This window comes from Fundulus heteroclitus, unplaced genomic scaffold, assembly GCF_011125445.2.
Source record: "Fundulus heteroclitus isolate FHET01 unplaced genomic scaffold, MU-UCD_Fhet_4.1 scaffold_60, whole genome shotgun sequence".
In the NCBI taxonomy this organism is placed as follows: Eukaryota; Metazoa; Chordata; class Actinopteri; order Cyprinodontiformes; family Fundulidae; genus Fundulus; species Fundulus heteroclitus.
The window spans coordinates 1,384,735-1,826,223 of NW_023397033.1; the positions used below are offsets into that span (position 1 = coordinate 1,384,735).

A 441,489-nucleotide genomic window follows, 5' to 3' on the forward strand; every position below is an offset into this window, starting at 1 on the left:
TCAATTCTGCATATACAAATGTTTTTTAAAAATACACACCTGTACACTGTGACTTCTCCTGATTTGTTTGCATTTCAATTGTTTACTTCAAATCACTGCTGCACCTTATACTGTAATTTATTTTACTGCAATTTACAAGCTGTATGCAACAAAATTTCATTCTGTACGCACTCTGTGCATACAAAATGACAAATAAAGTTTTCTAATTCTCTCTAAGTCTATCTATCTATCTATCTATCTATCTATCTATCTATCTATCTATCTATCTATCTATCTATCCATATTATATTATAGCGTTACTTTTCGAATAAGTCTGATCCATATCTGAACTATGGATCTTTGCAAATGTTCTTGCCATTACTTCTACTTTTTATTCATTTGTTAATGCTGTTCCTTCTTCATGTTTTAGAACTGGATATGTTCTCTCTGATCTATTTCCCTTCATTTTCTTAATCATTCCCCATACCTCAGCTATAGAAGTTGTTCTGCCTATTGAATCACAAAAATCTCTCCATTTTGTCTTCTTTGCCTTCTAAATACCTTTCCTTGCTTCTGCTTGATCTTTTTTATATTCAATTAAATTTTTTAAATTACGTGTTCTTCTCAAAACTCTAAAAGCTATCCTCCCATTTCAAGTCTCTGCTCCGCTAAGAAAAAACACGGGATGTGACGTCACTTCCGGTGATGTGCCCAAATATGGGCATAATGGCCGCCCTGTTCACAGTTCTGGATGGCAGAGCTCTTGATGATGAGAGCTGTGAACTGATCACAAATTTCATAAATTTGTTACAAATCAACGGTTTGCTCTAAAATTCTGAAAATATTCATGAATGTCCAAGAGTGTTTTATGTAACCACACGATTTTTTTGATGGTCATTAAAAAAATGGATTCAGAGAAAAAAAATATTAAACTTTATAATCTTGTATCATTAATTTTTAAAATCTTGTAAATTGGTCAAAATCGCCTGGATTTTTACCAAACTGAAAGACATGTTTATTCTGGCTATGCTTTACAGATAGAGGCCATTTTTATTGGGATTGACCAATATTTGTGGAAAATACATTGATTTCTCCATTTTACAAACTTTGAAAAAAACAGAGTGTGGCACTTTCACAAACTGGAATACATGCAGTGAGAGAATTGTTGCACCTTATTCAAGGAATACATCCTGAAAATCCGAGCTTGTTACACCACACAAGTGATTTTAGGTGAATTTTTGAAGTTTTCCAGTTTTTTTCCACACTTTTGGAAATAGGCCCCGCCCACTTGTTTCAATAAATACCATATTTAATACTTTAGTTAAGGGCAATGTCTGGAAGGGAATGAAGAAGGTTTTGTAAAAATCCGATCAGCCATTCTTGCGTAGTAGATTTCTTGACATCACAGCGCCCCCTAGTGATGGACGATCCTCAAATGCGGGTCACATGTGCAAAATCTTATTTGGACTATGGGTTATGAAGGACATGTCAAAATCTGTTATGGTTTTACATCCATCCATCCATTTTCCAAACCGCTTAATCCCTCATGGGGTCGCGGGGGTTGCTGGTGCCTATCTCCAGCGTTCACTGGGCGAGAGGCGGGGTACACCCTGGACAGGTCGCCAGTCTGTCGCAGTGCAACACAGAGAGACAAACAGGACAAACAACCATTCACACCTAAGGACAATTTGGAGACAATTAACCTAACAGTCATGTTTTTGGACTGTGGGAGGAAGCCGGAGTACCCGGAGAGAACCCACGCATGCACAGGGAGAACATGCAAACTCCATGCAGAAAGACCCAGGGGTGTACTCGAACCCAGGACCTTCTTGCTGCAAGGCAACAGCGCTACCCACTGTGCAGATTATTGTATGGTTTTACAATAATCAGCAATTACATTTAGAGCTAGCTAGCTAACAATCACTTATTTTAGCGTTACTTTTCGAAAAAGTCAAAATTCAAAAATCCGCCGCAATAACTTTTCTTATTTGTCCATGACAGGCTTATATATAAAATTTTGCGCGGATTGCACAAAAAATGTAGGAGGAGTTTAACAAGAAAGGTTTAACCTTTGTAGCCATGTAGCGCGAAAACTAGCTGGGAAACGAAGGGTGTGCCAATTCCCTTTATTTTGCAGAATCATCCAATAAACAAAGTGCCATCAAGTTTTTGAGTGTAGGACCAGTAGTTTGGTGGTTACAGGCGTAAACGCATTGTCCTTTATTATAGCGCCCCCTAGTTGTTGAGGGGTCTGAATTTCTGGGTTTGAGTACGGGCGCACATTCTGTACTTAGATACCTGATTCAATAGGTTCGTTATAAATCCGCTTGGGCTGCACAACGCGTTTTAATTCCGTAATAATAATAATGAATAAATAATGGAAAAACGCACGAAAAACAATAGGGTTCTCTGCTCACAGAGCAGACGAACGGCATAGCTGTTCGCCTGCGCTGCGGGCTTGGAACCCTAATTAAACAATACAGATACAATAGGCCTTCGCAGCGCTTCGCTGCTCGGGCCTAATAATAATAATAATAATAAAATCTGCAGTTACAATAGGCCTTCGCAGCGCTTAGCTGCTCGGGCCTAATAATAATAATAATAATAAAATCTGCAGTTACAATAGGCCTTCGCAGCGCTTAGCTGCTCGGGCCTAATAATAATAATAATAATAATAATAATAATAAAATATGCAGTTACAATAGGCCTTCGCAGCGCTTAGCTGCTCGGGCCTAATAATAATAATAATAATAATAAAATCTGCAGTTACAATTTTAAAATTGTAAAGTTACAAGTAAAATTACAAGTTTTAGTTAGTAAAGATGAGCCACTAACTCCCTTAAAACTGAATTCAAAACAGAGCAGTTGACCTCTAAACACTTAATATGATTGTTAATTATCCAATAGGAATAAAGATACACTCAACAAAAATCTAAACGCAATAATTTTGGTTTTGCTCCCATTTTTTATGAGATGAACTCAAAGATCTTAAACTTTCTCCACATACACAATATCACCATTTCCCTCAAATATTATTAACAAACCAGTCTAAATCTGTGATAGTAAGCACTTCTCCTTTGCTGAGATAATCCATCCCATCTCACAGGTGTGCCATATCAAGATGCTGATTAGACACCATGATTGGTGCACAGGTGTGCCTTAGCTTACCCACAATAAAAGGCCATTCTGAAATGTGCAGTTTTATCACACAGCACAATGCCACAAATGTTGCAAGATTTGAGTGAGCGTGCAGTTGGCATGCTGACCGCAGGAATGTCAACCAGAACTGTTGCTTGTGTATTGAATGTTCATTTCTCTACCATAAGCCGTCTTCAAAGGCGTTTCAGAGAATTTGGCAGTATATCTAACCAGACTCACAACCGCAGACCACGCGTGACCACACCAGCCCAGGACCTCGACATCCAGCTTGTTCACCTCCAAGATCGTCTGAGACCAGCCACTCGGACAGCTGCTGAAACAATCGGTTTACATAACCAAAGAATTTCTGCACAAACTGTCAGAAACTGTCTCAGGGAAGCTCATCTGCATGCTCGTCGTCCCCATTGGGGTCTCCACCTGACTCCAGTTCGTTGTCGTAACCGACTTGAGTGGGCAAATGCTCACATTCGCTAGCGTCTGGCATGTTGGAGAGGTGTTCTCTTCACGGATGAATCCCGGTTTACACTGTTCAGGACAGATGGCAGACAGCGTGTGTGGCGTTGTGTGGTTAGGCGGTTTTCTGATGTCAATGTTGTGGATTGAGTGGCCCATGGTGGCAGTGGGGTTATGGTATGGGCAGGCGTCTGTTATGGACGAAGAACACAGGTGCATTTTATTGATGAAATTTTGAGTACATAGAGATACCGTGATGAGATCCTGAGGCCCATCGTTGTACCATACATCCAAGAACATTACCTCATTTTGCAGTAGGATAATGCATGGCCCCATGTTGCAAGGATCTGTACACAATTCTTGAAAGCTCAAAATGTCCCAGTTCTTGGATGGCCGGCATACTCACCAGGCATGTCACCCATTGAGCATGTTTGGGATGGTCTGGATCGGCGTATACAACAACGTGTACCAGTTCCTGCCAATATCCAGCGACTTCACACAGCCATTGAAGAGAAGTGGACCAACATTCCACAGGCCACAATTGACAACCTGATCAACTCTATGCAAAGGAGATGTGTTTCACTGCGTGAGGCAAATGGTGGTCACACCAAATACTGACTGATTTTCTGAGTCCCCCCCTCCCCAATAAAACAAAATTACACCTTTCACAGTGGCCTTTTATTGTGGGCAGTCTAAGGCACACCTGTACACTAATCATGGTGTCTAATCAGCATTTTGATATGGCACACCTGTGAGGTGGGATGGATTATCTCAGCAAAGAAGAAGTGCTCACTATCACAGATTTAGACTGGTTTGTGAACAATATATGAGGGAAATGGTTATATTGTGTATGTGGGAAAAGTTTTAGATCTTTGAATTCATCTCATAACAAATGGGAGCAAAACCAAAAGTGTTGCGTTTATATTTTTGTTGAGTGTATGTAACTGGTAAAGCATTAGGAGATTACACAGTGTGTTCCCCCCACCGTGATGATTAGATACTATCTAAATCTACAGTTACCCAGAGAATACCAGAACTCTTGATGTATCCGACGTGCCCTCGGTAGTAGACATTTTTTCCATCACTCCTGACTTCCTCCATTTTGGGCCAAACTGCAGCTCTTGGCTCCCGATCTTGGTTTGCAGAGATCTTCTTTGAAGTAGATGAACAGCTCCTTGCATGTTTTGGAATCCTTGGTCCTTTTCCAGAAAGCATTTTGGTGGTGTCTCATGCTGAACTGGATTATTATTTAACAATGTCTCCCCTCTTCATTTTGCCCCAGACGGTGCACTGCATCCAATGTGTTCCCTATTGATGAGGCCCAATGTGGCGCGATCATGGCTAAAATATCAAGGACTTCTTTGTGGATATCTTCCAGTGTCAGCTCTAAAGAGTTATTTCTGCAGGTGCTGGGGGGGGGGGGGGGGCTAAGCCTTTCCTTGAGGGGGCTGTGAAGGATCATTTGTTCTTACATTTCTCAACACACACAGATGAAAGCACAAGTGCTCCCAGAACTTTGACATCTGCAACACTCACCAATTAAGTCAATAATGAATATGTCGTAATCCGCTATTTAATTCAGGCATATGCAAAGATGGCATGTGACTGAATAGTGTAATATGTAAACTGTTGCAATTAATTCACTGTATTCTGTTTCCCTAAATTTATCTGCAAATCTGGAAATTATTGATCAAGTCAGCCTTTGTTCAAACTTCGCTGTTGCTCCAAACAGGCTAAAAGGATTTTTGCAAAAGTGATCATCTCTAGCCATCCACTGCTAATAGAGTAAGTAATCTCAGCAGCAGGATGGCGCATACTTGAGAGTGAGTGAGTGTTTTTTTAATTGTCACCACTTGTTACCATGGCAAAATTTCTCTTTGGCTACTCTGGTTCACATTACACACATTACACATAATGCAGCCAAACTGACAAACAGACAATGAACAATGGTTATATTTCTTTTTGTTTGCTTTTTGTAGCGTTCAAGAGAGTCACAAGATAACATATAATGATGTAGTAAGGTGCTTATTGTGCAATGATGATTTGAGGCTTTGTTTACAGCAATGTGCATTGAGATATTCTGAGATGCTAGTGTGCAAGTAGGCAATGACATTATGGTGATTGTTACGTATGACAGGCGAGTAACAGTGGGGTGATTTTAAAGTGTTGGACTGCAGTGTTGGACTTTAGTCATCAGCCATCCATCAAAGGGCGATTGCCCTCACAGCTCTTGGGAAGAAGCTGTTTATTTGTTTTGGCTTTGAGGCTTCTGAAGCATTTACCTGATAGGAGAGGGGCAAAAAGAGCATTGCTTGGTTGGGTGGAATCAGTGGAGATGCGTCTGACCTTTCTTTGGAATCGTTCTGCATAAATTGAGTTTAGATCCTGCAGACGGCATCCCCTGCACTGTTCTTACCACCTTTTCTCCCATACTATGCAGTTATGCTGAGACATTACACACTCTCTATGGTAGCTCTATAGAAATTCTTTAGCAGTTTTGTCCAGGCAGAAAATCTAGACCTTTTCAGTTTCCCGAGGAAGAAGAGTTGTTTTGGGCCTTCTTCAGCAGGTGGGAGGTGTTCGCAGTCCAGGAGAGGTCGGAGCAGATGTGAATGCCCAGGAACCTAATGCTGTCCTAGTGCTCTCCCACCTCCCCCTGTATGTAGAGAAGAGCGTGTTCAGACCTCCTGTACCTCCTGTAGTCTATTATTACCTCCTGGAGCACCACTGTGTAAGATTGCTGACCTCATCCCTGTAGTGGGACTCATCATTGTTGGAGATGAGACCCAGCACAGTGGTGTCATCCGCAAACTTCACCACTGTGTTTGTGGGATAGACAGCAGGGGCTCGTTCTTTGTACGTCGCTAACTCAGTTAGCTGGATTTGATTGTTGACGATTTGGCAAGATCTTGGATTGTTCGATTCTTCGACAGTCATCCTGGACTTGCTGTCATAGCAACATGTGCGCAAACTTAAGCCTGTTCGCGAGCAGGATTAGGTCGCGGCTTTATAAGCGGAGGAGATAGGGAAGTCTGTCGTAGCCATGTCTTGTCCATTTTTAGGACAACAACTTGTTGCGGAAGGTGCAAGAATAATTCACAGAGGTTTTCGAATTAATCGCATATTGCGAGATAGACAGAGTCCTTTAACGCAGCGCGACAGTGTAATAGTAGAGAGAGATTGTTTTTCTCGTGAGGCTGTTATTTACATAATTCATTTGTTGGAACCACACATTAAGTGTTCCACACGGAGGAGTGACTTTTTTAAGTTCATCCAAAGAGCTTTTTTTGAGTGCATTTTTAAAATACAGTAAAATAATTAAAGGCTACCATTTTGTAGAATATTCTTGTACTTCACTTTTACTTGTCCCCATGTTCTAGTGGGTCCCGTTGAGGCTCGGACATAAAAGACCAAAGTAAATATGAAATTATTAAAATGCAAAAATACATACTGTAGAAAGTGATAGAAACATCTACCATGGATAGTAATTACACATTTAATCTGTCTGCTACGTTTTTTGCCAGCCCCTTCTCCTGGCTTTAGCAGACTTTGAGGTGTTCCCTGTCGTTTTTTTTTAATACTTTATTTTTGTCATTTTAGTAGTTTTAGAAATACACATACATACATTGAACAATTGGACCCCCTCCAACAAAAATTACAGAGGAACTAGTTTGACAGGAGCAATTGAAGTAAAAAAAGGAAAAAAGTAATTACATTACTTATACAGATGGTGTCAAGTTCCGATGATTGTTCCATTTTTTCCAGTATTTATTGTATTTATAAGTGGCAAGAAAAATTCATGCAATGTGTGAATTTCCTCAATTTTGTCGTTCCAGTCTGAAAATGATGGTGGTTCTGCATCAAGCCACCGGCGAGTTATAGCTTTCTTTGCACCTGCTATTAATATTAGTAGGAGATATCCATCGGACTTCCGCGGCTCTTGGGGTAAACTACCCAGGAAAACCGTAGTAAAATCACAGCGAAAATTTAAGTCCATTCCCAGTAGACATTAAAATTGTCCTACAGACGCATTCCCACAGTTCCTCCAACATTTTGCCTTCTCAGTGTTGCTACGTTTACTTTTCATGTTAGGTGTAACAAAAAAAACGCTCCATGCATGTCCAGGAAAATTCCTTCCATAGGTCAGAACTTGATGTGTGGATCACAGAATTACAAATATTCAACCAAACATCATCAGTTATTGTTATTTTAGCTTCTTCTTCCCATTTAACCTTAAGATATGTTGTATTACTTTTTCTCTGTGTTTGTAGACATGAGTATAGTTTGGATATTGTTTTTTTTTTGGGAGGTCTTCCGTTGCTGTAATCTAATAAGATTTTAAGTATACCTGTCTCATCCTCCTCCAAAAATTAAATATTTTTATTGTAATGGTATCTTAGCTGAAGGTATCTAAAGAAATCAAATTTTTCCAGGTTCTAGTTATCTTGAAGTTGTTTAAAATTCTTTAATTCACTATTGCTTGTAATATTCCAGTAACTTTTTTGTGACTACTGTGTAAATTCCCTGTCGCTTTAATTAATGACTCAAATTCAGCATAACTTGGGTTCTGCAGCAGGACAATGATCCTAAACACACCAGCAAATCCACCACTGAATGGCTGAAGAAAAACAAGATGAAGACTTTGGAGTGGCCTAGCCAAAGTCCTGACCTGAATCCTATTGAGATGTTGTGGTATGACCTTAAAAAGGCCGTTCATGCTCGAAAACCCTTTAATGTAACTGAATTAGGACAATTCTGCAAAGATGAGTGGGACAAAATTCCTCCAGGACGCTGTAAAAGCCTCATTGCACGTTATCGCAAATGCTTGGTTGCAGTTGTTGCTGCTAAGGGTGGCCCAACCAGTTATTAGGTTTAGGGGGCAATCACTTTTTTTAAACAGGGCCATGAGGGTTTGGATTTTTTTTCACCTTTAATAGTAAACACCTTCATTTACAAATTGCATTTTGTGTTTACTTGTGTTGTCCTTGACTATTGTTTAAATTGGTTTGATGTTCCGAAACACTTAAGTGTGACAAACATGCAAAGGAACAGGAAATGAGGAAGGGGGCAAACACTTTTTCACACCACTGTAGATGTACTTGAATATAGCCACTTGATTGAAACTGAAGGTTTTGTGTTATTCTTAGAGTTTTACAAAGCCTTTGACATGATAGAACACCATTTTATGTTCCAAGCTTGAGATTTTTTTGGATTTGGAAGTAATTTTATTAGTGTAATGAAATTACTTTATAAAGATACAAACAGCTCAGTGTGTCTACCACACAAATAATTAGAATCAACAAAGTTATAAAACAAGGATGTCCAATCTCACAGCTGCTGTTTATTGCAGCCACAGAAATGCTTTCAATACTAATTAAAAACGCTGATTTCGGCAAATTAAATGTTCCAGGCAAAGAGTGTTCTGCCAGCCAGCTAGCTGATGACATTACCATCTTTTTAAATAGCCTGAAAGAAATTCCAAAAATCTCCAATTAATCGAGGAGTTCTCAGAGGAGTTCTTAAGCTAAATTTAAACAAATGTGAGTTTTTACCTTGAAAAGACTGTTCTATACCTAATGCTTTTAATATGGACACAGAGTTTTTCCGAACCCACTCCTTTGTTATTTTAGCTGTGTGCTCATTGTCTTGTTAGATGGCGAATCTTCAGCCCTGTCTGAGGTCCTGAGCCTTGTCTCAGGACCTCAAGATATCTTTCAGGATATCTCTGCACTTGTCCGCATTAATTGTTCCTTCAATCTCAACCAGTTGTCCTTTTCCTGCAGCTAAAAAACACCCCCATAGCCTGATGCTGCCACCACTATGTTTCACTGTTGGGAATCTATTAGGTAGGTGATGAGCAGTGCCTGGTTTTCTCCACACGTACCGCTTAGAATTAACACCAAAAAGTTCATCAGACCAGATAATCTTATTTCTCATTGTCTGGGAGTCATTTCCATGCTTTTTGGCAAACTCTATGCAGGCTTTCATATGTGTTGCACTGAGGAGAGTGAGGAGAGGCCTCAGTCGGGCCACTCTGCCATAAAGCCCCGACTGGTGGAGGGCTGCAGTGATAGTTGACTTTGTGAAACTTTGTCCAATCCGTCTACTGCATCCCTGTAGCTTAACCACACTGATCTTTGGATATGGGGCGACAATGGCACAGGAGTTAGGGAGTTCATCCTGCAATTTGTGGGTTGCTGGTTCAATCCCCCGCACCGACCATCTCAGTTGTAGTGTCCTTGGGCAAGACAATTCACCCGCATTGCCTGCTGGCAGTGTTCAGAGGGCCCAGTGATGCCGATGTATGGCAGCCTTGCTTCTTTCAGACTGCAGTTGCTACTTACATAGCTCACCATTATGAATGTGTGATTTAGATTTAGTAAAGAGCTTTGCGGTCATCTGTCTAGTTGAAGTGCAATACAAGTACAAGACGTTTACCATTTTTCTTTACCTCTCTCATTCATCAAGGTGCTTCTTCCCAAATTATATTATATCATACTATATATATTATACCAGGTCTAGTAAGAGTTCTGGTTGTCCCAAACTTTGTCCATTTAAGTATTATGGAAGCCACTGTGCTCTTAGTAACCTTGAGTGCTGCAGAAATCCTTCTGTAAAATTGCTACAATTCTGTCTCTGAGATCCTTTGACAGTTCATTCGACCTCATGATTGTCATTTGCTCTGACATGCGCTGTAAGGTCTTATATAGACAGGTGTGTGCCATTTCCTGATCAAGTCCATTCAGTCTAGTTAAGCACAGCTGGAGTGCTAAGTGGAAAATCTTAAGATTTGGGAAAAACAGCAAAAAATGTAAAACTCATTTGAACAAATGGACAGAGAGAGCTTTATCTCGTCTGGAAAGAATATTTATCACAAAAATGCAAAGTATTTCCATTCTTATCCATCCTGTATATACACAAGGTATGCCCAAATCAGCTATCAAATCTACTAATCAGATGGACTTTGACTTTATATGGAAACAAAAAACATGATGTATTAGACAAGGTAACTTAAAAAAAATTGAAGATGGAGGATCGCAAGCTATTGAATTTGACAGCCTGGATGGCACTCAAAAAAAGTATTGGCTTCGGTCGTATTTAATAAATAAAAATACCCTATGGTTTCATATTTCAGACAATATACTGTATTTTTGGAATTAACTTCTTCCTTAAATGTGATTTTGACATCCAAAAACTCCTTATAAAAATTTCCTTTTTCCACCGGCAAGTTTTATTATACTAGAGATTAATTTATAAATATAATTATAGCCCATGCAATACTCTCTTGTGGAACTGCCATTACATTAAAATTAGAAACAAATCAATCTTTGCACAAAAATGGCATAAACGAGGTATTTAGTCTGTGATGCACTTATTAAATGCACATATTGATTCATTTGAAGAGTTCACTACTAAATACAGCCTGCAAATAGACAGAAGGGATTTTCAAAAATGATCAGAGCTATTCCTCCAAATACTCTATGAACAGCAAATACCCTATTTCAGAGTCCTGATTACAAAACCCCTGTTCTTCCTGGTCTTTTGATTAATGGGTGCAACATTACAAATAACAAGCTCAAAAATCCTAAGATCAGGGATTTTTTAAATTAGTGCTTTGTTTCCTTTTGTATCAAATCCAAATTATATTTCACAAATATTTGCGCATGATTAAAGGGAAAAAAAACTAGAACAAGTTATTTAAAACTTCCCACTCCTTGATAAGCCAAGGAAGTACACACTTTAAAATCTTCTGAGGTATTTACTCAAAAGAATCTTTCAGACTTTGTTTTGCTATTGAGACAACAAAACATCTTTTTTATGAATGTGTGTATCGTCAACCGTATGGGATGATTTGCGCTACTGGCTTTTCCACAAAATCCTAAACTTATTGTTAATAAAAACAGCAAAAAACACTAGAAATGTGCCTGCGCACCCAGCAAGCGGAAACAATGATTGGCCTATGGGACAACCAACAGATAAGATGATCCCCTGGAACTCGAAGAAGAAAGAAGGTTGTCCATTATACCTTATAAAACATTTTTTTTTAAATACAAACGTTTTAAAAAGTAATTATTATTTTGAGACTAATTTACTTATTTGGTCGAATGAGTTGATATGATAATTAAGTAAAAAGACTTGCCCACTACCTGTGACCAGTGGTCCCACCACGCAAAATGTAGGCCTAAACATGGACACAGGCGTGACAAGGATTACTGTCTGGATGGATGGTCTAACAAAAGGCAATTTGAACGACACTGTCATGACTTTTCAGCCATCTAAGTTTAGCTTGAAGCTGACCTGTAACGTGTTGGAAATGGGATATTAAGTTTAACAGCACTTTGTCTCACCACAATAACCTAATTTGAGCACAATGAAGAACGTTCCACCAGGCTGCGCTGTACGCGCCTCTGCGGACCACCGGCCCTCCAATGAGAAGCAGCAGCCGTGGAGCAGGGACGCCTAGACGGGCTCCTGCAGACGTTTCACAGCAGCACCGTCCATAGTGCGGACGGCCCCGAGTCCTGCGGACGACTTCATCGTGCTTTTCGGATGCATGCTGGGGTGGATTCGATAAAGGGAGCCGAAGACCCAGCTCCAAGCCGACAGCAGAATAAGAGGTGTGCATCCGCATCCAGCGCGAAAACGAGAAGAAGCCTATTGTCGGCGATCAAGTAGTAGACGTGAGCCTTGGAGCATCCTCTGCTGGCTAATACAACAGGCTTGTTCTATTCTGCAGCTGTGTGGGACACATACTGATAAATGGTGTGGAGGAAGGCCACAGTTAAAGGGTAGCGGGATACAAGGCTCCCGATTCAGCGGCTTCGGAACAAACCAGAGTCCGACTGGAACCACTCGGACCGGGCTTTTTCTTAAACACTCACATCAGGCTACTGGAGACAAACAGGTAGGTTATCTAATGCACGAAAACGTGATGCTTCTAATATTGTATATTCTTGGATGAGAGTGGGATATATTTTCGATACTGATAATGCAAAAGACAGATATATAGACCCTTTATTATCTGGTTTAAAATAAGCACGAAGAAGGCTACAAGACATCCAAAGCAGGCACGTCCCCTCTTGCGCCTTATATTAATCATCTCTATCAAATTGGCCTAGTGTAGGACGTCTCACTGTCAGAGCTAGAACAGTTGCCCAGTTAAAAAAAATCGAATGTAGTAAAAGCCAGTCCATTTCCGAGCTAGTACATTCAATGTTTTATTTATTTGTTTATTTTTAAGTCTCAATGGCTCATTGTGGGAGCAGTACCTGTTACCACAATGAGCCAGTCACGTTGTGCATTTCAGATCAGATGTCTGTTGAAATAATGGTGGACCTAACATGTGAAACATAAGTATGCATGGAGATGTGTTATAAGAAATAAGGTATCTCAGAAGTTAGCAGTGATTTGATCACAGGACTACAGCATTTATTTTTCTATTGTGAGATATCTGTAAAAGCCATTGGGGGTGCGGGGGCAGTGAAGGAAACCATTCTAAGGCCTTACTGTGTATCTACTCCCAGGCAAAGAAGACAAAAATAGCCTGAAAATATATGTTGCTACTTGTGTGTGTTTGATAGAGTGAAAGAGAGCAAACTGCTGTCATCTTTCAGCAGGCTGGTTGGCTGGAAGCTAGGCAAACAGCATACAGCTGTCCTTTGGAAACTGTGCTTCCTCACATCTTTACCCAACACCTCAGCTTCTCATTCATCCTGCTTGCCTTCTAATGCCTTCTTTTCTCCTCTGCACTGGCTCTTTGGTACTTTCATCAGTCTTGGCAGGTGTTGAACGATAACTGTGGAATCTATGGTCATTAGCTTTGTATAAATGTTATGTTGTGAACAAACAAAAACTTAAGACCTAACACAATAAATTTGAGGTCCGTAGATGCATATCAGAGTAAACTCTCTTACGCTCAGTAGAAGTGTATTTTTCTGCTGATTTTGGCAAATAGAAGTTTGGAAAAATATTTATTTTATGTTGTAGATTTTTCTTTAAATAAATATTTTTCATCTAGTCATTTGTATTGCAGACCAGTTTAGAGATTCTAGCCTTCAGCTAAAATTAGGATGTTTTTCAATACAGGTCGAGGGACATTGGACAAAGTGTATATATATGTTTGAACACTTTTATCGTTGATTGGTTGATGTTACAGTAAATATCTTACTTATTGCATCTTAAAAGATTCTCCTCGGGGTGCCTGTGGCTAATCAGCACTTCATTCTTCATTCAAACAGATTAATTCATGATACCTGTCAATCAAAGTCAGACCCTGGCCGCTTTGATGCACAGGCTCGTGTCACTGAAACATACGGATACAAACAGAAGAGTCAGAAAACAACAACAGCAAGAGAGGAGAGAATGGCAGAGTGAAGGAAAATTTGGTCATTAATTTACAAAATAATTTTGCGAAGTTTTGCCGGAGAAAAAAAAAGCAAATAAAGAACTGGACTTAAATATCTACCAACTGGCAAGTGACATGGATAGTAGTGTTTGTTTCTGTGTGGTAACTTCCAAACTAGTGCACTCCCACAACTTTTTTTAATCACCACCCACCACTGGTTATAATACTCTATATCAATATTTTCTATATTAATTTGTAATTTTAATACATGGACACAAGACGACAGGAAAGATTCCAGCCTGATCATTTATGAACTCCTGGCAGATCTTTATTTCAGTTTGAGAACCTTTAAATTTAATTTAAATATAAAGATAAGAATTCTAATACAGTCTCAACCTAACAGTCTTTTCAGCTAAAAGAACAGTGAGCCAGCAGGTTGATCAAAGAGGTTTTTGACAGATGTTCTCATTGGTAAAAAAAAAATAAACTGAACATTTAGCCAAGATGCTGATGTTAGCTTGATTTATCAGATGTTATTTCTTTCAGTGGTGGGCCTACAGTAAGCTTTTTGATTAATCAACAAACATGTGGTTTCTTACAACTTCTTTCTAATTCTTGTCTTAAACAACTGATGGATGTCAGTCCCCGAGTATCCCAACCACACCGTTCCATCTTATATGGAAGCAGAAAAACGTATATGTTCTGAAGAGGGTGAAACTCTTCACACTAAAATTAGAATGTTTTTCAATAAAGGTCAAAGGACATTGGCCAAATGAGTATGCTTTGGTTTTTTTTTTTGGGTTTTTTTTTTGGAGATTTTTCGCGGCTCTAGTGGCTCGCTTTTTATTGACAGTAGGCTGACAGGAAGGGGATGGAAGAGGGGGAGAGACATGCGGCAATGGACCGCGGGTCGGAGGCGAACCCGGGTCGACCGCGTTGAAGACCAAGGCCTCCATACATGGGTCGCGCTACCCGCTACGCCACCAGCGCGCCCAAATGAGTATGTTTAAACACTTTTGTCATTGATTGTTTGATTTTACAGTTAATATCTTACTTATTTCTTCTTTAAAGATTCTCCTGGGGGTGCCCGTGGCTAATCAACACTTGTGTCATTCTTAATTCCATGCAACAACAAGTGGTCATGCGTAGCACTGCTCTGCTTTACATACAGGAAGACAAAACAAGTTACTTTGCCATTTTCTCTGGCATATTATTAAAGTCAACATATATTTAGGAGTAATATAATTGTCTTGGTGGTTGATGGACCAAATTGCAGACAAGAGCTTGGGAGCATCCTGGTGAAATGGAAAGTGATTTTGTGTAAATGAAATAGTCAAAACGTACAGACAGGGCAGGTAAAGACATGGACCAGGAATAACACAAGGAGCTGACCACAACAGAGGTAGCATAACAGAGAATCCGGCAATGAGGTAGAGGAAACTAGCAGTTTAAATAGGGAAGGGAACAGAAGAAGGCAGCTGAGAGTAATTTGCAACTGGTGACAGACATGACAGTGATTATGCTAAGGAAGAGGGAGTGCAATGACATGACAGGGTCTGGAGGAGAACTGAACCTAACAAGAATACAAAACCATAATTAATACACATACTCTATATCAAAATAAATGCATTGTAGAGAGAAGACAGGCACGTAGTAAATTAAGGATATAACAGAAACCATCAGAAATCCATATTGAACAGAATACTAAATTGTGAAAAGAAACAAATTTGTTACACACTAACAAATAATACTAAAAGATAAAAAAACAGACAGATTGCCTGATCTTCTAACTAACTTCTTTACTGAGAAAATTCTAAAAATTAGAGGACCACTTTGTACTTCCATATCAACACCAGAACCAAAGCTGTATTCAGCTGGAACTTTTCTGACAAAATGTCCCAATTCAGCCAAATAAACCACAAAAGCTTAGAGCAGATAATTCAGCAGCTAAGTTCCTCCTCCTGCTGCCTTGATGTTCTCCCCACAGCTTTCTTTAAGAAAGTCTTGCCTGTCATAGCGTCTGAGTTGACTCAGATAATAGACACGTCCCTTCTGTCAGGTGTTTTCTCCCAGTCCCTAAAAAACAGCAATTAAACCACTGCTGAAAAAAAGAACAATTTAGACAAACTTCTACTCCAGAACTACAGGCCCATCTCAAACCTCCCCTTTATCAGTAAGATTATTGAAAAAGCTGTGTTTCAACAATTAAACACCTTGTTAACAACGACCAGCCGCTTTGACATTTTCCAGTCTGGCTTCCGTGCTCACCACAGTACAGAGACCGCCCTTATCAAGGTGTTTAATGACATCCATATAAATATAGACTGTGGAAGAATCACTGTGCTGGTTCTATTGGACCTCAGTGCAGCATTCGATACTGTCGATCACTTCATTCTGTTAGAATGCCTGGAGAACTGGGTCGGCCTCTCTGGTACAGCTCTCAACTGGTTTAAATCCTACTTAAAGAACAGGGAATCTTTTGTATCAGTAGGTAACTTTACATCAAAGATGACAAAAATCACATGTGGGGTCCCCCAAGGGTCCATCCTGGGTCCCCTCCTCTTCAATATCTACATGCTCCCCTTAGCTCAGATCATAAAAAACAACATCAGCTACCATAACTATGCAGACGACACACAGTTTTACATCACTATGTCACCAGGTGACTATAAACCAGTTCAGGCACTGAGTAAATGCCTAGAAGAAATCAATGCCTGGATGTGCCAAAACATTCAATTGAATAAAAACAAAACTGAAGTAATAATCATTTGCACCAATAGAGGAGAATTCAAAAGTTAGCACACAGCTTCAGTCGCTTCAGCTAGAAACCACTGATCAGGCCTGAAACCCGAGTGTAGTGATGGACTAAGACTTTAACCTCCAAAAGCATCTAAAGACAATTACAAGGTCGGCCTTCTATCACCTGAGGAACATTTCCAGGATTAAAGGACTAATGTCTCAGAACGATCTGGAAAAACTAATCCATGCGTTTATATTTAGTAGAATTGATTACTGCAACGGTGTTTTCACAGGCCTGCCTAAAAAGTGGATCAGACAGCTGCAGCTGATCCAGAACACTGCTGCCCGCGTCCTCGCTAAGACTAAGAAAGTAGAGCACATACCCCAGTTCTAAAGTCATTACACTGGCTCTCTGTATCTCGGAGAATAGACTTATAATATTTCTGTTAGTCTATAAATCCCTGAATGGCTTAGCACCTAAATACATCACAGACTTGTTATCACTGTATTATCAACCCTCCAGACCACTAAGGTCTTCTGGCTTCAGCCTACTCTGCATACCTAGAACACAAACCAAACACAGAGAAACAGCATTTAGTTCCTATGCTCCACTTATCTGGAACAAACTCCCAGAAAACTGTAAAAGGGCGGAAAGCCTGAGTTCTTTTAAATCAAGACTAAAAACACATTTGTTTGGGATTGCCTTTGACTGTTCTAGTTAAACTGTTTTGATGTTCTTTTTGTTTCTACATTTTATTTCTACTTGCTTTTATTCTGTTTTATTTTCCTTTATTTTAATCATGTAAAGCACTTTGCATTGTCTCTGTACTGAATTGTGCTATATAAATAAATTTGCCTTGCCTTGATCCCCTGGAACCTAAAATAGGCAAACACCTGGGGATCGTGGCAATGACAAATTTGAGCAGTTTTGAAATGTTAACTTCTTCAAATCATGCAACACTTTTTATAGCAAAAACTACTACAGAAGTACAGTAATAAACTTCAGTTAAAAACCTTTGGATAAGTAGAAATTTCCTGTTTACAGTATGTTTGACATATTGACAACACTACACTCTATGGAGGTCAGTATTTGTACTCAGGCGGAAATTCCACAGTGGCTGGTAGAAAAAAAAAGAAACAAAAAAAAAAAGAATTGTACAAGCCACTCAAACATTTTAGCACCACTATTATTTATATTTTTGTGTAACATTTGCCTTGGTTAAAAGCACCCTCAGTACAATCTAATATTAATTGTACAATGTATTCTTAATTTCGAAAGAAGAAATTAAATCTAAAGGAAATAAATAATTTAGCATAAATGTGTGCTTCTAATACTATATACACCTGTAATGAACGGGAACTGGACCCTAGATTCAAACACAACAGGTCAGTGACATTTCAAATTTTTATTAAACAAAGGCAAGCGCGGGCTCTCGGGGTGCCTTGCTCGCGCTTGGGCTGAAACCCCTGGAGGCAGAGGGATAGGCTAGTGACCAGCAATGGGAGGCGTGAAACAGTGACAAGAGCTGGATCACTAACCTGATTGAAGGGGAGCCAGGGTGCTGAGAGCCGGCATGTAATGAAAGGGGCTAAAGCCGTTGAGCGGTTAACTGAGCAGCAGACGATCCGTGCGGGGAAATCCGGGGTCTTTGTCCAGTGACGGTCCAGGTCCAGTAACGGGGAGGCACAAATCCAGCAGCAGAACAAAGGGGTTGTCCGAGAGTCAGGTCCTGGTCCGGGTTCAGTAACGGGGAGGCACAAATCCAGCAGCAGAACAAAGGGGTGTCCGAGAGTCAGGTCCAGGTGCTGTCAGGGTTCAGTAAGTGGGAGGCTCAGAGAGTTACAGGAGTTAGGAGGGATTCAGTACTCACTGACAGGCTGATACAGGGTGTTCAGACGGGCAATCCAGGTCGTGCAGGTTCCAGGGTCCAAAATCCAATGGTGCAGGTCTCAGGCAGGAAGACGGTAAGCAATAGGCTTGGTCGGGGGAAGGGCAGGTTTAGAAACAGAAGACAGAAGTAGGTTGGGTAAACAGGCAGACAGATAGGTAATCAGAGTGGCTGGAAAGTTCTCACCAATAGGATAGAGACGATCTGGCACTGGAGACTGACAAGGACGGGACTTTTATGCAGCTGGAGACAGGTGGAGCCAGTGAAGGTTGATTGCAGAGAGGAGGAGAGTGAGCAGGTGTGATCACAGACATGAATACGTAGACGCCACGTCCTCGGTTGAGAGGCGTGCCGACAGAGCGGCCATCTTAGGTCAGACCAAGCTGAAGTCAGACAGAATAAATGCTGTTATGGGCACCTCTGCTCTCACTTTCAATTCAATTCAATTCAATTTTATTTATATAGCGCCAAATCATGAAACATGTCATCTCAAGGCACTTTACAAAGTCAAGTTCAATCATATTATACAGATTGGGTCAGATTATACAGATTGGTCAAAAATGTCCTATATAAGGAAACCAGTTGATTGCATCAAAGTCCCGACAAGCAGCATTCACTCCTGGGGAAGCGTAGAGCCACAGGAAGAGTCATCTGCATTGTACATGGCTTTGCTGCAATCCCTCATACTGAGCAAGCTTGTCTGTATATAGTTTTGCTCCTATGTAGATCAGTGCTTGTCTGTGTATATATATATATATATATATATATATAATTTGTGTGTATATTAGATTAATATGTAACTGCAAAATATGTAAGTGCGTGTACATTTTTCATCCAGTTTGACTTCAGTTTAAATAGTTTTGGTTCTGAATAAATATGTGTTATCTGTCTGAAAGGTCACAAGCATTGTGAACATGATTAAAATGAGATCTGAGCTGCCTCCTATTCATTTTCACAGCAGCTCTCTGATCTGAGCAGCTGTTCCGCCAATAACCACACAACGGTAAAATAGGGTTTCAGCTCAATTCTTTCTCCCCTATAAGCAAACGGCTGGGTCTTAGCTAAAAGCTTACAGTGAAAAAATAAAGCTCTTTCCTGTTACTATTCTGCTTCTATTTTATATATTTGATCAAACCAGAGTAGTTCAGAATTGTGAGGTTGAAGGGAAATTATACAGTTTTGGCCTTTTTACAAATGAAAATCTGACATGAATATGCCTGCCACATCCACGAGGGAATAATTTATAGAATCCCCTTCTGGTGTGATTAGAGTTGGAGGTCTTATGGATCTAATAAACTTTACAGATCTAGCTCAAACTAAGAAAAGACCGATTTCTTTTACAATTTTTATCCATTCAATAAATCGTCGAAGACGAACTGCATTTTATGTGATAGACTAGCAGCGCATAAGCGAAAGAAAGATTCTAGTATATCGTAGTAAATAAATACTTTTAAAATAGCTTTAAAAATTACAGTCTTAAAAGTGGTATGTGAATTTGAGTTCAGTTTGCCTTTACTCTAATACCCCCTAAATAAAACCCAGGGAAGCCATATCAGCAGTAAATAAAGTCACTTCACAAAGCCTCAGAGGTTTGATAAAGAACATTAATAAAAACAGGCAACGTTATGAAGACGAAGGAACACAGCGGATAGGTCAGGGATAAAGTTATGGACACATTTAGACGGAAAAGCCATTGTTAAAAGACAAATAGAGGGAGTCTCATTTAAACTTTATCGCTAGCCATGTAGGGCAGACAGAAAACATGAAAGAAGATGTTTTGGCCTTCATGACCAGTCTAACAGGTAAAACCACTCCACCATTGTTCTACCAGTATGCTTAGGGTCTAGCCTCAAGTCTTTTGTCAGATTTTCTTCAAGGATTGCGCTGCATTTAGCTCAATCAAAGCCCCCCCCCCCCTTTTTTTGTTTTTGACTGTGACCAGTTTCCCTGTATCTAGTGAATATAGCATCCCTAAAGAATAAAAGCAACCAACACCACCACTTTACAACCTTTGGCCTGCAGTATGGAATTCCATAATAATAAACAAGTGTTTTATTAGCAAGGTGCAACATTTTTGGAATACAAAATCTCTAAAACCATCATCAGATTATAAATCAACCAGCTGCTTGGGAGTCAGGGTAGAAAAAAAAAAGCCTAATCTGTGCTACCATCACAAACTGAAAACGTAACTGTTCTGGGACTTATAACAGGAATTGTGTGCTGTGGTCAGAAGAGACCAAGCTTTAGCTCTTTTTTTGTTTTGTTTTGTTTTGTTTTTTGTTTTTTTTGAGGCAGAGGATTCTGGCATTTCTGTTTTAGAGAATGGTTTCTAAATCAGTCTTACTGAATAAAAACATATAAAGTCTGCTTTTACCATCCTTAAAGCAAACAGTCAGCTCTATCGTGATAACATGTTAAAATTTCAGCTTTCATTAATAATAAACAAAAGTAAATTGTAACAATATGGTTCTAATTCATCCATGACTGATTTAACTTTTTACCCACTACGTTTCTAAATATTGCCCTCTTTTGCTCAGGATTCCAAAATGTGTATAATCAGTAAATCAGTTTTTCTCACTAATTCAATTCAATTCAATTCAATTTTATTTATATAGCGCCAAATCATGAAACATGTCATCTCAAGGCACTTTACAAAGTCAAGTTCAATCATATTATACAGATTGGGTCAGATTATACAGATTGGTCAAAAATGTCCTATATAAGGAAACCAGTTGATTGCATCAAAGTCCCGACAAGCAGCATTCACTCCTGGGGAACCGTAGAGCCACAGGGAGAGTCATCTGCATTGTACATGGCTTTGCTGCAATCCCTCATACTGAGCAAGCATGAAGCGACAGTGGGAAGAAAAACCACCCATTAACGGGAAAAAAAACCTCCGGCAGAACCGGGCTCAGTATGAACGGTCATCTGCCTCGACCGACTGGGGTTACAGAAGACAGAACAGAGACACAACAAGAGAAACAAAAAAGCACAGAAGCACACATTGATCTAGTAATCTGTTCTACACTAGATGGTAGTAGCGGGTGAGTCGTCTTCTCTGGATGATGTCAAAGTTAACAGAACGCCAGACCAGGTGTACCTACTATGAAGAGAAAAGAGAGAGAACAGAAAGTTAAAGCAGAAATGACAACACATAATGCATAATTGAAGAACAGTAGAACTCAATATAGTGAGAAAATTAGATCCTGATATACTCCAGTAACCTAAGCCTATAGCAGTAAAACTATAAAGGTAGCTGAGAGTAACATGAGTCACTAGTTATAATTTTTGTCAAAAAGAAAAGTTTTAAGCCTAGTCTTAAAAGTAGACAGGGTGTCTGCCTCACGGACCAAAACTGGGAGTTGGTTCCACAGGAGAGGAGCCTGATAGCTAAAGGATCTGCCTCCCATTCTACTTTTAGAGACTCTAGGAACCACCAGCAGACCTGCAGTCTGAGAGCGAAGTGCTCTGTTAGGAACATACGGGGTAATCAGAGCTCTGATATATGATGGAGCTTGATTATTAAGGGCTTTATACGTTAGAAGAAGAATTTTAAATTCTATTCTTGATTTAACAGGAAGCCAATGAAGGGAAGCTAAAATTGGAGAAATATGATCCCTCTTGTTGATTTTCATCAGAACTCTTGCTGCAGCATTTTGGATCAGCTGAAGGCTTTGAACTGCATTTTGTGGACTTCCTGATAGTAAAGAATTACAATAGTCCAGCCTTGAAGTAACAAATGCATGGACCAGTTTTTCAGCATCACTCCTGGACAGAATGTTTCTAATTTTGGCGATATTCCGGAGGTGAAAAAAGGAAACTCTGGAAACCTGTTTAATATGGGATTTAAATGACATGTCTTGGTCAAAAATAACACCAAGATTTTTTACTTTATTACCAGAGGCCAATTCAATGCCATCCAGATTAAGTGATTGGTTAAGAAGTTTATTTTTTGAGGACTCTGGCCCAAAGATTAAAACTTCGGTCTTGTCAGAATTTAGATGCAGGAAATTTAAAGTCATCCAGCTTTTGATGTCATCAAGACATGACTGCAGTCGAAGTAATTGATTGGATTCATCAGGATTTATGGATAAATATAGCTGAGTATCATCAGCATAACAGTGGAAATTAATCCCATGCTGTCTGATAATTTTGCCAATTGGAAGCATATATATAGTAAAGAGAATTGGTCCAAGGACTGAACCCTGTGGTACTCCACAGGTGACCCTAGAGTTTGAGGAAGATTTATTATTAACATGAACAAATTGGAATCTGTCTGACAGATAAGATTTAAACCAGCCTAATGCTTTCCCCTTAATCCCTACAGTATGTTCAAGTCTTTGTAGGAGAATATTGTGATCAACTGTATCAAATGCAGCACTGAGATCTAACAGGACAAGTATAGACACAAGTCCATTATCTGAGGCCATGAGAATATCATTAGTGACCTTCACCAGAGCTGTTTCAGTGCTATGATGAGCTCTGAAGCCTGACTGAAACTCCTCAAGTAGGTCATTACTTTGTAAATGTTCACAAAGTTGATTAGCAACTACTTTCTCAAGAATTTTAGATAAGAAAAGAAGATTAGATATAGGTCTGTAATTTACTAACTCATCTTGATCAAGAGAAGGTTTCTTAAGTAAAGGTTTAATAACAGCTACTTTCAAAACCTGTGGTACATATCCATTTACTAAGGATAGATTAATCATGTCTAAAATAGTGCCACTGATCAAAGGGAATATCTCCTTAAACAACTTGGTTGGGATTGGGTCTAACATACAGGTAGAAGGTTTAGATGAAGCTAAAATTTTAGATAGCTCAGAAAGCTCTACTGCTTTTAAACAGTTCAGACACTGCGCAGGTTCTAAGGATTCCTCCAATGCTGCCTCACTTACTGAGGACGAGGTAATCATGTTTGGGAGGATGCCAATTATTTTATTTTTAATGGCATCAATTTTATTTATGAAGAATCCCATAAAATCATTACTACTAAGAGCTAAGGGAATGGATGGATCAACAGAGCTGTGGCTCTGGGTAAGTTTGGCAACTGTACTCTCTTACTCTCTATCTTAAATGCAGTAACAATGTAAGAAACAAAAACAACTACCAACCTGGTTCACGGACACAATCACTGCCAGGTTGGTTGTTGGTTTTAACGTTGAATGGTGCTGCCAACAAATAAACGTGTTGTTACCTCAACGTGCTTCTGCTTCATCATCATCCCAGCTGAAACTCCAGCCTCAAAAGGCCACAAACTGATGCATAATAATGTGCTAGAATAGCCGAGTCAAAGTTTATATCTAAATTCAGTCGTGAATATGTGCCAAAACATGAAAACAGGTCTTCGCTGTCATTCGCCAAACAGTCTAGCTAGCTCGAAATGTTTTAGTAGGAGGATTGCATTTTTTGTAGTTTGACAAAATGTGAAATAGCTGGAAATGTGTGAATACTTTGGAAGACGCTGTACATTCAAAGTAATGACTACAGTTTCTAAGACCTATCAAGATGTCAAAAATCCTCTTCAGTGAGTCCTGAGCTTTTATTTTGAAGGCTAATGACAGAGCTTCCTCCTTAATTTAGCCACTCTTGGGATGACCCGATGCAGTTACCCTTCTATATTAACCCTATGAGCCACCAGAGCCGTTTGTCAATAACCATTTTGTTTAGGGGGAAACACTTTTAAAAAAAAAAAAAAAAAAAACATTTTGTAGGCTTCTGGCTGAACAGCGGTTCTGTGACTACTTTTACACTGCTGAGAAAGAAATTCTCAAAATCTAAAAAATAAAACAAACAAAAAGCAATTGCGTAGTCAATGTTGCCAAATTAGGCAGGTTTCCATCCAATCAGGCTTCCTTTGAACACATTGAGCTGTAAAAAAAAAATTGCTTAAAATAGTTGTCAATGTCTGGAAGAAAACTAAAACCAATTTAATAAAATCCCATCTCCTTGCACTCATTTTTACCGGTCAATTTATTTTTGAAATGAGTCGAATCTGCCGAATTTGACCTAATCAACGAATAATAGTTATAATGAATAATATTGATTGTTACAATAAAAAAAAAAAATAATAATAATTGGTCGTTGCAAACGTCCCAAGAGGAGTTGAGTTCTACTGATCAACTTAAAAATATTTCATGGCTATGTGAAAGAGAAATGTTTGATTGAGCTCTGTAAGAGAAATTACATTTATATTAGGTTAAGATTTACTACTCCTGTTGGGAAGCTATTGATAAAAAGTTTTTTTTCCTGTTGATATATCATGATTTCTTTTTTTATTTTTTTATCATGAAGTTTTTTCATCGCTTCAGCGCAGTTGTGTGCCATTGGCATGTTCTAATGTTTAATAGTTCTGTGCTTTTAACACAAGATAATTTGAGATTTGGGCTTTTTTTTATTGGGCAGGTTTTATGCTGGGTTTGGGCTAGCTGTGAGATACAGCAACCTGTCACAACTTGCACACTGTACTTTTTCCTTTTTTTTTTCCCATATTGGGTTGCTGGCTCCTAAATGAGTCTCAAGTATCTCATGCTTCAAAGTCATGTAACATATAGAAGGATTAACTTCACTTACCGTGGTTAATCTATACACAATAAAGCTACGAGAAGATAAAAGAAAGCAGAAGACATTTTATCAGAAGAAGCTCATTAAAGACCAACTGATCAAGATTAAGGTATGACATTAAAACCCGTTTAGAAGGCATCTAACACCTGACTGAACTAATGGCCCAGCAATAATTTACAGTCATGGTAACAATACTATCAACCCCTTAAATGCTAGACTTTTAGTCAAACACAAAATTGTTGGATTTTGCTTGGAAATCAACGGCAACTGCGGAACAACAGACTAACAGCCAAACCAGTGCTGCAAATCCTTTAAAACCCTGAACTCGAGGAGGAGTTTTGTGGTGGATGGATGTTTCATTTAGTTTCCAAACACAACTAGACCCTGCAACTCATGGTGAATGCTACTGTTTTAAAGAGTTTGCATTCAACCGCTTTGATAAAATCCGCAAATCTTTGATGATAAAAGAACGGTCCAAAATTAGCATTAAGAACCCGACATACATTACGACTGTGGATAGTAACTATATTTAACACCCTAAGGCAGGTGTCAATGGCTTATATGCTGTAAAAACAAACAAACCACCAATTCTTTCTTCATTGGGGTAATCTTGCAGAAAAGAGTTATTTTTAAAGGACGAAATGCTGGTGAAGATTCTCGGTCACCCAGGTTTTAGTACGAAGTTTTATGGTTCATACTAGGATGGTTAGTATGAAGTTGTCTAATAGTTATTGTCTAAGTAGTTTAAGGTGTCTAATTTGAGTGGTTAAAAACACGCTGCTTTGTTTACGAGCAACGTTTACAACTGTCACCCAAATTATATTGCATTTGAAGGACCTAAACGCAAGAGACTACTGTCCCATTTGTTTTTTACCTTTTTTTTTTTTTTTTGGAAGAGACTGTGTGCTGAAATTATTATTCATTTGAAACTGAGATCAGAATGGAATCAAATAGGAATTCCTGAAAGAATATCATATAGCTTTTACTTTTACAAAATTTTACAATAACTGTTATCATTATAAAAGCTACAATCAAATTACTCACAGAACTTTTTGAACTAGACTTAATGACAGTCCGTATATGTTCATCATTTCATGTACCTAATAACTTTAGCCAACATGCGTACAGCAATCACAAATATTACGAGTACACTGAAATAAAGACTGACCGGACTGACTTTAACAGCCGCAGCCCTGTTTTCACAGAGCAGACAAACTCTTGACATTTCTTTCTGTTGCAAAGCAAAAGACTATCACAGAATGTAGAGAAATGGGAGAATACCTTAAATTTCATTTAACAATACCTGCCTCATTTTCACAAAAGCTGGCTAACACTACATAGTCATCTCAATGTAAAGGCAAAAGTCTTACAAGATTTCAAGAATGACACGAGTGCATGGCATAGAGCAGGAAAATGGAGGGTGTATCCCACGTTACTTGAGTCTGAGTGACGGTCTCAGATAGAATTAAACATAAAAAGTTCAAAAAAGCTAAAATAACCCATAAAACCATGCAATAACTCTTTCATGTGGGTGTTTTCTAATGTATTATCAAATAAACCATGTTTTATCGATGGTTTTTGATCAGTTTTTAAAAGGTTTGAAGAGCCTCATGAGGAGCAATGCATGATGGGAAATTTCGGTTCCCCCGCCATCTCTTACGTCTTTTTGTGGTTTAGAATTGAGGAAAAGATCGTTCCGATGTCATCCAAGCACAAAATAAATCTACCTAATATAAATCAGACAAGATGTACTTTATTGATCCGACACGTGGGGAAATATTGAGCCGCAGCGGCAGCAGCAGCAGCATAACATATAGAAATCAAGCTAAACATGTCTATACATTCTTACATCCTATAGTTAAATCCATTTTGTTCCATAAGAGGCTATGGGTTTACTGAAATATATAAATAAAGGTGAGCTATTAAAAATAACAGTGTGAAACCAATCAGAAGAATAATGGTCTGACATTTTAGCTGCTCCTTTGTAGAAATATTTCAGGCTTTTGTTTTAGTTGTTTTTATTTCTTACATTGTTACTGCATTTAAGACACAGAGTAAGAGATTAGTGAGAAAAACTGATTTATTGATTATACACATTTTGGAATCCTGAGCAAAAGAGGGCAATATTTAGAAACGTAATGGGTAAAAAGTTAAATCAGTCATGGATGAATTAGAACCATATTGTTACAATTTACTTTTGTTTATTTTTAATGAAATGCAAGGAATTTTAACATGTTATCACGATAGAGCTGACGGTTTGCTTTAAGGATGGTAAAAGCAGACTTTATATGTTTTTATTCAGTAAGACTGATTTAGAAACCATTCTCTAAAACAGAAATGCCGGAATCCTCTGCCTCAAAAAAACAAAAAACAAAACAAAACAAAACAAAAAAAGAGCTAAAGCTTGGTCTCTTCTGACCATAGCACACAATTCCTGTTATAAGCCCTAGAACAGTTACGTTTTCAGTTTGTGATGGTAGCACAGATTAGGCTTTTTTTTTTCTACCCTGACTGTAATGTTCTGTTCTGGTTTATGTTATTATTTTGGTTAAAGTTAGTTTTCCTGTCTTGGATTAGTTTTTATGTTACTTTGGTTCAGTATTTCGTCTAGTTCAGTTCTGTCCTGTTTCCTGCCACTTGTCCTGTCACTCTTTCAGCCACTTCTTCTCCTTCTGATTAGTTCCACCTGTTGTGTTTAAAGGCATACTATGCAACATTTTTCAGTTAATGTGTTCCATACCATTTTGGATGATTAAATGAGTCATTTCAGGTCGAACTAAGGTTTTCACGGCCGCCCTGGTGGTCTGTGGGGGAAATACCGCACTTGCAATTGCAGGAGCCCTCGGCCCGCACTCACAGGCTCAGTAGTCTCGTGTCGATAGTCAGTCTTGCTTTACGGTGAGAACTGCTACACGCCCCCAGTGAAAGGCATGCTCGTTGCTGTCATGGTTGAGTTTTGGTTTGGCTTTGTTTTTCTGTTATTTTCATTTTTTCATCTCTTTTGGGTTAGGTTTGACTTTATTTATTGTTAGTTTTCAGTCATCAGTTATTTTCTGTCATTTTTCACTTCACCTCCTCAGCAGTCAGTCACACCTGTTATCATTTACCAGTCAATTAGCCAGACCCTGTTTCCACCTGTGAAGTGTTCTATTTAAACCTGCCTCTGCCTTCAGTTCAGCACTGGGCCGTCATCATTCCACACCTCTCCATGCCAGTCCCCGTTTTGCCTTGGAAGCTTTGTTTTGCTCCTGTTGATAAGGTTAGTCCTGCCAGTCACTCTAAAGACTGTTCGTTCACTGTTTGTTCCTGGAGAGGTTCTGCTCTGTGTCCTGGTGTCTCCAGAGAACTGCTAACTGGACTAGCCATCCTGGAAAGGCTCTGCTCTGTGCCCTGGTGTCTCTCAAGTTCTGCTAACCTGACTAGCCGCCCTGGAGAAGCTCAGCTCTGTGCCCTGGTGTCTCTCAAGTTCTGCTAACCTGACTAGCCGCCCTGGTGAAGCTCAGCTCTGTGCCCTGGTGTCTCCAATGAACTGCTAATCTGAGTGCTATGAGGCTTGCTTGCCGAGCAGCACCTAGCAAGTGTGGACTCTCTGTCTCCGGGCCGTCAGCTCCTGTCATCACATTCATCCCTGACCTTCTGCAGTCCTGAACCTCCGGTCTTCATCACTCACCACCCAGCATACTTCCTTCAATAAAAACTCAAACTTTTAGTCCCGTGTGTGCGTCCTGAGTTCATCGGTAAACAAAACCCTGACAGTTGCTAGATTTGTGCAGTTATTATGGCGGAACCAGCGAGAAAACAGCGAAAGCCCATGTCGGAGTAGGCAAGAAAGAGGAAAATGGCTCTGGACAGAGAGAAGAGTCCTACACGGGTGAACATCAGGGAAGCTTTTTCAGAATTGCGAGAACTAAAAGAAAAAGAAGGCTGCAAGGCTGACGCGGACCTCGCGTTTCTGCTGATGCGATTGTAAGTAACATTGTAGGGTTTCCCTCACGCTACCGCCTGGCCAACATTCCAAAAAAAAAAAAAAACTAACTCCATATGCGCGCAAAGCTTGTCTCCCCCGCTCTGCCGGTCGCGCAAAGCTTGTCTAACCCTCCCCCCCCGGCTCTGACGGTCTCTGCCGGTCGCGCAAAGCTTGTCTCCCCCCGCTCCATCGCGCTAAGCTTGTCTCCCCCCCGCTCCCCTCATCCGGTAAGCAAATTCCTAGGAGAAACACTGCATTGGAATGGTTTCTCTCTCTCTCTGTGCATGTTCATACTTTCACTGTGTTAGTAGACATGGTGATTCGTTGCGTTCGCCTGTCTGCTAAGCTCAAAACAACCGCGCCTGGCTTGACGGAGAAACCAGTAGAACAGCTGAGCATATTTACGACAGTGCACTTTTACTTTCGCCCTCTGAGTGGAGCCTCGCAGGAAAATCAACCCCGGTTGCATAGTATACCTTTAATTAGCTCTCCCTCTCTCCTTTGTTCTCCTGCCTATTTATACCTGCCTCAGTTCTCTGCTCCCTGCCAGAACATCACATGTGTGTTGCTTTCCTCATTCACCTGTCCGGTAACAGTTTCCCAGCATTCTTGTTATCTGCCTGTCTGATTTCTTGTCCTTATCACATTCCCTATTTTTTGAGTCTGCCCAGTTCGTCTATTTTTGTTTTTGCCTTCCTTGGATGTCTTCTCTGTACCTGGCTGTGGATTGTTTTCTGTATACCTGCCTGATCCTCCCTCGTCATCACTCCAATAAATCCTGTGAAGCATAAAACTCAAGTGTCTGGCTGAATACCGGGTTCATCTTCTCATCACAAATCATTACACTGACCCTCAAGCAACTGGTTGATTTATAATCTGATGATGGTTTTAGAGATTTTGTATTCCAAAAATGTTGCACTTTGCTAATAAAACACTTGTTTATTATTATGGAATTTAGTTTTATCCACACTGCAGGCCAAAGGTTGTAAAGTGGTGGTGTTGGTTGCTTTTATTCTTTAGGGATGCTATATTCACTAGCAGTGTTGTAGTACTCGAGTCCGAGACTCGAACTCGAGTCCGAGTCATTAGCTAAATTTAGAGACTCGTGACTTGACTTGGACTTGAGCACTGATGACTCGAACTTGGACTCGGACTCCTACATTCAGATCATTCTGACTCGGAAATTGAGAAAAAGACTCGACTTTTTTTATATCATTAGGCTATAATTTTAATGTCATTAGAATATTATTTGGTGTATGATTTTAATATCTAAATGTCGTACCGCGCACGTGACGTCACCATCTCATGAGCAACGCCCCTTGCCGCTAAGGTTGGGCAAACAGTGTGAGAGCGCTCGTAGCAACCAGCCATTACACATGCAACAGATACAAGGATATGACCGACTTTTCAGCTGTTAAACTTTCACAAGAGGATGTCCAGGCGCCCATTTTACTGGTAGAACTGTGGAACAACATACCAGCGTTCAGCTCAAACGATGGGTTGAGTGTCGAGGGCTTATAAAGACTGGAAAACTGGCCAAGTTGATAGGAAGGTAAGTCGTTGTTTTTCTCCTGCTCGGCGTTCATAGCGTCATTTGCAGTTTTTTTCTGTTTGTAGTCACCGTCCAGGAATCGGTATACATTTTCCGGCCCGCCGAACAATTTAGTCCGGTCCGGTGGCGAAATGCATTATCATTATCCAACGGCTGTATCTCCTCACTGCATCGACCGATCCACACCAGATTTGTTGTGAGTCATGGGGGAGCGCTGCCGAACACGTTTGTGGTGGCGGGCGGCCGGTGGTGCGCGAACCCCGCCGCGGCTACGGGCGGCCGGCGGGCGGCCGGCGGGCGGGCGGCTCCGGGCGGCGGCCCCCGCCCGCCGGCCGGCACAGCAGCGGTGTGCGAACCCCGCCCGCCGGCCGGCACCGCAGCGGTGCGCGATCCCCGCCCGCCGGCCGGCACCGCAGCGGTGCGCGAACCCCGCCGGCCGGCCGGAGCCGCGGCGGTGGCCAATAGGCCGGAGTGCGCTTGGCTGCGAGGGCCGATCGACGCCGCTTGCGGCTTTAACATCCTTCATATGCGGCCTGTCAGCGTACCTCGAGTCGCTGTTGCGCGTTCCATAACAACAATGTTTAAAAACCATGATTAGGAGACGTCTTAGACTTGGAAAAAGCGGTAGTTTTACCGAGTAAAACCAAGGGTAACTACAGCGAAAGAGTTATTAGTGCAATGGAATGTTACTGCTTCATGTCATACATCACACGTCAATAGTGACTCGACTCGGATGAGTAGTGGACTCGACTCGGACTCGACTCGGATTTTTTTTTTAATGACTTGTACTTGACTCGGACTTGAACACTGGTGACTCGAACCTGGACTCGGACTCGAGGCATAGTGACTTGACTACAACACTGTTCACTAGATACAGGGAAACTGGTCACAGTCGAAACAAAAAAAGGGAGGGGGGGCTTTGATTGAGCTAAATGCAGCGCAATCCTTGAAGAAAATCTGACAAAAGACTTGAGGCTAGACCCTAAGCATACTGGTAGAACAATGGTGGAGTGGTTTTACCTGTTAGACTGGTCATGAAGGCCAAAACATCTTCTTTCATGTTTTCTGTCTGCCCTACATGGCTAGCGATAAAGTTTAAATGGGACTCCCTCTATTTGTCTTTTAACAATGGCTTTTCCGTCTAAATGTGTCCATAACTGTATCCCTGACCTATCCGTTGTGTTCCTTCGTCTTCATAACGTTGCCTGTTTTTATTAATGTTCTCTATCAAACCTCTGAGGCTTTGTGAAGTGACTTTATTTACTGCTGATAGGGTTTCCCTGGGTTTTATTTAGGGGGTATTAGAGTAAAGGCAAACTGAACCCATATTCACATACCACTTTTAAGAATTTAATTTTTAAAGCTATTTTAAGACTATTTATTTACTACGATATACTAGAATCTTTCTTTCGCTTGACAATTATGCGCTGCTAGTCTATCACATAAAATCCAATTTGTCTTCGTCGATTTATTGAATGGCTAAAAATTGTAAAAGAAATCGGTCTTTTCTTAGTTTGAGCTAGATTTGTAAAGTTTTATAGATCCATAAGACCTCCAGCTCTAACCACACCAGAAGGGGATTCTATAAATTATTCCCTCGTGGACGTGGCAGGCATATTCATGTCAGATTTTCATTTGTAAAAAGGCCAAAACTGTATAATTTCCCTTCAACCTCACAATTCTGAACTACTCTGGTTTGATCAAATATATAAAATCAACATATAATACATTACACCCACAGGCTTCAGTGTAACAAAAACTGGAAAACTTTTGTTGGAAAGCAGGGTAGTGTATGTCCTTATAAGTCACTATGTAGCAGAATAGTAACAGGAAAAAGCCTTATTTTTTTCACTGTAAGCAGCCGGGGTAAAAAACTCATTTTGCTAGCACGTTGTAAAACCCTAAAACTCGCCTGAAAAGCTTTGATCTTATTATTTACCCCCGCCATTGTGTTTGATTACAGAAGGGGCATTCTGCAGTGTCATGCTGTCGCCCGTCTCATCGGGGGACAACTAGCCCAGCAGGGGATGGGAGCCTCCCTTTGCAGCCTCTAAACTTGTCTGATTGAATAAGCTTTGATCTTACATTTATTTTTCCCCCACCCTTATGCCGGTTGAGACACGTCGTCTCAAACAAACGCATCGGAGTTTTGTTTTTGTTGTAAGACACTATGAACGGTCACGTCCACTGACCTGCTTTTAGCTAAGACCCAGCCGTTTGCTTATAGGGGAGAAAGAATTGAGGAGAAACCGTATCTTACCGTTGTGTGGTTATTGGCGGAACTAGAGTGGAGCCTGCATGGAGATGGGGGGGGAGGAAGTGGAAGGGGGCGGGGGTGACAGGTGTCATAAAATGGGGAGGGGGCAGGAAGGGAGGGGGGCAGGAAGTGGGACATCCGGGGGAGGGGGGTGGGGCGGCAGGTGTCATAAATCAAGGGTCATAAATTAACTTTTGACATAAGGTGTATACTATGGTTTTATGGTGTATTCTGTTTAATCTAAATTTAAAGTGAATAGTGAATAATGAATTTAAAGAGAATAACACTAAGTATAATGTATTTGAACATCTAACTTTGTGTCTTTTTATAACAGTGGATAACATACCTCTTCCTGTAAGTCCACCTGTTTAAATGCAATAATGTTTTTCATATAACTGCACTGCTGAGTTATCTCACCCCCACCAAATTCTGCACTTTCCATTGACATCAGATGTAAATGCACTCTATCTGTGTTCTATATGGACTCATACAGAATTTAACAGGTCTGGATGTGAAACAAAGCTTGCTTAGTTGGTAGAAAAAAGGGGACTGTGAGAACAAACCGTGGAAGAGATAACATTCTCAAGACAATTTAAAACTTTCGACTAAATCAATGTTTATGAGAAAACAACAGTTATTGAATAAATAATTTAACTGGCAGATTTAAGACAAATAAAGACGATTAAAAAAGTTGATGTTGGTAATATAAAGAAAAGTAGCTCTAAATTTTTGTCATCAGTATGCAGTTGTACAGAGGGATGTGCATTCCTGCAACAGGACAACCGTGAAAATATTGGCAGGTATGTGCTTTACAGCATGACAAAGGCTTTTCTCATGAAACATGAGCTAGTCGTGAAACTCAATATTGCTGCTTCTTTTCAAGTTGTTGTATAAATAATGCCTTTTAACTTTGGGTTCTTCCCTTTACTCCTGAGATATATTTTGTTGCCTTAACACAAGGAACGTAACTCCACATTGCAAACGTTACTGCTTAGTTTTTCTTCTAATACTGAATGTATTTGTACTTTGAGTGGTCAGCATGATTGAAAAAGCTCTATATAAGTTCAATCTGAAAAACTCACAGAGAAAGAAATGGCAATAACAAGGATTTTATTGATACAATATTTTAAGTCTTTGGCGCTCAGACCTCGGCAGGAACATTAATGCTGAATTATACTTTAATATGCATAAGTAGATGTATGAGAACAGGGATGTTCCCCCCAGGTCTGAAACTGGTGGTGGAGTGGAGATAGAAGAAGTTTGTTCAGTCCATATGGTGATCTGTTTAAGATAGATGTCCAACTTGATAAACACAGGTTTGCATGAACTGTCCATGATGAGCAAGCTTGAAGCGACTGTGGAGAGGAAAAACTCCCCTTTGGGAAGAAACCTCTGGCAGAACCGGGCCCAACATGGTGGTCTTCTGCTGGACCAATAACAGGCGATAGGGAGTGATGAAGACTGAAGGGAGAAAACACTCTGATGGGTTGAGGATGGAGGAACGTCTTGGAAGCTAGATGAACTCAGCTATGATGGTGGAGAAGGGGTTGGGGGTGGGTTGAATCGGACATCTGATTCGAAATCCAACATGCAATCCGTTTGCGCTTGCTGGTTAGCAGGCTGAGACGTGGATTTGAAGTTGCTTTAAAGATGAGCGTGGGATGCTGATTGGCTTCATGGAGGTGCGGTTCGTAGCTGATTGGCTCACATCAGAGGCGTATCGGACTCTGATTGAATGGAGGCAGGCGATGAGTTTCTTCAATTGAACTTGCGCCTTCAGCTTCATTTCAATCTGAAAAACTCACAGAGAAAGAAATGGCAATTAGAAGGATTTTATTGATACAATATTTTAAGTCTTTGGCGCTCAGACCTCGGCAGGAACATTAATGCTGAATTATACTTTAATATGCATAAGTAGATGTATGAGAACAGGGATGTTCCCCCCAAAAATGCCGAGGTCAGAGCGCCTGGCTCATAAGGCAGTGTGGCGGGATAGTGATTTGAATGGGAGATGATTAGGTGAATGAAATGAACGAAATGAACAAGGAGAAGTGAGCAGAGATGCTTTCTTGCGGAAGATGTCTTGCGTATGCTTCTTGCGGAAGATGTGAGCAGAGATTCTTTCTTGCGGAAGATGGCTTGCTTATGCTTTCATGAGGAAGATGTGAGCAGAGATGCTTTCTTGCGGAAGATGTCTTGCTTATGTTTTCTTGCGGAAGATGTCTTGCTTATGTTTTCTTGCGGAAGATGTGAGCATGAATGCTTTTCTTGCGGAAGATGTCTTGCGTATGCTTTCTTGCGGAAGATGTGAGCATAGATGCTTTTCTTGCGGAAGATGTCTTGCGTACGCTTTCTTGCGGAAGATGTCTTGCGTACGCTTTCTTGCGGAAGATGTCTTGCGTACGCTTTCTTGCGGAAGATGTCTTGCGTACGCTTTCTTGCGGAAGATGTCTTGCGGAAGATGTCTTGCGTACGCTTTCTTGCGGAAGATGTCTTGCGTACGCTTTCTTGCGGAAGATGTCTTGCGTACGCTTTCTTGCGGAAGATGTCTTGCGTACGCTTTCTTGCGGAAGATGTCTTGATTATGCTTTCTTGCGGAAGATGTCTTGATTATGCTTTCTTGCGGAAGATGTCTTGCAGATGATGCACATAGAGAAATGGGTGATCATGACAAGATGCGACACAGGTGACGTGATGCATAACAGGATGCATAACAGAATGCTTGACGCAGGCATGAAAGAACACATGACAAGACGCAGGACCAGATACTACGAGACGCACGAGAGAGTGCATTGCAGGATACATAAAGAATGCATGAAAGGATACATAACAGAATGAGTGACGGGACAACTGTCAATATGAGTTGCGATATGAATGAAAGTATACATATGATTAATGATGATATGAAAGAAGCATGAAAGATCAACTATATGATAGGAGAGTTACGAACTGTGATGATTATGAATGATAAACTCACTTTGAAAGAGTGAAACATGAAGGGTCTGACGAAACATGTGAAAAGTTTCAATCCACCACCAGTATTTGCAGTTAGATTACCTTAAAGCAGAGAGGCATTGGGCAGCTAAAATGAATGGAAGCTTAGAACGATGTGTGAGGCATGATGATGATGACCGAGCCCATTGTTTGAGTGATCAGGAACCTGTGAAACAATTATAAAGAACCCCCCCCCCCAAAACCTACGGATGGCAGCATCCGTAAATTTTTTAAACACATCCACGACAGAAAGGCATTATAGAATATATTTCGATCAGGCGAGAAGCAGACCAGACGGTCAAAACGGCAGCTCTCAACCAGAGTATCCTGTTCAAGAAGGAAAGAACAAATTTAGCGAACTCTAGCTGCCTGGAAATAAAGCATGACTCTGGCAATGATACATTTGTGAGATTGAGGTGACCAAGCGAGGAGGGCAGCTGACGGTTGAAAATAACTGATATGGATGAGACCGATATCTTGTGAATTCGAGAGCTGAACTGCAGGCAGGAACCATGCTGGAACCAAGTTGAGATCAATACCTAGAACTCGATTTGCAGGCCGACAGGTTTAATTTAAAAAGGACAAACTGAGAATAGTGAAAGGAAGATCTAGGAGAGGAAGTGACCACAAGATGAATGAATGAAGAGGATGAAGATGGTAACATGACTTAAGACATAATTATTAAATAATGTTTGCTTAACTCATGAATGCATAAACTGCCGAGCGCGTAATAAATGCTGTCATTAACGGATTAAGCTATTAAGCTCATTCCATGATGTTTGAAATGAAAATACTTAGATTCTTACTACATTCTGATAAAACTGATGAACTTCATTACTTATTGGCTTAATTAGCCTCACCAGTCTGCAGACAGGATCCGAAATTTAAACTAATGTTATACAATAACGGCATGATAAATAATTGATCTCGGGTTGAATTCTGAACTGTGGTATGGGGAAGGTAACAGGAATTCTGTCCTGCTGCAACATGAGACCCTCAATGCTTGGACGCCTTTCTTCCCACCGGGTCCTGCTGAAAACCCTCTTTACAAATAAAACCTACCTCCCACAGACAAAGAGCTTTCTTTCTTCAGCTCACTCCTGCAGACTTTTTTAGCAGCTCTCACAGAGCAGACAAAGAAGGCCACCCATGAAGCCTGGTCGGCCCTGACCAACACACAAGCCAGCAGCTGGGAAAGGTGTCTGGCCAGCCACGCTTGATCCAAGGTCTGCTAGACTCGACTGCCTGCTTCAGCATCTGGAGAGGCTCTCATCGCCTGGGGAACATGTCCTAGCCATTATTTCAACAAATAATGTTCTGTTTAACTTGGCCCGCATTGTGAATAGATTGAAATACATGCAAATGACTCGACTCCATCCCATGTTCTTGCAATCAGACTCTCAGTGAACAAGGATTCACAGAGTTATCCTGATCAACCACCCTTGTTTGACCTTTCTTGTTTTGTTTGCAAATAGTTCCTTAGCCTCTTTCTATCTTCATTTTGCCCAGTAGCCCAATCAAGTCTCACCAACCTAGCAAAGAGGATTCACCAATTGAACATTGTGCTAATTCAGGCACCACAGAGAAAGCGTGCTCCAGACGGGCAGAGAAGAATGAAAAGGAGAAGCAGCGTAGCTTAATGAGAGGGCCGTTTGCTGCGAAGGCCTACCAAACAGGGCCGTTGCCGCGAAGGCCTACCAAAACAGGGCCGTTGCCGCGAAGGCCTACCAAAACAGGGCCGTTGCCGCGAAGGCCTACCAAAACAGGGCCGTTTGCCGCGAAGGCCTACAAAACAGGGCCGTTTGCCGCGAAGGCCTACAAAACAGGGCCGTTTGCCGCGAAGGCCTACAAAACAGGGCCGTTTGCCGCGGAGGCCTACAAAACAGGGCCGTTTGCCGCAAAGGCCTACAAAACAGTGATGTGGAATGGGAGATGAAGGTGAGGTGAATGGTGAGGTGAGGTGAGGGGAACGGTGAGATGGATGGTGAGATGAGGTGAGATGAATGGTGAGGTGCTCGGCCGGTGCTCGGGGTTGCTGCATGGCTGATGCATGGGGCTGATGCATGGGGCTGATGCATGAGGCTGATGCATGGGGACATGAAAGAATGAATGCTCATGACATGAAAGACACAAAACAGGCACATACAGAGTACATGAGGAGTAGGAGACGGGCACATGGCAGGGCACATGGCGGGCACATGGCCGGGCACGTGGCCGGGCACATGGCAGGGCACATGGCAGGGCACATGGCAGGGGTACGAGACAGGGCACGAGACAAGGCACACAACGTAGCACGTGGCAGTGCACGATGAAAGTAGGTGAAGAGAATTTGACAGAATACTTTATGAATGCCTGGCCAGAGCAGCAGAGCTCGTGAAGGGCACAACAATTGGTATAAATCGCTGGATTTAAAATGCACTTCTGAAATAAATGGTTAAGTAACAACTCAACCCTACTGTCCGGTTAAACTGAACGTGAATGACATTGAAGGTACTTAATGCGGACGGATTGCCAATAGTAAGTCTTTGAATGACGAAATCAGAGATTTAAAATGCTGAGACATTTGCTAATACAGCCTGCAGGTTGATGATAAAGGGGAGACGAGAAGAACGTTGCCATATCAAAGATAGTAAGAGAACACAGGAATGGGAAAACCAAAGAGGAAAATGGTAAGGTTAACATTTCAACTTACAAACTTAATTAACACTTAAAATCAAGCATACTATGGACAAGAAATTACTGTAGAAAATATGAACAATGAGTTGAATTAGAATGACATAATTATGAAATAAGAGAAAATTAATGGAGTCCATCACGAACCATGCTGCAACCAGTAGGTGGCAGTAATGCTACTACAAGCCTGTAGCCAACCGCCAAAACCAGAAGAAGAAGAAAACGAAAACAAACAGAATGGATGGGATACTTCTGCCTAACAGACGGACAGTTCAGGAGCATGATGAGCGAAATGCATGTAATAATAATGAAAACATGAGTGGATACATGTTACCTTGAGCTGCTAGGAGCGGGCATGAGAGGAGATCAGACTGAAAGTTGCGCAGGACGATAGCCGCTCCCGGCTACGAAGCAGAGCGGGACCGGAGCTGAGTTAGAGTTGGGACAGCGTCTACGTCGCTTGTGAAAAGCGGGGATTTGCAAGTTCATAGCGCCAGGAATCGGAGCTGATGAAAACAGAGGTTGGGAGACGGAATGAGACGCCACGGCGGAAGAAGGCCAGCTAAGAGAGCGAATCCAGGTCAGTGCTGGTTAAGATATGCTGGAGCGAATACAGAGATTGCAGAGGATGGATGCGCGGCTAGATGGCGTTCCTAAGAGCTGCAGGATTTGAGGATGAGTTGGTATCGTCTTGAATCGGACATCTGATTCGAAATCCAACATGCAATCCGTTTGCGCTTGCTGGTTAGCAGGCTGAGACGTGGATTTGAAGTTGCTTTTAAGATGAGCGTGGGATGCTGATTGGCTTCATGGAGGTGCGGTTCGTAGCTGATTGGCTCACATCAGAGGCGTATCGGACTCTGATTGAATGGAGGCAGGCGATGAGTTTCTTCAATTGAACTTGCGCATTCAGCTTCATTTCAGTCAATTTACTATTTAGAACAGACTAGCAGCTACAAGGCGCACTGCTTCCCCCAACAGGTCAGTTATACAAATTTAAATACTGTGTTTTCTGTTTAATTTGTAAACGTGCTACTTTGGCTGGTGCATTCTGCAATCTCAACTGCCATAAATATATCAGGATTTGGCCAGTGGCTAGTGTGAATTTCTACCCAGTTTGTACCAAATCAGATAATGTGGGTGTTTAGGACAGTTTAATTGCATTTTGAAGCAAAGGGAAAACATATGTTTCAAGATTAAATATTGTTGGACTGGTGAACATCTTGACTCTGCAGAAAAATAACTTACTCTCCTAAATTAATATACCAGAACTTTAATTTGCAATAGTAATTCCTTTAGTGCCCGACCATATGGAAGTTCAGGCGTGACAGTAGCAAAGACAGTTGCAAACAATTTATATTTTGTATATATTATAATGAAAAAACAAGGTAATCTAATCTAAATTTAGTTATATAAGCAACAGAGAATAAGCATATCAGAATCAGAAGAGTAAGTATTGCACAGTTATTTTTTTTTTTTTTTTTTTTATTAAATTTTTTATTATTTTTCACAACAAAAGTATATAACCCCTCCCAACCCTCTCACAAAACAAAACAAAAACACCAAAGAACAACCAAAGCAAAGCAACCAGGCCAGCGCATATCAAATCAATAAGTTTCACAGAAAATTGACATTTACAAATATCCTCGATGTTAGCAGAAACATCCATAGTAAACAGTAGCTTACATTAAATAATACTTTCAAAACAAATGTTCATCAAAGACGTTTACTTGTCCCAGTATTGCAGGAAAGAAAGTAGTTCCAAGATTTCTTGAAGTTTTCTATGTCATCATTTATCTTAGCTAGCATTTGTTCATATGACACTATTTCCACCATTAATCCCAACCAGCTTTTAACATTCGGAACAGTTGAAGATTTCCATAGTCTGAGGATTATTCTGGCAGCCGTGACCGTCCCCACCTGCACCACGGTGTTTTGGTGTTTAGACAAATTAGGCATCACTGTTGGATCCCCCAGTAAACATAGTCTTGGTGACATGGGTATCCCCACCCCTATCCAACTTCCAATGTGTTGTAATACTGCTTTCCAGAAAGGGGAGATGCATATACATTCCCATATCGCATGTATAAAAGTTCCTGATTCCATTTTGCATTTCCAGCATAGATTATCGGCCAGCAGGCCCATTCTATGGAGCCTGGATGGGGTGAAATAAAATCTATGTATCATCTTATAATGCGTAAATTTCCCTCTCGATTCTTTGATATATTTACCATTATTTGAGAGTATTTTCAACCATTCTTCATCGCTAAAAATGCAACCAAGGTCCCTCTGCCAGACAATCCCAAGACTTTTACACACATCCCTAGGCATGCTATTGAATAATCTATAAAATATAGATGCTTTATATTTGATTTTGCTTGGGCCCATAAACTCTTGTATCGGATTATCCTTACATATGAAATTGTCTTTAATAATACAGTCTCTGATTTGTAAATATTTCCAGAAATTATCTTTTTTTATGTTATATTTCAGCATGATATCTGAAAAAGACATAAACGCCCCATCTGTATATAGATCATCCACAATACGTATTCCTTTCACCAGCCATTCTTTCCAATAAACTGTTTTTCTTCCAATACAAATGGATGGATTAAACCACAATGAAGAATACAACTGTTTTAAATGTGACATCTTACATATTTTATGCATCTCCTTCCATACTATTTTGGAATGTGCTAATATTGGATTTGCAGACAGAGGTTGTCTATTATCCGATTTACCATGGGAAAGGACATCTATTGGTCTGAATGGGTTCACCAACTCTTCTTCAATATTCATCCAACTCAATTTTGTTTCTCCCTTTTCAAAATATTTAGACAACCTGGACATTTCAAATGCAAGATTATACAACCTTACGTTAGGGAGGGCCATGCCTCCTATGTCCCTTGCACACCACATTTTCTTAATACTAATTCTGGGTTTCTTCTTGTCCCAAAGGAAGTCCTTAACATAAGTGTCATACTGTTTGTAAACCTGGGATGGGATGTCAACAGGTACCATCATGGACACATAATTAAATAATGGGGCTATCACCATTTTTATTACATTCACCTTTCCCCATAAAGAGAGCTTCAATTTTGCCCATTTATTAAGATGAGTTTTTATTTTCTGAAGAAGCGGTTCCATATTCAGTGGCATTATTTCTTCTACATTCGGATGAAGTTTTATACCCAGATACTTCATACCTGAGGGCACCCACTTAAAATTAAATTGTGTAATATAATTTGAATGACATGTTTGGGATATGGGCATACACTCAGATTTATTCCAATTAATCTTGTATCCTGAAAATTTTGAATATGATTCAACACACTGTAGTAGAGCTGGGACAGAGACGATTGGATCTGCTATAACAGCTAAGATGTCATCCGCATACATAAGTAGCTTGTGCTCTTTTCCTCCTGCATAAATTCCTTTAATTCTTGGGTTGACTCTTATCGCCACGGCTAGTGGTTCCACCACCAGCGTGAAAAGCAATGGGGACAAGGCACAACCTTGCCTTGTCCCTCTAGAAAGATGAAAAAATTCAGATAACTGACCATTCGTCATAATTGCTGCTTTTGGTTTAGAGTATAATAAGTCAACCCATTTGCAGAACATGGATCCAAATCCAAATTTTAGAAGTGTTGTTTTAAGAAAGCCCCATTCCACGCGGTCAAAGGCTTTCTCAGCATCTAAAGAAAATGTCGCAACAGGGGTTGGATTAGAATTATTCAAATGTATTAGATGAGTAAGCCTTCTCATATTGTCGACTGAAGATCTGTTCTTAATAAAGCCTACCTGATCTTCATTTATGATATCCGGAAGTACTTTTTCTAATCGCGATGCTAGTGTTTTTGTTAGTATTTTACAATCTACTCCTATAAGACTGATGGGTCTAAAGTTAGATGGATCTGAAATGTCTCTGTCTTTTTTAGGAATAAGTGATATCAGAGCCTCATTTAAAGTGCCAGGTAGAGAGCCTGAATCAAAGGCTTCTCTATACACATCATATAATATTGGGGCAATGCTGTCGATATATTTCTTATAATATTCGACTGGGAAGCCATCCAGGCCCGGCGATTTTCCAGGTTTCATTGACAAGATCGTAGCTTTGATTTCTTCTAGAGTGATAGGAGAATCCAATTTTTCTCTTTGCTCATTGGAGATGGTAGGTAACTTCAGTAATGAGAAAAAGGCATTAATTTCTTCTGAGTCAGGTTCATTAGCAGATGTGTAAAGGTTTTTATAAAACTCTACAAATATCCTATTTATGTCTTTGACTGCAGTAAATGTCTTGCCATCTTTTCTAATTATTGGAATGTTATTCGAATTATCTTGTTGTTTAAGTTGTCTTGCTAATAATTTGCCATTTTTTTCCCCACCTTCATAAAATTTTGTTTTAAGTCTGAATAATGCATATTCAGCTTTCTTATTATATAGCTCATGTAACTGATATTTAAGATTACATAGTGTTTGATATAGAAGATTTGAGTATTTCTGTGCTATTTTTTTCTCTAACACAAAAATTTCTTTTTCCAACTTTTTTTCTTTCTCATTATTTTCTTTTTTAATTTTTGATGCATACGCAATGAATTTACCCCGAATGTACGCTTTCGAGGCTTCCCACACTGAGGCTATATTATCTGTGGAACCCTTATTTACTTGAAAAAAAAAATTAAGGTCCTCCAGAATAGAATTACTAAATGCCTCATCTTGAAGTAGCATAGTATTAAGTCTCCAACGTCCTCTTCTTTCTTTTTCCACCTTGAAGTCTATATGTAACTCCACTGTGCCATGGTCACTTATAATAATTGCTCCTATTTCACAGCCCATTACGGATTCCACTAGCTTATTAGATATTAAGAAAAAGTCAATTCTAGAATATGTCTTATGACTGTGAGAGTAGAAGGTATATTCTCTCTCTCTTGGGTTTATCAGTCTCCATATATCAACCAAATTCCAGTCCTGTGCTACCATTTGGATGGCAGCCCTATCCTTAGGTGCTGAGTTCCTCCCCGGCGTACTTTTGTCAATAAATCCGTCCATCACCTGGTTGAAATCGCCTCCCAGAATAATATGTCCCTCAGTGTTTCCTATTATATTATTAATTTCATGAAAGAAGTCTGGTTCTTCCTGGTTAGGAGCATAAATGTTGCAAAGGACAGTCCTAATTCCATTCAGCAAGGCTTCAATACATATGAAACGCCCTTCCTTATCATTATGTTGTTTAAGCATAACAAAACTTATATTTTTATTAACAAGAATCATTACACCATTTCGTTTGCTTGAAAATGAGCTGTGGTACACTTTACCCACCCAGCCTCTTTTAAACTTGGCAGCTTCTTCCTCCCCAGTTATATGTGATTCCTGAATGAGTGCAATATCAGCACCCTTGGATTTTAGATAAGTCAAAACTTTTTGTCTCTTAATTGGGTGCCCGCATCCATTAATATTCCACGATATTATGTTTATATATCCCTTAGACATCTTTTGCTACTTGGTACTTTGCGTGATTTAATCTGCCACTTAACGAGGTACATACACAACAACACAATAACTAATACTAACAACATTCGCAAACTTAAGAACACTGGCCTGGTGCAGAAAAAAAGAAAAGAAATATAACACAGAACTAAGCAAGGCGACACAGAACATGCTGCCGCTTAGTCCTTTTCTTAACCCCTCTAAACTTGGTCCGTGAAACGCCTTGAAAATCGTCCTTGGGCAGCACAGCCATCCGAACTCCGACGCACAAAACCGACATCAATTTTACATAATGTTTTGATAAGTATACACCTCAAATAGTAACGCTCGTTTTTCACTTAGCTTCTTGCAGGAACCGTTCGGCCTCTGAATTATCCCGGAAAGTCTTCCTCTCGCCCTTCCAGGTGAAGAGGAGTGTCGCTGGAAACAGCAGCCGGTGTTTCACCTCCATTTCCCGGAGGCGTTTCTTTACAGTGTTGAAAGCTCTCCTTTTCTCCACCAGCTCCTTCGACAGGTCCTCAAAGAAAGATAGTTTGCAGCCTTCCCACTCCAGCCCACGCTTTTCTTTGGCCATCTGCAGCACCTTGTCCCGAGCCGATGAGCGCAGGAACCGAATCAGGATGGTTCGCGGTGGTTTATTGACATCAGGCTTAGGCGCCAGTGAGCGGTGGGCCCGCTCCACTTCGAACTCGCCGCCCGTGAGGCCGAGCCCTTGAGCCATGATCCTTTCCACATACTGACGCACGTTTCCTTTTTCTTCTTTGTCTTCTTTCAACCCCACCATTCTCACATTGTTCCTCCGACTCCGGTTCTCCAAGTCCTCCACTCGTTCCCAAAGAGTCGCCAGCTTCTTGTCACATACCTCCACACATTTCTCCATCTGGGCACTAGCATCTTCAATGTCGGACACTCGCTGTTCGACCTCACCCAGCCTAATTAGAATATTCTCCACGGAGTCTTTAAGCTCTTTAGTTGTTTCTTTAATCAAGACAACATCTGCCGCCACAACTTGTAGTGTTGCACTCATTTTCCGTATTTCTTCCATGAAGTTGGAGTCGGTATGTTTCTCTGTAACGCAGCTTAATTCTGCAGCAGTGCTTTCATGTGTGGGGCTGGTCCTCGCTGCTAGCTTACCCCTCGTTGTCGCACCTTTGAAAAAGTTAGCTTTGTTGTTGCTTGACATTTCGTCGGTGAATTATTAATATCTGGTTTTGTAAAATGACTTTAGGATTTAGCGTATCGAATGTATTTATGTCCGGATAGATTGAGAGGTATATATACCATTTAAATGTGAAAAAAAATTGTCGGTTTCCGGAGCTCTCCTAGCGCGCTGCCATCTTCCTCGGCGGTCCCACGTGACTCCAGTATTGCACAGTTATTGATAATTTGGCATACTCGGGTAAGAAAGATGAAATATTTAAGTCAAACAGTGGAAAAACACCAGCCTTTTTACAGAAGAATGTGAGAAAATATGTAATATACACCACAGTACAGTAACATCTTAGAGTAGCTAAGGTGTGTGCAAGTGTACCTTAGCATCTGAGAGACTAGTAATAATCAGATAGGAAAGGCAATGTTCTGAGGACTTCCGGCAAAGGCTGCCATCTAGATAGACACGCTAAACCAAGCTCCAATATTTTTTGTATGATAATTCTGTTGTGGACCGTGGACTTTTAGGGGACATGCCCTTTAACCTTTGTTGGGGGAAATACCAGGCCCTGCAAAAAAAACAAAAAAACACTATAATAATGGATAATGGAAAATTGGCCACACAGACAAAATTGTCCAGTTCTAGGAGATCTCTGAACGAAATGCCTGCCAAAGACACTGGCCTCGCTGATGAGCCTGGCATTGGCTATGGCATTAGGCAAGGCAGGGCAAATTAATTTGTATATTTCAGTACAAAGACAACGCAATGTGCTTAACATGATTAAAACATAGGAAAATAAAAATATTGAAACAAAATAAAACATGGAAAAATGGAAACTAAAAGCAAATATTAAAACTGTTGGACTACAAAGTTAAACTTATGATGTTTCAGTTAACAGTTTAACTAGAACAGTGAAAGGCAATGCTAAACAAATGTGGTTTAATCTCGATTTAAAAGAACTCAGGCTTTCAGCACTTTTACAGTTTTCTGGAAGTTTTTTCCAGATAAGTGGAGCATAGGAACTAAATGCTGCTTCTCTGTGTTTGGTTCTGGTTCTGGTTCTAGGTATGCAGAGTAGGCTGGAGCCAAATGACCTGAGTGGTCTGGATGGTTGATACATTGATAAGTCTGTGATGTATTTAGGTGCTAAGCCGTGCTAAGCAGAAATATTTAAAGGCATACTATGCAACATTTTTCAGTTAATTAATGTGTTCCATACCGTTTTGGATGATTAAATGAGTCATTTCAGGTTGAACTAAGGTTTTCTCGGCCGCCCTGGTGGTCTGTGGGGGAAATACAGCACTTGCAATTGCAGGAGCACTCGGCCCGCACTCACAGGCTCAGAAGTCTCGTGTGCATGGCGAGAGTCGGTCTTGCTTTATGGCGAGAACTGCTACACGCCCGCAGTGAAAGGTGTGCTCGTTGCTAGATTTGTGCAGTTATCATGGCGGAACCAGCGACAAAACAGCGAAAGCCCATGTCTGAGCAGGCAAGAACGAGCAAAAATGGCTCTGGACAGAGAGAGTCGTCGTACACGGGTGAACATCGGGCAAGCTTTTTCTGAATGGCGAGAACTAAAAGAAAAAGAAGGCTGCAAGGCTGACGCGGACCACGCGTTTCTGCTGATGCGATTGTAAGTAACATTGTAGGGTTTCCCTCACGCTACCGCCTCACCGACATTCCAAAAAAATAATAATAAAAAATAAAACTAACTCGATATGCGCGCAAAGCTTGTCTCCCCCCGCTCCGCTAATCGGCGCAAAGCTTGTCTCCCCCCCGCTCCGCTCAGCCGGTCAGCGGCGGAAAGTTTGTCTCCCCCCCCCCCCCCCCCCGCTCCGCCGGTTGTCCCAAATTCCTAGGGGAAACACTACATTGGAATGGTTACTCTCTCTCTGTGTGCATGTTCATACTTTCACTGTGTTAGTCATTGTTTGTACTGCCGTTTTTTCGACTTTTGTATTCGTTGCGTTCGCCTGTCTGCTAAGCTCAAAACAACCGCGCCTGGATTGACGGAGAAACCAGGAAAACAGCTGAGCATCTTTACGACAGTGCACTTTTACTTTCGCCCTCTGGGGGGAGCCTCGCTGGAAAATCAACGCCGGTTGCATAGTATACCTTTAAAAGTCTATTCTCTGAGATGCTGGGAGCCATTGTAAGGACCTTAGAACTGGGGTGATGTGCTCTACTTCCTTAGTCTTAGTGAGGACACGGGCAGCAGCTTTCTGGATCAGCTGCAGTTGTCTGATCAACTTCTTAGGCAGACCTGTGAAAACACTGTTGCAGTAATCAATTTGACTAATGATAAACACATGGATTCATTTTATCAGATCCTGCTGAGAGCCAGTCCTTTAATCCTGGAAATGTTATTCAGATGCTCTTCAGATGGCAAGTGAATTTCTCCAATGTGAGATCAATAAAGCCTATCTTATGTTATGATAGAAGGTCGACCTTGTAATTGATGCTTTTGGAGGTTCAGGTCTGAGTCCATCACTACTCCCAGATTTCAGGCCTGATCATTGGTTCTTAGCTGAAGCAACTGAAGCTGTGTGCTACGTTCTGATCGCTCCTCTATTGGCCCAAAAATCATTACTTCAGTTTTGTTTTTTTCAATTGAAAAAATTGTGGCTCATCTATGCATTGATTTTTTCTAAGCATTTACTCAGAGCTTGAACTGGTACATAATCACCCGGTGACATGATGATGTAGAGCTGTGTATCGTCTGCATAGTTATGGTAGCTAATGTTGTTTTCTATGATCTGAGCTAGAGGGAGCATGTAGATATTGAATAGAAGGGGACCCAGGATGAACCCTTGTGGAGCCCCACATGTGATCTTTGTCGTCTCTGATGTGAATTTACCTACTGACACAAAAATGTTCCAGTCCTTTAAATAGGATTTAAACCAGTCAAGTGCTGTACCACAAAGGCCGACCCAGTTTTCTAGGTGCTTTAACAGAATGGAGTGGCCGACAGTATCAAATGCTGCACTAAGGTCCAATATTACCAGCACTGTGGTTCTTCCACAGTCTGGATTTATATGGATGTCATTAAATACCTTGACAAGGACAATCTCATTACTGTGGTGAGCATGGAAACCTGACTGAAAAACGTTAAAGATTTTCTATTCAGCGGCTTACGCTCGAGGACGGCTGTGCTCTCGGAAGCATCTCTGCCCGCGGACGGATTTTCTCCTCGCGCGAAGGAAAATGTGTTTTGATAGGTTGGGCGGAGACAAACCCTCTTTTGTAAGCCTCCTCCTGATTGGGCCTTGCAGACACGATCACGCAGGAAGTAGTGGCAGCTCGTCATCCATCAGCGTTAATACTTTGTTTTTACTTTATATTACATATACAGAAAGATAAAACAGTTAACTAATTAATGGTACATTTGTGATTGCTTGTGGTTTTTCTTATTAACAGTGCATATTTAAAAATCTCAGAGCTGCATGTTAAATATAAAAAACAGACTTTTACACTCATTAGTACTATATATTATTGGCATGAGTGTTTTTTTTCAACACTTTCTGTCTACATGTAGAATTGAACCGGCCGCAGGAATTTGAAACAATGTTTTGATCTGAAGGACCTTTTAATTAGTTCACCTAAATTTAATTTAATAAAGCTAAATTGATCAAACTTTATAACCCTATCTTATTTCTATATTGTGGAGTTAAGGACAAGATTATTTTCTCATCATGATGCAAACCAGGTGGAAGCTCCCAGAGAGGGTTTCGGACAAAACGCTAGTCCGCTCTGCTCTTCTCTCTCCTTTTTGTCTCTTCTCTGGGTACTGTTTTTTAAATATTGTGCTGTCTTCTGGGTCCTGCTGATTTGCGCAGTAAGAATGATTTATCCAATGTAGGGGACACTCAAGGGTGGATCCCAAGACACATATTACAATAACCAATTTTTAAGGGATTTTAACAAAAGTAATTTACGCAAAAACATAACGTGCTAAAAATAATATCTAGATTAAACACATTTTTATAAAAGGAGTTTTATACGGTCCCCAGAAACTTGGGACCCTAGGCAACCACCTGAGCGGTAAGTCCATCTCTGAAATGAGCACCCAGATCCGTTATGTTAACAGTTAAATATTTAATAAGACTATAAGGATTCACTACAAGTCTCCACTCCTTTGGCAATAAGCACAATTCAAATAGGAGTCACCTAGTTATCCCCCCCCCCCCCTCTGAATCAAAACTATTTAAATACAGAATACAGAACTTTGTCTTGGATTCAACTGACAAGTGCATCCAAATTTTGACTGATTGCAGTATGAATAAGCTAGTGTATGACTTGGGCTTTATAAATAAATTTGCTTGCCAGTCTACTGTGTATTTGTTTTTATGAGTTACAAAAAACTGTGACAATACTGTTGTTCCCACTCTATCCAAGTTAAAAATAAAATTAACTAATGTGAAGACACATTAACAGTATGTAAGGGTTAGTTTTCAAGAATTACATTACCTTGCAAGTTTAAAAATAAAAACTTTATCAACCTGTTACATGTTCCATTTATTTTAGCACAATGGGGAGCAACGTTGTGAACTGTTAGCCATACACAAAACTGCTTTTGCTTATTTTCCACGGTAATTCAAATAATATTCCATCTATCTCTAAAAATCAGAATTTATAATTAAATCTGATGCACAAGGTAGGATACATAAAAGTATAAGCCCCTGTGGAAATGTTTAGGAACCTTCTTTAAAGTATTAGCTTCTGATTTTCCTGGAACCCAAGCTCTCCTGCAAGTTTAACATTTTCTATGGTCTTGCATGACTGGGATGATAACAAATTAATATGTCCAAATAAATCCAGGGATATTATCTGAATCAGACATTAGCTGCCAGATAATAGTGCATTACTTATGCACCCCTCCCCCCCCCCCCACACACACACCAAAAAAGAAAGTTACTGTATTCATTTGTTTAGGTTGCTCTGAGTCTATCAACAGGCTACAGGCAAGAAGCTCACACTCTGGATGGATCATCAATTCATCACAGTTTAAAGTACTTACCTTTGAGCATAATTATTTCAGTATAAATTTGGGTCTGGAAATACATTTAAAAAACAAACCATTCAGCTTTTATTGCCCTCTGATAAAAACTGCCCTCTGATTTTGTATTGAATAAAATAAAGCAAAGTCGTGGCCATAATGGGCAATGTTTATTTATGTTGGGTCCAAATATGTCATTGTTCATTTATAGGCTACTCAGCACCTGACAAAGCTGTATCATGTAACCTAACAATGTAAACTCCCAGCTGAAACATTGAATCTATGAAACTATGAATCTCCCTGCTGAGAGACAACAGTGTTTTCCCCATCACTTTGTAGCTTGAGATAATACACTTATAAGTACAAATAAATGAGGCCTTAGTGTTTCCCACAGGTATCACAGTAGCCATTTGTGTACTGTGATACAGTCACTTGTTATGAATAGAACAGAAGGACCCAGTATTTGAGGCGACAAGCAGTTTATTCAAAGAAAGACCGACGTCAGCACTAGCAGCTGGATCCTCTGGTCCTTATGTCCAGTGTGGATCCGGGGACGGGACGAGATTCCAGCTGGTGAGCAGCCCGCCAGACGCGGCACGATGTGAAGCCTCGAGGGTCCGTGTAGCAGAGTCGAAGGTCGGTGGACAGGCAGAGGGTCGGAACCGGGAAGTCAGAGAGCCGATGAAGTACAAAAGGATAATCCAAATCGTAGTCAGGTCGCAGTTCAGGGTTCGGTACACGGTCGGGCAAGGAACAGGCAGAAACTCAGGTCGGTCGGGTGTCTAAAGACAGGTCAGGTACACGGATCAGGTGGGACTAGGCTAGCTCAGAAGTCGGAGGACAGAACAGGTCACGATCAGGAAATCAGGAAACAGAATGCTGGGATAAGTCGATCAAAAGCTGACGAAATAAACTGGCACTGTTGTCTGGTCTTAGAGCCGGTTATATACTAGTTGAAGCAGGTGGAACAGATCTGTGGTAATGGGAAATAGGCGGAGCTAAGCAGGTGTATAATAGAGAATTAAGTCCAGACAACAGTGCCGAAATCATGACAGTCACTATCATTACTATGATGTTATATCTTAATATTACAGTTGCCATTTATGAATTTATATTATAGCTGTATAGGCCAATCTTTTTAATTTTTGGTCTGCAATGTAAATAACATTTTCTGTACTTCACACTTATTTGATGATCATAAAACCTGTTTTATGATCATACATCAAAAATAAGTTTTGATGTACACTTAATTGATGATCATAAAAGCTCAAACATGGTATTTTACTAAATGAGACAAAAACCTCAAGATTCTCTGGCTGATCCAACGGGTAAACCATCATTGCCGTTTGCCAGAGCTGCTCCTGAGTTAGATTACCCCCCGTCCTAATTGGATGGTTGTTCCAGCCTTCCACAAAAGCCTCCAGGTCTGCCTTCAATTTAGCAAGGATGCTCACGTGAACTGCAAAAAGGTCCTCTGCATTATAGCATATGCAAAACAAACCAGAAAAGATAAAGGGCAAATCCTTCCCTTCTTCCCAATCATGAAACTAAGCCCTGGAGGAAATATCAAGAAGGTGATCAGTCTCTAGGTTGTGCAGTGGGCTGTACTTTTTTGAGGTCACACAAGTTCTGACATCACGCCATAGCCGTTCAATCCTACACACTCAGAAAATAGCATAATTATGTTTAACTTCAAAGACTTGTCAGATAATAAAATATCAGTATGGTTACAGTCAACATTTTTCTGTAATTATATCTAAAAGACATGCAGAAGTTTGAAACCTTTGATTGTGGACACTTTTTCCAGGGATGAAACTTCCTCAATCTGTTTTTCACACACTGTGAACTTGTATTGGGCTATTTCAACATTCTCTACTTTTTGGTCAGCTCTGACCCTGCAGCGCATTCTCTGAAGATCCAATAGCATGACTAGGAAATTATACAGCATAAAACTCAGGTACAGTTTTTACATCATATATGTCTGTGTAACTTAAGGTGAAGATTCTAAATATGATTTTGACCAGAACACATTTAACTTCTCCTATTTTTAGCATCAAAACCTGAGAAATGTTCATAGAATTGTCATTGTAATAAGATAAGAATTACATTGTAAAATACTGTGCACAATCTAGCAGCTTGAGGGAGTAGTACACAGGGTGTTTCTGCGCCCTCTTCATTTTGTATTTTTTCCTTTTGCTTTTCAAACACTAACTACACAGCTTTTATTGCATTGTTAGAGTAATACTGTCTGTATTTTTGATCTTTTAAACAAACTAACGTGTATAAAAATTGGGGATACAAGTTAGTAATTAATTAGTTCAACTAAAGCTGATTCATCTTATCGATAGCCATTTTTATTAAAACCTGAGCTTTCTTGTGTATCAAGAGGGATTTTCCATAAGGTACAAGTCTTTTTTTTCAATATGCTAAATCAAAAAAGGCGCTACTGTTATATTTTAACATTGTTTTATGCCAGCTGTAACAAAAACTGACTGAATTAACCGAAAACACGGTTTTGTCACACATTATTAAACATAAACATATTTATAAAATATAACATAACAGGAACCAGTTACTGAACAGAAAAAATAAGATGAACAGAGACGGTTTGTTCATCAGGGCGATTGGGCGACGCACTACTAAAGAGAGAAAGAGAGAGGAGGGAATTTATAAGTTAAACCAATCAATCTGCATTAAATGTTACGTTGAGTACGTCGCCTCCTTTGTCCCACCTCTTTTTGGGCGATTTCAACATGGTTGAATATCGCCCTGATCTCTCTCATTGACGTTCACGTTACAAACGTTTTTTTCAATACACAGGCTCTGCAATGCATTCTCTATGGCTTCCGGGAGTGCTTGCACTAACGTATTTACGTCATACAGTACGTAGATCTGCTGGATTACTGTCAGGTGTGAGAAAAAAGTTTGATATAAAAAAAAAGTGTGAGAAGAAAACAGTGGAGCACGTTATATTATTTTGCAGTAAATATGATATTGAGAGGAATGAATTGATAAATAGATTACAAATCAATAAATTAAAGTTAAACATAAAATATATTTTAGACATGGACACCAAATCAGAGGGTTATTCTATATTATTGAGATTTCTTAAAAAGACCAATTTGATTAAAAGGATTTAGTTTTATTATTATTATTATTATTATTTTTATTTATCAAATTTTTATTTTATTTATTTTTTTATTATTTTTATTTATAGTAGTAGGATATTAGATTAGGTCATCCCGATCCACACTCCATTTCAGTTGCTGGCAGCACCAAAAGTTGTTTGCCAACCGCCAATAAACAAAACAAGAAGAAGAAGAAGTGTGAGAAGAAGAGAGAACATTTTCAAAATGTCTATCGGCACTGGTAACGTTCCTCAACTAAACTCAATCGTCTCGTTAAGAGAGAATCCGTTTAGTCGTCGCACTGTTCAGCAAGAAAATGCAATCAAAGAAATAGGCTCACCCAGACCAAATTTAAATATCAAACAAATATCTAAAAAGAGAGGGAAATTATACAACCGGGGATTTTCGCGGAGCTGGTACGAGCGGAAAACATGACTAGCTGGATGCAAAGTAGCTAACGCACTGTTTTGCTACCCTTGAATTTTTTTCCATCCTGATGGAAGCACTGGAGCAGACAAGGCTTGGACAACGACAGGTGTCACCGATATGCATCATCTTACAGAGAAGGTGAGAAAGCATGAAGCATTCAAGGTTCATATGGACAGTTGTCTTAAATATGCACCTTTTGGGCGGACAAACATTGCAACACAGTTGGATGAGAGCTATAGGATAGCCATGCGTAGATACAATGACGAGGTCGGCAAGAATCGCCATATTCTGGGCCGTCTTATCGATTGTGTGAAGTTTTGTGGAGTGTTCGAGTTAGCTTTGAGAGGCCGAGATGAGAGTGATGGCTCCAGCAACCCTGGGATTTTTCGCGGGCTTGTCGATTTTGTCGCTTCACTTGACGAGGTGTTTGAGGAGCACTTGAAAACTGCCACGGTCTGTAAGGGCACGTCAAAAACTGTGCAAAATGAACTACTGGATTGCATGCTGTCAGTCATCAGGGAACGTATCATGGACGAGTTGAAGTCATCAAAATTTGTAGCAATACAAGCAGATGAAACCACGGATGTTGCAACACAAATTCAGCTGGTGCTTGTGTTTCGATACATCGACGGGAACCATGACGTGCATAAACGCTTCTTTGAATTCATGCCTATTTCTGATGCAACAGCCGACACGATTGCCACTGCAATTCTGAAGAGACTGGATATTATCTTTACTGATAACAAAGGCACGCTCATCGCGCAAGCATATGACGGGGCCAGTGTTATGAGGGGAGAGAGGGCTGGTGTGCAGCAAAAAGTGCGTGAACATTACGAAAATGCCCATTATGTGCATTGTTACGCGCATCAGTTGAATCTGATTATGCAACAAGCCACTTCAAGCATCCCAGCAGTGAGAGTTTTCTTTGCAGATTTGAGTGGCATTGCCAGTTTTTTTTACAAGATTGCCAAAACGCACAAGCATTTTCGACCATATTGTAACAAGAAGGCTGCCAAGAGCATCCCCTACCAGATGGAACTTCAACAGCAGAATCGTGGACACTGTTTATGAGAGCCTTGATGATCTAATGGAGTGTTTTGAATCCATCAGCAAGACCAACTCATTTGATATCACCACAGTGAGGGAGGCAAATGGCTACCTGAGGATGTTGCAGGATGATGAATTTAGATTTTTCCTTAACCTATTTCATCAAATCATGCCTCATGTTGACATGATGTACCAGCAGCTGCAGAAGAAGGACATTGACCCAGTCTTCATCTAACTTGCCCTCCAGAGATTCACAGGCAGTGTGCAGGCCATAAGGTATGAGTAATATATCATATTTTCTTATTAGGATTATGTTCATACCCTCTTGATTTGTGTAATTATCATTTGTCTAACAAAGTTAAAAATAAAATATCTAGCCATCCCCAGAAAATCAGAGAAAAAAAGCCACAGAAAGAATTAGGAGACCACTGTAGGATTTTATTTCTACTTTATTTTTTTACTTCTACTTTTAAATAAATTTTGTATTTATGAAATATGTTTTACATTTACAGTATATGTATACTATTATATTTTTAATATGAAGTGGCCTTTTAATTTTTTTTATCTCTGGCTGTATATAATAACTGTTTATCGTTTCTGTCTTTCTAGGATGGAAATTGTATGCATGATCAATTACATACTGTTTGTATAACAACCACTGTTGGTATGTCCTTCCTTCAGGGACCAAAGCTCTCAATTGCAACAGTCAGAAGCAACAGGAGCCACAAGATCAAGGAGAGCCTTAGGAGAAGAAGAGAAGCAGAGGCTGTCTAAAGAGGTATCTTCATTTACTGACCAATAGGCCGACTCTGCTTGGTTAGCCTACATTATGTAATGAGTGGTGTGGAGCAGAACCCGGAATTCAGCCAAAACAATGTTTTTCCTTTTGCTGGATTTTATTAAAGGGCAAATGTGTAATGATCTTGGCACTGGAGCCAGATTGTCTCGAGCTTCACAGTAAGAACCTTCCAGCATTTTTTGACTAAGCCCGTTTGATTCCCGACTCCGACCTGTTGCCTGTTTTTTGAGCCTGCCTGTTCCCAGCCTGTGTCTGTCTGCCTGGTCTCTTTGATCCCCTACCCTTGGACTGCCTTTTTGTGTACCGGATTTGGATTTGGACCTGGACCACCGCTCGGATTCTCCTTCCCCAGTGCTTCGTTTGGATTGCTGGATTCCCCGTTACCGGACCTGGATAGCCCTTGGACAAACCCCAATGTACAAGTGTGTGTGTGAAATGAATAAATATACAGTGTATGTAAATCCATTTATTTTTTTCACAGATCTGTGACACAATCCTGGCCCATGCCAAAGTGAGGTTCTCTTTTAGTGACCACCTTGTGAGTGCGACGTTACTACAAGGAGAGCTGTTTGAACAGCATTGCCATACATTCCCAGTAGAGGCTCTGAACACCACTGTCAGGGCATACCCCATGCTTAACCGGGGCAAAGCTTAAGACTGAACTGTCTCTTATTTACGAGAGTCCTGATTTCAAGAGCTGCTGTGGTGCACTGGCACTGTACCAGGCTCTACAGAGGTACAACCTGCAGGATACTTTCTCTGAAACTGTGGTTTTGCTGAACATCCTTATAACCACTCAAATGACAATAGCTGAAGCTGAGAGGTGTTTCTCAACACCGAAGAGAATAAAGACCTTCCTGAGAAATGCAATGGGGCAGGAACGTCTGAATGCACTAGCCATGCTTTCCATGGAGAGGGAGCTAGTCAGGAGCATGCCTACGTTCAATGAAAGGGTGATTGACAGATTTGCTGCATTGAAAGAAAGGAGAGCAAAATTTCAATATAAATGAGTACCAGTTGTATACTGTTTCAAACAGTACAAAGTGAATAAAATGTTCAAATGTACATTTGTTTATCTGTAATTGAACATAAATGACTAATTATCTCTAATGTTTACTGATTAGCTGCACTTGAAATAAAATGACAACTGAATAATATGATTTTGAGTATTTTTATTTTATTAATGCTAAAAGAGATGACTTTACATTAAAATGTGTAAAATGTTAATTGTAAGTTCAAACTCACAAAGCACTGACGGTAAACAGGGTTTATGTAACTGTCAGTTTACCCATTAGATGGGTCACTTTAGCTATCACTGCAACTATTGCCCCCCCTGACACATTTGGCAGGAGCCGCCACTGAAGATGAATGGAATAAAATTAATGAATCAAATACTTATAATAAACAGAGAGATGTAAAACCATCATTGAAAGCCAGGGTAATATGTGATAACATTTAAGTTAAAGGTTAGCTCAAAAAGAAATAACTTAGAACTATAGTTTGGTAATCCTGTTCAGGAACACTTTTTGTTATACCGGGTGAACTGGTCTTTCCATCCGTCAATACATTATATATTCAGAAAAAGGAGGTTCAAAAATTAGATCTCTGTGAGAGCTGCAGACCTGTAAAAACTCGACCTGTTCTCGGCCTCCCCTGGTTCTTTTATCTGATAATGTGGTGTTTGGATTGTAGACTTCTGTTGTAATAAAAAGACTGTTCAAACCATAACTATATTTTACCATATTTAATCTAAAAGGCAGAGGAATGTTTACAGACAAAACTATGTTCTCATAACGCAATGGGGCCCTGAGAACCTTGTTTGTTACATTAAATACCAAGCATGTGCTCACCCATTCAGAGCGTTTCCAGTATGATATCAGCATTCCTATTATCCCATTGGTGGAGAAGATCTGTAATGCAGACGTCCTTGCTGACACATATCACCCATAACAGTCATTCTGTCCATGGCAACCAACTTTACAGTCCTTTACAGTCCAAGAACAATGTAAGAAAACTGATGGGCGACTGTGCTTGATGGGTTGAGTAGTCGCCTGGCAATCAGAAGGTTGTGGGTTAGATTCCAGCTTCCCCTTGCCCCATGTTGATATACCACTGGGCAAGGCACTTAACCCCAAGTTGCCTATCGAGCTGCTTTACATGATATACAGTATAACAGTATACAGTATAACACTAGTTGGCGCCTCAACAACTGCTATTTTTTTTGTTTAGACTTTTGCTTACTTATAACAGTATAATGAGGGTGTCACATAATAATAGTGCTATTTATTTGAATAATTCTACTTCTAGAATTAGGGTAAAGAGAAATACAAACAGATGAACACTATTTACATTGGTTTTATTGTATATAGATTAGTAAATTAGTACAAACCAGGGACGGGACGGAGATAGACATTCCTATCATCAGGGGCTTAGCCCACAAAATATTTCATCATTACGAGGATAATTTGGTACATCAAAAAAGTAATACATTATTTAATATGTTGATGAGATTACAAAATTAATTGAATGTAGGCATTTACATATCTTAAAGTTTAATCTGCTCTTCTTTAGTAGTCATAATATTATTTGTTGAAATATTGAAGTTAATATTTTGAAATATGCCAATATCCAGACCCAATACCAGCGACTGCAACACCTGCTCAGGTATGTGTATTTTGCTTTTTCTCAGCGGAAAACAAACAAACAAAAAAAAAAGACAATCCACATTTAGACTATGTCTAACTGAGTAGGCCACTGCCGTTTAGATGTGTGTACATATTTTTAATCAAAGTAACAGGAGTATATGTCTTTATTTGCTGTTGTTTCTTAAGAGTTATCCCCACCAGAATCTGTGTATCGGCAGCACGCTTGCAGCAGGGAGAGTGATTCCAGTACAGCACCGTCTCATTTCCAGCCATTTACACATGAAAATAGAGATGTTTTATGTTTGTTAGCGGAGAAAAAGAAGAGGGTCATTATTATCGTTCAGTTAGTGGGTTCAGTTAGTGGGTTCAAACAATGGGGTTGTTTGAACAGATTCGGATGGAGGCTAAGAAATGAGAGCATACCACTCCACTTTTAACTTGGGTTACTTGCAAGAAGGAACCACTGCTTTGTTCTGATCCTTGTGCTCTAGCTGCTATAGTAACCTCTCGTAGTATGAATGTTTACTTCAGTTAGTGTTTAGCCTGACATCCACTCTTATGTTAATCAAAGCATCTGTTTATACTAACATCCAGGAGACGTTGAGATAAGCCAGTCTTTAGACTTTTGAGTTAATTGAATGGATACAGCACTACACAGTGTTGCTAGATCTGATTATTTCCAGCCCAAACAAAATCTAAAACCCGCCCAACTACAAAAAATCCAGCCAAAATCTCAAAACTTCAGCCCAAAGCTCCCCACAAAATGTGCAATCAGACAAATACACTGTATATACAATGTATATTGCATTCTACCCTATAATGTATATATATTAGTGCTGTCAAACGATTAAATTTTTTTGATTGTAATTAATCGCATAATTTCAATAGTTAACTTGAGATGAATGGCAAATTAATCGCATATTTTCTCTTTTTATTTCTGAAAGTGTAAAAGCCTATTTGGGCATTTTAATATGCAATTTTGCAATAAATGAGCTTAATACCCTTGAAAGAGAACAGTTTAGCACAGTTTCATTTGCTGACTCTGTAACTCCAGAGTACTTCGTTTGGCAATGTGATTCAGCCTTAGTTTGTCAAATACAGAGACAACTATTTAATAAGCATTAATGTAAGGTTTATGGGTTGGGTTTCTGCAATATTATCAGCGTGATAAAACTCATCTTCAGAACCAATCTTTGCTTAAAATGGGGATCTGCACCGCGTAAACTACTTTCTGCTGTTACCATCAGTTATTGGAACCGTAAACTGCAGAAAATACGGGCTGAGTTGCTCCCTCTGCCTTTACTCTCTTGGCTCCTATATCAGGATGCGCTGGAGCGCGTAAATGAGGCGGAGGGATATTTCAGCTGGTTGTACTCACTGTGTCTGTAGTGCGGCAGCACCACTTATTTTAATTCAATTCAATTCAATTTTATTTATATAGCGCCAATTCATGAAACATGTCATCTCGAGGCACTTTACAAAGTCAAAATCAATCATATTATACAGACTGGTCAAAAATTTCCTATAAGAGGGAACCAGTTGATTGCTTCAAAGTCCCGACAAGCAGCATTCACTCCTGGAGAAGCGTAGAGCTAACAGAACACATTTAATTATTTCAAGGTGTGCTGTATTTCAGAGCCCAAATAAGTGACTTCACTTTCAGAAACAAGCCCAAAAAAACTGCAACTCATGAAATTTACAAGCAACTTTAGAAAAAGGAAGCCCCAAGTTGCATGAAATAAGCAGACTTGGCAACAGTGAGCGTGGGTCTGTTTTGCTACAGTCTCTAGCATTCTTGGAAGTACTGAAAGCGCTGAGGGTAAAAGAACATTAACGCATTAACAAAGTTTACGCGTTAATAACGCGTTAAAACTCACAGCCCTAATATATATTATATACATTATAGGCAAGAATGCAAAAGGAAGGAAAATTGTTATTATATTTAACTTTTTATTGACCCGATATAAGTCTAGCGATCGATATATATTGTTATTGAATTATCGTCCAGTCCTAGTCCAACGTGTTCAAAAGACCAACTAGCAACACCTTTCTTTTTAAATTTTGGGACTATATTGAGCTAATATTTGTTTCGGTGCACTGCAGGAGTGATCGCAGAGCCACTGTTCAGCCTGAAGCAAATAAAATGTGTGCTGAAAAATTGAGCACCCTGAATAAAAATAGACCCCCCCCCCAAATTTGTTTCTGCACTGCAGCAGGGTCTACTTGGTTGTACTGAGTGCATACCATGAGTAGTCCACGGATGTTTTATCCTTCATTGTCGGGTGAACAAATATACAAACAAAAACACATTTCCTACAATTTCTGCCAGTGACACGAGATGGGGGGATAGTAGCATGTTTGTTAAGCTAGGTGGAACCTAGAGCCGTTTTTTCTCCTGCAGGGACCCATTGCACTAACCTGACCCTAGCCAGCTAAATTTCGCTCCGCCTAGCTTCACTCACATCCATCTGGGACCTCTCCCATAGAGAGGGATTTCTCCAACCAATTTTATTGTCCAGCCAATCAGAACGCAGGACTGGAGTTTCATAGATGTGACGTAGCGGAGAAGCGACCATGAGATTCAAACAACAATGGCGGCTCGGATCGAGGAAGCAAGCGTTAGCATTGATGCTGCTATTTCTTCTGTGTTGTCCAATCTACCTAATATTGTTTTATTAAAAGAACATCCGAGAACGGCTCTGAAGGCTTTTGTTGGTGGAAACGATGTTTCCCGACCAGATTTGGCAAGTTTTGTTGTCCGGGGCGAGCCCGTGGCGGACGCGGCGCCCGTGGCGGAGCTGTTTGCGCGAACCATGTTAGGAGGGCTTTAGTCCTCGACGCGGTCGGCCCGGGATCGACTCCGACCCGCGGTGCTTTGCCACCTGTCTTCCCCCCTTTTCCACCCTCTTCCTGTCAGCTCACAGAGCCGCAAACACAAAAAAAAAAAAAGTTTTGTTTTTTCCTGCGTCGCTCTCACAGCGTCACGGGTTGGCTTCGATGTGGGTGGTTGAAATAGCCATGGGAAAGAGTTTACTTAGCTGTGAAACACCAGTTTTACACTGTGGTTGTAGGTGAATGAAGTAGACTGCTAATGCTGGTCGCTGCATGTTTTTTTTTTTTAAAGGGTGGGGAGTTTTACTTGGGTGTGCCGCCCAAGTAGAGTCTATGTATGGGAAACACTGGGCTAGTAAAGTTTTTACTGATATACCTTTAATTTTTATTAAACATTTTTGAAGTTTAACACCTCATCCATCAATTTTCTATAACCGCTCACTCTCTTCTTTCTCCAGTCCTTGTTCGCATGTTGCGTAAAACTGGAAGCGGAAACGTGCCTTCCCCATCTTTAGTTTTTTAGTTGAAGTTGACAGCCATCTTAAAGGAGCAATATCGCCACCTACTGATCTGGATTATAGGTCAGACTGTGGGGACACACCCCTCGGCAGTGCAAGATAAAAGAGGAAATGCCCCCAATCAAAAAAAAAAAACTAACAAAAAACTGCGTTTTGTTCTTCAACAATAAATTAAATAGTTTCATGTGTTTTTTACTAAAGCAATGTTTACTAGACCTTCAGGAGATGTCACCTAATGAGTAAATGCAATGCAGAATTATATGCAGGAAAGGATATTACAAATACGGACACTGAATATGACCTCTTGGACATGAGTGCATAAGATTTGTATAGGGAGAATAAAGTTAGGCAGATGAGCCACTTGGAGAGCCTAAGTGCGGCATAAGAAATGTCCACTGGACGTTCATAAAACGTCCGGTGAATGTCAAAAGTGCACACTTTTTTTGACATAACAAAAAATTAGATTTGGTGAAAAATAATTATTAACAGCCATAAAGGCTTAATAGACATTAAAACTGATTAAATAAAATCCCATCAAAAAAGAATAAAATAAAAATTCTATGGCAAGCGAAAGTTTTGTTAAAATTGTGTAAATACTCATACTACTCATACTCATAATACATACTCTGATTGGTGAACTTCATGTTCAGTGAACATTGGCTGTACATTTGCTTACTTATTGGGTAGATCAATAACTGCTATTTACACTGAATGTGGACCGAGAGGAAATGTTAGTAGCTGTATTCTTAGTGTTCAAGCCATTTCCCGACTCTCCCAGTACTTTTGGGTAACCAGAGAAAAGCCCAGCGTCCACCCCCGCCCCACCTCCATTCTGTCTCATTGAGCTGCAGGGCAAGTGATTTAGCAGGCCTGCTCTTTCCCAGAGAGTTCATTGCCACTTATCCAGCACCCATTTCTGTGTTCTGTTTCTTTCTGAATGCTTCAGTGGGTTAACTGGTAAATTATCATGTTCTAAAGTACATAGATCATAGAAGAGAAGCTTCACTAAACCCTTTCCCTATTCTTGAGCCAAAGCACTGACATACTCTGATTGAAGAACCTGTAATTCATGTTACTAGTATATGTTGCTATTCTGAATTTTGGTAAGATATTCTTCATTTAAGATAAACTTCACCTCTGAGTCTAAGGGGGTAAAGGGAACATTTTAATCCTTTATTTTATTGGATAAATAACCATCCTAATAGTGTGACAGATTTGATATTTTGTACTGTTTAAATACTAGATACATTTTTACTGTGATATGGACTTCTGCAGAGCTAAAAAAGGGACTTGTGGAGATAAAATCGTTGATAAAACCAGCCCCTCAGTCATTTTGGTTCACTTGGAATACTGAAGTGTAAGGTTGCTGTGTGGAGGAATGTGGCTGCTGGGGTGAACTTGAATAGAGTTTGTCAGTTGCAGTTCCAGGGCCACACTGTTCCACTCCTCCCCCTTTTCAATTGCCCACTGATCCTGTGAACCGTCAACATGAGCTCATCTATTGTAATCATGAACACACACCCCAAACTCATTTCTATGCCCCTCAGTAATTCCACTGAAACCTTAATCTGGTGATCCGTTACCCATAACAATAAGGATGACCCTGTTTATCTAGAGGTCTATTACTATGTTATAGACTGTGGTTTACCAACATACACGAACAGAGGCATAATCATCATCTTAGAATTCAATTCAATTCAATTTTATTTATATAGCGCCAAATCATGAAACATGTCATCTCAAGGCACTTTACAAAGTCAAGTTCAATCATATTATACAGATTGGGTCAGATTATACAGATTGGTCAAAAATGTCCTATATAAGGAAACCAGTTGATTGCATCAAAGTCCCGACAAGCAGCATTCACTCCTGGGGAAGCGTAGAGCCACAGGAAGAGTCATCTGCATTGTACATGGCTTTGCTGCAATCCCTCATACTGAGCAAGCATGAAGCGACAGTGGGAAGAAAAACCACCCATTAACGGGAAGGAAAAACCTCCGGCAGAACCGGGCTCAGTATGAACGGTCATCTGCCTCGACCGACTGGGGTTACAGAAGACAGAACAGAGACACAACAAGAGAAACAAAAAAGCACAGAAGCACACATTGATCTAGTAATCTGTTCTACATTAGATGGTAATAGCGGGTGAGCCGTCTTCTCTGGATGATGTCACAGTTAACAGAACGCCAGACCAGGTGTACCTACTATGAAGAAAAAGAGAGAGAGCAAAAAGTTAAAAGCTGAAATGGCGACAGTCATTTCAATGTAATACAATGCAAAACTGGAGAACAGTAGACTGAAGAACAGTAGAGATCAGTAGAGTGAGAAAATTAGACCCTGATGTCCTCCAGCAGCCTAGGCCTATCACAGCACAACTATAGAGATAGCTCAGGGTATGAGCCACTCTAACTATAAGCTTTGTCAAAAAGGAAAGTTTTAACATTAGTCTTAAAAATAGATAGGGTGTCTGCCTCACGGACCAAAACTGGGAGTTGGTTCCACAGGAGAGGAGCCTGATAGCTAAAGGATCTGCCTCCCATTCTACTTTTAGAGACTCTAGGAACCACCAGCAGACCTGCAGTCTGAGAGCGAAGTGCTCTGTTAGGAACATACGGGGTAATCAGAGCTCTGATATATGATGGAGCTTGATTATTAAGGGCTTTATACGTTAGAAGGAGAATTTTAAATTCTATTCTTGATTTAACAGGAAGCCAATGAAGGGAAGCTAAAATTGGAGACATATGATCCCTCTTGTTAATTTTCATCAGAACTCTTGCCGCAGCATTTTGAATCAGCTGAAGACTTCGAACTGCATTTTGTGGACTTCCTGATAGTAAAGAATTACAATAGTCCAGCCTTGAAGTAACAAATGCATGGATTAGTTTTTCAGCATCACTCCTGGACAGAATGTTTCTAATTTTGGCGATATTCCGGAGGTGAAAAAAGGAAACTCTGGAAACCTGTTTAATATGGGATTTAAATGACATGTCTTGGTCGAAAACAACACCAAGATTTTTAACTTTATTACCAGAGGCCAAGTTAATGCCATCCAGATTAAGTGATTAAGAACTTTATTTTTTGAAGACTCAGGCCCAAAGATTACAACTTCTGTCTTGTCAGAATTTAAATGCAGGAAATTTAAAGTCATCCAGCTTTTGATGTCATCAAGACATGACTGCAGTCGAAGTAACTGATTGGATTCATCAGGATTTATGGATAAATATAGCTGAGTGTCATCAGCATAACAGTGGAAATTAATCCCATGCTGTCTGATAATTTTGCCAATCGGAAGCATATATATAGTAAATAGAATTGGTCCAAGGACTGAACCCTGTGGTACTCCACAAGTGACCCTAGAGTTTGAGGAAGATTTATTATTAACATGAACAAACTGGAATCTGTCCGACAGATAAGATTTAAACCAGCCTAATGCTTTTCCCTTAATCCCTACAGTATGCTCAAGTCTTTGTAGGAGAATATTGTGATCAACTGTATCAAATGCAGCACTGAGATCTAACAGGACAAGTATAGACACAAGTCCATTATCTGAGGCCATGAGAATATCATTGGTGACCTTCACCAGAGCTGTTTCAGTGCTATGATGAGCTCTAAAGCCTGACTGAAACTCCTTAAGTAGATCATTACTTTGTAAATGTTCACATAGTTGATTAGCAACTACTTTCTCAAGAATTTTAGATAAGAAAAGAAGATTAGATATAGGTCTGTAATTTACTAACTCATCTTGATCAAGAGATGGTTTCTTAAGTAAAGGTTTAATAACAGCTACTTTAAAAGCCTGTGGTACATATCCATTTACCAAGGATAGATTAATCATGTCTAAAATAGGACCACTGATCAGAGGGAATACCTCCTTAAACAACTTGGTTGGGATTGGGTCTAACATACAGGTAGAAGGTTTAGATGAAGCTAAAATTTTAGATAGCTCAGAAAGCTCTACTGCTTTTAAACAGTTCAGACACTGCGCAGGTTCTAAGGATTCCTCCAATGCTGCCTCACTTACTGAGGATGAGGTAATCATGTTTGGGAGGATGCCAATTATTTTATTTTTAATGGAATCAATTTTATTTATGAAGAATCCCATAAAATCATTACTGCTAAGAGCTAAGGGAATGGATGGATCAACAGAGCTGTGGCTCTGGGTAAGTTTGGCAACTGTACTGAAGAGAAATCTAGGATTATTCTTATTCTCCTCAATTAATGATGAAAAATATGCTGCTCTAACTCTGCGAAGGGTCTTGTTATACAACAATAGACTGTTCTTCCAGATTAAGTAGGATTCCTCTTGGTGTGTAGAGCGCCATTTTCTCTCCAATTTCCTAACATTGTGCTTCAAGGAACGCAGCTCTGAATTAAACCAAGGAGCCAGCTTCCTGTGAATAATCACCTTCTTTTTCAAGGGAGCTACATTGTCTAATGCAGAACGCAATGACGAAGTCATACCGTTTACAAAGACATCTATTTGTGAATTGGAAGAAACAACATTGCTGCCATCTACAGGGCATTTCTGCAATACGGAGGATATTAAAAAGGGGACAGACTCTTTAAGTTTTGATACAGCATTATCTGATAAAGATCTACTATAATGGAACCCTCTTTTGGGGGTGGAGAACTCAGTTAGATTAAACTCAAATGTTATTAAAAAATGATCAGATAGGACAGGGTTGTGAGGAAATACTGTTAATTCTTCACAATCAATGCCATATGTCAGCACAAGGTCTAAAGTATGGAGCCAAGAGTGCGTCGGTTTATGCACATTTTGAGCAAAACCAATTGAATCTAGGATAGTTTTAAAGGCTACACTAAGGTTATCACATTCTGTGTCAACATGGATGTTAAAATCACCCACTATAATAGCCTTATCAGTATTCAACACCAAATCAGATAAGAAATCTGACAACTCATCCAAAAACTGAGTGTAAGGGCCTGGTGGACGATACAAAAGAACAAACAGAAGAGGTTTTATTGCTTTGCAGTTTGGATGAGGGAAACTGAGGGTTAAATGTTCAAAAGAACTGTAGTTATTAATTGGCCTGGGACTAATTAATAAATCAGACTGAAAGATGGTTGCCACTCCTCCTCCTCTTCCCACAGATCTGGGAATGTGGAAATTTGAATAATTGGAGGGAGTTGACTGATTTATACTAACGTAGTCCTCTTGTAGCCAGGTTTCTGTGAGACAAAACAAATCAATCTGTTTATCAGAAATCAATTTGTTAACTAACAAAGTCTTTGGAGGGAGAGACCTTATATTTAATAGACCACATTTAATTGTTTTATTTTTAGGTTCAAGGTGAACCGTATTGATTTTTATTAGGTTTTTATGATTTGTTCCTTTTAGATAAGTTTTTGATCTGTTAAGTTTTGGCCGTGGGAAAGACAGAATTGAGGAGTAAAGATTTTTCAGAGGTCTATTGAGTGATTTATCATCCTCTCGCACATTCCTTAGTGGCTAAAATACCACAGTATCGCTAATACAGCACCAGAGAATATATTGTAGGCGGACGCTTTTCTGCACCTCTTTTCCCTGGACCTCTCCTGCTTGTTCTCACTGTCTGCATGCCGCTGTGTAACTCTTTCAGAGCCCTTTTCTGCAAATCATCCGAATAAAAAACTATGGATCTGATCAGCTGGTCGCTCAACACAATTGATCAAATTTTCTCAACAAGAAAGCCAGGCACAAGGGGAGCTGAGCTGTCTTGGGGGACACACGCAGCCGGATAAGCCATGGATTCCTGGGGAGTTTGGAAGATGATTTCTGTGTATTTTGTCCATCAAGGTGGTGGCATATGCGTACATAACTGGATTTATGATAACAAGATTTCTGCTTATTGGAGCTGGCCTGGTATATTGGCAAATTCGGAAGATCTCAGCGGTAATTTTGGTCTTACTGCTACTGGGAGTGTCTGAGGGATTAAACAGAGCTGTGATCACCCAGAATACTTTGTGAACAAAACCACAAGCTGGATGTGATACTTGCACAGCATTGCATGCCGGCTGTGGTTTGAACTGAATGGTGGAATGGAAAGATCCGGGGGAAGTTGTAGCTCGATTTACAGCAGAATGGCCAACAAATTTGGCTGTTTGGGACTTGCCGTGAACATAGGCCTGCAGAGACTTGAAGGCTGACACGTCAGTCTTACCCAAAAACGATCTCATTGGTTTGTACTAATGTACTAATGGACAGTGTGGAAATCTATGTACATATTTTGGAGTTTTGTGTTTGTTTTACTGTTTGTTGTAATACCCAAAATGGACAGTGGGTGGCTTCATCTGTTTTAAATTGAGTCACAGGTAGTCGCACGGCAGGTGTGCTGATTGTGGTAGAAACAAACAGTTTTTTGACCGTCGTCGTTGTCGTCGGTTATTGGAGGTTTTGTTATTGATTACTGCGTTGCGGTAAATGATAGATCCTTTGGTTGTAAGCCAGCACCATTGGAAGTTGCATTATTGTGAGAGCGTTAGCTCAACAAAAGCTCTTCAATCATACCTGAAGTTTTATTCATTGGATGCAAGAGGACGACGCGTCAACTGAGTGCCAGTCAGCAGCCTCATTGTGGCTTAGGTTCGTTTTTGTTTTGTTAAGAACAAGTCACTATAATGCTATTATAACTAAGCAAAAGTCTAAACAAAAAATAGCAGTTGTTTAGGTGCCATCTAGTGTTGTTATACTGTATATCATATAAAAGAAATAACACCTGCTATTTATACCCGAATGTCATCAAAGGGTCGACAAAAAATTAAAGCAATATAGCAACAAGTAGCAGCTGAATGGAGGATCTTAGTGTTCTGGCAGGGGCATGGATTTGGAGAAGCTCAGTCAGATACTGGGGGCTAGGCCATTAAGAGCTTTAAAAACAAACAATAACATTTTAAAATCTATTCTAAAAGCAACCAGCAGCCAATGCAGCGAAGCTAGGACGGGTGATATGTGGTCACGTTTACGTGTGCCAGTAAGGAGACGGGCAGCTGCATTTTGTACCAGCTGCAGGCGGTGCAAAAGTGAGTGGTCCAGGCCAACATATAATGAATTACAGTAATCCAATCTCGTATTAATAAAAGCATGGATTACAATCTCCAGATCTCTGCGTGGCAGGTACCCTTTCACTTTTGATAAAATTCTTAACTGGTAAAAGCTGTTTTTTACGACCGAGCTAACCTGGCGATCGAATTTCAACCTGTGATCAAGTATTGCACGAATATTTTTTTACTAATGACCAAATGTTAGGTGTAAGGGGGCCCAGAAAGCCAGCAGGAAAGTCTGCTGGACTACAACCAAACATTATAATTTCGGTCTTGCTTTCATTCATGTTCAGAAAATTTTAGGTCATCCAAGATTTAACATCGTTTAGCCAGTGAAACAATGACTGTGCGGGGTTGTTGGAGTTTGATGTTAAAGGAAAATAGATCTGGACATAATCAGCATAATCTCTCTCTCTGTCTCTCTCCGAAGTCGGTCGTGTCTTTTCTCTCTCTGCAGCTTTTACCCCCCCCTCTCCTGCTTTGCTTTGCTATGTCTTGTCTTCTGAGCACTTTCTTCATATCAACCGAACTCTGAAAAACATGGATCTGGTAAGCTGGTCTCTCAAAAAAAATTTTTTTCGACGGGTAGGCAACGGAAGGGGGACCCGTCCGGTCCTGATTTGACTTATTTTGTGAGATACACCCTAAATTCCTGGAGGAAAACGGTGTGTCTTTCGACCTTGTCATTCCTGGACGTTTGAAATTTTCACATTGGATTAAGGATACTGGGATCTCTACTTATTGGTTTTTGTGGATTTTTGAAGTATCGGCAAATACAGCGTATGTCGGAGCCATTTGGCCTTGATCAGGCTGCCGTCTGCATGACGCGCTCACTCTGGCTGTGAACGGACAAACCTGGCAGGTGAATGGAGCAAAGCCGAAAAGCTGCCTGTGTTGGAACGCAGACTGACTTTGGTGGTTGAACTCAAGGGGAGATGGGATAAAATCTGGGAGTGAAGCACGGAAAAGCCCAATAATTTGGAAAATTGGATTTATGTGGAGCCAGCAAAAGACTTAAAAGCTGACAGGAAAGGCAGTGCAGCTTGTCTCATAACAAATAACATATTTGGATTGCCTCCCTATCTACTCCTGGATTGTTATGACGGAGAGTGCCCAGAAAAGCCCCCGGCTACCCCCCTCCCCCGCTGACACCTGAGGATGCTTCTCTGAACTGTGGGCCGGCTGATAACAACAAGGACAATGGCCTCTGGAGAGTGTTCACGGAGAAAAACACTTTCGCCCATACACACACGCATAACTGATACTCATAAAACTGATGAATTACACACACGCGACAGATCTCATATGTTTACCTTCTGCATACATGTTGTCTTGTGTTTATTTGTGCTTTTGTGCTATGAGGGTTTTTTTGTGTCAGTTGTTTGTCTCTTTATAGGTGAGAGCATAAATAGGCAAACATCTGTCTCTTTTTTTTCTCCCTCCCCTCTTTCCCCCATGTTGTTGCTCTTTCTTCGAGAGTTTCAAGGCAGCGCCTGTAAACTCCGTTTAGGCGGGGTCTGGGCAGTTTGGAGGAATGCGGCCTTGACAGCTGCGCTTTTTAGCAGCGGCTGGCTGGCTGCGTTCCTTGGCAACGCAAGGCCTCAGTCAATCGTTCCCCCCAAATGTTTGTTTGTTAAGTGTATGTGATGGACGGTTGTACTGGAACTGACTTTTCGATTGCAATGCAAATTGTAATTGACAAATAAAATTTGATTGATTGATTGATTGATAACAATGGAAAGAAAGATTATGGTTCTTGAAACCCTTGTTGACCCTAATGGTAACATATACAGAAGAAGAAGAATATGTCCGAGAATGGAGTCTTGGGGGACCCCAGAAGTGAGAGGGGCTGAAGATGAGGTGAATTCACCGAGCTGCACAGAAAAGCTCCAATCAGTCAAGTAGGACTGGAACCATGAGAGAGCAGATCCTGTTATGCCCACCCACTGCTCAAGTCATGCTAAGAGGATCCCATGGTCCACAGTGTCAAAGGCAGTTGTTAGTTCAAGGAGCACTAGTATAGCAGGATTTCCTAAGTCAACAGTCACCATTAGATCATCAAAAACTCTCAGCAGTGCTGTGTCAGTGCTATGGGAAGGTTTGAAGCCAGATTGAAACTTCTCATATATATCATTAGCCACTATGAATGATTGGATCTGGAGAAAAACTACTTTCTCTAAAATTTTTGATAAAAATGGCAGTATAGCGATAGGCCTGAAGTTGGACAGCACAGAGGGATCCAGGTTTTTCTTTTTGATTAGAGGTTGTACAACAGCATGTTTGAAAGCAGCTGGAACACATCCGGTGCTGAGTCAGGAATTAACAAATAAAAGTATGACAGAGCCCACCGTAGCTGATACCTCTTTAAAAAGACGAGAGGGGATGCTGTTTGAGGGACCTACACCCATGCTCAGAAAGCTCTACTGGGTCTAAACAGTCCAAACACCAATCAGATTCTACAGATGCCTCTAATGCGGCCTCGTTTACTGAGGACCAGGTAATCATATTTGGGAGGAGGCCAATGATTATATTTTTAATATGATCTATTTTATTTAGGAAGAATCCCATAAAGTCATTACTGCTGAGCGCTATAGGAATAGATGGATCAACAGAGTTATGACTCTATGTAAGTTTGAAAACTGTACTAAAAAGAAACCTAGGATTATTTCCATTCTCTATTGATGATGAAAAAACATGCTGGTCTAACTCTATTTACATAACACTAGACTGTTTTTCCAGATTAGGTAGGATTCCTCCTGATAAAATAACATAAGAATTTCTTTTTTGTCCAGCAGTGGGGAAATTCGGGCATGACGGTGGCAAACACAGAGACAGTTACTCACAATCAGGCCAGCTGACAGCTTTGCTAGGGCCCGGGACAACGCAGTCTTTTTGGGCCCCCCCTCTACACCTGCCGCCAACACACACACACACGCGCGCGCACACACACACACACACACACACACACACACACACACACACACACACTAAAAAAAAATCAACTTAACTGTGTACTTCATGCCCTGGAAATCTCTGTATTTTATATTGGATATTTTCAACCCATCTATTGATTTTAGTGCACTAGTTAATCTTTTCTTCATCAGAGAACAGCAAACACTGCAGCCAAAATATGGCTTTTTTTGACCTGCTGTATATTAGCCAGTCCCTAAGCTTGATGTATCATGAAACTGTTGACCTTCGGGGTTTTGTGATTTTTATTTTACTATTACAATTAAATAATAATAATAATAATATTATGTTCATAGTGGTTTTTTTTCCCAAATTAACCTCTTATATCTTTCAATCCTTATGTAATTTTGTCTGTGTTGTGTGCACCTGCCTGTTGCTTTAATCCTATAAATTTCCCCGTCGTGGGATAAATAAAGGATTAGTAAATGTTAATTTATCTTAAATAACACTTTTTAATAGGATATATGTACTGGGTTCTTTCAAGGTCTTAATTACATTTTCTGTGTGGGCTCCAGTAACATATGATAGATAATATCTAGATTGAAAGTTAACATGAAGTGCTGCTGAAGACCAATCTGATCTACCTGGATGTCCTGTGAAGGGCTGAAACGCCAGGCAATGAGAGAAGATTTGTCTCCTCTCTCCGTTTGTTGCCCAACGTTTTCTTGCCCATGGTTTTTGCCGTGCTTATATAAATTTGTTACGTTAACACTGAATTCAACCAGCTTTTTACAAACCATACAGCCTGATTTCATTTACGGTATTAAATTTTAGCCAAATGGCGCTTCTTTCCCTGTTCATGTTTTTTTCCGCTCGTGCAGTCCCTCTCTCTCTCCGAGTCTGATTTGAACAGCACCGCGGATGTTTGTGTTGGGAGCAGAGTGGGCGGGCCGGGCTGAGCCTGCGTGCTGCGCGCGCTGGTCAGAGTCAGTGTTAGGCCCCCCCTCTCTCCTGGGCCCGGGACAACAGACCCGTTTGTCCCCCCCTGTCGGCGGGCATGCTCACAATAATTAGCAATGAAAAAGAATAACAGAACAAATTAGTCTAATCTAAAATTAACTCTAAAGGAACACCAACAGTAAAAGATAAAAAAATTAATGGCAGAGTAAATAAATATTGCACAGTGGAAAAAGAATTACAGTGGAAAACACTCCAGCCTAATTACATAACACACAATTCTATGATAGATGTGTACAGCGCCATTTTATCTCCAATTTCCTAATGTGCTTCAAATAATGTAGCTCTGGATTAAACCAGGGAGCCAGCTTCCTGTGAATAATTACCTTATTTTTCCAGTGGGCTACATTGTCTAATGTAAAATGCAATGAAGTAACGCCATCAACAAAAGCATACATTTTTGAAGGGGAAGAAATGACATTGCTGCCTTCTGCTAGGCATTTCTGTGATACTGAGGAAATTAAAAGGGGAACAGGCTCTTTAAAGTTTGCTACAGCATTTTCTGATACAGATCTACTATGAAGCCTTCTTTTGGGGTTGGATAACTCAGTTAAATTGAACTCAAAGGTTATAAAAAATGGTCAGATAGTACAGGGTTGTGAGGAAATACTGTTAATTATTCACAATCAATGCCATATGTTAGCAAAAGGTCAACAGGCAGGAATGCATAGATTAATCCATATTTTGAGCAAAATATTATTAAAGGCTACTTTAAGGTGTCATGTTCTTTAGGTGTCTGACCCACATGCAGAATTCACTCGTGAGAAGCAGAGCAGCTTTAAGAACTTTATTTGATTAATTGTCTAGATTGATCTCGAACATCCTTTAACATGTTTGGCCACCAGAAACGGCGGGAAACATGGGAGAGGGTCCTGTGGATTCCTGGATGTGCTGAATGTTTAGAGGCATGGCTCCAACAGATAACTTTGGGGCGTGCAGCACGGGGAACGTAAGTCCGGCCGGGGGGCCCATTACCCGGATCCGGCTCGTTCAGCTGTGCCCTGGCGATGAGGTCTTCTATCTCCCAATGAAGGGTGCCGAATGTGCAGGTGGGTGGCAGAATGGGGGCTGGTTTGGGCTCTGAGTTATCAGGAGTGTGGAGACGGGAGAGGGCGTCGGGCTTCAGATTTTTGGAACAGGGACGGTAGGTGATTGATAAATTAAAACGTGAAAAGAACAAGGACCACCGGGCCTGGCGGGGGTTAAGACGTCTGGCTGTTTGCAGGTAAGCTAGATTCTTATGGTCTGTCCAAATAATGATGGGCTGCTCCGACCCCTCTAACCAATGACGCCATTCTTCCAAAGCTAGCTTTATAGCGAGCAGTTCGCGGTCGCCCACATCATAATTACGCTCGGGGGGTGTCAGGCGTCGGGAAAAGAATGCGCAGGGGTGAAGTTTCTGATCGTCGGATTGTTGGGACAGGATGGCTCCCACTCCTGTGTCAGAGGCATCGATTTCGAGTATGAATTGTTTCTGTGGGTCGGGATGGATGAGGATGGGTGCCTGAGAGAACCGCTTCCTTAGTTCCTCAAATGCTGAGTTGGCGTCTGAGTTCCAGGTGAAAGAAGTCCTGGGTGAGGTGAGCGCGTGTAGGGGAGCGGCAATGTGACTGTAGCCTCTAATAAATCTACGATAGAAATTGGCGAAGCCAAGGAAGCGTTGAAGTTGTTTCCTGGTCTCAGGCACAGGCCAGGTGAGGATGGCTTTGATTTTCTCCGGGTCTGACCGTACCCGCCCACCCTCTAATATAAGGCCGAGGAACGTCACTGATGGCTTGTGGAACTCACATTTCTCTGGTTTAACGAAGAGCCGGTTCTCGAGTAGTCGTTGTAATACTAGGCGCACATGATGATGATGTTCTGCTAGGTCTTGAGAGTAAATCAAGATGTCGTCCAGGTAGACGAAGACGAACACATTCAGGAAGTCACGAAGGATGTCATTTACAAGGGCCTGGAAGACGGAGGGGGCATTGCAAAGGCCAAAAGGCATCACAAGGTACTCGAAGTGGCCCAGGGGAGTTTTAAAAGCCGTCTTCCACTCATCCCCCCGGCGGATCCGCACTAGGTGGTAAGCGTTTCGCAGATCTAATTTGGTGAAGATGGTGGCGTTTTGGACGGGCTCGAGTGCGGAGGAAAGAAGCGGCAACGGGTATTTATTCTTAACAGTGATCCGATTGAGGCCGCGATAGTCGATGCACGGGCGCAAGAACCCGTCCTTCTTCCCCACAAAAAAGAACCCAGCTCCTAATGGGGAGGAGGAGGGACGGATTAAACCAGAAGCGAGGGTCTCGCTAATATAGCGCTCCAGAGCTTGGCGCTCAGCCCGAGAAATATTATATAGCCGGCTAGTGGGTAGAGGCGCGCCAGGCAGGAGGTCGATTGCGCAATCATAAGGCCGATGCGGAGGTAACGACTCGGCCCTGCTTTTGCTAAATACCAGACGGAGATCGTGATACTGATCAGGTATTAAATTTAGATCCACTGTGGGTTCCCTCATCGCTGGCTCCTCTATCGGTGGATGGGAGGGGATCGCGGAAACCAAGCAGCGTGAGTGACAGGCTGACGACCAAGATTCGATTCGCTGCTCGGCCCAATTAATATGAGGATTGTGTTCCCTTAACCACGAGTATCCTAGCACAAGGGGAGCGTGTTTCACAGGAAAGATGAAAAACGGAATCCGTTCGCGGTGATTGCCCGAAACAACAATCTCTATGGGTCTGGTTTGATGGGTTATACGCGGGAGACTGCCCCCATCCAGGGCGGAAACATGGAGGGGCGTGGTTAACGGCATGGTTTCGATCCCAATCTTCTGAACCAGAGACTGGTCGATTAAGTTAAAATCGCACCCTGAATCTACTAACGCAGAGAGGTTCACATTATCTTGAGCCGTAGGAATAATCGCTCGAAGACAGAGACGTGGGGACACGGGAGGACAAGAAAATACATGGGACGGGGATTTGATCGGGTCCGCCGACCCTCCCACTACAGCCGACGGACCTGCTCTTTTGATCGCGCCGGACAGGCTCGGATAAAGTGATCAGGAGAGGCACAATAAATGCACTGTCTTGCGTCCATGCGTTGCTGCCTCTCCTCTGGAGTAAGACGAACCCGGCCGATCTGCATAGGCTCCGGAGACGGAGGCGAAGCAGCAGCAGCAGCCGGTCTGGGTGGTAATCGCTCAGAGAAGAGGGGAGCCGCCGGGCGCGCAGGTCTCTCCGCCCTCCCACGGCTCCTACTCCTAAGGCGGTCATCTAAACGAACGGATAAATTGATAAGATCGTTCAAAGAGTCAGGTTCCTCAAGGCGAGCTAGCTCGTCTTTGAGTGACTCATCGAGAGCCTGAAAGAACACCGCCTTAAGAGCTCGCTGTTCCCAACCCGCTGCAGCCGCAACGGTCCGAAACTCGAGCGCAAAATCTGAGACGCGGCGGCCCCGTTGCTTGATCGCCAATAACTGTCGGGATTGTTGGGTCGGATCAGATTCAATAGAAAAAACCGCCATAAACTCCAGCACAAACTCATCGAAGGAGCAGCCAAATTGCTGGCAATCGGGGAAGCGAGCCTCAGCCCACCTGAGAGCCCTTCCCATCAACAAGCGCAAAATGAATAAGATCTTAGTCTGATCTAAAGAAAACGCTCGGGGAGATTGATTAAAAACTAGGGAGCATTGAAATAAGAACCCTCCACAATCTCCACTGTCTCCCGAGAACTTCTCCGGGCAGGGAGCGGAGGTTGCGCTGACCGGCGAGGGTGGTTCGGGGGGCGTGGGGCCCGGAGGAACGCTGGGCGACGCGGGAGGGGGATTCGGCGCATGTGACCGCAGCATGTCAGCCAGATGGCTGATCTGAGCCGTGAGTCCCTGCAGCTGAGCCTGGGTCCCCTGTACCGCCAAACCGAGGTTCTGCAGCTGCTTCTGGTGGTCGGAGAGCGTTCTCTCGAGTGAATCAGCTGGGTCTGTCTGGCCAGATTATAATTCTGTCATGTTCTTTAGGTGTCTGACCCACATGCAGAATTCACTCGTGAGAAGCAGAGCAGCTTTAAGAACTTTATTTGATTAATTGTCCGACAAAAGCACAGATAATACACAGCAGGCAGTGCCGAGGACAAGACGCGGTGGTGGGGGGGAGGTGAAGTCGGCTCGAGCGATCTGCGGGTGAAAACAGACTGTTAGGTTTGCTGGGGGGGCGTGGTACTGCGTAGTGAATGAACGGGGCTTACCGCCGAGCACTGCAACCTCGCCGGGGGGGTAGTGGAGTGGAGTAATGGTCCTCCGAGACGGTGTTGGATGACAGAGCGGCCGATGGGCAGGTTGGTGGTCTCCGTATGGGGTGAGCAGCGGCGGTGCGATGGGCGGTTCACTAACAGCTGGGGGAAGCCAGGACGGTCTGAAGGAATCCTCTGCCAAGCTACTTATGCCGTCAGAGTCCAAGCCAAGCACAGGGTCCAGAGAGAGACGAAAACTGGGACACAGGAGACAAAAACCTTTTAGAACAGATGCCGGCAAGTTACACTAGCCAGGGGCCGTTGTTGCATACCAAACAGGGTTTACAATCTGGCATCCTCCAGCTGTCAAAGCGCAGTTCTTATACTGCCGCTGCACACAACTCGACGAGCTGCAGGTGTGTACCACGCCCATCAGCCAACTCCGATCACCTGTGGAGAGAGCAGTGAAAATAGGACCGGCAGAAAACTGCACGGTGCTGTCCGCTGTGTCCTGACATAAGGTTATCACAATAAATGTCTACATTAATGTTAAAACCCTCACTATAATAACTTTGACAGTGTTTAAGACTAAATCAGATAAGAAGTCTGAGAAATTATCTAAAAATTGAGAGTAAGGGCCCTGTGGGCGATACAAAACAACAAACAAGAGGTTTTGTTGCTTTGCAGTTTTGATCAGGGAAACCAAGGGTAAAATGTGCAAAAGAATTGTAGTTATTAATTGGCCTTGGACTAATTAATAAATCAGATTGAAAGATAGTTGATATTCCTTCATCCCGTAGTTCTGGGAATGTGGAAATTTAAATAATTAGAAGGAGTTCACTCATTTATACTAACGTAGTCCTCTTGCAGTTACTGTGAGAGAAAATAAATCAATCTGATTATCAGAAATTAAACAGTCTGTAAAGTGAGAGACCTTATATTTAATAATTGTTTTATTAAATGTATTTTTTATGGACCAGTTCACGTGTGACGTCAGCGCTACATCCGGGTCCCGCTGGTTGGCAGAAATAGGACTGTTCTGGTCTACTACATGACAAAACGAGTGATTTAGAGCGTACTTTTAGTTAGTTTATTTTTGAAATCTAAACAATGCGTACAACTTGTGCTCCCGGTTGCACACAGAGGCATTCCAAATTGTCGGATGTACGTTTCTGTCGTTTACAGAAGGACGAAGAAAGAAGAAAGAAATGGATAATTTCAATGAAAAGAGCGCAGGCAGACACTCCCAATGGACTGGGGGAGCCACCATATCACGACAGAATTTGCAGTCTACACTTCATCTCCGGTAAAAAACAACTTAATTCTGCTCTAGTCATTGTTCTCCTTAAACAGCGGCGGAGGGGAGGTGGCGATCGCTAGATGGGGCGGGGAGAAGCGGAGTCGATGCGCTGTAGCAGTGGCTCCATTACGCCCCCGTTCACGCGCGCTAGTACATCTGTGTTTACGCTGCAACGTCGCCGACACCTCCACCCATTTTAACAAGACAAAAACACCAAAATAATCCGTAGTGAACAATGTTTTTTTTAACCTACCGGGCGGGTCTTCCTCTATGCTGAGGCGCGGTCTGTGTCCGACTTCGCGTTACACAAACATGTCTGAACATCCATCCATCCATTTTCTGACCTGCTTAATCCCTCATGGCGCCGCGAGGGTTGCTGGTGTCTATGTCCCGAAAATAATTGTAGCCGTCCAGTGGTTTCAGGGGCTTTCGTGCTCTCTCGTGTGTACTGGCCTGCGTGTTCATAAGGCAGGTGTATATGTCTCCGTATGGAACACTTGGCCAGCATTTCAGACTCGCTCCGTCCCTTCAGGCTTTTGCTGTGTGGATCTGGCAATCTGATACCATCAACTATCAACTTACTCTTAAACGATCTTGTGATACGTTATCTAAAGAAGAAAAATACGTGGAGAACTCTTCAGTTTCTCTGTTTGCGTCTGCCATTGTGTTCCTCTTTTGCCTACCAGTCCGGCGCGCATGCGCGAAAAACCCGCATCAAAACAATAACAATGAACTGGTCTATAGATCAAAGAAACTAAAGAACTATGCACAGACAAAAATAACAAAAAAAAATAATAAAATTATTGAAAACCATCATAAAAATTATTCAAAGAATATTCAAGTTCTCTAAGGATCTTTAATTCAGAGAACCAAAGTTCATCTTAAGGAATTTGAAATTACTTAAAATTAGTATGTTAATTACTTAAAAACTAATGTAGGAAAACAACTCAGTCACAATGCAACCCAGAGTTAGATAAAACATTATTTGAGAAAATATATTTTAAATATTTTCGATATTTTAAAGAATGATTTGCTAAATTAAAAATCATTAACCTTTGGGACATTTGATTTTAAATTGATGTAACTATTTCTCCAGAAATGGTGGAGGGATGCCTTAAGTTGATGGACGACTGGAGGTTTGTCAGAAACATCTCCAGGTCACGTGGCCATCTCATGCCCTGACAGGACATTTGCACCAGTGGAGAATTTTGTGTGTGTCTATTTTGTTGGTCTAGAATTTGAAGATATGGCAGTTACCTGGCATCCACTTTGGAGTTGCCCCCGGTGAAAGGCACCGAGCTGGGGTGGGCATACTTGTTGCCCCCCATCTCGGTGCCTGTACGTTGGGTTTCTCCCCGGTGAACGAGACGGTGGCCTCCCTCCGCATTCGTGTGGGGGGACGGGTTCTGACTGTTATTTGCGCTTATGCGCCAAACAGCAGTTCAGATTACTCACCCTTTTTGGAGTCCTTGGAGGGGGTACTGGAGAGTGCCCCTCCTGGGGACGCCCTCGTTTTGCTGGGGGACTTCAACGCTCACGTGGGCAATGACAGTGGGACCTGAAGGGGCGTGGTTGGGAGGAATGGCCCACCTGATCTGAACTCGAGTGGTGTTCTGTTGTTGTGCTCGTCAGGGATTGTCCAACACGAACACCATGTTCAAGCATAAGGGTGTCCACATGTGCTCTTGGCTGCTCCTAGGCCGCAGTTCAATGATCGACTTTGTTGTTGTTTCATCTGATCTGCGGCCGCATGTCTTGGACACTCGGGTGAAGAGAGGAGCGGAGCTCTCCATCAACCACTACCTGGTGGTGAATTGGCTCTGATGGTGGGGGAGGAAGCCGGTCAGACCTGGCAGGCCCAAAGGTATTGTGAGGGTTTGCTGGGAACGTCTGGCAAGTCCCCCGTGAGACGAAGCTTTAACTCCCACCTCCAGGAGAGCTTTGAACACGTCCCGAGAGAGGCGGGGGACACTGAGTCGGAATTGACCATGTTCCACGCCTCTATTGTTGAGGCGGCTAGTCAGAGCTGTGGCTGCAAGGTTGTCGGTGCATGTCACGGCGGCAACCCTCGAACATGCTGGTGGACACCAGCGGTGAGGGAAGTCATCAAGCTGAAGAAGGAGTCCTACCGGGCTTTTTTGGCCTATGGGACTCCGGAAGCAGCTGATTTGTACCGGCAGTCGAAGCGGCAGGCGGCTCGGCTGGTCGCCGAGGCAAAAACTCGGGCGTGGAAAGAGTTCGGAGAGGCCATGGAGAAAGACTTCTGTATGGCTTCAAAGCGATTCTGATCCACTATCCCGCATCTCAGGAGGGGGAAGCAGTGCAGCACCAACACTGTTTATAGTGGGGGTGGTGTGCTGCTGACCTCGACTTGGGATGTCGTGCTTCGGTGTGTGGAATACCTCAAAGACCTCCTTAATCCCACCAGCACGTCTTCCATTGCAGAAGCAGAGCCTGAGGACTCTGGGTCGGGTTCTCCCATCTCTGGTGCTGAGGTTGCTGAGGTTGTTAAAAAGCTCCTCTGTGGCAAGGCCCCGGGGGTGGATGAGATTCGCCCTGAGTACCTTAAGGCTCTGGATGTTGTGGGGCTGTGTTGGTTAACGCGGCTCTGCAGCATTGTGTGGACATCGGCGGCAGTTCCCCTGGATTGGCAGACTGGGGTGGTGGTCCCCCTATTTAAAAAGGGGGACCGGAGGGTGTGTTCCAACTAAAGAGGAATCACACTCTTAAGCCTCCCTGGTAAGGTCTATTCAGGGGTTCTGGAAAGGAGGGTCCGTCGGATAGTCGAATCTCAGATTCAGGAAGAGCAGTGTGGTTTTTCGTCCTGGCTGTGGAACACTGGATCAGCTCTACAGCCTCAGCAGGATCCTGGAGGGGGCATGGGAGTTTGCCCAACCAGTCTACATGTGTTTTGTGGATCTGGAGAAGGCATTCGACTGTGTCCCCCGAGGGATCCTGTGGGGGGTACTCCGGGAGTATGGAGTACCAGGCCCTTTAATAAGGGCTGTCAGGTCTCTGTATGACCGGTGTCAGAGTCTGGTCCGCGTTGCCGGCAGTAAGTCGGACTCGTTTCCAGTGAGATTTGGACTCCGCCAAGGTTGCCCTTTGTCACCGATTCTGTTCATAACTTTTATGGACAGAATTTCTAGGCGCAGCCAAGGTGTTGAGGGGACCAATTTTGGTGACCTTAGGATTACGTCTCTGCTATTTGCGGATCACGTGGTCCTATTGGCTTCATCAGGCCCTGATCTACAGCTCTCACTGGAGCGGTTCACAGCCGAGTGCGAAGCGGCCGGGATGAAAATCAGTGCCTCCGAATCCGACACCATGGTCTTGAAGGGTAGAGTGCCTTCTCCGGGTTGGGGAGGATGTACTGCCCCTAGTGGAGGAGTTCAAGTATCTTGTCGTCTTGTTCACGAATGAGGGGAAGATTGAGCGGGAGATCGACAAGCGGATTGGTGCACCGTCTGCCACGCTGTACCGATCCGTTGTGGTGAAGAGAGAGCTGAGCCAAAAGGCAAAGCTCTCTATTTACCGGTCGATCTATGTTCCTACCCTCATCTGTGGTCACAAGCTTTGGGTCTTGACCGAAAGAATGAGATCCCGGATACAAGTGGCCGAAATATGTTTTCTCCGTAGTGTGTCTGGGCTCTCCCTTAGAGATAGGGTGAGGAGCTTAGTCATCCGGGGAGGACTCAGAGTAGAGCCGCTGCTCCTCCATGTCGAGAGGAGCCAGTTGAGGTGGCTCGGCCATCTGGTTAGGATACTTCCCGGACGCCTTCCTGGATGCCTCCCTGACGTCCCACCGGGAAGAGGCCCAGGGGAAGACCCAGGACACGCTGGAGGGACTATGTCTCCCGGCCTGGGCGTTCCCAGGCTATGTCTGGCCTGGGAATGCCTTAGGATTCCCCCGGAGGAGCTGGCCCAAGTGGCTGGGGAGAGGGACCTCTGGGCCTCCCAACTGAAGCTACTACCCCCGCGACCTGACCCCGGATAAGCGGAAAAAAACAGACGGACGGACGGACAAATGCCAGTTACCTGGCATATTGACAAATTAGGAAAATCTTAATGCGCTGCTTACTGGGATGGACAGTACTAAGATGAACCCCTATGGGTTGCCGTTTGTAAAGTTACACAGTCATAAATTGACAGCAATATTTTGGGTTATTTAGCATGTTGTAAGATAAAATATATTTTATTAAACATATTTTAAAACATATTTTAGTTTGGTAACTAAATATTTAACTCGGATCTAAATATTTAGCTATTATGCAAATATCCTTGCTGTTAAGCAGAAGTGGACTACCAAAATGAAAGCTGGGTGATGCAATCTATGTAAACTCTTGCTGCTGCCTGTCAAGGCTGAATTGCTTCAGTCATCATTCATAACTTAATTTATTATCTCTCCTTTTCCTTTCCATTTGTCCAGCATTGTAGCCAAAAACAGGACGTGTTGTTTTAATGGCAATAAAGAAGATTAGTCATGGATCTAGTAAGGATTCTTCATAATGCCAGTTTAGAAACTGTGTTTGACTCATTTTAGGGAATTTATTTAAAATTGCTGATTGGTTAGGGTTATTGTTTAATGGTGCATCCTGAAGATCATATGTGTCAAACTCAAAGCACGAGGGCTGAATTCGGCAATTTATCTGGCCCTCAAGAGCCAAAACAGGCATATCATGTCATAAAGTAGAGTAGAGGCATATATCATTTTAAAGTGTATTAAGTGGTAAAAAAAAATTGCCTCCTGTAGCAAATTTTGTTTTAACTGTATAGTAACAGCATCCTGCCACAGTTTCCACAACCCTTTAAAACAACACAGAATTGTCCAAAAAGAGAAAAAAATGATGCAGCATGATGATAATTTATAGTGTTACTCACCACAATATCAACTTTGTTTGCAGATAGTGTCTTTAAATTAAGCCTAAGGGTGCCAATTTTAAGTTACTGTGAAATATTTTAAATTTTTATGTGAACTGGAATGAAATTATGAAATCAAAAGTGTCATCCATTATACAGGTGCAACCGGCCCTTTTAATAACTTCACGATGCCAAAGTGGGCCATTATAGAAATTACTTTGACACCGCTGCTGAAAATGATACCCTCTTATTTGGTATTTTTCTACTTTCCAATATAGAGTTCTTAATTTAAAAATAATTTAATTCTTTGTTCTCTTCCTGTTATTCCTCTTTATCCTTCTTTGTTTTAATCCTAATCTTCTTATTACTGTCATCATTATCAAAAGATATGTTCCTGATGGTGCCAGGAGCATCATCAGGAACCAGTTGGCAAGAAATAAAAAAAAGCTCACACGCCAGAAGTATGCAGCAGCTAAAACATTTCTTTAGAACAGCTGAAAATTTCATTTGAAGTGTTTGACATCAACAATACCTGCACAATGTGTTCAGCTTCTGCTGGCTGGCCAGTGTCTATCTCCTGTAAAAATTTGTGTTAGAGATTGAGTACACCTTAAGTAATTACAAAAAACAAACAAACAATAAAAAAGATTCAATAAAATGCTATCTTATTGGTGGTTTTGATTGACTTTACATCTGTGGAGAATATTTCCAGATTCGATGTCACTCCTGCAATCAGTAGTACCATTTACAGTCTGCAGATGGATCAGGCTGAAATCCCAGATCCGAAGAGAAAACCGTGGGACTGCCCGCTGTGTCACTTTTAGATTTTATACATTGGCTTTTGTTTTTTAATTTTTATGAGAGGAAGTTACAGTTTTGTTTATGGTGTCTAGAAAAAAATATGTTATTACACTTACAAAATGCGTGAATACAAAAACTATTTGTGTGCAAGGATGACATTATTGTTAATAATATTTTTTCCAAAAATCTCCAGTAAAATTCTGAAATATTTTTTCTGGTTGTAGTTTAAGTGACCTTTAAAGGTAATCTGATGAGAGTTTGTTATCATATCTTAGAAATTTGGAGAAATATATTAAATCAAATTAGTCAAAAGCATATCCTGTATAGGCATTATGAGAAACTTTTTTTATTAACATTGAAATTGTGTAATATTTATTCTAGTTATTGTATGTTTGCATGAAAGTAATAACTTTGTCATAAATATAAATTTTCTGATGGTAAGTTTCTGCAATTCTCTTTATTTCTTTTGTTTTCGCCTGCATAGCCCCTACTGCTCTGTTACCATATTGCACTGTATGTCCAAAGCTAATCTTTGAGGGAGAGCTAACGTCAGCTGGCTTGAAAGAGTATTTTAAAGTGCGAGCTCATTTGATCACAAAATTTCCCGTCACTCCCTAGTTTTAAAGCCTGTTCCCGGCAAAAACTGTCCCTAGAAATGTCCCAGACTTTAGCGTTGTATGAATGAGAACCAAATATTGCGCGCAACAATCACGCCCGCCGACAGGGGGGGACAAACGGGTCAGTTGTCCCGGGCCCAGGACAGAGGGGGGGCCCAAAACTGACACTCTGATCATTAAAATGGTCAGTGTCAGTCAGCACGCGCGCTAACTGCAGCAGCAGTCTGTGTGTCATGGCTCTCTGCTGCTTCCCCTCCCCTCTCGTACATGGCTCAGTGGCACCAGCCAATCAGCACGCAGGCTCACTCTGGCCGCTCACTCAGCTTCTCTTCACTCAACACACAAACAACCGCGCGGCTCCTGTTCAGACTGGGAGAGAGACACCGCAGCAGCGGAAAGACATGAAGAGGGGAATAAGCGGCGTTTGGCTTTATTTTAATACCGTAAATGAAATCAAGTTGTATGTTTTGTAAAAAGCCGGTTTAATTCAGTGGAAACACAACAAATTTATATAAGCACGTGACAAACCATGAGCAAGAAAACGTTGAGAAACAGAAAAGGAGACGAAACTTCTCTCATATATACTGCAAAGCCCTAATTCTAGGTAATCCTCAGAGCAACTGGTTCATTGCCTTAGGAGGTAGAAGAGTAAAAGTTATGTTTTTGACCCATTTTGTTGGAATGGGAGAGCTTTAAAACGTTCTATTATTTAAAGGAAGAATGTGGATGTTGTTTATATGTATATGTATGTTTTGTAGCTTTTATTCTCCCATAGTGACTTCCTGGTTAAATAAAGGTTAAATAAAATAATAATATTGTCCTGTGTGAATCTGTGTTGACCTGTGATGGACTGTTGACTTGTCCAGGGTGCACCCACCTTTCGAACAAGGACTACTAGAGATAGGCACTAATAATCCTGCAAGAAAAAGAGGCTATGATCGATGGATGGAGTTACACCAGCATCTCATTCACGCAGCGGTAACCCCCCGCCCCCCAAAAAAATAAAAATAAATAAATAAATAAACGAAAGTGAATGGTTTGTGAAGTTGACACTGAAGCTCGTGGTGTTGTTTATAGCATGTGACTGAAGTAATTGGCAGGGTTTAAAGTAGCAACACCCTGAGCTGGCTAGCTGTGTCCCACATCAATTTCATCTGTTGTTTTAAAGCTGAATACTTAGCTTTAGTAATGGCTTTATAAAACAGACTTGACAGAAAATCAAGCTCTGATATAGACAGCTAAGTGTTTGCGACCACTTTAGTTCATGTACATTTTCATAACCCTTTCACTAGGGAAAGTCTGGCATAAACTGAAATACTTTTGAATGGAAAATCCTGGTCATAAGACCAGGGTTTTCCATTCAAAAGTATTTCAGTTTGCCAAACGTTACCATGGTAGCTTCGTATTATAGAATGAACAAATGTGATGACTCCTACAATGACCTGTATTATTGTGATTAAATCTGCCAGTAGATAATTAGTCAAGGTCTGAACCAAACCATAGGACCTGAATGAATTAATGTCTGGACTGCATCCATAAACAAAGCAGTATTTCTGAAATAATAAATCTAACAGAAAACATAGAAACCTATTGATTTCTTTTCTTTTGCACCTGTACTGCCATTGCTTAGAGTTGTAAAAGCTACGAACAGAATAGTAAAGGCTGACATATTAGCACATCTAGTCTTAATTTATATAATCAGCTGTCTAGTGTTATTTTGCTAGGTCATAGGTCACACCAAAGAGATACTTGAAATCAAAGTACACATCATTTAAGCATACTTGACTCCACGAAGAAAAATGTTTGTACCAGTACTAAACATACTTTTTGGTTCGAAGTTCCTCTGTGTCTAACTCTTCTCATTCCATGTTTCTGTTTTTTCTCTTTCAGGATGGCAGTATAATGGGATAAAATTAAAAATGGGTCAATGGGTAGGTGTGCAAGTTCCTCTCCTCGGCCTGACTCTCCAGCTTTTATTACTGATATTCCAGCTATCAGCCGGCCACGACGAGAACATCAATGAAACTCCCCAGGATGTACTCAACTTCAACTTCACACGTACTGTCTACCACGCAACAGTTTATGAAAACTCAGCAGCACGAACCTATACCAACAGTAAAGTTAAAATGGGCATACACCTTTCCAAAATGTCCTGGGAAATTCGCTACAGAATTACTTCTGGGGATGATGAAGGGCTTTTCAAAGCAGAAGATTATGTACTGGGGGACTTCTGTTTCTTGCGCATAAGGACCAAAGGGGGCAATGCAGCCATCTTAAACCGAGAGATTCAAGATAATTATGTATTGACAGTGAAAGCCTATGTTAAGGGAGAGACTGTTCTTGAGACCTGGACTAAAGTCAGCATCCAAGTGTTAGATATGAATGACCTCCGGCCCCTGTTTTCACCTACCACATACTCTGTGACCATAGCAGAGAGCACTCCTCTCAGAACTAGCATAGCGCAGGTTACTGCAACTGATGCAGATATTGGCTCCAATGGAGAGTTTTACTTCTTTTTCAAGGACAAAATTGAACTGTTTGCAGTACACCCAACCAGTGGAGTGGTTTATCTTAGTGGAAAGGTTAATGTTGATGAACAGGATCGGTATGACTTAGAAATTATGGCGGTTGATCGTGGCATGAAGCTGTATGGAAACAATGGAGTTAGCAGCACAGCTAAGCTTTTTGTCCATATTGAGCGTGTGAATGAGCATGCTCCAGTTATGAATATAGTCAACCTAAGCGGCTCCAGGTTAGATAAGAATAGTGTATATGCCATAATCATTGTTGAAGACCTTGATGAAGGCTTAAACGGCAAAATTGATTCAGTCCTTATTATGGATGGTGACCCTTCAAGACAGTTTTATATAGAAAAACATGAAGAAGAGGAATTCGTCATTAAATCCACTAAAATAATATATGGTGAAACTTTCCCATATGGTTGTAACTTAACCCTGCAGGCAAAAGACAAAGGAATTCCTCCCCAGTTCTCTGCTCCACAGGTTCTACAGATAACATTTTCCAAACAGCAGACAACAGAAGCTAAATTTGAGCAGGAGTTCTATGTTGTTAGTCTTAATGAAATTTCACCACCTGGTACAATTGTGGGTTTTTTTAAGATCAGGCCAGAACCTGATGATGCAGAGTATATTCTGACACCTTCTGCAGATTCAAGTTTTTTCAAAATCAATACCTTAACTGGTGCAATTTCCACCTCTTGCTGGTTTACTCATGTATCCAAGGATATCTTTATTCTTGAGGTATTGGAAGTAGACAGTAATCTCAGAGCTAAAGTGCAGATAACCATTGAAGATGCTAATGATAATACACCTGAATTTTCCCAGTCCTCCTATGAGGTTTTTGTAAATGAAAGTGTACCAGTTGGGACCAACATATTAACAGTTTCGGCAGTTGATGAAGATAAGGGTGAAAATGGATACATTACATACAGTATTCACTGCTTTCAACAAATACCCTTTGAAATTAACCAATTCTCTGGTGTTATAAGTAGTAATACAAATTTTGATTTTGAAGCTTCACCAGAGGTATTTGTGTTTGTTGTCAGAGCTTCTGACTGGGGTTCACCTTACAGACGAGAGAGTGAAGTCACTGTAACTATCCACTTACAAAATGTAAACGATAATAAGCCATTGTTTGAGAAGGTAGCATGCAAAGGGGAGATTTCTGTGGATTTCCCAGTAGATGAAATAATAACCACAATGTCTGCCATTGATATAGATGAGTTAGACTTGGTAAAATACAAGATTATTTCAGGAAATGAACTGGGGCTGTTTGACCTCAATCCTGATTCAGGTGTTCTTGCATTGCACAATTCCCTTTCCACATTGAGTCCTAAGTATACCATCTTAAGTTTGAAAATAACTGCTACAGATGGTGAAAACCTTTCGGATCCTATCTTTGTCAACATTTCAGTTGTACATGAAAAATCTCTTTACAAGAATTTTACATGTATAGAAACCAATGTGGCACAAAGGTTAGCTGAAAAGTTACTAAAAAAGTCTAAAGCTAGCACAAAGCTTAAAATCGAGGAAGGTTTTATTGACCTGTTCTCTGTCAATCGGCAAACACCCCAGTTTGATAAAGCTTTCCCCTCTGATATTGCTGTGCAGGAAGACTTACAAGTTGGCTCAAGTGTTTTAAAGGTCAATGCATATGATAGTGATACAGGTTTCAATGGTCAGATTCTGTACTCTATTTCTGATGGAAACACTGACAATTGTTTTAATATTGACTTGCAAACTGGTCTAATCAGTATTTTTCTGCTTTTGGACAGAGAGAAAAGAGACCACTATATCCTCAACCTAACCATTTATGATCTTGGCTTCCCACAAAAAGCAGCTTGGCGTTTGCTTACTGTCCACATAGTGGATGCAAATGATAATGCACCTCAGTTTTTGCAAGAAGGATATAGAATAGTGATACATGAAAACACTGCAATAGGCACAAGTATCATCCAGATTGAGGCCACTGACAAAGATCTTGGAGTCAATGGTGAAATGGTTTACTCGCTCCTGACAAGCACCTCACAATTTAGCATTAACTCCACTAATGGGATTGTTTATGTCACTGGCCAACTAGATCGAGAGTTGGTTCCTACCTATTACTTAAAGATTAAAGTTCGAGACAGTGCAGACAAAGGGAGACACAAGTTTTCAGTCACTATTTTGAAAGTTATTTTAGAGGATGTGAATGACTGTCCCCCACTATTTATCCCCAGTGTGTACAAAGCCAGGGCTCTGGAGGATCTTCCGTTAGGAACTGTTGTGGCCTGGATCGAAACCCAAGACCCAGATCTAGGGTTGGGAGGCCAGGTTCGATACTCGCTAGTTAATGACCACAATGGATTGTTTGATTTGGATCGGAACACAGGAGCCATTCGACTGATGAAGGAACTGGACTATGAGATCCAGCAATTCTACAACCTCACAGTAAAAGCCAAAGACAAGGGGAAACCAGTGTCACTTCTTTCAGTCACCTTTGTGGAGTTGGAAGTAATCGATGTAAACGAAAACCTCTGTGCTCCATATTTTTCACACTTTGCCTTAACTGGAACAATTGAAGAGAATGCCCCTACTGGAACTACTTTACTCCAAGTTAGTGCACAAGATGATGATGCTGGTAGAGATGGAGAGATCCACTATTCCATTCGTGATGGGAGCGGGCTTGGACGATTTGCCATAGATGAGGAGACGGGTGAGTTTTCTTTGACAAAATAATGGACAGTCATTTTAATAAACTAATGCTTAAAAGGTCTGCAGGAACTACCCCTAGAAACTAATACCTTGAAAGGTATGGTTTACTCGTTCCTGACGAGCACCACACAATTTAGAATTAACTCCACTAATGGGATTGTTTATGTAACATTCAGCCTTTGGCTGAATGTATTTCAAGAGGCAAATGCTTTGGTTTTATTTACTTTGTAAAGCTGTTCTGCTTTCCACTGTCGTAACTTCTCTTCCTCAACAATAATTGTCACAGTAGAGACAGTATTACAGTATTACTAGAAATTGACCGCTCCACCATTCAGAAGTGTACCCCAGGCTAATCTAACCCCTTATACCAAAGACGTTGTAATGACGGTGACAGTTAGCTGGTCGATGAAAACTTCAGCAACACTTGAAGATTCAGGAGCAGACTTTATTAACAGACCAACGCGTTTCAGCTTGAGGCCTTCTTCAGGGTCATTACAAATCATCACATCGATGGCCTTCAAATAAGAAGTACAGTGCAGAAAAAATTCTAATAAACCAATCACTTATTCACACATACATAAACTGACCAATCAGCATACAGGGGGATGGAACTTGCTGATTAAACTAGTGCCCAATTATGTTCTTGCTGAAAACCCTTCAGTTTTAAATAGGGCATATAATCCCATACTTGCAACAGTACTTCACTCCAACAAAAATACAAACCAAGATCCATACATCACAACCACAAAACCACCATAAGTAACAGTATTGTGACAAAAAACTCTAACTCCAAAAAAACAATAGACAACACCAAGGAAAAAACATTCACAAAAATAAACAACAAAATACAAAATAAAGTAAAATAAACACCATTACAAAATATAAATATCCAATTAAGTTAATTCAATTTTTTTTTCATTAAACAATAAATATAACAATAGGGTCAATCACAGAATTTCATTAATGGACGGATCCTCATTCATACCGGTAGGAGCTAAACTCTTAAGGTAAAGAATCCAGAACGCCTTTCTCTTTTTCCTAATTAAATATAATAATTAAAGACAGCTGATGTGGTGATTTGTAATGACCCTGAAAAAGGCCACAAGCCGAAATGTGTTGGTCTGTCAATAAAGTCTGTTACTGAACCTTCAAGTGTTGCTGAAGTTTTGATGGACCAGTTCCCTTATGCTCTTCATCCAACTTGAAAGTTAGTGAAGTTGTGCCAGAAACTCTTGGATCTCTGGTGATAGTGAAGCTCACAGCATTAACAGTGGCATATTTTTCTTATCTACCAACAATAAGGTAAAAAGAAATGGAAAAAATGTGTTTTTTTTTTGTTTTTTTTTTTCCCAGTGTCCTGTCTAGCAATGTGGCAATAAAAATTGATATCTTAATGCCAAATAGAGCTCGACAGATTTTACTTTCACAAGTGGAGCAAACAGCTTTCGCCATAATGCTCCGCTTGATTTGTGCGTGTAAATAGCTTTATTGTGATTCCTGCAGGGAGAATTTCAAATTATATGGACACTACAATGGGAAAGTAGGAGAGTAAAAGAAAAACAAGAAGAGAGAAAAAAGAGAAAGAAGAGGTGAAAGAAAGAAGAGATAAAAGGAAGAGAATGATAAAACTTCCTCTGTCTGCTCCATCACCTGGAAAGAGACACAAAAAGAACAGCACAACCAACAGACATAAAGCAACAGATACAATCGTGTAACACCTTGATACCATTGCTAAATCATATGTATTATTATTTAAGCTGACATGTGTAATGTGATACCTAAAAAAAAGTAAAAGAAAGTAAATAAATTATAGCCTTTCTGTATATAAGTGAACATTTAATACCTGGGACCCAGCACCTGTGGGAGATTGTGAGAGTGCACTAGTTTAGGTGAAAATTATCCAGAAGGAAATGGCTTGATAGTGATTGTGGAGAATCGAAGACCCACCTTCCCCGAGCACAGAGGTAGGGGTCAGGGGACCCATAACCCCGGACTCCCAAAGGGGCCCCCAAAGCAGTGCGCCCGAGAGGGGCCTTCACAGGAAATCTACAACCCCCCCCTGAGGAAAGAGGAGAGACGACCCCGAGGAAATCCCCCAGCCACCGCAATGCCGACGCCCTCAAGAGCCGCGGGGACGAGCCCGTGGGCTCCGCCGGCAGCGCTGAAGTGGTCCTGGCCATGGGCCCCGGGGGCCAGAGGCCCCAGGGGCGCCGCGCCCCCGCGGCAGGGGCCCCGGCCGCCCCCCGGGGGGCCAGGCCCCGCGAAGCCACCGCCGGGAATGGGCCGGCGCCCACCCGGGAACCCGCCCCAAACCCGAGGACCATCAACGCGCCAGAGGGTCAAGGCGCCCGCCAATGCAGCGGAGGAGGGCAGGACGTGGGGGTATGGGCTCCGCACCTAGCGGAGACTTGAGATGATCTTGGGAGAGGGAGCGGACCGAGCCCAAACCTGGAAAAAAAACAACACTCATTCACACCATCCCTCCCTTGTGCCCCACTCGCCACACACAGACACCAAATAAATAAATAAATAAATAAATAAAATAAAAAATAAATTAAAAAAAGGACGCTTTACACACATTCCCACATAGCATTCACATCCAAAAATCCCAAGTGGGGGGGGGGGGTCACCACAATTCAACAATACGACTGCCTGTGCCCGACCCCCGGCCCCGCCCCCGGACCAGGCGCCCCCCGGACCAGGCCCCCCAAAGAGGGGGGGCCGACACGACCCGTACGGGCCATCCGACCAGAGCCCCCCATCACCCACTATATACCTAATAAGCCCCCTCCCACCCCGACCTTACCCTAGCCACCCCTGCCCCCCATCCCTTCCTGGGGAGAGCAGAGGCGTCAGCCCCAGATCCGGTAAGCCGCTGGCCAGCTGCAACAGCCCCCCGCCAAGACCCCGTACCCAGTGGCCCGCACCTCCTCCAGGCCCCAGACTTCGTGCCGCGATCGGAGATCGGGGGTGTGCAAAAGACCCCCGATCCTCCCTACGCCCGCTCAGATGTCGTGTTGTTGCATGTTGTTCTCAGGTGTGTTTAAAACTGGGAGCACCGAAGGGGGTGCACGGCACAGCCCACCCCCCCCTCCGGAAGGGAGCTGGTGCCAGCGCCCCCCTCCAAGCAACTACCCAGAAGAACCCTCAATGTCTAAATGCCAGAGGGGGTGAAGGGAGCCGCCCGGGGCGAGGCTCACACAACATAAGCCCCCCCCCCAGACGTCTTCCCCCCACCCCCCCCATATCGTGGCCTACATGGATGTGCGTTGTGAAAATGTTTGGAGTGAAAGTGTCTAAAATGCATGATAAAATTGGGGAGAGGGACGTCACCAAAAGGTGGCAACCTCCAGTAACGCCCTCTCCCCAAGGACCTACATGTGTGGCGGCGTGATGGAGTAGGCAGAGGGAGGAGTCCGGGGATGGGGAGCAAAGGACTGGGGAGCCAACCCAGGGAGCCAGCTCCCCTACTGACTCCAATAGGCACCCCCGCTCCCCGAAAGCCCCACCCGGAGAAAGGGGCCCCTCCAGCAGCACCACCATAGCCCGGGGGCTGGGGAGAGGCCGCAGGGCCCGCCAGCCAACCACCCACCAGGACCAACACCTCTACCTCCCCCAGCCCACCCCCCATGCCTACTGTATTTAACCCCCCCCAAAAAAAAAAAAAAAAAAAAAATTATTAATAATAATAATAATATATAATTAAATAAATTAATTAATAAGATGGGGGACCCTGGCCAGCCAGCCTGCACGAGCCATCCCAAACCCCACCCCCCAGGTGAGACCCGCACCGGGAGACTACACGGACCAGGACCGGGACAGGGGGCCGGACACAAGCCCACCAGAACGTCCACCAAACCCCCCCCCCCACACCACCCGTAGATTTAAAGCCTCCCCAACACTAACATTCAAACATCTCACCATACATTCGACACTAGACATCCAGGCTGGGTAAGTCACTACTCCCCCTCCCTCCCCTCCCCCCACTAGCAGAATGCCAACCCAAAGAAGGGGAAGAGCATCTGCCCTGAGATGTTAATGACCATGCCCCCCTACCAGCTCAACAGGCCCTGAGGACCCCCAGCGCACCAGAGGCCCCGTGCAGGGGCGGACACCCGGGCGCACGCCGGCCCAGACCCCAAGCGGCACACCCCCCGGAACCGGAACCCCCGAGGCCCCGCGCGCCCCAGGGACCCCAGGGCCCCAGACCCACCCAGGACCCACCCAGCGACAGCACAGCTACCAGGTCAGTAACCCACGTCCGTCCCCGCGTAGCTCCCCAAGAGCGCCGCAAGCGGCGCTGTGGGCCACCCGTAGGCCTCCCAAGCTCCTCCCATATGGGGGCAACAGACCCTGGAGTCAGACCCACCAAGCGCCCCACTCCAAGTGCCCCCAGAGTCCCAGGAACCCCTCCACCCAGCCACTGCGCCCTGCAGGAAGCAACCCACCGCCCCCCATTCCACTAAGTGATAGTGCTAATCAAAGGAGCCCAAAGAGATCGAACAGATGTGGATGCAGATGCTGTCTCAAGATTAATATGATCCAACAAAAGATCTCTATATTGATTGATACTGAGATTCTCCTTACTTTTCCAATTCATGAGGATAGTTTTCTTTGCGATACATAGTGCAGTGAAAACCATGTAAACTATTTTATTCCCCAGAGGGCTTTCCTCAAAATTACCAAGCAAGCAAACTGATGGGGAAGGTGTAATTTTACAGCTCAAGCACTTTGATAAGTCCTTACATATCTGTGTCCAGAACCTCTGGACTGGTGTGCATAACCATAACGCATGAATATAATTATCAGGATGATTGCCTATGCAGTGTGGACAGATATTAGATTGTGCCAGACCCATCTTGAATAATCTTTGTCCTGTGTAGTGTACTCTGTGAAGGATTTTGTATTGTATTAGTTGTAAGTTGGTGTTACTAGTCAATTTGAAAGTTCTTAGACATATCTGAGCCCAGAAGTCTTGTTCAAAGTTGACTGATAGATCCTCTTCCCATTTCGTAATAGGAAGAGATATTGAATCATCTATTTTAGTCAGTGTCCTGTATGATTTAGACAGTAGTTTGGGGGGGTTTAAATCTAGGAACTCTAATATATTACTTGGAATTTGTAAACCACCTTTATTTTGCTTACATTTTTTTCTAATTATAGATTTAAGTTGTTCATATTCCAAAAATTTATTTTTTCTAATGCCATATTGCATATTTAGTTTGGAAAAATTGATGAACTCGGTTCCATCAAGTAAATGTTCCAGATATTCAATACCTTTATTCTTCCAGTATGTAAAGTTTATCATATTATTATTTTGTAGGATGTCAGGGTTGTTCCAGATGGGTGTACGACTGCATGGGATAAGTGACGACTTTGTCATTTTAAGAAACTCCCACCATGCTGTCAGAGTAGAGCTGATATTGATATTTTTAAAGCATGTATGCCGTTTTATATTTGAGCTAATAAACGGCAAATCTGAAATCATGATATTATTGCATATTTTCTGTTCTATATCTATCCAGGGCTCGTCTAACGGATTTTGCTTTATCCATTTAGTGATATATTGTAGTCTATTTGCCAAGTAGTACTTATGGAAGTTAGGCAAATCTAGTCCCCCTCTGTCTTTAGTTTTCTGTAGCGTCTTTAAGCTGATACGGGGCGGTTTATCTTTCCAAAGAAATTTAGAGATTGAAGAGTCTAGAGATTTAAACCAGTCAGATGATGGTTTATTGGGGATCATTGAAAATAAGTAATTAATTCTAGGTAAGACCATCATTTTAATCAAAGCTACTCTACCCATGAGTGAAATTGGAAGTGATTTCCATCTATCCAGGTCATCTTCTATCTTTTTTAAAAGTGGGATGTGATTAGATTTTACTAAATCTGCAAGTTTAGACGACACAGTGATACCCAAATATGTGATGTTTCCTGAGCGCAAATGTAAATCTAGGGGGTTTTGGAAAGAGCAATTAATTGGCAGTACCGTAGATTTAGACCAGTTTATAGAGTAATCAGAAACCTTTGAGAAGGATTCTAGTAATCTAATAACTTGAGAAAGGGAAGAGTTTGAGTGCTGAAGATAGAGTAATACATCATCAGCATAAAGACTAATCTTATGCTCTATATTCATGCATTTTATACCTTTAATAACCTTTGTTTGTCTAATTGTTGCTGCTAGAGGTTCAATAAAAATGGCAAAAAGTGAGGGGGAAAGTGGGCATCCTTGCCTAGTGCCCCTCTGGAGACAAAAGCTGGAAGATGTTTGATTATTTGTCCTGACACAGGCTGTAGGAGAGCTGTATAAATTTTTTAACCAGTTTATAAAAAAATTGCCAAAACCAAATTTATGCAGAGTAGCGAATAAAAAATTCCAGTTTACTCTATCAAATGCTTTTTCTGCATCTAAAGACATTATAATAGTTTTATTATTTGTGCTGTAGGAATAATCTATTAAATTAAGTAATCTGCGTGTATTTGTGGATGACTGCCTTCCTCTGATAAAACCAGTTTGGTCTGGGTGGATTATGAAAGGAGTGACTTTATCTAATCGTTTTGCAAAAGCTTTACATATTATTTTAATATCCACGTTGATTAAGGATATGGGACGATAACTGGTGGGCAACATAGGATCTTTGCCTGGCTTAAGCAGAAGACTGATGGTGGCAGAGTTCATATTAGCTGGAAATCTGCCATTTTCCTGAATTTCTTGCAACATTCTGTGAAACGATGGTGCCAGAATACTCCAGAACTCCTTATAAAACTCAGTAGGGAATCCGTCTGGACCTGGAGCCTTTTTATTGGGCATGCTTGTTAAAGCTTCCTGAACTTCAACTGTTGTCAGCGGTGAGTCCAGTGTCGTTCTTTGGTTATCTGATAGTTTAGGAAGTGTAATTTTATCCAGAAACTGCTTGATGACATTGTCTGATGGATTTATCTGTGATGTGTATAAAGTTTTGTAGAAATCACGGAAGGTGTTATTTATACATTCTGGATCATGTAATGTATTCCCATTGGAATCTGTAACTGCAAATATAGTCGTTTTCTCTTTATTTATTTTTAACTGATTAGCTAAGAAGCTTCCTGACTTATTGCCATGTTCAAAATTTTGTAATCGAAGTTTTTCTATTAGAAATTTGTTTTGCTTTTCAATATACTGGTTTAATTCTAGTTTTATTTTACGGATTTTTCCCAACTTTCCCTCTTCCAGGGAAGTTTCTAGTAACTTAAGTTTTTCTTCTAATTCCTGAATCTTCTTGTTTTCCAACTTCTTTTTGTGAGATGAGAATGAAATTATTTTACCTCTCATCACTGCTTTCCCTGCTTCCCAAAGTATAGATGCTGAAGTGCCTGGCAGATCATTGTGTTCTAAGTATGAAGCCCACTCTTCTTTGAAAAATGTATTAAAATCTTCATCTTTAAGCAACGATGTATTAAATCTCCAGCTCTTGTTTTGTGGGGTTATTTTTTTATTTGTTAGGGTTAAAGTAACAGGAGCATGATCACTAATAGCGATAGGATGAATTACAGCATCTGAAACGTCCGACAGCAGCGAACTGCTGATTAAGAAATAGTCCAACCGAGAATAAGAGTGGTGAACATTTGAAAAAAAAGTATATTGCTTACTATTAGGATGAAGAGAACGCCATGCATCGCAAAGACCAAAATCACTCATGTATTGTTTGACTATATTTAATGACTGCCAACTACGCTGAGACCCTGTTGTATTCAGCCTGTCTATTTCCTCATTTAGACCAAAGTTGAGGTCACCCCCAATAATTAGAGAACAATCCCCGTGTTTTGAAAGTGCATGGAAGAGTTTGTGGAAGAATGAGGGTTCATCAACATTTGGACCATATACACTAACAATACATAACTTCTGGTTATGAATAGATATTTTAATTAATATGAATCTACCTTCGGGATCAATAATTTTATCTAATATTTTAAAACTAACGTTTTTGTGGATTAAAATTGCTACTCCTCTCTGTCTAGAGTTATAGCAGGCAGCAAACACATCAGGGAACTCAGGTGAGTTAAGATCACTTACAGTTGTATCTGATTTATGGGTTTCTTGCAATAAGACAACATCTGCCTTTAATCTTGTAAGCTGGTTAGAGATCTTTAGCTGTTTTTCCCTGGTGCCTGCTCCATGCACATTCCATGACACAAACTTTACATTCATCATAGGTGAAAGTGAGAAGTTGAAAAGTGCATGTCTTCAGAAGAATAGTTATACAAAGACCCAGGTAGCATCATCTGACGTGCTTGTGATTTCCTGGTCAGCAGGAGAGGAGCAGATGAATAATATAAAGAAAGACAGAGAATTAAGAAAGTGCAAAGAGTGAGAAAAGATGAAAGAGAAATAACCATCACCCATGCCTCGTGTACCCAACCGTGACTAGCAACCATACCGTGCAAGCGTCCTCTTGAGCTGTGCGTTTATTTATTTTTTTATCACGTGTTCCAAACACTTTTTTTTTTCTTTTCAAGCGTGACAAGCTATAAATCCACCATTTGTGCATCTAATAAAGCCAAGGAGTGATCTTCTGATCCCTGAACAACTGACCATTGATATAAAGTTTGTCAACTGCAACGTTAGCTCTGACGCCATCATTAATGTATTTTTTCCTGATTGGAAATAACACTCGCCTACGGTCTAGGATTTCCTTAGGAAACTGGTCATTAACACTGAAATCCGTTCCTCTCAATTCGCAGCCATAGCTTTTAACAAACACTTTTTGTTTATAATGCTCAAATTTGGCTACAATCGGACGAGGGCGGATTTTATCGGGTTTCTTACCTCCGAGCCGGTGAACGCGATGGAAGGTGATGTTTTTTACCTGTTCCGCCGGGATTTTCAGCTTCTGCTGGAGAAACTCACGTATAGCAAACTCAGGGTCCTCTTCTTGGCGCTCCGGGATGCCTGCAAAGACGAGGTTGTCTCTCATACTTCGCGACTGTATGTCCAGAATGGATTCTTTCATCTTCTTATTTTCGCCGGTCAGCCGCGTCAACCCCTCGGTGAGCTCCGTGACTTTCCCTCTCAGCGCGTCGTTCTCCGCGGCAACAGAAGCTAGCTGGGCTTGGCTAAATTCGACCGCTTCCCTCAAAGCCTGGAACTCTTTGTGGAGCACCTCTACCAAGGCGAGGCGAGCGTCCAGGCTGGTAAGCTTTTTGTCGATGGACTCCAGGACGTCGCTGTAGCTCCTGTCGGGAGATAGAGTGGAAGTTGAGGCACCGGTAGAGCTAGACCGGGTTCGTTTGAGTGAAGGTGTGTTTGTGGCTGCGGGATTTTTTTTCTTCCCCATCACGATGTTGTCAAAACACTCGTCCAGGTAGCTCTCCAGGCTCGTCAAGGTCTCTTCTTCCAGTTTGTTCCCTCGTGAAAATGAGACGATTGTTAATGTTTAAACTTTACTTTTAATTTTCAGTTATTGGTTATTACTTACCTGAGTGGATTTAATTTTGAACTACATGTATGCCGCCATTTTACTTACGCACAGCTCACAGCTCTCGGATCTCTGGTGACAGTGAAGCTCACAGCATTAACAGTGGCATATTTTTCTTATCTACCAACAATAAGGTAAAAAGAAATGGAAAAAATGTTCTAAGTGAATCTTGTAAAATGTGTCAGGTTATTCCAAGGCAACAACAGACAAAGCTACATTAAAATTAATTACTGTGAAATCCTTTATTAGGAGAGCAAATTTTACTTTACACTATCCATTAAACGCTTTGTGCAAAAGCAGAGTCCTGTTAGCTGATAATCACTGACAGCTTTTGAATCCAGTTGCATCCAGAACACATAAATGACGGCATAACTAGTGTTAGAAATATGTGAATTTAATCATTTTCTTTTTATTAAGTTACAGGCATTTAGTCTGTTTAAAGAGCTGGTTTGCAGGAATGTTCTGTTGTTTTAACCCCAGACAGGGACAACAAATGGTTCTCCCAGATTGGGAATGCCTTGCCTTATCCAGCTGTGCATGAAACAGGTGACTGATCCCTGACCACAATAAAACTTGACTCCCTTCTTTGTTTTTCAACCCCCATGTTGTAAACTCCTGAATCCTCCTATCCCTTCTTTGATGTTTGACAGTAAAGACAGAAAGACAGAGGTAGCCCGGGGCAGATGAACCAGACTTTCAGGGAGCTCAGTTCTTCGTTTGGCTGATCTGTCCTCTTCTATAGAACAGTCTAAACTTGTGTTGTGTGGTTTTCGTTCTAGGATAAAAGGGGTTATTTATCATAACCCTATCAACTAGCGTCAAGCATTACTCTTTAATTTATCCAATAAGCATAAAATGTAATTATGAACAAAAATTGAGCAACCTTTGTACAGATGAACATCTGGTAGTTCCCCATCAATCACTGTTGTCTTTAATATCTTTTACATTTGTCTAGCATCCTTTTAGGTTTTGTAAAAGGAATAAACAGTATTCCACCCTCTAAATCTTTGGGATAACGTGTGTCTGAATTATACTTTCCCCACTGACGTTTGACAATTTTTTAACATGTTGAGTTAAACCAAAATTTCTAAGTGTGTCACACAGTTCCTTTGCACCCTGTCAGGGTTGTCAACGACAAAGTTGAAATCTCCGACAATACTTAAACAGTCATAATAAATAGGGGGTCAGTAAGATCATTAAAAAAGTTTGATTTTGACTCAAGAGGCCTGTAAACATCCAAGAACATAGTTTGTACCGGGCTCTTTACCTGGTGAGCCAAATATTCAAAAGTGTCAAATTTTCCCAGAAACACCTCTTTACACTTGAGTGAATCACAAAACAATGTTGCCATTCCCCCACCTTTGTAATGCTTTCTGCTCTCACAAAAAAAATTGTAGTTTGGAGGAGTCAACTGCATCGGAATTTGTTCTTCATTAAATTCATGTAACCATGTTTCTGTCAAAAACATCAAGATTATCGGTAATGAAGTCATTGATTAAAAGTGATTTTCCTGACAGATCTAATGTTTAATAAAGCTAGTTTACATGACATAGTGGTGTTGTGCCAGAAACCTGCTTGATTATTATTATTATTATTATTATTATTATTATTATTATTATTTTAATAATAGGTCATTCAAACTCAAATGGTAGCTATAACAAATATAATTCAAATGGTTGTGATCCCAGGGCTATAAGCTTGTAATGATTAATACCAATAATGCATTTATTAATTAGCTGTTATGAACTTATTTATACTGGAAAAGTGTGATCTGACTGATGAGATTTATCCAGGAAGCGTTGATAAGTCAAATTATAACTGCAATTGGAAGTTAATCCTTACTCCTTTACCATAAACCAATGAAAATGTCTGTTGATTTCAGTTGGTAACTCAAAAAGAGGTAATTCTGTACTCTTAGAGACCATATAACTTCTGGATCAAAATAAACAGAAACAATTACTATTCCACACGTTATTATTTATGAAACCAAAACAACTCCCTGTTACAGTAATTGTTATAATTCAATAAACTATGAAACACTACTCACTACTAAAAATGAACATATAAATGAAAATAAACAAGTCAAAAATGGATTCAAATGAGAGGTAGCAATTCTTACTTCAACTCAATTGTTTAAACATCACATTCAAGACGTCGGCACTTGACGTAGCAGCATTGAAAGACAAAATAGCTTTGAGAAACTAGATGGACGCTTCTGTATTTCACAACAAGCTAGCTAACCGCTTAGCTACTCTGTACCTTCCCAAGATGGCAACTATGACGACGTATAACCTACGGCCTTGCGTGATGCGTGAGGAGGAGGTCTTAATAACGTATTTAGCGCACACGCTAGTGTGGGGCGGGCTTTGACCAGAGAGGTGGTCTTACTCCTGAATAAGGGATTCAAAGAAAGTGCGCGAACTGTGAAATTGTACACAAAGAGATTAAAGCTGGAGATAAGGAGAGAGAAGAATGGAAATGGAAGATTGATCCTCGGCAGGATCAGATTATAAAAAGCAAAAACCAACACAGCCAAAATCAGTTACAAAAAAAAAGGCATGCACATACATCAGAAATATCCAGCAGATGAAATAAACTCGGTCTCAGAGTAATCAAGCATTAAACTAAATCCTTATAGGTTCTGCCCAGGCACGAACTATATCACATTATGGGTGAAAAGAGAAATAAAAAGGAAATCCTTTCTTTACTCTGACGTTGCCTTAGCGGTTGTCCTGGTTTCAGGTCCATGGATCTGTGGTTTCAGCAGCTTTGGGTGGTGCTGGTCCCTCAGGCAGCAAGGAACAGGAGGAAATCCCTCCGGTCTCTGGGCTCTTGGACACTTTGTTTGGCCAGAACAAAAGCGAGGTCTTTGGCGATCACTGGGAGATAAGTGGCTCTCAGTCTTTGATCGAAGTGAATTCAAAATACTTTTTAAAGTCAACCTCCTGCATAGGAAAGCAGGGAGAGGTTTGGTTCGGAGGTTCTCGGTCCAACAAGAAATCGAACACGTGCCACGTGGGGAAAAATCCCAACAGGATGGAACAGCTGTATGTCTTCCCAGTTGGCGAGATGCCAGTGAAGAAGGGAGAATGAAGCGCGCCAGGCGCTTTTATATCCTTTTGTAGCAACGTCATAGCGTTTTTATGGCTGGTGGTCGTGTTGCATTATGGGAGTAGGTGGCCATTTTGACCATATTGCATCATGGGAGCTGTAGTTTGTCTTCTTCTGTGCCGTGTAGTGTGGCTGTAAGCTCTGGAGTTTGTCACGTTATAAAATGGCATTACAGTGGTTAATATTGTCTCTGTGGCAGATTGCATCTGACAATTTATGACTTAATTATGATTGTTTATTCCTGTTTCTTATCCTTTAAGCTTTCTTAATTCTGTCATCATCACAGATATTTCACTTGGCATAGCCATCTCAAACATATTTTCATAAACTTGTTATTCATCTGATTATCAGAAGCAGCTAATCAAAATACATAATTCACTGTGTTTTACAATGGGAAAAAATTATATCAGGACAAATTGAGTTCAGTTATTGTTCGATCAGCCCTAGCCTAGGTTTCTCATGTGGCCCGACCCTGGTATCGACCCTATGTCCATGTTAAGTTTAAGGTAAGTAGGTCAGGACAAGAACCCATGGGGACTACAAAGTGAGAGGAACCCAGAAGGTCATTTCAAAAAGGGCTCACCTTGTGACACTCCATTCCAGACATTGGGACCCAGTTTTACACCCACTTGCATAAGCATAGCTTTACTTGGGAGTACTTTTTTGTTTTCTGTCCTGTTTTGATAGCGACGTTTGGCGACATGAGCTCCTTTTTGTGGTTCATTGCTGGCGTCAGCTCTCGGTTCCTCAGCTTTGGTAATAGTAGCGCCTACTGAATAGAAGCCCTTATAAGGGACAAAGATGAACTGCACAAAAAGCTGCATTCGGTCACTCATTTATTCTATATGTGTGCAGAGTTTTCTGTGAAAAGAACGTCAGTCCTCGAATCATTCCTTTCAACTATTGTCACCGGGCAATACCCCACAGATGGTTATTTATTAAACATCAAATAACTTTAAACAGTGTGTAATAGCACAAAAGTGCGCTACACCACCCCTGTTATTCCCATTGGACTGGCAACATCCATGCAAACTGAGCCCCAGGGGAAGGTACTCTTGATGGGTAAGCCGTCGATGCGCTTCCCTCTGCTACCTGCATTGTATTGACCACATACGTCACAGTCCCTCAACTCATCAATACCTTATGGGTAAATAGCAGGCCTGCATGCAGGCCCCGTACTCATCCATGCACTCATCTGGGACTATCCGACATCTCGGACTCCCATTCCACCTCTCGATCCCGGCAAAGACGACTCTTCTCTGTTTGACATAATGGTCCAATTTATCGTTTTCATGCCACCTAGGCCCCCATTTTCACCACTCACTTTTATCATGGCATCGTCATGTTCACAGATGATTTCTGCTACCAGCCTTGATGTCAGACTTCTAGGTTCAAGTCTCACGGCCTCCTGAATCACTTTTTTCAGTTTGTCTAGTTCATGTTGATATCACACAGTCCATGTCCTTTGTTTTTCAGTCCTTTTTCCATCTCTCCTGCCGGTTTCCTCAGGCAGGTGTTTAGTGTTTGGGTATACTTCTGATAATTGGGAAACGTCATCTCAGACAGTCCTGAAAATTTTTACAAGTCATTTTCAGATCTTGGAGGTCCGATTTGTTGCAACTTCTCATGGTAACCCTCCGAAAACCCCAAATTGGTTGATACTTGGAACCCTAGATACTTTACCTGGAATTGCCCAAACTGAGACGTCGTAAGGTTCAGCTTCACGCCTGGTGCTGTGATTTTATTTCAATTACCTTCTGCAGTTTTTCCAGGTGTTCTTGTTTTTGATGCACACTATCACTCCCAGGTCATGCAAAACCTCCATGACTGCTGATTGGAATGCGTTGGTTGAATTTTTATATCCCTGTGGTAGCCTTTTCCACCCGTAGCTCTTGTCTTTATGAGTAAATGCAGTTTTACCTTGTGATTGTTTGGCGAGTCACAGAGAGAAAAAAAAACATTTGGTCAATGTAGGATTTGGTCAATGTAGGATTTCAACTTTTTGACCCTCAGTGTGGATTAATCAGGCTGGACTGGTTAGCTACCGCTCTTTGGTTAAGGGCATTAAAATTAATTACCGGCTACCAACCGCCTCCCACAGATTCAGGTTTCTTTACTGCTTGGATGGGACTATTTGTGCTGGGGTTGAGATCTTCTCTGATGATTCCTAAAGCTATCAATTCTTTCACAATCTTGTCCAATGACACCTGGGTTTAAGGGGTACTGCCAAACTGGGGGGTGAACTCTCCCTTCTATAAGATGAACAAACCGTGATCCCAAGACCCCGCAGACATTTTTGAACCGAGGCACATTAGCTAAGCTTTGATCTGCTGTAACTTTTCTTTCCCAGCTGAGGAGAAGTTGCTTTCTTTCAGCTTATGTTCTGTCACTTCGGGTATATGCAATGTTTTATGCCATTCAACGGCAACTGGTTCTTTTGGTGTCAAGCAAACTTTCACTAACATTGACATCCTGCGATCCACCGAGCATTGATTTTTCTTAGATTGTATGGGCCTTTTACCCAAATGATTCCTTTCCAGATGCCATACTGCATCTCTTCAATGGTCTCGTTAGACAGAATTCCTGTTTCTCGACCTTTGTGGCGTTTGAGGCACTGGTTGATTCTGAGGGTTAGCTGGAGTTTCAGCCTTGCTTTGGTTGGGACCCTTGCTCCCTGTATGGACTCTTTTCATTGTATCTCATCATACAATTTCTGTTCTAGGTCATGTGACATCACCTCATACTCGAGCTGAGTGAATGTGGCATTGTGCAACGGCATTCTCTTGAAGTTGATGTGGCCAGAGAGAGACATGGAATACACCTTATGACAAATTTTAATTGATGGATGATTTATGACCCCCAATCATTTCCGGTCCCCCTTGATTTCCAGCTCCTCCCCCATTTCCGGCCCCATCCCCCATTTCTGGCCCCATCCCCCACTTCCGGAATTCACACCCCTACCCCACCCATTTCCCCCGGTCGCTGCTCTCATAATATAAGGCCTTTTTCTCAAGCCTCGATAGTGATTGAATCCTTTTCAACATGGCGTTCGAAGCAACCAAGTATGAATCTATCATTTCTCACACACCCGTCACGACCTACAACTATCAGGACGGTGTTTGGCAAGCTCAGCAGACCCCTTGCAAGGTTATGCTCTCTCTATGCAGAACTCAGATGCCTCCGACCCTACCTCTGCAAGAAGAATGGTCTTTGGAACCCTATGAAGCTCGCGGTAAATGGGGATATCTCTTCAAGTACGAAACCGGCAAAATGTGTCTGTATCAGCTGGATGAAGGAGCCGACAAGCTGCAAACTATCCACTCCTTGTGCATGCTAACATCAAATGATTGGGCTGTTCTGAGACTCGTCATGCTCCGCAGACTAAACACCGAAGACACGTACGCGGCAGAACCCGCTGTGAATCAAGAAACCGATGACAGAATCATGGAGTCACCCATCGCTGCGCGTTGCAAACAGGGTCATCAAGAAACCATGGACGGAATCAAGGATTCACCCGTCGCTAAACGCTGCAAGCGGACTCATCAGGAAACTGAGGACGGAATCATGGTTTCACTCGCCACTAAACGCGGCAAGCGAGCGCTGACCCGCCTGAACGAAACTGACACAGATTCAACAAATAGGATCTTCTCAGCAACGCGGCAATCAAAGACGGGGGTTACCGGCCGATGGTTTTTCCGTGCAAGTCTGAGACAGGCTCAAGATAAAACAACCCCGGTTATTTTTGTGCTTGACTATTATAATGCAGACTGCGGCGTGTTAAGAACCTTGTTAACCATTCCCTTTGATGCATGGCGTGACAAGATGACTGCAATAGCAGACTGGATGTCAACGCTGTTTTGCGACTGTCGCAACTGGAGAGACATTTTGGGGGTCAAGAAAGCGCTGGCTTTTTAGGCCCGCCCTATCACAACAGTTGAAATCGCCTCTTCAACATTAACCACACCCCCTCTCAGCATAAAAAACATCGGGGACTCCATGCAACATCACTGACCAGACTTTTAACATCTGAAACCATGAGTAACTACGCGGGCAGTAGTGCTCCTACTCCACTACCGTCTCCTTCAACCAGTTCAACCGGTTCAACCGCTTCAGCATCACCGCAGCATGGTTCCCCGGACAGCGACAAATTCTTCCCGGGGGCGTGCCACCCACCTTCACCCGCATCCTTGCCAACCCCTGAATCGTCTTCTTCCCAAAGCGACAGCGAGAGTCTCCTCACATCGCTGCAGAGGCATTCCGTCTGCTGGTCCAGGCCCCTCGGAGGTGTGAACCTACGGCCCGAGTACTCTGTTTTATGGGATAAGAACTCCACGCTTCCTGCCAGGCTTCCTGCCAATATGTCTCTGTCAGAGACCCAGGAGGAAGATTCACAGCTTCAGGACTCACAGCTTCCCTCAAGCCAAGGAGATCCAGCCTCCCCGGGGGTATCCCAGGACTCACAGCTTCTCTCCGGCCAAGGAGATCCAGCCTCCCTGGAGGTATCCCAGGACTCACAACTACCCTCCGGCCAAGGAGAGGCTGACACCGGGGCGGATGAAACCGACGGATTGATCCGCTTCATCTTCATCAGAGCGGTAAAAACTGTGGTGCACCATCTTTTGTACCACGCCATCGAAAAGTACATGCATGATAAGTGGAACGGATGTAGCATGGGCCGTCCTAGTTTGAGAGACCCTGAAGGTTGGGAGCATCTTGAGGATGGGTTCTTTGAAAGCAATTACTATCGCGTAATGCGAGTACTTTATAATGCACGTTTCATCTATGCCATTCAACAGTTTTAAGCCGCTTGCAACATTCATAAAGACAGCAGCACAGTCAGCGCAGTAGCACAGGCGTATCTGTACGAATTGACGCTGGTCAAGCGGGTGCATGACCCTATCAATCAGGTGTATGAACAGGTGGTTCAAGAAAGCCCTGAATTCAGAGATCAGCTTCTAGTGCCTCGCAGTACTGGCGGGGGTGCTGAAAACCAGTGCATGCATGTTTTCTCTTGTCTTTCTTTAATATATAATAAAGTAGTATTTTCTGCAGTTAGTTTGCGACATCGTATTAAATATCTCTAAATATGAAATGACTTTTTCTACAACTAGCTTGTGATATATTAAAGTAGTATTTTTTACAATTAGCTTGTAATATATTAAATCAGTCTTTTCTACAATTAGCTTGTAATATATTAAAGTAGTGTTTTCTACAATTAGCTTGTGATATATTAAAGTAGTATTTTCTGCAATTAGCTTGTGATATATTAAATGAGTGTTTTCTACAAATAGCTTGTGATATATTAAATGAGTGTTTTCTACAATTAGCTTGTGATATATCAAATTCGTGTTTTCTAGCAATTAGTTTATGACATCGTATTAAAATAATGTCTTTTATATATGAAATGACTATTTACAATTAGCTTGTGATATCTTAAAGTAGTATTTTCTGCAATTAGTTTATGACATCGTATTAAAAAATTTTCTTTTTTTATATGAAATTAGTGTTTTAACAATTAGTTTGGGATATAATAAATTAATGTAATTTCTTTCCTGACTTATGTTAATAAATAATTTATAAAACCCAACCGCATTCCTCCTGTCCCTCATCATCACTACGTGTATGTGGGAAGGTATAGCTGAAAAAAGAAACACTTTTCTTTCAACTAGAAAAACAAACATCTGTTTGCAAAAAAATTTACAGCCACGGCGTGGGAACTAAAATGGCACCACTCGTCATTCTTGTTAATGTAACAGTATTTTGAAAGTCCAAATGGCCAGCTAAGAGCACTGCGTATGTTAAGCAGCAAACTTGCAGGCTGTACCCTGGAGGGTGGTGTGAACAACTAGGATAACATCTGCAGGTATTATAATCACAACACATGTCCTCAGCTGCTCTTCTCCCCTTGGACCTGTTCTCCGTCTCACTCAGTGGAGTTACAAAAGAGAAGCCGGCATACACCTATGTAAAACCCGGTAAAATAAATAAATTAATAACAGCTTTTATTTGCAGCTCATTTTCTATAGAGAGCTTGTCCATAAATTTGGCTTGTTTCTAAAAATTCCAGACTCCATCATTCCACTTCCAGTGTTACTCTACAACGAGCAGAATGACATAAGGGAATATTGTTTTGCACAACATGATATCTAGTAAAAACTTCAATTAAGTTTGAATGGGTGTTTATTTAATAGCTTTTTAAAATCAAAGTTTTAAAAGAAAAAATAACTTCATATAAGCAGGTCTGGAAATCAGTTAAGAGACCGGTGCAAAATCTTAAAATCAGCATCTGTCATATTTGAGAGAAACTACTCTGAATCAGGGCAACCACGGAGTCAGTCAGTTTTGATAAGAAATGATTCTTTATTGAGCAAAGTGGGCAATGCGTCTGGCCGGATCGTTCTTGGTTCTGCTGGGAAAGATGAGGGCAGTGGTAAATAACAGGGATGACATTGATGGGAAGGTGGAGAGGGCTGAACTGACGGAGGCTGGTGCTCGGCGGGGGTCCGGGGGAAATGGTGTCTTTGGTCCAGGTGTTATCCAGTGACTCTCTCTCCAGTGTTGTTAGAGTTGGGGGGTGGACAGGCAGGCGAGCACAAGGAGGAGGACCCAAGCGGACTGACGATCAGAGGGCTCCAGGCCTTGAAGAGAGTCCAGGCTTGAAAGCTTCTACGATTCTTTGTCAATTTTCTGGAAGAGATCAAAGGCACAGAATTAGGGTTTGCTTGGAAGAACTCGGGACGGAGTTTAAAGTCGGTCATATACCACGCTGGTAGCGAGAAAGAACTGACGCACTCCTCCTAGTCTCAGCTCCTTAGTAGGTGCCTTAATTAGCCAAGACGCGAAACACCTGCCCGTCACACCCTGCAGCAGAGAGAGGGAGAGAGAGACCAGACCCACACCTTGACCAGCAGCATGACAGCATCTCTACATGTGTACCAGTTATTCCGTCCCACAAGGTAATCACCTGAACCTATCAGATATTAAGCCTTTATTTAGTCTAATTGAAGCACAACTTCTCTTTTACCAGAGAGATGTGAAAGTGGAGTGGAGAACATGACAGGACACGTGACAGCTGTGTTTTTAATGTTGATTTCAGAAGTCTTCCTGTTGCAAAACATTAGCGCTGTTAGATAAAATTGAATATAGGCTAAATATATTTTCCTTTCATTACTTGAAGTCTGAAAACACTACATATTTTTTTTCTAATACTGACTACTTGTCATTTTTATGCAAATTATGATTTTGTTAGTAGTTCAAAAGATAAAACCAATAAAGCAAATACTTCTGAGTAGTGTACAAACATGTTAAACTTTTGCAATGGTATATTTATTTTCTAAAATGAAAATAAAACTTAGAGATTGTCAGGATGCAGCTTGTAGGCTGCATGCTGAGCCTCTCTCCCTCTTTCTCTTTCCTGCGCAGCCTGATTGGTTCCACCTGTCAGGCTGCAATCAACCTCCAACTGCTCCCACCTGGTTCCACCCTTATTTATACTCACCTCAGTCTGTTCTTGCTCGCCGGTCGGTAGTGTTCACTCCCGCTCCGTCTCTGCCGGAATCCTTGTCAGCTCAGTTTTTTGTTACAGTCAGCCTGAAGACGCTGCTTCAACTTGGTTTTTGTTCAAGTCATTTTCCTAAGACTCTGCTCAGCTCTGCTCCATTGGAAGTTCTCAATTCCTGTCCTCGTCTCCGCTGCTGTTCCACGTTCTCAAGTTCCTGAGTTGTTCCACGTTCTCAAGTTCCCACAGCTGCTCCACGTTCTCTAGTTCTGCAGCTGTTTCCACTGTCTCAAGTTCTGCAGCTGCTCGACTGTCAAGTCCTCAACTGCTCCACGTTCTCAAGTTCCCGAGCTGTTCTACGTTCTCAAGTTCCCGCTGCTGTTCCACGGTCTCAAGTTCTGCAGCTGCTCGACGGTCAAGTCCGCAACTGCTCCACGTTCTCAAGTTCTGCAGCTGTTTCCACGTTCTCAAGTTCCTGAGCTGTTCCACGTTCTCAAGTTCCCGCCGCTGTTCCACGTTCTCAAGTTCTGCAGCTGTTTCCACGGTTTCAAGTCCTCCGCTCCAGAGTTTCTTCCCGGTCAGTCACCCATTACTCCTCCTGTCAGTCAGCTTCTGCAACCTTCATTTCCGTCCATAAAAGACTCTGGTTCCTCTCGTCATAACCCTCCATTCTGTTCAATAAACTCACTTCAAGAACTAGCTCTGTGTGTGCGTGCTGTGTCCGGGTTCATCCAAAGACAAATCCTGACAGAGATAAAGACATAAATCCATAATAAAAAACTGTAATAATGCTTTGTATTACTTTTACCTCGGTAGAAACTGTCATGGTTTAGTTTTTGGTTTGGCTTTTTTTCCTGTTCTTTTCAGTTCCTCCTCTCACTCAGGTCACCCTCCACTCCCTCAGCAATCTGTCACACCTGTTGGGCACTAATTAGTCATAACTCACTCCACCTGCCAGCCTCCCTACATAAGCCTAACCCTGACGCTAACCCTTCCCTGCCGGTTCGTCTTCAGTCTCCACTAACTTCACAACTGTCAGCCTGGTTGTTCCCTGTTTCAGCTGCTGGATTTTCCTGCCACCTCTGAGCTTCAATAGGCCTCTGTTAGCTGCTAGGTTTCCTGCCTTCATCTGTGCCTCAAGTCAAGCCTCTGTTAGCTGCTGGGTTTCCTGCCTCTTCTGTGCCTCAAGTCAAGCCTCTGCTAGCTGCCGGGTTTCCTGCCGTCATCAGTGCCTCAAGTTTTGCTCGCTGCTTCATTGCCTGGATCTCCTGCTGCCCCTGTACTATAGCAACCCTGCATCTCAAGAACTCTCTCCAATTCTCCAGCTCCGGGTCTCATCTACATTTCTCATCTCTTTCTGATTTCCTCATCCACTAATCATCTCTCTTTCAATAAACTATCAGAAAATACCTCCGTTTTGTGTGTGCATTCTGAGTTTATCCAAAGACAAATTTATAACAGAAACAAGTTTGCTTTTAGCTTAAAATGAAAAACTGCATTAGATCTGCCATATTTGTTTTAAGTATGTGGGTTTAATACGGTGAAAATATTGTATTTTAATTAAATGTTGTCAATGCCTAACAGATAAAATAATGAGCAAGGTGGGACAAGAGAAGGTAAAAAACATCCCTGCCATTTTTAACACCAGAAGTAATTCAATCATATATTAGTCATCCATTTTTTCTTTTCTTTTTCTTTTTTTTTTGAAAGCTGAACTCCACCGCTTTTAGGAAAGCATTTCTAAGCTTTACCAGAGCAAAATTTGTTGTTTTAATCTTACTGCTGGCTGGATATTTTCTATACTGTTTTATGCAGTGTAAGAGGGCAGTCAAACTTTTTTTACAGTAGCAGGCTTCACACTATCAGGTAGGAGGGTGCACACACACACACACACACACATATATATATATATATATATATATATATATATATATATATATATATATATATATATATATATAAAATAGCTTGTGGGCAGATTGTAAAAAAATTAGGAAGCTTTTCATAACATTTGTTGGGCTTTTGGAAAGAATTACTAACAAAATATATCAAAATAGTCATTTACTTTTTTAAATAAGTTGAATCTGTCGATCTGACATCATCAATGAATAATAGTTATAATGAATAGTATTGATTATAACTATATTGATTATAATAAAACAAGAAAAGAATAATGGTTAATCAAGTGATTGGTCAATGTAAATGCCCAAGAGGGGTTGAGTTCTACTTATCAACTTAAAAATATTTCATGACTGCGTGTAAGAGAAATGTTTAATTGAGCTATACTGAGAGAAATTAAGTTTATATTAAAGTAGATATATAACTCATGTTGGGAAGCTTTTTATACTTTTTTTTCTGGGTGATATATCCTGATTGTTAAAAAGATCTTGTGTGTTATTTGGTTGTCTGATTGTACATTTTGTTTGGAGCCCATATGCGCAGTTTTTTTCTTTGCTTCAGCGCAGATGTGTGCTAATGGCATGTTCTTATGTGTTTAATAGTTCTGTGCTTTTAACATGAGTTAAAAACTCACAGAGAATTTGAGATTTGGGCTTGTTTAGCAGGTTTTAGGCTGGTTTGGGTTACTGGAAACTAACAGTGACATAGGGTAACCTGTAGCGCTGTGTCTTGACTAAAAAGTCAAGCATAAGGTACACGCTAATAAACATGAGCGCTGGTGTCAGGCTAAACACTGACTGAAGTAACAATTCTGACTAGAATTGGTTCTGTAATTACAGCAGCTATGAGAACAAGGAGCAGAACAAAGCAAGAGTTCCCTTCTACCTGCAAGTAACTCAACTCTCTTCAGTTTGGCAGTTTTAGTGCTTGGTTCTGCTCCTAGATGTCCTAGCTAACCCTGCTAGCTGTCCTAGCTAACCCTCCTATCGTGAATGTTTACTCCAGTTTGACTTCAGTGCTGACATTTCAAACAGAAATTAAAAGCGCTCCCTCCAGCTCGCTCTCTGCTTCGTTGTCACTTCTTGTAATTGTTTGGTAATCAGACCAAAGCTGGGTTGCACAGAGACTAAGCTTGATTCTGAGGGGTTGCGAGCTGAGGAACTGCATCTCCTTCCTCCTCTGAGATGGCTTCACCCTGTACACCATATCACTGGAATATTTGTAGATCGCTTTTTTCATTGTTCTCAGCATCACATCATGGACTGTTCCCACATATGCTGGTTGAAACTTGTGGGTTAAGTTTTGATAAGCAGTTTAGGTGAGATAGGATCGCATCATCAAAATATTTGCCCACTCACCGATGGTAGCCTTTACCTTGAGCTCAAGTTCATCCGCCTGACATTCACGGCATACTGTGGGAATTGAATATTGTTTCTGGTTGATGTCCTGGATGAACGCCCATTGCTCATCTTTGATCTGAATGGGACCCCATGTTGGATCCCTCGCTATCATTTTCGGTGCTTGGTAGATGTCGAATACGTCCACCTCCTTCTGTTCCTTGTGCTAGCCAATGTTTCGTGTTTTGTGACCAGATGCTAGAGGTGGAGGAACGGAGGTGATGCCGTCCCTCTCTGGTTTGCTCTCCTCGGGTTCGCTTGACAGCTGGGGTTTATTATCCTCACTAATGGCGCGGTCGTTCATCTGGGTGGATTGCTCCGGTTCTGCGACGTTCAGTGCAGTCATTTTAACTGGTTGAGATGTTTGCTCTTTATGTGGTAGCGGTGACTCCGCCGGCTGGAGGTATAATTTAGTCACTTTGCCTTTACTATCAGTTGAAGAGCTCCCATCAGTTTTTGCCACTGCCACTCGCAGGTCTTCCTCAGGGACTAGAGCAGGATCATTATCATCAGACTATTCACTTTGGTATTCCTGTGGCTTGTGATGGGGATGATCTGTTTGTATTATAGTCACTACCCTTGTGTCGGGGGCCTTCACTTGAGTATCTTTAATCATTTTGGACAGCTTTTTCAGTCCCTCTTCCTTACATTTGTGTAAAGCTGGGGGAATGGCGACGACCACCTCTCTTAAGGGTGCATCTGGGCAAATAGCTTTTTCTAAGGCTGTCATCCACACCATGGTTTCGTTTTCAGCAGCTTACCATGGCATGTGTTTGGTGCAAACACCACTCACACTCTATTACATTTTATGCTGGGACTATTTAATGTACAGTGGACACAACACAACAACCCGACCAGTTTTTGGTCTCAGTTTTTGGATCAGTTGTCAGACTTCTTATCTGATTTGGTGATAAACACTGACAAGGTTATTATATTGGGGGATTTCAACATTCATGTTGACACAGAATGTGATAACCTTAGTGCAGCCTTTAAAACTATCCTAGATTCAATTGGTTTCTCTCAAAATGTGCATAAACCGACGCACTCTTGGCTCCATACTTTAGACCTTGTGCTGACATATGGCATTGATTGTGAAGAATTAACAGTTTTTTCTCACAACCCTGTTTTATCTGATCATTTTTTAATAACATAGATTAAACATTTGAGTTTAATCTAACTGAGTTCTCCACCCGCAAAAGAGGGTTTCATTATAGTAGATGTTTATTGGACAATGCAGCATCAAACTTTAAAGAGTCTGTCCCCCTTTTAATATCGTCTGTATTGCAGAAATACCCTGCAGATAGCAATGTTGTTTCTTCCCATTCACAAATAGATGTCTTTGTTAACTGTGTGACTTGGTCATTGCGTTCTGCATTAGACAATATAGCTCCCTTGAAAAAGAGGGTGAAATATTTACAGGAAGCTGGCTCCCTGGATTAATTCAGAGCTGCGTTCCTTGAAGCACAATGTTAGGAAATTGGAGAGAAAATGGTGCTCTACACACCAAGAGGAATCCTACCTAATCTGGTAGAGATTGAGAGAGAAATTGGTAGAGATTTCCATCTGTTAAGACATTCTTCTGTCTTTTTAAAAGATGGACGTGGTTAAGTTTGGTTTAATCCGCCAATTTAGACAACACAGTAATACCCAAATATTTGAAACTCCCTGGCTGTAATTGTAAATTTAGGGGGTTCTCTAAAGAACAGTTAATTGGCATTTCTGTAGATTTTGATCAATGTAAAGAGTAATCTGAGACTTTTGAGAAATCTTCTAGTAATCTAATAACTTCAGAAAGAGGTGTTTTAGTGCTGGAGATAAAGTGTTACATCATCAGCATAAAGACTAATTGTATGTGCCATTTCTATGCATTCTATACCTTTAATATCATTAGTTTGTCTAATTGTTGCTGTTACTGGGGGGGAAAAATGGCCATCCTTGCCTGGTGCCCCTCTGGAGACAAAAGCAGGAAGATGTTTTGTTATTTGACACATGCTGTTGGAAAACCAATTTATAATTTTTTTCCAAAACCAAATGTATGTAGAGTAGCAAATAAACGTTTCCAATTAACTCAAACGTTTTTCTGCACCTAAAGATATTATATTGGATTCAAGACAAGGCAAGGCAAATTTATTTGTATACATTTCAGTACAAAGACAAGGACAAGTGCTTTACATGATTAAAACATGGTAAAATAAAAAAGAATAAATGCAAGTTGGAATATTAAAAACAGTTGGACTAAAGTTGAAAACTTCAGTTACTGTTCTGTATTTGTGAATCCTATTTTGTTTGCTTTAAGGGTTGAATATAATTGATAATTTCTATAGGATTTTATTTATTAAAACAGTTTAACTAAAACAGTTGAATGCAATCCTAAACAATCCTCTGGGAGCTGGTTTCACCTAACTGACAAAGAAGCTTGTCGTATATACCAAAGCCCAGCTTAGTCTCGACATGGCCTTAATAAATTCAAGATGCTGTCTACGTCTCCCCCTCTTGCCTGCTCTGTATCTGATGTTTAATTATTCCTCTGCCTCCTTTAGTGACAATGGTATGTGTAATAAATGTAGTCTTTTTTATCTTTGGAGGCGAGGGTGTCAGAATTGCAGGCCTGTCTCCAAGCTCGTTTGGTAACACCAAGGGAGCCTCGGAGCAGGATCCAAGCAGAGAGAGAAATGTGACTTAACTTAAGCATGAGGGAGTGTCTGGAATGGGGTCCAGGGCGGTGAGAGCAATGGAGCTTGACTTGGGTAGTCTAGAGCAGTGGTTCTCAAACTTTTTTCAGTGATGTACCCCCTTAAAAATATATTTTTAGTCAAGTACCCCCTGACACAGGCAAAACATTTTTGGAAGAAAAAAGAGGTACAGTGCTGTAAAATCACTGTCTTATTTATTAAAGCCAAACAACTGATCCATACTCCAACCATTGCATGTAGAAAAAAAGAAAAACAGAAGACGGTGACCACCAGGAAGGCATAAAACCAGTCAAAACTGAAATATGCTGCTAACGCTGCTAATTTATATTGGTCTCTGTAATTGTACAAAATTGAATATTTACATAAATAACTAAAATGTGTTCACAGAAATAAATCTATAACTTAATTATGTTATGCCATAAGCTGGTTGAATATGCTTATTATTATTATTATTTATAATTTGGTATTGTAATTTAAATAATAAATCATTCAACTCAAAATTCCGCTATAACAAATATAGTTCAAATGGTGGTGATGTTAGCTATCAGCTTGTAAGTATTTATACCACTAATGCATTAGTTAATTTGCTGTTATGAACTCATTTATGCTGGAATAAATGATCAGGTCGGACTGTTAACCGACGAGGTCTATCCAGCAGGCTGTGAGAACCCCAATGTAACTGCAATTAGAGTTTAAATCCTTATTCCTTATCACCATCCAATGATATTGTCTCTGTATTAATATCAGATGTTAACTCCAAAGGAGGTTAGCTCTGAATTCTGAATACCCAGGCAACTGTGAATTAGATTGAACACAAAACAATGTCTATTCCGCAGTCGTTGGTTTTATTGAACCAAAAGCAATTCCCTGTTACAGTAATTCTCTGATTCAACAACTTTGGAATTCTTACTCACTACTAAACTAAAACATGCAAAATATATATGTGGAAATAAAGAACAAAACAAAAATAAACAATGGATTAAAATGAGCGGTTAGCAGATCTTAACTTAACTCACAGTTGTTTACCACCGCCCTCAAAACACCGGCATTTGACGTATCAGCATTGACAGACAGAACAGCTTCGGGAATCTCACTGGACGCTTTGATGTCTTACCAAAAGCTAGTTCAGCTAAGCTCCCTACAGTTCAGATACACGTCACCCTCCCAAGATGGCTGCTACGATGACGTATGAGGGGAGGTCCTAATGACGTAACCACGCTTACGCTGATGGGATAATGCCTCGCTTCAAGAGGGCGCAGCTAACTGGGAGTTTAAACAAACCCGCGAATCGAGCTCGGACAAAGAGATTAACTGATAAGAAGAAGCGAAAAGAGAGAGGGGGAAAAGCAGGGAAGAAGATGGAAAAGAAACTGAAACAGTGACCCACGGCGGGGTTATTGATGAATCACAAATCAACACAGCAAAAATCAATTGTAAAATGCATGCACATACAAAGAAAATGTTCAGCAAAATAATTCCAACTTCGTCGTGGAATAAAAGCATTAACCAACACCTACAAAGTTCTAACGCCTGCCCAGGCACTTCTAAACACCCTGTTGGTGAGACAGAAATAAAAGGGGAGACCCCGTTACTTTGAGGTGCCTCGGGGCTGGTCCGGAGCGCTCCGAGTAGTGTGGCTTTCTGGACGCGTCTTGACGAGCGCAGTTGTCCGCAGGCTGCAGCGGGACGGGGAAGAAGCTGCTTCGTTTCTTCCTCCGGGTTCACAGTCGCTTTGTTGGCCAGACAAAGCGGGGTCCTCTTCGATCACTGGGAGATACGGCGTCTCTCAGTCTTTTGATCAGAGGGAATTTAAAAGTACTTATTTTAGTCGACCTCCTGTTATGCAAAGCAGGGAATAACCGTTGCGTCGAAAAATCTCGGTCCAGCGAGAAACTCGAACACGTGGCGTGGGATTGCCCCAACGGAAACAGCTGTGTGTGTGTCTTCTCGGGTTGGCTAAAGCCAGGGAAGAAGGAAGATTGTCGTGTGTGATCGGGTTTTATAGCCATCACCATAGCAACCTTATCTTGATCGGCGGCCATTTTGCCGTGTTGCGTGATGGGAGTTGGTGGCCATTTTGACCACATGAGTTGGTGGCCATTTTGACCACATTGCATCATGGGTAACGCAGTCCGTTACGTCCCGAATTGATGCCGTTTTTGTCACGTCTGAACTGGCACAACAATTATAAATAAATTATATTTTGTTTACAAAATAAATGAACTTAAATAAAGATTTGCTTACAAAAAAATAAAGGTTACATCTTTTAGGATAAAAAAAAGAAGATTGCACTTTAATCACTTTGCACTGAACATTTGATTTGATTTGAACAGTATGTAACAGGCAGTGATTTATGAACAGGAAAAAAATTACTCAATACATTTTAATGAGAAATATGGGCTTGCACCTCACTGAGGATCTTTGTCATTCTTATTGGCAGGGAGGCAACTGCAGTGATCAATCTCTTCTCCAGGCACAGTCTGTTTCTTTGCTTTGTTTTGATCAGCATCATTGCATAGAAGGAGGCCTCACATAAATATGTGGATGCAAAGCTTTCTGTCCCAGCTCAGGGTGCTCCTGCCTCACACACACCCAAAACTGTGTGAGCGTGGATGCACCAAACTTCATCTGCAGGCCACGGTCAGATGCTACTTCCATTAGTTTTTCCTTATGACTGACAGGAAGCTTGCTTCTGTTTGCTTCAGACAAGAGAAATGGATTTCTTACCCAATCCAGCTGTGCAGATTTCTCATCCATGTCAGCAAAGTAGGAGTGAAAACCAGTTAGCCAAATGTCCCACTATGACTAACTTCACCGGAGCTGTCGCCACATCCTCACAGCAGAGAAAAGCATCCAGTTGAGGAAAGCAGGTGAAATCCTCCTGATCACATGCCCTTTTCCACATCTCTGCTTTCTTCAGGAAACCACCCACCTTGTCATACAGGTCCAGGATGCTGGTGCCCTTGCCCTACAAGGACATATTCAGTTCATTCAGTTTCCTGAATATATCTGCCAGATAGCAAAGCTTTGCAAGCCAGTCCGTGTTCTCAAACAAGGTGGCATGGGGAGATCCGTGCTTTGTCAGGAAGGTGTGCACTTCAGCTCGCAACTCAAATAGCCTGTTCAGTACTTTTCCACGAGACAGCCAGCGCACTTCAGTATGCAGGAGCAGTTCAGTGTGTTCAGCTCCCGTATCTTCACAGAGGCTGCGGAACAATTGGCCTTGACTTGATGAAGTTTATAACTTTTAATGTCATTCAAAACATCGTGAAACACAGGGCTAATTTTCTTGGACGCTAGCGCTTCCCTGTGTATCACACAGTGCGTCCACTTGATGAGGGGATTTTCTTTTTTAATCCGCGCTATGAGCCCTTTCGCGCTGACCGTCATTGATGCAGCCGCAGCTGTGCAGGCGCTGCTGCAGGATTTCCAGCTGATAGCGTTTTCAGTGAAAAACATGTTAACGACATTAAAAATGTCCTCTCCGTTTGTTCGCCCCTCCATTTCTTTGCAGAATAGGATGTGTTCACAGATGTCGTCTGTGTCAATGTATCTTACAAATGCAACAAGTTGCGCATCTCCACTCACATTTGTGGATTCATCCAGCTGCAGTGAAAATGAGTCGCCAAGTTTCCCCACAACTTGTTCGACAATGTCTGTGCCCATGTGATCTATTCTGCGGCAAACTGTGTCATTAGACAGAGGCACAGTTTTTAATGTATCCGCTGATTTTTTGTCCAGCATAGTTTCGGCCAATACAACAGCAGTGGGGAGCAGTAGGTCCTCCGCTATGGTGAACGTTTTTTTGGCTTTAGCAACAAGCAAAGACACCGCGTAAGAAGCCTCCAGGGCTTTGGCTGATGTCGTGGAGGCTTTTCGCATTGTGGCTTGGGATGACTTGAACTCAGAAAGTTTCCTCCTGAAGAACTCCGGTGGCTTACCAACGTGACATCCATGTTTTGTTGTGAGATGCCGCTGGAGGTGCGCTGGCTTCATGCTAGCGTTGGCTAATTTCTCCCCGCAAAAAAAACACAGTGCCTGGGGGGGTCAGAGATCGTGGACGTAAATCCCATTAAAGCATACTTCTCCATGTATGTTCTGTACTTCGTTGGCTCTGGTTTTGCCTTCTTTTTAACTTCATCTGCACTTTCAGCAGCGTTGCTGCTATGCTTTAGCCACGTCTCCATAGTTACAGTGTAACCATGGTAACAACAGGTCGTTGACAAGTGCGCTGGGTCCGTGGGTCAAACTAACTTGGTGGGGGGTCCGTTTTATTTTAAAGGATATTGAAACTAAATACTGAATATAAAATGCAGTGCATGAACACACATTTATATTCTATCGAACTTTTTACAGAATAATTTCTCCCAAGACTTATTATGAGGAGCCTACTGATTTTTAAAATATATTTTGAAAAGCTTCACATACCCCCTGCAGTACCTCCACGTACCCCCAGGGGTACGCGTACCCCCATTTGAGAATCACTGGTCTAGAGCAAAAGGGAGTGCTTAGAGTGGGATCCAAGCATGAGGCAACCTGAGACACAGGAGACAAAGAGTTAATGATGGTAATACGAGAGCTATCAGGAGACAGTGGCCAACTGAGGTGTACCACACAAGGTTAACACTCTTGCGTCCTCTAGCTGTCAGACTGTTGCATAAATACTCCAAGACTTTGGTGCCGAACGAGCCGCAGGTGTGCGCCACATCCACCTGCCAACTACAATCACCTACGGAGAAGGGAGAGAGGAAAAAAGACAGGGCCGGCAGAAATCTGCTCGCCGCTGCCTGCTGAGTCCTGGCAGGATCCAGGCTGTTTTGTTAGTTTTCCTTAGTTGTACATATAAATGTTTTTTAAAAATTGTTTAGAACAACTTTACTGCATCTTTGGATCACTGACACTGTTGCAACAAAGGGGGTAAGAATTATTAGGTTTTAGGGGTATTGGAATGTATCCTAGGGTTAAATCTGTTATAATTAATTCCAGTCTTGCTTAATTTAGAAACATATATTATTTTTTATACTTTTTAGTTATTTAGCAACTTTGGACATCAGTTCCTTTTTCATAAGACAGGAGAACAGCTCAGATGAGAGAACAACTAGAGACAATGTCACACTATTATATGTCATAACATTCATTCATCCATTTTCTTACTCGCTTTATCCCTCATAGGGTCACGAGGGGTGCTGGTGCCTATCTCCAGCATTTCAATGTGCAAGAGGCGGGGTACACCCTGGACAGGTCATATAACTCAATATAATTCAATAATAATAATTTGCTCTGGTTGACGTATGAATGTTACTGAAAAACAGGCCAGAATGAGGAGGACACTGAGATGGAATAAGAACCTGGTGAAGACAGGTCTTGCTGCCTGTGGTCTGTTTCTGGAAGCTTGATTAAAAAAAATTGTTTGGTTTCTGACAGTATACACTAAACTCCAAAAATTGCTTTAACTTCCTGAACCCTGTATTTTGATCAGTAACGACATTTTGATCAGTAACAGTGAATCAGTTGGGTGCAACTGTCTCAAAGGTTGATGGACTGGTGACTTGTCCAGGGTTTACCTGCATTTCACCTGATAAATTCTGGGATAGGTTCCAGCCCACACACGGCCTAATAAAAGGACTGAGTGGTTCAGAAAACAAATGAATGAATGTATCAAAGGACAGTTTATGAATTAGACTTACTTTGAAGCTCAAATATCTAAATATTGCAGTTAGTCGCATCTGTTTTGGCTATCCAACAAGCACCAACCTAGGAGTAGTCAGTGCATTGGGGTTATCAGTCGGTGGGACAGGATTGAAACTGATGTCATATTGTAGAACACACTTCATAGTTTGTGTGCTTCCTTTTGAAGTTAAACTTATGACATTTGCATCCTTTTAACTGCCAATTTATTACTGGTCCATCCATCCATTTTCCAAACCACTTAATCCCTCATGGGGTCGCCGGGGGTTGCTGGTGCCTATCTCCAGCGTTCACTGGGCGAGAGGCGGGGTACACCCTGGACAGGTCGCCAGAGACAAACAGGACAAACAACCATTCACGCACACACTCACACCTAAGGACAATTTGGAGAAGCCAATTAACCTAACAGTCATGTTTTTTGGACTGTGGGAGGAAGCCGGAGTACCCGGAGAGAACCCACGCATGCACAGGGAGAACATGCAAACTCCATGCAGAAAGACCCAGGGGTGTACTCGAACCCAGGACCTTCTTGCTGCAAGCGCCACTGTGCAGCCCCCAATTTATTACTGGTTTTATTCAAATTCTGCCCAGACTGGGTTCTCATTTAGTAACGGGTTCAAACTAGTTTTAATGTAGTTCTGTAGTTCTTTATAAACAATGTCTTGTTTTTCGTATCTTTGGGTCCTGCAACTAAAATAAACTTTTATAATAAACTTTTCCTTCATAACAGATCCATATTCAGGCATACTCCTTACCTACATCCACTCAGACAACTAATTATTTTCCTAACAATATTGAGTAGTTAATAATGATCAAATTTGTAATAAATCAATACATAGGTGGCATACAGTACCCAATTCTGTACGTTGAATAAAATGGATGACACCAAAACTGAATTGTAAAATTAGTGGTTGTCAATTTCATAATTCAAATGAGAACATATTCATATACTATTGGTGTATACTAGTACAATTATTAAAGAACAGCAGATTAAACTTTAAGATATGTAAAGGTAAATATTAAAAAAAATTGTAAAAATATCAACAGAATAATGAATAATTTCTTATTTTGTTTGTGTACCAAACACCCTTGTAATGATGAAATATTTTGTGGGCTAAGCACCTGATGATGAGAATGTATAGCTCTGCTCCTGGCACATGCAACTAATCCATTGTAGCATCAATGAATCAATGATTGACCTCATGGTTTCCTTAAAAAAGCTGGGGGCGTGTATTTACCTGAATTACTTGAACCTGGTTTCAGAAAGTCGCACGTCCTGAGCCTGGTTTGGCCTTTGTGAAACGGACGAAGCCAGGATGCACTGATTACACTAGTTCTAGTCTAGCTTTATCTCTGATTTACTTATTTAAAAATTCTGCTTTTGTGAAACAGCCCTCTGGTAGCCTCAGTTTTATGATGCTTGGATCAGGACTATCATACAGACAAGAGTTGGGAAGCCACATCCTGAAGTGAATAGTGATATATTAAATAAAGAATACAAGTTCTACAGGTCGTCAGGGAAAAACAGAAACCAAGAACACGACAAGGTAGAGACTAGAATCAGAGTAGCGTAGCAGAAGACCTGACAATGTGTGTGACTGAACTGGCTGACTAATTAGGGGAGTAGATGGAAGGAACAACAGGTGGCAATTAACACAGGTGAGGAGAGTGAAGGTAATTAGACTGAAGGTGAGGGTAATGACCAAAAGAACCCAGAGAATGACCAGATAAAGAATAATCTAACTGACTAAACTGAAAACGGGCACGCAGAAAAATAGGAATAAAACAGATACACAAATAAACTATTAACATAATAATGAACAGAAAACTAACTAATGTCAGAAACAACAATCTATACAAAACAAACAGCGCTTAATTAAGACAACCTAAACATACTGCAAGATCCCCAGGTACCTTAAAACTAATTAATCAAACCCCTGGGAATCCTGACAGGTAGGTTCACCACTGTTTTCTCCATTTGTGGATAGTGGCTCTCACTGTGGTTCACTGCAGTCTCAGAGCTTTAGAAATGGCTAGCTAACCCTTTTCTAGACCGATGTATCTCAATTATGTTCTTTCTCATTTGTTCCTTAAGTTCTTTGGTTTTCTGCATGATGCCTAGCTTTTCAGGGATGTTTTGATTTGCCATACTTTGTCAGGCAGGTCCTGTTTAAGTGATTTCTTGATTTAAACAGAACAGGTGTGGCATTGTGGCATGACATTTTAAGCAGATTGCATATTTTTCTGATGTAACATAACTAAACATATACTCAAACACCCACAGTCGGAGTTCCACAATAACTATCCACATACATATGCTGGTGTATGTACATATACTTTGAGACAATTTTATCTAAGTTTTAACACAAAGATAAGCAGTATCTAGTTTGTTAAGGTATTCTATCCCACTGCTTATTTATTAGTGGGGTTTTAATACTTTAATTTGGATTTTCATTGATTCAATTGTTTGCTGTGTCTTTTCTCTTTCAGGGGTGATCTACACCATTGATACATTGGATCGTGAGACCAAGGACTCTTATTGGCTGACAATTTATGCCAGTGACTGTGGTGTTGTTCCCCTGTTCAGCACTATTGAGGTGTTCATTAAAGTGGAAGATGTTAATGACAATGCCCCACTGACCTCCGAGACATTGTTTCGATGCTCAGTACCTGAGAATTCTCCCCGAGATGTTTCTGTAATTCAAATCCATGCTCAGGATCCTGATGTTTCACCCCCTTACACTGCTGATTGGCTAAGCTATCGCATTGTTAGTGGAAACCCACAAAACTTCTTTACTATCAACTCTCGCACTGGTGAGTAATTGTCTGTGTCTGCAATTTAACATAAATACCATATCTGGAATGTCAAACTGAACATGTCAAACTGAACATGAAGTAGCACACTCCATTTTGGTGACCAAATCTCTAGCATGACCGTGACAAATTAAATCAAAGAATCACTTTATGACAGAATCATTTTTCAGATGTAATCAAATGGTAGGCAGCAATGTGGTGCAATTGATAGTACTTGTTTCCTTGCAACAGTCCCAGCCTTAGTTCTTTTTACTGTATGGAATTTGCATGTTGTTGCATGTGTGGGCTCTTCCTTCTGATACTTCCACAGACAAAAAATGTGCATTTTAGGTTATGTGGTAAATTGCTGTTAGTCCTGAGTATGTGTGTGGCAAATGTCTGCTGTATGGTAAACAAAAAGGATAAGATGCTCCTATTCATCACAAGAAGCTTGGACTTCAAGGGCTCTGCTGCCTTCTGCTTCACCAAAAGCTGGCTTGGTGAAAACAATGAGGGAAGCAAAGTACCGATGCCGGTCTTTCGGCTGTTTCAAGTGGACCGCAGCACAAGCTCTTAGGGCAAAAGGAGAGGACATGGCATATGCTTTTATATAAACAAAAGTTGTACTAATATCATAATATCACAGAAGACATATCGCCCTTACCTAGAGTCCATCCATCCATCTTCTAACATGTCTATCCCTTGTGGGGCCACGAGGGGTGCTGGTGCATATCTCCAACTGTCAACGGCCAAGAGGCTGGGTACACCCTGGACAGGTCGGCAGTCTATCGCAGGGCAACACAGAGACAAACAGGACAAACCACCATTCTTGCACACACTCACACCTAAGGAGAATTTTAGAGAGGCCAACAGTCATGTTTTTGGACTGTGGGAGAAGGCTGCAGTAATTGTCCCGGAGAGAACCAACGCATGCACAGGGAGAACATACAAACTCCATGCAGAAAGACCCAGGGCAAGGACTTGAACCCAGGACCTTCTTGCTGCATGGCAGCAGTACTACCCTCTGCGCTACTGTGCAGCCCTTACTTAGAGTAATTTATTTCACCAAAGGAGTTTTCCTTGTTTGTTCTGGCCTGTGTTCACATCCCACCGCAAGCCTACACATAAGAGGCTTGCTGATCTGGGGCTCGTTCTTCGTACGTTGCTAACTCAGTTATCTGGATTCGATTGTTGACGCTTTGGCATGATCTTGGATTGTTTGGTTCTTCGACACTCGTCCTGGACTTGCTGTCTTAGCAACATGTGCGCAAACTTAAGCCTGCTCGCGAGCAGATTGTGGCTTTATAAGCGGAGGAGATATGGAAGTGTGCCATAGCCATGTTTTGTCAATTTTTACAACAGCAACCTCTTGCGGAAGGTGCAAGAATAATTTGCAGAGCTTTTCGAATTTTTTTATCAGACAGGATCCTTTAGCACAGTGCGACAGTGCAATTGTAGAGAGATTTTTTCTTGGTGGCTGTTATAAACAGACAAACACATCATTTAACAGTGGCTTTTAAAAAGAGGAAAAAGTGGCTTTTAAAAATACAGGTTACCATTTTGTAGAATATTCTTGTACTTCACTTTTGCTTGTCTCCATGTTCTAGTGGGTCCCTTGGACGCTCTGACATAAAAGAACAAAGTAAATATGAAATTATAAAATGCAAAAATACATGCTGTAGAAAGTGATAGAAACATCTACCATGGACAGCACTTATGTCTGATACTTTTTGCCAGCCCTCTCTCCTGTCTTTAGCAGACTTTGAGGTGTTCCCTGTCGTTTTTTTTATACTTCATTTTTGTCATTTTAGTAGTTTTAGAAATATACATACATACATAAATACATACATACATACATGCAGGGTCCGAAATTAACAGTCGCCAAATGCGAGTACATTTCCCGTTTGGCCAATGAATTTCAGAGGGCTAGCTGCCACATGGCGAGTAATTGTTTGTACCAAATAAAATAAAAATAACATAAAAATAACAAAACCCATCTGGGCTGCGGATGATCTGTTCACAGCTCCCTCCATCCAGAGCTCAGTCTAGACCCGCCTTCTATGGAGCTGCTTCAGCTTCTTTCACATTCAGAACCAGTCACGCCCGCTGGATCAGAAAAGAGACCTGCTAACCAGAGGCAGTCTAAAAATCCAATTAGTCTGTTTATAAGTTTCGTTCTTATTTATTCTGTGATGAATGCTGTGAAACAGAACCCGATCTTTAGCCAAAAACACTGTGATCTCTTTGACTGGGTTTATTGAAGGGCCGATGAACAAAAACAGGATCCAAAAACAAGGGCAAGGCAAACATCCAGACACAGGCAAACTGACTGGGCAAAAACAAACAGAACAGGTTATCCAGAAACAAGGTGCTGGGAGCTCTTACCAAAAACAGAGACTGCAAACATGGGGGAACAGGTGCATAAGCATGAGAGTATGACGTACCGACAGATAACTGCGGAGGGAGTGAGACTTAAATAAGCAGAGAAACAGGTGCGTGGAGGGGACTAATTAACCACAGGCAGGTGGAAACAATAACGAGACTGACCGAAGGATAAAACTAAGACCGAGAATAAACTCTAAGCACAGAGTAAGAACTAACACAAAGACCGGACTACTTAAAACAATACACAGACTAAACAAAATCCTAAAACAAGACAGAATCTACAAAGGAAATAAACCCAAAAGCATGAGAGAAGCAACACAATCAAACACTAAACCAAAACCAAAAAACAGAACATTACATATTCTGCATTTTTTCTATGTGCGCTGTGTTTCTTTGCTTCGCCGCTCTTACTGCCCCCCCCCCCCCCCTCGGAGCCAGGTGCTTTTATCAGCGGCCAGCCTTCAAAGTGTGAATCACTACGTTTAATGTCCTTCCACTCATACCAAAATGTCCCAATTAAAGTCAATAGGAGAGTCAGTAGCTGTGTTTCATGCTCTTTTGTTTTTAACAACGCAGAACCAGCGGTACTTCGGTGGGCGTGGCGCACCAGGGTAAAATCCAGCAGCTGGATCATGCGTAAAGACGCAGCGTGAACCCCTGCTTGATTTAAGTGTTGCAGCTAATGGAAAATGTTGGGATGTATAGGCTTGATTAAACTCCACCTCATTCACAAATAAGACCATTTGGATAGAATAATGATAATCTTTAGTGTTTTTTATTGCCTGGACGTGAATCTGATAATTCACATTGTGTCTTTTATAATCAACTACAATATTTTCTTATCAAAGTCAGGAAACAAAGATTTCTCTTCCAGGGTCCAGTCAGCCACACCCCTAACCACGCCCCCGAAAATTAACATAATCTCACTCTTAATTTTTATCAAAATTGAGGTCTGGTCAGGATTAATATTTTGGCCGGTAAAAAATATGCCTGGCCGGTTGATTTTTACATCTACCGGCCAACTTGGCCGGTGAATCAGGAAGTTAATTTCGGACACTGCATACATACATGGAACAATTGGACACCCTCCAACAAAAATTACAAAGCAACTAGTTTGACAGGAGCAGTTGAATAATAATCAAAAAATGGAAAAAAGTAATTACACTACTTATACAGTTGGTGTCAAGTTCTGATGAATGTTCCATTTTTTCCAGTATTGATTGTATTTATAAGTGGCAAGTCTTAATGAAAAAGTCATGCATTGTGTGAATTTCCTCAATTATGTCCTTCCAGTCCGAACATGATGGTGGTTCTGCATCAAGCCACCTGCGAGTTATAGCTTTCTTTGCATCTGTTATTAATATTAGTAGCAGATATCTATCGGACTTCCTCAGCCCTGGGGGTAAACTACCCAGGAAAACCGTAGTAAAATCACAGCGTAAATTTAAGTCCATTTTAGTATGGATTTCTTTCATCACTCCTGACCAGTAGGATGCGATCTTAGTACATTCCCAGAAAACATGAAAATGTCCTGCAGACACATTCCCACAGTTCCTCCAGCATTTTGCCTTCTCAGTGTTGTTACAATGTTTGCTGTTAGGTGTAACAAAAAATGTATCATGCTTCTTTTCCCATTTACCTTAAGATATGTTGTATTACATTTTCTGTCTGTTTGTAGACATGAGTACAGTTTTGATATTGTTTTTTTTGGGAGGTTTTCCGTTGCTGGAATCTAATAAGATTTTAAGTATAACAGTCTCATCCTCCTCCAAAAATCTTATATTTTTATTGTAATGGTATCTTAGCTGAAGGTATCTAAAAAAAACAAATTTTTCCAGGTTATAGTTATCTTGAAGTTGTTTAAAACTCTTTAATTCACTATTGCTTGTAATATTCCAGTAACTTTTTTGTGACTACTGTGTAAATCTCCTGTCGTTTTAATTAATGACTCAAATTCGGCATAACCTTCCATTAAAAGCTCTTGTTCTGCTTGGGAGAAAAACTGTGCGTGTTCTTTGGCCATGCTGAACAGCCAATAGGCTATATTTATCCATAAGCTTTTGGAGGATGAAAAATTATATTTATCTGCACGGATAATGGGATTTGGCCGTTTTTGTAATAATTTATGAGAGACAACAACAGAAAGGACCACGTGAGCTTCTGTTCTCGTGAGCGCATTTTCCGTAGCAGGAGCCACAGTTGGCCGCTCTTTCGCTAGGAGTGTGAGTGGCGGTTTGCATCAAAACAGAACTGAATCAGGACTGTAACCTGCACCGTTGTCTGTATGAATCCCAGGTTATTCTCTGTATGATCGTAGTGCAGTGACCAAAGTCAAATTCCTTGATTGTGGATGCTGCCAAATAAAGCTGATTCTGATTGTAATTCTAAAGCATGTTGAAATGAACACATTTATGAGTGGCATTAACTTTGAACTTTAAATACTATAATGCACTCTTCAGAAGCTTAACATTGTCAACCATTCAACATGCAGTGATACAAAGAGAAAGAGTGAGTGAAAAAAATATGACATTAATTTAATAACCTCAGTTATTTTCTGTCTCAGGACTGATCACTACAACCTCACGGAAGCTGGATCGTGAACAGAAACAGGAGCATTCTCTGGAGGTGAGGAAATTTATGTCCACCCTTTATCATTCACCTTGTCGACTGTTCTTTAGTCCTTGAGATCATAACTACCATGCGTGATTCATCATTTTTGACATTCTATTCTGATGTTTGTGAATTCTGTGAAATAATACCAGACCTGATTTGTTTTGTTGCTGATATAATTTGCATCACAATACTCTGCCAATGATTTGATATACTAAATGTACAGGAGCAGCAGTCATTGATTTGATAAATTTTGATTAACTTCAATTCAATTTATTATTTATGTGACAATTCACAACACGTCATCTCAATGCAGTTTAAAAAGTCAGTTCAGTCATACTCCAATTAAATCCAATTAAATGTGGTGATTCGACAGAATGATTTGATGTGATGTAGTATGATATATCAGTATGAAGGAAGGGAATGATGCTTTACCTATGCATCAGAGTAACTTAAATTGTTTGAAAAAGAGAATCTTCATAACTGCTTAAAAATTGGAAAACAAAACTGCATTATTGACAGGATTTTATTTTATCAACATCATCAGCCTGATTTAACCTCTGCAGTAGAGATGAACTCATTGTTTATTTCAGCACACTCGCTACAGTTTTTTCTACACAATAGGAATTTATACTGAAGAAAATAATACTGGAGTGTGCATTAGTGCTATTTATTCACCTTCTGTATATCACAATTTATTCAACAATCCAAATAGCTGACATTAATTACTGTATTTTCCATCAAAGATAAAGACACGTCACCTAAGGCCTAAGAAAAAAAACCACCAGAAACAATTAATAAAATCGTAGTATAAATTGATTACGAGCCAAATCTATTTATATCTGTATTTCTAGATGAGTTATGTAAGCCACAAACTAGGCTAGAAAACTAACAAAAAACTAAAACAAAAGCAAGCCCCAAATAACAACAAAGGTGCTTTACTACTAAGACTTTAATTAGCTTTGCCTAGAATGATGAGTGCATCCTCAGCTGTGTTACCTCGCCTGGCTTTTCCTCAAAACCGTGTGGAAATTTACCCTAGTCTTATGTGGTTGTCTATCAAAAGGATGGGAAACAAAAGGTAGGAAAAGGGTATACTTACATCCCAGAAGGCTTTTTGTCCTTGATACTACTACTCATTTATTTATAAAGCACTTTAAAACAACAGCAGCTGCAACTAAGTGCTGTACAGACAATAATCAAACATCTAAAATGAAAAAAGATATGATTACAATAGAAATATAAAAAGGAATAAGAGCAAAAGTCTCAACATGTATTAAAAGCGAAAGAATAAAAATTAATAGACATGTGGCCAATGATTAATTTATTTTAGTCATGTGGCCTGATTTTCCTTTCTAGTTCCATATATACAGGTCTGTGATTTTGTTTGCTACGGTTGTCTATATAATTCCCAATTATTCAATCCATTTTGAAAATAGTTTGACTCAGATTAAATACAGAATTTAGCTTATATATAACGCATCCAGGAACTTTTAGGTGCATTTTGAACTGTCCCGGGAGGGAGTGGGCAGCTCATTTGGTTTTGACATGTTGGTCGTTGAGAATGGAAAGCTTGTCGGATTGTGATACAAAAAGCTTAACCTTCCAGATGTGTTTATGTGCATAGTAAATACCCCACATTTTCTGCAGTACACCTCCTCTTTCCCTGTGAAACTAAGGGGACGAGATTGTGAGGGACCGTCCTGTATTTTTCACTGTTGTCCCACAAACTGAAACAATGTCCCGTATTTCACAGGATCAGATTTGGAAAAACTTAAAAAAAAAAAAAACAATCCACTCGCACTTTTCTGAAATAAAGAACACAGAGCTATACTAATCGTCAGTGAGAGCTGCATCGACTGTCAGTCCATACGCAGCAGTGCTCCGTGTCATGAGACGCTGCGCACCAGGACACTGGTAAAATAAAATGACAAGGATTTTGATGTATACAGATTATTAAGGAAATTAGGCTATGTTCAGAAAAACTGCAGTGAACGGTTTCTAACTGGGTGAAGCCAGAGAAAGCCGATTTTAAGAGAGCTTTAATTAAGTTATTTTTTATTTGTACCCAGAGTGAAGCGCGATGTGAAGCAACACTGTAGAATCGAGTTGCACAAGAAACACAGCTGAAAAAGCCTCCTGTGGACTCATTTTACTCCAACCCAAAAACACCTGCCAGACAGACAAGATAGCAGCCAAGATTAATTTCAACAATACTTAACTTTACGCAAAAGTTTAATAACATTTTTCTAATTAAAAAGTGTTCATCTTTAAAATATAGTTAAGTTTTTTCTGATAAACTTAGAGCAATTTTATGACACTTTTTTAAAGTTTAACATCCCTGCAGGCATTACTTCAAGCTGTATCTGATGGGAAAACGCGGCTCGACAAAAACAGGGTTGTGGCGTGCTGGTGACAATATCCAGCAGTCAATGGGTGAGAGCGGGGACACAAAGTATATCCTGGACAGGTCTCCAGTCACAGGGATAAAATGTAACAGTTTTATTAAATTCCAAAAAGTTAAATAATGCATTTTATTAATTAGTGAGTTGTGATAATTAATTGCTGTGCAATAACAGGTAAAGCAGAGACTGATTATTGTAATATGCGATCTGTGTTAAATTAAAATGTATGACATCACCATAAGGTTGATTATGTGTCCCTCATTGTCCCTCACAAGCATGGGATGGTCCCTCAATTGACCATCCCACATTTGGCCAATTGAGATCTGGTCGCCCTATGTGAAACAGCTACAGAACCAAGTTACCTGTATCCATGGCCAACTGTGTGGCTGGCTGACAAAGTCACAGTAGCTGACAAAGTCACAGTGTTGGTTAGTTTTAAATAACCTCCCTGTTGTCGTCAGTATATCAGTAGTGTGGTTCCCCTTTTATTGTAACATAACATTTTATTTAAATCCACCTTAAGATCACCCTATGGATAAACATGGTACTAAATAAAATAAAAAGACAAATAGCAGAGCAAATAAAAAACTATAGTCCCCACCTTATGACAAATTTTAATTGATGGCTGATTTATGACTCCAATCATTTCTGGTCTCCCTTGATTTCCACCCAACCCCTCCCTTACCCATATTAAATTATTATCAATATTAATATGATATTAATTATTGTTATTAATATAATTCATTATATTATCATCATTGTTAAATTATGTCCAATTGTTTAATTCATTTAATACACACACAGTTATTTAATTCAGTTTATTCACATTCAGTTATTTATTTCATTCTATACACATTCAATTATTTAATTTGTTTATAAACATTCAATCTTGACGATCAGCCGCTAAACAGCAAGACTCTACGTAAGCTTTGCTGAATACGGATCCTACGGGAAAAAACCCCGTCCCGCACCGTTGCGTTCAAATAATCCGGTGAAATTCTTAGTCCTTAATCTTTAGTCATAATATAAAGATTCAGTCCTCCCTCCAAACTAAAGGTTTGGAGGGACAACAAAAAACGTCCTCATACTACGGTGGACAGTGTCTTATTGACCACAACCTCACTTTCACGAGATCTGTTAGGGGGAGGAGTTTTTTTAAGAGTGGGCTTGGACGCAGCAGGAAAGGAGGATACGAATCAGAATGAACAGATTCGTGCCGGGCGTTATCTTATCATTTCATACATCTAACAGCAAAACCGTCCCTTTCAACGAGCATGACACATCCTTTCATTGTTAGTGAACAAAACACCGAGCCTCTCTGTTATCTTAATCAACAGACGCACTGGTCAGCGCAGGTCAGTGGATCACGCCGCATTTCCTGGTTAGGTAGGGAACCAAACAGGAAATGTCCCCGTTATCTCAATAAACCACTGACCGCCGCAGCTCAGTAAAAATCAAAACGGTCAGTAAAAATTATTACGCTGGTGAAAGTCACGCCTTTCTTATCCTACAACTCTCTTGGTAAAAAAAAAAAAAAAACAACAACTATATTTTAACTAACTGTGAAGGCAGCCATTTCTCTACAGATGGTACTAATATTTGTCCTGTCACCTGTAAATGTCCTAACTAAGGCTCTCATAAACTAATATTTAAAAAAAAACGATTATTCTAATGATTATTCAGACAATTAATCATGCAATCTATAAAAATGTATAAATTCTGATGATTCTTAACATAATTACTTAAGCTAACTGTATGAGTAATAGAAATGAAAAAATGATAATTGTTGAATAATTCACTTTGAATAACAAGGATAAATCTCCAACTAAAAAAGTTCTAGGATTAAAATGTTAAACGTTGGCTTAACAGTGCAGATGCCTCTGTAGTGAAAATACCTGTAGTCACAAAAGAAGTATCAAGTTCCACTTGTACATTACATTCTGGATTTTTCTTTTTTAGATTAGATTTTATTCTATTCATTATAAAATAGATCCTTCTAGTGTACTGCAGGGGCAAAGTTAAACTAGTCGACAAATGATAATACAATGATAATTGTAATGAGCAGAGGGAAAGGACCCAAAATTCAGCCAGACCAGCAGAGGTTTCTTTTAATCACAAAATCAAAAGAACAGGGTACAAATCCAAAAAGCAACCCAACATACAGAATTTGCAGGAGGAGACTCACCCATACTCAACAGGACAACCTGGCACTGATGTCTGGTCTCAGCAGTTTATATGGAGGTCGAATCAGGTGGAACCGGTGAGAGGTGATTGCAGCAGGGGTGGAGTTAGGCAGGTGTGCAGTGTAAGTAATTAGACCAGACATCAGTGCTGAGGCTCAAAACAAGAACAGATTAAAAAAAACAAAAAACTAAGAAACTTCTGAAGACATAACAGAATAAACTACAACAGTAAACACTAATCTAAACAAGAAACCAGACAAGACAGAACTCAAAACCGCCAGATAATAAAAGACAGGAGAGAGAAGGAAAAACTAAAACTAACATAAATCATAACAGAACTCAGAATATTACAATAATGACACATTTATCAAATAAGGTAAACATCTAGCTTAGTTAAGTCATGATAAATACTACCTTTTTAATATCATTTTGACCTAGTTTTAACAGAATAGAAATAGCTGTACTGTCCCACAGTGGGAAAATTCAGGTATGAAAGTGGCAAAAACAGGAGGGCCTAGACAGCTGACTTACAGACAAAACTGATTAAAATGGAACACAGCTCAATTTAAAGTTAAGCCGTACAGCAGAAGAAAAAGAAAACAAACTGTAAATATTAATACATAAGGCCTAGTCAGATAAAAATTTAAGAAAAAAACGAGTTAATTTGCAGAATAATGTAATATTTTAAACATATTTTCTTACACAAATTAACAAAAACTGCAAAGATTTTCTCCATATAACAGAACCAGAACCAAACTTTGCTCTAAATATATTGCTCTGATAAGACTCTGCAGGTTTTTCACTGGAACCTGCTCATTCTGCTCCACTTTGTTGTCTCTATCTTTAAACTAAAAACTAGATGCTTTGATTTCGCCTGTCCCCCATAGCATGTTGATCTTCAGGCGGCTGCAAGCAGCAACTGTAAACCATGCAGGGTACAGCCCGGCCTGCAGCACACTAACATTGCAGAGGTTGCTATCATATACTCATTCATGTCAGTAATACCTGTTGGCTTGAAATCCGTAGAGCCAACATTGACACTGCCGTCTGTCATCATACAAACCACGCAGTCTGTTTGTACTAACAGACCGATCTTGACTTGGGTTAAATCAATCAGTTTGGAAGTGGCTATTTTCTTGCTGAATAATGGCAGTAATTGTCTAAACTTCCTCTTTTACTTGACAAAACACAAAATTGTTGGATCACCCTCCTCGTATGCTTGGGAGGAGGATGCTCTTTTCTTAAAAAAAGAGGCTGTTCTACTCTGCCAATGGTCAAACCAAATGACCTACCCCCTGCCATTAAACCCATGTATGTTATCTTACCCTCAAAGAGAAGAGACAGTCAACAACCTTACATTCCTGAGTTCTTCCATACGACTAAAACTAAAATATTTATTTTCCTCAACAATTCCCTCTGTTTTGAGCCAACAGATCAAACCAGAGTACTAATTTAATGTCTTGGAACCCTCAAACAAAGTGTAAATGATAAAATGGAATTTTCTAATCCACTGTCCCCTCTGTAGGCAACTATTGAAACCCAATTAAGTTAAAATCTACCCCTTAAAAGTAAGATAACCCAACTTATAAACTAAAAAGCTACTGAACCTATCTAAATCCTAAAACAAACTACAACCAATAAAAGTAAGCACCTTTATCCGGGAGACGATTTACTGAGGCCTTGCTGCCAAGGTCACCACACGGTGCCCACATGGCGCTGCCATTACTCTGTGAAAAGATAGAGGTCACAAAATAAGGAAGGTCACAAAAAAAGGAAGGTGGAAAGGAAAAAACACAACTCATACTTTATCCTATAACAGGATACAGTTTGAGATATCAAAAAAACCTCTTGCACCAAAAGCACAAATAGACGAGACACATTTAGCAGAAGGTAAACATTTGAGACCCATCGCGTGTACGTAAGTTCATCAGTTTTATGAGCATCAGTTATGTGTGTCTGTTTGGGTGAAAGTGTTTATATTTCCGTGAACACTCTCCAGGGCCATTGTCCTTGATGTTATCAGCCGGCCAACAGTTCAGAAAAGTATCCACAGGTGTCCGCGGGGAAGGGGGGAGTAGCCGGGGAGCTTTTCTGAGCATTCTCCGCCATAACAATCCAGGAGTAGAGATAGGGAGGGCATAATCCAAATATGTTATTTGTTATGAGGGCAAGCTGCACTGCCTTTCCTGTGAGCTTTAAGTCTTTTTCTGGCTCCAAATGGTAAATCCAATTTTCGAAATTGTTGGGCTTTTCCACGCTTCACTTCCAGATTTTATCCCATCACCCCTTTGAGTTCCACCACCGAAGCCAGTCTGCGTACCAGCAATCCAGCTTTTCGGCGTCGCTTCTCGACCTTCCAGGACTGTCCGTTCACCGCCTTAGTGAGCGCATCATATGAAGCCGGCAGCCTGATCAAGACCAAATGGCTACCGACATCCGCTGTATTTGCTGATACATCAAAAATCCACAAAAACTAATAAGTATAAATCCAAGTATCCTGAATCCAAATGTAAACGTTTCAAATGTCGAGGAATGACAAAGTCGAAAGACACACCGTTTTCCATCTAAGAATTTAGGGTGTATCCCACTAAATGAGTCAAATCAGGACCGGACAGGTCCCCCTTTCGTTGCCTACCCGTCGAAAAAATTTTATCAATAGTATTTGGAGACCAGCTTACCAGATCCATGTTTTTCAGAGTTCGGTTAATATGAAGAAAGTGCTCAGAAAGACAAGACATAGCAGCAGAAACAGGAGAGGGGGATGAGGGGGTGAAAGCAGCTGACGAGAGAAAAACACGACTGACCTCGAAGAGAGACAGAACAGAAAAAAGCCTTGTGCCACAGAAAAAGTCCCTGTTTTAATCCTAGAGGAAACACAATCATCCATCAGGTCATTTTATAGCACCGTCCTTCTCCAACGCACCTCTGAAGCCACTCTGCTCCACCTTCAGTCACTCTCTCAGTTCCTCTTCAATAGATGCCATCCTCATGTCAAAAATCCTGCACTCACCCTTTACCAACATTTGACATGTACTGTCTTTCCAACACATACTTAACCCTTATGCACAGTCACTTGTCTTTCTATCAACTTGTTACAAATCCTGATCCAGTTAACTCAAACGTGATATATGCGACTTACAATCTGTACTAGCGTGCATGACACAACAACCATCTTTTAAACTATTAATTTAACAGGGCCTTTAATAGAACTAGCTTAGAATCAAACTTATCTGCATTAAGTTACCCTCTGTTGCCCTCTGTTTTTCTATTTTATCCGATATTTACTTATGCACTCTCTTTTCCTCCTTGGAACAAAAATAATTTTGTTACAAAAACAGTATAAAGTCATCAAAGGGAGTCAATTAAACTGCAAATGCATATCTTTGTTAAAGTAGGAAAAACACTTCCTTGTATACTGAATCCAAATCAAAATATTGTTAAATTTTATCATACAATGTATCTATAAGGAGTCCTTCAAAGGTTGCGTAAGATCAGTGTACCTAAATGAAATGATGACTGCAGACTGATGATCTCATTTGCACACAACAATTCGGTTTTGTGAGAATGCTGGATTTTCCAAATATTAAGAATACCTAGTCAGGGTGGTGTGTCTGGACAAAGGACATTTTAAACATCTTATATAACCTGATTAAAAATACCTGGTAATATAACAAATCCCGGTATATATCGTGGCTGGCAACTGTCTGTCCGTCCGTCTTCTTCCGCTTATCCGGGATCGGGTCGCGGGGGTAGCAGCTTCAGTAGGGAAGCCCAGACGTCCCTCTCCCCGGCCACTTGGGCCAGCTCCTCCGTAGGAATCCCAAGGCGTTCCCAGGCCAGCCGGGAGACATAGTCCCTCCAGCGTGTCCTGGGTCTTCCCCTGGGCCTCCTCCCGGTGGGACGTGCCCGGAACACCTCACCAGGGAGGCGTCCAGGAGGCATCTTGACCAGATGCCCGAGCCACCTCAACTGGCTCCTCTCGACGTGGAGCAGCAGCGGCTCTACTCTGAGTCCTCCCCGGATGACTGAGCTCCCCACCCTATCTCTAAGGGAGAGCCCAGACACACTACAGAGAAAACTAATTTCAGCCGCTTGTATCCGAGATCTAGGGCTGCACAGTGGCGCAGTGGGTAGCGCTGTTGCCTTGCAGCAAGAAGGTCCTGGGTTCAAGTACACCCCTGGGTCTTTCTGCATGGAGTTCGCATGTTCTCCCTGTGCATGCGTGGGTTCTCTCCGGGTACTCCGGCTTCCTCCCACAGTCCAAAAACATGACTGTTAGGTTAATTGGCTTCTCCAAATTGTCCTTAGATGTGAGTGTGTGTGTGAATGGTTGTTTGTCCTGTTTGTCTCTGTGTTGCCCTGCGACAGACTGGCAACCTGTCCAGGGTGTACTCCGCCTCTCGCCCAGTGAACGCTGGAGATAGGCACCAGCAACCCCCGCGACCCCATGAGGGATTAAGCGGTTTGGAAAATGGATGGATGGATGGTATCCGGGATCTCGTTCTTTCGGTCACGACCCAAAGCTTGTGACCATAGATGAGGGTAGGAACGTAGATCGACCGGTAAATCGAGAGCTTCACCTTCGTCGATCTTCCACTCCATCTTCCCCTCATTCGTGAACAAGACCCCAAGATACTTGAACTCCTCCACTAGGGGCAGCACATCCTCCCCAACCCGGAGAAGGCACTCTACCCTTTTCCGGTTCAAGATCATGGTCTCGGATTTGGAGGCACTGATTTCCATCCTGGCCGCTTCGCACTCGGCTGCGAACCGCTCCAGTGAGAGCTATAGATCACGCCCTGATGAAGCCAATAGGACCACGTCATCCGCGAATAGCAGAGACGCAATCCTAAGGCCACCAAAACGGATCCCCTCAACACCTTGGCTGTGCCTAGAAATTCTGTCCATATTCTGTCTGAATAATCATTAGAACAATCATTTATTAAAATAATAGTTTATAAGAGCCTTAGTTAGGTCATGTACAGGTGACAGGACAAATATTAATACCATCTGTAGAGAAATGGCTGCCTTCACAGTTAGTTAACATATTTTTTTTTTTTTACCAAGAGAGTTGTAGGATAAGAAAGGCGTGACTTCCACCAGCGTAATGACTTTTACTGACCGTTTTGATTTTTACTGAGCTGCGGCGGTCAGTGGTTTATTGAGATAACAGGGACGTTTCCTGTTTCCCTACCTAACCCGGAAATGCGTTATGATCCACTGACCTGCGCTGACCAGTGAGTCTGTTGATTAAGATAACAGAGAGGCTCAGTGTTTTGTTCACTAACTAACAATGAAAGGATGTGTCATGCTCGTTGATAGGGACGGTTTTGCTGTTAGATGTATGAAATGATAAGATAACGCCCGGCACGAATCTGTTCATTCTGATTCGTATCCTCCTTTCCTGCTGCGTCCAAGCCCACTCTTAAAAAAACTCCTCCCCCTAACAGATCTCGTGAAAGTGAGGTTGTGGTCAATAAGACACTGTCCACCGTAGTATGAGGACGTTTTTTGTTGTCTTTTTGACTGAATTGATCTTTATATTATGGAGGATTTCACCGGATTATTTCAACGCAACGGTGCAGGACAGGGTTTTTCCCGTAGGATCCATATTGAGCAAAGCTTACGTAGAGTCTTGCAGTTTAGCGGCTGACCGTCAAGATTGAATGTATATAAACAAATTAAATAATTTAATGTGTATAGAATGAAATAAATAACTGAATGTGATTAAATAATTAGACATAATAAAATAATGACAATAATATAATTAATTATTTTAATAACTAGAAGTGTAACTCACAATAACAGCCTTTAAAATGTTAACTTCAATATTTCAACAAATGTACAACTGGGCTGTAACTCTGTGTAGCCCATTTCATGTAATTTATCTTCCATCCATCCATTATCTAACATGCCTATCCCTTGTGGGGTTGCGAGGGGTGATGGTGCCTATCTCCAGCTGTCAGTGGGTGAGAGGCGGGGTACACTCTGGACAGGTCGCCAGTCTATCACAGGTATCTTAACAGTCCAAAAACACATTTTACATCATACATCTGAAGTGTAAATAACACCACCCCAAACAAAAACATTAACTTGAACCTAACTTGATTTCACCAAATTCAAACTGGGTTGTAAATACTGTATTCATTGAATTTTATTGTATCTAAACATTCCGAAGGTATGCCAACGTCTGTCATTAACAGAGTCAAACTGCTGGCAAAGATCTTTTAGATCAAGCTGGTTCAGAACGGTTTGATGAACATGACAGACTGCTATGTTATTAAGGAGGTGCTGAGTAATGGTTGACCTTAACCATGTTTCTAACCTTTATAGTGCACTAAAGCTTTGTTCAGCCTCTGCTGATGTCACAGGGACAACCAACAGCCTGATCACCTTTTTCCACCTACAGTTTTTGGGGGAGTGCTGGCCTAGTGGTTAGAGCAGCGCGCCTGCACTCAGAGAAGGATGCAAGTACCTGGTTCGATCCCCAGCGCCTGCACTCTGGGTCCCTGAGCAAGACCCTTAACCCCAGATTGCTCCCCGGGCGCCGCACATGGCAGCCCACTGCTCCCCTAGGGTGATGGGTTAAAAGCAAAGAACAAATTTCGTTGTAATGTATGTTTCAATGTATGTTTCAATGACAATAAAGATGATATTACTATTACTATATTACCTCATCAAACAAGCCTTTGACTACGCTGGACATCCCCTTCAGAATATTTGCAGCTTCTCCAACATATGTAAATGTATGCTTAGAGTGAAACATTGCCAACTGAATCTTCACATTCCCTGTGTCTATTTCCGGTTACTGCCGTATTTCATCATCCATTTACCTAGTAAGGAGAACATTTTCAACCTGTTTCAGTTTTCAAATCTGACTGGTTAAACCCTTCCTTAAATTGACTTTCCAAAGTGTCCAACACCTTAAAATATTCAGCCCTAAAGTGTTCCTTCTGGTGGTTTCATCCTATTAGGAGAAACCCCACCATTGAACTGCTTGGGTGGTTTCCTCTTGTGGAGTAGAGTATATGTCATTTCTGTAGCCTTTGCAAATAACACTGCAAACTTCTCCAAAGTCCTTTTTTCTTTAATTGTGGATCAAACACAGCCAACAGTAGTCTGCATCCCCTCTGTTGTTTATGATTGATTCTGCAAAGATTGATTTAAATACTCCAGATCTCCCAACATCTGAGGCTACCAGCAGTCTAAGAATGGTTTTAACCTTCAGAAATCTTTCTACAAGTCCATTAGCCCGAGTGCCAGTTTCAGAGCTTACTGAGGCCATTTCCTCCAAAATAGACAACATAGCCTCATCTCCACAAAGTACTGTGTCAACAGCTTGGCCATGTACTGTCCACCTGGTGGAACACAGGCTTGATCAACCTTATATGACCCCCACCCCCCAGTCATATACCCCATTTACACTACCCCTTAACCGTGCCGAGACCAGTCCGAGCTCGGTAACCGAGATAACTATCGAGTGTAAATGGAACGGAAACTGAGCTGAACCGAGCCAGACACATCCGGACAGCGCAAAATGCAGACCAGTTCCATGTGTGGACTCAGCTCGGTTTTTTAGTTGCCCGGTTCTCTAATAACAAAGAGCGCATCAGCAGATCGCATCATCTCTGTGTGGCCAGCTGACATATCAGACATTCATAAAAATACTAGCTTCCCTACCGTGACACACGAGTTCCAGTGATGACTCTGCTTAGCAGTGTGATGAACCTCAGCTTCTGTCGTTTCTTGCATCTGTAAATCCTTATTAGACGTTCGTTTGTCTTAACCACTTCCCAAAAACTGACTCTGTCAAGTAAATTCACCAAAAGTTGCCGTCTTCGTCTGACTCTCCGCAAACAACGACGTTTCACCAAGCATAACTGCTTGAATGTTACGGGTGCCGCCATTTTGATTTGCTTGGTCCCGCCTTCAATCCCAGAGAGCAGTAGTACCGCAGATCGTCACTAGGAGGCGAGGAGGAGCCAAGGAACCGAGATAGAGTGATGTGCAAACGGTCATCAGAACCAGGCTCGGCTTGGTTAACTGAACCAAGCTCGGACCGAGCTCAGCATGGATCGGTTTAACAAGGATAGTGTAAATGGAGCTATAGCCAGTCCAGCCAACAGTCCCTTAAACTTCCCAGACTGGTTGCTTAGAGTTCCCAGTTCATGCACCCACTGCAACGAATCATGCAGTAAGGGAGAGGCACAACTAGCAAACTTGTATGGGCACCACAGTGCACATACAATGGTAATGGCTGGTCTATATTCAGCACAGCCTGTGCCCCAGAAAACTTCTAAGCCATATTAGCTGCTCCATCATAGGATTGACGTCACAATGCAGTGATTGGAATGTACAGCCTCAGTAGTATGTTAACAGCCAGCTCGGCCGTTTGCTCACCTGCTGTCCCAGGCACCTCATATAGTTCCATCCATCCATCCATCCATTTTCTGATCCGCTTTATCCCTCATGGGGTCGCGGGGTGCTGGTGCCTATCTCCAGTGTACACTGGGCTAGAGGCGGGGTACACCCTGGACAGGTCGCCAGTCTGTCGCAGTCATATAGTTCCACAAATGCTTAATGTGGTTTTAAGTCCTTGTATGTCCTGAGTGCCATCCATTATATTGGAAAACTGGACTGCTGGCAAGCACCTGATTGCTGAGACAATCTCCCACACAGTTGTGTTCCCAAACAAAGTTAGGTATTCATTTTGGCATTGTGGACTCATCCTCATGGTTACGAGTCAGCCAAGAGAACAAAAGGAGTAATTGTTTGCCATAAACTTTACAAGGTGATGCAAATTACCTTGTCCCTGTCAAGATACAAGATACCTTATGCATCCCATTATTTCCAATAGACAATGTCATGCCTCTTCCTCAGCTTTGACCATTGCATTAGCAAGCTTATTAACTGGGGTTTGCTCTATAGCATTAACAGTAACCGCATGATGGTGTGCTCTGCTGGTTTGATGTTGATTAAAGCTATATATGGCATTTTTCCAATTATTGTAATCACTTAAGCAAAAGGCAGGGTCATTCTTTCTCTCCAGTGTGGCCTTTTTGATGGTGCATTCTTTGACACATTCAAACTTATTTTAGTGTAGGGTTATAATGGAGCCATGTAAACTGACTGTACCACTTTGCCTGGAATCGTAATGTCTTATTTTTAAGTTGTTGCACTTAAGTTGTGGCCATTCACATTTCCAAAAACATTTGATTTGTATGTGATCTCCTGTGTGAACTGCATTCATACAACTTAAGTGTGCCGAATGCGCAGTAGAGGACGCGATGACGTCACACGTAGCAAGTGTGCTCAGTGTTTGCGGAAGTAAACATGGATCGCAATGCTGCAGCGTATCTTGCGTTCTTTAAGTTCTTCTCCAACTGGAGCTAGCACATTACCAACACAATCATTTTAAGAAGATCGAAAAGAAAGAGAGCCACATTTTTTGGCGGGCTATAGCAGTGAGTAAACGTGTTGCTGTGGGGCTGTTTCTGCTTACAACAGGTGCTTGTTACCGCATCAATGATAAATATCAATGATGTGTAGGTCGGATGAATGCGACCTGGCCATACAGACACAGGTCGCATTTGAAAAGATCAGATACGTATCGGATTCAGGACCACATGTCCAAATGGCCTGGGTCGCATTTGAAAAAATCCGATCTGTGTTGTTCAGAGTGTCATGAAAAGATAAGATACAGGTCGCATATGGGCAAAAAAATTGGGATTGGGTCACTTCAGGCTGCAGTTTGAACGTAGCCTAAGACTCAGGTAAAAGTAGAAGCGCCTGACAAATCACCGGAATCTTACAGGCTGGAACTTATTCTCCGACCATAGCTTGACATCAGACATTACCTGAAGCTTGGTATCCAGAAATCCCTGTAGGAGCTCACGCAGCAGCACTGGAGACAAGAACCCATGACCAAATGGACCATTTAGGCATTGGGAGAACGCTCAATCTTGTCAGAACAAGGATTTCTGGCCTTGGATGTCAGCAGATGTTTGCAATGAAATAGACGTGAGAGATATGTGAGGAGGAAAGCACAACCAGAAAAGGCTGCTTCATTAGTAAACATGAGAACCACAAGACTGCTCAAGCAGGTGTGTATGGATTTCTTGTCTCTGGAACCGGACCGCAGCAATACAAAAGATGTGCTGGTGATAACCGACCACTTCACAAAGTACGCCGTTGCTGTTCCAACACCCAACCACACAGCCAAGATAGTTGCCAAAAGTTTGTGGAACAATTTCCTGGTTCATTACGGGATTCCTGAAAAACTTCATAGTGACCAAGGGCCCGATTTCGAATCGCACACTATTGAAGAGCTCTGTCAAATGGCTGGGATCAGCAAAATCAGAAATGCTCCCTACCATCCTCGTGGCAATTCTGTTGAACAATTTAATCGTACACTGTTGAATATGCTCGGAACATTAAAAGAAAAAAACAAGATGCATTGGAGAGACTTTGTCATTAGTACATGCTTACAACTGTACTAGAAATGATGTCACTGGTTATACCCACTATGAACTGATGTTTGGTTGTCAGCCTTGCCTACCCAGTGACTTAGCTTTTGGCCTACCTGTCAGTGGGAAAGAGTCAGCATCCCACTCACAGCTCTGCAAAAACAGATCTAAAAATAAATAAAATGATCTTAAAGTTAGTGTATTTATCCTTGATTTGAGCAGGTAAATAAGATTATCTGCCAATGGAATGAGTATTTTGACCCCTAAAATAAGATAATTAGACATCCTGCTCTTGAAATAAGATGGAGATGAATTGTTCCTATTTTAAGTGCAAAAATCTTATTCCATTCGCAAATCATCTTATTTACCTGCTCAAATCAAGGACAAATACACTAATTTTAAAGGTATACTATGCAACCGGGGTTGATTTTCCAGCGAGGCTCCCCCAGAGGGCGAAAGTAAAAGTGCACTGTCATAAAGATGCTCAGCTGTTCTGGTTTCTCCGTCAAGCCAGGCGCGGTTGTTTTGAGCTTAGCAGACAGGCGAACATCTCTCGATTTACCGGTCGATCTACGTTCCTACCCTCATCTATGGTCACGAGCTTTGGGTCATGACCGAAAGAACGAGATCCTGGATACAAGCGGCCGAAATGAGTTTTCTCCGTAGTGTGTCTGGGCTCTCCCTTAGAGATAGGATGAGGAGCTCAGTCATCCGGGGAGGACTATGAGTAGAGCCGCTGCTCCTCCACGTCGAGAGGAGCCAGTTGAGGTGGCTCGGGCATCTGGTTAGGATGCCTCCTGGACGCCTCCCTGGTGAGGTGTTCCGGGCACGTCCCATCAGGAGCAGGCCCAGGGGAAGACCCAGGACACGCTGGAGGGACTATGTCTCCCGGCTGGCCTGAGAACGCCTTGGAATTCCCCTGGAGGAGCTGGCCCAAGTGGCTGGAGAGAGGGACGTCTGGGCCTCCCTACTGAAGCTGCTACCCCCGCGACCCGACCCCAGATAAGTGGAAGAAGATGGATGGATGGATGGATGGATGGATGGATGGATGGATGGATGGATGGATTGAATTTAAGAAAGGAATACAAGTCTACAATAACCCTCTAAATTTGGTTTATTTTGTTATGTTTTCCCCTTATGTTGATTGTTAATCTTTAATATATTTTCAATCGAAACGTTATATTTGTGTCATTTACACGTCAGGCTCCTTAAATAACCATTCTCTGATGCTGCTAAATGGTAATCTTTTGTAACATAAGGAAGCCGTAGTCAGTCTATAGTCAAAGCATGTTACATTTAGAAAATCTGTAAGTTCTTTATCATCATTGCAAGTATTGGTATTTGTATATAGTAATTTGTAAAATTTTGCAAATGACTGATCTTGTCAGGTTTTGTCACAATAGTCTCTTGGGATTTTATTTTATGAAACATGTTAGAGGACTGCTATTTCCTCAATATAAATGCTAATAATCTAGTAGCCTTCTGGCCAAATAAATAATATTTTTTGCCCTACACTTTATCTGACAGCAGGCTATTTAGCTGTTTGTGGTTGCGTTTAAATTTTTCAACATGCTCTGTGGTTCTATTTCATCCCTCCTGATCGCCAGAGGGTGATGCTAAAAGCACTGAATATTCCCTTTTGGGCATGCACAGTTCGAGTAATTATACCAGCAGAGTCACACCTGTGACGCCAGATGACCACCTGGTGTCATTCTTGGATTTGTTCCTTTTTTCTTCTTGCAAGCGGTTCGCAATCGTCCCCGTTGTTTGACGCCCCATCTCTCACTGGAGTTGCGGTTTTCCTCCGCCCTCCCAGGGCTGCAACGGGTTGATCTATTGGCAGTTTTTCGGAAGGTAAGTTTGCTGTTTGCTGGTGAAGGTAGTGTGCGCACCCCCTCTCCCAGCTCACGGCTTCTTGTTACCGTGTTACCTACAGCTCGGGCTGTTTTGGTTGGGAACTGGTGACGGTGGCACTTTTGCCCCTACTCCTGGTGTGACCAACTTAATTTACTGTAATTTGAATATGGCTAACGTTGTTAGCTCCTTTGGTTTACCAGTTTATATCTGGTGACGGCAGCGTTTTTGCCCTCTCTCCCAGTGTGACCAAGTTCATTTACCGAACTTTGAATACGGCTAATGCTGTTAGTTTCTTTGGTTTATTAGTTTTATGCCTGGTGACGGCAGCATTCCACCCCCTCTCCCAGTGTGACCAACTTCATTTACTGAAGTTTGAGTGCGACTAACGTTGTTAGTTTCTTTGATTTATTAGTTTTATACCTGGTGACGGCAGCGTTTCTGAACCTCTCCCAGTGTGATCAACTTAATTTACTGAAGCTTGAATACGGCTACCGTTGTTAGCTCCTTTGGCACAGATGAAGTTTTTGTTGCAGACACGTCAGTCTGATGCCTCTCTTCCAGTGGCTGGGCTCTCTTCCCCACCCATGCCTGAACTAGTAGCGGAGGAGGCTGCCTCTGCTTCTCATTTTAGAGATGAGGTGGAGGCAGGGTCTTCTCAAGCCTCTGACACTGGGTCATTTTTATCCCAGAGTGCAGTTGGAGAGGCCGTTGACAGTTTAATGTGGGATGTCATGTCTATGGCCCAAAAGCAGCTGCAGCTGGATCTCCCACAAGGAGAGGTATCTGACTCCGGGAGTGCCTTTTTCAGGCGCGGATGGGCTCCTGCCCCCTTTTCTGTACTTCCATCAGAGGAGTACCTTAAGTAGTTGCACGCTTGTTGGCGGGACCCGAGAGCGTTGTCACGGCTCTCCTCAGACGGTCGGGTGTTAGCTGCCATGCACGAGTTGGTAAAGGCTGGCCTGGACCGGATGCCAGCAGTTGAACCCGCTGTCACTTCATTGATTGTGTCGCCAGATGAAGCTCTGCGGACTCAATGTCGGGTTACGGATGACCTTCTGTGTGAGGCATACAATGCAGGAGCGCGTGCTGGCCGCTTTGGCAACTCCCTGGTGCACCTCAAGTTTGCCCTCTCTGCATCGGTTCAGGACACTGGTGGTCCAGCTGCAGTGGTTGGTTTTAGCGATGCAGTGTTGCAGGCCTTGACGCTGATGACCAGAGAGCTCGGCTGTGTCATGTCATTCCTTGTCCAAGCTCGCAGACAAGTCTGGCTTGCACCAAAGCATGCCGTAGGACCCACAGGGGTGTCCCGGTTGTGCCAGGGGAGTTGTTTGGATCAGCTGCCCTGGAGGTGCTGGAGTGGTCTATCCAGGTGCGTCAGACCAGCCAGCAGCTTTATGGCCTTCGCCGGAGCGTACCCCCCTTTCCTTAGTGTTCGGGCCCAGTGTTCGGACATGGCCCCTGACTGATTGTAGACCTGGTAGTTCCTATACCCATGATGTGCGACAAAGACCCAGCAGGGACTTTCGTGAGCCAGTCAGCCATCCAATTAGACAGACCCGGGCCTAGATGCCCTCCCCCCGGGGCTCCCAGGGGCCGAGGGGATAGAAGATGATGCCACCGGGCCAGCCGTCGGACATTTTTCCCATCAGCAGCTGCATTTCTGGGCTGCTCACACTGTGAATCCATGGGTGGTTGCCACCTTAACCTATGGCTACAGGCTTCAGTTCCGACGGCGGCACCCTCTCTCACGCCTGGTGAAAATGACTATTATCACCAACCCGGTGAAATCCCTAGCACTAGACCAGGAGCTTTCCACCCTCCTGGCCAAGGGAACAATCGACGCTGTGGATCCTCTGCGGCAACCCAGAGGCTACTATTCAACATACTTCCTCGCTGCAAAAAATACGGGCGGTTTTCGCCCCATTTTAGATCTAAGGGGACTCAATCAGTACTTCCTTCCACATGCTCACCACAGCAGAGGTCGGTCAGACTGTTGTGGCAGGGGATTGGTTTACGTCAATAGATCTGACAGATGCCTACTTTCATGTGCCTATTGCGGCAGAACATCGCCGCTTTCTCAGGTTTGCTTATCGGGGTCGCCATTGGCAATTCCGGGTGTTCCCATTCGGGCTCTCCCTCCTCTGCAGACCTCCGGAGACAGGATTCTGCCATACCTGGACGACTGGCTTCTTTGTTCTCCCACTCAGGTAGCTGCCTCTCGGGATACGTCCCGGCTTCTTCTTCAGGTGTCATGGTTGGGCCTCAAAGTCAACCTTGCAGAGAGTTGTCTGGTTCCATCTCAGACAACCACCTTTCTTGGGATGCATCTGGACTCCACTACCATGATGGCCTGTCCATCTGTTCAGAGGGTGGACCACAGCTTGTCGGTAGATTCAGGCTGGGCAGGCAGTTTACCTATATAATCTTCCTGCAAATGCTGGGGAAACTGACATTAGTCACTCGTGTCGTGCCCTTGGGTTTGCTCCTTCTGCTTCTTTGCAGCAGTGGCTCAACAGCTTTCACCTAGACGTCAGGCTGCACAGGCGTCGCAAGCTCATTGTGACGAGGATGTGCCTTCGTGCCCTAGCTCCTTGGCGCAACAGGACCCTTTTGTCCAGTGGTGTTCCAATGGGGTTAGTGGTGTGTCGAAGGGAAGTGGTCACCACGGATGCCAGCCCCATGGGCTGGGGCACCGTGTGGCAACACAGAGCGGTTGCTGGTAGCTCCGTTCTGGCAAGTGCGCCCGTGGTTTCTGCTGCTTTGGAGTCTGTGTTTCAGTACTCCATGGTGTCTTCCAACAAGATGGGATCTGCTGTCTCAGTTGGGGGGGACAGATATGGCACCCCAACCCTCAACGTCTCCAGCTGTGGGCATGGACCCTGGGACGCTGACTGGGTGTTCAGATCCTGTCAGACACACCGTATTGAGTGCTAGGGCACCCACCACTAGGCTGCAATATGATAACAGATGGCGTCTCTTTTCCTAGTGGTGCTCTGCCGCAATGAGAATCCTGTTACCTGCTCGGTGCCCACTTTTCTGGAGTTCCTCCAGTCTCTTCTTGATAAGGGCTGCTCTCCTTCGACCCTTAAGGTGTATATTGCATCAATCTCATGTTGTCACCCACCTGTCAACGACCGTACAGTGGGGCGCCATGATCTGGTCTCTCTTTTTCTGCGCGGTACTCGTAGGTTATGCCCGCTGCCGGCTCCATGAGTGTCCAATTGGGATCTACCATTGGTTCTTGCGGCTCTGTGCCACCCTCCATTTGAGCCTTTGGAACAAGCGGACCTCAAGTGGCTTTCCTGCAAGACTGCTTTTCTGTTGGCTATCGTCTCAGCTAAGAGGGTCAGTGAGCTACATGCTCTCTGTCAGCCCTACCTGTATCAGGTGGGCTCCAGATGGCTCCAGTGTTACCCTGTGGCCTAATACTGCATTTGTGCCTAAGGTGATGTCTCCTTTTCACCGTAACCAGCCATTGCGGTTGGCTCGGTTTCAGCCTCAGTTAGGTGCAACTGAGGATGGCTCAGTTATTGTGCCCAGTAAGGGCGTTGGAGGCATACATTGCGGCCACCGTAAATCTAAGACGCTCGGACCAGCTTTTCCTATGTTATGGGGGACTGAGGTTAGGCTGTCCTCTTTCCAAGCAGCATCTGTCCTATTGGATTCAGTGTCATCTGCCACACCTACGCTGCAGGTCACTGCTCCCTGCCAGTCAGTGTGAGGGTACATTCCACCACAAGCGTCTCTGCTTCCTGGGCGGCTTTGAGAGGGATCCCGCTGGAAGCAATATGTGCTGCTGCATCATGGACTACCCCGACCACCTTCACGAGGTTCTACAATGTCAATGTAGCTGCCCCTCATCCACTGGGTCAGGTCCTTTTTCTGCTGGGCCCTCTCAGTGAGGTATGTGCTCAGGATTCCTAGTGAAATAGTTGGCATTAGTCATTCATTGCTTTCAGCACCGTACGTATGTAACTAGGGTTCGATGAATCCCGGATGACCAGCAGAGTTTCTCTGTCACTCAGAATCCTTACTTCTGCGAGAAGATTCTGTAGGAACAGAGCCAATGATGACACCAGGCTATATAGCCTCTGAGTGGTCATCCAGTGTCACAGGTGTGACTCTGTTGGTATAATAACTCGCACTGCGCATCCCCGAAGGTAACATTCAATGCTTTCAGCACCGCCCTCTGGCGGTCATCCGGGATTCATAGAACCGTAGTTACATACCTAACTTTTGTTCTGCCTCCCCTGGCAGCATGCTCTGCAGTTAAGAACTAGAAAAATTTGCATTTCCTGCGAAAATGCACTGTGAATGCAGATAGCTGAATGATTAAGCAAAAGATGCAGAAGATCTTTGAAGAAGAGAAAAAATAGCTGAAAAGCATTGAAGAAGTTGAAAAAGTTGAAGAAGTTGAAAAAGTTGAAGAATTTGAAAGAGTTGAAGAATTTGAACATGAAAGAACAATAGCTGAATTATTAGAGGAAGAAAAAACTGAGGGAAAGGCACCAAACATTTCCTAACTCATTCTAAACACTGAATTGTTTAACAAAGCATAAGTAGAATTTCAAACTTGAATATACTGTTGCCATATGTGGGCCTGCATTTCTAGGGAGTATAAGGGGTTTCGCCCCCATTGAAAAGCATTGGATGTTTGACACCTCCTAACTTGGAGATGCTTTACGTGACGAGGCCCAAACTTATTGTGGAACATTCTGTATAAAGGAGGTACAGACTCTGTAAAGCAGAAGTTTGTCCGAGCTTCCTAGAGCTACTTCCAATTAGCAACATGCTAACCATTAGCCGCTAACATGGTTGTGCTCAGGATCACCGGGTGATTGTACTCTGTCAGTTTGGTCCAAATCCTGTACTGGGAAGTGCCTCAAATAGGGGTGCCAATACTTAATGTCGCCAAACGTCACCAAAGATCATGGGTCAGATTGGCCTCCTTTAGCAACTCAGCCTCACCACATCTGGGCCCAGAACTCAACATTTGACCAAAATGGTGTGTATCACCATTTCCCACAGGTGGGTGGTGCTGTATTGGCCAATTGGGTCGTGTCTGGGCATCATGCCAGGTCCTGTTGGAAGCAAAGGCCCAATAGGAAAGCATGTGAAATCCAAAAGGGGACAGAAAAATGACACATAGCTGAAAGTCACTTGAAAATTTTAAAATGTCAAGAGGAAGTGACTGTGCGAATTTCAGATTCCTACATTAATCACAGCAACTGCGGTGAGCGTCGAAAGTTGCCATTGTATCTCAATTGATCCTCTCCCTCTGGCCCTCAGAGTTCCGTCGTCATGGAAACTCACTGACACTCCTGCAGCGGCCAGTCTACCGAAGTGCAGAGACTTTGCTCACAATAAGTCCCATTGGATTATAATGGAGAACTTTGCCCCGAACAACGCTTCATATCTCCTGAACCCTAAATGGTAGAGACGTAATTTTTTCTGCGTTTAGTTCGTAACGGATAGGGGAAGAAGAAAAGCTATCGTTTTTGCTGGAAAAAGTTTAATAAAGGCGTAAAAAATTATGATCTAAAGGGGTTTTTTAAGGAATTTGCAAAATCCTCTAAAAACAGTCCCGAACAAATCGCTCTAGGTGAAAAAGTATAAGAGATATCAAAACAATTATTTCACTGTGAGTATCAGCAGGCTTTTAAGGACTATGTTGCTCATTTTTATGTTTGTACAAAAATCGGTGTAGGCACAGCGACGATGTAAAAAAGTGGATCATTTGGGGTGATGGAGGTCCAAAGCGTCTTCAGGATTTTGCAAATTTGCTACTCCCGAACAAATTGTTCCTGCGGAAAAACCGTAACAGTTATCCACAAAATTCCTTTTTTGTGAGTGCCAGAAGGGTTGGGACATTCATATGTGAAAGTGTCATGCCTGTACATCAAACGGTTTAGGAGTAGCGACGATGCGAAAACGTGTGATGTTTTGGATTTTCAGACCTCATTTTTCAAAACCGCTCCATAGGAAATGAATGGGGGAGGTTTGGGGTTTGTGTCGCTCTGAGGTGATTTGCGAAAAATCTATAAATGCTACACCAATGACGGTTACATTTCCTGAATCCAGACTAAAATTCCTACGTTTTGATGTATAATTCATGTGGATAGGTTGAAAATTGAGCGAGTGAGAGGAAGTTGTTCGGAGAAGAAGAATTTGTTGAATTTCTAGAGTACGCACTCTATAACTGCCTCCTTGACGACCATAGCAACGAATGTTATTTGCTGAATTTTTTGAAAAGCCAAAATTATTTTAAGGAGGTACTATATGAAAATGGTAAAAGATATGAAAAAGCTGAAATAGACCATAATAGCTGAAAGATATCACTGCATTTTAAAAGTTGAATGGCGTTTCTAGCTGAAAGTAGGCTGAAGCAGTAAGCTGTCAAAAAGCAGCTGAAATAAGCGGAATTTTAGTGAATTACATTCATTTCCTATGGGAGAAAAAAAAAAAGCTGAAAATGTGCAGAAAAAGCTGAATATTTTAAAAAGTTGAAAAGATATAAGTACAAAAAGATATAGCCATCGATTCCAGAAGAAGCTGAATAGTTTAAAAGTTGAATGGTTGAAATCGGAGAAAAACTGTAGGAGGAGAAGCGAATCAAACTTTAAACAGTAAAAAGGCGGAAGAGGATCTCAATAACTGTGAATGCCTACTGCATTCACAGTAATAATAATAATAATAAAGAACTAGAAAAATTTGCATTTCCTGCGAAAATGCGCTGTGAATGCAGATAGCTGAATGATTGAGCAAAAGATGCAGAAGATCTTTGAAGAAGAGAAAAATTAGCTGAAAAGCATTGAAGAAGTTGAAAAAGTTGAAGAAGTTAAAAAAGTTGAACAATTTGAAAGAGTTGAAGAATTTGAACATGAAAGAACAATAGCTGAATGATTAGAAGAAGAAAAAACTGAGGGAAAGGCACCAAACATTTCCTAACTCATTCTAAACACTGAATCGTTTAACAAAGCAGAAGTAGAATTTCAAACTTGAATATACTGTAGCCATATGTGGGCCTGCATTTCTAGGGAGTATAAGGGGTTTCGCCCCCATTGAAAAGCATTGGATGTTTGACACCTCCTAACTTGGAGATGCTTTATGTGACGAGGCCCAAACTTATTGTGGAGCATTCTGTATAAAGGAGGTACAGACTCTGTAAAGCAGAAGTTTGTCCGAGCTTCCTAGAGCTACTTCCGATTAGCAACATGCTAACCGTTAGCCGCTAACATGGTTGTGTTCAGTATCCCCGGGTGATTGTACTCTGTCAGTTTGGTCCAAACCCTGTACTGGGAAGTGCCTCAAAAAGGGGTGCCAATACTTAATGTCACCAAAGGTCACCAAAGTTCATGGGTCAGATTGGCCTCCTTTAGCAACTAAGCCTCACCACATCTGGGCCCAGAACTCAACATTTGACCAAAATGGCGTGTAGCGCCATTTCCCACAGGTGGGTGGTGCTGTATTGGCCAATTGGGTCGTGTCTGGGCATCATGCCAGGTCCTGTTGGAAGCAAAGGCCCAATAGGAAAGCATGTGAAATCCAAAATTCGACAGAAAAGTGACACATAGCTGAAAGTCACTTGAAAATTTGAAAATGTCAAGAGGAAGTGACTGTGCGAATTTCAGATTCCTACATTAATCACAGCAACTGTGGTGAGCATCGAAAGTTGCCATTCTATCTCAATGCGGTACCGCGCACGTGACGTCACCGTCTCAAGAGCAACGCCCCTTTTGCCGCTTAGGTAGGGCATACAGGAGAAAACGCATACAGGAGAGAACGCACGGATAACAGATATGACCGACTTTACAGCCGTTAAACTTTCCCAAGACGATGTCCCAGGCACACGGATTACTGGTTGCACTGTCGAAGAACACACCAACCTTCAGCTCAAACGATAGCTTGAGGTTCGAGGGCTTAAAAAGACTGGAAAACTGGCCGAGTTGATGAACGGTAAGCTTTGTTTTTTTTTTCCTGCGCGGCGATCATGGCAGCGTCGGCCGTTTTTTTTTTTTTTGTTGTTGTTGTTTGCAATCACCGTCCAGGAATGGGTATATGTTTAATGTTTGTCTCATTTGAAATGTTTTTGAGTAAGCCTGGTAGCAGGCTATCATGTTAGCGCCTGCTACCATGATAGCCTATATGCGATCATGGTAGCAGGCGCTACTTTATTAACATGTCGGCCACCAAAATACTCTTACCTTGACTTGATGTCGCTGGAATTGGGTCAAGATGTTCTTCGGTTGGGCCCTTTCCTCCAACAAAATGCTTGCTACATATGTACTTGAATTTGGTAACTTTTTCCGGGTTGAACTGTTGTGTAGGCCGACCGCCCCGGTGTTCCAAGCACACACATTTCTCCTTGGCAGTCTTGAAGAAAACATCCTTCATATGCGGCCGATCAGCGTAACTCGAGTCGCTGTTGCACGTTCCATAGCAACAATGTTTAAAAACCATAGTCTTAGATTTGGAAAAAGCAGTCGTTTACCGAGTAAAACCTAGGCTAACGCACGTCTCTTACAGCGAAACAACAGTGAGTTTGCCCCACTGCGTACCACGTGATGTGACGTCATCGTGACGTTGTGTTTCTAAAAATAGCTTGCGCGCGGTACCGCATTGATCCTGTCCCTCTGGCCCTCAGAGTTCCGTCGTCATGGAAACTCACTCACACACCTGCAGTGCAGAGACTTTGCTCACAATAAGTCCCATTGGATTATAATGGAGAACTTTGCCCCGAACAACGCTTCATATCTCCTGAACCCTAAATGGTAGAGACGTAATTTTTTTCTGCGTTTAGTTCGTAACGGATAGGGGAAGAAGAAAAGCTATCGTTTTTTGCTGGAAAAAGTTTAATAAAGGCGTAAAAAATTATGATCTAAAGGGTTTTTTTAAGGAATTTCCAAAATCCTCTAAAAACAGTCCCGAACAAATCGCTCTAGCTGAAAAAGTATAAGAGATATCAAAACAATTATTTCACTGTGAGTATCAGCAGGCTTTTGAGGACTATGTTGCTCATTTTAATGTTTGTACAAAAATCGGTGTAGACACAGCGACGATGTAAAAAAGTGGATCATTTGGGGTGATGGAGGTCCAAAGAGTCTTCAGGATTTTGCAAATTCGCTACTCACGAACAAATTGTTCCTGCGGAAAAACCGTAACAGTTATCCACAAAATTCCTTTTTTGTGAGTGCCAGAAGGGTTGGGACATTCATATGTGAAAGTGTCATGCCTGTACATCAAACGGTTTAGGAGTAGCGACGATGCGAAAACGTGTGATGTTTTGGATTTTCAGACGTCATTTTTCAAAACCGCTCCATAGGAAATGAATGGGGGAGGTTTCGGGTTTGTGTCGCTCTGAGGTGATTTGCGAAAAATCTATAAATGCTATACCAATGAGGGTTACATTTCCTGATTCCAGACAAAAATTCCTACGTTTTGATGTATAATTTATGTAGATAGGTTGAAAATTGAGCGAGTGAGAAGAAGTTGTTCGGAGAAGAAGAATTTGTTGAATTTCTAGAGTGCGCACTCTATAACTGCCTCCTTGACGACCATAGCAACGCATGTTATTTGCTGAATTTCTTGAAAAGCCAAAATTATTTTAAGGAGGTACTATATGAAAATGGTAAAAGATATGAAAAAGCTGAAATAGACCATAATAGCTGAAAGATAACACTACATTTTAAAAGTTGAATGGCGTTTCTAGCTGAAAGTAGGCTGAAGCAGTAAGCTGTCAAAAAGCAACTGAAATGAGCGGAATTTTAGTGAATTACATTCATTTCCTATGGGAGAAAAAAAAAGCTGAAAATGTGCAGAAAAAGCTGAATATTTTAAAAAGTTGAAGAGTTAAAAGTACAAAAAGACATAGCCATCCATTCCAGAAGAAGCTGAATAGTTTAAAAGTTGAATGGTTGAAATCGGAGAAAAACTGTAGGAGGAGAAGCGAAGCAAAGTTTAAACAGTAAAAAGGCGGAAGAGGATCTCAATAACTGTGAATGCCTACTGCATTCACAGTAATAAAGAGAAACAGGATCTCAAGAACTGTGAATGCCTACTGCATTCACAGTAACTAGCCTGTCCCATCGCTCTCTCAGCCCTGGCAGCCATATTAATGGCCGTTACCTCAGTGATGGCCCTTTCAGGTGACAGTATGTTTGTTTGAGCTGTTGCAGGAATGGATCCATTGGCTGGAGGGCAGAAGTTAAGCAAATTTAAAACTTTGGTGTCCATCACTGTAAAAAGGCTTAGGTGCTATGCAGCACCAGAGAGGGTGAATAGGCTTATCTCTCCCCAAACCACAACTGGTTTAGAGTTGTGTGATATTTTTTTATTGGGTTAGTATTTCACTTCACTGCTCTGTTTTGATTGCTGTAATATGAATTTTTGGAGAACTTTGCAGCAGTTTCTTGAGTGCCGTGTTTATGTTGAACCTGATGACCTACTTTCTTTAGTTGATTGTAATTAGTTAAAGTGTGTCATCTGTTTCAGTTCATGCGTAATTCTTGCACCTCTGTTCTGGTGTGCTTTTGTGTGGCTTTCTGTCGCACAGGTTTGAAACGCTCTGTTTACGTCAGTCGTTGAGGAGGGGAAATAATGAGACATGCGGCAAACCAATCTGATTTGATGAGTTTTCTTTCTTTCAGATTGGCATCAATTTTGGGGTTTTGGCCTGGAAAAATCCTAAATTTATTATCCGCTTTCAGTTGCTCTCTCTTTTGATGCACATTGTATTAACAAAGTGGTGTGGATTTTTCCCCTGTGAGTTTACCAGCGGTCCTCTTTAGGATTGTTGCAAAGAGTGGGGTAGTTCTACAGCCAATTGTGGTTAATAACAATTGGCGATCTTTGTAATAACAGAGCCGCGCCTATTTTATCTTCCTTTAAAAGTAGGTCAAAAATGGTCAAGTTTTTTTTCTTTCCTAAATGGAAGTCTTTAATGTCACTTTTTGTTTTTCTTTTTGCTTTTACATTATTTTAAACACACAAAATGCCATTTGACTGTCTATCAGACATTGCTGACTCTCAGAAAAAAGCACAGACATGCTTCATTACAGCCCCCCCCCCCCCCCCCCCCCCAAAGGTCGGTATCATTAAAAACTAAAAAGAGTCCTACATTTTAAAAAAAGATACAGCACGTCTCTGTACCAGCTATGGTAGTTTTGTAATTCCAGTGCACAACGGGGCTTCTCTCACTCTCACTCTGCTGCTGTGCACACAGTGATGCAAAGGCAATTTCCCACGAGCTGCAGCTTTGACCTTTGACCTTTGAACATTGTAACTTTCTGCAGAGCTGTTTTTTTTTAACTCTCTCAACCTCTATCATCGTAGCAATGCAAAGGAGTGAATGGGTCATGAATTGTGTTTTTTCTTTTCATTTGATTGATTTACGCTGTGCACAATGGTATATGTTGATGAAACACAGGTTCAATCTTATGATCAAGGGCTTTTTCATGTGCAGAGGGAATCCTACAATGGAAATCAGGACTTATTTTACCTGTTGCCCTTTTATAAGGTCGAAAACATATTTGGAACAGTTTTGGCACTTTTGGATAAATTGTACTAAAATCACATGCCTGCCTGGCACACTAAAACCTTTGTGAAACAAATATCCTTCAGCTGATTTAGTCCAGATTTGCTACAGATATAGTCAAGATGTGGATATACAAAGTCTTGGGCTTCTCCTTTATTTTTATAAAGGTTTTCATTTATCCATTGCTTGAGGTGTTTATTTTAAATAATATTTAGGCAAGGCTCATAAAATTTTTCCCCCCTTGGTTTATTACCTAAATCAGACATAGTGATATTTTTAATAGTGATTCCACTTGAAAAAAATATTCTTTCATGCCTTAGTGTCACAAAAACAATTAACTTTACATTTACAATTCATACATTTTGAGCTGTACTTGATTAATATCAGATATGTATATGAAAATGCTCCTAAAACCCTCTAGGCATAGAGACTTATGCATGACCAAGAAGGCTTTTCTTCTGTTGTGAATCCAGTTCCAGAAAAATCGTTGCCCTCAGTTCCTGTGATGCCAGCTCAGTCTTCTGGGCTCACTGTTGAGCAACAAAAAGAGCTTCTTTTGATCCTATTGGAATTTGAAAAAAAGTGAAAAACAGAAAAGACATTGTTGGACACTTTCCGTTTGTCCTTTTAAGAACATTCAAAAAATGATCCAATTGGAAGATTGTGCTCTGTGCATCATTTGGAGATTAGTTATTTACATTTAGTTCACCCAGTTAATGAAAAGAACCACGATTATTTTATATCTTTTCCTTATTTGAGCACGACACTATGGCTAGGACTGGTCGGATACAGAGTGTGCACTGTTGCTTTAGTGCATCCTTACACATAAGGCGCAGGAGGCATACTCTTCTTTAAACTTTAGTGATGGTTCTGATCCAAAGACCACCCACGCACAACTGCACATTGGCGCAGCGGATAGCTTATGGTTATATATGCCATAATGTTTTTTTATTTCGATAGTGTGTCCATGTAGTTAATGATTTTTCAGCTGGTTGTGCCAGCCAAATTTTATCAAATGGTTCTCATGACGAAAGGAAAACATACTTGAAGTTTTTGAAATCTTTCTTTTGGCCTTGTGTTAAGAGAGATGTTGCAGCTTACATTCAAAGTTGTCATGTGCGTCAGTTGGCTTGGTAGCCCAATCGGTCCATTAAGTCAACACCATAATAACCTATCCCTGAGATAACTAAACACCTTATTCTTGACTGTATTGACCATTTGCCACTCTCAAAATATGGAAGCAAGTATTTACTTACCATGATTAAAGTACCAAGTATCCAACTGCATATCCTCTGAGGTCCATAACGATCAAGGCAGTGGTGAGAACACTAACCCAGTGTTACGCCCACTTTAGGCAGGAAGACGGGGTAACATAATAAGAGTCTTAAAGATGGAAATTAAATTAAAGGTTTATTTATAAAGTTTCTTTCAACAAAAAGAGACAACATCCAACATGTTGCTTACCCAAATTAAGACAAACAAACGGGATTTAAATAAAACAGTTTCTGCACAAAACAAACCCAATGGCGTACCGCGAGCGAGCTATTTTTAGAACGTGACGTCACGAGACGTCATATCACGTGGTACGGGGTAGGGCAAGATTGCTCTGTCCTCTGCTGTTTCGCTGTAAAAGAGCTGTGCGTTACCCTTGGTTTTACTCGTAAAACGACTGCTTTTTCCAAGTCTAAGAACATGGTTTTTAAACATTGCTGCTATGGAACGTGCAACAGCGACGCGAGGTACGCTGATTGGCCGCATATGAAGGATGTTTTCTTCATTCATTTCCCGAAATTCAAGACTGCCAAGGAGAAATGTGTGCGCTGGGTACACCGGTGCGGATCGGCCTACACAACAGTTCAACCCGGAAAAAGTTAACAAATTTACATACATATGTAGCAAGCATTTTATTGGAGGAAAGGGCCCAACGAAAGAACATCCTGACCCAATTCCAGCGACATCAAGTAGTGAACAGATAAGAGTTTTCTGAATACCATTTACCTTTGTCAACCGGGCAATCGAATGAAGCGCCTGCTACCATGATAGCATATAGGCTATCTTGGCAGCTGAGATGTAAACAGTTGTTTTGTAGCTACCTATTGGCAACATATACCGATTCCTGGACGGTGATTACAAACAGAAAACAAACGGCCGACGACGCCATGAACGTCGAGCAGGGAAAAAAACGACTTACCGTTCGATCAATTCAGCCCGTATTCCGGTCTTTTTAAGCCCTCGACACTCAAGCCATGGTTTGAGCTAAAGGTTGGTGTGTTCTTCGACAGTTCGACCAGTAAACCGTGCGCCTGGGACATCGTCTTGCGAAAGTTTAACGGCTATAAAGTCGGTCATATCGCTGTTTCTGATGTGCGTGTAATGGCTGGTGGCTACGGGCGCTCTCTACCTGTTTGTCCTACCAAAGCGGCAAGGGGCGTTGCTCTTAAGATGGTAACGTCACGTGCGCGGTACGCCATTGGAAAACACAAACAGGGAGTGGCACTCAGCCCAACTCCTTCAGGCATAAAACCTACAACACAGAAAATATCTAAGTCAGAACTTAGCTAAATCAACAGCTGGCAAACTCACAAACGTTCAATATTCAAAAGGTAAGCAACCACTAGAGTCACAAGGAAGTTCCAAGCTGCACGGGAGGCGCAAACAGTGTTAACTGTTCCTAATGCGGCTCCCCCTTGGATGTGTCTGTGAGAGTGTCTTTTAAAGATGGTGGAAGGTCTGGATCGGTCCATTGCTTGAGGAGATGTTCCAATCAGCAGTCCAGCATGCTGGAGGCGAGGCCAACGTCCATTTGGCCAACCCCAGACACGTGCTGCCACAGCCAGTTTAGCATTAGTGTGGAGTCCAGTCTGCACCACTGTGAGCAGACACTTACAGCCGTAACACCCAGTTTATTTCACTTTCTGGTATTTCTAAGACCCAGAGTGTCCAGGGTTAGATTTTTCATTGCACATGTTCAGAGGTGTTAAAAACCCTGCGCATAAACCATAAACTCAGGTACTCAGCACACCATGTCCAAAGCAAGAATGCTTTGGAAAGGTTCCATCAGTTCTTCTGCAGATGTATTGCATACAGCTTGGTGAAGACTGGGAAAGGGGGTTTGCCTTGGCTGATTTTGGTATTTTGTGTGAAACCTGCTTCCAGGATCTTCTCCAGCATGTCATGTAGGTGAGTGTCTTGCACCTCCGTGCGATGTGACCCCATACCAGCACATCATTATTATGGCACACCCCTCCCTCAAGCCCTACTGTGATTTTTTCCACCATCCTGTTTTCGAAGTGTTCAGGAGCGGATGCTATAGCAAACTGTAACCTATTAAAGAAGAAACACCCGAAACACAGACTAAGGACCTGAGAATTCAGCCAGACAACAGGAGTGGGTTTAAACAATTTATTAAAAATAAATGTCACAATCACTGACTGGAAACTGCCAGGAGCACACACAGGAACCACTGTGGAGGAAAGAGGTAGATTAGTGGTTGAGGTAAACTCAGTGGAAGTGAAAGTGCACTGAATAGAAGCCACTAACCTTCTCAGGGTCCAGGAGGTTGTGCTGGAACTGATCTGTGGATCCAATAGCTCCGACTGAGTGCTTGGTTGGGTGAAGTAGGCAGCACATCAGAAGAGCTCTACACTGAACAGATACAGGACTACGTTAAGGGGAATCCAGAATCTGGGGGTCGATGAGATCCAAAGGCAGAGGCTGGTGGAGGTTACCTACAGGCAAAGCAAAGGGGTTGGTCAGTAGGCAAATCAGGAGGTCGATGAACAGAATTCAAGAATATTTTATTTGTCACTGTGGGAAAATTTCCCTTTGGTTCACATTACACCTAAATGAAGGCAGAAAAACTGACAAACAACCTGGCAATGAACGAGGGTTACAGTTTTCTTTATTTTCGCATTCAGGAAAGTCACAGATAACAGATATTGAGGTAGTAGGATGCATATTGAACAAGGATGAATTGAGGCTTCGTTTACAGCAATGTGCATTTAGATATACTGAGATGATAGTGTGCAGGAAGGCAGTAACATTAAGGTGATTGTAACGTATCACCAGACCTGGCTGCAGAAACAAATTAAAGGGGGGCATTCCATTTTTTCAGGAGGGCATACTTTTTCTGACCACGGGCTAACCACTTCTTCAATCTCGTATGGACCAGCAAACCGGGGAGCTAGCTTCTTGGCTGAGGGATTGGTGAGTGCGTCTTTAGAAGGTAACCAGTCCTTCTGACCGGGGTGGTATTGGGGGGGGGGGGGGGGGTAACTCGGTGCTGGTCAGTGAACCTCCTGTTCTGCTCTGTGGTGTGATGAAGAGCAGTTACTGTGGATTTCCAGGTTTGTTGATAACGGAGAATGTATTGCTGCACGGACAGGGATACGGAGCTCATCAGAGCAGAGGGAGCTCATCAGATGAGAGGTGAGGTGGTTGATAACCTAAAGCTACTTCGAACGGTGAGTGACCTGTGACTGTGGAGATGTGAGAATTAAGAGCGTACTCGGTCCAGGGTAGAAACTTATTCCAATCGGAGGGGGATGATGAAGTGAGGGAACGGAGGGTAGTCTCTAGTTGTTGATTCATTCTCTCAGTTTGACCGTTGGTTTGTGGGTGATAACCGGAAGTGATGGCAAGAGAGAGCAGAACAGAAGTACTTCCATACCTGCGAGACGACCTGGGGACCCCGGTCAGAGAGGATGTTGGGATACCATGGAGCTTGAAAACATGCTTAATGAGGAGTTGGGCAGTCTGTAGGGTGGTGGGCAGTTTACGGATGAGGATGAGGTGACAGGACTTGGAGAACCGGTCGACTATGATGAGGATGGTTGTCATACCCTGAGAGGAAGGGAGTCCAGTAACAAAGTCCAAAGCTATGTGTGACCAGGGGCATTTGGGAATGGGAAGTGGGTTTAAAACTCCAGCAGGTGTTCTATTGGAGGGTTTGTTCCTTGCACAGACGGGACAGGCACGGACATACTCGCGGATATCTTTGGTCCAGGAAGGCCACCAAAGTCTACGAGACACCTGGGACTGGGTTCTGTAGCCGAAAACCTAGAATCGTGGCACCAGCACAAGACATCAGGACGGACAGATCTGGGGACGTAGGTAAGTCCAGCTGGCCCGGTTCCAGGATCTGAATCCAGCTGCAAGGCCTGGTTAATCTGGTCCTCTAACTCCCAATGAAGGGCTTCAAAGGTACAGGTAAGAGGCAGGATAGGTGCTGGTTCCTTTTCCTGTTCTTGGGGAGCATAAAGCCTGGACAGAGCATCAGGCTTTACGTTTCTGGAACCAGGGCAGTAGGTAATGGACAGGTTGAAGCGGGAGAAGAAAAGAGACCAGCGGGCTTGTCGGGGATTCAGGCGTCAGGCGGACTGCAGGTATGCAAGGTTCTTGTAGTCCATCCAGATTACTATGGGCTGCTCGAACCCCTCCAACCAATGTCGCCATTCTTCCAACGCTATCTTTATGGCTAATAGCTCCCGATCTCCAACATCATAATTTCGTTCAGCTGGAGACAGCCGACAGGGGGAAAACACACAAGGATGGAGCTTCTGATCAGAATCTGACTGCTGGGATAGGACTGCTCCGACCCCCGTGTCAGAAGTGTCAATCTCTAGGACAAATTGCTTGCTAGGATCGGGATGTACACGAATGGGGGCCTGAGAAAACCTAGTCTTGAGTTTGTTAAAGGAGGCTTCCGCTTCTGGACTCCAAGTAAAAGGAGTTTTAGGTGACGTAAGAGCGTGAAGGGGGGACGCCATCTGGCTGTAACCCCTAAAAAACATCCTGTAGAAGTTGGCAAAACCTGAAAAGCACTGCAGCTGCTTTCTAGACTGAGGAATCGGCCATTCTATTATGGCCTTGATCTTGTCGGGGTCTTACCTGTATTGTCCGCCTTCCAGAATAAGACCGAGAAATGAAACTGACGATTTATGAAACTCGTATTTCTCCGGCTTTCGAGCAAGCGTTGCAACACCAGGCAGACATGTTGTTGATGTGGGACGGAATCACGAGAGTAAATCAAAATATCATCAAGATGGACAAAAACGAAAACATTAAGAAAATCCCGTAGGACATCGTTCACAAGGGGAGCATACACAGATGGGGCATTACACAGCCCAAAAGGCATAACGAGATACTCAAAATGACCAAGGGGGGTCTTGAAGACCGTCTTCCACTCATCCCCCCGACGGATTTGAACCAAGTGATAAGCGTTGCGTAGGTCACGTTTAGTGAAAATGACCGCATCCTGGACTGGTTCTAATGCAGATGATAGCAGCGTGAGTGGATATTTGTTCTTAACGGTGATCTGGTTTAGCCCTCGGTAGTCGATACATGGAAGGAGGGATCCATCTTTCTTGCCCACAAAAAAGAACCCGGCGCCCAATGGAGAGGAGGAAGGACGAATCAACCCTGCTGCAAGGGACTCTCCAATGTATTTCTCTAGCGCCTGACTTTCGACCTCAACATGTTATAAAGTTGGCTGGTGGGTAATGGAGCACCAAGTAAAAGATCAATGGTGCAGTCATAGGGGCGATGCGGTGGTAAAGAACTGGCTTTACTTTTACTGAAAACCAGGCACAAGTCATGAGAGATCTCAGGTACCAAGCTGAGATCGATAGAACCCTCTCCCTTAGGAGAGGGGTTGGAAGGATGACAAATGGGTAGGGCGGACTGGAGACAACGCGAATGACAAGCAGGTGACCAGGATTCTAAATGGGACTCCGCCCCGTTAAGATGAGGATTACTGTATGTCTCTGCAGCCATGCCAAGCCCAACACAACTGGGGAATGTTTTACCGGAAAGATGAAAATTGAAAGTAGCTGTCTGTGGTTACCAGAGATGATTACCTCCAAGGGTTTAGTTTGATGAGTGATGAGCGTTAAGCGTTCCCCATCCAAGGCGGAGACTTGAAGAGGCGTGGACAAGGGCACTGTCTCAATCTGAGACTGCGAAACAAGCCTCTGGTCATTTAAATTAAAATCAGGGCCAGAATCAACTAGTGCGAAGACACTTAAAATATCTCGGGCCATAACAATAGTTGTCGGAAGACAAAAATGGGCTTGCTGGAAGACATGGGGATGAAAACTTATTCCGGTCCGCCGTCTTCCCCACTACAGGCGATGAACCTGATCTTTTGGCCACACCGGACACGAGTTAACGAAGTGTCCAGAAGTTCCATAATAGAGATACTGATTAGCTGCAATACATTGTTGTTGTTGTTCCTGGGTTATATGAACCCGACCAATCTGCATCGGTTCAGGGGGTGATGGCGGAGCTATCATGGATCGTGGTGGATTTAACCCGTGTCTAAGTGGGACTGATGGCCGTATGGGTCTGTCTGACCGCCCCCGACCTCTCCTGCGTAACCGAGCGTCCCTACGGACAGCAAGGGCAACTAATTCCTCAAATGTGTCTGGCTCCTAAACACGGGCCAGTTTGTCTTTTAATGTCTCATCAAGAGCCTGAAAGAACAGAGCCTTTAACGGCCTAGCTTCCCAGCCGGTGGCGGCAGCATAAGTACAAAACTCCACCACAAAATCCAAAACGTGGCGTCCGTGTTGTCTAAGCGGCAGGAAATGACGAGACTGCTGTACAGGATCTGTCTTGGCTGTGAACACCGTCTTGAATTCGTTAATGAATTCCTCGAAAGCGCAATCAAAAGATCGTCAGTCTGGGAAGATTGCTTCAGCCCATTAGAGAGCTCTACCGGTTAATATCCGTAAAACAAAGGACATTTTGGCAAGATCTAAGGCAAAAGTGCGAGGAGATCGATTAAACACAAGAGAACATTGAAAAAGGAAACCTCCGCAGTCACCACTGTCTAAAGAGAATTTCTCTGGACTCGGAGACGAGCCTTCAGCGACAGGGGGAGACTGATCAGGTGAATCAGATGACGAGTTACTAGGAGGCAGGGTGCTGGGTGAAATGCGGAAGCGAGCGGACCAGATGCGGGGGTTAGCGTGGCAGTAAGTTGGCTCAGTTTAACTGTCAAAACCTACATCTGTCCTTGAGTTGCGTTTACCGCTAAGCCGAGAGCCTGTAACTGCTCTTGCTGGGCAGCAAGCTGCCTGCCAAAATTGTCTGCTGGGTCAATTTGGCCAGGGTGTTCTTCTGTCATGGTTTTAAGGTGTTTGGTTCACATGCAAACACAGTCGGAGAACAATAAGCAGTTAAAGATGTTTATTTTAGTCAATACAGCTCACTCTGTAATTGCTCACTGCGTGAGCCGCAGGCGAGGTTCGGAACGTCAGAGTTTGGAGTACTGCGGGAGGAAAGAGGAAATAGATTAACGCGAGCCAAGTCAGGGAAATCTGTGCTGATGCTGCTTCGCTTACCGCTAGGTATGGATAACTTATCCGGGGAGGGTGAGTGGACGAAGGAATTCTGCAACTCTCTACTTTCCGATGGGAGGAGGTGGCTGAGCGACAGGTGAGCTGGCGGATGGAACATAGGCGTGGAGCCCGAGCAGCACCACAGCGGAGACAGGCACGAGGAGCAGCTGAAGGAACCAGTGAATCCAGGGTAAGGGGTCTCTTGTGGCTTGATGGGTTGAGTAGTTGTCTGGCAACCAGAAGGTTGTGGGTTCGATTCCAGCTTCCCCTTGCCACATGTCGATGTGCCCTTGGGCAAGGCACTTAACCCCAAGTTGCCTACCGAGCTGCGTCTTGGTGTATAAATGTGTGAGCGTTAGTGAGAGCGACTGGGTGAATGTGGCTATAGTGTACAGCGCTTTGGGTGGTCAGCATGACCGGAAAAGCGCTATATAAGTTCAGTCCATTTACCATTACCATTGTCCGGCGTGGTATCACCAATGGGGCTCGAGGGGAATGCCAGAGCAGAATCTGAGAAGCAGGGATTCGGGAACTGGTCTTCAGCACACGGAGACACGACGGGTGAGTAATCCAAAGCACGACAAACTGAGAGAGACAGGAGACAAGGTAAGGACTAGGAATCTGGAACATCAAACTCACAGGAACGAAGAACTGTCGACAGGACAGTGGCCACTAGGCGTACCACAACGGCTAACACTCTGGCGTCTTTCAGCTGATTGAAAGCTCCAGCCAGGGCAGCCACAACGAGCAGAAGGTGCAGGCCACGCCCCCCTGTCAACAACAGCCACCTGTGGAAGAGAATTAGCAGACCACGGCCTACAGAATCCTGACACCAACAAAATAGTTGTCAGGCTGAACACTGACTGAAGTAAAAATTCATACTAGAAGAGGTAATAATAGCGGCTAGGGAGCACAAGGATCAGAATAAAGCAGAGTTCCCTTCTACCTGCAAGTAACTCAAGTTTCTTCAATTTGGCAGAGTTGTACTGAATGGCTACTTGTGCTCCTAGCGTGAATGTTTACTTCAATGTTAACTTCAATGCTGACATTTCAAACAGATGTCAATTAATAGCGCTGCTTCCAGCTCGCTCTCCTTTGCTTCGTTGTCACTTCTTGTAATTGTTTGGTAATAAGACCGAATATCCATCCGGCACTACCGACGGTGACCACAGCCAAGCCGTGGCGTCTCTGAAGGCTATGAATGTATGACCCAGCAACCCACCCCTCTCCAGCTGTAATTGGGAAGCATGTTCCCTTCAGTCGTTGATTTGATTGTTTGAATTGTTTGATTGACAAATCAAAGATAGTACTAATAGAACGATGGCCACTCTGAGGTAAAAAAAATAAATAAAAATACAGCTTCCAGTCCCATGCCGCCGGGTCTGCGTTTGATGGGCTAGTAACAGTGGGGGCTGAGGCCAACTGGAGAGTGGCGAGTCAAGGCAGAAGAATCCAAACAAACAAAGCATGGTCACAACTGGCAAGGCAATCTTTGAACGCTGGATGGTCTACACACACAATGGCTTTCAACAAACTGGCTTTTGTGAGGCAGGATTACATAGGCTTAGTGGCAGGTGGAACCCAGTGCAGGTAATTAAGGTCAGCACAGGCAAGGCAAGATTATTTATAAAGTTCTTTTCAGTAACAACGATTCAAAGTGCTGCACATGAACAAAAAAGTATTACAGAAAAAAAAACATTACAGAGGGTGAAAAGCACATTGCAATGAAATAGTAACAGAAGACCAAGAGATAAGATATACTGTAGACTAACAGGAGTATTTGTAAAAGTTACTTTTATGTCACAGCATAACATATTCAACTTTTAACATATTCAACTTCTCCTCCACCATAGCTGTTTCAGGTTTAAAAGTTCTCTTCACCCCGCAATGAAACCATGTGTGTGTACATATTGACCAAGCATGCAACAGTGCATGTGACGAAATAACATTAGGGTAAGCCCTCCCAGAGCGTATAGAAATGAATTGCTGTGTCCAAAATTTGAAAAGAAAAAACCAACACTCTTATCATGATTGTGTATTGGAGCGACTGGGGCAATTTTCCACTTAACTGCAGCCACTTCCTACTTCTGGTAGGAAGTGGCTGCTGAATGTCGCAACAATATTCAGGCTGTTGATTGGACAATATTATTTTGACTTAGAATGGCAAAATAAACTCCTTTCCCTGCCTGTACTTCAGTTTTGTTTTTATTGAGTTGAAGAAAATTTTGGCACATCCATGCATTGACTACTTCTAAGCAGGTGGAGCTGCTCCCACTAATTGGTGAAGCAGAGAGCAGCACACAGCCAGCTGAACCAAAACACAACAGAGCAGGAAAGCACATGCAAAGTAGAATCTTTACAGAAGGATGTGATGAAAGTTGTGTTAGCTGACTTTTCAGTCAGGGGAATTTGCCAAAACCCCATATTTGCATCCAGTTTATAAAATATTCCAGCTAGCATTACTGCTATTGCCTCTACTGATGGCAGGTTGAACTTCTCTTTACACACTGACTCATTCAGTTTGGTGAAATTGACTCATATGTCTGGTTTTAGTTACTTTATCCAAGTTGCTTATAACATCTTTGATGTGTTTTATGTATTTGTGTTTTGCTCCTTTGATGCTGTACATATCTTTTTACCACTTTGGTCAATGTTTCACCCCTTACAAAATAATCAATTGTGAATAACATTTTCTGTCCCTTTAGGTGCTGGTATCGGATGGCAGTCCAAGTTCCAAGAGCAGTACATTGTGGGTAATCGTTTCAGTCCTAGATGAAAATGACAACCGACCAACTTTTCATGAGAAGGTCTACCAAGTCAGACTTCCAGAGAGAGAGCGAAGAAAGAAGGCTGAACCTATCTATCGCGTGTTTGCCTACGATCAGGACCATGGGCTCAACAGTGATCTCTCGTACAGCATTGTGGATGGCAATGATGATGGAAAATTCTACATAGACTCCAAGACAGCTGTGGTGTCATCACGCAAGGCCTTTGCTGCAGGAAGCTATGACATCCTGACTGTATGAGTCCATTTTTAACCACGTTTCAAATTCAGTTATTCTAAGTCAGTTGCTCAAATGGGTACTATATATTACTATTCTCACAATAGAATGAAAAAGGGCATTCTAACTTCAAACATGCCGTGGATTTCTGTTATATAGTGGATTGATATAAATATTGTTTGTTGTTATAACCTGACAGACCTTTTAAAACTTATTTATAAATCACCTAAGCAATACAAGACTTGTATTGCTTAATATTCTGCATGGGCTACTTTATATTCTAACTTCAAAATGTTTTGTAAACCTTTACACGCAAGGCTTGATAACGGTTAAGAAAAGCCAAGAAGTTTGGGAATCCAGAGGTTTAATGTTCCATAAATCAGCAGCTCTGGAAACTGTAACATATTTTTGAGTACATCATAAAATTAAGCATACAATACAATCAATATTATATGATTAATATGATTAATATTTATCAATGTTGATGCATGGGTATAATTAAAATATATAATCACAAAGGTGGATAAGGGATTCCTCTTAAACTTTTAATCATTGGAAAATGTTGTTTCAGGAACCATTAGGGTAAACAAAATCATACATTTTAGTCCTTTTGTGCTTCTGCAGATAAAAGCATCAGACAATGGGCGTCCACAGAGATCATCAACAGCTCGCCTGCATATTGAGTGGATCCGACGACCACCACCTTCATCTCAGCCGTTGCTCTTTGAAGAGTCATTCTATAATTTTACCATCACAGAGAATGAAAAGGTGGCAGAGATTGTGGGTGTGGTGTCTCTACAACGGAACCCGTTCCCTGTTTGGTTTGATATCACAGGTAAATCTCTCCTGTATGTGAACAGGTCTAATCATATGTGCGGGACTGGCTCAAAAATGTGGCAGACATTGTGCCAGGGTAAAATGCAGTTGCCAATCTCTAGAAAGTTGAACTGAACATCAAACCTAAATTACAGTATGTGTTTTCTGTGTATCCTTCATTTTGAACAGCATGCCTGTAAATGCTTTTGTTTTTGTTGATTGATAATACTCATGAATGTAAACGATGACCATTACAACAGAGTTTAAATGCTGAAATATTTGTTTCCACCTTACATCACGGCAGTTACTATTTAACATTTGCACTCCAATAGTTTGAAACTACATAGTGTATATACACTATATTGCCAAACGTATACACTCAACTTGCAAAGTCTAGATGGCCAATTTTGTGGGATTAAATGATTCCTGGCCTTTGAAGCCTTTTTTGTTGTTTTTGAAGCCCTTCCCTCACAGATACCATCTGATGGTTGTCACCAGTAATGGCCTTGAAAGTGAGGATTATTCCATGACTTGACAGACAGCCAAGCACATCCATGGCTTGACACCAGGGAAATGTTTTTGGGTCTACCACTAGACCTTTTTGTGTCATAACCCTCAGGATCTTTTAAGAAATTAAAATTCTTACTGTGTCCAACCTCAGTAGCAATGGCACATTGTGAGAAGCAACATTTCTGGTTATGCAAATCTGACATGAAAATAGCATCCTGCTCTTACACAGATCAGCTGGAAGAAATAGTATTTGCCTGAAAAGACTATGCTATGATCATTAGTTAATCTCTGTCCTTCTTTTCCCCTTTTTCTGTTTTTTTTCTTTAAAAATATCTGTTCTTTCTGTCTTATACTTTCTCTCTTTTCTGTGTTTGATGCTTTATGCCTGGAAGGGGTCAGGTCTTTCCGTGAGATGTTCTATCTCTTGCAGAGTGCTTGTTTCAAGAACTGTTCTTCAGAAGGTACTTTTAATTTTTTACTTCTGCCTACTGCTACCTGAAGAAATCTGTTTAATTCATGGCCTTTTTAAAATTAAAATAATATTTTTATTTGCTCATACCCATAGTCCACCCTGTTGTTGTTTTTCCTGTAACTCATTATTTTGAGGTTGTGGGTAAGTACAGAAAACAAGCCCCAGCTGAGGGATTTAGTTTGTTTTGTCTGTATTATCAGCAGAAGTATCACACTACTCTTTTTGTCTTCTTCCATGGCTACAAGCCTGTTTTGCTTCATTGCAACTCCAGTTGATGACCCTCTATTAGCAACAGCATTACATTGTTCATAGAATGCAAGTTTCCATATTGTAATATTCAAGCCTAACTTGAGCAACTGTGGCTTGAAGGGTTGAACAATTGTCTTGCAATTGGAAGGTTGTACAGGACTGTCTCAGAAATTTAGAATATTGTGATAAATTTCTTTATTTTCTGTAATACAATTAAAAAACATAAAATGTCATACATTCTGGATTCATTACAAATCAACTGAAATATTGCAAGCCTTTTATTGTTTTAATATCGCTGATTATGGCGTACAGCTGAAGAAAACTCAAAAATCCTATCTCAAAATATTAGAATATTTCCTCAGACCAAGTAAAAAAAAAATTATAACAGCAAAACAAAATCTGTCACGAATCGGAGACAGGAGGACCCAGAAGGACCCAGAAGGAAAAGAATCTTCCGCACACCTGACTCCAATTGAGAAAAAGATCTCTCAACATCTGCCCGCCACTGCTTGTCGGCCAATGGGTCCATGTTTGGCCAGATCATTGTTCTTTCAAGCCACTTGGTGAGTCTTATCCAGCGTTGTATTTCTGATAGCCCTGTTGATACCAACCCGATTGCCTTTTTGATTCTGAGCCAGCCTGATCCTTGAACCTGTTTTTCCTGCCCTGTACGATTGCTTACCTGTTTCTGACCTGGACCTGCCTTGGAATATTCTGAGTTTGCCTTATCCTTGTCTGTACTTCTGCCTATTTTGGACTGCCTTTAGTGTACCGGATTTTGAACTGCCCTTTTGATCATTGAGTCTGCCTGTCCCTGTTTTATTATTAAATCCCGTTTTTTGCTTAAAACATCTCTTGTCTGGCTGAATACTGGGTCCTCAATCTGTCATTCATGACAAAATCAAACATTTGAAAATTTCCATTAATGCACTCAGTACTTGGTTGGGAATCCTTTTGCACAGATTACTGCATCAATGCGGCGTGGCATGGAGGCAATCAGCCTGCGGCATTGCTGAGGTGTTATGGATGCCCAGGATGCTTCAATAGCGGCCTTTAGCTCATTTGCATTGTTGGGTCTGGTGTCTTTCAGCTTCTTCTTCACAATACCCCACAAATTCTCTATGGGGTTCAGGTCAGGGGAATTGGCAGGCCAATCAAGGACAGTAATGCCATAGTCAGTACACCAGTTACTGTGAGAATCTTATGTCGTCTCTTAACCACTACCATACTTGTGATTTAGTTTACTGAACCAAGCTGAGTGTTTTTCAAGGCTCAGGAAACCCTGCAGTGTTTCGAGTTAATTAGACGATTCAAGTTATTAGTTGAATAGCCTACTAGTATACTTTTTCACGATATTCTAATATTTTGAGATAGGATATTTGGGTTTCTTAAGCTGTAAGCCATAATCAGCGATATTAAAACAATAAAAGGCTTGCGATATTTCAGTTGATTTGTAATGAATCCAGAATGTATGACATTTCATGTTTTTTAATTGCATTACAGAAAATAAAGAACTTTACCACAATATTCTAATTTTCTGAGACAGTCCTGTAGGTATGATTCCTGCCCTGCGATAGACTGGCAACTTGTCCAGCCTCTCGCCCACTGATAGCTGGAGATAGGCACCAGCACCCCTCGCAGCCCCATGAAGGATAAGCGTGTAAGAAAATGGATGGATGGGTTTGATTCCAGCTTCACCTTGTCACATGTTGATGTGACCCTGGGCAAGGCACTTAACTCCAAGTTGCCTACCTGGCTGTGTATCGATGTATGAATGTGTGCGGGATTGGGTAAATGTGGCTGTAGAGAACAGCACTAAGTGGAAAAGTGTTATAGAAGTTCAGTTCATTTAACATTCATAAGCACCCTCAACCATTTAAAATAATAACCAAACGAATGGCTGCGTTAGACTGATGGGGAGGAGCACACTATAGAAAAATCTCATGGACAACCATTGCTACTATAGGTCATTAATGTGGTGAGCTCCTTAACTGAATCGATTAAAGCATACACAACCCTCAACATACAGTGTTGATTTTAAGAAAATGCATAACAAACTTAATTCTAACTTCAAGTTTATGGAGTGAAAGGTAAGATAGTTGGGTAAATATCTCACTGCTAAAGCTTACATGTGTTCTTAAAAAACGTATCAGTCTCAAATCTTCTCATATCTCTCTATCTTAAGAGTAAATTCTAAGTTTTGCCTCTAAACTTCGAGAGGTCTTCATTGAGAAAATATATTTCTGTCAGATTCACAATATTAACACATCAGTAGATTAGGTGATCAAAGTGTATCTAGCAGGGAAGGAGGTCACGAGACCAGTCTTGACTTTAAATACGTTTTTCCCGGTCTTGGGCTCGGCCTTGTACTGTTGAGTCTTGAAAAATTTGGTCGAGGCCGGTTCGAGACCCTGTAAAATTTTTCAATTACTAACTCCCTTTGATCTGTGACACAAATGCGCATCAAAAGAAAAAAGCTAACAAACTGAATGGACGTGTCCCTATACAGATTCATAGCGATCCAGATCTGTTCCCCCACATTGTGCCTACATAAGCCGAGAATCAACATTGCCCGCAAAATCAATGATTAATTGATTTTGATATGATACAATGCATTGATTGCAGCGTCTCTCTTTCTAAGCTCCTGACGCACAGGGTACAAATACTGTCCAAGGCTAACTTTGGCACGACACCCCAATGCAGTCAGAACTACCTCTTGGCTCTCCCACTCAGAAAGTTGGATTTACTATAGGAGACACAGGGTTTGAGGCATTATATTTTTGAAAATTGTGAATGACCCCCAAGTAGGCTATCCTGTGCCTGTTGCCTGTTAACTTTCCCAGATATTGAAGATAATCCTTTTTGAAATCCATTTTATTTTATTTACAGCACTTTCGAAAACAATTTCTAAGGTGATGCAATACATTATCCATTACCACAATAATTCAAAGTTAAAAACGTAAAAAAATATAAAAACATTACAAGACTAAATAAAACCATAAGTTTACTTGTATGCTGCATTAAAAACAAAGAGTACAAAAGGATTCAAGCTGCCAAGGTTACATCCGAATCAGTTCTGAGGTATTACATAGAAGAGGTTTATTGTATCCTAGACATAGTAGATGCACAAATTACTGGGAGGTTTATGCAACCAGGAATTCTAACATTAAACGAGCTAGAAGGAGAGGCTAGAGGGCATTCGACATGTGAGTCTGCAAGGTCCTGGAGCTCTGCATGCAACTTTCAATTGAATTCTTTATATGACTGCCTAATTCCGATAAATAAGCTACAACTTTGTCTCAAAGTTATACATTGTCAGTCGATTTAGTTGGGTGGAAATATTTCGTCTACACAGACCAGTTCTTGCTTATAGTATGCCGGGCAGTAGAAGTGCGAATGCTGCTAATTCAGCTGCTAGCAAGAAAACAGCTAGCTCTCCCACTGAAGCTGTTTTCTCCAGATTCTGTTGATAAGATTTTAACAGCGATTGAATTGCTGGACGCGAAAATTGACTCTCAGACAACTGCCCTCTATCAGGAAATAGTCTCCATTCGTCAAGAGTTGCACACCACAGTCGGCTCTCTGTAGGCTGCTAATGCCCAGGGTGTTAAGAGTGTCGATGACCTCGACAGTAATGAGTCTTGAAACTACAGTGGGACCTCTGATATCAAAGGTGTGCAACTTTACAGAGGAGTGCTTGGACTTGGAGAGTTGCAGTGGTCGCCAGAATATCCGTCCAATTGGAATAGAGAAGGGCTAGGAAGGGAGAGACTCACAACAGTTCTGCGCCGATGTGATGAAAGAGATTTTGGACCTCGAGGACACTCCACGTCTGGACTGTATCCGCACACATAACAGGGATGTGAATGCATCCTCCGCATTTTGGGTCAGAAGAAGAAGCTGTTCTACAAGGAAAAGTTAGTACAAATCTTTCCCGACTTCGCTCCAGAAGTGGTGAAGAAGCACACAACTTTCACAGAGGTGAAACAGCTCGTTAAAAATACCAACAATGTCAAATTTTGACTTTTCAGCTACATTCCCTAACACTTTCAGAGAGAAGGATAAATAATTCACTGATCCTGATCTGGCCATATCCTACATAAAGAAGAACATTCTTCTGCAGTCATCAACAGGTATTCACTGATTTATTTCAGTGGTGAGATTTTGGGTTCATCTTTTTGGCCAGACTTAATGTTATGCACATTATCTTGCTTGCTATTAACATTTTAGGTCATTGCCAAATTATGTGATTTCTTACTGACACTTTCCTCTGACTTGGCTATAAACTGGCCCAGAGGCAGTAGTGATTTGGAACTGTAGTCAACTTGCACAATCTGTAGCTTACAGCAAGCTATGATGTTCTTTAATCTAAAGTGGATACTATTGATGCCTGCTTGATTATGTGTTACACAGTTGTAGTGTTTGACACTGTTAATTCTTTTTCATCGGTTTAGTTGCTTATGGTTGCTTTTGGGTCTATTTAGGTTAGTTAGAAACCCAACAATGTAGGAGTGGGCAGTCAGTTAAGTTTACCAACTGAAATGTGAAAGGTCCCCACACCATCCCCACAATTGTATAAACAGCGTGTTTTGTTTCAGGCAGAATTTGGCATGCTTTCAACTGGCCGGGCTGAACGAGCCATACTGAAATCTAAACATAGGTGTCATGACCTCCGATCTGGGACTTAATTAGTTGATAGGACTCACCTGTGGTTGTCAATTTCCAGCCTGTATTTAAGTGCCCTCTGTTTGTTTCCCCGTTGTTGGGTCGCTCTGTTAATTCTGTGGATTCTGTGTTGAAGCCTGTTACCGAGCCGATCGTGTTTTTCCTGTTTGACGCCCTTCCGAGCCTGAGTTGTATCCTGTTTTCCGTAAGTTACCTCTATTAAATGACTCTGAGTCAGGACTGCTATCAGACCCAGATGATGTTAATTCAATTTATATACTTCTGAACCTCCTAGTGATCCGAGGCTGATGGATCGTTTTTTTTTTTTGAAGGGCTGGATATTCCCACTGTGGAAGATACGTTTAGGGAATCCTTAGATAACCCAACTCTTTGCAGGAAATTATTCACACCATTTCATGTATGCGAAGTGGGAAATGTCCAGGTCCAGACGGCTTCCCTGCTGAATTTTTTAAGAAGTTCTCTGGGAAATTAGGCCCCTTACTCAAAGATGTATTCAATGACAGTTTAAACTCCCAGCGTCTCCCACAAACACTGCGCCAAGCATCAATATCACACACAGATAGAATACACCTTATGTCAATAGTTAATTTATGGCCCCTATGTGACCCCCAAAATATGATTTATGATTTCCGGGACCACCCTTCCTGACACACACACACACACACACACACACACACACACACACACACACACACACACACACACACACACACACACACACACTCTTCCGGCTGAAGTCCTGCCCCGGAAGTCCCCTTCAACCCACCCATGACCCCTTCTCTCATGATATAAGACCCTTTTCTCCAGCTTCCGTAGTGAATGAATACTTTTCAACACGGCGTCTGGAAGAACCACCTTTATACCCGTCATTGCTGAGACACCCGTCACGATTTGGCTTGATCAGAGCGATTTTTGCCGAGCTCAGCATACCCCTCACAAGGCTACGCTGTTTTTATGCAGAACTCAGGTGCGTCCGAGCCTGCCTCTGCAAGAACAATGGTCTTTGGAACCCTATGGAGCCTGCTGTAAATAGGGGTACGTCTTCAAATATGAATCCGGGGAGATGTACCTTTATCAACTGGATGATAAAGGTGACGAGCTGCAAACTATCCACTCCTTGGGCATGCTGACATCATATTGGGCTGTTCTGAAACTCATCATGCTTCTCAGACTAAGCCCTGAAGAAGCGAATGCAGCAGCAGGCCCCTCTGTGAGACAAGAACGATCTCCACCCGTCTTCAAACTGAAAGATTTAGACGGAGAGCCCGTCCGAGTTTCTTTTTATGCTGAGGAGCTTCAAAAGGTGAAAATGCAAAAAAACTAAATGTATCCAGTGCGTGAAATATTGCGCAAACGCACCGTGCGGGGAATAAGGCAGATCTTAGTACGCTGGAAAAATTGGCCGGAGAAATTCAACAGCTGGGTGAGAGCCGATGACCTGCGAGATGTATAAAAGTAAGCGCTTCTCACCAGAGGGCTGAGATTGCAACATGGATCGCATAACCGAGGACCAGGGATTTTTTCTGGTGCTGCCGTCCAACACTAGCCTCAACGTTTTTAAGGATAATAACATATCTAGTTTCCGCGTGGATTTAGCCAGGCCTATTAATTTACAAGGTCAGTGGCAAGTGGCTTTGACGGTGGTTTCATACCCTCACACATGGCATAACATCCCCTCAGAAATGGCTTCTTTTGAATGGCGGAAAGCGGGCGAGGAAAAAGTCCAGCGCGTACAGATTGGAAGCGGATACTATACTAATTTGAATCATCTTATCACAGAGATTGAAGCCAATCTGAGAAAGATAGATTCAGATATTTATTTCAAAGTTAACCGCACTACAAACATACTCACCTACCAGGCCGCCGCTCAGAATCTTCTATGTTTTTCCGATCCAATAGCATACTTGCTAGGTATGGAACCCGGAAAATGGTTCAAATTCGACCACTGGCACGCCCCTCATCCTATAGATTTTAAGGCGGATTTCTACCACCTCTATTTCTACAGCGACATTGTTGCCTCACAGATAGTGGGTGACGTTCATGCACCGCTATTACGAACAGTTCAGGTCCAGGGTATGTTTGGAGATATTATCACGGAAACCTTTGGTAATCCCTACTATCTTCCTGTTACCAAGAAACACATTGAAAATATACAAGTTGAAATAAAAACGGATCAGAACACCCCAGTGAAATTTACATATGAAAAGTGTATCGTGAAGCTGCATTTCAGACCTGCGGCCTCACACCGAACGTTTAGATGAAAACAGATTATGCATATAAAAAACACATGACTGTGGCTGGAATCATTCATAGCTGTGCAACCAGTCACACCAGCAATGCTGAAGCGTGGTAAAATGTGTAAAGGAAAAAAAAAAAGAATCAAGAAAACATGGTTTTCCTGAGAGAGGACCCACACCGTTTCGTCTCCTATTACCAAAGCCAGGTGGGCGGGGCTTTATCCGGTTTCTATGGCGCACCTGTTATGTACAGTCGAGGAATAGGATCAATATTTTCAAAATTATTTAATTTCGTATCACCCCTAGTTAAATCCGGTTTCGCTATAGCAAAACCGCATCTGAAAAAGGCAGCCACAAACATCGCCTCGGACATCATAGGTAAAACTATGACCAAAAAAACGGTTCGCACGGGGTGTGAATAACCAGGAGGGGTCAGGGGTTATGGTTTTGTCAAGAAGAGCTAGAAAGAGACCTCCTGGGCAACGTGTCTGGCGTTCACAAATACTCGTGCCGCGTAAAAAGAACAAGCCAGTTCGCAAGAGCAAACCTAGGAGTTGGAAGCCTGCTGAATTTGTATTTTACAGTAAAAATCAATCATGGCTCTTTTACATCAGAAATCATCAGAATGCACCCTGGCTGAACTTGACCTGTTCACCGTCCCTATCACTTAACTCAACTATCTATCAAAGATAAGGTCTACACCGAAATATTACCTGTGTCAGCTATTACAGACACTGGCCCTATTGAGTTCTTTATCCCTGGAGATGGAGAAAAATACCTGGATTTGAACGACACCTTGCTGCACGTCCGTCTAAAGCAGGGGTGTCAAACATACGGCCTGCGGTGTCTCCCTGGCAATGTGACAATAAGAATTGTTGTCTTAATGCCAAAAAGAGCTCATCAGATTTGACTTTCACAAGTGGAGCAGAACTGCTTTTGCCATAGTGCTCTGCTTGATTTATGATTATGATTAGTTTTATTATGATTCATACGAGGAATATCTCAAATGATATGGACACTACGATGGGAAAGTAAGAGAGGAAAGGAAGAACAAGAAGAAAAAAGAAAAGGTGAAAGAAAGAGGAGATAAAAGGAAGAGGATGATAAAACAATTATTGAAAAAAACATGTACTTTGTTTAATTAAAAATCTGCAGTTCCTAGATTGTCCACGATGGGTGCTGTGTTTTAATCAGCAGATGGTAGCACTGAGCTTCAGATGTGAAAAATTTATTTGAAATCTTAATTTTCTTAATTTTTATCTGTTTGGTGTATTTTGTAATGCAGGACAGTGTTTTTAAGTTCCAAAAAATGTGAATAAATGTTTTTCAATATTGTACAATTACTGTGATCAGTTCTTATGGGGAAGGAGCCTGAGCTCGTGCGCGAGGTTGAGAGGTTCCGACTAGAGATAGTCGGACTCACCTCGACGCACCGCTCTGGCTCTGGAAATGGTCTCCTCGAGAGGGGCTGGACATTCTTCCACTCTGGAGTTGCCCATGGTGAGAGGCGCCAAGCTGGGGTGGGCATACTTGTTGCCCCTCATCTCGGTGCCTGCACGTTGGTTTCTCCCCGGTGAAGGAGAGGGTGGCCTCCCTCCGCATTCGTGTGGGGGGACGGGTTCTGACTGTTGTTTGCGCTCATGCGCCAAACAGCAGTTTAGATTACCCACCCTTTTTGGAGTCCTTTGAAGGGGTACTGGAGAGTGCCCCTCCTGGGGACTCCCTTGTTTTGCTGGGGGACTTCAACGCTCACGTGGGCAATGACAGTGGGACCTGGAGGGGCGTAGTTGGGAGAAATGGCCCACCTGATCTGAACTCGAGTGGTGTTCTGTCGTTGGACTTCTGTGCTCGTCATGGATTGTCCATCACAAACACCATGTTCAAGCATAAGGGTGTCCACATGTGCTTTTGGCACCAGGAACACCCTAGATCGCAGTTCAAGATCGCAGATCGACTTTGTTGTCGTTTCATGTGATCTGCGGCTGCATGTCTTGGACACTCGGGTGAAGAGAGGGGCAGAGCTCTCCACCGACCACTAATAATAATAATAATAATAATACATGTTATTTCAAGCACCTTTCAAAAGACTCAAGGTCACTGTACATGTAAAAACAATAAATGGTAAAAGCAGTCATCATAATTAAAAGAAACAACACAAATTACACAGAGGAAAGTAATATAAAATCATAATGAAAAGGCAATCTTGAACATGTGGGTTTTGCGTTTTGATTTGAACACGGGTAAAGACTCGGTATTGCAGATGTCAGGGGGGAGAGAATTCCAGAGTGTGGGCGTGGAACGTGAAAAAGCTCTGCTCCCCATGGTTTTAAGACGGGCTGAAGGAACAACTAAGTGAGTGGTAGAAGAAGATCTAAGTATGTGGGAGGGAGTAGAAATTTTAAGTAAATCAGAAAGGTATGGAGGGGAGAGATTGTGAATAACTTTAAAAGTAAGTAGGAGGATTTTGAACTGAATTCTATACTTCACAGGTAGCCAGTGGAGCTGCTGCAGGACTGGGGTGATGTGATGAAAAGAAGGGGTTCTAGAAATGATGCGAGCTGCTGAGTTTTGTACTGACTGAAGCTTGTGAATGGATTTTTGAGGAAGACTACCTGGTGGCGAGTTGGCTCCGATGGTGGGGGAGGAAGCCAGTCAGATCTGGCAGGCCTAAACATATTGTGAGGGTTTGCTGGGAACATCTGGCAGAGACTCTGTGAGACAGAGCTTTAACTCCCACCTCTGGGAGACCTTTTAACACGTCCCGAGGGATGCGGGGGACATCGAGTCTGAATGGACCGTGTTCTGTGCCTCTATTGTTGAGGCGGCTAGTCGGAGCTGTGGCCGCAAGGTTGTCGGTGCATGTCGTGGCGGCAACCCTCGTACACGCTGGTGGACACCAGCGGTGAGGGAAGCCATCAAGCTGAAGAAGGAGTCCTATCAGGCTTTATTGGCCTGTGGGACTCCGGAAGCAGCTGATGTGTACCGACAGTCGAAGCAGCAGGCGGCTCGGCTGGTCGTCGAGGCAAAAACTCGGGCGTGGGAAGAGTTCAGAGAGGCCATGGAGAAAGACTTCCGTACGGCTTCAAAGCGATTGTGGTCCACTATCCGGCGTCTCAGGAGGGGGAAGCAGTGCAGTACCAACACTGTTTACAGTGGGGGTGGTGTGCTGCTGACCTCGACTCGAGATGTCGTGCGTCGGTGGGCGGAATACTTCAAAGACCTCCATAATCCCACCAACACGTCTTCCATTGTGGAAGCAGATCCTGAGGACTCTGGGTCGGGTTCTCCCATCTCTGGTACTGAGGTTGCCGAGGTTGTTAAAAAGCTCCTCGGTGGCAAGGCTCCGGGGTAGGATGAGATTCGCCCTGAGTAACTTAAGGCTCTGGATGTTGTGGGGCTGCGTTGGTGAACGCGGCCCTGCAGCATTGCATGGACATCGGGGGCAGTTCCCCTGGATTGGCAGACTGGGGTGTTGGTCCCCCTATTTAAAAAGGGGGACTGGGGGTGTGTTCCAACTATAGAGGAATCACACTCTTAAGCCTCCCTAGTAAGGTCTATTCGGGGGTTCTGGAAAGGAGGGTCCGTCGGATAGTCGAATCTCGGATTTTGGAAGAGCAGTTTGGTTTTCGTCCTGGCCGTGGAACACTGGACCAGCTCTATACCCTCAGCAGGATTCTGGAGGGGGCATGGGAGTTTGCCCAAACAGTCTAAATGTGCTTTGTGGATCTGGAGAAGGCATTTGACCGTGTCCCCCGAGGGATCCTGTGGGGGGTACTCCGGGAGTATGGAGTATCGGACCATTTAATAAGGGCTGTCAGGTCTCTGTACGACCAGTGTCAGAGTCTGGTCCGCATTGCTGGCAGTAAGTCAGACTCTTTTCCGGTGAGAGTTGGACTCCGCCAAGGTTGCCCTTTGTCACCGATTCTGTTCATAACTTTTATGGACAGAATTTCTAGGCGCAGCCAAGGTGTTGAGGGGATCTGTTTTGGTGGCCTTAAGATTGCGTCTCTGCTATTCACGGATGACGTGGTCCTATTGGCTTCATCAGGGCGTGATCTACAGCTCTCACTAGAGTGGTTCGCAGCCGAGTGTGAAGCGGCCGGGATGAGGATCAGTGCCTCCAAATCCGAGACCATGGTCTTGAACCGGAAAAGGGTTGAGTGCCTTCTCCGGGTTGGGGAGGATGTGCTGCCCCTGGTGGAGGAGTTCAAGTATCTTGGGGTCTTGCTCACGAATGAGGGGAAGATGGAGCAGGAGATCGACAGGTGGATCGGTGCGGAGTCTGCTGTGAAGCGGGCGCTGTACCGGTCCGTTGTGGTGAAGAGAGAGCTGAGCCAAAAGGCAAAGCTCTCGATTTACCGGTTGATCTACGTTCCTACCCTCATCTATGGTCAAGAACGAGATCCCGGATACAAGCCGCTGAAACGAGTTTTCTCCGTAGTGTGTCTGGGCTCTACCTTAGAGATAGGGTGAGGAGCTCAGTCATTCGGGGAGGACTCAGAGTAGAGCCGCTGCTCGTCCACGTTCGAGAAGACCCAGTTGAGGTGGCTCGGGCATCTGGTCAGGATGCCTCCTGGACGCCTCCCTGGTGAGGTGTTCCGGGCACGTCCCACCGGGAGGAGGCCCAGGGGAAGACCCAGGACACGCTGGAGGGACTATGTCTCCTGGCTGGCCTGGAAACGCCTTGGGATTCCCCCGGAGGAGCTGGCCCAAGTGGCCGGGGAGAGGGACGTCTGGGCCTCCCTACTGAAGCTGCTACCCCCGCGACCCAGCCCCGGATAAGCGGAAGAAAACGGACGGACGGACAGTTCTTATGCATAATGTACAAGTAAATGTTTAACTAAGTAAAAGTATTGTTGAAATTGCACATACTTTTTTTTAAAACCCTGAGGTCATTCATAATATATTGTGTAAAAGTGAAATTCATTTAATATAAAAATCAACAACAAGTCCACTTTTATTACTTCTATTTAATCTTGCAATGAGTTTACTCTGGCTTGATGGGTGACTGTGGCTGGATGGGTTGAGTAGTCGTCTGGCAACCAGAAGGTTGTGGGTTCAATTCCAGCTTCCCCTTGCCACATGTCGATGTGCCCTTGGGCACATCAACCCCAAGTTGCCTACCGAGCTGTGTCTCGGTGTATAAATGTGTGCGCGTTAGTGAGAGCGACTGGGTGAATGTTGCTATAGTGTACAGCGCTTTAGGTGGTCAGCATGACTGGAAAAGCGCTATATAAGTTCAGTCCATTTACCATTTACTTGTGTGGCCCTCTTGAGATCAGATTAAGCTGTATGCGGCCCCTTAACCAAAATGAGTTTGACACCCCTGGTTTAAAGATTACCAACGCAGACAGGAGCGACCTGGCTAACGACGCCGCAGTCGGAAAAATTACCCACTGAATACAATGTTCAGTCAATGCGACGTTATTCTGGGAGATAGGTTAATTTCACAGAGTAGCGCGACTCACCCGTACAGAGCAATGATTGAAACTTTGCTCAACTATTCGGAAGACACTTTAAAGACTCAATTTAGTGCAGGTCTCTTTTACAAAAACATTGCGGGAGCTATCGACTCAGTCGTTATGACAGATGGTCCTAACTGGGGTATGAACCACAGAGCCTCTTTCACAGCTAATTCAAGGGAATTACACCTGATGGGGCCCCTCCATGCTGATATATGCTGATATATTCAAAAGGAGTCTTTCGCAGAAGCGAAAGACTCCTTTTGAATTCTGTCGACATGAGGATTAAATTAACTAGAGCTTGCGACGCATTCTCTCTCATGGGACCTTTTAAAATTATAAGGGCTTGCGTTTTTGTGAAAAAAGTTTCAGTCTTCCCGGCTATCCGGCTTGGGCATGCTTCAGCATTAATAAGAGGAAATGCCCTCAATCGTTGCGCGTGAATGTGAAAACATATTCTATTCCTGAAGATTCCAGGATATGTACACAGGAGAATCTCTTTTTAGGAACCATGACTAAATATGTCGTTTTAGGTATGGTCACCCACGAGGCATTCACTGGAAGGTGAAACATGTTCCCTTTCAACTTTAAGCATATGGATGTGGAATATTTAGCTCACTGCAAAGACGGCAGACAGGTCCCTGCCAAAGCGTTTCAACTTCAATTCAACAACGGTATTTCCATCGGGGAATATTACAACATGTTCACTGCTACAGGCCATCATTTAAAAGACCTTCCTTTAAGCATTGCTCGTGAGGAATTTAACAATGGTTATTCCCTGTTTGTCTTTAATCTCAATCCGAGCGAGGACGCTGATGCTTTGTCACCAGTGTGTAATGGGAATTTGAGGCTGGAAATGAGATTCAGAGTTCCTCTTATTATTATTATTATTATTATTATTATTTATTTAATCAGGACAGTGCACATTAATGAACAATCATACTCTTGTACACATTGTAAATGAGCCAGATTATAGCATAGATGCTAATTTACATCTGTGTGTTACATGCAGAGTAAAATTGAGTCGTAACACGTGTTACGACTCAATTTTGGAAATCAACTCAAAAAGGCAGGTCCAACATGAATAACCACCAGATAGAGAGTGTGATGCATCATCTGCTGGGGAACTTATTTCACGGCGTCTGGGCATCCGATCAGCTCCCGCTACTGAAACGCACGTACAAAGGACCTGCTTTTTTATCGTTAACACTCACCCTTCACACATGCCTGGAGAACACTTTGGAAGAGAATGATAGAGCCACCTTTTTCGACTCTTACGGATTCAGTCCTGATTTTGAATTTTATCTGTCGAGCATAGTGACATTTTTGAAAGAAGATCCTCGAAAATAATGTATCATAACCGTCAACTTCAAGACACTACCAACCGTGTGCGGTCACCACTGTGTTTATTATCTGTGTCATAAAGCCTGTGGGCTTTCGGTGCATGACATATTGGCTACTTACCACAATGATGTTTATAAAAATGATGTCATGGTTTATGATTTTGTGAAAAAATATCAGCATTGTATCAAAAATAGCGCCTCATGCTCGTTTAATCATAGAACTTGTTCTTTACAAATGTTCAAAGATTCTTACAAACTGTCTCTTGTCTAAAAAAAACACTATACGCATCAATAATTTGAAACATTAAAGTATCTTTATTACAAATTATTTTCTCCAGTTTTTATTTCAGACTTTTAGGGTGAAAATTTCAACCATGCGGGGTTTTTGACTCTTTTGCTTCGAGCACGTCCGTTCTCGGGGGTGGGATCCTCAAAGTCTATTCCGGGGAATTTAGGGGACAGCACAATTTTTCCTTTTCGTTTCATGACAGGTTTATCACCACTCTCCTCCGATACACCTGTTTCTGTCATGCCTCTTGGTCGTGGGCTTGTGGGTTACTGACTGACGACACGGGGATGTTTAGCTCCTTCAGGGCAACCATGAACGGGGTCCAACCTACAGGTTTTCCTGGGTCTGTGTTTTCCTCTTAAAAAGAAGCAGAAGGTTTTTCAGCAAATCGACCAGATGTGAGCCCCCCATCACACGATCGCGATAAACACCTTTGGAGGTCCAACTCGTGCCAACTTCCGATAACCTTTTCAGTATGTATTCAGCGTTTTTGCTATCTCTGTTAGGTAGAGCTTTTAAAACCTTGTTAGCAGTTTGGTCGAAATTCTGCAGGAGAGGCTGTAAAACCGGATGAGTCAGCCTCATTATTTTCAGGCATAGGGTCATGCTGCATAGTTAAAGTCACCTGGGGTTTGTCCAGCTGACCCTGCTTCATTAGAGTGAGATATCTCTGCAACAGAGCATTGTACCTTTTAATTTTTTCATAAGAACACAGTCCTGGTTCAATCAGAATCTCTCTCATTTTAGAATCCAAATCCTCTTCGGCCGTCTGTCTGATAGAAGGCTCTGACGGGGTGAAACGGTTGAACTGATGCGGTGAAACCAGATACATCTTTTGCGCCATCCTAAGAGACATTTTCTCACATCTCCTGATGAGACCTCCCACCAGCTCTCCGATTAAAGGGGCCACGGCAGTCAGCAGATGAAGAATAAAACCGCCCGTTTGGTTTTTCAGAACCAACCGCTTGCGTTTTAAACCAGTTCTTTTATCAGCCAGCAATCTGATGATCTTTTTCTGCTTTTCCAGTTTTTTATGTTGAGAACAAGATACTTTAACATTACCTTTTAAGATATTGGGAGCTATCTCACACAAGGCTTTGAGAAAGTCGGGTGAGCAGTGGGCAAGAATGTCTTTACGTTTCTGCGGTGTAGCGTGAAACATAGCTCCGAATAAGGGAGCATTCCTTCCTATGTGCGCCGACATGATGAATTAATTTAATTTAGGTACATAGATAGCTGGCCAATGACCTGGGAACATTCCAGTTCTCAGTCTGAAACGATCTGGGCAAGTCGGAGTAAGATCGACGATTAAATACCCATGAGGTTCTTTGGTGGCGTCTTGAAAAATCTCCATAAAGAAAGTTTTCTCAGACGGAAATATTTGACGGGCTAATATATTCAGTTGCAGTTTATCACTGGGGTTCTTAAACAACACCATATAATTAGAGTTTAAACTGATGGTACGGCTGTACTTGCCTTGATGTAACTGCGGTGTTGAAGCTGGGCGAGGAAGATCCTCTGATGGTTCACCAACAATGTCTCCACGGGCAGCTGCTGGTGGGGGGGTCAGAACTGGTGATGGTTCAACAACAATGTCTCCGCGGGCTGCTGCCGCAAACATGAGCATACAGAATAAATAAATAAATAAATCCAGAATAAAAACGGCAATGACCAATTCTTGACTTACAGGGTAACAGCGGTGTTGAAGCTGGGGGAGGAAGATCCTCTGATGGTTCACCAACAATGTCTCCACGAGCTGCTGCTGGCGGCGGGGGGGGGGGGGGGGGGGGGGCAGAACTGGTGATGGCTGCACAGCAGAAATAATTGTATTTATATATTTATAAAATAAATAAAATACTGGATAAAAATAGTAACAAACAGATGTTAATTTACCATCCGGCCGAGGGGTTGAGGCCTGGGGAGGGGGATCTGCTGCTGGCAGTGATTCAACCCGTATATTCTCGGTTACAGAGTGAGCCGTTACTGAAGAAATAATAAAAGTACAGAGACGGTACTACATGGAGAAGAAAAAAAATACAGAATAAAAATAGTAATGAACAGATGTTCACTTACAGTCCGGCTGGCTAAATGCAGCAGGGGGTGGCAGTATTTCGGCCGTAAACGCTGCTTGGGCTACAATGTCTCGGTGGGTTGTTACTGCAGCTAAATAAAACAGATGAACCAAGATAATTCAGAGATGTACAAAATAGAATGTTAGATTCAGAGTTATAATAGTTAATTTACGTGCCGTGTGTTCTGCGAGAAGCGGTTATGCGCTGGTTAGCCTCTCAAAGCAGACCGTGTGAGTCTTGAACGCTCCGAACCGGTGAATTCTTGACATTTCCGACGGGAGAGTCAGGTGGACTGATTACAATGAATGCAGCGTCATGTTCTCTGGTCCTCTGTCGCGTAGGCACTGAGGCGTTTTGAAACGCTATATTCCGCCTCCTTTTGCACCGAAGTCTGCCTTCGCGGGGCGTTCGCTGTCTGCCCGGTTGAGGAAGAACGCTCACTAATTCTCCTACATAAACATTAGGATTGGCTGGATTCGAAGACTCGCAATATTCGTCAAAATACCCGTGGCCGTTAAAATCTGGAATACAGAAAATAAAAATAAAAAATGGTTACAAACATAGTATTAGGATTTACATAGATGTATTGAAATAAAATCAATATAAGCTTGAAAGACTTCTCACCAAAATCGGATTGCGTAAAATGGATTCCTGTAATGAATAGGGATGACTGAACCCGATATTCAACCAGACACAGGGGAGTGCGTTTAGGAGGTTTAATAAGGAACAAATGAGGGTCAGGTAGAAACAAACAGAGACAGTCTTCAGGTGAGTCCAAAGGGGAGACCGGCAGAATAAACTGCAAGGAGCAGCAGCAGACCGGGGGAAATAATCCAGGGGAGAGACCAAGTTTAGGAAACCGTCCAGACTGGGGACTCCAAGACACAGGTCCACACCAGGTCCAAGATACTGGCAACTCAAAAAAAGCAAAAAGGGATTAAACAGGCTCGGTAACTCACAGATAGAAAAAGGTCGGGTTAACAGGCAGACAGTCCAGGTGCAAACAGAATCCGAGGTCCAGTAGGCAGCTAAGGTCCAGAATCCAGTTGGGCAAAAAACAGAAGCACACAAGGGTCAGGCATGAGGATTGAGACATTCTGGCAAAGAAATGACAGGGGAAACAAGCTTAAATAGACAGGTGAAACCAAGTGACTAATTAACTAGGACAGGTGGAAGTAATAATGGGAAGTGAAATGACTGACGGAGAGAACAGGCTGACAGGATAAGTGGAGGAGAAACCAAAACTAAGTCAATCCATAACCTAATACCACAAAGACCAAACCTAAGATAGAAACACAAGCTAAGACAGATCTAAAACTATTACAATTCCTTCTAGTTCTCGAGGCATTGTCCCTGAAAAATATTATTTTTTTAAATATATTGTAATAATACCTACTGATGATGTGAACTGCAACAAAGCCGGGGAAACTAAAGCATTCCTGAACGCCTCAGCAGTAAAAACCCCTGCGTCATTAAACATTAAAGGAGCATTCAGAGCAGTCCCCCGCCCACACCTGGGCTCTTCAGACCACCTTTCTGTGATGCTATTCCCAGCATACAGGCCCCTGCTGATCAGAGCAAAACCAACAGCGAGGCAGGTGAGGGTGTGGACTGAGGGAGCAATGGAGGCGCTCCAGGACTGTTTTGAGTGCTCTGACTGGAACATGTTCAAAGCTGCAGCAACTTATGAGGACAAGATCAACATTGATGAGTACGCCATGACTGTGTCAGCCTACATCAACAAATGCATTGAGGACGTCAGCACCACCAAGACCATCATCACCCGAGCCAACCAACGACCCTGGATTACTGCGGAGGTCCGTCAAGCGCTAAAAGCACGGAACTCAGCCTTCAAGTCTGGTGACAAGGAGGCACTGAGGACAGCGAGAGCCAACCTGAACCGTGCCATCAGGCTAGCAAAGCGGAACCACAGTCAGAAAATCCAGGAGCTTTTCCATGACGCCAGCAACACCAGGAGCATGTGGAAAGGCATCCGGGCGATCACTGAATACAACACGCCCTCCCCCCCGGTGGGTGAAGTTGATGCTGACTTCCTCAATGGACTAAATAACTTCTTTGGGAGGTTCGAGGCACTAAACAGCACTCCAGCAGTGAAAGCTGTTCCCCATCAGGAAGAAGAGGTCCTCTGCCTTGACACCGCCGACGTGTGGAAGACTCTGAGGAGAGTCAACCCGCGTAAGGCCCCAGGTCCCGACAACATACCTGGGCGGGTGCTCAAGGAGTGTGCAGGTCAGCTGGCTGGTGTCCTCACAGACATTTTTAACACCTCGCTGGACCAAGACATAGTGCCAGCATGCTTCAAGTCTGCCTCAATCATTCCGGTGCCAAAGAAACCTCAAGTCACCTGTTTCAACGACTACCGGCCTGTTGCACTGACTCCCATCATGATGAAGTGCTTTGAAAGGCTGGTAAAGGAACATATCGTCTCCAGTCTCCCATCAACACTCGACCCGTTCCAGTTTGCCTACCGACGGAACCGCTCCACTGAGGACGCCATCTCCTCCGCTCTTCACCTGAGCCTGGCACACCTGGAGGAGAAGAACACGCACGTGCGGATGCTGTTCCTGGACTTCAGTTCAGCGTTCAACACCATCATCCCACAACATCTGGTGGGAAAACTGGAGCATCTGGGCTTCAACACACCCCTACGAAACTGGCTGCTAGACTTCCTCACCAACAGACCTCAGTCAGTCCGTGTCGGACAGAACACCTCTGATGTCGTCACCCTCAGCACGGGCTCCCCTCAGGGCTGCGTCCTGAGCCCCCTGCTGTTCACCCTGATGACACACGACTGCGTCCCCAGGTTCACCACCAATCACATCGTGAAGTTTGCAGACGACACAACGGTGGTGGGCCTGATCAGAGACGACAACGACCAGGACTACAGAGAGGAGGTGGAGCAGCTGGTGGGTTGGTGCAGAGACAACAGCCTGATCCTGAACATGGAGAAGACGAAGGAGCTCATCGTCGACTTCAGGAAAAACCGGCCTCACCATGCTCCACTGCTCATCAACAACTCAGCGGTGGAGGTGGTCAGCAGCACCAAGTTCCTGGGGGTGCACATCACGAACAACCTCACCTGGACTGTGAACACCACGTCACTGGTGAAGAGGGCACAGAAGCGACTGTACTTTCTGCGGAGGATGAGGAGAGCCCGCCTGCCCCCGCCCATCCTCACAACCTTCTACAGAAGCACCATAGAGAGTATTCTGACCAGCTGTCTCTCTGTGTGGTGTGGAGGCTGCAGTGCCTCCGACTGGAAGAACGTGAGGAGAGTGGTGAGGACAGCAGAAGGGATCATCGGGGCTCCTCTTCCCTCCATTAAGGACATTTCATCGCAGCGCTGTGTGTCTCGAGCCCGTAACATCATCAGGGACCCCTCACACCCCCACCATGGACTATTCTCCCTGCTGCCCTCTGGAAAGAGGTTCCGCGGCATCCGCTGCAGGTCCACTAGGTTCAGCAAAAGCTTTTTCCCTGCTGCCATCAGACTGTTGAACTGCTGACTGTTGAACTGCTGAAGTACAAAAGTGTACCACACTAGATTCGCTGATTTGCACATTTGCACATTTGCACATTGTATCGTATCCTGAAAAATTGAGGCTGCACCTTAACCGGAAACGCACTGCAAAACTGTGTACAATGCAACTGTCTACTTTTAAATCACTGCTGCACCCTACTGCATATTTGTCTACATTTGGTTTACATTGTTTACATTTCAACTGCCTACTGTTCACTGCTGCACTTTATCCGGAAGCAAATTGAAATTTATCCTGTAAGTGACTGCGATTGATCACTGCACTTTATCCTGTACTGAAATTCACTGCAAGGTATCCTGTAGAGTTACTGCAATATTTCTGAGCTGTGTGAAAACGAAATTTCGTTCTGTATGCACTCTGTGTATACAAAATGACAATAAAGAAAGTCTAAGTCTAAGTCTAAGTCATTTGACTAGGCTATCACATGATACATGATCTTTCCCCCCGCTAGCGTCAAGGGAAAAGCCCGAAAACAGTCTACATACAACTTAACAAGCAAGCTTGCAATCTGGGAGCTAAAAAAGTAGCTATTGGTTGTAGATTAAAAATAAAGAATTAAATCGTTTACTCACCAATGGTGATTTGGTTATAAATCTGGTTAGAAACTGGTTATAAACAGCTACGTGTCGCGTTCAGACCAAATTCTACCTGATAGTTTTTAGAGGTTTTTTTTTTAAGGTAAAACCGTGAGCTCTAGCCCCCCACCTCCTAAAGGGTGTCACGGGAGGACAGAACCTTGATTGTTGATCAACGGCGCCTGTGTGTTTGTTGAAGACATCTAGCCCAGCAGGGGATGGATGGAAACCTTTTGATTCCGGGCCGTGGTGGATGTATCGCCCAATGTCTAAAAGGTTTGATATAATTTTATTTTATTTTCTGGGCGCATAGTATGCTGATATGCAGATTGATACGCAACGCGGCGGGGCACTGTCTTATTCTCCCACCTGTACTATTGTCCGAACCAGCACTGTATGCCTAAAAGGTGTCTGCAGAGCTGCGTGCCGGCACCACGCTATTGTGCGATTCAATTCTATTGCTAGAACCGGTGTTTTTCACAGACACCTACCCAGAACTGGGTGAAAGCGTCACTTTTGATTCTTAGAAACGGAAGGATGCGTCCTGCTGGGTTTATAGTTGTCTGATTGAATAAGGTTCAGACACATCGATGCCTCGAACAAACGCATCGGGGTTATTGTTTTAACACAGCCCGGCTCAGGCTCACATTTCGGTCCACTGACCCGCTTTTAGCTAAGACCCTGCTGTTTGGTTAGAGAGGAGCCTGCATGGAGATGGTATTTGATTTTTAATTTCTATTTGCTTCCCTTTTTCTTTTCCGTTGTTCTGTATGAGCTACAGATTTATGTGGATAATCTGTTTATTGTCATCAACCACAGCCCTTTAGTGTCAAGAGAGAAGTTTTCATTCTAAACAATAAAGTTTCCTATCCTGCAACCAGAGTATTAATCAGGGTTAATACAACGAAAGTTACACGTTTCATTATAAGTAACCCCGCAATAAGCACATTTCTTGACCTTCACCATATGCATTAAAGAATAATTAAATAAATAGACAAATAAATAGTTAAAAGTAATATGTATGTATGTGTGTGTGTGTGGAGGGGGGGGGGTGAATGTGTGTGTGTGTGTGTGTGTGTGTGTGTGTCAGGAAGGGGGGTTGCCGGAAATCATAAATCATATTTTGGGGGTCACATAGGGGTGACATGTGTCATAAATCAAGGGTCATATAAGGGTCATAGGGTCCATAAATTACCTTTTGACATAAGGTGTATGCTATCTCTGTGTAATATCCCTTCTCCTAAAAAAAGAGGCAAAGATCCTCATAGATGCTCCTCTTACCACCCAATTAGTCTTCTTAATGTTGATGTGGGGCGGCACAGTGGGTTATTAATATTAAGATGTCGTACAAGGATGGCATTTTCATGGCTTTTGATCAGGTCAGAGAATTCTCTTTAACTGCACATAACCTTTTCAGATATTTACAAGTCAGACGATTCATAAAGAATCATTTTGTTCAGTTTCCCTAAATACAACCAAAGTCACCACTTGATTTTATTCTTGGATCTCCACATGTGGCAAAAGGAACAGTATCACGGTGGTAAGAATCCAAAGGCCAACAATCAACCTTTCTTTTTTTCAAGCATTAATAAAATCTCTTAAGATAGTGATTAGTTGGATAGAAACTATTGAGTTTTTTCAGGTCATGAATTCACACTTCTATTCTTAAATGAGTAATGGTACTTAATTTTACATGATAACTTTTATAACTTTATAAAGATTCCATCTATGTATCCACCATTTTCTAGACAAATGCCCCTCTTGTCCTTCTCCTGTATATGTTGTCCAGCTTTTCTTGGAACTCTTAGGTGTTTAAAGGGCTATTAGTTAAAAAAGTATTTTTTGCTAGAACTTATAAATAATAGTAGATAACACGCAGCTTTAGAGTTATACAGCTGATTAATTCATTCCATTATTCTTTAAGTTGCACTGAATCCATAAGCAGTAAAAGTTTGAATATTTTTTAACTAATCTTCAGGGCTTGGAATGTCTGGGCCCAGAATTGTTTGCAGCGGTTGATGTGAGTCTTGACAGATGGGACCGCGATCTGTCTGTGGTCCTCGGGAAGGAGAGGAGGCTGGTACCCTAAGGAGGTCTCGAAGGGGAAAAGGCCTGTAGCAGAGGAGACATGGCTGTTGTGTGCATATTCGGCCCAGGGCAAATATTGGTTCCAATCGGTGGGGTTTGAGGAGGTCAGACAACGCAGAGCGGTTTCCAGCTCCTGGTTTAGCCGCTCTGTCTGACCGTTGGTCTGCGGGTGGTAACCGGAGGTTAAGGAGTACCTGGCAACAATGGCCGAGGCAAACTCCTTCCAGACCCGCAATATAAATTGAGGACCATGGTCAGACAGAACGTCCTGCGAGATGCCATGCAGGCGAAAAACATGCTTCACCAGGAGCTGGGCCGTCTGGAGAGCTGAAGGGAGCTTTCTGAGGGGAATGAGGTGGCAAGCCTTAGAAAACTGGTCAACAATGGTAAGGATTGTGGTCATGCCCTGAGAGGCGGGTAGGCCCGTGACAAAATCTAAGGCTATGTGGGACCATGGACATTCTGGGATCGGCAGGGGCTGGAGCAGGCCCGTGGGAGGTCTATTGGAGGGTTTGTTTCATGCACACACAGGGCAGGAGAGGACAAATTGTCTAACATCTTTGGACAAGGAGGGCCACCAAAAACGCCAGGAGATGAACGTGAGGGTTCTATGGACACCGGGATGTGCCGAGAATTTCTCAGAGTGTGCCCACTGGATAACCTGAAGCCGCATGAAGGAGGGGACGTAGGTCCGGTTGGGCGGGCCGTTTCCCGGATCAGGGTCGGAGTGCAGGGCTCGGGAGATGAGGTCCTGAATCTCCCACTGCAGTGCACCAAAGGTGCAGGTCGGAGGTAGGATGGGGGCGGGTTTCCTCAACGAAGTCCAGGGACGCATACAGGCGGGAAAGGGCGTCGGGTTTTAGGTTCTTGGAACCCGGGCGGTAGGAAATTGTTAAGTTAAATCGGGGAAAAAAAAAGAGAGCAACGGGCCTGCCTGGGGTTGAGGCGTTTGGCTGTCTGCAGGTAGGCCAGGTTCTTATGGTCTGTCCATATCAACACGGGCTGCTCGGAACCTTCAAGCCTGTGGCGCCATTCCTCTAGGGCTAATTTTATGGCCAAAAGTTCCCTGTCCCCGACGTCATATTTGCGTTCTGCAGGGGACAGGCGACAAGAGAAGAAGGCACAGGGATGCATCTTCTGATCTTGGTCTGAGCACTGAGAGAGCACAGCCCCCACTCCTGTGTCGGAGGTGTCGATCTCCACAACAAACTGTTTGGTTTGATCGGGGTGGATGAGGCTGGGAGCTCGGGAGAACCTCTCTTTTAAATTGCAGAACGCAGAGTTAGCCTCTGTACTCCACTCGAAAGGGATCTTAATGGATGTGAGGGCATGGAGGGGGGCGGCAATTTGGCTGTAACTGCGGATGAAGCAGCGGTAGAAATTGGCAAACCCGAGGAAACGTTGCAGGTCCTTGCAGTTCTCGGGCACCGGCCACTCGAGGACAGCCTTGATCTTATCTGGGTCTGATCGGACCCGCCCCCCCTTCCAAGATCAGACCAAGGAAGGTAATGGAGGGCTTGTGGAATTCGCACTTTTCGGCTTTGATGAAAAGTCGGTTCTCGAGGAGTCGTTGGAGTACGAGGCGCACATGATGTTGATGCTCTGAGAGGGTTTGGGAGTAAATGAGGATGTCATCCAAATAAACGAAAACGAAGAGTTTCAGGAAATCACAAAGTACGTCGTTTACCAGAGGAGCGTTGCAGAGACCAAAGGGCATCACCATATATTCGAAGTGACCCAGAGGTGTCTTGAAAGCCGTTTTCCACTCATCCCCCCGGAGGATCCTGACCAAGTGGTAGGCATTACACAAATCTAACTTGGTGAAGATGGTAGCGGACTGAACTGGTTCCAGTGCAGAGGAGAGGAGCGGGAGCGGGTATTTATTTTTGACCGTAATAGCGTTCAGCCCGCAGTAATCAATACATGGGCGAAGGGTGCCATCCTTTTTAGCGACAAAAAAGAACCCAGCCCCGAGGGGAGAGGACGATGGTCTAATCAGCCCAGCAGCTAGTGACTCTTTAATATATTTCTCTAACGCATGCCGCTCGGCTCGAGAAATATTGTACAGGCGGCTGGTTGGCAGCGGCGCACACGGCAGGAGGTCGATCGCACGGGCGATGGGGCGGCAACAGGCGATGGGGCGGCAACGGGCTTGCCTGAGACTTACTGAAAACCAGCTTAAGGTCTCAGTATGGCTCAGGTATTAGTCCTAAAATCTCCGGATCCACCTCAGCTGAGGGCTGAGCGGAGATTGGGCTGACCGGGACCGCCGACTGTAAACAACTAGAGAGGCACTCAGGTGACCAGGCTTCTATTCGCCGGTCGGTCCAGTTTATGTGTGGGTTGTGCTGTTTCAACCACGGAAAGCCCAGGACAAGCAAAGCCTGTTTTACAGGAAAAATTAAAAAGGTAGTTCGTTCTCTGTGGTTCTCCGAAACTACGAACTCCAGGGGCTTAGTTCGGTGGGTAATACATGGGAGAATCCCACCATTTAGGGCTGAGACGCGGAGGTGTGCGAAGGGGCATAGTTTTGAGCTGGGAACGAAGAACAAAAGACTGGTCAATTAAATTAAAATCACACCCTGAATCTATCAGCGCGGACAACTTAAAGGTTTCTCGAAAAGTAACAATAGTTGCGCTAAGGCAAAGTCGCGATGGGGCAGGGGCGAACAACATAGGTTGGTCCGCCGGCTTCCCTGCTACAGCTGGCGGGCCCATTCTTTTGGCCGTTCGGGGCAGTCATTTATGTAGTGACGGGGAGAAGCGCAATAAAGGCACAACCTGGCAGTCATGCGCTGCTGCCTCTCCTCGGGAGTTAACCGCAACCGGCCCAGCTGCATGGGCTCGGGTGGAGAAGGAGGAGCTGCAGGGGGCGGGGCAGCCGCTGCGGGTTTGACATATGCTGAGTCCGGGAGTCGGGCCGTGGGAACTCTCTCGGTTCTGCCCGTAAACCTCCCCCTTAAACGGTTATCTAGCAGGATAGCGAGCGCGATCTGCTCATTTAAGGATGTGGGTTCCTCTAGGCGAGCCAATTCATCCTTTAAAGGTTCATCTAGGGATTGGAAGAACACTGATTTGAGCGCGCGCTGTTCCCAGCCGGCTGCTGCCGCCAGAGTGCGAAACTCTATGGCATAATCTGCGACGCACCGCCCCCGCTGCCTGAGGGCAAGGAGGCGTCGGGAGTCTTGGAGATTCCGCCGCAAAAACCATCTTGAACTCAGTTAAGAACTCACTAAAAGTGCAGCCGAATTGATTACAAATCGGGGAAACTCGGCCCATCTGAGAGCTCTTCCCGAGAGTAAGCGCAAAATACAAGCAATCTTTGCGTCGTCATGAGGAAACGAGCGAGGGCAACGATTAAAAGTGAGGGAACATTGAAACAAAAAACCTCCACAGTCCCCGCTGTCCCCCGAGAACTTCTCGGGGCTGGGTGAGAAAGTCTCGGGGCTGGGTGAGAAAGTCTCGGGGGGTAGGCGGAGACGCTTCGGCTGTCGGGAGCTCAGGGGAGGGGTCCGGTGATGCGGAAGCGACTGGCTGGTTGCACTGAGGATGCCTGTCAGCTGTTGGATCTGGGCGGCCAAGCCCTGGAGCTGACCTTGCATGGCCATAACAGTGGATTCAAGGCCCCGTATTTGGTCCTGCTGAGCGGTTAACGCTCTGCCGAAAGTGTCCGTGGGTTCGGTCTGGCCAGAGTATTCTTCGGTTTTAAGTGTTTGGCCCACATGCAGGACACGAACGGCAGCAGGGATCAGTTTTAAAGGATTTATTTTAACAGACGATCAGTGTATCAGTGACAGCAGGAACGAGGGCCGACCAGGACGCGTTCAGACGCACTGGGCGCAGGAAACCGGACCGGGGAGGATGGAGCAGACTCAGCCTTGCCTGGTGGAGCTGGTGGCAGGTGTCTGAGTGACCGGCGGGCGCAGGCTGAACGGAATCCGAGCAGCGCCGGAGAATCCAGAGGTCCGGGAGCAGCAGGAGGAACCAGGTGAGTCCCGAGGGGCTTCAGCTTGGAGACTTGGCACGGGGAAGGGATCCGAGGAACCGTACTGAGCGGGTACAGGTGACTTCGAGAGGGAGATCCGCCAGGATGGGCGATCAGGGGAGCTTGAGGTGAGACCTGAGAGCACAGAGAGAAAATCAGTTTGTAGAAAACTGGAGATCTGTCGAAGACAGCGGCCTTTCGTATACTACTCAGGTTAATACTCTGGCATCCTCCTGCTGTCCATGCACAGTTCTTATAGCGCGACCCGACGCTGCTGAACCAACCGTAGGTGTGTGTGCCCCGCCCACCAGTCAACCGCAAACACCTGCGGAGGGAAGCAGAGAGGACAGGGCCGGCAGAACTGCACGGCTCTGCTGGCTGAGTCCTGACACATGCTTGTACAAAAAATATTTAAATTTTTTATTTTCAAGCTTTTCAGGATTGGAATGAAAAAATCCTGGTGCCATAAAATGTTAAACTCTGGCCAATAATGGCTAAATCGCTAATCATACTACCCTGATGTTCACACGATGTGTGAACAAATGTGTAAATAAATAAATATTTCATGCTGATTTTTTTTGCCTCTTATACAAAGATAGACATGGGATTAAGCCTTTACATATAAAGTAATACTAATTTTACTTTTTAATAGTCACAAGTTTTATTAATTTTTTCAATCTCTCACACACACATCCAATCCTGAGCTTTTACACCAACAACAATAATTTATTCGTATATTATTGCATGCTGTTTACGTCCACATTGATACAGTTTAAAGCCTCGAAAAGGGTTTTAAATTTTCAGGTCATTCCCTTCCCCCACATTGCCCTGGTGGCAGAAAGTGTGAGAATTGTAGGAATTTGGTGCAAGAAATTTAAGCAACAGGTACGCTCGACTATGAAGGTAAAAGGTCCGCGGAGAGTCTGCAAGGCTCGCAGTATGCACACAGCACGCCCAAGTATGTGGGAGCTGTAATATTGTGTTTTAGTCAGTAAATCACACGAGAGCCGACTTTTGCTTCACAACTGTGTTAGTCTGTTTATTAGTTCTTCTTCTGCTCTGAGACCACAGCAGGACAAAAACAAAACAAAGCGGCAAGCTCCACCAAGTGATCAGAAGCACTGCCTCAACATACATCACAGGAGCCTTCACACTCCAGTCCGGGAGGTGAATGTTTAACGTTATATTTTTAATAATGCATCAGGTTAGTGTCCAAATTTTGTGTCCCTTTTGTTTGATAAAGTATCGTTTTTTTAAGACTATAAGTCGCTCCGGAATGTAAGTTGCATCAGTTAAGAAATGTGTCATAAAGAGGAAAAAGGCAACTGTCTATTAAATTAGACAGCTGCATCCACAATCAGCTGAATAACGTGAAACATACCTGGGAGGATGAATGGGGTAAATTAGCAACTCCAATCAGCAAGGCTTTATCCAGCGCACTTTTGCATAATGGCCCGTTACGCTGAAAGTGATCAAAATTATGCCTAAATCCAACCGTGTTACGTGCTGAGCTAACAGTATAACATGGATGTTTGGAAGCTAACGTGTATCAATGAAGTTGTAACCCGCCCAGACAACAGACATGTAAGCTAGCGCTAGCTGTTATTAGCTTCATGGACAGTCTAATAAGAGATATGCGATACCGGGAATTTTTAATCGATCCGATACCACGTAAATACAGGGTGACTATCGGCGATATCTATACGATACAGATACTTTTCACATTTAAGCATGATGTATCATGAAACCATTGATCATTTGTTTTTTGTGATTTTTATTTTATTATTACAATTAAATAGTAATAATAATAGTAATAATAATGTTATCTTCATAGTGTTTCTTTCCTAATCCACCTCTTATATTATATCTTTCAATCCTTATCTAATTTTGTCTGTGTTGTGTGCACCTGCCAGTTGCTTTAATCCTATAAATTTCCCCGTCGTGGGATAAATAAAGGATTAGCTAATGTAATCTTATCTTAAAAAACACTTTTAATAGGATATATATGTACTGGGTTCTTTCAAGGTCTTAAATACATTTTCTGTGTGGGCTCCAGTAACATATGATAAATAATATCTACTTTGAAAGTTAACGTGAACTGCTGCTGAAGATGACCACTCTTATCTACCTGGATGTTCTCTGGAGGACTGAAACGCCTCAGTCAGTGACGTCAGTCTGTGGGTCGAGGGTCTGTCGGGGTAATGAGAGATGTTTCGTCTCCTCTCTCCGTTTCTGTCGCTTGATGTCTCCTTGCTCATGGTTTTTCACGTGCTTATATAAATTTGTTGTGTTTCCACTGAATTTAACCGGCTTTTTACAAAACATACAGCTTGATTTCATTTACGGTATTAAAATATAGCAAAACAGCGCCACTGTCGCTCTTCATGTTTTTCCGCTGCTGCGGTCTCTCTCTCTTCGAGTCTGAGCAGCAGCAGCGCCTGCGTGCTGATTGGCTGGCGCTGTTGAGCCATGTACGAGAAGGGAGGAGGAGCAGTAAAGTGCTGTGACACAGACAGGGAGACTGGTGAATCTGCTGCAGTAAGTGCGCGCGGGAGAGAATAAAAAGTATCAATCTTGTTAAACGAATATTGTTCAATATCAATTCCAGCGTTGGTATCGTTAGTATCATTCCTAGGATCGATCCGGCCACCTCTAAGCTGCACCACGCAATGCTCTAGTCCGAAAAGTACAGTGGTTTTTAATTAAATTGAATAGAAATAGCAGCTGTAGATATATCTGGTGTCCTCTGTTTTCTAATCTGGATCTGTGTGGGTATTCTGTCCCATAGCATGTTTGTGAAAGCAATTGTTACAACATTCAGGGAGAGGGTTTGATTTTTACAGCTGCCATTTACTATCATTATTTTATTAAATTGCTCTTTAATGTGAATATGATACTAGTATCAATATGTTGCATAACAACACCGTCATGAAACTGAGTTAATAGCTAAAAAAGGTTTTTAATACCAGCTATCCGATTTGAGATTGGACTGGATCAAATGAAATGAAACCGAAAAGAATCGATTCTAAATCTTGAGAATCAGAATCAAAATGATTCTTGAAATTTGAATCGATACCCAGCCCTAGTGCCAGGTATCAGAAACCTCTGTATTTATTTATTATAGATGTGTCATTGAACACTGTTTTAAGTTATTCAATGTTTAATAAATAACTGTTGGTCTGTTAGGTATTGTCTGGTGAATATCATCCCAAACAGCTGATATTAGGACTACTGTTGAAAGGGGCGATTTTAAGCACTGGCGTTCTTTTACCTGCACACATATAGAATAAAGGAGTGACAATTTTTCTTCAAGTTCAATAATTTATTCCAGAGGACACCCCTATAGAATGCTGTTTATCCAAATAAAACAATATTTCAATCAACAAAACTACTAAGCAAAATTAAAATAGAAAGAAGCTAAGGAACTACGTACACACAATAGAAACAGAAACGAATAAAATGGTTGAAAACCATCAGAACCATCTAGTTCATTGCAGATCTAAGTTAGAGAACTAAAGCTCATCTTAAAGAATGTGGAATGAGATAAAATTAGCTTAACTAATTTAGAACAACATTTGGTATGTGTTTCAACCCATTCACAATGCAAATCCTGAATTAAACAAAATATTATTTGAGAAAATAACATTTTAAAGAACGATTTGCTCAGTTAAAGTCTTTAACCTTTAGGACACTTAATTTTATGTATGCAATTATTTTTCCGGGAAGCTAGGGCAGCTGTAAAGTTATACAAAATACCATTAAATCAACATTATTTTTATTATACTTGATACTCAAACCAGACAATAATGAAATCAGAAATCCGTTGAAGGCAGGAAAACGTCTGCAGGAGCAAGCTGGAGATTCTGGCGGTGGAGAGAACTGACTTACTTTTTAAAGAGGTTAATGACAGGATGCCTGAGGCTTGGTAAAAGTCAGAGAAATAGGCTTGTAGAGTCACTAATAACTTCCACCAGTGGACATGTTTCTGACAGTTTCTGGGCCTGGTGTATGTGAACGTCAGGTACTGAAAAGGACCGAAAACTGCTAGTACTTTGCAGTATTCATTGCAGGAATTAGAATTTTACAGAAAGGAATATGCCACTTCTCATGCATTGTGGGTCATGCACAGATAGTCAGGATAGGGCAGACAAGTCCAGGAAATAAACAAGTCCAGGAAATAAACAAGGCTTGTGGTCGAGAAGAAAATCTTAGGTGATGTACCGGAAATCAAAAGGTTGCATAGATGTCCAACATTGATGTTTGAACAAGCAGGGATATCTTTGAAACATGATCTTGATCAAGATAAGGTAATCAGGCATGAAGAATGCTGGATGCTTGCTCAAGGCTTTCAATAATCTGGCACTGTCTGCATTTCAGCAGTGAGCAGCCAAAAGAGCTATGATATGAAAGTATAACCACATTGCTTGGATTTAAAAAACCAAATGCATCTGCCCAGACTGCATAAGGATCACAAGTTATATATAAACCAGATATGGGCCTGAAAAACATTTAATGCATGTTGCTGACGTGAATTTAGTTTAAACCTGTGTTCAGATTACATGTAAAAGCATATCAGTTTATTGAAACAGTGCTTTTATCCTAAAACTGTTAATCGACTGGTGTGTATAAGCACATACTAGTGTTTTTCATAGTGAATCCTTTTTTTATTACAAAGACAAAGTCTTCGAAATGACCTGAATTGAAAGCACATCAATGCAGCAGTGGCACACCTCGATTTTACAAGGGAATTTGTGAATGTTTTGTGTGCGGAGCTAAACCCATTCATTCTTTATCTTCCCCACACCACCACACATTTGTCTGTGTCCAGGAGAAGTTCTCAGTCATGTGCTCAGCTAAATCAAGGAATGCAGGGAAAATAGATTGGTTAATACTAAGTACATGGCAGACTGAAAAAAACAACCTGCATATAGTTTTACATACCAGTAGGTCAGCAACAGAATAAAGGTACATTTTGTACATTTGGATCGAACATTTAATTATTTGTGATTGTAAATTTTCAGAGAAACTTTGTATGATTCACCCTGTATTCCTGCTTCTTCTGATTCTTCTTTTGGAGCAGGTGGAAACAGTGACAATGTGTTTGAAGTAGAGAAGACAGCGGCTACTATCATCATCGCCAAGCCTATGGATGCTGAGCAACACTCCTTCTACAACCTGACAGTGCTGGCCACAGATGGCACCAATATTGCCTATACACAGGTGACCTCTTACTTTGACCTTTTCTTTTCATGTTATTATTTTGTTGAGTCTTATTTCCTAGTTTATCCATTACTCTGCTGTCAGTACAAATCATCAGCCATCTTTGAAGAATTTACAAGCAAATTTTATAATCATTAAGCTTTGAAACAAATTGAACACTGCAATTGGACATGCACCAGATGGTATGTCAGTTCAAAATATAGTATAATACAATACAACCACAGAATAGCATTAAGGAAACAGGAAGGGAAATGCTTGTTTGATGATTTTTATATAAAAATGTTTAAATCCACTATGTTTTTAGCCTGTCTATTTGGTCTAGTGTCATCTGAAGTGGCCCAAGTTATTGAACCACACCATGACAGAGTTTTTTAATGTTGAGATGTTTAGATTAAATAGTGTAAGGTAAACAGAAGTTGTCTTGGGTTAGGGTTAGAATTAGGATTTGTCGATTGTTTGAGGCTCTCAAAGCTGTTGTTTTTCTCATAGAGGGGGGTGTCCCAGAGGGTCCTCAACATTTTTCATTTCTCCAGTTTGAATAATAGCGATCTTGCTCACTGCAACCGTGTTATCAAAGACGGCTGAGTCTAGTTCTTCACCCATAACTATCGCAGATGATCCAGTGACCGCTTCTCCAATTTGTGGTGAATCTTTGTTTTCTTGAAAGAAAGAATGTTTTATTTAATGCAATTTTTTTTTACCATATTTAAGCTGGAAACTCCACCCACAAGGTTAGGAGGTGGCATAGTTAGAAGGATCTCTCCTTAGTTTCCATCCAAGATGGAAGTTTTATCTCTCTTCCAACCATCAAAAAGTCTGTTGGAGTCCAGCTCAGTCTACAAGTGACTGCAAATGTATCCCTCTCTTGTTTTTTCTGAACTGAAGCACCTCTGTAGAGGTTGTTATCCTTGTCATCTTTTTTAACATACATGCATAGTTTGAATTTTGTTCTTTACTAGGACGTTGCATGGACTTGCTCTAATTTGAGTAAGCTTGTGCAGACATTATACATCTTATCCTCTCTCACATGTGGAGTGCTGCTTCTGAAACTGAGCACATGAAAAACTAAAGCGGCACACTTTAGTTGATGAAGCCTTTTTTCATTATTCTTTTTTTCTATTTCTTTTACCAATATCTTTATTTTCCAGGTTTACATTACTGTTCTGGACAGCAACGATAATGACCCCATCTTCTCACAACAAGTCTATGAGGCCATCATCTTGGAGGAAACACCGCCCAACACTGAAGTGGTCCAGATATCGGCATCAGACCGGGATGTGCATCACCAGCTCACTTATTCTCTCTACAGCTCCATAGATTCTAGAAGCATGCATCTGTTCCACATCCACCCCACACTAGGCACAATCTACACTACTCAAAGACTAGACCACGAGGCCTGTGCCCAACACATTTTGACTGTTATTGTAAGTAATGCTTTGTTTAAGAATAAGACCATTTTCTGTGTGCAATATGTGATCCTTAAGCCTAGTTAGCTCCTTTAATTAAGGTCTTGCAATTTAAGGACTATGTGCTAGGGCTGAAATAATTTCTCGATTGACTTGACTGGAAGAAAAACCTTGAAGCAACATCTTTGAAGATGTGTGCCATTGAAATATTACATGTTTTTGTTCCTAATTTGACCAGCACAATACCACAGAATCAAAACAAATCCTAAACAAAAATAAAATGTTGTACTTAAACACCTGGATTCATAATAGTTCGCACCGTAGTTAGAAACTAAACAGCTATGTATAAAGGGATGTGTATACACCTTGAATGCTTGATGGTAACAGTGCTGTGTGTCACTGGTGTATTAGGGATGGCGCCAATGTGTCAGGTAAGCTGTCTGTCACAGCCTGGTCTGTTCAGCTTGGTGTTTGTGTACTTGTTCTTGTGTACTTCCATTTTTGTTGTCAAGATGTCAGTGTTCTACTTCTGTATGATTGCCAAACAATGCATAACTATCCCTTTTTGTCGGGTATTCCAGATGAAATCTCCTATATCCCATGCAGTTTTTCTGGCAAATTGCATTGACTTTTTAAACCGGTTGGGCCCAATCTCGGACCCAGAGGAGCAGACAGGCCATTCTAGAAGTTTCTTTAAAAGAAATTAGTCATGGTGCATGGGTTTGCCCTTCATTTTATTGATTTATGCTTTTCACAATGGTACAAGTGATGAAACACAAGGTAAATCTTTTATTACCAAAGGCTTTGTCATGTGCAGGAGTCCAGTTTTATTTGACCAGCTGCCCTTTTATAAGGTGTAAAACACATTTGGCACAGTTTTGGTATACTTAGAATATAGGTAGGTCAACCTGGCACACTGCCCTCTAAAACCTTTGTGAAACAAATATGTTTCAGCTGATTCATTGCAGATTTTCTGCATTTATAGTCAAGATGTGAATATACAAAGTCTGAGGCTTCTACTTTATTTTCAAATAGGTTTTCATGAAATTTTGCAGTTTATTTTGAAAAATATATAGGTGATGTCCCGAACCAGAGACGGATGGACCCAGTATTCAGCCAGACACGAAAAGTGCAAACAAAAAGGCTTTAATAAAGCTCAAAACGTTCAGTCAGGGAATATGCAGGCTTGGTGGTCAAATAACAGTTCCAAGTCAGTACACAGGCGGGCAGGAAAAAACAGGCAAGGACAACAGGATCAGGATCAGGCTCAGGCTGGCACAGAGGTCAAAAACGTAAATTGGGTCAGGTCAACAGGCAAACAAACAGAACAGGGAATGCTGGACTAGACTCACCAAAAGACAGTTAGACAATGATCTGGCAGAGTGCAGGAGACAGAGGCAGATATAAGTAGGGGAGTGAGCAGGTGAACAGAGTGAAACTAATTACCAGAATGGGTGGAGCTGATCAGGGGGCACAAAATGGCTGGAAGTAAACTGAAGCCGATTAGATGGTGACTGGTGAAGGGGAGTGACAGAAGGACAAAATAATGCTGGCAGGTGAACTGAATAATGGCTGGTGACAGAACTGATCAGAGCAGGCCAGAAGAAACTGATAATATAAAACAAAGTACAAAATCAAACCACATTAAAACTCAAACTATTCCATTAACCAAAACTAATACAGAACCTAAACCTAAGACAGAATTGATTACATAAAGAGAATTACTAAACCAAAACAGAAATTAAACTAGACTAATTCAGAACTAAAATCAACATACTTCATCATTACACTGTACATCTTTGGAGACAAACCAACTCAGAACTCTTCATAATGCCAGTCCAGAAAATGTGTTTGACTCGTTTTAAGGAATTTATTCCAAATTGCTGATTGGGTTAAGGTAGCTGTTTAGTGGTGCATCCTGAAAATCATATGCGTCAAACTCAAGGCCTGGGGGCCAAATCCTGCCCATCAAGGCAAGTTATCTGGCCCTCAAGACCAAAAAAACGCATATGTCATAAAGTAGAGGCATATATCATTTTAAAGTGTATAAAGCGGCTAGGACTGTGCCTCCTGTAGCAAATGTTGATTTTTATTTTACTGTATAGTAACAGCATCCTGCCACTAGATGTCAGCTTTTCCACAATTCATTAAAATAACCCAAAAATTTCCAAAAAGAGAAATAGGGGTGGACTGGGACAAAAAATCGGCCCTGGCATTTTGGATTAGACAGGCCCACCACATTTTTTTGTGTACTGAATGTCTATACCAACTGTGCAATACCTTGAGGCCAGGTTAATGGAAATTAGTGAGAGTGGACACTTAAAATACTTACAAAATCTTAATTTATTAACACTGTAAAATGTAAACTCCACCACAGCACATCAACAATTCTTAGATCAGAGAGAGAGAGAGAAAGAGAGGTGTCACGGTCAATCACACATATTATCACGTTACATCATCATAAGAAGTTATTGTAAGTTGCTTATCAGATCTATTCAGTCTTCCAGATACTGTAGGGTAACATTGGACTACTGTGCACTCACTGTGTAAAAAAGGATGCCAATGACAAAATGAACCAGAGAATAGCCTCACTTGTCATCATGGAAAGAAGGAAAATATATAATAACATAATATAAATTTTGATTTACTCAGTCATTTGTAATAAGTATTTTATTTATCTAATTTCCTAATTTTTGATCATATTTTCTTTAAAATCGCAGACTTTTCGCTATTTTTCATGTAAATCCTTGGTGGCGCTTCATAGCGAAGCCGGTGAGGCCGCAGCGAGCTTGGCCTCCCCTGGGATTGCGCAATCCCATGTTAACTGCGCTGACTTCCATTCTGTGAATGCATCTTCCTGCCTCTAGATCATAAATTCAATTGTTCAAACAGTTATGAACTGATTTTCCACAATTTAATATATGTGGATAACGAATTGTGTTTTGGTCATCAAACTGTGTGCAGATAACATGTTTTTGTGCTGCTGGCCGATCATAAACAGCAAAGAACTGGTTGTAGGTGAGGCCGGCAGTTCCTTGGCTGCTCGGCAAGGGGCGCTCAAGGGGCACCGCTCGTGATCCCCAAATAGTAGAGTCAAAACAAGTTATTGATGTTTTATTAGCGAGTATTGCTAAACAAGTAAAGCACTAAAAAGACATACAGCTGGAACAGGACTGATCAGGGAAGGCTTTCCTCCCTGGCAGTGAGCTCCATTGAGACTGAGAGACTTTTAAAACTGAAGAAGATAAAGAGAACTTTTACCGGAAAATGAAGATATTTTTGTTCAGAAAGAGCGCCGCAGGGACTTAAATTATAAGTAGAGGTAAGACAGCGATACTTATTTATGTTTTATTTTTGTGATAAAATGTGCGTAATGTGGGTTATTGTTTTAGAATGTGTTACAAATGCAGAAATCCATCATAACTCATAAACTGTTACCAATCAAATGACACATTTTTTTTCATCAAAGAATCAATATTTTTCCATGTACCTTGGTGAATTTATTTGGCTTAATCAGTCTCCTTCAGCACTTTGCAACGAGTCTACTCTGTAGAGTGTATATATTTGTAAATCTGACTCTGATGACGTCAGTGCCTCACCAGCTATGAACCCTACCGCACGTCACTCACTACAACCACTACCACCACCATATTTTACATCAGACACCGGAGCAGATGAAGGGCCTGCTGTTGGGAACATGTCAGTCAGTTTGACACATTTCGCAGCGTCCGTTTGAAGAACTCGTTTCTTTTTTTCGTGCAGTTTCTCTGCGCCTCCCTTGCGTTTCTTATCCATTACTACTGTGAACACCGCTGCACAAAGTTCCACATGGAGCGTGAAGGTGTTTTTCTACTTTATGATTGGCCTAGCCCTTTAGACTGTCAGGGATGATAACCAATGGGCTGCAGTAGCCTATGGTAAGGGCCGGATGATCGGAACAGACTCTTGCGCTGCTGATTTTATTTTTCTTCATGCATTATGCAAATATAACGAGGCAGATATATAAAATAATAATAATAGTAATAATAATAATAATAATAATAATAATAATAATAATAATACATATTATTAATATACATGTCGGGTCTGCCGGGCCAAACAGCACGTCGGCCCACCGGGAAAATGCCCGGTATGCCCGATTACCAGTCCATGTTTCATTCTTTCTCCTCCTCCTGTTATTCCTCCTAATAATCACCTCCTTCTTTGATTTAGACTTATTGTTCATCATAATCTTCTCATTAATGTAATCATTATCAATAGATGCATTCCTGATGGTGCCAGGAGCTAAAAACAAATGATGAAAAAATGAATAAAATCATCACACACCAGAAGTATGCAGCAGCTAAAACATTTATTTAGAACAACTGAAAATAATGTCCATTCCCTTATGTTTGACATCAACGATAACTGCACAATGTGCTCAGCTTCCAAACCACCAATTCCAGGGGCTTCTGTCATTTTTTTATTATTATTAAAAGTTATACGAAAACAAAGGTTTAATTTTCTTTGGTATGTAGATAAATTAGATTAATTCCTTTAGTATTAATAAAGTTATACTATAGCCAGTGTTAGTCCATGTGTTATGTCATCAGCTGGATCGTCAGTGGAGTGGACAGTAGCAGGAGATGCTATCAGTTAGCTGTTGAATGTCAGAAACTTTGGCACAGACAAACAATTTGTAGCAGCATGATGGCTCAGTTTGGTGGTAGATTCCCTCCAGTATGTACGGTGGCCCTGAGGTGCAAAGCACTACAACATTAACAAAAGCGCTACAACATTAAGGAAAGCGCTACAACATTAAGGAAAGCACTCCAACATTAACGGAAACGCTACAACATTAAGGAAAGCGCTACAACATTAACAAACCGGAAGAGGTACGTCCCAGTGGGAGACCTAAGAAATCGCTGATTGGACTACAGCTCATTTTTACTTTTGAACCAAAAGTTATTCTGGCTTTACTGTGTTTTTTAAAAACATGAATGTTCTCGGTGATCCAAACCATAAGATGCAGTCTAAAACGCCACTTAGTCTGTTTATAAGTTTCGTTTTTACTAATTATGCTTTTTTTTAACTATGTGCGCTGTGTTTCTGTACCTCAACGCTCTCGTCTGCTCCTCTCCCCTCCCTTCCCTCGGACCCAAGGGCTTTTATCAGCGACCAGCCTTATCACTACGTTTAATGTCTTTCCACTCCTACCAACCAGTGGCGCTTCGGTGGGCTGCTGCCTTGGCTTGAATTCAGGTGCGCAAAATTACGTTACATATAATTTAAGTGCGCACTTTTAAGGGTCATTTCAAGAAACTTGTAACATCAGGACCTTCAACTCATTATTCATTCTCTTCCCTCTAAAGGAGCCCTTTACAGTGTTTATTTATGCATTTTCCCCACTGTTTATCCCTCGCGCGCAACGCACGAGGATAAAATCGAGCAGCTGAATCATGCGTAAAGATGCAGCGTCAACCCCTGTATGCTTTAAGGGTTGCATCTGAGGGGAAAATGTTGGACCTTTTAGGCTTGATCAAACTCTGCCTCATTCACAATGAGGCCAACATGGATAGATTAATGATAAGCTGTAGTTTCATTATCAACTACAATAACATAAAAAAGAAAAAAAAATCGGTTGCAGTTACAACAACTCAACCATCATAACAAAGGTTGTGGAAATAAAATTATTGCGTCTACCTTCAATATCCCTCCCCCCCTCCCCTTAGCAGCTGAACCTCTACCAGCACTGACGCGTATGATGCCACACTCTGCCGCAGCCTCCGCTGCTGCTATATGTAACGTAATTTTGCGCACCTGAATTCAAGCCAAGGCAGCAGCCCACCTGCCACCTTACCGTGGTGGAGGGGTTTGAGTGTCCCAATGATCCTAGGAGCTATGCTGTCAGGGGCTTTAAGCCCCTAGTAGGGTCACCCAAGGCAGACAGGTCCTAGGTGAGGGACCAGACAAAGCGCTGCCCAAAATGCCCCTTATGATGAGAACAATTATTGGATCTCGTGTTCCCTTGCCCGGACGGGGGTCACCGGGGCCCCACTCTGGAGCCAGGCCTGGAGGTGGGGCACGTTGGCGAGCGTCTGGTGGCCGGGCTTTTGCCCATGGAGCCCGGCCGGGCTCAGCCCGAAGAGGCGACATGGGTCCCCCTTTCGATGGGCTCACCATCTGTCGGAGGGGCAAAAGGGGTCGGGTGCATTGTGCAATGGGTAGCAGTAGAGGGCGGGGACCTTGGCGTTCCGATTCTCGGCTGCAGAAGCTGGCTCTTGGGACGTGGAATGTCACCTCTCTGGTGGGGAAGGAGCCTGAGCTTGTGCACGAGGTTGAGAGGTTCCGACTAGAGATAGTCGGACTCACCTCGACGCACCGCTCTGGCTCTGGAACCAGTCTCCATGAGAGGGTCTGGACATTCTTCCACTCTGGAGTTGCCCATGGTGAGAGGCGCCAAGCTGGGGTGGGCATACTTGTTGCCCCCCATCTTTGTGCCTGCACGTTGGGGTTTTCCCCGGTGAACGAGAGGGTGGCCTCCCTCCGCATTCGTGTGGGGGGATGGGTTCTGACTGTTGTTTGCGCTTATGCGCCAAACAGCAGTTCAGATTACCCACCCTTTTTGGAGTCCTTGGAAGGGGTACTGGAGAGTGCCCCTCCTGGGGACTCCCTCGTTTTGCTGGGGGACTTCAACGCTCACGTGGGCAATGACAGTGGGACCTGGAGGGGCGTGGTTGGGAGGAATGGCCCACCTGATCTGAACTTGAGTGGTGTTTTGTTGTTGGACTTCTGTGCTCGTCATGGATTGTCCATCACAAACACCATGTTCAAGCATAAGGGTGTCCATATGTGCTCTTGGCACCAGGACACCCTAGGTCGCAGTTCAATGATCGACTTTGTTGTCGTTTCATCTGATCTGCGGCCGTATGTCTTGGACACTCGGGTGAAGAGAGGGGCGGAGCTCTCCACCGACCACTACCTGGTGGTGAGTTGGCTCCGATGGCGGGGGAGGAAGCCGGTCGACCGGGCAGGCCCAAGCGTACTGTGAGGGTTTGCTGGTTCCACTGTGAGACGGAGCTTTAACTCCCACCTCCGGGAGAACTTTAAACACGTCCCGAGGGAGGTGGGGGACATTGAGTCTGAATGGACCATGTTCCGCGCTTCTATTGTTGAGGCGGCTAGTCGGAGCTGTGGCCGCAAGGTTGTTGGTGCATGTCGCGGCGGCAACCCTTGAACCCGCTGGTGGACACCAGCGGTGAGGGAAGCCGTCAAGCTGAAGAAGGAGTCCTACCGGGGCTGTGTCTCATTCCGCCTACTTCCGTCAGTGCACTGCTGATGTGCACTGACCACTTACTGCCGTAGTGCCCACTTTCGACCGTTAGTAGTGTTCCAAAAGGAACACTTATGTTAAAACACTTACCGGAAATGACGGCATGACGTGACGAACGCAACACATGTGACCGCAAATTTTTCAGACCGCCAAAAAGACCGCCAAAAACATATGCTGGCGTTTTTTTTTATAAAAACAACAATGGTTTACGTTCACAGCATGTTGAAATTACATCGCCTCTGACGTCAACGCAGGATCCTCCAAACATTGGCTGAACATGAGGTATATTTGTGTATTTTACAAACACCTATCATGCACAAATTGCAGTGCAGCAGTAGGCTACACCAGTTGTATTAATCAATTACCTTTTCATAACAGTCAGGAGCAGTTCCTTGCATTAAGTTGATGAATTACTAAATGTACACAGCAGGTTCACAGACGTTTTACCATTTCATGTCACAATACTTAAATACAATTACTAAATGTTTTTTTCACTGCCTATATAAATGTTATGCAGGACAGTGACAGTAAGCTGCAAGTTATTATTTTACCATCAGTAGGCTACTTCAATGTGCTCCAAGTGGATAAACAAAAAAAAGCTCTATCAATATAAGACTTCACAAATATGTATGAATTTGTGCTCAAAATGTTAAGTTATCTTTACACTAACATACACCAAGCAATAGGCAACAGAATAGACTGGCCTATTGATATGTTCTATCATGTACTAATTCTGAATAATTAAGAAAAGACAAGGAAAACACAGTAACAGAACCAGATCTTAACTTTATTTTAAACAAAAAAAATTTAAACAAAAAAACATGATTAATTCACTTTCCTCTCCCCACTCACAGCGTCCTCTCAGCCCCAGAAAGTACTGCCAAATAAATGCCACAGTGCCAGTGTTGGCACTATACTTTGATGGCCACAGCGACATGAGGGTTGACTATCGCCTTTCAAGGGTGTCATTCAACGCACTCATGGATCTGTTGGGCAGGGAATGTGACCATGGCTGGGGCCCAGAAATCGACACCCTGATCTTTCTTTTCTGGCTTGCTACTCCCTCCTCCTACCGTGTTGTTGCCAGGGCCTTTGCCATGCCCCGGGCAACTATTCATCGGGTAGTCCACAGGGTGAGTGGGAAGATCTGCCTGTTATTTTAACAGGAAGCTCTTTTACTCTATCCAGCTGCAGGCCATCTGTGATAACGTGGGGAAGTTCCTCGATGTGTTCGTGGGGTACTGTGGGTCAGTTCATGACGCCAGAGTACTGAGGAACAGCCCCATATACTATCAGCAGTCCTACCCTCCACCAGGATACAGCATACTTGGAGATGGGGGCTACCCCTGCCTATCCCAGCCCATCAGCCTCATCACACCCTTCAGACAGCACGTTCGCAACCACCTCCAGGTTCGCTTTAACAACAGCTTGTCAAAGGCCAGGAGCATTGTTGAGCGATCCTTTGGGATGCTGAAGACTAGGTGGAGGTCCATCTTCTTCAAGGCTCTGGAAGTGGATGTGACTTACATGCTGGAGGTCATCGTCTGTTGCACGGTTCTACATAACATATGTATGAGCAACGAAGACCTGCTGGAGCCAGATGCTGATGTCAGGATTATTGTATTAAGCATTGTATGTTTCAATTCATACAACAGAGGTAATATATATTGTGTACTTTTTATCAGTTTGATAAAGTAGGTAGGTAGTAATTTTAAGGAATTTATCAATCATGAATTTGACATTACAGCTTTTGAAAGTCTGGAGTAACATAATCAGGAAAAAAGATGTTAAGGTGTGGTATAACGAGTGACACAGTGTAAATTATGTGTTACATATTTAATATTTAATTCACTAAATTTTTTTCGATATTAGATCTAAAATTGCCAGGAGGCGCTTCTCCCTGGCAGACGGCTCTCTCTCCCTGGCAGCCATCTCCCTATCCCTCCTGTCCTCCCTCTCCCTCATCTCCCTGAAAAACCTCTCCTCCCTCTCTACATTCTGACGGTGACGCCTCTATTCCCTCTCCACAGCCTCTTGGTGCCTCCTCTCCTCGCGATCTGCAGCCTCTCTCGCCTCTCTCTCTCTCTTTTCTCCTCTTGCTTTCGCTGCTCTTTCTGCATCTCCTGCATCAACTCATCAGCCTGCTTCTCATTTTCCTGTAAGGCTTTTACAATAGCCACGGTGTCTACCCGGCGCCTCTTTGGGGTAGACACCTCAAGAGTCACCGGTGTCACCACAGAAGGGGTTGAGGCCCTCACCACTTCCGGGTTGGATGAAGCAAAGAGAGCAGGCAGCTCCATAGATGGCCTGCTCCCTATTGCTTCATCCATTAGTGAGTACCACTTCCAAGAAGCAGCGGTGGCCTCACCCCCCTCTGTACTAACACCGGTACGAGGGTTCTTAAGGGCCTGTGGATGAACGACAAAAAAAGCTGCACTATTTCACTATCAAATGCTAAACACTAACAATGTATTTACATTTCTTACTTACAAATATACACTACCGTTCAAATGTTTAAAGTCTCTCAATCACCCTAGGTAAAATTCCCAAACAATCCTAAAGGAGTTTTCCAAAAAGATATGTATGGAACAACCTTGTACTAACCTTGTATTTCTGGACCAAATTCTCCCATCGCTTCCTGATGGCTTTGGCATCCAGCCTCCCCTCCAACCCCTTTTTCTTAATGAATTCCCTGGTAAAAACACAACAGCAGATCATATCAATAACCAGCATATGTGATCACGTTAGTTTGAAGTGAAGAACGTAGCGTAATACAACTGTTAATGCAATGTACTTACTCGAATCCAGTAAGGATTCCAGGGGATTAGCTCCCTAGTATCTTCATCGGTCCCTAAAACAGATCAAAATACCTCGATGAGACAAATGGAACTCACCTTGCCCGTCAATAGTATACGTGATATCCAGCATTACAACGGCACAACACTAAGTCACGAAGCCAGTTTCATAACTTACTAGCGTTCACACAGATAACGTGCTCGACCCAATGGATGGCTTATTACTGCTGTTACTTAAAATTAACACGATAGAGTTCACATGTCTAACGTGCTCGTCTCAATGGCTGGCTTAACGTGCTAGGTAGCTATAGGTAGCTACGTAGCATTAACATGTAACTTATGCTAATTAACTCGCCAAATGATTATATCAGCTTCTGTCAGTGAGGGACATGTAAGTGATGCATTAGACGAGAGTTCAATGCCTCGTATTACCACCATTACTTACATTTATATGATTGCGGTGTCGCAACTCCGGCTGTCTCGGCTGAAATGTCCGTCATTATTTTCAAAATGGGAACATCTTCCCGACGTCCTTAGCCCCTCCCTTTCCGGTTTGTAGTCAAGATGGCGTCTGGTTAGTGCGAGTAGGGTCCATTTTTACGCACTGCATTTTGTGCCCGTTTTTAGGGGGTCATCCGGGTACTTTCAGTGCACTGACTTTTTGTGTTACCTACACTACATACTTAAAACTAAGTGTTCGAAGTGTAGAAGTAGGCGGAATGAGACACACCCCGGGCTTTTTTGGCCTGTGGGACTCCAGAAGCAGCTGATGTGTACCAGCAGTCGAAGCGGCAGGCGGCTCGGCTGGTCGCCGAGGCAAAAACTCGGGCATGGGAAGAGTTCGGAGAGGCCATGGAGAAAGACTTCCGTACGGCTTCGAAGCGATTCTGGTCCACTATCCCACGTCTCAGGAGGGGGAAGCAGTGCAGTACCAACACTGTTTACAGTGGGGGTGGTGTGCTGCTGACCTCGACTCGGGACGTTGTGTTTCAGTGGGCGGAATACTTTGAAGACCTCCTTAATCCCACCAACACGTCTTCCATTGCGGAAGCAGAGCCTGAGGACTCTGGGTCGGGTTGTCCCATCTCTGGTACTGAGGTTGCCGAGGTTGTTAAAAAGCTCCTTGGTGGCAAGGCCCCGGGGGTGGATGAGATTCACCCTGAGTACCTTAAGGCTCTGGATGTTGTGGGGCTGTGTTGGTTAACGCGGCTCTGCAGCATTGCATGGACATCAGGGGCAGTTCCCCTGGATTGGCAGACTGGGGTGGTGGTTCCCCTATTTAAAAAGGGGGACCGGAGGGTGTGTTCCAACTACAGAGGAATCACACTCTTAAGCCTCCCTGGTTAGGGGTTGTGGAAAGGAGGGTCCGTCGGATAGTCAAATCTCGGATTCAGGAAGAGCAGTGTGGTTTTCGTCCTGGCCGTGGAATACTGGACCAGCTCTATACCCTCAGCAGGATTCTGGAGGGGGCATGGGAGTTTGCCCAACCAGTCTACATGTGCTTTGTGGATCTGGAGAAGGCATTCGACCATGTCCCCCGAGGGATCCTGTGGGGGGTACTCCGGGAGTATGGAGTACCGGACCCTTTAATAAGGGCTGTCAGGTCTCTGTACGACCGGTGTCAGAGTCTGGTCCGCATTGCCGGCAGTAAGTCGGACTCTTTTCCGGTGAGAGTTGGACTCCGCCAAGGTTGCCCTTTGTCACCGATTCTGTTCATAACTTTTATGGACAGAATTTCTAGGTGCAGCCAAGGTGTTGAGGGGATCCATTTTGGTGGCCTTAGGATTGCGTCTCTGCTATTCAAGGATGACGTGGTCCTATTGGCTTCATCGGGGCGTGATCTACAGCTCTCACTGGAGCGGTTCGCAGCCGAGTGCGAATCGGCTGGGATGAAAATCAGTGCCTCCAAATCCGAGACCATGGTCTTGAACCGGAAAAGGGTAGAGTGTCTTCTCCGGGTTGGGGAGGATGTGCTGCCCCTAGTGGAGGAGTTCAAGTATCTTGGGGTGTTGTCAGGCATGGACTGGTAATCGGGCATACCGGGCATTTTCCCGGTGGGCCGACGTGCTGTTTGGGCCGGCAGACCCGACATGTATATTAATAATATGTATTATTATTATTATTATTATTATTATTATTATTATTATTATTATTATTTTATATATCTGCCTCGTTATATTTGCATAATGCATGAAGAAAAATAAAATCAGCAGCGCAAGAGTCTGTTCCGATCATCCGGCCCTTACCATAGGCTACTGCAGCCCATTGGTTATCATCCCTGACAGTCTAAAGGGCTAGGCCAATCATAAAGTAGAAAAACACCTTCACGCTCCATGTAGAACTTTGTGCAGCGGTGTTCACAGTAGTAATGGATAAGAAACGCAAGGGAGGCGCAGAGAAACTGCACGAAAAAAAGAAATGAGTTCTTCAAACGGACGCTGCGAAATGTGTCAAACTGACTGACATGTTCCCATCAGCAGGCCCTTCATCTGCTCCGGTGTCTGATGTAAAATATGGTGGTGGTGGTGGTGGTGGTTGTAGTGAGTGACGTGCGGTAGGGTTCATAGCTGGTGAGGCACTGACGTCATCAGAGTCAGATTTACAAATATATACACTCTACAGAGTAGACTCGTTGCAAAGTGCTGAAGGAGACTGATTGAGCCAAATAAATTCACCAAGATACATGGAAAAATATTGATTCTTTGATGAAAAAAAAATTGTCATTTGATTGGTAAGTTTATGAGTTATGATGGATTTCAGCATTTGTAACACATTCTAAAACTATAACCCACATTACGCACATTTTATCACAAAAACAAAACATAAATAAGTATCGCTGTCTTACCTCTACTTATAATTTAAGTCCCTGTGGCGCTCTTTCTGAACAAAAATATCTTCATTTTCCGGTAAAAGTTCTCTTTATCTTCTTCAGTTTTAAAAGTCTCTCAGTCTCAATGGAGCTCACTGCCAGGAAGGAAAGCCTTCCCTGATCAGTCCTGTTCCAGCTGTATGTTTAGAGTCTTTTTAGTGCTTTACTTGTTTAGCAAAACTCGCTAATAAAACATCAATAACTTGTTTTGACTCAACTATTTGGGGATCACGAGCGGTGCCCCTTGAGCGCCCCTTGCCGAGCGGCCAAGGAACTGCCGGCCTCACCTACAACCAGTTCTTTGCTGTTTATGATCGGCCAGCAGCACAAAAACATGTTATCTGCACACAGTTTGATAACCAAAACAGAATTTGTAATCTACATATATTAAATTGTGGAAAATCAGTTCATAACTGTTTGAACAATTGAATTTATGATCTAGAGACAGGAAGATGCATTCACAGAATGGAAGTCAGCGCAGTTAACATGGGATTGCGCAATCCCAGGGGAGGCCAAGCTCGCTGCGTCCTCATCGGCTTCGCTATGAAGCGCCACCAAGGATTTACATGAAAAATAGCGAAAAGTCTGCGATTTTAAAGAAAATATGATCAAAAATTAGGAAATTAGATAAATAAAATACTTATTACAAATGACTGAGTAAATCAAAATTTATATTATGTTATTATATATTTTCTTTCTTTCCATGATGACAAATGAGGCTATTCTCTGGTTCATTTTGTCATTGGCATCCTTTTTTACACAGTGAGTGCACAGTAGTCCAATGTTACCCTACAGTATCTGGAAGACTGAATAGATCTGATAAGCAACTTACAATAACTTCTTATGATGATGTAACGTGATAATATGTGTGATTGACTGTGACACCTCTCTTTCTCTCTCTCTCTCTGATCTAAGAATTGTTGCTGTGCTGTGGTGGAGTTTACATTTTACAGTGTTAATAAATTAAGATTTTGTAAGTATTTTAAGTGTCCACTCTCACTAATTTCCATTAACCTGGCCTCAAGGTATTGCACAGTTGGTATATGCATTCAGTACACAAAAAAAATGTGGTGGGCTAGTCTAATTCAAAATGCCAGGGCCGATTTTTTGTCCCAGTCCACCCCTGGGTGTTGTTCACGAATGAGGGGAAGATGGAGCGGGAGATCGACAGGCGGATTGGTGCGGCGTCTGCTGTGAAGCGGGCGCTGTACCGATCCGTTGTGGTGAAGAGAGAGCTGAGCCAAAAGGCGAAGCTCTCGATTTACCGGTCGATCTACGTTCCTACCCTCATCAATGGTCACGAGCTTTGGGTCGTGACCGAAAGAACGAGATCCCGGCTACAAGCGGTTGAAATGAGTTTTCTCCGTAGTGTGTCTGGGCTGTCCCTTAGAGATAGGGTGAGGAGCTCAGTCATCCGAGGAGGACTCAGAGTAGAGCCGCTGCTCCTCCACGTCGAGAGGAGCCAGTGGAGGTGGCTCGGGCATCTGGTCAGGATGCCTCCTGGACGCCTCCCTGGTGAGGTGTTCCGGGCAAGTCCCACCGGGAGGAGGCCCAGGGGAAGACCCAGGACACGCTGGAGGGACTATGTCTCCCGGCTGGCCTGTGAACGCCTTGGGATTCCTCCTGAGGAGCTGGCCCGAGTGGCCGGGGAGAGGGACGTCTGGGCCTCCCTACTGAAGCTGCTACCCCTGCGACCCGACCCCGGATAAGCAGAAGAGGACGGACGGACGGACGGACAGCAGCCCATCGAAGCGCCACTGGTTCTGTGTCGTTAAAAAGAAAAGAGCATGAAACACAGCTACTGACTCTACCATTGATTTTAATTGGGACATTTTGGTAGCAGTGGAAAGACATTAAACTTAGTGATAGGGCTGGCCGCTGATAAAAGCCCCTGGGTCCGAGGGAAGGGAGAGGAGCAGACGAGAGCGTTGAGGTACAGAAACACAGCATACGTAGTTAAAAAAAGCATAAATAATAAAAACGAAACTTATAAACAGACTAAGTGGCGTTTTAGACTGCATCTTACGGTTTGGATCACCAAGAACGTTCAGGTTTTTATAAAACACAGTAAATCCAGAATAACATCCGGTTCAAAAGTAAAAACAAGCTGTAGTCCAATCAGCGATTTCTTAGGTCTCCCACTGGGACGTACCTCTTCCGGTTTGTTAATGTTGTAGCGCTTTCCTTAATGTTGTAGCGCTTCCGTTAATGTTGAAGTGCTTTCCTTAATGTTGTAGCGCTTTCCTTAATGTTGTAGCACTTTTGTTAATGTAGTGCTTTGCACCTCAGGGCCACCGTAAGTATGTGATGTATGTAGTGGGTAGTGTAAGTTCTCTTTTCAAAACAGAGCGATGCTGAGCTCCGATGTGGGCAGTACCGAGCTCCGGTCTTCAGAAATAAAAAACAACATGTAATCAAACAAGCAATGCAAAGCAAATGCAATCTATCTAGAAGCACAGATGAATATTCAATGTAAACAGAAATGTAAATGGAATCAAGATAGTGAAAGAATTATTGAGAATGGCCTAGCCTATAAACTTGGGGTGCAATAAAAGAAAAATACTGCTGTTTGTGTCAATTTCACCAAATATTGAAAATTCCAACTGCCTTTGACCCACCCCCCCCCCCCCCACACACACACACACACACACACATCTTAAGGGATAGATATCGTGATAAGAATGATTATTATGTTGAAAACATACAAAATTAAACATTTTATTCAAGTAACATATCATTTTACTTTGAACAGGGAACTAAAGAATGCCCAATATTTTATCACTTAACCAGACAATAAAAAAGGAAAATTTAGTCTCATGGACGCATAAACGTTGCTGAAATGAAATCACAAGAGTCTTTAATGAAGAGGAAGAAAGGTGTTGTCCTCTGATGGATAGAATCTGTTGATTACCGATGCGCTATAACTGTACTGAAGAGAAAGCAAACTATGATTAGTTGAGCAATATAGAGTTGCATCAAAGAGAGTATTATGGGATGCTGATGAGTTCAACGTTTCCAGAAACAACGAAATTCAAAAAACTTGTGAACATTACCCACTTTGAATTGTCTTCCCTTTCTTATCCACAGTTACTTCACCCTCTTTCCATGTTTAGATGATGGCATTAACAAAGCTTTGTTTTAGAACCTAACCCTTTAAACGTCACTGACCTTCCTACTGTAATCCTTGGTCTTAACGGCCTGTATGCGTGTGTGTGTGCGCGCGTGTGTGTGTGAGGTCACATGTAAGTCCAAATTGTTACTGTGGTTTCTATAATACACAGTTTACTGGTAATGGTCATTCTTCTTCTTTTATGCATCTATTAACTCTGTTTTACTATTTTCCCCTCTCCAGGTCAAGGACCAAGAGTTTCCATACAGAAAGAATTTTGCTCGTGTACTGATAGAGGTGGAAGACATAAATGATCATGCACCCTTCTTTACCAGTGCACTCTATGAAGGCTTAGTTTATGAATCAGCTGCAGTGGGATCAGCTGTAGTTCAGCTTACCGCTCTGGACAAAGATAAAGGCAAGAATGCTGAACTGCACTATTTCATTGAAGCAGGTAAGCAACTGTAACAAATGAAAACTCAATCCTATAAATGAATATTTTTAACACATTTTAATTATAGTTGTTTTCCCCAACAGGGAATACTGGGAATGCATTTAATCTTGAACCGGTTCTGGGAATACTTCGTGTTGCACGTCACTTGGACATATCAAGTATAGGACACTATGTTGTTAGTGTCAGAGTCACTGACAATGGCACCCCTGCACTATCTGCTACCACAATAGTGCGCATAGCCATCACTCTCTCTGACAATTCTTGTCCAAGGTTCCATCAACCTGAATACCAGACTGAGATCAGAGAGAATGCTATTATTGGGACCTCTGTAACCACAATCAGTGCTGTCAGTCAGTCTACCCTCACTTTCGACATCAAACAAGGAAACACGGAACACGTTTTTCAAATTAATCAATATAGTGGAGTCATTACAACTCAAAAGCCTCTTGACTATGAGAATATAGCTTCTTATACCCTTATAGTGCAAGCCACCAACATGGCTGGTATGGCCTCCAATGTTAGCCTGGTAATTCAGATAGTGGATGAGAATGACAATCCACCTGTGTTTCAGCAGCATCACTATCATGGCACTATTTGTGAATTAGCACCAATCAACAGTGTGGTCTTGAATTCAGAAAACCTACCTCTAGTAATCAAAGCACATGATGCTGACTCCAACCAAAATGCTTTGTTGGTCTACCAAATTGTTGAGGAGACTGCAAAGTCATTCTTCACTGTGGACTCTGTAACTGGATCCATTAGAACAATTGCCAATCTTGATCATGAGACATTTTCATCCTTCCATTTCCATGTTCATGTGAGGGACAATGGTAGGCCACAACTAACAGCAGACAGTCTAACTGATGTGACCATTCAAGTGATCGACACAAATGATTCACCTCCTCTCTTTAAACAGAATACTTATAAAACTGTTCTGCTACTCCCCACCTATGTTGGAGTAGAAGTTCTACAGGTATCAGCTATAGACCCTGATACTGATGTTCCAACAGACCTTACATATTCTTTGGCTGATGGAGTGTTGGAGAATTTTTCCATCAAATCCTACAGTGGGATTGTCTTAGTCAAAAACAGTAACTTCTCCAAAGATCTTTTTCACTTCAATGTCAGAGTTTCAGATGGCAAATTTTCAAGCACTGTTCCTGTGACTATAATTGTCAAAGAGGCTCTGGACTCTGGTCTAAGTTTTTCCCAGAGGGTTTACATCTCATCCATTAAGGAGAATGAGTCAAATATCACCACAGTGGCTGTGGTCAGTGCTGTAGGAAACCGTCTCAATGAGCCATTGATGCACACCATCTTGAATGCTGGTACAATGTTTGAAATTCGTCCAACATCTGGTGTCATCCAAACCACAGGAATACCCTTTGATCGAGAAGAACAGGACCTCTATGAACTGATTGTAGAAGCAAGACGGGAACATGATCATCAGCATGTGGCCAGAGTTCTGGTTAAAGTTCAAGTTGAAGACTTAAATGATAATTCCCCTGTGTTTGTTGGACTTCCATATTATGCAGCTGTTCAAGTAGAAGCTGAGTCCGGATTACCAATTTTCAGAGTCTCTGCAGTGGATGCTGACAAAGGTATTAATGGAAAGGTGACATACTTTCTCAAAGATGATCATGGCCACTTTAAGATTGACCAACAGACAGGTACCATTAGCCTCAAGAGGACTTTTGAGTCAGATTTGTCCAATGTGGAGTACCAAATAGTGATACATGCCAAAGATTGTGGTGATCCTCCCCTGTCATCTAGCATTACCTTTCCCATCACTGTAGTCAACAAAGCCATGCCTGTCTTTGACAAATCATTTTACTTTGTTTCTGTGAATGAGGATGTGGATGTACACACACCAATTCTGGGCATCAATGCCACCAGTCCTGATGGAAAAAACATAATCTACACTATTGTTGATGGCGATGCATTTCTCCAGTTTAGTATTGGGTTTGATACCGGAGTTATAAGTGTAATTAATTCATTAGACTATGAAGAAACGGCATGTTATCGCCTGACCATCAGAGCTACAAACTACCTAACCGGCTCCCATGCAGAAGTTGATGTAGATATTTTGGTCCAAGACATAAATGATAACGCACCTGTCTTTAAAGAGATATCCTACAGGATTGTTTTGTCTGAAACTGTTATGATTGGGACTCCAGCCCTTCAAGTTGTTGCCACAGACAAGGACTCAGAGAAGAACAATGTTGTTGCCTATCAGATATTCTCCAAAGAGCATAACAGCACAGATTATTTTCACATTGATAGTAGCAGTGGATTGATCCTTACAGCACGAAACCTAGACCATGAGCTTGTATCAGAGTATGACTTTATCGTCCGGGCCACAGATAATGGTTTTCCATCATTATACTCTGAAGTACCAGTGTTGGTTCTGCTAAAAGATATGAATGACAATCCTCCAGTTTTTAGCCAGCTTCTCTATGAGGCATATGTGAGTGAGTTAGCACCAAAAGGACACTTTATAACCTGTGTTCAAGCCTCAGATGCTGATCGTTCAGATTTTGACAAGTTGGTGTACAGCATTTTGTCAGGAAATGAAAAAATGGATTTTGTCATGGAAAGAAAAACGGGAATCATCATGTTGTCCAGCCATCGCAGGCAAAGAATGGAGGCTGCTTACAGCCTCAACGTTTCCGTTTCTGATGGAGTTTTTACCAGCACAGCTCAAGTTCATATTAAAGTTTTTGGGGCCAATCTGCACAATCCAGTGTTTGAACAGAATACGATTGAGGCAGAGTTGAAAGAGAATGCTCCTGTGGGAACAAATGTAATTCAGGTAGGTGTTTCTGAGATTAACTAAACTTCAAATATATTTGCATTTATTACTGTCTAATTTTTTATGAGAAAGAAAACTTTGAATGTCTTTTTACAAAAGAAATTCTTTACATTCCAGGTGAGGGCAATGGACACAGACCCTGGAGTATTTGGCCACGTAACTTATTCATTTGTTAATGATGTTGGTAATGACCTGTTTAGCATTGATGCTCGAGGTCAAATAAGCACAACAGAAAAACTTGACCGTGAGGACCCTTCCAACTTGGACATAGTTCTTACAGTGGCCGCTCAGGATCCAGGAGGGCGTGTTTCCTATTGCACAATACAGCTTACTATCTTAGATGTAAATGATAATGCACCCCAGTTTAGTGCCACAGAGTACCGAGCAACACTCAAATTTGATGTGCCCAAGGGGTTCTTGATAACACAGATTCAGGCTATTGATCCTGATTATGGCACTAATGCCAAGATAACATTTTCACTTTACAGTGAGGCACGGGTCCCTGTAGCAGACATTTTGGACATAGACCCAGAGAGTGGTTGGATGGTAACCAAAGGCAGCTTCAGCCACTTAAGAAACTCAATTTTATCCTTTTTCGTAAAGGCTGAAGATGGAGGAAATCCAGTTAGACACTCTTTGGTTCCTGTTTACATTCATGTTCTGTCTCCTGAAGCTTTTTTTCCTGACTTCAGTCAGCACCATTACTCATTTAGCATACCTGAGAATACACCCATAGGTTCAGTCATTGGGAGGGTTCACGTCAAGATTCCTCCTGGATACAACCCATCTTTACTTAGCTTTACCATAGTTAATGGAGAAAATAGTGAAAACAACCTAGATGGGGTATTTTTAGTAGAAAAACATACAGGGGTGATTAAACTTGATAAGCCCTTGGATCATGAGGTAATGAAAGGATTTAACTTCAAAATCACTGCTACTGCGCACCAGAATAAGTTGGATGCTGTGACTTGTGTTGATGTGGAGGTCAAAGTTTTAGATCTTAATGACAATAAACCATCCTTCGACACCAACTCTTATGTGGCAACTGTTATGGAAGGAATGACAGTTGGAACCAGCATTATTCAGGTCAAAGTTTACGACCCGGACTCAGGAGCCAATGGTCAAGTAACATACAGGCTTGGGACATCAATACAAGAAGAGGAAAAGTCTAAAACATTAGAACAAACTTTTAGCATAGACAGTAATACCGGCTGGATTGTTTCATGCAAAGAACTCGACCATGAGTCCAATCCCTCCTACATATTCACAGTGGTAGCATCAGACCTTGGAGAGACCCTGACTTTTTCCAGTACCAGCACTGTGACAGTGGCAGTGACAGACATCAATGACAACCCCCCCATATTCATGGAGAACCATTACTTCAGTTCAGTTCAGGAGGGTGTCCCCCCAGGCGAGGTGGTGGCTGTGCTGAATACAAAGGATAATGACAGCTCTGCTGTTAATCGCCATGTCACCTATGTCATAACTGGTGAGTATTCAAGCAACCATTAAGAAAAGTACACTCCATGATCACACACAGTCATCGTAAAATTACAGCCATGTAAGTGTACTCCATTTGCATTCAGAAATTCCATGTATTTTGTACATATGTACCCTTTTGGGATATACCTATGCTTTTGGCTGCAATATGATTCTAGCTTTAGTCTTATACAGTACAAAATTACAGATTGGACTCTGTTGTGTGTAGTTTTGTGTATTTCAGGGCTGAATAATATATTTTAGAATCTGGTATTCCACGATCACTAAACACAATTAAACCCTCACAGAGACTGTTCTTTATTACAATGACTGTATGGTTTGGTGGGCATTTATTTTAGCACATGTCTCTTAAGCTCCTACTACAGCAGTTCAACCAGGCAGAGGTTTGGACTTTCACTGGCTCCACTTGGATTGTACGACTCAGTAAAATTGTTAGATAAACAAGAATTTAGAAAATTAATTTGTCTAAGACAGTGGCAGTGACAACTGCATCGTAAGTAACTTCTGTGCAGAAGGTAACATTATGGCAGAAAAAAAAACAAGTGGTCAAACTGCTGTTATATGACAAATGAACAAATTGACAAACCTGTTTTCAGAGCCTTGCACTGAACACCATTCATACACAGTTGAATTTAAAGTACTATGCCATCAAAGATAAGACTGAAAAAGAACAAAACCTTTTACCTAGTAAGACACTTTGATTGAAAGGAAATAGTCCAATTTACACTTTTTTCTTAAAAAAGAGATACAGGCCTATAATTTCTTAAATGGTTTATTTAACCATATTTAAGGAAGTATTTTAGTTGTTTTCATATTTTTAGAACATTTAAAATGCCAAACCTTTAAAGATGACATGTTGTGAATTATGCACTTTATAAATAAGATGTAATTGAATTTAATTAAACAATGGTCTATTACCAAAATAGAAAAATAGGTTATTTGATAGTATTAATGGCATTATTTAAAGATGTCACTTTATCATAGCAATGGCTCTGCACAGTTACAAGGTAACTGTGCAGCAATTATTCATTCAGGTGGCGCAGGAGTTAGGGAGTCTGTCCTGCAATTGGTGATTTGCCGGGTCGGTCCCCCACTTTGACCAATTGGCCATACATTGGTGCCACTGATGTAGGGCAGCCTTACATCTGTTAGTCTGCACACCATTGTGGCTTCTAACATAGCTCACCCCAGTCAGAGGTGTGAATGACTGATTGTAGTGTAAAGCGCTTTGGGGCCGTTGGACTTGATAAAGTGCGATACAAGTACAAGACATTTACATCCATTTGTCATTTGAAATCAAAATAGCTATTTGGAATAGCAATCAGGCTTAAATCGGAGGCAACTGTCTGGGTCATGACCCAAAAAACAGAGAATTTGCACAGGCATCTATTAAGAATATTCAACAGCATTTTTGAAGATACAGAACAGGAAACAATATGTAAGACCACATTCTCTACATTGTTAGAGATTTAACTATACTGATTTAATGGTTTTGAATGAAACTGGCAAAGGACTGGATATAAATTACCCTTAGATAAAACAAATACCTTTCTTCAATTCATTGGGAATGGTTAACAATTTCGGGCTTTGTGTTTTCCAGGTGGGAATTACAGAGGTGTATTTGCACTCGGCTTGGTTCAAGGTGAATGGAAGATGTATGTAAAAGGGCCAATGGACAGAGAGGAGCGCAACCTTTACATCATCAATGTCACTGCAAGTGATGGACTTTTTGTTTCCCACACAATTGTGGAGGTGACGGTGATAGACACCAATGACAACAACCCCATTTGTGACCAGGTAAATGTTAAAAGAGCCATGACAACAAATGAAAATTTTATGAGGTTTTGGGGGGTATAATATGATCTTCTTGCTGATGAGGCCATATAAATGTTAACAGTGAATACCAAAGTACCTGCGGGGCGGTCAGCTTAGCTACTTTGCTCAAAAATGGTCAAAACAGTGTATTTTTCTACGTAGGTTTTATTTCTATGTAATTCATATTCTCCAATCAGAGCACACCATCAAGCAAACAGCCTTCCCCCTTCCCTCCTCCCCCCAGCTGATGCACCGGCTGTGAGTTGCGCTAGCATATTTGACTGATCAATGGAGGAGCAGCCCCACATAAGCCTTATTGTATCAGCTGGTACAGGTAGCAATCACTGTGTTTGTAACTGGAAAAATCCAGCTGACTGACGGCAAACTGCTGTCACCGTGGTGAAGAGCTGGCAGCCAGCTGCATAATGTTTCGCTGTCAGCAAGTTCTCCATGCAGTACTACGGTGGAGCTGGCTCCCAGCTACATATTCCGGTATCACGGCAGTGCAGCCACAGTGAGCTGCGGTACTGCAGTGCAGGTGCAGGTGCTGGTGCAGCTGCCTGGTTTTCCAAATATTGTTGTGGCCAATCAGAGCACTGTCAACTTGGTAGAGCTGCATATCATGAAGGACATTTGGCCTGACAAAACAACAAGCTGACGTTATTTTTTAATGAAATTCTCTGGAGAATGTATATATGCGGTATGATCCTCTACATCAAATGGTAGTTGATAATGATGTCATGGCAACGTTAAAGTTGTACATTGCTTCTTTGTTTTCTGCCACAAATAAACAGTCACAAGTATTGGGTCGATAACAAAAATTGATACTTAAAAAAAACGTTTGGTAATTTTATAATTTTTTTATGTGTGTATATGTTATTGCAGGTGGTATATACAGCCAGCATTCCAGAGGACCTCCCAATAAACAGTGTGTTGCTGAGGGTTGGCGCTACAGATGCAGACACAGGCAGCAACGCTCAGCTCAAGTACTCTCTATATGGTACTGGATCCCAGGACTTCAGCATGGATCCATACACAGGTATGTCTACTGGGTCAGTTTGGAAACGCAGTTGTGAGCCAAAGCAAGTCAAGTTTCTTCATGTAGCATTATCCATGCACAAAACCATCCAAAGTGATTTTGTGCAATTTAACCTATTTAAGTGGGAATATTATTAATAGTTATAACTGGATATTATAATTGATCATAAGTTATTCTAATCAAAGAAAAGCAAAATCAAAAATGTTTCCAAATGGTTACGATTAAGGGCTCTATAGAAGTTCTTTAGCAGTTTAGTGGGAAGTCCAGACCTTTTCAGTTTCCTGAGGAAGAAGAGTTGTTGTTGGGCCTTCTTTACCAGGTGGGAGGTGTTTGCAGTCCAGGAGAGGTTAGAGGAGATGTCAATGCCCAGGAGCCTAATACTGTCCACGTGCTCCACCACCTTCCCCTGTATGTAGAGAGGAGCGTCTTCAGTCCTCCTGGACCTCCTGTAGTCTAGTATTACCTCCTTGGTCTTACTGGTGTTCAGGATCAGACTGTTCCTGGAGCCCCACTGTGCAAGATTGCTGACCTTATCCCTGTAGTGGGACTCATCACTGTTGGAGATAAGACCCACTGCAGTGGTGTTGTCCTCAAACTTCACCACTGTGTTTGTGGGGTGGACAGCAGAACAGCCCTGAGTGAAAAGGGTGAAGAGGGCTGGGCTAAGGACACAGCCCTTCAGCATTCCTGTGTTGAGGATCAGTGGAGCAGATGTGTGTTTCTCTATCCTCACCACCTGGGGTCTGTTGGTGAGGAAGTCACTGATCCAGGAGCAGAGAGGTGTGGATTGTCCGATGTTGTTGAGCTTTCGAGCCAGCATGTCTAGTAGCACGGTGTTAAATACTGATCTGAAATCCATGAAGAGCATCCTTACATAGGTGTTGGGCTGCTGCAAATGAGTCAGAGCTTAGTTGAGTGCTAACGAGACAGCATTCTCTGTGGAGCGATTCTCCCTGTAGGCAAACTTCAGCCTGTCTTGGCCAGCAGGGATGGCATCCTTGATGTACTTTAGGAGGATCCCCTCGAAGCACTTCATGATGATGGAGGTCAGAGCGATGGGATGATAGTCATTGAGGCAGGTGATGATTCATTTCTTGGAGACAGGCACGATAACGGAGGATTTCAGACAGGCAGGAACCGTGGAGAGCTGTAGGGAGAGGCTGAAGATGTCTAGAAAGACCCCTTCTAGCTGGCAGCCTAGACAATTTAACCATCTCGGCTGACACCATGTCTGGACCTGCGGTCTTGTTGGCGTTTACCTTTTTCAAGAAAGAAGTCACTTCGCAGAGCTACAGGACGATGGTGACTGATGGTGCTCCTCCATCAGCCTCCTTCATTAACTGGATCTCATCAAGTTTGTTGGCAATTCAATTCAATTTTATTTATATAGCATCAATTCATGAAACATGTCATCTCAAGGCACTTTCCAACATCAAATTCCATCAGATTATACAGATTGGGTCAGATTATACACATTGGTCAAAAATGTCCTAATGTAACCCAGTTGATTACATCAAAGTCTCGACAAGCAGCATTCACTCCTCCTGAAGAAGCGTAGAGCCATGGAGACAGCCGTCTGCATAGTCCATAGCTTTGCAGCAATCCCTCATACTGAGCAAGTATGAAGCAACAGTGGAAAGAAAAACTCCCCATTAACGGGAAGGAAAAACCTCCAGCAGAACCGAGCTCAGTATGAACGGTCATCTGCCTCGACCGACTGGGGGTTAGAGAAGACAGAGCAGAGACACAACAAGAGAGACAAAAAGCACAGAACCACACATTGATCCAGTAATCTGTTCTACATTAGATGGTAATAGCGGGTGTTATGTCTTCCCTGGATAATGTCACAGCTAACAGAACACCAGACCAGGTGTACCTACTATGAAGAAGAAAAAGAGAGAGAACAAAAAAAGTTAAAAGCTAAAATGATGACAACCAATGCAAAATTGAAAAACAGTAGAAATCAGTAGGGTGAGAAAAATAGACCCTGATGTCCTCCAGTAGCCTAAGCCTATAGCGGCATAATTATAGAGGTAGCTCAGGGTAACATAAGCCACTCTAACTATAAGCTTTGTCAAAAAGGAAAGTTTTAAGATTAGTCTTAAAAGTAGACAAGAGTGTCTGCCTCACGGACCAAAACTGGGAGTTGGTTCCACGGAAGAGGAGCCTGATAGCTAAAGGATCTGCCTCCCATTCTACTTTTAGAGACTCTAGGAACCACCAGCAGACCTGCAGTCTGAGAGCGAAGTGCTCTGTTAGGAACATAAGGGGTAGCCAGAGCTCTGATATACAATGAAAACAGTTCCAAGAAATGGGCTGTACAAACATGGAAATGGAAACATTTAGCACCAATCGGCATGAATAATTCATAATGCAGTATATATCACTCAAGACCACAGTCTCAGCATTTATCTACAATTTAGGGTTCAACTAATTGAGCTATGCCTGTTTTAGGTTCCTATGCGCACAATATTTAAATTTTACATTAGACTAGGTAAGCTAAACCTGTTTAGTAACCAAGGTCGAATCCGACTACTCTACCCCCACCCCGAAAAACCTCCTACTCAGTCCTCCACTCCCCATTCCATGGACAAACATCCATCACTCTCATACCTTACAAATCCAGGAGTCCCAGTAGGGGGCATCACAGGGCGGGCTGGGCCTTTTTTAGGGGGGAAAACGGCATCCCCTCTAAAAGGTGGTAAAAACTGATGAGACCCCAGAGAAATTCCACTCCCGGCCAATCTGAGCAAGAAAACCACGTATTGAATCTAAAAATTAATATTACCCTGTATTTTAAGGATCTTTGGTGCCAATTAGATCCTGGTTTTGTCATGGTGCAGCTTTGCCTGCTGCACCATGGACATTCTTGGCAGTCTCCACCTTCCATACAAGCTCCGTTTCCAGACCTCAGTAATCATCTACACCTGTCAGTCTCTAATTAAGCCAGTACTCTGCACACCTGTCATCCTCCCTATTTAACCTCCCTTCAGTTAGCTCTTCCCTGTCGGTTCGTTCTGTTGGTTTCTGCTCAATACTGCTGATGACTCCTCACCTCACCTGTTCTTGTCCAGCCGGAGTTCCCTTCATCTCCGCCTGCCTACTGTGGTTCTGGTCCTGCTCTCACTCCGGTCCTGCAAGTATTCACCCAGTCGTGCTGCTTTTCCTGCTGTGGTTCTGGCTCCAAGTCTCCACTTTGCGGTGCTGCTGGTCTTGCTACCTCAGTGCTCCGGCTCCATCCTGCTTGCCAGCTCCAGCCATTAACAGCCTCCTGCTCCAGCCCTGGACAGACTGTTGGTTTATTCATCCTCCACTATCCACCACCTTCAATAAACTCTCTAAACATCAGCTGGTCTCTCAACGCTATTGATAAACTTTTTTCAACTGGAAAGCAAAGGATCAGGGAGCGTGCCTGTCCCGACGGAACTGTTTTTGCGGGATACATCTTGGACCCGTGGGAGAAATGGTCCATGGTGTGCCTCTCAGTTCTTTCTGTTGAGGACGTCGAAGATGTCTACTTATTCAGATTTACGATACTTGGATTCCTTCTTTTTGGTCTCGGAGGATATCTAATATATCAGCACCTTCAGAAGCTGCTGGCGGTCAACATGGCCTTAATGAGACTGCCGGCGGCAGTCGACGTGATCACTAAGGCGATGAATGAACAGAACTGTAAGCTTGATAAGCTGACTGCAGTGGTGGTACACAGAGGTGGTGAGATGGGATAAAACCTGTAAGTGTGAACGTTAACTAGCCCATCGATTGGAATATTGAAATTGGATCCAGGAGACAGCAACGAAAAGCTGAAGGAAAAGTTGGTTCAGCTTGTTTCTCATACCAAATTCTGTTTTTTTTTTTCAAATCAGACTTCCCACTATCAAATTCTCCCCTGAGTTGTTATGGCGACATCACACAAATCCCCCCCCCCCCCCCCCCACCCCCCGAACTTCCCTGCTGACATCTGTGGATGTTTTTCTGAACTGTTGGCTGCCGGATAAGACCAAGGACAAATGGCCTCTGGAGAGCTCCACGGAAATATAAACATTTTCAATCATACAGACACACATAACTGATGCTCACAAATACAGATGAACTTCACCTGACCAGTCTCAAATGTTGACCTTCTGCATATATGTGTCTCGTGTTATTTGTGCTTCTCGTGCAATGAGGTTTTTTGTCGGATGCTTCACTCTTTATTCGTGAGAGCATAAATTGTCAAGCATCTGTCTTTTTTTCTCCCTCCACTTCCCCCATGTTGTTGTAATCTTCCAAGGGCAGCGCCTTGTGGACACAGTGGTGTCCTTGGCAGCACGGCCTCAGTGAACCGTCTCCCCCCTGAAATGTTTGTGATGTTTATGTTATGGTGATGGTACTGAAACAGCAATTTCCCTCTGGGATTATTAAAGTATATCTGATTTTGATTAAACTAGCTCTGCTTGTGTGTGGTTGTGTTCGGGTTCATATAACATGACAGGTTCTTAAAGTAAAATATTTCATAAACTATGGGTCTTGGTGTGTAACCTGACTCATGCCAGACGTATGTTGCTCTGCCTAGCTCCACTCACATATATCTGGGACATCGCTCATAGAAAGTGATTTCTCCAACCAATTTTATGGTCTGGCCAACCAGGACGCAGGGCTGGAATTTCATAGATGTGACGTAGTGGAGACGCAACCATGACGTGAGACTGTTTTGATAGCAATGGCGGCTCGTCGAGGAAGCAAACATTGATGCTGCTATTTCTTCCGTGTTGTCTAATCTACCTAATATTGTTTCATTAAAAGAACATCAGAGAACGGCTCTGAAGGCTTTTGTTGGTGGAAACCATGTTTTCTCCCTTCTCCCGACCGGATTTGGCAAGTTTTCTTCCTGCGTCGCTCTCATCAGCGTCACGGGTTGGCTTCGGTGTGAGTGGTTGAAATAGCACGTCAATAAAGATGACAGACAAGTGGCTTATCCAGTCATATGCAAGAATTTTTGATAAGGCCCAGCCTTCAATAAAGGCAATTCCTATGGTGGTGTCCCAGATGTATGTGAGTGGAGCTAGACAGAGCGACACGCGTCTGGCTTGAGTCAGGTTACTTGGTGTGTGGGTCTGAAGCAGAAAGTTTCCATTCTTTATCATAACACCATACTGATCAACTTAATGCAACACAGCAGTGTAGATGTCATAACACATAAAATCAAACATGATCATGGAAGTTAGCGGAATAGAAAGGCTGAAAAAAAACAGTAACACAATATAAAATGAGTCTGTACGTAAATAACGCAAGTAAAGAAAGCCTTCAGGCCATTCAGAGCACCTGGCACATGTGAATCTAATCACACCTAAGTGGTCTGCTCAGGGTTCTCAGGCAACTGTTCTCCGTTTCTGAACAAGAAATCATAGTTCTCTGGTCTGTTCCTCCCAAGTCCTTTTCTTGCTCCTCCGCTTGAACAAGACGATTGAGCTGGATGGCAAAGATTGTTCAGTCCTGGCTCGGGCAAAGAGTATTTTATTCCCAGTAAAACGCTCCGTGAAGATGTTTGGTAGACACAAGGCTTTGTCTTCTGTTCCTAGAGTCTCTAAAAGTAGAATGGGAGGCAGATCCTTTAGCTATCAGGCTCCTCTCCTGTGGAACCAACTCCCAGTTTTGGTCCGTGAGGCAGACACCCTATCTATTTTTAAGACTAATGTTAAAACTTTCCTTTTTGACAAAGCTTATAGTTAGAGTGGCTCATACCCTGAGCTATCTCTATAGTTGTGCTGTGATAGGCCTAGGCTGCTGGAGGACATCAGGGTCTAATTTTCTCACTCTACTGATTTCTACTGTTCTTCAGTCTACTGTTCTCCAGTTTTGCATTGTATTACATTGAAATGACTGTCGTCATTTCAGCTTTTAACTTTTTGCTCTCTCTCTTTTTCTTCATAGTAGGTACACCTGGTCTGGCGTTCTGTTAACTGTGACATCATCCAGAGAAGACGGCTCACCCGCTACTTCCATCTAATGTAGAACAGATTACTAGATCAATGTGTGGTTCTGTGCTTTTTTGTTTCTCTTGTTGTGTCTCTGTTCTGTCTTCTGTAACCCCAGTCGGTCGAGGCAGATGACCGTTCATACTGAGCCCGGTTCTGCCGGAGGTTTTTCCTTCCCGTTAATGGGTGGTTTTTCTTCCCACTGTCGCTTCATGCTTGCTCAGTATGAGGGATTGCAGCAAAGCCATGTACAATGCAGATGACTCTTCCTGTGGCTCTACGCTTCCCCAGGAGTGAATACTGCTTGTCGGAACTTTGATGCAATCAACTGGTTTCCTTATATAGGACATTTTTGACCAATCTGTATAATCTGACCCAATCTGTATAATATGATTGAACTTGACTTTGTAAAGTGCCTTGAGATGACATGTTTCATGATTTGGCGCTATATAAATAAAACTGAATTGAATTGAATTCTGTTCGGAAACAGAGACAAAAGTGCTATTAGTATTCTTATCAAACTCCCATTGATGTGTCATTTATTAAAAACGTCCTTCAAATACTTTCACATCCAAGATATTCTTGTGCACAATTATTTAGCTCTTAGCTTAAAATTCTGCACTGTAATTATTACTTCCTGCATGACTTATATTAAAGGAGAAATCTTAAAGTTCAAATCTGCAGCAGTTTCTATCCGTAATTCTTAACCAAATTCCTCTAATGTGTGTCTCACCTTTCAATGTCTGACAGTTGAAAGTTCTCTGCAACATCATTTTATCATCTTATTCATTTCATGGCTACTGTGTCAAGGTTCATCTCACCTCATTTAATGCACAGTCTCAACAAAGAATTGTTGATAGGGTTATGATAAATAACCCCTTATTATCCTACAAAGAAAACCACACAAACACAAGTTTAGACTGTTCTGCAGAAGAGGGCCGATCAGCCAAATGGAGAACCACGCTCCCTGACAGTCTGGCTCATCTGCCCCGAGCCACCTCTTTCTCTCTGCCTTTATTATCAACTTCGAAGAAGGGACAGGGGGGTTCGGGAATTTATAACATGGCAGTCGGCACACAAAGAGGTGTAGGATTGACATACACAGCTGGATAAGGCAAGACATTTTTTATCTGGGAGAAGCATTTGTTCTTCCTGTGTGAAGTTAAAACAATAGAACTTTCCTGCAAGCCAGCTCTTGGAACAGACTAAATGCATGTAACTTAATGAAAATAAAATTATTGCATTCGCACTAACAATTGTATTAAAACCTTTCGGAAACTTCTTGCTGCACCAGCTCTAAAATACTTCACGTTTCTGAAAACCCCGAACAGTAAGCCCTTAAGTTTGTAAAAGAATACTCCACTCTGTATTTACAGAATTCCATTGTGATTTTAATCAGAAGCATTCCTACATATCTTCTGTCTTATTTTGAAAAGCTCAGCTGAGAAAAAGGAAGTGTGTACCTGCCCCAGAGCACACCAAGTCGTAATTGGTTGATATTCAGGAAGTAGGTGTAGCCTAGGGAGGAGACAGGAAGTAGTTATGTGAATCAGTTTCAGCTTAATGTGCATCAAACCAGACTTCTACTGAACACTCCTTTTGCCTAGAGCGAAGAGCAATTCTAACACCGTTAATTGCCTATTTTAATCATTTCTGTTGGTTTTAACAGAGCGTTTATCTACTTGACCCTGGTTGTATTCTATATCCCCGTTTGGCTGTTTGAAACAAACCTCTAAACTGTAAGATCATCTTGTGAACAGTAAACCATTGTTTCTCTTTAAAAACATCTCCCCCTGTTCATTTAACTGCCCCATACAGCTCTAGATAAAACAAATTTGAGACTTTAAACTTGTTTCATTCATCTAACATTTGTTTCATTGATAATACACACAATTCCAATTTTAAACCGGTTATGAAGCGTCCGTCAGTTTAGCTTAACCTTACGTATATATTCGGCAAAATATGAACAAATAAATATACCACCAAATTTTTTTTAATTTTCACATTTAAGAGAAAATCGGAAAAGATTCTGATCACTTTTCAAGTGTCCTCCAACCCAGAAGTCGTGACGTCAGAACATGAACGTTCATCTCAACATGGCGGATTACAGCACTACATGCGATAGCCAAAACGAGAAATCTGAAAGCGAAATTTCGACTTCAACCGAGCGATTCCTACCAGGTGACCATTCTGATGTATCGGAGGAAGAATAATTGTGTCTGGAGCCTCACATGTTCGACCCTAAAGTTTAAGATGAAGAGAAGGCAGTGGACGGACAGCCTACCAAATCGGTCAAGGAGTGGAGATTGCACGTCGGGAGATTAGATGAATGGTAGGACACGTTTTGTCTTTTAACTATGCAGTTCAAATATTTTTTCACATGTTGACATCATTTTCTTTTAGGCACCATAGATATTTAATGACTAAAATGCCAGTGTTGTGCGAAATTTAGTTACCCTGTGAAAATTTTTTTTTCAGATTTTCTCCACTGTGAGATCAGTAAAGTCTATCTTATCTTATCTTAAATAAAGGGATGAGGACAAAATTTATTTAAAATGAATGAGCATTTATTCACAACTAAAAATGAATTTATGCCATGGCCTAGTTAGGCCCAATGATGAGGTGTTACTTATCATAAAGAATCACTTGACAACAATTTATAAACAGTATCGGTACATATAATATTTAGCCTACCTACATACTAGTATAACAAAAGTCAAAAATAATAATATATCAAAAATATACACTGAGTAATATTGAGGGCTAAAGATTTCCTAATGTAAATCTGTTTCCAACTTACCATAAATGCATTAATAGTGAATTTAGCAAATCAGTTATTGTGTGTAATTCATATACAAACATACAATTAATCAATCTTATTTTTTAGGTGTTCCTGTTCTCACTGCCAATAATGGATTATGCGGGAGAGTGCATCTGTTGCCAGGAAATGGGCTTGGTTGTTGCTAAGATTGAAGAAGCCAGAGAGGAGATGGATGGAGAAATCCCTGGCTGTATCACAGACCATCCTGGCATGGAAGCGGTGTGTCTAAATGCTTGGACATTGCAGGTTGCTTGGTCCCAATACAAGCAACTGCATAAGCATATAGCCTATAGACAATTTGTGAGATGGTGTTGGGACTATTTAGGCAAAGATACCAGGGTTGTGATACCCTCGTGAGCTGTATAAGGGCCCACTTCCCACCCCCAGGACAAGAAGATGACTTTACCTTTAGAGGTCACCTGTTAGTAGTTAATAAAAAATTCCCAAGCTGAAAGAATAAAATTTAAAACATGCATGTAAACAAAATTGTTGTGGTTATTATGTAATATAAGCAAATACTAATAAAATGATTTCATGGTCTTTTCTAAAATCGACTGAATGAGAGATTGATGGCATCTTCCTTTGTTGGTCTCACAAATGAACTTGTCAGTGATGGGGGCTCTTATGCTGCATCAAGTTGCTTAGTTTTTATTTTCTCCAGCTCTGCTAGCAGCATCTTGAAACAGTGGTCTACATAGTCTGAAACAAAAAGCAGCAGTGAGTAAAATTTCTCATAATTTTTTTTTATTGCTGAGGTGCATTTACACACAAGTGAATAAACATATACAGGAAAGTCAAAGACAACACATGTAGACATAGATACATGAAAATAAAAAGACAAAGAGTGAAGCAACTAGTAAAACAGTTTGGATTCCTGACAAAGATTATTTCAAAAAGAACATCTAATTATCTCAGTATATATGCAGTAGAATTATGTGCTATATTATTAGCTTGAGAATGGGTGGAGGATACTAATATAAATAAAATAATTTGTAGTGATTATCTGTATGAGAATTCAAAAGGGATGTACAAATAATCATCAAAATATATTATGAGGTTATGGCTGTTCATAGAATATGTGAACAAAATAAAAATGTAATATTATTTTGGACTCCTTCTCATGTAGGTATTTTGGGTAATGAAAGAGCACATAGGTTGGCTAGGGAGGCTATTAAAAAAGAATATATTGATATGCCAGTAAAGTTATTCAAATCTGAAGGCAAAAGTATAGTTTATAGAGAAAGCAAGAAGATATGGAAAAGTAGGTGGGATAATGAAATAAATGGAAGGCACTTATATAGGATACAAAATACAGTTGCTGTAGTAAGGATTAGAGGAATAAACAGGAGGGAGGAAATAATTATAAATAGAATAAGAACCAGTCACAGTTTTTTTTAAATGGAACTCTTTCTAAAATATATGGAGGACCAATCCTGCCATAATTAAAAATACACACAGAAATAAATGAAGGACTTAATAATATAAAATGGCTTAAGAAAAGTGTCTAATAATATTAATTTGTGTGCCATTTAATGTGACAAAATAATAAAAATAAGATATTTCTTCAACAATTCATCAATTATTCATCAAAAAATATATATTTTAACTTACACTTTTATTTTTACTTTTCTTCTTGCTTTTATGCTGACTTATTTTTAACCCTTGTATTTCTGAAACAATCATTTATTTCTGCCTCTAACATTTCTAGCTGTTTTTTTACCCAAAGGATTTACACCTGCCCTTTTATTTCCTTTTCCCCTTTTTCCACTTCGTGTATTTCTAGTTCTTGTATTTAAAGCAACATTTTTAAAGCATGTTTTTACTCCACCATAAATATTTCTTTCTATTTTATTTTAAACTTATATTTCTGAAACATATATTTATTTCTGCCTCTAATTTTTCTAGCTGTTTTTTTACCCAAAGGATTTACGCCTGCCCTTTTATTTCCTTTTCCCCTTTTTCCACTTTGTGTATTTCTACTTCATGTTTTTAAAGCAACATTTCTAAAGCATGTTTTTCCTCCACCATAAATATTTCTTTCTAATTTATTTTAAACTTATATTTCTGAAACAATCATTTATTTCTGCCTCTAACTTTTCTAACTGTTTTTTTACCAACCCAATTTTTGCCTGCCCTTTTTATTTCCTTCTCCCTTTTTTCCACTTCTTGTATTTCTACTTGGTGTTTTTTTACTTCCTCTTTTTCCACTTTGTTTATTTCTACTTTGCGTTTTACTTCCTCTTTTTCCACTTTGTGTATTTCTACTTCGTGTTTTTTTACTTCTTCTTTTTCCACTTTGTGTATTTCCACTTCATGTATTTCTACTTGGTGTTTTTTTACCTCCTCTTTTTCCACTTCGTGTATTTGTGCTTCGTGTTTTATTACTTCCTCTTTTTCCACTTGGTCTGACTGCAGCTGTTAATGTTAATACGATGGCAGGGAGGGAGGGGGGAGAGGGGGGCGGTGTCACCGGCAAAGCTTCACAACTATTGGCTAAGGCCTGCCTCCCCGGAAACGAGCCTGCATCAGCTGGCCGCTTTCCCAGAATGCACCGCAGCCGCAGCTTGCTTATGGACAGCGCTAACAGAGATCACAGTGGTAAGTTAAAAAATACCTTTTCTGCTGCTGTTGTTCTTTAAAAGTACGTTTGAGGCAACAACATTATACTTTTAAGCTTCCCTATATGGCCTGTTTACAGAGTTAGTGTGTAATTTAAAAAGAACAAGTCCGACATGAGTGGACCACAGTGATCCGCAGATTCATTCGGGAGCGTCAGAAAGCTATGGTGCGTTCAGGAGCATGGGACATTTCATATTTACAAGGAAAGAGGCATAAAACGGAACAGAACTTCACTCATACAATATTTTGTCTATCCAGAAACAGTGTGGGCTTTCTTACAATACTGAATGCTCTATAATTGTATTTCGGTTATTTTTTTATTATGCACACCTGCTAGCTTTTTATTCTGAAACTTCTAATGTCCCATGCTCCTGAATGCACCATAGCTTTCTGAATGCGCTGTGCTGTGTAGATAGATTCACGTCTGATCTTCCGCTTAAGACAAAGCTTTGCAGTTTCAAAACTCATGTCGGCTCTCACGGATTACTGTTGTGTGAATGACAAGAGACCACAACAAATAAATCAGCCATTCCTCTAGGGAACGCAAAAGTATTCTGAGGTAACGCAAAAAAATATATATTTTCCCCATGTCCCCTAAAGGGCTCTGTATACACTTCCCTCGGCCTTGTCGTGTGTCAAGTGCTGCTGGTTCTGATGCCGTTTTTTGTTGTTTTAATTCGGCAAAACGTTCATTTGTTTTGTGTTTATCTCACTGACTTGAGTTGCTTTATTAACTCAATACTTGCTGGAATAAATTATGTCTCCCAAGGACGACAGCAGCATTAAGGACAAAACGCATAAGCAGAAGCAGTTAGTTATCAAATATTATATAGGTTACAAAATATGTTCGGTCTGCGAGTGTCATGTTAGTTACACATAGCAGAAGCAGTCGTAATATTGCCTAGCTTTTAGGTTTAACGTGGGTTCTGTTGTCTGTTCATCTTTTATTATGAAGTATTACATAATTGACATTTATATTTTAAACAGGGACCACAGAAGGAACCCAGGCCCTCATCAACTGGCGTATTCCCAATGAGGGCCTATTTACAGGCAGGAGGAACTCCTCCAAAACCGAATGGCAGTAAGTAATTTTTATTTATGTCTGCCTAAATGTTTATGTTCAGCTCTTGTGACACTAAACTTGTTTTCTATTCAACTAGTGATTTTGTGTGATTTTGGCTACCAAAAGGGCCAATAAATATTTGTCCCTTTTAGAAAAACTTGACAAGTTTTAAATAAAATCTATAAATGTTTTTCTTATCTAAGTGAGTTTCTTTTGAGCAAGGACACAGAGAATTGAGAGGGGAAAGAAAACAATTGTAACAGTGTAAAAAGACATTTATTTTATACAAATGATTTTACTTTGGAACAGAGTCAAGATGTAACATGTTCAGAACAATTAACATAAGATTTAAAACAAATAATTAACTTTTATAAACACCATGGACAAAGAGAACACCCACAAACATATAATTGATAAATAACAGGAATGGAAATTAATTTACTGATTTAATTTGTTTTACAGGTAGTGGAAAAAAAATTAAATGAAGCAGCATGTGTACATAACTACAACTGATCTAGGTTAGGTCACATGTAGGCTTGTTCACTTAAACATGCAGCCAGCTCTGCCGGGCTGCCAGTCTGGTTTGGAGGCAGCTTCCAGACAGCTTGCTGTCTTCAGCCGCCGGATGCCGTCCTCTTCTGGGTCAACCTCCTCCTCCTCCACATCCAGCTGGTCCCCTGCCTCTATACTAATATTGTGGAGGATGCAGCAGGCAGCAAATTACTTTTGGGGCAAATGTCGGGCGGACCTCCAGCGCCCTAAAGAAAATGGAACGCCACCACGTCTTTATAGCACCAAAGGCACGCTCAGTGATGTTTCTTGCCTTGGCGTGGTGCCTGTAGTGGCGTGCCTCCACTTGGACTGTACCAAATATAAAATAACTTGTAATTTAGGTAATATGCTGATATGTCTTAATGTTCTATCCAATTAATATAATCTATGTATCAATTTTGTGTCATTGTTGGCTCTATTTAAGGACAAGAAGGTAAGAGATCTTAATGGCAACTGGCGGGCGATAGGGCGTCAGGGAGGTGATTGGGTCCAGGAGGCATGGGAACGCACCATTGCAGTGTAGAAAAAAAAATCCCTTAGGTGGGTATAAAGCATTTTTATACAACGGAGAGCGCCACAGTACCAGTGAGTGATGGACAAAGCCTACATTGTCGATGTAAACATTCAAAATCTTTCCCCGTGCGTCACACACACCCTGCAGGATGATTGAAGGGAAGAGTTTTCTGTTTAAATAACATTTCTTTTGTGGCTCTGCAGGTGGAACAATTCGCACGTCACCCACCAATGGCACCGACTGCTCCTTTGAGGGCCTCGATCCCGGAAAGGCGGGCAAAACCAGCACCCACTCCCTCCAAATCTTGTCTTTTTGGGAAGAAATTTTTTTTTTAATGATCCCCATCAAGGAGTTCATGACTCTGTGCACCACCTGGCACACAAGGGCATCACAAAGATGTCGGCTGTTTCCCTATAGGATGCACCGCCGCCAGCCAGAAGAGGGTCACCAGCACTCTCCTTATCCTCACATGTTTTGTTGGTGTTTCTTCCTGTAAATAAAAAATGCCAAATGTTACCATAATTGGTTTTTAATTTCTCACCTTTTCATATCATAAAACTATACCTGGTTAACATGTAAATTAATATAGTTCTCAAGAAAGAAAAAGTAAAATGTATAGTCCTGTAAAACTAGTCAAGTATAGCAAATGTAACAAATGGCTTCTCTTCTCTGGTGTTTTTATAATGTACAGATTCTCATTGTAAGATGTATTGATTAATTTTGCCATTTCACTAAGAGAATGAACTGAACTAACTGCACATAATTTATAGATTGATCACTGTAAAAGTGGGCAGACAGAAATGACTTTTCCTATCTTAATGATCAATGCTGTGGTCAGTAGGTACAACAAAGTACCCTAACCCTGCAATGTTATGTTAAAATTGTGTTTTCGTTTTCCCATGAGTTATAGAGAAATGGTCACAATTTCAACCTTATCACTTGTTCAATACCATCCTCAATGGGTTTTTTTTAAGATAAAAGTAGGAAATAGGCATGTTAATCTTAAAATGACTACCAGTTGGCACAGTTGGGCTAGCAAAGCAACTCAAGTCAGTGAGATAAACACAAAACAAATGAACGCTTTGCCGAATTAAAACAACAAAAAACGGCATCAGAACCAGCAGCACTTGACACACGACAAGGCCGAGGGAAGTGTATACAGAGCCCTTTAGGGGACATGGGGAAAATATATATTTTTTTGCGTTACCTCAGAATACTTTTGCGTTCCCTAGAGGAATGGCTGATTTATTTGTTGTGGTCTCTTGTCATTCACACAACAGTAATCCGTGAGAGCCGACATGAGTTTTGAAACTGCAAAGCTTTGTCTTAAGCGGAAGATCAGACGTGAATCTATCTACACAGCACAGCGCATTCAGAAAGCTATGGTGCATTCAGGAGCATGGGACATTAGAAGTTTCAGAATAAAAAGCTAGCAGGTGTGCATAATAAAAAAATAACCGAAATACAATTATAGAGCATTCAGTATTGTAAGAAAGCCCACACTGTTTCTGGATAGACAAAATATTGTATGAGTGAAGTTCTGTTCCGTTTTATGCCTCTTTCCTTGTAAATATGAAATGTCCCATGCTCCTGAACGCACCATAGCTTTCTGACGCTCCCGAATGAATCTGCGGATCACTGTGGTCCACTCATGTCGGACTTGTTCTTTTTAAATTACACACTAACTCTGTAAACAGGCCATATAGGGAAGCTTAAAAATATAATGTTGTTGCCTCAAACGTACTTTTAAAGAACAACAGCAGCAGAAAAGGTATTTTTTAACTTACCACTGTGATCTCTGTTAGCGCTGTCCATAAGCAAGCTGCGGCCGCGGTGCATTCTGGGAAAGCGGCCAGCTGATGCAGGCTCGTTTCCGGGGAGGCAGGCCTTAGCCAATAGTTGTGAAGCTTTGCCGGTGACACCGCCCCCCTCTCCCCCCTCCCTCCCTGCCATCGTATTAACATTAACAGCTGCAGTCAGACCAAGTGGAAAAAGAGGAAGTAATAAAACACGAAGCACAAATACACGAAGTGGAAAAAGAGGAGGTAAAAAAACACCAAGTAGAAATACATGAAGTGGAAATACACAAAGTGGAAAAAGAAGAAGTAAAAAAACACGAAGTAGAAATACACAAAGTGGAAAAAGAGGAAGTAAAACGCAAAGTAGAAATAAACAAAGTGGAAAAAGAGGAAGTAAAAAAACACCAAGTAGAAATACAAGAAGTGGAAAAAAGGGAGAAGGAAATAAAAAGGGCAGGCAAAAATTGGGTTGGTAAAAAAACAGTTAGAAAAGTTAGAGGCAGAAATAAATGATTGTTTCAGAAATATAAGTTTAAAATAAATTAGAAAGAAATATTTATGGTGGAGGAAAACATGCTTTAGAAATGTTGCTTTAAAAACATGAAGTAGAAATACACAAAGTGGAAAAAGGGGAAAAGGAAATAAAAGGGCAGGCGTAAATCCTTTGGGTAAAAAAACAGCTAGAAAAGTTAGAGGCAGAAATAAATATATGTTTCAGAAATATAAGTTTAAAATAAAATAGAAAGAAATATTTATGGTGGAGTAAAAACATGCTTTAAAAATGTTGCTTTAAATACAAGAACTAGAAATACACGAAGTGGAAAAAGGGGAAAAGGAAATAAAAGGGCAGGTGTAAATCCTTTGGGTAAAAAAACAGCTAGAAATGTTAGAGGCATAAATAAATGATTGTTTCAGAAATACAAGGGTTAAAAATAAGTCAGCATAAAAGCAAGAAGAAAAGTAAAAATAAAAGTGTAAGTTAAAATATATATTTTTTGATGAATAATTGATGAATTGTTGAAGAAATATCTTATTTTTATTATTTTGTCACATTAAATGGCACACAAATTAATATTATTAGACACTTTTCTCAAGCCATTTTATATTATTAAGTCCTTCATTTATTTATGTGTGTATTTTTAATTATGGCAGGATTGGTCCTCCATAAAAATAGGGAAACATCTTACTGGTTTTTGTAGTTGGTGTCATGATGTAGAAAAAATAGAACATGTTTTTATTAATTGTAGAAGATATGTAAATCAAAGATTGTTAAAAAAGGAAATAGGTTTTAATGGGAATTTAAATTTGAGAATGTGGTTTATAAGCTAAATAGTATTTAGGGGAAAAAGAAGATTCTTCGATTTAAAAAAATAGAAGGGATCAGAGAATTTGAGGAATAGATATTAAGATCCAATAGATGGCAGTAGTGCAAAAATAATGGATGCAAGCTGCCGTTGAAATCTAAAGAAGAAGAGCAGCGGTTGTGAAGAGCCAAAGACCCTCTCCCCCGGAGCACCGTGGCAGTCGTCTTTAAAATGATGATCCACAAATGGGCTCTAAATGTGTCTTTTGGCCACTCATGCAATCTTCCATCTTCATGGGATCAGTACATAGACACAACGACGAGGCATCTTGTAAAAAGGCCGTGAAAGCAAAACAACGTTATCGATGTAGTACTCAGACAGTGTAGCGGGTGCCGGCTTCCAGGTTTGCGACTCATGGTATGACGTCACTGGGAAAGTCCGCCTAGCGAGATCGTTTTGATTCCATGGATTTTGCGAATGCAAAAAACGAAAGATGCGGGTAGGAGACCGATAAAAAATTATCAGAAGTAATGAATAGCTATGTGGACATCATCTGTGAGAAAAATCTCACTGATCTGCCACTTCAACAATTAATGCTTCATAACTGGTTTAACCTTGCAATTCAGCCCTTTATTAAGTATTCTGTAATAGTTTGTGTTTCTGCCACTGTTTAGTTTACTGTTTTGGGTTCTTTCCTCTTTAATTTTCTGTTATTGTTTATGTTCTGTCTCTGTCTTGCTTTTTGAGTTCTGCTAGGACCTCGGCACTGATGCCTGGTCTGATTACTCACTCCACACACCTGCCCAGCCCCACCCTTTCTGCAATCATCTTTCACCAGTTCCACCTGTTCCCACCACTATATTAACAGCCTTCGGACCAGACATCAGTGCCAGATCATCTTTGCGAGCTTATCGGTGAGTTGTATCCAGTATATTCTGATTAGCTGTTGATCCTGACCTGATTTGCCTCGTGACATCTAAGCCAGCCTGATCCCTGTAATCCTTTATGCCTGTCTGATTCTGCCTGCTAACCTGTGCACCAGTCCTAGTCTGTTCTTGGATTACCGAGACTGGCAGTCCTCATCCAGCCTGTTGGGTACCGAACCTGATTCCGTTTCCTACCTCTGCGCTCGGACTCTGTTTCTGGACTTTCCTGCATTTCTGAGTACCCGGCTTGGACTAAGGGCTGTTTATCATCCACGAGCTCTGTCTAGCCTTGCTTATTTTTCATATCTCTGCCTGCTTGTCATCCTGGTCACAATTCACTACCAGTCAATAAACCTTCTTTTACCTACTTTCTTGTCTGGCCTGAATACTGGGTCTACCCGTTCCATTCGTTACATATTCTTTGACCATGCAAATTCAGTTATTAATGCTTTTAAATATATACAACATTCCAAATCTCAGTTGGTCTAGGGTGAAACTTTTAAAGTTACTTGACTTACAATTATTTATCAGCACTAACCATGATTTTCTCTTTAAGTTTATGAACTTCTAGTGGTTTTTGCAATGATTATAGTTTTACACCGCAATTTCAGCACATCGATAACCAGCTACACAGACAAAGAAAAAAAAAACACAGAATTTTAACCCTAAAGATCTAAAGCTCCCATAATTTCCCCAGGACCAGAAACTCCGTCCAAGAACATTCTTTAACCATAATGCTTAAGAGATTACAAATCTATAAAAAAAACACAAGATGCTGCAAGGAGTAAGCCTTTTTATGTATTTACAATCTAGGTGTCCAGGCTACATTTAACTTATCTTATCGCAGACACTTGGTGTCCTTCAATAATTATTAGGAATTCCCTTTCACCATTCCTGTGGACATCATCCGAAAATCTCCAGCCCATCAAGGCCAGAACACACCAAGCCAGCCGAGCAATCTCTCCCTGGGTTTAACTTCTGGTCAGATTTGTTTTATCATATCTTTTTGTCTCTGTTCAGGCCAACTGTCCTTCCGAGGTTCGCCTCAGCCCAGGCAACAAGACAACATAAACTGATTGTGCAATAGATGACGTGCTTAATGTGGCCCTTCTATATCTTGAGGCTCGTCAAAATTACTCTCTTTGAAACAGTAAAATTCTTAGTAAAAAATCTCCCTTAAAAAAAGAAACACATAATATCCAGTTAAATTTTATACAGTTTTGATCAGAGCCAAAGTACACCTTCTACCTGCATTACATTATACATGTATTAAACAAAAGCTATGCACATAATATCTCATTCTCCTCATATGCTGTTTGCCATTCTATTAATATTCTAAAATCACAATATAAAGAGCCTCTACTCTGGTGTTTCTCCAGCTGTCATGAATCCATTGTCAAATACAAGCTCAGTGCAATTTAATAGTGTAACCCTGAATACAGCCCCAACCCCTCTGATTTACTGTACTCCATAATTAAGTTTCAGACGAAAAATCCAAAAACCTTTATATACAGCTTATCCTCAGTTCCAATCATTTCATTCAATCCATGTTGATCAATTTAATATGGACCGGACATGTACTGTGGAACGCCAAACTCTGTTATCAAAGTCTCTCTTTTTCCTCTTTGAAAGTTTTAGTTACACAGTTACACATATCTGAGGTATGCAAAATGCATTTGTGTTAAGGGCTGCAGTCACCTCAACACAAATAAACATTTCTGAGACCATGGTATTTCTAATGGTATTTCTAGTTTAAACTGAATTACATCACACAAGTGAATAGACGAAAAGTTTCGAAAGACATATTTTTCAATAGGTTAGGTGTGTAGCTTACTTGAAACGGAAGCGCGGGCAGTCTCCACCGACCCCGACTGCATCATCCACACACGGTTCTACGCTTCAGCTCCGCAAGGGTACATCTCTTTGTCTCGCAGACACCTGGACCCTTGTCACCATTTAAAGTTATGCGTCGGTTTTAGTGGTTCATAACACAGTTTATCCACAATGGAATCGCACTGGTCGGTCCCCAAGGAAACGCTTCCCCCGTGCAATGCCCATTGGTTCTGTTTCCGGTTTCTCAATTTATGTGTATTTTCCCCCTTTTTTATTTTATATATATATATATATATATAAATATATATATATATATATATATATATATATATATAAAATTATTATTATATATGATTATTATTATATATTTTTTCTTTTCTTTTGGCCAGTTTTCTTAATTTATCCATATGGTCTCTGATCAGAAAGGCAGCTCTTAAGCGATCTTTATTAGATTTCTAGGGAGCCATCTAAACCCAATTTCCGATGTGGCTGGTAGCTTTTATGACCCTTAAGGAGTCAATGGACTCTAAACCAAAGCCGTTGTGCGGCCGAAACTATGGAACCATCGAAACCAAAAACCCGACCGCGGCTGGGAGCTTTTAGGGTTATTTAAGACGACCCTTGGACTTCAAACGTAAGCCAGCTTCATATGCACACGTTTTTCAAAAAGACAGCTTTTTTACCCCGTGAAAACAAAGACTTTTATGCCCGTCTTTGCGCAATAAGGGGCTCTGAACCCGCATTTCTAGGCTACATAGTCTTTTAGAGTTTGGTGCCGGCCCTCCAGGACATAACAAACCCTATATAGCCACGCATAAATCACACAGTACCTATCGACAAACAATTATCCTGAAACATTCCTCTGCCCTTAAAAGTTACAAAAAACTCTGCTCACATAGGATCTGACATTACAGGTCCTAGAGATTAAAAAAAAAAGAAAAAGGAAATCACACCTTATGGAACAGGATATCGACAGGCAGATTGGTGCGGCATCTGCTGTGAAGCGGGCGCTGTACCGGTCCATTGTGGTGGGGAGAGAGCTGGGCCAAAAGGCAAAGCTCTCGATTTACCGGTCGATCTACGTTCCTACCCTCATCTATAGTCATGAACTTTGGGTCATGACCAAATGAACGAGATCCCGGATACAAGCAGCCGAAATGAGTTTTCTCCCTAGTGTGTCTGGGCTCTCCCTTAGAGATAGGGTGCGGAGCTCAGTCATCCGGGGAGGACTCAGAGTAGAGCCACTGCTCTTCCACGTTGAGGAGCAGCCAGTTGAGGTGGCATCTGGTTAGGATGCCTCCTGGACGCCTCCCACCAGGACTGGACCCAGAATGGAAGAGAATGGATGGATGAAATCTCACCTTATTTTCTTCGCAGCTGCTGCTGTGTTGTCATCTCCTCTGCAGCTCAAAATTCAAAACACCACTTCAGTCAGGGCGGAATCACCATTTGTTACTCATTGTTGACCATGCTGCAGTCACCCCAGGTTCTTTTACTGAATAATGTGGTGTTTCTACTGTAGACTTCTGTAGGAGTAAAAAGACTTATAAAACCATAATTATATTTTACTATATTTAATCAAAAAGGCAGAGAAAGGCTTCAGATCAGTACTGTTCTTTTACACAGCAACGTGGACATCATTTCTGGATTTCCGAGAGAGAGAAAGACAGAGAGAGAGACAGAGAGAAAGAGTGAGACTCAGAGTGAGCCTCCTGATCGTCCTTCACTCAGACCTTTTATGGGATCAGATGTATTTCGCCCATTCAGGGGCGTGTACAGCATAGCGGTCTTTCGTCCATCACATTGGTGGATAGGACTATAATGCATACGTGTTCTAGCTGACACGTTTATCCAATCAGTCATTTCGTCCGATCTAACTATGTCAAACTCTGTGCCTCCATAGTCTGTTTATCATACCGCGCACGTGACGTCACCGTCTCAAGAGCAACGCCCCTTTTGCCGCTTAGGTAGGGCATACAGGTAGAGAACGCCCGTAGCAACCAGCTATTACACGCACAACAGAAACAGCGATATGACCGACTTTACAGCCGTTAAACTTTCGCAAGACGATGTCCCAGGCACACAGATTACTGGTCGCACTGTCGAAGAATACACCAACCTTCAGCTCAAACGATGGCTTGAGTGTCGAGGGCTTAAAAAGACCGGAAAACGAGTCGAGTTGATCGAACGGTAAGCTTTGGGTTTTTTTTCCTGCGCGGCGGTCATGGCGTCATCGGCCGTTTTTTTGTTTGTAATCACCGTCCAGGGATCGGTATATGTTTAATGTTTGTCTTATTTGAAATGTTTTTGAGTAAGCTATCCTGGTAGCAGGGTATCAAGTTAGCGCCTGCTATCATGATAGCCTATATGCTGTCATGGTAGCAGGCGCTTCATTATTAACATGTCGGCCACCAAAATACTCTTACCTGTTCACTACTTGATGTCGCTGGAATTGGGTCAGGATGTTCTTCGGTTGGGCCCTTTCCTCCAACAAAATGCTTGCTACATATGTAGGCCGACCGCATCGGTGTACCCAGCGCACACATTTCTCCTTGGCACTCTTGAAGAAAACATCCTTCATATGCGGCCGATCAGCATACCTCGAGTCGCTGTTGAACGTTCCATAGCAACAATGTTTAAAAACCATGGTTTTAGATTTGGAAAAAGCAGCCGTTTACCGAGTAAAACCATGGGTAACGCACGTCTCTTTTACAGCGAAACAGCGGCGGGTTTCCGGAGTTTGCCCTACTGCGTACCACGTGATGTGACGTCATCGTGACGTTACGTTTCTAAAAATAGCTCGCTCGCGGTACGCCATTGCAAGTACGGTATTTCCCCCACAGACCACCAGGGCGGCCGAGAAAACCTTTGTTCTACCTGAAATGACTCATTTAATCATCCAAAACGGTATGGAACACATTAATTAACTGAAAAATGTTGCATAGTATGCCTTTAATGTCATGTCAATCACAAATTAAACAATTCAATCAGAAAACAGACTATTTTGTTACTCTTTATTTATATTTTTGCAATATTTTGAGAAGAATATACAACAGAACACATTCTTTGGGGTTATACCAAAAAATAAAAAATAGAAAAGTTTTATATGCAATCCATTTTGACGATTGTTTCTCAAATTTACCAGCTTTCAACCTCAGGCGGTAAGTAATTGTTTCCATCAAATAAATTTCCTAAATTATTTCAATCCACTGTTGGGATTCCAATGCGTCACTGTTTAACCAGTGTGATAGGGTTCACATGTTCTGGTTGTGTACTGTTTTTTTCCCAAAGCATTGTTTAGGGTTGACATGTACAGTACGTACAGGCAGCGCTTGAGCAACAGCAAAGAGGAATTTCCATGAAACCCAATCAAAAGCCTTTTTGCCGTCTTAGCTTACTAAGGCTGTTTGAATATTATTTTTATTTATTTCATTGATGACGTGCAGTGTGCATCAGATGTTGTCTTGCGTTTGGCGTCTCTTTATAAACCCCGTCTGGTTGTCATCAATCAGATATGGAAGAAAGACATTCAGTCGTTTAGAAATTAGTGATGTTAGAAGTGTATAATCCACTTTTAAATTGGAGATTGTCATGGTTTAGTTTTGATTCGGCTTTGGTTTACTATTATTCTCAGTTTTTCCACCTTGTTTGGGTTTTAATTTGTTAAATTTTAGTTTCCTCCTTCCCTTCCACTCAGCCTTCACTCCACTGTCCTTGCAGTCAGTCACACCTGTTAGTAATTATTCAGTCAGATGCATTTCACCTGTTAGTCTTTCTATTTAAACCTCCCTCTGCCTCACTTTAGTGCTGGTCCATCATCATTCCACACCTCTCCATGCCAGTCCCCGTTTTGCCTTGGAAGCTTTGTTTTGCTCCTGTTGTTAAGGTTAGTCCTGCCAGTCACTCTAAAGACTGTTCGTTCACTGTTTGTTCCTGGAGAGGTTCTGCTCTGTGCCCTGGTGTCTCTCAAGTTCTGCTAACCTGACTAGCCGCCCTGGAGAAGCTCAGCTCTGTGCCCTGGTGTCTCTCAAGTTCTGCTAACCTGACTAGCCGCCCTGGTGAAGCTCAGCTCTGTGCCCTGGTGTCTCCAATGAACTGCTAACCTGAGTGCTATGAGGCCTGCTAGCCGAGCAGCACCTAGCAAGTGTGGACTCTCTGTCTCCGGGCCGTCAGCTCCTGCCATCATCTACATCCCTGACTTTCTGCAGTCCTGAACCTCCGGTCTTCATCACTCATCACCCAGCATACTTCTTTCAATAAACCTCTCAAACTTTGTCCTGTGTGTGTGTTCTGAGTTCATCGTTAAACAAACCTGACAGTATGGACCAGCCAAAGATGAACTCAGACACCACATGGGACTTACCTGCAGGGGCTGACACCCCGGAGATCCGCGCTTACCTGGACATGTGCGAACGCCTGAGGAGAGAGAGGTATGCCAGGATGGCTTCTGTCCGGGACCCTGCGCCGCCGATCAAGGCTGACTCCACTCCCCAGGTGTTTTACGTGGGTGTTGTCACCGCTACCCCAGAGCTCGAGAAGAGAAGCCGGAGATCCATTCATCGCCTAGGTCACCACCTCTATGACTCGCAGCTGGCCCCCCGAGTAAAGCTCGATGTTCCATCCAACAGAGCCCCACACGTCGAGGAGGACCAGCTGTGGAGTTTTTATTACGGAGACCGGGACGACCTTCTTCCCCGTGGGCCTGCAGCCACCCCTCTGACAGACTCTGTCTCCCCGTCTGGCTCCTCCCGGCTAAGACGCCGGGCACTCCGACGCGTTAAGGCCTCCGAGGACCCGCTGCCGCTCAAGTCCCGTGAGGGGGTTCGGGAGGACCCGCCCTCTGAAGCCTGTAGCCCGGCAGCGCCCGAGGTAGCCGAGGAGATGGTTCCGCCTCCACTCGAAAGCCCCGCTCTGCCGGCCGCCGAAAGCTCCGCTCTGCCTGCCGCCGAAAGCTCCGCTCTGCCGGCCGCCGAAAGCTCCGCTCTGCCGGCCGCCGAAAGCTCCGTTCTGCCGGCCGCCAAGAGAATAGATCCGCCGGCCAACAAGGATCAGCCCGAGGCCTCCGAGGGAGCCGCCCTGCCTCAGGCCGAGGCCTCCGAGGGAGCCGCCCTGCCTCAGGCCGAGGTCTCCGAGGGAGTAGTTTCACCTCTGGCCGAGGCCTCCGAGGGAGTAGTTTTGCCTCTGGCCGAGGCCTCCGAGGGAGCCGCTTTGCCTCAGCCCGAGGCCTCTGAGGGAGCCGCTTTGCCTCAGCCCGAGGCCTCCGAGGGAGCCGCTTTGCCTCAGCCCGAGGCCTCCGAGGGAGCCGCTTTGCCTCAGCCCGAGGCCTCCGAGGTAGCCGCTTTGCCTCAGCCCGAGGCCTCTGAGGGAGCCACTTTGCCTCCGCCCAAGTCCCGTGAGGAGGTCCAGGAGGACCTGCCTCTGCCCAAGTCCCGTGAGGAGGTCCAGGAGGACCTGCCTCCGCCCAAGCCTCGTGAGGAGGTCCAGGAGGACCTGCCTCCGCCCAAGCCTCGTGAGGAGGTCCAGGAGGACCTGCCTCCGCCCAAGCCTCGTGAGGAGGTCCAGGAGGACCTGCCTCCACCCAAGCCTCGTGAGGAGGTCCAGGAGGACCTGTCTCCACCCAAGCCTCGTGAGGAGGTCCAGGAGGACCCGCCTCTGGCCTCGGTTTCCACCGAGACCTGTAGCTTGGCACCGCCTCCAACTGATCTGTTCGGCCAGAGCCGCAGATTGCGGACTCCGAGCCGCTCGACTCTGCCTCGTCGGGGCCGTCCACCACGGCGCCCGCCTCTGACTTCTCTGTTTGGCCGGAGCCGCAGACTGCGGACTTCGAGCCGCTCGACTCTGCCTCGTCGGGGCCGTCCACCAGGGCGCCCGTCTCTGACTTTCCTGTTCGGCCGGAGCCGCCGACCGCGGTCTCCGGGCCGCTTGACTTTGCCTGGTCGGGGCCGCCCTCCTCGAGGGTTTAGTCGGGCGATGCTGCTCCGCCGCCTGCCTCGTCTAGGACGACCTCCACGAAGACTTTTTCTTTTTGCTTAGCAGCCGTTTTTGCCTGAGCCCTTAAGGCCAGTTCCTTCTGTTATTTTTTGGGCTCGATTTCAGTTTTTGATTTACTTAGGATTTTGGGGGTTTTAGAGTTATTTAGGGGTTCTTGTTTTCTTAGAGTTCTTAGTCTCTGTTTTGCTTTTGTTTTTCCTGCTCCGTTTTAGGATTCTAGATTTTGCCTTAGTTTCCAAGCTTTGCTTTGCTTCCTCATTTATAGCCTTAGTTCTCTGGTTTTCTCGTTAGTTTACTTATTCATGTTCTAGTTTTCTTGTTTTGCCTTAATTTCTAGTTTAGCTTTAGTCTCATAATTTTGCTTAAGTATTGTTTTTTACCTTAGTCTTTCAGCTTCAGTTTTGTTCTAGCTTTAGTTATCTAGTGTTACAATAGTTTACCCGTTCCTGTCCTAGTTTCTTTGTTTTGGTTTTTGCATTAGTTTTATAGTTTTTTTTTCTCTTGTACGTCTTGCTCTTTTTCCTAGTTTTTTTAGTTTTATTTTGATTTTCTAGTTTTCTGCTTTGGTTTTTCTTTTATTGTCCCTACCCTAGTTCTTCTGGTTTTGTTCTATAGGTTAGTTCATGCCTGGATTTCTAGTTTTTGGTTTAGATCTTTAGTTTCCCAGCGCTCTTTAGGTTCCAGCGCTTCTTAGTATTGTTTTGGCCCCCTAGCTCTTAGTCCCCTGGCGTGTTTGACGCCCTCCATTCTCCGGAATTTAGACGCCCTTAGTTCCTGGTAGTTTTGTTTCCTGGCGTGTTAGGATGCCCTTTGTTCTCGGTTCCCCGGCGTGTTTGGACGCCCTTTGTTCTCGGTTCCCCGGCGTGTTAGGACGCCCTTTGTTCTCGGTTCCCCGGCGTGTTAGGATGCTCTCTGACTCTTGGTTCCCCGGCGTGTTAGGACGCCCTTTGTTCTCGGTTCCCCGGCGTGTTAGGACGCCCTTTGTTCTCGGTTCCCCGGCGTGTTAGGATGCTCTCTGACTCTTGGTTCCCCGGCGTGTTAGGACGCCCTTTGTTCTCGGTTCCCCGGCGTGTTAGGACGCTCTCTGACTCTTGGTTCCCCGGCGTGTTAGGACGCCCTCTGTTCTCGGTTCCCCGGCGTGTAAGTACGCCCTCTGTTCTTGTTCCTAGGCGTTTAGATGTTCCTGCTTTCCTCACATCCCGACGTTCTCTTCCCCAAGCCCCGGCGTTTTCCTCACGCCCGGGCGGGTTTCCCTTTGGCGTTAAGTACGCCTGTTCCTTCCCTTTGGCGTTGTCGTACGCCTGTTCTTCCCTCTGACGTTGTCGTACGCCTGTTCTTCCCTCTGGCGTTGTCGTATGCCTGTTCTTCCCTCTGGCGTTGTCGTGCGCCTGTTCTTCCCTCTGGCGTTGTCGTACGCCTGTTCTTCCCTCTGTCGTTGTCGTACGCCTGTTCTTCCCTCTGGCGTTGTCGTACGCCTGTTCTTCCCTCTGGCGTTGTCGTATGCCCATTCTTTTCCTTTGGCGCTGTGGTGCGCCCGTTCTTTTCCTTTGGCGCTGTTGTGCGTCCGTTCCTTCCCCTTGGCGTTAAGTACGCCCGTTCCTTCCCCTTGGCGTCAAGTACGCCCGTTCCTTCCCCTTGCCGTCAAGTACGCCCGTTCCTTCCCTTTGGCGCTGTCGTGTGCCCGTTCCTTCCCTTTGGCGCTGTTGTGCGCCCGTTCCTTCCCTTTGGCGCTGTGTACGCCCGTTCCTTCCCTTTGGCGCTGGGTACGCCCGTTCCTTCCCCTTGGCGTTAAGTACGCCCGTTCCTTCCCTTTGGCGCTGTCGTGCGCCCGTTCCTTCCCTTTGGCGCTGTCGTGCGCCCGTTCCTTCCCTCTAGCATTTGTGCGTCTAGTCTTGCCCGTTAGCCTGGTGGCGATGCTCGCTTGTCAGCATCTGTTAAGACGCGTTGTTTTTGCCTACCAGGGGTTGTTAGAAACCCCTTTAGTCCGCTTTCGTTTCTACTTTGTCTTGGATCGCCCTGAGTGGGTAGTTTTTTGTTTGATTTTTAGCCCGCCATCCGTACCACCCTCCACCCACCCTGGTCCGATCAGTTTGATTTGACTCTAGCCCGCCATCCGTACCTCCCTCCACCCACCCTGGGTTGGTGGTTGTTTAATCTGTTAGGCCGTCCGGAGACCGGCCTTGAGGGGGGGGGGGGGTAATGTCATGGTTTAGTTTTGATTCGGCTTTGGTTTACTATTATTCTCAGTTTTTCCACCTTGTTTGGGTTTTAATTTGTTAAATTTTAGTTTCCTCCTTCCCTTCCACTCAGCCTTCACTCCACTGTCCTTGCAGTCAGTCACACCTGTTAGTAATTATTCAGTCAGATGCATTTCACCTGTTAGTCTTTCTATTTAAACCTCCCTCTGCCTCACTTTAGTGCTGGTCCATCATCATTCCACACCTCTCCATGCCAGTCCCCGTTTTGCCTTGGAAGCTTTGTTTTGCTCCTGTTGTTAAGGTTAGTCCTGCCAGTCACTCTAAAGACTGTTTGTTCACTGTTTGTTCCTGGAGAGGTTCTGCTCTGTGCCCTGGTGTCTCTCAAGTTCTGCTAACCTGACTAGCTGCCCTGGAGAAGCTCAGCTCTGTGTCCTGGTGTCTCTCAAGTTCTGCTAACCTGACTAGCCGCCCTGGTGAAGCTCAGCTCTGTGCCCTGGTGTCTCCAATGAACTGCTAACCTGAGTGCTATGAGGCCTGCTAGCCGAGCAGCACCTAGCAAGTGTGGACTCTCTGTCTCCGGGCCGTCAGCTCCTGCCATCATCTACATCCCTGACTTTCTGCAGTCCTGAACCTCCGGTCTTCATCACTCATCACCCAGCATACTTCTTTCAATAAACCTCTCAAACTTTGTCCTGTGTGTGTGTTCTGAGTTCATCGTTAAACAAACCTGACAGAGATTGGATGATAAGACTCTCAATGTTCCTTATTTTCGTCTTGAATCCTGCCAGGAAGGTAGGGTTTTTGCATGTTGCAAAGGGTCCAGTTAAAAGAGTCCAATGATAAAGGGACAAGGTCCTCTTTAAAAACCTTGTACTCACTTGTTCGGTAGCAGTTGCTCCCTGGACTTTTGTTATTTTTTTAATCGCCTAATAGCTTGATCAAGTTCTTCTTTAGTAATCGTTTTGGTTAAAAGATTCATTTTAAATGATTCCTATGAAGGGAAGATCTAAATGTGATAAATAATCTTCAATTTCATTTTCTGGAATAGTTTCTGACTGGCCATACAGAGTTTTATAATAGGTTGGAAAAATATATTTAATTGAACCTTATGAGCTGCTGAGTAATATGTATACTCTTTTTACATAAGATGCAGTTCTTGCCAGACATCACAAGGTCTGTCTCCTTCATGAGGGAATTAAGAGACTTTGATTTTACAGTTACTTTTTTAACACTTGCCCAAATTCCCTCAGTTAAGCTAGAGATTTGATCAAAAAGTAGTTGAAACATTTTTTTTTATTTTCCTCTGGAGATGCATTCACTATAATCAAGGAGACCATAGAATTGTCAATCCTCCCTTTAACCATCACAAATCTGCCCTCTTTATCACAGGACTCCTCCAGCATATCCAAATACAATGTGTTTTATATTAGGGTTATCACTCCTCTTCTCCTACAATGTTTAAATGAACAGCACAAGGAATTTGCATAACCCAATTTTTTACATCATTGTGTCCCACTTTTGCTATATGATTTTCTTGAATAAATATAACCTGTGCTCTTAGTCTGTTTAATTTTGTCAGCTGTTTTTAAATTGAGTTACCCAGACCATTAACATTCTTTGACACAAAATTCAGTTTAGCTATAGCCCTCATATCCCGAGTAGTAGACCCCACAGAAGAACAAAAAAATAAGAACAGCTCTAATGAACCAGCAAACATACTAGAAATACCTGTGATTCCCATCCAATGGGAGTAAAGTCTTTCCCATCTTGACCCCACTGGTAGGTCTAGGGCAATTGTCTTCCCGTAGGAGTGGCCCTGTATAAGGTTTGCAGGCTGGTGAAATCAGTTCCATCCTAATAGTCCAACATCTTGACGTCCATTGTCTTCAAGTACCGCTCCTCCTGTCGATTGAATTAAAAAAGCCTTATAAAGTGTATCTTCTGTCATGTGTGAGGACAAGGGGGAAAAGGGAAACTCCTGATGCCAGCGTCATTAATCCTCACTTCTTTGAAACTCCTTCAGCCTTTCTTTAGCTCTTTGCTCAGCAGTTGGCGCCGGCTCAACCCGAGATTGCTCATTCCTCTGCCACTCCAGGCACTGGAGGAGTCATGATGCAGTATCCTCTGTGCTCGCGGCTGGAACCTTCACCTTGTATCTCCTCTTCCACAGCTCGAGTCCTGCTGTAGAATCCCAAGCTGTCTTGCCAGTGGATGCGCATGCTAGTGTAAAGTGTATGAAAGCATAGGCCTTTTTCTTTCAGTGCTTTTTCATTCGCTTGGTATTCTTTGCGTCTTTGGATGAGCTCTGTAGTGTAGTTATGGTCATAATAAATGACTCTTCCGTTGAGCTGGATCTGTCCCTTTTTCCAAACTTCTCTGAGAATCCATTCTTTTGTAGTGAATTTGTGAAAATTAACCACAATCAGCCTCAGGGGAGCCCCGGGGCGAAGCCTGTGTGTGGAGACGCGATGTGTACGCTGGATCTTTAAGTCCAGCCGCAGAAAATCAGCAACAAACTGTGTCACAGATTTTTTTTCTTGTGCCTCCCTAACCCCAAAGAGACAAATGTTGTTTCTTCTGAATTTTGATTCAATGTCCGTAATTTTTTTTTGATTGGTTCTCTGTTGTTTAATGCACTCAGCCAGCACTTTGGTCAACTCCAGTGTCACGTCCTCAACATGCCCCGCATGGTCCTCTGCACTCTCCACTCTCTCTGTCAACTCTCTCTGATTTTGCTGCATTGCAACTATGTCCTTCTTTAAAGTTTCTTTGTCCTTTTTTCATTTCGGATTTAAATGAGTAGATCAATCGCCGTGATGATAGGTTCAGCTAGCTCTGCTACATTGCTAGCTTTTAAAGATGTTGTGTCTTTCTCCCGTCATTTAAGCATACCACCAACTTCAAATTTGTTGCTCAAATGTATTTATTTCTGATGAGATTTGGTGGATTATTTTGTTCAGTATTGAGGAGCAGTTACCAGGCATGTCTTGCTCACTGTGCCATGACACTGGAAGTCCCCCAGTGAGGGTTCTACTGAGCTGCAAGTCCTGGAAGAGTAATGGATGTTAAAGAGAGAGGACGACACTCTGGTTGAAAACTTGATTTTCACAAATGTAAAATCATTCTATATCATTGAAATCAATGATATAGAATGTATCATTGATTTCATTTTCTTCAATTTCTTTCAATTATTTTTATTTGTCCTCTTGTTCTTTACAGTGTACATAGTTTATTAGATTCTTTATTCTTGATTTTGCTTAGTAGTTTTAATTAAGTTTCACTAGCCTAGTAAAGGAGAGTTGTTAATTGAATTATATTGTCAATACAGGTAAACAACATTATATAACAGTGTTCCCTGCATGAGCATTTATTTCTGTTAATAAATTCTTATACTTTAAGAGAAGTTGTCAGTCTTTTATTCCTTATGTGTGCAGAGTTTACTGTTAGAACAATGTCAGTGCTTGAATCACTCTTTGAACTATTGTCCTAATATCAAAGCCAGTTGGGCTGGCTGTCACCTGACAATACCTAACAGACCAAGTTGTTTTATAAGCATTAGATAACGTAAAATCATGTAATTGCACAACAAAGCTAAGCATATGGTTGGAACAGGAGCTATATATATATATAGTTTTATGTTTTGTGTTACATTAAAAAACACATAACATAATATGTCACATCATATTTAGATATTAAAAATGAAAAGATATAATGATACACAGATTTAATTTCAGTATAATACATCATAAGAGTTTTTAAAAAAATTCTCAAACTCACCGCATGTCAGATGGTTCTCATGTCCTGCTGCTGTTGTACATGATCTGTGGAGAAAGTTTGTGGTTCAGGACTGTGTCCCAAGTGCACAATTCTCATTTCTTCTGTCGTAGCATTTACAGTCAAAGTTATGGCTCTCTCCATTTTGCTGTCTCTGTCTTTGGCAAATGTTGTACTGGTCATAACTTCTGATATCTTACATTCTTGCTGCATTCTTGAGCTTTCTTCATCATCCTTAGCTTAAATTTGACATGAGCTGGAAGCTAAGAATGCTCTTTATAGTATACAGACGCTATTTCGTCTGCTTCATCTCTCCTGATACAGAATCTGAAGCGAGTCTAGCGTCGGCGTCCTGGTGAACATTTATCAGGCAAGCTCAGATAGTCCAGGAACAGGCAAGGCCAGGCACACAAGTTAACAGTCAGAATCTGGCAGGCAAAACAAGTTGACAGGGATCAGGCTGGCTCAGATGTCTAGAGGCAAATCGGGTCGGTATCTACAGGCAATAAAGAAGCTGGATATGATTCACCAATTGGCTCGTATGATCTGGCACTGAGCAGAGGGTTGAGGCAGGTATATCCAGGTATAAATAGAGCAGTGGGCAGGTGAACAGATAAACTAAGGAGAAGTGCAAAACAGAACCAAACCCAAACTATGACAGAAACCAAACTAAGAAAGAACCCTAGACAGAATCTAAACTAAAACAGAACTCAAACTATGACACTGGTATTGTCTGATGAAGAGTAGGCTCAGGGTTGTCCATAATGTGCTTTATTTGTCAATCCTTCTTTGCACAATCATCTCCAGAGGTTCTAGAAGGGTCCCCAGAACTTTCTTTATAAAATATAAGTATTTTATAGATAAAATATAAATATATATCACTGGAATTTGTGCCCATATGGGAACACAGAGTAAGCAGCTGATCTCTGAAAAACTAAGAGGTATGCAAGGTCCATTCTTGACCAGTTGTTCAGAAATTAAGTTTTGTCCATATAGTGTTTTATAGACAAGGACACATTTAAAATATATCCTTTTTTTAAATACAGGGCCATTGCAGTCTAACAATATCTGTTTATCTGCTGGATGTAAAATTTTGAATGAGCTGCAGCTTACCTGATTTAACAGACACCAGTATGGATACAATTACAACAATCCATCCTACTGAAAATAAAAGCATACACAAGTTTTCTAGCAATGTTTCATGGTTGTGTACACTTTGTTGTAATTTGTGTTTTTGTGAAAGCTGTGGTAAATGTGTGATTGTTTGCCACACCTTTGGCCCCTGGTCTCCAAATGTGCCTTTCTTTGCTTCTTATCTGTCCAGGGGAAATCAAGTCAGCAGTAATGCTCGACCATGAGATCAATCCTAACTACAGAATAATTGCTAAAGCAACTGACGGTGGAGGACGCTGGTGTCATGCTGAAGTGCTGGTGGTGGTGACAGACGTGAATGACAACCCGCCACTTTTCACGCTGTCAGAGTACCTTACCGCTGTGTATGAAGATACTCCAGTAAAGGCTCTGCTCACTCGCATCCATGCTATAGATCCAGATGAAGGTGATAACAGTTCTACTATTGATTCCTGTTTTACTGTAATTACTGACAATGTTGTTATATATAATGTGAAGGCATGGGCCAATTTTTACACATTGACACAAGCGCTGTGTTTGGATTCGGTTTCCGTTGTGTTGATTTATATCAGTTTTAGATTATTATGTAAAGTGATCAAATGCATAATTATTTTATCAACCTGTAAGGTTGCTTTACAACAAACATCTTTACAACCACATCTTTAGTGGAATGATTTTGATCAAAGCACATTCAATTCAATTCAGAGAAATATCATCTCAAGGAACTTTACCAAAAACAATCAATTCAATAGGGTCTTACAGGGCAGTCAAAAGTAGCCGGTCAACGGCGGCAAATCGCCGTCTATAGCAGCTCTTGCCGCTGCCTACATTTCCCCGATTATATAATGGAGCGATATTTGTGCCTTCTGGTTGAGCGTGCAGGAACCAATCCAAGCTCAACTCTGAAAAACTCTTATCGCGCGACACTCGCGGAGAAACAGCCAAGCGAGCGCACAGCACAGCTGGTGTTGAGCATGGAATGAGCAGGTCGAGCGTGTGCGTGTTATCTCACTGTGCGCTCGGAAGTTAGTAAATTGTCATATATTCACCTAATTCAATTCAATTCAATTTTATTTATATAGCGCCAAATCATGAAACATGTCATCTCAAGGCACTTTACAAAGTCAAGTTCAATCATATTATACAGATTGGGTCAGATTATACAGATTGGTCAAAAATGTCCTATATAAGGAAACCAGTTGATTGCATCAAAGTCCCGACAAGCAGCATTCACTGATGCTAATGCAGCATTCACTGATGCTGATCAGACTAATCTGATCTGTTTTGGTGCTAGTAATTCAAATTCAACTAATTTTATACAAATCTGTTCAAAACCTTGTTAAAACATGATGATAACATGTGAATTTTTTTTTTAAGAATAATAATAAAAAAACAAAGGTTGTTTTTGAAGAATTGATCATTCACTTTTTTTGCTTTATATTCAATTTAAAACATGCACTCTGACTCTATTGTTTAAATAATCACCTGTCTTGAAAGCTTCCAAAATACATCAGGGAGACTCTATTTTTCAAAATTCTCCCTTCGGGGCTCGGGCACCGGCATAAGTGCACCCTCCTACCTGATAATGTGTGGCCTGCTACTGTAAAAAAGTCTGACTGTCCTGGTCTTAGGGTCAAACAGATTTACAATCAATCAGTTCGACTTGATCCTAGTTAGCAAACAATTTAGTCAAGTTCAGTTTATTGTTCGGATTGGTTAAAAAGTTTTCTATATAAGAAAACCTAGTAGATTGCATTGAGTCATTGACTAGCAGCTTTTATTTCTCTTTAACAACAATAAATAGTTGCTTACATTGGCTGACTTTGCAGTAGTCCCTCATACCGAGCATGCTACATGCTAACCTAGCATAGCTTGGGATAACCTAAGCCACTATAACTATGAGATGAATTAAAAAGGAACGTTTTAGTCTAGTCTTTAAAGTAGATAGGATGTCTACCTAAAATTCTAACGGTGGGAATTGGTCCCACAGAAGAGGAGGCAGATAGCTAAAACATCTGCCTCCCATCCTACTTTAAGAAACGGTATTCCATTAAGAATTCCTCAGCCAAAGTCCAGACCTAAATTCCCCTGAGGATATGAGACAAGACTAGAAAAGTTGTTTCCAGACCATCTCCATTTACTCTGACTAAGCTTGAGCTCTTTGACACAGACAAATCAGCAAAATATTTTGGCCTGTAGGTGTGCAAAGCTGGTAGAAACCTGCCACAAAATAGTGTTAGCTGTAATTAAACCAAAAGGTAGTTCTAATTGTCTTTCAAGATCGTAAACTGGCAGGTGTGCTCATGAAGCTTTCGCAGCAGACACTGTGGACCTCTTGCTTTCTATCCCTTAGCCAATGTCCATTCCCTGGCTAATAAAATAGATGAACTGCTGCTTTTCACCTCTAAAAACTCTGACTTGTGTGGATCTCCCAACCTCTGAGGGCAGTGCAGCACGGTTATTATTGAATGCTGTAGACTGACAGCAGACACCAGTTATCTCAAGTATAATCCTGTTTACTATAACCCTACTTCACTATGAAAACTGGCACAAATTGTTATGTGGTAAATAGAAATGATGAAAATGTCTTAATGTCTTTGTCATTATAAAAACACTGACTACAGCTTTAACTTTACAAACACAAAGACCTATGAATTTCAAATACATAATCAACAATTTTTCTTTTCTATGAAGCAGGTCCAGGTCGCATGGTGGTCTATTCCCTGGTTGACTCTGCTGGAGGTTTTTTCTCCATTGATAAGTTCACAGGCATAATAATCCTGGAGCACATTCTTGACCGTGAAGTCCAGTCAACTCATCACATAACCGTGTGTGCATCTGATCAGGGTTTGCCTCTGCCTCTCTACTCACTGGTCAACATCACAATTACTGTGCTTGACATTAATGACAACCCACCTGTTTTTGAGCGCCGTGATCAGCTGGCAACAGTTCCAGAGGATGTGGGAGTTGGCACTGAAATTCTGAGAGTATATGCTGCCAGCAAAGACATTGGGACAAATGCTGAGATCACCTACAGCATCAGATCAGGCAACGAGCACAAGAACTTCTACATTCATCCGCTGACAGGTATGTGAGGCAGTTGTCTGCCTGTATTATGCAACCAATGACTTTTTTAATTTTAGGTTAATTAGTGAGAAAGCTCCAGAACAGTTCAGGTCTTGACTGGCTTCCATTTTCAATTTATTTTCAATGGCCTACTTTTTTTGGTGGGGGGACTATAAGGTGAACTTAAAATCCTTAAATGTTCTCAAAAATTGATAGTGCACCTTATAATCCATATGTCCAACGTGACCACAATACTGACAGTAGGTAAGTCCTGTCAGTATATCGACAACAGGACAGGAGGGTTGTAAATATTCAGGTTACCTAAAGCTAGCCTAATACGGAGTCATCCCATAATTGGCTGTTAAATGTTGCCTCCCCTTTTGAACCGATAAGGGACACGATCTGTTCCGTATTTATAGGAATATCGGATACGAACACCTTGTTAGGGAGTAGTAGGTTAAAGGCTAGTTCTTTTAGCTTTTAACAGCCAAGAAGACGGTGTGTCAGTCAGGATACAAGTAGGGAGATAAAGAGGATTGCACTCCATTAATGTTGTTGCTGTCAGTATATTTATTTCACCTCAATGCTCAGTGTTGCCAGTAGTCTGCAATAACAAATCAATTGATATTAGGCCAAATATATTCCAACCGTAGAGATTTAAACCAAGTAAACTCAAATATATCTAAAAAGACAAACTTAAACATCCATCCATGGAAATACATTTCCACAACATTCATCCATCCATCCATCCATCCATCCATCCATTTTCGGACCCGCTTAATCCCTCGTGGGGTTGCGGAGGTTGCTGGTGCCTCCAGCGTTCACTGGGCGAGAGGCGGGGCATTTCCGCAACATAATATATATAATTCAAATTAAATAAATATAGTATCACTTGGCTTAGACAATGCAAGAAGTCAAATTGAGCACAGCTTCAATTAAATACTATAAGCAGAAACGTTTTCTGGCTCAACTAGTAATGAGAATAGCTTTTGGCACTATCATGTGGTTAAATAAATACACTACACAAGGGGCGGCAGCCAGCGCCACATGCCTCCGATCACAACGTATATACATGACGCTTAGCTCCGACACAGCACGCATGCGGCAAATATCCAAATTGTAAATAAACATTTTTAATGTTAACTTATGAAGACCAATATAACCCAGGTCTCAAATACTTATCTTTCTGCAGCTTGTAATAACAAACGTAATGTGTAATCAATAAACAGAGCACCGAATGTGGTTACTTACTTTAGGTCAGGGGTGTCAAACTCATTTTGGTTTAGGGGCCGCATACAGCTTAATCTGATCTCAAGAGGGCCACACGAGTAAACACATTGCAATATTAAACTAATAAAAAACTTTTTGTTGATTTTTATATTAAATTAATTTTACTTTTACGCAATATATTATGAATAACCTCAGCGTTTTTAAGAAAAGTATTTGCAATTTCAACAATACTTTTACTCAGTTAAACATTTACTTGTGCATTATGCATAAGAACTGATCACAGTGATTGTACAATGTTGAAAAACATTTATTCACATTTTTTGTAAGTTAAAAACACTGTCCTGCATGACAAAATACATCAAACAGATAAAAATTAATAAATTATTTAAAATAAATTTTCCACATCTGAAGCTCAGTGCTACAATCTGCTGATTAAAACACAGCGCCCCTCGTGGACAATATAGGAACTGCAGTATTGTCGATATCATTTGGGATATTCCCTGCATGAATCATAATAAACCTATTCCCATTCATAAATCAAGCGGAGCACTATGGCAGAAGTCGTACTGCTCCACTTGTGAAAGTCAAATCTGATGAGCTCTTTTTGGCATTAAGACAACAATTCGTATTGCCACATTGCCAGACAGGACACTGAAACCCGCGGGCCGTATGTTTGACACCCCTGCTTTAGGTCATTAACTTAATACTTGGAGCATCGATGTTTAGGACAGCAAACAGCCGACATGCTATAAGTTAAATCGGAAGTAGCAGTTAGCGCACTGAACTCACACCTACGTCACTTCCTTAAAGCAGCCGAATCAATATTAAAAACAAAGAATGTCTGAGCTTTTTATACACGCCTGTCACACAGACATATCCACACACTAAGTGTAAGAATGACCAAAATAAAACTCAGGAAATATTAACACAGGAAACTATCGTGGCGGCAGTGCCCAACGCTTAGCCCTCTAGGCTGCAATTTATTCACATGTACATTCACATGTACATTTCTTATTATTGATTTTTTAAGTAAAGATGAGTTGTACAAGTTTATGTGTGTATCAGACAAATTAATCCAGTGTCACCATAACCCTTAGACTCAAAAAGGTTGGTGACCCATGTTACCAACCTTTTTGGCAAGGGGACACTTGAGTTTAAAGAAAAAAAAAAGAAGGAGAACAAAAAGTTAAAAGCTGAATTGATGACAAGCTATGCAAAATTGAAGAACAGTAGAAATCAGTAGGGTGAGAAAAATAGGCCCTGATGTCCTCCAGTAGCCTAAGCCTATGGCAGCATAACTATAGAAGTAGCTCAGGGTAACATAAGCCACTCTAACTATAAGCTTTGTCAAAAAGGAAAGTTTTAAGATTAGTCTTAAAAGTAGACACGGTGTCAGCCTCACGGACCAAAACTTGGAGTTGGTTCCACAGGAGAGGAGCCTTATAGCTAAAGGATCTGCCTTCCATTCTACTTTTAGAGACTATAGGAACCACCAGCAGACCTGCATTCTGAGAGCGAAGTGCTCTGTTAGAAACATATGGGGTAATCAGAGCTCTGATATATGATGGAGCTTGATTATTAAGGGCTTTATACGTTAGAAGAAGAATTTTAAATTCTATTCTTCATTTAATAGGAAGCCAATAAAGGGAAGCTAAAATTGGAGAAACATGAACCCTCATGTTGATTTTCATCAGAACTCTTCCTGCAGCATTTTGGATCAGCTGAAGACTTTGAACTGCATTTTGTGGTCTTCCTGATAGTAAAGAATTACAATGGTCCAGCCTTGGAGTAACGAATGCATGGACTAATTTTTCAGCATCACCCCTGGACAGAATGTTTTAGTGATATTCCAGAGGTGAAAAAGGAAACTCTTTTTGATATAGAGTAGCTCTAAACCGAAATGTTTTCATACAGATTTTTAAAAATGTTTTCAGGAAACCACTGTAAATGTTAATGTGTGTTTAGCTTTGCACAAATTAGTTATTGAATATATTAATATTCAAACAAATGTCCTAGTTGAATTCCTTGAATTCCTCTCTCTCTCTCTCTCTCTCTCTCTCTCTCTCTCTCTCTCTCTCTCTCTCTCTCAGGTGCCATTTTAGTCACCAACCCTTTGGACTATGAGACCTGCAAGGACTACTTCCTAACAGTTGAGGCCCGTGATGGGGGAACTCCACCTTTGAGCGCCATTACTACACTGAACATAAACTTAACAGATGTTAACGATAATGCTCCAGTGTTCAGCCATGACCTTTACACTGCTGTGTTACCTGAAGATTCCACAACTGGACAGTTTGTAGTCCAGGTAAATTCAAAGGATTTGTCAGGTTAATACTGCATGCATAATGGACTATACCAGTGCTTCTTAATAATTTTTTATCACCTCCCAAAAAAAAAGAAAAATATCCCTCACTGTCCGCCGCGACTGTAAATGGTATGATTTTTCCATAAAATTCTTATAAGGCTTATGAAAATTGTTTTAGGTATACTTAAGACGCAAGTAGCCTGTTACCATTAAATTAAAAATTAAAAGAAAAACGAAATATAGATATTTTTACAACAAAGAATAACTTTATTAACATTGTTTTTAGTATATCAAAGATAATTTGAATGTCAAAGGGTGTTCAATTTGCAAACCTAAAAAAATAGACAAAATTCATCTTTGACTTTCTGTGTGACTTCATACTTGAACTTAGTAGTAAAGATGGCGGCGCTGGTTACTGTTGCAGCTAAGGTGCTCCGGTGAATTTATTTTGTCTCCAAGCTCTAATACAATACAGGAGAGAGGAGCTGTTAGAACTGTGACCCAATCTGGGAGTTCAGAAACCCTACTGACTGTGGAATCCAGACTTTATTCATCTCGACCTGCAACGGACAACAGAATCTCCAGTGTATGTGTCCCAGAAGCCCAGATAACGGGATAAGTGAAGGAGACGGCAAGACTGTTGGGCAGGCCTGCTGATTGGCTAAAAGCTTACACTTACAGACCAACACTTCCGAGCCTCACTCTGGCCAACATAAGATCCCTCGGCTACAAACTTGACGAGATACGGTTAAGAATTGCTGCGCGCAAGATGGACAGCTGTGTAGCGATTTTGACAGAATCATGGTTTGACAGCAGCGTCGGTGATGCTGCTGTCTAACCATGGAGGAGTGGACGTATACAGGGCCGATCAAACGGCGGATGCTAATAAAAGTAAAGGAGGTGGTATGGCAATTTACATCCACAACTCCTGGTGGACTTCGGCAAAAGTCATCGGAACCTTCTCCTTACCTGACTTGGAATACCTTGCAGTTAAGTCCGGACCATTTAAACTGTCTAGAGAGTTCATATCTGTGACAATCATTGCAACGTACGTACAACCGAGAGCTAACGCTAAGCTAGCGCTTGAGGAACTCTACAGCTTTGTTACTGGCCAAATGAACAGTAATCCAGAAATGGCTATGATAATCTCTGGGGACTTTAACCATATTCATTTAAAATCTGTGCTCCCCAAGTTCCATACATTTATTAAGTTCCAGACCAGAGACTTATCTGTGACTTTCCTGAATGCTAAAAAAAAATGTAACCCTTGTCCATTGCATGCTTTTTGTCACTTTTTTGCCTTCATTATGTATATGTATAATGTCAACTGTAATGTGAACCAGAGTAGACAAAGAAAATTTCACAGCAGTAACACACGTTGACAAATGAATATTGTTATTCTGATTGTAAATATGTTCATACTTGTCAGATTTGTCTCGGTGAACCCGAACAAGCACACACACAGAGCGCAGAGCAGCTGTTCAGACAGTTTATTGCTGGGTAAAGTGATAGTGGATGAAGCGGACCAGAGTCTTTTACCGGAGTAGGGTGGGCAGATGAAGAATGCTGGAGCAGCCTGATCAGAGTGAGCTGGAGAGTCTCGGGAGGTGCTGGGGTAGCTGAGGGACCAGAGGAGACGTGGAGGTAACTTCATCAGAAGCACGGTGAAGGCGGCGAGCGAGATCTTCTCATAGGAGAATGAGAGACGGACTGGCGGAGAACAGGAGACTGAGGTGGGTTTATATGGAGAGCTCTGCAGGTGGACTGAGTTCTGACTTAAACAGGTGAGGATGATTAGTGGAGCAGAGCATGAGGAGGAAGGCTCTGGAAGATTCAGGGTTCAGCAGGCAGGATTGCACCCTGACATCACCCTACCCTCAAGGCGGGATACCAGACGGCCCAAAAGGAACGACCCACCCAGGGCGGGCGGAGGGAGGCACGGATGGGGGGCTAGTTTCCAACAAAAAGTGCCGGGGGAACGGGAAACTCTTGAAGCGCGCTGGAACTCGGGAAACTCTCGAAGCGCGCTGGAACTCGGGAAACTCTCGAAGCGCGCCGGAACTCGGGAAACTCTTGAAGCGCGCTGGAACTCGGGAAACTCTTGAAGCGCGCTAGGACTCGGGAAACTCTTGAAGCGCGCCGGGACTCGGGAAACTCTTGACAGCGCCGGGACTCGGGAAACTCTTGACAGCGCCGGGACTCGGGAAACTCTTGACAGCGCCGGAACTTGGGAGCGCCAGAGGGTGCAGGCGGCGACTTGGTTTCGGGCTGAGGCACAGCAGCACCATTTTCTTGGTGGCCGCCGGGTCTGTTTTCTTGGTGGCCCGCGGAACTGCGCTTGCTTCGGCCGGCGGGACTGCGCTTGCTTCGGCCGGCGGAGCTGGGAGCTCGGAGACGGACGGCGGAGCTGGGAGCTCGAAGACGGACGGCGGAGCTGGGATAAACACACCCACGCAGGCTTGGGCCGTGGCGTGTGCAGCGGAAACCTTTGAGATGGCTGGCGAGACGGTGTGCACCCCGACCTCGTAGGCTGTGGGACTCTCGTCAGCGGGAACAGGGGCGGACCAACATGGGAAAACGTCATCCCTGTCCCCGTAGAAAAAATCCCACAGCTGGTCTTCATAGAGGCGGGGTGCTCTAGCCAGACTCTCCTGAGCGGCGGCATCTGCACCCGGCCGACTCACCAGGGAAAAGGAGGTGACGTCAGCCGCAGTTGGTGCGGCTTGAGCAGAGATGTCAGGCTTGGCCTCGGGAGATATCCTGGGGCGCCGAGTCCGGCGTCTGCGCCGGGAGGAGCCGGGCAGCGATGTTGAGACTGCTGCTGACGGTGAGGAATCGGGATCAGCAGCAGATAAAGCAGCGCCTGCAGTTGCAGGAGCGACGGGAGTGGAAGGAACAGCAGCAGCCGGAGCAGCGGACAGGCTGGTGGCGAGGGTAGATCCGATCGGTGGGGATGTTCCCGTCCAGAACTCCCAATCGATCCCCTGGGAAAGGTCCGCTAGCTCCGGGAACGCAGAGCAATGTTGTGCTAGGCTTAGAACGTGTTCCTCCATGTTAGCTCGAGCTATGGCTGCTGCTTCCGCCTGCAGCCACGGTGAGTCCAGGTTAGCGACCATGGCTTGGCTGCGCTTCAGTTCCTGAAGGCAAAGCTCCACAGAAAGGACCAGGGAGGGAGGTAATGGGGACACCTGACCGGCCCTAGCACGCGGGCTCTGTGTGTGTTCCAGGTTCATCTTTGGCCAGTCCGTGCTGTCAGATTTGTCTCGGTGAACCCGAACAAGCACACACACAGAGAGCAGAGCAGCTGTTCAGACAATTTATTGGTGGGTAAAGTGATAGTGGATAAAGCGGACCAGAGTCTTTTACCGGAGTAGGGTGGGCAGATGAAGAATGCTGGAGCAGCCTGATCAGAGTGAGCTGGAGAGTTTCGAGAGGTGCTGGGGTAGCTGAGGGACCAGAAGAGACGTGGAGGTAACTTCATCAGATGCACGGTGAAGGCGGCGAGCGAGATCTTCTCATAGGAGAATGAGAGACGGACTGGCGGAGAACAGGAGACTAAGGTGGGTTTATATGGAGAGCTCTGCAGGTGGACTGAGTTCTGACTGATTGAAGATTAAACAGGTGAGGATGATTAGTGGAGCAGAGCATGAGGAGGAAGGTTCTGGAAGATTCAGGGTGCAGCAGGCAGGATTGCACCCTGGCAATACTGACATATTTACAAAAAGGTAGATTCTCACACAAGGTGTTTGTCATATCACAATATACATAAGCAATAAAGTTTCTGTTGCTGTCAGTTGCTTTATCGAATTGTAAGGCAAAATGTCCTTGAAGATCGTTAGCAATGTCATTTATATATTGGGCGGCAGTATCATTGGATGGAGGGATAGTTTTTACTTTTGCACCACTTGCGTCATTCAGCAAGACAGAAAAAATGTCTAATGCTGCAGCTAGTATCAGCTCCTCTGCTAGTGTGTTGTTGTTTTTTTGCACGGGGCAATTTGGTACACCACCTTATATGATGCCAACAGTGCTCGCTGGTTTACGGAAGTTCTTCTTTTTTTGTGTCCTGTCTGGCAAAATGCCAAAAAGAGCCCAACAGATTTCTTTCCCAACCGGAGCCTTAATGCTTTCGCCATAGTGCTCCGCTTGATTTATAAATGCAAGAAACTTTATTATAATTTATGCAAGGAATAGTTCATGTTAAATGGACACTGAAATAAGAAGGTAGAAGAAAAAAAGGAGAAAAGGTGATAGAGAAAGAGGAAACAAAAGGGAGAGAATGATACAATATCTTCAGTCTGCTTTTTCACAGGCAAATATAGGTATAAATAGAACAGCAAAACCAGCCGATAAAGTATTACAGATACAAACAAGCAACACCTTGATACCATCACTGAAGAGTATACATTATTATCTAATACGGAATGTATAAAGTGAAAGATAATAATAGGAGCTTTCTGTGTAGAAGTGAATCTGTAAGTACCTGGATCCAAGCACCTGTAGGTGTTTGTGAGAGTGCGCTTGTGTATGTAAGGTTTATCCATGAGATAAAATGTTCAATAGTGGTTGTGAAGAGCCAAAGACCTGCCCCCCAGAGCACCGAGGCAGAGTTCAGGGGAGCCAAAACCCCAGATGCCCAAAGGGACCTTCAAAGCAAAGGTGCCCAAGAGGGGCCAACACAGGGAATCTGCCTCCCCCACCCAAGAGAACAGGAGAGACGGCCCCCAGGAACCCCCCCCTCCCCCACCAACAGTCACAATGCTGAAGCCCCAGGGAGCTGCGGGGACGAGCCTGTGGGCTCCGCCGGCAGCCAGCTATGCCGGAGCACACCATCCCCTCAATATCCTAGCTTTCACAAGCGGAGCACACCAGAGGCCATGGTAGGGCCAGGCACCAAGGCATACATTGGCTCAAACCCCAAGCGACATATTCCACAGAACCCGAGGCCCCGCAAGGACACCCGCCCAGTGACGACACAACCTAGGAACCCAGAGCCCAGGACCCACCCCATGCCCACCTAGCAGCAGCGCAGCTACCAGGCCAGTAACCAACATCTGTCAGGGCAGAATTCCCAAGAGCAGACTAATATGATGAACAAGCAATCTCTGTATTGATTGATTTCTTTTTTTTTTTTTTTGCTTTTCCAATTCATGAGGATTGTTTTCTTTGCGATAACAGTGAAACAGTTTTGCGATGGCAGTGAAAGCCATGCAAAAAGATTTTTTTTCCAAAGTGCTTTCATCTAAGTTACCCAGCAAGCAAACTGAAGGGGAAGGGGAAATTTTGCAACTCAGGCACTATGACAAGTCCTTACATATCTGGACCCAGAACCTCTGAACACGTGTACATAACCATAATTCATAAATATCATTCTCAGGACTGCTGACTGCACTGTGAACACATATTGGATTGTGCAAAACCCATCTTTGACCTGTATAAGATAGACTTTATTAATCTCACAGTGGAGAAATTCACATGTCACATTGGCACAATAATCAAAAGAAGGTGTCAAAAGGAGGAAAAGGAGGTATATACAGTGCATCCACATATATACAGTGCATCAAGAAAAAAAGAAATAAAACAAAGATTCGCCTTTTGGCGAATTTTACCGGTCAATCTACGTTACTACCCTCATCTATGGTCACGAACTTTGGGTCGTGACCGAAAGAACGAGATCCAGGATACAAGCGGCCGAAATTAGTTTTTTCCGTAGTGTGTCTGGGCTCTCCCTTAGATATAGGGTGAGGAGCTCAGTCATCCGGGGAGGACTCAGCGTAGAGCCGCTGCTCTTCCACATCGAGAGGAGCCTGTTGAGGTGGCTCGGCCATCTGGTTAGGATGCTTCCTGGACGCCTCCCTGGTGAGGTGTTCCGGGCACATCCCACAGGGAGCAGGCTCAGGGGAAGACCCAGGACACGCTGGAGAGACTATGTCTCCTGGCTGGCCTGGGAACGCCTTGGGATTCCCCCGGAGGAGCTGGCCGAAGTGGCCGGGGAGAGGGATGTCTGGGCCTCCCTACTGAAGCTGCTACCCCCGTGAGGCTGGGACAGGGAAATTGATAATTAAAGAGAATAGGCAGTCTTAAAAAGATGAGTTTTGAGTTGTGATTTAAAATGGAGAAGTGAGTCCATGTTTCTAAGTAGGGGTGGTAGAGAGTTCCAGAGGTGGGGGGCAGAGCGGCTGAATACTCTGCTCCCCATGGTGGTGAGACGGGTAGAAGGGACAGACAGGTGTAAAGCAGATGAGGATCTAAGAGCACAGGAGGGGGTGGGAATGTGCAGGAGGCCTGACAGATATGGGGGGGGGGGCTAGGTGGTGAAGGGCCTTGAATGTCACCATGAGAATTTTGTATTGAATGTGGAACTGCACGGGGAGCCAGTGGAGCTGTCGGAGGACCGGAGTGATGTGGTGGATAGAGGGAGTTCTTGTTATGATGCTAGCAGCTGAGTTCTGGACCAGTTGTAGTTTATGGAGTGATTTCTGAGGAAGGCCAAAGAGGAGAGAGTTGCAGTAATCCAGTCGGGAGGTGACAAGGCTATGCACAAGTATGGCAGCAGTGTGTGGGGGTAAGGGAGGGACGGAGGCGGTTGATGTTTCTTAAGTGAAAGTAGGTAGACCGGGTAATGTTATTGATATGGGATTGAAAAGATAGGGTGCTATCGAGGATGACACCCAGACTCTTAACCTAGGGGGAGGGGGAGATGGAGGAACTGTCAATAATAAGTGGGAAACTGTCGGTTTTGGAAAGAGTTGATTTGGTGCCGATGAGGAGAACCTCAGTTTTACTATTGTTTAATTGAAGGAAGTTGTTATTGAACCAGGCTTTTATTTCACAGATGCAATTTGTGAGGGAGGTGGGGGGAAGAGAGGACGATGGTTGCGTGGAGAGGTAGAGCTGGGTGTCATCGGCATAGCAATGGAAGTGGATGTTAAATTTGTGGAAGATATTGCCAAGGGGAAGGAGGTAGATGATGAAGAGGAGGGGCCCGAGTACAGAGCCCTGGGGCACGCCTGACACCTATGTACATTTAAGGTGACTTATATACAAATGGATTTGACTTTGTACATTAAAGTGGTACCAGATAACAGTGAGGTAGTGAGATAACTATAACAGCTGAAGTCTCTTATTTAACAGGATTATTGCACAGGGTATTGCACAGGGTATTAAATAGTAATTGCACATTAGTTATTGCACAAGTTATTACAGTTATAGTGCAGCATTGTAAAGTCTGATGGCAGCAGGGATGAATGACCTGCAGTAGCACTCCTTTTTACAAACAGGGTGTATAAATCTGTCACTAAAGAAGCTGCTCAGCTCCTCTGCAGTCTGGTGCAGGGGGTAAAAGGTGTTGTCCATGATGGATGTAAGCTTGGACAACACCCTCCTCTCAGCCACTTTCTCCACCGAGTCCAGAGTGGAGCCCAGGACAGTAGTGGCCCTACTCACCAGCTTGTTCAGTCTCTATCTGTCCCACTCTGCACTGCCTGGAGCCCAGCAGATGACAGTGCAGAGGAGAGATGAGGCCACTACAGAGTCATAGAAGGTTTTAAGCAGGGGACTGGTCACTCCAGTGAACAGCACCCTCAGCACCCTCAGGAGGAGGAGGCGGCTCTGGCCCTTCTTGTACAGGGCGTCGGTGTTATGAGTCCAGTCCAGTTTTATTATTGACGTGAACACCCAGATATTTGAAACTCCCCACAGTTTCTATGTCCGGCCCCGGGATGTTCATGGGAGAGTTAGGTGAGGGTGTTCTCCTGAAGTCGATCACCATCTCCTTGGTCTTGCAGGTATTTAGACACAGTGGGTTCTTCTCACACCAGTCCACAAAGTTCATGATGACCGAACGGTACTCCAGCTAGTTCCCCTTCGACACACAGCCTACAATGGCGGAGAACTTCTGAAGACGGCAGTTGTCCGTGTTGTAGGTGAAGTCAGAGGTGTAGAGGGTAAAGAGAAATGGAGACAGGACGGTTCCCTGGGGGGGCCCCGGTGCTGCAGACTTTAACCTCTGACTGACAGCCATGCAGCCGCACGTACTGAGGGTGGTCAGTGAGGTAGTTGATGGTACAGGCAGCAAGATGTTTGTCCACTTCAGCGTCCTCCAGCTTCCCCATCAGCAGCGCCGGTCTGATAGTGTAAAAAGCACTGGAGAAGTCAAAGAACATGACTCTCATAGCGCTCCCGGTGGTCTCCAGGTGGGTGAGCGCCCGCTGCAACAGGTAGATGATGGCGTCCTCTACTCCGATGTTGGGCAAGTAGGCAAACTGCAGCGGGTCCACGGTGGGGCTCACCATGGTGCGTAGGTGTGCAAGGATGAGGCGCTCCATGGTCTTCATCAGATGGGAGGTCAGGGTGACTGGTCTCAAGTGGGCCGGTTTCTTGGCGTGCGGCTTTTTGGGAACTGGTACCACACAGGAGGTCTTCCACAGGGTGGGGACCACCCCCAGGCTGAGGCTCAGGTTGTAGATGTAGCTGAGGACCTCACAGAGCTCATCAGCACAGGTCCTCAGCAGCCTAGCGGGGATGCCGTCCGGTCCTGAGACTTTCCTCTGTTTCAGCCTCATCAGCTCTGTACACTTCCAGGGTATAGTGTATTCTGCGATAGATTTTGTTTTGTTTTAGTTGTAAATTTGGGTTTCTAGTCATTTTGAAAATTCTTAAACATATCTGAGCCCAGATGTTTTGTTCAAAGCTGACTGATAAATCCTCTTCCCATTTCATAATAGGAAGAGAAATTGAATCATCTAGTTTTGACAGTGTCCTGTATAATTTAGACAGTAGTTTGGTGGGTTTAGATCCAGGAACTCTAATATATTTATTGGAATTTGTGAACCACCTTTAATATGCTAAAATTTATTTTGTTATTATAGATTTAATTTGTTGATATTTATTTGTATTAATACCATATTGTATATTTAATCTATTAAATGTTATGGCTGATGTAATTCAAGTGTGTTTTACAGTTATAACAAATGTTATCTCCACAAGAGTTTTATACATTGATGGGATTTTGATGTTTGTGTTTTCCGATCCGCTCATTACAACCAAAATAAAACCGAAGCTTTTTAAAATTAGCACCAAATGTCTGCTAGCCTAATGCTATTAGCTTCCGGTAATATTAGCTTCCGGTAATATTTGGATACGCGACTACGGTTCGTTTCAAAAATATATATTTTTTCGTTTCGATCCACCATCGTTCAATAGTGCTATGAGTGTTATTACCGCATTAATATGGAACATTAATGTCGATTTAATGGTGTTTTTGTATAACTTTAGGATTAACTGATTTTAGCGACCGATCGCTACAGCAACCCCTTAGCCTCCCAGAGGTATAATCGCATTAATAAAATCAAGGGTTCTAAAATTTTACTGATGTTTACTGAGAAAATCATTCTTTAAAATGTTATTTCATCAAATAATGTTTTGTTTAACTCGATTGAAATATGTTGATTGAAATATAGTGTTAATTGAGATATACAGCATTTTATAGTGATGTTCTCTGGATCTTCATTTTATTTCTGTTAATAAATTCTTAAACTTGAGAGAATTTGTCCCTCATTTATTCTCTATGTGTGCACAGTTTGCTGTTAAAAGAATGACAGTGCTCAAATCATCCCTTTCAACTATTGTCCTGATATCAACTCTTGGGCTGATATTCACCGGACAATACCTAAGAGAGTTATTTATTAAACATTAAATAACTTTAAACATTGCATAATAACACAATACACCAAATTAATAATGATTGACCGGAAATGACTTACTGTGGACAATGTTTACATTACCTTGAGTTCAATCCTAATGTTACACAAGCCCAATTTAATGGACATTAATATTCCATATTAATGCTGCAATAATGCTCATAGCATTATCGAACAATGGCGGACAATGGCAACTGTAGTTGCGTTGACTTGGTGGTAGTACTATTGTTAGCTATTATTGAAGCTAATACCACTATTGAAGCTAATACCACTATGCCAGCGGACATTCAGCGCTACTTTTAAAAACACTTCTATTCTATTTGGTCATAATGAACGGACCGGACAACACAAGCGCTAATACCCCATCAGTGTATAAAACCCTTATGGAAATAAAATGTGTTATAACCGTAAATCACATTCAACACATTAGCAAAGCATGGTTCAAAGAAGCTAGCGGGAGCTATGCCTGTTAACTCCAGGTATTTTTTAAAACGCAGTAAAAACACATTAAGCAAACCATTCTAAACTTCCCTGTTTATTTCTCTGCCAAACCTCTCCAGTTGTCTCTGGTTGTGGCGATAGAGCATCCGGTTGCAGTGAATTACTCCAAGATAAAGCTGGTTATCTCAGCAACAAGCAGGGGGCTAGCTGGAAAGGGGAAAACAGCCATTGTTTGATAAATCAGACCTGGGCAAGCTATACACAGTTCCTGGGGGGGGGGGGGGGGGGGGTGGTGTTCAGGCTGTGGAACCGGGGAACCTTCGCTCAGCCTCCCTAACATGGCTGCCTCTTGGCAGGGCCTGTGCAGGTTTACAGCGGGCGACTTCAGATCAGATTTCCTCTCAGTTTGGCCTGGCCGCAGGAGAGGAGACAGCTCTGTGCCGTCTCGACTCAGCTTTCCTGCAACAACTGCGAAAGGTTTCAAGCAGACCGTGAGCCCCGCTGCAGTAAGAGGCAGTCCCTGGGTGCCTGTAAAAGTGTCATGTTTCATGTGGCTTTCAACTCACTCTGATTTATCCCACATAGCTTGATTGCACAACACTTAGTACATCCAGCGCAGTGGTGATGTTTGGAGAAGTCATACAGGAGAAAATGCAACTACAAATCTGACTAATAAAAGTGATGTGGCCATTTGAACTTTTATAGGGAGAATTCAAGATCTTCTGAATGCCAGACCTACACCACAATCCTTCCTCCACTAAACTTTACATTTGTCACAGCTTAGTTAGGCATGTGCCACTTCCAGACAACTGCCAATCCATTTTCATTCATAAATTGCCGGACAGGGACTTCTGGAGGAGGCACAGTCACGTGATGGTGTGGGTTTGTAAACTCTGCACTTTAACCACTCTAATAATATTACGCTTCAAAAATATCACAATATCGCTTCAGATACGTGAAAATTCTGTACTTGTAGAGCACTTTATCAAGTCTAAATTTGGTTTTAGCTGTGCTCATAAACTAAATTGTTTCTTTTGACTGTTGTAATTCTATTATTTTTTTTATGAAAGAGTACACTGGTTTGTGTTTTAAAGCAGCATGCTTGGTAGTAAGGTGTCATTTGAGCTGTGCTCGCTTCATGAATCATTACTAAGAAGTTCTCCCCACACAACACACTGTGGTCTTGGTTCATCTTTTGTACCTTGCCAGAAAACCCTAGCTTTATGTAGTTTGGTTCAAATTTTCTTGTTGCTTTGCATAGCATTCTTGCTAGTTGATGCCTAGAGTTCCCTACTGTAGTTGCCGTTGCTGGCATTTGAGAGGGATTCATGGTCATTGTTATCTGCTCTGTTATTCAACAACCACATCAGATCTCTTTGAAATGTTACCACTTTTAAACCACAAGTCCAATGACTTTGATACATTATTTTTAGCATTAGGTCCACTTGCCATCAGGGTACTCTTCTCTCATACGAGTTAAGCTAATCAGTGGTGCATTTGAATGCGCCCATGTGCACTGTTGCCAACTCCTCAAGGAAAGTCACTATTGGCTTTCCTAAGAATCTCTACAAAACATCATCACCTAACTTCAATATTTTCATGTTTTCATGTAAGCTGTAAGAGAGAGGAATATCAATGCTGGCAAGACGGAAAGTGATTAAAAACACAATAAATATGTTTAAAACTTCAATTTAACTCTATAAAATACAGTAATGTAATAATTTCAATTAGGTATTCAGTAATACTTTGCCTGAACCCAAACTACATAAATCAATTCTGTTATATGAAATTTAACCAAACGACAGTTAAAAGAGGCACACACACATGGACAAGGTGAATCAGTGACTGTGGCTGTGTGTGAATTCAATGCAGGGATTTGTTTCAGTGCAGTAGTTTCAGAGAAAAAAACGTATACTTTAAATTTATATTTACGTTTTATTAACATCCCATTTTGTAATCAGGGTGGGATTAGGGGCAGCTATGCACATTCAAAACTCATTCTAATGGGGAAACAGATTAACAGAATGGTGGAGATCTGACAGGGTTTACTTCATGATGAGGCTGACCACCTGTGCTTCGGAGGTGGACTTGAAGCAGAGCGATCAGTGCTTTTACGTGTTCTCATCAAAGCTTCCAACAATACAGAAAAAAGTTAGAATTGTTGCTAGCAAAGTGACCTGGTCGCTCATTTGGGAGGAAAAAAGGGGCTAGACAGTTTTGTCACTAGGTTAGCAACAATACATGTGTGTTAATTAGCTGATAACAGACATACTTATGGGTCGTACCACCAAAGTAATCTTTATTTACATTATTTGACTTTGAGAAATTGCAGGCTGTTGAAAAATCCCCCCCCCCCCCCCCCCAAAAAAAAACAACATAGTTGCTCCGTTGGTCAGGTGTCCATGTACGTGAACGGAACAGAGCAAGCAAGCAGGATGTGCAATCTGTGGATTACAGTCCTTTTGTCTCCCACCACATGTACTTAGTCCATGGGCCCTCCTAATAATTTTATCCAACCCTCTCAGAACATATAAGCCGCTGGTACAACAAACCACACCATAGAAGATGGCCGATGCCATCTAGAGTCAAAGAATCTCCACTAACAGTTGACTGTAAAATATTTAGGAGTAAGGACACTTCACAAATAGATTTATTTCAAAGGTTGCATTTTATCGTGCTGCCACACTGCAATTAACTAAAGCAATCTTTAACAAAAGTTTGTAGAAACAGTCTGAACATACTTTTTGTATTATCTAAGTAAAATTAAACTAACAAAGTCTTATCTAATTTTTTATTACAATTAGTCGCAGAAGTATATATTTGTAGTCCAAGAAATTCTGTACTACAGAGTTACCAAGCATTTCTATTTACTTATTTTTTTGCCTACAGCTGGTAGCAGAAGATGCTGATAGTGGTCTGAATGGAGCCATCCTCTACTCCATTTTCAGCGGAGACCAGGAGAACGAGTTCTTCATTGACCCTATAAGGGGTATAATAAAGGTCAACAAGCCACTGGACCGTGAAACAGTAAGGAACCATAAGTATAATACTTTTGTTTATAAAACATAATCTTAAATTGAAATGCATTTATTGTCAATTGTTGCTATAAGCATGCAAAAAAACTAAATTGACTTGCAAGTCTTCTTGCGCCTAGCAACTGTGTGGGATGGAATTATCCTATGGCAATCAGTTTAAAAATGTCCGTACTACATGCCTACATTAAGTAAGGTTTGCAGCAAGAGGCTTTGTTCTAGTGAAATATCCTACTTGTCAGTCCATCCTACTTTTTGATACTGCACATGCCAAGACTGACCCTACGTCACTTAGACATATTCTAGCTGTGGAATTTTGCTTTAACTAAATTTGAGGTAAGTGTTGTCTGTTATCCTCAAGTTTCTTTGACTGTGTGAGCTCTCTATATCTGTGAGTTTGACATGTGGTAATAATAAACAGTTTTGCTCTAAATCTGTAAAATGGTTGTAACATTGCTCCACAACTTGCACGCTAAATTTTGTGCATATGCTGCCATGTCGCAAAGTCCTAACTGTCGTTTGTGTAAAATGTGATTTATTCTCTTTATTCTAAGTCTCATTCCTTCCACCGAAGCAATAAATCCTCCATTTGCTCTGTGCTTTTAGGTTCCGAGATACTCACTTGCTGTGAGAGCACTCGATACTGGAACCCCACCAATGTCGTCCACTGCAGTAGTCAACATAGAGATCTCTGACATCAATGACAACTCACCCACCTTCTTCCCATTAAACCTTACTGCTGTCATACAGGTAAAGATGATGGTTCAGAAATTCATTTCAAAGAATATGGTGATAAGTACGAGGAATACAGATTAGTTAAACATAATTTCAGCCGTGTGAATTTCTGAACTGTGGTTGGCACTGCCACCTGACTGTGAAGAAGGCCTCTACAGTAGGGACATCCATCCATCCATCCATTTTCTGACCCGCTTAATCCCTTATCTTGTTAATATGTGTTCTTCTACCTTTGAGTTTCATCAAGTTATTCTGACTTCCAATCCCCCTTAATCCGAACAGAATCCATCTAAACACTTGTTCTAGCATATCATTTGGATTGGAGAAAACTCCCTTTACTGCAAATGTGTGCCCTATAGTATGTCTTTTATGCTTTAACGCAGGGAGTCCAACTGCATGTGTTGCAGCTGAGGCTGTAGCTTGATTAAGGAGTGCAGTAAGGTCTCAGCCATTCTTAGAACCTGCCGTGAGTTCATTTAGAGCACTCAGAAGACATAGAACGAATGCACTTCTGCATATTTGTTTTTTGTTTTCCATATCTTAATATGATTATTCAATAAAAAATAAGAATCCACTTCACACTTTTCTCTGCACAGATGTAAGTAAAGGTTCTGTGGTTTTAAAGGAAAATTTGAGAACTTTGAGTGCTTCTATTCTGAGTACAGCCTGGTGAATGTAAATGCATGTCATGATTAGATTAATTGATTTTGTGCACATATAAAGGTGTATTCAGATTTGTCTTTCCTTTTTCAATCCAAACACATTTTAATCTGATTAAGGAATTTTGTTTTGAGTTTTAGAGTTGAAGTAGGAAAAGTTCCAGTGTTACGAATGTCTGGTGTAAGAGAGTTCCAGAGTTTGGGAACAGAGTGGGAACAGAGTGGGAGTAAGGAGGAACAGTAAGATGAACAGAAGAGGATCTAAGGGTGTGCGAAGAAGTAGTAATGTGAAGGAGATCAGAGAGGTAGGGGGTGCAAGGTTGTGGATAGCCTTTAAAGGGAGCCAGTGGAGCTGCTGTAGGGCTGGGATGATGTGATGAGCAGGGCAGTCAAACTTTTTTACAGTAGCAGGCCACACGCTATCAGGTAGGAGGGTGCACTTATGCCAGTGCCTGAGCCCCGGAGGGGAGAATTTTGAAAAATAGAGTCTCCCTGATGTATTTTGGAAGCTTCCAAGACAGGTGATTATTTAAAGAATAGAGTCAGAGTGCATGTTTTAAATTGAATAAAAAGCAAAAAAAGTGAATGATCAATTCTTCAAAAACAATCTTTGTTTTTTTATTATTATTCTTAAAACATTTTTTCACATGTTATCATCATGTTTTAACAAGGTTTTGAACAAATTTGCATAACATTAGTTGAATTTGAATTACTAGCACCATATAAAACAGATCAGATTAGGTGTATATATGACAACTTACTAACTTCCGAGCGTGCAGTGAGACAACACGCGCGCGCTCAAAACCGGTCTTACGTGTGCTCAGTTCCTTCTCTGCTGGCGCGCTCGACCTGCTCGTTCCATGCTCAACACCAGCTGTGCTGTGCGCTCGCTTGTATGGAGATAAATTCCTGCCAAAACGTTACACACAAAAAAAAGTTTTGCACACAAATAAAACTTGTTTTGCACACAAAAAATATGTTTCACACAAAAAAATTGTTTTGCAAACTGTTCGCCAACCTTGCACTCAAAATATCATTTATACGTTTTCCTTGAGTACAAAACGGTCTCTGCTCACACAAAACTTTCTGTGCTCGCACAAAACAGCCTCTGCTCGAGTACGAAACAATCCCACCCCAGCTGCGGTAAATTTGTGCCAAAAGTCACATGATGCATTGAGTAGTTGTTGTTGTTGTTCAGACTTTCCGACAGCAGGGGGCACACCCGAAAGAAACTGAAACGCGCCGGTTTGGCTGAGGAAGAAAGACGTGATATCACAGCTAACAGCATCAGCACCCCACAGGTAACTTTCAAAACTTTCCCGGTGAAAAACTAATAGCTCACTATGCTGATAGATCATGTAACATTTCAGTTAAAAGCCCTGCTATGTTACAGTAAGGGACCATGTTACTTTTTAGGGCAAATAACATGAAAGCTAGCCTTAGGTTGAACGCCATGCTAAAACAACTTTTGCTTGGTAATGCAGCCACTGTGGTTGGCTTCTCCTTTTACTGTGCTGTGTCAAATAAATAGTACTTGAGTGGATACCCAGTTAAATGCATTGTTAACAGAATATAATGTGGTTTTTATGTTGTTTTCAAATGACTGTCTATTGTTCTTATTGGTGTAAACCTAAATTGGTGTTTGGATTTGGTAATGTATCCTAAAACTGCCAAACCAATGCATGTATGCTTATGTGCAAAACGGATTCTTAAGGAATTTAAAATAATTGCAACGAATGGATATTGATTATATGAAAATTTGTAAGGATATCAATTAATAATTGCATTTTCTAACATAAATATGAATGTTACAAGTAAAGCATATAGCAGCAGATCTAGATTATATCTCACTACCTTTCTAACTCCTTAATTTCTTCAAAGTAAAAATAAGGTCATCTGTGCCCAATTGCAAATATGTGTTGTGCACTTGATAAAATTGGTTTGGCCATGGCAAAACCCACAGCTGGAATTGGCCACATGGGCAGATATTTTCTTGAAAGGTTTGTTTTCATCCTAGTGGTGATTTATTTTTTTCTTTAATAGTATTATACTTTACATAACCATAACACATATCTGTTTTCCAGCATCCACTGATGAGGTGAAGGCCATCAAAGTTCTGGGCTGGATGGAAGGCTCCTACATGAACTCTCACCATGGAAAGTAGCCCTGGTAGTTTACCAGTTCGACTTCCATCACAAGACTACCAAGACTTGAACAATTCAGGATTTGATGGAATCTTTAAACACACGACAGAGGATTTGGGCTTGTTAAAAAATAACCTAATATGTAACCGTTTTAGTTCCCAGTATTAACTATTTTGATCAGTAACTGTTGCAGCATGTCCTTCATAGCTCTTAGTGGAGCCGTTTAGGCTGAATACAAAGGTTAGAGGAAAAAAAAGGCATGGTTTGAGATTGTTCTAAATTTCCTGACAGTCTTACATGCATAAATTGTTTTTCATAGTCCTGTTTTTGGCTTCATCCATTTCATCAGCCAGTTTTTTTTTTAATACAGCCCGTTTTATTGGTAATACATGGATTGTTTACTGGGAAAAACCTGGAGAATTAATGGAGTTCTTTCAGTCTTAATTTCAACAATAAAAGCAATCCTTGTGGTGTATTCACTTTGATTAATATTGGTAAGAATTGAAAATGAAGACTTTATCAAAGGGTATGTTTATTATGCAATGTGGAAAATAAAGGACTGTTTAATTTTCCCACAATGTTTGCATCCTCAGTTTTAGTAACAGCCCCATGTGCCCCTTTTTTCAATAATCTCAGCATTTTCAAAAGGTTTATACAGTACCTTACACATTTACTATCACAATCCCAGCAATTTTACATTTTTATTCAGTGAATACACTAACTTAGTTACATTTTCTTGGCTAGATTTTATTATTTGAAATCCTTTTGCAACAATGGTAACCACAATAACATTAAACTCGTAAAGTGTTGGTCATACTGGACAGTAGCAACATATATATATCTGAGCCGTGTGATTCAGAATGTCCCAGTGCATCCATGGCTGCCCTCAGTGCTACCAGTCGTTCGGGGCTCAACACATTGCCAGTTTCAGGAATAGTGACCCCAGAGTGTGGGTCATCCAACTGTTCACTGTTGTCCCAGTCAATATGAGGCAGGCAGAGTCCCTGCAACAAGGATGGAGATATATAGAGAAGGGAAAAAAGCGCTGTGATTCTGTTGCTACAACTTACTGAATATAATTTAATTCATGGAGCTATGGATTGCAAAAAAAGACTCCAAAATTCATTGATTATTTTGATAATAAACCCATTTCAAAGAAAACAGTTTCAATTCCACCTCTCTGATGTATTCAATGTTTTGTTGTATTGGAGTGATCAGATAAATTATCAGATAAATTCATTTCTGGTTTAAAATACACACATTAATGTGAGAAACTGTATAATAGCAAGCACAAAAAAATCCATCTTACCTCTGTGATTTCTGGTTCTACGACAGCATGCTGGATGCTTCCCATCTCCCATAACTGACTGAGTGTTAGATTCCCCTCAGTTGTGCGTGAATGGTCATCCCACCCACTGCTGATGTTGTGAAAACTTAGTTGTAGTAGTGGAGTCCTGCATACCACACGTCTCCAAAAGACGAGAGTGAGAGTTAAAGATCAAATCATGGTTTAAATACGTTATTTTTCAAAAGTCCGTTACGCAGCATTTTTAGATCAGAGATAAAACTAAACAGTGCCTTTAACTCAAATCTTACATGATCTATCAGTGAGCTATTACTTTTTCACCAGGAAAGTTTTGAAAGTTACCTGTGGGGTGCCGATGCTGTTAGCTGTAATATCACGTCTTTCTTCCTCAGTTAAACCGGCGCATTTCAGGTTCTTTCGGGTGCGCCCCCTGCTATCGGGAAGTCTGAACAACAACTCAATGCATCACGTGACTTTTGGCACAAATTTACCACAGCAGGGGTGGGATTGTTTCATACTCGAGCAGAGGCTGTTTTGTGCAACCACAGACCCTCTTGTGCAAGCACAGACCGTTTTGTACTCGAGGAAAACGTATAAATAATATTTTGAGTGCAAGGTTGGCGAACAGTTTGCAAAACAATTTTTTTTGTGTGAAACATATCTTTTTCTGTGCAAAACAAGTTCTATTTGTGTGCAAAACTTTTTGTGCAACGTTTTGGCACAAATTTATCTCCATACACTTGGCTGTTTGGAGATAAATTTGAGAAGAGTTTTTCAGAGTTGATCTCGGATTGGTTCCTGTGCGCTCAACCAAAAGGCATAAATATCGCTCCATTATATATTTGAGGAAATGTAGGCAGTGGCAAGAGCTGCTATAGACGGCGATTTGCCGCCGTTGACCGGCTACTTTTGACTGCCCTGGATGAGATGAGGTGGTTTTGGTAATAATGGAGCAGTTGAATGCTGAACCACTTGAAGCTTATGAACCGATTTTTCAGGATGGCCAAATAGAAGAGAGTTACAGTAATCAATGCGAGAGATGACAAGGCTATGGACAGGAATTGATGCAGAGTGATGGGAAACGGGGGGACAAAGGTGAGAGAAGGTATGAGACCCCCTCTGTCAAATCACAATTGATGACTCATGATTTATGACCCATGACCTTTGACAATGTGACCTATGACCTATAATTTATGACATGAAACCTAAGACCTGTGACACGGTATTTATGACTCGTGACCTATGACTGCCTTAATGATGACCAGATGCTAGAAGGCAAGTTAAGACAATTGCTTCCTTATATTTAACACAACACAGGCTTTAACCATCTGACAACCACATCCTAACTGGGCCACATTCTAACCTGGTGGGTGGAGTTTCTGGCTTAAAAAAAATTAAATAAAAAATTCCATTAATAAAACTTTTTTTTTTTTAAAAACAACAAAAAACAAAGACTCACCACATGTTGGAGAAGCGGTCACTGGATCATCTGCGATACAAATGGAAGAACTAGACTCAGCCGTCTTCAATGAAACAGATACAGCGGTCGAGGTTGCTGTTATTCAACCCTGAGAAATGGAAAATGTTGAGGATGCCCCCCCCCCCCCCCCCCCCAAACATCCCCCTCTTCGAGAAAAAAACATTGGATTCAAGAACTACCCCTATTCTAAGACCCCGCCCTCCCCTCTATCCTATGGATAGAGTGAAACAAGCCAGGACCCGCCTCTACAACTATCCCTCTTCTAAGATCCTGCCTCCTTCACCCAATAAATAGAGTGAATCAAGGCTCCATATGCAAAGCTCAGGTTTCACACCAACTTATGTGTGTGAGTGAAAAAATTAACAATAAAACTTGTGACTTTATTAAAATGTAAAATGTATTTAATTTATATGTTAATGCATAATACCATGTCTATCTTTATTTAAGAGACAAAAAAATATTTCAGCATGAAAACAGGTATTTATTTTACACATTGTGTAAACATCAGGCCGTTATGATTAATGATTTAGCCATTATTGGTCAGATTTTAACATTTTATGGCACCAGAATTTTTTTTTATTACAAATTCTCCAAAGTGATTGAAAAAAAAACTACTATTTTTTGTACACGTGTGTATTTACTCATGTCATTTATTGTAAAATTGCGTATTAAAAATGCCCAAATAGGCTTTTACACTTTCAGAAATAAAAGGATAAAATATGCAATTAATTAGCAATTAATCTTAAGTTAAGTATTAACTATGTGATTAATTGCGATTACATTTTTTTAATCATTTGACAGCAGTAATCTAATTTAGGTTTGAAAGGAAAGTCTGTAACTAAAATCTTCCTGGCCCTAGGGTTCACAGTAAGTAATTCACTCTTTTGTAAATTTAACGTGTAACCCAAAATAGTACCAAATTGTTCAAAAATAGTAAGAGCATTAGGAAGAGAGCACAAAGGATTCGAGACAAACAGCAGTAGGGCATCAGCATATAAAGATAATTTGTGCTCATGATAATAATAATAATCTATTCATGATAATTTCTGCTCTTAGCTTGATTGCGGTTCAATTGTTAACGCAAATAGAAGAGGGAACAGAGAACACCCCTGTCTCGTCCCACGGTGGAGCAGGTGTAACAAGCGTATAATGAATTTGTTCCAACACACGCCATAGGTGAGGAGTAGAGTACCTGAACCCAATACATAATTTTAGGGCCAAACGCAAATATATTTAAAGTTTAAAACAGATAATCCCACTCCACCTGGTCGAAAGCCTTTTCAGCGTCAAGTGATAAGATCAGAAGTTGTAGTTGAGTCCATGTGCAATAGGTTGAAAAGCCTATGCAAGTTGAAAAAAAACATGCCTACCCTTTACGAATCCTGTTTGATCAGAAGAAATAATATGAGGTAAACATCGTTTCAGTTTGAGAGACAGAGTTTGACAGTATTTTAAGTCCATATTTAACAGTGAAATAGGGCAATATGATGAACACTCAAGTGGATCCTTATTTGGGTTCAATATTAAACATATAGTTGCTTGACAGAGCATTGGGGGAAGACATTGCCAATTAAATAATTCAATGAACATATCTTGTAACTGAGATAATCTATCTTTCAAGGTCTTGAAAAGTTCAACTGGATAGCCATCCGGTCCTGGAGACTGTCCTTTCTGCATTGAATTAATTGCCTATTTAATTTCTTCCACAGTAATGTGCTCCTCCATTTGGTCCCTAAATGTAGAATCTAAAGTTGGAATCCCCATCGTTTTGAAAAAAGTGTCTAACAGCACAGGAATTCATAGAGGTCAAAGTAAATATTTTTAAGATCTCATTTATTTCTTGTGGATTTGTAGTGACCTCTCCAGATTGGGTTTTATTTCAGGAATTAAATGACTTGATTCGGATTTACAGAGTTGATGCAGCAAAATCATAGATCCTTTCTCCCCCTGCTCATACTACATTCTTCTAGCCTTAAGAATCATACGTTCAGATTGTTGAGTGGAAATTAAATTGAACACAGTTTGCAAAGATAGTCTTTGTTTATACAAATCCGAAGATGGGTTTGTTGAATGCTGTTTATCAAGCTGTGACATCAGATCTGTCAGTTAAGGTAAACGTTTGACCTTTTGTTTCTTAGTATGTGAGGAGTACTGGAAATGTGAGCAGTTCCCAAATTGTACTAATGGCCATACCAGGTGTACTGTTTGTTTGTATTTTTTTAAAATTAATTTGTTCAGAAATGTGTTGTACAAATTCTTTATTTGACAGGAGAGAATTCAGTCACCAAGAATACACAAAACATTTATTTTGGAAAACAGAGTTCTAAAATAAGCAGGCTTTGATCGTATATAACTATACTATCATATCTACAAGTCCTAATCTTAGAAAGAATTTTTTTATGTACAAAAAAATTATCTATACGTGGATATGTTTGATGAACAGCAGAAAAAAAGGAAAATTGTCGGGTGAATGGATATAAATATCGGCAAACATAATTTTTGTGAAAATGATTGTAAAACTAAAGTATACTTCGAGACTAAAAAGTTTTTGGTCGAAGAACGATCTAATACTGAATTCATGGCGGTATTCATATCACCTCCGAGTATCAATTGGTGAGTATTAATTTAAGGAAGGGACTATCAGTTTGGATCAAATCGTGAAGAACTAAGGGTTGTCATAGGGGTGTACACGTTTGCTAAAATAATAGAAGTATTAAAAAAGTGACCCAATCACAATTACATAACTCAATTTGAGTCAGCTAATATACCCGATACAATAAGTAGAGTATTTTTAGTGATCAGAATTGCTGCGTCACACATTTTACCTTTAAAACTGGAATGAAAAATTTGCCCAACCCAACTTATTTTAAGCCTTGAATGATCTATTTCTTTAAGGTGTGTTTCTTGCAGTAATGTACCTTAAATATACCTTAAGGCGGAGGAGATGAGATGATTCAATCCCCTGACTGTCATTTTTTGTTATTGAACCCGAACACAACCACAACAGAGTAAAGTTTAACAGTTTATTGAAATTTATGGATAGTGGAGGAAGGAACCAAGAGTCTGTACTGAGCTGAAGCAGGAGGATGGTGAAGGCAGGAACTGGCAAGCAGGTTGGAACCAGAGCATGGAGGCAGCAGAACCAGAAGCACAGCAGAATGGAGACTTGGAACCAGGCTTGACCAGCAGCGTGACGGAATGGAGACTTGGAACCAGGCTTGACCAGCAGCACGACGGAATGGAGACTTGGAACCAGGCTTGACCAGCAGCACGACAGAATGAAGACTTGAAACCAGAACTACAGCAGGCTGGCGGAGAATGGAGGAACTTCGGACTGGATTAGACTGGATGAGGTGAGCAGCAGAAACAGAGGTGAGCAGGAAAACAGAACGAAACGACGAGGAATGACAGACTGCAGTGAGCTTAAGTAGTGAGGCTGACAGGTGTGCTGAATGCTGGCTGATTAGTAGCTGACAGGTCTGGATAATTACTGAACTGGAGACTGGAGCTGTATGGAAGGTGGCAAGTGTCTTGAGTCTGTGCATGATGCAGCAGACAGGCTGAATCATGACACTGACATTCCAGCTAACAAAGTTAACATGGCAACCATTACTTACAGATGCAGAGGTGTTGTCAGTGGAAATCACCATCTGCATGCATGATGAGAAAGAATTGTCCAAATCACGTCATTAGTCTTGTCTTTAGTGTACACCATAAAGTTGTAGTTAGCCACAATTTGTGCAAATAATTATCAACAACAAGAGAACAAAGAAAGCATACAAAAAGCAACAAAAAATAGATGCACCCACCCAACTCTTCACAGCCAGTGTTGTCCCCAACTGACAAACACAAAACCCCCAAAGCCTCTCTGCTTTCTGAATGAAACATTCACCATATGGTCAACCACAGTCCCATGAAACAAGAAACAAAAAAGTAATGTCTAAACTAAACTATAAATCACCCATTTAGCCCAAGTTGTAATATAAAAAGTTACAACATCAAACATTGTTAAAACATTGTTCTTGTCTTTTTAAACATCAATTTAAAAAGACAAAAACATCCATCCATGCGTTTCCCGACACGCTTATCCCTGCTGGGGCCGTGACGGGTGCTGGTGCCTATCTCCGCGAGAAGCGGGGTACATCCCAGACAGGTCACCAGTCTCGCAGGGCAAGATACACGGTTAAAATAACATAAAAAAATAAGGGGTGTCTATTTAATCTCTCATACATGCTGGTTCAGGAGGTGCAATTAATTTGACACACATTCTACCGACGTCACTATCAACTTAGCTGCCCCAGGAACAAAATCAAACCCACCATCTGTACACGTCAGTCTGTAGATGCAGGAAGTATCCCTCAAAGTTTTTCAGTCAAACCAGAAAACTAACAGCTAAACGAAAACAACCAGAGACCAAACCAACAGTCCCCCATTCAAAAAATTGCAGCATTTTAACATAAAAGTCCAAGGGTATCTGGTATCCTGACACCCTTTTTTGTACTGGGCACTCAAAGCTTCGACCTTTATTTTAGTCATAATGAGTGGCCGGATAACATAAACATTAATATCCCATCAATGTATGAAACCCTTGTGGAGATAACTTTTGTTATAACCATAAAACTAAAAATAAATAAAATGAATCATATCAGCAATGCCATGGAACAGGATGCTAGCATGAGCTAATTCCGTTAGCCCCTTTGTTTAAAGACACCATGTGAACGCGTTACACAAACATTTCCCAATGACCATGTAACCTTTCCCTTTGGATCTTTCTGTCCAACCTGTCGGTGCCTCGTGTGAGTTCAGTCCACTTTGGTCATCCAAGGAAGGCAGTGAAAAGGGAACCGTTGTTCCTTCAGCGGCGGCTAGTGGCTTAGCAGCAGCAGACGTGGCCATGAGCTGACACGTGGTCGGGATCGGCCTAGTCGGGCTCTGACCTGGATGCAGTCACGATTTCAGCAGATTTTCCTCAGCATGGGGAACTGGGTCCTTTTGCCGGCTTTTCAGCTCCGTGTGGAGTTGGCTTTCCTGTAAAGTCTGAGAAGAAATAAACAAAGCTGTTTTTGGCATGGAGGGATTTTCCCTCCGGCATTTTACACTGAAGTTAAGACAGCAGACTTATATGGTTCCCGGTCAGAAGTGCTCTCACCTTTGTCTGTGTGGCTCGCAGGGCATGGCTGGGAGTCACAGCCCCATGGGCCCTGTCCTCCAGAGCAGATCAGGAAGAGGGAAAATGGTGAAGAAGAACTAGCTTTGTCCTGGAGTGCTCTGATCTTTTTGTCTGTGGGGGATGGTCTAACACCATGAGAGAGAAGCCGTCCCAGTCTGAAAGCATGAAACTCTTTCACACAACCCCCTTCAGATTTGTCTACTGGCTATATGGTCAGAATTCAATCTGACATAAATTATTTCATCATGGCTTTAATATGGCACATTTTATAACAATCTGTAAACAGTTGCAGTGAATATGAACCGTGGATGAATGAGTTTTACTTCTTACCACATCGTTGCTATTTTTTCACAAAATCTGATACTATTTAAAAAATTTTAATCAAATCGTCGCAGTACATTACTAGTAATCAGTGCTGCATGGATCTGCATGCTCTGTTACAGAGATAATAAGCGCAATGTTGTCCACACACAAGTGTAGTTGGATTTTGAATCTGTCGGTTATAATAATAATAATAATAATAATAATAATAATAATAATAATAATAATAATACATTTTATTTATAATGCACTTTACATTTCAAATAAAATCTCAAAGTGCTACAATAAGGGGTTTAAAAACAGTAGTTATCATATAAAATGTCTTTCAAAAATGACACGATGGTTGAGGGCAGTGTTGTAGTCAAGTCACTATGCCTCGAGTCCGAGTCCAGGTTCGAGTCACCAGTGTTCAAGTCCGAGTCAAGTCCAAGTCATTAAAAAAAAAAATCTGAGTCGAGTCCGAGTCGAGTCCACTACTCATCCGAGTCGAGTCACTATTGATCCAAGTTCGTTGTAGGAACATGCCATGACATGTGATGTATGACATGAAGCAGTAACATTCCATTGCACTAATAACTCTTTCGCTGTAGTTACCCTTGGTTTTACTCGGTAAAACGACTGCTTTTTCCAAGTCTAAGACGTCTCCTAACCATGGTTTTTAAACATTGTTGTTATGGAACGTGCAACAGCGACTCGAGGTACGCTGACAGGCCGCATATGAAGGATGTTAAAGCCGCAAGCGGCGTCGATCGGCCCTCGCAGCCAAGCGCACTCTGGCCTATTGGCCAGAGCCGCCCGCCGCGGCTCTGGCCGGCGGGCGGGGTTCGCACACCGCCGCGGCTCCGGCCGGCCGGCGGGGTTCGCGCACCGCCGGCCGCCCGCCCGACATATCTGGTGCAGATCGGTCGTTGCAGCGAGGAGATACAGCCGTTGGATAATGATAATGCATTTGGCCACCGGACCGGACTAAATTGTTCGGCGGGCCGGACAATTTATACTGATTCTTGGACGGTGACTACAAACAGAAAGAAACGGCCATGAACGCCGAGCAGGAGAAAAACAACGACTTACCTTTCTATCAACTCGGCCCGTTTTTCCCGGCTTTCCAAGCCCTCGACACTCAATCCATCGTTTGAGCTGAACGTTGGTATGTTGTTCCACAGTTCTACCAGTAAAATGGGCGCCTGGACATCCTCTTGTGAAAGTTTAACAGCTGTAAAGTCGGTCATATCCTTGTATCTGTTGCACGTGTAACGGCTGGTTGCTACGAGCGCTCTCACACTGTTTGCCCTTCCTTAGCGGCAAGGGGCGTTGCTCATGAGATGGTGACGTCACGTGCGCGGTACGACATTTAGATATTAAAATCATACACCAAATAATATTCTAATGACATATTAAAATTATAGCCTAATGATTTAAAAAAAAAGTCGAGTCTTTTTCTCAATTTCCGAGTCAGAATGATCTGAATGTAGGAGTCCGAGTCCAAGTTCGAGTCATCAGTGCGCAAGTCCAAGTCAAGTCACGAGTCTCTAAATTTAGCTAAAGACTCGGACTCGAGTTCGAGTCTCGGACTCGAGTACTACAACACTGGTTGAGGGGTAGAAATCTAAATCGGGGGGAAATCCAAAGTATTGGAAAAAGGTGGCTTTACCGTTCTCATCTAAAGTTAGAGCCAGCCAGTGTTACCTGGGCATATGCGAAGGATGCGTATTCAAAATAAAGCACACTGGTCTTGACTCAAGGGATTTTCAGAGTAAGGACAGATGATTGTATGCCCAACCTCCACAAAATAGATCCCCCAAAAGAAAATGCAGTAAACTTTCCAACTAATGATTATTCATCCTTTAATAGTAATCCACCAGCACACAGTCTTTTTTAATTAATTTCCAGAACAGAGTCATAAAAGGCATAGAGGATCAGTGAAGTTGTATGTATCTAAATCTAATTTCCAGCCTTAAACTCCCGTTTGATCCCGGGGATAGAGTCTCAATGTCCTCCCCCAGATGTTGTTGAAGACAGAGTGTATCCTTGGTTGAATTCCTCACGCTGGATGCTTAGACAGAGGTCTTTTAAATGATGCCCCATGGCTGTGAACATGTAAAATTCTCTGACCAAAATCCCCTTTTTCAATTGCGGTTGAAAGGCTTTTTCAGGAAGCAAAGGGCCAGATATTCTACATCCATATGTCTAAAGTTGAAAGTTGATAAATCTCTTCTGCCTGTGAAGGCCTCGTGATAGACCATTCTAAGAACCACATATTTTGGCATGGTTCCAAGAAAGACATTCTGTTGAGTACACACATTGGAATTTTTAAGGATAGAGTTTGTTTTTACATTCACGTGTGACAACGGATACAAAGCATTTCCTCTCATCAAAGGCGATGCATGGCCCAACCGAATGGCTGGGGAAACGGTGACTTTTTTAACAAAAAGTATTTTCATCCGAAAGGTGGCGCCATGAGACAAAAGGCATTGCCGGCTGTGGTTAACTTATTTCTCATATCCACAGAGTTCAGCAGGATTTTTTCACTGAAAAAATATCTCCGTGGAGAGGTCCCAGCAGTTGAACCTCCTTGGATTCAGAAGTAAAAGCGGCTCTTTTATTTAGATTATTTTTAGGGCTATTTGTGACCATGATAGATTCTATAGTTCCTGCCATATCTTTAAAACAAAGACCAGCTCTGAATTGACTCTTTAAACCCTCTTACAAATACTTCAGTATGGTCTCTAAAATAGCTTTGTAGGGGTGGGTGGCGATAGACTGAAAAATTAACCTATCCCCCTGAATAACGTCGAACTGATTCAGAATTGTATTTAGAGGATAATTAACAAGACCCGTGGCCGCTATGTTATTCCCATCATTGCTTGTAATCTTGACGCACAGATGAAGAAGGTATCATTCAGATCCAAATACTTTTCACCATCTCCGTGTATAAAAAACTCTATAGGCCCACCATCTGTTATCACAGACAGAGGGAGGATTTCTGTATAGACCTTAACTTCTATAAAAAAGTTGAGTCAGCAGAGCTGAAAAAAAACAGCTCTGTCAGGACGCATTCTGTAGATTTCTGATGGAAAAGAGCCATGTCCTCTGTGTGTTCAGTTAGTGAAATATATTCCTGCTCTGCAAAGACTTCCTCCCCTTGGCTTTGCCCTTAACAACTGATATCTTTTTTCCTCCAACATGTTTATGCCGACCCCACGCACGTTCTCCTGGGGGCGTTTTTTTGTCTTTGTGGGACAGAACTATAATCCCTGACCTGAGACTGGGTAAATCACCCCCTACTTGGCTCTGGTAATATGGTACAAAATAGTGGTGGTCATCTCTCAGGGTTACTTGAACCATGATGTTTCTTCTTTGATACAGCACGGTGAAGGAACAGGATAAAATGAATGATGACCTATTCGCACAGATTATGTATCTCAGGCTGTATGAGATTCATCTCAGTTTACGCTGTGATAGCGTCGGTTTAAAGTATAGTCTGACGATAGTCTTTCCTTAGGTGAAATTTACAGGAACGTTCTGATCTGATTTAATTTCTATGTGGATATTTCCAATATGTTTCTTGGAAACGGATAGGTAATGAGGAGGGTTAAAGTCTGAGTAACCATATCGCCAGTCTCCTCCTACTTTGAGGGTTCGCAGTAAAGGTGCATAAGCGTTGCATACTATTTGCAGGGCGACCACATCACTGTAACAGTATAGGTGATAGAAACCGGAATTGCACACCGGGTACGGAGCCTTTTTTTTTATCAATTAAACGGGTCCATTCCTCAGCCCCCCCCAGCATAAATGCTACAGGGCTCCTGAATTGCATTTGATAATGACAGCCTGCTTGAAATGCAAACCTCCCTTCAATTGCGTTATATTTGATGTCAATATCTGAGCTGATTTTTCTTCCAGCACTGTCTCGAATTCAATGAGGCTGTTATAGTACCGTCCTCTAAATCTTTGTTGATAAATCTTTGCATCGTCAACTGTCCTCCACTAACAATAGGCTAAATGATCTGGTACATTAAACCATGTATGGGGGTATGAAATCTCGGTCAAGGCATACGCTGGGCTAAATTAACACGAAAACTGTAATTGTATTATTCTTAAATACATCGTGAAAGGCATTAGATGGTAGAGTGATGTGAAACCCGTGATCCTCATTCATTGGATCTATGTTGATGTATCATTTGAGAGGTTTACGGATTCTTTTATACGTCACTTAGCTCCATGGCTCTGATCCACCTGTTAAATTTATCCAGTCAGTTCTTCCATTTTACAAAAACTCTCTCTTCCACTCTAACCACGTGTCGTTCTAATATCCGTTCCAAATGATACATCCTACCATTTTTACTTTTTGGATCTCCTCTTCATAAAAACTCACAATGAGGACTTCTCCATTATAATCCGATCATTTATAGACCATAGGATAGCGAGGGATGCATTCGGAATACTTAATCCATAAAACTCTGTTCATATTTTTCATAAAAAATTCCCCGTAGCTTCAATATTCTAATGAGGTCCCCTTTCTTAAATTTCCATTTTATTTTTGTTCTTGTAGGAGTATTTCCATTTAAATTTCTTAAAACTTGAATCGAACTTTCAGAGGATACTTCCACAGTGGTCAGTGGTCATTTTTATACTACAATAATGATAGCTATGATTATAGCTTTTTACCAGATCCTGAAGTACGTTGGACTATCTGCAGGTGTTTTTAGCCGTGAAATATCTCCACATTCTCGTTTTCAGAGTATGGTTAAACAGTTCTACAACAGAGGCCTTGAGATCGTTGGCTGTAGCAAAGTACAAAATTCTGTGTTTTTTCATGAAAGCTTCAAAACATTTATTAAAAAATTATTAAGCGCTCTCTGTCTGAAACTTTTTAGGCATTTGACTTTCTGATTTGACTTTCAAAAGCCTTTACCACTTCCCCTGCTGTTTTTTATGTCTCTGTTACTCAAATAGAAGCTGCTTAAATAATGACACAATCTAGTTGGGTGAGAACATTTTTATTCAAAAGTTTACAATGTTTACCAACAGCTTTCAGATGTTAAGCTGTCTCAGACAATAACCTTCCCTAGTCTTTTCAAACATCTCTTGAAAGAACTTAGTTCATACAAGAGTGTCAGTTATTGTCTTGCTGTGTTCATTCTTGACCTGTTTGGCGTGCATTTTCAACTTAGAGATGAGTTTGGAAGGTATCCATCTATCGATTTTTTTACATTTTTTTATTTTTTTTTGTCTTGGAATGCTTTTTACGGGTGTAGTGGGCTCTGAAGGACCTCCCCATTTATAGTTTGTCTTTTCTAGGGTAGAAGAGTGAGTGAAGAATCAGTGTATAGGGAGCCTTGTTTCACTCCATTTATTGGGAAGAGGGGGCGGAGTCTTAGAAGAGGGCTGGTTCTAGAGGCTGATGTTTTCTCATAAGGTATGTCCCATGATGGTCCTCAGCATTCCCCATTTCTCGGGGTTGGATAATAGTCTTGCATGCTGCATCCGTATTATCGAAGACGGCTGAGCCTAGTTCTTTATCCATTTCTATCGCAGATGATCCAGTGACCAATTCTCCAATTTGTTGTGAGTCTTTGTTTTTTTTAAAGCTTTTATTTAACAAACTTTTTTTGACCGTATTCAAGCCTGAAACTCCACTCACAAGGTTAAGAGGTGGAGTTAGGATGTGGTCGTTAGCAGTGGTGTAGTGGTCCCTGAAGAAGGGAGTATATTCTCAGTTTTTGCCAATTTTTTTTAACGCAGCCCAGAAAAATGCCCTGTTTTAGAAACAATCACATGAAAGACTGCTCTCTTTAGTTTACCCAAAAATCCGTCAGTAATGTTTGCTTTGTGTCACATAATTTCTGCTACTTGGGAAGAAGTATTATGAAATTACTAAACCAATACTGGCCCACAAACTAGTAAGAGACAGCTATACATTTGAGTGAACTATTCCTTATTCCTGGGTCCATGGGTCTGTCTCATTCCGCCTACTTCTACACTTCAAACACTTAGTTTTAAGTATATAGTGTAGATAACACAAAAAGTCAGTGCACTGAAGGTACCCGGATGACCCCCTAAAAACTGTCACAAAATGCAGTGTGTAACGATGAACCCTACTCGCACTAAACGGATGCCATCTTGACTACAAAGCGGAAAGGGAAGGACTAGGGACGTCGGGAAGATGTTCCCATTTTGAAAATAATGGCGGACAATTCAGCCGAGACAGCTGGAGCTGCGACACCGCAATCATATAAATGTAAGTAATGGTGGTAATACGAGGCATTGTACTCTCGTCTAATGCATCACTTACATGTCCCTCACTGACAGAAGCTGATATGTATGCCGCCGGCATATATTTTTGGCGGGCTGAAAATTCGCGTTCACGCGTGTTGCGTTCGTCACGTCATTTCCGGTAAGCGTTTTAACATAAGTGTTCCTTTTGGAACAATACTAACGATCAAAAGTGGGCACTACGGCAGTAAGTGGTCAGTGCACATTAGTAGTGCACTGACGGAAGTATTCGGAATGAGACAGAGCCCATGTATGGACTCTTTTGTAAGCTGATTAGCAACAGTTACCGTGGGACGGAGTGTGTCATTACTATAAAATTAACATGACCTAATCAGGAGCAGTTTGTAGACATGTACATCTTTCAGAGTTTAAATTTTGTTGCAATTAAATTATTTATATTTAGTGCAATGGGATTTAGCATAAGCATTTAGTACAGTGTAGTCTCACATTTGTCTGTCTGCTAGAAGGCAGCCCTGGCTACAGTGTAGCTCACTACCACCAGGGTGTGAATGTGTGCGTGAATGGGTGAATGACTTACCAGTGTAAAATGCTTTGGAGTCGTTTGATTTGATAAATCACTATGCAAGTACAAGTGATTTATATACTGTACTGCTATATATTGCCATAGTCATCAGGCATTCACTGATAAAATAAGAAATGTATAAACAGAGCTGCTTTTCAAAAACAGGGGTAGAACAAGAAGGGTGGTCAGAAACCACAGAAGCCATGTACTGCAAAGGACTCCAATTCTAGCGGAGTAACAGGGCTCCAGAAACACACATCAGATTGAAAGTAAAATACAGTTAAGGCAAACATGGTGTTGCAGTTATAAATTGAACATTTATTTACATAAAACACCTCAGATATAAATTTTACATCCTTGTTGATATTTCAGCTTAAATTAATGGAATCAAACACATTACAACCAATCAGATAAACTGAAAAAATAGTAAACTTGTGAAACTGTTTAAAAAAATTAATTTACAACACATCAACAGTCGTATTGATATTAATCATCATCAAGTTTGATATGTTCGAGATCAGCTTTTTACAAACCATACAGCTTGATTTAATTTAAGGTATTAAAATATACCCAAACGGAGCTTCTTTCCGTCTTCATGTTTCTCCACTCCGGCGCTCACTGTCTCTCTCTCTCCGAGTCTGAGAAGCAGCATGGTTGTCTGTGTGTCAGAGAGAGCTGAGTGAGCGGGCCACACTGAGCCTGCGTGCTAATTGGCTGGCGCCGCCGAGCCATATGATGATACCAGAGGGGAGGGGGAGCAGCAAAGTGCTCTGACACAGACGGAAAGGCTGATGAATCTATGTAGAAGTACGCAAGATAGACAAAAAAAGGTGGGTACAGGGCAGTCAAACTTTTTTACAGTAGCAGGCCACACATTATCAGGTAGGAGGGTGCACTTTTGCCAATGCCCGAGCCCCGAAGGGGAGAATTTTGAAAACTGGAGTCTCCCTGATGTATTTTGAAAGCTTTCAAGACAGGTGATTATTTAAAGAATAGAGTCAGAGTGCATGTTTTAAATTGAATAAAAAGCAAAAAAAGTGAATGATCAATTCTTCAAAAACAACCTTTGTTGTTTTTATTATTATTCTTAAAACATTTTTTCACGTTATCATCATGTTTTAACAAGGTTTTGAACAAATTTGCATAACATTAGTTGAATTTGAATTACCAGCACCATATAAAACAGATCAGATTAGGTGAATATATGACAATTTACTAACTTCCGAGCAGAAGCACTCAAAACCGGTCTCGAACACGCTCGACCTGCTCATTCCATGCTCAACACCAGCTGTGCTGTGCGCTCGCTTGGCTGTTTCTCCGCGAGCGTCGCGCAAGAAGAGTTTTTCAGAGTTGAGCTCGGATTGGGTTCTGCGCGCTCAACCAGAAGGCACAAATATCGCTCCATTATATCATCGGGGAAATGTAGGCGGCGGCAAGAGCTGCTATAGATGGCGATTTGCCGCCGTTGACCGGCTACTTTTGACTGCCCTGTGGGTATACGCTGTATACCCCCATACCCCCTGGACTACACCCCTGGTCATTAGATAGTTAAAGCCTGTATTGTGCTATATATAAGGAAGCCATTGTCTCAACATGCCTTCTAGCATCTGGTCATCATTTAGGCAGTCATAAATACCATGTCATATGTCTTAGGTTACCTGTCATAAATCTTAGGTTATAGGTCGCATGGCACAAATCATAGGCTATGCTGTCAAAAGTCACGGGTCAAAGGTCATGGGTCATAAGTCATGGGTCATCGATCATGTAATTGGACAGTAGGGGTCTCATCCATTCTCTAAGGCGATTAATATTCCATAAATACAAATATGCAGTTATTGATGTGAGGGGTGAATAATAGACTGCTATCAAGGATGACACCCAGTCTCTTAACCTCAAAGTGCGGAAAGCCTGAGTTCTTTTAAATCAAGATTAAAAACACATCTGTTTGAAATTGCCTTTGACTGTTCTAGTTAAACAGTTTTACTGTTTTTAATGTTCTTTTTTGTTACTACATTCTATCCCTACTTGCTTTTATTCTATTTTCTATCTACATTGTATTATTTTGCTATATCTTAATCATGTAAAGCACTTTGTATTGTCTTGTACTGAATTGTGCTATATAATAAATTTGCCTTGCCTTGCCTTGCCTTAACCTGAGGTAAAAGGGAAACCATGGATAAAGAAGAAAGAATCTGTCAACTTTGGATAATACAGATTTGGTTCCTACAAGAAGAGTCTCAGTTTTATCTCTATTTAGTTTTAAGACGTTAGAACTGAACCAAGACTTTGGTTCGGGTGGGCAGGAGGTGAGGGAGGAAGGTGGGATTATAGAATTTGGCATACTTACTTATTGGCTCATTGGTGGCTGTAAGGGCATGATGGGAAACAGTTAAACTTGTGAAAACAATGATTGTACAACCTGGAGATACATGATGAATTATTAATACATCTACAGGATAAATGGAGTGGATATTAAACCATGTGAACCATAATGCAGAAAAGTATTTGAACTGCATTTACAATTTCTTCTAAAAAGACCAGTGCATTTAGAGATAACAGCTGGCTCACAAGGTACTTCTGGTTCCAAATGTAACCCTTTTTAATTTGTGCTCTGAATTGTACTCTGGCAGCAAGTAAAATGTTATCATGTCCTACTTCCCACACAATTCCTTTTATGCTAATCAATTTCTTTTCATTTTGTTTCTTCATCTCCAATCGTCCTAATCTTAACCTCTGCTCCAGGAAAACAAGCCCATTGGCACCAAAATCCTGCAGCTGTCAGTCATCGATCAGGACTCTTCGCAAAATGGTCCACCTTTTTCCTTCAGCATCCTATCTGGAAATGATGGCATGGAGTTTGAGTTGGAGACAGACGGGACACTGGTGGCAAATCAAGTCTTCAGAAGAGACATAGCCAAGGATTATGTTCTTCAGATACAGGTAGTGTTAAAAGGCTGGTGTCTTTTAACAAAAAGAATATGCTGGTTAGATAATTTTAGTTTATTTTCACATCACAAAAATAGATTGGTCAAAGGTCAAGTTACTGTTATAGTTGTAGTGCAAAGAAAAATGAAGTACAGCAGCTTTTGCAGCTTTTGCTACTGTACAGTTTATACAAATACAGTGCAATCCTAGAACAAAACCTGTTGGAGTCTGCAGAAGACTTGAGACTGCACCTGTAATTTTTTTGTGGCTCCACAAATTATTGAATGGGGGGGGGGGGGGGGGGGTGGCTGAATACTTTTGCACAATACCCCTTTCAGTTTTTTGTTTATAAAAAGAAATCATGTATAATTTTCTTTCTACATCACTATAGTATACCACTAGTTCCAAAAAAATATATCTATGTTTGTGCTTCTAATGTGACGATATGCGGAAAAGTTCAAGGGGTATGAATATTTTGGGAGCCACTATATGTGAACTATGGTGGATTCAGTGCTAAGGCAGTACAGGACTAAATATATACCGCTCAAAAAAATAAAGGGAACACCTAAACAGCACAATGTAACTCCAAGTGTTCCCTCTATGTTTTTGAGTAGTGTATAGTTAGTTCTATAAACTAAAACAAAATATATTTAGTTGTGTACATCCGGTGCCAAAAGCACAACCCTAATCCTTAACCCATATTTACCACTGAAGATTGTTTGGCCCCTGGTTCCTGTAATCAAAATGCAGGCTATATGGATATCAGACTGAGCAGCTTAGATTGCAATAAGGCATTTTCTGTTGCTTCGTGTGGATTGTGGTTTGGTGTTCCAGGCTCTCTTGATTTTAATGTCTTTGCTATGACATCACACTAGTTCTAACACATAAGGACATTTAAAACCCATTCTTTGTTGCTGCACTTCACATTTGGGAACTCTTCGTGTTTCACCCAGTTTGCTTTTCTCAGCGTGGTAATTCGCCGCTAGCCTAGCCTATCTAGCATCAGCTTTAAAATGATTTCCTGCCCTATCCGTCCCATCTCTGTCTAAGTCTCCCCCTCTCTCCTGCTTTTAGTTTAGTTTAGTTATTAGACTGCTTCCTTTTTGTGATAATGGTACATGTAATAAATGAAGTGTTTTTGTAGCTTTGGAGGCGAGGGTGTCAGATTTGGAGACCCAGCTCAGTGCTGTTGAAAAAACAGCAGATAGCCACCCCTTAGCTAGCATGGAGCCTCAGAGATTAGCCTCATGTAGCGGTCCCCCAACAGTACCCGTGCAGCAGGGTAACCAGGCCAGCTGGCTGACAATACGCAGGAAACATAGCTCTAGATTCCAGCGTTTCTAACAGATTTTCACCACTCAGCCACACACCCACTGAGAAGCAGGCTCTGGTAATTGGCAGCTCCACAGTCAAAATTGTGGCATTAGAGAATCCAGGGACCATAGTCAAATGCCTGCCATGGACCATAATCCCCGAAATCAAATCCTACCTGAAACTGCTGGCTAAGGATAAGCGTAAATACAGTAAGATTTTATTCACGTGTGCATTAATGACACCCAGTTACGGCACTAAAGTTAGTGTTGCTTTGTTGTGCAAGTTTGCTAAAACAATGTTGGATTATGTAATTTTTTCTGGTCCCCTGCCTGATCTGACCAGTGATGACATATTTAGCTGCATGTCATCATTCTGGTTGTCTAGTGGGTGTCCTGAAAACGACGTCAGAGATCTGATTACCCCTTATGTTCTCCTAAGATTACGGCTCTGAACTAAAACCCCACTTCCCCCACATCCTTCCTATTTTGGGTTAAAGCTCAGACTAGCTGGGGTTCTAAAGACCTCTGAATCTATTGAGTATTACCCTGTTTAGAATTCCTGTGAGACCTTTTCAGCTAGATAAGTAGGACACGACTGATCTACTAACCACCTCCGTCCTAGGGCCACACCCTTCTTCAGTGGACAGGTCAGGCAACCTAGTAGCCTGAAGCCACCTGTACCCCGACCACCACCCTAGTTAACGATGGCTCCTACTTCTATAAATCGGCACTTGTTACACGATCAGTATTTTTTAAAGACTCAAAAGTCCCTAAGGGTGTTGTTTTAAAGTTTGGGCTACAGGTAACCTTTTAAGACCTCCAAAATATTTCTAGAACCCTGCACCATGACTATTTTACAATCATAGAAGAACTCAGAAAAATGTTGACTCAATAAGAGAATGTCCACAACTTCTAATAAAATTTTATATGTTTCTTTAATTAGTATGCTTTAGCATGGGATTAGAAACAGCATTAAGCAATTTAACAGATTATAAATTAATATTTAATCAACGTCCTATCTGTTATCTAAGGCTGCTTACTAATACGTTCAGGAGAGGATTTTAACTTTAGAGGAGCAAACTGACCCGAACCCCAGATGGAATCCCAAAGTGTCTTTGATTGCTGGATAAGGAATTGTTCAGCCGAACGACGTGCCTTCTCTTGATGGCGACCTCGATGTCCCACTAATGTCCCATTCACAAAGACTCATGCCTGGAGCTCTTTGCCTTGATGTCTGTGTCTGAGGTCCGTCTCTTCTGCTCGACGCGTTGTTCAGCTTCAGAACTGACATCTCATGGGTGCAACTCACATCCTCTGGACATCTAGGATCTTCTCATCAACCAGGTCAAAACCACAGCAGTTCTTCTTGACAAGATTTGCAGATTGTTGGCCCCGGATTGTGGAAAAACACGAAAAATAGATAATCGGACTCAGTCTCGGCGGTTCTCAGAGACAGGGGCACCGAGTTCTTCCTTTGGCTCAACGATCGTCCTTCCGTCTTGGGTCTTCTTTTCTTCTGCTCTGTGCTGCGTGTCTTCTGAGATGAAAACTGAGCAACGAGTACACAAATTACCTTTCCTTTATCTGGTGAAAGAACCGCTGGGAGGTTGCAGCGCTTCACACCCTCCCTTTGCATCGAACAGCATCACCTCTCTCATGTCCGTTTAACTGTGACCCTAGGCAGCGAGTTCCTCTTTTGTCGGTTGAGCTCGAGGTCTAGTTCCCTTTTTCTGACCATTGCAAGGGCCCTTCAACCCTTTTACCCCACTCACCAGTGTGGGTTGAATCAAAGGTCTGGTTCCTCTTTTGCTATAGATGGACAACATCCTTCTCACTGAATATGATAATTCTATTTTCTACTCATCCTGTCTGCACTAAGACACATATTGCTACATTTATTTAATACATAAGTACTTGATCCTTTTAGAAAGAGAAAAACAATCAATCATATAATTCAATATTGAAACCACAATCAGTTAAAACATACAATTACAGAACTCTCTATGTTGCTTTCTTAACTTAATACATTTAATGTCCAAATTAATTCTTAATTTGTGAATGATAGAGTAAATGGTTGAGCTCACCACACCACTGATTTTAGAGGTATTTTGACACAGAGCACTCGCTTTCAAAGGTCTATTGGTGGTTTCTAGAGTCTCTAAAACTAGAATTGGGAGGCAGATCTTTTAGTTATCAGACTCCTCTCCTGTGGAAGACTAGGCTAAACGTTACTTTAGAGCAAAGCTTATAGTTAGATTTGCTTATGTTACCCTGAGCTATCTCTGTAGTTATGCTGCTATAGGCTTAGGCAACTGGCGGACATTAGGGTCTATTTTTCTCACTCTGCTGAGTTCTCCTACTGTTCCAATTTGCATTGTTTGTTGTTATTTCAACTTTTATTTTTTTGTTTTTTGTCATTGTTTTATTCATAGTAGGTACATCTGGTCTGGCATTCTGTTTGATGTGACATCATCCAGGGGAGGCAGATCATCCACTATTACCACATAACATATAAAGGATTCCTGGATCAATGTGTGGTTCTGTGCTTTTTGTGTCTTTGCTCTGTTTTCTCTAAGTCTCAGTCAGTCGAGGCAGATGACCGTTCACACTGAGCCTGGTTCTGCTGGAGGTTTTTCTCCCTGTTAAAGGGAAGTTTTTCTCTCCACTGTCGCTTCATTCTTGCTCAGTGTGAGGGATTGCTGCAAAGCCATCGACAATGTGGACGACTGTCCACTGTGGCTCTACACTCATGAAGAGTGAATGCTGCATTAGTGCACTGCATCTGGATTCAGCGCCCACAGCAAATCTATGATGCGCACAATGTAAAAGCCAAGCTGAACTGTAATAATAATAATAATAAACCAAGTTGTTTTGTACCATTTTGCAATTTTGGTGAGGTGTTGTTCCATGGTCCCACTCTTTGTGTGCCAGGTGCTGAACAGAGCGCACAACTGATTGATGGGTGGGGCAGACACTTTTATAGTTGGGCAGGTAGCGGTGTGCATCTTTGTTGTTCCTGCTGCATGTCAGCTTTTTGTGTGGCTTTGTTTTTGGTATCTGCTTATCTGAGATCATTAGTGTAATTTTTCAACCAATTTGGTTGGTTTTTGAGCACTACACCTGATGTGTGTTTCTGGAGCCCTGTTACTCCGCTAGAATTGGAGTCCTTTGCAGTACATGGCTTCTGTGGTTTCTGACCACCCTTCTTGTTCTACCCCTGTTTTTGAAAAGCAGCTCTGTTTATACATTTCTTATTTTATCAGTGAATGCCTGATGACTATGGCAATATATAGCAGTACAGTATATAAATCACTTGTACTTGCATAGTGATTTATCAAATCAAACGACTCCAAAGCATTTTACACTGGTAAGTCATTCACCCATTCACGCACACATTCACACCCTGGTGGTAGTGAGTTACACTGTAGCCAGGGCTGCCTTCTAGCAGACAGACAAATGTGAGACTACACTGTACTAAATGCTTATGCTAAATCCCATTGCACTAAATATAAATAATTTAATTGCAACAAAATTTAAACTCTGAAAGATGTACATGTCTCGCCGTTCTTCCTTAGTAGGACCCCTACTCTGACATAAAACATACAACACAGCTCATGAAAAAAATCCAAGATTTTTGACTTTTTAATGATTTCACGTTAAAACAGTTCTATGTACACTAAGTAATCTAAAAGAAATTATTGCTGTAATTTGATTCTTTTTGTAAGCCATGTAACTTGTTATCATCTCAGGTTTTGGACAGGTTTAATACTGGTGTTGCCTCAGTGTGCATGTGTGATTTTGCTCACAGAGGTCCAGTGAATGCTCAGATACATGAAAAATTGGGGGGGGGGGCATTGCCTGGTAGTGTATAATACAGAAGAAAAAATCTACTCTAGCAAGATTTAAATAATTTACAAAGATTCAATCAATGTTGTACACTTTCTTTCTGTCCATCTACTTTTCAAGAATAAATTTGTTTCCTTTTTGATTTTTTTTTTTTGCCTCTTCCCCCTCCTCCAGGTGTCGGACTCTGGCAAGCCTCCTATGTCCTCCTTCTCGAACCTCACTGTTCGAGTGATTGAAGAGAGTCTTCATCGGCCAGTAGCATTTCCATTGGAAATTCATATTGTCACTATGGAGGATGAGTTTCCTGGTGGTGTAATTGGGCAGCTCCATGCCACCGATGGTGATCCTTATGATGCACTAATTTTCGGACATGCCGCACCCTTCCAGCGCAGTCTATTTAAGATCAGTCCCCATGATGGAAAGATCATTGCTCTCAGTGGGTTGGATGCCGGTGAATACTTTCTCAATGCCAGTGTTAGTGATGGCCGCTTTAGCGTACCTGTTTCTGTGAGCGTGCATGTAGAGCAAGCAACACCTGAGATGCTACGTGATGCTGTGACAGTGCGCTTTGAAAGTGTAGCGCCACAAGATTTTGTAGCATTATACCTAAAGAATGTGTTGAAGGTTATGCAGCAGGCTGCCACATCCCAACAGCATGACACACTCCACCTGCTTAGTCTGCAACCAGTTGGTGGGACACAACAACTAGACCTGCTTGTGTCAGTAGAAACAGCAGGAGGGGGTTATTACAAGGCAGCTTACCTCACTCAGAAACTTAGCACTTCACGTCAGAAACTGGAGGATGTTCTTAGAGTATCTGCTATTCTCGATAAAAACTGTTCAGGTTTAGAGTGTCGTGGAGCACAATGTGAACAAAGTATCATTCTGGATTCACACAACTTGGCTACATACAGCACTCCTCGAGTCAGTTTTGTCTCACCTCGCTTCCACCGGACCTCACGCTGTACATGCCATGGTGAGAAATTGGATTTCCTAATCTTATTGTGAAATTTAGTACTGATTTAGAAATGTCCACACAGTATTATGAGGCACATTTTGTGTATCGTGACATTTTTAAAGAATTACTTACATTGTTACTTTCCTTTCCCTCCTTTTTGACTTCTGAAAATGTTCTTGTTATTAATTGTTAATAAGTGCAATAATTTTAAAACTTTATAGTTGGTATACTGTACTCATTTTAATATTCATTTGAAGAATATCTTACTGTCAATCAAGAAATTACTTTTTCTGTCCATGTTTATTTTGTACAGATGCCAGTTGTGCAATTCTGGTTGAACAGTGTGAAGAACAGTTGTGTCCACCAGACATGCAATGTGTTTCAGTAGAGGTCACTAGAGGGCGCTATGCATGCCAGTGTCCACGAGGCAAACTGGGAGAATGTGCAGGTGTGATGTTAAATAAAACAGATTCTTTAACAAGCAGAGCAGTGTTTAGAATTAAGCCTAAAAGGTGTTGTTATGGTGGCATGCAGGTCATTCGTCTCTGAGTTTCTCAGGCAACAGCTATATAAAATACAGGCTGTCCAACCAGCTGCAGAAGGAGATGAAACTTACCTTGAGGATCAGGACTTTGCAGAGCCGAGGAATCATCATGTATATGCACAATGAGCGCTGCGTTATTCTCAAGGTACCTGCACACGCACAGTTGCCTGCTTAACAGTTTTACACACACAAACACACACACACACAAACACACACACACACACACACACACACACACACACAGAATTTGGCAATATATTGTTGATTGAAAAGAGCACAAACGCCCGAATCACGTTGAAAATACCAACATTTTTTAGAACTGAAAAGACCTATTTGGACCTTTTTAGAAGTTATGTGTCCCATTACATGTGGTGTAAACGTTTCACAGCATTTCATGAATATAACATCATGCGTACTGTCAAATATGGTAAAAATAGTAAATGGCTTGTGCTTGTATAGCGGTTTATTAAGTCTGATGACCCCAAAGCGCTTTACACTACAGTCATTCACGCATTCACACGCTGACGGTGAGGAGCTATGTTAGTAGCCACAGCTTCCAAGGGGCAGACTGACAGAAGTGAGGCTGCCATACATCAGTGCCACCAAACCCTCTGACCACCACCAGCAGGCAATGCAGGTGAAGCATCTTGCCTAGGTACACAACAACTGAGCCAGTCGGAGCAGGAATTGAACCAGCAACCCACCAGTTACAGGACAACCTCCCTAACACTTGCGCCATCGTTGCCTCAAATTTGGAAGTGCGAGTATCATGGTCTGGAGCTGCTTCGTGGGTTCAGGATCTTGACACCTTTCTGTTATTGATGAAACCATTAACGCTGCTCTCCAGCAGAAAATTGTGAGGGCGAATTCCCAACCCTCAGTTTGTGACCATAAAGTATAACTCACCCCCATTTGAAAGCATATTTCCGCCCCAGAAAAATTTGAAAAACTACTTCAAAGTGGGAGTGGATACACGGGAATGGGAGGGGGGTCGTCTAGATTTTTCCCCCTCTCATCCCTGGAGGTTGAGGGAGGCTTTGTGGAGCCACTGGCTCAAGGGGTTGACTCAGAGAAGCCCAAAATCAGCACTGTCAAGGCAGTGGAGGACAGGATCAGTCCAGTCATATGTTATCATATTTATTTCCCGCTTTTTGTAATCCAGACGGGATCACCAGCAGCTTTGTGCTGCGTCATGATTCATTTGTGATGTGGACACAAAGCATGGTTGATCTTCTCTTTGTTCTGACTGCAGCAGGCAGGTTTCAATACGAAGGAAGACAGAAAGAGATATTCACAGCAACCGCGGTGAAGTAAGTTATAGGTTGGACAGTGGACATGCGTGCTCCACGGCTTCAGCGGCGTCTGCCTCTTGTTCGAGCCAATACAGAGTGGCTGATCTGGGGCTGCCGCTCTCTGTCTGCTGGCTGGCTGTTGAAGCTGCGGTGCGCAAATATATCCAATATCCAACCCAAAACCAGCTTCACCACGGCCTCACACCACCCCCTTCCTGCCTGCTTCAAGACACTAATGGCAGAACAATTGGTTGCTTTGAAGTAAATTTGCCAATAACACATAAAAAGACGCAGCCTGTCCACTCTAACGCATTTGCCAATAATACATGAAAAGTTGTCAGATTTGTTTCTAGTCGCTTTTTAGAAGAAAAAAAAGTTGCTAGTGGGTTTGAAAAGTGTGACAGTGCTCCCTATGGAGGCACAATATAGAGCTGTCTGTTTTTGTTGTTTTTTTTTTAAAGAGGGGGCCACTTTTATACCCACAGCAGCAGAACTACCTACTAGATCAGAATTCTGTCAAGTCAATGGGTTGAGTAGTTGTCTTGCAAAGTGAGGGTATGCCCTCACTTTGACAGGCACAGAGGGCATAAGACCGCTTTTATGCACCTTGTAAAAATCTGAAGGGCTAAAGAAAGCCTGGAAACTCATAAACGGCGCTATGGAAAGGTAAATTGCAGACACTTCCTGTGTTCTAGGTGGGTTGGAAAATGGAAGTATGCGTCCTTCAGGTCTACGGATGTAAATCACTCTCCTGGACCAATTACCTGAAGGACATCACAGGTGAAAGCATGTGAAATGGTAGAACCTTCAAAAAGTGGTTCAGCCCCCTGAGATCCAACACTGGCTGAAGGGAACCGTCCTTCTTTAGAATCAAGAAATAGGTTGAGCAATAGGTCAGCCTGCAAAGGTGAACCACCACTATGGCTTATTTGTCCAGGAGAGTCTTTGTCTCCTGCAACATGACTGCAGCTCGGGCAGGATCTGTGACCCAGGTCACCCTGATCTATAATGGGGGTGGAGGCCGAATGAGGAACAGCAACCTGTACCATTGGGAAATAGTACGTAACACGCATGCATCCCTGCAGTGGGTTTACCAATAAGCCAGGTGCTGCTGTGAAAATTTCCCAGCTGCCGGCCTGCAGCCCTCAAGCTGCCTTCTGCTGCCTACTCCAGCCTCTGGGGAGTGCTTGGTTGCAGAGCGGGGGATCCCATGGCCCAACTGCAACCTCCCCAAGCTTCAGGGCCCTGGCTGGACTGTCCTCTCGGCCACGGGTCCAAACAGCCAGCCCGGGACCACTGACAACCTTAGCAAGCTCTGCCTACATTCATCCAAAATCAGGGCCTGTGCCAACCAGACCTGACGTGGGGCAACCACCACAGTGGACAAAAGGTGACCCAGCTCACTGGCCATGAGTCCAAAGGTGTGAAGGGCCACATCGTTTGTATCAGCCAGTGCTGCTTCTGTCATGCCTGCCTGCAGCATCTGGGACTGTGCCAGCAGGAGAACCGCGAGTGAATTGCACATACCTGCCATACGAACTGAAATGTCATAGGCTTGACACAAAATGTCATCCGTTGCCCTGACATTGGGCACTTGGACAGTGGGACTTCTCCTTCAGCTCCTCATCTGGGGAAAGAACCAGCGACGCTGTACTGATCCACAAGAGCCATGAGCAGGATCACGCATGGACGCCAGGATCCATGCATCCCTACTGTGGTGGGAGAGGCACCTACGATCTGTCCAGCAGTGCTGAAGCTCTTCCAAGAAGGCTGGCGATGGTAGGACCTCAAAAGGAGGGGCCACTGGAGCCCGCCGGAAAAAGGGTTTCCCACGGGACAGGTGTAGTTATCCAGGCCGACCCTAACCAAGGCTGCCAATATAATTGTCCGCAGCTGGCATGGGTCCTCCCCTGGGTCAGAGCTACCTAAACTCCTGAGGGAAATCCCTCATCCATCATTCCCTTCCATACTCAGAAGATCCATCTCCCTACCCCAATGATCTTGGAAGGAGTCCCCCTGAGGAACTGAAACTCCGAATTGGAGGCCCTCATGGAGATACTGTCATCCAATCCCGATTCCCAGGCTGCTGCTTGGGGGAGAGGTGAGGGGCCTGGAGCCCTGAGTAAAGCCTTGAGCTGCTCCACTTCAGCTCTCAAAGAGTCCACTTCCTGCCGAGATGGGCGCTCCAGCTGAGGCCTCTTCCTCTGTGGACCACGCTGCCCCTCAGCCAGCTCCTCCTCCCGGAACACGGTTGAGGCATCAATGAGGGAGGCAGCTCGGGGGCACAGCCTTAGAGGGCTACAAAGAGCACTCTGACCACACAGTCACAGGCAGGCTGATGCTGTACCACCCCAAACCTGTGCTTACCTCTCTTAAACCTGCAATAACCGACAAGCGCCGAAACATGGACTTGTAGGAGCAAACAGCCGACGAAACACGCAAGGTTGACAGCGAGAAGTTAAAAGCCCGAAAGTAGCCTTCCACTTGCTATTTATAGACACACTCCCAGGTAGACTACATCAGAATCAGAATAATCCCAGAGGGAAATTGCTGCGCATGTCACGTGCGTGACTTTGTTTACATTTAATCTCGACCTGCACTGAGCGCGAAGAGACATATCCACTTTGATAACGTCCACTGGCAGTAAGGAATTTTACCAGTCCCCTGAAGGTGTGCAAAAAGAAGTTGGCAATAGATGGATTGGATTTGTTAATGCAGATGCCAGTCTCGTTATGATCCACAAACCAATCCTGAACCATTACTGCTTTGTGGCAGGGAGCATTTTCCTTCTGACAGTGGCCACAGCCAGATAGGAATACTGTTTCCATGAATGAACCAACAATGGTTGGTTAGGAAGCTGTTGCAAGAGGGGGCAAATACTCTTTTCCAGTCTTTTCACGATATTGAAGTTAGCTTAACTTTTATGAAAATGCATGTCTCGAAAGAATTATTTTTAAGAACTTTTATATCAACATATTGACTATTTTGACGGCAAACAGATTATGACTTAAACATAGGTTTCACAAAATATATTTTGTCCGTAAATCTTCTTTTACTGAGTGCTCTATGCTATATTTATTAGTGATTGTTTGTGTATGTGTATTTGCACAGTTAGAGGAAGGAAAGCTATGGTTTCAGCTGTCCTGTGCCCCTCTCCTGAGTGGAGGTGCTGAAGGTCCTGACATGTTGGGGCCTGCTGGACGTCGCATCAATGATGGCAATTGGCACACTGTGGGGTTGGAGCTGAATCACAATTTCAGTAGCCTGGCACTAGACGACAGCTATATTGAGCAACGGCATCCGCCATCCTTAATACAAACATTACCTCCAGATCGAACATTCTACTTTGGAGCACTGGTCAGTACCTGCTTAAGAGTATTACAATGGGACGTTCTAGGCATCCTAGTTTCCTGTACAATGCATTATTATAATTAAGAGCTCTTTTTTTTTACTAAACTTGGTATGTGGAAGAAATGAGTGAAAGAATTTGTCTGCATAAAGGCGATTCTGTCTCAATTAACAAATGTCAAAACCTTGATAACCTTAGTGTTTATCTTTTTATATTACATTTGTGTTAACTACAAAGACACACATTAAGATTGTAGAACAGTATGATAGTGGGGGAAATTATACAAATTTGACATTAATCGGGCCTTTTTACTTTCACATAAGTCAACCACTTTGACCATCGTCTAAGTAATTAGAAAATCATGAAAAAACATTTTTTTTTAATTATTCCATAAAGTAAACTTATACATATTCATTATACACAGACTGATAAATTTCAATTGTTTACTTCTTTTAATTTTGATGATTATAACTGACAACTAATGAAAATCCCAAATTCAGTATCTTAGAAAATTAGAATATTACTTAAGACCAATACAAAAAGGGATTTCCAGAAATGTTGGGCAACTGAAAGGTTGAGCATGTCTGAGCATGTACAGTACTCAATACTTAGTTGTTGCACCTTTTCCCTGGATTACTGCAGCAATGCGCCGTGGCATGGAGTCGATCAGTCTGTGGCACTGCCACTATCAGAGCCCAGCTTGCTCTGATAGTGGCCTTCAGCTCTCCTGCATTGTTAGGTCTGGCGTATCGCATCTTCCACTTCACAATACCCCATAGATTTTCTATGGGGTTAAGGTCAGGCGAGTTTGCTGGCCAATTACAAACAGGGATATCATGGTCCTTAAACCAGGAACTGGTAGCTTTTGCCTTGTGTGCATGTGTCAAGTCAAAAGTGAAGTCTAAAGTTGGTCAGCAGCAGGGAGCATGAAGTGCTCCAAAACTTCCTGGTAGACGGCTTGGACCTCAGAAAACACAGTGGACTTACACCAGCAGATGACATGGCACCCCAAACCATCACTCACTATGGAAACTTTACACTGGACCTCAAGCAATATGGAATCAGTGTCTCTCCTCTCTTTCTCCAGACTCAGAGACCTTGATTTCCAAAAGAAATGCAAAATTGACTTTCATTAGAGAAGTTTGGGGTGGCACAGTGGCGCCTGGGTCTTTCTGCATGGAGTTTGCATGTTCTCCCTGTGCAGACGGGGGTTCTTTCCAGGTACTCCGGCTTCCTCCCTCAGTCCAAAAACATGACTGTTAGGTTAATTGGCTTCTCTAAATTGTCCTTAGGTGTGAGTGTGTGCATGAATGGTTGTTTGTCTCTGTGTTGCCCTGCGACAGACTGGCGACCTGTCCAGGGTGAACCCTGCCTCTCGCCCAGTGAACGCTGGAGATAGGCACCAGCAACCCCCGTGACCCCATGAGGGATTAAGCGGATCAGAAAATGGATGGATGGATGGATAGAGAAGTTTGGACCACTCAGCAGCAATCCAGTCTTTTTTGTCTTTAGCCCAGGCGAGATAATTCTGACGCTTCTCTTGTCCAAGAGTGGCTTGACACAAAGAATACAACAGCTGAAACCATTGTCTTGCATACGTATGTGCGTGGTGGCTCTTGAAGCACTGACTCCAGCTGCAGTCCACTCTTTTTGAATCTCCCCCACATTTTTTAATGGGTTTTGTTTCCAAATCCTCTCCAGGCTGTGGTCATGCCTATTGTGTTTACACTTTTTTCTGCCATATCCTTTCCTTCCCCTTGCTTCTCTGCTAACGTGCCGGGACACAGAGCTCTGTGAACAGCCAGCCTCTTTAGCATTGACCTTTTGTGTCTTCCTCCTCTTGTGCAAGGTGTTAATGATTGTGTAGCCTACAGAACTAGACTGAGAGGCCATTTAAAGGCTATTGCAAGTTTTAAGTTAATTAGCTGATTAGTGTGGCACCAGGTGTCTTCGATATTGAACCTTTTCACAATATTAACATTTTCTGAGATACTGAATTTGTCAGTTATAATCATCAAAATTAAAAGAGATAAACACTTAGTAAACCAAACTGGTATATAAAAATATGAGTCTGCATAATGAATGAATAATAATATACAAGTTTCGCTTTTTTAATAAAATTACTGAAAAAAACCTGGACCAATCGGAATATTGTGATCAGATTAAGCTCAATCGTAATGAAATTGTATTCCGAATGAGAGTGATTGATAATCCGATCAACGTGCATATAAACACTTGTCATGCTAAAGTTATTTCAAATGAGGCAAACTGACCCGAGTACACATGTATTTCCACATTCTTGAGTGGTGGAAATACATCAGGAAGGAAAACTGTTAGGGCTCCCGATGCAGCCTGTTAAATAAAAAAAAATTAAAGAGCTCAGAATAGATATTTATTCAGTAATGTTTGAGCCATAACTAGAACCTCATGCAGGTGCAGCCTGTGCACTCAGAAGACAAAAAAACTTGTATAACAATGCTTTGTTTACTATTTTATGTTGTTCATTGTTGTTCGCTGATTGAACAGCCTGTCAAGGCCGTACCTTGCCCACCCAACACACATTACTGTTCACTAATGAATAATGTTAATAATGTCTTACAATTATTCAATTTAGGCTGCACAGTGGCGCCCACTCTACCCACAATGCATGTTCACCCTGTCCATGCGTGGGTTCTCTCTGGGTACTCTGGCTCCTCCCACAGTCATGAACATGAAAAAACATGACTGCTAGGTTACTTGGCCTCTCTAAATTCTCATTAGGTATGAGTTTGTGCGAGAATGCTGGACAGACTGGCAACTTGTCCAGGGTGCACCCCGCCTCTCGCCCATTGAGAGCTGGGAACAGGCACCTGCACACGTTGCGACCCCACAAGGGAGAGACATGTCAGAAAATAGATGGATGGAGTATTCAACACCATTTCTATACTCATTCAATAATACCTTAACTTAGACGAATAGATTACTGAATAAATCTTACATCTAAGTCCAATGGCAACACAGTAGGTAACACAGCTTAATATGCTGAAATTACAATATTTCTGATTGGAAAGAAAACTCACAATGGCATTATACAGCAGCTTTATTTCTTTATATTAAACATTACATGATATTCGTTCTTGTTTTTAACATTTATAGATTTACATGATGCTTGCATATTTCTGTCTCTGTCAGTTCTTGTTTAAATTCTGAACTCTTAATTTCAGGTACAGCCCCCACACTCGCGTAGTCTTGTGGTCTCCCAAAAGGACCTGCAGGTGCATGAGGGATTCCAAGGATGCCTTGATTCAGTCATGCTGAATAATAGAGAGCTGCCTCTGCAGAACAAACGCTCACAGTATGCAGAAGTAGTGGAACTGACAGAGCTGAAGCTTGGCTGCATTCTCTACCCTGATGCATGCCAACATCAACCCTGTCGCAATGGTGCCACTTGTACCAGTCTGCCCTCTGGTGGTGAGTAACAGGAAATACAGAAAACTAAATGTGCTGTGTATAGTAATTACTCAACTAATCATAGCAGCAGAATAAAAATTAAGCAACTAAACCCAGGGTATAGTTAATGTGTTGTTTAAAAAATGTCATGGTCTTCCAAAATATTTTAATAGTTTGTTTTGAACTAACAAATTGTATTCAAATGATGGTGTCACTACTACTCGAACAGTAGGAGTATTTTTTCTTAAGTAAAAGTACAAAGAAATTACTCAGTGTAAAAAAGTGTAAAAAGTATTTGGTAAAAAGGCACCTTAAGTACTGAGTAACTGATCATGACATCTAATATATAATTTAAATGTTATGTAATCAAACAGAAAAAAATTTAAAGTTTGGCACAAATTCTGGTGTTTTAAAGCACTAATATAAAAGATACAAAAATTAACAGATGCATGCAGAAGGAACACTTTTCTAAATCAAATTCCAAAATTAAACTTTAGAAACCAATACAAAAGGTAATATTTGTTCTTGTATATTCACTTGATCTTAAAATGGCTCAGTAGATAGAAAATAACATTAAAACAATAACGTTTGTGTTCAAACAGGAAGTCTCTTATGCAGATGCAGGTGGGTCTTTCTGGTGCATCTTTTGTAAAAACTAATTAGTTCTTTATTTAAGAACCTCGACTCACCTGAGTAACTTCACTCAGGTGAGTCGAGCAGCAAGAACTTTCACTCCTCCACTATGCATTACTGCTGAGCACTTGGTGGAACCAGTACTAGGGCTGAACAATTAATCGCATTTTCAATATAATCTCGATTTAAAAAAACGCAATTTCCAAATCGCAATTGAATTCCACAATTGAACAGTTACACTGTGGCTATAAAATATACTATTGTCATCTACTATTTTGGCCTTAAAATCACTGTTCGCACAGTCTGTAATATTGCTATCATGGAAACCACAGGTTAATCCCGTTGTCTTCACTGTACATAAGTGTACACGGTATTTATTTTCCCATTTACATGTGCATTATGGCCCACATGTTGCTCTTTTATATTCTTATTCATTAATGTTTAATTTTATGTTGAAATATACCACTAAACAATATTACTTGACAAATATCATTTGTGTAACATAAACCCTCCAAACTTCTGAACAAAGCTTAAATCGGTTTATTTGTAGATAATAATAATAATAATAATAATAATAATAATAATAATAATAATAAAATAACCAAACATTGACATTAGATATCTAAATTATTTCTCAGTGAAAAGCCAGCAGGAGTTAGAAAGCAATGTGCCAAGAGAAAGGCTAGCAATATGCCAGCAATTCAAGCAGATATTCTGGTTTAACATAGCTAACATAGGCCACTATGGGCCTGCCATCCCTGAGCAAGACCCTCAGAAAAATTATATATATTATGAATTAGTACTTTCACATACATATGTACTATAACCACAATACATATTTTACAATTTTGCTGTAGATTTAGGAAGAAATGCAATATCAAAATTCCTCATGGGTTTGACTCATTTTTCAGGATTTCTTTCTCACAAAATGCTAATAGGTGACAACAAACTCTTCATACTATGTTGAAAGTGTGTGTGTGTGTGTGTGTGTGTGTGTGTGTGTGTGTGTGTGTGTGTGTGTGTGTGTGTGTGTGTGTGTGTGTGTGTGTGTGTGTTGTATTTACTCTCAGAATCCCAATATCACAGTGGAGAAGGTCAGATTGCAGCCAAACTTTGAACACTTCCCTCTTCTTCCCCTGGTTCAACATTTTTTTTAAAGAGATCAAAGCAGACAAAAGGTTTGAACAACAGAAGGGAAACAAATATATTGGTGAAATGTAAGACAAAAGATTATCAAATTAAAAAAAAAATCTGAAAACACAATAATGATAAAATAAAAATATAGATTTTAAAACTATCTTGAAATTAGGCATAAATAGAAAAGGGTGGAAAATATGGGAAAAATCTCAAAGGAAAAATAACACTTAAATAAATACAAGGTGAAAAATAAACATAGAACTTAAAAATATTTTTTTTAGAATTCCAATTTTATATAAATATTAATTTCTTATATAAAACACTGCTGTAATGACAAAATTATGTATTTATTTAATAGCATTTCTTGGCAGAGTAATTATTTTAACAGTTTATGTAGATATTTCTGCATCCATTTTTACTTGTCAGTTTTATACTGACAAAGTGACACTATATGTCAAGCTTCAGCAATAGTTGCAGTTTTAGTTTTGTTGTGATTATTTTTGATGTACCAGATTTACTCTGTATTTTATTACAGTTTGAACATTATTGTGTTGTGTAATCTGTAAATGAGATATTTTAGACATCTGACTTCTATTGAACATAATTTAATGCATTAGTGACCTTTTCTTTTTCCCACCTTTTTGTCCTTTAGGGTTTACATGTAGTTGTAATGCCCAATTCACTGGAGGTAGCTGTGAGATGGAGATCACTGTGTGTGTTCCCAATCCCTGTCAAAACAATGGTGTGTGTAAACCCATCGGCAAAGCATTCCTCTGCAGCTGCAGGAGAGGCTTCAGGGGCCTTATGTGAGTTTCAACCCAAACATCCAAAGTTTAACGTTGAGGAGACTTTATGTTGTGCATTGAACCATAACACACTAGAAATGGCTTTGTTACTCTTTCTAGACTGATAAATGTCAAGCATTTTGTTTCTTATCTGTTCTTTAATTACTGTAAATTGGAATATACTTCATGCAGTCAATCAAGTTTTATTTAAGTGATTTCTTGATTTTGCAAGGTTGACAGTTATCAGGTAATTATAGTTCATTCCTGATCACACTTGACTCGGTTAGTTTAGAGAACGTTTTCCCTTAAATAAATTATCATTTACAAACTATTTTATTCCCCAAAAAAAACAACAACAACACAGAAGGTGATTTAGAAACCTGTTTACGTGCCATTTCCATGAAACATACACACATACCACGTTTTACACTGTGCTGCAGGAAGGTCAGGAACTCTCCACCTGTCTGATTGGCTGATCAGGAACAGCATGAAAGGCAACACGTACCCTACCACGTTTACATTGGGTGCACATTCGGCCTCGCCTCAGTTTGCCACATACGGAATAATGTGAACCTGACAAGCGTTTACATGCATGCTGATTGGATTATCATTCAGCATAAACCACTCGTCTGTCAGGGTGCAGTTTTGTCTGCTGCACCCTAGACGTTTTCTGGCACCTTCCTCCTCCCATACTGCCCCGATTCCATTCACCCTAGATCATCTCCACCTGCCATCACAATCATCCCGGACTCTGTCCACCTGTCAGCTCTCCTACATACACTCACCTCAGTCCCCTTTTCCCCGCCGTTCTGTCTCTTGTCTTCACTCAAGAAAGACTTGGACTCCTCGCTCTCGCTGCAGTGCTCTCCAGACTGCACTCCTCTCTCAAGCTCCCGCTTGGATCCCGTTCCAAGCTCTGCTCAGGTCCCGTCCTGAGACTCTCCTGCCAAGCTCTGCTTGGGTCCCGTCCCGAAGCTCACCTGCAGCCTTGGGTTTCGCCCCAGGGCTCACCCGCGATCCTCCAGCTTCCTTCCGTCCTGCTGCTCCTGCCTTCACCATCCACCTGCTTCATCCCGGTAAAATACTCTCTGGTTCTCATCCTCCACAACTCATCTCCTTCAATAAAACCCTCAAAACAAAGCTCTGTGTGGTTGTCTTCGGGTTCATCAGAACAACTCATGACAGCATGAACCGGCCAAAGACGAACCCGTCACCCACACAGAGCTCTCGTGCAGGAGCCGGCAGGATGGATCCACTCCCTTCTTCCGTGGTCAGTGCAGTGGAGATCTCTCTCCAGGGACTGAAGCGCTGCCTGGCAACTGTAGCTTCATTGGACCCATCGCAGCTGCGGGCAGACGCAGCAGCCCAGGTTCGAGCTGTCAGGGAGGGACAGGTCTCAAGCCTGGCACGGCAGTATTCTGGACACCCCGAACTGATGAACTTCTTTGAAGAGATAGATTGGGACTATTGGGCAGGAGTCTCTCCACCACTCAGCTCTCCTCCCTCCTCTGTGCTGTCCGCCGCTGCTGCAACTCCCGCTGCTGCTGCTGTTCTCGCCGCTGCTACAACTCCCGCTGCTGCAACTCCCGCTGCTGTAACTTTCGCTGCTGCAACTCCCACTGCTGCCTTGCCCGCCGCAGCTGCTACTCCCACCGCAGCTCTTGACGTAGCTCTGGCCTTAGCTCTGGCCTTAGCTCCGGCCTTAGCTCCGGCCTTAGCTCCGACCGCTGCTCCCGCCACAGCTCCGGCAGCAGCCTCCCTATCAGTGCCCAGCTCCTCCTAGCGCAGACACCGAGCTCGCCGGCGCAAGAACACCACCTCTACTCCATCTGAGGCTTAGCTGGGCACCAATGCTGGGACCCCGCCGACTGGGGTTGACACCACCTCTATCTCCCTAGTGGTCCGGCCTGATGGCATTGCGGCTGCTCCGGCGAGCGAGAAGAGGTGCTTTCCTGCTCTTCGTCATCTCGGTCACCACCTCCATGATACTCAGCTGGTCCCTCGAGTGCGAGCTCTGGCCAGGGCTCGGAGGGTTATAATCCCACCAGTCCGAGCTCCGCGCATCGAGGAGTCACAGCTGTGGGACTTTTTCTACAGTGACCAGGATGACCCACTCCCCTGCTGGGCTGCTGGTCTGCCGCCGCCACCGCCTGCCTCATCAGAGGGTCCTGCCTCACCGCCGCCGGCCTCATCTGAGGTTTCTGCGCCGCCGCTGGCCTCATCTGAGGTTTCTGCGTTGCCGTCGGCCGTCACTGAGGTTCCTGCGCCGCAGCCGGCTGATTAACTTAGAAACCTGTTTACGTGCCATTTGCATGAAACATACACACATACCACGTTTTACACTGTGCTACTGTCTGATTGGCTGATCAGGAACAGCATGATAGGCAACACGTACCCTACCACGTTTACGTTGGGTGCACATTCGGCCTCAGTTTGCCACTGAGACTTGGACTCCTTGCTCTCGCAGTAGTCCTCTCCAGACCGCACTCCTCTCTCAAGCTCCCGCTTGGATGCCGCTCCAAGCTCTGCTCAGGTCCCGTCCTGAGAATCTCCTGCCAAGCTCTGTTTGGGTCCTGTCCCAAAGCTCACCTGCAGCCTTGGGTTCCACCCCAGGGCTCACCCGCAGTCCTCCAGCTTCCTTCCGTCCGCCTGCTACTACCTTCACCATCCACCTGCTCCATCCTGGTAAAAGACTCTCTGGTTCTCATCTTCCACAACTCATCTTCAATAAAACCCTTAAAACAAAGCTCTGTGTGGGGTTGTGTTCGGGTTCATCAGAACAACTCATGACACCGTCTTATTTGGAATACAATTTCATACTGATTGAGCTTAATCTGATCATAATATTCTGATTGCTGTATTTACATGATGCGTTTTTATTCTGATTGGCCCTTTATTCCAATTACTTTTGTACATGTAAACATAGCTAATGTGTGATATTAATATTTGCTTGATGGCATCAAACATTTTAGCATGACACAAGCAACTTTTAAGGAGGCAAACCTTTTTCATATCACTGTAAAGACTATAATAAATCAAGTTCATTCTATTAGTTCAACAGAGAGATGCACTGATAATCTTTTTCAGAATCAAAATCAACTTTTTTTTTTTTACAAAGTTTAAGGACAAACAAGGAATTTGACTTCTGATCCAAAGGAACAGGTGAAGAAATAGTAGTGAAATACATTCTTAGGGGCCAAAGGGGTAGAAACTGGCTCTGTCGGATAATTTTATGCATCAGTGCTTTGTAGCACCGACCTGAAGGCCACAGTCTGAATAACCTGTGACTAGGATGAGTAGGATAGACAGCCATTTTTACTGGCCCTAAACATGTGGGGGTCACCAATGGATGGAAGTTCAGTCCTGATGATTCTCTCTGCAGCTGAAATTGTTTGTTGCAGTTTGGAAATATCAAGTTTTGTAGATGAACTGAACCAAACAGAGATGGTCTCACGGGAGAGACTGCAGGGTTAGTTAGCCAGAACGTCTATGATTTCCGACAGACTGGATCTGTTTGTCGTGCCTGAAAAGTCACTATAAAGGGTTAACTAAGTTAGTGGGAAATATCTGCCGTCCGTCCGTCTTCTTCCGCTTATCCGGGGTCGGGTCGCGGGGGTAGCAGCTTCAGTAGGGAGGCCCAGACGATACGGAAATATCTGCATATAACAAATATCATTTATGAAAATCTTAGTTGGATTTTTTTGCCGTTTTGAGATAATTCTAAACTGCTTGACCACAGTTCGGTAGACTGATATTTTAGTACTAATGAACAAACAGAGCCCTTTCATTTTCCTTTTGTACAGCAAACACACAATTCCCTAAGACTGACGTTTCATGTAAACCAAAGTTGGTGGACTGTGAGTTATTTTACCATTTACAAACCATGAACCATGGGGAAAATAAATATAAAAGACAATTCAGATTTCTAGATGTGTTTCCCTGCGTCTCCCAACCTCCCATGCATCATTGGGCTGTTATTACATAAATTGCCCTGAGCTAATGGAAACACAAAAACATAAAAGCCATGGAATAAAAGCAAGTAACAAAACATTGGAATAAAATGTAGGAAAATTTAAACAAAATACAAAATAGAAAATGGAAACTAAATGCAAATATTAATGATTTTAAAAACAGTTGGTCTACAAACTTTAACTAATCATGTTTCAGTTAACAGTCTCAGTTCTAACATTTTTAATGGATTTAATGACCTATCTGTGATACGTGTTGATTATGACAGAGGTGCAAAAGAAATGTATGACACACCAGGGCTGTGCAGAGACCGTGTGAGGGGCAGGTGCTCAAAGTTAAAAGAGGGCACATGTGGCATGGATTTAAAACACAATACAGAAACATACCTTGCTATACAACCGGTTGAAATGTACCAACCCACTATAATGGGTAATTTACTATAAAAATGTAACATGGAATCAAGGGCGTATGTTTGATTTGAACTTTGGTAGGAACACTATTGGTCCAAAGCTTCATTGGTCCTAAGCAATATGCATGCTTATATTTTTTGATACTTGATTTGAGCATTAGGGTGCGTTTTGCCTGTCTAAAAAGAAAAGGCAGCATTATTTGCTGCATTTATACAAATTTTATAAGCATGACACACACTAGATGCTGTTTGTTTATCTTTAAAGCATCACTGGATCTGATGAATGTCGAATTGGGACTTTTTCCCACTTTGAAAAAGTTTGCATTTGAACTGACCAGCAACAGAGACAGACAGTAAATGCGGGCTTAATGAACCAAATATATTCAAAATATGTGTGTTGTCTAGATTTATCCTGTATTTTCTTTTGAAGATATAGAAATGTGCAGAGATAAACCCCACCCTTATTCTTTTTTTTAATCAAAGATACTCTGTCTGCATCATAAAACAGCAAAATTATACATTCAAGGGACTGCAAATAAATTTATTGTATTTACTTTGCACTGGAAGTAGAAGTGTCACTGACAGCATTTCAAATATTAAAATTCAAACTTCAACAAATGTACAACTGGGTTGTAGTTGCTCTGTGTAGCCCATCTTATGTAATTTGTATTAAGCATTCCAAACACATTTCTTACATCATATATCTGAAGTGTAGATAACAGCTTCTCCTTACCTACATCCTCTCAGAGAACTAATTATTTCCCTAACAATAGTGAGTTGTCAATGTTTAAATGTGCAGCAAATCTTAATACATAAGGAGCATGGAGGACCCAATACTGTACTTTGAGTAAGTTTGGTGACACCAAAACTGATCTGTTACATGAGTGGTTGTCCATTTCATCATTGAAATGAGAACATATTATACTAGTGGCATACACTAGTAAGACTATTAAATAACAGCAGATTAAACTTTAAGATATGTAAAGGCCTATATTAAATTAATTTTGCAACCACATCAACAGATTAAATAATTTTTTACTTTTTTGGTGTACTAAATTACCCGCGTAATGATGAAATATGTTGTGGACTAAATCCCTGGTGATGAGAATGTCTAGCTCTGCCTCTGGTTTGTACTAATTTACTAATGGACAGTGAGGAAACCTTTGTACAATTAAACCAATGTAATTAGTGTTCCTTGGTTTTATTTGTCTTTATTCTAATTCTAGAAGTAGAAATTGTGAAATAAATAGCACTATTATTATGTGGAATCCTAATTAGTCTAAACAAAATAAAGCAGATGTTTACGCAGCATCTAGTGTTCTTATGCTGTATATTATGTAAAAGGAAAAACACCTGCTATTTATGCCTGCCTGAACTGCCTCAAAGGGTCAACAATCAATGAAAGCAACAATAACAACAAAATATGGTAAAAAGGAAACCCTCACCTTTTCTTTTTCAGACGTTTGTGGCTAAGAATCTGAATTTTAACAGCCTACAGTCTTTTTTTCCATCTTTCCAGCAGTCTTCAGAACTCCCGCCTGGCACAGAATATTTAGTTTTATAAAAAAAGATTAGGTTTTTGCTGATAAATGCATTATACTTCAGAATTAGATGCTATTTTGAAATGCTAACGTTGGTTACTTACATTTCTCAAGTTCCACAAATCCAAACACTCTCTCCTGCTTATCTACATAACTGCACTCAGCAGCTTTCACTTATTTTAGTGCTGATAATATTTAGTTTCTTAACTGGGACTAGTTTTGTTGTCTAGTATTAATTGTGGTAACCGCAGTATCCCAGTATGAATCGAAATTTAAATCTTGCGCTGCAAGCAAACAGGCACGCACACACGCACGAGAAATCAGAAAGAGGGAAGGCGCAATTTAAGGCAGTACAACCAATGAGAGTGGAGTTTTAAAAAAAGCACAGAGCACAGTCACGTGTGCTGCCGATTTAAAGGGGCAGGCAGTCAGACAGCGGCAGCAGCAGCCGCGGAGCTGCGAGAGGATAAGAAGGGCAGAGTGAGGCACGTTATGTGGATCATGTTACCGTGCCACGTAGATCTAAATTCTTATTATTTTAGACATGCACACACACAAACGCAAATACACACACATAAAAAAAAAAAAACACACTGACAAAAGGGCACTTTGGGCATCAAGGGGCAAAGGGGCGGGTGCTCAATCCACAAAACACGTGTAGACTGGTTGGGCAAACTCCCATGCACCCTCCAGGATCCTGCTGAGGGTGTAGAGCTGATTCAATGTTCCACGGTCAGGACGAAAACCACACTGCTCTTCCTGAATCTGAGATTCGACTATCTGACGGACCCTCCTTTCCAGAACCCCAGAATAGACCTTACCAGGGAGGCTTAAGAGTGTGATTCCTCTGTAGTTGGAACACACCCTCCGGTCCCCCTTTTGAAATAGGGGGATCACCACCCCAGTCTGCCAATCCAGGGGAACTGCCCCCGATGCCCACACAATGTTGTAGAGTCGCGTTAACCAACATAGCCCCACAACATCCAGAGCCTTAAGGTACCCAGGGCGAATCTTATCCAACCCCGGGGCCTTGCCACTGATCTGAGCTTTTTAACCACCTCGGTGACCTCAGCACCAGAGATGGGAAAACCCGACCCAGAGTCCCCAGGCTCTGCTTCCTCAATGGAAGATGTGTTGGTGGGATTAAGGAGGTCTTCGAATTATTCTGTTTGGCAGTACATCCAACCAGCCTTACAACTGCAGACCACATGTAACCACACCAGCCCAGGACCTCCGCATCCACCAAGTTCACCTCCAAGATTGTCTGAGACCAGCCACTCAGGCAGCTGCTGAAACAATCAGTTTATGAATGTCTGCACAGTTTATGAATGTCTGCACAAACTATCAGAAACCGTCTCAGGGAAGCTCATCTGCATGCTCGTCGTCCTCATCAGGTTCTCCATCTGACTCCAGTTTGTCGTTGTATCCGACTTGACTAGGCAAATGCTTGGCATCTAGCAAGTTGGAGAGATGTTCTCTTCACGGATGAATCCCGGGTTACACTGTTCAGGTTAGATGGCAGACAAAGCTGATGAGAAAAGTGGGATGAAGCTGGCGGACACTGAGGTAGATTCTGACAGAGTCCAGGCTGGTGGGAGACTGACCACGACAGGACAGACATCTGACAACGATCCAGTAAAGACGGGAGGTATGAGAGGTCCTTAAGTAGGAGGAATGAGTGCAGGTAATTGACAGCGATAGGTGGCAGTAATCAAAGGTGAGTGGAAACTGGAGTCTATGGAAGGAAGAAGGTGCCAGAAAATGTCATGGTGCAGCAGGTGAAGCTGCACCATGACATTGTATTAGTGCTTTTTCTGTCTATTGTCGCCAAGGTCAGTTCACTGCTTATATATGATGGCCAAGCTCTGTTTGATCTTCGCCTCTCTTCCAAGGATTTTGTTATAACCGACCATGATTATGATGTTCATACAAAGTTCCAACCGTTTTGCTACCCTGGTCAGATACCTGCTCACCGTTGCTGTACCCTTGTTCCACCTCCTTGGCAAAAAAGCTGGCACCGCCGGGGTAAAAGCAGTGGCCGACTGTTAAAGTTTAAGGCCTTCTTGGCAAGATTTCCTGTGGCTTCCCAGAGGAGAAATGGAGCAGTACCTAGTCTCTTTACGCAACAACGATCGCCGCACCATCGGTTCAGATGAAGTTGTATAGTCTGTAAAATCTGACCCAATCTGTATAATATGATTGAATTTGACTTTGTAAAGTGCCTTGAGATGACACGTTTCATGAATTGGCGCTATATAAATAAAATTGAATTGAAATTGAGTTGTCCACCTCCACGGCCCCTGCTCCCCCGTCCCTGCTAGCACTGCCGTGGTGTATATCCCTTCTACAACTTCTACTTCTACCCATCTACTACCCCTGTGTCAGGCTCCACAGACAGTTGCTGCTTTGGACACACTGGCCCCTGCCAGGTTCGGACTTGTCGACATAAGATCACAAGCAAGCAAAACTTTTATTGTGAGGAATTTATTCATGTCCATGGTTTGGGTTTTCTTAGTGTGACTGAGACATGGCTGAGTACCGGTGAATCAACCTCTCTTTTTTCTTTCTCCCAGTGTCCTGTCTAGCAATGTGGCCATAAGAATTGTTGTCTTATTGCCAAATAAAGCTCGACAGATTTTGATTTCACAAGTGGAGTAGTCAGACTTTGACATAGTGCTCCGCTTGATTCATGCTTGTAAATAGCTTTATTATGATTCAGGAGGTAATCACATAATGTGGACAGTGGAAAAGCAGAAGAGTAAAGGGAGAATAAGAAGAGAAAAAAAAGAGAAGAGGTGAAAGAAAGAGATAAAAGGGAGAGAGTCATAAAACGCCTTCAGTCTGCTTCATCACCAGATCACATCTCACCAAACAGAGATGTAAAAAGAACAGCACAACCAACTGATATAGTATAATCTGACATGCATAATGTGATAGATGAGAGAAAATAAATGTTTAAATAAATAGATAAATGATAGGCATTCTGTATAGAAGTGAACACTGAGTACCTGGTACCCAGCATCTGTAGGTGTTTGAGAGTGCACTTGGTTATGTAAAATTTATCCAAAAGAAAATGCTCAATAGTGGATGTGAAGAACCAAAGATCTGCCTCCCTCGAGCACAGAGGTAGGCGCCGGGGGACCCATAACCCCAGACCCCCAAAGGGCCCCCCAAAGCAGGGTGCCCAGGAGGGGCCAACACAGAAGAACCCCCCCCCCCACCAAGGGAAGAGGAGAGACTACCCCAAGGAAAACCCCCAGCTGCCGCAATGCCGAAGCTCCCAGGAGCCGCGGGGGTGAGCACGCCCCCTGGCGGGAGCCCCGACCGAGCCCCAGGGGGCCAGGCCCCGCGAAGCAGCTGCCAGGAATGAACCGCCGCCCTCCCGGGGATCCGCCCCGAACCCGAGGGCCACCAATGCGCCAGCGGGCCAAAGCGCCAGCCAGCGGAGGGGGGCAGGACAGGGGGGATGAGCTCTGCACCTAGTGGAGACTTGGGATGTTCTTGGGAGAGGGAGCGGATCGGACCCAAACCTGGTAAAAAAAAACACACACACACATAATCTCATTCACAAACATTCCCACCCTAGAGCCCCACTCACAATGCACTGGCTAAAAAAAGAAAAGAGAAAAAAACACACCGTACACACATTTACACGTGACACTTACATCCAACCTAGCCCCAAGTGGGGGGGGGGGGCAGACCACAATCCACCTTACCTGCTCGGTCCTGAACCCCCATCCCGCCCCCGGACCAGACGCCCCCGGCCCAAGCCCCCCCTGGGTAGGGGGCCAACATGACCCAACCAGACCCCCCCCCCCTAAATACTTAAACCCACTCCTTCCCCCTCTTTACGCTAACCACCCCTCCCCCTACCCCTTTTTGGGGAGAGCAAGGGCGTCAGCCCCAGTCCCGACAAGCCACCCGGGCCCCACAACAACCCCCCTCCCAGAACTTGGACCCGGCAGCCCGCCTTTCCTCCAGGCCCCAGACTCCATGCGGTAATCGGAGATCATGCATTGAAGAATGGAAGAAAGCATGATGGAGCAGGCAGAGGGAGGACTACGGGGATGGGGAGAAAAGGACTGGTGGGCCTGCTGCACTCCCAGGGAGCCAGCTCCTCTGCTGACTCCAATAGGCAGCCCCGCTCCCCGAGATCCCACACGGAGAAGGGGGCCCCGCCAGCAGCACCACCGTAGCCCGGAGGCCAGGGACAGGTGCCAGGGCCCACACTCCAACCCCCAACCCACCCACCAAACCTTCTGAGAAAAAATAAAGAAAGAAAGAAATGAAATGAAAGGTGGGATCCCGGCGCGAGCCATCCAGACCCCCCCCCCCCCCCCCACCCCCAATCAACCTCTCTTAATGAACTGTCATCACTGGATTTCTGCTATTTTAATTCCCTATGTCAGTCGGGTCACAAAGGAGGAGAAATAGCAGTTGTTTTTAAAAGTGGCTTTAAATGCTGGCAAATTTTCCTTCAATCCTCCTTCACAAGCTTTGAACATTGTTCATTTGGTCTCACTCATGCTGAGATGTGTGTGGTCATTTATCGGTCACCCTTGTACAATGATGATTTTATAAGTGACTTCTCTGAAGTTTTGACCAAAATTCTGCCTAAATATGATAATTTTCTTATTCTCGTGATTTTAATACTAACACTTGTTGTCCAGAAGAGCCAATCTCCAGGAGCTTTTTAAATGTTGTTGACTCTTTTAACTTAACGTCTTTTAACATTCTGGATGTCACCAATCTGGACATCTGTGATGCTGTTTTTTGAGATCATATGGCAATTCTGTTTGACATTCCCACTTACTGTCCGGTTAAACTCCATGCTCTTCCTCAACGCTATCGTATGTTGAACTCTCTTTGTGTAAATACTGATGAACTGGTTTCCAGCTTCCACTCTATCTGTCTACAAATTTTGGACATTATCGCTCCTTTAGAGAGCTGGCGCACCAGACCTGCACGCAAGCCCTGGCAAAATAACGTCACTCGTGCTGCCAGTCGTGAGTGCAACTGGCAGCAACTGTTGATGACAGTATTTTTAATCTCTCGTCTTGAGCACTGTGTGGGCATTAGCGGTGCTGCCCTAGATTGGTTTCAGTCCTACCTAACTAGTAGGTGTTTTTGTGTAAAAATGTACAACTTTATGTCTTCCACAGCTACTCTTCCATATAGAATCCCTCAGGGGTCAATTCTCCGCCCTCTTTTATTTGCTCTCTACCTTCTCCCAATGGGCTCTGTTTTTAGGAAATGTGACATTTCATTTCACTGTTATGTTGATGATTGCGAAATCTATTTCCCTTTGGCACAAAACAACACTGTCCAGCAACTCACACACTGCCTTGAGGACATTAAAGCATGGCTTTCTCTGAACTTCCTTAACTTAAATGAGAACCAGACAGAAGTTATGTTGTTTGGACCGAGTTGCTGTCCCTCTCCCAAAAGTAGATCTTGGCTCACTGTCATTTTATCTCAGGGACTTTCACCAATCTGGGGGTAAAGTTTGACTCTGATTTTAAATTTCAGAAAAAGATCTGCAGTGTTGTTCAGAGAAGTTTTTATCAACTTCTTCAAAAAGCAAAGGTAAAATCAATCTTAACAAGACCTGACTTGGAGAAACTATTCAATTCAATTCTTCAATTCAATTCAATTTTATTTTATTTATATAGTGACAATTCTACCCCGCCCCTTGCCCAGTGAACGCTGGAGATAGGCACCAGCAACCCTGCGACCCCATGAGGGATTAAGCGGTTTGGAAAATGGATGGATGGATAGTGCCAATTCATACAACATGTCATCTCAAGGCACTTTCAAGTCCAATTCAATCAGATTATACAAATCTATAAATCTATAAATAGAAACTAGTCCATGCTTTTATCACAGTTCGTCTTCACTACTGTAATGCACTGTATATAGGCATTAGCCAGACCTCACTTGCCTGTCTGGAGCTTGTGCAAAACTCTACTGCTCATTTGTTAACTCAGAACCGTAGGCACGAGCATATCACTCCCATCCTGACATCCCTTCACTGGCTCCCTGCACTACAAAATTAATTTTAAGCTTTTGTTATTTGTTTTTAAATGTTTGAACAACCCAGCTCCACCATATTTATGTGAGCGGATTCAACCTTACTGCCCACCCCGATCCCTTAGATCAGCTGATCAGCTGCAGGTGACGTTCCCTAAAACTAGGCTGATGCTCAGAGATGACAGAGCATTTGCTGTTGCTGCTCCTAAATTATGGAATAACTTACCACTGAGTATCAGATAGGCATCCTCTATTCCTATTTATCTATTTTAAAAACACACTTTCTTCCTGGCTTTTAATACACTGTGGTGTTGTCCTGTATGGCATTTTAAAATACTCTAGTACCACACTGCAGGTGGGTTTCAGGACAAGGCAGCAGCTGTGAGACAACACTAAGGGAAGTACCAGGACTCACTGCTGCCTCAAGACAGTTACTGCAGAACAGTTTGTGCTTTTACACAAATTCGCCAATAACACATATAAAGTCGTTAGATTTGATGCTAGACACTTTTTTGAAGAATAAAAGTAACTAGATGGGTCTGAAAAGTGCAACAATGCTCACTACAAAGAGAAAAGATGGAGCTGTATTTTTTTAAAGACGCCGCTGCTTTTGTGCCCCATAACAGCAGAGCTACTGACAAAAGTTTTTTTTCCAAATGATGTCACAAAAACTTTTGAAACAATACCAATACAGATTCGAAACGTTATGCAAGACAACAGTTTAACCTAAGAAGGGCTCCACACTGACAGTTTTAGACACAAAAGCAGGATTTCAACAAATTTGCAATAATTTGTCAAAATAGGATGAGCTAGCTACACGAGTGATCACTGGCTGTACGAGAGTGCAAAACCCAAGGGTCCCAGGCACTGACTTTGTAAAAACTCAAAAACCCAACCAGCCCAACAAGAAACTTCTCCGTCCGTCCATCCGTCTTCTTCCGCTTATCCGGGGTCGGGTCGCGGGGGTAGCAGCTTCAGTAGGGAGGCCCAGACGTCCCTCTCCCCGGCCACTTGGGCCAGCTCCTCAGGAGGAATCCCAAGGCGTTCCCAGGCCAGCCGGGAGACATAGTCCCTCCAGCGTGTCCTGGGTCTTCCCCTGGGCCTCCTCCCGGTGGGACGTGCCCGGAACACCTCACCAGGGAGGCGTCCAGGAGGCATCCTGACCAGATGCCTGAGCCACCTCAACTGGCTCCTCTCGACGTGGAGGAGCAGCGGCTCTACTCTGAGTCCTCCCCGGATGACTGAGCTCCTCACCCTATCTCTAAGGGAGAGCCCAGACACACTACGTAGAAAACTCATTTCAGCCGCTTGTATCCGGGATCTCGTTCTTTTGGTCACGACCCAAAGCTCGTGACCATAGATGAGGGTAGGAATGTAGATCGACGGGTAAATCGAGAGCTTCGCCTTTTGGCTCAGCTCTCTCTTCACCACAACGGATCGGTACAGCGCCCGCTTCACAGCAGACGCTGCACCAATCCGCCTGTCAATATCCCGCTCCATCCTCCCCTCATTCGTGAACAAGACCCCAAGATACTTGAACTCCTCCACTAGGGGCAGCACATCCTCCCCAACCCGGAGAAGGCACTCTACCCTTTTCCGGTTCAAGACCATGAACCAAGAAACTTCTGATTCTCTTTATTATACCCAGCCTGATAACTGTTAAAATTAACCTTTGTTTGAGGTTGTAGAACCCCAGAACTGAACCATCCATTTGCACCAGTGCCAGTGATAGTTTTCTGTCTCAAAATGTCTAACACCTAAGACACAAAACCTAATATTACTACGATACAAAGATGGTTCATTTTGTTCCCATATTTCCCATAGGAATTATTCCTCCCTAAAAACTATTTGAGATATTTTGATACAAACCCATGTTGGAGCTGCTAAATGGAACATCAACTGATCTCTTCTCATTTCATCTTGCAGGTGTGAGGAAGATGTGAATGAATGTGACCGAAACAATCCTGAGGGTGAATGTGAGAATGGAGGCACCTGCATCAACACTCCCGGCTCCTTCTACTGTAACTGTACACCTGGCTTTGTGGGACAACGCTGCACTTTACGACCCGTTGTTGTCCCGGACATGCAGGCTGGTCATGCTGTGGTTGGCAAGGAGGAGCTGATTGGCATTACTGCAGTGCTTTTTGTCATTATCATCCTTATTGTTCTCTTTATTGCTTTTCGCAAGAAAGTTTTTAATAAAAACTACTCAAGGAACGATCTATCTCTGGTTCAGGACCCAGCCACTGCAGCACTTCTCAACAAAGCCAGTTGTATTCCATTAAAGACTTTACACTGCACACCTGAAGACCACCAAACCCTGTACTCAGACTCAGGTATACAACCAAACTTTGTGGGAGGGGTTGGTGTAATTGGACCTCCACAGGTCCCAGTAAGACCCATGGCATACACACCTTGTTTCCAAGGAGACCCACTCGAGAAACTAGAAAAGCTGTCGGAGAAACATACTGGGGAGCACACTGAAAAGAGCACCTTTCACCCTGAATCACCAAGAATCCTCTCTGGAACCATAAGGAGAGGAGTGGTGGTGTGCAGCGTGGCCCCCAACCTCCCACCAGCCTCACCTTGTCGCTCAGACTGTGACTCCATATGCAAGAGCCCTTTGGCCAGTGATGAGGGTGAGTTTTACACTAGCTGTAAGTATAGGTTACAGTGACTTAGAGGAACTGGTTCAAATCTGTGTGCAGCAGACTGTTAGGGCTTTTGTATCATTTGTGGTGGTGTTGTGTTGTATATAGTGTACATCACAGTAGTTCAATTTGTCACCCTATGTCAGACTGTTTTTATTTTAAAAAGGACTGGGGACTGTCCTTAGAGTTAGGAGGAGGTGATTCGGTCACATCCTTTAATAACTGCTACCAGCCAGCCTTTTAAATGGCTCTGTGTCCATCTCAGTTATACCTGAATGATATTCAACTTTTAATTAACATTTCAAATACAACTAGGAAACCTCAACTTTGATGTATTACCAGGTTTACAAAAATATTTCACTCTATCATTCTCTAGGGCAGGAATGTTCACAATAAAATGTCAAATACCTGCATTTGCTAATATGTTAAAGTTAAGATTTTTGCCCTGTTCATTTTGGCAGGTAGAGGGACAGAATTTGCCAGGTAACAATAATAATGACAGAGACAATTTCTTTTAAATATTCTTTAAATATTTGGTATAATTGTCTTTAAACTGTAAAACTCAGGCCAAATGTTCTGAACATTGTACCACAAGTTTATCACAATAAGTTTTTAATTTTGGCCCATTTGTCCCAATAGAACTCGTGGAACTGATTCAGTTGTGAGGGCCACCTTGCTCACCCACGCCTTTTCCGCTCATCCCACATTTTTCTCTGGCACTGAGATGAGAGCTTGGTGATGGCTGCTGCAAAACATTAAGCGACTTTGTAACTTATTCAGAAGTATTCAAATTATATTGGATATGTTTGGTGGCATGAGACTGGCTAACCAATTGAAACTGAGGGCAGAGCTAAAAAGTTGTGTTTGAGAAAGGTGGTCTTCAAAGCTCACCAACTTATGCAACTTCCATGTGGCGCAATAGGCCAAATTTTAAGCAAATTAATATAAGATGCTTATACAAGGAAACCCCAATTGTTTGACCAAACTCATGCAGCTTAAAGTGAATTTCAGAACTGAGAATGAATCTTCTGGCCTTGAAGTAATAAAAGAATGGGAAGAAAAATCTAGCTATTGGCAAGTAGAAAGTATTCTCGTAGCCCTAACTGACCATACATAGGAAAAGTTATACAGATTTAATATCAAACAGTGACACAAAATATTTTTTGTTTCTATACATGTTTCAACTGTATGTGCTGGGTTTCACCTTTAACAAAAGGGAGTGGTTACATGGAGGTCAAGGGTTGAGTAGAAAAAGATATGTGATGCCAGAGAACTAATAGCTGTGGGGGAGTTAAATTAGTTTTGGGACTCAGAGACACAGAGAGCAGGGGCAAAATAGATAAATATGAAAGTATGAGGCTAAGATATGATTCCAACTTACAGGGATGAACAAAAACAAGCAAGCAAAGATTTTGGGAAGGCAACATACAAGAATCAAACAGTGTCCTTCCATGACTCTGATTTGTGAGAGTACAGTAATAAGAACAAATTTAATGAAAATTGCCATGAAAAACGTTTTTTTGTTGGAACCAGATCCCTCTACCAGATGATCTGCAAAACAGGTGAACATTATGGCATCGTGGAAGCCTGCCCCGGTACTCTGCTCATTTTTTTGTCTTTTCTGTTAACACACGGCAGCCATTTTTATCAAGGAGAAACTTTTAAACATAAAACTGGCCGGTGGACTCCACCGGGCAGTTTCTCTTCCTTTTTTATTGATCCAGAGATCTTTTCTGAGATCCTGGTTGGAAGCCCAGCAGCCATCTGTGGAATCCTCCAAAGACGCAAGTGAGGGACACGGACTGTAAAACTAATCAGGCTTCATAGACGGGGACCGTGTCCTCAGCTACCATCCATCCTGGTGAATGTCTGCTCCCTGGTGAACAAAATGGAGGAACTGCTCCTCCTCAGACTTTCACCAATCTGTTGCACTATGCTTCTCTGAAACATGTCTGGATGAGCAGACAATGCTCCAGCACAGCCAGGGTTCCAGCTGTTTTGGGCAGACAGCTGCGCCGAGCTCTCAGAGTAAAACAAAGAAAGTGGCATTGCTTTTATATTAATGGGGACTGGTACTCAATATTGCACTGTTGCAGAAATCATGCAGCCCTCACCTAGATACACTCTTTATCAATTGTAATCCTTTTCATTCACCAAAACAATTCTCCTTTTTTATAGTGGCTAGAACCTACATCCCCCTCCTCTTGCTTGCTGATATGATAATGAATTTCGAGAGGCTATTCCCCACCTCTCTCATAATTTTTCTGGGTGACTTTATCAGTGCAAACTTCACCAATCAACTTTCCAGATATAGACAGCAAGTTACTTGCACAACAGAGGGAAAGAAACACTGAACCACTGCTACAAGGTTTTAAATTGTAGCCCCATGTGCAGAAATTGGATTCTCCAACCACTGACTGCTCCAACTTATACCCACCTACAAGTAGAAACTGAAAACCTCATTTGGACTGTTAAAAATGGACTAATGATTCAAAGCTTATGCTTCAGGACTGTCTGGACTGCAGTGACTGGAACATTTTCAAAGCTTCAGCCTCTGACATAAACCAACTAATTGATGTAGTGATGTCACACATCAGTTTCTTTGTGGACATGTGCATGACGACCAAAGTTGCGTTCACATTGAGCGTGAATGTGGCAATAGAGATTTACACAATATCCCTATGCATAGGTGCCTCATGGGAGCGACGTGACGCTACGTAAAGCCACAGAGGCAATTCTAATGTCGCAAAACGCACAATTTTGTTGATAAAAATAATGCCAGAGCGACACAAAACCTGTGATGGATGCAACATAACAGTTGTTGGAGTTGAAAAAGCTGTACATATTAGTCTTGTCACACCACAACAACAAATCAGGAACTAGATGTGGCACCTCCACTTCTCCCAGGTTGGTAATAGTGTTGAACCTCCTGAAATCTACAATCATGCAAGCATTATAATCCCAAGTTAAATTTATTTTTTGCACTATCAAACTTGGTGCAAATAAAAGTTGATTCTGATTGCGGATGAGTTAACCTTAAAAGAATATGGAGAGGGAGAAGAGGCTTAGTCACCAACTAAAAGCCTCACACCAGGATCGTTCTCATGCTTAGAGATGGGAAGCATTGCAGTGTATGCCAACTCAAAGCCTTAGCCCCCTACTTTTAGCCCCCTGCTATAGTTCTTTTCTTACAAGCAACAGAAAATTTGTGAACTTTGCTGCTTATTTTGTGTACAGTTTTAAGTTAGACTGCAGCACGTTCAGAACATGACTATTTCTGCCCTGCATCATCTTGTATGAAAAAGAGCGCAGCTCTCATAACTCAACATTGACAGTAGGGAAAAATCCTGAAACTTGTGGCAAACAAAAAAATTGAGATGTACAAAACCATGCATAGACGGGTGACCACATTCGTTGCCTTGGTACATACCAATATCCGTGGAATTGGAATTGGATATGCATATCAGTAAAAACACCTGGAAGTAATCCGCCACACATTCAAATAATCATGGCAACAGAGTATTCAGACAGTCACAGAGACACATCAAGGGATACTTGTAGTGAATTACTGCAAACCAACAGCTTCATAAGTGACATCAGTGACTCGTTAAAGGAGCTGGCTGAAAGTAAGAAAATCTGTCTAATCCTACCCATTTAGTTCTACAATGTCTATCAGAATTAAGCAATGCTGTCTAGCTGCTGCACTGAGCTTGATTATAGGCTAATGCTATTCATTGTGATGTTCACCAAATCATTATAATGTAGTGAATATGCCTCCCATACTTCAATGAGGAAGTCTGTCCCCACACACACTACGTGGAGTACTTTAAATCTTGAAGATGAGGCAGGATGTTACATAAGAAACATGAATCAGAAATCGCATACAGAGCCTGCTCTTATTTCGTTCCAGATACAGCTAATATAACAATAATTATAATGAATCTACTAGTATAACAAAATCCTGAGTTGAGCAGGATAATAGCAATATGAGTGCAGTCATAGCTCTGGAAATGTGGTCCTTGCTGCACATGAGAGCCACTGTTTAAGATAATTGTATGTATCTGAACAACATATTGATAAGATCGTCCTAGGGGGCAGTCTTGGGATAGCCCAGGGATGTTAACTACCGAACCTGTCAGTCAGCTCCCTCTGAAAAGCTCAGCTTGTAGAAACCACATAAGGAGTTAGAACTTGAAACGAGTTTCCCTGTTTCCAGTAACGGGCCAGTTAAAAAATTATCTCCCTCGCCAATCTGAGTCAGTTAATAAGCCACTCATTATCATTTGCTAGTGTGATCTCTAAGCGGAAGCTTCCTCTGCATTGATTTGTTGCCAATGTTTTCCAGCAATATCAATGCTGCCACTGTTCCTCAATTACACGCATCTTTATGACGCTCTTTATGGACATGTGTGATTGTCTCCACCTTAGGAATCAAAACAGAGACTAATTTGCATTTACATCTACATGGGACAAAAATAGAGGAATATTAACACTTTCCATCTGAGTGAGGTTGTTTCCATAATTTCAATGTATGTTACATTATTATATGAGGCCAAATGTGATTCTATTTCTACATATGGGTTTATACCATAAAGACTTCAACTCAAAAAAGCTTTGAATTTGATGCACCTTGGATGAAATAAAACTTAATAGAGACATATTTCAGTAGATTTGGGTGAGTTTCAGTGATTGGTGTTTTTTTTATTGTCGATTAAAGAAGTTTGTGTTGCCACTACACATTTTCACAGCAGGTGAAAATGCATGCCAAGTTGGGTGATAAACATTGTGATGCAAGTTTTTTGTGTGCTTTGTACATGAGGCCCCTGGACATAAAATATGTTCCTTCTTCTGCAGTTGTGAGAACATTGTATATGAGATTAAAAAGAGCTATAGAATAAACGACTATGTACCATTTACCTAACTAGATTTGAACCCTGACTATGAAGTTTTTGAAGGTTGCCACATCATATTTAATACTAGCTCCCCACAGTCTGCCCTTCCTTTGCTAGTGTATCACATTTTACTCAATGTAAAGCCAGTAGGTAGCAGTAATCCATATTTGTGTAAATTTGTGTAAATACCTGTAAATAGTATTCACATATTGATCTTTTCCTGCAGATAAAGTGGTCAATGTAGCAGAGGGGGACACATGTTTCTCAAGTAGCAACCAACACAGTAACTTAGAGGCCCAGTCTCTGAGTTCCTTTCAGTTGGATTCCTGTGAGGATAATGGTAAGACATGTTCTCCTATTATAGAAGGTTTTAGTTCTTCATACTAGTCATGTGTGGTTTCTTTCCGAGCTTAATTTTCTTGTTTGTCATTTGCTTAAAGAAACTCAGTTCTATCTTTGAAAATTGTACTAATCAGAACCAACATTTTCATCAATATTTACTAAAGTTAGCTTCCAACTTGTGTTTTTTACGGTGAAGTCAAGGTCATACAAATCTGTCAAAACCTACACAACAGATTTCAGTCATTTTTTTTAACTTTTACTTAAATGACACGATTGTCAAAGGGCAGGCTTTAATATGCCATCTTTGAGCAACCCGAAACTTGTATTTCAAAAGTTAAGATGATGTGAATTAAAAAGGTTGTTGTGTTAATTACATAGATAACACAAACAGTTTGTGTTTTTCAGGAGAAAGGTCTGTCCATATTTTCAAACTATATTACTTGTCCTACAGTTTGTGATAGTGATGGTCTTAAAAAGGCTTAGGAAGCACATCTGAAACCCGCAAGTAGTTTGGATATGTGATGCAGTTGTGCTATTGAATCCTTTAGAAAATGACCTATCTAAACACTATTCTAAGTCTTAATTAATGTTTTCTGACCAAAAAAAGTAGTTTGGATCAATTTCCTAAATGAAAAAGAACAACATTTTTACAAGTCAAATATACAAAGCCACTGCAATATGTTTATATTCTCTGGCTAGATTTGCTTGATATGTTCTGTTTTTCAATCTGTTTCACATGGTTATTATTATATACAACCAATGATTGTGCTGCTCAGTATCAGTGCTTACAGACATATATATATATATAGCCATTTAATGCAAACATGACAGTATTGTAAATGCTTATGAAATAAAATTTCCAATAGTTGAGGACAAACTGTACTTGTGAGATGGCAGAAATCTGCCATCTCACAGAAGATCCCAGTGGATCCCATTTTGTTTTTATGTAAACTGAATTTGAGCTATGTAGAAAGCTACTGCAGTCTTAAACTCCTGTATTAGCCATTCTTCAAGGGTTCGGCACTCTCTCTTTAGGTGTCCTTTGACTTGATTCCTGACAAAGATGGTTTGGACATGTATAGAATAGAGATAGTAATTCCATCGGTAGAAGAATGCTGAGACTGAAACTGCCAGGCAGGATACCTTGAGGAAGACCAAAGGAGATTTATGGGTAGAGTTAAAGAGGACATGAAGGTTGTGTGAGAGAAAAAGATGCACAAGATAGGGTTAGATGAAAAGAGATGTGAGACTCGCTGTGGTGACCCTGAAAGAAAAATGCTGAAAGAAAACTTGAGTTTTATACATTTATCATTACTGTATGTTCTTATTTTCTTTCAGTTCCCCTATTAGAACTGGTTGGAAAATTGACTGTGGTTAGTCCCATTTAAATAAAAAAATAAAAAAAGAAAGGGACAGGAAAGTCTGGGATAGAAAACTCTTGATTAGCCTTAGAAAGGTAACCTGACTCTCGCCAGATAGATTTTGTTCCACAGGGCTCCACACATCCATCTGGAGTTGCTCCACTCACATCGAAACCAGCCTGTAATACTGACAAGAGTGACACAGGGAAAATCAAAACAGAACAGCCGCCATCATCAAATGACTGATTTCGGTGTTCTTTTAAAAAATTACCCATATTTTTTGCACCATAAGGCGCACTGAATTTTACGAGGCATTAAATATTCTTCCCATATCACTCCGCTCCTCCGCGGTTACTCTTCTCTAAACCCCAGTCGGTCGAGGCAGATGACCGTTCAGACTGAGCCTGGTTCTGATGGAGGTTTTTCCTTCCCGTTAAAGGGGAGTTTTTCTTTCCACTGTCGCTTCATGCTTGCTCAGTATGAGGGATTGCTGCAAAGCCATGGACAATGCAGACAACTGTCCCTGTGGCTCTGCGCTTCTTCCGGAGGAGTGAATGCTGCTTGTCAAGGCTTGATGCAATCCTTTCCTTAGATAGGAAATGTTTTGACCAATTTGTATAATCTGATCCAATCTGTATAATCTGATTGAATTTGACTTTGGAAAGTGCCTTGATATGACATGTTTCATGAATAGGTGCTATATGAATAAAATTGAATTGAATACTACCTGAGTGGGAAAGGACAGTTTTTAAATACAGTATGCAGAGTTTTGATCACAGAAATTTTTTTTTATGTAAATCAATTCTAGGCTACAAGCCCTGAGCACTCTCTCCTCCTCTCTCTCTGCCACAGAAAGCAAGCCTGCTTCACGGACACTCAAAGAGAGAGAGAGTGGTGAAACTTTGAAATTAACTTAAAACGCTGAAAACATCCAGCAAAGACTTTAACTTTATATCTGTTATGCGCAAATATCCCCGCCTAACTTAGTAAACCCTTTAGGGTGACTTTTCAGCCTCAACAAACATGATTCAGTCAGCAGGAAATCACAGACTGGCTCGCCACACAAGCCATAACACTACAGTCTTCGCAGCCAGGCTCGCCTGTCAGCAGGTCTCTGCCACTCCTGACCGAGCAGAATTTAAATTGGCTCATAATCCTGATGAACAGACTGCACAGATGAAATTTGGAGATGTACTTTCTTGCCTAAAATTATCGTAAAAAAAACTTTTTATGATAAATTAAGGTTATAAAATTGATAGGTTTGTAAACTCCTCATTTTCTTACTCCACCGTTGCGCAATCAGGCCATGATGAATAGAATCAGACTAAAGTTTAAAGCTACTGAAATGTGAGACTTTTACAGGCCCTTGGGGGACTGTTCTCACAGCAGTGGGCCACTGTATAAAACACCCTGGTCATGGACAAACACTCTCTTTTGCCCACTGCTTAGCAACATTGGGGAAAACACTCTCATCTATTTGCCTTTGAGCCCTTGTGACGAGTGGTTATAATATAGTGACAAAGTTTATAGTTAGAGTGAAGTAGGTTACCCTGAGCTATCTCTGTAGTTATCCTGCTATAAGATTAGGCTGCTGGAGGACATCCAGCAGCCTAAACAATTTTTCTCACGTTGCTGAGTTCACCTACTGTTCTCCAATTTACATTGTTTGTTGTTATTTCAACTTTTAACTTTTTATTCGTTGACACTTTTTTCTTAATAGTAGGTACACCTGGTCTTTTTTGTGCATCTGCTCTGTCTTCTCTAACCCCCAGTCAGACTGAGCTTGGTTCTGCTGGAGGTTTTTCTCCCTGTTAAAGGGGAGTTTTCCTCTCCACTGTCCCTTCATGCTTGCTCAGTATGAGGGATTGCTGCAAAGCCATAGACAATGCAGACGGTTGTCCACTGTGGCTCTACGCTCTTTCATGAGGAGTGAATATTGCTTGTCAAGACTTGCAGCAATCTACTGGGTTTCCTTGGATTGGAAACTTTTTTACCAATTTGTATAATTTGATTAATTAAATTAAGTAAAGTGCCTTGAGCTGACGTATTGTGAATTGACGCAATATAAATAAAACTCCTGCTTCCTCCCACAGTCCAAAAACATGACTGTTAGATTAATTGGCTTCTCTAAATTGTCCTTAGGTGTGAGTGTGTAGGTGAATGGTTGTTTGTCCTGTTTGTCTCTGTGTTGCCCTGCGACAGACTGGCGACCTGTCCAGGGTGAACCCTGCCTCTCGCCCAGTGAATCCTGGAGATAGGCACCAGCAACTCCCGTGACCCCATGAGGGATTAAGCGGGTCAGAAAATGGATGGATGGACGGATGGATGGATGGATTGAACTGATTCACACCAGGGAGACAGCCACCTGGGTCCGAATGGACTTGGACACGCACAAACATTTGCAGGCTAACTGTTGCAGGAAAGCTGCATCAAGTCTCTTGCGGCCAAGGTGAGAGGAAAGCTGATCTGAAGTCGCCTGCTGCAACCTGTACAGGCCCTCACAAGAAGCAGCTAGGGAGGCCAAGCGGAGGTCCCCGCTTCCACAGCCGGAATGCACCCCCTCCCCGGAGCTTTCCCAGGCCTGGTTTCCTAAACAAGTGCTATGAGCATTAGTACATCATTATTAGGGAACATTAATAGCGATTAATGGTGTTTGTGTAACGCTGGGATTATACTCAAGATAATGTAAACCTTGCCCGCAGGAAGTGCCCCAACATTTAATTTCTGGTCGATTGTGAATACCTTGGTGGTTTAATCCAAGTTACCAGTTCGAGCCTTAATAGCTTCCCGGAGAAATAATTGCATTAATAAAATCAAGTATCCTAAAGATATTGATTTTTACTAAGCAAATCATTCTTTAAAATTTTATTTTCTCGTTTGCATTGTGAATGGATTGAAACACATATCAAATGTTGTTCCAAATTAGTCAAGCTACTTTACCTCATTCCATATTCTTTACGATGAACTTTAGTTCTCTAACTTGGATCCACAGTGAACCAGAATTCGCTGAATCATTCAGATAATGGTTTTTAGCTATCTTATTTTGTCCATTTTTTCTTTTGTGTGTACATAGTTCCTTAGCTTCTTTTTATCTTAATTTTGCTTAGTAGTCGGTTAAGTTTCAATAGCCTAGTAGAGATAATTTGTTAATTGAAATATATATTTAATTCAGATAAACATTATTCTATAAGTGATGCTCTCTGGATGTTCATTTTATTTGTTTTGTTTAAGTTGTCACTCATTGATTCCATAGGTGTTTGCTGTTAAAAGAACGCCAGTGCTCAAGTCACCTTTTCAACTATTATCCTAATATCAGCTGTTTGGGCTGATATTCACTGGACAATACCTAACTGACCGAGAGTTATTTATTAAACATTAACTAAAAATCATGTGCAATGGCACACCACCACCCTTCAGGTGAATGGTTTTTCTTACTGCACATAACCCCGCCCCCTCAACAAGCTCCAAGAAAGCAGAGAAGTATTGAGTTGGTTAAGGGACCAAAGTCCTGGGAAAGTTAAGCACGGGTAAATTAAATTAGACAGGTAAATGTGTATAAAAGCGCTACCTGTGATTTGTTTAGTCCCAGGCTTCTCAAAAGCCCCAGGCTTTTGAGTGGCAATGCATCTAATCTTTTGCCAATGCAAAAGATTAGATTGTTGACACTTGCTTCCTCGCTGCGAGCCACCATTGTTGTCTGAATCCAAACAGTTGCCTTTCTGATATGTCACATCTACTAAAATCCCACCTGGCAATCCTTATTGGCTCATCTATTTTGTGTGGTATTGAAATCCCTCCCAGTGGCAGCGAGTCCAGATAGATGTGTGGAGCTGTGTGGAGCTCGGCGGGACTACATCCATCTGGCGAGAGTCAGGTTATTAAAAAAGGTACCCATGGCATCTATATGACTTGCAGCTGAAAGGATTCCTGGTATGACAAAATAAGTATGAAAGCCATGTATGTATCCTTTTAGTAAGGATATGTCAAAGTGAATATATATGTAGATGTTTCCCCAGAGGTGAAATCTTATTTCTGTTTTTGCTTAGGGCTGGGTGTCAGACAGAAACACAGAAAGTGTCTGTGTTAAAATTACAGCATCAACCACCTGTCCAGGTTGTTGTTGTCACATGGCTTTCAACACTTTACTCTTTCACCTCTTCCATCACCGACGTCACACCATGGTGCCATTGTACTTACAGACTTAGACTGGAGTAAACTTATATAGTGCTTTTCCAGTCATACTGACCACTGAAAGACCTTTGTACTAGAACAGGCTTGCTAAAAAGAAAGTAGAACCTCTGTCAACTCTAAAACATGTCCTTTTTCAAAATTCGGGTGGACAAACACAGCCACTACAGATTCCACAATGTCATAATTAAAAAACAAGATGAAGCCAAAGTGGAAAATTCTATTAAAAACTAATTATACAAAATAAATCCAAAAATATGTGAAATTCTAGAGCTTAAAGGGGCATTCATTTTTTCTGCTGTGACTGCAATTTTTCTGCAATTACCATTGCATGTCTGTTTATTTATCTTTGTAGTTCGGTATTTTGGATGAATTATGGAGAAAATACTCCATAATCTTTCAGATTTATACCCTATTGATTTTATTTACCCCACATTTCATTGTAATTCCAATGCCCCTTGTGGATAAGTTGGTTCTTATGAGCTATTATGAGCCCTGAACAAACTAAAATGAGCAAGAGCAACACCCTGTTACAAGCAGGGTAGAATACAGCTTAAAATACGTACATTTGAGGCACCCTGCTTTCACCTGGTATCTGTGTTGCTTATCTTGCATTATTATTTCTAACTGATGTAAATATAATTTATGTGCATTTTCCTCTAAAATTAGGTACAGCAATCCCAGCCGTCATGAAAGCCTTTCGAGCTTTGTGTCTTTGCGTTGTTGTGTATTACTTAAAAAATTTATCTGCTCCTTGTTTCCCTCTCCAAGCCTCCATTGTGACTGTCATTCGACTGGTCAATGATGCAGTTGACACAATCGAAAATGAAGGTACAATGTCTTATCTTTCTTGTGTCTCTTCACTTATTGTTCCAGTCCTTAGATCATTTTTCACTAATTCTACAGATTATGGCTATTACCAGATACTCAACCAGAACTCAGCTCAGCATTAAAACCTGGTTCTTTAGAGCACAGGTTTCACGAGTGCCAGTGTCCTGCTCTCTGTAGATTTGTCCCTGGTCCAATCCGTAAAACTCTTCTTTACTTCAGCATATGCTTCCTTACCTATAAATAAAGGATTATTATAGCAGCGAAAAAAATCTCACACTAAAAAATAGCTGAAAATTCTAACCTTTAATTTATCTGAATTTAGTCAATAGGGGAAAAATCCAGTGTAAACAAATTGTTTTTTGTTTTTGTTTTTCTTTTTGTTTTTTTCAAAATTCCTGGTAACCCTATCATTTTAAAATACTGTAACCTATTTAAACGTTTAAAACTTCTTTATTTTTAGAATTTATATTTTCCTTTCTTACCTAATCCGTGTTTTTAGGAACTTCTCTGTAATTGTCTATGACTTTGTTTCATATAAATATGACACAACACAGAGAGCCCTTCGTTATAGCCATCAGGCCTGATGGGGCTGTATGTTTACACAGTGAGCAGCATGGTGTGAAAGAGGTGAAAAAATCTTACTGTTATTTCTATTTGAACAAAATTCTTGTTAAAGAGTTTATTTTATTTGTTTGGTTATTTAACATGGACAAATATATTAATTTTGCCTCTCACAAAGAAGTAGATGTATTGCAAATTTCCTCATTGTGAGACAATAAAGGTATGTCCGATCTTATCTTATGTATACAGGTTGCTAGCAGTAGCTAATTCACAACCCCTGTCCCTTTCTAGTCTTCCAGAATTAAACTGCTTTAAAAAATAGAGTTTCCAACTTTACCACCAGTAAAATAAACACTAAAACTTAAATAAAAACAAAATAGCCCACTAAAGTCAACATTAGAGTATGGTGAATAAACATTTGTACCAATTGAGATCCATGTGCACCAGCATACACATACAGATGCAGGTTGCTCCACTTGTTTCCCCTTTCCCTTTCTCTGCATTGGTAGGATGGAAGTCTTTTATCAGCATAAATCGTGAACACCTAAATACCAGGTTTTAAATAGAAATCCGATTACTTCTGTCCAAGAAAAATAGTTTTCACTGGGACTTTGATCAGAATAGTGATCCACCCATGTAGCCAAACTAACATAAAAAATAATTAACCAGACACAACATCAACCTTCCTCCTTGGCCTTCTCAGACTCCAGACCAAAATCCTGTGGTAAAGCTGGGGGCTGAGCTGAAGAGCAGAGAACATCCAAGAAAACAATGGTGATATTGCATAAAACAATTACTTTTAACCATGGGATGTTTTTCCCTTTGAAATTAAAGAATGGAGCTTTGATTAATGTTTCTGTTGGAGACTTTGCTTCTGCAATGAAGGAAGATACATTTTAAGTTTGTGTTCCGTAAACAGTATGTTTACCAGCTGTGCCAATAAGTTGGGGTGGTTAAATAATCTTAGGAAGCACTTATTTAAAGAGGTTGCTAACTCAGGATCATAAAGAATCAGTATCCATTTGTTTATATAATGTAGTCATGGTTGAAAGCTCAAGGTTGCTGTGTTCTCTTGTTCTTCAATCTGACAGTGTCAGTTATGGATGAAGGTGAAACCTACAAGAGAGGTGACTTGTTTAGTCTGTCTGTCTTTGTCCCCGTCTTTCTGTTTGGTAGTGTACAGCGGTGAGTAGACAAAATAACAATCACCCAGAAAAAAATTTTTTGCATTCTACAGTGAAGCTAAGATGACCTACAGCCAAAAATCTTTCCATCATTATATTTGTAATCAAAACACCTCAGGCTCAAGAAATTTACTTTTAAATAATAATATGGAAGATTCAAATATACAGCCTTAAAGGAGCACTAAGCAAAATTTCACTACTAGGTGGGCTGTTGAGCACAAACCCCCCCCCCCCCACACACACACACCTTTTCCCATCTCCATCTCACCAATCGCCTCGCATGAACATATTTGCAAAGGATAAAGACACAGCATCACCTTTCAGAGGATCATGTCTGGTGAAGAAGTAACTCATAACATTATAATGCTGTTAGCATTATAAATATGGAGACCACTGGGCGTGATCTCTGTATTTTGCTGCTACTCTGCTCTGACGTGGCATTTAATGGGGAGGGAGGGGCTAGCCCTTAAGTGGCAGCTATTCACATGGACATGCATGCATGCACAGTCGGCCGGCCAGGCTGAACAACACAGAACAACACAGAAAGATGGTTTGTGACGTCATACCATATTCAATCTAAAAAGATACCTTTAGTTCTTCACATCATTTTTTTTGTTCTTGCTATGTAAAATAATGAAATTTTTAGCTTATTGCTCCTTTACATTAACTCTTCTGCTCATTCACCATTTTCATCAGACTCTCATGACTACTCATGTCAGTCTGTTCAGTTTTACTTAACCCTTCTTCTTCTGCCAGTGAACCTGCACCATTTCTGTTCTGAACATATTTGATTTAACTAAATAAGACTAAAATAAAGATGTTTTAGAATACCAATTGTCAGCAAATTATAGTTAGAGCATCTGTGGTAGTTTGCAAATAAAATAATTATTTAATTTCGGTCATTTATTTATTTTATTTATTTTTACTCTAACTGGAATTATTTTGTCTACGTACCGCATCCTTTAGCTGTGGTCTGTGTCCTCAGTCCAAGCTTTGGATGACTTCATGGTGTTCCTCTGCTTGCTGTGTGCTGTGCAGATGTTGAGATCAGGACATTAACCATTCTTTACCCCCAGTTGCTTTTCCACTCATTTGATAAATGCTCCATTCATTTAATGTTATTTTATACATGAATACCATCTTTATTTTTCAGTCTTTTGCTTTAAATTCACTTAAGCTTTGCTTTTTACATTTTTGTGGCGTCAATATGAGCCACATAATAATTGATTCATGCCAAACTGGATGCTACTTAATAATAATTTAAAAAAAATTAACCACTTTGTATTTCCTTTCATAAATTTTCCTTTTATGCCAGTGCAAAACATTTAAAAAAATGTGGAAAACTTCAACCACACTTTGCAAAAAAAGAAAAATACAAGCGAGAACAGGCCACATCATAAACAAAACAAGGGAAATGAAACATTCAGTTACAATATATCAATACAAAACTCCTTTGTTCACTTAGCCAGAAAGTTTGCAGAGCTTGTAACAGCTCATATACTTTTAAAATTTTGTACAATTTCCTAATACAAAAAGGCCTAGTGGCCTTGAATGAAATATCTTTTTGGCTTATGAAGTCAGATAGTTTCATATACTTGGATTGTGTGGGACTCGGCATACATGAAGCAGGACGCTCTGGCCGAAATAAAAGAGCACTAGCCTTAAGGGTTTTTTCCCCATTTACTGACAAATTCTGTTGTTTCTTTCAACTAATTTGATGGTATCTTTAGGGTCATTGTCCTTATGCAAAACCCATCTGTCCTAAAATGTCCCGGATGATGTCTTAGATGCTGTTTTAAGTCCCTCCACTACCCCCACCCCCCACCCCCCCACACACACACACACACACTGCCCACCTCTTAATTCCCAAACCAAACAACAAGTGTTGTCTTTGAGTGCCTTCGTAAGCTTTACTTTGTGTTGCTTTTGGAGTCATTACTGACTCCATTATTTCTGATTAGTCTTTCCATGTTCTCTTCTGATTAGTCTTTCCATGTTGGTACAGGGCTTGTTTCTCCTTGAATAATCACACTCACTAACCAGCTTTGGCAGCATTTTCAGAAGGTCTTTAGCTTATGTTCTTTGGTTAATTTGCATATTTCTCAACAAAACACTTTAATCTCTTGGACACAGAGCCTGCCTCCTTCTGGACAGTATGATGTCTGGACATTCCAAGAGTGTTTATATTTCATATAACTGTTTGAACAGATGAATGTGGAACCTTCAGGCATCAGGAAATTGGGCCAAAGCAAGATCCATATTTGTTGAGGTCTACAATTCTCTTCCTGATATCTTGACCGATTTCTTTTTATATTCGCATGATGTCACACAAGGATGTGTGTGCTGAGGTGTTGCCTTTAAATCCATCCACAGACCTGCCTCCATTTACCTCAAATATTTTGAAAGATTCTATGACAGCTTACAATGCCAAAGCAAATTGTTTAAAGAAATTATTACCTCAGTGGAGTACAGTTATGAATTCCCTAATAGGGACCACAGCACAAAAAGATCAGTACCTGTAATCAGACACAATCCTAAGACTAATTCTCTCACAAAGATTTCTGTATTTTATGTAAGACCTGTTCTATGTATTTAGCGCACAAGTTTTCCTTCTTTGGTTATTGTCAGAGCAGCTGAGTGGCATGCCTTTCTCTTTGAGCACCTGCTTGAAGGTAGGTTTGGAGAAACTGAGGAGGGACCCGGCTGCATGGATGAGATGACAGCACTTGGTGGGGGATGCCTGAAGGCTTGCTATAAACTCGGGGAGTTATCAGTCTCAGAAAACAGATAACATGTTGGTGTCAGATCTTTTTGAGTAAAGACGGTTTTCACTGAAAGGTGTGGTCTTGGTAGCACGGAAAATGAGGTGCTACGCCAAGAGCATACATTTGGCTCTAAATTCCGGATTTTCATTTGATCTCGATTCATTTTTTTAACGTGTGTCCTGTCTGGCAGTGTAGCATTAAGAATTACTGTCTTATTGCCAAAGAGAGTCCAACAAATTGACTTTTGCAAGTGGAACATTTCTGCTTTTGTAATAGTGTGCCGCTTGATATGTATGCAAAAAACATTATTAGAGAACAAAATTTCGTTGCAAACAGCTTACGACAATGTAATGAGATTGCAATTCAACTAAAATAACATTACAATATAGAGTTCAGCAGTGATAAGAATGTACAGTGCTGAAGAAAAGCATTTTTTTTTTAAATAAAGTGTGCAGAAGAATGTTCAACCATGTTTGTAGTGCAAAGGTAATGGTGCAAAAAAGGCATTAATTTGAAAAGTTCAATGTTGGCAGTGCAAAATAATAACGGTGGATAAATGCAGTAAACGTTCAGTTGTGTGTTTATTAGTGCTGTCAAACGATTAAAAATTTTAATTGCGATTAATCGCATAATGTCGATAGTTAACTCGAGATTAATCGCATATTTTATCCTTTTTTTTCTGAAAGTGTAATAGCCTGTTTGGGCATTTTAATGTGCAATTCTGCAATAAATGACACTAATAAAATACATGCTTGTACAAAACATATTTTTATGTTATTTTTCAAGCACTTTTCAGAATTGGAATGAAAACATCCTGGTGCCAAATGTTAAACTCTGGACTATAATGGCTAAATTACTAATCGTGACGCCCTGATGTTTACACCATGTGTAAACAAATGTGTAAATAAATACCTGTTTTCATGCCGATATTTTTTTTTCCCTCTTAAACAAAGCTAGACTTGGTATTATGCATAAACATATAAATTAATAAAAATTTTACATTTCAATAAAGTCATAAGTTTTGTTAATTTCTTCACTCTCTCTCTCTCTCTCTCTCTCTCTCTCTCTCACACACACACACACACACACACACACACACACACATCTAATTCTGAGCTTTCACACCAACAACAATACAGGTCATTCCAGTCTTACACTTTGCTTGCAACTGGGCAGGAGCTTAGTACCCTGAATGAGACTGTTTAGCAACTGTTTAGTAACTCCAGGTCCTTCGTTTGGCAACGTGATTCAGCCTTAGTTTGTCAAATACAGAGAAAACAAATTAATAAGCATTAAAGTACGGTTTATGGGTTGGATTTCTGCAATGTTATCAACGTGTAAAAACTCATCTTCAGAACCAATGTCTGATAAAATGGTGATCTGCACCATGTAATCTACTTTCATCAGTTATCACCGCTTATTGCACCGTAAACTTCAGAAAATACGTGCAGAGTTTCTCTCTCTGCCTTTACTACCGTCGGCTCCTATGGCGGAGGGATATTTCAGCTGGATACAAAGTGTGGGCAGTGCAGGCAGGTCTCATAATAACCGCTGTTTCGTCACTTATTTTAGAGCCCAAATAAGCGATTTCACTTTCAGAAACGTGCCCAAAAAAACCCCGCAACCCGTGACTCATGAAATTTAGAAGCGCTTTTAGAAAAAAGAAGCCCAAAGTCGCATGTGTCCGAGGGTAAAAGAAACCCTTCGGGGCGGGTGTGTTTTGCTACAGTTTTCTAGCACTCTTGAAACTACGGAAAGCGCCGAGGGTAAAAGAAACACAGTCCGGAGAGCGCGGCGGGGGAAAAAACATTAGGGAACGGTGTGTGTGTTTTGACGCGACGCGCGTTAACGGCGACAAAAAAATTGTCGCCGTTAAAATGGGTTTGCGTTAACGCCGTTAATAACGCGTTTAACTGACAGCACTAGTGTTTATAAATATAAATTGATTATAAAAGTTCAGCAACGTTGGCAGTGCAAAATAATGATGCGAAATGGCCATAAAGTTCTGTTCTTTGCATGTCTGATGCAGTGTCCAGTTTAGAGTTAAACAGTCTGATGGCAATGGGGAAAAAGCTGTTACAGAACCCGGTGGACCTGCAGCGGATGCTGCGAAGCCTCCAGAAGGCAGCAGGGAGAACAGTCAATGATGGGGGTGTGAGGGGTCCCTGATGATGTTAGGGGATGGAACACACAGCGCTGAGAGGAAATGTCCTTAATGGAGGGAAGAGGAGCCCCGATGATCCTCTCTGCTGTCCTCACCACTCTCCTTATGTTCTTCCAGTCGGAGGCACTGCAGCCTCCACACCACACAGAGAGACAGCTGGTCAGAATGCTCTCTATGGTGCTTCTGTAGAAGGTTGTGAGGATGGGCAGGAGCAGGTGGGCTCTTCTCATTCTCCGCAGGAAGTAAAAGCGCTTCTATGCCCTCTTGACAAGTGACGTGGTGTTCACAGACCAGGTGAGGTTGTCTGTGATGTGCACCCCCAGGTATTTGGTGCTGCTGACCACCTCCACAGCTGAGCTGTTGATGAGCAGTGGAGCGTGGCGAGGCCAGTTCGTCCTGAAGACGACAATGATCTCCTTCGTCTTCTCCACGTTCAGGATCAGGCAGTTGTGTCTGCACCAGCCCACCAGCTGCTCCACCTCCTCTCTGTACTCCTGGTTGTTGTGTCATCTGCAAACTTCATGATGTGATTGGTAGTGAACCTGGGGACGCAGTCGTGTGTAATCAGGGGGCTCAGAACGCAGCCCTGAGGGGAGCCTGTGCTGAGGGTGATGACATCAGAGGTGCTCTGTCCGACCCGGACTGACTAAAGTCTGTTGGTGAGGAAGTCTTGCCAGTTGCAAAGGGGTGTGCCGAAGCCCAGATGTTCCAGTTTTCCTACCAGATGCTGTGGGATGATGGTGTTGAAAGCTGAACTGAAGTCCAGGAACAGCATCCGCACGTGGGTGTTCTCCTCCAGGTGTGCCAGGCTCAGGTGAAGAGCGGAGGAGATGGCATCCTCAGTGGAGTGGTTCCGCCGGTAAGCATACTGGAAGAGGTCAAATGCTGGGAGTCTGGAGTGTTCTTTTACCAGCCTTTCAAAGCACTCCATCATGATGGGAGTCAGTGGTCGGTAGTCGGTAGTCATTAAATGAGGTGACTTGAGGTTTCTTTGGCACCTGAATGATGGAGGCAGACTTAAAGCATGCTGGCACTGTGGCCTGGTCCAGCGAGATGTTAAAAATGTTTGTGAGAACATCAGCCAGCTGACCTGCACATTCCCTGAACACCCGCCCAGGTATGTTGTCGGGGCCTGGGGCCTTCCGTGGGTTCACTCTTCTCAGAGTCTTCCACACATCGACTGTGTCAAGGCAGAGTGCCTCCTCTTCCTGATGGGGAACAGCTTTCACTGTTGGAGTGCTGTTTAGTGCCTCAGCTCTCCCAAATAAGTTATTTAGTCCATTAAGGAAGTCAGCATCAGCTTTATCAACCTGGTGGGAGGGTGTGTTGTAGTCTGTAATCGCCCGTGTGCCTTGACACACGCTCCTGGTGTGGCTGGCGTCTTAGGAAAGATCCTGGATTTTTCAACTGTGGCTCTACTTCGCTAACCTGATGGCACGGTTAAAGTTGGCTCTCGCTGTCCTCAGTGCCTCCTTGTCGCCAGACCTGAAAGCTGAGTTCTGAGTGTTTGTCGAACCTCCTCAGTCATCCAGGGTCGTTGGTTGGCCTGGGTGATGATGCTCTTAGTTGTGCTGACATCCTCAGTGCATTTGTGGATCAGACCCGGCTGCAGAAACAAATCACACGGGGGGGCATTCCATTTTTTTAGGGGGGCACACTTTTAAAAGTTTTTTATTACTTATTTATTACTTATATATATATATATATATATATATATATATATATATATATATATATATATATATATATAGCAATAGTGTAGTCAGTTTTGTCAAATTAGGCAGGCTTCACACCAATTAGGCATTTGAACACAAAAGCCTATTTTTTGTTCCAATTAGCTGGAACAAAAATAGTTAATGGGCAGGTTGTAAAAAAATTGGGAAGCTTTTCACAACATTTGTTGGGCTTTTAGAAAGAATTACTAACAAAATATATCAAAATAGTTGTCAACGTCGGACAGGAAACCAAAACATTTTAATAAAATGCCATCTCCTACAACTCATACTGGTCAATTTATTTTTTTAAATAAGTCGAATCTGTCGATCTGACATCATCATTGAATAGTAGTTAAAATGAATAATATTGATTGGTATGATAAAACAAGAAAATAATAATGGTTAATCAAGTGTTTGGTCAGTGTAAACGCCCAGGAGGGGTTGAGTTCTACTTATCAACTTAAAAATATTTCATGACTGCATGTAAGAGATATGTTTAATTGACCTATACTGAGAGAAATTAAGTTTATATTAAGGTAGATTTACAACTCATGTTGGGAAGCTATTTATAAATAATTTTTTTCCGGTTGATATATCATGATTGTTAAAGAGATTGTGTGTGTTATGTGGTTGTCTGATTGCATATTTTGTTCGGAGGCCGTATGCACAGTTTTTTTCTTTGCTTCAGTGCAGTTGTGTGCTAATGGCATATTCTTATGTTTAATAGTTCTTATGTGTTTAATAGTTCTATGCTTTAAACGTGAGAGTTTGAGATTTGGGCTTTTTTTTTTCTTTTAAGTTGGGCAGGTTTTATGTTGGGTTACTGGAAACTATCAGTGAGATAGGGTAACCTGTAGTGCTGTGTCTTGACTCAAAGTCCAGCATAAGCTACATGCTTATTAGCATGAGATCAGGCTGAACACTGACTGAAGTAAAAATTCACACTAAAAAGAGGTTCTGTAATTACAGCAGGTATGGAGAGCAAGGAGCAGAACAAAGCAGAGTTCCCTTCTGTCTGCAAGTAACCCAGGTTTCTCCAGTTTGGCAGTAGATCTGCTCCTGGTGCTGCTAACTGTCGTAGCTAACCCTCCTAGCTGTCGTAGCTAATCCTCCTAGCGTCAATGTTTACTCCACTTTAGACTTCAGTGCTGACATTTCAAACAGTAATTAATCGCGCTGCTTCCAGGTCGCTCTTGTCTGCTTCGGTGTCACTTTTTGTAATTGTTTGGTAATCAGACCAAATTTCCATCCCGCTCTACCGACACCGACGGTGACCACAGCCGAACACCACGTCGGCGACTGAAGGCTATAACTCAGTGTCCCGCCCCACTCCATCTGTGATTGGCTCAGTGTTGCCAACTCCTCAGTAAGGAAAGTAGCTATTGGCTGGTCTAAAAGTCGCTAGAAGTCGCTGAATGACGTCATCGCCTAATTTGCATAATCTGCCACATGATGTGATGTGCATATTATTGACGCTGTGTGAGAAATAACAAAGACAAAAAGTGAGTAAAAACCACTGAGCTATATTATACACTGGAGTGCTAATCACCGTCTGTTTGAACGAGTCGCTTTGAAGCCACCAGCCGCCATATTGGTACTCCCTATTTCCTCCCAGTAACTAGGGAATATGTGCGCTACAGCATCGAATAACGAGGATTTTCTCATGTTCAGGGGGGGCTTAAGACTTTTAAAATGTCAAATGCCATATAGTTTTATGTTATGTTCTAAAAATACCAAGTACTGAGATAGTCATGTGCTGAAATATTTTGCATTTTATTCATTTAAATATATATGTTTAACATTTATAAATATATAAATAACAATATACAAAAACATATATTTACATATGTGTGTACATACATATACACATACTTATATATACATATATATATATTTAATATGAATAACATGTAAAATATTTCAGCACCTAATTTCCTAGTAGTTAATAGTGTTAGTACATCCACTGACTGTAGAATTACCTGTGAAACGTTTTCACACAGCCAGAAAACTGCTTGTTGTTGCAACCAAATCCTATAGGATTCTGTGAGAGTAGGGAGTAACAAGATGGCGGCCAGTGACTTCAGTTTTTCGGCAAAATCAGCACTCCAGTGTATTATATAGCTCAGTGGTAAAAACACTCAGAATATATATAGAGCTACTTTTTTCTGTCTATTAATGTTTATTTATTATTATTATTTTTATTTTATTTTATTTATTTTTTTTATGTTTATTTTATTACAATACTAACCCTCCTCCTTTACCCGGGTTTGAGACCGGCAAAATTAACCATAAAGAGAAACTATGGCGGAGTTACAAATTTTTTTCCTTTCAACTTTTTTTCAACATTTTCTTTTTTCTCTTGTGGTCCACTAAGGAGCCTACAAATCACGGTAAAACATGAACGTGTGGCTGTGTGAATCAAATGCCGTTATGTATTTAAGATAAAATATTTCAAATTCAGTTATTTATGATCAAACTGCGCCGTCAATCCCGGCGCATGTGCGCTTTATTTGCAGTCTGGACGCTGACGGTAAACATGCTGTGGCTCTGACTGCAGCGCTGAGAGGGACTCCTGTGGGAGGGGGAGAACGGGGGAGGCGCCCCACGGCAGTACCTGCCGCCGGAGGACAAGAGTATGAACGATACGTGCTTTCACGTCAGAGTCTCCAAAAGTCGCTAGATTTGTCGCTAGTCGCTTTTTTGAAAAAGAGTCGCTGGAGGGGTCTGAAAAGTCGCTAAATATAGCGACAAAGTCGCTGAGTTGGCAACACTGGATTGGCTAGCATGTTGCCTTCAGTCGTTGATTTGATTGGTTAAATTGTATGATTGACACATCAAAGATAGTACTAATAGAACGATGGCCACTCCGAGGTATATATATATATAAAAACAAAAGACAGCTTCCAGTCCAGGGCGGGCACAGCTGGCTCACAGGGCAGGCGCGGCCCCCCAATGCCCGCCCATGCCGCCGGGTCTGTTGTGGATGTAGGTTGACACAGTCATGGCATGGCAATGTTGATCTTGTTGCCATATGTTGCTGCAGCTTTGAACATGTCCCAGTTAGAGCACTCAAAACAGTCCTGGAGTGCCTGGTGAGGGTGTGGAGTCCACACCCTCACCTGCTTCACTGTGGGTTTTGCTCTGATCAGCAGGGGCTTGTATGCAGGAATTGGCATTACAGATAGGTGGTCTGAGTAGCTGAGGTGGGGGGGGGGGGGGGGGGGGGCTGCTCTGAATGCATCTTTTATATTGGTGTAAACCAGTTCCAGAGTGTTCTCTCCCCAAATTGGAAAATCCACATGTTGGTTGAAATGAGGGAGAACAGTCTTCATATTGGCCTGGTTAAAATCCCCAGCAATGATGAAAACACCCTCCGTATATGCAGTTGCAGCTCAGTGATAGTCCAATAGAGAACACTCATAGCCTCTTTAGTATTAGCGCTGGGAGGCACATGAACAGTTTATAAACTCCCTCTTTGAAGAGTACTAGTACTATCTTTGATGTGTCAATCATACAATTTAACCAATCAAATCAACAACTGACGGCAACATGCAACCGGGCTCAGTATGAACGGTCATCTGCCTCGACCGACTGGGGGTTACAGAAGACAGAACAGAGACGCAACAAGAGAGACAAAAAGCACAGAAGCACACATTGATCTAGTAATCTGTTCTACATTAGATGGTAGTAGCGGGTGAGCCGTCTTTTCTGGATGATGTCACAGTTAACAGAACGCCAGACCAGGTGTACCTACTATGAAGATAAAAGAGAGAGAACAGAAAGTTAAAACAGAAATGACAACACATAATGCATAATTGAAGAACAGTAGAACTCAATAGAGTGAGAAAATTAGATCCTGATATACTCCAGTAGCCTAAGCCTATAGCAGTAAAACTATAAAAGGTAGCTGAGAGTAACATGAGCCACTAGTTATAATTTTTGTCAAAAAGAAAAGTTTTAAGCCTAGTCTTAAAAGTAGACAGGGTGTCTGCCTCACGGACCAAAACTGAGAGTTGGTTCCACAAGAGAGGAGCCTGATAGCTAAAGGATCTGCCTCCCATTCTACTTTTAGAGACTCTAGGAACCACCAGCAGACCTGCAGTCTGAGAGCGAAGTGCTCTGTTAGGAACATACGGGGTAATCAGAGCTCTGATATATGATGGAGTTTGATTATTAAGGGCTTTATACGTTAGAAGGAGAATTTTAAATTCTATTCTTGATTTAACAGGAAGCCAATGAAGGGAAGCTAAAATTGGAAAAATATGATCCCTCTTGTTGATTTTCATCAGAACTCTTGCTGCAGCATTTTGGATCAGCTGAAGGCTTTGAACTGCATTTTGTGGACTTCCTGATAGTAAAGAATTACAATAGTCCAGCCTTGAAGTAACAAATGCATGGACCAGTTTTTCAGCATCACTCCTGGACAGAATGTTTCTAATTTTGGCGATATTCCGGAGGTGAAAAAAGGAAACTCTGGAAACCTGTTTAATATGGGATTTAAATGACATGTCTTGGTCAAAAATAACACCAAGATTTTTTACTTTATTACCAGAGGCCAGTGTTGTGCAATTATACACTGTTAAAAGTTATCTAATGTTTCATAAATAACTCTCTGTCTGTTAAGTATTGTCTGGTGATGATCAGCTCTTAAGCTGATATCAAGACAACGGTTAAAAGGGATGAATTCGAGCACTAGCGATCTTTTAACAGCAAAACCTGCACACACATAGAATAAAAGAGTGACAGCTTCTTTTCAAGTTCAAGAATTTAATAACAGAAATAAAATGAACATCCAGAGAACATCACTATGTAATGCTGTTTACCTGAATTAACACAATATTTCGATTAATAAATCCTCTCTGCTAGGCTACTGAAACTTAACTAAACTACTAAGCAAAATGAAGATAAAAAGAAGCTAAGCTAAGGAACTATTTACATGCAAAAACAAACAAAAGACAAACAAAAGTGGTTGATCATAATCAGAATCCTTCAGTGAATCCTGGTTCACTGCAGATCTGATTAACAAAAACATGGAATGGAGTTAACACATTTGCCATGTATTTAAATCCCTTCACAATGCAAAGCCCAAGTTGAACAAAGCATTATTTGTTAAAATAATGTTCTGAAGACCGGTTTGTCCTGTAAAATTATTTAAACCCTTACGACCGAGTTTGTTAATGCGATTCTCCCTCCGGGCGCATGGGGTCGCTGTGGCAACTCGGTGGCTAAGAGGTTACAACATAAAGTTGCCAAAATTGCCTTGAAAACCGGCATTAATATACCATATTGATGCGGGAATAAGGCTTACAACACCATCGGAGGATAGCGGGGAAGAACAGTTACGCTTTATGCTTTAAAACAGACTCCTTTTTAGGGGTCCGAAACCGGATGTTAGCAAGGCTAGTATCCTGTTAGCTAGCATGACCTACCGGTTAGCCCTTCGTTCTAAACACCACGGTTTACAAACATTTTCCCAATAAACCTTTTACTTCACCCTCAGCCCGCTGCCCAAACCTGTCCTTTTCAGTTCTGTTCAGTTTGGCCATTCACGGAAGGGGCGTTGGAGGAGGAAGTTGTTGGTTAGCGCTAGCGGGCTAGCGCTTGGCTCTTGGCTCCCTATGCCAGGGAGGAACTGAGTTTCAGAAGGGTTCATTCTCACCCAGCTCGGGGCCTGCTCCAGGCCCCATGCATGGCTCCTGAGGGAGGAGGGGCCCCCCAGAGGAGTGCTGGTCCTCAGTGTGTCTCAGCAGTTTGGAGTCAGGAGAAGAGAGTCGAAGAGAAGAGAGCGGGCAGAGGTGTGCTGTGTCTTTTATCTGTGAGGAGGTGGTCACAGCTGACCTCCTGCCGAGAAGAAGGGACGAGCAAGAGAGGGGGAGAGGAAGGCTTCTCCTGCCCCCCCCCCTTATCCTTTGCAGCAGGAGTGGACTTTCTTGGTTGAATCATCCACTGTTCAGGATTCAATCTGAGATCACTATCATGGCATAACATTCCCCCCTTTTAAATCAGAAAACGGCAGATCCAATTCTCCATTTTCGGATTTACCACAAGTCCATACGCCATGATCTGGAATGACAAAAGTCACTTTGGTTCCTGTGGACGAGAGGATAGTCATTGAAAGTTCAGTTCCATGGGAAAGCGTGTCTCTTGGAAGGATTGAGGCATGTTGGGCAGGGAGCTGTCCCTAACTATAAAATATTCAGACATCCATCCCTTGGATGTGCCACAAATATTTAGACATACACCCAAAATTCCAACCCAAGGAAAAAAAAAATAAAAAATTCTAAACACCGTGGTAAACTGATGGTTAACCTCCACTTCTTAAGTCTTAGAACAATAAGAAAGGGTTAAAACAGAATAAACCGTGCTAGAATTTATTTTTGACCTCATCAAGCTGAGGCATGATAAGTTGCGTGGTTGCTTTGGATTCGATCAGCTTGCCGTTTAATCTTGTTAAACATGCGACAAACTCGGTGAGAAAATCTCGGCAGATACTTTCAAAGTGTTTCTTTGTGATAATTTCTTTGGAATGGTTCCATCTTTTATCAATATGATCTTGGGTTTTTGCATTGTAAAAGATTTGACCATCGTCTGGCTGCCTAGGCTTTTGTGGCAGCCTGTCCACAAACCTTTTGGTCTGCTGTATCACTGGAGAACTGACTTTGTGTCTTTTCTTAGGCCTGTTCCCTGTCTGAAGGTTTAAGACTCTACGTTTGCTTTGTTTCCTGTCACATTGTAAACAAGTTTTCCAAACCAGCTGGGCATATCTGCGGATCTCGTGCTTGGAAAAGTTACTTTCCCTGCAATGCATTGTCACTTCATAACATACACTGTCATGTAAATTATGAAGGAACAAAGACTTGAAAAGTGGGTCCTCTTCGGGACCTGGAGATTACATCCCTGAGAATAAACGTTCCTTAAACGATAGTAATAATCTCTGGGTGTTTCATTTTCCTGTTGAATGATGCTGAAAGCGTCAAGAGTTATTGAAGCCTGGTCCATGTACACAGAATATTCTTCTCTTAAAGCTTTGCAAAGAGCTGAATAACTGTCACGAATCCCTGGAGGTAGAGCTTTAATGAAAACATGAACACTTCTAGCTGTTGTTTTCCAAATAAGCTTTAGTTTCTCACGAGATGAGGGAAATGGCAGGTCAAAGAGACAGCGTTCGACTTCCTGCAGATGATTATGAATGTTGGAATCATGATTATCTGGGTCGAAATGTTCTATGTCCTGAGCAAGGTACTCAAGTTGGCGAATACGGAAACCGTAATTATGAGGTGGCCCTGGACCACCTGGGAAGTCAAATCGGTTATGTTCGTGACCTGATGGAGGTCTGTGAACTAACTTTTGATGTAAGGAAGAATGTTCCTGATCTAATTGAGAGTTTCCCAAGGTGTGACCTCTGACATGTGGTGGGGGTTTAGGTTGGTGTGGTCCACCTGTGTGACTCTTCTGGCCCTTAGGGGCGGCACAGAGTCAGGACAGGTGGTGGTATGAGTCAGGTGTGATGTCTGCTCATCCCTCCAATCTGAACCCCCTGTGTCTGCAGAGTTGTTTACCTGGTACTCTTTGGGGCTGTCCACTGCAACAGGATGAAGCAGGGCTTCATCATGGACAGTCTGACTTCCAGCATCTCCCATGGAGTCTGTGGAAGTACTTCCTGTAAACTCAAAATTTAGAGGTTCTGTTCTAAATTTTGGCAAGACTGGTTCTGTTCGAGGTGCTGCGTTAGAAACTGCAGAGCTGTTCTGTGATTCCAGCTCCTGCAATGATTCAACCTGCTGAGGTTGATCGTGTGAAGATATCACCTGAGGGGTGGACTCACTTTTCTGGTGAGATGCAGCCTCGCTGACATCAGGAGCTTTGAGGTCCTTGGTCTCAGCATCAGCTTCCTCCATCCTCACCTCGGTCTTTGAGAGCTCACATCTGGCAGCAATCACTCTGTCCAAAACCATCTGATGCTCAACCTGTAACTGAAGATATTATTCATCTTCTAGTTGTGATTTACGTTGATATAACAATGTAAGTTGTCCCACAACCTCTTGAATCCGAGTCCTTTTGGTCGGATTCTGAATTAAGTTAATTAGTTCCTTAATCTTTTTATCGCATTCAGCAAGGTTAAAACTATTTATGTTATTCAACTCATCTGCAGATAAGTTGATGAGATCAGCAATGACAACCTTCTGCCTCTTTATGTCTGCTTGGTCCACCACAGGTGTAGCTTCAGATGTGAGACGTTCTGGCTCCATCTTGCTAACACAAAACAAACACAAGTTATGACAAACTTTCAAAATAACATAAGATCCAGTCTGTGCACGCTTAGCTATGCTTTTATGTTTAAACATACATTTTGCAAATACTTATTTGTGTGTGTAGAAACAATTGCGCAGGTTGACTGTTCAACGTGCGACTTATGACGACACTATTCTTTCAGTGTTAAGAACGCTAAACCTTTAGGACTTACGAGCTCTGTAGCGACTGCTTACCTTTCTTTAGGGTTTACTAGCTTTTGCGCAAGGCTTCACCTTTTAAGGAATTACTAGCTTTTTAGCTTGTGCTTCTCACCTTTCTTTTAAGGGAAATTAGCACTTTTAGCTTTAAGAGCATCACCCCCCTTTTCCACAAATAGGGTGACACCTCAGATTAACTAGGAGTTAAATCTGGAGACAAATATGTTCCACACAACACAAGTAAGTTCTCAAAATGTCTTGTTAAACAAATATGCAAAGCATCTTAGGTTAGATATTTGAGCATCTAACTTTCCTGGACTGGCCGTTAATTTTGAAAACGCATAACTGTGGACTTTTCATTTAAGACTTGTGGTTTATGCAAACATGAGGATAAGTCACATCATCTGGAGACAGATGTGCAACAAATTTTGGTTCAGTCAGTAAGCCTAACTTACAATTAAATTCCCTCTGGGACTGTTGGTTATGACAGATACCTTGATTGACTCAAGCATCTGAATTTAAGCTCTTTGTTGTAAAGTTTATTATCACTAGCTGAGAAGTTTTTAGTTAACTTTTATTTTCCCTAAAAGTCTAAAAACGTCACAGGTTATATTCTGATGTGTGTGCAGTTCAAGCTGTGTTACGAAGGCCCACCCAAGGACGCCAATTATATGTTATGCCAGAAGCTGGTTGAATATGCTTATTATTATTATTAATTATAATTTGGTATTATAATTTAAATAATAAATCATTCAACTCAAAATTCCGCTATAACACAATATAGTTCAAATGGTGGTGATGTTAGCTATAAGCTTGTAAGAATTTATACCACTACTGCATTAGTTAATTTGCTGTTATGAACTAATTTATGCTGGAATAAATGATCTGGTCGGACTTTTAACCGACGAGGTTTATCCGGCAGCTGTGAGAACCCCAATGTAACTGCAATTAGAGTTTAAATCCTTATTCCTTATCACCATCCAATGATATGTCTCTGTATTAATATCAGATGTTAACTCCAAAGGAGGTTAGCTCTGAATTCTGAATAGCCACGCAACTGTGAATTAGATTGAACACAAAACAATGTCTATTCCGCAGTTTTATTGAACCAAAAGCAATTCCCTGTTACAGTAATTCTCTGATTCAACAACTTTGGAATTCTTACTCACTACTAAAACTAAACATGCAAAATATATATATGGAAATAAAAGAACAAAACAAAAATAAACGATGGATTAAAATGAGCGGTTAGCAGATCTTAACTTAACTCACAGTTGTTTAACACCGCCCTCAAAACACCGGCATTTGACGTATCAGCATTGACAGACAGAACAGCTTCGGGAATCTCACTGGACGCTTTGATGTCTTACGAAAGCTAGTTCAGCTAAGCTCCCTACAGTTCAGATACACGTCACCCTCCCAAGATGGCTGCTACGATGACGTATGGTCTACCAATTTACGTGAGGCGTGAGGGGAGGTCCTAATGACGTAACCACGCTTACGCTGATGGGATAATGCCTCGCTTCGAGAGGGCGCGGCTAACTGGGAGTTTAAGCAAAACCCGCGAATTGGGCTCGGACAAAGAGATTAACTGATAAGAAGAAGCGAAAAGAGAGAGGGGGGAAAGCAGGGAAGAAGATGAAAAGAACTGAAGCAGGGACCCACGGCGGGGTTATTGATGAATCACAAATCAACACAGCAAAAATCAATTGTAAAATGCATGCACATACAAAGAAAAACATTCAGCAAAATAATTCCAACTTCGTCGTGGAATAAAAGCATTAATCTGCGCCTACAAAGTTCTAACGTCTGCCCAGGCACTTCTAAACACCCTGTTGGTGAGACAGAAATAAAAGGGGAGAACCCGTTACTTTGAGGTGCCTCGGGCTGGTCCGGAGCGCTCCGAGTAAGGTGGCTTTCTGGACGCGTCTTGACGAACGCAGTTGTCCGCAGGCTGCAGCGGGACGGGGAAGAAGCTCCTTCGTTTCTTCCTCCAGGTTCAACAGTCGCTTTGCTCGGCCCAGCAGAAGCGTAGTCCTCTTTCGATCACTGGGAGATAAGGCGGCTTCCAGTATTTTGATCAGAGGGAATTAAAAAGGGTACCTTTTGAGTCGACCTCCTGCGTCCGCAGGGAATAAGTTTGTGTCGAAAAAATCTCGGTCCAGCGAGAAACTCGAGCACGTGGCGTGTGGGTAATTAATCCACGGAGTACAACTGTGTGTCTTCTCGGGTTGGCAGGGAGCCAGGGAAGAAGGCCGATTGTCCTGCGTGGCCAAGTTTTATCAACTTTTGCCTAGCAACGTTATCTCTCCGCTCCGTTGCCAGGGCGGCAGCCATTTTGGGTCGCGTTGCATGATGGGAGTTGGTGGCCATTTTGAACACATTGTATCATGGGAAACGCAGTCCGTCATGTCCCGAATTAATGCAGTCTCGTCACGTTTCAACTGGCATTACACCAGGTTAATGCCACCCAGATTAAGTGATTGGTTAAGAAGTTTATTTTTTGAGGACTCTGGCCCAAAGATTACAACTTCGGTCTTGTCAGAATTTAGATGCAGGAAATTTAAAGTCATCCAGCTTTTGATGTCATCAAGACATGACTGCAGTCGAAGTAATTGATTGGATTCATCAGGATTTATGGATAAATATAGCTGAGTATCATCAGCATAACAGTGGAAATTAATCCCATGCTGTCTGATAATTTTGCCTATCGGAAGCATATATATAGTAAAGAGAATTGGTCCAAGGACTGAACCCTGTGGTACTCCACAGGTGACCCTAGAGTTTGAGGAAGATTTATTATTAACATGAACAAATTGGAATCTGTCTGACAGATAAGATTTAAACCAGCCTAATGCTTTCCCCTTAATCCCTACAGTATGTTCAAGTCTTTGTAGGAGAATATTGTGATCAACTGTATCAAACGCAGCACTGAGATCTAACAGGACAAGTATAGACACAAGTCCATTATCTGAGGCCATGAGAATATCATTAGTGACCTTCACCAGAGCTGTTTCAGTGCTATGATGAGCTCTGAAGCCTGACTGAAACTCCTCAAGTAGGTCATTAGTTTGTAAATGTTCACAAAGTTGATTAGCAACTACTTTCTCAAGAATTTTAGATAAGAAAAGAAGATTAGATATAGGTCTGTAGTTTACTAACTCATCCTGATCAAGAGAAGGTTTCTTAAGTAAAGGTTTAATAACAGCTACTTTCAAAACCTGTGGTACATATCCTTTTCCTTTCCGTTAATGGGGAGTTTTTCTTCCCACTGTCGCTTCATGCTTGCTCAGTATGAGGGATTGCAGCAAAGCCATGTACAATGCACGACTCTCCCTGTGGCTCTACGGTTCCCCAGGAGTGAATGCTGCTTGTCGGGACTTTGATGCAATCAACTGGTTTCCTTATATAGGACATTTTTGACCAATCTGTATAATCTGACCCAATCTGTATATTATGATTGAACTTGATTTTGTAAAGTGCCTTGAGATGACATGTTTCATGATTTGGCGCTATATAAATAAAATTGAATTGAATTGATAACTAAAGGATCTGACTTCCATTCTACTTTTAGAAACTCTAGGAACCACCAGCAGACCTGTAGTCTGAGAGCGAAGTGCTCTATTAGGAACATATGGGGTGAAGGGAAGCTAAAATAGGAGAAATATGGTTTCTTGTTAATTTTCGTCAGAACTCTTGCTGCAGAACTTTAGATCGGCTGAAGGCTTTGAACTGCATTTTTTGGATGTCCTGATAGTAAAGAATTACAATAGTCCAGCCTTGAAGTAACAAATGCATGGACTAGTTTTTCAGCGTCACTCCAGGACAAGATATTTCTAATTATGGCAACATTCCAGGGGGGAAAAATTTAAACTCTGGAAAGGAAACCGTTGTGCCAGTTATATGATGATCTCTGTAGGCTGACTGAAACTCTTCAAATAGGTCATTACTTTGTAAATGTTCACATACTTGATAAGCCATTATTATTTTTAAGAATTTTAGAAAAGAAGATTAGATATGTCTGTAATGTATTAAGTCATCTTGATCAAGAGAGGGTTTCTTAATTAAAGATTTAGAAATACTTCCTTAAATATCATGGTTAAGATTAGGTCTAACATACAAATTGAAGGTTTAGATGATGCTAAAATTTTAGATAACTCAGAAAGCATTACTAGGTCTAAACAGTGCTGACACAGATCGGGTTCTAGAGATACCTCCTCACTTACTGAGAGCTGAGGCAAAATTCAGGCAACATTCAGGTAGATGTTTTTATTTCTGCTTTGGATCTAACCAGTTTTGTTGTTGAGTTAAGATGACAATGTTGTCATGAACTGACAGTGTTATGTTTATTACTAGACCTAGGAAATTCTTCTTGTTTTTCTAACTCTAGCTCTATATTTGGTAATAAATAAGCAAGTATTCACACTTGTATATAAGAACACCAGTTTTTTTTTTTTTCAGATGGGACTAGACCTGACGTTGGATCAATGCTATCTGTCTCCCAATCCTTCATTTCTTTTGTAGATGGTAAAAGCAGTGAACATGAATTTTGTGACAATGCAAGTCAGTCATTGGTAACTTAAAGCTTGAATTTAAGGCTTTAGTTGTAAACTTGTATGACTGTCCTTTTTGGCTATCAATCATTTTGCTCTGTAGTGTAAAGTTTAATAGAATCAGGTAGAAAAATAAAGAACAAAACACAATGACCTTTTGCTTTCTTTTTCTTTGACTTATTTATTAATTTCTTTGAAATTTTGGTTCAAAGCATGGCTTGTGTGTCAGTGTGAATGCTGAACTCTGAAGACTTCTGTTTTGTGTGTCATTGATTACATGAAAATCCAATATCTTTTCTGTGGCAGTTATTTATATCAACTTGGCCATCTGCATGTTATGTGATCTGCTGCAACACTGCCTCATTTATAAATTTGTGTACGCACAAAACAGGGCCTGAAACTTGTGGATGTCACTTTCCACGCAAAGGTGTTATACTTGCATTGATGACACATAACTATACATAAGGACTTTTCAAATTAAAAAGAAAATGCCCATAAGCCAACTTAAATCATAAATTAAAGTCCCTACAACATTTCATCAGGGTTTTCTACCATCACATTCCTGTACCTGATGATACAACACATTCTCAGTCAAAACTTGTCAAATATTGACACTTGGTCAAGGCCCCTGCATGAGTGGTTGAGACAGGAACGTGCAAAAAATGTTTACATGAACTGCAAACTGCGAAACTAACCCTAACCCATCCCATACCCCAACCCTATACCCTAAACCTAAACAAACACTAGTATACATGTTACCATACATTACAAAATCTTCCAACAGCAACTTTGTAGGCCAACATTTTCACCACAAGTCATGTGCGTGTTAAGGCAGCCATACACTGTACGAGTTTTGCAGTCATGGTACTTATATACATCTCAAACTGTACCACGGAACCGCAGGGTTTAAAAGTTCACTGCTCACGATATCTGTTCTCACACTGTGCGGCCCGATGCTCTGATGCGACCGGAGTGCTCACACAGTACGAATGAAAACCGCACGTCGGACTCAGCCCCGTAGAGAGATGGCGCTAATCGGACTTGTCTACCCGGAAGCCAAACGAAAACAGAAGAAGAAGAAAAAGGCGGAAGTGTCGAAGATCACTTTTAAATATGAGACTTACTAGAACAAAATGCGCTGCTTTGGAAATTCTAAGAGTTGCTCCTCCATAGTTTGACTCCATGTCACACGTACCACTGTTGTGCTTCTCTCCGCTCCTATGTTTTCATTTGAGAAGACGAAGAAGAATCTACTTGTTTGCGCAGTGCGCGAGGTCGGGGAAATCGGCTCGTAGACGGTCGTAGCTCTGCTTCAACAGCAGGACGCGCTCACCATCGCTCACGAGGGCCGACTGAATTTCAAACATGTTTGATTTTCAACCGACCGTCCGATTCTTGATCGGGAGGTGGTTGTGAGAGGCTGATTGTCCCTCGTTACCCCCTGTATACTACACGACACACAATCAAGCTGAAATTCGGCTCGATCCAAAAAATGCTCCCACGACTGGAGAATCGGCCCGAAAAGGGCAGAAACTCGTACAGTGTACGCCCGGCTACATGACATAATGTCCGCAACCTGTTATGCACCCTGGGGGCTTTGACCAAGCGTCAATATTTGATGTGTTGGGAGTGAGAATGTGTTGGATGATCACCAGGGCGACGTGTACCACAGATTAACACATAAATTGTAAAAGATATGAAGCAATTACTGTAATTGCTGTAAACCGTCAATCACACTTGTACCTAATGCAGTGCTGTGGATGTGACACTGCAGAACAACTTTGCAAACGGGAGAATAAGTAGGGAACACGGTGTCAGGAATCAAAGATTCCATAGCCAACATAATCTGGCAATGATGACTTGCTAATATAACGTTTTAGACCCCCTAGAGCAGGGGTGTCAAACTCATTCTGGTTTAGGGGCCGCATGCAGCTTAATCTGATCTCAAGAGGGCCACACGAGTAAACTCATTGCAAGATTAAATAGAACTAATAAAAGTGGACTTGTTGTTGATTTTTATATTAAATTAATTTCACTTTTACACAATATATTATGAATAACCTCAGCGTTTTTAAGAAAAGTATGTGCAATTTCAGCAATACTTTTACTCAGTTAAACATTTACCTGTGCATTATGCATAGGAACTGATCACAGTGATTGCACAATGTTGAAAAACATTTATTAAATTTTTTTGGAACTTAAAACACTGTCCTGCATGACAAAATACATCAAACAGATAAAAATTAAGAAATTATTTAAAATAAATTTTCCACATCTGAAGCTCTGTGCTACCATCTACTGATTAAAACACAGCGGCCCTCGTGGACAATATAGGAACTGCAGATTTTTGATTAAACGAAGTACATGTTTTTTTCAATAATTGTTTTATCATTCTCTTCCTTTTATCTCCTCTTTCTTTCACATTTTCTTATTTTCTTCTTGTTCTTCCTTTCCTCTCCTACTTTGTACTGTCCATATCATTTGAGATATTCCCTGCATGAATCATATTAAAACTATTCACATTCATAAATCAAGCGGAGCACTATGGCAAAAGCAGTACTGCTCCAGTTGTGAAAGTCAAATCTGATGAGCTCTTTTTGGCATTAAGACAACAATTCTTATTGCCACATTGCCAGACAGGACACTGTCTGGCAATGTGTCTTTTTTTTTTAATAATAATAATGCATTTAGCCACCGGGCCGGACTAAATTGTTTGCCGAAACCGGCCCGCGGGCCGTATGTTTGACACCCCTGCCCTAGAGCATGACATTCTCCCTTAATCCACAGTGGACAATTAGTCCGTGGGCCAGAATCTGTAGGACGTCTCTTAAGAAGTTTCGTATGAACTGTCAGGGGGCAACAACTTCTTCCACCGGGATAAGTTGCTACACATGGCAGTGTCGGAACATTGGTGTTTTGAGATCAGTGCTATGTGTAGCAACTTATCCCGGTGGAAGAAAGTTGCCCCCTGACAGTTCATACGAAAAGTCATCCTACAGATTCTGGCCCACGGCCTAAATGGATATTTATGGTAGAATAAATATCAATTACTATCGTAAAATGTGGGCAGAAGATGAGGTGGAAACTGGTATGCAAACGTTTCACCTGTGATATATAAAGGAAAATTGCAACCTGGTATGTGTGCACATGGTTTCGTGAATCTGAATTTATTCTGCAGTATGCCATTTTTGTTTTTCTGACATACGTACACATTTAGTATGGATTTTGTGCTGTGTTTTATAAATGAGGCCCCCAATGTTTTCTAAAGCATGTTACTGAAAATCTGCTCAATAAAGATTAATTTGCTAATTATGTTGTTAGAGCTGCTAATCATATCCCCTTTCCTTGACCAGCTTACCACTGGGACACATCCGACTGGATGCCAAGTACAAGGCTAGCAGACACTGAAGAAATGCAGAACTTCACGTCACCCCCAGACAGCGACATCGTTGGCTTGGACGCTACTCCAGGAGGATCCACACATGAGCTGGAGTCAGATTACTACTTGGGAGGTTATGATGTTGACAGTGATTACCCCCCTCCACATGCAGAGGTGTTCTTAAGTCAAGATCAGCTTCCTCCTCCACTCCCTGGAGGTGGGGACTGCCCTGGACCATACACACCTCTGCTTTGCAATGTGCCCATTTCCATGGAGACCATATTGAACACAAGTAGCACAAGGCATCAGGAGACCAGGCCACACTTCCACCCCAGCCATTATCTACCCTCCCACCATCTGCCGACTGGGAATGTGCCCCACAGAGACTTAAGTACACCGTTGGAGCAGGTATCTCCAGTAAATGGGGACTTTGCTGTCTCATTAAATATGCACCCATCAGTTGGTACATCATCAACATGTCATATATCCACCCCCTGTGTTCTGGACTCTGGACCTGGTAGCAGTTGTGAAGGCTTGAGTGAGGTTTGCAGAGGGGTGACCATTATCACTGATTCACAGCAGCAGACTGAAGTTTGATAATCTAACAGATAGTTTGGGGTATAGAAAAGACCCAAAGAAGCATGCCAGGGTTACTGCGATAAAATGTCCTACAGGAATTAATCTTTCAATTACATCAAATAGGAATGACTATAAAAAAACATAGCACAATTACTCACCTTCTGTGTAGTTGGGTAGAGAGGGGGCTGTGTGTGTTTTGGGGAGAAGACATGTTTGGGTACTGGTCCTGAAATCAGAACATAAACATCTGCCAATATCTGAATCTTTCTACCCACAATTGTTTAGCTTGAGCATTAATTTTGTTGGTGCTACTGAATCTACTGAACTGGTTGCTGTGGTTTCCTAAATGCTCCAAGACAAAGCAAACCCTAGTAAATGATGGTATTGGCCTCCACCTTCAGGAGAAAACCACATGGTAACCTTTAACAAGCCTTATGACTGCAGATAGTCTTTTTTATATCAATTTTGGCAACAAAATGTTCTGTCACGATGAGGTTGAAGACAATTAGTCTGCTACCCACAGTTCGATAGAAAAGAAGAGTTGACTTTTTAGTAGAAACAAGACTAAGCAAAGCTATAATTATGTTAAACTCTCTACAACATCTCTGTTAACATTCATCATTGTTAGCACAGCTCAGTAAATAATTAATTCCATTCAATTCAGTTTATTTACAGTATCAATTCACAAGACATGTCTCAAGGCACCTTACAGGAAAAAAAGTAAACTCAATATACAGATGGATTCCAAGTCAGTTACATTCTAGTTTGATCCTAGTTATCAAAAAGTTGGATGAGCACATAGCAAACAGTGGACATTAGCTTGCATCATGTCCTTGTCTTTGCAGCAATCCCTTATACTGATCATGCATGTAGCAACAGTGGAGATTTAATAAAAAAAAAACATGTTTAACAGGAAGAGACTTCCAGCATAGGGTGACCAAACATCCTTGATATTTCTGGGCATATTCCCTGTTTCATACAACTTGGCAAAAGCTGTCCCAATTTGAGCGTTCCATGAAGGAGTTGCTCTGCTGTTAATGTTATAGGGGAAGAGCCAAGTGTGTCATCAACTCCCCACCCCCTACCCTTTGTCTATTTGAGAAATCTGCTGTGGCTCAGAAGCTCTGATCCAGGAGTACTTTTATTTCAGAAAAAAGTAAAAAAGGTAATGGCAATAATAGCTCCCTTTGTAGGTTCATATAGAATAAAAACACAGCCAAGCAGATAAACTCTGAGCCAGTTTTTAGAATATATAGGAGGAACGAGAGCACATAGAGTTAGTAAAAGCTCAGCCAGTAGGTATGTGTTATGCCAGAAATCTGTTTGAATATGGATATTATTATTAATTATATTTTGCTATTATAATTTAATAATAGATCATTCAAACTCAAATAGTAGCTATGACAAATATAATTCAAATATAATTCAAAAGAAAAAAGCCTGTAATGATTAACACATTTATTAATTAGCTGTTATGAATTTATTTATGCTGGAAAAGTGTAATCTGACCATTTGTTGACCGATTAGACTTATCCAGCAAACGTTGATTACTCAAACTATAACTGCAATCAGAGTTTTAACCCTTACTTATCACAAACCAATGAAAATGTAACTCAAAAGCTCGCCCTTTGAGCTGCACCATGCAACACTCCACTGTGTGTATGGATACTGAAGCCATGAAACAAAGTATGAGGTAAGATCACTGTCAAAAGAAACTTGTACATAAAAGGACAGTTCTGTGCATATTAGTCAGAAGTTATGCATAACAAAAATTTGTAACCTCATAATAATTGAAATCTCATGCAAAAGATACAACATACAGTTTCAATAGTTACAATTTCAATAACTAATATATATGAAAACACATATCTTCGCACTCTGTGCTCGATTAACCAGCCTTGAAAACCGTGACGTCAGACCACTGTTGTGAATTTGTATTTTTAAAGAAAAAATACGTATTCTCAAGCAGCCGCTGCTGTTTGTGTTTATGAAGAGTAAAGCCCAAATTTAAACTTGAAATTTGTATATATTTGTTATTGAAGTTGTAACTATTGTAACTGTATGTTGTATCTTTTGCATGAGATTTCAATTATTATGAGGTTACAAATGTTTGTTATGCACAACTTCTGACGAATATGCACACAACTGTCCTTTTATGTACAAGTTTCTTTTGACAGTGATCTTACCTCATACTTACCCCCCGCCACCGCGAAACCCCTATTACACAGACAAAAAAAGGACCTGGTTTGGATTTCATGGGTAGCTTGAACAGTCTGAACCTGAGATGAATGCTGCTGTTTGATCGGATCACTTCTAGTTCTTAGGGCACGTTTTACAATAGTTAGTAAATCTATCCATCCATCCATTTTCCGACATGCTAATCCCTGCAGGGGTCGTAAGGGGTGCTGGTGCCTTTCTCCTAGTTCGTAAATGTTCTTGAAAAAGAAAGCAGAACCTGAATAAGAATGGCAACATTTTTATAGTACCTCACTTTTATCTGGTGCCAACTATGTTGTGCCCAATTGTTTTCCTGGGGATTGTATTTGCTTTTATATTTTTCTTTGTTGGAGAACAAAGGTTATACCTCATACCAAGTCAACTTGGCCCTAAAACGGCAAAACATCCCTTCAACATTCTACTCCATACTTTCCCATGGCACATATCAGGTGTTTTTGTATCCTTTGTGAAATGTGGCAAGAACAATGTCCTAATTCTTATTTTGTCCTTGATTCATCAGTCAATATAACATTTTTCCGGGAGCAAGTGGGCCAAACATGGCACGAAGGCTGGAAAAGTTTGTTTTTTGTGCTACATAAAACATTTGTGACATCCATTACAGCTCATGTAGAATGCTGTGAACCTTTCTAGCACTCAGCAAAGACTGAGTATTTCATTGTGGCTCATTTACAACCATAAGGACAAAGAGGATTCACCTGCTGCAGGTTATAAAGAAATTCTTCCTGACCTGCTAAAGAAAGTGGATTTTGCTTGTGTTTATTTTTTTGGAAACAATGTCTCCACAAGTTTGTACAGTGTACATAGCTAATTGTTCAAATGGAGATTTTGTCAATATAGCATTGCAGTTCTGAGCTGCTTTTGGTGTTTTGTTGGACTTTTATGCGAATGTGTAGAACCTGGAATATCAACTATTTCCTGATTTCTCCTTGTTCATTTACTAAGTACTGTTTGCATTGGTTTTTAAGTCAAGATCATGTAATTTTAATATTATGAAATAACTGTGCAGTGTTACATTCTGAGAAGAAATTTGTAAATATTAATACATTTGTTCTGTTACATGATTGCAGTCATAAGGAGTCATTTTGTACATGCCTTTGTATAAGCCATGTAAATTGAATGTTTATGTTGGTAAATCCTTTCCCCTTTTTTCTGAGGACAGAAAAAAAAACTGTGTCTAACCGGCATAAATTTAATAAACAATCATTCTAATGTCTTTTCCCAAGGTCTCATAAGACAATGTGATAGCATCACATTAACAGTCAGCAATCATTATATAGTATGTTGTATCCTGTGATGAGAATCTATCTCTTAACACTCATTAACAATCCCATTTCTCACGCCAAGTCAGAATGCACCTGCTATTCATGAACGCCTAAGCCCAGCATTTGGAAAAATTGGATGCTGTATATCATTGTGCCCTGCGTTTCATGACCAACTGTAGCTATCGCACACGTCACTGCACCTTGTATGCTATAGCAAAGTCCTTCTTTGATTGATCGGAGACTCTCACCAGCGGGTCCGTCCGTCCGTCCGTCTTCTTCCGCTTATCCGGGGTCGGGTCGCGGGGGTAGCAGCTTCAGTAGGGAGGCCCAGACGTCCCTCTCCCCAGCCACTTGGGCCAGCTCCTCAGGACGAATCCCAAGGCGTTCCCAGGCCAGCCGGGAGACATAGTCCCTCCAGCGTGTCCTGGGTCTTCCCCTGGGCCTCCTCCCGGTGGGACGTGCCCGGAACACCTCACCAGGGAGGCGTCCAGGAGGCATCCTGACCAGATGCCCGAGCCACCTCAACTGGCTCCTCTCGACGTGGAGGAGCAGCGGCTCTACTCTGAGTCCTCCCCGGATGACTGAGCTCCTCACCCTATCTCTAAGGGAGAGCCCAGACACACTACGGAGAAAACTCATTTCAGCCGCTTGTATCCGGGATCTCGTTCTTTCGGTCACGACCCAAAGCTCGTGACCATAGATGAGGGTAGGAACGTAGATCGACCGGTAAATCGAGAGCTTCGCCTTTTGGCTCAGCTCTCTCTTCACCACAACGGATCGGTACAGCGCCCGCTTCACAGCAGACGCTGCACCAATCCGCCTGTCGATCTCCCGCTCCATCCTCCCCTCATTCGTGAACAAGACCCCAAGATACTTGAACTCCTCCACTAGGGGCAGGACATTCTCCCCAACCCGGAGAAGGCATTCTACCCTTTTCCGGTTCAAGACCATGGTCTCGGATTTGGAGGCACTGATTTTCATCCCGGCCGCTTCGCACTCGGCTGCGAACCGCTCCAGTGAGAGCTGTAGATCACGTCCTGATGAAGCCAATAGGACCACGTCATCCGCGAATAGCAGAGACGCAATCCTAAGGCCACCAAAACGGATCCCCTCAACACCTTGGCTGTGCCTAGAAATTCTGTCCATAAAAGTTATGAACAGAATCGGTGACAAAGGGCAACCTTGGCGGAGTCCAACTCTCACCGGAAACGAGTCCGACTTACTGCCGGCAATGCGGACCAGACTCTGACACCGGTCGTACAGAGACCTGACAGCCCTTATTAAAGGGTCCGGTACTCCATACTCCCGGAGTACCCCCCACAGGATCCCCCGGGGGACACGGTCGAATGCCTTCTCCAGATCCACAAAACACATGTAGACTGGTTGGGCAAACTCCCATGCCCCCTCAAGAATCCTGCTGAGGGTATAGAGCTGGTCCAGTGTTCCACGGCCAGGACGAAAACCACACTGCTCTTCCTGAATCCGAGATTCGACTATCCGACGGACCCTCCTTTCCAGAACCCCTGAATAGACCTTACCAGGGAGGCTTAAGAGTGTGATTCCCCTGTAGTTGGAACACACCCTCCGGTCCCCCTTTTTAAATAGGGGGACCACCACCCCAGTCTGCCAATCCAGAGGAACTGCCCCCGATGTCCACGCAATGTTGCAGAGCCGCGTTAACCAACACAGCCCCACAACATCCAGAGCCTTAAGGTACTCAGGGCGAATCTCATCCACCCCCGGGGCCTTGCCACCGAGGAGCTTTTTAACAATCTCGGCAACCTCAGCCCCAGAGATGGGAGAACCCGACCCAGAGTCCTCAGGCTCTGCTTCCTCAATGGAAGACGTGTTGGTGGGATTAAGGAGGTCTTCGAAGTATTCCGCCCACCGACGCACGACGTCCCGAGTCGAGGTCAGCAGCACACCACCCCCACTGTAAACAGTGTTGGTACTGCACTGCTTCCCCCTCCTGAGACGCCGGATAGTGGACCAGAATCGCTTCGAAGCCGTACGGAAGTCTTTCTCCATGGCCTCTCCGAACTCTTCCCACGCCCGAGTTTTTGCCTCGGCGACCAGCCGAGCCGCCTGCCGCTTCGACTGCCGGTACACATCAGCTGCTTCCGGAGTCCCACAGGCCAAAAAAGCCCGGTAGGACTCCTTCTTCAGCTTGACGGCTTCCCTCACCGCTGGTGTCCACCAGCGGGTTCGAGGGTTGCCGCCGCGACATGCACCGACAACCTTGCGGCCACAGCTCCAACTAGCCGCCTCAACAATAGAGGCGTGGAACATGGTCCATTCAGACTCAATGTCCCCCGCCTCCCTCGGAACGTGTTTAAAGTTCTCCCGGAGGTGGGAGTTAAAGCTCCGCCTCACAGGGGACTCTGCCAGACGTTCCCAGCAAACCCTCACAGTGCGTTTGGGCCTGCCCGGTCGGACCGGCTTCCTCCCCCGCCATCGGAGCCAACTCACCACCAGGTAGTGGTCGGTGGAGAGCTCCGCCCCTCTCTTCACCCGAGTGTCCAAGACATACGGCCGCAGGTCAGATGAAACGACAACAAAGTCGATCATTGAACTGCGACCTAGGGTGTCCTGGTGCCAAGAGCACATATGGACACCCTTATGCTTGAACATGGTGTTTGTGATGGACAATCCATGACGAGCACAGAAGTCCAACAACAAAACACCACTCGAGTTCAGATCAGGTGGGCCATTCCTCCCAACCACGCCCCTCCAGGTCCCACTGTCATTGCCCACGTGAGCGTTGAAGTCCCCCAGCAAAACAAGGGAGTCCCCAGGAGGGGCACTCTCCAGTACCCCTTCCAAGGACTCCAAAAAGGGTGGGTAATCTGAACTGCTGTTTGGCGCATAAGCGCAAACAACAGTCAGAACCCGTCCCCCCACACGGATGCGGAGGGAGGCCACCCTCTCGTTCACCGGGGAAAACCCCAACGTGCAGGCACCGAGATGGGGGGCAACCAGTATGCCAACCCCAGCTCGGCGCCTCTCACCATGGGCAACTCCAGAGTGGAAGAATGTCCAGCCCCTCTCAAGGAGACTGGTTCCGGAGCCAGAGCGGTGCGTCGAGGTGAGTCCGACTATCTCTAGTCGGAACCTCTCAACCTCGCGCACAAGCTCAGGCTCCTTCCCCACCAGAGAGGTGACATTCCACGTCCCAAGAGCCAGCTTCTGCAGCCGAGGATCGGAACGCCAAGGTCCCCGCCCTCTACTGCTACCCATTGCACAATGCACCCGACCCCTTTGGCCCCTCCGACAGGTGGTGAGCCCATTGGAAGGGGGACCCATGTTGCCTCTTCGGGCTGAGCCCGGCCGGGCTCCATGGGCAAAAGCCCGGCCACCAGACGCTCGCCAACGTGCCCCACCTCCAGGCCTGGCTCCAGAGTGGGGCCCCGGCGGGTTTTTAATCTATATACACTCCTTCCTATATATACACACACTTATGCTCACTTCTATCTAGAACTGTTACCCATTATGACCTGCGCTCTAAGGACATACTTTTTATGCAGACCCCAACGTACTGAAATGGGTAAAAAGGCTTTTAAATTTTTCTGCTCCTGCTACCTGGAATGACACACAGAAGGGTTTAAAGTTATCTGTTACCTTAGGGATATTCAAATCAATTTTGAAGGAAAGAAACATCAGATGACTTCTTATGCTAGAATGTTTAATTTTGTGATGCCTCTTGGTTATACGTTTTATTTATCTGGTTTTGTATTAGTTGTATGCTTCATGTTGGTGTCTTGGCCAAGTCACTCTTGACAGAGAGGTTTTAATTCCAAGGAGTTATTTGCCTGGTTAAACAAACATGTAACGGGGGGGGGGGGGGGTCATTTTAATGTAAATAGAAAAAGGACAAAAAGAGAGGAGAAGAGTTTCAAATTTTGAGGAGAAACATTTGAGGTATGGTCCACAAAACTATCCTGCTTCATGTAAAACTGTTTAAAACAGACATTCTGTTACGATCAGAACAGATGGACCCAGTGGTCAAATCAGACAAACAGAACAACGAAAAAGTTTATCAAAAACTGAAATGTAACAAGCTGTGTTAGCGTTAACGGCAGGAACCTCTGGGGACAGAGACTGCAGGTTAGTGACCAGGTTTAACTGGGAGTGATTATTAAAAACGTAATGGTCACTAACCTCTTCTCAAAGTTCAGTGATGAGAGTCGGTTCCAGCTGGCTGGCTGCCAATGTGGTGCGGCGGTCGCCACTCAGTGAGTCCCAGGGCAGAACTCTTCCAGACAATCGGTGGTCAGAGGACAGGTGGAGGGTCAGAACCGTGAAGACAATCGTGGGCAGGAAGATCAGGAGGATGAACCAGAAGCCGATGTTGGGGACGAGATCCAAGGTCAGAGCCAGGTGGTCAGATGAGGCGCCAGAGGGAGATCCAGGAAGAGGTCGGGACACAGTTCCAGGTCCGATACACGATCAGGCTTACGGGCTAGACGACGTCAGGCAGGCTCGGTGGTCAGGTAGCAGGTCCGGGTCAATGCACAAGCAGGCAGGCTCAGAGGTTGAGAGGCAAAACAGCTCAGGATCAGGTTATCGGAACAAAGAACACTGGAATAGATCTCACCACTGGCTTGAAATAAGCTGGCACTGCTGTCTTGTCAAAGAGCTGCTTATATACTAGTGGGAGCAGGTGGAACAGATCTGAGGTGATGAGGAATGGGCGGAGCTAAGCAGAAATGTGACATGAGAAATTAGACCAGACAGCAGTGCTGAAATCATGACACATTCAGTCCTGCAACAACCCACCACGACACCTCCCAACAGATTACCTCCACCTCCCCCACCTCAGCAGGGGCTTGGGCACCCCTTACAATACCCACCTTGAAGGCCCACTCCTCCTCCCCTCCACCCACCTGAGTGACAACTCTTTCCATAAATGAGAGAGATGTTAACAAACTCTTCAGAAGACAGAACCCCGGGAAAACTGCTGGACAAGATTCTGTCTCTCCATCCACCTTGAAGCACTGTGCTGATCAGCTGTCTCCAGTGTTCACAGACATTTTTAACACCTCACTGGTGACATGTGTGATATTTTTATTCTTGGCCTAATCCTGCTTCGCTACTAAAGGCCCATTTTTACCCCGGTTTAAGATTTGACAATAAAATAAGGAATCATTGATCAGAGGTAGAACGGTTCAAATACATATTTAATTCTTAGAAATTAAATATGGAGACAGAGTACATACCATTACAAGATGTTGTTCTCACCGGTGGATAAGTCTGTCTGTCTGAAGTAAGTTTTACCAAGACATTCCTTTTATCAACTTTAAACTCCTCCTGCATGGCTCAGAGGGAGGATGACTGACCCCCTCTCCTGCTGACCACCCCCTCGGGGCAATAAAACTCCATGTTTATCTTACGCTGAAGCAGGAAAGGACAGACCCAACTCTGCTTTCCTCAGTAACCCTAACTAAGATATATTTTTAATTCTTAACAACCCCTCTGTTTTGATCCCTCAAAGATCAAACCAATAACTAGGCTAAACTAAGTCTATGTCTTGAAACCCTTAAACAAAATGTAAATAGTAAGATGTAATATTGTAACCCACTGTCCCCTCTGTTGGCGACTTATGAAATCAAATTAAGTTCAAATGTTCCCCTTAAGTGTAAAATAACCCAAGTATAAGCTAAAAAGCTACTAAACCTATCTGAATCTCTAACCTACTAGAATTAAGAAAAGTAAGCACCTTTATCCGAGAGGTGCAAGGCTAAGATAAATGTGCAACTACCAGAAACTATTATATGATCTAACTATGACTTTAAGAGTCCTAACCTAGATTAACAAATTGCTTCTTAGAAATAAAGATAACCCATGAAAGCACTACACTCAGATCAAACCACAGAATAAAAAACAGATTTTCATGCAATGCAAAACCAAGATTCTAACGATACTAATATTGAACACCTTATGAATATGGAACTTATAAGACATATGCAGTGATTACAAAAACTCTCATTTTCTTTTTTCTCTTTTACACAATGCATTCAATTGTTGTAATGATGTCTTGCGTCTCGAAGATGTCTTCTTCTCGCCTTTAAAGAAGATGGTTTAAAGAGTCAGTGTTCCAACCGCGGTTTCCACAGAACTGTATGTTAATCTTTATTAAAAATAAAAAACGAAAACAAAATAAAATTCCAGCTGCCCCTCCGTGGGTGGCTCTGCGAGATAAGTTGTTCCGGTGATGTCTCCCTGGAACCCTCTGGTGGCTGGTACACATGGCTCCTGGAGTCTGATGGGCCCCTGACCTCTGGCCCACCACATCTGCTTGTCGATAACCTTAGCGTGCACTCCGTCGAAGTCGGGGGTGAGTGGACTCCCCCTCCCATTCCTGAACTCTCCTAATTTAATGTCTCCAATACAACCTGAAACTTACACGACAACCGCTTAGATATCAAATGTTGTGTGCTACCTGTAATTCCGGAGGTTGACTTCGGTCCCGAAAAGCTCCTTTCAGTCATATGGAATCATATCCTGTAATGAAATTAACTGAACACTCCCACAAGAAAACACTTCACAGCTTTTTCACCCCATTTCCAATTTCGTCTGTGCACAGAACTTTAACCAATTGTGTTTAGAATTCTCCCCATTAATCCTTACCACCTTCCCTTTGTTCCTTCTCCATCCTATGAGAAACCTATTTTAGAAATGTAATAGTTAATGAGACATTTTATTGCAATTCCTCTTTCCTGACGCTGGGCCTCTGATTGTCCTGCAAAAGAATGCCTGCATAAAATCTTTATACCTCCGGTGGGAATCGCCATGTCTGTGGAATCCAAAATTTGTTAATTTAGTTTGAAATCAAAGTACATTTTCCTGTAAGAATGTCAGAATGTTCTCTGGATTAAAGATTAAAGATTACCATTCAGCAGTCACTCCACACAAAACCTTTCAGCAGTCACCACACCTCACTTCTGTACCATTTCCTCCATACTCAGATGTGTATGCTGTAAAAAAGTTCCTATTTTTAATCTGAGAGGAAAAGCAAACCCTCATTTTGTTTTATCCAGTTGTTACAAATCCTGATCCAGTTTACTGCAACAGATATACATGGCTTTGAATCCTTAACAAACTACCTGACACACCAATGGTTTTAAAGTAAACTAAATATGCAATAAGTTACCCTCTGTTTATCTCTGTTTTATCCAGTTTTTTGTAGTTTATGTAGTTTTTCTGTTTAATTTAACATTCACTTTATTGTTCTGCTTAAACTGTTTAAGCCTTTATCCAAGAACCCCCTCATATAATCTATCTGTAGCAGATTCGTGGTGTCTGACACTCCGCTAATTAAATCTAATTTACAGTTCTGTTTTGGGAGTCACTTAACAAACATTCCAGAGAGCCATGGGTAAGGTCTTTTGTGGGGGGTTTCTTTTTGTTTAAACAACCGTTATCTGATTTACAACGCAGTTACATACCTCTGTGGGGTCCTGCACAAGAATCCTTCCCTTAAATTACTTGTGCCAAGGGTTGATATAAAGTTTAAGATCTGTATAGCTTTACAATATAGTGTTATCATATAAATGTTTATGTCATATCCCTCTGCTTGGAACAAAATTAATTTTGTTACAAAACATTAACAAAGAATAGTATTAGTCACCACAGGGAATCAATTAACTGCAAATAATTATCTGACTTGAAGTATGAAAAACACTGCCCTATATCCCGGATTCAGATCAAAACTTAATGCAATTTCATAATCCCACAGATCTACAAGAAGTCCTCCAAAGAGATCAGTGTACCCATTGAAATAATGATTATTCTAAACTAATGTGCTCATAGCAAGTTGATGGTATGAGAATGCTGAGTGTTCCAAGGTACTTACACACTGATAAAATATTGGGTTTTACCTGAATAAAACACCTGGTAACTGCAAAGTCTGGTGAAAATCTGATAAGTTTTAGCATGCAACAGTTATATTGTACAATAGAAAAATCTCAATATTTATGAGTTATCAAGAGATAGCCTAACAGATCCGTTAAACCTAAAAAGTGTATCTCTGCAATGAATAGGAAACCAGACGTCTCACCCAAATCACCCCTTTGCCTGCTAGTGAGAGGCCCCCTGCGTCATAGAAGCTGATAAGAACTTCCAGTCTGTAAATTTACGGCATGCAGCTGTGAGCTTGCAGCATCACAGAACCCTAAATGTGAAAAATATCCCCACCCCAGTGAATTTTCTGCTAATAATTGTGATGGTAAAATACACCTTCTGCTGTCAATTATGAGCAATACGGTCCTGGACATAATAGAATTAAAACTCATGTTTAAAAGGAACATATCAGTTATATAGTAAAAAATTTTAAGAGCCAGTAGTATATTTTTCAAAACCGCAAACCTGTACTGCTGGTATCTGCCCAATCGGCTGCCTTAAGAAATTATTACCTGCACCAATCCATTTACCTAGAAGCTCAAGAGTTGGAGACACAGAAAAAATATTAGAAATCACATTCCATTAAATTTGGTCAAAAGAATATTGGTAGAAATAGAAGTCTGAATTATCTTAACAAAAAGTCTGTTATCAGTCTGTGGTCCTTGAGATGGACTGGACTGACATGTACAGCAGATCAGGCAGAAAGGAGATTGGAGTTTAGACTTCGCACTCACAGCTTCCATGTGTGGAACTCCACATTTCGTCCCCCACGTGTTGCAGTGATTCGCTGTCGATGCACCTCAGTGACAAAGTTCTGGTCCACGACTCAGAAACTGGATGAGACATTCAACTCCAGTGTATGCAGACAGTCATTTTTCCTTGACAGCTTAGGATCTGTGCTGTTCATAGGCGTTGGCCATTGTTCCAGGGTGAGGAAACATTGTTCATGGGAGCGTTATCCCCTAGATGGGGCACTGACCTTCTTGAAGGTGAGGTGGTATTAGGACTTCTTGCCAGGATTTAGTGATGTGAAACAGTCCCTGGTCCAGTGTCCAGCGTAAGCAACTGTCCCAGATGTGATGGGTGCCCCACGACACACATATCGGCTGTAAATGCTCAGTTTCATTCTTCCAACCCCAAATCGGCACCGATCTGCGTCTCGTGTCAGACGTGTCCATACTCCAGAACGAACAGACCTATAACAAAATTAAGATAGAAAAAGAAAAACAGGGGGGAGGGAGCTCCCCCACCTTAAATTAAAATAGAGACAGTTCTCGATGGAATCAGCTGCTTACTGTCACTCCTTCCTATATTGTTTTCCAATAACTGTAATTTTACCAACTTTTAGTAATTAACAAACTCAAGCATTGTCTATCACCCTTCCTTTGAGTCACAGGCAAATGGTGTATCAAATATTGTCTGAGCGAGCGTATCAAGATTGAAATTCATCAGCTGAGATATTGAAGAGGGCACTTTTTTTTTAAACACTATTACTCTAAATAATTCCCCTAAATTGGACTGATTTATTTAGGATCCACACCTGTGTGTTAGATCCATCCTACTGATTTTTTTCAGAAGATATCAAGAGTCCCAGTCAAACTCAGGAACCTTCTGCTGAAGTGTATAAAGAAAATGCTGTGTAACTCCATCTATCAAGGAAAAAAATATATAAAAAACACCAAAGGTACATTTTAAAACAGCTCTAAAATCAGTTATGCGCCTGTGTTTAGTAAATTTTGAAGTCAAATTCTGCCGGCCACAAACAATCACCAGCAACTGATATTGAAAAGTTTATTCACCAGAATTTGCACATTACCAAATGAACAAAGAAAAAAGATTCCTCGGGCTCTAAATTACTGTGTAACAAGGGCATCTGCATTTTGTGGGACCATGAAAATGTGATTACATATAATGAATAATTTGGGGACCGTCCTGTGATGATCCCGTAATATTTTCTATTTCTAGGTTTCTGCCATTCTGCAATATCAGTATCTATAATAAAACAATGCAAACCAATAACATTAGTCATAAATTCCTCAATTTTAGCTGGTTCATTTGAGGATCACTTCAAAACTGACTCATGACTAAATGCAGTGTTAACAAAATCTGTCAAATTAACCGCAATATCAGTTTGCACACACTATTAAGGTACAGTTTAACCCAACTTTTAACTCTGTTTAGTTCTGCTTAATGTGGTTTTCCCAGGCCTGCAAATGAGCAAAAGTTTATAGGGTGGCTATTGCCTGCTCCCTATTAATCAGCTAGATTTAAGTCTGATGAATTATATTTATTTATTTATCTATTATAACTAGGGCTATCAAACAATGAAAACCATTTAATCACTATTTAATCGCAAATTATATTTCATGTCTGAAAGTATATATATTCATTAGGCATTTTAAAACGCTATTTTGCAATAGATAATGCTAGTTTAAATTACACTCTAACAGAAGGCATGTTCCCTTTTTTGTTTTCCCAATTTATAATGCCTCAAACAGATGTTCAATGTTCTGCCAAATTTTTTAACAACTTTTCCAAACTTCTAACGACTTTCTAACTTTTAGGCTACAGTTCAAAAAATAAAAATTTTCTCCAAAACTCACCAAAATGCAGCTGTTCATGCTCTCCAATGCAACTCACACATTCAGCTTGCAGCCAATACCTCAAATCGCGTTACTGCATTGAAAGTTCTCCTGCACTTCAACAAACATCATTAATGCATCAACCTTTTTTCCAATGATTTCCAAATTCCCCTTTAGTTTTTATTTTCACCCATATTTTTACTTATCACTTTTACTTAACAAAATTAAACTGCACCCCAGTCACTGCTCTTATCTTCAGGCCCATGCACGCGGAGAAATTCACACCCTCATGAAGACACACACACACACACACCCCCACTCTCCGCTGAGTTGCAGGGTACAACCAATCTCTCCTTCTCTCAAAACCATGGATCCCATATTACCGAGACATTCAAAACATCAGACAAGACATAACAAATATAACATTTAAGACAGACAGCCTTGCGCGCGCAGAGGGTCTCCTTTTAATACCCTTCCACTCGACGAAACGTTTCCTTATGTTAAAATCTCCTCGTCTGATCGTCGTGTTCTCGAAAAACCCCGTTTTTCGAAAACTAGAAAACAAACTTCTATTGCTTCCCTGGGGCCCCTTTTTTTAATCTCTTATCTTCTATAACAGCTCACTCTTAAGGTCTTGCTGCTCTTAGCCTCAACTTAAAGATGTTACGTATTCTCGGCCGTCCTATCCCTGTGCTGCATTAGGGTGTCCCCTTCCCCAAAGAAAGCACTCCATCTTAGTCATAAATTAACCAGTTTGTCAGTCTGGTGTAGAGGTGACCAAATCTCGGGACTCTTTTTATTCTTTGTATTTTATCTTTTTTATTTGATTTTAAATAAGTTTTTTGCAATCTCAACATTTAAGTTTCTTGGCTGTTATTTCTAATTTCCTTCTCATACAGCCTCACCATCTAAGATTACTTGCCATTTAATTTTCTATCTAATTTTTCGTTTTTCTGACGCAAACAACCACATAAATCCCATTCAATCATTTCTCGGTTTCAACATAAATTCCATTCAAACCTAGTTATACCGTTCAGCCTCTGATATTTTGAGAAGAAAGCCTCTCATTTACAGCAACACTTGATTTAGCCTACATCTAATCTTTAGCCAATAGGAGAATCAAAATCTCCTTACTTTTTTTCGGGTCGACCCTGTTTTGCTGTAAGTGATTACTTCTTCGTGCCCAAATTCAAAATGTTCCTCCACTTTAATGTCAAAATCCGGGTCACGGCTGAACAAATTGTGATATTTTTATTCTTGGCCTAATCCAGCTTCGCTACTAAAGGCCCATTTTTACCCCGGTTTAAGATTTGACAATAAAATAAGGAATCATTGATCAGAGGTAGAACGGTTCAAATATTCAATTCAATTCAATTCAATTTTATTTATATAGCGCCAAATCATGAAACATGTCATCTCAAGGCACTTTACAAAGTCAAGTTCAATCATATTATACAGATTGGGTCAGATTATACAGATTGGTCAAAAATGTCCTATATAAGGAAACCAGTTGATTGCATCAAAGTCCCGACAAGCAGCATTCACTCCTGGGGAACCGTAGAGCCACAGGAAGAGTCATCTGCATTGTACATGGCTTTGCTGCAATCCCTCATACTGAGCAAGCATGAAGCGACAGTGGGAAGAAAAACCACCCATTAACGGGAAAAAAAAAACCTCCGGCAGAACCGGGCTCAGTATGAACGGTCATCTGCCTCGACCGACTGGGGTTACAGAAGACAGAACAGAGACACAACAAGAGAGACAAAAAAGCACAGAAGCACACATTGATCTAGTAATCTGTTCTACATTAGATGGTAGTAGCGGGTGAGCCGTCTTCTCTGGATGATGTCACAGTTAACAGAACGCCAGACCAGGTGTACCTACTATGAAGAGAAAAGAGAGAGAACAGAAAGTTAAAGCAGAAATGACAACACATAATGCATAATTGAAGAACAGTAGAACTCAATATAGTGAGAAAATTAGATCCTGATATACTCCAGTAACCTAAGCCTATAGCAGTAAAACTATAAAGGTAGCTGAGAGTAACATGAGTCACTAGTTATAATTTTTGTCAAAAAGAAAAGTTTTAAGCCTAGTCTTAAAAGTAGACAGGGTGTCTGCCTCACGGACCAAAACTGGGAGTTGGTTCCACAGGAGAGGAGCCTGATAGCTAAAGGATCTGCCTCCCATTCTACTTTTAGAGACTCTAGGAACCACCAGCAGACCTGCGGTCTGAGAGCGAAGTGCTCTGTTAGGAACATACGGGGTAATCAGAGCTCTGATATATGATGGAGTTTGATTATGAAGGGCTTTATACGTTAGAAGAAGAATTTTAAATTCTATTCTTGATTTAACAGGAAGCCAATGAAGGGAAGCTAAAATTGGAGAAATATGATCCCTCTTGTTGATTTTCATCAGAACTCTTGCTGCAGCATTTTGGATCAGCTGAAGGCTTTGAACTGCATTTTGTGGAATTCCTGATAGTAAAGAATTACAATAGTCCAGCCTTGAAGTAACAAATGCATGGACCAGTTTTTCAGCATCACTCCTGGACAGAATGTTTCTAATTTTGGCGATATTCCGGAGGTGAAAAAAGGAAACTCTGGAAACCTGTTTAATATGGGATTTAAATGACATGTCTTGGTCAAAAATAACACCAAGATTTTTTACTTTATTACCAGAGGCCAGGTTAATGCCACCCAGATTAAGTGATTGGTTAAGAAGTTTATTTTTTGAGGACTCTGGCCCAAAGATTAAAACTTCGGTCTTGTCAGAATTTAGATGCAGGAAATTTAAAGTCATCCAGCTTTTGATGTCATCAAGACATGACTGCAGTCGAAGTAATTGATTGGATTCATCAGGATTTATGGATAAATATAGCTGAGTATCATCAGCATAACAGTGGAAATTAATCCCATGCTGTCTGATAATTTTTCCTATCGGAAGCATATATACATATTTAATTCTTAGAAATTAAATATGGAGACAGAGTACATACCATTACAAGATGTTGTTCTCACCGGTGGATAAGTCTGTCTGTCTGAAGTAAGTTTTACCAAGACATTCCTTTTATCAACTTTAAACTCCTCCTGCATGGTTCAGAGGGAGGATGACTGACCCCCTCTCCTGCTGACCACCCCCTCGGGGCAATAAAACTCCATGTTTATCTTACGCTGAAGCAGGAAAGGACAGACCCAACTCTGCTTTCCTCAGTAACCCTAACTAAGATATATTTTTAATTCTTAACACATGTCATGTGCCAACCTGCTTCAAATCCTCCACTATTATCCCAGTTCCCAAGAAACCAAGGTACACAGGAATTAATGACTTCAGACCCGTCGCCCTGACCTCTGTGGTTGTGAAGTCCTTTGAGCGCCTTGTGCTTTCACACCTGAAAGAGATCACTGACCCCCTCCTGGGCCAGTGATCCACAATTGACACTGTGGAGTCTTTCCGTTCCCTGAGAACTATCATCTCCCAGGACCTAAAGTGGAGCTGAACATCAACTCCCTTACCAAGAAAGCCCAGCAGAGGATGTACTTCGTGTGGCAGCTGAAGAAATTCAACCTGCCAAGGACAATGATAGTGCACTTCTACTGCTTAATTAAGCTTAATTCTGATTCTGATATGCAATAAGCTTTATTAGATTTTATGCTGGGACTATTTCATGTTCAATGGACACTGAAATGGGAAGGTAAAAGAGGAAAAAAAGAGAAAATGCTCAAAGGGAGAAAAGGTTAAAGAGAAAGAGGAGAAGAAAAGGAGAGAGCAATGCAACATTCTGCTGCTTCACCTGCAAAGAGAGATATAAAAGAACAGCAAAACCAGCCGATAAGGTATTACAGATACAATCAACGCCTTAATACCATCACTGAAGAATATACAGTATGATTTAATTCCGAAACGTATAAAATGACAGCTAAAGACAATGACGGGGGTTTTCTGTATAGAAGTGAATATGTAAGTGATTATCATCTGCTCCACGGAGTAAAAACGAAAAAGGCTTCAAGTTTTACGTGTTGAATTACACTGACAACTGTGAAGGTAAGTAAAGTACCAGTCGGTCATTGCTGAGCCAATGTTAACTACCTAGGTAGTTGTTGTTTTTTTTATACTGTCTCGTTTTCACTTATATTTGTTTTAACATAACTTCAAAACCATTGTTTCAGATCCTGTTTCAATGTTTTAACCACAGTGTCCAACAAAGACTCGTCAGGGAGAGTGAGCATCAGGGTGGTCTGTTACAGATCAATGCGCAAAAATGATAAGCCTCATGAACTCAGAGTAGGATGAAATCACATAAAATGATTATCTGTTCTATGCAAAGAGAACTATATTTTGGGGGTCTTATGTAGCTCGTGTGGAGCGGAAGTTGTAAGGATTTTTAGCTGTTGTGTGTTGGAGGAGTAGCACACATATAAGTTAGCTAACTTTAGCATTAGCGTAGCTACACGAGAGCCCCAGATGCTAGTCTGTAATGACTTCTGATTTTCGTTATAGTGTAAGTTCAAACATATTTCACTCTGTTAATGCTAAGGCCAATTCATAGAACTGTTCATTCTGCTCTTTTGTGTCTTTTTACTTAATTTAAAGATTGGAACACAGTGCAGTTTCTATGGGAGCGACGTCTGTTGTTTTTTAAGTTGTGTGTGTTTAGTTGGGAAACATGTTCAAAAATGTGCATCTTATTTAAGTTATGACGTCAGGGAGGCATTACTTTTTGTAAATCAAGTTTCTTCATAGCACTATTACTTATTAAAAATATGCATGGTGCCTACTAGTCACTGATGTGATGACTTCACATTCGCTTGTATAAGCCTGCTCAAAGTTGTAGTTTTAGACGCTTTGTGATGCATAAAAAAAATTGAAATTAATTAAACACACTGAACACCAAAAGCGCATTGTGCTACAGAGATAGTTCTTACTCTGTAGACAAATGCAAGCTTTCATTTGTATCTTTGCAAATAGTTATAAAAAAAGGAATTGGCATGTCAACCCAAAGTGCGTTCATTCATTTCATCTTTATTAAGAAAAGACGTGGCTAAGGCAAATAGGCTTATGTTTTAAAAAAATAACCAAATTTTTGTCCTGCACTCTCTTCTAGTCTTTTTTCCACTTGTCTGCACTTTCTGCTTGCTTAAAAATTATGACATAACCATTGCATAGTTTGACAGTTTGTTTTTTTATTTAGATTACATTTGAAGATTGCTCCCCGATAGAGATCGCAGAAGTTGGGTGTTGTTTTTTTATTTAGATTACATTTGAAGATTGCTCCCCGATAGAGATCGCATAAGTTGGGTGTTCCTGTGTGGCTGGTACAGTGCTGTGCAATCACAATGTTGCATTACTTTGTGTTATTATTCAAGAAGAATATACCATCAATATGGTATATTAATGCCGATTTTCAAGGCAATTTCAGCAACTTTATGTCATAACCTCTTAGCTACCGAGTTGTTGCAGCGACCCCATGCGCCCGGAGGGAGAATCGCATTAACAACTCGGTCGTGAGAGTTTAAATGATTTTACAGAACAAACTGGTCCTCAGAATATTATTTTAACAAATAATGTTTTGTCCAACTTGGGCTTTGCATTGTGAAGGGATTTAAATACATGGCAAATGTGTTAACTCCATTCCATGTTTTTGTTAATCAGATCTGCAGTGAACCAGGAGTCACTGAAGTATTCTGATTATGATCAACCACTTTTGTTTGTCTTTTGTTTGTTTTTGCATGTAAATAGTTCCTTAGCTTAGCTTCTTTTTATCTTCATTTTGCTTACTAGTTTAGTAAAGTTTCACTAGCCTAGTAGAGGGGATTTATTAATCAAAATATTGTGTTAATTCAGGTAAACAGCATTACATAGTGATGTTCTCTGGATGTTCATTTTATTTCTGTTATTAAATTCTTGAACTTGAAAGGAAGCTGTCACTCCTTTATTCTATGTGTGTGCAGGTTTTGCTGTTAAAAGATCGCTAGTGCTCGAATTCATCCCTTTCAACCGTTGTCTTGATATCAGCTTAAGAGCTGATCATCACCGGACAATACTTAACAGACAGAGAGTTATTTATGAAACATTAAACAACTTTTAACAGTGTATAATTGCTCAACATTAAATGGCGTCTCTGGGTGGGCCTTCGTGAACACAGCTTGAACTGCACACATATCAGAATATAACCTGTGACGTTTTTAGACTTTTAGCAAAATAAAAGTTAACTAAAAACTTCTCAGCTAGTGATAATAAACTTTACTACAAAGAGCTTAAACTCAGATGCTTGAGTCAATCAAGGTATTTGTCATAACCAACAATCCCAGAGTAGATTTAACTGTAAAGTTAAGCTTACTGACTGAACAAAATTTTGTTGCACATTTGTCTCCAGATGATGTGACTTATCCTCATGTTTGCATAAACCACAAGTCTTAAATGAAAAGTCCACAGTTATGCGCTTTCAAAATTAACTGCCAGTCCAGGAAAGTTAGATGCTCAAATATCTAACCTAAGCTGCTTTGCATATTCGTTTAACAAGACATTTTGAAAGCTTACTTGTGTTGTGTAGAACGTATTCGTCTCCAGATTTAACTCCAACTTAATCTGAGGTGTCACCCTATTTATGTGAAAAGGGGGGTGATGCTCTTAAAGCTAAAAGTGCTAATTTCCCTTAAAAGAAAGGTGAGAAGCATAACCTAAAAAGCTAGTAATTCCTTAAAAGCTGAAGCCTTGCGCAAAAGCTAGTAAACCCTAAAGAAAGGTAAGCAGTCGCTACAGAGCTCGTAAGTTCTAAAGGTTTAGCGTTCTTAACACTGAAAGAATAGTGTCGTCATAAGTCGCACGTTGAATAGTCAACCTGCGCAATTGTTTCTACACACACAAATAAGTATTTGCAAAATGTATGTTTAGACATAAAAGCATAGCTAAGCGTGCACCGACTGGATCTTATGTTATTTTGAAAGTTTTGTCATAACTTGTGTTTGTTTTGTGTTAGCAAGATGGAGCCAGAACGTCTCACATCTGAAGCTGCACCTTTGGTGGACCAAGCAGACATAGAGAGGTAGAAGGTTATCGTTGCCGACCTCATGAACTTATCCGCAGATGAGTTAAATAATTTGAACAGTCTTAACCTTGCTGCATGCGATAAAAAGATTAAGGAACTAATTAACTTAATTCAGAATCCGACCAAAAGGACTCGGATTCAAGAGGTTGTGGGACAACTTACATTGTTATATCAACGTAAGTCACAACTAGAAGATGAACAATATCTTCAGTTACAGGTTGAGCATCAGATGGTTTTAGACAGAGTGATTGCTGCCAGATGTGAGCTCTCAAAGACCGAGGTGAGGATGGAGGAAGCTGATGCTGAGACCAAGGACCTCAAAGCTCCTGATGTCAGCGAGGCTGCATCTCACCAGAGAAGTGAGTTCTCCACCCCTCAGGTGATATCTTCACACGATCAACCTCAGCAGGTTGAATCATTGCAGGAGCTGGAATCACAGAACCGCTTGGCAGTTTCAAATGCAGCCCCTAGAACAGAACCAGTCTCGCCAAAGTTTAGAACAGAACCTCTAAATTTTGAGTTTACAGGAAGTACTTCCACAGACTCCATGGGAGATGCTGGAAGTCAGACTGTCCATGATGAAGCCCTGCTTCATCCTGCTGCAGTGGACAGCCCCAAAGAGTACCAGGTAAACAACTCTGCAGACACAGGTGGTTCAGATTGGAGGGATGAGCAGCAGTGGCGGCTGGTGCTAAAAAAAACTGAGGGGGGCGCACACAAACAAATGAAAAACAAACAAAACAAATCTTAAAAAATAGCACTATTTGAACATAAATTTTGCCCTCCTTTCCTTCTGCCCAGCAAATTTCTCAATTATATTCTTGTTAAAGTCAGTCATCTCTGTGACTAGTCTTTTCTCCATTGACAACATGGCCAATGCATTCAGCCTGTCCTGAGTCATTGAGTTTCTCAGAAAAGTCTTGATTCTTTTCAGAGTTGAAAAGCACCTTTCAGCTTCTGCTGTGGTCATGGGTGTGGTGATGAAGATCTTCAAGAGTGTGACAGTTTCTGAAAAGACTTCTTCTAGATTGTTTTCCTGATTTTAATAACATTCGCTGCCATTTTTAAGGCTGTGTTTTGAAATGTGTTACAGCATTTTTGTGGGACAAGATTATACAAAATTCAGTAACCAAATGTTTTATTCCCCATTACCCATAAACTTCAGTATAACTTAAATAATAAAATATCTTGCTGACAAACATTATATCAACATACCTACACAGCATAGACACAACTAAAGGTATTTCTAACTACAAAGCACATCTTCCTAATATATTAAATAACATTACTATAAACCAGTGTAACAGTGATTTTTCCACAACAACTCACCTCTGCAACAATCCTTTCATGGTCTTCTACACTGAGTGTGGTGGATGGGTGTGGTATTGATCACGTGGTGTCAGCAGTGATTGTAAGATCACCTGTTTTGCTCACCTGAGTAGTTGTCAGTGAGTGGGTGATGGGGGATGTCTACTTTTTGCTGAGCGCTTTAAGCGTTGGATGCCTTTTGTACTTTTTGCCTTTGATCACGGCTTGAACCTGTGGATTCATTTTTTTTTGCTTCATTGCAACTGCTGTTTTGAAGATCAACAACAATAAAAGGATCTTAACCGCAGCTTGGACTGAAGTTTTGAATAGCGAGCGCGTCAACAAGAATTCCCCTATTCAGCCGCTCGGCGACGCAGAGTTTGTTTGACTGTCGCCAATATTTGTCAGCAAAAAATCGACAGCAAGCTTCTCGCACATCAGGAACTGCGACGCGAGCCCGCACAACCCCGCCATCCTACACCTACGAAAGCGGATCACTTGAGACGGAGAACGAGAAGACAACGGGGGTATGTAACCGGCGCGTTTTTGTGCAGTTTAAACCCAGCTTGGTTCCGCCAGGTGAAGCTGTTGTTGTGACACACCCCGCCCCCCGCTACGTTTTGCTGTTGGACTGTGGCTGCGGGATTTTGGTGTGCGTGTGTGCGTGGCTCTGCGTGAGTTCAGCAAGCTGATGCTTTGAAGTTTCCTTTCATTTGGATTTTGGCAAATGACATAAAATTAGTGGATCATCTGCTGCATCTGTTGGTGAAAAACCTGAAAAGGATAAAAGAACTATCGTTCTTATACTGAGAAAGCTCTCGCAAATAAAATTGAAACGATCCAAACAGAGCGGAAAAGGCATGTAAATAAAATGAAAGGTGTAATTGTGTCTCTCAAAGATCTAATGAAAGATGATGAAAATTATTCACAAGTAATGTTACAGTTGGATGAGTTAAGACACCTCTCTAAGGATGCCAATGCATTGCATGACTCGCTGCTGACTTTAATTCCACTTGATGAGAAACATAAGCAAAACACATGGTTCTCAAGCATCACTAAATACAACAAGGGGTTTATTGAAGATGTTGAAATATGGCTTTCTGAAAACAATAAATGCTCAAGCAGGCCATCCTCCGGCATGTTACAGTCAGAGAAAACTCCAGTAGACAACCATGAGGATGTGTTGCCATCTGATAGTGTTTCAAATCAAGGGAGCAGGTCAAGCTCTAAAGTATCATCAACTTCATCTGCACGTCTCAGGGCAGAAGCTGAAATGGCCGCCTTGCTCACGCGTCAAAATATGCTCAAAGAAAAACACGCTCTGGAAGAACAAGAGGAGCAACTGAGGAAAAGGAAAGAACAGCTTCAGCTTGAAGCAGAAATAGCTGCAACTGCTGCAAAAGTAAAAGTGCTGAAAACTGGATCTTCAGTGCAAAGCACAGCTTCACGGAAATCCAACGGAATGGAATCCTATTTCAAAACAGAAGGAAATGCTCTTGAGCTCCTTAAAGCAGATTCAAAGACTTTTGTTTCACAGACACTTCCCAGGAGAAGTAAAGATTTTGGAAATGCAGAGCTACAAGTAAAAACAATGCAACAGAATGCGACAAGGGAAAAACCTGCACCTCTTCTTATGGGGCCTGATCCTCTAACCAGGACAGCTTCATATATGCCTCTGCAGGAAGCAGCTCAACCAGTAGCCAATGAAACCCTGTTGTCCATCATGGAGAAACAAAACGAGTTAACTTGTATGTTGGTACGTCAGCAAGGTCTTTCTTCGCTGCCTAGAAGAGAAATTCAACCCTTTGATGGTGATCCTCTTCATTTCCAGGCCCTTATGCGTTCATTTGAGCAGGTTATTGAAGGAAAGACAGACGATCCGGATGATTGCCTGCATTATCTTGCACAGTACACTAGGGGTCAGCCCTGCGAACTTGTCAAAAGCTGTCAACATATAGTCTCTAAAAGTAGAATGGGAGGCAGATCCTTTAGCTATCAGGCTCCTCTCCTGTGGAACCAACTCCCAGTTTTGGTCCGTGAGGCAGACACCCTGTCTACTTTTAAGACTAGGCTTAAAACTTTTCTTTTTGACAAAAATTATAACTAGTGGCTCATGTTACTCTCAGTTACCTTTATAGTTTTACTGCTATAGGCTTAGGCTACTGGAGTATATCAGGATCTAATTTTCTCACTCTATTGAGTTCTACTGTTCTTCAATTATGCATTATGTGTTGTCATTTCTGCTTTAACTTTCTGTTCTCTCTCTTTTCTCTTCATAGTAGGTACACCTGGTCTGGCGTTCTGTTAACTGTGACATCATCCAGAGAAGACGGCTCACCCGCTACTACCATCTAATGTAGAACAGATTACTAGATCAATGTGTGCTTCTGTGCTTTTTTGTTTCTCTTGTTGTGTCTCTGTTCTGTCTTCTGTAACCCCAGTCGGTCGAGGCAGATGACCGTTCATACTGAGCCCGGTTCTGCCGGAGGTTTTTCCTTCCCGTTAATGGGTGGTTTTTCTTCCCACTGTCGCTTCATGCTTGCTCAGTATGAGGGATTGCAGCAAAGCCATGTACAATGCAGATGACTCTTCCTGTGGCTCTACGCTTCCCCAGGAGTGAATGCTGCTTGTCGGGACTTTGATGCAATCAACTGGTTTCCTTATATAGGACATTTTTGACCAATCTGTATAATCTGACCCAATCTGTATAATATGATTGAACTTGACTTTGTAAAGTGCCTTGAGATGACATGTTTCATGATTTGGTGCTATATAAATAAAATTGAATTGAATTGAATATGCCTGATGGTGCTGGATATGTAAAAGCAAAGACTATGTTGTATGAGCACTTTGGAAATGTGCATATTATTGCATCTGCTTATCTGAATAAAATTCACTCATGGCCCTTGATTAAATCAGAAGATGGAAAAGCTCTTCAGGCTTACTGTTTGTTTCTACGTGCATGTTGCAATGCGATGGAGGAGGTTTATGATCTTTCTGAATTAAATACACCTGCCAATATGCTTGCTGTGATTAGAAGATTGCCTTATAAGTTGAAAGATAAATGGCGAACAGCAGCATGTGACATCCAGGAGAAGCAGCATCGCAGAGCTACATTTATTGACATCGTTTTCTTCCTTGAGCGTCAAGTTAAAATTACTACAGATCCTGTCTTTGGAAATCTATGTGACGCTCCATCAACATATTTAACAGTCAAAAAAAGTGATGGAGAGAAATGTTGTCCTCGTCCAAGAACTAGAGGAAGTAGCTTTGGCACAACCATCTCTGCCGTCGAGAGAAATAATTCTTCAGAGGCTCAAGAACATCAGACTGCTGTGAAGATTTGTTTGTTTTGCAAAGGTGGACACAAACTGGATTTATGTTCTGTGTTTGATAAGAAACCTCATAATGAGAAGATTTTATTTCTTAGGAAGAATAATGTGTGTTTTGGTTGCCTGTGCACAGGGCACATCAGCAAAGAATGCAGAAATCGCCTTTTATGTAAAATCTGTGGTTTCAGACATGCAAGCATACTTCATATCCACCACAAGAAGAACAAGGTTAAACTTGACACTGAAGCAGATAACACTCCTGTCACAGTCCAGACTAGTGGTCTTACTGGGGCCGGGGAACAAGACTGTAAGCTTTCCATTGTGCCAGTCAAAGTAAAATCAAAGAAAGGTCAAAGAACAGTGGAAACATATGCCTTTCTAGACCAAGGGAGTTCAGCATCCTTTTGTACAGTGGGTCTTATGGACAAGCTGAATCTCACTGGGAGAAAAACAAAGATTCTTTTGCGCACCATGGGACAAGAGAAAGTGATGGACAGCTTTATTGTACCTGAACTGGAAATCGCTGGATTGCACAGCAATATGTATTGTGACATGCCTGACCTCTTCACTCAGCACAGAATGCCTGTAGACCTGAGTAACATCCCAAAGCAACGCGACCTGGATAAATGGCCACATTTGAAGGATGTTCATTTACCGGAGATAAAAGCACAGGTGGAGCTTCTGATTGGCATGAACATGCCCAGAGCTCTAGAACCTTTGGAGGTCATCAGAAGTGAAGGTGACGGACCTTTTGCCATTAAAACGATGCTCGGTTGGACAGTGAATGGGCCACTTGAACAAGAATGCTGTGGAAAACCAAATTGTCCATTAACAGTCACTACCAACAGGATATCTGCTGTTACATTGGACAAGTTATGGAAACAACAGTTCAAGATGGACTTCCCTGAGAGCAGCTATGATGAGCATGTGGGGCTGTCACAGGAAGACTCTAGGTTTCTGGAGTTGGCTAATAAGACCGTGACCTTGAAGGATGGACACTACAGTATTGCCCTGCCTTTGAAAGACAGAGACATAAGAATGCCTGATAACCGTGTAATTGCTGAACAATGTGCCTTAAGCTTGAAGAAAAGGTTCATCAGAGATAAAGACTTCCACAAACATTACACTGTGTTCATGAAAGATCTTATATCCAGAGGTATGAAGGCAGAATCTTTTCTGCGTGACACTAAATGGTTATCTGGTCCTGCATTCCTTACACAGCCAGAGACAGATTGGCCAGTTAACCCAGAGAACTTGCAGGAACTTTCACCTGAAGACCGTGAAGTCAAGATGTGTGCCTCTGTGGTTGTCTCACCCACACATGATCATGACCATCCATTGGATTCCTTGATTCATCGTACCTCATCCTGGACTCGTCAGGGTGATGAGTTGGATTTTGAGATTCAAAACATTGCTCTTACATCGCAAGAAGAACAAGACACATTTCCAGCCTGCATCTAATACAGCTCAGTCTAAATGTGCTCATCCTAGGGTTGAGTTCTGTAATGACTTTCTCTCATTGGGAGAGATTGAGGATGCTGAGATGCAGATAATCAAGTTTTGTCAGAAGAAAAGATATGCTGAAGAGATCTCCTGTCTCCAAAAGGGAAAGAGCGTGAAGCGAAGCAGTCACATATACAAGTTGAATCCTGTTCTAGAGGATAACGTGCTGCGTGTTGGAGGACGTCTCAGCAAGGCTTTCATGTCTGAAGATTCCAAACATCCTATCATAATTCCTAAGGACCTTCACATTGCTGATCTCATTCTTCAGCATATCCATAAAAGTGTGGGTCATGGTGGTAGGAACTACATACTCTCAAAGCTGCATCAGAAATATTGGATTTCTGGTGCTGGAGCCTTGATTAGAAACATCCTGTCGAGGTGTGTGACCTGCAGACGGCTTCATGGAGCTACAGGCCAGCAGCAAATGGCTGACTTGCCTGAAAGCAGAGTGACTCCTGAGAAACCCCCTTTTAGTTTTGTTGGAGTTGATTATTTTGGTCCATTTGAAGTCAAGCGTGGGAGAAGTCTTGTGAAGAAGTATGGAGTTCTCTTCACATGTTTAGCAATTAGAGCTGTACATATTGAGGTCGCCTCATCTCTTGACACAGACTCCTTCATTAATGCCTTTCGCCGTTTAATTGCAAGGCGAGGCCAAGTTCAAGAGCTGCTGTCTGATAATGGAACCAACTTTGTGGGTGCGGAGCGTGAGCTGAGACAAGCCATAGAAGAGTGGAATCAGGAAAAGATCACTGATACGCTGTTGTTGAAGGGAGTGAAATGGATCTTCAATCCTCCAGCTGGATCGCACCATGCGGAGCATGGGAGAGATTGATTCGTTCCATCAGAAAGGTCCTTAATTCCACCCTGCAGACACAGCATTTGGACGAAGAAGGACTTCAAACTGCTCTCTGTGAAGTGGAGTCAATCCTCAACGGTAGACCTATTACATTGGAATCTACCAATCCAAATGATCTGGAAGCTCTAACACCAAACCACCTCCTTCTGCTCAAGTCTAACCCATGCTTACCACCTGGTTTGTTCCAGAAAAGTGACCTTTACGCACGCAAACGATGGAGACAGGTCCAATACATATCTGATCTGTTTTGGAAACGATGGATTAAAGAATATTTGCCACTGCTTCAACAGCGCCAAAAATGGATGAAAATTAAACGCAACTTTGTTCCTGGAGACGTGGTCCTTATAGTGGATGACTCTGCACCTCGTGGTTCCTGGATCATCAGCAAAATCACAGAAACTGTACCAGACAAAAGGGGGCTTGTACGCCAGGTCTGGGTTAAGACTCCAGCCAGCCATTTATGCAGACCCATCACAAAGATATGCCTTCTTCAGGAGAGATCCGACCAATAAAGACAACACTTTTTCGACCTGGTTTGACATGACTCTTTGACTTGACTTTAATACTACTAGATGTACATCGCAGACTGACTATATTAGGCTAAGTGCTGGTAACCTCTGGCCTATGACTGACTGACTACATATGGACAAAAGAAGAAAAAAGGAAATGAGTTTATGGACTATTTCAATGTGTAATGTCTCATTCAGTGTTCTGATATAATGTATATTTTAGCATATGGTGTTGGATGTGTAATTATTACTGTGTAATGATGTAATAATTAGGGGCCGGAATGTGGTGGATGGGTGTGGTATTGATCACGTGGTGTCAGCAGTGATTGTAAGATCACCTGTTTTGCTCACCTGAGTAGTTGTCAGTGAGTGGGTGATGGGGGATGTCTACTTTTTGCTGAGCGCTTTAAGCGTTGGATGCCTTTTGTACTTTTTGCCTTTGATCACGGCTTGAACCTGTGGATTCATTTTTTTTGCTTCATTGCAACTGCTGTTTTGAAGATCAACAACAATAAAAGGATCTTAACCGCAGCTTGGACTGAAGTTTTGAATAGCGAGCGCGTCAACAAGAATTCCCCTATTCAGCCGCTCGGCGACGCAGTTTGTTTGACTGTCGCCAATACTGAGTGTCCGACGCTTCTTCACTGACTGACTACTACCTACACTGCTTTGTCCAACCATGGAGTGGAGAGATCACTTGCCTGCTGCTGAATTTGTAAATTAAGACGATCCGGTCCAAGCTCCTTTATCCTGTTTTTTTCTTCAAGTGAACGCTTTGTAAAAGCATTTTTTTGTAAAGACAAAACAGAATTTTCTCTCATTTTGAAACTACTCCACTTTGCAAACGTAAACGTGAATCGACCTAACGAACTGCAGCTGCGCTAATGAGTCGAATCGGGGATTGTCCAATCACACAATGTTTTTTAAAAAATTAGCCAGTACTGACACTCTACCAGTAATGACACAACAGAATGGGTGTGTCCGGGACGCAGAGCGCAGCGCCCTGTGGAAAACCCTAGATAACCAATTAAAAGTCAGCCTCAGATCACGTGCTTGCCCAAGTTGCTGCGCCTACATTCACTCCCATTAGACCGGCGCCCTGCACATAGGAAAGGAAGTGTGCACAATGTGAGCAATTAAATTGAATTATGTATTTACTATTTTAATAAATTCTAACATGTCTATTGGACACACAGTATGAATAAATACATTTCTAAGTACTTTGCAGTTCTGAAATCATTTATTATCTAAAGGATTTAAAGGGGGCGGCGCCCGAGCGCCCCCTACTGGCCAGCCGCCACTGATGAGCAGACATCACACCTGACTCATACCACCACCTGTCCTGAGTCTGTGCCGCCCCCTAAGGGCCAGAAGAGTCACACAGGTGGTCCATACCAACCTAAGCCCCCACCACATGTCAGGGTTCACACCTTGGAAAACTCTCAATTAGATCAGAAACATTCTTCCTTACATCAAAAGTTAGTTCACAGACCTCCATCAGATCACGAACATAACCGATTTGACTTCCCAGGTGGTCCAGGGCCACCTCATAATTACGGTTTCCGTTTTCGGCAACTTGAGTACCTTGCTCAGGACATAGAACAGTTCGACCCAGATAATCATGATTCCAACATTCATAATTATCTGCAGGAAGTCGAACGCTGTCTCTTTGACCTGCCACTTCCCTCATCTCGTGAGAAACTAAAGCTTATTTGGAAAACAACAGCTAGAAGCGTTCATGTTTTCATTAAAGCTCTACCTCCAGAGATTCGTGACAGTTATTCAGCTCTTTGCAAAGCTTTAAGAGAAGAATATTCTGCGTACAGGGATCAGGCTTCAATAACTCTTGACGCTTTCAGCGTTATTCAACAGGAAAATGAAACGCCCAGAGATTATTACTATCGTTTAAGGAAAGTTTTTTTCTCAGGGATGTAATTCTCCAGGTCCCGAAGAGGACCCACTTTTCAAGTCTTTGTTCCTTCATAATCTACATGACAGTGTACGTTATGAAGTGACCATGCATTGCAGGGAAAGTAACTTTTCCATGCACGAGATCCGCAGATATGCCCAGCTGGTTTGGAACACTCGTTTGCAATGTGACAGGAAACAAAGCAAGTGTAGAGTCTTAAACCTTCAGACAGGGAATAGGCCTAAGAAAAAACACAAAGCCAGTTCTCCAGTGATACAGCAGACCAAAAGGTTTGTGGACAGGTTGCCGCGAAAGCCTAGGCGGCCAGATGAAGGTCAACTCTTTTACAATGCAAGATCCCAAGGTCATATTGGTAAAAAGTGGAACCATTCCAAAGAAATGATCACAAAGAAACACTTTGAAAGTATCTGCCGAGATTTTCTCACCGAGTTTGTCGCAAGATTAAACGGCGAACTGATCAAATCCAAAGCAACCACGCAACTTATCATGCCTCAGCTTGATGAGGTCAAAAATAAATTCTAGCACAGTTTATTCTGTTTTAACCCTTTCTTATTGTTCTAAGACTTAAGAAGTGGAGGTTAACAATCAGTTTACCACGGTGTTTAGAATTTGTTTTGGGTTTTTTTGTTTTTGTTTTTCCTTGGGTTGGAATTTTGGGTGTATGTCTAAATATTTGTGGCACATCCAAGGGATGGATGTCTGAATATTTTATAGTTAGGGACAGCTCCCTGCCCAACATGCCTCAATCCTTCCAAGAGACACGCTTTCTCATGGAACTGAACTTTCAATGACTACCACAGGAACCAAAGTGACTTTTGTCATTCCAGATCATGGCGTATGGACTTGTAGAAAATCCAAAAATGTAGAATCGGATCTGCCGTTTTCTGATTTAAAGGGGGGAATGTTGTGATAGTACCGCCAGGATCATCAAAATAATTGATCTTAGATTGAATTCTGAACAGTGGAAGGGTCACAAAGGAATTCCACTCTGTCCGTAACACGAGACTCTCAAGGCTTGGACGGCCCTTTCTCCCAGCAGGAGGTCAGCTGTGAGCCCTCCTAACAGATAAGACACAGCACAGACAAAGAGCCCAGATCACTTCAGCATTCTTCTGCAGACCTGTTCAGCTCCACTACAGCTCCCTGAGAGCAGACAAAGAAGGCCAGACCATGAGGGCCTGGTCGGCCCTCACCGACACACCAGCCAGCAGCTGAGGGAGATTCCCGGAGCAGCCACGCTTTATCCAGGGTCTGCTAGACCCGACTGCCTGCTTCAGCAGAGGACCTGACTGAATCCGGACGAACATGTCCGGGCAAATACAGAGCTAAGTTGCTGTCTTAACCCACAATCAGATGCAGGAGAAAAGATCCTGCATGTGAAACAGCTCTGTGTATTTCTTCTCAGCCTGTACAGGAAAGCTAACCCAGACGGGGCAGAAAGCTGTGGAATTCTGAGGAAATCTGCTCAATCGGACTGCCACCGGTTCAGAGAACGTGCTCAGACCAGGCCTCCATTCCCTCCCCACGCTGTGATTAGCCACATCATGCTGCAGGGCTAAACGCTAGCCTGCCAAGAAGAAACCAACAACTTCCTCCTTCAACGCTCCTTCCGTGAATGGCCAAACTGAACAGAACTGAAAAGGGCAGGTTTGGGCAGCGGTCTGAGGGTGAAGAAAAAGGTTTATTGGGAAAATGTTTGTAAACCGTGGTGTTTAGAACAAAGAGCTAACCGGTAGCTCGCGCTAGCCAAACTGCTATTAGCCTTGCTAACATCCGGTTTCGGACCCCTAAAATAGGGTGACCAAACGTCCGTATTTCCCGGGACATGTCCGTATTTCACGTCCTGTCCCGGGCGTCCCGGGTTCTTTTTAGAAAGTGAGGAAATGTCCTGTTTTTTAAATTACCTTCATTGGACCATTAAATTGACAGGCACTAGGGCACTGCGCACAGCGCTGCGTGTGACGTAATCCCTGAGACGTGTCAGTGCGGGCAGCCCTGTTCTTAATCAGAAGATAGATAGCGTGGCTGTCAGTACGCCAACAACATGCCGAAGCGCAAATGTATGTTTACCGACGATTTATAAAAGAGTTTCCCCGCTTTCAGACCGGGTCGAGACAAATGGGAGGCCTTTATTGTGCTATTCATTCATTGCAGGAATTGTTAAGCATTTTTTAATAAATACATTTTTAATAAAATTATCATTTGTTATTGGAGTTATTGCTGTTGACTTTTACTGAAAAGCATTTTTAATAAACCAACTGTAAATATCATGTTATTGTAGGATTACGTAGGCCTATGTTAAGTGAGTGCATGCCACAGACATCTGTATGCATGGGAACAGAGATCCCCCCCCCCCACCCCCCGCTCCAAGGTGTCCTGGTTTTCCCAAATGAAAATATGGTCACCCTACCTAAAAAGGAGTCCGTTTTAAAGCATAAAGCGTAACTGTTCTGCTCTGCCATCCTCCGATGGTGTTATAAGCCTTATTCCCGCATCAATATGGTATATTAATGCCGATTTTCAAGGCAATTTCGGCAACTTTATGTAATAACCTCTTAGCTACCGAGTTGCTGCAGCGACCCCATGCGCCCGGAGGGAGAATCGCATTAACAACTCGGTCGTAAGGGTTTAAATGATTTTACAGAACAAACCGGTCCTCAGAATATTATTTTAACAAATAATGTTTTGTTCAACTTGGGCTTTGCATTGTGAATGGATTGAAATACATGGCAAATGTGTTAACTCCATTCCATGTTTTTGTTAATCAGATCTGCAGTGAACCAAGAGTGACTGAAGTATTCTGATTATGATCAACCACTTTTGTTTGTCTTTTGTTTGTTTTTGCATGTAAATAGTTCCTAGCTTAGCTTCTTTTTATCTTCATTTTGCTTAGAAGTTTAGTTAAGTTTCACTAGCCTAGTAGAGAGGATTTATTAATCAAAATATTGTGTTAATTCAGGTAAACAGCATTACATAGTGATGTTCTCTGGATGTTCATTTTATTTCTGTTATTAAATTCTTGAACTTGAAAGGAAGCTATCACTCCTTTATTCTATGTGTGTGCAGGTTTTGCTGTTAAAAGATCGCTAGTGCTCGAATTCATCCCTTTCAACCGTTGATATCAGCTTAAGAGCTGATCATCACCAGACAATACTTAACAGAGAGTTATTTATGAAACATTAAATAACTTTTAACAGTGTATAATTGCACAACAGAGGGAAGTTGTTGGCTAGCGCTAGCGGGCTAGCGCTTGGCTTTTGGCAGGCTAGCGTTAGCCTTGCAGCAGCATTTGGCTAACGGCGTGGTCTGGATGGCTTGGAGGCCACGTTCTTTGACCGGGATGCAGTCCAATTTGAGCAGGGGTTTTCCTCCGATGCAGCCTTCAGCTGCATCGGGGTTCGCTTTCCTGTACAGGCTGAGGAAAAATACACAGAGCTGTTTTGCATGCCGGATCTTTGCTCTGCATCTGATTGTGGGTTAAGACAGCAACTTAGCTCTGTATTTGCCCAGACATGTTCGTCCGGATTCAGTCAGGTCCTCTTCTGACGCAGGCAGTCGGGTCTAGCAGACCCTGGATCAACGTGGCTGGTCCAGGGAATCTTTCAGATGTTCCAGCAGATGAGGCCATATGGCCCCATGGTTCAGGCCTTCTCCCTTGTCCTGGAGAGGTGGTCTGTGCAGCTGCTGAAGAAGTCTACAGAAGTAGGGGTCTTTGTCTGTGGGAGGAAAGTTTTTATCACCAGCAGGGGACCCCCTGGTGAGAGAAGGAGGGGGCTGTCCCCACTGGCTCTCTCTCCTCTGTGGCTGTGTCATCAGAATTCAATCTGAATTCACCATTTTGATGATCCTGGAAGTAATATCACATTACATATATATATATATAGGGCCGGATTTTAGCAGGGGCTTACCGGGGCTGCAGCCCGGGGCCCCGGCATTTCTAAGCAGCCAATCACATGGCGGCAACTCAGTGCATTTAGGCATGTAGACATGGTCAAGAGAATCTCCTGCAGTTCAAACCGAGCATCAGTATGGGGAAGAAAGGTGATTTAAGTGACTTTGAACGTGGCATGATTGTTGGTGCCAGAAGAGCTGGTCTGAGTTTTTCAGAAACTGCTAATCTACTGGGATTTTCACGCACAACCATCTCTAGGGTTTACAGTGAATGGTCCGAAAAAGAAAAAACATCCAGTGAGCGGCAGTTCTGTGGGCGGAAATGCCTTGTTGATGCCAGAGGTCAGAGGAGAATGGCCAGACTGGTTTGAGCTGATAGAAGGGCAACAGTGACTCAAATAACCACCTGTTACAACCAAGGTGGGCAGAAGAGCATCTCTGAACGCACAGTACGTCGAACTTTGAGGCAGATGGGCTACAGCAGCACAAGACCACATCGGGTGCCACTCCTTTCAGCTAAGAACAGGAAACTGAGGCTACAATTTGCACAAGCTCATCGAAATTGGACAATAGAAGATTGGAAAAACGTTGCCTGGTCTGATGAGTCTTGATTTCTGCTGCGACAGTCGGATGGTAGGGTCAGAATTTGGCGTCTACAACATGAAAGCATGGATCCATCCTGCCTTGTATCAACGGTTCAGGCTGGTGGTGGTGGTGTCATGGTGTGGGGGAAATTTTCTTGGCACTCTTTGGGCCCCTTGGTACCAATTGAGCATTGTTGCAACGCCACAGCCTACCTGAGTATTGTTGCTGACCATGTCCATCCCTTTATGACCACAATGTACCCAACTTCTGATGGCTACTTTCAGCAGGATAATGCGCCATGTCATAAAGCTGGAATCATCTCAGACTGGTTTCTTGAACATGACAATGAGTTCGCTGCACTCAAATGGCCTCCACAGTCACCAGATCTCAATCCAATAGAGCATCTTTGGGATGTGGTGGAATGGGAGATTCGCATCATGGATGTGCAGCCGACAAATCTGCGGCAACTGTGTGATGCCATCATGTCAATATGGACCAAACTCCCTGAGGAATGCTTCCAGCACCTTGTTGAATCTATGCCACGAAGAATTGAGGCAGTTCTGAAGGCAAAAGGGGGTCAAACCCGTTACTAGCATGGGGTACCTAATAAAGTGGCCGGTGAGAGAGTGTGTGTGTGTGTGTGTATGTATATATATATATATATATATATATATATATATATATATATATATATATATATATATATATATATATATATATATATGCGCCAACCCATCGGTGTTGCCGGACCCATCACTACACAAGACGTTTCATTCTAGTCTGATCATTTTTAGAGAAACATCTTTGCCTTTATGTAGCAAACATTCAATTACAAAAAAAAAATAATTACCCAACAAACCAAGGAAATTTATAAATAATTATAGGCTTACATTTCCAAAGTTCACTCTGACAAATCATTTCAAACATTAAAGTAAAAAAATCTTTATTTAAACAAGAAGGTTGCAAGGACTCATACAATCACAGATATAAGGAAACATCAGAATGCATCTCTGAGGCAGAACTGAGTTTTCCCATTAACTGGTAACAGATATAAAAAAACATGTCTGCTTTAAATAGGCCATATTTCTACATAGTATTACAACTACCTTTAGTACTTTAGCACTTTAGAAAAATGCTAACAAAAACAAAGACCTTTGGCATTTGCAAAGTTAGGACTTTAAGACCACTATGACTCATCTGCCGTGTACCTACATACAAGAAAAACACCTGCAATATTCTTACTTCCCTTTTCCACATTTAACATCAGGAACAACAAGATTGGGTTTGAAAATGCAGAATTTCTGGGGGGGGGGGGGGGGGGGGGGGGGGTGGTGGAGAGTAGCTGAAATTTCTTCCTGCAAGACTATTAATTTCTCAGCAGCTCGGTTGGTAGATTTGGAGAGCTTATAGGGGCTGCAGGTATTTTTATAGTAATACAGACGTGATTGTATCAGGGCTGCCAAAGACCATTTAATGCAAATAAAGGTTAAACTGTAAGACATGTATGTGGCTTTGACATATACAACAATGAAATAAAAAGAATTTACAAATGTACAAAACCCAAACCATAATGAAGAACCATATCTAGGAGCAATATGATCAAATCAGCCAGATTCTGATCATGAACATCACAAAAACAAACAAAAAAACCTCTGCAGATCAACTGATGGAACGCTGCAGGGTTTAGAAAATTCAACTAAAGCATAAATACTGATGCTTTTAGAAAGGATCATCATATGCACCCATCTTCAATACAGGTGATTAATCAGCCATTTGGATCTAGAACTGACATTTTAAACCAATATTGTCAGAATTTTGTTGTATTGATGCTGAGTGATAGTCAAAACATTGCAACATTTTAGGATTATAACCTAAACAACCAAAATAGACAATGAAAGAAGCTGGTTAGTAGGATCATATACCTGACATCCCCAGAGGCTGTAGTGTTTTCATTAGTTGTGATGTAAATAATGTCCAAGAGAGACACCCAAAGATATTTTTAAGCAAATTATCTTTTCCATTTGCATGTGGATGAGAAAAACAAACAAACAAAAAAAAAAAACGTTTGTTTTCCAGAACGTCTGTGGTAGTGCACTGCAAAAAGGGAACTAAAAGTAAAGTAAAATTTTCTTGAAATTAATGTATTTGTCCTTGATTTGAGCAGGTAAATAAGACGGCCTGCCAATGGAATGAGTATTTTTACCCCTAAAATAAGATAATTAGATGGCGTGCACTTAAAATGGTAACAATTCATCTCTATCATGTTATTTGAAGTGCAAATATCTTATTCCATTGGCAGATCATCTTATTTACCTGCTCAAATCAAGGGCAAATGCGCTCGTTTCCAAAATTTTTTTTACTTAATTCTAGTTCCCTTCTTGCAGTGTGTGGCCAGGACAGACCTCTAATATCCCCTTCGGCCACACGCAGCAGACCAACAAAACATAAAGAAACAAGACCTTTAAATCAAGCACCACTACAAGACCCCTTCCTTAAGTGCAACAGCCATTTCAAGTTGGAGCAACAGGTGAGTCACTGACGCTCGTACAACTGGACCTCCACTTTTCCAAGAAGCACACAGATAGTGAAGAGACGGGGGAACCCAGAATAATCCTGACCTTACAGTAGTACAGTAATCAGATATGTACAAAGTCAAATGCTGAAGAATTGACACGGCTTAAGAGTTTCCAGCAAACCTGAACTCATGTCTTTCAAACTGCATCAGTGAGTTTGCTCGTCGGTCAGCCATTGATCTAGAAGAAGTTTTGTGGGTTTTTTTTTTGTTTTAAATAAGGTATTCATTGGTTTTTCAGCATGCTGCGGCTGTGAGAAGTGCATGTGAGCCAGCCCGCGCACACACTCAGATGACTCTGTAGGTCAGATAGTCTTGGAGTGGTGTAGGGATGGCCAAAGCTTCCACCTGCTGGGTGGTCAACACCCTGCGGATGGCCATCCTGCACATGTGCTGCAGATTGGCAATACTGCCAGGACACTCCCAGAAGTGTACACTTCCATCACGAGTCCTAAAATCGCCCAGAAACAGACAAAATGGTTGAACAGGTGAATAAAAGAAGGAGGTTACCAGAGGTTAATGTGTTCCAGTTTCTTACCCAGCAGCAAGGACACTTCCTTCAGCAGAAAATGCACAGCATAGGCCATTAGATAAGGAGGCTATAGCCTGAGGAGCCCTTTCTTCAATACTCCAGAAACGAACGAACCTGAGCAGAGACATACAAACATACACTGCAGTCAGCGCAAGAAAGGGGACAGTTCAAAATAAATTTAACACTGTAGGGCAGATGTTTCTGATTGCATGGCAAGTAACTTGGTGTGAGCATTAATAAAGCAACCAGTCATGACAGAGTGTTCTCAGTTTGTCCTGTAGACCTATTTAAAAATGGTTGGAAAAGGTACAGAACATCATTTCCAACTATTTTTAAATACTCCACCCTGAGAGGCACAAAGAAACATTTCTATACCATTGCAATCCCAACAACTGCTATCTAGACTTAGTTTCTCCAATCTGACACACAGCTTTTTAGGACTTGGACTGTAGGACTGTAAGGGCATTCTGTACTCGCACTTTTCCAGAGCTCAGAGGAAATTGAGTGCTTTCCCTCTCAACCTGTTTACAGGCAACAACTCTGTGCTTGGCTGCCGCAGTGATAACCACAACCTGAGAGCCAGGTGACTGATACCTGCCACATTGACCAGTGGAAAGTGGCATTGCTCTAGTTTACATTCAGTGATTATGTCCCGTCTTTAATGACGTTCTTACCTGTCATCAGTAATACTGGCAATGTGGCGGCCATCAGGGCAGAAGCTCACAGAGCGAACCCAGCGGTCATTTGCCCCTCCAGCAAAAATGGGTGATGGAGGGGGGAAGAGGTGGCTAAAAAAGAAGACAGAAGTTAGCTTTAACATGAACACTCCAGCATCATGACACGCATTATACTGGAACTGCTGCTGCTGGTATAGTAACACATTTGTTTCGGGTCAATAAGCTCATGGCTGACTTAAAATGAATATGTTCCAGTCTTTCATAGCAAGACTTGCTGCTAGCATTTCCTGTCCTGGAGTGTGGAACTGTGTGCATTGTGGGCCCAATGTCCACATCTTCGGTAATGGAGAAACATCGTAGAGAACCAAGAAGCCTGAAGCTGTGAGTTCCCAGAAAGTTACCCACCACACCTTTCTATTTTGGTTATTGTCCACTTACTCTATAATTTCAGTCACTTACAACTTAAATAAATGTTGTGAACAACACTGAAGTCTAGAGCAATGGTGGCTACCATGGAGTTACCTTCTTAATCCTGATATGTTGTGATATTTATTGCCAAATCAATAACCCCACAGACAGACAAAAATGGAATTTCTTATCTTAATAAAACTTAGCTATGATCAAATAAGGTTCATCAGTTACATGAAGTAGGGCGATTATAGCCCTAAAGACCACAATATAGCCCTCAATACCGCAATGGCTGCGTTCAGGCCTATTCCCACTTCTACTGATATTCATTGATGCCTAGAACAAGCTGCAGGAGAATAATAAACAGTAATACCATCTCAACCATACTGTCAATGTTTTGAGATCTGATAACATGATGAATCAGAGCTCATGGTTACCCCAGTCATGTTTTTGCCCCTATAATTACAATATGCCAATTGCCCATTTCTATCACCCTGAGTACACAAATCCTCTTCAACGGCCTGAGTGTTAGCAGGTTTTTACCCCAGCTCCAGGAGGATTGTGGCTTTGTGATGGTCCCATACAATGACTCGGGTGTCATAGGAAGCCGTGGCCAAGAGGGCGCCATCAGGTGAAAAGTCACAGGACACCACATCATTGTGGTGGCCCTCTAGCTTCCGGATCAACGTGTACTTCTCCATGTTCCATAGGAACACCTGCAAGTTAAAGCAAGGAGTTGTTATGGGTTTGGAAATGAGTTGCAGGGCAACAGGGTGGGCTAAGTTACATTAAATCAGAACTTTACAAACAGAAAGGACTAGCAGTTAAACATGGCAACATGAATTACAGCAGTCACTGTAATACACTGGATAACTTTAAACATGGGTTACATTCATTAATCACAATGTAATTAAATTATTCTAGTTCATCTGAAAACTACAGCAGCATGTTGCTATTTTTAAGCTTCCGCTAATGAACTTAAAATGCTTTTCTTAAATACAACAAAAAGTGGAAAAAACAATAATACAACAAGAAGTGGAAAAAACAATAAGAAGTTAAGGTAACAAAATTACTCCACTGGTTTCTCCTTCCAGTGTTTTAGTTCAGTGTGTTTACAAAAGGCTGGCATCTCCAACAGAAGCCTACGGAGAGAGACAGATACTGCAAGAGAAGAACATATTTTATGGCCAAAGGGCTGATTCCTCTGGCAAAGAACACAATTACATTCACTTCCACACACATCCAAACGGAGACAACAGTTATGTTTGGGTCTTGAGTTTTAACTGTTAAGTCTTTATATGAGGGCTACCTTCTTTTTAGAAAACTAGGCTGAAAAGAGCTGAACGTGTCCAATAGTTTTACCCAGATGAACTGAAACTAAATGTATGGAACACTTTGGAGAGGGTCCCTTTCTCTTGTCTAATAATGGAGTTTAGAAATGAACATTAAGAATTAGTGCTTTGCTGAATTACTAAATATGTGTACAGACTGTGCAGATGTTCCAAATGTTTTGCTGCTCAGCTACAAATCTCATTTTGTGCGTTGTGTAAAAGTCCAAAAGCACAAAACAGAACAGCCAATTAAAAGAACCCTGCGGTTGTGTTTATCCATTACCGCACTTTGGACATGCACATTGAGACTTGGTGTTCATGTGGAGCTGAAAGCCTTTTAAAGACAATGTGAAGAAAAGCAGCTGCAGCAGAAACTGCCTGAAGCTGTTGGTTGTTGCTCTCAGAGGTGTAGCAGCTGGGTTGGAACTCACATATGCTCCTTGACACTGCCAGTGGCAGTACAATGTCAAAGCGTCCACTACAGAGCTAGCAGTTAAAGTGACAGTGGTGGAACAGAGAGGAGCTACTGTGTGCAAATGGTGTATGGAGCTAGGCTAGATAGAGATAAGGGGCGGGGTTTGGAAGAGCAGGACTACAGCGCTATTTTCACCACCAGCTCAATGACATTATTGACATTATTAAAGTGAAATGTCCAAAATAAATAGAGGAGGTAGACATACACAGAGCAGCACCTACGTACAGATTGACCTTGCGGGTCAGGTGCCAGGTGCCCCTGGCCAGGCCTGTGGGCATTGTGAACTGTGCGTCCATGGTTTACACCGGCTGCTCAAATGTCAGCGCGGCGCTCCTTTCAAAACCAATCACACACTGAGCTCTGCCACCACCTGTGACAGGAAGAGCAAGACACACACTGTAGGGACACAGAGCCTAACAGAACTGCTACCATCACCACCATGTTCACCCTAATCCATTTCTAACACTGGTAACAAGTGCAGGTTATGGTGGCTAGACCACTGAACTCACATCCACAAATATGTAAGTAAATTCAATAAGTCATTTAACAAGGATTTTAAGTAATGCAAGCTTTCTAGAAACTTCTTCACATCAGGGAGAAGATTTAATTTTAGTTTCCTCAATCTTGTCCTGGCCCTGATTATCAGTCTGCTCTGTTTCTCACAATACAATTGCTATGTGTGTAAGCCAAAAGTAGCTAGGTGCAGATAAGTTATGACACTGAGCAGTTTTGCCTGTGGTGCAAATCAAAGGGCGGGAAAGCCAGAAACTTTAGCAATTACAAGGCTGATTGAAGATAATCACAAGCAACTGCAAAAAGATGTCAAGCTACACAAAAGAAGAAAGATGAAGACGTACTGCTTTGCCTGCACCAACTGAGCACAGGATGGACGAGTCGGGAGAGAAGGAGCTGCAGTAAACCCAGTTCTGATGTCCACGCAAAACCTTCACCATGTTACCTGGAAGACAAGATAGCACATGATCATTTTGTCAAAACCAGGAAAGCCCTTCACACTGAGAACAGAGCTGTTTAGAACGGGTCTTGTGAGTAAACAGAAAGCTCAACACTGGAGCCCTTTGTTCCCGTCATCTGGAAACAGCTCCACAGACAGGTCTGAGCACATGACAGGTACCCTTGCACAACACCATTAGGGCTGCAATTAGCCATTATTTTCACTTGCACATCAGGTCGATTATTTTAACAATTAATCGATGAATCAGGCAAAAAAAAAAAAAAAAAAAAAAAAAACACACACACACTTGTTTCATTTTCTTTTTCCAAAATAGAACATTTGGACTGAGAGCAAAAAAGCGCACAAAAAAAACAAACAAAAAAAAACAAGTTTTTACTTATAGGCCAGAATCTGTACGATGACTTTTCGGATGAACTGTCAGGGGGCAACTTTCTTGCACTTGGATCTGTTGCTTTTGGATTTGATTGTTGACGATTTGGCATGATTTTGGAATAAGCCTGCTCGCTTTAGTTTTTTTTCATAACTAAATTGTATGCTTAAAACCCCCCAAGAGCAATTTCCACCTGAAATGATATACCTGATAAAAATAAAGTACAGCTCCACAGCTATAAAGGATTTGGATTGGTTTGCATAAATCATGTGCACTTCCAGCTGAATATTTTTCCTTTTGTCCTTTAGTGAGGATCAGCCATCTAGAAGTGGAGGAGCTGGCAGAGCCCACAAGCAGGGAGTGAGAGAGAGGGGTACTGGAGATGCTAGGAGAGACAGAAGTCGCTCACCACTTCATCAAAGATGGAGAACAGAAATAGAGGTTGATAGTGTTGCTCCACCCCCATGGTTTGCTCCAAAACAGCACTGCTCCCCAGCCCTCCATAAATATGGGAAACTCACCACCAAGTGATTTTTTTCCCTATTTTTTTTTTGATGACAGCTTTGAAGCTCATCTGTCAAAACACTAATAGCAATGCAGCCAAAAATCTAGAAAAAGGAAAAACGTTCATCTGAACAGACATAATTCCAGAGTACATGAAAAAAAATTATTGGGTTGCTGATGAACATGACAATCTTGAAACTGCCCAAAATTAGAGACTTTTGGCACAGAGGAACCATTTCCCCATGTTGGAAACCCCTCCCCCCACCACCATCGTGCCCTGAGACCAGTTCCTGGCCATTTTTCAAGTCCTTACCAGCACAGGACGGACCACAGGCCACAGAGCCAGCATGGGGCGATATCTCATTCAGAATGCAAAATTGTTTCATTGTGTACATATATTATGTTGTTTGATCACTAAACATCTAAAAACAATTTACGTTAGTTTTTTTTTCTCACCTTAAACTGATAAAACTCTCCCTTAATAGACTGAATTGCAAAACAATGGTAAATCTTGAAAGTTCAAGTTGGGCAAAATTATTTAATGGCCTTTCTACTGTTAAAATAAGCAAAAACATCCAGGCAGAGCTTTTGAGGCTTAGATTTAAAGGATTAATGCTGGTAGATAAGGCAAAAATGCCTCAGCTAACACCGTGAGCTTCACCATCATCCCCATTACATCGTCTTTGTTGTCGAGGGTTAGATCGGCCTAGGGCACACTTCTGCGTGGGCGGCGCAATCTTACAGTTGTGGTCACGTCATTTACCCTGATAAAGATCCCAGATTCTTACATGCTAGCAAATATTGGATCGAAATCACAGGTTTTCATTGAACATAGCAACACTACTCACCATCATCTTTAAGGTCCCACACACGCAGGGTCTTATCTCTGGATGCGGACACCAACATGAGGCTGCCATCAGGTGCGAATGTCAAATCTCGCACAACGTCAGTATGGTCCATGAGATTCAACAGCAGTTTTCCTGGAACAGTCCATCAAGGAGAGATTTAGAGTTAATCCCTGCATGAGATCTGTCCAGTCGTGTTCAAAGCTCAATATCCCAACATTCAGCCAAAAATCACATTTATGTGAAAGGAAAAAAGTTAAGAAGGCCAATGGAAACAGGAAAAGAAATCCTTCGTATATTTTTAAACATTTTAATGTACTCCTGCATTAATGATTCTCTTTCAAGGATTAGGTTTTAGATGGAAAAAAATACTGTTAAATGTAGATTAGAAACCTTCTGCAAAAAGATAATGAAACTGCTGGCTGCTGGTTTTGTGGGGAAAAAAAATGTTAAGCAGATGGCAGAAGACAAAGATGTTCATTCTTCCTAACTTAGGTTTAGTCTACCTGCTGAAAAAAGGAAACAATACCAATTCCAGTCTGCACTTACCAGAGTAAACGTCCCAGATCTTAATGCGGCCATTGTTGAGACCTGTTGCCAGCAGTAACTGGTCCTGGCCAAACTTGAACCGGTGCCACTCAATGTTGACACAGCGGCTCTGTTTTTCTGGCACAGAGGAACCAAAGGCCAGGCCCCACACTATGTCGCCACAGTCTATTGTGTGTTCACGGGGCTCATCGGCTAGTGGGATAGCGAGGCTTCCATCACTACTTTGACAGGACAAATGCCTGGGACTTGTTGGATTGGTACCTTCTTCACCACCACTCACTGAACTAAAGCAAATTTTAAAAAATATTAATAAAATCATGCAGACACAGGGATCCCTATTTACATTCAACATGATACTTACAAGCTCCTCAAGCATTTAGTCCAGGGGATGAGTCTGACGATGCGATGTCCCTGAGACCAAGCAAAGTAGGAACCATTTGGTGCAAAGGCTACTGTCCAGGCCTCACGCCCAGACTTCTGGTCAAAGGGAGCAACAGGGACCAGGAGTTCACCAATGAACTTAGCCTTGTCTGGGGGAGAGAAAGAAAGAAAAAAAAATTTTCATTATGGAATATAGTAAGAGACATGCCAGCTCACTACAGCACACGTCTGCTCCATGTGAGGCTGAAAACCAAAACACAACTTATGCATGTGAACAGAACTGTCCCTACAGATGATCCTTCTGTCCATATAGACAGCCTAAAAAAGGTAACACCCAGCAAACAATATTGCTTAAACACAGGCAGGAACATCCACGAACAGGCTCTCATAACCCGCAGACATCTGGGGTAAAAAAAAAAAAAAAAAAATAGACCCGTCTGTAGATCCACAACAAACGGGTTCATTTCCTGTGAATCTGAACCACAAAAAAAGAACTCGGGACGTGTGGGTTTGATGGAACGGCTGATGTTTACCTTTTCAAAACAGCTGGCAAAGACTAGATCTTTGTTAACTGGTCCAACAAGCCATGATCTGCACAGTTCGGCGGTCTGTGTACAGGCTCACTAAAATCTACATTCCTGACGTCATTGTTTACTGGATGAATTTTTCAACGGCATTGTGGACTTTGGCTTGCACAACTAGACCCGGAAGCAGGTTCAGAGGCATAGGTCAGATTAAGTTCTACACTTTGTGGTGTTTCAGTGCTAACACTGGGAGGAATTTCTTCCAGGACAGAGAATCCTGACTGAGCGTAGTGGTTGTACGGCTACGTGTTCACAGCTAGATGCAACATGGAGGCTGGGAGCAGTGCAGGGCCACCGCAGTCCTCATTCAAGATAAAAAAAAAACAAAAAACACAGAACGTCATTTTCTGCCATGGATTTTCTTGTATTTACATTGAGGAAGCACAGATGGATAAAACACGTATCTAACGCCACAACAGTACCAATTTAAAGTGAAATTAATTCCGTGTTTTGCTAGCTGATCAGAGCTGGAGTGAAGTCTGTCCATCGGAGGCAGACCACAGACACCTCAGGAAAAACGGGACATTACACACGACACTGGTCCTGTTTGACGCGCTTTGCAAGGACAAGCCAAGGCCAGGAATCACTGTGGTTCGATTCACAGCCTCCACACGCCATTACGGAACCACACGGAAACATCCGACGAGGGTTAGCAGAGCTAGACCCCTATAAACTGTCTTCATATCAGCCTAAATTTCAACCCAAACTGTGGCGCCAGCTCTAATACTTCGGTCCATCCTGCGGCCAAACAGTTTTCCGTATGTCAACATTACCTTTAAGCATTTTACCGTAGCTATACACCTAACAGATAACCAAACCCAGAACAGTTCCGCATTTCCAGAAACGTTTGTACGGGACACAGTCCTGGGCTAAACAGAGCAAACACTACTTACCTAGATCATTTTCGTTTACACAATCTGGGAAGCTGGCCATCTAAATAAGGGCACCGACCGATAAAAAAAACGGAACAAGAAAGATAATAAGAAGAGACTTCAAAAGAGACACAACTGGTAGGAAACTGAGTAGTACGCCTTTTCTTCACGGCCACACAATTTTACTGAATCCTTCCGCCAGTGAAGCGCGCTGAGCGGAAGAATATAGTCCTCCTCGGAAACACCAGAGACCCCGTTTGGGCTGAGGTATATTATGCTTCTCTGTTTAGTTTAACAGATAAATAAGATTTGGAAAACTTCCCACACAAGATGCCATAAATATATGGAATAGCAATTATAACCGCTGTTTCTTATTGGAACGACTGATTTGGGAAGGGCACTTTATTTATTTAAAAGACTTGCAAAGGAAGGAGGGTTTTTACGTCATCCAGGGTTACCATAGTAACACAAATAGCGCCTCCTCTTTCTAATTTTTTTACGTTATCTACCTTATTTTCTTAAATTGGTTCTTGTTTTTATTAAAATGTTATTAGATCTGATAATTTAAGTTGTAACCTTATTCAGTGTTGCTTTGATCCCACTTGAAATCCGCTTTATACAATCCATTCGTGCGGGTCTATCTGACATAGAAGGAAGAAGAAAGACGGACAAGTAGGCAGGTATGCAGGACTCAGGAAGGTGTATTTTTGGTTTCAGCAGACAGACAGTCTAATGACAACATAAAGCTAATATTTTCGTGACACAAGAAGAAATGACCACAGCGCGTTTACTTTCCCAGAATCGAATTTTAACCGACAAAGCAATCCCCTACGATCGCACTAACAAGTGTTACATTTTCAGTTTTAACCCACTAACTGAACGATAATGTAACTACATCGTTCACATATTTCGTTAAGAAAAGTAAAACATCTTGATTTGCACGCATTATTTGTTGGAAATGAGGCGGAGTTGACTGTATTCGTTCTTCAGGCTGAATGGGCGCTCCCGACGCAAGGGATACAAATTCTGGCGGGGATAACTAGTTTGGCACAACGCCGGCTTTGGGTTCCGTCCCAAGGTTCTCCTGCGGTCCTTCAGCCTCCTTCCCGTCTGCCTGCTCCTGCCTCCCTCATCCACTTACTCCATCCCGGTAACAGACTCTGGTTTCCATCCTCCACAACTCATCAACCTTCAATAAACTCTCTAAAACGAAGCTCCGTGTGTGTGGTGTGTGTTCGGGTTCACGTGACAAAATATGACAATTATGGTAACACGATAAAGTTTATTGATTCTCAATTAATTCTTAATAAACAAGAGTGGAGCAGAACACAAGAAACCTTGAACTTTAGGAAAAAGGGATGAACTAATAAGGCAATATCTGAAAAATAATAATGAACACTGAATATTTGCCAGAACAGAAAGACAATACAATCACAATGAAATTGTGAGAACCTAAATTAATCACCTAAGAATCATAACAGGTTTCTCTTGTGCTGAACAGCTTTACCAACCCTCCTTCCAGTGATTCTCAGTGGGACAGTCCAAGTTTGTCCTGAATTGCAGCCCCTCTTCTTCCTAACCTCCTGGCTTGTTTCCCCACAATTTGACAGTTGTGTGTGTGACTACGCCTGTGTATCAGTTTGACAAAGCTGATAAAATGGAATTTCAGTTGTTTTATTGTTCCCTAAGACTAGCATAGGAGAAGACATAGCTGCTCTTATAAAGGCTCACCATGAGCCTGGCTGGAGGCTGATCTCTGCTGCTTTGTGCCTTTGACCTCAGCTGAAGAACATCTGAGTCCTGCTGAGACCCATTTTTAATCCCATCTGTTTTATATACTGTTTTTTCCACTCTGTAGAGTATATGTGTTATGTGTCAAAAGGGGAGCATGTGAGAACGAAAACATGTGAATGTATGTGGAGGAATGTGGCTTGTCTGGGTGTTGATGAATAACTTACTGAGGAATGTGAGGCTTGTAATGTTGTTGACTCACTCCTAATTCGAGGGAGTGATTACCACCCTGATGCTCTGAAAAACACGGCAGGTCCCTGTCCAACCAGAATGACTGTATTCAAGAACTATCAGACTTTATTAACTCATCTTTACATTTTGGCCTATTTGGAACTGAAATTGCTCTTGGACAACAATTATGTCACACAGCATGGTTTGATGCAGGTTACTGAAAAAAAAAACATTAAAAAGTAGTTGCCACCTAACTAGATATTCTCTTGAGAGAAATCTGTGAATGAAATGCTTTCATAGTAAACTTTAGGTGCTTATAGGAAGCAGTGTCTGGACATTCTCATGACTCGGCCCGTAGCTTTACTGTTTGCTGAAGGTTTTAATTATATACAGTCTGTTACCGTGTGTCTGACAGAATATATCAATGTTAGTGCACCCATTTAGTCACAGATTAGTAGTTAGTACTTTGTTGTTCTGAATGAAAAAAGGAGAAGCCTATTTCAGATAGAGGCAGCTCAGCTCTAGAAGAAAGGGCTAACAATCTGGTGTTTCCAGGTATATTATGTGACTAAGTTCTTAACAATGTTTGGACATTCCCATAAAGAAGTGCCATATTTTTATGTAACTCACAGGCCTAACTCACTATAGTACACCATGCACAACGAAATTATAAACGCACAGAACCTCTAAAGGGTATAACATACATAAACGTATTTCCCAACAAATAATAGCATGTTAAGAAAACCTCCAAAAATCAGCCAAATACTTATTCTGGCTTTGAATCAGAAAGATATTCCTAAAGTTCATCCAAGTTCTCTTTGGGGAGGAAAAAACACACTGGTTGGGGAAATATTCCAAATTATGTGTTTTCTGTCTGATAAACTTTCAGAACTGTTCTCTAAAGGTTGGAGGTAAGGTTGAAGATCCCTTCAGCTTTAGTTTGTTACCTATACATACATATGTTGTGCTATTATTACACACTGTTTCAAGTCGTTTAATGTTTAATAAAAAACTCTCGGTCTGTTAGGTGTTGTCCGGTGAACATCCGTTCAAACAGCTGATATTAGGACAATAGTTGAAAGGGTAATTTGAGCCCTGGCATTCTTTTAACAACAAATTCTGGACACATATGGTATAAATGAGTGACAACTTCTCTTCAAATTCAAGAATTTGTTAACAGAAATTAAATGAACATCTGGCGAACACCTCTATAGAATGCTGTTTATCTGAATTAACACTAAATTTCAATCAACAAATCCTCTCTACTAGGCTAGTGAATCTTAACTAAAACTATTAAGCAAAATAAGATAAAAAGAAGCTAAGGAACTATGTACACACAAAAGAAACAAAAAGACAAATAAAATGGTTGAAAACCATCAGAGATATGATATGATCTGTTGAGGCTGTGTGAATGTCAAGAGCGAGCACCAAAGGCCCTGCTCATGTGTGATCAGCTTTGTTTCTTCGCTCAAAAACGGACAAATCAGATACACCAGCCAGTTAATTTAATGGCATAAGATGTGCTGGCATGTCGGGAGTAAGTGGAAACTTCCATCGATTTTTGAGCACCCTCGGACGTAACAGCTCCTCTTTTTAGTAGTCATCCTCTTCTTAAGTGGAGCAGTCAGACATGCTAGCACGACTCATGCCATTAAATTTGCCGGCCTGTGTATCAGCTGGGGGAGGAGGGGAGGTGAAGGCTGTTTGCTTTATGGTATGCTCTAATTTGAAAATAACAATTACGGAGAAAGATAACCTACATAGAAAGTTAAACTATTGTCTGATTTGTCTCTTTTTGAGCAAAGAAATAAAGCTGACCACACATGAGCAGGGCCTTTGGTACTCACTCTTAACATTCACACGTCCTCATCAGTGCACAACAGATCAAATTATATCCTCAAAACCAGAGAAAAATGAAATTTGTTGTCATGATCCCTTTAAGATATGTTGTTACTACAGAGACACTGTTTTAATGAAGATTGAAATAGCTACCACTCACAATTTAAATAAAACATCTTAAGCAGCTGTAAATCGGCAAGAAAGAAGCAGACGAAGACCAAATAAGATGACCCTGACTGGAGACCAGATGAGGGGGAGACCAAGACTACAGGAAGTGGGCAGGCTCTGGTGCTACACACATCCCACATCACACCTTCAGGGCTTAGATAATTCCAAAGAAATGCTATATAACATAGTAGAAGAGATCAGTCACAATCTTCTTTGCTTGAGGGCCAAGCTATTGGTGGAAGCGAGGAAAATCCATGTAATGATACAGCCTGAATTCAAGATTGAAAACACATTTGTTTAGTGTCAGGGTTCTCTGTTTGGTCGGTGTTCTAACTCTGCTCCACAGGTGGTTCTAGTTGGCTGGGGGGCGTGGCCCACACCTGCGGCTCGTTTGGAGCAGTGTTCACTGGCGTCTTAAGGAAGGCTCAGACCGATGGAAGACGCCAGAGCCTTACCCAGTCGTGGTACGACGTGGCCTCTGACCAGATCTTGGAAATCTGAACTTGTGAGTTTTTTCGTATCTCTGAAATCTGACAAATTTTTGGATCTCCTGCTTTTTCTTAGTTTGTGTTTGGACTACTCACCCGCCTTGACGTGTCACTCGACGCTCGAAAACGGACAAATCAGATACACCAGCCAGTTAATTTAATGCCGTGAGTCGTGCTAGCATGTCGGGAGTAAGTGGAAACGTCCACTTCACTCGACGCTGGTTAGCTTCTAAGAATCCCTGAAGCTCAGATGTTGCTCTGGCGTTTCCCCTCTTTCTTACTTGGTGATACCAAGCCGGGCCTGAGGTTCCCTTCCCTGGAATCTGCTGGTTCCTCCGCACTCTGGTTGCTCCATCTGTCACCCCTGCCTGCCGTGGCTCACTCGTGGCCCTCGCCCTCTTACCATCAGTCCGCCCTCCAGCCGCTAGCCACCAACTATCCACCGTGAGCATTCGGTCTCAGAGTTCCCTTGTCACTACTTCCCAGGTTAGGTTTGCCCAACTAAATGGACAGCAGCTAGGCTTCTGGAGATTTCTCTCTGGTTCGATCTCTCCTAACAATTCTCCTTTTCTTCCCACAGTTTCTCCTGCACTGACGTTCAGACCTCGACAGATCCCATCAGCAGTATCGATCTCTGTAGTCTGAATTTAAATAAAACATCTTAAACTGCCAGCTTCTGCAGCCGAGGATCGGAACGCCAAGGTCCCCGCCCTCTACTTCCACCCGGTATACAATGCACCCGACCCCTTAGGCCCCTCTGACAGGTGGTGAGCCCATTGGAAGGGGGACCCATGTTTCCTCTTCGAGCTGAGCCCGGCCAGGCTCCATGGGAAAAAGCTCGGCCACCAGGCGCTCGCCAACGTGCCCCACCTCCAGGCCTGGCTCCAAAGTGGGGCCCCGGTGACCCGCGTCCGGGCGAGGGAACACAACGTCTATTGTTCGTATTCATTATAAGGGGTTTTTGGGCTGCTCTTTGTCTGGTCTCTCACCTAGGACCTGTCTGCCTTGGGTGACCCTAGTAGGGGCATAAAGCCCCTGACAGCATAGCTCCTAGGATCATTGGGACACTCAAACCCCTCCACCACGGTAAGGGGGCAGCCCATCGAGGTGGCAGCCCATTAGATGGAGCTTTAACTCCCACCTCTGGAAGAGCTTTGAACACGTCCCGAGGGAGGCGGGGGAGATTGAGTCCGAGTGAACCATGTTCCGCGTCTCTATTGTTGAGGCAGCAAGTCTAAGTTGTGGCTGCAAGATTGTCGGTGCATGTCGCGGCGGCAACCCTCGAACACGCTGGTGGACACCAGCGGTGAGGGAAACCATCAAGCTGAAGAAGGAGTCCTACCGGGCTTTATTGGCCTGTGGGACTCCGGAAGCATCTGATGTGTACCAGCAGTCGAAGCCGAACTCCTCCCACGCCCGAGTTTTTGCCTCGGCGACCAGCCGAGCCGCCCGCCGAGGCAAAAACTCGGGCGTGGGAGGAGTTCGGAGAGGCCATGGAGAAAGACTTCCGTACGGCTTCTAAGTGATTCTGGTCCACCATCCGGCGTCTCAGGAGGGGGAAGCAGTACAGTACCAACACTGTTTACAGTGGGGGTGGTGTGCTGCTGACCTTGACACGGGACGTCGTGCGTCGGTAGGGGGAATACTTCGAATACCTCCTTAATCCCGCCAACACGTCTTCCATTGTGGAAGCAGAGCCTGGGGACTCTGGGTCGGGTTCTCCCATCTCTGGTGCTGAGGTTGCCGAGGTTGTTACAAAGCTCCTCGGTGGCAAGGCCCCGGGCGTGGATGAGATTCGCCCTGAGTACCTTAAGGCTCTGGATGCTGTGGGGCTGTGTTGATTAACGCGGCTCTGCAGCATCACGTGGACATCGGGGGAAATTCCCCTGGATTGGCAGACTGAAGTGGTGGTCCCCCTATTTAAAAAGGGGGACCGTAGGGTGTGTTCCAACTACAGAGGAATCACACTCTTAAGGCTCCCTGATAAGGTGTATTCAGGGGTCCTGGATAGGAGGGTATGTTGGATAGTCAAATCTCATTCAGGATTCAGGAAGAGCAGTGTGGTGTTCGTCCTAGCCGTGGAACACTGGATCAGCTCTACACCCTCAGCAGGATCCTGGAAGGGGCATGGGAGTTTGCCCAACCAGTCTAAATGTGTTTTGTGGATCTGGAGAAGGCATTCGACCGTGTCCCTGGAGGGATCCTGTGGGGTGTAGTCTGGGAGTATGGAATATGGGGCCCTTTAATAAGGGCTGTCAAGTCTCTGTATGGCCGGTCTCAGAGTCTGGTCCGCATTGCCGGCAGAAAGTCGGACTCGTTTCCGGTGAGAGTTGGACTCCGCCAAGGTTGCCCTTTGTCACCGATAAAAGTTATGAACAGAATTTCTAGGCGCAGCCAAGGTGTTGAGAGGATCCGTTTTGGTGGCCTTAGGATTGCGTCTCTGCTATTTGCGGATGACGTGGTCCTATTGGCTTCATCAGGGCATGATCTACAGCTCTCACTAGAGCGGTGCGAAGCGGCCGGGATGAAAATCAGTGCATCCAAATCTGAGACCATGGTCTTGAACCGGAAAAGGGTAGAGTGCCTCCTCCGGGTTGGGGAGGATGTGCTGCCCCCTAGTGGAGGACTTCAAGTATCTTGGGGTGTTGTTCACCAATGAGGGGAAGATGGAGCGGGAGATCGACAGGCAGATTGGTGCGGCGTCTGCTGTAAAGCGGGCGCTGTACCGATCCGTTGTGGTGAAGAGAGAGCTTAGCCAAAAGGCAAAGCTCTCGTTTTACCGGTCGATCTACGTTCCTACCCTCATCTATGGTCACGAGCTTTGGGTCGTGACCGAAAGAACGAGATCCCGGATACAAGCAGCCGAAATGAGTTTTCTCCGTAGTGTATCTGGGCTCTCCCTTAGAGATAGGGTGAGGAGCTCAGTCATCCGGGGAGGACTCCATGTTGAAAGGAGCCAGTTGAGGTGGCTCGGGCATCTGGTTAGGATGCCTCCCGGACGCCTCCCTGGTAAGGGGTACGTCCCACCGGGAGGAGGCCCAGGGGAAGACCAAGGACACGCTGGAGGGACTATGCCTCTCTGCTGGCCTGGGAACGCCTTGGGATTTCCCCGGAGGAGCTGGCTCAAGCGGCTAGGGAGAGGGACGTCTGGGCCTCCCTACTGAAGCTGCTACCCCCGCGACTGACCCCGGATAAGCAGAAAAAGATGGATGGATGGATGGATCTTAAACTGCGCATTGTCTTCCGTATTGTGTCTGCATGTGGGCAAAACATATAAAAACCATGACAGAAGAAGGCTCTGGCCATCAAAGCCCAGCATATACAATCGGTTGGCAGCTAGGCGGGCAGCAAGAACAATTAAATGGGTTAGGTTTAGCGTTAAATTCGACACAAGAACAACTCCAACTAGTCACCGCTCAGCTCAGTCAGCTGATGGCTTCTGTTTCTCTCAGGCATCGGAGATCCTGCCCCCCGCAGTTCAAACACCTGAAGACACCGATCAGATTCCGCTCTCTGAAGGCTCGTCTCCAGCTCCTGAGAAATTCTCAGGAGAAAGTGGAGATTGTGGGGGATTTCTCTTCCAATGTAATCTAATTTTCAACCGTGCTCCCCGAACTTACCCCACTGATCAGTCAAAGATTTTGTTTGTTCTTCGGCTCTTAACCGGTAGAGCTCTGAGATGGGCTGAAGCCCGATTTTCGGATTTTCGGACTGTCAGGCGTTCGTTTAATTACTGAATTTAGGACTGTTTTCTTAGTCTGTTGCCCTGCGACAGACTAACGACCTGTCCAGGGTGTACCCTGCCTCTCGCCCAGTGAACGCTGGAGATAGGCACCAGCAACCCCCGCGACCCCATGAGGGATTAAGCGGGTCAGAAAATGGATGGATGGAGGACTGTTTTCTCTGCTGAATTGGACCCGGTCCAATTATCCCATTCCCTGCTCTCGTAAAACAGCGGGGGCGACGTGTTTCTGATTTTTCGGTAGAATTTCGTGCTCTTGCTGCAGCCGCTGGCTGGGAGGCCAAGCCGTTAAAGGCAGTCTTTTTCCAGGCGTTAGACGAGAATTTAAAGGACGAACTAGCCAGACTGGAGGAACCCAACTCCTTTGAGGACATGGTCGCTTTAGCTATCAGGCTGGATACCCGACTACATAGCCAGAACCGAGGACAAACAGAGAGACCCCTACGGTCCGCGGGTCCACCGGTGCAGGGGTCCGCTACTCAGCGACCTTTAGTTTCACCGCCTTCACTTCCTGAACCTATGCAGTTCAGTCGTGTTCATTTAACTAATGAAGAGCGTCAACAACGGTATTCTGAGAATCAGTGCCTTTATTGTGGGGGTGAGGGTAATTTTGTTAAGAATTGTCCGTTGCGGCCAAAAGATCGGGTCCGTCGCCAATAGCGGGGAAGGCGGCGGACTGGAGTAATTTTTCGTTCCCCAAAGCTGTTTTGAACTCGTCTCCGTCCCGTCTTTGTCTGCCGGTTACTTTGGTCTTTGGTCAGGATAGTATCGATGCCTCAGCCCTCATCGACTCAGGTTCTGATTTTAACCTGATCGACTCGGGTTTAGTAAATCACTTTTGCATCCGGAGAGTGCCGCTCTCCACACCTCTCCAGGTGTCTGCTCTGGATGAGGAGAAATTAACCCTCATCACCCACCAAACTAAGCCTCTGGAGATAATAGTAACCGGTAATCACAGAGAACAGCTGTTTAACCCATATTAAACAGATTTCCAGAGTTTCCTTTTTTCACCTCCGGAATATCGCCAAAATTAGAAACATTCTGTCCAGGAGTGATGCTGAAAAACTAGTCCATGCATTTGTTACTTCAAGGCTGGACTATTGTAATTCTTTACTATCAGGAAGTCCACAAAATGCAGTTCGAAGTCTTCAGCTGATTCAAAATGCTGCGGCAAGAGTTCTGATGAAAATCAACAAGAGGGATCATATTTCTCCAATTTTAGCTTCCCTTCATTGGCTTCCTGTTAAATCAAGAATAGAATTTAAAATTCTCCTTCTAACGTATAAAGCCCTTAATAATCAAGCTCCATCATATATCAGAGCTCTGATTACCCCGTATGTTCCTAACAGAGCACTTCGCTCTCAGACTGCAGGTCTGCTGGTGGTTCCTAGAGTCTCTAAAAGTAGAATGGGAGGCAGATTCCTTTAGCTATCAGGCTCCTCTCCTGTGGAACCAACTCCCAGTTTTGGTCCGTGAGGCAGACACCCTATCTATTTTTAAGACTAATGTTAAAACTTTCCTTTTTGACAAAGCTTATAGTTAGAGTGGCTCATACCCTGAGCTATCTCTATAGTTGTGCTGTGATAGGCCTAGGCTGCTGGAGGACATCAGGGTCTAATTTTCTCACTCTACTGATTTCTACTGTTCTTCAGTCTACTGTTCTCCAGTTTTGCATTGTATTACATTGAAATGACTGTCGTCATTTCAGCTTTTAACTTTTTGCTCTCTCTCTTTTTCTTCATAGTAGGTACACCTGGTCTGGCGTTCTGTTAACTGTGACATCATCCAGAGAAGACGGCTCACCCGCTACTACCATCTAATGTAGAACAGATTACTAGATCAATGTGTGCTTCTGTGCTTTTTTGTCTCTCTTGTTGTGTCTCTGCTCTGTCTTCTGTAACCCCAGTCGGTCGAGGCAGATGACCATTCATACTGAGCCCGGTTCTGCCGGAGGTTTTCCTTCCCGTTAATGGGGAGTTTTTCTTCCCACTGTCGCTTCATGCTTGCTCAGTATGAGGGATTGCAGCAAAGCCATGTACAATGCAGACGACTCTCCCTGTGGCTCTACGGTTCCCCAGGAGTGAATGCTGCTTGTCGGGACTTTGATGCAATCAACTGGTTTCCTTATATAGGACATTTTTGACCAATCTGTATAATCTGACCCAATCTGTATAATATGATTGAACTTGATTTTGTAAAGTGCCTTGAGATGACATGTTTCATGATTTGGCGCTATATAAATAAAATTGAATTGAATTGAATTGAACAGCTGTCATTTTTTATTTTCCCGGTAAAACGCTCTCCTGTGGTCTTAGGCTTGGCATGGTTATCCGTTCATAACCCACATTTAAATTGGGCTGAATCTTGGCTGGAGTCTTTGTCTCTCGCTTGTCACTCTCAGTGTTTGCTCTCGGCTCGGCCAGTCTCTCATCCGCCTGCTTCTTCCCCCGAACTGGGGGATGAGATTGACTTGTCTCGCAGTATCATGATCTCCGTCTGGTTTTTAGTAAGACTCAGGCGTGCTCTCTCCCTCTGCATCGCCCCTATGACTGCGCTATTGACCTGCTACCTGGTGCTCCACTGCCTTCCAGCCACTTGTACAACATCTTGAATGTCAGGCGCTCGAGAAATATATTGGTGAGTCTCTAGTGGCTGGATTAATTCGGCCTTCCTCTTCTCCTCTAGGTGCGGGTTTTTTCTTTGTGGGGAAGAAAGATGGATCCCTCCGGCTATATATCGATTACCGGGGGTTAAGTCAGATCACGGTTAAGAATAAGTACCCGCTTCCTCTTTTGCAGTGGCGGCTGGCCCATAAGGGGGCGCTCGGGCGCCGCCCTTCCTAGATGTGGAGGGGAAAAGTCAAAATATATATAGATTTTAAAAGTATTATTAATGTCAGTTTCTACCTAATAGTACGTGGCTACATGTAATAAGAATTATTAAAACACTTCTACTAACTGACTCTACCAATTGACTCTCATTTAACAGTGCATTTCCACCAACAGACGTGCAGCGCTGCAGATTCTACGTGGATATTAGACTGGAAAAGGGAAGCCCCGGGTAATAAGCCTGTATACAGAGCTAACCTCACTGCAAAAACTGCCGAGTGAGAGTGTTACGGAATATGTCATCAGAGCTGAAACTACAATCACTGCTTTAAGGAATGCAGGTGAGAATCTGAGTGACAAACTTTTGATTGCAATGATTTTGAAAGGACTTTCAGAAACATTTAAGCCATTTACTATTACTCAGAGTGATGTTAAAATGACTTTTGCCGAATTTAAAACAAGACTTCGAAGTTATGAGGATATTGAAAATATGCGGACAACTACTTCTGGGGATAACGTAATGAAGGCAAGAGCACAGCTGGGAAGGGGAACCAAAGTTACTTTGGATGATTGTGCAGCTGCAAGTAGTCATTATTTGTTACAGGTGGGGCACAAAATGCCATAAAGCAAGCATGTGCAGACGTAAAGAATGGTGCAGTCAATGTAAAAGTGCTACACACTGTGATGCAACCTGCAGGAGAAGAAAACCAAGGGATAGAGCAAGAAAAGTGTCAGAGGAGCCGGATGATAAGGAATATGTTTTTCGGGCAAGTGATGCTGAGATGAGGAGACATAAGGATGAAAGAAAAGGCCTAATGGTGGATGCAGGTGCAACTTCACACATCACCACAGACATCAAAAAGTTTTGATGGTTTGACAGCAGTTTCCAAGCCGACACAAACTGTGTGGAATTGGCTGACGGTACGAGGTGCAACGGAGTAGCTAAAAGCTACTGGACGACGTTTCAAAGTAATGCTAAGGAACGCGGTGTACATCCCTACATATCCACAGGACATCTTCTCTGTGAAGGCAGCTTACTGTTGCACTGTCGACTTGTGAAGCAGAGTTTATAGCTTTAGCTTCAACTGTACAGGAATGTTTATTTCTATACCAATTGTTAGAAAACATTGATGGTCAGAAATATGAATCGAGAGTGTTTGTGGACAATCAGCATGCCATTGCTTTAGCAAAAGATCCTGTGTATAGACAACATGTAAACATGTGGACATTAAATTAAATTTTGTGAGATCGGTAATAAAAGAGGGCAGACTTAATCTGGAATACTGTCGAACTGATTATATGGTTGCGAATGTGTTAACAAAACCAGCAACAAAGTTCAAGTTAATGAAATTTAACTCATTTATGTTTGGTGTATGAATTTTGTATTGAAATGATGAAATTGAGATTTATAAATATTGCGCTCTCATTTATATTTGATTTGTTTGTTTTTATTTTTTAGTTTGGAATCAAGCAATCATATTGCAGAGTGTATGTCATGTGACTGAGTGTAATTAGTAACTGAATGAATGCACATGTGTCTGTTTAAATAAAATGTGCCAGTCCAAAAGAAACTGGTGAATGTGAAACAGTATTCCCTGTTGTCTGCGTAAGTTACTCTGCTAACAAATTCTCCTCTTCAACACTTTTGGGGCTGTCACTCAAGGAGCCCCACAAGTGTAGCGAAATAACCAATTGTATACTGTTACTAGGGAAAATTTATAAATATTTGGCCAATCAGCATCGCCAAAATGAATGGCTTTGGGGCTCCTGGAGTCTTTGCCCCTGCTACACACTGCTATACATAGGTGTATAGACCAGTTCACGCGTGACGTCACGAGCTACATCCGCGCTACATCCGGGTCACGGTGGTAGGCAAAAACAGTACCACCGTGACAAAACGGGTGAATTAGAGCATTTTTTTTTTTGTTTATTTTTGGAATCTAAACAATGCCTACGACTTGTTGTTGTCACGATTTGGGTTTTGTCTTGGTTTATGTTATCAGATTTATTAGTTAAGTTTCTGCTTTTGGGGTCTTTCTTGTTTGGTTTTGATTTAGACATGTTCTGTTTAGGTTACCTGTTTTCCACCTGTCACTTTATCAGCTCTGTTTGGTCTCCCCTCAGCAATCTGTCAGCTTTCTTGCCCTGATGAGTTTCACCTGCCTTCCCTATAATTAGTTTTCACTCCATTTCACCTGTGTACTCCACTATATAGTTCTGCCTCGGTCTTCAGTTCTAGGCCAGATCATTTTCGAGCCACTTGGTGAGTTTTGTTCCAGCGTTTCTTTTCTGACTGACCTGTAGATGCAAACCCGAGTGTTTTTTGATTCTGAGCCAGCCTGATCCCTGAACCTGTTTTTCCTGCCCTGTCTGACTGATTTACCGTTTTACCGACTAGATTCTGTCCCAGGATTATCCGAGCTTGCTTTATCCCAGTCTGTACCTCTGCCTGTTTTGGACTGCTTTTTCTGTACCGGTTTTTGGACTGCCATTTTGACCATTGAGCCTACTTATTCCTGTCTTGCTTGTCTGAGAGCAATAAAACATCTGAACCTGAAATCTCTGCTTGTTAGCCTGAATACTGAGTCCACCCGTTCAGTTCCGTTCGTAACAGAATGATCTGGCCTTAAACATGGATTCATCGGCTAACAAGCAGCAGAGCCAGTTGGCACGAACCAGAGGCATCAACATTAACCCGTCACTGACACGTTATCTCCGCTCAGGAGCTATGCTTTGTGAGCCGTTTTTTTTTCTCCCAGCATGCCGGCTCACGCTGATCACTCACCTCAAGCCTCTAGTTTGTCTCCCCCAGAGCCTTTCCATCCTGACCTGGACCTGTTTGTTGAGGTGGATGCAGAGGTAGTACGGGAGATCCGTCCAGACCTTTTTCTGGAGTCGGTTCTGTCAATCCCTCCGAGTAAGGAGCCGCAGAGGTTGCCGCGGGCTGAAGCAATTCTGATCCCTCAAGTGGGATCGACGTTTGAGGGTTCCCGTTTGGCATTATGTCCTCCTGGAGTCGGTCCCTGACGTCACCTCAGTGACAGCAGCACTCTCCCGCAGCATACACGTCGTCGCAAATGCAGACGAGCAGCTGGATCGCCTCAGTGGTCGTTACTAGCTGAGACTCCATCTCGGCTAACTGCCTCCACCGATCTTATGACCATTTCCTGCCCGACAGAACAGAGTCCTGTGCTCCCCAGAGCTGAGCAGCCCACAGCGCCTCCTGGTGGAGTCCGAGACGCTGAAGAGTTGGCCCTGGAAAATAAGATAAGGACATTTGCCCCTTTAATTAAACACCTTAGGGAGGCTCTCTTCTGCCAATATTCAGAGGAGCTGGAGCAGAAATTAAAGGAGGTGGAGGAGCATTACAGGTCAGCCCTCCAAGCGTTCTATAGCCAACCGAAGTCTGTCCCCAAGGGTCCAGCCGACGCCTCAGCTCCCGAGTCTGTCCCCGAGGGTCCGGTCTACGCCTCTGCTCCCGAGTCTGTCCCCGAGGGTCCGGTCGACGCCTCGGCTCCCGAGTCTGTCCCCGAGGGTCCGGCCGACACCTCGGCTCCCGAGTCTGTCCTGGAGGACCCGCCCTCTACCTCAGCTTCCGGCAGCTTTAATGCAGCACAGTCTCCGCAGCCGGCCCAAGACGCTGCGACCCAGGAGGGTCTGCCGCCAGTCTGCGACGTGGGAACCCAGGAGGGTCTGCCGCCAGTCTGCGACGTGGAAACCCAGGAGGGTCTGCCGCCAGTCTGCGACGTGGAAACCCAGGAGGGTCTGCCGCCAGTTTACGACGTGGGAACCCAGGAGGGTCTACCACTGGACCAAGAGGAGGGGGTTCAGACGAGCCCTCTTCCAGGCCGCAACTCTGGGGATCATCAGGACACTGGGCGTCGTGGCCCTCGTCCAGACGACAAGCGGCGTCGTGGCCCTCGTCCAGACGACAAGCGGCGTCGTGGCCCTCGTCCAGACGACAAGCGGCGTCGTGGCCCTCGTCCAGACGACAAGCGGCGTCGTGGCCCTCGTCCAGACGACAAGCGGCGTCGTGGCCCTCGTCCAGACGACAAGCGGCGTCGTGGCCCTCGTCCAGACGACAAGCGTCGGGGGTCTCGTCAAGACAAGAAGCGTCGAGGGTCTCGCCGAGAAGAAAAGCACCCAGAGCCCCATGGAGACTTAGAGGTCTCCGGACCTCTTCTGAGGCTCTTGCCCCTGCACCTTCGGCTAGACAGCCAATTATCTAAGTGGCTGAACAGGCTGTCTTTGTCGGAGGTACTGGAGGGGCTCCTTCTGAGGTTCCTGGTTTCCAAGAGTCTGGGTAATTCAAAAGCCTGTAGCCAGGGGCCTCCTGAACCTGAAGCCTGTAGCCAGGGGCCGTCTGAACCTGAAGCCTGTAGCCAGGGGCCGTCTGAACCTGAAGCCTGTAGCCAGGGGCTGTCTGAACCTGAAGCCTGTAGCCAGGGGCTGTCTGAACCTGAAGCCTGTAGCCAGGCTCCTCCTGAACTCTGTAGCCAGGCGCCTCCTGAACTCTGTAGCCAGGCGCCTCCTGAACTCTGTAGCCAGGCGCCTCCTGAACTCTGTAGCCAGGCGCCTCTTCTAGCTCTTAGTCCGGCGCTGTCTCCAGCCTTTAGTCCGGCGGCAGGTTCTGTTCTCTCTCTCTCCAGGCGTCGGTTCCTGAGGGTCCTGTTCTGCCGACGGCCTCCGAGGTTGCTGCTCTGCCGCCGGCCTCTGAGAGACCTGCTCCGCCGCCGGCCTCCGAGAGACCTGCTCAGCCGACGGCCTCCGAGAGACCTGCTCCGCCGCCGGCCTCCGAGAGACCTGCTCCGCCGCCGGCCTCCGAGAGACCTGCTCCGCCGCCGGCCGCCAGACATCTTTACTAACCGGGGCCGTCCTACGGGACACCGGCCGGATTACCTGTCTCGCCGAGGTCATCGTCTGGGACGCCCGCCGGACAACCCGACTCGTCAAGGCCGTCCTTCTGGACACCCACCTGAGAACCCGACTCATCGAGGCCGTCCTTCTGGACGCCCACCTGAGAACCCGACTCGTCGAGGCCGTCCTTCTGGACGCCCTCCGGAGAACTGGACTTGTCGGGATCATCCTCCGGGACACCCGTCAGACTTTATTTCTGTTATTTTAGTTCGCCCTGTCGGGTTGTTTTTGGTTTGGACAGTGTTTCTTTTTCCTGTTTCTGGCCCTCCATCCTGTACCTCCCTCCACCCACCCGGGCTAGTCTGTTTTGTTTCTGAGGCCGTCTGGAATCCGGCCTTGAGGAGGGGGTTCTGTCACGATTTGGGTTTTGTCTTGGTTTATGTTATCAGAATTATTAGTTAAGTTTCTGCTTTTGGGGTCTTTCTTGTTTGGTTTTGATTTAGACATGTTCTGTTTAGGTTACCTGTTTTCCACCTGTCACTTTATCAGCTCTGTTTGGTCTCCCCTCAGCAATCTGTCAGCTTTCTTGCCCTGATGAGTTTCACCTGCCTTCCCTGTAATTAATTTTCACTCCATTTCACCTGTGTACTCCACTATATAGTTCTGCCTCGGTCTTCAGTTCTAGGCCAGATCATTTTCGAGCCACTTGGTGAGTTTTGTTCCAGCGTTTCTTTTCTGACTGACCTGTAGATGCAAACCCGAGTGTTTTTTGATTCTGAGCCAGCCTGATCCCTGAACCTGTTTTTCCTGCCCTGTCTGACTGATTTACTGTTTTACCGACTTGATTCTGTCCCAGGATTATCCGAGCTTGCTTTATCCCTGTCTGTACCTCTGCCTGTTTTGGACTGCTTTTTCTGTACCGGTTTTTGGACTGCCATTTTGACCATTGAGCCTGCTTATTCCTGTCTTGCTTGTCTGAGAGCAATAAAACATCTGAACCCGAAATCTCTGCTTGTTAGCCTGAATACTGAGTCCACCCGTTCAGTTCCGTTCGTAACAGTTGTGCTCCTGGTTGCACACAGAGGCATTCCAATTCGTCGGATGTACGTTTCTTTCGTTTACCGAAGGACGAAGAAAGAAGAAAAAAATTTTATGATTTCAATGAAAAGGATTCAGGCAGACAATCCCAATGGACAGTGGGAGCCATCATACCACAACAGAATTTGCAGTCTACACTTCATCTCCGGTAAATACAACTTAATTTTGCACTAGCCATTGTTCTACTTTAATCATTATATAAATAAAATATTAGGATATATATTTAAGTCAAGACGTAAACATTTGTTTCGTAATAATATACGTACATGTATGCAAACCCTCTGGCATGAGTCTGTGAAAAGGATTAATAAGACAAAAACAGCAAAATAATCCTTTGTGAACAATGTTTTTTATTAATTAAATGCTTATTTCCGACTTTTAATTTAAATGCATGTACTGGGTTAGGCAGGGAAATCTATTGGCCAGCCCCACCAAGATTTTTTTTCACCAGCCGCCACTGCTCTTTTGTCTTTGGTGTTAGAACCAGTCCAGAGTGCCGTCATTTTTACTAAGCTTGATTTACGCAACGCTTACTATTTAGTCCGGATTAGACAGGGGGATGAGTGGAAGACCGCTTTTAAGACCCCACTGGGGCATTTTGAGTATCTTGTGATGCCTTTTGTACGGTGGCTCGAGGTGCAAAGCACTACAACATTAAGGAAAGCGCTACAACATTAAGGAAAGCACTCCAACATTAAGGAAAGCAAAGCACTCCAACATTAACGGAAGCGCTACAACATTAAGGAAAGCGGGGACTTCCGGTAAGATGGCGCTGTGAGCAGCAACGTTTTTTCGGAGCTCTTAGTTCGGTCCCTCAAAAGTAATTAAAAAAACGCAGTTTAGTGTGAAGTCTGCCGAAAACAAAGAAGAATATAAATCCGGAGTCCTTGCTGGATGTGAAAACTGGGTTATTTGTCATTGTTTATGGCTGAATCAGATCATAACTACACATTAGCAAGAAAAGAGAAACTCGACATGAACAAGCGTGGTGCGTCAACATCCACTCCTGACAAGATGGCAGCTACAAAGAAAAATAAAGCCGCTGAAGACAGAGAACTGCAGGTAGAAGTTGCTACCAACAACAAGATTTTAGAAGCTGTTAATAAGTTGGTAGACAGATTCGACATACAAGAGAGAAAAATGGAAGAGCTTAATAAAAAAAATGGAGGAAAATTCTAGTCAGATGGCTTTTCTGCGTGGAGTAGTAGCTGATTCCCAGAAACAAACGGCTGAGCTCGAAAAACAAGTTTGCATGCTGAAGGAAGAAGTGAAAGCAGTCAAGTTGAGATGCGAGGAACAGGAAAGATATAAAGGAAGATGGAATCTTCCAGTGAAAGGATTGAGGGAAAAAGAAAATGAAGATACCAGTGCAGTGGTAATCTCACTTCTCTCCAGGATTGCTCCAGGAGTGGTTTGGAATGTGGATGACATGGTGGACTCCGTCCACCGTCTGGGGAAAAAAGAGCGAAATCACTCAAGGCAAGTGATCCAGTTTGTGAAAAAAGAATGTAGAAATCAGATATGAAGGCTCTCCAAAGACTGTGATGTGTGCAAACAGGCCGATATCAGATTTGCTGAAGATTTAACGAAGGAGGACAAAGCTGCTAGAGAGAAGCTGTGGCCAAAAATCAAGGAAGCACGGGATCAGAAGAAAAGAGTGTACTTTCGGGTACCGCTCGGCTTCATTGAGGATGTGCAAATGCCTCAGGATACCAGCAGGAGAATTTCACAATAACGACGCATGAAAAAGTTTGATAAGAAGGTCCACTATATATTTTCTATTTTCCTTTCTCTAGGTTTCTAGACTTTTATCAAGGCAAGTTACACTAGCCTATTTATATTAAACTGTTCGATTAAGTTCTATGAACAATTTCAGTCATAAATGTTTGTTTGCTTCATTAAACACAAGAGGACTCGATAAGGAGGATAAAAAGCTATCTTTTTATTTTGCAAGGGACTAAAGGCACAATGTGTTTTTCTACAAGAAACCCATTCCAGTGAAGAAGACACAGCTTTTTGGAGAAATCAATGGGGGGACACAATCTTATTCAGCCATGGAACTAACAAATCTGCAGGTGTGGCCATTTGCATGAACAACTGCCCAGGAAATGTTTTGGAAATTAAAAAAGACTCAGAAGGTCACTGGATTGCTGCGGTATTGAATATTGATAGTCTTCCATTTATTCTACTAAATGTTTATGGATATAGCGGAGAACCTAAAAACAAACTATTATTAGAAAGAATTTCTGAGGTTATTAAGAATCTTAAATTAAAATATACAACGGATTGTATTTTAATACGAGGTGATTACAATTGTGTTCCTGATGAATGGTACGATAGACTCCCTACAAAATATCTCGACCACAAATTTAATCAAATAATTACAAAATTTTGCAAAAACAATTCTCTTATTGATATTTGGAGACAGTTTAACCCCACGCTAAAACGGTTTTCATGGTTTAAGCCTAATGGCTCTTGTATGTCAAGAATTGATTTCTGGTTAGTAACTCAGGAAATTTTAAACTATACCTCACAGACGAGTATTTCTGCTGCCCCAGCAACTGACCATTCGGTTGTCAGTATCACTCTAATGTCTAAAAAAGATATTACATGCAGAATTTTTTTTGGAAATTTAAAGCAAATTTATTAAAACATGATCAGTACTGTAATATGGTTAAAAATATTTTATCTGATGTTAAAACGAATAGAGAAATTACCAGCAAAGGAAATAAATGGGATTTTTTTAAATACAAACTGAGGGAATAGTCTATTAATTGTGGTAAAGAAAAAAGTAAGAAACAAAAAGAACAGGAAAGAAAATTGAGCCAGGATATTAATAACTGCTGCAAAAACTCCTTGTCAACAGAAGCGGAAAAAAAGAAATATATAAAATTACAATCAAAATTGGATGAATTCTATCAAAACAGAGCACATGGTGCATTTATTCGATCAAAAGCCGAAAGGATTGAAGAAGAGGAAAAAATAGTTCATATTTTAGTAGATTAGAAAAAACCTGACAAAAGAAAAATATAATTACGTCTCTAAATATTGGAAATAGATCTGTAACAACATCAAAAGAAATATCTTACGAAATATTTACATACTATCAGAATCTATACTCTTCAGAATTTTCAGTTACTCATTCTGACAACAGTCAAACCATTTATTAAACTGATAGATTAGGATTTTAAAAAGACTTGCTATACTGATTTAAAAAATAGAGGAGCTAGATGCAGCAGTAAAGAAAATGGCTTTGGGTAAATCACCAGGACAAGATGGTTTAACTACAAATTTTTATCAGTTCTTCTGGTTGGATATAAGAGAATACTGTATGAAGTACTGAATGAATGCATACAAAACAATACATTTTTAACTACAATGAAGCAAGGTTTGATTATATTAATACCTAAACCAAATAAAGACAAAACAATTATTGAAAACCTAAGACCAATTACTTTATTAAATATAGATTATAAGATTCTTACACATGTCCTGGCTAATAGACTTAAAAGTGGAATAAGCACAATCATCAGTGAAAATCAATCTGGCTTCCTACAAGGTCGATTAATACACAATAACATCCGCCTAGTTTTGGATCTGATGGATTACAAACATTTTATAGAAGATGAAGGTATCATTTTGTTCTTAGATTTTCTTAAAGCCTTTGATAAAATAGAACACCCTTTCATTTTACAGTCGTTACAACAATTTGGTTTTGGGAAAAAAATTATAAACATTGTCTCTACATTATATAAAGATATAACAAGCTCGGTTTTACTTCAGTCAGGAACTACAAAGAGATTTGATGTAAAAAGAGGTATACGACAAGGAGACCCGATTAGCCCGCTGCTTTTCATAATAGGAACAGAACTATTAGCATTATACATAAAAAATAACAGCAAGATAAGTCCACTAAATTTCCTCGGTACAAACATTGTTATCACACAGTTTGCAGATGATACAGCATTGTTTTTAAAAAATGCTGACCAAATCCTTGAGGCTTTAGAAGCAGTTTCTTTCTTCTGAAAACCTTCATGCTTAAAGCTTAACATGGAATAATAATAATACCTGAAGCCTGTGTAATATCAAACCAAAAAATTTGGTAAAATATTTAGGTTTAATGATTAACAAGGACCACACTGAAAATTAAAGAACAAATAATCAACCCATCTTACAAAAAAATCAACAAATATTTACCAGCTGGCTCCAAAGGAACATTTCAATTTTTGGAAGAATATTGCTGACAAAAATGGAAGGGACAGATTAATTTATCCGGCATATACCTTAAATATATCAAATTCTACAATAATTTTTTTTTTATCAAATTCATTACAATTTCATTTGGAATAATAGACAACATCTGATCCGAAAGAACGACATAGTAAAATATGTAGAAAAAGGAGCAATAAACGCTATTGACTTTGAAGTAATGAATGCCGTAATAAAATTAAAATGGCTGCAGACTTTTATTAAGAACGAAAAAAGTTTATGGTTTAGTTTCCCATCACAGCTTTTTTTAAAAATTGGTGGAATAAAATTTCTCTTAAAATGTGACTTTGATCCTGTAAAATTACCAATTAAATTGTCAGACTACCACACACAAGTTCTAAGGTATTGGAAAATGCTATACAAGCACAACTTTACACCACATAATATGATTATTTGGAACAACAAATATATTCTATTTAAGAGAAAATCTCTATACTACAAGGACTGGGAGGAAAAAGGAATTTGGGCCATAGTACATCTAATGGATACAAAAGGTAATATTCTAGATTACACAGAATTTAAAAGAAAATATAAGATTGCCCACAGAGACAGTTTCTATCTGTGATCAAGGCAAGTCCAGCAACCATGATAAACTTGGTCAAAGGAATGATTCAATATTCTGATGTAACACCGATCTTTCCCACTCTTCTTATAGATAAATACGATTTTACAGATCACAAATTCAGTAACAAAATGATAAGAGAACATATAAATAACGAAATTTTCCCTCTCCCAGTTAAAAATAATTTATCTTTAAACGAGTTTTCAGAGATGGATGTGATTAAGATCAGAACCATTTCCTGTGTTACCAAAGATGAAAGAAGTTCATTTTAAAACTATGAATAATCCCTGTGCAGAGTTCTTAATTTTAAGATTTAAATTTGATGTTGAGGTATGTAATTTTTGTCAGAAAGATTTCGAAACACAAGAACATCTTTTTTACAGTTGTTGTGTGGTTAAGTCTCTGTGGGACAAGAATCATGATTGGTTATCAACGAAAAATGTGATTCCTAATTTTGAATGTAAAGGAGTTAAATTTTGCATTACTTTTCAAGATAAAAGGGTAGAATTTCTATGTAATACTATATTCATTATTTGAAAATTCTTTATTCACAAATGCAAATTTTTTAACATTTCTCCGAATTTTCAAGCATTCCAAAATGATGTAAAAAATTTTCATGCTTCGATCAAATTACTGGAAAATAACAAAGCCTTAAAGTTTTCAGATTTGATAACAGTATACTTTAGCTAAACCCATGAGTTATTTGTTTTATTTTCTTTTTACTTGCAGCAATCCCTCATAAAGTTTTACTTTTAACTTTATTGTGACTGTTTTAAGTTTATATTATTATTATTATTATTATTATTTTGTCTTTTAAAACAATCTGTTATGGTTGGCATATGTTCAATTGTACTTCTCTGCTATTTTGAAAATTGTATTTTGAATTTGCTTAAATAAAAAAAAAAAAAACATTAAAGAAAGCGCTAACAAACCGGAAGAGGTACGTCCCAGTGGGAGACCTAAGAAATCGCTGATTGGACTACAGCTCGTTTTTACTTCTGGCTTTACTGTTTTTTTTATAAACATGAATGTTCTCGGTGATCCAAACCGTATGATGCAATCTAAAACGCCACTTAGTCTGTTTATAAGTTTCGTTTTTATTAATTATGCTTTTTTTTAACTACGTGCGCTGTGTTTCTGTACCTCAACGCTCTCGTCTGCTCCTCTCCCCTCCCTTCCCTTGGACCCAGGGGCTTTTATCAGCGGCCAGCCTTATCACTACGTTTAATGTCTTTCCACTCCTACCAAAATGTCCCATTTAAAATCAATAGTAGAGTCAGTAGCTGTGTTCCATGCTCTTTTCTTTTTAACGACACAGAACCCGTGGCACTTCGGTGGGCGTGGTGCCTTGGCTTGAATTCAGGTGCGCAAAATTGCGTTACATATAGTTTAGGTGCGCACTTTTAAGGGTCATTTCAAGAAACTTGTAACATCAGGAGCTTCAGCTCAGACCCATTAACATTTATAACAGTATGGTAAATGGTAAATGGCTTGTACTTCTATAGCACTTTTAACTAGTCTTGATGACCTCCAAAGCGCTTTACACTACAGTTCAGTCATTCACCCATTCACACACACATTCACACCCTGACGGTGGTGAGCTATGTTAGTAGCTACAGCTGCCCTGGGGCACACTGACAGTATATGGGGAGTTAAAAAAATTAATTTCATTTTCATTTTATTACAATAGGATGTTTAAAAATATTTAGGCTTATTTAGGGTTATACCTTTTCAAGTAGTATTGCTCCGTATTGATCCGTTTCGTCCGTAATCGTAAGCTCCCGATTTTCGTGTCAAAATACGGACGAAATCGACGGTTAGAACATATGAAACACTCCACACGTATCTGTATGCGTCTTTTACGTGAGGTATGAATGGGCCTTACGAGAGGACACAAAGCTAAAGCTAGCAGTAATGACACTGTAGCTAGCCATGGCGCTGAGAACGAACCCATGGGTGATGCCGAAGATGTGTGCAGCGCAATATTGACATTGTGGGCAGAGTGACAGAACATTTAAAAAATGCTGGATGACAAGCTGGCCGGTGTGATAAAACCTATGAACGAACTCACAGAGAAATTAAACTCATTGATAGAAAGGGAGGAGGCTGTAGAGCAGCGGGTATCGGATTTGGAGGATGTCACCGTGGCAAATGATCCGCGCATTTGCGCTCTTGAGACCCAGCTTAAAAAGGCAATGGAGCGTTTGGGCAGTTTTGAGAACCAGAGCCGTCGACAAAATGTGACGATTGTAGGACTGAACGAGGGAGCGGAGGGAGAGGCGCCGGTAAAGTTTTTTGAAAGGTGGATTCCAGAGGTTGTTATATTATTTTTAACGGGCTCAGTATCATTGCGCAATTTTGATTGATATTTCCAGTGCGGGGAGTAAAGTTTCTGTTTTTTCCCCTGCAGCTGTACTTTTTAGAAGTACAACTAGATCAGTAGATTATGTTTATTTTGTTTTGGGTGGGGTTGGGAAGGGATAATGATTCCAGGCCTTCTGTTCCGGTTTTGTCTGGAATAACTGTTCTTGGTTTATATGTTAATTCACTATTTATTGTTACAGACTGGTCAGCTGAAAATTTGGTTAATTTTGGAAATGGCACACAAGTTTTAATATTTATTTTGAGACATGTCAGTTAAGTTAAGTACATGGAATGTTAAAGGATCCAACAACGTGATAAAGAAAAAGGCCATATTGAATTCTCTAAAGAAAGATTTGATTCATATCGCTTTTTTGCAAGAAACCCACTTGACCGATGATGAGCACAAAAAATATTGCAGAAATTGGGTGGGACAAACATTTTTTTCATCCTTTTCTACAAATAAGAGAGGTGTAATTTTTCTCATACATAAAAATCTTCCCTTCACTGCTATAGCTTCTGCTAAAGATAATGAAGGAAGATATATATTTGTTAAAGGGATATTACATGGGGAGAGTATTCTGCTAGCTAATGTATATGCCCCCAGTGTGCAAGATGAAGGTTTTTATACAGCATTATTTACTCAGTTAGTGGACCTGGACTGTGACAATATTATTCTAGCAGGCGACTTTAATTGTGTTTTGTGCCCACAAATGGACAGATTACCATCACAAACTATTTTGACTAAAAACTCTGAAAGAGCTCAACCTTGTGGATATTTGGCGGTACTACAACCCATTGTCTAAACAATATACATTTCACTCTCAGCCTCACTTGTCGGCATCTCGCATAGATTACATTTTTGTATCCAAAATTATTAGTCAGCTAATTACACAGGTGGATATAGGCCCTATAGGCCTTTCGGACCATGCTCCGGTAGTATTGGCTATGCAGTCTTTAAGACATATTGAGCGATCAGCAACTTGGAGAATGAGCACAGTATCTCTGTTGGACGACAAATTTGTACGTATTTTAGATGAACAAACAACATTTTATTTAGAAACTAATGATAAAGAGAATATAGATCCAAGAATTTTATGGGAA

General features: G+C 42.3%; 2 protein-coding genes and 2 long non-coding RNA genes across 26 annotated transcripts; 3 read left to right on the forward strand and 1 right to left on the reverse strand.

Annotated features, from left to right (window-relative positions):
• Window positions 1–12,002: 12,002 nt before the first annotated feature.
• Window positions 12,003–371,086, forward strand: fat3a (FAT atypical cadherin 3a). Of its 23 annotated transcripts, XM_036133253.1 has the most exons (32): window positions 12,014–12,209; window positions 12,329–12,496; window positions 86,238–89,561; window positions 123,789–124,112; window positions 129,040–129,101; window positions 168,578–168,892; window positions 169,499–169,709; window positions 170,593–170,661; window positions 202,296–202,438; window positions 203,587–203,862; window positions 220,173–220,383; window positions 220,467–223,195; window positions 223,313–224,684; window positions 226,296–226,492; window positions 227,396–227,549; window positions 260,225–260,458; window positions 262,726–263,118; window positions 266,418–266,632; window positions 279,664–279,801; window positions 280,413–280,556; window positions 301,163–301,360; window positions 306,679–307,480; window positions 307,776–307,910; window positions 307,997–308,151; window positions 312,410–312,655; window positions 315,851–316,097; window positions 318,499–318,652; window positions 332,507–333,219; window positions 338,350–338,463; window positions 344,786–344,845; window positions 346,498–346,533; window positions 369,591–371,086. In XM_036133253.1, exons 3-32 carry the CDS (start codon window positions 86,267–86,269, stop codon window positions 370,211–370,213), a joined length of 13,965 nt encoding a protein of 4,654 aa, XP_035989146.1. In that variant the 5' UTR covers window positions 12,014–12,209; window positions 12,329–12,496; window positions 86,238–86,266; the 3' UTR covers window positions 370,214–371,086. The 23 variants fall into 23 exon arrangements, 22 of the variants coding, with proteins under 22 accessions (XP_035989162.1, XP_035989163.1, XP_035989160.1 ...); XM_036133267.1 differs by lacking the exon at window positions 346,498–346,533 and adding an exon at window positions 343,628–343,713 and having other exon boundaries at window positions 12,013–12,496; window positions 369,591–369,673; XM_036133268.1 differs by lacking the exon at window positions 369,591–371,086 and adding an exon at window positions 343,628–343,713 and having other exon boundaries at window positions 12,013–12,496; window positions 346,498–346,538.
• LOC118561286 lies at window positions 233,927–237,000 on the forward strand. Its single transcript, XR_004929919.1, has 2 exons — window positions 233,927–235,838; window positions 236,394–237,000. It is a non-coding gene; the product is annotated as an uncharacterized LOC118561286 (long non-coding RNA).
• Window positions 371,087–407,488: 36,402 nt separating the features above from the next.
• On the reverse strand, window positions 407,489–416,556 carry wsb1 (WD repeat and SOCS box containing 1). Its single transcript, XM_012853722.3, has 9 exons — window positions 416,233–416,556; window positions 414,736–414,904; window positions 414,375–414,658; window positions 413,829–413,960; window positions 411,991–412,091; window positions 409,871–410,043; window positions 408,917–409,030; window positions 408,249–408,356; window positions 407,489–408,161 (listed from the first exon to the last, which is right to left on the reverse strand). Exons 1-9 carry the CDS (start codon window positions 416,270–416,272, stop codon window positions 407,999–408,001), a joined length of 1,284 nt encoding a protein of 427 aa, XP_012709176.1. The 5' UTR covers window positions 416,273–416,556; the 3' UTR covers window positions 407,489–407,998.
• Window positions 416,557–420,021: 3,465 nt separating this feature from the next.
• Window positions 420,022–428,829, forward strand: LOC118561287. The gene is made up of 2 exons (XR_004929920.1): window positions 420,022–420,685; window positions 427,399–428,829. It is a non-coding gene; the product is annotated as an uncharacterized LOC118561287 (long non-coding RNA).
• The last annotated feature ends 12,660 nt before the right edge of the window (window positions 428,830–441,489 follow it).

Coding starts and splice junctions, on each gene's coding strand:
- fat3a (XM_036133252.1), top strand. CDS start 86,267: ATGGGTCAATGGGTAGGTGTGCAAGTTCCTCTCCTCGGCCTGACTCTC. Junction 266,633..279,663: donor CTGGACAGTTTGTAGTCCAG/GTAAATTCAAAG, acceptor TTTTGCCTACAG/CTGGTAGCAGAAGATGCTGA. Junction 318,653..332,506: donor AGAGGCTTCAGGGGCCTTAT/GTGAGTTTCAAC, acceptor TTCATCTTGCAG/GTGTGAGGAAGATGTGAATG.
- wsb1 (XM_012853722.3), bottom strand. CDS start 416,272: ATGGCCAGCTTCCCAGATTGTGTAAACGAAAATGATCTAG. Junction 413,961..414,374: donor GATCTGGGACGTTTACTCTG/GTAAGTGCAGAC, acceptor GGACTGTTCCAG/GAAAACTGCTGTTGAATCTC. Junction 410,044..411,990: donor CAGTTGGTGCAGGCAAAGCA/GTACGTCTTCAT, acceptor TTTAACTTGCAG/GTGTTCCTATGGAACATGGA.